This window comes from Nasonia vitripennis, chromosome 5 (assembly GCF_009193385.2).
Source record: "Nasonia vitripennis strain AsymCx chromosome 5, Nvit_psr_1.1, whole genome shotgun sequence".
NCBI classification, from domain to species: domain Eukaryota; kingdom Metazoa; phylum Arthropoda; class Insecta; order Hymenoptera; family Pteromalidae; genus Nasonia; species Nasonia vitripennis.
The window spans coordinates 24,649,992-25,210,061 of NC_045761.1; the positions used below are offsets into that span (position 1 = coordinate 24,649,992).

General features: G+C 41.1%; 53 protein-coding genes, 2 long non-coding RNA genes, 1 other non-coding gene and 2 pseudogenes across 110 annotated transcripts; 17 read left to right on the plus strand and 41 right to left on the minus strand.

Moving 5' to 3' along the window:
* The first annotated feature begins 9,757 nt into the window (after window positions 1–9,757).
* Window positions 9,758–27,782, plus strand: LOC100122887 (protein Skeletor, isoforms B/C). Of its 2 annotated transcripts, XM_031931552.2 has the most exons (14): window positions 9,801–9,956; window positions 15,928–16,065; window positions 16,869–16,941; window positions 17,027–17,135; window positions 17,715–17,877; window positions 18,766–19,025; window positions 23,631–23,730; window positions 25,350–25,534; window positions 25,632–25,976; window positions 26,052–26,220; window positions 26,359–26,552; window positions 26,625–26,849; window positions 26,932–27,084; window positions 27,653–27,782. In XM_031931552.2, exons 1-14 carry the CDS (start codon window positions 9,869–9,871, stop codon window positions 27,665–27,667), a joined length of 2,217 nt encoding a protein of 738 aa, XP_031787412.1. In that variant the 5' UTR covers window positions 9,801–9,868; the 3' UTR covers window positions 27,668–27,782. The 2 variants fall into 2 exon arrangements, with proteins under 2 accessions (XP_016841577.1, XP_031787412.1); XM_016986088.3 differs by lacking the exons at window positions 23,631–23,730; window positions 25,350–25,534; window positions 25,632–25,976; ... (3 more) ...; window positions 26,932–27,084; window positions 27,653–27,782 and adding an exon at window positions 20,461–22,383 and having other exon boundaries at window positions 9,758–9,956.
* A 1,213-nt stretch (window positions 27,783–28,995) lies between these two features.
* Window positions 28,996–32,033, minus strand: LOC107981132. The gene is made up of 2 exons (XM_016985931.2): window positions 31,405–32,033; window positions 28,996–31,011 (listed from the first exon to the last, which is right to left on the minus strand). Exons 1-2 carry the CDS (start codon window positions 31,485–31,487, stop codon window positions 30,102–30,104), a joined length of 993 nt encoding a protein of 330 aa, XP_016841420.1. The 5' UTR covers window positions 31,488–32,033; the 3' UTR covers window positions 28,996–30,101.
* Window positions 32,034–32,589: 556 nt separating this feature from the next.
* On the minus strand, window positions 32,590–38,300 carry LOC100122863 (DDB1- and CUL4-associated factor 10). The gene is made up of 8 exons (XM_001606420.6): window positions 37,299–38,300; window positions 37,056–37,169; window positions 36,776–36,973; window positions 36,515–36,686; window positions 36,205–36,420; window positions 35,634–36,120; window positions 35,279–35,568; window positions 32,590–35,173 (listed from the first exon to the last, which is right to left on the minus strand). Exons 1-8 carry the CDS (start codon window positions 37,535–37,537, stop codon window positions 34,763–34,765), a joined length of 2,127 nt encoding a protein of 708 aa, XP_001606470.2. The 5' UTR covers window positions 37,538–38,300; the 3' UTR covers window positions 32,590–34,762.
* A 595-nt stretch (window positions 38,301–38,895) lies between these two features.
* Window positions 38,896–45,941, plus strand: LOC100678205. 3 transcript variants are annotated; one of them, XM_016985929.3, is made up of 6 exons: window positions 38,896–39,683; window positions 40,310–40,585; window positions 41,187–41,247; window positions 41,822–42,583; window positions 42,677–42,733; window positions 42,906–45,941. In XM_016985929.3, the coding sequence occupies exons 2-6, from the start codon at window positions 40,440–40,442 to the stop codon at window positions 43,404–43,406; spliced, it is 1,527 nt and encodes a 508-aa protein (XP_016841418.1). In that variant the 5' UTR covers window positions 38,896–39,683; window positions 40,310–40,439; the 3' UTR covers window positions 43,407–45,941. The 3 variants fall into 3 exon arrangements, with proteins under 3 accessions (XP_016841418.1, XP_003426639.1, XP_031787414.1); XM_031931554.2 differs by lacking the exon at window positions 38,896–39,683 and adding an exon at window positions 39,715–40,150; XM_003426591.5 differs by lacking the exon at window positions 42,677–42,733.
* Window positions 45,942–46,250: 309 nt separating this feature from the next.
* Window positions 46,251–197,387, plus strand: LOC100122833 (dopamine receptor 1). 6 transcript variants are annotated; one of them, XM_016985861.2, is made up of 8 exons: window positions 102,389–102,450; window positions 103,376–103,525; window positions 118,902–119,037; window positions 189,080–189,149; window positions 190,414–190,723; window positions 190,787–190,931; window positions 191,803–192,228; window positions 193,127–197,387. In XM_016985861.2, the coding sequence occupies exons 3-8, from the start codon at window positions 118,906–118,908 to the stop codon at window positions 193,409–193,411; spliced, it is 1,368 nt and encodes a 455-aa protein (XP_016841350.1). In that variant the 5' UTR covers window positions 102,389–102,450; window positions 103,376–103,525; window positions 118,902–118,905; the 3' UTR covers window positions 193,412–197,387. The 6 variants fall into 6 exon arrangements, with proteins under 6 accessions (XP_008207132.1, XP_016841350.1, XP_032456564.1 ...); XM_032600673.1 differs by having other exon boundaries at window positions 102,396–103,525; XM_031931149.2 differs by having other exon boundaries at window positions 102,398–103,525; window positions 191,839–192,228.
* On the minus strand, window positions 49,851–63,199 carry LOC100122845. Its single transcript, XM_016985860.3, has 8 exons — window positions 62,668–63,199; window positions 58,998–59,285; window positions 58,170–58,469; window positions 57,746–58,023; window positions 56,658–57,004; window positions 54,279–54,587; window positions 51,481–51,704; window positions 49,851–50,972 (listed from the first exon to the last, which is right to left on the minus strand). The coding sequence occupies exons 2-8, from the start codon at window positions 59,171–59,173 to the stop codon at window positions 50,729–50,731; spliced, it is 1,878 nt and encodes a 625-aa protein (XP_016841349.1). The 5' UTR covers window positions 59,174–59,285; window positions 62,668–63,199; the 3' UTR covers window positions 49,851–50,728.
* TRNAT-UGU lies at window positions 192,772–192,844 on the plus strand. The gene has a single exon. It is a non-coding gene; the product is annotated as a tRNA-Thr (tRNA).
* Window positions 196,703–201,701, minus strand: LOC100122820 (methionine--tRNA ligase, mitochondrial). 2 transcript variants are annotated; one of them, XM_031931147.1, is made up of 7 exons: window positions 200,831–201,701; window positions 199,515–199,682; window positions 199,154–199,428; window positions 198,853–199,084; window positions 198,539–198,774; window positions 198,231–198,465; window positions 196,703–198,139 (listed from the first exon to the last, which is right to left on the minus strand). In XM_031931147.1, exons 1-7 carry the CDS (start codon window positions 201,090–201,092, stop codon window positions 197,568–197,570), a joined length of 1,980 nt encoding a protein of 659 aa, XP_031787007.1. In that variant the 5' UTR covers window positions 201,093–201,701; the 3' UTR covers window positions 196,703–197,567. The 2 variants fall into 2 exon arrangements, with proteins under 2 accessions (XP_031787007.1, XP_031787008.1); XM_031931148.2 differs by lacking the exon at window positions 200,831–201,701 and adding an exon at window positions 199,796–200,625.
* Window positions 201,702–202,330: 629 nt separating this feature from the next.
* Window positions 202,331–215,245, plus strand: LOC100114338 (casein kinase 1 alpha 1-like protein). Of its 4 annotated transcripts, XR_004344946.1 has the most exons (8): window positions 202,821–203,392; window positions 205,273–205,382; window positions 205,643–205,865; window positions 205,975–206,268; window positions 206,941–207,217; window positions 209,766–211,089; window positions 211,526–211,612; window positions 211,680–215,245. XR_004344946.1 is itself a non-coding variant. In NM_001170896.1 (6 exons), the coding sequence occupies exons 1-6, from the start codon at window positions 203,267–203,269 to the stop codon at window positions 211,534–211,536; spliced, it is 1,041 nt and encodes a 346-aa protein (NP_001164367.1). In that variant the 5' UTR covers window positions 202,830–203,266; the 3' UTR covers window positions 211,537–215,245. The 4 variants fall into 4 exon arrangements, 1 of the variants encoding a protein (NP_001164367.1); XR_004344947.1 differs by having other exon boundaries at window positions 202,331–203,392; window positions 211,526–211,962; XR_004227801.2 differs by lacking the exon at window positions 209,766–211,089 and having other exon boundaries at window positions 211,680–215,241.
* A 757-nt stretch (window positions 215,246–216,002) lies between these two features.
* LOC100122795 lies at window positions 216,003–244,386 on the plus strand. Of its 2 annotated transcripts, XM_031931145.2 has the most exons (18): window positions 216,003–216,202; window positions 219,004–219,234; window positions 219,617–219,730; window positions 219,901–220,047; window positions 220,198–220,389; window positions 220,594–220,735; window positions 220,808–227,878; window positions 228,031–228,091; window positions 228,394–228,468; window positions 230,574–230,763; window positions 230,859–230,960; window positions 231,041–231,385; window positions 231,466–231,585; window positions 231,669–231,711; window positions 231,790–231,899; window positions 232,168–232,298; window positions 235,986–236,140; window positions 243,742–244,386. In XM_031931145.2, exons 2-17 carry the CDS (start codon window positions 219,097–219,099, stop codon window positions 236,029–236,031), a joined length of 9,027 nt encoding a protein of 3,008 aa, XP_031787005.1. In that variant the 5' UTR covers window positions 216,003–216,202; window positions 219,004–219,096; the 3' UTR covers window positions 236,032–236,140; window positions 243,742–244,386. The 2 variants fall into 2 exon arrangements, with proteins under 2 accessions (XP_031787005.1, XP_016841399.2); XM_016985910.3 differs by having other exon boundaries at window positions 220,594–227,878.
* LOC100678423 lies at window positions 232,759–235,042 on the minus strand. Its single transcript, XM_003426478.5, has 4 exons — window positions 234,332–235,042; window positions 233,932–234,046; window positions 233,587–233,740; window positions 232,759–233,272 (listed from the first exon to the last, which is right to left on the minus strand). Exons 1-4 carry the CDS (start codon window positions 234,512–234,514, stop codon window positions 233,134–233,136), a joined length of 591 nt encoding a protein of 196 aa, XP_003426526.2. The 5' UTR covers window positions 234,515–235,042; the 3' UTR covers window positions 232,759–233,133.
* On the minus strand, window positions 240,764–242,561 carry Or33PSE (odorant receptor 33 pseudogene; annotated as a pseudogene).
* Window positions 244,387–244,573: 187 nt separating the features above from the next.
* On the minus strand, window positions 244,574–249,509 carry Or31 (odorant receptor 31). Of its 2 annotated transcripts, XM_032600099.1 has the most exons (15): window positions 248,896–249,509; window positions 248,479–248,751; window positions 247,922–248,396; window positions 247,759–247,858; window positions 247,555–247,674; window positions 247,322–247,477; window positions 247,191–247,249; window positions 246,753–246,754; window positions 246,634–246,678; window positions 246,069–246,341; window positions 245,389–245,857; window positions 245,201–245,300; window positions 244,993–245,115; window positions 244,768–244,923; window positions 244,574–244,684 (listed from the first exon to the last, which is right to left on the minus strand). In XM_032600099.1, the coding sequence occupies exons 1-15, from the start codon at window positions 248,909–248,911 to the stop codon at window positions 244,622–244,624; spliced, it is 2,430 nt and encodes an 809-aa protein (XP_032455990.1). In that variant the 5' UTR covers window positions 248,912–249,509; the 3' UTR covers window positions 244,574–244,621. The 2 variants fall into 2 exon arrangements, with proteins under 2 accessions (XP_032455990.1, NP_001177485.1); NM_001190556.1 differs by lacking the exons at window positions 244,574–244,684; window positions 244,768–244,923; window positions 244,993–245,115; ... (3 more) ...; window positions 246,634–246,678; window positions 246,753–246,754 and having other exon boundaries at window positions 247,187–247,249; window positions 248,896–248,911.
* On the minus strand, window positions 249,584–251,334 carry Or30PSE (odorant receptor 30 pseudogene; annotated as a pseudogene).
* On the minus strand, window positions 251,717–253,607 carry Or29 (odorant receptor 29). 2 transcript variants are annotated; one of them, XM_016985513.2, is made up of 7 exons: window positions 253,514–253,607; window positions 253,067–253,339; window positions 252,507–252,981; window positions 252,326–252,425; window positions 252,138–252,260; window positions 251,903–252,058; window positions 251,717–251,819 (listed from the first exon to the last, which is right to left on the minus strand). In XM_016985513.2, the coding sequence occupies exons 1-7, from the start codon at window positions 253,527–253,529 to the stop codon at window positions 251,757–251,759; spliced, it is 1,206 nt and encodes a 401-aa protein (XP_016841002.1). In that variant the 5' UTR covers window positions 253,530–253,607; the 3' UTR covers window positions 251,717–251,756. The 2 variants fall into 2 exon arrangements, with proteins under 2 accessions (XP_016841002.1, NP_001177484.1); NM_001190555.1 differs by having other exon boundaries at window positions 251,757–251,819; window positions 253,508–253,529.
* Window positions 253,608–253,886: 279 nt separating this feature from the next.
* On the minus strand, window positions 253,887–255,640 carry Or28 (odorant receptor 28). Its single transcript, NM_001190554.1, has 7 exons — window positions 255,625–255,640; window positions 255,212–255,484; window positions 254,664–255,141; window positions 254,484–254,583; window positions 254,279–254,401; window positions 254,014–254,169; window positions 253,887–253,949 (listed from the first exon to the last, which is right to left on the minus strand). The coding sequence occupies exons 1-7, from the start codon at window positions 255,638–255,640 to the stop codon at window positions 253,887–253,889; spliced, it is 1,209 nt and encodes a 402-aa protein (NP_001177483.1).
* Window positions 255,641–256,079: 439 nt separating this feature from the next.
* Window positions 256,080–257,990, minus strand: Or27 (odorant receptor 27). The gene is made up of 7 exons (NM_001190553.1): window positions 257,930–257,990; window positions 257,550–257,825; window positions 256,923–257,409; window positions 256,641–256,740; window positions 256,444–256,563; window positions 256,210–256,365; window positions 256,080–256,139 (listed from the first exon to the last, which is right to left on the minus strand). Exons 1-7 carry the CDS (start codon window positions 257,988–257,990, stop codon window positions 256,080–256,082), a joined length of 1,260 nt encoding a protein of 419 aa, NP_001177482.1.
* A 248-nt stretch (window positions 257,991–258,238) lies between these two features.
* Window positions 258,239–261,096, minus strand: Or26 (odorant receptor 26). 3 transcript variants are annotated; one of them, XM_016985512.3, is made up of 7 exons: window positions 260,703–261,096; window positions 260,307–260,579; window positions 259,720–260,218; window positions 259,566–259,654; window positions 259,346–259,468; window positions 259,029–259,184; window positions 258,239–258,952 (listed from the first exon to the last, which is right to left on the minus strand). In XM_016985512.3, exons 1-5 carry the CDS (start codon window positions 260,869–260,871, stop codon window positions 259,362–259,364), a joined length of 1,137 nt encoding a protein of 378 aa, XP_016841001.2. In that variant the 5' UTR covers window positions 260,872–261,096; the 3' UTR covers window positions 258,239–258,952; window positions 259,029–259,184; window positions 259,346–259,361. The 3 variants fall into 3 exon arrangements, with proteins under 3 accessions (XP_016841001.2, XP_016841000.2, NP_001177481.1); XM_016985511.3 differs by having other exon boundaries at window positions 259,566–259,657; NM_001190552.1 differs by having other exon boundaries at window positions 258,893–258,952; window positions 259,566–259,665; window positions 260,703–260,718.
* A 12-nt stretch (window positions 261,097–261,108) lies between these two features.
* Or25 (odorant receptor 25) lies at window positions 261,109–262,884 on the minus strand. The gene is made up of 7 exons (NM_001190551.1): window positions 262,869–262,884; window positions 262,437–262,712; window positions 261,904–262,381; window positions 261,715–261,814; window positions 261,516–261,638; window positions 261,263–261,418; window positions 261,109–261,177 (listed from the first exon to the last, which is right to left on the minus strand). The coding sequence occupies exons 1-7, from the start codon at window positions 262,882–262,884 to the stop codon at window positions 261,109–261,111; spliced, it is 1,218 nt and encodes a 405-aa protein (NP_001177480.1).
* A 561-nt stretch (window positions 262,885–263,445) lies between these two features.
* Window positions 263,446–265,267, minus strand: Or24 (odorant receptor 24). The gene is made up of 7 exons (NM_001190550.1): window positions 265,252–265,267; window positions 264,838–265,110; window positions 264,226–264,724; window positions 264,036–264,135; window positions 263,838–263,960; window positions 263,602–263,757; window positions 263,446–263,526 (listed from the first exon to the last, which is right to left on the minus strand). The coding sequence occupies exons 1-7, from the start codon at window positions 265,265–265,267 to the stop codon at window positions 263,446–263,448; spliced, it is 1,248 nt and encodes a 415-aa protein (NP_001177479.1).
* Window positions 265,268–266,181: 914 nt separating this feature from the next.
* Window positions 266,182–267,867, minus strand: Or23 (odorant receptor 23). The gene is made up of 6 exons (NM_001190549.1): window positions 267,807–267,867; window positions 267,408–267,683; window positions 266,824–267,313; window positions 266,517–266,736; window positions 266,301–266,456; window positions 266,182–266,241 (listed from the first exon to the last, which is right to left on the minus strand). Exons 1-6 carry the CDS (start codon window positions 267,865–267,867, stop codon window positions 266,182–266,184), a joined length of 1,263 nt encoding a protein of 420 aa, NP_001177478.1.
* A 423-nt stretch (window positions 267,868–268,290) lies between these two features.
* On the minus strand, window positions 268,291–270,509 carry Or22 (odorant receptor 22). 2 transcript variants are annotated; one of them, XM_031930886.2, is made up of 7 exons: window positions 270,094–270,509; window positions 269,689–269,952; window positions 269,132–269,594; window positions 268,952–269,051; window positions 268,748–268,867; window positions 268,474–268,664; window positions 268,291–268,391 (listed from the first exon to the last, which is right to left on the minus strand). In XM_031930886.2, the coding sequence occupies exons 1-7, from the start codon at window positions 270,116–270,118 to the stop codon at window positions 268,382–268,384; spliced, it is 1,173 nt and encodes a 390-aa protein (XP_031786746.1). In that variant the 5' UTR covers window positions 270,119–270,509; the 3' UTR covers window positions 268,291–268,381. The 2 variants fall into 2 exon arrangements, with proteins under 2 accessions (XP_031786746.1, NP_001177477.1); NM_001190548.1 differs by having other exon boundaries at window positions 268,369–268,434; window positions 268,509–268,664; window positions 270,094–270,118.
* Window positions 270,510–270,674: 165 nt separating this feature from the next.
* Or21 (odorant receptor 21) lies at window positions 270,675–272,309 on the minus strand. The gene is made up of 6 exons (NM_001190547.1): window positions 272,024–272,309; window positions 271,448–271,949; window positions 271,240–271,339; window positions 271,038–271,157; window positions 270,809–270,964; window positions 270,675–270,740 (listed from the first exon to the last, which is right to left on the minus strand). Exons 1-6 carry the CDS (start codon window positions 272,307–272,309, stop codon window positions 270,675–270,677), a joined length of 1,230 nt encoding a protein of 409 aa, NP_001177476.1.
* A 470-nt stretch (window positions 272,310–272,779) lies between these two features.
* Or20 (odorant receptor 20) lies at window positions 272,780–274,521 on the minus strand. The gene is made up of 7 exons (NM_001190546.1): window positions 274,503–274,521; window positions 274,101–274,367; window positions 273,535–274,030; window positions 273,345–273,444; window positions 273,158–273,274; window positions 272,925–273,080; window positions 272,780–272,848 (listed from the first exon to the last, which is right to left on the minus strand). Exons 1-7 carry the CDS (start codon window positions 274,519–274,521, stop codon window positions 272,780–272,782), a joined length of 1,224 nt encoding a protein of 407 aa, NP_001177475.1.
* Window positions 274,522–275,136: 615 nt separating this feature from the next.
* On the minus strand, window positions 275,137–276,973 carry Or19 (odorant receptor 19). The gene is made up of 7 exons (NM_001190545.1): window positions 276,955–276,973; window positions 276,531–276,797; window positions 275,873–276,368; window positions 275,684–275,783; window positions 275,506–275,622; window positions 275,260–275,415; window positions 275,137–275,199 (listed from the first exon to the last, which is right to left on the minus strand). Exons 1-7 carry the CDS (start codon window positions 276,971–276,973, stop codon window positions 275,137–275,139), a joined length of 1,218 nt encoding a protein of 405 aa, NP_001177474.1.
* A 3,151-nt stretch (window positions 276,974–280,124) lies between these two features.
* Window positions 280,125–281,924, minus strand: Or17 (odorant receptor 17). Its single transcript, NM_001190544.1, has 7 exons — window positions 281,909–281,924; window positions 281,550–281,816; window positions 280,855–281,359; window positions 280,677–280,776; window positions 280,489–280,608; window positions 280,264–280,419; window positions 280,125–280,190 (listed from the first exon to the last, which is right to left on the minus strand). The coding sequence occupies exons 1-7, from the start codon at window positions 281,922–281,924 to the stop codon at window positions 280,125–280,127; spliced, it is 1,230 nt and encodes a 409-aa protein (NP_001177473.1).
* Window positions 281,925–283,238: 1,314 nt separating this feature from the next.
* Window positions 283,239–284,970, minus strand: Or16 (odorant receptor 16). The gene is made up of 7 exons (NM_001190543.1): window positions 284,955–284,970; window positions 284,578–284,847; window positions 284,010–284,508; window positions 283,828–283,927; window positions 283,638–283,757; window positions 283,395–283,550; window positions 283,239–283,304 (listed from the first exon to the last, which is right to left on the minus strand). The coding sequence occupies exons 1-7, from the start codon at window positions 284,968–284,970 to the stop codon at window positions 283,239–283,241; spliced, it is 1,227 nt and encodes a 408-aa protein (NP_001177472.1).
* A 596-nt stretch (window positions 284,971–285,566) lies between these two features.
* On the minus strand, window positions 285,567–287,369 carry Or15 (odorant receptor 15). The gene is made up of 7 exons (NM_001190542.1): window positions 287,351–287,369; window positions 286,933–287,199; window positions 286,318–286,804; window positions 286,124–286,223; window positions 285,930–286,046; window positions 285,700–285,855; window positions 285,567–285,626 (listed from the first exon to the last, which is right to left on the minus strand). Exons 1-7 carry the CDS (start codon window positions 287,367–287,369, stop codon window positions 285,567–285,569), a joined length of 1,206 nt encoding a protein of 401 aa, NP_001177471.1.
* A 382-nt stretch (window positions 287,370–287,751) lies between these two features.
* On the minus strand, window positions 287,752–290,546 carry Or14 (odorant receptor 14). 2 transcript variants are annotated; one of them, NM_001190541.1, is made up of 7 exons: window positions 289,565–289,580; window positions 289,203–289,469; window positions 288,610–289,090; window positions 288,439–288,538; window positions 288,242–288,364; window positions 288,006–288,161; window positions 287,858–287,932 (listed from the first exon to the last, which is right to left on the minus strand). In NM_001190541.1, exons 1-7 carry the CDS (start codon window positions 289,578–289,580, stop codon window positions 287,858–287,860), a joined length of 1,218 nt encoding a protein of 405 aa, NP_001177470.1. The 2 variants fall into 2 exon arrangements, with proteins under 2 accessions (XP_032455989.1, NP_001177470.1); XM_032600098.1 differs by having other exon boundaries at window positions 287,752–287,932; window positions 289,203–290,546.
* Window positions 290,547–290,622: 76 nt separating this feature from the next.
* Or13 (odorant receptor 13) lies at window positions 290,623–293,022 on the minus strand. Of its 2 annotated transcripts, NM_001190540.1 has the most exons (7): window positions 292,356–292,425; window positions 291,997–292,266; window positions 291,403–291,898; window positions 291,198–291,297; window positions 291,009–291,125; window positions 290,782–290,937; window positions 290,623–290,709 (listed from the first exon to the last, which is right to left on the minus strand). In NM_001190540.1, exons 1-7 carry the CDS (start codon window positions 292,423–292,425, stop codon window positions 290,623–290,625), a joined length of 1,296 nt encoding a protein of 431 aa, NP_001177469.1. The 2 variants fall into 2 exon arrangements, with proteins under 2 accessions (NP_001177469.1, XP_032455987.1); XM_032600096.1 differs by lacking the exon at window positions 290,623–290,709 and having other exon boundaries at window positions 290,710–290,937; window positions 292,356–293,022.
* Window positions 293,023–293,325: 303 nt separating this feature from the next.
* Or12 (odorant receptor 12) lies at window positions 293,326–295,002 on the minus strand. Its single transcript, NM_001190539.1, has 7 exons — window positions 294,987–295,002; window positions 294,647–294,916; window positions 294,073–294,577; window positions 293,897–293,996; window positions 293,701–293,820; window positions 293,475–293,630; window positions 293,326–293,391 (listed from the first exon to the last, which is right to left on the minus strand). Exons 1-7 carry the CDS (start codon window positions 295,000–295,002, stop codon window positions 293,326–293,328), a joined length of 1,233 nt encoding a protein of 410 aa, NP_001177468.1.
* A 391-nt stretch (window positions 295,003–295,393) lies between these two features.
* LOC116738606 (odorant receptor 9a-like) lies at window positions 295,394–305,654 on the minus strand. Of its 2 annotated transcripts, XM_032600675.1 has the most exons (5): window positions 305,125–305,654; window positions 304,961–305,060; window positions 296,038–296,154; window positions 295,822–295,977; window positions 295,534–295,747 (listed from the first exon to the last, which is right to left on the minus strand). In XM_032600675.1, the coding sequence occupies exons 1-5, from the start codon at window positions 305,631–305,633 to the stop codon at window positions 295,679–295,681; spliced, it is 951 nt and encodes a 316-aa protein (XP_032456566.1). In that variant the 5' UTR covers window positions 305,634–305,654; the 3' UTR covers window positions 295,534–295,678. The 2 variants fall into 2 exon arrangements, with proteins under 2 accessions (XP_032456565.1, XP_032456566.1); XM_032600674.1 differs by having other exon boundaries at window positions 295,394–295,977.
* On the plus strand, window positions 295,835–307,788 carry LOC116738607. Its single transcript, XR_004345031.1, has 6 exons — window positions 295,835–295,950; window positions 296,050–296,132; window positions 305,129–306,010; window positions 306,082–306,358; window positions 306,640–306,768; window positions 307,678–307,788. It is a non-coding gene; the product is annotated as an uncharacterized LOC116738607 (long non-coding RNA).
* LOC100122676 lies at window positions 307,718–316,728 on the minus strand. The gene is made up of 7 exons (XM_032600672.1): window positions 315,606–316,728; window positions 313,743–314,749; window positions 312,130–312,655; window positions 311,353–311,810; window positions 311,094–311,286; window positions 310,767–311,020; window positions 307,718–307,862 (listed from the first exon to the last, which is right to left on the minus strand). Exons 1-7 carry the CDS (start codon window positions 315,618–315,620, stop codon window positions 307,739–307,741), a joined length of 2,577 nt encoding a protein of 858 aa, XP_032456563.1. The 5' UTR covers window positions 315,621–316,728; the 3' UTR covers window positions 307,718–307,738.
* A 7,537-nt stretch (window positions 316,729–324,265) lies between these two features.
* Window positions 324,266–328,709, minus strand: LOC116417599 (RNA polymerase II degradation factor 1-like). The gene is made up of 7 exons (XM_031931397.2): window positions 328,528–328,709; window positions 327,901–328,117; window positions 326,687–327,055; window positions 326,251–326,567; window positions 326,065–326,169; window positions 325,280–325,462; window positions 324,266–324,747 (listed from the first exon to the last, which is right to left on the minus strand). The coding sequence occupies exons 1-7, from the start codon at window positions 328,707–328,709 to the stop codon at window positions 324,642–324,644; spliced, it is 1,479 nt and encodes a 492-aa protein (XP_031787257.1). The 3' UTR covers window positions 324,266–324,641.
* Window positions 328,710–337,820: 9,111 nt separating this feature from the next.
* LOC100678266 lies at window positions 337,821–343,233 on the plus strand. Its single transcript, XM_008209407.4, has 6 exons — window positions 337,821–338,465; window positions 338,855–339,235; window positions 339,930–340,189; window positions 340,270–340,551; window positions 340,633–341,017; window positions 341,788–343,233. Exons 2-6 carry the CDS (start codon window positions 338,858–338,860, stop codon window positions 342,196–342,198), a joined length of 1,716 nt encoding a protein of 571 aa, XP_008207629.1. The 5' UTR covers window positions 337,821–338,465; window positions 338,855–338,857; the 3' UTR covers window positions 342,199–343,233.
* Window positions 343,234–343,344: 111 nt separating this feature from the next.
* Window positions 343,345–371,803, minus strand: LOC100170395 (mucin-like). Of its 2 annotated transcripts, XM_016985499.3 has the most exons (6): window positions 371,114–371,803; window positions 369,884–370,023; window positions 352,011–352,093; window positions 349,103–351,395; window positions 344,682–347,612; window positions 343,345–344,605 (listed from the first exon to the last, which is right to left on the minus strand). In XM_016985499.3, the coding sequence occupies exons 3-6, from the start codon at window positions 352,084–352,086 to the stop codon at window positions 344,269–344,271; spliced, it is 5,637 nt and encodes a 1,878-aa protein (XP_016840988.1). In that variant the 5' UTR covers window positions 352,087–352,093; window positions 369,884–370,023; window positions 371,114–371,803; the 3' UTR covers window positions 343,345–344,268. The 2 variants fall into 2 exon arrangements, with proteins under 2 accessions (XP_016840988.1, NP_001123524.1); NM_001130052.1 differs by lacking the exons at window positions 369,884–370,023; window positions 371,114–371,803 and having other exon boundaries at window positions 344,269–344,605; window positions 352,011–352,086.
* Window positions 371,804–375,783: 3,980 nt separating this feature from the next.
* On the minus strand, window positions 375,784–412,040 carry LOC100122642 (sortilin-related receptor, L(DLR class) A repeats-containing-like). 3 transcript variants are annotated; one of them, XM_016985497.3, is made up of 17 exons: window positions 411,361–412,040; window positions 387,561–387,839; window positions 386,861–387,037; window positions 386,205–386,447; window positions 385,648–385,922; window positions 384,806–385,526; window positions 384,381–384,722; window positions 383,757–384,297; window positions 383,410–383,675; window positions 382,880–383,331; window positions 382,575–382,809; window positions 382,031–382,488; window positions 381,413–381,949; window positions 380,352–381,339; window positions 379,780–380,260; window positions 379,493–379,702; window positions 375,784–379,405 (listed from the first exon to the last, which is right to left on the minus strand). In XM_016985497.3, exons 1-17 carry the CDS (start codon window positions 411,628–411,630, stop codon window positions 379,344–379,346), a joined length of 6,537 nt encoding a protein of 2,178 aa, XP_016840986.1. In that variant the 5' UTR covers window positions 411,631–412,040; the 3' UTR covers window positions 375,784–379,343. The 3 variants fall into 3 exon arrangements, with proteins under 3 accessions (XP_016840986.1, XP_016840985.1, NP_001123523.1); XM_016985496.2 differs by having other exon boundaries at window positions 375,784–379,408; window positions 411,361–412,036; NM_001130051.2 differs by lacking the exon at window positions 411,361–412,040 and having other exon boundaries at window positions 379,016–379,408; window positions 387,561–387,806.
* A 1,115-nt stretch (window positions 412,041–413,155) lies between these two features.
* Window positions 413,156–452,343, minus strand: LOC100114310 (spectrin beta chain). 10 transcript variants are annotated; one of them, XM_032600280.1, is made up of 23 exons: window positions 451,950–452,343; window positions 440,486–440,533; window positions 431,803–432,040; window positions 430,172–430,882; window positions 429,615–430,096; window positions 429,081–429,530; window positions 428,671–428,992; window positions 428,283–428,591; window positions 427,899–428,210; window positions 425,956–427,825; window positions 425,448–425,877; window positions 424,680–425,376; window positions 424,269–424,592; window positions 424,107–424,198; window positions 423,919–424,023; window positions 423,683–423,825; window positions 423,547–423,593; window positions 422,927–422,983; window positions 421,806–421,907; window positions 420,269–420,409; window positions 418,702–418,969; window positions 418,440–418,622; window positions 413,156–416,262 (listed from the first exon to the last, which is right to left on the minus strand). In XM_032600280.1, the coding sequence occupies exons 3-23, from the start codon at window positions 431,936–431,938 to the stop codon at window positions 416,259–416,261; spliced, it is 7,185 nt and encodes a 2,394-aa protein (XP_032456171.1). In that variant the 5' UTR covers window positions 431,939–432,040; window positions 440,486–440,533; window positions 451,950–452,343; the 3' UTR covers window positions 413,156–416,258. The 10 variants fall into 10 exon arrangements, with proteins under 10 accessions (XP_032456171.1, XP_031786948.1, XP_031786949.1 ...); XM_031931088.2 differs by lacking the exon at window positions 440,486–440,533; XM_031931089.2 differs by lacking the exons at window positions 422,927–422,983; window positions 440,486–440,533 and having other exon boundaries at window positions 451,950–452,337.
* A 482-nt stretch (window positions 452,344–452,825) lies between these two features.
* LOC100122630 (vam6/Vps39-like protein) lies at window positions 452,826–457,776 on the minus strand. Its single transcript, XM_031931101.2, has 9 exons — window positions 457,299–457,776; window positions 457,023–457,211; window positions 456,402–456,923; window positions 456,079–456,323; window positions 455,565–456,011; window positions 455,164–455,481; window positions 454,661–455,087; window positions 454,130–454,577; window positions 452,826–453,910 (listed from the first exon to the last, which is right to left on the minus strand). The coding sequence occupies exons 1-9, from the start codon at window positions 457,366–457,368 to the stop codon at window positions 453,847–453,849; spliced, it is 2,730 nt and encodes a 909-aa protein (XP_031786961.1). The 5' UTR covers window positions 457,369–457,776; the 3' UTR covers window positions 452,826–453,846.
* LOC100114276 (N-alpha-acetyltransferase 38, NatC auxiliary subunit) lies at window positions 457,706–458,657 on the plus strand. Its single transcript, XM_001607530.6, has 2 exons — window positions 457,706–458,119; window positions 458,264–458,657. Exons 1-2 carry the CDS (start codon window positions 458,030–458,032, stop codon window positions 458,501–458,503), a joined length of 330 nt encoding a protein of 109 aa, XP_001607580.2. The 5' UTR covers window positions 457,706–458,029; the 3' UTR covers window positions 458,504–458,657.
* LOC100122605 (hypoxia up-regulated protein 1) lies at window positions 458,499–466,297 on the minus strand. 8 transcript variants are annotated; one of them, XM_008208893.4, is made up of 15 exons: window positions 466,169–466,297; window positions 465,394–465,799; window positions 464,534–464,675; window positions 463,461–464,421; window positions 463,117–463,379; window positions 462,907–463,040; window positions 462,585–462,823; window positions 461,969–462,254; window positions 461,462–461,891; window positions 460,973–461,374; window positions 459,708–460,902; window positions 459,321–459,526; window positions 459,101–459,220; window positions 458,832–459,033; window positions 458,499–458,763 (listed from the first exon to the last, which is right to left on the minus strand). In XM_008208893.4, exons 3-10 carry the CDS (start codon window positions 464,666–464,668, stop codon window positions 461,006–461,008), a joined length of 2,817 nt encoding a protein of 938 aa, XP_008207115.1. In that variant the 5' UTR covers window positions 464,669–464,675; window positions 465,394–465,799; window positions 466,169–466,297; the 3' UTR covers window positions 458,499–458,763; window positions 458,832–459,033; window positions 459,101–459,220; window positions 459,321–459,526; window positions 459,708–460,902; window positions 460,973–461,005. The 8 variants fall into 8 exon arrangements, with proteins under 8 accessions (XP_008207115.1, XP_008207119.1, XP_008207117.1 ...); XM_008208897.4 differs by having other exon boundaries at window positions 459,708–461,374; window positions 462,630–462,823; XM_008208895.4 differs by having other exon boundaries at window positions 459,708–461,374; window positions 462,612–462,823.
* Window positions 466,298–466,515: 218 nt separating this feature from the next.
* On the plus strand, window positions 466,516–472,974 carry LOC100122595 (condensin complex subunit 1). Its single transcript, XM_031931100.2, has 18 exons — window positions 466,516–466,811; window positions 467,018–467,158; window positions 467,245–467,435; window positions 467,517–467,659; window positions 467,746–467,827; window positions 467,908–468,204; window positions 468,295–468,627; window positions 468,694–468,862; window positions 468,944–469,299; window positions 469,380–469,772; window positions 469,852–470,220; window positions 470,300–470,781; window positions 470,850–471,104; window positions 471,174–471,446; window positions 471,525–471,667; window positions 471,749–472,138; window positions 472,217–472,351; window positions 472,422–472,974. Exons 1-18 carry the CDS (start codon window positions 466,694–466,696, stop codon window positions 472,508–472,510), a joined length of 4,359 nt encoding a protein of 1,452 aa, XP_031786960.1. The 5' UTR covers window positions 466,516–466,693; the 3' UTR covers window positions 472,511–472,974.
* On the minus strand, window positions 472,884–475,189 carry LOC100114241 (dihydropteridine reductase). Its single transcript, XM_001607493.6, has 5 exons — window positions 474,965–475,189; window positions 473,966–474,049; window positions 473,646–473,892; window positions 473,367–473,559; window positions 472,884–473,298 (listed from the first exon to the last, which is right to left on the minus strand). The coding sequence occupies exons 1-5, from the start codon at window positions 475,052–475,054 to the stop codon at window positions 473,199–473,201; spliced, it is 714 nt and encodes a 237-aa protein (XP_001607543.1). The 5' UTR covers window positions 475,055–475,189; the 3' UTR covers window positions 472,884–473,198.
* Window positions 475,190–475,321: 132 nt separating this feature from the next.
* LOC100122583 (aurora kinase B) lies at window positions 475,322–476,981 on the minus strand. The gene is made up of 3 exons (XM_001606146.6): window positions 476,798–476,981; window positions 476,419–476,575; window positions 475,322–476,338 (listed from the first exon to the last, which is right to left on the minus strand). Exons 2-3 carry the CDS (start codon window positions 476,526–476,528, stop codon window positions 475,531–475,533), a joined length of 918 nt encoding a protein of 305 aa, XP_001606196.1. The 5' UTR covers window positions 476,529–476,575; window positions 476,798–476,981; the 3' UTR covers window positions 475,322–475,530.
* Window positions 476,982–477,131: 150 nt separating this feature from the next.
* Window positions 477,132–480,263, plus strand: LOC103316213 (DNA primase large subunit). Of its 2 annotated transcripts, none has more exons than XM_008208882.4 (8): window positions 477,132–477,271; window positions 477,357–477,553; window positions 477,626–477,960; window positions 478,057–478,284; window positions 478,353–478,490; window positions 478,566–478,950; window positions 479,020–479,181; window positions 479,265–480,263. In XM_008208882.4, exons 2-8 carry the CDS (start codon window positions 477,367–477,369, stop codon window positions 479,468–479,470), a joined length of 1,641 nt encoding a protein of 546 aa, XP_008207104.1. In that variant the 5' UTR covers window positions 477,132–477,271; window positions 477,357–477,366; the 3' UTR covers window positions 479,471–480,263. The 2 variants fall into 2 exon arrangements, with proteins under 2 accessions (XP_008207104.1, XP_008207106.1); XM_008208884.4 differs by having other exon boundaries at window positions 477,133–477,271; window positions 477,386–477,553; window positions 479,265–479,587.
* LOC100122557 (L-threonine 3-dehydrogenase, mitochondrial) lies at window positions 479,225–482,865 on the minus strand. 3 transcript variants are annotated; one of them, XM_008208886.4, is made up of 6 exons: window positions 482,614–482,865; window positions 481,742–482,101; window positions 481,412–481,675; window positions 480,736–480,996; window positions 479,966–480,232; window positions 479,225–479,780 (listed from the first exon to the last, which is right to left on the minus strand). In XM_008208886.4, the coding sequence occupies exons 2-6, from the start codon at window positions 481,899–481,901 to the stop codon at window positions 479,623–479,625; spliced, it is 1,110 nt and encodes a 369-aa protein (XP_008207108.1). In that variant the 5' UTR covers window positions 481,902–482,101; window positions 482,614–482,865; the 3' UTR covers window positions 479,225–479,622. The 3 variants fall into 3 exon arrangements, with proteins under 3 accessions (XP_008207108.1, XP_008207107.1, XP_032456177.1); XM_008208885.4 differs by having other exon boundaries at window positions 482,583–482,800; XM_032600286.1 differs by lacking the exon at window positions 482,614–482,865 and adding an exon at window positions 482,187–482,265.
* A 124-nt stretch (window positions 482,866–482,989) lies between these two features.
* LOC100122536 (protein artichoke) lies at window positions 482,990–501,072 on the plus strand. Of its 4 annotated transcripts, none has more exons than XM_031931097.2 (15): window positions 482,990–483,168; window positions 493,138–493,388; window positions 493,457–493,797; window positions 493,871–494,299; window positions 494,371–494,777; window positions 494,861–495,119; window positions 495,196–495,646; window positions 496,273–496,597; window positions 496,678–496,944; window positions 497,399–497,552; window positions 497,620–497,835; window positions 497,907–498,296; window positions 498,380–498,778; window positions 498,860–499,312; window positions 499,387–501,072. In XM_031931097.2, the coding sequence occupies exons 2-15, from the start codon at window positions 493,216–493,218 to the stop codon at window positions 499,914–499,916; spliced, it is 4,794 nt and encodes a 1,597-aa protein (XP_031786957.1). In that variant the 5' UTR covers window positions 482,990–483,168; window positions 493,138–493,215; the 3' UTR covers window positions 499,917–501,072. The 4 variants fall into 4 exon arrangements, with proteins under 4 accessions (XP_031786957.1, XP_016841203.1, XP_031786958.1 ...); XM_016985714.3 differs by lacking the exon at window positions 482,990–483,168 and adding an exon at window positions 488,782–489,339; XM_031931098.2 differs by lacking the exon at window positions 482,990–483,168 and adding an exon at window positions 488,782–489,339 and having other exon boundaries at window positions 497,910–498,296.
* Window positions 486,123–488,779, minus strand: LOC107981090 (venom acid phosphatase Acph-1-like). 2 transcript variants are annotated; one of them, XM_031931104.1, is made up of 4 exons: window positions 487,564–487,674; window positions 487,338–487,494; window positions 486,945–487,274; window positions 486,123–486,852 (listed from the first exon to the last, which is right to left on the minus strand). In XM_031931104.1, exons 2-4 carry the CDS (start codon window positions 487,416–487,418, stop codon window positions 486,838–486,840), a joined length of 426 nt encoding a protein of 141 aa, XP_031786964.1. In that variant the 5' UTR covers window positions 487,419–487,494; window positions 487,564–487,674; the 3' UTR covers window positions 486,123–486,837. The 2 variants fall into 2 exon arrangements, with proteins under 2 accessions (XP_031786964.1, XP_016841023.1); XM_016985534.3 differs by lacking the exon at window positions 486,123–486,852 and adding exons at window positions 487,904–488,012; window positions 488,081–488,779 and having other exon boundaries at window positions 487,162–487,494; window positions 487,564–487,829.
* On the minus strand, window positions 500,350–503,669 carry LOC100114199 (26S proteasome non-ATPase regulatory subunit 7). Of its 2 annotated transcripts, none has more exons than XM_032600287.1 (6): window positions 503,576–503,669; window positions 502,426–502,702; window positions 502,179–502,271; window positions 501,787–501,965; window positions 501,502–501,705; window positions 500,350–501,408 (listed from the first exon to the last, which is right to left on the minus strand). In XM_032600287.1, the coding sequence occupies exons 2-6, from the start codon at window positions 502,598–502,600 to the stop codon at window positions 501,106–501,108; spliced, it is 954 nt and encodes a 317-aa protein (XP_032456178.1). In that variant the 5' UTR covers window positions 502,601–502,702; window positions 503,576–503,669; the 3' UTR covers window positions 500,350–501,105. The 2 variants fall into 2 exon arrangements, with proteins under 2 accessions (XP_032456178.1, XP_008207103.1); XM_008208881.4 differs by lacking the exon at window positions 503,576–503,669 and adding an exon at window positions 502,809–503,094 and having other exon boundaries at window positions 500,722–501,408.
* On the plus strand, window positions 503,104–505,971 carry LOC100114157 (inosine triphosphate pyrophosphatase). Of its 3 annotated transcripts, none has more exons than XM_016985718.3 (3): window positions 503,104–503,616; window positions 504,432–504,820; window positions 504,897–505,971. In XM_016985718.3, exons 1-3 carry the CDS (start codon window positions 503,591–503,593, stop codon window positions 505,091–505,093), a joined length of 612 nt encoding a protein of 203 aa, XP_016841207.1. In that variant the 5' UTR covers window positions 503,104–503,590; the 3' UTR covers window positions 505,094–505,971. The 3 variants fall into 3 exon arrangements, with proteins under 3 accessions (XP_016841207.1, XP_008207102.1, XP_003426633.1); XM_008208880.3 differs by having other exon boundaries at window positions 503,551–503,692; XM_003426585.5 differs by lacking the exon at window positions 503,104–503,616 and adding an exon at window positions 504,023–504,350.
* A 2,296-nt stretch (window positions 505,972–508,267) lies between these two features.
* On the plus strand, window positions 508,268–514,863 carry LOC100122522 (vitellogenin-3-like). Of its 2 annotated transcripts, none has more exons than XM_001606080.6 (16): window positions 508,268–508,387; window positions 508,901–508,969; window positions 509,043–509,341; window positions 509,421–509,561; window positions 509,630–509,797; window positions 509,945–510,090; window positions 510,167–510,538; window positions 510,628–510,962; window positions 511,074–511,717; window positions 511,813–512,738; window positions 512,828–512,960; window positions 513,032–513,235; window positions 513,312–513,647; window positions 513,729–514,026; window positions 514,101–514,386; window positions 514,467–514,863. In XM_001606080.6, exons 1-16 carry the CDS (start codon window positions 508,357–508,359, stop codon window positions 514,654–514,656), a joined length of 4,578 nt encoding a protein of 1,525 aa, XP_001606130.2. In that variant the 5' UTR covers window positions 508,268–508,356; the 3' UTR covers window positions 514,657–514,863. The 2 variants fall into 2 exon arrangements, with proteins under 2 accessions (XP_001606130.2, XP_032456179.1); XM_032600288.1 differs by lacking the exon at window positions 508,268–508,387 and adding an exon at window positions 508,414–508,619 and having other exon boundaries at window positions 514,467–514,747.
* Window positions 514,864–515,548: 685 nt separating this feature from the next.
* On the plus strand, window positions 515,549–521,764 carry LOC100122499. The gene is made up of 17 exons (XM_001606056.6): window positions 515,549–515,669; window positions 515,785–515,820; window positions 515,899–516,200; window positions 516,322–516,465; window positions 516,552–516,734; window positions 516,800–516,972; window positions 517,053–517,391; window positions 517,465–517,790; window positions 517,858–518,516; window positions 518,644–519,425; window positions 519,556–519,661; window positions 519,738–519,974; window positions 520,172–520,522; window positions 520,623–520,863; window positions 520,955–521,177; window positions 521,258–521,374; window positions 521,528–521,764. The coding sequence occupies exons 1-17, from the start codon at window positions 515,642–515,644 to the stop codon at window positions 521,625–521,627; spliced, it is 4,347 nt and encodes a 1,448-aa protein (XP_001606106.2). The 5' UTR covers window positions 515,549–515,641; the 3' UTR covers window positions 521,628–521,764.
* On the minus strand, window positions 521,214–530,829 carry LOC100122488 (myosin-VIIa). The gene is made up of 28 exons (XM_008209404.4): window positions 530,513–530,829; window positions 530,324–530,440; window positions 529,812–529,958; window positions 529,486–529,670; window positions 529,268–529,392; window positions 528,948–529,204; window positions 528,716–528,875; window positions 528,520–528,650; window positions 528,059–528,454; window positions 527,605–527,988; window positions 527,186–527,538; window positions 526,929–527,103; window positions 526,786–526,830; window positions 526,516–526,713; window positions 526,252–526,443; window positions 525,936–526,170; window positions 525,516–525,865; window positions 525,235–525,431; window positions 524,963–525,167; window positions 524,721–524,891; window positions 524,412–524,650; window positions 524,162–524,331; window positions 523,878–524,062; window positions 523,412–523,792; window positions 523,001–523,333; window positions 522,520–522,938; window positions 522,347–522,444; window positions 521,214–522,267 (listed from the first exon to the last, which is right to left on the minus strand). Exons 1-28 carry the CDS (start codon window positions 530,522–530,524, stop codon window positions 521,876–521,878), a joined length of 6,252 nt encoding a protein of 2,083 aa, XP_008207626.1. The 5' UTR covers window positions 530,525–530,829; the 3' UTR covers window positions 521,214–521,875.
* A 630-nt stretch (window positions 530,830–531,459) lies between these two features.
* LOC100114121 (protein l(2)37Cc) lies at window positions 531,460–533,967 on the plus strand. 4 transcript variants are annotated; one of them, XM_032600289.1, is made up of 5 exons: window positions 531,529–531,626; window positions 531,702–531,901; window positions 532,024–532,126; window positions 532,376–532,797; window positions 532,880–533,967. In XM_032600289.1, the coding sequence occupies exons 3-5, from the start codon at window positions 532,039–532,041 to the stop codon at window positions 533,186–533,188; spliced, it is 819 nt and encodes a 272-aa protein (XP_032456180.1). In that variant the 5' UTR covers window positions 531,529–531,626; window positions 531,702–531,901; window positions 532,024–532,038; the 3' UTR covers window positions 533,189–533,967. The 4 variants fall into 4 exon arrangements, with proteins under 4 accessions (XP_016841521.1, XP_032456180.1, XP_032456181.1 ...); XM_032600290.1 differs by having other exon boundaries at window positions 531,702–531,790; XM_016986032.3 differs by lacking the exon at window positions 531,702–531,901 and having other exon boundaries at window positions 531,460–531,626.
* Window positions 533,968–535,933: 1,966 nt separating this feature from the next.
* LOC103316276 (serine/threonine-protein phosphatase 6 regulatory ankyrin repeat subunit B-like) lies at window positions 535,934–538,042 on the plus strand. Its single transcript, XM_031931024.1, has 2 exons — window positions 535,934–537,056; window positions 537,171–538,042. Exons 1-2 carry the CDS (start codon window positions 536,172–536,174, stop codon window positions 537,963–537,965), a joined length of 1,680 nt encoding a protein of 559 aa, XP_031786884.1. The 5' UTR covers window positions 535,934–536,171; the 3' UTR covers window positions 537,966–538,042.
* A 911-nt stretch (window positions 538,043–538,953) lies between these two features.
* Window positions 538,954–540,845, minus strand: LOC100114086 (aldo-keto reductase family 1 member A1-like). Its single transcript, XM_001607429.4, has 7 exons — window positions 540,710–540,845; window positions 540,503–540,623; window positions 540,156–540,320; window positions 539,881–540,084; window positions 539,689–539,805; window positions 539,219–539,604; window positions 538,954–539,153 (listed from the first exon to the last, which is right to left on the minus strand). The coding sequence occupies exons 1-7, from the start codon at window positions 540,721–540,723 to the stop codon at window positions 539,090–539,092; spliced, it is 1,071 nt and encodes a 356-aa protein (XP_001607479.1). The 5' UTR covers window positions 540,724–540,845; the 3' UTR covers window positions 538,954–539,089.
* A 4,179-nt stretch (window positions 540,846–545,024) lies between these two features.
* LOC116417556 lies at window positions 545,025–548,908 on the minus strand. The gene is made up of 2 exons (XR_004227805.1): window positions 545,749–548,908; window positions 545,025–545,612 (listed from the first exon to the last, which is right to left on the minus strand). It is a non-coding gene; the product is annotated as an uncharacterized LOC116417556 (long non-coding RNA).
* Between the last annotated feature and the right edge of the window lie 11,162 nt (window positions 548,909–560,070).

Here is a 560,070-nt window from a genome sequence, read left to right on the forward strand (position 1 = left end):
AAGCCAATCCCCGTCGCACATCTCGCGACGATAAGAGCCGTGAACGATCCCGCACGTCATCGGAAATTTCCCCCGAAAATAAAAAGAAAATCATCTTAACGCATATCCGCTTTTTCCTTTTTACGCCCGTGTCATCCTAGGCGCCGGCGCAGTTTGGGCTGCCTGATTGCAGGCTGAGCTCGTATTATATCGCGTGACTTTCTCGTATACTGCTATATATATATATATATATATACAACACGGACGGTAAAAGTGCCTGACCATACAGCCAGTGGAGGTCAGTTCACGGCGACATCGATGAAAGCCGAGTGTCATGGGTCTCTGTGTAAGTGGTGTCTATGCATGTACATATACCGAAAGATATCCCCAGGAAGCATTTCGCGAGAGCCGTGTAAAGCTACTGCACTGCAAACCGCCTGGAGGAAGGAGCAATTAGGAACTCGTGTGTAAGCATTGTTACACGCTTGTTCTCCGCGCTCTATACGGCCCCGTTGGTGCGAGTGAAAAATTTAACGACTTTTTCGTTGTACCAGAGCAGTAAGAGATATAGTGGTTTTGAATTAGTTGAACAATCGCGAGTTTTGGTCGTTCGGTGTGTACAGCGAGTGTAAATATACGCAGACGGGAATTCGGGTATCAGGGAATGTATAAGCCAATATTATGTTTGCCCCGAGTTGCGTAAACAGCGATGTTCCGCACGCGATTATTAGGATGGAATGATTGTTTCGCTTTACACGCTGATGACCCGTGATTGTGCATCGCGATATATTTTAAAGTGCACGCACACACACACACACACACACACACACGAGGGAGAGAGAGAGACTCGATCTCTGAGTGGACGAGTGAAGAAATATCCCGCGTTGTGTACTTTCTCATACCGGTTATGCTAATCGCGCCCCCTAATGACCGGCCCATATTCTCTAACTGGTCGTATATCCCTCGAATAATCCTATACGAAACAATGTATGATCGACACGATATGCATCCGAAAATTAATCTCTTTTCCATTCACCTCGCGCGAGCTATGGTCATGTTTATATCACGAAATCTGAATAATCCATCAGTGGCCGGCAACAACTCCCGACGTCGCTCCTTTTTCATCGAACGGTAATACCGCACAGTGTGGATCGTCGTCGATCAGCAGCGGCAACTTTTTTCATGTTTACGTAATCCAAACTGCCGCTGCTCTCACGGGAAGATGAGAGAGAAACGTCGTGCCGAGAATTTCCTCTTTCGCGAAATCATCGCCATCTCGTAGTAGTTGCCGATACGAAATTAGCATGCAAACGAGTCGAGAGAGAGAGAGAGAGAGAGAGAGAGAGAGAGAGAGAGAGAGAGCGAAAATGTCGCATGAACAATTCATAAGTATATACACACTGATAAAACTCGTAGACCGTAAAATCCGTCTCATCAATCACAAACCGGCAATTTTCCCGTCTCCATTAGACTATATAGAGGGCAAAAAGCGACTGGCCATTTCGCGCATACAGTGTGTAGCGGATTCAGCTCGCAGGAAAAATACTCGCGGCGCTATCATCTCCGCTATCATCTCCGCGGCTTTTCAGGAAGTCTCTCTCCGCGCGCAGCGGCAAGAAAAGCCCAAGAAGAACAAGACCGGCGAAAGAGAAGATTCCGAAGCCGCAGCACAAAAGGCGCACACTCGAGCGAATCAGCCGCGCGCACAAAGGATCGTCGAAAAAAGGACTCTCGGTTTGCACACTTTGTTGGGTTTTTTTATTTTCGATTCGAGAGAAAAAACAGTATCGCTTCAAAATAACCTTTCAACTATATTTTTTCGAAAATTCCGCGTAGCTGGTAACAGATTAGTCCCTGGAAAGCCCATCAGTTTCGAGGGCAGTCTCCGAACTTTATTAATCAACGAAACTGTGCAATGCACAGAGCGTAGAGATACACCGCAGCTAAAAACAAAAACGGTTCGGTTAGGAGAGAGAGAGAGAGAGAGAGAGAGAGAGAGAGAGAGAGAGAGAGAGAGAGAGAAGGATGGAGCAGAGCAAACCATGACTTAATCAAAATCGGTCAGATCGAAGTGCGTGAACGAGTCGGCGGTTGAAAAATTCCAGAAGCTTATCAGAGCATAGGCGCCGCTCAGTCCCGTGGAACTGCTTCTTGAGCGCCGGTGTGAGCCACCATTTTCGAGGCGCTGTACGTGTTATTGTATTGGCTTTGTTGTTTACGGTCTTGACAATTTTTTTATTTATTCGGCGAAACGTTTTGAATCGTCGCTGCGCTGGATATCTAACGTGTAATGTTACGTATGAAAGTACGAGTCAGTGTAATGCAATTCTAATGTCATTTTAACGATGAACCTCAGGGAGAATAGACTTGGTTTAGCGAAAATTCGTAATGACCGTTGCATAAGTCTTGAATGGCTTAAATTACGCGCGAAGAAAACGAGCCTCGCGTTCGACTTTGTTTATTTCCGTGCAGAGATATAACGTACTGTTATAAATCGAGACTAGACGAGTTTGTCGCACCCGTCGAATCGTGGGTTTATTTTGGATTTTTACTTTCACTGTGAATTTTGACTTTCTAATTGCATCTAACATTTCGTCACAGCCGAGCAGTTCTTGCCATCTTATGACACATACGGTAATGTTAAAAACAAAGTACGTCAACCAGTAATCATGAAAGAAAAAATGTAACAAACGATATAATAACGGCAGTCTTAAGCAGTTAGCGCATAAGCGGCCTAAGTATAAAATCGAGTGGATAGTTTCGGCATTGGTAGCGCAGAGCTATATGTGCAGTGTGCGCTCGGATAGTGATGAAGGGACATAAGAATGTGCGTACGCGCCACCTATCGCCGCTAACCAGAGATCCAAACACGTTTCACTAATATACTAAAGTAACTGTAACGTTAAAAATCATTTTCTCCGCTCAGAACGCAAAAAGTGCAAGTAAACGACTCTGCGTCATTTTGAGGTTTTCGGAACGAGACTTCGCCAAACGAAATCCAGCGAAGCGTGAAACCACCGCTCCGTAATCGTGATTTTTCTCCGAACAGTACAGCTCTCGCGCGTGTGTGAGTGTGTATGTGGCGCTCCGGAGTCGCGCGACGGAAAAATAGAGGAAAAAGGAGATCGATCTCGAGTGAGAAATCGTCGATCAAGAGGTCGCCGGCGTTAAATAGCTGCGCAGGTGAAAATCGGATTAGACGTGTCGGCCGAAGCCACGATGTATCGATCTTTACTGTATGTATGTGTGTGTTACGAATCCCTGGAGGCCAATGTACGATAATGCGTCCTAAACAAGCTAATACCGAAAATTAGACGCCTCCGGATGTAATACATCACGATCGAAAGAGCGAATTCACTCGTTTCATTACTTTCTTGCTAGCCGTTTTCACGAGAAATGAGAAACGAACAAAAAGTAAAAATATCACTTTTGCATACCGTGACCGCATACGCTATTCGTATACAAATCGCGTCTATCTTTCTCATCCGTCTGCAGGGACTCAATTCGAGAAAAATCGCGTCACCTGCAAAATTCTCATCACGAAGTCCTCTCGCAAAGTCCTCGAAAATCCACATGCAACACACAAGCTGATGTCGAATGAAAAATGCAATATACAGGCCATCGACCTGCTATAGCCCATACACGCGCTGCAGCGAAAGAAAGCGCGCGGTGATTTATTTTAATCGCTCGCGAGAGACACTCTTATATACATGTATACATTCAGACGGATTTGTCTTCGACAATAGCGGGAAAGTCATATATATATACTGTGTATGCCGGAAGTCGTGTGCTCGAGAAAAATTGAGCGATCCACGTGGATAGCTATACAGTCGTTTACGGCTATAGATGATTTATGGATATAGGCGTGCGCGCGAGAGCGCTGATGAAGGTAGAATGATTAGGTGCATTTTGAAGGTCGATTGGTTCGGCGGCTTTTGCGAAAGTTTGCTTTTTCGACGCTTTTCGGCTGGCAAGGCTGAGAGAGAATTTTTTTCTCTCCATCACTGACATGTTGGGTATATGATCAAGGCTACGCGGATTTTGATACTGGTGCAAGGTTATATACGTCGACGTTGCTATCGTTTTATTTGTTAGCTCGTATCCTGCATTTCGACTTTAACTTTCCTTGAGCTCCTGCTTCTGCGCGATTCTGACGTTAAACGGTAGCGCGCGAGTTTCGCCACGACGCGACAAATTACGACGTTCGATTTATTCAAAATTGATTTCGGCAAAGTGCGTGTCGATTTTAAAATATTTCGGCAACAACCTCTTCTATAATGACTGCGGGCGAAATCCGTAGACGGCGTCAATTATACACCGATCAAAGATCGATAAAATAGGATCTAAACCGAAGAAATTTCGCTCGAGTCAATATCGCTATTTTTCCTCGTACACACATCTCGTCTACAAACCGAAGAAAAAAATCCTCGGAGCGTTAAAAGCCACGTCTCTCCAGCTGCACGTGCTGCGCTCGCGCGACCGTACGCTCACTCCCGTGTACGTATACATGTATATAGCGCCGTACACACGCGCGGGTCAAGGAGTTCAAGTGAAAGTATTAAATATCAGCGAGCTCGCGTGCGTTCGGATAAAGATCCTCGAAGCGTGTTGTATAGAGGCTGAGGAGAAATTCGTGGGGCTTTTGGGTTGGGCTTAGAGGCCTGCGTTTTTAGAATCGAGTTTTCAAAGGACATACATTAAGACGTCTCACGTTCCATTGCCATATGAAAATATGATTCCTTTATCTCGGGCTAATCGAGGACGGTCTCGTCCTCGCCGAAATCATTGGCCTTGACGCCTCGGAGATCGCGGAAATGATTTCGCGAACAACAGCTCTATTCTTCTCTCGGCGTGCAAAAAGCGCAAGGTAGCTCCTTCCCTCGAGCGAAGGTTCGCACGTCGCTCGCGATGTAATCCTCTCTGTGGTGATTTTACGATTCGAGAAAAAAAAACGCAATATTCCAAGCGGTAATGCCAATATAGGTACGTACACGTACTCGAGAATTTTTTCCTGACGGCTCCTCTTGAAAGATAGTCGAATATACGGCTCTTATATTCACCGGAGGGGCATATTGCAGTGTGTACAGTATCAAGATGCCTGTAATTTCGCGGGCACAAAAAAGCGTCGTGCCGCAACGTTTTACGTAAGGCTGGACCGCGGTTTTTGCAACGGTTGCACTTTTGGCAGTTCGTTTTTTTCTCTCTCTCTCCGAGCCTTTAAATCCACTGACGGGCTTTCACTATTACACGCGAAGATACAGCAGCGAAGATTCACACCTCGCGCGGACTGATAGCTGGGATTATACGGGCTTTCGTAATCGTGCTGCGGTTTGTCGATCTACGATTTCGCAATATAAGCGGCTCGTTGTAATCATTGCGATCGAGTTGACTCGTTTATTTTTTTTTTTCGCGAAAAATAAGCCGACGCATCGCATCTTCACACACAGTCGTCGTCGATGTCGTAAGAGCTCGTGTACGCTGAGGTTACGGCGATGTGTGCGGCTATTCAGACGGGAGAGTCTCGGCACAATGCGATCGACTTTCCCTCTCGCGAGTATAGAGCCTGCGGGGAAGAGACGCCCCCCTTGTTCGGAATGATATGCGGAAGGAGGAAGGATCGACGATCGGTGGCCTTTTTTGGATTGGTTTCACCGCGCGCGGAGATGTGTATCCGAGTATATTCACGAGATAAGTCATTCTTCAGGCAGCTGTTGTGTATGGTTATCGATAAAGAAACGTCATCGCGACTGGCAGTTAGAAAGGATGCTTGGACTTTTGCTATTTTCTTTCGATATCATCGAGAACGAAAATTCAATTTACCCATATATTAACAGCCCTCTCGTGCACGTGTCGCGTTAAATTTACGATTCAACTCTCGGAGCTACGGCTGTCGATTCCGACGTTGGCTACCAGGACAATGAGCTTCCCCCCGCGCTAGCAATAACAATAACGAAAACGCATTTTCGAAGCGAGAGAGACGAAAAGCCGAAAGAGAGAGAAAGAGAGAGAGAGAGAGAGAGAGAGAGAGACGTCGCATGTATCGACTGGAATTCGCGGAGCTTCCGACGTTTGATTGAAATTCCGCTGTGAAAAGCTCTGCACTGTATACATATACCTATATACATGGGTACACAGGAGGGAGGAAACTTTGGCTCGCGATGTTTCTAGGTTATCTGAAAACTGCAACGGGAGCCGCTGCTGCACTTGAAATGCAGGGGGATTTGAGTGTCTCTCGACTATTGTCGTGTGTGTGTGTATAGCTTCGTCTCGTCCGGTCGTCCTCCTCCTCCTCTTCAAAGCCTTTTTGAATTGTCAACGCGAGACGAGTCGAGCAGATTAAACTTAATCGAAATACGAAATGAACTCCCGGGCTCTAGCTCTCTGTGTGCGTATATATATACATATAGTCGGTTTTGTGCGCGCGAGAGGCATTGAATGAAAAGGCGTTTTCGAATTCGCGCGCGCACGGGTTTTCAGAATCGAGGTGTATCTCGGAACGTCGACGGTTTCGTTGTTTATAAATATAGGGAAATATATAAGGTATCAATTAAGAAACGCGAAAATAGTCTCTCGTCGCCTTGAAAAAAAGCGACCGAGTTCCGATTGACCGTGAAGCGGATTTTTTCTTGTTTTCTCCAATTACAACCGGCCTCCAGCTTCGCGGAAAACTTTCAAAACTCGGCTTATTTTTAAAATTTTAGTTCCGCGCGGAAGTAATCCTGTAAGGCCTTAGCTCTCGCGTTACCTTGAATTTATTCGACGATTGTTTCACCAGTTTTCCCTCGTAGAAAATTAACGAGTGAAAACTGTTAAAAAGGTAAGTTTAGTTGACCATTATTATCAAATTTGAATGTAAAAAAATAAAGCAAAATATTGATAATATTTTATTGATGCGTGTCTATTATACCAACACAGTATTATTTTTAAGTTAAAAATTGTTTTTTCCTTTTTTCTTGCATTAAAACGTTTGCATGTTTTATTACAAATATTTCGATTTTTCACGATTGCAAGATATTTTTCTATAATTTCTGGATTGTAACATTTGACAAATTTCAAGCAAATGTTCTGTTTTATCTTGAGTTAATGTGTATATCTATGCATTTATAATGTTTAAACTCTTATTTATTTAAATTGTTAATCACAACATAACTAAGTGGCCCAAAACCGTTAACATTTCTACCAGGGTTTATATTTTCGGGAAAAAGGAGACGATACATCGTACAAAGACTTTTTCAACCTGTAGTATATACCAGTGTAAAATTTCAGTATACGAAACGGTACAGAGTTTTCGTCCGAGCTTTTTCAAACGCGAAGCAGATTAAACCGGGAGTGTCGAAATGAAATATGAAGCGAAACGGGCTTCATTTTTCAGCTCATACAGGTATTAAAAACACCCGAACATTTTCCAATGTTTACATACTCGGATCCCACCCGATTTAGCATCGCTTTCGTTTTCTAACTCTCGCTACCATTCTCTCGAGCAAAAAACACCTCCGAATCGTAATTGCAATCGCATATCTCTCTCGAGATCCTTATCGCATCTTGATTATCAAAAAACACGCACGCGAGCCTCCTTCTTTTCGCGCGCGATAATTACGCCGCGTGTATACAAGGCGGTTTCTAGGTTGGACACCCGCGATGATGATAAATTCGATGCAACAATGCTGTGTGTGTGGTCGTATGAAAGACTCGAGGAAGGAGCGAATCTCGGCCCCCATAGCTGCCGGAGCGTGACAAAATAGAGAACACGTCCGCGGCGCTCATTGTGCCGTCCACACGTGCTATAAGACACGAAGGAGGCTGCGGAGAGATTGCCATCGTCGATGTCTACGTACATAACACACCCAACATGTTTATACGCTTTTGCTAATTAAGCGGTTCGCCTCAGTGTATGTTAGAGCTGGCATAATTAAGCGTATATGAAAAAAAAAAAACCGAGGGATGAATTCGTAAGGCTGGTAATTTTTTTCCCATTATTCTCCAAGACACGACTCGCGTATAAAGGGGGATTGATTCACGCGAGAAATGTTCTCGTATGTGTGTGTGAGAGAGAGAGAGAGAGAGAGAGAGAGAAAGAGAGACGTGATGAAGTAACTATCGCGCTGCAGTGCCATGACCATGCGAATGATTTGTTGCGATAGCACGCGAGATCATGTGTATAGTGTATACAGGTTGAATGAACCGCGCTTGCGATCATTCCGCAGAGCGTCATTAGAGGAAGGTTTTGCATTTTTCATGCGGCATTGTTCGTATGTGTGTACAACGGCGCAGAGGATGAGTTTTCTTGAAAATAAAAACCGTTTTCATAAATTACAAGCGCATGAGACGAGATGTAATTCTTTTTTTTTTTTATTTTAATTGATTATATTGTGTTTTTTTTAACTGTATCTCGCTGACACTTGTACATTTCGTTCACAGATGAGCAGTGCGGGTAAGGCCAATTTTTACAAACCAGTATAAGCGACGATGGTATACTCCACAAAAATCAATCCTCTAAAAAGAACGAGGCTCGATGCAGCAAAGCGCGCGTCAATAATCATCGGCGAACGCTTACATTATACTTATACACATAGTCAAGCTTCATGGCCACAAGAGAGGGATCGAGAGAGAAAGAGAGACGAAAACGCAACTGACACAATTCGATAGATCGTCTCTCTCGCGTCGCGTCGTCGTTTTTTGCGGCGCTGCTTACTTTCGTTCTCGCCGGCGGTTGTAACATCGCAGAGCCGCGCGCCAAGAGTAAAAGTGAATCCTCATAATTGATTCCACGCAGCAGCGGCTCCTCGATGCGCTTCGGCTGCAAGTTTTTACTTCAAGTACAGCTGTTCGCGTTATCGTAGAGATTTTCCGAATTTTCACGGAACGATTTGAAAATCTAGGAAAAATCCAAACTCAGAGGGCTGCCCTACATAGAGACATACACAAAGCGCGAGTTGACTTGTATTTCCCATTGACCTGGCATGTGAATTTTTACTTTTCAAAGCTAGCGGAAGCTGCGGTAAAATCTCGTGTCAGTGCTCGCTTTTTTTAGCCTTTTACTTCCTACTCTTGATAAGTGTATAAAGATTCGTTGTGTTTACATACTCACGACCGCTAGTACCCGAGATACTTTAAAAAGAACTTTGCTCTCATTTCAGCGTAAAAAAAAATATTGTAACCATCTCGAGAAACCTGTAATCGCGGCTGGCCGTTTAATTTGTCAAACGAAAAACCACACAAAAGTATATCCACGTCGCAAACGTTATTACTAACCTTTCTCGTAATAATAACCCCAGCGGGTAGTTGTCGCGGATGCACCGCAAACTCGCGGAGAATCAGGCCAGAGCGAGCCGAAAAAGAATTGCGGTGTTTCCATAAGTGTGTACAATGTCGGTTACAAAAGCGCCAGCAAAATTAGCGGCATTACCTCGAAATTGCGCCTACTTTTCTCTCTCCCCGAAAATCGTTTCATTTCTGGCTAACCCCAAAAACTCGGTAGGATAAACAAACGACGTCTCTCTCTCTCTCTCTCTCTCTTGCTCTCTCTCTCTCTCTTGCTCTCTCTCTCTCTCTCTCTCTCTTGCTCTCTCTCTCTCTCTCTCTCTTGCTCTCTCTCTCTCTCTCTCTCTCTCTCTCTCTCTCTCTCTCTCTCTCTCTCTCTCTCTCTCTCTCTCTAAATAAAAGGATCGTTTATATACACAGATATATAGCGCAGCACGAGTTTGATGCGATACCGAGAGAGAAGAGGGGGAAGAGAGAGGCGCGAGAGAAAGAGGGCATTGCGCGAAGGTGGGAGCGAGCGAGAGAGGGACTTAAGGCCCGGCTGGTAGTGGGGGAAAAGCTGCAGCGCGCAGCGAAGCTATCTGAATGCCCGGCGGTGAGTTTCAGCGACAGTAAGCGAGAAGATACCATGACGCGATCACCTACACCGGCTCGGTGCTGCGGCCGCTCCTCGCTGGGCCTTCTAGTCACCACCGCGGTGCTTCTCGTCGCTGCGCGTGAGTGTTTTTTTTTACTGTATTTTATTTTATATAGTGCATTTTGTTTCGATAAATTATTTTAAACTATTTTTTTTTTAATTTCACTCGTTACAATATAATAATAGTTGTACGTAGCTATGGTATTAAGGAACCCGATCAGGTATAGCGCGAGCGGACATTCGCGATATATCGAATGTGACATTATAGCTCTCTTGCTCAATACTCGGGGTTACGTAAAAATTAGAAACGCAGATACTCGATAACATAAGCGCGGGAGAAGGAAGTATGAGGGTATGATCTAAAGTTTCACTGCGGCTACTAAGCGGCTTGAAATTAATTATTTGATTTTTTAAAAAATGGATAATCGGATGGTTTTCAAATGCGAGCGCGTTTCGGACTTTAAACATTCAAAACTAACCGGATGGCCTAATTATCCCGAGCAACATCTTTCGCCGCGTGTTTACGAAATGAAAGCGCATAATACAGTTACACTCGTATCGTTACGATTTTATCAAAACACATGAATATTCAAAAGTAATTACATAGAGATCGGTTCGTAGAAGTAATCACCGCCGGCATTAGCTGCGCTTCTCAACTCCAAAAATCTCTCCCCCATCGTCCTCCCGCAAATTTTCGAAATTCCACCTCACCACATCCCCCGCAGAGACGTTAAATCGTGCGCGTCGTGATTTGCCACAGCTATAGCTACCATCCTCCGGTGTAATGAACACGCGGCGCGCAATTTCAAAGCGGCGACGCTCATTTTCCTGACCAATCTTGCGGAATCTTCTTCTTCCCAACTCCGTCGACTCTGAAGGATATCTCGGCAATTCGACACGGCCACGACAGGAAATCGACGTGAATCGTGCCCCAAAGAATTTTTTTCTCCTTTTTTCTATTTACATCGTTACAACGTGTATAATTCTCGCCGAGAGAAATCGCTCGCCTGCTAATGTAATTACGATACACAAAGGCCTTACGCAAGCGCTGTTCCATAGCAGGAAGTCGCGTGCGCGCCGGTCCGAAAAAGAAGGTACAGACCGCAAGATCGAGGAGAGCGAAAAATTAACGGAGATATCTCGCGAAACAAAACACCTTGGTTCAGTGTCAATGTTGCCGGTCTGTTTCGCGGACGACTTTCGCGCGCTTTTTCTCGGCGGCTACGTTGTATATAAGGCACGCCTACTGCAATTAAACTTCCGCGACAGCCGTGGCATGGCTTCCTGGAGCCTTTGGGCTTTTCCTGGGCGGTACAAGCGGCTAGTCTCTTATCTTAATTTTAAGAATTAAGGAACTTCTTTTATTCTCTATTGGAATAACATCACTATGAGAAAAAGAACTTGGCGGCGACAACAACTTTCTTCCTCGGAGTGTACAGCATCGAAGAGAGAGAGAGAAAGAGAGAAAAAAGGTCGAGGCTTAATCGTCGCCGAAAAGTTTTTTCCGAGCGAACGGCCGATAATTCTCTTTCTTCGTCCGCGTCGCCTACCGGATTGTACGTGCCTTTTTTTTCTCTCTCCTTTTCGGATTGTCCCCTTGGACTTTTCTTCCAGCGACGTCGTCTTCTCCTTCATTTTTTCCTCGGCCCAAGCTCTCCGCTGTCTCCCTCGTCGCGTCAATCCGCCATCTATCGGACCCTGACAAATTGTCGCTCTGGATGAATTCCGAGAGAAAGGTGAATCTGCTTTCTATTTCCGTAGCCTTTTATTCCAAGATATACATTCGAAAGATTTTTTTTTAATCTTTCCCGACGTGCCAAACGCTCCGATCGCCCGACATGATACCGAAGGAGAAAAAATAATCACGAAACAGCCCTCTCTCTATCTCTCTCTTCTCGCGCGTGCCACAGCATTCTACCTGCTGATTACGCTCATCTCCTCGCGCGATTACGCGCCGGCGTTTTTTTCTCCTCCTTTCTATGGCTGCAGGGGGAGATCCTCTTCTTTACGAGACGCACTGGGCATCAGCGGTTAATGAGCGAGCGCCGAGGATAATAAGATGCTTAATGATTCTGACACGCTTCTCCCACGTATATACTTTTTCCTCTCTCTCTCTCTCTCTCTCTCTCTCTCTCTCTCTCTCTCTCTCTCTCTCTCTCTCTTTCTCTAGAGTCTACTGTTTACCGCGACTGCTTCCGAGAAGAAAAAGCGTTTCGCACTCCAATTTGATTCGCCGAAATGCAAGAGGAATGAAAAGCTCGAGGGAAAGAGTCGCGGCGAGAGATGAAAGAAAAAAGGATATTCGATTGCGGAACGCGTGTGATGGGACGGTAAATCGCGTTTGCATCAGAGCTGCGAGGACAGCTGTCGCAACGCGTGTAGGGGAGGAAGTGCAAATAGACGCGAGAAAGAGAGAGATGTAAAATAAAAAGCCGACTCGCGCGATAAATGAGGATTATTCGAGTATCGCGGAGATTTGTGTCGGGAGATTTGTATACAGGCGCGGGTTTCTCAACCGATCTTGTCGCCGCGACTGTCTTGGTACATCTGTGCGTGTGACTCTTTGTCCCGCGCGAGAGTTGTGGCGCGGACTGCATTAATCGGCTTCGATTCTCGGAAACTTTCGATTTCTTTCGAAGACATTCTTCTTTCTCTCTTATGCATAAAGTGTGCGAAGATTACACCGTGAAAATATTAATTTCGCTCGCGCAGCCTTGATTCTCTAGTGGATTGTGCGTTAGTCAGCAGATTTATATGCCACTTCGTCTCTTATTCTGCAAAATGAGTAATATTTTCTCGTTTCGTCATCGCGAATGTATATCTGACGTTTAGAGACGGTTTATTTATGATTTACGCTAACGACGACCCGAGTACACTCGTACGCGTTCCAAGCAATTATTCTCCGATAAAATCTTTCAGTTTATTCTCCATACGCGTTATTGTAAATAATTCCGCTGATCCGAGCGAAAGAAGCGATGATCCACAATCGATCGATAATTACACAACGCTAATTTCCCACGCACACGTGTGCAAAAAATAAGAAGAAGTATAACCGAAGAAAATTCTCTCTCGTCGCGCCGAGTCATCATCGCATAATCGATCGGATCTCTTCGAGAGCGTATACCTCGCGCAGGATAATAAACGAAATACTCCTCGGATACACGTATAAGCGTTGCGACACTCGCACGAGCATATGTATAAGCGAGCCGCCAATTACGTCGTCGCTTGCTTTCTCCTCGCGGGAACTATACACGCGTTTATATGCTGGAAATGTCAAGGGTTCACTGACTCACATTCTTTTCTCGTCGACGAGAGGAGGATTTCTTCTCTCTCGGATGTGTGTGTAAGCGTATGAGTTACGACTCTCAGCGTTCGAAATCTCCTCGATAAATAATCGTTATATCCTCTCAAAACAGCGTAACGAGTCGGTCATCAAGCCGATCTCTCTCTCTCTCTCCGTTCAATTTGAATCGACGCATTCCGTATTCGGCTCTCGTCGCAGCTGCTAATTCATGACGCTGAATTTGTGCAGTGTATATAGGTGTGCGATATCACGAGCGCGTCAAGATATATCCCGAGAGTATGATCAATCGAACGTCGCGATCAATCACGGTATACGCGTTGCTTTTCATTTTGGCGGCCAGGGCTAATGATCGCGCGATGGCAGCTATGTATACGCGGCAAGTGTAATTTGCTTTATTACTTGCAGTTTTTCGTGAGGTGATGGCCGATGTGGGTTAGATGAGAGAAATTGCGGGAAGTGTGCGGATACGTTTGTTTATCGGCTGTGGATTAGCAACGAATTTCACATTTTTGTGATTGTTGAATCATATTTTCGAGTCACAATCCAGTGCGCACTTCTCACTCTCTCTCTGCGCGAGCCGCGCGCGGAACCGAAGCGCGACGAAACAATGACGCCGCTGTGCACCTATAAGGCTGGTACAGCAAGAAGAGCGAGAGCCAAAAGCGGAGCACAGCGCGGTGTGAGTGTATTAAAGGCGCGAAAACCGCAAGGCGCCGGGAATCTAGGTAAACGTGCGTGAGCCCCGGTAAGTGCACAAATATGTGCACTTTCTGCGAGTGCATTTCAAGTGTGCGATAGAGCGAGAGAGAGAAGCTAAAAATAGATTGGATAGATGGCAAAAAATGGGTCGGCCATTAGTTCGAAGCGCCGAGAGAGAGAGAGAGAGAGAGAGAGAGAGAGAGAGAGAGAGAGAGAGAGAGAGAGACAGAAAGATCTCTTTCTTTTGGTTTTTCAGCTCGAGTGCGACAGCGGATGGGTTATACGTTTTTTGAAATTACATTTTTATTAATTACACGCGCAACTCTGATGACGCATACTGGGATAAATTTACCGCCAACGTGTAATTAACGCGTCGATCGGTTTATTAATTTCAAAAATTTATACAATAAACGTCGGGATTAATGAGCACCGAGAGCTTATCTTTATACGCGAAGCTCGTGAAAAATAATGTTTCCGTAAATAAATTGTAACAACGTCGATAGTACAGCGCGTTAATAAACTTTTCAATTTTCCCGCGCTACCTCTCGGCGAACTTATACATCCTAATGTAGCTCCTTATTCCTTAACTATTTCCATTTCCACGAAAGCGTCGAATCCAGGCCACAGCTGTAGAGTAGCGTCTCGCTACATTAGCAACAATAATTCATCGATCTCGAGAGAAAAATCCACGTCCAGCCCATCAGCGCCTCCGTGTCGATAACGGGAGAAAGCCGAACTAAACGGTCAGCGTCCCGGATTCGCGCACGGAGAAGCTAATTAATCGGTATAAGCTCTCGGTGCAGTGCACTGCTCCTTTAATTAAAACACCGAAGGATTACGCGTCCGCTTGCGCTCCGACACGTGATATGACGGAGTTTTGTTACTCTAAGGGTGTATGTCCGATGCTTTTTTTTCTTTCATCCTCGAAATCGAATAAATTGTCCCTCGGCTCCTCGTGCGCGCGCAAATAACGAGTATAAACGAGCCTCGACGACGCATCGCTCGAATCCAGGGTAACGAACTCAGTCGTGAAGAGGCTGTGTGTATGGGTATAGACGTAACGAGAGAGGAAAGCCTCTGCGTGGAGGTAAATAACAGTCGACGCGATTCAAAGAGCCGAAGGTAACGAACGATCGCACGTCTGCGTGGAGTTTCGAATTTCGGTACTTTTCTCTGTATATGTGTGTGTATTTATTCGCGAAAGTCTTGTGGACGACTTGCCGCGCACGTTTCGTTCTACTTTTGTCTCCCGAGTTTATTGCTTCTTCCATACAGCTGCTACTGTTTCGGCCGAGGGTTTAGGTAGTCGATACGATGTTACGAACGTATGTGCTGATGTCTGACAATAGCCGTCTGTTTCCACTTATAATCTCCGTGCTTCTCTATTTTTCGCTCGACCGAGACGATTCGAATTAATTGCTTCTCGAAATCGTCCCGAGGAAACTAGGCCGTGGAAGTATATCGCATACGAAAACAAAAGGAAACGAAAATCCCCCGATGACTCGTCTCTCTCGGTTCACCCCATGCCCATTATATCGTCTCCGTCACTCGACGACAACGTCATCGGACTGCACACACACACAGACACAGACACACACACATACACATAGAGTCTTCCTCTCGGCATAGTTCCGAGTACTCATGCATTTTCCGTCGAAGCGACCCTAACGAGGAGAGAAGGCCTCGTTTTGCATGAGGAGAGAAAAGCGATCGGGCAGCGACGTATGTATACGCACCGTTAGCCAGTAGCCGTACAAGGCTGTCTCTGTGTGCGCATTATGTCGAGCTGCAATTCAGATACCAGTCGACGAGAAGTCGTGGATCTTAATTACCGACGAGATACTCTCTCTCCGGGTGGGCCGAGTAACGAGATGAAGCTTGATCCGGCCTAATTTTGAATTTTCCCGCGCTTAACGGCCCGTTACGCGTTAACGCCTCGATCCGATCTGTGTTTACGATTGCGTAAACGGCGAGAGACGTTGCGCAAAAAGAAAGAAAAACAAGACAAAGTGGATGTAATAACGCTCTGTCCTCCTTGTAATTACAGAACAATGCAGCGCCGCGTACTACGGGAAACTCATTGGCAAGCTATCTCAACTTCATCACGGAGTCAGCGGCGAAGTTTACGCAGTCGATGCCAGGACGCTCTTCATCAAAGACTTTACGTACGACGGCGAAGGGCCAGGTATGTATACTTGCGAGGGAGAAAACTTGCCGAGTGGCTGTGTAAGCTTTTATACGGCTATTTCGTGGCTGTGCAGACGACGTGGGTTACGTAAATCAAGCGCGGCTGTTTTCGTTTGTTTTATTTTGACAATGTGAACTTTCACTCCGATACACAGACTTTCCTGGATAATTACACAGCGGACCTGTTATATTACAAGATTCGCGCGCAAGATAAATTTAATAAAATTATACACCAGAGCCGTTATACTAGCTCCATTAACATACATGTGCGTGCAGAAGTGCGTACACAAATTACGCCGAAAAATTCCGCGAATTCTCCCGCGCACACGTGCGATCGGAGCTCACTAGGTCAAACCTGGTCACAACAACAGCCCACGCCACACCCACTGATACTCGCACGGTCCAGCGCACATCGGCAAAAAAACCGCTGCACTCGCGGATCCCACGATATATAACTTTCATCGCTCCAGTGCACGTATACACTATATATGCAACACATCTTAGGCGTTGGCCGCGTCGCGCATATATAGATGTGTGTGTGTAAAAAGGGGAGAAAAGCCGTAAACTTTCGCTGCAGCGTTATTATCGCGAGAACCAGTTTCTCGCGTTTTGTCGCTCGCGCGCGAGAATATTTTTGCAGCCGCGAGAAAGCAGATGCAGTACGAGATATAATGGGACTTTCGAAGGAATCTCGATTTTTACGAGTCTAGTACGCGTAGTAGCTTCGATGATTTGTTTGCCAGCTCGCTCGTGAAATTGCTCGATTTGGTTAAGAATTTCACGAATAATTTCTGTTCGCAGCCGCTTACTTCTACGCCGGCCACACGAAGATCGTCGGCAACAACGGATTCAAGGTCCGGGATGAGCGCGGAACGTGAGTATAATTAAGGATTGTATGTGTATTTTTTTTTCGACTGGAGGGTTATACGTGTAATGGTGGATCGTTTTTGGAAACGCAGGACGAACGTCCTCAAGCGCTACAGGAAGAAGGACATCACCCTGACGCTTCCCGAGGGCAAGACCCTGGCCAACATCAAGTGGTTCTCCGTCTGGTGCGACGAGTTCGCCGTGAGTTTTCCTCTGAATTCCTAATCGAGCCGTTAACTAAAAATAAACAACAGCACACACAGCAGCTGCGGGACGGAAATCTTAAAGGCTCCGCGCATACACTCGGCTCACTTAGTCCGAGCATTACGCTCGCCGCTCCAGATTCGCGGCCGCCATAAAGCCTGCAGCGTGCACGCATAATCCGGGCCGCGAGCACAGCTCTCTCTCTCTCTCTCTCTCTCTCTCTCTCTCTCTCTCTCTCTCTCTCTCTCTCTTACTCGTATAACGAAGTGCCCGGTTAAAGCGCTGAATTATATTACGGGTTCTCGGCACGCCACTGAGGTTTTTAATTTTCCGTCCCGCCTCGTCTTGTGGAGCGTGAAAATCACGCCCCTCCGCACGCCAGGCTTGACATTCAAAATTCAGGCTCCGGAAAATCGAGAACTGCCTGTGTGTTATAACGTCACGCCTAGTTGGGACGGCGAGTGTTGTGTGTATATGCTCTGATTAAGATTTACACCTTTACGCTAGTTCGACCTGTTTATCAATGGTTTGAGTAGAGGGGGTTAATTCAATGCACATCCTTGATTCTCCAAACAGGTGAACTTCGGCGACGTGAAGATCCCTCGCAACTTCGACTACCCGAGGCCGCAGAAGCTTGAAGGCTTGAGTGGTATCCATGGGGTCAGCTCCGAACCGGCCGTCGTCGTCGACGCCCAAACCCTTCTCATCCCGAGCTTCAGCTACGACGGCACCGCTCCAGGTAGGCATAATCAAGGGCACAATCGAGGGCCTTATTATACCGCACAAGGAAAGAAGTGAGAGACGTCATATAGGGAGATTATATCACAATATCACCTATATTGTCGCTCACGATCGTTGATTATTAAACACTGTTTAAGTTTTTCTATTATTTTTTTACACACGAACATATTATTATATTTTTATACGAGCAACGAGATCCAACTCTATTTTGGTTGGTAATCCTTGGCACTTTTTCTCGTTTATTTATTCTTCTCCTTCAAAACGACGCAAATTCATGTGATTCACGACAATGTACACCACGATTCGCACGCTTTGTAAAACGAGAACACGAGGAGGATCCAGCGTAAATCATGTACAACGCAATAAATATCATTTCTAGAATAAATACGACACCTGCATTTCAGTCAATGCACCCTGTATGCATAACATTACAGTTCAACTCTCGAGGAAATATACAGGGGCTAAATTGTTGCCCTGGAATTCCAAGGTAACCCCGATTAAGCTCACTCTAAAGCTTTCATATTATACTCCCCCATTCGGGATAATTCCAAAACGATGCGGAGACACTCGCAATTAGCCCGAATATACTCTTGCTTTCGCGCGAAATTCCAAGCTTTATGGTTCAAAATCGGTGTCCTGATAAAAATTAAAGCGTAGCTGAAAACACCCTCAAGAAAAAGGGACGAATTCAAATGTAAAAAACTTGCATCTCTTCGAAGCTACGTTACACAAGTCTTTTAAAACTAACTGAAAACACAAGCTCTAATCGGCCGTGAAATAGAGAGGTCTCGAGACAACCCTCTAGCTTACGGCTATAGCTTCCCCTGCCCCTTGAAAAGCCAGACCTAAAGCTCACCCACTAATCGACGAATTGCTCCCTCAACAGACGCCAAATTCTGGGTGGGCGCGGGTCCGTCACCTTCTCCCCAGGGTATCCGCGTACCCGACGAGAACGGCAAGGAGGTGCCGCTTCGCCGCTACGACCGCAAGACCATCGTCCTCACACTACCCGGTGACCTGACCGTCCACCAGCTCGGCCACTTTGGAGTCTGGTGCGAGGCCTTCGCCGTCGACTTCGGACACGTCCAGATCCAGCAGGGCCTCAACGTACCGCCTTCGCTCAAGATGCTGGGCATCTCGCCACAGGTGAGTCAGCTTTCGATTATTCTCTTTCTTCTACGGGATATGCCCCGATTTTCTTTGTACGAAACGGCATCGAGAAGTGGGTCGCGAATAAACGTAAAACTTTCCGTCGAATGCAAACGTAAAGCAAAAAACGACGACAACAACGACGATGACGAAGACTGGAAGCTATACACGTATAGAGGAATTCCGCGAAACTCTTACGCATTCCATGTATACATCAGAGCTGTGCAGGAGTACTTTTCGTTAGAGCAGCTGCGCTCGCGTATTTGCTTTCGGATGGTTTGTTTACGAGCTTCTTCTCTCTCGGCAGTTTTTTGCGCGCGAATATAGAACGCGCGCCGGCAGTAAATCAAAGTACTGCTACGTAGCTTCGAACTTGCCTCTCTCGGCTTCTCCCATGATAACACGCATCGATTCCACGCGAGCTTCCCTCGATTCGAAATAATTAAGAAAAATCAGCTCCCCTCGCAGAAATCGGTCACCAAGGGAGCAGCGCCCTGGCGCCTAAAGGTCTCTGCGAAAAGAGGGCAATCGAAGTCGGCGACTCGCCGGCTACTTTTCCCCCTCTATATACTCCTTTGTGCAAACACAGAGAAGAGCGCACATGGCGTCTCTCTATCTCGTATCGGATGCTGCAGTCAAAGCGAGAGCCGCGCGCGCGGAGACGGGGAAAAGAGAGCCAGCGGATTGTTGTCTTGTCACCGCGACGTACCATTTTTTTTTTCTGTTTGTTTGATACTTTAGTAGAGAAAATGATAATTCCTCGCGTAGCTCTAAGCGAAGGCTGAAATTCCCGATAAGAGCCGGGCTGCAACGTACACACAACGCGGCAAACTTTCGGGACGAAGTGCAAAAAAAGGCGACGCAAACACTGTTGGCTGTCTGTGAAAAGTTGACCGAGCGACTTTCTTGCGGGCGTGCGGCTGCTGCGAGAAAGCAGGAAAAAGCTGCGCGGCAAATTGCCGTGGGTATCCCTGATAGCGTGAAATTAGCTTTAAACGGTGTATAATCTATGCGATAATTGAGCGCCGCGAGTTTTCTGCGATTTATTACCTTCCCAGTTAGATCCCAACGTGTACACACAGCTAGTTTGAAAAATCAGCGCTAAAATATACACGATTACGTGCATCGGAGCGACGCACGTGGGATAATGCTCTGCGCTCGCTACTCGAGCTCTCGTAAATTTAACCATCCGAGAGAGGCGTCGATTTCTCCTTGTTGTCGTCCCTGTACCTCGCAGAGATGTAAAATGGCCCGCTTTCCAATCGCCCATACTCGGGGCTTTTTCGCCTGTCCTGAACTGGATCCTGGAGAGCTGGAACCATGACCGTTTTCACCACGTTGGCCTTTGCACTATACTCCGTACCACCTCGACGACAAGAGCGAGAAAAAAGAGAACCACAAGCTAAGCTGTCTCTGTCCTTGTGTGTTGCAGAATGCGCGCGGAGGGCAGGGACAGGGCTTGACACCGGCACACTCACACAACGTCCAAGAAACCTCACAGCTGGCGGCTCTCGCTCAGAGCAGCCTGGCGCTCCAGCAGCAGCATCAAGACCAGCACCAGTACCGGCGTCCGACGACGTACCGGCCTCTGCTCGTCCAGCGCCGAGACGGTCCAGCTCCTGGGACATCCGACGTCCAGATCGTCCCGGCGCTGGACTACAGAGTGCCGCTGCTGGCTGCCGATGGCATAGTCGCCAGGCTGCACCAGCTGAGGGCTAACGTACAGGACGACGGGGAGTTGATCGGTTACACGGGCTTGCAGCAGCCCAGCCTCGCTCAGAGGAGGGTCGACAGAGGTGGTGTGGCCCAGAGTCAACCGGTTCAGGCTCACGCCAGGTTCCAGCAGTATCAGGGCAGGCAGAAGCTCGAGAGCTACCGCGTGCAGTATTAAGGGACTGTGCGAGCGAGTGGATCGGTTGGGAAACCGTTGAGAGTGGAAGGGGTCGTTGTCGCGCGTGTGTGTTCGGCGGAAGTATCGGAAAACCGTCAGAGGAGTCTTCCCCATCGCGAGCGAGCAATTCGTTTTCCGCTGAGAATTTTACGCCGGCACAGCTGGGCTGCTTCGTGTACGTCTATACTTTTCCGGGGGGCAAACTTTGGGGGAAGCTCGATGAAAGGGATGCTGCACAGGGAAGTATATATTGTTGTTCAAACGAACCCAAATTTTAAAAAAGGGAAATTTCAATTGGATCAGCCGCGTACAACTAGACACTCGTGTAAAGACGCGCGAGTCGTTTTCCTTTTCCTCGAGTAGCGAAACCGCACGCGAAATGTGTCTCCCGGCTTTTCAATTAACATTCCAGTCTCGCTTTTCCCACGAGCGTCAAAGTCCAGAACTTGAATTTTAGCTCCCTTCCTTTCCGCGCTGCTTTCCCTTTTGTGTACATTTATTTAGCGCAGAGTGCTAATTCATCGGACACGACTACTATCCTTTTCTGCGTCTCGTAAAAAACGAAAGTGTATTGCTTACGCAGTGTGTTCCAGTTTTTGGTTTGTGAATTCACTTCCACTTCGCGATTCGGAGAAACGTATATGCGAATCTTGTTGGAATCTAAGTGAAGATCCTTACGGCGGCAAACCCATCGGCCTTGCTGGCACCGCAGAATGCGGCGCTGATTATTAATAGGGTCTCGGGGCGACACCGTAGCAAAAACCGGCCGCGGCTTTACTTATCTCGCGACGCGAGCTTACACGCAGCGAGTTTTTACGCTTGTGGGACATTCATCATTCGTTTTATGATCAGGCGGTTGATGATTTTGAGGTGACAATGACACTTTTGTTCTCAGCGGTTTTTTTTTTACAGAGGGTGGTTCAAAACTTTTAATTGTCTTCTATATATTCTCAGTATTATAAGGTTTATTCAAAGAAAACCTTTGACGTATTTTTTAAACTTAATTTTTCACGATTAAAAGCTCCTTCGCATACCCGTACATATTTCCAGTGTAAAATCCGTTATTAAACGTTAACACACCGCTGACTCGAATAACCTACATATCAAGCTTAATTAATAAATTTGCGCGTTTTTTTTTTTTTTTTGGATTTTCAAGTTGATATAATCAATGATGTATTTTCAGTATTTATTTTCGTTAGAACTCATATACACAGCTTTTATCGGAAAACCCAGGAAAATCAGGATAATTAGAGTTTATTGATAAAACATGCATCGGAATAGAGCAAAATGTACACGCAAACTCTTCGCGTCCAATATAACATTATACAAGCTTCCATCGAATTTCGATTTGTATACCTTTATAGAACAGTATGGCTAAAATCCGCAAGTCACGCCTATCTGTGACTAAATCAGTCCTTTTTTGCACCGTATTTATCACACTCGCTACGCTCGTGCGCTAACCTCACGGTGCAAATAAGGACTACTTTAGTCACGAATAGGCGAGACTTGCGGATTTTAGCAGTCTGTGCTATAGAATTTTATACGATACTCTTAACTTAAATGGTTCAGTTTTACACGGCGCTTAGCGCCCTCGCTGCGCTCGGGTGCTAACTGTGCCGTATAAAAACGAATCATTTAAGTCACACGTATTGTAATGTACTATTTCAGCGAATTCGCAAGTTGGAATCAAAAAATAAATACTCACGCGTATCGTGACTTTTTTCTGTGTAACGTACGAATATACTCACAATGTTTATTTCGCGCGTTCGACGCTGGTGGAAGCGTCTGCGTTTTCGTGAAGAGGAAAAACGCGGGAATGTGTATTATATGACTCTCGGAGAGGATTAATTATCTTCGCGACTGTGATAAGGGAAATCGATTATTGGATTGTATCGTCGATATGGAAGTAGAGGAGAAATTTCATGGCCAGTGTTTTTAAGCTTTAACTCTCTGTAATTTATATTTTAGCGTAGTTTGTAGTGATATAGTGATATATTTTTTTAATACAGAGTTTTTATATATATTTTTTATACCAATTTTTTCAAAGGGATACATTTCTGTACACAACGAGATTATTTTTATACTTTTCGTACAGAATTGAGATTTTTCAGCTGCACTATAGCAGAGATGTATTATTTTGTATACGATTATACCATATATTTTTGTACTGCACAGTATTTTTTCCGAATAAAACGTACGTAATTCAAACAAAAAGCAAAGTTATATGTACGTTTGACCGACTTTCCCCTCCGATTTATAATAACAGGGAGCCGCGTGTTTTTTTGATCACGATGTTATATATTTAATTAGGTTAATCTATCGCTATTGAAAATCAATGCAGCAGCAGCCGATGACGCACTGAATATTCAGTGCACTATATACGCGCTTACACGTCATATTTCGACCTACTATAACAACCTCTGACGTTCGATTTTTGAACTGAAAAATGAAAAAGCTCTTGTTCTTCTCTATAAAAAGCTCGTTTGAAATCGAATCCATTGTGTCGCGACTGCAATTACGGCTCCGCCGGGCTATTTACAAGTTGGTCCAATCTAATTGACGAACTTTCGACTTTACCCGATGTACAGAGTCGCGCAGCTGACTTCTCGCTCTCGTCGTTGCGGCTACAACTACTTTTAGGTTTTCCCATGTACTGCATTGCTCTTTTTTATCGGAGAGAGTCTAGTTTTATCTCTGCCCTGTTCTTACAGTCGAAGCTGAACTGCGAGGTCCTGGAGGACGGTCTGGCGTTCGAGGTTCGATGGGCCGTGGCCGGAGACAGCATCGTCGTTCAACTTGTCGGAAAGCTCGGTAAGTTTCGACTTATCTATTCTGTGCTTGGACTTTTACCGTATGCATGGAGATTTTATTCTTAAAAAGCCGATTATAGCAATTAACCCGGCACAATAGACGATCTAAAAGCTAACAGCAACAAAACAACACTAACGATCGTAACCGCGTGTAATCAACACCCTTTGAAACCCCACTATACGTTCACCCAAAACCGAACGGCTAATCAAGTCACGTAAGCAAGCTCCTCATTGTTCCTTTCCACGCATCCACGGAATGAAAAAAAAGAGGCAATACCTGCAATCTCTTATTCTCGACCTTCGACGACGCAGCGGAAGACGACGTCGCTATCTCTCAGCGATGCGGCATATAACTTTCGCCGTGACGACGACGCGCGTATCGATTTCCAGCCGAGGCTCGTTATGTAAGCCGATTCGTTCCAGAAAGCCGCGAGCGAAATATACATGTTAGTCCCGCCGTCGTTATGCCGATGCTCTTCGTTTGCCTAATTAAAATCGGGAGGCACGTATAGGTGGACGATTGATTGACGCTGGAAAGACGAGATCGGGTTTCGGAGATTTTACTCGCTGCGGTGGTTGGTTAATTAGCCGGTGGGTGTATGGTTTCGATGAAAAGCGATAGTTTTAGATGTAATAAGTTCCAGAATTCGGTATAAGAGCTCGAAGCCAAATGACGGGGAATTTATTTTCCAGAACATTGGCATTTACGAGAGTCCGCGGATTATTTGAATATCTCGGCGACGCTTGAAATATCCGAGCAATTATCTTGATTGGAAACTTAATCGGATTATTTTATAATCCGCGAGGCTAAAAAAAAACGATACTCCTAAGGCAGGATCGTCTTGGGAGGCTGCAAAAACTCTTAGCTTATTGCAGAAGTTTAATGAATTATTATAATTTTTCCGTGCTGCCTCGTTGTATATTCGTTCGAAAGAGAGGATTATGCCAATTTTCATTACGCGCATTTTAAACCGAGCCCGCGCAAAAAATGATTGCCTGTACACAGCGGAAAATCGATATATTGTACCGACGCAGATCACGAGTATCTCGCTAATTAATCGTTGGCGAAATACGCAGCGGATCCCCTTTTCCGCATAATCAGCAATTAAAAAGAAAAAAAGCTTCTTTGAAGAAAGTAATTTCCTTAGGAGAAAAAAAATATTCTAATAAAATCCCGTCCGTAGCCGCCAGAAAAGGTAAACGATGTTTTCTCGCATCTTCAAAAAAAAAAGAGAAGAACCAGACGAGCGAGCAGAAAGCAACCTCATCCCGGTACATATCGTCGTCAATCGCCTCTCTCCTCTGCGACCGTTGCGAAATGCAGCCGAGGAGAAAGGTGTATAGCTATAAGCTGTATACGCGTGTGCGCCTCGGGCACGTCCGTGTCTGGAGCTATGCTGCATATCACACATGTATGGGTGTATCGCGGCAACAACGACACTTTCACCGATACAGCTGCGTTGATTGATTCGATCGATTGGCTTTTTAGGGAAATAGCGTCTTTGACGTGTTTTGGTGATTTTGGTTACGGGAAATGTAAATATTTACTCGGATATGCAGCATCGAAGCCGATTAAAAAAGAGAAAGCCTGTATATATTCAAAATTCATGTCCGTTGCAGACAATAACCAGTACATGTCGTTCGGTCTCTCTGCCGATCCTAAACGCAGCGTCATGGTCGGGGGCGATGTCGTCGTCGCTTGGGTTGACAAACAGACGCTTCAGGGCTACGCCGTCGACTATTTCCTGGATGCCAAGTCCCAGTGTTCCGGTGGGCGGGGAAGCTGTCCCGATCTCAAGATCCAGGTATGCATAACGGTTTCATCTCATGTTCCGAACCGAAAGTGAAATCGGCTACAAGGTTCGTTCGTCATTGAAAATAAAATTTAAATTTTCACAACAGGACAACACGAACTCGGTGCGTTTGCTGAACGCAGCGATGGTCAACGGTTACAGCATAGTGACGTATCAGCGACCCTTGAAAGCCAGTGACGAGCTTGACCGGCAAATTTACACGAATATTTCACAAGCGGTGATCTGGGCGATCGGACCACTGAACGACAAGGGCGAGGTCAGCTTCCACAGCAACTACCTCAAGGGTGATCGGTTCATCGAATTCGGCAGACCACCGGCGTGGAACTGCCCTGTTCCCGAGCTCCAGGAGGCCCAGCCCCAGCAACAGCATCAAAACAGGGTGCAGCTGCAACCACAGCAGAGCCAGAAGCTCCAGGAAGATAGTTACGCACAGGTACGTAAGAGAGCAATGAGTTGTCATACAGGAGAATATGGTTATTCTTGTATTTTACAATTTGCTAATTTGTAGGTCGCGCCAACGACGAGACGACCCCACAGGCCACAGGCTACCCCGGCACCAGCTCCCAGGAATGGCGCTTGGGAAATTCCACCGATCGAGTGCTACGAGCCGGAGGATGGCGTCCTCTACGCCCAGATGGGACCCACCGGTGGTAAACATGGTTACCCGGCTATCACTGGTACGCATTACATAATTACTTGATAATGATAGTATAAGGCGAAATTGATACAAGATTGAAAACAGATTAAAGTCTGATCAATCCAAGGGTATGTGAAAACAAGAATTTAATAGGGGCGTCGAATGCTTAATATGACAGGTCACGTGGGCTGGGGAATTTCCTGGTACATTAACGGTCTGCTGATCCCCGAAATCCACGTGGTGCGTGGCAAGGAGTACAGCTTCGTTGTCGAGGGTGGAAATGACGAGGACAAACCGGCCCGCTATCATCCCTTCTACATTACCGACGATCCCGTTGGTGGTTACCAGCACAAGACGCCCGAAGAACGAGCGGTAAACACTTTTGACTGGTAGAATGGATAATTCAAACGTGGAACGTAAATTAAAATGTTCTTAAAAATGCAGAATGTGACGATCTTCGCTGGAGTTCGCCGACAGCGCGGCGTAGTACGTCCCACCGGTGTTGGCCGTCTCTGCAACTGGGTTCCTGACCAGAGCCAGCCAGAGGCTGATGAGTTCACTTCCTTCGGCGCTTACCAGCGCACCTTGACACTTGAGTGCGACCCAGGCGAGCCTGGAATCGTCACCTGGACACCCGACAAGAACACACCCGACACCGTCTACTACCAGGTGAAACGTCGCTTTGAATTGAAAATATTATTGGTACTTGAATTCTCGAACACTCGATAATCCAAAATAAATTTTGCCACAGTGCTTCACTCATCGCTATCTGGGCTGGAAGATCCACGTGCACGACAGCTGTGACACCCAACGCGGCTCGGCCAGTGAACAACACGAGGTCAGGGTGTCTCCCAACGATCAAAAGGACAGCTACCAGCCCGTGGATCTGGACACCGGTGCCAGTGTAAGAGCCAGTCCGAGTAAGGTAACGCCGTCGCCGGAGTACTTCCAGCGGCATCAGGAGTACGCCGCTCAGGACTACGAATACTCGCGTGGCCAGGCGAATCATCATCATCATCCGCAGCTTCTTCATCATCATCACCATCATCCGCAATTGGCGACTAATAATCCCGGCAAGCTAATAACAGGTCCTTATCTTCGCGATCACCATCAGCTTCAACATTACTTTTACAATCATCATCATAACGCCAATAACAACTACAATAACAATTACAACCGCAATGTCCCGCAACTAACCCACGTGCAGCCCTCGTATATCGAGGACCAGCGCCGCTCGCCTACTAAACTCGCCTACGACGCCATAAACTATATAATCCAGCGCGAAAGTAACAATAACGATCGTCATCAACAACACTACCATCATCAGCATCATCAGCATCATCATCATCCGCTGGCTTCGTCATCGCCATCATCCCTGGTCCACGTCGTCCAGGAGCAGCTCAGCGACGGCACCGAGTCTCCCGATACCGATCCCAAGCAAACCGATTTACAATACTCTAAACCCATTGCAGATCAACACCAAGTAGTGAGGCGACCAGCGGCTGTTCTGGTGAACCAGGTGATGGGCACGCCGATGCGGGTATCCTACTCTGTACCCGTCACCGCTCCGCAGAACGTCGTCTACACCAGGACGCAGACGCAGAACATCAGAATGCAATCACCAGCACCACCTCAGATGATGTTCATGCAAAGAAAACCACCCCAAGCTCCGTTGACCTCGTACTTCCAGGCTGGCAGACGACCGGTGTCCGTAGCTCCGGTGTATCAATCTCAGATATCAGCTAGTTCAATCATGCCGGTATCTAGAGCACCGGTGTTATACGAAAGGAAAAAGGCGTACAAGGGTCCAATGCTGTCTAGGATGCAAACAATTGGTAAACATGGATACCACAGTAATCCTTATCCACACTACTATCACCATCAGCCGACAAAGTTGGTGAAGGTCGAGCCCAAGCAACAACAGAGATCGAAGATAGAGGCTAAGACTGTCCAGAACGACGCCATGCCGACAGAGCACAAGACCAGTCTACTGAGACCAATGATGATGAAGCCAGCGAAGAACACTGGTTTCGATCCCGGCTCCATCGTCATCGAGAAGGGGTTCAAGCCCATTCTGAAGAGAACACCTGAGGTCAGCGGTAAGAACCTGGATAGAAGCTCGGAGGTGATGATGCAGGATGAAGAGATCAGAGAGACCGCGTCGGAAAGGTACAAAGACAGCTTCGAACCGGTCTTCATTCCGTCTCCACCGGATCGCAACGGAGTGAAGAAACAGTCAAAGAAGAAGGTGCAACTGGTCAGGACGAAGTTGAAGCTGGAAAACTCGGACAACATGGAGATGGCCTCTGCCGACAGGGAAAGACTGGATTATGCCTACCTCTATCTACCAACCATGGCATCCGCTGCGTTGCTCACCAAGAGGAGTCCCAAGTCTGTAACACCATCTATGGTCAGCCCTACAGCGAGTTTGGAACATCTACAGAACACAACTTCAGACAGCAACGACTCCCAGGTGAGATCGAGGCACTCGGAACGAACGAAGAGAGCCGCATTGAAGAGCGAGTCCTGGGACGCGACATACCAACAGAACCGCGACCCTGACAATCATCAGGACAGCGCAAAACACGACCATAACCACGACAGCCCTAACCATGACGATCACCGCACCGAAAATCCTCTCCAACAGGCCAGCACCGGTGAGATCATCCTAGCCAACCTCGAGTACGTCGCCCTGACCGTGATCCTGTACTACGCGCTCTGAAGAGACCAAATGAAGATTCCGTGACCTGGTTCTTCGTCAATCAAGCTTGGATCGTTCGAGCATCGCAACGGTGATATCCACACGATTCTATAGCGTCTAGCAGTCCGCGGTGGAAGATTTATCTACTGGGATATAGCAATGTTCCATTGATACCTTGACTGAAAACGAAAAAAAAAGATGAAGGGTGGAACTTTTTGTTTATCAACGGCGAGACTTGAAAATCAAACCTATAATCGACGTAGCTTTCTCTCTAATTTTGTACTTTTTACAAGCGTAATTTAGTTCGTCTTATTATGATCGTAGTGAAATTCGTATACGAGGTATCTTTTAACGGTACACTTTGGGAGAAATTGGAATTCTATGTTACGCGTTCTTTTATTTTTTTTTTTATACGACTCGTCGCGGTGTATTTCGTCGTACGCAGAAGTTGTATATTTTCTTTTTGTAATTGCTGAAAACTGGGTGCAATGTCAGATGAACATGCTGCACTTTAGAAGGAAGGGGGATTTTATCGTCGGTTTTATACACAGGACTGCGAGAGGAAGAGAGAGAAAGAGAGATCAGTAAAAGAAATTAACGACTTGCGTACAAACTACAGTAGTCGTAGCAGAGAGAAACAAGCCTATCTGTAAGAAATATAATAATGAAGTAGTAAAGTATAACAAGAAATTGTTAAGTTTGCAGACTTGTCACATTGTACATAGGCGCAGAAGAGTGTATTTGTTAATAAAGTATTAAGTAATAGATAAAAAAACTTTGAGTGTATAAGTATGTGCAATCCTCTTTCGTGCTTTCGTTTTATTATAAATTTAATTTTTACAGACTTTCTCTTTTATAACTTTTATTTCTGCGTCACATGTGATCCCGCTGCTCTCGGCGGTAAAATGAAATTTTACGATCACACTGGATTGAAAGCCCTTACAACCATCGTGGTTTTGCTTTCTCTATTATCGAAGATTGAACAGAGATTGAACTCGTAATTGCGGCTTTGATTTTTTTGTTATAAAATATTATTTATTTCTCGTGACAGTTTTTATTGCGAATGATTAATTGCTTTTAATATACATTACAGTATTCAATGCATGTGGTTACGATGAATATAAAACTCGATGGAATATTATGATATTATATGTAATGCATAAAATGTGAAAATAACTGACACAATGTATCATCGCGCAATCACACGCAGAATGACGGCGTTAATTTCTACTGACAACAGTCCTATTCTTCGGCCACGGCGGAAAGACGTGCTGCAACCAGTGTTCCAACGGTCTTCGCTTCTTCGGAGTAGGCAAGGGCTTCTTCACAGTATCAGGCTTTTTACTCGGAAAAATCGGCCTCGCCTTCGTACCTCCACTGTACAGCCCAGTCCTTATTTTATTCGGCTCTTCGTTCTTCACCACGTCGTCTTCCTCGTAATCTCTTTCATCATCGACGTGGATGTGCTCGTCGTACTCGTCATGCTCATCATCTTCCTCGTAATCATCTCCGAACTTTTTCTTACCTTTGAAATTCTTATCGTCTTCGTGATTCAGGTCGTTGAGGTCGACTCGGCTTTTTATCCTGCTACTATCATTCGGGGAGTGAACTTGGTGAGGCCTTTGCATCGGAAGCGCACTGGGCCACTGAATCAATACCACAGGTATTCCAAAGCCGTAGTACGAGTAGCCTTGCGGCTGGTAAGTCCAGAAGTTCGGCACAGCTGCGAAGTACCAATCGTGCCTCTTTTTCCGAGTTCCAGCATCGACTTCGAACAACGCCGTTCTCGCTCTGTCGAAGCTAGAAGAGTCGGCTTTAAAATCAGCCGAGCGCAGATCTGGAGCTCGGAAAGCGTCATCGGCTTTAAAATCCCTCGAGTCCCGAAAATCGCCGGCGAGCCCGGATTTCTTCCCAATTTCCTCGAGACCGTCTGCGGTCACACCGGTGTCTCCATCAGCAACGAGGACGAGGAGCCGGCGCGAAGTAACGTCTCCGGTGCTCTTCGTCTTCGCTGGAACGGCCCCTTTGATGTTCCGCACTCGAGTCGAGGGCGGCGGCCAAGGTGAGGAAATCGATGTCGAGAGGCTTTGTGCCCGGTAGGACTCGCCGAGGGTGTAATTGGCGGCGGCGCTGTAAAGGGAATTTCCAGCGCTGTATAAGCGTTTTTCACTCGCTTTGAGTTATCATTGCGGATTGGCTGTATAATTAGTGTTTTTCATATAATGCGCGGCGACTCTTTTCATTTCGTTATATGTTAGCGGTAATATCCGCTTATCGCGCATAATCGCGATTGATTAAATAATCGGCAAAACTCGGAACGAGAGGAATGAATTATTCACAAGAGATACACTTCAATATTATCCAGAAATCTCGAAATCCAGAATAAAAAAGAATTAATCAATAAATAGCGAACTGCAGGCGAAAAAAAACTCGGAAAGTTAAATTTCCTCCTACGCGCTACTGCGTGGCTCTCATTTGCAGGCGTCGAGGCGCGAAATTCCAAGAGGCGGGATTTTTTCTTACTCTGGTGTAGCCGAAGAAATCCCGATGAATAGCAGCAGCCGGAGTAATTGCGGGAGCCGCCGGCGAGGACTGATTCGGCGCATATTGATCTGACTCTCTCACACTGACTGCATATCTCGGCTGTACACTGCCAAGGGAGAGTTTTGCGAGACTCGTTGATCGTATCAGAGGCCGACGCATGTGTGCGCGTGTTATCGCAGCGTGGGATTCGTCATTCGCTGGAGAAACGCCTGGTAAATGTGCGCCTGCACCTTGTTGATCTTGAATTTCTGCGCTACTGCAGGCATGAATGGAGGCTGTTATTGCTGCTCCTATATTCACGGATAAAGATGCCTTTCCGCTGATTTTTCGCTGATTCGTTGTTGTGCGCTCGGATCGGATTACGGTAACCATATACTCCATACACTCCGAGGCTCTCGATTCACTAATCAACTCCGAGAGCTGTGCGCCAGCTGTGCCCCCGCACATACTTCCAGCGCATATAGTCCGGACGAAATTATGAAAGCGAAATTGACTCAGAGCATGTGAGAATTAATCTGAGCGAATTTATAAAGGGCTATTTGCATTCTCGCGTGCGAGTACACACGCCGAGGGCAACAGCAGCAGCAGCTGCGCGCTTCGGGCTTCCGAAGATCGATAATCAATTTTGCCAACAAGTGCAAAACGCCCTGCGGGTCCTCTGCGGGCTAATTAACGCTTTCAGAAGTGTGTTATAAGCGCGAGAGAGAGAGAGAGAGTTGCAAAACTCTCGGGGCCGAGCCAAATGGAAAACCGCAAGATGTAAAGCGGAAGTGCGCGTCGCTCTCTCGCGCCGAGAGAGAGAATTATTATTACAACAGAGCGACGTCGATGGGAAAAGTTTTGTTTTCGCATGGCATCGTCAAAGTTAATGGGTTTATTACGGTGTTAACAAACTCCGTACATAATACGATACCAGTTTGAGCAGTAAAAGATCTTTGATTTGTAATTATGTTCACTTTATTTATACATAGAAAAGAAAACAAACAAACCTTATAAAACAATTTGCAAGCTACCTACTGTACAGGACTGCAGCTTCTATATTACGTAACTATTTGTCTTAAATCGATAATAGACGTTGGAAACAGATCCTTGTACGCGCGTGTTTTTTTCGATTCGCTCCTCTCGTCGAAAACTTCCTTTACATGACAAATGTACGCAGTATTTCAAAAAGTTACACATGGACAAGCTTGTATAAATTAAACAAAAAAGATTTAATCGTTTGTCGAAGAGAGAATATGAATAATAGTAATATAATAATAGTAATAATAAAAATAAAAATAAAAAAATAACAACGAAGAATGAAAAAATATGTATGTATGTATTCGTGTCGAAGATGTACAAAACTGCATGGGCAGTGTCAGAAGACCTTCAGGCTGTATAGATAATCGAAAGCGCAGTTAAGTACCATTTCTTCAAAGGGGGTCCGCTATAGCTCCATATCGGATTCTATTTATTTTTATCGTCAAACGCACTGTTTACAACAATGAAAATGATATCCTAAAAGTAATTGTACGGTGATTCATTTTATGATATCACCTAGCCCTTCACCAATTTTCGATTACAAGTAAAAAAGAATAATTTCATAACTTTGGTTTACGTCGTCATTATAAAATTGATAAGTCAAAAATTCGGTGTACCTATTACCCATCATTACGTTATTATGCTTCTGTTAAAAACCGTTGGAGCAAGAAATGCTGATACTTTTAACACCGCTAATTATATAGATGAATATTCGTTTATATAGATAAAGAAATTGAAGACTAGTTAGTAACATTGTATATTATTTCGACATAGTCTCGTGTACACTGGTTTCCAATGAAACGATACCAATTTTTTGACTTTTCAATTGGAAAATTCATTTAGTTTCTTTGTCGACAGTGGGCTGATATTAATTTATTTTTTCAATCTCAAAGTAAGACTGTATTAACAATGAATACACTTTTTAGGAGACCTCATTTTTATATACATAATAAACTGTCATAATAAACTGTTCTTAAACTAAAAAAAAAAAAACAAAAATATAATGGAGCGATTTGGAACCCAGTTCATTTGGCATTGACTTCTCATCTGGGCGAATAATAGAAATGATTTGCTTCACAATGGCTCAGCTATTAAATAATTAAAATTCAATTTGTCTTCGAAGGGATCAAGCCCATTCCAGTCTCTATGAGCTTGGCTTAGCTCAGAACTTGATATTAACAGATTATTATTTACATGACACAGCATCGCCATCGAATTTCGTTGTTATAAAATGTGATGGCTTTAATAGAAAACCTCCTTTGTGTTTTGAATTTATGATCACTGATGTAATATTGAGAAACAAAGGTTTGAAAAAAGTCTATTATGCTTCTTGTATCTACTAGAAGTATGATGTATAAAATATTATCTTTTAATAGCTAATTATTTTTTTATAAATCTGTATAAAATATTATTATCTAACAGTACGGCAAGTTTTATTACATTAAGACAAAATAACTTTTTTGGTTGTAATACTACGTTCAAAATTTGTTAGTCATCGTATCGATTATTTATACATCCTACATGTAATAATATATACATCGCACTTCACTACCTTGTCAAGATACTTCAGAACAATACAAATCATGATAAATTATGACAATTCGTTGCTAACTACTACATAAATTACAAATATTTTAGAATAGATCTAAAGATTAGAAGAACAATTTGATTTTGTTCATAGAAAATAGTTTATATTAATATGATTTAAATCGAATTTTAAATGTATTGGAAGTTGTTGAGTTTTACCATAATAGACTTTTTTCAATATTTACCCCTTAATTTTAAAAGCTTACAAGTAGATGGCTAACTTTGCAGCTCATAGACTTTTGTAGTATCTAAGAGCGCTTTTTTGTATCAAAAGATAATCTCAAAAAGTTGTTGGTTCAATACGATTTATTTGTCAAAATCTACCATCACAAAATCTCATAGAACAATCGTAAGTTCTAATTTAGTTTTGGCACAAAAGTGTAAATAATAATAGAGCTTCTACTCTACTATTTCAGGTCTAATATTCTATTATATTTATAGCGATAAATTAATTAGAAGATACCAAGAACCTTTTAACCGCAACAAGCAGTTCTCAGTACTAATCAATTAATAACGTAAAAAGTATTAAAAGTGTAGAGCTATAAATAATATAAATCTTCTCTAAAAAAAAGATACATAACAATTATTCAGAAAAATTACTCTCGATGATTATTATTTGCCACTCGAAAAGCTCTATAAGATCGTAAAAAAATCTACAAACTGCAACTTTGACAATCTTCTCGTGGTGGATGAAAAAACCATCTATACAATATCTAGTCTGCCAATGCGTTCAAACTACTGGCTGATACCAAACAATTTTTCCGCTGAGACAACCAGACACCAACAGACAGTGTCTTGGTGAAAACTTTGTGCTAACTACGATGTCCTCGTGACTGTAGCTTGAGGCTACCTCGACAAGCTGTGACGATTCACTGGGTGATGGAATACAATCTGCGAGCTCTTGGCATTGATTCGAAAACGCCAGCAACCTTAGACCCTTACCAAACGGTGAGCAGATCAACCTGCCATCAGCCGAGAAGCACAGCTCTTTTATGTAACCCTTACCTATATTTGGTTCTTCAATATAGTGAGTAAGTCGTGGCATATTTTGGTGAATACGATGGTTGCGAGGAATGGCGTACATTATCTGTGTACCTTGACGATTCTGACTTTGTGGACGGCGATCTCCGACTATTACGACCTAAGTAAAAATGGAAAATTGTCATTACAATATATCTTCATTCTCCCATGGATATTCAATAATTTACAAATCTAGAGTATATTATATTATTAATACATCACTTACGGTATGCGAAGAGCGCGGTATATTTACGCTAACGCCGCTACTGTTCTGTCGGGGCATCCACTGATTATCACGTCGTTCAACTTCCAAATGAAATTCTCTTTCACTCTCGCGTCTCAGTCTTGCTTCTCGAATAGCAACCAGTGCCTCCCAAACATCGCTTGAGTTTACGTGTAACTCCACATTGCCTGTAGAGAAGTTACCATTGTCACCAGCGCTGTTGCGTCGTCTCTGAGCATTATTGAGCTGCCGCTCGTTTTGCAATCCTCGACGCTGACCGAACTGTCCACCCGCTGAAAGGTACGTTATTAATTATCTCATAAATAAAACAAAATCAATGCATATAGATCATACCAACCAAAGTTATGATTAGCTTCGTCCTCTTCTTCCTCCTCGTCATGATTCCTTGCCCCAAAACTGTCAGCATTCGCATTGACGACTTCGACAACGACTCCGAAATTAGAAGCTCTCGTTCTGGCACTACCAGTTACTGCACTGTTCCGATGTAGTTCACTAGATCTGTGGCTGCGTCTGTTACTGTTCCTCGAGGGCCGATTCGGCTGGGCCACATCGCTTGAATTAAACGAGCCTGAACGGCCTGCGCTAGAGTCCGTCATCCTCTGGACAAATCGCGCTCGGTTAGCGCTGTCGATCACGAAGGCCGAGGTGATTCCTGAACGCGACGGTTGCTGTGGATGATTTTCATCAAACTCTTCGACGGCAAAATTACCGAAGCGTGAGGACGACGAGGGCGAACTTACACCTTCGTTCTTCTGTTGCTGCTGTTGCTCTATGTCAGATGCATCTGATTCGTCTCGCTCTTGTATGTCGTGGATGCATGTCCACTTTGGAGATGAAGATAAGATATAAGTTAATTAATGCGAATAAAAAAAAGAATAGTTATTTAATAAAAAGTTGTGATCAAGTACCTCTGACTTCTCGCCAGATGAGACATTTCTTGAGAGGGCACACCAGCCATGTGGATGAACTTGTAAACTGGAAATCACCTCAGCATCATCTCCTGGTGGAAAGTCAGTGACAAACTCTACTCGATTTTGAGGTCGAGAACTGGAGAACAAGTGTGTGAAACTTGCAGCCACAGGAATAGTTGTTTGAGATAGCTGCATCAATCGATACATGTTTGGCTGAAAAAAAAAACAAAATTGTTTGTAAGTATTATATTAATAATATCGTTTTATTTTAATTAAGCAGTTTCTCAAAATACACTACAATAATTACCTTGAACCCACACAAATCGTGGTTTAATGTAGTGAGATTAAGATTATGAATGAGTATCAGATATCCTGAAGTTGTACAAATCAACATTTTTGTGGCATCAGGGCTTAACCTTGTCCTCATTAGGCCATTCGTTTGAAAAACTCTTGTGGAAAGACAACTGTTTTCTGTAAAACTGTGAGAAGACAAAACTTATCAACTCAACTTTGTTGCAAAGGAGATAGAAAAAAAATATAATTGAATTTGAGAAAACGTCAAACTAACCTATTAATATCCCATGTGAATATAACACCATCAAAACCACTGGTTAACAGTAATTTATCTTTTGGACTATATTCTACATTTTTTACCCAATTTGAATGACCTTGCAATGTTCGTATACTCTGTTTCAGGTTCCTTGCATCCCACAGAGCTACTGTTTTATCGTCAGAACATGTCGCAAACATTCGTTGATCAAGGAATCTACAAATCAATGAAGATACATAATTATGTTTCTTTACTGATATTGTTGCATACTGTGGGATTTTAATATTTTTATGCAAACCTAACACCATTAACACAGTCATTGTGAGCTTTATCAATAGAGTGAATTAATTCTCTAGACAGTGGATCAAATATTAAAACGGTTCTCTTTTCACAAGCTGCCAGCAGAAGTGACCTACAAAGTAAAAATGACTAAATCAATAATCTTTCTGATTATCAAAAAAACTTTTCGAGCTCAGTGCCAATAAGCAAGATTGTTCTTTTTTCAATGTCAGCCAACTAGTCAGATGCTCAAAATACTTACCCATCGGGAGAATATTCTAAGTTGAAGACACCACCATGAATTGCACTTGACACCTTATCATTATGGTCCCAGGACATGATCGGTTGCATTGATGTATACAATGTCTTATGAAACAGATCATTGTGGCCCATAGGAAATCGCATTCCAAGCTCTCGCTTCCGCACGTACATATTGTTGAACATTTGTCTGGCCTGCGCAACTGCTCTATTCTGGTTAATTTCTCCTTTGATCTTGGGCATTTTTACACATACAGTGATGAATATTTGAAAAAATGCACACAATGGCACTGTCTCCCCTACACTTTCAAGTTGAGCAAAGTTTTAAAAAATAAATTGCGCGACCACATTTGCTATATAATCTTCTACATGTTGTTTTTAAAACTCACTAGACGATTTCGAAAGATTCACGCTCGAATTATAAGGAACGCGAATTTTCGCACTTGCTGATCAAAATACAGGGACGAGAAAGAGAGAGAGAGAGGGTAGATTGGAAAGTTCGATTTAGGTTAGGTGTCAAAATCTTGGGGAGCAATGTTTTGATTTTTCAGTCGTGACGCAAAACAGACGCGCAGCAAACAGCTGAAAGAATCGAAAGAAAGGCGAAAAGTCACGCAGCGCACAGATTGTTCACAATTTCACTGAAGTTTCTGTCGCTTCGCGCTCATTTGAAAAAAGTTGACACAATATAAATACTCGCAGCCATGTTTAACTACTGATTTTGACATACCTCTCGATAGGTCGATTTCCACCAATCCCTCCTACTTATAAGTATGTTACATACATACACATGCGTTAGCGTTTGTCGGACACTCGAAACGCACATGGAAATGCATATGTAAATTAACGAATTCTCGAGTTGGAAAACTTAATTATGCAGTTATAATAAGTATAAACATTGATTATGTAAACGCTCAGGAGTTAATAATTGATGTTGTCGTTGAATCATAAAATCCAACGTAAATTAAGCTTTTGCGTAATGTAAGATTATAAATCCGAACTCAATGCATATAAATAAAAAAATTACAACTCAAACGGCCTACCTTATAGTAGAGTTCTTTCATTCATCCGGATCATTTCTATTTTCTAATTTTCTATGTACCTAAACACAAAGAGAGCCGAATGCAGTATCTCAAAAACTGGTAAATTCTAAGAAATCACAGTTACATTCGACTCGTATGCACTTTCGCACAATAATTCCGAAAAAAGTCAGTAACAGTCTAGCAAAGTCCCGCATCTTCGCCAACAACAACAATGAACTAAACTCTCTGTCCCTGAGGGCCGGTCGCGAAATTCTCGGAAAAACGCCTCGCGCTGCACTCGACCGCAAAACTCCGAGGATAAACAAACGTTCAAACTTTCGCTCCGGAGCTGACTCGCGTAGTGATGCTTTGTCGCGACCTAGCGAAGACTCGCATCGCGCGCACCACATGATCCCTCGTCGACCAATCGGACCGCTCGACACTTGGTCGCGCTCTACGCAAGCGCCGTCCTAACCTAAAAAAAGACAGCTAAGAGAGGGAGGGGGAAGCCGGCAGTGGAGGCGCTTCAGTCGCAGACTGTACTCTCTGCGGCGTGCCGGTTGACCGTTTTTCAAGGGTACGTCTGTGCAGCTCTCTCAGTCGTGCTTTCGCCTCCGACACGGTTCGTCTCTCTCGCTCTCGCATAATATATACGCACGTACTCTACGCGTGAGCGCGCCGTACTATATACGTATGTACTACAAGCGGCGGATCCAGTCTTGGAAAAAAAGTCTCTCAGTGTAGTACGCACTTGAATCGTGTGTGCAGTGCTTCTCGGTGTTGTTTGTGTGTGTGAGCGTGGAATTCGCATCGCATAATCAAGAAAAGTCTCTCTTGCGAGCGTTGAGGAGTGCCCCTCCGCGTTAAAGTCTCGACGACGCCTCCGCGCTCAATTAAGTGTCTCTCCGAGAAGTGCCAGACTGTCTCTCACCCTTTTTGTCTCTGTGCATCGTCGTAAGTGTAGAGCGACCAAGCGATCGATATCGACCTTTACGTAAAAAAAGTTGCTGTTTCAAGAGGATTTTGCGGTAGGCGGCTCTTCTAGTGTAGGCGCAGCTCGTGCGGCGTGAAATAGGAAATTTTCAAGCACGCGTCTGCGTTAGGGAGACCCCCTGAAAGCGGAGAGGTAGACACACGCATACGAGTGCGAGAGAAAGAAAAAAGCGGCGTCCTTCGATTCCCTCTCGCTTGCTCTCTCTTGTACACCTAGGGATTCCGTCCGTCGTCGCCGACTCTCTCGCTCTCTCTCTCACTGGCATGCTGTGAGTGAAAGAAAGCGACGCTCGTTATCTCTCGATAGTATATACCTACTCTCTGCGTCGTACGCATTACCAAGGCATATATACACACAGCTCGAAAAACACAAGGTACATTAACGCATTTTTCTATACTATACATACCGTGCAGTGAAATTTCGAACCTCTGATTACTCTACAACTCTTTCTCTTCATACTTCTCTTATCTCTCTGGTCTGCGTGGCTTCTCTTCCTCTCTCTTTATCTGTGTATGTGTCTGTTTCGAAGCATGAGCTTTTTAGCGGCGGAACTATTCTGATGCGGCATCGATCGGCATTCTGACATTGAAGCTTCTCGTTGGCAATATTTACGTTTTTCCGCCGGCCCTGTATCCATGGAATTTTGCGCCAGAACAATGGGAGACTCGTAATGTCGTTTGCGTCAGACTTTTCTTGGAAGTAGATACCCGGCCATAAGGGTGACCTGGCATTTTCAGGGAATCTGACATTCGCCGTGACATTTTTTTCTCACTGTTTGTTAATCTGCATAAACTGAAAGATCCTTTGAACATCACAATAGTTCCAGTTTCGATTGTTATTGTATGTCCTATTGCTAAGCAGCTAATGTTTCAAAGAGAACCTTTGCTCTATAAAAGCAGTATACTTACCTGACACAGCACTGGCATTCTCAATATATGTATATGCGTGAATTTTCTCTAGAGTTTCACTGAACGGTATTGTTTTTGCCTTTTTTTTTAGACAAATTTAAAGAGGGGACACGTGAATAATCTTTAAAGCCTCTAACAAACTTTGTAACGGCGTAAAATTATTGTTTGTGAAAAACATAAACGTACATAACACACGGCTTAAATCATACGCCTGCATAACCATGAGTAAAGCATCAAAGAACGGTACAGGCTCTGGGGGCGATGAGAGGTATACGCACAATCGGAGAAACAAATCAACAATCGTTTCCTCAAAAGCTTCTTCTTCTGATGCGAGTTTACCAGAGAAACTCGCCGAGAGTTCAAGCAGGTTTGTCAAATTCTTTAGTCAAAAACGAGTTCAGTAAAAATTGCCCACATGTTTCTAAGTTCTTTGGCTTTGTTTTTGGTTTTGGTTCAAGCTTTTACATGGGTACAAATGAATGTAAGAATCATTAATTCAGTCCTCCAATGTTTTACCTATCAAATTATAATTGATAGAAAAGATTATCATACAGTATTTGATTCGTAAAATGTTTCAACTGAAGAAATTGATTCCTGCATTTGCTTTAGCATAATTTCTATCTTACTTTTTCTTTTCATAATCAAAGTTCAATATTTTGATTACTAGGCATAGTTCACTTGCTTCAATTGTGTTTTCTTCTAAAGTATAAAGAAATGGTTTATATCATTTGCTAGCGGTCTTTTTTGGTTCTAAAATGAGGGCTGGAATGTTTTTAAGCAAATTGTTATTGATTAAAGGATAAGAATGAAGAACAAGAAACTTTGGCCTAGCTTTTTTATCTAACATCTGTGCAATCATTGCCTCTCATCACCTCCAGTAATTCTTACTCTCAGAGCTTCACATTTCATTCCCTCTCTTATCATAGAGTATTCCACACTAATCAGCGTATAATCTATTTATGTTACAGATCCAAGAATAGTGGTGCCACAGTTAAACAGCACCCAGGTGTATCAAGAAGTAACGCCAAGGTAATGATTGATAATTTATTGCTCATTATTATTCAAATTAAGCGCAAAAATAACAAGCTGTTTTCATTTTAAGTTTCTTTCAACTAAAAAAGTTTCATTCAAATAGCGATGCTTATTTTAATTCAGGCATGGGCTCTCTAACTTAACCTGAACATGAAACTTTGATATTGATGCACATTTAGATATCATTTAGTGATAAAGTTACATGTTGTTTACTTCATTCATTTATCACAAAGTCTTGCATCCAAAAATAGTTTCCTTTTATTTATCAAAATTTTCTTTCAATACTTCTTTATAAAACATATGTGAGTGTTTTAAGGATTTTCATGGTTCCGAAGTATGAAATTATGTAATTGATTTTAAAAACTTGCAATTAGTATTGTTGTATTTTTTTTTAATTACAAAAACACTGGATTTAAGTACTAATCAAGTGACGAATAAAAACAATAATAACATTTTTTTAAATAAAAATTCCTATTAGTGTTGATAAATTTTATAATAACTTAATTTCATTGATAAACTTTGTTTAAGAAAATATGAGAGTAGCAGTAATTGAGAGAATTGTATATTTCAGAGTAAACTTCGCAGTCCAGTAAAGTCAGGGTTGGGCCAGTCAACGAACCGTGTAAGCAAGCCTAATAGTGTTAGTGCCAACAAAGAAGTCAAAAAGGCTATCACGCTGGCAAAATCAAAGAGCCAAATGACCAAGATGAAGCAAGAAACTGAAAGTTCAGAGCGCAAGCAGAAAGCGCAAAATGCTCCAATTGAAAATAAAGAGCCAACCGAGCAGGTTGAGACTATTAAGCAAGTTGCTGAGACTAATCATGTTGATGAGCAGCCGGCAGTACAACAAGAAAATGGAAATACCAATGGACTGAATGGTAATAATGTTGCTTTGGAAGAAAATCCTAGTGAAAATGGAGCAAAAGAGAACGGACAGACAGAACAACACGGAAACTCTGAAGCTGTAGAAACAAACGACAAAGAGGAAGAGTTTGATTTGCAATTAGATGCTGAGGAAAGTAGTGCTAAATCTGAAGATGCATCTAAAGACTCATCGGAGTGCACAAAAGATGACTCTCAAAGTCAGTCCAAAACCTCTATCGAAGAATCTTCTCAAGAAGGATCGCAGGTTGATACAGAAAGTGGTTCGGTAGATGTAGTTGAATCTACAACTTCTGAGATGTCAGAGGCTACAGAATCATCAGCGCCATCAGAAATTAAAGACAAAGATACTGAAAGTCAAGATCCGAATGCTGAAGCAGTATCTTATGATTCTTCTATTATGTTGAAAGATGTGAAGATAAAACTGAATGATTGCTTGAAGGACAACAAGGTAAAATATTAAGCTTGAAGTACTAGTATGTAAACGTTGATATACTAATATTTTTTCTTTTTTTTTTACTTATTTTTTTTTAATAAAATTTAGTGTTTAGTTTATATAAATAATTGCAAAAGCCGTACGGAACAAACGACATTATTAAACGTATGAGAATTTTTTTTCAACTTTTTTTGATGTTTATCAATAACCAATTAGAATCACTATTGTGACTAACTGGTGATGATGTCTGAATATCAACTAAGATTATTCACTATATGTGTTGACATTTAATTGTAGTAAACAAAAAACTTATGTACAAAATGTTATTATTTTTTAGGGTGAAGATGAGAACAATGCTGATCAGAGTCTAACTGAATACGCCCACAAAGAAACCACATTTGGCAAGACACTTAGAACAATATCTGGAAGAAACTCCATTGGTCGCATGAGACACATAACTCTCCGTGACAGACAACCATCACCCAATAGTTCACTTTTTGTCAATACATCAAGTGCATCTTTCTCGGAAGAAGGAACTCCATCATTACGTTATCGTAATACACTATTAGAGCTTAGCTCTAGCAATGGCACACCTGCAGACAGAAAGCGCAAGCTCTTGGAAGAAAGCTCTAGTGCGCAGAAAAAACCAAAGACGGAGGAAAGTAGTAGTTTATTGAATTCCTCTTTTGAACTTCTCAAATACCCATTTGGTCTGCAGAGGCCTACAAAGGTATCGACACCATACAAATTCCAATCCGACATACATAATGTGAGCACCAGTGAGGAAGTGGAGGCTGATGATCCAGGAACAGCCAAGAAATGGTGCGTTATCATGTAAAAGGGAGATTATTGTTTCGATTTCGAGCGTTAAACGGAATTGCAGGATAGACGATGTGTAGTTTACATGTAAGTGAATGATTTGCGATGTCTATTTTTATGTCGTTGGTTAATCAAATTGCTCGTGAAGGTTATATTGTTTTGAAGAGAGCTTTTAATTATGACTTTAGATTTTAAAGTGGCTTGCTATGTGTACTAAATGAATTTCACATATATCAATTATACAATCTTTACAAAAATATTTTATTCAATCTCAGCATTCATTCACGGAGATGTATCGCCTATCCTGCAATATGCTCCAGTACCTATAGAACTACTAACAAAACGATGAAATCTGGCACGCAATTAGCAGTCAGACTTATGATAAACCTAATCCGATAATTTCTTAGACGATATATACTTGAAGCACGACTGAAAGTTGAACAATGCGTATATCCCATGCTTAATCAACATAAAAATACGTGTATATGTATTTATATTTTTGAACGGGATCAATTTGTTATTAGAGGAAGTAATCAGTAAGTCCTTTTATGTCAATGTATTCTTCCGTCTCTGTTCTGTCCGTTTGATATATTTTGCGTAAACAAACAATAAGATATTTCTCCGTAAAAAATACGTTAATAATTGTTGCAAAAGAGATTCGCTTTGTGATTTCGATTGAATGTTTTCTAAAAAATTAGCACTTATTTTGCATTATTTAATTATTGGGTCAAATAACTATTTATCCAGATTTTACTCCATGACCTTGTTAAAAGAAGTCTAATTTATGTCCTTATTCAATGAAGAGTATTTTAATTTAAAATATGTTTTTGTCATGATAAATCAATTGTGCTGGCAAAAACTTGCGTTGTACCTATTTTCTTTGTTATTAGGTACATCTGTATTATCATAAAAAAATAATGATGTTATATCACGTCCTTGTAATTTCATGTATTATCATTTACTGATTCAGATATGACTACGTTCTGCCTTTTTTTGTACAATATTTTGTTTACTTCAACGTCTTGTCTATCATGTAGACTATTATTACAAATGTGAAAAATTTAAAGTTTTGTTTGTACGAATTGCGTAAACCGTCTATATTTATCAGGGTAGTACATAGATTCACGTAATCCAATGGGGAAACCCATTTGTAATAATAGGCATTAGGATATGCAATGTTTATCCAAATTCTCATTGAAAATGTTAAATAACACGTCCATTTTGCATTTATCTAACCCTGCGTATTTTGTAATTATTGGCATCTCACTTTGGACTTTGCTGTTCACTTGCCTTTTTATAGTGTTATCGACATCAAAACACGTAACGAAATTCTACTTCATTTCATAGTAGAGTATATTCAGTGATTCGCCGGAATAATTTGGTAAATAAAACTATATCAGTCATAGAAAAAAAAGGAAATCCAAGTGGATGGTCCTAGGCCGATCGTTTGCTCTTAGAGTAAGATACTGGAAATTCCTGATTTAGCTGCTTTTGTTTAACTCTAAGAGATTCTGAGTAACGTGGACTAGATGAGCTGTGAATTAAAAAAAAGCTTTAAAACGGAAAATAACAATATTGTATTTATATTGTGCGTTTTGACAAGGGTATCTAAGTTAGGAATTGATATTTGTTTATGCTGTTACTATTTGATTACCAAATTATTCAAATAATCTAAAAAATGTTCGGCATTACTGCATATTTGAATTGAACTTGAAATTAGCATCATGTTAAAAGTCGCGTAACGTAAAAATCAATATAAGCGATGAATAAAAATAAAGACTGCGCCGTTATTGTGTCAACGTAGTATTCTTTAAGATGGATTCTCGAACGAAGACTCGATAAATATGCTAAACCAACAAAAAGGGACTATGTCTTGTATTACTTGTAACACTTGTCTCTTTACAACTCACTAGATTATCCAATCCTCTTGCAAGTACTGGTTTAATGAAAATATCCACGATTTTATACTTTGCTCATTCTATAGTAAATTTTTCGCAGAAATAAAAATATGAATCCTAGTGAGTTGTAAAAAATGATTTTCTGTAAACAGATATATCCGTACCTTAAGCATGTACACTGCGTATTTAGAATGCTTTACAATCACGACGTGAGATTATCAACAGAAAAAAATTGTACGATGACAATGATGCGAGAGGTAAAAACGCCCACTTGTGCGACCAAAGTTATACGTATTTCGTTATCTGTGAAATGGTCGACACCGGTTTAGCCCGAGGCGTTATATGCGAATAATTGTAACATTTCGACAAATGCGTAATCTAACAAATTTTTTTCTGGGACGAGACACCACCGAAAAAAAACTGTAAAGAATAATTACGAAACTAACCGAACTTGCCAAAGTTGCGCGCGAATAAGGATAGATGAGATATTTTTTCAGTAACGATACATTGCAATTCCTCAGATAGTCTCGGGCCTAAACGTCAACTCGAATCGACATAATTTTTTACTCGTTTGTTCAATTATGAAGTATTAGGCAGAGAATATTAAGGCATGTACATAGAAAAGTATGAAGTTTATAATAAATTCTCAGACTCAATTCAGTGCTCATTTATTTCCTATCCCATATACCGCGTACGTCTCAAATGTCAGAAAATGCAGTACATTAAAATACGTAAAAAATAATATATTGGTTCAGTCGGAAATTTTCAAAGTTTTAGCTTATCGAAGTTTTTAATTAATTCATACGATATGCTCTTTCACAATTTCAAATTCGCGCTCGATCCGCCATATTGGAATTACGAATTACCACCGGAAATTCGGTACTTCGAAATTTCCACCACAGATGGCGCAGAGCGCAATTTTCTCGCGGTATCGAATTTTGCATCGCCGGTTCGGACCGGCATAAAAGTAGCGTCAACTGTCAAAAGTTGCAATGTTTGTTCGGTGTGTTGTATAAAAATAAGTATATCGTAAGTTATTTACGTAGAGTACGTGCGGTGTGATAATTATTAGCGTCAGTTCGCGTGTGTCCGGCGAGATGACGGTTGAGTGGTCAAAACGACCGTTGCATTTAGCAAAATCTTTTCGAATACCTGACAAAGAGACGATCATGAAGGACGATCATCGTCGCGATTGCCACACACACGTACCTATAACCAGAGAAAAGGTAAGATTTTTTATACTAATAACATGTAATATCTTTTACCATGGCGATACCCCAAATAATTAGCCGATGCGTGTATGAACGTTTTATCCACGAAAAGTGTTTTTGACGGATATTCGCTGCAGGAGTATCTCATAGCTCCTTCATATCAAGTATCCCCAATTTTCAGATCACCCTCGACTCGGCCCATACATAACCGTCTACACCAAAGAAACCACTCGAGCATCAGGAACATCCTCCCCAAAAGTTCCCCCCCCCCCCCTCACATAGCCTCACGGTATCGCCGAGCAATAATTAAGATACCCACACGCATCAGCCATACATCAGTCACGCACAGCGTACAGCATTGCACCTGCTGCCGTACACCCGCCCCCTGATGCTGTGTCTGTGTGAAGATCAAGCAAGAGATGATGGACAAAGCAGCAATCCGCAGAGCGCGCGAGCTAATCTCTCTCTCGCTCTTTGACTGCGCATTCCAGAAATGTGCAGCGTTAAACCACCGTGGAACGCATTCATACATGCCGAAACACGTGCTGCACTTGCGGCGTCTCAAAGGCGAGAGACACACACACACATACACAGCGCGCATATAACGGGCGCTCGGATGGCTAATCAAGTTCTCCGTATAACGCGCGGCTGGAATGCCGGTACGTCGTTTATTATCTCGATGCGGTTGTTCGGCTCTTCTTGAACGACGGTCTTTTATGCTTTTGTAGACGGCGTTAGAGGTTTGGCGGATAATATCGGGCGCGGATCGGGTTTAGCTGATCTTTGCGGGTACTTTATCAATTTTCTAGCGTGGGTATGTTAGTTTATTCGAGAATTTTGGTCGATGACTGATTGCGCTGTGGTGGTGATATCTGACTCGCGTGATTAATCTTGTGATCTGCCCGTGATGGATCCATCATACGGCGAAATTCATTTGGGTGACAGCTATAAATGTAATATTATAAGGATTACTTTGAGGGATAATATAAATATATGGTATCAATGTTTTGCTCTCCCCCCTCCTCCCTCCATTATAACGCCTCACAAAAATTTTTTCACGCGTCTCGTCGAGTGGCTGTTTTATCTTGTATAACTTCAGGAAAACATTTCGCCTCTATACAAGTACTTTGGTCTACTCGAGAGCGGCTTGCACTTTATTTTTGCAGTCACGTAGTTATACGTATATTTCAAGGCTCGCTCACACTCGCAGCAGCGGCAGTGAAGGCACTTTAAACTTTTCGCGCCCTTTCTCTCTCTTTTGCGTTTGCCACTTTTTTATTCGTTAAGCCTCGATAATTTCCTTGAAGTCTATGCGCGAGTGTCTCAATGAAGAGACGCGCGCAGCAACTACTCTTGGGGAAATTTCAATCTGTTTTAATTTCGTTACGCTAATTTCTTCTTTCTTCGACGGAACTGGTTTCTATAGAGCCGCGTGGGTAACGTCGTTGTATCGAAATGCGATTTCGTCGAAAACACGGAGTTCCGAAGTAAATTTTTCTACTACTTATAAATCTCGCGTCGCTGTCCATCCGAGCGAGCGAACGGAATTTGATGAATCCGTAATCCTCGAAACCATGAAAATGAGTGACATAAACATCCATAACGTTCAAAGATACCTGCGCCACTCCCCCCGCAGTTACGCAATTAATACCGCTGCAGAGTGTCGCTATATACCCCGCGCTCCGTGTATATACAGCTATAGCAGCCTGTTATATAGATATACGCCTGCATAAACCAGCGATGCAAAGATCGCGCGCCTGTACACGTTGCATAGATATATGCTACACGTATACACATCCTGCGAGTACAGGTTAATGGAGCTGAGGTGAAGTGGTGGCGGTGATAGTCTGAAAGAATCATCAAAGTACACATACTTCTGACGCGGCGGCCAGTATGAATAAGGTATAGTGCGTCTCTCACCATAGAGGGCTCGCACTACTGTCATGCGGTACTTTACGGGAGAGATGAGTGCGAGAAGCGCAGATGCGTGTGTGGAGTCATGAATTTCAAGAGCGTGGAAAGGGAAGTGCGCGTAAAAATGCGCGCGGGGTATCAGTCGCCCTGGTCCGTGCACCAGATGGTATATAGGCTATATCGTACGGCCGAATGAGCACTTAAATTCCGTGAATGAACAAGTTTGTCGACGTTTTATACGGGGGACAATTTTTTTTTTAATTTCTTTGGTTTGTGGGCTTTAGTTTTAAAGTGGTCGTCGTGGCTGGAACATTTTTCACCGGGTAATAATTTATGGAAATGTAAGCGGGAGTTTCGAAATTTTTATTTTGGAATATTCCGAAAGTCGGTGGATCAAAAGACGAAAGTCTGAAAGGATCGTAATTAACGACTTCTTTGTGTTTGGTAAAATAATTAAAAACCTTGAAAGAACTTACCTCGCAGCTTTCATTAAAACGTATCGACCAAAAATTTCTCTGCATCGCACAGCCAGTCTTCCGTCGCGAAAGAATAAAAAGCGCCGCGCGCAATCGAGTCCGCAGGACGAAAAGTGAAAAAATTTACTATATATGAGGGTAATTAAATTAGGCTCTTTTCACCACTAATACAAATTCCTTCGAGAGGGTCGAGAGTAGCAGCAACTTTAATGAAACTAGGCGGCGCATTTATGAAGTTAAGCTCGCTCTTTTTTCCCGCGAAAAATGGAGTAGGAAGTTGAAAAAAAAACTGCGCGGATGAACGTCGTGCGCAAAAAAGGAGGATAAGGGCTAAACAAAACAAAAAAAAAAGACTGGGATAGATAGGCTCGGTGGAGGATGAAAAAAGAAGGACTGTAGTAGAAGCTCGCGGCCATTATGATGGGGCATGATTAATCTCACGCGATGTGCCGCTTCCCTTCTTTATTTAATCTCGCGAGTCCTGCGTCGTCTTTACTCCGAAGGGAAGCAGAGAAGACGCCGTCGTGCTTTTCCTTAAAGTGAAAAGCAGAGGCGAAAGCGAAAGTACAGCCGAGCGAGAGATAAAACCTTTGTGCGCGATAAGAGCCTTCAAGGAGCTGCGCGCGAACGTATAATACCTTATCGCGATGCGGTAGCGATAGTGCGCGGGAAATATGAATTTCGTAGAAGAGCCTAGATGGTAATCTCTAATTACGAAGAGATGGTAAAATTCGTTCTAACGTCTTTATGAACTCTTCCTGAGCAGAATACCTCGGGGACGTTAAAAAGTAAACTATTTAGCCTGGCGCCATGTTATAAACTGCAGCTGAACGTTAATTTGGTATGCATGTATAACGTAAAAGTTCAATTTACATACCTGTTTGATGTTGAAATGATTTATGACGGGGAGACGAGAGAGACAGATATTTGCATAAAAGTAATAAAAGAGTAACATAATGGTTTTTTGTTTTTTATTCGTGTTTAATGTATAAAATTCTAATACAACAAATGGTGCAGTAGTTGAATGTGAAAAAATATATGCGTCAATAAGTGCGTATCGATAATATCGCTTTCCACGATTAATTCACGGCGATCGAAGATACAAATATACAATTGCGAATATTTTAAATTCATGGAAGCTATTAACGTAACGTACTTATAGATAACATTTAAAGCAGCAAAGCATAAATATTTAACAGCGCTATTATACTTCTAATGGCAACACTTTGAGCTTCTAGTGAATTATACTTCTAAGTAATTTACGAAGCTACTCTATGAAGAAAACTCATTTCTCCGGGAGTAAGAAAAAAGTCGTTGATTGCTTACTTCCAAAAACAACTTTACAATGTAAACAGTGCGAAATGGAAATTGCGGTATCGAGACTAAAAAGAGCAAAAACCGTGTGCTAATTAAGATAAAACTAGTTATTTGCGTATACTGTTTTTATATGAATACTTTAAAGAATAAAATATCACCATAACTAATCAACGTTCTCGAAGAAGATTATTAAAAAATAATATTTTTAAGAAGTACCCTACGACGAATTTCGCTAAATTATTTACATGACGATTCTAAATGTATAAGTATTTAGAAAAAGTAATAAGTTAATTTTATTTCAAACAATTAATTATAAAATATGTCGATATTCTATTCGTTGCGAAATCCTCTCTACACGGTATAGAAAAATATTGATCAAATAAAAACAAACAATATCACGAGAAATAAGCGACCTTCGTAGCCGGCTATTTCTCAGATAACTGCCTCCACACATTAATCAGGGACAGCCTCGTTATAATCGTCATAAAACCTCAAAACAATCAAAACAGTAGAAGACTGGCATTCTCAGCACGTGACAACGACGGCTCGATGTAAATACGGTCCTTGGCATCCCTCGCGTAGTCCAGGCCAAAGAACGGCCTTGATCCTGCTGCCGTTGGGGTTGGGCGAGGAGTGATGTCTAGCGTGCACTTCGCGTCGGAACTCGACGCCTTGGGCGACGTCGAGAACGAGCGGTGTGGTACGTGCCAGACAGACCCAGGCCAATCGCGAACACGACAGTGCGTACTTCCTCACCTCTGCGCTGTTCCTGCGATTTCGATCGGTTTCATTAATATCGATTTTGATTTTGCAATCGAATAAAGAAAAGCTCGTTCGATGCTATAAGGACTTAATTTGGCAGCTTTATGTACAGGATTTAGTACTTAATTCGCTGAAAGCTTTAATGTGTTATGATGTATGCTCGGCATTGAATGCTCCACATTCGGCGTTATAGTGGACACACGCGCGCACACACACAGTGAAATAGCTGCTAGCATGCAGCTTGTGATCGTGCATTAAACTGCTCGCGTTATCCCGCGCTTTATTGCGACATACATCATTTTAAACAACTTTCGCGTATATTCCGTTCCATCGCATACGTACTCCGTAATTTTATTAGCTTTAATCAAAATGCAAATGCAATACGTCGTAAAAAGCACAGCCCTCTCGGAGCTAGACTAAATCTAAAAATAAGACATAACCCCCCTGAGATATAAAACGGAGTGTACCGATGCACTTTCGCATAAAAATAAAACTCTTTGTGTGTATATGTATACCTGAGACAGGGGAAATCGTGGAGCGTACGTTCGAGCTGGCTGGTGACCTGATGGGCGACTTCTCGAGCTCCAGATTGCGCCCCGATGGTAGCCAGCTGGCGGCGAATGCAGTCTTCGAGGTCCGGCGGCGCGGACGCCTGTGACTGCGAGTTACCGCCGTTTAAGACTTTCAGGGCTTCGATGCGACGAGAGGCTTGCAGGATCCCGGCCAAACGCCAGGACAGCTGTAACGTTCAATAGGAAATTTTTCAGAGCGTCTTTCGCCAAACTTTGTGAGTTCGATATTGATTTGAATACATTTCGTACATATACTTTTATAAAAGTTAGGTTCGACTTTCCCCATTGATTTTGATCGTATGAAAGTCGTAAATTTTGATATCCGATTGTATATAAAATACGATATTTCTTCGGCGATCCGGTATTTAAATGAACCTTTTCACGATTCATGAAAAGTTACGCTCGTATTAACGATTAATGAAAGTTAAGAGCGCGTTAATGCTTTAATACAGCCATTAAACGGTATTGCAGCATTAAACGCACGAGTCTTGTTTGCATAAATGATCAGTCCCGCAGCGGCTATTCGAAAACAAATACAAACTATTTCGGTTGTCATACTGAAAAACAAAATAGAGTAATTTATTCTACGCGCGATCGTAATTCTTCGCGTCGGATTATTCAAAACCGTCGAGCATCTTTGAATTTATCGCGTCTCAGTAGAACGATCTCTATTCGAGCAATAAATGGAGGCATCAATCGTCGAGTTACGATACAGATATGCCCGGGCATTAAACTTCGAAACTCGAGCATGGAGTAGTTGCCGATAGTAACTTTACTATACTAATAACTTAACAAAAGCATTGCCTCCAGTACGGATATAACAGAAAAGAAGACAATCTTTAAAAAAAAATCGACTGCTCGATTCCGTTTTCTATCTATAGCTATACGTGCGCAGGGCTTCGTAAAAAAAGTTGTATAGCGTCCGCGAAACTTTACGAACTGAATCTTCCTTCCTGCCTTTATACGACTCTTTGGCCGTTCGAGAGCGAGTCTGCCATCGATTCGTTAACTCGGAATTTCGCTATACCCCAGGCGGCAATAACTAACGCTCGCGCGGGGTTTCGCCTCTACTACTCTCTCTATCCGATACGTGTTGAGGTGCATTTTACAATCGATCGCAGTGTAGCGTAGGTACAATCGCAGACGAGCGCCGATGCATGTGTAGCACGAGAGCGTCCCTATCTTCAATTTCTTTGAAAGCCTTCTGAAAAATACAGATTGGCGAGTCTCTATACACCGGGTGTTCGAGGATTGCTTGGGTGTTTTACGATAAAATGAAGTAGAGTCGCTTGGCTTTCGCTCCGTACTTATATCATTTTGTTTTGTTTTCATAGTCATTGTCATATGTTGTCGTATAGAGCGACGACACAAGTGCAGTTTTGTTGACGCTTTACTGCTGTAAAGTTCGAGGCGAGTTGGAGGAGAATGATGTTCTCTATATCTGATACAAACTTCTGGTTGATTACGATAGTACCTACGTTAGATAAGGTGAAACAATTGTGAATCTTTTGTTCCATTGAATTTTTATCGCTCCAAAGTTAGAAAAAAATGCTAATGTAATAATCGATCGGGGCTTTAAAAATACAATAGCTATTTTTCCATTCTCCACGCGCGGCGAACTCAAGACGCGCACCGCAGCCTCTTAAATAAACCCAATCGATTCCTGATACATAAACTTTTCTCGGAAAAAAAATTAGACTTTCCCGGAATAAAAGAGCGCGGGAAATCCTTCAGTTACAATGCAAATCAGCTTCGCCCTTCTCATTTTCATAAGAAACGACCCGGAGAGCCAGTTGAGGAACTGCTTATTCAACGGTACATTGCGATTTCCTTCTCGCGAAATTACACCTAGTAGACCATCCCTCTCCTGTCGATGCGTTGCAGAGAAGCCGAAGCCTTTTAAAAGAGCGCGTAGCCCTGTTCCCCCAGATAAAAATAAAGCCTTTAGATCCTCCCTGGCAATCGTCGAAAAGTAAGTATATACCTTCGACTGTCGATACACACACTTATTTTAGCTCATCGATTTTGCAGCAGCGAAAGATCGCGTTCTCGTCTGCACATGTGTGTACGTATGCAAAACGGCAGTCCTCCTGCGCCCTTTGCGCGTCCTTCTCCAGCTATGTCATTTCGCAATATAGTGTGGGAGGAGGTTGGCCGGGGAAAAAGTGCCGGAATTATGATTGCGCGCGAGCATGAAACGCACACGTGCGCGCTAGGCTCGAACGCAGACACGTCAAGGACGATGATTTTGTCGGCACGCGGATGTGCAAATATATACCTTTTCTGCAGGCAGAAATTGATTTTCTTACGTATGTATTCTCTTCTATCGTTTGTCGCGCGTTATATTGGCCAAAGTTGTCTTTACCGAAGTTCCTCGAATCGACGCGTTACGATTTACTCAAGAAAGTGGGATAAGTTCGAACTTTATTTATCCGAGATGGGTATTACTATCGGACTAGTTTTTCCACCCGAGGAGAGGCTAAAGTGCCGGTATGCGCGCTGCGACTGGAACGAGTGTTTGTCGAAGGTCTGCTTTTAGTGAAGTGTGTGTGTCGACACTTTCTATAAAGAGCCCTATAAAGCAAGTTCCAAGGGAACGCCTCCGAAGGAAAAGCGCGAGTCACAAAGCTGCGAGGTAAGGACGGGATTAGAGAGTGTTATTCCGAGAGATGGGCGTATTTTCCCGTCGTATGTTTTTTCTTCTCGTATAGAAAAATTTTAGATATCTCGCGCACACTTACGACAACGATGGAGTACAAAATCTTGGCTTTCAACTCCGGCGCGTCTTTGAGCGGCTCCAAGCTGTCCAGCGCATCCAAAGTGTGGAGATTCGCTTGGGAGTACAAAGCGGCGTATCGTTCGCGAAGTCGATCCACAGTGACGTCCGGACACGCGAGACCTTGAAGCGTCTCGCCTTGAGTCGTTCCGCGATTAGGTTCCGGTGTCGGGCTACAGCTTTCGTCCGTGTGGTAGCCGGCGCTGCTCGATGACTCCTCCTCTTCTTCCTCTTCCTCGTCGTACTCGCCCATAGTCGAGCTGTTGTTTGAGTCCTGCAGATCGTAGAAAAAAGGAAATTGAAATTTTTCATTTTCGCCCGAATGTAACGCAGGCGTATTAAAGTCTCGATCGCGAGTTTAGAAAAAAAGCTCCGATTGATAAGGAATCCGCTACGGAAGGGAAATTGAAAATCGGTTTTTTTTCTCCCGGCAAGCAATCTTGGCAGCTCTATTCAGCCGTGCGAAGCTCGATCGTACAACGCACGCGCAGGGCGATTATACTCGGCAAGCATCAACCCGATAACAAATATGAAGCCGAGAGAGTGCTTAATGTCGCGTTACAAGGCTCAAAATCTGATTCGATCACACAGTACGTATAGGGACTGACGCCCAGCCTGCAACGAGTGAGCAATTAATTTCGACGCCGTCGGCTTATGTACCGAACTCCTCAGGGCTAAATCGATGTTGATACAGACGCGGAGCTGCGAAAGCGACGACATCGGGATATTCGAATTGACTGTGCGCGCTCGACAATTTCGCCTCTGCAATCGTGAGATGTACCAAACGCTCCCGAATCTGTATGTAAAGGGCAGCGTTTGTGTTTGCGCTTTGGAAATCCAAGGGACGACGCGAGGCGATGCCTTTGCGCGTGAATTCCGAGGCCCGATAATAGTTAAGACGTAAGGCTTGTGTGGCTCTCTGAGCTTGCGCGATTGGAACCGGCTGCTTTCGAAGAACCGGAGGTGATTAATGGAAACGCGTTCGTGCAATGTGTGTATGCAAAGCAAATTGCGGGTGGTTTAATCAAAGGATCGACTTAGCGTCGCAGGTGGGCGACTGTCGTATAATAGTTTGCGAAAATGTTACTCGCGATATTGAATCATATCATTTATTTTATTCCGCGTCAATAACAACCTGTCGGCATTTTAATAAACTCGGACAATCCACGAATCGCATTCCTAGACACCCGCAAACTCGAGGAGGAAAAAAACGAGGACGAACTGCTTCACACCCGCGCGGGAATCTCCGCAGTCAAGTCGCCTTCCTTTTTTTGTGCCGACTCCAAGCTCGCGTTTACGGCACTTTTTCTCCTCGTTCGTCGTCGGGAAAACTTGGCTTCTTCTTATTCTCTGACTCTCGAGTGTTACTCATTTTACGCAGTTGAGAGAAAGTCTCTTCTGGACGCCAGGGGAAATCCGGCGCGCGCAAGGCGTGAATTTGTCGTCGGACGCGGGAGGTCGAAGAAAATGCATATTATTCGTCTTGGAATCATATGCTACTTAGGTCGTCGACGTTTTTATGCGGTTGGAAGATTCTACGCAAAGTTTGCTAATCGACTTGTAAAAAGAATCTAATTCAGCTCTTAATAAGTTCCCGATCGTAACGACTAGTTTCTCTCCAAACAGCATGAAAAACCGCGACACAGCCAATAACTAATTTCACTCTGCAGTAGCATGAATTTTTTCTCTCTCTCTCCAAGCAGCAAAGCTAATCGCTCGATAAAAGCGCACGTACATTCCGGCTCATCCGGCGGGCTCCTCGTGAATCACGTAGCTACCTCGCAAAACTGGAATTCCTCTCGGGCTGCGACTTTTTTTCCCGCCGCCGCTGCCGCCGCCGCAAGAAAGCCGCGCTCGTAATCGTCCGCCGGCGTTTTACGCCTCGTAAAATCGCGTGCGTGCTCGGGAGTAAGAAAGACCAGCCCTGATCGATTCTCGCCGCGTTAACAAGCGCCGCTGAGTAATTTAGTGTAGCCCTTGAGTATACAGCGTTGTTTCGGTGTAGCGCAGGGTTGATGCCCTCGTGTGCGAAGTTTTTGCGGTAGGGTTTTACGCGCCTTGGATTTTCGTCACCGAGCTCGTCTCGTTGATTTTCATCCTCTATGGTGGGAAACTTTATCGCAGCGCATGGGTTATCCGGATTTTCGTTCGAGTGATTTTGAATTTTTAAATCTGGAGAAATTTTAATGGATTTCGAACGCGTATACGCTGGCAGAGAGGGAATTTCGAATGGCTGGATTATCAATTTACGCGGGTCGAAGTTTCTGTACGCCAAACTCGCGTCGATTGAGTAACAACAGAGTGTATAACTACGAAATTAAATTCAGAGATTCAAAACGCTCACCAAAGTACAGTCGCCTCCGTTCATGAGTTGCAACGCCATAGCACATCCTCTGGAGAACAGCAGCAATCTTGCCGCGAGACTCTGGGTATTCTTCGACTCGCTGACCGCGTTACTCTCCTTCTGATGCGCGCCAGCTTCGCACTTTCTCAGGGCTGTCCACTGTCGCAACGCCTCCTTGTCCTGCTCGACCCTGGCCTTCAGCTCCACCAGCAGCCTGTCCAACTCCTCGTCCCTCGTTCTCTCCAAAGTGTTGAGCAAGCTCTGGTTGTCGATCAGGCGCTGCTGCACCTCGCTGTACTTCAGTCCGAGGAGACGCTGGTGCGAGGCCGCTTGTACTCCCTGATCCCCTGAGAGTTAAAGGATTTGATTATAGCGCGCCGAGAGAGAGATTTTTCCGAGGTAGGCGGTGCCGTTAGATGGGTAATTGCATCCGCGCATTCCTACGCCGCGGTATTTAAATTCGTATCGCGGTAAGGCCGGTGATCTAGTTCCAAAGCTTATGCATTCGCGAAGGCGATGCTCATAGTCTATTAGGCGCATCGATCGTTTTCGCGAAGTTCTCGAAGGAAGTTAGCTGACCCTCTATCGAGCGAAATGAAATAGTTGTCGAGCGCGCGTTTTATTCAGATTACACGCTCGATACACAGCGGGCAAAGCGCATTCTTGCCTCTGAAGCGCGGCTCGAGATCGCATCGTGTGCCTGCGCTAAGTGGCATACTTGCTCGGCTGACTCTCTGCCACTTATATATTCGCAGGTCAATAGAATCGCTCGCTGCGCTGATGATATAGTCCCGCGCGCGCGTTGGAATCCCTCTTTTTTTTCAAAGATCAACCCCTCAGATAAAAGAAACTTCTCATCGCGTGATTCCCTCGAAGGACCGGCATGCATTTCCCAAAATAATCCCGTCCGAGCAATCTCGATTCCAATCGAAATTCTCTTCTATATAGCTATGTACAGCGTCGGAAAGCGGCTGCCCGCATCCAAGGAAACTTGTCGCAATCTCCGATCTCTCTCAGCGCAGAGCCAGAACGCAAGTTCGCCTATCGGGCCTTAGATATCCAATACACCCACACACGTAGCTACTCACCTTTGTGGAGTCCCGCGTGCTTGCCGAGGCTCTCGATCTTGTGGAGGGCGAGCTTGTAAGCCTCGGCGCGCATCTCCAGCTGCTCTTTAAGCGCTACCGGTAACGGCACGAGATTCGACGTGCTGCAACTGCTCGGTGATACCGACTCGCCGGATGAGGAGCTGGAGCCGCCGCAAGTTTTGTTGGCCGGTACGAGTCCGTGTTTGCCGAGACCCTCGACTGCTCTCTCCAGGGCGCGCCGTCTTGAGATCAGGGCGGTTCGCGCGCTCGGGGCTGCCCTGCTTATTCCGGGTTATAAGAGAGGTTATATTGGCTTGTGATACTCAGGGGGTGTCGTACGAGCTAATTTATCGTTTTACGACACCCCTTTAATGCTAATCCCAGTCGCGAGCAAGCAAACGTCAACCATACGCACTCGGCATACCTGTTGAGAGCAGACAAGAGCCTGGCCCAGGCCCTCAGATGAAAGTGATCCTGTGTGTTGGACAGTAGACCGACGACCTTCCAGAGTAGCTGCTCGAGCCTGAGCACCTGAGCGTCGCGCACTCCCAGCTCCAGCAGTCTGGCGTACAGTGCCTCCAGTAGTACCAGACTGTGGGGCAGCGTGTCGATTAGCAAGTCGATCGGGATGTCCGGCAGAGCTGCTCTGAGCGTGTACTGCGGCAGCCGCATCAGGAAACCCGCTGCTTCGCGGTACTGACGACCCTCGTATAGACGTAGTAACCTGGGCGCAGCGAATATCGGAGCTCTTGTAAGGTGTGCTGATGACTTAGCGGCGCTTGATTGGAAATGTTTCGGGGGGGGGGGGAGAGGAGGCTTGTGTATGCTGTGTTCGCCGCGTGAATTGGTAAACTTTGCGCTGCGATCGGTGTTTTGCTCGTGCGGTGAACACGTTGTAATGCCACGGCTTATTGAAAGCTGTGAGCGATGTTTGGCTCTTTTTTTTTTTAATCGTCTGCGAAGCTTACGATCTTTGCGTTTTATAAACGTTCATTATCTCGGCACATAAATCTCGCGAAAGTTGTACGAAACGCTTCTGAAATGAGCGATTACAGTCTCGCATGTTGCGGGAGGGAACGAATATAATTGCGTTTTAAATTGAAGCTTTCAACGAAAGAAAAGCATCAGCTCTGAAAATACACCCTCTGTACTTAACGAGTTCGCTAACTGATCCTTTTTCTCACAGCGTTACTGTCATGCAAATTCACCATCGTTCAAGAGCTCCTTGAAATCATGAAAACAAATGTCTCACCTCCTGAGAGCCATCCTGGGGTTCGAGCCCTCGTCCTCGCCGACGCCACCGGCGAATCCGACATGGAACTGCGATCCGGGCACCCAGACGAGTCTCTGGATCGCGTTGCGCGGCCTCTCCGGCCTGATCCGCTCGCACGAGTTCAGACTCACGAGCGGCGCCGTTCGCCTGCTCATTTTCTCGTCACTTGCTGATCCTGCTCTGTGTGTTGGTGTACTCTCTTTCTCTCTCCACCCTTTCGCTCGATCTCCCCCCTTTTAAGGAGAGATCGCTGCTGTACGTGAAAACCTGAAATTTCGAGAGAACGTTTTACAGGTATAGTCGATCGCACCTGTGGTTTTGCAGTCGGGAGGTGATTTTCGCTTTTCTTAATTTCGTTCTGCAGAGGGACCGCACGGAGAATTTTAATGAGACGTATGAAAGTCGCGAACGTGTTTAAAACGTAACAGAGACACGTCGATTTTGAATAAATTATGCAAACGCGTTCCGCGCTGTCGGATTTGGAGTATCGGCGATACTTCCTTAAAACGTCAATCACAGCCGCTCTCGAGCGAATCCAATCTCCACACCGAAGACCTCCTTATAGCAAAACAAATACCTCTGAGCTATATTCGCAAACATACAAGCGACACGTGCAGCGTGTAACATCACAAATAAATAAAGATCCAACGAAACAAGGCCTTTTCCAACTTTCCTCTCGTCGCGTCTCCTTTTATATGAATGAAGCTACTCGCGCCGGCGCAAAAAGGTCATCGTTCGCCTCGCGAGAGTCGCGCGACTTCCTTTTTTCTTTCTCACACACGCGTGTCTCCTCTCCTTCTTCTCATTTTCGCGCAGCCGGCCTACTGCTCCGGGGCCTCGACCCACTTATTTTTTCTCCTCGGCAACTCGTCCGCGAAATTATTCGCGCGACGCGGAACGGCCCTTTTTTCGATCGCGTGTGCACGCGTCGATCGTGTTTTTTTTTTGGTCTAAGAAAGAGACTGTGCGGGTAACTGTAAAGCTGTACTTTCTTTTTCGCGGTGAGGCTGATGATGACGATTGCGAAGTGGTTAGAGGCTGATGATGCATTTGCAGGGTGTAGGTGTGTGCGTACGGTGTGGATCTGATACGAGGAGATATATTAGCTAAAACGTTGGTTTGACATAGTTTTCGAAGCTGGAGATGAAAGTAAGCGATGGAGGTATAAGCTTTCGTTTTCGAAAATTATAGACTAGTAGCAACAATAATGTCGATAGCGAAAGGTATTAACGATGCATATATGGTCGTAAAAGTCGGGAAAAACGATTTCAAGTTAAGGAAAACATCGTTCCTGGCTAAAGCCACTAGTCCATATTTATGCAAAGTCCCGCTTAATTATGCGTGCAGATAAGTTCCATGTAACATCTTGTTTCTCGCCATCGCTTTCACGATAAAACGAGTCTTTCCTTTTTTACCCAGATCGATCTAATTCGTGCGGGTGACTTTTTGCTCGTGTAATACGAGTGATTGCATTTAACGGGATAAGAACAAACGGATAAATTCACTTAAACGCCGTTTTCGCGCTATCAATCACGACAGCTGTAGTAGCTAATAGAAAACGCGGAGCATAACGTAATGGCTAAATCATCGAGATACTTATTTGGAATTCCAGCAAAGACGAAGCGCACAAGTACACGCTTTGCATAAAACTCGTATATAACAAAACATATCTCGTTGCATAAACGCGCCTTAAAAAAGGCACCGACTCGCCTCGGCAAATCCGATAAGTACATGGATCTATTGCGAAACATAACAGTCGGCGGTAGCGAAAAACCGTATCCCGGCGGCTTTTACGAGACGAGAGATCTCCTAAATTCTCCGCTGCGGCGTTCCGGCGATTTGCATGAATCGAAATACAGGGAGAGAAGACGCTCCCATCGCTCACTCGCTGCTATAGAGGAATAGGTATATCTCGAATCAGCGATAAGGATGTGCCTCCTTTTTTTCGCGAGGCTGTAATTTTCTGTTTCGATGGGTTTTAGAGAGGCAGAAGAGAGTCGGGGTCGGTGAACTCGACGCTGAGAGAGGATGTGTATTAGCGGTGTCCGGTCTGGGAGGAAGTGAATTTGGAAAGTTGCGAGCGTGTTTGTTTTGGTTTTTATGCCGGAGAGAGTTGCTAAGATGTGTCATCAGTGATCTGTTTCTTCGTTCAAATGACCGTATGTAAATTTATTAAAAGTCCTCAAATTTATTCACACATGCTTTTACAGTCAAACTTTGTGTAAATATTATATTTTTGCGGCATCCGAAATAAGCATACCACATTAGTACAACTGTACATAAAACACGTCGTTAAGCAAACACAGGGAGCGCATCGCAGCCTGAAAAGAAACCGCCTCGGCCTATTCGAAACAATAGCATACCATTTCCTAAATCCAAATCCCGAGGAATTCCGCGTGAAAACTCATCTTTTCGTCACGCATTAACCCAAAGAAAGAGCGTCAACCGCGAAAAAAGCAACGAGACGCGTCCCGGAATTCCGGCATAATAATATAATATAATACGCTGACGTGTACTTTCCCGCATTCGGACGACATCCTTCCGCGTCTCATTACTTCCGCGGCGTATTCCCAGGCGCATAATCAAACAAGGTTACCTCTGCGCGTCGCCTAAACCGAATAATACGAGCTTCGTTCTCACAGCGGCAGATTTCAATCGTCGACTGCTGCTGCTACTGGCTTTGGATGAAAGTCAAGGCGATGCCCCAACTCGGCTATAGCTCTCTGTGTGTGTAGAGTTGCTTCCTATTATGCGCGTCGTTGTGTATCGTGGCGGTGCATCTCTCGAGTTTCCTAGCGCCGGCTTTAATTTGCATTAATTAGACGGCATGCCCGATTCGTCGGAGAGTTTCCACGGCGCTCGCTGTGCGTGCAACTGGCGAAAGCGTCTTGCAAGGGTCTTTTTTGCGAGGAAGGATGGATTGGAGTTATTCGAGAGTGATATTACGATTAAATTCGGTAAGATGTTATCTGCTCCTATTAAAAAGCCCTTGTATATTGGCATTTTTGATCCGATAAAGAAGAGTCTCCATGACAGCCGACGCTAATTACCATGTGAGATTTTATCTCCTGATGTGTCACTCGACACACAGAACCATTTCCTCCCGGTAATTGTCGCGCAAGCAGCGAAATAATCGGATTTCCACGTTTCTCCTTTTGTTTCCCTCTTCGCCACTTTTTTCTTTCTCTCGAGTCGCAAAAGTCGCTCCGAGAGCGACGAAGACGCGGAAAAGTGGAGTTTAATCCCCGAGCACTTTGACTTTGCTGCTTCTGCTACTGCTGAGCTCGAGAGATGTCGGATTGTTATTAAGGAAAGTTCGGGTGTCGGAGGAAAAGTTCCGCCCTCGGAATGGACCTTCAATTTCACGTAATTTAGAGTAAAGGATTCGTTGACTTTAGCGAGGAGTTTGGAGGGAAGCTGGATGGCGATGATAAAAGTAGCCGTGTTATTCTAGTAATTTATTTATTGAGTTTTAATTCTCTGCTCCGCGGATAAACATAATGAAAAGGTTATTTTTTAATTAGCCGGCGCTCGCGTGCAGCCTCCAATTTTAAGTTTTCCCTCGCCAGCACGAACGCGATAAAGTTCGTTAGTCCCGCGAAAACCCGTTACACGTACAGCTTTAAAAAACAAAATCAACGCGACTCACCTCTCTGAGTACAGAACCAGTCCCAGGCGCACCTGCGCGTCAACCAGCGGCTCTCCTGGCCATCCCGTCAGTCCAACGACCCATGAACCCTCTCGCAAACTATACGCAAATAAGGCGCACACCAATCAAGCTCGACGAGAATAAAACAAGCGCTGCTGCACATTCGTCCCTCGAAACTACTCCGCGCACTCGAGCTTCTCCAGAGTCACTGTATCCTGCGCCGCCGCGTGTCGGTCGTTAGCACCTGTACCGTACGCGCGCACTCCTAACGGTACAGCCAAGGTACTCTACCTTCCGCGTTCCTTCCACCTGTGTGTATGTGTGTCTATATGCGTCCGATGCGTTAGATCAGTCTTGCGCTCGCGGGCAACAGGAGGAGCGTCGCTGCCGCTTATCCGTCAAGTACTGCGGCCGCGAATATTCGGAGATCGACGAGCGGCTGCACGTGTGAGCGCGGAGAAAGAGGTGGAAGTGAGAGAGAGAAGGGAGTGGGATGTATCCGATGCGGTCCACACGCTTGGTGTATGGATTATAGCGGTGTAAGCTGCTGCTGCTGCTACTACTACTGCTGCATGTGATTATCATTATGCTTTTTTTGATAATGCACATGTGGCGTTTGAAAGTAAGATCCGATTGAGATATGCGGATGCAGCTTTGTATCTTTCTACGTGCGCTTGGGTTTTTGCGAGATAACTGTGCTTGCGTTGCATAATTTGTTTTGAATATTGATACATTCTTAGAAATTATGTCGCGTCGAAAGTGAATGTGCGAAAGAGACTGAAAAGCTGCGGATCAATTGGAAAAGTTGACGTGCGGGACGTAACGTTAAATTTTAAATAACATAATCCTGCAAAATTATTTCGAACATCTTCATACCAGTCCGTGTGAATTCAATCGATCGACGCACTTACACTCGTTCCCTGAGTGAGATGATTCGCGCACGTGTCATTCACGGTACACTTTTTTCCAATTTAAAGCAACAGCTACACGTAAGAACTCGGCGTTAAATTGTACAAAATTAACTGCGCGTCTCGTTAAGCGAATCGTATCAAATCGTAATTGACAAGAATTCATTCGGAAATGCGGTACATTTGGAGTGAAGGCGAACGAAAGAGAGAAAGAGACCAAAAAAGAAGAAAGAAGGAGAGAAAGCCTCTCGGAGATAATGACTGTTCTCCGCGAGCAAACGCGAACCTGTTTGGACACGGACATTTTTCTGAAATATTTATTATTTACCCATGCAGTGCGTTATAAAACGGGCCGGCGCAAACGTTTTTCAAATCCCGATCGCCCCGAGAAATAAATGAAAGAAAGTCGATACTTTTACTTCTATAATATCGTATTATCCAATGGCTTTCCTCGAGGCACTTTAATTGCCGAGAGCAGTGTTTTTGACGAAGCCGATCCTCCGAGTTGACCACTTCAGTCATAACACGAGCGCGCGAGATGTATTACCGTTTTCTTCGCTTTCATTGCGCGTAAATCGAGGCGTTATACGCCATTACGTCTATCTAATTACAGTAAAAGCCAAATAATAGCTATCGGCTCCGAAATTTCAATTTAACCACGATCCGCAGTGTTAAAACTTCCAGCTAAGCATCTCCCGCAGCGAAGATCGGATCGCTTTCGTTAATTACGCGCGATCGATTTCCAGCCCGAGGCGGTTTTTAATTTATTTAGCTTTCAATATTAAACGTCGAGATAAGCGCGCGAAGTATGAAAATCTCGATAAAACTTTCGTTGCACGTAGAGGTGAAACCGAGGAAGCTTCTTCGGCGAAAAAATGCCCGACGAAAAGAAAGGATGCGTAAATCTAAGAGCAGCGACAGCCCAGACGATAAGTACAATGGGGAGATAGAGAAAGGGGAGGAGGTGATTAGATCGCACTAACTATACGACGAAGACGAGTTGCGCCGCGTCAATGAGCGAAGCGACGCTTGACACGCGCGCGCTCGAGAGAGCAGAGAAAGCAGCGGAGAACAAAGAGCGATGCGAGGTACTCTAGCGTGTTTAATGTTTGTTTATGTAAAAGTTGCCGGACACACGCTGTTTGCGATTCGTATTGCGGATGTATGTTTTTATCCCGTTGCAGCGTAGAGTTGAAAAGTTGATTACGCGACAGTGTCCGATAGCGGTATCTCATGAAATTTAGCGTGTAAATCACTTTCTTGCTCTAATCGAGCTGCTTCCAATTTTAAATCAATAATTCAGCATCTCGTTCTTCCCACACGTTCTCCACACCGCAGAGCGAAAAAGGTCCCTCGCCGAAATCTGCCTCCGTTCATCGAAAGTCCTCTCCCTCCGCCTGCGATATATCGCCGAAGAAAGACACATACGCGAGAGTAAAGGCCAAGGATATATAAACACACACACACACACACACACACACACACATGCTGTACAGCTCGCGACCTACTGTCCTGCATACCGGTCGCAACCTGTCGAGAGAGAGAGAGAGAGAGAGAGAGAGAGAGAGAGAGAGAGAGAGAACGGCTTGCGTTACGTGTCCGTGTGTGTGTACGTGCGGGTATCCTGTTTGAGAAGGCTTAGGTTTCGGACTCTCTTTCGACGTAGGATTCGCGCTCAGGTTCCTTTGATGCGGAGTTTTTTTCGCTTTTTAGCGAGGGAGGCGCAGTCAGAGAGTGAGAGTAGAAGCGTATTCGGGTCGGATATCGCGCGCGCGCGCGCGTGTGTGTGTGCTGTGGTATGATGGGCTCGTGACGTTTGTACGGATTTTCTTGCCGAATTGAGTTTCATTTATTTTTGCGATCTTCTTACTCCCGAGTGTCTCGTGTGTTTGAGTGATTTTTAATCTCGAGAAAGAGAGATTGTCGTGTACGCGTTCGGCTGATCCGTGGTAAAAGTCGTGCGATTTTTGAGCGGGAATCAATCGGGGTATAACGAGCAAAAAGCGCCGCGGCTGTCGAAGAGAATGTAGCGATTAATATGATCAATTACGATGCGGCGAAAATCGCGAATAAAACATCGGACTTTCCTTGTCGAAAGTGGATTTTCGTATATTTTCGATCCACTTTATACTCCCCGCAGCTCGTCTCGTTCCCTTTTTCCTTTCTCCCATCCGTTATACCGTAAAATTCGCTCCATTGATCACGCACCTTATTTTCGATCGAGAAACCCCGATAAGCGCGAATCGACTTTTGGAATTGCGCGGCATGCTATCTTATCTGAATATTTGTCAAATTAACGTTCACACAAGTTTCCAGCGCTGAGCATTAGTCACAACTTTCCATTTTCTATAATCCCCGACCGCGAGTCGATCTCTCTCCCGGAAAAAATCGCTAACTTCGGGGCACTTCTTCCTCTCCCTTTGTGTATTGCAGTTCGCTCTCGACTCCTCCTTTTTCAGCTCCCGTGTGCAGCGCGTGACGTTCCCCTCACGCGCGAGACGAAAAGATAAATCGAATCGATCGTCACGCTCGCGAGCGCGCGAAACGCATGGAACCGATTTCTCGGGCGCGCGCGCGGAGGAGTAACCTGTTACGCGGGAATTTTAATGGGGTATGCTACCGCGCGGATTATACAAGGGGCCTTTGTGCGGACGATGGATCCGGTGCGCTCTATTTCGATTTTCCTAGAGAGATCGGTAAGATGCATCGGCGATCCGGATTGAGAGATCGGAATTCGCGCGGTTGCGTGGTTGGAAAGTTGGGCGCGATGTTTACTTTGTGCCATCGTCGAATTTTGAAGCGGTATGCTAATTCTAATAATTACATCGAAAGAAAAACGTTACGTCACGCTCGATTCGCTAATGTATTCCGCGCGAGTCCGGCGAAAGAAGCCATAAAACAATTCCGCGTGGATTCATAAAAATCGTAAAAACCGCTAAACGCCGGCGTGTTGCGGTAAATTTTCCGAATCGCATGAATAGCAAAACGCATTCCTCGATAATGATTTCCCAGAGAACTGGGTGAACTGAATATCGAGAATAAGAAAAATCGTTCGATGATCTCGAGAAGTGGAACTTGTCCGATGAAAGAACACGACTTCAATTTCGTATATATTATTCAAAACAATTTTCGAAGCGTAAACCCCTGAAAATAATGCTGATATCCGATTCAGTTCGCGGCCGCATCTCAAAATTGCCTCTTCCTTCCTATATAGCCCGTCCGTATCGTGTGTATATACTATATCGCACCACGTGCGCGCAACGGTCGATGCCTGCAAGCTTCGTCCTTCGCAAGCAAAGTGGATGATTATCGTCGCGCGATAGACCTCTCCTCGATTTCGATCTGAGAAGCGCAACAACCGCGCGAGCTTCGCGCCGCTGCATCGTGATCCGCTTTTTTTGCCTTAGCGGCTTTCCGTGTCGAGAGATGTGGGGAGAGATATAATGCGTATTTGTTAACAGTAACGGGCTGTGTTTGATTGATGGTTTTATCATAAGTAGGTTTAGGGCTTATTCTCGATCAATGGCACCAGCGCAGTAGCTTATTTTTAAAAATGAAACGATCTACCGTGTCGAACCATGACCTTTCTCTGAATTCCTTATAAAACCGAAAGCTCGCCTATGCGCAGTAAAGCGAAAGACATGCAGCTCACGGCGTCATTGCCGCAGCGCGTCGGTGGCGTCTAATCCTCGGTGTTCTAAATTATTCATACTTCTTCTGGGCCGGAGCGAGCGAGCTTCCGCGCTGCGGAATCGAGATTACTGCCTTACACTTTAAAGTTTAAGAGAGCGAAACATTGAATTTATAAAGGATCTTAGGCGCTTCTTACTCCTTCGACCTACACCTCTGCCTCTCACACTTTTTACTGGGCCATCAACTTCAGATACGGAATTATCGTTGATTATTTCGCTGGTTGAGAATTTCAACGCTTCTCATTCTTCCGACGATTTTTAGCTTCAAGAGGACGAGAAAGTTGTCCGAGCTGAGGAATTGCATTTCCGACGCTCCGAGGGCTTTTCATTCCTCGAGTCGCAGTTCGTTGTCCAGGAATGTCTCTAAGCTCTTACGTGGAGTGTTGTTTACTTTTCATTTAGACGGATTTCAGCTTTCGGCACGCGCTGGAGTTATGTCAGTGGAACGCTATCGCCAAAATGCTTGAAATTTCTCAAAGCTTAAATTACGCGAGGTTTTTTTTTCAAAATGAATTACGACGAATATTTATAAATCAATTAAAGTACCGCAGAACGCCGGCGGAGTCCTCGAAACTCCCCGTGTAGCGATATAATCCTCAAGTGCATTTATGCGCAGGTATAAGCACGGTTAAAGCTCTCGCATTATGTGTATCGCGTAAATTTAGCTCAAGAGTCCGATGTGGCTCGAAATTTTCGTAATTACGAAATTATATGGGGGAATTTACAGCCAGCGCTTAATTTCTACGTGTGTGTACACTCGAGTCTTACACTTTTCCTCCAAAGGCTTTGGTAGGTGACTTTTTAAAAATAATTTTTCTCTTAACGAAGTTCAGCCCTTTGATCAATTAATTAAAAGAAGTTTTTAAAAGCTCATATATATAATAATCCGCCCCCATTGAACCTCAACTCGCTATGCGCGTCTGCAGCTTCTGCTCTTGGCCTGAAACCACTAGACTCCTCGGCACACCGGAAGGGAGAGAAATAAGGCAGCTATCGATTCATCATCCTTGGGCTGGCAGGCAGCTACCGCTTGTGGCTTTATTTATGTACTGTGCGCGACGCCGAACTTGCAGCGAACTGTGTGTGTAAATACGGCAGAAGTCGGATAGTACGGGATATCGCGAGGTGAGGATAATGCCGAGATGGAGAGGGTTTAAAGGCGGCATAATGCAGTTGTTCTGTAGGCGAGACGTGTGACACGCATGTGGAATTTAGTTCAGCCCAGTTGCTTTTTGCCCTTGGCTGGGAAAATTTTAGTATCAAAGTATAGTATAGCTGAAAATTTAATTACGATTTTTTAATTAATTTGGAAATTTCTATATGAGCTTGAATTATAGATTAGCATTTTAGGATAAGGCAGATATTTAATATTGAATAATTCAAGAGTTTGGTTGCCTGGAAATAAATGCGAGATCGATTTATGATGTAAAAGCCTCGTTATTAAGATATTAAATATCTTATCTATTCTCACGGCAATCGTAATTTTATTGAATTACAAACTTGCTTTACTTTCCGAGTTAAAAATCCGTGAAGCAAGTATCACCGATAAGCGAAAAGTCAGAGTTCTCTGCGTGGAAAGCTCGTTGGAATTATTAGTGATATCGTGAAAACGTTATCAAATTGTCACCGGCAAACTCGCGGGACAAAGAAAACGAAAGTAGAAAGTCCAAAGGATTTATCCCCGGGTCGTAAAGTCAATAACCATGACATTTCTCACACGTATACTCGAAGTAAGCACTGACAATGAATTATACCTCATTTTCGCTATTTCTAGATAATACAAATTTTCCTTCTCTCAGTATTTACACAGCCTGTTCTTCTTCTCCTGTAAACTTTCGAATCATATCTTCTACTCACTAATCATCGAGTGATTCAGATTAATCTCCGTAAATTTAAAAGAAAACCCGCCGACTTCCCAAATTCACTTTCCATCTCGAAAATCCGTACAATTTTTCCCACAAAATTTCTCAGTCACAAATCAGCCGTATCTCACTGTCGCTTTCTTCCCAGCGTAGTCCATCCCAAACCGTCGGCCCATAATGTATTCAGCATCTATTTAAACAGAAGCGCGTCGATAAGTTGAGAACCTGTCCGCAGCAGCGAAGGAGAGAGTCGGCCATAAACGCTCGCATGCGCTGCAACAATGACATCCGTGCAATAAGAACGTATTCTTCTGTACCGGGTCAGATTCACCGCACGGAATCGAAAGGCGTTGGTGCAGTCGTTTCGGGCAATATCGAGAGAGGAAAGGCGAAAGCGGAAATTTAGCGGGAGGTATGATGGATATACGAATCGCGACGGCGAGGATGAAAGGTTTCGTTTCTGCAGTGTTATTGTCCGATTTTGTCTTGCGTGGGTGTATCTCTTATGGTTCGAAGCTTCTCTGGGTCAAGGTCACGTTTTGAGTTTGACCATGAATTTTCTTTTTAAGTTTTTCTTTTTCGAAATAAATAAAATTTAGCAACAGAGTGGGAATATCGATAAATAAAAGCTGCCAGTTACAAAACTTTACGCAAGGCGTATTGTCAATTGTAAATGCACAGCTGAGAACTTCCTCGAGTAACCGTCAACTTTTATACATTTCCTATGTCCTACGGAGAAAAGAAAGTTACTACAGCTGAAAAATGACAAAAATCTCAAACCTCATCTCCCCTGTACAATTTCCTTTTAAAACCACGTCGATTTTTTACCATCACCGCATGCACCGCCTCTCATTAGCGCAAAACTCTCCTCACACCATCAGCGGCAAGTCGTGCAGCAGCTGGAAAACCGCTTCCACGCGTGTCCAGTACTACGGCCAACGTAAAAGTGTCCGTCGTGCCGTGATTTGCATATAGACTTTCGTTCGCCGCTAATAAAGACGCCGCCTATGTGTGTATACGTGATCGGTTTCACCTACCGATTTTTCTCGTTCATATGGGCACAAAGACGTGGCAAATATTTCCTTTGTCGACTAGGTCAAGATGCGCGGGTGAAACGGTGTATGTGTGTACGTGTGTGTACGTACTCGTAACATCTATGCGTGGAAAAGCCGGACTTTCTCCGATTAGTAACATACGCCGAGTAGTTTCGAATCTTCTTTTTACCCAAATGCGGATGAGCTTTCACGGCGATCTCTAGCTCTCGAGTGTCGCGCGCGAATATTCGAGATCCCGTTTCTTCATATACTCGTTGCGCTTTGATTTTCATTCGAGTTATAGACTTTTGATTATAAATAAACTTGATCGCTTTTGTCCCCGGTCAACAAAGCTCGCTGATTAATCATCGATCGTATGAATTATTCTTCGCTCTCTCTCTCTCTCTCTCTCTCTCTCTCTCTTTCTCTCTCTCTCTCTATTGCTTAAATTAATAACCAGAATATAACTCAATTAAAAGTCACTGCTCTCGGTACGACAATAAATCGCGCCTGTTACTTCCTGCACACGTATGTTTGGAGAGTCTCGGCCGAAAAGAGTGTGGGAAAAGCCTGGATATCCAATAAATAACTTACACTCTCCGATAAATATTTTAACCGACGGGCATATAAGCGCGAATATTGGCACTGCGCTGTATGCGACGCATTCATTCTCATATCGCGCGGCTGGAGAGCGCTTGTATAGGTATATGACGAATTTCGAGCGCATATAGGTAGGTGCTGCTCGTAATACGTATTCAAATCGAATTCCGGGGGTACATCGTCAACTCGATTCGAATATAAGTGAAATCCCATTAGAATTCCAAGATGAGTATGGGAAATTATCGATCACGGTGTACGATGTTGCTGACTGACGACGTTATATTGTGGAATTATGGACGTGTGTATGCGGAGCATTAGTTCGGGTGAGGGAAACAACGAAAGATCGTTAATTTTGAGAATGCGATATTACCGTCGAATTGATGGATAATTTTCTATAGATGACATTAACGGCTGCAGTGGCCGCATAATGAGCTAAATTTTTCCCGGTACACACAGCTAGAAATTATGCGTCGTCGTGAGCGAATTTCGATGGAAAAGAGGCTCGCAAAATTTATCGATGAATAATACCATTATTCGCCGATGTTTCGAGAGCATAATGTATGCAAAGTCCTTCGGTCTTCATAATTCATTTTAAATTGAAAATTAGCTTACTTGTCGCTGCAGCAGCTGCGTCGCGTTTCGTTCGATTTATCTATTCTGAATAATTCCTCGAAAAGCTGGCTGATTTCGTCGAGTGCACGAGGAAAATCGGCATAATCTGGAATATCGACGCGCTATAAGAGTTTAGTATTAAATGCGTTTGGATTACTACGAAAATTTTCATTATTATTCGATGATCAGTGCGATTTCAGTCAACAGGTGACCCGCGAGGGCTTCTTCCACACATCCCTTCCACAAGTCCTCGGCCTGACCTCTGGATCATAAATTGATCGGTCAAACGTCATCACCTTCGCACGCACATTCATCATCGAAAATTCATCATCTCCTCAGGACAACTATAAAGCCGGCCTACGATCGCCTTTTCAAGCGGTGGCGACTCGTCTGCGTCAAAATTAACTGCACGGACCAGCCGTCGAAAAATCGATCGATCGCCGATGGTGAAACTGGAGCTGTGCGATATAGTTTCGCGCAGCGTCACCACCGCTCGATAGACGGGCGCGGGGACAGCGCGCGAGAGAGACAGAGTCCGTTGGCCTAAATGTTTGATGAACGTTGAAAGCCCTTCGTTAAAGCTTAAATCCCGGCGACGTGCTGTACTACTGCTGCTGAGTGGCCGAGGCTATCGTTCAGCTGTGTACGGGGTTTTATATGGTACGTGCTTGAGGTGCGTTTTTTCGATATGTGCTATTATCGGGATTGTTATACCTGATAGTATACGATCACTTTTGTTGAAGTTTACTCTACCATAATTTGACTCTATTTTCCGGTTCCACGTATAATAACGCGACTCTCCACTTGACAAAAGTAACTTTAGTGGACTGCTCGACGAATAAAATTAGACACGGTTCTCCGGCAAGAGCCGCGGGAAAACGTATACTCTCGCAACTGTGGAACGCTGACCTGAAAACCTGCATATACTATTGTGTCCCTCTCTCTCTCCCGTGAAACGTGTAATTTTATGCGCTGCGAATAATAATATATACGTATAGTCGCGATGTTTCGTCGGAGTATCATTTACGCACCGTGTAGCTTTAACGATTTGAATAATTAATCGATCGAAGCTTTTGCTAGCAGCGATGGCTCTAATTATGCGAAGCGCAATTTTGGGATAATCGGCCGAATTCGTTGAATATCAAAACGGGATACTAGCTTTAATGCTGCATAAACACACATCGGGCACAATTGATTAACGAAACACAGAGAAAAACAACAGTCGGATCGAGTTAGCTCTCATCAGCTCCAAAAGCTCCGGGTAGAGTAAAATAAGATTAGTCCCCGTCATATTTACCATTCCTCCGAGTAAACAGCCATTACCGTCTGCCATCGTAAACCCCACAACAACTGCAGCACACGGTTGCAGCTCTGAAAACCCGGCCGAAATCGCCAATAAAACGGAAAACAATGTAGCCAAAACACAGATAGCTTCTGCTGCAGTAGCAGTGTGCACACAAAGCTTTGCGCTCGCGCGAGAGAGATCATGTTTGGCGCGAGGCGGTTTATGGCCCGACTGCTGCATGATTTGCCCCCGGGAGTAGGCTACCCTCGTTGCGTCTTTGCTCGCTGTGTTTGGCCTGGGAGACTTGTATTCACCGGCCCTTTTGAGATCTTTGCTCAGGCTGCTCTTTTTTGCTCCGAAGAATACACGAAATTTCTCGGATAATCTTATACCTTCCAATCTAATCCCGACGATCGCTAAATAATTCATCTCGAAACTGGATTCTCATTTGCATCATTAAATTCCGCAGGAATCTCGAGCTCTCCCGTCTACTCGTCGAAACTCCTTCGCGAGAGCTGTACTATACAGCGTGTCCTGTAACCGCTGGTAATGGAATTTGAAATTATGTTTGTCATGTGCGTGTCATTGAATGGGTACAGGTATATGGGGAGACGTCGAGAAACGCAATAGGAAAAGCGTCAGCTGCGGATGTAATTGAGAGAGAATACGATGGAAAGAGCGTGAACTCGATCTTCCGCGATCAATCGCGATGTGAAGTGTGGTTTTGTTTTAAACAAGCCGGATTGGCACATGTACTGCCGTTGTAATTATCGGGCTTGTGATTATAGCTTATCGATACGTCATACAGTGTAAAAAGATCGAAAAAATAGATTCCGATAACGAGGGCCAGCTGAAATCTCGTAGAAGGCTAATCAGCTTACAAAAAATTAACTCAGCTTCGGGAAAAACAAGGAAAGAAGAAATTCACGCGCACTTGTTGAACCCGCGCGCGGACGAAGGTTTCACTCATAACCGTAGGACTTTGTAATTCAAGCCGCGCGAGGCTCGGCTTAATTGCATTCTCGAGGATTCGCTGATACTCTTTTCTTTTTTTTATTCTCTCCTCATCGAAAATTAAATCGGGAGGATGTACCGTCTCGGGGAAAAGTTTCATATCCCCCGCGTCTTTTTCCATTATCGCGTGTTCTAGTTTCATCGCGAAAGGGCAATTGTATCGCCTCCGCCTGTTGAGTGAATTTTAGAAACTGGTTACTTACAATTAGTCGTAACTGTGATTGATGAATTTACGTGAAATTTTGTAGCTAAGTATACAGTCGTGTAATTAACTGGTGGTGAGATGTGTTTTAAATTAATCATCGCCTGATGACTCTTAGCATTTCTTCGAAATAATATTTCCGTTTGATGCTTTTACTTTGGAGTAATGAACGAATGCCTGTACAAAATACTTTCATTACACCGCGCCAACATGGAAGAAATATGCTTCTTTATTATTAAGGTCAGACACATGATGTTTGGCATCTCGGCAAAAATTAGCGAACGCGGACTTTCGCTCAGCTGGATAATTAAATGACGAAAAAAGAAACGTTCATTGAGACCGACGCGACTAATCATTCTTAATTTCTAATGTTTTCAGCGTTTGAATCTTTAATTAAAGGACGATATCAATTAAACTTGATTACATATCGCTGTCGAATTAAGAAAAATACTCTCGATTAAAAGACACAAATTAATAAAACAACTCGTCAGAATTCTCTGCGCACCTGCTCTCAATCTGCATAATAATTACACACTCTTCACTCGCTTTGCTTTCATAAAGCAGAAATAAACTTTCCTCCTCTTTCCCTCCTGTCATCCCGCACACACACACACACACACACACACACACACATCGGTTACATCACGTTCGACTTTGACCGTAAAATTATACGATGCTCCCAGTCTCGTCGCTTCCATATACCGGTATCCAGTCGTCGCATAATAAATGCTGAATACAGCTCTCGCGAGCTTTGTTATTTCGCGGCTGCACGCGACGACTGTTATAACCTGTAAACATACAACCGACGACGACCTCGACACTGCAGTTGCCGTAGTTTTGAGGCATGCTCGGGAATTCCCGAATGGGAAATTGAAATCTTGGCCGCCGGCCGTTCGCGTGGATTTGAGTGGAGGAAATTTGGTATTTAAGGTTTATTGCTGTAGTTACGAAGTACGGAACTTTAGCTTTGCGCAAACGTCGAGGAATCGGCTTGGAAATTTGCAGGGTACATACTTCAAGCCTGATGTAAACGTCCATCTAAATGCATGACCACCACTCGTGTGATGCATCGATTAAAATGTATAAGCTTCGCTTCGATAATCGTATGCACATACGGACTTTGAAATTATCCTTCCGGACAATGTATAAGATTTTCTCCGCAGACTTCGACAATAAAGCACACATGGCTCTTTGAAGCGTTTGAGAGAAAGGCGTCCCACTTGTCGCTTAGCGTCTAATGCAAGTATACGTGTTAAGTACGCGATTCGGCTGAAGTGTGCTCGTGTCTCTGGTCTCAGTGCGCAGTTAGATTTGCGCCGTAAAAATCGCGCATTTCGCGCGGACGAATGTGTCAGGCGACGTAATTCACGTTAATTGACGAGATTTTTATGCCGCATGTGTTATTGTCGTTTTAATCCTTTGATGGAGAAAATACCTGTTAATCACGAAATTCGTGCTTAAGCACAGTCCATCACACCGAAGAAAGCGCCAGTCGCCAAACAGCGACAGTAATCGCGAATCGCGATTTTCAGCGCGTCTCGTACCCAATTTGCTCCGAAAATGCGACTAATTGTATAATTACAGTCTCTACATCTCCCGTAGAGAGTGAAAACGTCCAGCGCGAGTATCTCAATTACGCCGGACACACGCTTTACTTCTCCTTTCACCTTTGTACGTTCCGATAAACATCTCGAGCAAAAACGCGTTAAAAAACTTCCCTCCGCACAACAGGCTTATATCCACGCACTCGACGCACTTCCTTTTCAATCATCCTCGACTTCCCCCTCCTTCCCTGCACTTTTTCCCAGGGAATTTCCATCTAAATTCGACGCTGCTGGCCGTTACCGCGTCATTGATTCAATTCCTCCTTTGACGGGATGCTCGCAATCTCTCTCACTCTGGCTCGCGTGTCCACACACAGGCTTTTATGTTGGTGTGCGCGCGCGCGTGTGTGTGTGTGTGTGTGTGTACAAGTGGAGGAGGAGAGCAATTTACGTGCTCGAGTGTCGAATATCCCTGCGTCCGATCGGATTTAGCCCCGATGAAAGTAATCCGGATAGCAGTAGACGCGGCGCTGCTTCTTCTCTGCGGTACACACACACACACACCCACACGCAAAGTGTCGTTGAGCGTTTGGATTATGACGAGGCGATGGTTGGACTGGAAAGGTTGCGTTTAATTAGAAGCGGAGGACCGAGGCTGTTAGTATAGGCTTGATTAGGTGTCGCTTTGGTTGAGGATTTAGCGAGGTGCGAGCTTTGCGTGGGTGATGATTTTTGCATTACGCGTGCGTGTACGTGGGTTTTTAATTATATAAGGGGATATTTGTGCGACGAAGCTAGGCTGCAGGGACATAATCTAATTTCGATGGGAAAAAGTAGCCTTGAATTACGAAGTTCATTAACGAGGATTATTACGCGGCTGTGCATTGTAATAGCCAGTGGTGCACACAATAAAGCGAGATAATAAAACGGATTTAACGCCGATTCGATATTAACGAAGACTGCGGTACGATATTATTGGCCGAAACTCGGCCGTTAAATTTTATTGTAAACACAAAGTATAATATTCCCCCGCGTTTGCGGTCTTCCAGTCTACATCAGCGATTCTCTCGGTGTAGAGTTCATTTTGGCGATTCAATTTTCAACTATAACAATAAAACCCATTGTAGGAAGCTCGTCGTCGTATAATTTTCACGGTAGACTAGTGGAACTTTCGCTCCGACGAATTTATACACCCAGAAACGCGGCATTCCAGCGCGTAAAATTCGTTTTAATTGTCCGACGAAAGTCGCACTTCAGAGCCGAGGCTATTACTTTAAATAATCGCCTCTTTTCAAGGAAGCGTACTCGATCCACACTTAGATGAAGCTTCGCGCCGTAGTTTATACTCGATGTGCACAATGCATTAGCGAAACACAGCTTTCGCATCTCAGCTCCGTCGATGATATCGATCGCTAAGTAAAAGTGAGCTGAGGTGTTTTACGATTACAGCCTCTGGTGATTCTTAATTGCTGATTAGGCTCGTATTTGCGCGTGGCTGAGATTGGATTAGCTGATTTACGGATATGGCGACGATTTTTAGATTGAGTCGTAGGAAAATCAATTCCAATCGATTTATCTCGTAAAGAGACGCAGTGTACTTGTTAAACCACACGACTTGGACTGACTCCGAAACCTACCTGACCTGGTAGCTGTAATCACCGACGCTAACTGCAGGCTTATACGCTGCGATATACGATCAGCCGGTCGAAAAGCCAATATCGCACTCGGTAGATAAGAACGACACCGACAACCGGTCCTGAACAGCCCACGAAAAAAGATCAAATCCCTCCCGCTTCGAAGTGACTCTGATTAAAAACCCTGAGTTTTATTTCATTGTTAGCGTCAGCGTTACAATTAAACCGAGCTGTCACTGGCTGGAAAGTCCTGCACTCGTCGAATAAAATTGCGCAAAGTGCGTTTCTCGCTTCGAATCGATGCTATGCGCGACACAGTTGCAGCAGCGGGTAATACTCTCTCATTAGCAACAAGTTGTCGATGTACATACACGATCGCATCGAATACTGTGTAATCTCGTTTTATTTTCCAGTAGTTCAAAATTAAGCTTATAAGTGCTTTTATTTGTATACGCGTTAAATCTACGCATACGACACATCGTAAACACGTGTAAAAGGACACAAAAATCGAAAAGAAATCGGCGAGGAAACAAAAGCCGCGCGTAGTCAGAGACAAAAAGAAAGATTTCGAACACATAAAGGGACGCCACTAGCCATAGGTATACACCAACGAAGTAGGCTTTTGGTATCGAGGCAAAGGCCATTGTACCGTTGCTGCAAATAATAGCACGCGCGCTGCTCTCGGCTATTCCTGTTTTCGCGCTTAATCGACGATTCCAGCAAATTGGGTCACGTGACACCGCGGCACAATGTTTCCCAATTTCGGACCGGTATGCGCTGCGGCGTCGTGTCGACTCTTCGTGTGTGTTTGTGTGGTCGTATAGATGATTCGTCAGGGGATGGAGTAGGGGTGTGAGCATCAGGGAAAATAAGGACGGTGAAATACCGTTTTCCAGAGTGCATCCGGACGACGCGAGAGAGCTGTGTAGACTGCAGATTTCTGAAGTTACGGGATTCCAATTTCCGCGCGAGAGTTCGCTTGGGTAGGAGATTTCTATAGGGGCTTGGTTTATGCAAAAGTGTGCGTATTGCGATGATAATTTTGAATTCTCTGTTAACCTACTCCAATAAATAAATAATGAACAACAGGGTGATAACCAAACACAACCGCTTTATTTACCCAAACACACACGTGCAAAAAATGTCATCACGCGCTCGCCCCTAATTTCCCGTTACAATTTCACCCCGCCCACGCTCTGCAATTAATTAGGTTTAAATCATACACGCGCGCTCGCAAATTATTATCGAAACATATTTGCGAATAATTGATTTCGACTCCGCGCGCGTTATTTATAATATAAACAAAACCGCGGCGCAAACGCTGGCTGTGTGTAGGTGGGCACAAAGCGCGAGGAGAATTTCGCAGCCGCAATTCCGCGTGGACGCGTAATTGTTTCAGCAAAACTCGCTAACCGAAAACGATAATCCATGGTAGATTCTTATAGCAGTTATAGCATGAGTGCGGCCGAACGATGATTTTTTGGCACAGGTGGCACAGCTTTATCTATAACTCGGTGCGCAGATTCGGATGAGGGAAGACGAAAAGTGCCTTTGCGCCACCTATCGTCGGCAGTCAGAGACGTCGATAGAGATAGCAATAACGATATGTCACGATAGTTACAGTCATCAAGAAAAACCTTCATTATTAATCATTCGCAAACATATCCAGTGCTCGCCTCTCCCCAACATCTTCCACTTCCGCCTTCCCAACCAACCGCAAAGCAAACACATCCGCCCACGAGAAATTCGTCGTCGTCCGAAGAAAAATATTATTTCTACGCCATATCGCATCCGCGTGTACAGCCATGACAATCTGCGGAGTCGAGGTGTCGGACAGGCTTCAAGCGAGTTTTCAATTAACGCCGTCCCGCGACCCAACACACACATACACAACAGGCGCGAGAGCATCGGAGACAAACGCGATTTGTCAAAGTCTCGCGTAGCTCTGGAAATTAAAATGGACTGGACGCGACCGCGAAAGGGACGAGTGTTGTCGTCGTCGAGTCACTGTCGTCGTCTTTGGGCTCGTAAATTAAGTCGTCGTCGCTGCGGGCCGAGATTGCCTTCATGGGGAATTAATAGTCGCTTTTATTGATTTGCCCGCCGAGTTTTTCGGGCTTGCGCTGCGTTCGCGCGAGACACTTACACACTGCACGGCTCTGGCTTCCGTATAATCCTGAGATACGTGGGCCGGAGAAGGGGAAGATTAGCCGGTGAAGGAATTTTCGGGAGGAACACACACACACACACACACACGGGATTGATTTATTATCAGATGGGGTATCTGTGGGAGATTACAGGAGACATAAATATCAGGGGATGGAGTTTGGGCCTTTCGTAAGTCACGAGAGAATTGAAAATACTTCTATTTTGACTATTCAAACCAAACAAACGCAGAAAGCTCGGCACACGGAGTGCGGTCGCAATTATAATGACATTATCCGGCATATCTCGGCGCTATATCCTTGCGCTGGCGCAACTGCAGCCCCATTAGCATCGACGCAAAGGAAAAAATTCATTTCTTTCCATGAATGATTTATGGCGCGATAACGACGCCGTAATCGCACCGAAAGCTCGCACGCGAGCGCGGAAAGCTTGTGACCTTGATTCGCTCTCTCTGACTCTCTATACGATATTGACACGAATTTCCTCCTCCGTTCGATTCTCCCTCCCCCTGGTGTATACCTGCGAGCAATTTTCGTAATAACACACGCGGCGTAACTATACCCGCGCATGCGATATAACAGAAGCGTTTCTTCGCGAAGTTTTTCAGGGATCGAGAGAAAAAAAGGGAGGACTACTGCGCCAATTCTGTCGGGCGGCGACATCGCAGGGGCGCGATAGAAAGAGGTCGGGCGACACACAGAACCGGCGAGGTTTTGATTGACTGATTTACCGTTCGTTAATTTGTCTTTGTCCCGGACGGACATTGTTCCGCTGACGGAGGACTTTCTTGCGAGAGCCTATTTACACAATATAAAAGCCTCTCGCTACGGAGCTGATTGTATACTCCGAGTGCAGCGCTCTTTGTACCGTTTCCTTTTTTCCGGACAATCGTTCTTGTTTGCGCTAATCCTTTTTTTCGGGATCGACTCTATCAAAGCTAGCGGAAAACCGTTATTACGAATCGAAACGCATAAAGCTCCATCTTTCCAGTATCAAAAACCAAACATTCGCGCGCGTACGGGTGAAAAAAAACTTTTCCGATTTTAATCCCAAGCTGGAAAGTGCCAATATACAGTTAACAAAAGATCGGAAAAAAGAGTCCGTCATATTGGACTCGTGGCCGTTTTTCGAAGGTATACGAATTTTCGCCTGCTGGACGTGCGAAATCCGCGCGTTCGTGAAAAGAGTCCCTCCCTCGCACTGCGCAAACCAATTTACGTGAAAATCGCCAGCTCTCAGTATGGGAAAAAAAATCAGCGAGCCAAACCGGAGATAGCTTTGAGGGCCATCGAGACGATGTTTTGGCGGAGGAGGAAAAAATCGTCGACGACGACGACTGCGCATCGTTCGAACGAGATTGACCAATTGTAGATACGCTTTTTCTCGCGTCCTTCCCTGAACACTCGTGATTTGATTCGTTTCGAAGCGAATTTCACGTGGAGTTTAACCGTAGCTTTTAAAATACAGGTAATGCTTTTTCGCGAGCAGTTTAATTGATACGTTAAAAGTGCGCAGTGCGCGCGGGAAAAATATATATAAAATGTGTTCCCTCGCCTCGCCGAGGCTTAATTACCATGCACAGCGCTAAGGAAAATTAGGTCCATAAACTGCGGTTAATCGCTATCTCGCAGCGATGCGCGGAATTAACATCGCGGTAGGGAAAAATCAAGCCCGAGCAAACTACTTGTAATAGCTAAATTATCGCCCAAAAAATAATCCCAAAAAAGTCGGAATTAAGTGTCCGGCGGCCCTAATAAAACTAATAAAACTCGAATACCGCAGCAGCAGATCCTCGAGAAAATCCGAGCCGAACAACAACTTTATATCCTCTCGTCTCGGCTAAAGGAAAACAAGCCCGAGCCCTAATTTGCCAAAATTAATCCGGCGAACCCTTTTACGACGCGCCGCGTGTAATGCGAGCAAAGAGTCTCTCGAAAATTTTCTCTCCCGTCTTGGCTTCTAATTCCGCGACGGCCGGTTAAAATCGCCCGTAAAAGCTCGTGTATAATCCGATAAATCCCGGTTGCGCTGACGCTCAGTCCGACGATAACAGTTCCATTACCAGCGGCATTACGAGTCTCGAGAAGGGTTGCTTGTCGTGAGGGGGTATTCGCTCGGATTTTCCTCGGCTCATGCGTATGTTTACGTGAGAGAGCTCGTATCGCGATCCTGTAAGATCTCTCTGTTAGGGGGTGGCATTTGCATATGTCTTTTTATGCTTGCCGCGTTTCTCGGTTTGGATAGCGGAGGAAAGAAGAATTTTATTATTTATTTATTTTGAGGAAAATTATGTTGGCAACAGGTGAATATCGCGTTTATTTCATGGTGTATCGACTGTGCGCGTGCATTAGAGACCGCACTATTGGTATTAAGTATAATCCACCTACTGCAGTCCACAAGTGTTCGTGGTTTAAGTGTTCGTTTTAAAACGAATGCTTCTAGATACATTAGTTCTCCTATGCATACTTTTCATCAAATCAAATGAATTCTAGCTCAAGTATTCTGCAGTGGTGTTTGTGCGAAAATAACGAAAGCCCTGCGATGCTTTAATTACATATTTGCTTGGATAAATTCATTAGCATAAGACAATCCCACTGCATTCCTGAAGCATACCATCACCTAGCCTCACTTGGAAAACTCGTAAACAATCATTGCCACTCATCCATCAAACAGAAAAACTATCCAGCCAACTTAGCTAATCACCCGACATATCGCCCAAAGCATGGAAGTACTTTGCCATACGCCCCGTCAACATTTCCCCTCCCCACAACTGCACCAAATATCAGCCACAAGAGCTACACCTGTTCTCCGCGGCATAAATTGCACCAGTCAATCAAGCCGGTCTCATTTCTCCCTCTCACCCTCTTTTTCTCCCATACGCTTAGCGTATCAATAATTCCAAGCCACAGATGACTGCAATCTCACGCTCGTCTCTCAGGACTTCGTCATCTCGATCAAAGTAAGCGACTGCCCACAAGGTTCATCGATCGAATAGATCAAAACGCTCATCATCCACATCAAGCGCGATATATTCTCTCCCATAAAATTTCGATATCCCTCTCTCGCATTAATCCGCGTAAACTACGACAAAGACCAAAAACTCCCTCTCTCTCGTATACAGGGCTCCTGCGCAGCTGTCTCTCGTTCTCCCGAGTGCATACATAAGCGAGCGCGAGAGCGCGTCTGTTCGCACCGCGTTTATGTACTTACTCTCAGTTGGGCGGAGCTCGATGCATCCACGTCCTCGACGTCGTCGGGCTGTACACATCGCCTGTACACCGTGTGACGCGCAGCCTGCGCGCGAGCGCTCGACAAATAGAGGGACGAGCTCACGCGAGCGAGAACTGCACGAAGTGCGAGCTAGAGAGAGACAAAGGCGCGTGAATAAAGTTCCGAGAGGATACTCTCCTCGTCGTTGTTGGAATTAGCGTAGTTGGAGTTTTCGAGGGTTTTCGCCTCCTGAGTGCGCCCTCGCATAGAGCCGAGATTATAGTTTCGCGGGGATGAATTTTACACGCGGCATTATTAATACTAAATTTAAAAATTCAGGCCACGTCGACACACTTTGCCTCACTTGTCATCTGCGTGCAACGGGAGGGAAGACAGCTCTTGCGTAGAAGCATCTGTTTATGACGTTCCCACTTGCTTTTTACACAAAAAATCGTGATCGAGTCGACACTTCAGAAGGCCCATCGAATTATACGTAGGGATCATCGTTGCGCAGAGCGTCTGAAATTTTCAGCTGAAAACTCCACATCAGCGTCGGCAACGGGCCACAAAGCTGCGAGCGAAGGAAGTCATAAACGCGCGTTGAAGTGGCAGACGGTATACATAGGGGCATCGCACCCGCGGACAGCCGAGCGAGCGAGCGAGCATCAAGGCATGTAGATTTTACGGAAGGCCGAGCTAACGAAAAACTAGTCGGCTGTGAGGCGGCAGGTCGATGTGTGAGCGTTGCTGTGTTGACACGGATATAGCTTGGCTGTGTGTGTGTGGCTTGTTCTCGTTGCGGAGAGCCGTGGACTCGCCAGTGTGGATAGTAGGCTGGGAAGAGTTTTCGCGGCTTTCCATTCATACGACCGAAGATTTGGTTGAGTAGAGGATGTTTAGATCGATCGGCTTCGTGATATCATAGTCGCATCATTATTCACTATTGGTTATATCTCAACGACAATGTCACTCGTTCGGTTTTTTCGCTCGTCTGAATACCTACACCAGCATAGTCTCTTCGCTGCTCCATTTTCCCGACTCTTCCCCTCGACGGCATCTGCATATCGACAGGTTCGCACTCACGCCGCACCTCCTCTCGTGTCTGCGTCTCATCTGAAAAATATGTATTTTTGGAAAAATAGTTTCCTACAAAAATACTACGTTGCATGACGAAATAGATTCGACTACTCGATCGGAACCCGGCAATCCAACGCACTCATAGAGTATAAAGGGTGAGTCTCGCGACGGTCCGATGGGTTTACGAGTCGATAAAATTGCCGTCGTTGCATTAGAGCCTGTCCCCGCGCACTGTTATACGCGCTGGCGTCTCGAGAACGCGTCCATAAAACGCTTCGCTACTCGTATTTCATCTCCACTTTTGTGTCGCCTCGCTGAAAGTCGCTATCGCGGTGACTTAGAATGCATAGTTTTATTTGCTCTGACATCAATTTTAATCACTTAACTAAGCAACGCTTTCCTTCGCTGTTTTTATTCAGTATCGAATAAATGAAGAAGGGACACTTCGTGTGATATTTGCCTCTGAAACCCTCCCCGCAGTAGCAGAAAACTCTCCGCGAGATAAACGAAGTGTATATACAGCGAGAGCCATCTCGAGAGGGAAGAAGAAAAAAGGAAGGCTTATATACCCTTCTAGGTAAATAAAGTGCGTAATAAAATCATTTTAATGACTCTCTCTCTCGTGCCTTTATTTCCCTCTCTCTCTCTAACGTTTCGGTTTTAACGTTCACGCTTGTCGCACCCGAATAGCCGGGAATCAAGGCGCTGTTTCTTTTTCAGCTGCTACGGGCGCAGTTCTTTACACTCGTTATGGCCGGCGTAATTGCAGCCGTCTATACTATAGCGCAATCTCGGAAGGATCGATAAATTATTTACAGCGCTTTTCCATTCACGCCGCAGCGTGTACCTGTTCTTTATGCGGGACTCACTCGGACCGGGGAAAATTATTACGCGGTTGGAGGATCGTTGTGAAAAAGGAACGGCTCCTTTGACACGTGTGCGTTTGGTAAATAATTAGAAGGAGTCTGGCTTGCGCGAATGAGACCTCATTAGGGTTTACAATGTACTCGTGTGTGCTTAACTAATGTAATTGGGAATACATTTGAAAAATGTATCGACCCGGACTATTTCATCCTGTGACGTGACTGCGTCGTGTGAAACATTCCGGGTGAAGGAATAAAATGCAGTTATCGGTGTCTCTCACCCAGCGCCATAACCTTAATTCATCCGGGCTCATACAATTTTCCAATTAACTCTTCCTTAATATCGCCAGCGCGTGAGAGAGTCTGGACATCTATCATATTTTCTTTAATTTTTCCGCCACACCCGTGACTTATGTACCTACACATCTGTCTCCGGACGAGTAAAATGAAGCTGAAACTGCCGGCCGTTTGTTCTTACGGAGTCGTACACAGCCGTTTCCGACTTTGTTTTTCTTACCTCTCGCGCAGCTGCGAGGAACAATAACACCTTTTGAGTGTTTCGCCACTTGTTTTGCCGACTGCGTCGCTGCAATTAGCGCTGTGCTATCGATGCCTTGTTTTTCTTGCTACTACCGTTTGCATCTTGAGGAGTTGATGATGCAAACAACCAGCAGTCAGCCGAAGGTATGTGTATACCCATAAATTACCGCTGGAATCATCCACGGTCTTTCATCCTAGGCTCTCTCGGGTGCACCGTCACTTTTTCCTGTATTTTTCTCTCACGGCTGTGCTTTTTTCTGTGTCTTGTAGTACAATGCTCTGCTGGCGGATGACAGCCGTTCGATCACACCGCGGGTATGGAGCTGCCCCCGGTGATAGCATTGTACAGTTACCGAATTGTTTCGATAAATATTTGCCGGTCTGAGTAGACAAGAGCCGATATTTTTGTCTGGATATGCTCGATAGTTTCTACTGAAACAGATGTTACACTTCATGTTTCGAAAGAAGCAGCATCCCTTGACCTTGTCGGAATGACGCATCGAACACCAAAGAGAGAAAACTCGGTTTCATAAATTATCCATACGCGTTTGCTCTATATGGCACAGAGTCAATATCCAGATTTTCGTAATTTCCACATTCAATGTATACGAGAGAAAAGAGCGTGACGCAAATGGACAGCCTCAAACAAAAGACGTCCCCTTATACACATACAATATAACTCATGGAGACGCCGGTTCCTTTCATATTTCGTTTCTCCTCCTCGAATGAAACTGATTACGTTAAAAAACCCGATTTATCCAAGGCCGCTTTTGTGTGCCTGGCATTTGTTCTCTCGATGTTTCGTGTAGAAATCTTTCATATATTACGTTTATTTGCTGCTCCGTTTCGGCACAATTTTCCAGGGTCGTGTCTCGAATGATATTATGGGCTTTGGCGTCACGAGAACGTATACCTATCTTCACCTGCGAAAATTCCAAAAAAATCACCACACAAATCTCTCACCCCGACGATCAAGCCTGAACCCATCATCACAAACAACAAAGAGCCACCCACACAGACGGATACAGATTTCCCGTCTCGAGACTCGAGCGCGCACATCACACCGGAAGCGACGCAGACGAACGGACAAAGGGACATCGCTCTCTCTCACTCGCGCTCGTCTTTACATATGTAAAGCGCACGTTTCCGCCCGTGCTTGTACACACAGATATGGATACACACACATGTATAGAGCCGCACGCGCGCCGAGCCGCGAGGGAATCAATTTCGGCGCCCGAGAGATATTGCGGCCTGCTGATGCCGCCGCCGCCGGTTATATGCGCCAAGCCCTGTTTGCGTGCGGCTGTGTATACATATATACGGAGGCGCTCGCTTGGGAGCTGCTTGCTGATGCCGACTGCGTCTTGTAAAAGGTTACGAGCCGGGGATTGCGCCGTCGCTCTACTCTGTGTTGGTAAACGCGGTTAAAGTGTTCGCGACAGGATTCTATTTCGCGTGTGATATTTTTTTTCGATTTCCGTCCGACGCTGTTTTTCATCGGCGACTGATAAAGTCTCGTGCGTAACCTCGCGATTCGGTTATCGCTGTCGCACAGGTATATAGGTGGGACGATACGCGACGAATCGCGTCAGGCGCAGTAGACAGCGGTGAGACACGTCCTCGAACTTGGCACGACGCCACGATTTCAATAATCGCTGTCGCGGCCTGACGGCAGCTTTCAAGTTCAGCCCTCGCGCATGCATGGCTCGTATACTTATTACCTTCGGAGCCCAGTGCGCGTGTTGTAGTAGACGAGAGGTGGATCTAAGGAATGATTATTGCTTTATTGTTGAGGCGAGGAAAACCGAACTTAAAAAGTTTCTCGCCATATTCCAAAACTTCGTCTCATATAACCCATCGCTCTGGTAGATAAAAGCCGGAAAGAAGCACGTAACGACGTCGGGGGAAAGGTCACCCGTGGCGGTCTCAAATAAAATTACGGCCAACTTTGCTCGTCAGGCCCGTGGCAAGTACGCGAGACACATCGAAAGGCGTTGATTTGATTTCCGAGGCTTCCGTCGCTTGCGATAGTTGCCCCCGCAGAGAGAGCCTCTTAGACGCACCTGCCGCTCAAGCGCCTCGAAACTTTGGCAATTAGGTTGCGCGAGCGAGCCGTAAAAATTGTCGCTTCGTGGGCGCCGAGATTGCGCTGAGTTTTAAAGTCTTATTGGAAGTCTAAGCGGGCATTTCGAGTGTGTCTCCTGCGGGGATGTTTCCCTTGTGCGGTGACGAGTGATGGATGAGCGATGGAAATATTAGAGCTGCCGCTGACACATTCGTGTTATTTTAAAAAATTTATTTTTTCAAGTCAGCAGCTCGGTTAATTATCAAATCCAAAAGATCCCCCCTCCCCCCAGGATCGTCGTTCCAAAGCGGCGTAAACTACTTCGGCTAGTCTTTAACGATCCGAGCACACGACGCTTTAATTCGCCCCCGCGTACGAGTTCGAGCTTTTAATTCGGCTGCGGGCGAACATTATTACGGCCGAGCGCACTTGGCCGCCACCACTGCCTTTAAGCTTCTCGCGCGGTGTACGGGAATTTATCGCGCGAGGACGGTTCGAGTGAGTAACGAGCTACGAATTAATTTTTGGAGTCATTAAAATCGTTATATGGAGCCCTTGTCTCTCAATTTTAAATCTGACTAGAAATTATATTGTAAATAGAGGATGATAATAAACAGAAATTCGATCCGCCTGTTTGTCCACGATACAACTGCCCGAAGCTCCCGTTTAAATATGTGTACTCTCTGCCTGTCCTGCTTCGCATTAAAAACAAACACCGAGCAAGTTGTTGCGCGCGATTAATTAATTTCCCCTCCATACACTCCTACGTCGTCTCTGCTTTCCGAACTCGGCGAAGCGCGAGAATCGTCCTTGCAGCGCACTTTTTCAATAAAAAAGTTGACCTACGAAAATAATGCGCGAGGCGGAACAAAGCGAGACAAACGAGAAGAAAGGCGCGACGTCGCGCGCAATTAAAAAGTTCGACTCAAAGTGAAAAAGGTCGCGCTCGGGTCAGCCGATGACGTTGCTGCGTTGCGGTTCGAGGAAGTGATATCGCAAAGGCGGCAAAGTTCGACAGAATCGTCAATTAGGTTAGTTGATGAAACGCGGATTTATATGGCAGAGGAAAACGCTCCGCACTGTTTCGGTTGGTTTTGTTCAGATAAAAAAGTGTTTACGGGAATTCGAAGGAGCTTTAATTCAAGTTGGCGATGCAGTTTTCGGCTCTTAAAAAACTTTCCGAGGCCGCGGCTGCACTCGTAAAGTTTTTTATGGAATCGTAGCCTCTGATTCAATTAGGGTAGTTAGTCGATTCGCGCACTGATTGAAGGGTTGAACTACTTTGATTTCGAGCCACTTGAACTTTGTTTATAACGATTCGTTTGTTTATTCGCGGCTGGTACACCCGTCGCTCAGCTTGTCTCCCTTTTTGGTTCCGAACTGGACTTTATCAGGACGTGTTTGTCGCAGCAGCGGACAACACAGCTACGTACACGTGTTGATTTAATTCTAATTTATTCTCGTTTTCTAGCTTCAGTGTGTCGTACAGAGCCGGTGTTGATACCGCCGTGATTATCGTACGTTGATGCAGTACTACATTCGGCAAAAATCTCAGAATTTTCTCCGGCCAAATCGAGGCTTAACGATATCAGCGCTTCAATTCTATCGAATTTCATTCGTTATCCCGAGCGGCATTTCGTTCGCCAACATCATCAGACTAAAATTTCCGGTGAATCCGTTGATTTCGCGCCGAAATCGATCGCGCGCGCCAGGTGTTCGACTGATTTCTGCGCGACCGATCAAGCCTCGATTTATATAATCTACCTTTCGAAATTCCATTCGACGGATGTGCACATAAATTTTCACACGCCCGCTGTATTCTCCCGAACAAGCTTTCCTTCGCTCCTTTTTTTCTCTGTAATTTTCTCCGCGCGTCGCCATTAGTCATCTGTCCTAGAGTGTGTGTGTTCGTTCTGCAGCCCTCATTATATCGAGAGACTTTTGCCGATCGCTCGGCCGGAGCTTGATTTCAATTTAGAGCTTTTTTCGCGGTTCTGGAATTCTTAATAAATTACTTCACAGATCTCAACGACGCTATTGTCTTACTCACGCCTGACCTCTGCTCGTGCCGTTTGATTAAATAATTAGCCTGTTTATACGTTTCGGCACGTGTAATCCGTAAAGCAAACTTCATCTGTAGTCGGGAGGTGGCAAGCGACGACGGAAGCACTTTAAAAGCTTGAAATGCTGAAAAATATCGCGTCCCGGAATCGCCGCGAACCCCTGGGTTAAAAAAAATAATCCTCCCGGCGAGAATCATACACACGCGAAAGATCCCCTCGCAGCATACGCTCTTCCCTGTACACACACATACATCCTCTCTCTCTCCGCCCTTCCATCAGCACTTGACAAATACGATTACTCGTCATTCCGCACTCGAGCCTTAGCTCTTCGATCCGTGCGGATAACACAGACCTGCTGGCCCACATATCGCTGGCTCCTGTCGACGTCCCCCGTGCGGAGCCGTTATACTGGCACACATTCGGCACGACGAGGGGCTGCGGAGTACCGCGAGCTGCTGCTGCTGATCTTGGTTTCTGTTTACTGCAGTCGGGTCTTGCTTACGGCTGTGTGTGCGCACTGGGATTTTCACTGGGCTGGCGTGATGAGCTGCTGGATTATTTGGAAACGAGGTAGAGTAAGTTTTTGTGATGATAATAATAACATAAAAATAAGTATGGGTGATGAAATTTTGTATATCAGAAAGGATCCGCCTTCGCTTCTTGAAAATGCAAAACTTGGGGGTATTCAAAATACGAGAGAATTTCACAGCCGAGTAGCTACGTGCTCTATCGATTTTGATAAAAAATTCTTTCATAGCTTTCGACTGCATCAAATCAGTCCCGGGGAAACCTATAAAAGGAGCTTTCCCCCCCTTTCAGATATTCCTAACCATTCTTGAACTGCACCTGTGATGATTCTCTGTATATTCGTGTCTCTGCGCGTAGGAATGCTTTCTAAAAATATTACTGCGGAAAATGTAAAGATACGCGATGGTGCATCTTTTCCTTTGCGTATGCGAGATGATGAAATTTTTTAAAATTTCCGTCTTCATACCACGTAGTACAGCGAACGTCCCGAACACGAGATTGATCGAATTATCTCCTTACAAGCTTCATCACTTGACCCGCAATTCAAGACGTCCCCAAACGCCGGGCACACAATCCGCATCTGTGTAGAGCCAAGAGACTGGCTGTTTGGCCCCGATACGATCGGCCAACAACGAGATCCCATGGCGTATTAAGCTTCTACCGGCCCATATCTTCATCTAATATCGCGTTTAGACACATGCGCGCATGAATTATCAGCAGACCGAGAGAGGGAGAGAGTCTGGACTATAGGATCGAATTCCTGGAGAACCGCAAGCTCGTGTGTGTGTGTGTGTGCAGTAGTACAGCGACTCGCGTATTTACAGCCCTGGGGTGAATACACGTGAAACTGTAAAACGAAAAAAAATAAGATCTTTGGACTATAATTTCCTCACAAATTTTATAGAGCTTGCAAGCTCGAAACGGTTGTGCGGTGCTAATAGTAATGCAGGTGGATATATCGCCGATGGAAATGCAAAATTTCACGGAATGGAAAGGGAAGAGCGAGAAGGCTTAACTGGACACTAATGAAATGATCGGGCCATTTCCCCTTGTAAAACGCTCATGGCTCTCTCTCTCTCTCTCTCTCTCTCTCTCTCTCTCTCTCTCTCTCTCTCTCTCTCTCTCTCTCTCTCTCTCTCTCTCTCTCTGACCCGGACAGAAGCTACCCTGTTGCTCCCGTACGTTTCCATCTGCGCCCCTTTATTCGAGTATGCGACTTTCTCCATTCACTCTGGCACTGCATTTCGCGTCTACACTACAAAATGTAGCGTAGTTTTCGGAATAATGGGGCAAATGTGTGAATAGGGAGTCGAGTTCCGCCGTTGACGTGAATGGGGTTTTATTCGCAGCGAATATATCCTAGCTGGCTTTCACGAGATTTTGAAATTTTGAGGAGGGTTTTAGGAATAAGCATTATTCTGCAGAGATGCTTTTACACAGATTTTGAAGATGCTTGAGAAATGTCTTATGTAATTCTCTTATTATTATAATTTTTCGCTCGTAGACTTCTTAACGTCGCTTCTACCTAAATCCCGGCTGTGCTTACTTTGCAAAGAAAACAAATTTTGCCGGCAGAGCGCCAACGGTGGCAATTTTAAAAACAAGCGAGCTATCCCAGCTCGTTACTTCAATTTTAATTTCCTACGGGGCAGCACTTGGAAATCGCAATTCAATTTCGCAAAAATTCCAATGTTTTCCGCCAGAGAAGCCCAGTGCACGAAAGGAGTCACTTCCTCAAAGCTCACTCATTGTAACGGCTGAAAAGAATCGCGGAAAAGTTATTACGAAGGCTTCACGCGGCGGCACAAAAGTCTTCATTTTTCCCATTCTGCAACGCCTCTCCTTTTCTCCGCCGCGCCCCCCGTTTTACGCAATTTATGCCTCGCTCTCTCTCCCGGCGCTTTTCCTCCGCCTTTTCATTATCACAAACCGCATTTTCCGTCTCGCTTATTCCCACCACCGCCGACAGTGTCTTTATATCTTCCGTCGCTTGGCTCGTGTGTTCTCGTTTCATAAACTTCGAAACAGTGGCTTTTACCTAAACGTCGAAATGTTAATTAAGTGGCCGTTCTGAGAGTTAGCTAACCGAATCAAAATTGCGACTCGTCATGCGTACGTTATGCGAGTTGCTCTCATGCTTTTATGGAACTGTGTATGAGCTTCGCGATCTGTGCAGCTCGAGGGAGTTTTAATTTCTGCTTAATTTACGTGATGGATGAGGAATGTATTTAATTACTGTGATTTTGTTTTCTTTTGTCGGTTTGTTAGCGAAATTAAACTCGATTACTCCAACTCATGAACAATGTCACTCGACATACCAGTCCTCCCAACAGCCAAATCCAATCAACGACAAAGAAACTTCAACAACATTCAATCGCGAGCCACAACCACAACAAATGAATCGTCCGAAATGCCAATTTTCCCGACTAAACCTCAAAAGCAGCATCGCCTCTCTCGCATAAACTAAACCAACCCGTCGCCAGACTCTAATCGATCCTCGCCGGTTCAGCTCGCATTCATTCATCCGAAAAATTTTCAAAACGACCATATACGCACAACCCCGTGTCCGGCTTTGTCCCGGCGGAATCAGCCGCGACCAACTGGCCCGTAAAAAGATGCGTATAATCGGCGCCCGAATAAATCGCGGACAATGCAACCGGTCGAAATTCGAGCCGGTGCTTTAATGGCCGTTTTATTCGAGTCCTGCACCGCCAAAGGATTCGCGCGTAAAGCGGCGGGTGTGTCGGACCTTCGGAATGAACGAAACCGGATCAGCTCTCTGGATCGCATTACTAATTCCCTATATATCGCGTTCAGCCGGCGCACAAGCGCTCCATCCGTGTAAAGCTCGGCTATATCGCTTTTGGGCGGGAAGAGCTTGCGCACGCGAATGCCGTGTTTTTTTAATTTAGCCGGCTATACGTTCGAGCTTACAGAATTTTTTTCCCTCACTACCGATTCGAACTCGCCTTTTCAGAATAAAATTAACGAACAATTTCAGAACGCTCGAGAATACACAAACAGCCAACGGGTCCATCCATATTCCACAGGCGGAGTACACAGCGAGCGGTAGTTCGTCGCGTCGGTCTCACAGCGCGCGTGTCCGCCGACAAAATAATTTACTCCTTGAATTATATCTCGTCGACAGCGTTGCCCGCCCGGCTCTGCGTCAAACGCAGCGCGCGCGCAACTCGTCGGCTCATAATTATCGCCGATATACGACGCACACTCGCTTGCGCTTTATTCGCAAGCTCAGCGCTCTCGGAAAGCTTTAATGACGATCGTTATAATCGCGCGGGCTCTTTTGTCCGCTGATTATTTATACTATAATTACGCCGTGTAATTATAACGTCGTTGTCGGCCAGACGAGAAAGGGGTAATTAACTCCTGCGGCTAAATAGATTTTAGGGGATTTTAACAACACCCGGGGATGAAAGCGTCATCTGCTGCTGCGTATCTGGCTGATGATCGGTTTGGCGATTAACGGTTTGATTGGGAAATATTAATCAGTGTCCGTGGAGCGGCGGAGTTAACATCTATAGGGTGTGAGGGATGAAAATTGAAATATTGATACCTGTTCGTAGTACACCTTAATAATGCAATCATCAGCGTTACTATTCAACTATTTTTTTACTCTTGCTCCGGTAAGAGTTTGCATCAGCGTCGTATCTTTTTGCGCGCGTTTGCGAAAGAGAGAAATTCCCGGGCGGAATTCATTAACGGCGGACGTTTTAATCTCGGAAAATGCGATGCAATCAACCTTTTAGTCCTCGACTCCCGCAAGCTTCACGGGGGATTTTAGTCTTTCACTTTTACACTTGGCAGAAAATCTTCTTTGCCGTATAGTATACGTAAGATGAAAAATCACGAAAATGTTAAATCCCACCGAGTCACTCCAACGTGAGCCCATAAACTCGGCGAATTTATAATTTATATTTTATTTATTGTCTCTAACCACTGTCACAGACGCACACGTCTGCAACGCGAGCAGCGAAGACGAGTCAGCGATAAGAGTCCGCCGAGTCGTACTACGATGCATAGCGTCCAAATGCATCGTAGACGTTAGCTCAGTGGTTAGAGCTCCCGCTTGTTAATCTCGGGGTCCGCGGTTCAAGCCCACGTCTACCCTTTTTCGCTTTCCGACTCGTCTCCTCTCCGTCCGTTAAACGGGTAATCGAAAGTGACAAAAATACCATATGATCGATAGCTATAACGCATATTCGCAGCACATGCGTCACTCGAGGCGGCCTTAAATATCGTCGTATCTGCCGTGGCGCACCGCAGTAATGCATCGTCGAGTGGATGCGCGAAAGCAATTTACATGTCAATCATGCCGGATTCGATTTGCCGGCCGAGTTAAAAGTGAGATTTCCCTCAAGACGGCGCGTGCGTCATGAGCGCCGGGAAAAATATTATGAATCCGAGAGCCTTAAAAATGCCTCTTACAGCGGAGGCTTTGCTGTAATAATGATACGCCGGGTCGATAGTTCTTTGTTTTTTGCTCTCTTGCGCGTTTTGAGCAAGAGCTTCTTTTTTCGCGCTTCATCTTCTTCGTCTTCTTATTCTGCGCTTCGCTTCTTGATAATCAGAGAGATTGCGCGAGGTAAAGTCAATTACACGCGGTTTTGTTCCGCAAAATTGAGTTCGACAATGTCATTACGGACTCTACCGAGGGCTTTATTCTTTTTGTTTATTAATCAACCACTTACGACGGACAAATATGTTTACTTCTGCACACCTTTGAAATATTACTTTCGCATCGATTCGCTGAAAGTCCTGCAAGAAAACACACGTAAGAATGCAGTATCCCCCGACGATTCGAAAACAGCGATTCGTCAACGTTGACTTTGCCTTGTATTTACCCGACTCGGAAAAACCTTTAGAAGAGGCTCTTTCCAGTCTCGCGAGCTTCGCAAGCACCCCACTCCTTGTTTCTTTTCTTCCTTTCCCGCACGCAAGAGGGAGAGAGACTCGTCGCATAAGTGGATTTATGCCGAGGAGAAACCGAGGCTCGCGTGCCGCCTCGCGGGAAACTTCGTCGTCGTTGGCTGCTGTGTATAGTCAGACACAATAGGGGATGAATATGCTCTGGCAGTCTGGTCGCGTTATGAGATACGGCTGAATTGACCTCGGCTGAAGTTTTCGGCTAGATTTTTTTTTCTCGAGGTATAACATCGTGAATCATTTATGCGCTAAAGAAGTAGCTAACGCTCTCGTATCTCAAAGTTTGCCGAGAGTCACAAATCTCCATACGAAAACTAACCTGCAGCTCCATCGCAATCAATTAAAACTCTCCCCCGGAGCGCGAGCTGCACCAGCCCATAAATGAGGAAGTCAATTATATGCTCGTCGAAGAAATCCATTCGCACCCATTTAAACGTCCGTTCGGCCGTTACGTTAGAAGCCCCGCGATGATAAATTCAGCCGGTTCGCCAGAGACACTTTAAAGAGCGCGCGAAGCTCATAAAGCCGAATCGACTCCACCACGTGTGAGTGTGGAGTCTCTGATGTCGATACGCGACGCGACGCTTCGGGTTTACTGCTCACAGGGACTAGCAGACCGGACGCAATAAATATTAATCGCAAATAGGCCGTGTGCTTGCAGACACTGAATCGCGTATGTCTTTTGTCGAGTCCGTTATTCTTCCGGGCGAATCGGGACTTCCGCTCGTAAACATGCGTAGTTTTCGTCGATTGTACTGATTTTTTCTTCTTCTGTAAAACCTATTCTAATCCGAAGAGACCAGTTGATATTGACAAACATAACCGAAGAGCATATCGCGTCGAGCGCGCGCTAAAAGCGCATCGCTTTTTATTTCGACTGGGGTGGGAAAAAAGCAGCCTTTTACCTTTACTTGTTTACGGCTTTCACGATGATTAATCGGAAAGCACTTGGAAAATTTCGCATCTAGATGGCCGTTAATAAACGCGTCAGTCGATGTAATGGATTCGGAAACTAGTCGAAAATATGGCAGTTGAATACTATTGCGCGTTTAGTTCCTCTAGAATATATGCTCGGCTTTTTAAAAAACACGGCTTTTCGCACTCGTAAATTCTGCTTCATCCCAGCTGTACAGTGTCCATTTCGAAAAAAAAGAGAAAATTCGATTTCGATTCGCAGTATGATTCTAGATCGCATCGTCGTGTTTTATTTCGCGCGCTTTCGAACATCGTGTTCGCATCGATTTTTAATGCAAATTTTATAACGGCCATACACGCAAACAGCATTCCACCTTCCAGGCATTCATATAGAGAAGTGTATAACGACGTGTTTTTTTTCGAGGCGATGTATCATCGCAATACAATACCACACGACTAATACTACAGAATTCTTAATGTCACGCATGTCCGAATGATTAATGCCCACTCACGCACGCTTATTATACACAATATTATTAATCACTGTACACATCAGCTATACTTATCAGAAAATTAAAAGATTCATCTTCAATTTTCCTCCTCTCGCGAAAATAATCGCCCGAGGCTACCGCGAATCGGAATCTTCCGATGCTAATCTCGTAAAACCGGAAGCACAACGGCTCGCGCGAGCTTCCTGGCATTGAGAAATCGAGCGCAAAAACGCGCTGCACTGTCGCCATTAGCCGACGCTGCTGCTGCTGCTCTCTGCATTAACGCGTTAAAAGCCATCACCGGTCAGGCGACGACGTGTACACGTGGAGGAGGGCTCGTGTGCAAAAAGAAAATTATTATCCTCGCGACAAGATTTATCGTGGCGCAGTCGCGCGATTATGCGCGCCGCCGGAGGACTCGAGTGTCGTTAGCATTAATGTCCCGTCGGCTGCTGCTGCAGGCTGTGTTGTCGGTTCTTCTTATTTTTCTGTCCTGGATTATCTCTATATTCGAGTTCGTTTAGTATTGATTTTTCGTTTCGGTGGGTAATATACGAACTGGAGGTTTACGCGATTGTTTACCGATTTTAGAGCTTAGAAGATTTCATTCGGAAAAGTTTTTTATGGCTTTTTTCCGGCCTCGTCGTAATGTATGCAGCCGAGCTCCTCCCACCTCCATTCAATATTCTCGGATAAATTACAAATTCGACACGAGACTTATGGGCGTGTATGCATCGGCGTGTGTTAACCATTAAATCCTTCTTGCGCGACACGTATTTCTCGCAGCAGCGTAATTCCTCACACATACTGCATTACTCGGCGAACATTGCATCTCACCCGACATTTTTATAATTCGAAGAGCTGCGCAACTTTGTTGCAATTCTTGCACGTTCTCTAAGCACATCAGTCATACTCGCTAGAAACACATGGAAGATTAATCATCTATTTAGAAAAAAAAATTTTCCACAAACTTCGCGATGACTCGTGCAAGTTTCCTCTGTTCTCGCTTTTATCGCCTCGCGCCCGCAAGACCAAGCTCTCCTTTCCTCCTTATTATCAGCCCTCGCCTGCGCGCTCGGCTGAGAATTCAAGACGTTAAAGTACTCTTAAAGTTTTCGAGGCCATAGTTTTATAATAATTTAACCTTTTTGCGGGAAAGCTTCTATTTTTCTTTACCTGCTTCCCTACACGTATACACTTCTCACTCGCTTAATCATCCGTCGCGCGAGTCGCACTTTTGGCGCTTAATTGCTCGTTGCGCAGGTAATGCTTTAATAAATTGCTGTTCTTTCGGAAAACGCACTAATTGTACGACGTCACAGGCACTTGGCGTGCTAGAAAAAAGTTTGCCTCGTTACTTTTAAGAAGCTTGTTCCTCGACGCGCTGCCCTTTTTCCCTTCGTTCCTCTCGAGTTTTGAAGCAGTAATAACAATAATAGCCGTGTGCGACGGCGGGAAGAGATTAAGTGGTCTCGTTATCATGGAGAAATTTCATTTTTATGCTCGACGTGAAAAAAAAGAAGCGTTTGGACATCTATCTCTCTTCTTGCAAGCTGTGTTGTATACACTCGACTCTCGTTAAGGATTTAAATTCTAAGACTCTTTGAATCGAGCTCTGCTATTAAATGTGCCTCGGGAATTCTCGAAACTCGGCATTTTTCTCTTTCAAGCGTAGCTGAGGGAGAGTCTAAGAAGCATTAAAAGAAACAAACGCGAAGCAAAGAGAAGAAATCGCAAGAGATGTTTGAAAAATTCATAAGCCGTGAATCTTACTTAAAGTTCGCCGAGTAAATATAAGATAATAGACGCACAAAGCAAGCGTAGGATATATTTCATCGAAACTCGCGCATCTCGCGGTGGCGGAAAATGAATACAGAAAAGAGCAATTTTTTTCGCTCGGAATAAAATATGCGTCAAGCGGTGAAAAAGAGAAGATAACGCGGTAGGTATATAGGAGAGAAACGTTATAACGTGGAAGCAGCCGCGCGCGAGTCTCTGTACCGTCGAGTAAGTAAAATGTCATGTGCTACGGGAGATAAGAGTCCTCGCACGCAGTAGTGCTTTCGCGCATCTATAATACGGGAAACGGAGTGGATAGTCGACTGCGAATAATGTTCTCGGCTCTGGCTGCGAAATTGCGGATTTCTGCGCTTATATTTCGTTTAAACAATTTAATTTTACATCGTTATTTATTCTCAACGCGTGAAAACAGTAGTGTTAAGTAGTACAAGTCAGCGTCGCGCGCGCCGTCTTTTCACATTTGCAGTGGAGGCGCCTCGGCCGGTCACCTCGAGTGTTGTTGTGGTGGGGGGGTAGCAGCTCCGGAAGCTGAATCGAGCCAGCGACGCCTCCCAACGACTTCCTGGGATTTCTCAAGGGCTCCCCGACGACGGAAGCCGGCAATTCGCGGCAGAAACATTGCCCTACGCTCTCTCTCCCTGTCTTTATCTCTTAGTTGCGACTGGTTTATGCGGAGATTCTGTTATTGGTCCGGGGATTTGGAAGCAGATGGGGAGGTTGTAATTAAAATTACACGACTGAAGTATCGTTTCGAAAACTCACGCGCAAAAGGCATAGGCTTAGCATCGAAAGTGTTTCCACGTCAGTTCTCGAGAAATCCCCAGAAAAAGTTCGCGCGCGACGATCCTTGCGTACACTAAGCATTTGTCGTTCCAACTGCTCCAACTTTGATCGTTTACTCAGCCGGCGGCGGTGGTGGCGGCGAGATAAAGCGATTTGATTTATCGTGCGCCGAGAATTACTTTGTTCGCGGGGGGTATTGCTCCCTGCTGCCTCTGCGCGCGAGCGGCCCCTTTTTAAAATGCGACTTAAGCCTCTGGCCGCCGATTTTGCATATTGGATTTCAGATCTCGTATATATTTGTTGTATAAACACGTGATAAACGGCCCCCTTTTTTATCGGGCTCTCGCGCCCGAGTTTTTCTTTATGCGGGAAAGTCGGTATTTGTAAGCGTTTGTTTTCTTTGTTCGGGGCTTTGCGGTTCTACCTTTTTTCGAAGGATTTCGCGGATTTCGCGAATGAACGACGTTTTAATCTAGTTCGGGAATTGTGGCTCTGGTTTTTCGCGTATAATCTATGCATGCGAAACGCGTCGCGGTAAAAAACGCTCGAAGTATCCGGAACATCAGGGATGGATCATGAGTTGCGAAATTTTTTCCCGCGAAAAAGTTCGAATTTCTTGTTTGTAAAATGCACGATGTCCAATATTTGATTTCTCGTTGAAACAAAATGGTAAAATTCCCCAACTCTAATTAAAAACATTTATCCTGCAAAAATTCAAAGCAGGATAAGCAAATTCCCTTTTCTGACAAATCAAATTAAAAAAGCATTAAAACAGCCACTGCACACACAAACACGCCGAGCGAATTTCGCTCTCGGAATCTTCCTCCCTCTTAATTTACTTAAAAATATACCGAAAAGCAAAACCTTGAAAAACGGAATATACATATCGTGCGCTCATCAATATTCAGCGGGCGAAACGTAATTCAGCGAAAAATTGTTCGAAAATATCTCGACACTCTATCCCTTTCGTGTACATCGAAAACGTCATGCAAATACTCGCTCCCGTTTCGAAAATTCACTTTGCCGTCCAGCGCGAAATTTGCTTGATTCTTTGCCCGCGCCAGTTTTTTCGGCTGCGAGTGTCCAGCCCAAAAAAATAACAACTTATAGCCTCTGCGAGCGCCAAGTTTTTTTTTCATTTCTGCTCTTTCGAATGAGGGGAGATAAGTCGATTACGAGAGCTGTGCATGTGCGCAAATCAAGCATGGGTAACGAACCTGGGACGAACGGACGCGTTTGCGTGCGTATGGAAAAAGATGGTAGAATTTAAGTTTGGACCAAAGAGAGTAGTAATTATGCGTGGAATTTTCACTGTCGTGATTCGCCCGGGAGGTGAGATTTGTAATTCGTTTCAGTGGCGACAAATGGCATAATTGAAAGTAGCGAGAAATATAGAAGGTATTACGCCGTGTACTTGATGACGAAAAATTCGTCCCTTTTCATCGAAACTTTCAAAATTAAAACTTCGTTTCAGCTGCCTTCAATTTCGAAAAATCGTAACCATCATCCAGTTTCTATCGTACTTCGTTAAACTCTCAGTCGACAAAATGCGCCACACGCCGTTACCGAAATTCTTTCCACCCACGCTTCGAACAGAGGTGTTCCGAGGCAGCGATGGCAATTTCCGCCGAGGACTCGACTAACGCGCAAATACGTGCGCGAATTTTCATCGGCGTAAAGGAGGCACACACGGAGGGAAACGTTTGCCTTGTTTTACATGCAAAAGAGGGGCGAAAGCTCCCCGACGCTTTTGCCGTCGCTGATTCCGCGGAAAAGCCTGCCTTTGAGGCGGAAATTTTTCGGCTGTACTTTTTTTACCACCCGAGTGAATATAGGTCAACGGTTTCGAGGCGGAATCGTCAGGAATGAAGAACACAACTATCGCTAAATTTAACGAATCTCATATTCGGTACGTGTTTTCGGGTCGTTTCAGCACTTTCAAGGGATTATTTTTACATGACGTTATACCGCGAAAGGGAATATAACTCAGTTTCCGCTGACTCGATAAAAATGAGTTTGAAGTTGCGAAGATTCCATAAACTTTTGCATTAGACTAGCTGTACACAGAACGCCCTGAGGCTATACCGACTTTTTCCTTTAAATATCCGTGTTTACATTTTATAAAAATGCGGAAATTCCATAGCTCGGAGCTCCCGGAGCTCAGGTAAATTTATCACGCTTTTATGGAGCCTAAAATATCAACGATCTTCAAGCGCTTCTGTTTAAACTCGAATCAAATACCAATTAAGCCTTTGCTAGAAAAAAAAACTATTTACGAGCAACAATAAATCAAAATCGCAATCGCATTTTTCCATTTTTTTCTCTTCCTCTCGCTCTCCGTCTTCATTCATCATTGAGATTCGCGATTGCTCCCTGTTCTGGCTTTCTGCCCTATGTTTTATTCAATCGAGGCTGACCGCGTTCTTCTCTAAACTTCCTGCGAACAATGGCGTGCAATCCCTTCGACTCCTCTCAAGTTCAGAAATTCCAGAAATCCTCTCGATATTCCTTCGACAAAATTCCTAGTTTCCATCTAAATCTTTCTCGCGCTCCTGGCAGAGGACAAAGGGGAAAATATAATGAAATACAATTCTGCTTTGGTGCATCTATAAGGTGTGAGAAGTGAGAGGAGGTCGAGTTCAGGGTTTGGAAGGCGAAGACAATCGAGTCACTAAGTGGAATCGGAACTATCTCGTGGCTTTAGACGTGCCGTTGAATAATTGCTGCTGTGGTTGCAGTGAACTCATCGGTGTAAGGTAGCATTGATCAGGCCTTGATCGCCTTCAAGTTTTTATTTTCTTTGGTAATAATGCGAACGCAATTCTGAATTATCGCCCTCTTGATCGTAAAAATGGATGTAAAGTATCGAGAGAGTTTATTTGTTCTGAGCTAGAAGACGATAAATTGATTTCGAATTTTCTTATCCACGTCAGTCCTCGTTCTTTTATATCGTACTCTCTGCCTATTACGAAGAATAAAATCACTTCTTATTTATCTCTTCATCTCTTTAGCATAAGGACGTATTTAGCGCTTATACGTTTCAAAGTTAATTTGATGCTGCAACTGGAATAACGTTAATTGTTTCGAACGTCGAATAGAATGTAGGAACTATTTCTATTTCCAAATCTCAGTGAATACACTGAAATTAAAACTCGCTATGGATCTCACAGGCAGTCTAAACTTTGGCTTATACCCATGTCCTCTGGTCCGTCTCCCGGATCCGTCAAATCCCGACTATTGTTATACTCCACGGCTCTTGTATAAACCTCACGGTTGAGATTTGATTGGCCGAGAGCTCATCCAGTGTCTGTAACAACTCAGCATTGGGGACTTGGATCCGGACGAAACTACAGCCAAACTTGTCAAAACAGGTAAGTGAAACATCTGCGTACTTTTTATTTCTATTTATCACCTTTCTAATTACATTTATACAAGCCTAATCCGAAATCCGCGCAAAATAAGCAAGCGCAGTCGGTGACCATTATACCTCATCTCGGACCATCAGATAAAAAAAGCCAGACTCTCCCCTTCAAACCACACAACGACCCGCATTCCTCTCCCCGAAAACACCCGCCCATCCACTCAGAGGGTAAGCAAAAATCACCGCAGTGGCTCCATCCGCTCACACACACGGAGAGAGAGAGCCACGATAAATCACCTGAAATCTAAAAAAGAACAGTCCTATTAAAAAAGGAAGAGTAGAGAGAGAGAGAGAGAGAGAGAGAGAGAGAGAGAGAGAGAGAGAGAGAGAGAGAGAGTAGCGCCTCAAGCCTCGGTTGCATCGGCCGAGCGTGTATAGCGGAGGGGTAGAAGAAGAAGAAGAGAGGGGGGACGACTGCGCCTACCACTGTGTGCGAGAGGGCGCCGGGGGTGAAACGGCTCTGGCCGCCGGAGAGCGAGTCAGTGCGCGGCGAGGCGCGCCAGCTGCCGCACGTCATGATTCTACCCCAGGTGAGCAGCCTCTCTACCTAACCGGTCGCCTCTATTTCTGTACCTCTTCCACATACACACACACACACACACACACACTCCGTTTTCCAGACTGGTTCTCCGAATCACCCTTTTTTCTTCGAGGGAATTTTAATTTTTTTCGATTATTTTATTCTTCGGGTGAGTGCAGGGGATGAGTAATTCGCGGAGTTGGCGGATTTATCGTCGTACGCAGAAAGCTTTCCGCGGTCGGGAATATGTACAAGTTCTTTTGCCTCCGCTTTGTTTAGCCGAGTCGGGCTGGCTCGCGTGACTTTGTTTGTCGTTCGAATGAAAAATTACCGGACATTAACGAGAGAGTTTTAAAAAAGTCCGGGGAAAGTTGTTACTTCCCGGGGAATAGACTTTGCTGCGCGCCGTTGTAATTTCGCGTAATAAGAAGAGACTCGGCGATAGATCGATATTTGAATATTTTCTGCAAAATTTCACGAGTCACAGAGTTGAAATCGCCGTAAACGAATTCAAATCTCCAACTGGACGTGCAACAAGTTCTCCGTACTTCCGCGACTCGAAAGTACTTTTTGAAACGAACGATTTCCGGTAAAAAAGAATCTATAAATCCGACGTAAAAGAGAGCTCGAATCTTCGCCAAAAGGCGAAAACCTTTATATTTCTCCAGCGCTTTATCATCGTCTTTCTCTCGCAGTAATTTCGTTCGCCTGCGCAGCTCTCTCGTGAAAATCGCGAGCACGCGAGCTCGATTTTTCTCCGCGGATAAAAATATCGGTCACCGCCGACGTCCTGCCTCTTTTCTTTTAATTTCTTCCCTTCCGATCCCCCCATACTCCGTAGCCCTCCGAGGAAGAGTAAAAGAAAAACTCTGACGGACTGTGTTTTCTTGGCTCTCTTCCTTCGCGATCGCGGTGTTTACAATTGTCTCTCGCAGTGGTACGATGAAGTTGTTGCGACGACGATACCCATCAGTGAGGAACAGTGCGACAGAGTAGTGAACGACCAGCAGCGGCAGGCCACAGTGAACTCGGCGACGCAGCTTACATGATTAAAATTCAACGAAGTGTTTACGGAGTCAAACATGGTGTGTATTTATACATTTAACAGATCTACTTGTAATTCACTGGCTGCTGCTTTGAACAATAAGCTAGTAGTTCGTCTCGGCTGCTTTTAATTAGCCCGGCTCTGCGATTCTACGCACTTCGCATGTGTGTGTGTGTATGTGTGTGCATGTGTTTGTAGACGGAGGGAAAGAGAGTGCAAAATCGATACCTCCAGAGTAGCGTATAGGATCGTGTGTGTATATAGCTGTATACGCGTGCATACGCAAGGGGAAAATCACACTCTCCGCGAAAAGTCGTACATTACGGGCGTATCGTATACGGAAATGTCGTATCGTTTCAATCTGCGGCACGTATGTATGTATACGTGTGGCTGGTACACTTTCGAATGTTTATTTGTTCACGATGATTCGAGCGCGCGTGGGCGAGTGTATGAAGGAAAAATATTTAATTGCGAAATATGAAAAGGGATTACTTATGCGCGTTTCGCGGAAAATGGAATAAGCACCTTACTTCCGATAGCGAATAACACGTTCTGCATATTAAAACGCGTATTTATATTTATTATGCCGAACTACGGCTTTGAGGCTTTATCGCGAGACGGAGAAAATTGCGTGATCACGTTTATAAATAGTGGGATTTCTCGATGTTGGTCTGCTCGGATTTCGATGTATGGAAAATACTACGGAAATAACGCACGGGGAGTAACGTAAAGAATTAATTTGACAACAGCGAAGTATTCAGTTATTTAAAACATCGGTTTGCTCTTCTAACGAGTGCAATTACAAAAATTGCGGTGAAGCAGCGACGAGATCCCACTTTTACTTCTTTGCGTGCACACGGCTGGAAAAAAAAGTGTTTACCGCCACATATTCGTGCCACGACGAGCGACACGCACAGAAAATGTTAATTTATCATTAGTTTCGAAGAAAGCTCGCCTTATTAGCTAAACTCGATTTCGTTCAGAATTCTTATATTAATGAAAACTCCCATTAGATTTAACAAAGCTTTTTCTTTACGATGCATCCGATACGTTTAGTTTTAATTAAAAAACCTAATATTAGAGGATTATATACCATTTTTTCAATTAAAACTTTATTTTTATCGCCTATTCGGAATAGTATAGTGTATAGTGTCAAAGTTACACGCCGCGTCTGTCTATCTCAAACAAATGGCGCAAATAAATTAAATTGATTCAGCCCAATGGATGTTTCTCCCATTCAACGAACTGCACTGATCAATTTATTTATACGCTCTACTGCGAATAACGACGGTTATACGCGCCCATTGTTTAAACGTAGGGAAATTCTCCGAATCTCGCGTTTTCCACGGGTAATAAACTTTCCACGTAAAATAAACAATTCTGTTATGCAAACAAAGTGCTTAACCGGACCGTTTATAAATTATCTCAAACTTTATGCACCCGCACGAGCATCACTCGGTGAAATTAGGCAGTAATAATCCACTCCTTTCTCGGAATCTTCGAAATAACGTACGTCCTGCATGAACAGCCTAATAAACTCCAGTCTTGCCATACTCGGCTCTCATCTACTTATAAATCCGCGTGTTACTCCTCTGCTAACTTTTCTCAATTTTCCCGTGCACTCCTGAGAGTTAATCTTTTTTCATACCCGCCTCTCCTTCCTTTTTTTCAACGTAATCCTCCGCGCCCTCTCGCGAGTCAGCAAACTTTCCTTTCGCGCACTGATTTACATTTATATTGAGTTCGTTTCGAAAACTGCATTCGACAAATTACCCTCTCGCGCCTCCCGCTCATCGATATTCAATCTCCACGCTCGATCTGAGGATTAAAGCTTGCGCGAAAATCTCGCGTTTCTTGTAAATAATAACGCGGGCGTTGAAAAGAAAAATTCAACATCAGCGCCGTCGGTTCCGCCTCGCGAGGAAATCCGTTGGAGAAACGCCTCTTCCGATAAACCGCGACAGGCTCTTATTACTCTCTCTCTAATATTTATCCCGGACGTCTCGGGGAAGCCGAAATAAGAAACGACAGCCTCCGGGACGTTAATCTCGCAGCCAACACGTTCCATTATCTCTCAGCGGTATAAGGGCCTCGTGTGGAAAAAGGAGCGGGAAATTAAAGTTTGCGATAAAAGCGGAATAAGCATCGCACGCAACACGCTATAGGGCTGCACTGCACTGCACGAAACAATAAGCGAGGAATCGCAAAATCGCTTCCGCAACAGGTCCTCTCCGACGACTTTCCGTCTCGCTCTAGCTCGGTTTCTTCGGCTGCTGACTCGGTTTCCCTCTTGGCAGGGAAAGTTCGTGGGAAGACGCGCCGCGGCGAATTAGCCCTCCGGGCGGGAATGCAAATTTTACTGCGGCGTCTCAATTCACGCTGAGCACGCGAGGGAGGTGGCCACGCGCTAGGTTGGATTTCGTTGTGTGGATTTTTTTCTTTTTTTATTTTGAGGGAGGAAATTTCGTATTTACAGTCCCTGGTGACGGTGCGTAGGTGGATAAATGCTCGCTGATTTGAAATCAGTGAACTAGCCACGGGTTCGATATCTCTATACTCCAGCGCGCGAGCTGCTACATAATACGGCATTGTTATCTCCCAATAACATTGCACAAAACAGAGCTTCCTCATTAAGACTCGATAACAAGCAAATCTGCTTATACTACGCTGTTAAATTCGACCGCTCATAGGTTTACAAAGTTTCACGTTGCAAATCCGCCTATTCTCCCAGCTCTCTCTCCCTCCGCCCCGTTCCATTTCCATCAGCGTCTCTACTCCGACTCTCCGCCTAATTAGAAATAAATCTCCTTGCGATCCGATCGATGGCCCTCTAATCAATGGCGGAAATAAAAATCATGCCTAATTCATCGAACTAGCCCAGTGTGTGTATCGGTCGCTCTCCGCTATGCTCATGAATAATTCAGGCCAGAAACAGAGGCTAAGCAAGTTCGGGGCAACGTCGCCGATTCCCGAGCGCTTGTCTCGCTTCGCGAGCTCGAAGCTATGCACGCGTGCGTTCTCTTCTTAAACTCGCTTTTCGGACTTGTTTCCCTTTCACGCTCCGTCGCCTCGTTTCTTCTCTATTGCGCTGCTGAGTCATCGCCTGTACGTGATTTCAGGGGGTGTGTATTGTTTTCCTCGCCGTTTTTGTCTCTCCGGGTGTATACAGTGCGCGCGGCTGGAGAAATAAGTGGTTGCGCGCCTATTTTGCTGGGAGGTTCTCGATGTTTGAGGAGGAGTGGGTGTATAGCGTTTAGCTGATAACTGAGCTGCTGTTTTAAAAATGTTTCGCCTCGCGTTTGATTTCTTTGGAGAAGAAAAGAACTTTGATATTCTTGAAAGTTAAAATTGGGTCTGGTAGGAGATGGGCGACTGTTTAAAAGAGAATTGGGTTTTATGAGGTACGCGAGCAATTTAACGCAGCTTCAAAGGGCGAAAGGTAATATTTCGAAATACCTCCAGCTCCTTAGATTAATCCAAAGTCCAATAGAAAGAGATGCAGCAGGCAAATTCCAGTCAGGAGAGTCGATTTAAAGTGGAGCTGGCAGTCGGTCTATTAAATGGATTACCGGCGTTGGAAACTTCTTTATTAAATTACAAATACAAACGAACGCGCCTCTCCTCATGTTTTTCACATCGTTTTCCTCTCTCTCTCTCTCTCTCTCTCTCTCTCTCTCTCTCTCTCTCTCTCTCTCTCTCGCGAGCCGCACACTCGACTATTTTTTCTCTGTCTTATCGCCTCTCTCCCCTTTATTACGTCTATTTTATACTTTGGTTTCTTCGCTCCTCCGTGTTTTCCTTTTGCACTCGTAAATCTCTTTTATTGCTCTTCTCTCTCTCTCTCTCTCTCTCCCTCTCTCTCTCTCTCTCTCTCTCTCTCTCTCTCTCTCTCCCTCTCTATATTGAATCTGGCTGGAGTTGCCTCTCCGTTCTCGCAGCTCTTTTTCTCGTTTTGGCTGCTCATAATACGCGATGCTTGCTAATAGTCCAGAAATTAATTTTGATAGCTCTTCGACTCGCGCATCGCTTTCGGTCGAAGACAATGAAGATATACCTCTTGAAGGCATCGAGTGCCGCTGCATTTGAATTAATTAACTTCCAGTCTTGCTACTTATAATTCGAGGAGGTATTCACGGAAAATATCCGATACCTACGAAGTTTCTTAATTACTCGGAGAAATGTACAAATTGTATATGAAGCTACTCTCGCTGGGGTATTTGTCTGTATTAAATTTGCACGCCTCGTCAGCGAAGAGCCAATATTGCATCACAATTAATAAGGAAGAGGATCTCGGAGACGGTCCTCTCTGCGGCAATATTTTGATTCGCAGGTTAAAGCTCGGTCTTGCCTCATTCGTATTTGCCGCGCGACTTTCCTTATCTCGGACGAATATTTGCCTTTGTTCTCCGTCTTTCTCTCCGGCGCGATATCTTCTTTCTCCGTCGGCTTAGCGAGTTAATCTTCTGTTTAACTTTAATTTCCTCGTTCTATTTGGACGCCAGATTCGCCTTCTTTAGCTCAGTACAGTGTCGTGTCGTTATCTCGTGTTTCCAATGCTCCAACTTTTCCAATTAGAAATTCGGTGGTAATGCCCTCGGTTCAACGACGTCATCGAACTGCGCATATTCCAAAAACACGTTCAAACTAAAAGTCAATTCAGAGCGAGCTAAAAACACCGCGACCCCTTCCCGCGAGAGAAAAACTCTGCCGTTCGTCAATTTTTTTTGGCTACTTCCGGCTCACAGTACAGCCCAAACACGCGTTTCTGAGCCCTCGACCCATTGTGTTCGCGCGTCCGAGTCTCGCCGGCTTCCCTCCTGGACAAAGACGGAGCGCTTCCGATAGTTCGAACCTGCCGAATTTCCGGCCGGCGTACACGTGCTCTCTCGCTCTATTCGCATATTGGCGATGGAATTTGGAATTCTTTCCGCGGAGCCAGAGCGCAGGCACTATCCCAAATTATTTCCGATGGAATTTCGATACCGTTGTTGTGTCGACAGTGCGGTCGTTGTATAGTGGGTGTGGATCGGAGTTTTTCCACGACAGGATGCAAGGGACGTTGTTTTTTCTGGAGAGGGAGGATATCGTGACAGGCATCGCGTGGAATTTGCAGTAGCTGACCATACGTGCTCTTTCCACTGGAGCTACGGGTGCACTCTTGTGTGCGCGGTGAATAAAAAAGCCGCTGCCAATTCATTGGCACGTACCTTCCTCCAACTAAATTTATAGGTCCAATAAATAAAATATTGTTTTAATATATCTATATATCTGCTTGCTAATGTATGAGGCGATTTTTGATACACAATTTAATAAAAGTTTTGGATAGTTCATTGTCCAAAAGTTTGCAGACCTCTCTGTTTTCTTATTATAGAATACGAACACTGTCGTCAATTTTTTTTCACAGAAATTCACGCATGTTTATATGTGTTCCTAACCAACCTAATCATCAAAACAACAGGTTATTCATTAGATAGGTCGCTCGCGCAATTTTCAAGAAAACGATTTTTACATTTTAGCTCTTTAGTTGAAAACCGCTTGATGGAATCGTTTAAAATTTTAACAGCAGATAGCTATTTTATAGTGAATCACCAAATAAAATTTTGAAGCATTTGACTACATTGTTTTAGAGATATAAAAAAAAATAAGAAAAAATTTTCAAAAAACAATTGAAACCTTAAATATCTTACGAACTATAGGGGTTTGAAAGCTGTGCAATAAACTTGGCCAAATCACATAAAATATCTACTTTTTCCCGAAATTTCAAGTGCAATAAGGCCTTTTTGCGTCCGTAATAAAGGCACAAAAAAACTCATTTTTTTTCAGTTTTCGATTTATTACTGAAAAAATAGGTAGTCAAATCACTTGAAATTTTAATGGGGTATAGTTTGACACGTGACCCATTGACATAATTTTTTTCGCGAGGTTATGACGTTTAGTTTCAGAGATATGAATTTTAAAAAAAAAATCGCCTTTTTCATTTTATCTGCCGAACAAAGCGGTCAATCCCGAGCACCAAACGAGAAAAAGTAGGTAATTTTATTCTCTTTCAAATGCATTATAGCTGAATTGTTTGTAACAATGGGATGATTGAAAAAAAGTTATTTTCAACCTGATCTGTTTATCGTGTATTGACTTGTAAACTTGACCTCCTTACATAGCGTACCGGCGTCTCTCTATAAATGGAACAATGGAAAACTTGAGAACTGACCTACTTTCCGTATAGGAAAGGAACAACGGGGGGTCCGTCAAAAATCCCGACGCGATCAATCGAACGGAGGTGTGAACGCGTTAAAACGGAGAGTGACTCGCGAGAATCGCGATCGCAGGGGATCATTTATCCGGTCTTTATAAACTCGTTTCGCTCGCTTTTTCGTTGCACTAAACGCTGAATCACGCGAAATGTGCAGCGGCTTTTAGTCGCGGCAGGGCTGAAGAAATGGCATCAGGCTCGTCTCTCGAAAAAACGTAGAAGAGTAAGTAGTTGTTTTGAGAGTGACTTGCGCGTATTCTCCTTATCAATTTTTCATAATCCGAAGAAAGTGGCGTTTATCTGGGTCGTTCATAAATATAAACAAGCTAATCCCGCAAAAGAGCCCAAGGCTGTGGCGCAAATTTAAATCGAAAATGCAGCCCAAAAACCATCCCGCCAATTAGCCTCACTAATAGAGCCTGACGCTCGCGAGCTTCCTTAAGACAATCCGATTGGCGCTTCATCTCCCTTAAACCATCTTCCCCACCGTCGCACCCCTTCGTCTATTACGAAAGTGTGTCTCCTATGTAGAGAGATGCTAAATTGCCCCCTCCTCTTCCAGGCGGACACGACGCACAATTATCCTAATCGACGCCATTAGACTCTCGCCTCGTCGCGGAGAAAAAGAGAAGCGGATATTGCGTGCACTCGAGCGTTCATTGTTTGCGGGAATTCTGATCGAGGAGATCCACCGCGTAACGTCGGAAGCTGTCTTGCGCAAAGTTTTGATGCAGCAAGGGAGAATAGCTGTACAGCTATATTTTAATTTAAATATTGCGCTATAAAAATTAATGATACCACGCGCGCTGATGCTCGACGGTGTTTAGGAAGTGTAGCCGAAAGTGATTAATGAAGCATATGCGAGTGGAATATACACCGATGCCAGTAGAGGTAGTTTATTAATTACGAGCCATTCCCGCGCCGTCGTTATAGCCTGAATATTTTAATAAACTCGGGTGCCTGAATTTCCCTAAGCCGTACAATTTTCACGAGCCTCGCGCATAAGGTAATAATTACAAACTATATACACAAAACTCGTCGTATATTCGCGAGCGTTACCCACGCTTACCTCGAACTGTATCGCCGACCCGATCCCATACATCCAGAACTCAGAGCCGGAGCCTCTATTCTTCAAGCGTCACGCAGCGTATCGTCCTCTCCCTTTCCCGCACCGAATGCCCATATCGCCGCTCATAATTAACGCCGATAATCGCGGCGGCGCGAAAGACGAGTCACGGACGCGAGCCGCAGGAATCGATTTCCATATGGTTAGCGCCTGTCCCTCTCTCTCTCTCCCTCTGACGCATTCAGGGGAGGGACGCCCCGGATATTTACGTTCTATCGGCCTGTGCCGCGAGAGTACGCGTGTGTGTATGTGTGCGTGTGTGTGTGTGTGTGTGTGTGGGGAGTATAGACGCTGATGTCTCTGTTGCGCTCGTCGGGATTCGGGGTTTTGATTTCCTCTCTCTGTCTTTATATTGCGAGCGGCAGCTTCGTTTGCCCGCCTGCGGCCGGTTGTGGGTCGACGAGGACCGGATCGACCGTTATTTGGTTAGCAGCTGGCCTTTTTTCGAGGGGTTTTATTGCAGGGAGGATTGATCGCGCCGAGCGATAAGGGCAAAAATACACAGAGCTCGTTATCGCGAGTTTACGCTTAAAATTTTTCTTTTTATAAGTAAACTCGAGGTTTCTCCATTATGTTTTTCGCGCCGAATTACAACGGCAAAGCGGTTGGGTAAATTTTCATTTATTTTTATACTCCCCACACACAGCATCGCTTTCAATAATGGCTCAATCTCCGTGCGCGCGCACCGCGATTCATTGGATAATCGAAGCTGATTGTCCGCGTGCTCGAGCTCAAAAATCCGTAAATTCTGTACACTCGATCTGGAACACGATTCGGTTCAGTGAATATGCACACGTTTTTCGAGTGCGCGCGGAAATAACATACGCGAATGTGTGCGTATCGAACGAAACAACGGTGGTTTTGTTTACAGTGAATTCTGAAAATTCGTTTTCGAAAGCTGGTGTTTTTCTAATTCGGAACTTGCCGGTGTGGACGAAAAGGGGTTGAGATGACGCGGACGAACTGTGTCAGGACTTATGTCCTATGTATACTTTTCATGAAATTCAACAAGTGCCATCCATCAGGACTTATATTTTATCCACAAATTTCAATTTCCCGTTTCCGGAGATAACGAGAGCTTCAGGTGAATTTAAATCTGAAGAGTAACAAAAAAAAAATATTAACCATAAAATATTCCTCGCTAAAAAGAGGCTTCAGCTCGAGGCGAAATTCAAATAAGCGGCCAGCTCAGCTCGCGCAATAAAAACGGAATAAAATCGTCTCCAGCTCTCTCTCTCTCTCTCTCTCTCTCTCTCTCTCTCTCTCTCTCTCTCTCTCTCGTGCGCTTAATTTCCTCGCCGCTGCGCATTATCGTCGCGAGCGACACTTCGCCTTTCGTTAACGAACCATTAACGCCGCGTCAAAGCCAGTGCAGAGCTCCGCAAAGCGACAACAATGAAAAACGACAAGCGCGCATAGAGCGCTGCGACGCTTTTTCTTCGGCGCGTTTGCCACTCGGATTATCGCAAGTCCGTGGAAGCGACGTTTCAGGTTTTACTCTGTGTACTCGGCAAATACGCATAGTCAGGCATTCGGGTTGATTACTATTTAGTTAGCCAAACGCGTGATATCGAAAAACGGTTGCGGCCGCTGAATAATTTAGCCATCATCAATTTCTAGAGTATACCCGAGCCCTATGCCGACTCGTACATTTTTGATGGTCTAATTCAATATTTACCTTATCCGTTTCATTTTCCTCGTGGGGAACCTCAGTCCGCCGGCTCGAATAGTCATCATAGACAACGTTCTATTTTTCATCCTACGAACTACGACGCGAATAAACAAAATCTCCGCTTCAATTTTCCATAGAAAGCTCCCCACCAACGAGATTAACTCTCCTCCGCAGAAGAAACGCAAAAAACAGCAAAGCAGTCTACCTCGGCTCGATAAATCCTCGGATAATCCACCTCCGCGGCTAAACAGCGATGAATAATCGAAGCTATTCCCACGCTGCGCGTCTCCAAGCGCACATACACCTCGTCCGAAATTACGTATAAGACGAAAGCGATAAGTAAGCGGCCAGTGCAACAGGCTCTCGAGCGGCTCGCGTGCGAGCCGGATAATCTATTAAACGTTATCGTCAGCTGAGGGGGAGAAGTAGGAGGATGACGGCAAAATGGCGCCGGCGACGCATCGATCCTTCCTACTGACACACACACACACACACAAACACACACGGCGACGACGTCGGTGGCGAGAGAATCCACTATGGGCGATGACATGCGTGCATACCGTATAAGGTCCGAGCTAGGCCTCTTGGGATTTTGGTCGTACGTGTAATGGAGACGGCTCAACGGCTGAATATGCATATACGCACACGGGAGGGATAATTAATTTTGGGGGATTGAGCTGCGTCGGTGGTTTTGTGATTCCGGCTCTGCATTGTTAATTCTGAATGAGTCGGGCCAGATTAGTCCTTGATTCGACCGTTACTCGCTTCGCGTGTAATCTAATGTACGCAACGATTCAGTGTGTGTCAGTCGCGAGCATTGTAGTCTTTTCTCCGTGTGCCACGAGCGTAAGTCGTTAATAACGCTTTCTGAGTTAATAACGATAAACGAGCGGAGTACGTTTCGGGCAGAGAAAAGCGCGGGTTCCGAAAAATGTCGTTTAATCAGTCAACGCGCACGCGCGGGGACTCGAAGAAAGAAACTCGCGTTCAATCTAGCTTCGCGTCTTAATTGCATCCTTAAATACCGGCGTCATTTATTTTTATAGCTCGCGCGATCTTACTCCTCGCGGATGTGGAGAAGGATTTTTCCCCGTAACGTACAGTAGTTGGGAGGAACGCAACATCATTTTCACGACCTGAGAATGTGTTTAACAGCTTCGGCGTAAGTTTTTCGGCCGAGCTTTCGCGAAAAGCTCAGCTGGATTCATCGTGCGCGAAATATGTCCCGAAATGAAAACACAAAAGCGGCAATTAAATCAGAGCCCGCCGTGCATGCGCGACGAAACAACAAAACAAAAAATAGTCCGTTCCATACGTTCCTCGACCAAAGTAGCATCAATTACTCGCGGCCGCCCCGCGTTTCTCACATCTCTTTTTCTCTCGTTAACTTTTTTCCGCGGCGCTAACGACTCGCCCGCATTCCAAAGCCCGCATGTAGCCGTTCCGTAGCTAGTTTGAAATTGAAATTCTTTCAAACTCCGCGCAGCAGCAACTCGAAATTTCAAGCGCTGAAGGTTAAAGGGCTCGTCAGGGACCGTCTTTTCCGCGGAGAAGCGATTAAGCTTCGTTGCAGCGCGCGTGTGTACTTTGAACAACGCTCTAGCTGTTTGTATTCGCCGTTGTTTCGAAGTTTTTTCATCGTTGAATTGTAGTACGACTGTGAAACTTTGCTCTGACCTTCGGAACTCTTATTAACATTGGCTCTGCTAAGTAATTAATCGGCGCACGCGAAGCAGCTCTTTTACGAGCTTATCATTAGTTTCGACGCTTCATCGAAAGCTCCTCGAAGTAATCCACATAACGCGCCGTGATCCACGGCAAATTAATTAAGAGAGGTAGACCAACTTTTACCGCCGTCCCCCCGCTTCTCTTCTTTCAACTTTCGCGCGAATCTGCTAAGCCGTTCTCGTCAACGTTGCTCATGACGTTCGCAGCTAATTTCGACTCCTTTTGACACTCTTCCTCTCTCGAGAGCTTGCGCGCGACCCGCTTTATTTATTTTTTGCTTCCCGGTCAGCGTGCGCGAGTTACGCTGAAAATTAGTTTGCCAACCGAGGCTGAAAAAAGGGCCGCGCGCGTATCGCAGCCAAAGTTGTCTGGTTTTTTGCTGACCGAAGGGAGAATAGGGTTTTTTTTTTCCACCTTTTCGCAAGTGGCTATAAATTTAATTTCGTTTCGAATTTTTAAGCTCGTAAAATGGGCTGGACGATTGAAAAAAATTAATTGGACGGCTTAATAAGCTTGTTAATTGTTTTTCCCCCGAGTTTCGCCGCGCATAATTTAATCAACGGTTCGCGTGCACGGCTCTCGAACGAATCCGAGTGAAAAATTAAGCTCGACGAAAATAAAGTCTCCGTACACACACAGCCTCGAGATGCATCGAACCGCAGCTAATCTACCGACTAATTTCGTTTCATCAGCTGATAACGTGTCCCGGGTGCGGGAGTAAATAAACAGCCGCGAGCCGATAACTCGCCTCGAAAATTCCCGAACCTCACTCACGCGAAAGACGTCGCGCACGCAAGTACAGCGTCGTGTCAATAATTAGGGGCGACTCAATTAACCGAACTCTCTCCCTCTCCCCTGGAGTCGGCTGTATACGTGTACCACGCGATAAACCTAATCCGCGTAACTTCGGGGGTCTGCAGGTGCAGAGAGTAAGAGCTACCACTGGCTGCAGTCTCGATAAGGTGGCCTTAATTCGATATCCCTCCTAGTGCGCGACGTCGCCCCCTCCCCTGTTTCCGTGTGTGTGTAGTGCTTGCGGGAACATTACTCTCTCGGCAGCTCTCTCGGGTTATCATTTTTTCGTGATTTATGACACGGCTTGCTAGGCACGGTAATGGACTGGGAAAGTGCGCGGGAGCTGTTTTGTCGAGGTTTTCGCGAGAAATTCGGGACTCTCGAGACACTTGAGATATTGCGCGAGCTGCTTGTTCTCGGAGGTATTTCGGGTGGAAATGAGCAGACGCTGTTGTTGTTGTTGAGATTCTTGCTCAGTGATATTATCGTACGAATACAAGCTCGTCCAATTAATAGAATTCGTTAAAGCTCGTCGACCTCAAGCTAATTACCCTGATTAACTGGGTCTGGTGCAATAAAATTATAACGAGCAGCCAATCGTTCTACATTTCCTAAAAAAAGGAGATCAGCCCACGTATATCCGGCTCATAATTAAACGCACACACCTCGGCCGTTTCCCCCCGAGCAACTGCGCAGCGAAGCTCTGTTGGTCCACTTTTAATTACAAGCTTCCTACCTCGCCAACTTCTCTCTCCAGCCAGTATCTCTCTCTCCGTTCAAATTAATGATCCAACCTACCCTCCGTCACTTTCCCATCTCTACTACAGCCCGAAATCCCAACTGAACTCCCTCACGTGTGGCGCACGTGTGCGACGAGTCGTATACTCTCCCGCATATCTGCCGCAAGACGGACCTATATGTGCGTTTATCAGCGAAAGGGGCGAGGGAAATCGTCGACTTGCACCCACATAATGAATCTCTCTCTCTCTCTCTCTCGCTCTCTCTCTCTCTCTCTCTCTCTCTCTCTCTCTCTCTCTCTCTCGGAGAATTTTGCGCTCTGGAACAGTAGTGCTCCTTCGTTCCTCGACGGATGAACACCCCGAGTGGACTTTTCCTCCAAGATCGAAGCTGCCTTATCGGACTTTCTCTCTTTCTCTGCAGACTCTGCGTATATTAGGGTGACGAGTATAAAGGTATTATCCAACATTCGAACACGGCGTCTTGATTCAACTCGCGCACAAATTAAGTGCCTACGAGACCCAACGGGAGTGGAAAAGTCTCTTTCAGGCTTGAAGCTTCGGCTCTCCTCAACTGCTTATTTTCTTTGTGCCGACTCAGGCTTTTACCAGTCAGAGCTTTACATACGCACACTCGCGTAGACAAGATCCGCGCACGAATTTCCGGCGATCTGTGTACAATTTAGCGCTAGTGCGCGCGAGTTCCATATACTCCATCTCCGGCTCTCTCTCTCTCTCTCTCTTTCTCTCTCTCTCTCTCCAGCTTTTTCCAGATCGCAATCAGGATAAATGGAATTTAATTAACGTATCCTGCCGTGCCAGTGTGCTATAGCGTCCGAAAGAGAGACTTAGAAGAGTCTATATATCTCGCTGTGCTTTTTTACTCTGCTTTATTACGGACGAAGCGCGCGGATTTAGCGGAAATTTGCTACAACGAGTTTTCGAACTTTTTCTCTCGCTGGGTTAGCCTACACGCGTACGTTGGTTTCTAAGTTCGGCAGAACGAAAGCTGCGTTTAATAGTCACGACGATTCGATCAAATCGACGCTAAAGCAAACAGCTGGACGCGCAATATCAACCGCACCAACACAACTACAGGCCTTTTCAAACAGCCATCAACTGGGCTGCATCAGTACTAGCACCATTTATCTCACTCTCCGGCCATTGAATCATTAAACCCAGAGCCTCGTCAGAAGCACCGGCTATCCCCGCGTTTAATAATGTATCCGGCCAAACTCCTGTTACCACAACACTATGTGTGTGGGTGTCCCAGGAGATGCCTATATAGGCCTGACGACGCGCGACAACGTGTCGACACTTCTAGCCGAGTGAATAGTGTATAGCCTCCGGAATTCTTCGCTCGCAAAGGGTGAGCCGAGATATTGTTCTTAATAATGTCTTGGGAGGACGTGTTTACGAGAAAGAGAGTTCGCGATTCAGAGAGAGTCTTTATTGTAGTTTGCGAGGTAGTTGCCTGACGCGGTGGACTAGTTTTCGAAGCTTCGTTATCTGTATCGCCTTAGTAAATCTGTTAACCTCCTTTCGGCATTGGTCTTCGATATATGCTGTGTATAGATTAGAGTCTTGGCGAAAGAGAGAAAGAGAGAGAGAGAGAGAGAGAGAGAGAGAGAGAGAGAGAGAGAGAGAGAGAGAGAGAGTACCGAAGTCAATAATGTTTTCTATCGTTTCGATGGAGTATCAACATGAGTGGATGCTCCTCTTCAAGAGTCTTCGATAATTTTAAACCCTGCCATTATTGGGTACAATTAGCGTTTTTGCCGTGATCGTCATTATTATTATAGGATGCCTGCTTATCGCAAAACTTCAACATTGGCATCTAATTAAAGTTCGATGTTGATTAGCCCGGGCAGGGGGGAAGGGAGGGCACTCGCTCGCTCGCGCTTTCACTCGGGACTTGTAGCACGCAAGTTTATTAATTAAACCGGGAAAGCTCCTTTCGAGTTTTCAGCGCTTCGCTGAAGGCTGAGCTTGTGTTTATTCATTTGGGCTTTGGGGGCATTTTTACGTGTGTTGTTTGACTATTTGCATGTCGAGGTGCTTTTATTTGTTCGTTTGCACGATTCGTGGGATTTGATGTTTGATATGAAAGCATGAAAGCACAGTTTTATCAATTTTGTATGTCCATGTCGATTACGAAGTGTGTCGAAGGAAAAATTATTCAGCTTTTAAAGGGTGACGGTATTAAAACTCTAGCACTTGTCATTCTTAAATCTCTCATTCGGATCTCCCTTGGTCGGCTGCACTCAAAGTGGATCCCTTTTAGTTTCGCTAATTCAGAGACGAACTGCTATATTTGATGCAGCTTTAATTACACCGAAGTGCTACTGACTAGACTGTTTGCTACTTCAAGTTTTTTTACGTCTGCTCGATTAGTTTGCATCGCGTTAGTGCTTTTTTCTATCGCGTTAACTGCGCTTTACCCTACACGTACCTCTGCATAATTAAAGAGCTTTCAGTGGATCCGAGTAAAACACACGAATCGTCGCGGCATTTTCTTCAAACTGCTTTCAGCTCAAGTATCAAGAGACGCGAATAACTTAATTCGATCAAAGGATTTAGCACACGATCTCATTTCTATTTGCACTTTGATCGAAGCGTATAGCCGAGCAGTTCTATGATATCGAATAGAAAATTGCGGTTGAAGAGTACGACTTCCGGGAAAGAGAGAAAAAAGCTCCTTTTGAATCCGGGGATTGAAATTTCGTTACGGAATTTTTACGGCTTTGCGTTACCATCTGGTGGATATCTTCTCGCTTCCACAGTCTCATCACGCTTTCTTTCCTCCTCTAGCTTGTCTCTCCTACTCTTTTCTTCTTACTGCTCTATCTCGTTTGTTTTCTGGGCTTCGGCAAGCTGCTTTTCCTTCTTTGCCTTTACCCGTCCCCGATTCTTGAGTCGCTCTTGTTTAAATTTATTTAAAGTTAGAGAAGCTTTGAATAGTAGTTATGTCAATAGTGATTAAATATTGCTGTGGTGTTTAGAATCTAGTATTTTATGTCTGATGTAAAAAACAGAAAAGCAGTATTTTTCAGTCAGTGCCCATACGTCTATAATATCTGACGCTTTTCTTCTTCATTTTTTTTTCAGAAAAATGTTTGGGAGATTACACAATCGCTTACTTATTGACGTCGATATGAACGTAACTACTGTGCCAATAATGGAGCGTTGCTGCCACGATAACGTCTACCCGACGTTTATTGAACCAGTATCGGCCCAATATCAGGCCAGTATTTGATGAAATTCTTTTTTTTTCTCGCCGAATGAAATCATTTGCATGTAAACGTTTTCATCATCCTCTCATTCCCGATAAAGTATAGATATAGCCTTATACCTTTCAGTCCGAAAATCGTATAAAAGAAACACTGCTCAATCCTCCTAATTACATTTTCAACAAATTCCGCCATCAGTATAGCTACAAGCGCATCCATCCACTTCGCTCGAGTTAACGACGGCCCTCAGTATGAAAGGCGGTGTGTAAGACCCAGCGGAGCAGTACGCACTCCTCTCTCCTCGGTTTATTATAATAAGAAACCATTTCAGCTTATTTCATTCTCTCGTCGTCTCATCTCCTCTCGCTCCCAATTTCGCGATCTATTCTTCCCTCTCCGTCTTCTCCATTCACTCAGACGCGTCAAGTCCCCGCGGCGGCGCTGCATCTCTGAAAAGCCGGCGACACGAGAGTTTTTTCAATTTACCGCCCCGAGCTTTTGTGTGTCGCTCCTTGACACATTATCGGCTTCTCCTCTGAGAATTAACTCGATTTTCCGCCCAAGAGAAAGAGAGCGACGTGGAAAACAAAATGCTCGGGTATGGAAGACGGAGGCATCTTCATTTCGTGCGGGAGACCCCTTGATTCGGCCCCCTTATAGTCGCTTTCTCTCTCTCGCCTGCCATCGGTGCCATGAATTCCTGTTAAATTGCAGCTTTTTGCGAGAGACACGGAGCAGGGGATCCGCCGTGTCATTCCGGGGGGAGGTTCGTGAGCGCCAGCTTTTTCGAGAACTCGGTTACTGTGAGCGAGGGAAAGAGCCGGCTGAATTGGAAAGCTGGAAAAAGTTTGGGAAAGAAAGTTGAACAGGATAGACGTGCAGTAGGCTACTACTGTGGGACTTTTGAGGAGCGAAATTGCCGTTGTAGTTGCGAGTGAGTCTTCGGTTTAGGGAAATTGGGGTCTAGTTTTTCGAGATGCTGATTTAATTTGAAAAGGGGTCGACCGTGACTGCGTGAATTGAGAGTGTGATGGATCATGCTGACTTCGAGGGTGGAATTAAGCGAGTGTATCATTAGACGTTCATTTTGAATTAAAACTATTATAAATTAACAATTTTTCGTCTAACGTAATAATCGAGCTCTCTTTTGAAGGCGAAGTTTTACACGATAAGATTTGATTACTTTTCCTTGTTTTTTCGCCTTTGACAAGTTTTACGAACGTCGAGGAAAAGTGCGGGCTTAATTCTGCATTTCCTTACTCTGACATCAAAGTTGTATCTCTCTGCCGCGAGTGAGATGCAAATTCAACGATAAAACAAATATAAAAGGAAGCCAATATCCAAGGGAATATGGGAAGCGACAAACACATTGAAAAATCCAAGTGCAAAAGGGAACGCGGGGAAATCGAATCGATCTCACAGAGTTTCTCGAACATTTTTAAACATAGAACTAGGTGAAACATCGAACATATCATCTTCCACAAACCATCTTAAGACCAACAACGTAAAACCATAATAACGATAGCTTTTCTTTCTGTTTTAGGTGAGAAAAAACCTATCTTCTAAGTCTTACCATCAATACGTGAGTCCAAAACTACATTACATTCTATTCGCCTACAAAATCACAATCACACCGACATATTTTCAACTCCATTCCAGACAGCAGCTTGTCCTCTCGATACATTCATAACACTGCACGCCGCGCCAACGAATAAAAAAAAACTATGTATCTCGGCCGGCTCGGAAAAACAATGAAAGAAGCAGCGGAAAAGTGCGCTGCAGCGTTGTCGCCGGCGCTTCGAGCTAAAAACGGCGCAGAGAGGTCGAGGCTCGATGACAAGCTGGTCGAGCGTGAAAATCGAAGCGCGACACGAAGGGAGGGGAAAATCCATATGGCGAGGGCAGGCGCGAGACTCGATCGGTGATTTCCGAACCGCTGGCCAAGAGCCGTGTGCGCTTTCTTTGCGGAGCTTGCGGCTTATTTATTTTTTTCGAAAATTGAAAAATGGAATTATCGCGCTGTGCTCCTCCAATCGAATGTTGAAATTGCGTCGAGAAATACAATGAAAAATCCCCTACAGTTGGTACAACACTATTTCTGAGAAAAAGGGGTCAGGAAGGAAAACGTCTCACTCTCTGGAATTGGCGAATTTAAAAACCTCTGCCCAAGCGTCGCCCTCACCGTACACACTTCGCCGGACCGATATAAGATGCCGACTTGCTAACGAGAGTGGCCATTTTCAGCGCAGTCTCTCCTCTTTCGCGCAAAAGTGGACTCGACGTCGAGAGAGAACAGGCGACGGATCGTCACCTAATGGCCGGAGAGACTCGATATCCCGCGCCGCACACCACCTCGTCGCCCTCTATACACCGTACGGAGTTTAGCTTCGTTTTTCAATTCCGCCCCGTCGACGATGAGAAAGAAATTCGATTTGGAGATTTTGCGCTTTTCCGCCTCTCGATTATTTATTTTGACTTTTTTTCTCGCACCGACGGACGTATTGCTGGTATTATAGATGCATATCTCATTCTCGCGCGATCGTCTTTTTTCCAAAAGCGGGGGAAACATAACTGGATAATAACTTGGATTTTTAAAAGAGTACGCGGAGCTCTTTGAGATGCAGATTGGATCGCGAAGCTCGTTTCAGAGTTAACTACGAGTCTTCCCTGAGGACTTTCAATTATAAGTGTATAATCGCTAAGCGAACGTGAACGCGCGGTCGGTAATATTCGAAGGATTGTCTTCGTTCGAGTACACAACGCATCAATCATGACACTCAACGCGGAGACCAGCCCCTGGAGAGTAATGGCATCTGTTACCCACACCTATACGTCTGTCCATTCACATCTGATTTGTCGTTCTTTTTTTTCGAGCTTGGAGCATCGCCAGCGTGACAAGACCCTCTTCAAGAGGCAACACGAGAAGTGTACTCGGTTGCCATACTCCGACAAACACGTTCCATTATCCCGCGAATTTCATAATTTATCACGGAAGCGGCTATTTATTTCCTGCTCCTCTCGAATGCGCGTCTCTGCAACCTGTTCCACGAGCGGCTTCTTGAAAAGGGTCTCCTCAACCTTGATGAGTTCTCTACACACCCGTTTATCTACGCAATTCGATTAATAGTTTTACGGTGTATGGTCGATAATTAATAAACAGTATCATCACTCTCTCAAGCTGAATCAGACTTTAGAGTAATTTGAAAAATGAGATACTAAATTGTCATAGTAGCCCGCGCGCGTAAACCGCGGCGTCGACAGCCCCTATACAGTTTCTGCCGTTTGTTTTTACGCCGGTCGCTCGCGCGGGCCGATATCTCATTAACGCTTTATTATCATTATACACCGGGACGACGTGCTATCCACGCCTTGTGCGTCGAGCCACTTTCTATATATATATATATACTAGACTCGCGCGTGAAACTCGCCTCTCGCGTGCCAAGGATGTGTTAGCCACGCGGCTGCGGTGGTACAGTCTGTGTAAAAAATGGCCCTCGCCAAAAGAGGAGAATGTCGTTGCGGGCTTCGGTGCCACTACTATACGATGTAATCGGCGATGCTAGTGGTCGGCGAAGTTTACAAGGTCGTCGGGGGTTGGAATGTTGGAATCGTTGATTAAGGTTTGATTTTTGGAAAAATTTTAGAGAAAAGAAGTTTTTTTATTTTCAGCTTGGAGGATAAAAGACTAGTAGGTCTGAATAATTCGACTATAAATAGAAGTAGCGATAAGCCAGCGGCGTTTTTCATTTCGATAAAAGTCTCACGTCGGGACACCGCCTTGACGTAAGTGTCTTAGCGCGTATCCTGCGTGTCAATACGCAGCGACTACTCCTCGCAGCTGGAGAAAAAGCCTCGAGGAATCAATACTTATCAGGACGGTAAGAAGTCACAGTAGTCGCTCGATACACCGATAAACCTCGAGGACTAGATTGGGATGATTTATTTATTTCCTTTTCACGTATAACTCAACCACACTGTATAGTTTCGAATTCGTAGAATCCTCCCTCGCATTTCTCAGACTCAAGTTCGACGCTAATAACATGACTCTCAGATTCGTAAGTTCGCACCGCGGCAACGAACTTCAGTAGCCGTTCGCTCTTTCTCGTCACGTACAATCGCTCATCACTTTTATACGAGTAACACCCGCCCCCCTTTGGAAATTCTCCAGACTAGCACACACCCTTTTCTCTCCCCCTTCTGCAAGTTCTCGCGCCGTTCGTCACCGGATTTCCGTCGAGGAGTAGCTGTTCCTGCTGCTGCGGATGCATACGGAGTTCGAGACGCTATTACGCATTCTTTAAGCGTTTCCGAGCTGGTGCACTAGTTGTGTAGCTATACTGCGTCAGTTTTTACAGAAATTTATTCGGTGTATAGTACGAATGATCAGCGTAAAAACCGCAGGCTTCATAGTCTCATGAAAATGCAGAATGTGTATAAGCAGACAGTCGTCGATTTCACGAGCGAGCCAGCTAAATTATTTATACCCTCGAAATCTTCCGTTCCATAAAAGTATCTCTCTCTCCCTCTCTCTCTCTCTCTCTCTCTCTCTCGCGCGCGCGCGCGCGTTACGTATTCCACGTCTTTGCACGCACTTTTTCCACTCCGCTCACACACACACACACACGCACACACACACATACATACAGTAGGGTACACTTTCTCTTTCTCTCCACGCGCGAGAGACTTTTTACGGCAGACACTCTCGCCTAGTTTCTCGCGTGAAAGCTCGTCTGCGTACATGTGTGTGTATGTTCGTGTGTGGGTGTAAAGTGTCTGGAGGCCGTACTCACTGTGTCACGAAGCGTCGAGTGTGTCGTCCTCTGTTTCCATTTCTCTGTTTACCCACTCCTCCTCCTCGTCCCTTTCCGCGCCTGCAATTGCGTTTATTAGCTCTTATTGCGTTTTTTCCTCATCAAGTCGTCGCCGGGGATTCCGTTTTCGAGCTTTCAATTACCCTTTAATAACGAGACCCTGCCTTTGATTAAATAATAACGCACACTCGAATTGCTGCGAAAAGCCACGTCGGTAATATCGCCCACTATAAGATATTCGAATGCGCCGCACGTTGGCGTAGCTGCAGTGCTACAACGGAAACTTGCCGTGGGAGAGAGCCCTGGGAGTTATACTTCGCCGCGATGAATAGGGGAATCTAGTGCGCCATTCAGTCAAACTTGCGGAATCAATCTGCCGCCGCGCTTGGCTTTTTGAGCGATAAAAAATCGCCGCGGGATGAATGAAGGCGCTGACGAGATGGAAGTTCTTCTGGTGACAGAGTTTTTTCACGTGGGTTGTTGACTTGTTTGATTTTTCATTGTCGCGCGAAGGATAGTTTATTTATCCGTATGGAGGAGAGGTCCATACGCGAGTTCGAAACATTATTCAAATTTAATTTCGTTTCGCACTTTCGGCGGTCGAGCGGGCGTACGCCTTAAAAGAGAATTTCGCGCGGAGTTAACTGCACATATAGAGGAAAAATCCAATTTCGCGCGCATTTCCGAAGCGGAAAAGAACCTTCGTTTGTGCAGCGTAGCTTTCAAAGGGGAAATATCCAAATTTTTTCCGGAACTTCCAAGAGCGGGAATTGCATCATTCAACGCGGAGGCAAACATTCGAAAAACTGCGGGAGAAATATAACGCGCGAAGAGAAAGGAATAACGGCTAAGCAGAGACAAAGAGAGCGAAGGTATGGTCTCTCTCTCTCTCTCTCGCGGTGGACACAGTAAACAAAAAGGAAAGCGTATACGCTCTTCTTCCCGTAGGACGCGACGAAAAAAGGAGTCCACACACACACACACACACACACACATAGACACAACAGCGAGCAAAGAAGAGGGTGCGAGAAAAAGCCGGGGAAATATACGAGGGGCCGTTTTTATGACTCGATGCACGTACGGAAGTTGCGGTGTGTGCGACACTTTTTCCTCTCTCGAAGAATCTTTCTCTCTCTCTCTCTCTTGCTCTCGTCGAAATCGTAACTGCACCGGTTTCTTTCGCAGTTATAAAGCAGAGAGACGAAACTTTCGAGCTTCTCCCGGGTGTTTTACGGAAGATTCTCTTATCGGGCTTTATGGAGTTGAATCGAGTCGTTTGTTTCAGTCGGGGAGAGAAAGAGTGCGCTGGCACGAATTTATGTGATGCGCAACAGGGGAGATATTAGGGAGTTTTATTTTTCGAATTTATGCACACATACGCGGCCGCCGAGCTCGGCCGATTATTGTAGGGGGGATTCCGGATTGGTCGTATTTAGATGTCAAAGCTGCGCTCGTGGTGGAAAGTTTTCCAGTTTTGTCGGAGATTATTACGATATTTATTTTTTATCTGCGAGACAACTTTTCTTGCCGCGGACGTTATGGAGGTCGTAAGGATGAGGGTCGTGTATTTGCATTTTTATTCGGGCTGATATACGAGTAAACAACGTCGCTTTAATCTGGTTCCGGCGTTGAATTTTAATAAACTTTGAATCGTCGCTCCATTGTGTGCTTGATGCGACGAGTGGATAAAATCGCAGAGGTATTAAACGATTCCAGATTAATAATTTGTGTGTGTGTGTGTGTATTTTCGCGGAATATCTCGTAAACGGATGTAGATACATATTCACAGTTCGTCGAATATTTATACCGACTCGCTTATCACTGCGGATAAACGTTGCGACAACAAAGCGACGATTGTTTGGGGGGCTTCGGTTGATGTACTCGATTTTCATATAAAAATTCGCCATTATTAGCAACTCAATTGCAATAAGGGTGAGTTCATCGGATGTATCGAGGTACGTTATTCGAAACGCGAAAGAATTATTCGGTAAACAATACCGTCGATATTTGTACAGAGCCATCGAGTTTCGATGAAATATATTTGATATTGTGTGAAATGTGTAGTTTACCAAATATATTTGATATTGTGTGAAATGTGTAGTTGGTAAACTACACATTTCACACAATATCAAATATATTTCATCGAAACTCGATGGCTCTGTACAAATATCGACGGTATTGTTTACCGAATAATTCTTTCGCGTTTCGAATAACGTATCTCGATACATCCGATGAACTCACCCTTATTGCAATTGAGTTGCTAATAATGGCGAATTTTTATATGAAAATCGAGTACATCAATCGAAGCCGTATATCGGAACAGTCTATTTGAATTTGCATTTTGCTTGGTCGGTATAATTCTGTGAAAGGTTTAAAAATGATTCTTCCTTATTAATTCTCAAGACGTACTTTTGTCTGCTGAGTTATTACCGCCTTTATTCTGGAAAGTAATTAAACGAGAAAGTTTCGCACAGGCTTGATGAATAATGAATAATATCGCGTGCGCAAGTAACCAGTTTAAAAGACTCCAAACTTGGCAATTAAAGCGTCTCTGTTTCATTAATTCACGAGTAGGATTGAAATTGTCGCGAATTTTTGTCATCTCGAAAAATACAAAAATTCGAGGAAAAAAACATCCATAGCACATACACGAAGCTCTTCTCGTTTAGCCCGGCTTTTACGCGTCGGATCCCGGCACTAAACCACGCGCCGATAAAAACCAAAGTAGCCCAAATAATCCGAGCGTCACGACTCAGCAAAACGGACCATATACAACACAGCGTTGTACAAAGCAGGACGATTCCATAGTCCGAGTCTCGAGTGCAAGCCTCATAGGTCGAGGATCGATCGGATCCTAATCAAATTCCTCCGTCGACTGCACAGCGCGCGCCTCTCGCTGGCATTTTCTCGTGTGATGGAATGGCGCAGTGTATGCGCGGAGTTCAGAATCTTTAATAGAGATACGAGTTTGTTTAGGATATAGCTTGATGAAGGAAATGGTATGTTAATATTGCGAGTATGCGAGATGAAAGCGGTCACGTTATTTCAATGCTCTATATATTTGAGCAGCAATTTCTGAAAATGCCTCGTTTCGAAAACATCGTCTAAATCGTTCACCCGTTGTATATAAATTCGATAAGTAACGAACGACCGGCACTTTCTCGTCATGCACTATCCAATACAGTGCTTCGGAAAAATTCCGTCTAGAAATAAAAATATCGTATATCCCATACGGGAATTTTTCTCGCAGGTATAATGCGCGAATCATTCTTGAGCCGATACCTTTACGAGGCAATAAATACACATATTTTAGCCAGTACACACATGTGCAGTGCGTTAAACCCGAGAAGGTGCGAGTTTTTATTTTTCGACGATCGCGTGGAAAGAGGGCGAAAGATTTCATTGTCGGTAATCAAAGCTTTTATTTCTCATAAAAAGAAAGATGACATGTTTCCCCGTATTTTTTTGCGTCGCTGAATTTTTCTCGCGCCGCAGACTTTTATTTTTTCGCGCAGTCTGTCGCCGCGCGGGTGTGTTATACGTCAGGTAGAAATAGAAAAGCCAATGTGTAATACGAGGGACGTTCTGTAAAAATAAAAAAAAAAATGGAATCTAGCGAAATAAAAATATCGCGTATGTGAAAAAGCGCGTGCCATAGGAAAAATGGTCAGTTCATCGTAAAAGGGAACGTAAGAACAGGATTTTTTTATTATGGATCGCAAAATTGGCGGGGCTGCCTGTAAATTATTATTTTGATACGTATTTCGTCTTCTGTTTTCATCGCCGACGACGTAAAAGTGAATAAGAAGAAAATTATTCACCCTTCGCTCGTTTCCGAGAGTAATCTTTCTTTTTCACAGGTCAATGACTTCTTGAACCTCGACTAATTTAAACGTCAAAATCATTTCATCTAGTCGCGCGCTTTGAACTCGATACACACAGTATCTGATAAAATTAACGTTCATGCATTTCAGGCCGTCCAAAATTTAATTGCGTTGAATATCGCCAGCAAAACTAATTAACGTGACGAAATAATTACTAAACAAGCCGGCGATAGAGATACTCCACCACATCGATTCGCTCATTAGCGAGCTTTATTTATACTTGGGCTATACCGACGACCCATTTTTCTTCGAGCACCGCCCTTGTAGCGTCGGTAGTCAGATACAGGGAAAGGGAGAGAAGACGCGTCGCTTTTTGCGACTTCCCTATTTTCCGGCTGTTACACGTCTTGCCCTCCCGACTCTGTCTATCTCTGACTCCCCGCTTCTTCTGCGCTGGTCTTTTTTCTGCTCGCTCAAGCCGCCTCACTCCAGCTTAAGGGGAACCAAGTCAAAGGAAATTTACCATTTCACTTTATTTAGAGAAGTACTGGTTTGATCAGTAGCGTCAATACTAGTTGCTTCCTACTGCTTAATATTTCTAATGACACAATTGAAAACAGTAGTGAGAATCATCCGTTTTTATCGTAAAATTTTATTTTCCGCGGATTTTCTATTCCTTATGGTGACATGTCGGCTCTAAATCAAGTCAAGAAAAGGCTTTTCTCAAGACAGTGTAGGCAGATATAAATCAATTTTATCGTTTTCTTTCCAGGTCGCGCGAGCCTCGCAGCGACAAATTAAAAATTACACGCTCGATCGATTGATAAACTGTCGTTCGAATGGAAATGAGATTCGGGGAGCCACAGGGCTTTGGAAAACGGAAGGGCTGCGCGGGCAAAAAATCACGTCCGCGAATTCGCCTGTGGAACGGAGAAACCCGAGGATTTATCGTATATTCTTGGGGGAAATCTCGCTAAATCCGGGAAATGGAAGTGAAAATTTAATGCCCGCGATCATCTTTAGTCTGAATATTTAAGCAGCCTAAAGCGATTACTTTCCACTTCAATATCGAGAATCCGTCGGTGTTCTACCTGTAGACCTCATGATTCCGTAATAACCTCTCGCGGTCTTTGCTGTAAACAAACTCGACAGAGCTGCCTATATAGGTATTCGCCTTATTTGAAAGTCTCCTCGTGGCATGTCCACGAATATAAAAGCCGACAAATGATTTGAAAATGGTATTTTCGGAATCGTGTCGTGCGAAATGAAACGCTCGTAAATCAACGGTCTCGAGCTTGCGATAGAGAGAGAAAGTAAAGTTGGAAGCTCATTTTTCAAAGAGGGCTGAGCAACTTTAGAGGAGAGAACCAATATCAGAGAAATGTGAACTGCGCTGAAAGTTTCGATGTACACACGCGCGAAACTTTAGATCGGGCCGGTAAAATAAGCCTTGCTAAGAATAAGCTGCGATGGATAAAAGCTTGCGCGAAAAGGGTCGGTACATGAAAAAAAAATAATAATAATAATAATAATAATAATACCGCTTGGGCGAGCTGTATGGTAAGTAGCGATTTCAATCGTATACGAATCAAAAGATGTATGTACGATAATGTATGAATTCGTGTACTGTATAAGGGACTACACGATTGATAAGATCAATACTTAAATATTTCCTGCTGATCGGAAATATACGACGTCGCGTTACACGAGGGTTCGACTTTTTCTACTTGTTGACACGTGTATTTTATTATTGCTACTTTAAAAATAAAACATTGTATTAAAATTAAACGTAGCTCGCAACGCTTTCGAAGCTCGTGTTTTTCATTGTTTCGTTGACGTACCACAATTGTAAATAAAAATTCGTTTCGCACATTAAAATCTATCATTCACAACTATCAGACAAGTGCGCACTCATAACAGTTTCTATTTGCAAGCAAATTAATCAGCTTACGTTACAACACCGAAGACCATTGTCTGGTTGGAAGCCTTCTTAGTGTACAGGTCCGAATCGCCCTCCAAAACTGCTGGAAACTCGTGTATCATTAGAGTATTTCGAAGTTCATAAGTATACTTGTTACTTCGTTAATCCCTACACTGCAGACTCGGTGCAACGGAACAGTTACATCGGACCGTAATGCATCACCAATGAAACAACGTTCGCTAACAATGTTTAACAGTTCACCGAGTTATTTGCAAAATGAAAATCATCGTATTGATAACGCTAATTACGTCAACAACAAATGATAATTGATATTCATTAGTTAGTTATTCTAAGCGTGAATAAGCGTCAGATCGCGTTTAATAATTCATGTATATCTCGTATGAAAAACAATTACTACGCTTCGCGCAACGATGACCCAAATGTTCATAATCAAAAAGCAGCAAAACGTCATCGTGCAAATGGTTCAAAATTCTATACCTGCTCTGGTGTGCTGTACCACCCTCGAATTGATAGAAAGTACTCGATTAGGGTTACGTCGCTCAAAGGCGCCCGCGAGAGAGCAGCAGCAGCAAACCCCTTCTGCACACGACACCTTTGGGATGATATCTCCTCTTGCTTTCGCTTCTGCCCCTACCGCGTCTCTCTCTCTCTCTCTCTCTCTCTCTCTCTCTCTCTCTCTCTCTCTCTCTCTCTCCTTTATCGGTCGCTATTCCTTCCATCCCTTCCAGCTGCCGCGGCTGCTATTTTTAGAGGCGGGCGCGGCGGCAAGATCATCCCTCTCTCTCTCTCTCTCCGTCTCTCTCTCTCTCTCTCTCTCTCTCTCTCTCTCCGTCTCTCTCTCTCTCTCTCTCTCTCTCTCTCTCTCTCTAATGCAGCAGCCCCCTTCGGAAAAGAAAAATAGGTGCTCGTTTCGAGGTCAGTCCCGTGTGTGTGTATGTGTGTTTGCGGGATTTATTCAATGGGACATGTATACACTCGTGTGTGGATGTGTACGTATGTGTACCGGCTGGTATAGTGCTACGAGAGAGAAAATTAGATGATGGAGGGGTTGGTGACGAAGGTGAGTTTAGCGAGGCGGCTATACGACGTTGAATGAAGGCTCGGTGCGTGTATAGTTGGAAATGTTTTGAGGACTGTTGATTTCGTGCTGCTGCTGCTGTGGTGGGTTCGATATGAGATGGTATGTGTTGTTCACTGCGAATTTTTTGAAAAACCGCAGTCTTTGCACGTCGCGTACGAAAAAGCAGGTGGAGTATATTTTACGAAGCAAATACCCATAAACGTCCCTCTCCCTGATATGAAATCCGCATCAGCCGACGATAAATGACGAATTATGAATATCCGATACCTCGTGCAAAACTCGCGTATTACCGTAATCACTCAATAGAATATCGCCCTCTCCTCAGCCTTACTTTCCATCCGCGCGGCATCAGAATGCAAAAAGCTCCGAGTGATCGGCCGGGGTACATCACCTCCTTTTTTCTCTCTCTCGGGGGAAGGTCGTTTGGCGGGTTGTCGACTGGCGTAAGATGGAAGGCTTCATATAGAGAAGGTATACCGACTGGAAATTACCGCGACCCGCTTATCGCTTATGCGTATGCCGCTCTCGTTATTACCCCGTCTTTTCTCGCTGAGCGATGCGTATCGCGCGGAAAATTTATGCTCGCGTTAGCGGAGGAGGCTAATTTTTAACGGAGCAGGTCTGACTTGTCGCTGACTGTTATCACTCGCTCTACGGTGTATCCGAGTGTGCATCTAATTTGCAAGTTATTATCAGCGTTTCTCGATTGTGTCCCGAAGTTGTTAATAACCGGGTTCTCCAATTTATAGCCGACGCGTGTATACTTTAATTATCGTCGGCTATAATCGCTGGATCATCGTCGACCTATCCGTCTTTCGTAATCTGACGTTTAGCCGTGTGCAATAACAGCTTAATAATTCGCTTACACCGCATGTGAGCGAAGTATAAAAACGAAACTAATCATCGGCTTTAATCAAACGGGCAAAAAACCAGAAGCACACGCGCGCATCGATTGATAGCACGCTGTATACCTGCATCGATTAATAAACAGACCTTAACGCACGATAGCGAACTCGGCCGTGTAATAAATCGGCAGTTAACGCGTCGTTCATTAACCGCGGCTTCTTGGATCCGACATGATCGCCGGCTTTTTCGCCCGATGTTTATCTCGGCTTTATCGCTTGACCCATACCCCTATAGCTCTCCCGCGCGCAGCAACTTGTTACCCTTCCTGAGTAGGAGCTCTGGCTGGACTCCTCTCAAGGCTGCAAGATTAATTGCACCGAATCGCTTAAAAATAATTGAAATCTCACGGCTGCGCGTTGCGGAACAGGGAGAAGTAAAAAAAAGAACTAAACCGGTACCGAGCGTCATCTATCTCCATCTTATTTCGTGAAGGAGGTGGGGAAAAAATGAAGGAGAAATAGCCGCTAGGTGTACCGTGGTAGTTTCGGTCGCTTAGCTTATCGCTGGAGATCGCGAAAGAGGAATGGACACATTCCCGGCCGGACTCGTATGGCTGGAATTGAGAATTCCGAATTTATACGGACTCTGAACCCAACGTACGTTGCCTCCGAAGGATTTTCCCTTAGTCGAGTTCTCGACTTAATTTCCATCGCTTGAGAAATGTGTCGCGCGGATAAATTGATTCTTTTATACTTATAAACAGTGTCTAATATATTCATTTTCTATTTCTGTTACAGGTGAGTACCTTCACACACGTCCACATTTATCGGCGGTCACTGACACCAGGTACACAATAAAAAATCCATTGCAACATCATCATAAGTAAACGACAATCAGTCAATTCCCCAGAAACGAAGCTAAAGACGGCTTTCCCTAGAGCAATCTCTCGCGCGCGGCAAAACAGACGAAGACGGACAGCCGCTCGGCTGCAAAAGTAAGACAGACTAAGCTCGACGCAGCGCCATTCGTCCGGACTGACGGAAATCGCTCCATTAGACCGTCTGACGCGCGACTGCGAGCGATTCGCGCATATTTCTCTCCGTAGATGGCTTTAGTTCCACCAGTCCAACTGAAGAATTTTTCTCCGGCTCTAAATTAAATTTTTCCTCGAGAGAACAAACGAAGAACCGACGAAATAAACCGAACCGCTAATTACGATATTTCTCAACGTTCCGGCGGCTCAGGTGCGTAGCTGTGGTAGAGAAACTGGCTTAAATTTATTTGAGTTGAACCGCAGTGCTGCTGCCGGGGAAAGTGCTGCTGAACTTCGTAGCAAACCAATCCGCTAATTTTCTGTTTGCTCTTTAAACTCCAAGATAAATCTAAACAATGGAGTACGGTTTGGACGAACTGTTTTAAACGCGATATTTCGATGGCTATTATGTCTGTAACTTATTACAACAATAGCTTAACTGCTCGCGGATTTATGAATATTCATGCGAGTGCTGTTGTTACAATTCGGTTATACCGAGAACGAATTCAGCTTTCTTTATTCATGGCTTTAATAACAAGGCTCGTAGCTTGTTTAACATCGTTCAAACTGATTTTCTCTCGCAAAACAACTTTTGTACACGTGCACCCCTTTTGCACCCTCGAAACTCTTAGAGGATAGAACCCGTTTTGTTCGCAATCTCAGCCGTGTTTTCGAGCTTTACTCGGCTCGTAAAAAACTTTAGCGCCGCGGCGTCTAATTTATTCCTTCTCTTCTCAACCGTTGGTTCCCCTCATTTATTTTCGGGATCGCGCTTCTTTTATTTTCTTCGCGCGAGCTCGGCATCTGTCTGTCCCGTTCGATCACGCGAGAGAATGGCTTTGAGAGGAAATGTCGCTTATCCGAGCGAGAGAGAGAGAGAGAGAGAGAGAGAGAGACGAAGTTCGAAAAATCGAGCGGACGAACAGCGATTTCTCAAACTTCGAGATTTCATTTTTGCCCCCTGAACGAGAGACAGCGGCAGGAATCTATATTTCTTTGCTGCGTAAATCGATGGGGTTGTAGAGCTTTTTCATGCAGCGCCTTTGTTGGAGAGATGGCGTGTATTAACGTCTGCTGAAGTGAAATTTTTATGATTTATCTGATGGTTTCATACTTAGATTTTTAGAAGAGAAACTTTCGAACATAAAAATTAACGTTTAAACCTCTTGTTTTTGCGTGACCACACACATGGCTAAAAGCTTGAAGAGATTCTAAGAAACTCGCGAGTTCGCTTTGTAATTGCTGAAATAAAATGCTGAATGAGAAAGGCCAAATAGAATAAGCTTTTGTGAAGTTTATTATTCCGGAAACAATCTGCACGTTAACCGTGAATTAAAAAGGAGGTAAATGAAAAATGGAAAAAATTCCTCCATCAAGAAAGTTGATTGCTTTTGAGAAGAAAAGTGGGCGTTTCGTAATTAAAAATGTATAAATAGATTTGCATGCAAATATTACTTCGACGACCATTGGAATTGTAACCAGAAATTCACTTCGATTCTGACTTCTATTGCTTCATTCGTTTACACAAATATTTTTCATCTTACATTCCACGTTCAATCCCTTCAGCTTGATGAACTGAGTAATTACTTTGGGCAGTGAAGCGTAAGAATAATTTATTTGATCATTCAAACAAAATCCAATCATTTTGTTCAAATTTATATTCCGCTAATACAATAGAAATCTATCGACTGCCGGTGAATTCCGCACTCGAGCGATCCTTTAATCCGAAAATATAATTTTTTTATAACTTTTTTAATCATCGAAATACCCTCACAAAAATTTCAACATAGCAGCAAATCCTCGAGCCGTAAAACACGCGGATCAACGAGAATAATACGTGCCAAAAACAGACGAAAAAAAACACTTCCAATCTGTCGAAGAAACTCCGACGGAAAAAAAATTATCAGCCGAAGCTTCGCCTCGCGCATGCGAATGTCGACCTCCGGATTTTACGCAGCATTACTCTATACACGTATATATAACGTTCCTCGCGTACACGGTATATCCGACTTGACGAAAAAAAATCACACATGAAACAGCGGCGGCTCACGTATACCAATATGTCGCCAAAGGGTTGACTGTCGAGCGGAACATGTGTGTAGCGTCAGCTGCTGCTGGCGCAAAACAAAGGCGGAGGAAGGAAAATGAAAATAAACCAAGACGAATAATGGAAAGCCGCCGCCGGTCTGCGCGAGCGCGTATTTTACGAGCCAATTTGCTTTTCGCCCCGTCGAAATGATATGAGATATACGCGCGAGGGAGAGAGAGATGAAGGCCGATACACGGCTCGAATGCCGGACGATTTCAAATGCGAGCAGACCTCCTCTCTCTTTTTCTCTCGCTCTTATACATTCTTTCCAGTTTCTCTGCGTGTGCGTATGTGCTCCTTCTTCCCTTTTTCCGAGGTGGTTACACTCGGGCTTTTTTGCCGGTTGAAGGGACCGCCGCTCTTGGGGCTCGTGGTCGAGGCGCCCTCGTAAAAACAAGAGCGTCTGGAAAGTCGACGGCGCGATTTTTCCTTTGAGAAATTGTTGTCGAGAAGCTTCTTATTCTCGAACTGACTATCATTTGTTAATACACACGCGTAAGACTCGAAGGTAACGTAAGAGCAAGTAAGTAAAAAGGAAAACGTCGTTTACCTCTTTATCTCGGCGAGAAACGATCGGATAAGCTCCGTATAAATAAGAATGCGAACGAGCTCGAGCAAAAATGAACCCCTCGATACACAGAGCTCTCGCCTATATAAGGTTGACTCTTGTCCTTCGCTCGCGTGAGCGCCGCGCGCGAATGTCAATAGAAACGCAAAAAAAGTCGGCAGCAGTAGCGCGCGCGTCGTATCGCCTTACTCGTTCTCGGAATTCTCGCATGCCTTACACACTCCAGCCCTGTGTGTAAGGGAAAGCTCGCGCGAGGGGCAAATATTGACGGAGAAAGCGATCGACGTGTCACGGATAAATACGTATTCCGGTGCGGTGCAAACGGTATATGAAAGTTTAATAGAAACGCGTCGAAGGAGAGAGAGAGAGAGAGAGAGAGAGAGAGAGAGAGAGAGAGAGAGAGAGAGAGAGATACTCGTCGATGTGTTTGCCCAGCGCTCTCTTGAGCTAATTGAATAAATTATTGCCGATGTCAGGGAGGAGGAGTCGAGGCTTTGCCGTAAGTGTTTCACTGGAACTTTCCTGATGATGCTCGAGTATAAACACGCTGTTGAATCGTTTATATAGAAGCGAGAGAAACATTGGCCTTTTAAGCGCGTTTTCAGCTGTGGAAACTAACGCGCATCCCTTTGGCGAAAAAAGTTACTTAATTTATTTTTCCAAGCCGCGCTAATTAGCTTCGAGCTTTGCTCGAGTGGGGGAGCGGGAAAAGCTGCTGGCTTCCCTTTGAAAAATTACGCGCGCGAGTTTCGAGTATAATCGTCGTCAACTTCAATATTCATCGCGGCTGTGGCCGTCGAGTGAATTATTACCAGCTGCGGATAGGGGACGTCAAAGGAACTCGCCGCAAACTTTGATTGTCGGCGTTGTGCATCTTTAAGCTCGTGATTTTCTGGTCTTTTTCGAGACGACTGTTATTCGCATACGCTCAGCGAGTGCCTTAGAAGGAGATGCATGGAAATTAAATTGAAAATTAGAAGCCGGTATATAACTGGGCCGAATGAATGCACGAAGTTTCGAAATATTGGATATACGGCCTGTGACTAAGAAATTGAAGTCGTAAGACGTGAACACACACTCGATGTACGCTTGCGAGCGAAAGAAGTTTAGAAATACTTCAGCGTCGTTACTCGAAATTTCGCTTCCGAATCGCTGTCGCGTCCCAAACTCGGAATTTCGAGAACTATTTATTTACCTTGGCGTCGAAAGACTCGATAACGGGTGATCCTATTTCCCCCCGAACTTTTTCACTCCAAATTCTCGCAGTGCCGAAAGTTCGATTGAATTCGAAACCAATTTTTATTTAACTAGACACGCGTCATCAATTAGCGTCGAAAACTCGTCAGCGGACTTCTTCTATACAGAATACAAAACCATTCGTTTGTCGAAACACCAACGAGCAAGAAATGCCCAGGCCTTTTTCTCTAGCACACTTGCCAAAAAAGCGCCGAACAACAGCGTCGCGCGCACGCAGTTTAATGAATATGGAATCGACAAACTTCCCGCGACTCCTTTGTCCCTTTCAGCGGCCGCCACCGCGTCATTGTTTTCGGTTTCTCGCGTCGCGCGCGCATTGTAATCAAAGAGAAATCGACAATAAAAAATAAAAGCCCGAAATCGACGCATCTTTGTGGGTCGAGTTTTCCAGCGTGACTTCAATCATCGCTGGAAAGCGAGTCGTCGAGTCTGTATAGAGGTGTGCGGAGGCAATGTTTACGGACACTAATTGAATGAAACTCGATTGCCTGACTCTGTATACCCCCGGCTCATTTCTACGTTTCGGTCTCTCCTCTCTGTCGTTTTCCCGATGCGCCTCGCGTTCTTCGATCGAGGATATTGTAATTATTAACTTTCCTCTCTCTACTACAGCTTCTGGATATTGCGAGAAATTTCAGCGCGAGTCTCGTTACTTTTTATTATTCTCCCCGATACGCGCGATAAAAAGTGAATTTTTATTTTATAGAAATAACGCACCTACACGCGACGCATTATTATATCGATATACACGCGCCTCGGATTTCAAGGAAACAACAGCGCGGCGGCCGATCGCATTTCAGGCATCGAGAACGCCAGTAAAACGTCAACAATGATGTGGCCGCGAATCCCAGACCTCTCGATATTTGCTCCACAATGAGATGTGCAAACATCGATGGATATACATACGCTTCTCTCGTCGAATTAACGCAATACTCGCGCGACCATCGAATTTCTCCGTACGAGAACACGTCCTCTCTCCTCCATCATCGTATGAAACGTATACATATGTGTCTCTATATCCGGGTGCAAACGGCTGTTCGCGAATTTGCCTTCCATTACGGGATGAAAGCTCAGACAAAGGTGCGCCAAACGAGATTTCGGCATAGCCGCCCACGCAGCTCGGCATTTATACGAGCTTTGCGGATGATTTAACCGAGCAATTAGCTCCACATGGATTCGCTGAGGTCGATGGACTTTTAAGTAATGGATGCTGGTCTCGGAGATATGTAGCTCGAAGTCAAAGGCCAAAGACTCAACGGTTCGATTTGTCTTTGATTTCGCGGGATACTCGCGTGAGAGATGCGAGAAATTGCTGATATGGTTCCTAGTATTGACTTGCATTAAGTCCAAGATTGGCTTCCCTACGGCTCATGTACAGCTCAGATGTGTTCGATCAAGTGTAATATTTGCTGTACGTAAGTATTTACAGCAAATCGCTATTACCCCAAAATCCTCCCGACAAGCCGTACATCGTGTGTCGCTCGAAATTCGGCTCGAAACTTCCAAGTGCAAAAGCGATCAGCCAGACGGCACGTACCGCAATTCAAACACAGTCCGAACGGAAAATTTAATATTCCATATTCCATTAGAAGTTCGGAAATTCGCATTAGCTGCACCGTTTGTTCGACACACTCTTATTACGCCTCTCGAGATTTACATAGCCTGCGCCTGCATCAGGCGTCGCACTTCAAACTTCTCTCTCTCTCTCTCTCTCTCTCTCTCTCTCTCTCTCTCTCTCTCTCTCTCTCTCTCTCTCTCTCTCTCTCTCGACTCTCCGGATAGAATCTTAATCCGAATTACACGTCCAAGTTTCGCTATATCGCATCGATATACCCCCTGAAAATTAGATGTATTCGATAAGTCATGAACCGTGTTAAAAGTTGTATTATAGAGCTCGAGAGCGGCGCGGAAAAGTAGCTCGCCGGGCAACTTTTGCCCCGAAGGCTCTCGGTAAATCGCGTTTCGCTGAATTTAGCGCGCGCTGTACACTATGACACGCCCGAGTAATAAACTCGATTGAGCAAAAAATGTAATTTCCTAGACCGCGGCGACACATACGTTTTGTGTCTGGTTTTCGCTTTTTTATTCGAAGCGCGCGATTGGACTTTTTCAGATGTATTTGCCCTCGTGGATGTTTGCTGCGATGCTACAGTTCTATATATTCGGTGACGATTGATTCACTCGACAATGATTCATCTTCCACATCTCGCGGCGAAACTTTTCCCTCGGAATAATTCATCTCCGCAAATATGTCCAGCAGCTCATCAGGAAACTCACTCGTTTTCCGCCGGACGGAAAACGACGGACCATCAGCGTTTTCTCCTCTCTCGCAAGGTCGGCGCACATATATAATACCTGCATTATTCACCTCGGCTGATCGCCTCGACGTCCTCGATATTCGCCGGCGGACGTTTCGGCCGAATAACGAGCGGCTCAGCTGCGGATCTGCTGTATATACAGGTCGCGCAGAATAACGTGTATATAGTAAACTATATAATACGTAAGCCCCGCGTGAATGATGAAACTCGTCGTAAAAGGGGAAAGCGCCGACTATATACGTATAATGCACAAGTGGCTTTGGCTCTCGCGTATATCGCCGCCGGACCTTTGCGGTAAAGTCTTTTTTATTAAATTCGAGGATGATCCTTCAACGCTGTGTGGCGTGTGTGCATCGTGTGACTTTTTGTATCAGCGCTTCAGAAGTGCCGGATTGGATTTTCTCTTGACAAAGTTCGGCGGCTGGAGATTGCGCTCGAGCTTTGACGGCTGGTTTTTGATGGAGCTTGCGGAGCTTTTGAGGAGACGCGGTTTATAGAGAACGGATGGCTGAGGGGATGAGAGACTTTTCGAGGAGATTGTTTTTCACTGGACGATATTGGTGTATTTTGTATACGTACTTGAGAGAATTTAAAAAAGCTCCCTGTAAATTTACCAACAGCCAGGAAGCTTTAAAAAAACTAACGACGCATCAGTCTTTGTCTCGACGCAGCGAACCGCCGTAGATTTCGGCCGCAGCAGCCGTTACGCGTTCGGATTTTACGATCGTGCAAAATCTCGGGGCGAAAAGAAGATTCACGAGGCCGAGCGAATTCGTATAACGCGTACCTCTCGACTTATCGAATCGAGAGAGGCGTTTCTCTCGGAATTGATGAAACGACGTCTTTCGTCTTGGTCGTCTTTGACTTATAGAGGAAAGGGCGGTCGGTTTTTTTCCGTCGCGCCATCTAGAGATGAAATAAGTTTTTCGGTGTCCGAGTTATTAAGGACGCGCGAGCAATATGCTACGGGAGTGATAATAAGGAAGACGTTACTTTATTGTATATAGGGGACCTTTTTCGTTAGAGGAGTAAGTAAAATATAGCGACGATATATTCGCTCTTGTATATATAATATATTCGAGTTTGTTAACTTCAATTTATGACTTCTCACACAAGCCCATTGTCACTCAAATCATGTTACTTCGTAAAAGCGATGCCTCTTGATAACCATCCAAATTGAATTCGGCCTCTGCAGACAAAAAGCGACTCATTAAAATGAACCAACTATGTATGCGTTTTAACGTCAAAATACAGTACACACATACAGACATTCGCGAATGCTCGATACTCTCCTCCCATAAATTCGCGCCACGTCGTCCGGCTGTTTTTCGTCGCTGTATAGTACAGCGAGTCGACCGAATATCGAGCATCATCACTTTTCCCATTTCCCCGAGTCTCCACGACTTGACATTCGATCTTGCCATATCGGTCCGATGAAAAATAAATAACGATCCGGCTGAAACGCAGCCTCGATAATTGTTTTTAATAATTCTCGGAAATCCGGAGCGACGGCTGTTTTTCGCGTTCGCTCGTGCGTCCGAGAGATAAGCCATCGATTGCGATGAATACTTTTTCCCGGAGATATGGAGGAGAGAATTTTAGATTGTATTTATCGATGCTTTTTTTTCTCGTTTATCGATATTGCAGACGTTTTGCAGGATGATACAAGCGATTGAATCGTATAACTGTTACTGTAATATCGAGAGATACAGAGGATAATCTTTCCCGGAATGCTGTTAATCCGAAACTACGGAGGATCGATTTACAAATCGGTCAATCAAATGTGTTAATTATGGATGTCAGTAGCATTGACTATACACGCATGATTATTACAAATTAACCTCCGGAGTTGATGTGCCAAGCTCGATTACTAATGATTGCAAATTTATGCGTATGTATAAAGCATTAAAATTAAATACAAAAATTTCTTCAATTTTATTGAAACACGTCCAGCCCAACGGAAAGATAAAGCAAAATTCAGCTGTAATTGATCCGCAGGACAAAACAAGCGAACGAGGAAATCCGCTGTGATTGTTTTTCGCGAATACGTCGAACTGTGTGTCCGGAGCTGTATCTACGTTTCATCAGCTTCAAAAATTCAATTATTTTGGCATCCTTTATCATCCCGATAGTCATGTGTGCGAAATTTCGCGAAGGGATCAATTTGTCAGAGATATGAAACGAAAATGAACAATATCTCAGCTGATTTCGTTATTTCCACTGCATAACAATGATTTACACAGTATTTCCCAAGTAATAATTAGTAATAGTATACTCAAATATATCCTGTTTCTTTGCAGTTTTCTCCCCTATAGTAAATTGATTGGTTTCCGCCAACAGTTTATACATTGGCTCCAAAGGTCAAATTTCCCTCCCAAATTATTGATTTACAATTAAACGAGCCACAGGCTGCTCGCGCAAAGTTTTGCATAGTTCAAGTTTATTGCATCCCTGACCGAATAAACGCACTTCCTCCGAAAGGTGTATAATTCTTTGTTCCATTGGACTCTCTCTTTCTCTCTTGGCTTCGAAAACGGTAATAGTGTAATTAAAGGCGGTGGTAATTATTTTTCGCGTAAACGCGGATTATATCGTAATAAAGTTAAAGCATTTATGAACTAGCGACGCGCGGCGGTGTGATCCAGCAAAATAATTAGATTATTAAATTTTAGTTGGCGCCGCGAGAAGAGCACATCTCCGGTTTATTCGGCCACATACTATACACCCCCCCCCCCCCCCTGATAGGTTGGTACAGTATGTTAAATACTCGCTCGACCGAATTCCAATGAAATGTTTAATTTAGTAAAAACCAATCCCGACAAGCCACAATCCCTGGACCTTCCAGAAATTTAATCCCCCAACAGAGGACACTCGGTTTCGCCACATTGTACAGTTAGACAGTCGTCGGTCCCCAACTGCAGCGGCAACTCAGGGTAGAGACGACGAGATTTCGCGAGGAGATCCTCTTACTCTCTCTGGGGTTCGATAGTAGGAATAACCCCGTGGGGTGTCCGTAATCGCATCCTCTTACACCCGCGGCCTTTCGCTCTCGTTTTATTGACATTCGAAATTCCATTATTACGCGCGCGGCGCCTCTCTCTGTACGTCGAGCCGTTGACCTGGTATAAAATTGAAGAGCCGCTGCTGCTGCGGCGATGGCCACTGATGAAAGAGAGATGGAGTGCTGGAGTGGAAATGGAGAGAGGGGAGAAAAAGTCTCGGAGGAGGACAAAAAAATCGCCAGAGGGATATATTGATTTACCTCGCTGTATTGCTCTGCGGAGAGCTATACCGGCCTTTTTTCACTTTAGGCTCGGCATTGCGGATTATACGCGCTCGTATAATGGCGAGGAAATTTTTAAACAGCTGGAGGATTATCGGTGGGTCAGGAAATCGATGAATGTGCGATGAGAATTTTCATTTTTTTATGACCCGAATTACCGCAAATAACCAGCTGTTTTATGTATGGATCATTCGATCAAACACAAAGCAATTTTGGTGGTACTTTGAAGCGGTGCTCGCCACGATTAATTTGCTAGTGCGTAAATAATAACCTTTGTGCATTATCCAAGACGTTGAGCAGACTCCTTTAGTCAGGAGCGAGCGAGAGACGCTCAAAACGAGCCTTTGGCAAATGCCCTTCAGCATCAACAATGTATTCTCTGCATTGCTGGAGATAAGTAGATGTTGCCGTGTTGGAACAGGTGTGGCGCATACAAACTCCATATTAAACGTAGAGCTGCAGAGACGCTTCCCAATTAACGCGGAGAACTTAAACGTGTAATAAGGTAGTGTAAATAAAATCAAATTCAAACTTCCATAAAACATCGTCGCTCCACCGAGCGAACTTGAAATTATCAGCACTCGTGAATAGGTCATGAGCTCGAATAACTTCAATTAAAATTGAACGAGCCGGACACGAGAACTTATTTCCTGCACTTTAATTTCCTCGGCAGGACCATCAATGGCACTATAAAAGTAGATAACGATTGGATTTTTAAAGAGAATCGCAGCTGCTCACCGGCGCACTTGGCGAAGTGCTAAATTTACAGGTACCGATAGAGAGCCAAGAGATTGCGCGCGATAGCGAGCGACATAAAAAAGAGCGAGGACAGTTTCGGCTCTGGTAATTGAGCCAATTGTATTTTTATAATCCGGTTAGCGATGTTGTCGACGTTCCTTCAATTAAAATGCGCATTTTCGATCTAAAAACCTCTACTATTCTTTTTACACTTCCCCATAAAAAAAAAATTTGAAAACTCCGAGCGTGAAACCAAAACACGATTCGCTCGCGCAGCCTTAAAATAAAAAGGCCGCGTAAAACTATCGTTAGAATCGAAACGGTTAATAAAACGAAAAACCAAGCGAATCTCCATACATCGTGGAATAACGTGCGCTCGCGAGCGCGGAAGCCGTTTAATCGCGTCCGGTGGCGCCGAATTGGCAAAGGTGATGAGTTACGGAATCGTAGTGCGCGCGCAACTGGAGTCGTAAAAAATTAAGAGTGAAATACGCTGTGCGTTGTGTGTACATCTGCGCGCGCGCGAAATTGTGCCGACGTCGTACTTTTATTTTCTCTCTGTGTATACACACCTTTACCCTCTCGGAATCGATGTTGAATTAAAGCTCGTCGTCGTTTTCTTGCGCTACCGTCCAGGAAATGTGCCGCGCGATGCTTAATGGAAGCCACTTCTGATGAAGAGGGGGAGAGAGAGAGAGAGAGAGAGAGAGAGAGAGAGAGGAGTTGGAGGATGGGTAACGATGTTTCCAGTCGTGAATGTCATTAGTGCTCGAGTGAGCTTTTTGGAAGACTCAGCTCTTATCGGGTGAAGATGGTGTGTTTTAACGATGTAGTATTATTGGTTGCATTCGGAATTTGAAATATAAAAATGTAATTTCCACGCAGCGTCATTAAGTCGGATAATTGTATTAACAGAGCCGCGCGCATCGATATGCAAGAGCTGAACAGCGGCCCTCTCAATAATCGTATTTTACGCATTCCATTATTCGAAATTCCTCCCCAGACCGTTCATTATGTTAAAAGGTCTTCAATCATACGCCGTATCCCCACGCGGCTGCATAATCCACTTAAATAGCGCGAAAATTCCAGATGTCTAATGAGATCCTTTATGATATCCGCTGCTGAAGGAGGAAATCGTCGTGTATGGCACATTCCGAGGACACGACGACGACTACTCGAATTGTCCATCATTTCTGAAACGCAATTACACGGCCCTCTATACTCCTGTGGGTGTGTGTATATTCTTCCTCGTCTCTTGTATGGAGACCGTTTTCCTTATAATTTGTTCTGTGTCTCCTTAAGTACACGGAAGTATCGACCCGGAAGTCCGTAAATATCGTTGGGGATTTATGTAGCGGTAAACATTCGGTCCTCTTATTAAATAATTGTCGGAATAATGTGCTACAGCAATCTGATTTATATGACTGGATCGAATCAAAGCCAGCCACTAATATTACAGTACAATCACATAAACTCACGTAATTTCGTCGTCATATGCGAAAACGACAGATCAATCTAAGCAAGTCGAAGGCAAGCACCCATTAGCTCTGTGAGTTGGTCAGGCATTGTGTGCCACAGTGTATCCAACCGATTGCCTGCGCTAATTCTCATTAACCGAAATACATAGAACCCATAGTGGTCGTTCAGACGTCTCATATTTCGGCTTAATTGGCAAAATACATATCTGCAGGTCTAATGGACTCTATTACAACTGCCTGTACTAATTCATCGATCCAGACGAATTAGTCCCATCGAATTATCCTCAAAGCCACCTCTCCCTCCACGTTTAACCTCGAAAAAACTAGTACAAATGACACTTCCAAACTCGTTAGCCATCAGTATAACAAACAGCACTTACAACTCAAACCGCCAGACTAGCAATTCTAAAAACAAATCGAGTTTCGCATTTGCTACAAGCGAAGCAGAATATTGAATAAGTCCATCGATTCAGCTCTCGCTGTCTCCCTGCGTCATTTTTAACAATCGCGAATTTCACGCTTGCTTCGGCTCTGCAATTCAAAGCGCGCGCGGCGAAACGGTTAATAACGATCGAGAGCACCTATAACGATCCATATCCTACAGCCTTGTATACTCGAGTAACGGCAACAACGACGGATGTGCTGCTGCATTTTACACATTCATCCCTTCGCGAAGCTTTTTTACCCCCTTCGATGGATGCGAACAAGCGAACACGAGAGTCCGAAATTGATGGGGGGGTTCGATTGCGTGGAAATAGAGAGCAAGGAGTCGAAGCAGAGTATAGTCCGCATGTAAAATGCACATAGCGTGCGGGGGATGAAAGTGATTCCAAGCCTTTTTTCTTATCAACGAAACAGGACACACCGGATCACATCGAATGGGTTTCAAGGAAATTCCCTCGCTCTCCAGCGCATGATTATGCATAGAAGCCTGCGGATAGCTTTCGCGCCTTTGTAGCGGGGCGGTTTCGCGCCGGCAAGTACGAAAATCCTTTGTAGCGTGCGGAGATCCTTTCCGCGGAGAGCCTGCGGCGTTGCCTTTGTGTCCGTTGGCGGCTGATCCGTTTAGAGCCTGTGCGCTGCAGTGTATCGCTTATCGCTCGCCGTTCGCGAGGAGAGGAAATAAGAGACCTGGAGGTGTATCGGTTTGAAGGAGAGGCTGTATCCGTTGTTGCAGCGCGTGTGAAAAATCGATAGGAGAGTATACTCGGCAGCAGGTATTAATCGGTATATGCCATTGAGACCTAATCTCGGCGCTGGCTTAATTGTTTCCCCGTAATCGCGTGCCTTTTTTACTATCGCCCCTCTACGGCCTTCGATCTCAAGAGCGGCTTCATTAATATCATTATTAGCGCGTTATGGCTTCGAGCAGCCCTCGACTGGCTAATGGACGTTATTAAAAAAGTTATAAATACGCATTCGGCGGCGCTTAATACATACACCGTGAGAGAGCGCGAGCGGCGGTCGTTACTTATAATTGATCAATTACGCTGAAGTGTTTTGCGTATAATGATCTACTCTCGAGTAAACTTCTATACAGGGTATAACAGGGCGAAGCGTCTTGCAAAGAAAAATCGCGTAAATTCAACTTCGTTTCCCTATCGAGAGGGAAAAAGCTGTGCCAGTATACGAATAATGTCAACATTCCTTTTCTCAAATCAACCGCGAAAAAAGCTGCAGCGACGCGAGACGCAAATCGAGAACACCTAGCAAACGAGCGAGCGCATAGCTCCCATCGCTCCACTGGCGATTGTTTCGAATAATTCACCGTCTCCACGCCCTGCTTTCTCTCGCGCTTCGTTTGCCCTCTTTTCACCTCCCCTCAGCGCGTCACGAGATTTTCTCTCCGGCTGCGCTGCTGCATGTACCGGTGAAATTGAAAATGCAGTCTCTACCGAGTTTTGTTTACGCGCCCGACTGCCTCTGATTTGCTTTGAATTTCGGCTCTTTCCTGCTGCTGTGCGAGGAATCGTGTATGTTTTTGTCGGCTGAAATTCAACGCAGTGACGTGATGAGATATAACAGCGAAACGCACCGCACCGTGTCATCGTATAGCTTGATTCTTTCGTTTCAGCCGCGACCGCAAACAGCGTCCAATCGCGGCAATCTCCCCCCTTGATAAAATTGAGCAATTCGACGTATTAACCTCTGGATATTCCACGAGAACACGAGCGTACGTGCCGCGGCTACCGAACCCCGGATAGGAATTACGCGGGAAATGCGTACACGCGGATAACAATCCCCCGTCTCCATATCTATCTCTCGCGTGTGTACACGTATTCGCGCTAGCGTGGCTTCGAATACGAGCCGGGCTAACACCGAATTCCACTATTTGTCCAGTGTATGGAGGAGAAAGAGGGACAAACACGTCAGACCGAGAGAGAAGAGATAGAGCTAAAGGCCGATCGGACAATTTTCAGGGCTGCGTCTCGTTGCAGCACAGGCATTAATGGCGCGACCGAACGACGCTTTTGATTGCGCCGCCGGTGGACGCGGAGCGAGTTATGCGCGCATGAATATGCGGACGCGCGAACGCGTATCGGAGTGTAGCTGCGGGTATAGTGCAGCGATAGGTGCTCGGGTAGTTTTTGGACGTGTGTGTGTGTGTGTGTGTGTGTGTGTGTGTGAGTGTGTATCGTGTAACGCAGCGGAGAGTCATTGTATCGGGTTGGGATTATGGAGTGGTGGCGGGGGAAATGTTCGAAGCGATGATACATTTTTATTGAAACGAGTCTGATTCGATTAGATTCGGTGGACCATTGATTCGCGAAATTGAATTTCTTCGTATATGTACTACAGAGGCTATTAAGTAGAACTAGCTCGGTCAGGCGGCTCGTAAACGCGGAAACCTAATATCGGATATTTGTTCATCGTGATTTTCTTATGTTTGTCCAGCGGATACGAATACGTTATACTGCTCTTATTTTACTGTAGGTACATTCTTCAGTGAAAAACAAAGCTGTCTCGGTACAGGCCCGCTAATCAGCAGAGCATTCCAAATTCGTCAGGCGAGGCGGAAAAGCGAGCGCGGCTAAAATCGAATATTCGATACTCCTTGTCGCCGGTCAAGTTCCTCCTCCCCCTGGGCGCATATTTCGCGCGCTGCTGCGGCACGAGTATGATGGTCCCGGATAAACAATGGGAAATCGATAGCGTGCACGTGGCTACTGTATTCAACGAGTTGACGGTTTCCCGTTTTTTGGATCGCTTTTTAGAAGGGAAATTCACGGAAAAGAAAGACCATCAGCCTAATCTAAAAGCCGCGAATTACTCCTACCACTCACGCAAGAAACAACGTTTGAATTGAGCGAGGCTTATCGGCGCGTAGTGTGTGTGTGTGTCTGGCCGGCGGTGCTTAATGCGCCGCGGCTCTTGATTTTCCACTCGAGCGATTGGGGTTTCATCCGGTCGACTGCGGCGGAGTGTGTGTAGCGGGAGCCTCGCGAGAATAGCTCCGAAACTGCCCGCCGGGAAAAAGGGAGACTGTAATTCGATGTCGAACGCGGGCCCTTAAAGCGCTCGAGGCTACTCGAGCTCGCTCCTCGAGTGGATATCGTCTCTGCTTTTTTTTCTCCGCTCCTACACTCGATGTTGTATTTTTCGATGATGTTCGCTGTGTGAGCTTTTTTTCCGGCCTTGTTTAAAGGAGCTTGAAGCTATCGTCTGGTGTGCTTGACGTTAAATGGACTTAAAGCAGGGAATATCAACGGCAATGAAGTGTCAGTCGTGTATTATCGTGATTGGAAAAGTAGAAGGTAAACAGCCCAGTCGCACGTGTCAACAGTCGAGTTCTCGTGACTAAATAATAAGCGCGAGAGAATACACGCTACCATTTGGATTTTTACGCCACCCGTTGTTCCGAACTTGGAACACCGAAGGCCGCCGGCATTATTAATTTATTAGTTCGTGAAAAATTCCAAGGTACGTTTTACCGCTAAAATAATACACACTATACTATCCAATTTCGAAACGTATGTATGTATATAACAAAATCGATATCAGCGCCGGCAGCACCGCGTCATTTTTCGCAATCGATCACACACACACACACACACATACACACACACACACACACACCATATCTCTCTCTATATTTAGACGGACTTTCAGCTAAATTAAAAAGAGGCGTCAGCAGTACCCTCTAAAAATAGTTAATCCGCGCGCAGTGAAAACCTATCGCGAATATCCTGACCCGCCTTCTACGCTCATAACCGATATTCAATATTAAGCATAAGACCATTACGGCGATTGAATCATCCAATCTATGCCTCTCGGCTCAGCCCTGCACTTGCCGATAACTGCGCGCGATTATGCCCAATAATAACGAAGCGTCATCGCTTGCAGCCTTGAAGCTCATGCATTATAGCCTCAACGCAAGGAGCTGCGCGGTTCGGAGAGGATTTTCTCGCCTGCTGGAGGCTTCTTCAAGGCAATTTGAATTTTTAATCAACGTCTACTCCTTTGAACGCCCTCCTTGGATAAATAATTTAGCCAAGCAATTAGCGCGGCGTCACTCGAGATTTCGCCTGAAATCACATACGGGGAAATTTTCAAAAATCTCTCCCCCCGAAAAAAGCTCTCCCACATCACAACAAGCTCAGCTCACAGCGACGGCGCATACATAATGCATGAGCCCGTTATCTGCATGCGCGCACGTACACAGCTCTCTCTCTCTCTCTCTCTCTCTCTCTCTCTCTCTCTCTCTCTCTCTCTCTCTCTCGCGCGCGAGCGAGCGAGCGAAGGAGTGAGAGCTCGGTCAATGACTGACATTAGCCGATTCGCTAATCTAGAATATGCGGGCGCGCGTTGCCACCTTGGCTGCGCTGCCGCTGCATTAACGCCCGCGTAAATTTAACTTTGACGCGCGGCCCCCGGAAGACCGCGATAAAGCCGATTGCGGCCCATCAGCCCCTCGATATTATTAATTTAAGCGACAGAGTCGTGCAGCCTATGGCTTGTTGTTGTTGTTCGCGAGGATTAGGCGTGTCGAGTGCTTACGTTGGTTGAGATTTTGTTTATTTTATACTTTTCTTTTTTGTTAATCTAGCAGAGTGCGTAGAACAAATACAAGTTGTTCCATTCTTCGCGAGTTTCCGCTCCTACTTTTATCTTCAATTTCACGGCTCCTTTGACGCGGTCGCGGGGGCGCGCGCCCCTTCTTAGGATTTTTCTCCGGCTGGAACGGGTGTATAAAGGAAAATAATAAAATGCTTGGTTTTTCATTTCGACCGAAGAAAATCACTCTTCGCGAACGCGACGCGTGTCTGTTCAACCTGAAAAGTACTTCGAAGCCTGCGAGAAAAGTGTATTTTCTTTTACAGGTGAACGGAATTTTTCTTGCAAGCGTAGCAATCAATCTCGATCTTTACTCATTTTTAGACTGATTCGGGTCGCATTAATCTCGAGACGCGCGCTCTCTCTCTCTCTCTCTCTCTCTCTCTCTCTCTCTCTCTCTCTCTCTCTCTCTCTCTCTCTCTCTGTATAAAAGAGGATTATTTAATGAATACATGCATTTGTAATATATCTCGCGTATAAATATGTATGCCGCTCATGCAAATATAGCTCCCTACTCGAGCATCTGCATAAACGTTCAATGCTATTGTAATCGAATTCAGACAAACTGTTCTCTTTTGCTCCCGCCCTAATAAGCGAGCTCTTTCTCTCATTTAAATCGTCGATTCGAATTCAATTCGCTAAAAGAACGCACATTCCGCGCCAAGTCGAATCGTAAATACGCCAAATGCGCTCCCCAGGACAATTACAGACCCCGTTCTGTATACTGCCTCGCACGTGGGCGCGCTTCGTGCTCCTGACACTTAGAGCCACCGCACGCGCGGATATAAAAGTTATCGCTGAAGAGCCGAGAGAGCCGCATTCCCTTTAGGTACACGGCGGATTGTATTTTACGGTGCGGACTTCGTGGGCCGGCTGTTGTAGCGCGGAATTACTCCCTGTATACTGGGCTCTTGCGAGAGCGGCTTCGGCTGCTCCGCAAGTGAATTTTGCTCCCAGAGCTTTAGTGCAGTTGTGGGTGTATACGAGAGAAAATTTGAAATCATCGCCGAGATGGAATAAGAATCTTGTCGAGGGAAAAAGGAGCGACACGTGTGTGCGGTATATAAAAAGCTCGTACGAGTAGGCAAACGGAGCAGTCGAGAGCTTGCGAGAAAGTGAATGAAAGAGACCGAGGAAATTGCTCGCCGCGCGCGTGCCGAGGCTCGAGACGTCGAGAGTGGCGTCGCGGCAAAGTCACATTTGCATTCTTTCTCCGTAGCTTTTCTCGCTTATATTGTTTGCGCTTGGATTTCAATTTGGTTGCGGTGACTGTTGCGGAGGTGAACTATTTTGTTTATTCCCCTGAAACGTCAAATCTCACGACTAACAGTACGCAACGAGCCATTAAAGCCACGCTTATCAATTCAGCCCCTCGAATCGAGACTACACCGAACGTCTTTATGATCCTCCAGGTCGTAATATCGAACAGCCTCTACGCCGAATCTCTCAGCATCTTCCCTCGTATTTTTCCTCCTTCTATCTCGGGCGCACCGGTTCCTCTTTACATACGCCAACGATACCGATATAAAGGCACATCAACATGCCTACACCTTGGACTATACGGTTACGAGGCTTTTCCGCGATGTCCATCGCAGTCTTTACGCTAGTACTTACACTTGTGTGTATGTGTACGTACATGCACACGGTCGGCTGCTATTGCCAATGAGTATCGCTGCGGTATAACGTCGCGTGCGTGTACACACGTGGGAGTAAATAGAGCAGCGCAGAGGGGCGATTTTCGCCATTATGGGCCATTTTCGAGGCCTTTTTTATTGCTTCCGGCCTGTTCGCTTTCCAGGCGTTCGTAAAAAAAAGCAAGCGCGACCCGTTGATGTCTGTGCAGAAGCGCGTGTCGATGTACGGGGGGACTCGTATTTTTTTTATGCAGCGGTTTTACACGCGGATATTTTTCAAAACTGCCTGCGTGTGCATGTGTGTGTATGGGTGAGCGAGAGATAAAAAGTTGGTCTATTCCTTGTTTATACGGATAATGAGCTTGCGAAAACTTAGCGGGTCGTTATTTACTTTTTTCTTGACGCTGTACGCGCTCACGCAGATTTCTCCGCGCGATTTACGATAAAGTCGTATAAAAGTGACTTTAATACGTCAAAGGCGCCGCAGCAATTATCCGACGGGTATCCCTTTTTCCCGAACCTTATAAAAAGCCAGCAGCACAGTTGCGAGTTTCGATTGTAAAAAGGCGCGCGCGGAAAAAAGAGCTTTATGGTTCGCTTTTCAGTATAGTCGTCGCAAGGAGAACTTTCGCGGAAGAGGTTGAGAATTTCTTTTTATGCTCGGCGAACGTGACCGAGCCGAGAGCGGGTGTAAAAAACAGAAGTTTGAAATTAAAATCGAATCCCGTGCAAGAAAGAGGATGCGCGGCAAAGTTTGCCGGGCTTTTTTTTGATTGAATAAAGCGGGAGCGATAAAATTTCAAGCTTTTTATACGAGCCTATTTTCGCCCAACAGTTTTATAATTCCACCTATACTTTTGTAGCGAACGAAATAGAGAAACTGAAAGAGCGATTCGTCAAATAAGAAAGACGCGAAATATTCTGAATGTCCACATGGCTCAAGGAGAAATAAAGATCGTTACGTGGAATTGCCGGGAATCGAGTTATATAGTCCTGCGCGGAAACGAATTTTCCAAGCCAAGCAGTGTAATCGCCGACGAGTTTTCTTTCTCGCGAAATCCCGTCTCGACGACTTTTTTTTTCTCTCCGACAGTACCAAGAGAACTGAATTATATAGAAGGTATCATTATCTCGCTTTTGTTCGTATATTACAAATTGTATTGGGAATGGACGACTTTGTCGGGGATGTGGGACGAAGTCGATTTCGTCGTAGATTGGCTCCTGCGGATCGTTGGATCGCCTCAGAAAGTGTAATTCGTATATTGCCCGGTGTATTTTTAACTTTAAGCTTATAAGCAGATATGTGACGTTCAGACGATAGTAATTTCATGAGTTTTTTCTTTATTTGTTTCAGGTGAGTTACACCGAGCACAATCATCGCAGGCGAGCATTGTACAAGTATGACATTCATTTTCACATAATGTAACTAAAAAATCTGCCTCGTTTCACAAAACAAACCCGATAGAAAAGAGACAAAGCCAAAAGAGATCAAAAGCCAATGGTGAATATCAGTCACAAAAAGCATAGCTATCAATCGCTCATCGAATCCACTCCACCAGCAAAAAAGCCTGCGCGTAACACGATTTCAAGTGTAACTACCCGTCGCTCATTAGCTGCACCGGTTCATTAAGCGCAAGAGGCGCTTGCTATTCAATTTTTTTTATACCCCTTCTTGCTTTTGAAAGGAAGATTCAAAAGATCGTACCGGCGTTTTCCAGCGAAGACGAACACGCGGATTTGTGGATAATTGGATCGAGATGGGGCGGAGAATGGAAAAAGAGACTGGGGGGAAAAATTAGCGAAAGAAAATCGAGGATGGAGGAGATAAAGAGGCGCTGCTTTAAAATTGAGATGAAATAAGCTTGATGAAGGATCGAGATTCGTAATCGAACGATGAAATTCAACACTTCGCGCATTCCGTCAAATGATTTCGGTGTAATTGCATAATAAACGCGTCGTAAATTACGAGGATGAGAAGCCTAGTTATTCGAAAATGAGCAGGCTAGTTAGCGAACACATACACACGCATACACATAGGGCAAACACTTGATTAATTACACATTCATACACCATCAACGCCAATTAGAGAGGCCATGCGCATTGGATATATATTTACATGGCCTCCCTGTGATGACGCCGTATAAGATTATTATTGATTTTGACCAGCACCCTGCACGCCATTAGAGAATGGAAAATTTAAATTTTAATGGGAAATTACGATAATATTTTGTTCGAACTATCAAAAATTCACTCGCTTTTAGCAATATTATTCAACGTGGTCGCGTACAATTTCAAAACTTGTAGCGAAATCGAGCAGGATTGAAATGGTCGCCAATCAGTTTCAAAATCGTTCTAGCCGAAAAAAATGTATAAAATTTATTTTTTCGTGTTTTTCCGTCCTCTTGAAGCCTATGTAGGTTAAATTAACGAAAAAACGTGCAAAGGTACCGAGAACGCCGGATAAGTGCACCCCAAGAAACACGCGATTTACAGCCTCCGCTTCTTTATACTGTCAAACAACTAATAACCCCAGTCACAATGTACTCAAAACAAATTCTTTGAATTCCTATATCAAAATGCGTTGACCTTACCCTATCGTGTGTCCTGTCTCGATAAATGACGATTGATCTCTTCGCAGTTACATCAGCTCGACCTGATAGAGAGCCGGTCAACAAAGGGGTCGACGCTGACTCGGCACTTTTCTCGACTTTTACGTCTGTAAGAACACGTCGATCAACTTGATCCGTGTCGTAAAATTTTGAGTGCGCAAACCCTACTTGTTTCTCACAGTCCCGAAAGATAAGTGTACGAAAAACGTATGCCCGTTGCTTAAAAAAAGAACAATTTTCAAAGTAACAGGCATTCCTCCAAACTCGACCAAGCAAATTCAATCCGCAGCGACCAGTTAACACAGGTATAGACATACGTACTTTCTTCTATTTCCTTCGAGACAAATGGTTATCCGGTCTTCGGCTGATGCCGCATCCAACTACGAAGCTCGAGTATCAGCCGTAATTGCTGAGCAACTACCTAATTCCTTGCGCTTGTGGTCTTCCCAGCGCGCGATGCTACGAACAGCTTACGAAGCCGGAGAACTTGCGGGAATACACTCGAAAGAAATAGGAAGGAAAGACGTTCGCTCGCGCTCCGTTTAACCGAGGAATGCGATACTCTCCTGGGCGGAATCGATTAAACGCTCGCCCGCCGCCGCGCTGAGGGAAAATTCCCGCTTCATGAAAATTCAACGGAACCAAAATTCTCTTATACACTCGATAAAAATACAATATATTGTGTATCGAAAATTCGAATATATAAACAAAAGCTTTCTCGTGCAAATTATACCTAACTGCTGAATATACATGCGGAGGCTTAGTTTTTGTCTCAGCGGCCGAAGCTGAGAGATGAAAAACGATTGCATGTGCGGTCTTTTGCCGACGTGCGCGATATGGTAATGATAGCGGTTATGGTGGGGAAAGAAAAGTATCCGAGAGACTCTCAGCGCCGGCTGGTTTTAACTGTTGAAAATATCTGTGGGTATTACGTATAGGCCGGATGAGCGGCGAACTTTTGAGGAAGTTCGAGCACGTGCTCGGTGGATTTGGGTAACGCGATATTCGTCGGATAACTAATGGGTCTGTGAGTTTTTTTCGGGTGATTTATATGTTGAGGGACTTTGTGCATAATTTACGGTTATCAATTATAGAGCAAGTTTCTGTGTAAGGGATTTAGTCGAAGCGCGTAGTTAAGATGATTAAACAATCTTGAATTCGTTAAGTAGACACAGCTCGCGGTGCTAAGACGTGTTTGGAATCTTTTTATCACAGTTTAGCACTGAATCGCGTAAGCGATTAATAACCCTCCCTTGCGGAGTTTGCTGAACTAATTAATGCATCTGGTTTCCATAATATAGACGAAAACTCAAGAAAGCTCTAACTACGGATTCACGGAAGTAAAAATAAAATTCATCAACCGTTTACTCACACACACACACACACGCTCGCACACGAGAGACAGTTAAGGCCGAGCTCACATCCGGCACTCGTAATCCGGGTCTTGTAAATAGCAAACAGGTCTGACGGGCGCGATATTCGCGCGTCTAGCTGGCGCCTGAGGGAATTATAGGCAGATTACGCCTCGTTAGTCGTCTCGAGCCCCGTTTCATCTGGCTTCGTCGTCGCTATGATTTCCGCCTCGCAGATACGTGTGTGCGGCGCTGATTCTGCTCCGCTACATACGAGGAGCCATAGGACTTTGCGACTGACTAACGGATGAGTTCGGGATTGCATGTACGTATGCACGAGTTATGAGCGTTTTCCGGGACGAGAGGGATTCGTTTGTGAAAATTGCGTTGCTTGTAATGCGAAATTCGTGGGTGGGCTGTAAGTGTTTAAAAATCAGGGATTGTTTTTGTGAGAGTGGTGGAATTGCGTTTTAGTTTAATGAAGGTTCTAGAAAGCTCTGGCAATTAATTTATATTAAATTATGCCGTTCGGCGAAATCGTCCTTTGACGAATACGACGTTTAATTAACTTCGATTCGTATTTCTTGGTTAACAAATTGGAATATTGTACTTGCTTAATACAGGATTGTAGAATAGAAACCAGTTTAAAAAAAAAGCATAACTCGACTATTGTTCCAAATACAGATGTATCTCTCAACTTCACCACTTCCTATTAAAACATCATGACCGCCACAAGGTTCTCGCGCGTAAAATCAACCGGAGTTTATATAATCCAGATTTCCCACGAGTACCGTATACCAGTGTCATCCCGCGGAGCCGAGAGAAATTCAGAAATCATGTGAATTGCTACGCAAGTTTTGCAACATTCATCGCGAGTTCGAGCTTTCAAGCTTCGAGACTTAATACACGGGTTACTCTCTTTCAAATATATCTCTAAAAAATTGTTCTTTCACTATGTACCCAACTCTCTAAAATCGTCATGTAGAGCTCTAGCAAAGAGCTCTCCTAGACGGGCATCGACTTTCAAGGTTATATATACCCCGGTGGCCACGAGGAGAACAAAGAGCGCCACCAGGGAGTCGTAGTCGCGGCGGTATATACTCTATGCCGAGGCTACAGGAGGCTAATACGTCTATTGAAGTTGAGCGGCCGCGCCGCAGCATAACAAGCTCCCAAGTTTTGATCGAGTCCGAAACTTAATGGCAAAATGTGCTTGCTTCGCTGCAGCTTAGAGCGTGATGGTCATCGATTTTTGGATCTACTCCCAAAGCGAATGTGTTATTAGCGCTGAGTCGACCTTATTTTCAAATACAAACAGACGGGTATCATTGCTATTCGCAGTACGCCGACGCGTTATAAATAAGCCAGCCCGATGACCAATGTTCTAATTTTATCGCGAGTACGACACTACACGCGCACCACGGTAAGTCGATAATGAAATCCTTTGTAGGCGTAGGTAAGCAGGCGTGTCTTCGGCTTTTCAAAACTCGGGTATTTCTTTCAGCTGCCGCGCGCGAGCGTGTTACGCGCGTTTTATATCGCGCTGCCGAGCTTTCAACCGCCAAGTGCAAAAATTCCGCGGACGTCGCCAATGTTGTGTATTCTTCGCGCGGAGCTTTTTACGAGGTTGTCAAAAGCGGCTTTGCCAAGAATATGGTTTTTGTATGGCTTTTTGGAATCGTGTGTTTCTGTGTTAAACAAGTTTCGGCCAGATGGTAAAACGCTTTGTCGAATAAGACAGATGAAATAATGCAGCCCAGTGTACACGATCTTAATCCCGTGAAATCTGGTTGACAAAATACGAGAAACAACGAGAAAATCCCGGGGAGATTGAAATTCGTAGGTACAGCTGACTCCGTGAGATAAGAGTAAGCTGTTGTTTCACTTTTAATTCGGGAGATTTAGGTAATCAAGCTAAGGAAAAAACTTCTGGGAAATCACGCCTCGACTAACAAACAGACTCGGAGAAACCTTTTCCTCACTCCTCGAGACGCAATCTCACTCTCCGGCACGTTCTTCTTTGCGCTAACGAACCCCTACGTCGAAAAAACTGGCTTTACTCGAGTGGAGCGCAAGAGGTGCGGTAGGGACGCTCGCGAATTTCTGAAAACGGCCCTAATTCCCCGATGCCGCTGCTGTGACGGGATGCAACAGTTGGCCGGCGCGTGCTGCTCTTCCCCGCGTCTAGCTGTGCTGCAAATTTTCGTGAATAATAGAGGGGGAGACTTGATGTGGGCTGTAGTTTTCATATAACATTAAATTTCGAATTCTAAATGAGGTTTGAATAATCTGAAAGAAAAAAGGTTTAATCTCGACCCCTTTTTATTCGTTTTTTACTAAAACACCTCAAACGGCTGTCGATGTTTATCTAGTTAACAATTGAACAAGAGTCAACACGGTCTGACTAAAACGCTAAAAGCGCAAACACAAACATCAAAACCGTACGTTGCACTTTTCCCGCTGGCTTTATTTTCTCCTGAATTTCCAAGCCCGCCAGCTATGATAACCATACTCGGCAGTCCAGCGTACGTTTTCGGATTTACCCACCCACACTTCTAGTCGGTCTAGCATTTTTTTCCATACCATTTGAATGTCAATAACGAGTTTATCCGCGGGAAAAGCGGTTATTTCTGAGCGCTCGCGCAGTTTTCCAATTGTCTGAATTTTCCCTTTTGATTGTTTTCCTGTAGGCTCTGGCTTTCTTTTTTTGTTATTCCACGCGATTCGTAGCTTCCATATCCTACAGCGCTCGGGAGTGTTTTGCTTTTTTTCTCTACACATCGAGCGCTAATCGCATCTAGTCGTTTCGCCTGGATTTTTCAATGCGATTTTGCCTCTATGTTTGCGGAGAACGTTTCTTCCGTGATAAAAAGCACTTGTTAAGCTCATCCTTTTACACGCATCGGAGATTCATCGAAAGCAACCATTTTGTTCTAATACTGATTGCGAGATTTTTATTAATACCGAGACGTTACATTATAGAAAAGAGAAGGACTACGACCGACTTTTTATTCTCGTTTTACTTGATTTCATGATGAATTTGCCAACGTTAAAATGTTCTTTGTGCCCGTGCGCCTTTGTGCTCCTTTAGATTGGGTAAAGGAAGCAGCAGTAAGAGAGAGCTCCCCCGGATTATTATCATAAATTGCTCTCCGAGGGATACACCTTCGCGTCCTTGAATAATTAACCCGAGATTCAAGATGCAGTACTTTTGTATCATTTAATTCGAAGTTTTATTAACCACTTTCCTTGTCGCTTGTGCTTGTCACGTAGTTTATTACGTGTTAGCTTAGCTCTGACGCACTTTATATTCTTTTACAGTACTAACAAGTTTTTGGCGTGTATTATATATATAATATATAATAGTGCGGCAATTTCAATTCGAGCAAACGATCGAATTAAAATTACAACATCGCGTACGCAGTACTGATAAACTTAATTTACTATCGAACCGGCAATTACTACAATAATTGTCATCTACTATAGACATTAGCAATAATGTCCCCCGTATCTATTTGCACGACTGAATTGAAATCAAATTTACGTATAACTTGATTATGTTGGATCATGTGTTTTATTATAGTTTCTGATATAAAATATTTGGGGGGAATATTTCATCTTCATCAGACTGGCCAAGAACAAACCAGCCAAAATAAAACGTTGCTAAATTATTACGACGACCAATATCACTTTTTTCCGCACGCAACGATCCGTTACTGCTAACCACGCTGTTAACATATCATCGACATTCATGATGACGCAAAGAATAATTGATAGAGTCGATTCAATTACTTTGCAGTTCTTCCCTGCCGTTTGTATATTTAGCACTTCTAAATTAGTCTCGTTAAATGAATGCCATTCCTTCCGCAGCTTTTCCGCCACGCAATGCCATAAATCAGAGCACAACTAATACTCGTCGATATCGAAAGCCATCCTCTAACAACACTGGTCACTCAGGACTCTTCATCACATCCCAGCCTCGCCTTGTCGATACCTCCCGCTTCGGTTTACACAAGCAACAGCAGCACTCGCTGTTACCGGGAACAGCCCCGAAATTTATTATTGCCTGCAGTATACCACGTCTCTCTCATCTTTGTACCACAGGCAAAGGTCGTCATCTGCCTTATTCGCTCGATATCGAGAACATACGGCTGTTTAACTGCACACACTCGGTGGCTTCCCCGTATTATTGTGTGTGCTATATTCACGGACTGCCCAAGGCGCTGTGAGAACTCGTGCGTGAGATCAGGAAGTGCACCGGCTGTGCGTCGAGGAAATTGAAGCAGAAGGTGGGAGGGGATTGGTGGAGATACGTTGAGGGTGTTTATTTTCTTTATTGAAGTTTGGCGTTGCATAGAGACGTATGGTGGAATAACTTTTTATTAAAATGCCTACGCTTCCTTTTATTATTTACTATAGCGAAGCTCATAAAGAGAACATTTGATTGGAGCCGATAATATTTTTAAAAAATACATACGAATAAAATCACTCCACTGGAAAACGAATCTCTATCCACCAGTCCAAAGAGATGATAGATTTCAAAGGCCAACGTAATATCTACAAATACACATCAACTGCGCTGTAACCACTATTATACTCATATGTATGCCTAGACACGCAAACTGTGATTAGAACTGCACCATTGCGATGCATTGATGCATGTGCGATAGGTCTGAGCCTGTGAGCGGGTTTGTGGAGCGTTTATCGTCTGAGCTTTGCATTCGCGGGTTTAATGGATTATTAGACTCTTCCACGCGTGGAAATCCAATATTCTGCGTGTGATAACGAGCAAAACGATCTAGTATCCACTTTTTAAGGAACTTCTCCCTATCTTAAAAACTGCGATGTAAAGTCTGCTTTCTTATCGGTATGAATACATGAATAAAGTTTTGAGCTGCTTCAATATGGTCGAACATCTTTCACGGTTATGTATTACCTGAATTTTTTGAAAAATAAAGCGCCTTGATTTATTTTCTCTTTAGTAGCTTCGTGATAAATGAGCGTTATTATTTCTCGGTCTTCCCTTTTTTATCCGACTTTCTATCGGAAAAACGAAATTACACGCTTGCTGCGATTTTATCGCCTAAAATGTATATAATTAAAGCATATCATTATTGTATCTTATTCCGTTCGTAATGGTAGGTCTCATTAACTTAGAGGTCAGCGTTTGAAATTTTATTAGCTGTCACATTACACATCGAGCAAACCTTCCCACACGGGTAAGGAGTAAAGAGTTACTCAAAAAAGAGAGAAGAGGTGTATAACTCGTGTGTCTATAACTTGGTCTACGCTCTGATAAGAATCGAGGATACAAGTAACGTATTGTTGCGACACGTCTTTGCCGCACCGGGTTTATACAGCCTCTCCGCTGGTCTGGACTGGACAGGATGTCGATATTTGCTGCGCGGCCTACGGAATTGCTCGAGAAACAAGTTTTCCGACCTCCTCCTCCTCCTCCTCCTACTGTTTTACCGCTAGTAAGCTTTTTCTCTTTCTATATAGATGTGCTCTCGATTTTTTCCGTCGAGATCGACACAAAGCTCTGCGGACTCGGGGCTGTTTACGGGCTTCGTTTCTTTGCGACAGACATCCCGCGTGGGCTGGTTCGACTGGATGACGTTAGATATTGAAATGGAGATAGCGAGGGTGTTACTTAGGTGGGGGTGGAGACCTTCCACGAATTTTATAAAATGTTTACGATATTGAAGTAATCAGCGTAATTGAGTCAAGTTTTGAGAAAAATTACTTTTTACCCGGAATATTCCCCTAGGAGTATATTTCCGAGTCTAATTTTATTTTTTGCTTCCCTTTTTTTTTGGTAAGGTCCGCAAAGATGCGAGTGTCGGTATACATTTTCATTTCACGTTTTTATTGCCGCGCGTAAATTTTTTCCATTCGGCGAAAATTCGACGTATAAAGCCGTACGTTTCGGCGTTTTATGCCCTTTGGCCAACGTGTGTGTGTGTTGCTGCTTCATCATAAGTTCAATAAAGTTTTCTGAATTCATACACGTGATATGGCTCGAAATAATTTAATTTTTTTTTCAGGGTCTTTGTTCAGGGGAAGTATCAGTCACTCAAAAGGTCGCTGGTATATTTTTACACTGCGGCGGGTAATTCAAAGCTCTTTTTCTTTCAGAGTCGAATTGCACTCCCGTTATCTGTCTGAAAAATGCAAGAACGACGCGACAGGGATTAATTTACAATTGCGTAGCGCTCGTATTTCAAGAATTGAAAGCTATATGCTTTCCGAGAAATACGTCAAGTACAAAGTTGAAATAAATGTCGTCTTGAACGTATCTATACTGATATGACGATCTTATATTTCTTAAACGTTCTGTATTTGAATGGGCATTCTCACGCCCTTTGTAATATTTGATAGCGTTGCTGGCTTTTATCTATACAAACAAATAACGAATGCTTTTGTTTTCTGTTGCAGGTGAGTCATACCTCCTCATCTTGGATATCCACGAATGTCTAAGTATTCAAATACCTTCACCACTACTTTTTAAAGCTTTCGACCACGAAGCCACTCAATTCGAAGACACGATAAAGAGAAAATTTCCCAAGTTCTCCTCTCTTATATCCAGTCGGAATAGACTGTACACCCCTTAAAGCCCCTCTTCCCTCAGCGAAGCGCAATTGATAGTGCGGAACGGCCAATTAGTTAAACGACCGGGAAAGAAGCGAGCAGCGACGACGAAAAAAAGGACCTCTTAGCAAGACCACAGCCAAGAGGACAGTTAACAGAGAGAAAACGAAAGGCTTTGCGACCGGGCAGTTAGCGCCGTAATTTTTCCATAACGGCGTAGCTCCTGAATTTACGGTTTACGTGCAGATGATAAAAATTGTGCTTTCTAAGCATTATTCTAACTTGATTGACGTATCAGAAATTAAATAATTCACTTTTTCACTTTTCATCGAGGCGAGCCGACGTTGAAATTTTTTCAGGCAACAGTGATCAATATGCAAATATGGCTGATAGCGGGCTTTTAGGATATTGCGGTGATTAGAGCTACAGTGGACGGTTTATTAATTGGTAAACTAATCGAGGCCAGGTATAATTATACCTTTTTTTTCGTAAAACTCTCAGCCCTCATCTCAACATTTCCGCTATGGAATCAATGACATACACTCGCGCGACCAAGGGGGTATTATTTTTATACAGCTTGTAATTCCGATCAAACGAGTAGCCGTTAAAGCAAAAATTACGGCGCGAAACGTTAGCGCTCCGGGTATCGGTCGAACCTTTCTCTCGCGCGGTATATCGCCCAGCCTGGCTGATTTTTATTCCCCGCTCGTCGTTTAACTAATTACTTTTTTCTTTACGACAGCTCGTGAATCTTCCGTTTGCATGATTTGTCGCGCAAAGCTTAATTCTTCAAAGTAGCTTACTTTCTTCGATTCGCAGCTGCGCGCGAGCGAGTTTTAATTAAAATTTCGCAGTGAAAAAGTTTTTATGTGCCGTGTTCCGCTATTGTATATTATGCTTTCTGACACAAAGCATACGATTTTCATTGATCGTTCAGAGCAGTATTTGTTAAAGAATTTGCGTAAAGAACGCAAGTATACTCTCGATCATTAACGATACACCCATTACCCGCGAGAGCAACAATCCCTTGATACAAGCACAAAGAAAAAGCTCTCAACAACCCGGAAAAACTTTCCCGTCGCGCTTTCAGGGTGCGGCTCGCAATTCGCGCGCATGGCAGCAAAGTAGCTCTTAAGCTCGCGTTCGAGGGGAAATTATAAAGCGAGAGAGCGGCTCTTCATAAACACGTGCACCGACACAGACATGCAAGCTCGACTTTCGAAGAACGCGACGCGACGCCGCAGCTGAGATATTATATGTATACGCGCCACAGCAAGTGGCGCGCGAAACAAGTGTATAGAGGTATACGCGTCTGATACAGCGCAGACCCTCGCTACTCGCTGCCATAAATCCCGCTCTGTATTTATCTCTCTCCCGTGAATTTCTCCGCGTTTGGTGTGTGTATAGGGGGAGAAGCTTGCGCACCGCTAGTTTCTGTCTTTGGCTTCGTGTTTCCTCCTCGCTATTACTTGTTTTCGCGAAATTAACGATTCGCGCAGGCTTGTTCTCGTGCGTCTGTAATTAGACGCTTTTGATATCGCTCTCATAAGCGAGTTTGCAGTGCGACTATAAACGAATTTGAAAACTGCAGCGAAGCTTTTGAAATAGATCACACTCATTTCTCTGGAGAATTGTGATGGTATACGATTAATTAATTCCCAAACAGCATCTCGGCTTCAGTTTCATCTCACGTCCTCCTCTCCTAACAACACACACACGCGAACACGTAGACGAGTCCGTATCCCGTGGCGCCACCCCATATAATTAACATCATAAATTCTATGTCATTTATTTATAAGCTCTACTTCGCAGCTGTTAATTAAACGACGCTCGGCTAACTCGTCGATGCGTTAACTGGGATCATGTGTATGTGTAGAGCTGCTATAAGCTCAGTATCACTGCTGACACTTGAAGAGAGAGTGAGAGTGTCAATTGGCTACAGGAATCTCTCTCTGGCTGTGGCTCGTATAGAGGTCTACCTCGGAACGCTCGTGCGAGCCGCACTCAATGAGAGAAAGATATTAACGAGCTCGAGCGCGTGGGCGTGTGTGCGGCGCGGGTGTGGTTCACCTGCGAGTGTGTTTGTACAGAGAGCAAACACTGGGTTTTCGCTCATTACCGTATTTGTTCGAATCGAAGACCAAGAATCATGAATGTTTAATTAGTTTGTTTCGTATCACTTTTCGCTTCCTCTGAGGAGTAGTATCTCACTATACGCGAATACATACCGAATAGACAAGGCACAGTTGGGTAACAGCATTTTCGCGCGCGACAGCTGATAAACTCAAGAGTTCTCATATCCCCCCGCGTATACATGTATAACACACTCGGCCATCAGACTCTCTCTCTCTCTCTCTCTCTCTCTCTCTCTCTCTCTCTCTCTCTCTCTCTCTCTCTCTCTCTCTCTCTCTCTCTCTCTGGCAATTACTCTCGAGTTTCATAATACACGCGCGTCTAGGCATGTGCGACAGACAGGTATAGACTTGATAGACTCGACGAGCGAATTAACAGAGGTTGTTAAATGTGACGCGAAACCGAGGTATTTCGCCGCGGGCGATTTTACGCAGTTGAACGGAGACGAGCCCAGTTCGAATCCAGTATATGTAGACATGCGGTTGTACACCAGGAGAAGACCCGGGGCTGTTCCATCGACAGATGTGTGACCGAGCGTTCGAATCTCGAGATAATCGAGTCGATGAGGATTATCGTGTTTGTTTTAAAGTTCACGACGGTGCACAGCTTGATTGCGATTACGCTGAATTATAAGCTGGGAGACCAAGGAATATTGGTATTATTATTATGTTTATCTAGCAGGGATTACGAGAGCCTTAGTTGGAAGCATTTCCGAATAAAAACCATATCCATGAAGATAAAATTTCAATCAAATCACCAGCTCTCGACTCGACCAAGTGAAACTTGCTATTATCTTCAACAACTCTCCCATCAACATCTCTCGGCTTTCTTACCCCTCGCGCGCAGTCTTGAACGTCGAGCCAGGCTCCGATTTGTTTTCACGAATCCCGACTTCGACAGTGCAGGCAAAATCTCGGCGAACTTAGCGCGGATTAAACTCTCTCTCTCTCTCTCTCTCTCTCTCTCTCTCTCTCTCTCTCTCTCTCTCTCTCTCTCTCTCTCTCTCCGCGCAATGAGTTCCCTCGGCGCGGCAAATGCACAGAGGATCACAGTTGCCTGTGCCTGGAACGTATCGATTTCGTTGCTCGATGAACAACGTCGGAAGTTTGCGCCAAGAGCATTGGCTTCTCTAATCCGCTAAACCCGGCTCGACGCTTCTTGATTGTCGTTCGAGGAAAATTGAGTCCCCGCTGATTCAGGGGACTATGAGCCAAGTTTTCAAAATGAGAGACGGTGTTTGTTATGACTCGTTGGTCGATTGGTTTATGATTTTTGGAATTAGTTTCGAATAGATTGGAGATTGGCTTTGAACCGTAATTATAGAGTATAGTAATTCTTGCCAGATATCGTAGAACTATAGATAGCAACCGGTGCTGTTTGACTGCGTACACAGACTTTGAGCGTATAATGAAGCCTCGTCTCGATTGATAAATCCGATTGAGCCAGGCATCTAAGGATATCTATCGATTCCACGCAGGCTCGAGATACACCGTGTTCTGAAAATACAACAGAACACCAGCGAGATGTATTTCGCGAAAATAGAAAAATATGAAATATACGAATCTAGAACGTCTGTGACATAGGAACAATGAATCACCCGCGAATTTGCAGGCGGCCGTTAGAGACGTCAGAGGGAAAATTTATTGATCCGAGCATTTGGCAACGAGTGCCAACCAAACACACGGAACGTTTCGACACAAGAAAATTATGGGGCAAACACGTTTTGCCATTGCGATCGCGCGAATATCACGTTTCTCCCATAACTCGCGAGACTCGCGCTCTTGGCTCTGCGCAACTAATCACATTACCATTTCGCGATAAAGCTATTCGAGTAAAAATTTATAGGTCTATACCAGGGAAACGAAGCTCTTTCGCTTTTTTTCAACGTTCTAAGCTTTTGTTTACTCGAAAAGCGAGACTAGGCTTTTACATGCTGTTTCAATGAAAAAGGGTGCGGGTGAAAAGAGAGAATGTACGCCGGGAAAAAAATGAGGCTGAGAAAAAAATAGATAGCTTTTTCTGCAAACAAACTTGTATGGATGAATCGTAAACATTGATCTTGGTCGGATATATATATGTATCTGTTTTCTTAACACGCGCATGAAAAAGACCCGTTTCCATGCCTCTAAAGTGAATGGCAAGCTGCTCATTTCGAGCGTGCGGGAGGGAATAGCCATTCCCTCCCGCTTCTCATAAACACTCAAAAATAATGAAATTTTTGAAAATTTTTGAAAAATATTGATATTTTTTGAAAGAGTGGTTTACGACTCAAAATGCGCAACTTACCATTCACTCTATATGCATGAAAACGGGTCTTTACAGGCACTTGTCAAAAAAAAGTACAGTGTGCAACAAGGGGGGAGGACAATTTCTACCTCGGGTGAAATTATCGGGTGAATATACTATTACACAATAGCATTCGCGATGAAATATTTTTTATTCCATCGTCGTAAAAAATTCTGTAATACCCTACAACTTCCAAATCAACTTCGCCAATACGTCAAATTACTCAAGTCAAGTGTATACAGCAGTACAGCCATTGTCGCCGAGTCGAACTTTCGCGATCTTGATTACCGTCATTTGTTCAACGCCCCAAAGAAGTTGAGGTAACGGTTTGTCGAGCGGGGCCGCTTTTAATTACTTTGGCTTTGGCGCGTAGGTGCGTTCGAGCCATTGAATCTTATCGTTTATGCATTAAAACGTCGCCTGCACAAGCAGGAGTATGAAAAAACAATTCCGAAGTCGAAGTTCCATTTCAATGACGTTGCTTCAGGAGCAGAACTCCAGAGGTCGAATTGTGAATGAAAGCTTTGTGAAATTTTCGAATTACGTTTACAGAGCTATAAGCTTCAAAAGGATTTGCTTTTCGTTGATTCATAGTTGTGTCTTCGGACAATAGCACAGTAGGTTATACTTGGAAATTGCATTATAATAATTGAAGAACGTAATTTTAATAATGTCAGCTACAGCAAGAATTATAAATTTCTCTCAGTTAACAGACGACTAACTTTAAAACGTCTGCTGTCAAGCCGTACGGATTTGTGCTAATGACTATCAAGAATAGAAGGTATTTGGCAGAGAAATGTACGACTATCCGCAGAATCGCTCGTATATCCGTGGCAGCGCTTAGGCATTTGAATATGGAAAGCAGTCACTTGAAATTTTCCCTCAAGAGGCAACGAAGTTCTTTTTTCTCATTCAAGCCGCGAGTCGCTTAAATCCTAAGGAGATCACACGAGCGCTTGGTAGGGTTGAAAAAAGAGCGAAATTGATCCCACGGGCGAGTCTTCTCCTCTGCGAATGCCTTACGCCGCAGGAACTTGCGTCGCGAGATCGTCTATTTTACCGTATTAGCGACGCTGGATTTTGCCGCTTTCGCAGAATTTTATTTCGTTTTTGAGCACTGCTGTCCAAACGTTGCGCGGAGTTTGAAATTATTTAAAAAATTTACTTATTCCGTAACTCAAATATGTACGTTGACGTAAAAATTAAACTTTCTGTTTGGCTTACTCTCTTCGAAACAAGTTTCAACTTGCAGCGTCAATGTTTTAATTAAAAATTCAGAGTTTTGATGTTCAACTTGATAAAGCGAATGTCAACATACTTTTTCAAAAGTTACAGTACATAGTCGACTGCGAACGATTTTTCATTGCTCGCTGCGAGCATTACGTAAGCGCGCATTAATTAATGGACACAGCGAAAAATGTTTCGTTTCCATACATAAATAAAAGATGCGTATCTCGCTTTTAAAAATTCGCGTGTATTTTTAAAAATTCCAAAGCTCCCGCAACGTAACATGAATATATAGCACCTTTTGCATAATCGCGCGGGAAAAGCCACCGATCAACACAAATACCATAGAGTTCTCCTCACGTTTTCCATCACTCAAAATCATTCTCTCTATACCTCTTTCAGATTTTAAGAAAAAAAAAAGAAGAGAATCTCTCGGAAACCTCCAAAGCCGAAGACAATCTCCATCGATCGTGCGCTCGCGAAGATTTGAAGCTGTGACGTAATCCAGATGTCGCGCTAGACGCCCGGAAAACGACTTAATCCTAGTCTTTGTTTCCCCCGTCGTCCTCGGTTTTTCCTCTCCCTCGGATCTTCCTTTCATTTTTTCTCGATCCCATAGCGAAACCTTGGTCAGGTTTTTAGCATTTTGCATGGTAAGGAGGGACGAAAGGTGTGTCCTTACTCTTTGTTCGGTCTTGGGTGGCTAAAGCGCGTAGAGGAAAGGTATTTGCATATAGTTTGAAATTTTCATTCATATTCTGGAGAGGAGTTTTTGTGAAATTTATTCGTAATTTCGTATTTATGTAATCGATTCGCAACTGATCATATTTAAAAACTATAAAATCAATAAATCTGCTCTTACCGCCAACTCAGCCTTGACGCTGTGCTTCAAATTCTAAAATTCATATTTCCATACGAGCACTCATCATTCATCCGAGTGAAGCATCAAGCAGCGTTGATCAAACATCGAGCGGCCATATTCTCAGCGAAAAATTCTTATAAAACACAAGCTCACATACGAGCTGCAGGTAAAAAGCGTCGCAGGCTCTTTTCTCTCGGTGCTGCAGGCGAGATAACGCGGCGACGTTCGCGCGCGCGTTCCCGTTAGCCGCTGATGGCTCGCACGAACACACGAAGTCCGCTGGTGGTGGGGGGCTACACGTGACACGGAGACGCCGATCAATTTTCATTATAACGCCTCGCCGGCTCCTCGCCTTTTTACCCGTTGTTAATAAAGTTCTTTTTATAAAGCCTGTGGAGCGTCGCGTCTTCGACGTAGCCGTTAAATGAAAAATTTAATGACGCAGGATTATTTAATTTCGAGTTGACTGCGCTTCTTCTTGCTTTTCATGCACTGGGTTAGAGATGATGTTTATTAGATGGGTTATAGAGGCGGTGTGAATTATTATTTTTGAGAAAAAAAATTGTTAGCATGGATTTTTTATTCACTGTCGTGTTGACGTTTTATTATTTATGTATTAAAAGACGCGCGCCGGGTTATTTATACGTGAAACTGATAATAGCAACGCTATTTTAATGCTTTTGTTACACGCCGTGAAAGTGTACGAGGAATTTTACGAGTTCTGAAGAAGAGTTGTTTAATGAATAAACAATTTTACGATGATTTGAAAAACTATTGTCGATTCATTAAACAAGGTTCACTTCCACTGACTTCATCTACTGAATTATTTTGCAGATCGTATGAGTAAATAAGTTTTGCTGGATCTACTGTATAAATATAGATTGTCAAATTTATGCAGACAATAACCCGAGCTTCGATCGTAAAATTTCGATACCCGGGCAAAGGTAAAACAAAGCGTAAAACTCACAAAAATAAAAATTCTGATTTTATAACAAATACAAAGTTTTCATTTGCTTCTGGTGTGGAGATAAACATTTTCAAAAACGCAAAAAGGCATACCACAAAAATTACGTAATCAAACTACTGTACAGCGAAAATTGTAATAAAAGCGGAGAACGGTAACTTAAAAATTCAAATTCCATATTATACATGCCGTAAAACTTCTTCGTCGTGATATCCTCAGTGGCCAATTCAGTGCATCGTTTGTGCCGCTTAAATCACTAAAAGACTCATGCATAAATAAGAAGGTTTTTGATATCCTTTTCGTCTTACGCTTCTTCTTCTTCTTTCGTGTCCTCTTGGCTCTTCTCGCTGCTTCAATTTAGCACGAGGCTCATTTTCACGGAACGCCGAAGCATCAATGGGATATTGCCTGGGCTGCTTTGTATGGGTTCGTATATGAGAAAGTTAAGCGACGTTGAAAAATAGAGAGGAACTTATTCGATGGATATGGTATCGATGATTTATTTAAAAATCTTTTAAAATAGTTCAGTTAGATAAAATAATGTATCTTATTGTAATCAGCAATTATTTAACGATTCTCCCATAAACCATCCGAGCGTAAATCCCACGGAAGATTATCCGCTTACACAGATTTCTCTCATGCAAATATTTCGCCCCACTTCCGTGACTCGCAATCTTTTTCCTTCCACCGCGAAAAAGAAAAAAAACCCGACTCGTACACCCGTTGTTTTACGGCTACTTCCGACTACTCGCTATCACTTTCTCACTGGTGCTTCTCTAGGAACATCAGAGCAGCGCAGTAAGCAGACGAGAATATTCTCTTCTTACGAGTACACTGAAATGATATACACATCGATCGCAAAATTAGCACAAACAAGAATTTTCCACAAAAGAAGTCATTCTACCCCGCAGCCAACGACGTTTCCTTTGCCTTCACTATCCAACAATACCTGACCCACTCGGTTAACGTCTTCGCGACCGTAAACGTCCGGCAGCAGCAGGGTGGCGGCAACGTTACGCCCAGTAGCGGTCGACGACTTTATGCCTGCCTTAATGGCCGCATAAATACGCGCCGTCCGACGCGGCTCCTTTTGCAGCTCTTGAGAAGTGAAGGAGCTACGCGCTGCGCTCTCTCGCGCCTCTTCAATCTTCTTTCTGAATCTTCCGCGTGCACTTCTAGCGGAATTTTTTTGCATGATACGATAGTAATGTTTTTTTATCGTTTTATCGGTAAGACAATATAAACATCTTATAAATTAGAGATTCAAGATAAAACCATGAAAAATATACTCCCTTAATGATCGTTTTGTTTTGGAACTTCGGAAATAAACGGTTTTTATAATAATAATATTTTTATGCGGAGGCTGAATCCTCCCGGAGCCATTAAAGGTGTACTGATATATTTCCTGTAAAACAAACATGGATTACGGAACGTATTTTTTATGAAATATCGATTTCAGGGCAGTTCTGAATTTTTCCCTTGAGTTTTATTTTTAAGTTCCATAACGTTGGGTCCGAAAAATTTTGGAATAAAATTGGAGGCCTAGAGGCAACTGAGCTGGACTGCTAAATTGAGGCTCCTTACACACCGTCTGAAGAAAGCTGGTCAGATATAAACATACATAAGTAATTTAAAAAACAAAACTCTTTTACCATCAAACCGAATTTTTTCGCAGTGTGATCTCCAGCCACGTATCCACGTCAGTGACAACCAAGGTGATCGATACACTCTCATTGCACACGTTTTATCCTTCTAGCTGCTCTCTGTATAGTTCGAAAGTTTTTCCCATGAGGCTTCGCTCACTGTGTTCCATATATGTTTTGCGCGTCGCGCTTTCGTTGATTAACGACTGCTTTTTGTAGCAGTTCACTTCTTTGGAATTTGAGGGTAGGCATCCGTGAGTTATGACTCGTTAAAGGGTTCATTCCCTAAGAATTGATACTATACAATACCTGAACGACCGATGACTATAAGAAGTTTGATTGCAAAAAGACTGTCAAAAGGCCGTCGTCTCCAAGTCAATCGTCTTCGACACTCGCAACAATTAACTTCCTTCTTTCCCAGCAACACCGTCCGGCTCTTTGTTCGTCCCGCAACTATCTCCACATGCCAAGCACTCGAGACGCTGCAGCAGTGAACGCGACATCGAGGGAAGCAGGCAGGCGCCTAATTAGATTCTAGTGGTTAACGGCATGACAACCTGTCGCAAGAGAGCTCGCTGCAGAGCAGTAGGCCCCTCTTGATTGGGCCGCCTAGCTGACCTCAAAGCGCCTGCATCAGCAGTGGATGCCTTTTCAAAGCGAGAACGTGGCGCGGCGCGCTGGATTTTTAGCGCCCGACTCGCGCGTCTCTGATATTATTAATTATAACGATATATCGCGTGGTGCGGCTGGAAAGAGGCTGATGTGCCGTGGATCGAACGGGGTGAGCACGGAAGCTGTTAATTAAATTTCTAATTGATTTCTCCTTTTGCCGGTGTTTCACGGTTTTGCGGTGCTTGCACTCGAGAGGATTTGATTTAAGAACGTTGATTCAGTGATAGAAGCGTGTTTTTAATAGGAATTATGAAGAGTAGTCACAGTTGGGAAGGTCACGGGTTCATACGCGGGTATTGTTTGCGTCAGAGCGTTACCCATCAAAACATAGCACCCGAGGGGAGAAACGGAATCAACAAGCTGGTGTGAAATGCAAGCTGCAGTTTCGCACAAACGCCATTCAAAGGTTTCAAAACCGCTTTCGCTTGCGCTCACTCTATTTTGGTGCCCAACCCCGAAAATAGCAATGCTTTGTCGTTTCGCCTATATTAACGTTATATTTTTCAGAAAATCGGTGACAAACATAGAAAGCACCGCAGCACGTATTCCAAACTAATAAACTATGATAAACCGCATTTCCTTGGCAATAAATAAATCGTCCGCGATTCAAACGCTCGCGCCAATCTAGATTTATTAACTGCATTGGCGCCCGCAAAAACGAACGCTCATCCATTCAAATTTACAATCTCTCTCCAATTCGCACATCCTCGCAAGCACACAGTTCTGCATGACTATGTCCAAACAGTCTCCGACACTCGGCGACTCCCTTGACGCGTCCCGCTAACGAATCGCGACGATTTCGACTGCACAGCTCCGCGGGGACAAGTAGTACTCTCGAGCTTATGATAAAAGTTATATAGTAGGGGCCGTCGGGTCGTCGAGACCTTGAGAGCGAGGAAATGCGTTTCACGACCCTTCGTTATCCTCTCTAGCCAGTCGAGTGAGCAGCAAATTAAGAGTGGTGTGACGATGGTTTCTTGATTGTGCTGGACGTGATTTTGTTATAGGGAAAGAGCGGAATCGTAAGAAATTATGTTGTGATTAGGAGAGGAGTATCGAAATCGATCGAGACATAATAATCTCCAAAATCGATGTCTCAATTCCACGACGGTTAAATCAATAATGGCTAATAATCAGATCGCTATTACCTCGTTCCCATGCACACACGCACATCAAAACGTTCACCCGTCATATCAGATGTCCCAAACAAATATACATAATCCCATAAAATCATGTATATCTCCCTATTTTATTATTCTCATTTAGCATCCGATATAAGAATGCTCCAGATTACTACAATATACGCACGCAGCTGCGAAAAAGGTTGGCACCGGTAGATAAGATCCACACCACGTAATCACGCACACACGAGTACGTGACTCAGTCATCCGAGCGGGTTTATTTGTTTCCTCCTCGGGGTCTATACAGGACCCTTATAGGCAATACCGAGAGGTTCTATAGCGTCGCTGGGGGCATGACGCGGACGCCATTATCAGCGATTGTTATCGCGGGAAGAGCGTGATAGGACGTATACAGTCCGTGTGGGATATAGTTTGGGGATGGATCGGTTTGGAAGGGTTTGGTGTGGACGTCCATTTTCGACTAATGTGATGGGGTATGTTTTATGCCGATGGTTCGAGCAAATATCGTTGCTGATTTCACATTCGTCGGGATATTAAACTTTGAGCATCACCGGTTTACCAGGGAAAGCCAACGTAAATGTCTGACCCATGTATGACACGACTGTAAAATAACACGCGAGTGTTTTAAAAATTATTTGAATGCTTCCGGGATAAAAGTCGAAACGACAATGTGTCATGATCATCGCCGTATATTTAAAAGCTGTCGTACCTTTAAAAATAAATACAAAAAGAAACAGTATAATTCCCATCAGATGCAGCCACCTACACCACAGTCTAAATAGCTTAAGCAAACGCAGATACACGTAGAAACAGGCACTTACCTCACGATCTTCTTCATCCTCGTTTTTACAACCCTAAAAGGTAAGAAAACAAATGGGACAAGAAGAAGAAGTAGCAGTAGTAGGGGAAGCATACAGCGACCCCTCGAGTGCTCGACGTTATACGCAGATCGAGGGGAGGTGGAGGAGTCTGTATTTTTATCAGGGACTATACATCCAACGGCTGTAGCGGCGCCCTGGGAGTCTGGATTGCGTCTTAATAATATCGGGGAGATTCTTTATCGTTGCAGGCGTACAGCGCGACGTGCTTTATTGCAATGATCTTTTGTCGACAGTGTGCGACAGTTTTTTTTTTTAAAGTTTCGAGTTTTTTCGAAAAAATTCAAATTAAAATCACAGAGGGCCGCTTCGCGGATTAATTAACGCACGAGCTCGTTTCGCATCTTTCTCCCCTACATGGCTAATGAAATTTCGCCGTTATTTACGCCGCGGAAGTGTGTAACGCGAAACGACACAAAAAACACAGAGGGAGATGATCTTACGTTATGAGCACATCGTGTGACGATGTCAGAATGTAGGACGGTTTCTACATTTCTCTTCGCCGCAGCAGCTGCTGTGTGTTTCCGGCGACATTGCTTCGCTGCGAAATGCCTCGTATATGGCTTTATGGTGCGCGGCTGCGGTATCGATGTTCTGTGTATATATTTTGTTACAGGTTATGCGCGAGAGCATCATGCGCTTTTGTATAAAATGAAAAATTCACCGAAGCGAGGATGACTTCGCTGGAGTCTGACGTTATTTTTCAAAATATTACATCACGCGTCGTATTTTATCAACGGAATGTCGTCCGAAAATCCGTCTCTTGTATACACGCACTCATCATATCCCATTTTTTCCCTTCACTTTCGCCCGCCTGGGCCAGGACGAATGTATAATAAGTGTCAAGTTCGAAAATAACGAGGACGCGCGCGACTAGCTCTCCTGAATTATGCCGCCATTTGTTTAGACCGTCGTAGCGCGGAGGGAGAAAGCTTGAGCGAGAGATATGAAAGATGAAATAGGGGCTGAAACGCAGAAACGCGGTACCTGGGAAGAAAGGCAAGAGTCGCTCTCGTTGTTACAGATAGGCTCTATGGATAGTTTAAAGGAATGTATTCACTGCGCAGATGTGCCGGTTATTTATGCAGTCGCTGTATATACGAGACGATTATTTCCGGTTTATACGGCTGCGATTAAACAGTAGTAGAATCTCCTTTCTTTTTCATAAAATGAAGCGTAATATTCGGGATAAAAATTTACAAGGATTCTTCCAGCCGACAACAGCGGAATCGCTCAGTCATGCCGTAACCCAGAACTTTCAATTCACCGTCTGGCCGTATCCCGACATTTACTACTGAGCCCGAGGCCTTTAATGCTCTAGGGGTGCTATTAAACTTGGATTACCTCGAACGTGTCGAAGAGCGACAAATGCGCACTGGCGCATAATTCGCTGTATTCGATGAATAAAAAATGTATAAGACAAGGCGTTATACTACTTATAACGTAGTAAATCCTCAAGAATCGCTTCTGAAAACACGCAGAGCTTCGAACTTTCTAATTCATCATCTCTCGAGCGCAATCTATATCTTCGGTGCAATAGCAACTTATCCCTAATTAGTCATCCCACGCAAGCAAGATAGCAGAAGCATTTCGCTTAGTCACCAGTACGAGGGAGAAAAGCTCGGTGGACTCTCGGGGAGAGAGCAAAGTTTGCTTTAGTAGCAAGCTGACGAATATCTGCGGAGAAGAAGAGGGAAATCGCGCGGACTGCTGACGGCGACTTTGCTCGTTATTGCGCGAGATCAGCGCTTTCGCGCGAAGGGATTCATGGCTCGCGGCAGCGATTCTACGAGTTTAAAGGCGCGCGCCTGGAGGAAGTTGCGAGTTTTACGCCGAGTGGGATCCACCGAGGTGACATCTTTTATTTCTTGGGCTTTGGTGTCTCAGGGATAGGATGGAAGTTTAGCGGCAAAGACGGATTTCAGGTGACGCGTTGGGGCAGAGAGGAGTTAGAGTTGACGTCGTTGCGATTTTTTTTCGTTGCTGGGAACGTGATTTTTTGGGAGTTTAGAAGAAATCACCATTTTTCTTATACTGATAAAAAGACTCTTTAATCCAAGCTCTACTCGAAATTGCTATCATTTAAATAGAAGGAAGATAACGTTGACAGACGACACCTGTAAAAAAAGCAGACGTATATGCATTTCGCTTCTCTTAAACTAAACGCGAGGATCCGACCACAAAACCGTCTAAATAAAAAATTCATCTAGGCAGTTATTAACATTTTCACTTAGCCAAGGCCACGCGTCAATTTAAATTCTCTACGTCGGCGTAAAAATTCAAAACTATATCGCTCGCGCCTCACTCGCAAGCTCAACTTTCAAATTCAACGAATCCCACAACTCAGCGGCATCTCAAACGCTAGACACGCGGGCCGCATTTGCATTTCTCAATTTTTCTGCTCCGCGGGATAATCAGCAAACAGCTTCTTCTTCTTCTCAAGCTTTCCGCGGTCTGTGTCGTGCGTCAAAGCGAAATTAAAGCGCGCGCTCGGAAAATTCGAGGAAGAGGTACGGAATTCGCGAAATTAAACGAACGACGTCATCGTCGCACGCGCGGCTAGCCTTTGAGTCATTTTCCGAAAGCATCAGCCGATTTATTCGTCTTCGCGACCCTACAAAAGGGTGAAATTGCTTTTCTCTTTCTCTCAAGGCTACGTGCGGTTTGCTTTCCTTGCGTGGCTCTACTGTGCATTCGAGGGAGAAACGGTTTTCGCGAAGCGGAGGCAAGATCGGAGGTGCGGATTTTTAGATCGAAATGAGGGACTGAATTGTAAAGTAATAAGAATTTGTCATTAAGCTAAGTGCAAGCTCAAACTTAAGACGGATGAACTACTTAGCGAAACTTTCACTCCTGGATTCTAATAACACTCCTCCAAGCCGAGACTACATTCAGCGAGCTGTACTTTTGAAAACTCCGAGAACTAATAAGAAAAGCGAGACAGCCGTGTACGCGCGTTTACTATTAGTTTTCCGAGACGAGTCGTCGCAAATATTAATTTTGCAGTGTTCGTCCTCCCGAAAGCTCGTCCCCCATAAACGTGGCGGACCACGTATTTACTCGGCAGAAATTACAATGTCTATTACACTGAACATCATCCTTCCGGTTTGCGGTGTGGCGCGGCAGAAATTTCAATTTCACGTCCGGCGACGACGTGTGAGGCGAGGCTGTGTGACACGTGTGCGAATTCGCTGTAGCTGGAGGTGCGAAAAGCTGTTTTGAAATAGAATGAGAAAGTGTGTTGAAAATGTGGTTTAACATCAGACGACGAGTGATAATGTGTTTAAAATTTGATAGGTGCACCGCGAAACCTGTTTTCTCCTCCTTGTCTGTTTGTTTCCAAGTGTTATTCTTTCTTTTCTCTCCAGAAAGCAAATTTTTTCGCTTGACATGCCTTATTTAAAATCAGATTTCTCTCGCATGGCTTACCCAAAAGAAACAATTTTAAAACAAACGACCTGCCATAACTTACTCATTCTCAAAAATGAAAAATACCCCAGCAGTCAACGAACTTTTTTACCCACCCGCGCTTGCATAATGCATCCCATATACGTACACGGATCCCAGTGCTCAAAAAATACAACGAAAAAAGCTCCTTCATATACGACGAAATTACGGCAATGAAATTTACAATTCTCCTCGGGAGGAACGGAGTTCAACTCCGCAGTAGCGCAGCTATACGTCGCACCTTAATGAATCCTGCCAGCGATGGAAAAAAAGCTGCGGAGTAGGATGAAAAAGGATATACGCGCGCGGTCTGCTTAGCGATACGTGTACTTCTGCCCTGCCTCTCGCTTCCACTCCCGCGAGATGAAACGGCGTGAATTCGCGCTCGCGCAGGGTTCGTAACTTTTTTCCGCCGCATCACGGACGATATGAAGGTGCTCTGCTGCAGCGGACGTGTTTTGACTTGATAAGTCATTTTTCAAAAGGTTAATTTACTTTGCCGGGAGAGGGCTTCTTCCGCTGATTAGGACCGTACACGCCGCTCGCTATATACTCCCTGTTGAAAAATAGTTTTAATTCGGCTTTCTGTATCGGATTCTCTGCGGCGCTCTTGGGGATAAAATGTATTTTACGGATATTCCATTCGCGAGAGCTCGTAAAAATTAAATATTTTATGCAGTTTTGTCGGGAGATGAAATAACTGGATTTTCATATTTGAAAAATCTCCGCCGCGTGCTAGTAGTGGAAGAAATTTTCTGGAAGGTCGGGTCGACTGTTCCAAGAATCTCGAGAGGCCGATTACATGCAAAATTCGGACCGGTATGTACATGCAGGAGATTCTCTTTTTCTCTCCGCACACACATCTGCACACCTGTTTCGGCGTACATTTCTCTCGACGGCAGCGATCGACCCTTTGTGCGCCGGAAAATCACATTATAGCAGCCGAAATCGGCTTTGACTATCTCTCACTTTGTCTCTCTGGCAGCGCAGAGCCCTGTCTCACTCTCGCTTTGTACCTGCTCTCCCTCTTTTCAATCCTTTGCCTTTTGCCGCTATACGCGACTGTGCGCTATGCTATATACAGTCTATTTTTGCGTTCGTTTTATTCCGGAAAATCTCCGCCGTGAAATTCATTTCGCGGTGTATTTATTCGAGTTACCGAAGCTCTACGGAATTTCGCGCGAGCTCACGCTTTTTTTGAGCGGGATTTCGAATTTGAGATTAAGTGCTGTCGAATGTTTGCGGACTCGCAGCTATTATAGCGGGATTACGCTTCGCTAAGTGACTTTATCGTACGTACATTCGAAATTCGGCAGCGCTCGCGAGAGCTTTAACAAACCTTTCGATTTTTTATTTTTCAAGCGGCTGAGCCAATGGGCTTTGTATTATTGTTAAAAATATCATGTGCGTTTCTGCCAATTTTTTTGAGGAATTTTTAACGTTCGCGCTTTTTCATGTCTGTTTCAGGTAAATTCTGATGCATGTACCCTTTCGTCCGATTACAGCCCTTTCGTGAGTAATAAAAACAGTTTTTAATTGGGCCATCTTGCACGATTCGCGATGCGAATCCGACTTTTATTACTGTATACGTGATTTTTTTTTTATTTTTAACAAGTATACCACGGATAGATCCACAACGAAAGTAATGATTCTCTTGGAAAAGGCGAGCGGCCCACGGGATATAGAATATCAGACAACAAAAGGAAACCTGTGCAACGTATACCGTTGTTTGGGGGGAGTATAAAAAGATGCTAATTAAAAAATAAAATTCCCGTTATCCCGGACGAAAATTAAAAAAGTTCCTGCAAAGCTGATCAAATGTAACTTGAGAAAATTATATAAATAGCGAGCGCATCATAATTACATAGAGAAAATAGTCGAGTGTGCTTTGTCACCGTCGTAACTTTACTGCTGCATCATCTTCATTCTCATCGCTTATACTTATTCAATTTTTCAATTAATTTTCCATGTGAGTTTACGTTTCAATCAATTAAAATACATAACCAACTCCATAAAAGCCACGAAGCCCCAAAGAAAAGCCATCAGCGGCATACCTCGGCCAATCAAGTAGCCCCAGCAGCAGCAGCAGTAAAACAATCTACGTCGCGTCGTTCGCGTGTTTTCATCGCGTCCCGCCATTTCGGCTTGTTTCGCGACTGCAAGCTCTCGCGCACAGGAAAGCCATTAGTTGCTCGACGCGCCTCGTTACCTCCTTAGTCTCGTGCTCTTCTTCCCGCGGCGGTGTCTGGCTCCTTCCGGGTTTTGCTTCGCTGCCGCCGGTGTCGCTTTATAATTTCGACCTAGCCGCTGGATTAACGCACCTACCGGCGCACTTGGAGGATCAAAGCTGAGCTTTTAATTCAATTGATGACGGGAGAAAGTTTATTCTCACTACTCGCGGGATTAGAGACGCAATGAACGTTTTGAGAGTGGATGAGATACCTTTTAGGTTAAAATTTTTCTAAAAGTTAATCAACAAAAGCTCACTGTGAATCGGCGTAACGTTTCTGCATCTAATCTAAAATCCTCTCACGCAGATCGTCGACCCCGAAAAGCCCTCGCTTATTCGTGGAGGAAATCCGAAAGCTCCACACGTGCCCTGTTCGCCCGTAACACACAAGACGCACAGTGGTATGGAGGCGAGCGTAAACGAGATCTCGAATGAGACACTTTCCGTAATAGCGATTGCACGCGTGGATTTTTTCCCGAATTGCGGGAATTCTCCTCCTCAGCGGTGAAAGCAAATATCGTAGCCGATCGTTTTCCGGGTTTTCGAGGCAGCGATCGCCCCAGAAAAGGCGAACTGCGTTTCCAGGCTATAGCCCGGGAATTGAAAGCTTTAAACGATATACTGAGACCTATGCGGAGAGAGAGAGAGAGAGAGAGAGAGAGAGAGAGAGAGAGAGAGAGAGAGAGAGAGAGAGAGAGAATCGTTGCGGAGATGTGGTCAGGTATACGTGTGTATATAGGCTGTAGGGACTGATCGAGTGAGGAGAGTTCGTTGACCTGTGCGGGTTTCCTCTTCTTTCTGTGTAACTCTTTCAATATTCCGTTATGATGGACAATTTAATAATCCTAAATGTAAGGGGAAGCCACTGAACAAAGCCAGCCGTCGTCGCGCATTCGAGCCTCTAAACTCTCTTTCCGGCCAAACGATCACTAAACATGTCGGCCCCGTAAAACTCCGGCAACTACCCATCCTAACAGTTCAGCCATATCTCCGGCTGGCATTGCTCGGCGGCGGCCTCTAGTCCCTGTATTTTCCAGCATCGACGTGCTTTATACACTGCAGCTAGCGCTCGAGCCATATAAGCCCCAGTAGCGGCGGGTCGTATAACTCAGCCGGCACAAGTGGCCTAAAGGGGCGATTCTTCTCGCGCGCGATCACACCCCAATTGACCTTCGCGAGCGCGCACTTCCTTCCTCTCTTATACGCGCGACCTACTTTCTCAGCAGTTCGTGCGCTGCGCTTCTAAGGGGCTGAGTCTTTTGTGTTGGCTATACGTGTATAGGCAAAGGGATGAAAGTGGCGCAAGGGTTGTGTTAAGGGTGATGAAATCGATGTGAGTGTATAAAGGATTGTTGTACCGCGTTGCAAGTGCTTAGTTCGGTGGATCCGCTTACGAGGGAAACTTAGTTTTGTGGGGTAAGGGCTAGGATAATGAATACATAAATAAAGTACAACATTTTTCATTGTTTTATCACAATACCTTACGAGAAAAATCCACTTTCATATAAATTTGAAAAAAGCCACGCGAGAGCTCGTCTTCAAGAATTTTGTTATTTATGTAAGCAACGAAATTCAAGAAATTCCGCTGACAAGATTTTTACGGCACAAGAAAAACGCATCAGCGGTGTGTGGTAGCAGGTGAAATTTGCTCGGCGGATCGAAAGTGGCGGAAAACTGTGGCGTGCGTCTCGAGAATTATATAGGCGAACAGCCGGGACAGTTCGACAAATTGCAGTGGAAAGCGAGGAACACGAGGGCGAAAGGCACTCGCGCGACGCGAGAGACGAATGATCGTCGAGGCATTGATTTAGAACCTGCGACGTGTATGATAAAGTCAGTAGAGCTGAATCTTTATGAAAGTTGCAAAGATTATGAAATTTTGCAATATTGCAACAATGGTGATCGCGGAATTATAACTACGGAGCAAAAAATAGAAATCGTGTTATGTAGCACATCCAAACGTCAACAATTCATCGAATCGAAGTGTGGAAAGGGTTACATTATGCGCATCAATAATTTTATTTTTCCAAAGAAAAATTACTTCCTATATTAATTTTCCCCTGACGCGCACTAACACCTTTGCCACACCGCGAAGATAAACATTTCCTAATTATCCGTACTAATGCGCTAAACCGAGTGTATGTATACCTATATACATCTATCAGAAGCGAATCATATACATACACACACGTGCGTCGCATGCGTGCGGGCGCTTTATCTGCAATCGGTTATGGCTCGCGTGCGCCGCTGCAGTAAGACACGATGATTTACATGAAAAATGACGAAGCTTTCATTTTGGCGACTTTGAAAAAGCGCCGTTTGCCGCGCGAACGCCACATTTCGCACTGCACTACTGCAGCGGGTTATTAAATAACTTTTCCGCGAGCGCCGTATACGGATTTCTTTGTTGCTTATTCTCGCGCACACGAGCTGTGAAAATAAAAATGAAACGTCGATCGATACAGCGCGAGAAAAACTGCAGGCCACGACAAAACGGCTGAGAAAATTCAGGGAAATACGTAATCCATAAAGAGCTCTCGTATTCCATGTATAGCGTCCTCTAAAAGCGCGCAAAAACGTGGACTGTTCCCGATACACACGAGAGGAAAAACGAAGAAAACATAGTATACGGGGCGACTGCTCCGCCGAAAAAGCAACGAAACTGACTCTCTCCTTCTATATACTAGTAGAGGGTATTCGACGCCGTAATAAATCTCGGCTTCGCCGATGGAGCTTCGACGCATTGTCGTCGGATTCTAGGAGGACAGCGAAGTGCGCCTTCGCATTGTGTTGCCGGTACACTCCTTCTTCCTTACTGTCTCCACTACTTTCTCGCGCACACTTCGCCAGTACGTCTGTTATACCCGAGTTGCACGGAGCTACTCTAGCGGTTTCTTTACCTATACTTTGCGTGAAAAATTTTTCAAATCGACGTTTCAATAAGCTCGCGTCTTGGCAAATCGAATAAAGTTGTACTCGCGCACGCATTCCGTCGTGTAAAAATCCGGAACTCGATTCCGAATTTTCGTTCACAGGGAAAAGGATTTCGCCGCGGAAACGTTTAAGGAAATCAAATAAATCCTGACTTCTTCAGAGAATAAGCAGTTCTCCGATTCACTTCTCCTTCTCTATGCTACCAGCAGACGACAGGAGACGTGTCTATTTTTACGCTTTTGCGAGACGAAAAGTCACGTTTGCGCTGTAGGGAGAAAAGTGCATTTTCAACTCCACGGCTATACTTTTCCCTTCTTTTTAGAGGAGAAACATGCCTTCCACGAATTCGCGGTTCGACGCTTGCTTTTCGTATTGGTATTATATCAACAAAAGGCTTCTCGAGCAGAAGGAATATCCTTTGTGAAATATGCTACGATTCCGAGATATTTACAAAGAGCTTCGAATTTTAACAAGCAGCGCCAAATCCACTGAAACGGCCACCAACGAATTGAACCACTAATGCGGCCCCATCAACCCGCTGTGTGTAGATATACAACTGATGGTATCGTCAAACCGGGAGCAGCACATCTGTGACCCGTTTCGTGGAATTCACGTGGTTGGCGAGATTTCTCTCGTTGCGGATTTGTTTTCGTTTTCGCTTGGCGTATTCGCGATAATGGAGAGATTGATTCGAAAGGGGTTTGCGAGGAAATCTTCGGGGACGTCCGCGGGGAGTAATTTCGAACGGTTTATTCTCAAGTCGAGAGAAATGCAGTTGAAGGATTGATTGGTGCTTTTATTAAAGATATTACACGAGAGATTTTTAATTTTAAATCACTTTTATCGCGAGAATGTTATGATGAACTTCATATATAAGTCGTACACGCGAAATCGATTCTTTTATTTTCGATACGTGGAAACCTGTTAGACTACCCGTACAAGGGATATCTTTCACGATGTTCGAAGCTTTTATGATGAATACAACGGATTCGATATGCGATCGCTTTTTATACGCGATTTGACAGAAATCTCGACCTAAAAAGTCTCGTGAAAAGAATCGAACTCGCAGAGCGGTTCTCTGCGCTATATGGAAAGTTGTCGGTGCTTCACTTGACAAATGATGGATACGCGAGAAGCTTCTTGTAACAGTTTATTTATCGAAATTATATTTTATCATTCGATCGCATAAATTCATCGGTACACTAAATTTGTTTTTTCTAATCAGAAGTTCAAATATTCTTCAGCTTAATCTGTCAAAGCATCGCATACGCCTAAAAATAAGCTTTAAAATTCCTTGCATTTTCGACGAAACGAAGTTTATTGGAAAATACTCTTTCTCTCTCTCTCTCACTCTCTCTCTATCGTTATCACGCGCAGCGTTCCGCATTCAATTAAAATTCTTTGCCCCGTCAAATTTTTTTAAAACCACTCAACCGAGCTGAGATTTCATGCAATAAAGTATAGCTAGCTCATGCATGCTTTTTAATCATGCCACACTGCTCTCTCATATTCCCTATATTTTAATAAAAACTCCGGTATCTAAAACGACTAGTTCAATTTTTCCAGCATCGCGTACAAAGTGATCATCCGAATTAATTCCCTTAAAATAACAGAAAAAAGGAAACTTCTAAATTGTAAATGATAGATCGTCCCTTCTAAATTTTCCTCGCGGTCATTCGCTGTATATACGTCTCCTCTCGCGCGCAACTAAATCCTTATCTTTATACGTTAGCTTTTTATCCGTCCGTCTAGTTCAAAAAACGAAAACACGACGCTGTTCTGGGAAGCACAAGCAAAAAAGCTGGTCGTCGTCGTCGGCTATTCGTTCAAATTTATATGGGACTGGTACAAGCCCGGAGCTGTGTAATACACGCGTAGCGCATGTTGTGTCCCAGTTGCTAGACAGATATGATGAATCTCTGACAAAAAGAACGACATTTTTGTGCTGGTGTGGTTATGAATTGTTAAAAAATCACGTGCGATAATTGACTGAAAGTGTAAAAAATGTACTCGTACGGACAAACGAACTATTAATAAATACTCCTCCCACGCACTCCAAACCGTCCCCGCGAATCCCACGTACACAGTATACAGGGAATACAGGTAATGACGCATCGCGGTTAATTACCAGCTGTCTCGCCCCGAAGCGTCGGCTTAGCTAGAAATAGGCCGGTATAGCTGCATATGCAGGTGGTTTTTGTCCCCGATGTTACTCACGCAGCTTCTCATATTGTGTACTTGGATGAACTCTCTCGTATAATACACACGTGCCTGTTGCGCCTAATTAGCTCCGAATCTTCTCTCCTTTTTCCCGGCGCACGCGTGGGAGCTTCGGCTCTATATAGTAGTATATGGCCGGTTTTATCGTCGGCGCACGTACGGCCAATTGAGTTTCATTGTTTATTCGTTTTGGCCAGTGCGTGCGCTGCTCTGCGAACGATAGGGGACCGAATAAAGGGTGATTTGTGGATGCAGTTTGATGAGAATTGAGTTTCGCTGTTCGGATGCGTATATAGAGGGGGAGAGTAAGGTGAGGATTTTTATGGTATGATTATGGCCGGAAAGACGAGGAGTCGAAGCTTTTTTTACGGCCCGGTTTAGCTGCTGGAAGTAACTGTTTGGTTGATGGATTGAATGGTGCCGTAATCGATGGCGAATAATTTATTTTATTGGTATTGATGGAATTAAGTTGTGTCTGCTGGGCAGTTTGAACTATTGTTCGGACATGATCACTGTATAAGTGTTTATACTCGCTATTGTGCATACCTTGCGCGTGTACATAGTTTTGTTTAGCCTGGTCGTGCATTAATTGCGAGTATTACGCATTCATTGCATTCATTGTTTGAACACAATGCCGCTATTCCGTCCATCGCTTATATAGAGTTTGATCAGTGATAATAGCTATAATGTGCAATATAACCGACACTCTATATGGCATTAGTTGACATTAATTTTAACTATTAATTTCTTTCCAGTGCATCAATGACTCCTGTCACTAATGATGTGCATACAAATTAACTTATCCAACTCGTCTCTCTCTCTCTCTCTCTCTCTCTCTCTCTTTCTTGCGAACAAAAAGTTCGCCACTTCTGACCCACTTTTTTCCCTCCTCTCCTTTTACCCAATTTCACGCCATACACAAACTTTTGCTCCGCATCGCTCACCCTGTCATAAACTCTCTCACTTTCCGTCTGTCTCTCTCTCTCTCTCTCTCGAAAAAAATACGATTAAACACGCCACAATCATGGCGAAGACGAGTGTAAAATCATCACTCGAATATCGTACACAATACAACTCGAGACTTATTAACCCGCAAAAAAACAAAACAGAAGAACCGGGGTGAGAATTACAGCGCAGACAAAAGCTCGGAGGACGACGAGAGCGAGAGAAAGAGAGCAATTTTCCTCTCCTGCAAGTCTGAGCCCCGACTCCCGAGGGAGATTTTTGCGCGCGGGAGAGAAATTAGGAGCGAGAAGAAAAACGAGACACGCGGAAATGCAGCATAATGTCGTTTATTATTTTGCAGAGTGTGTAGCAGCGCGCGCGGGCGCGATGATAAAACGAGAGACACGACAGGGGCGAAGTTTTTAAATTTCAACGGAGCATCGCACAGTCGAGCTTTTAGGCTAAAGTGTCGCACTGTGAGATGTATATTCCCTGACAATGTGCTGGCCTTTGAAAAATTCTCGAATTTAAGCCGTTTCAACGACACTTAAAAAACCGAAGCTTCTGCTCTCGATTCTCTCGAGGCAAGCTGTCTCGCTCGAAAACGATGATCAATCGCTTGTTTCTCTAAAGACGTGTCGCGTCGAGGATTTGGCCGCGAGCAAAGTGAGAGAAACTGCGGAGCGGTAAAGGATGAACGACGAATCCATTTGCCTGCGGCGAAAAGTGCGCGGCGAGTCTCTCTGCCACGCGCGCGCCTTTTAACAAATGAAAACGAGTAGTAGCTACGAAAATCCCCGGCGAGTTTCTTCAGAGACAGGCTTTTTGCAGCCGCGCTTTTCCTTTTATTCAGGGGCGTGGAGGAAAGACGTAGTTTAAGGAGCCTCTCTTTCTCTCTCGGGAGTTTGGAGTCGTGTAATTATCATGCCGCGACTTGCTTTTGCCTCTTCCTTTGGAATTAGGTGTTGCTTTGCGCAATGGCTTATATGCTTCGTCTGATCTCTGTGGTCTTTGTTACACAGAATTCTTCGCAATGACTTTTTAAAGATATATCGTAAGCTCGGCGTAATAAGGATTCATCCTAACGAACCACCTTCTCATTAACATCTTCCTCTTCCGTGTTTCCAGATAATGGCGACGACTCGCGACTCGGAAAGTCCTCGACGCCGCCGGATAAAAGTCCCTCCCGTATTATATAAAGATGTATGGGTAAGCGAAAACAGTGGGGCTATACGAGTGACCGAACGGAAGCGTCGCCGCTTCAAATGCTAACGTAGTCTTTTGTCGTGACTTTCCCGATGCGAGGGATAACAATGACAGTCGGAGGTCGTTTTCATTGTTCGCGTTTGAGGCGAGGATGATATCGTGGGTCGTTAAAATATGAGAGCAGTTATTCTTTTTTTGCTTTGGATATTTTCAAACGATCGCCTAGACTTGCTTACTCGGCGATATAGCTGGGAGATGAAGAATATACGTGCCGGAAAAGGAGAAGTGAAAACTCGTGGGATTAGGTGAGGCGTTCGAGAGTCACGTGCCGAATTTATCACTATCGATGTTTGCATACGTGAAATCCAGGTTAATTCTCGTTGCCAGTCGCGAAATTATTCCGATACCCGAAAACTCCTTGTGGTCAGATCGTCGAAGTACCATCCATTTGAAGGCTCGAAGACCGATGCCAGAAGGTCGCGTAAAAGCTCTCTCTCTCTCTCTCTCTCTCTCTCTCTCTCTCTCTCTCTCTCTCTCTCTCTCTCTTCGCGAAAGACGGAAAGCCGCAAGCCTTAAAACCCTTTTCGCTTCGCTGGAAAAGTGCGCGTGCGGGTATACGCTCTCACGGCCCAAGGGAGAACTCTGAAATGCAGCGTCCCTCATCCATTTTACTTTACGGCCGCGGAATTGCGCTGTGTGTGGTATGGCTCTAGAAATGTACAATACGAGAAAAGGTATGGATCTTTTTTTTCTGATGCGTCGTTATTCCAGGGAGAGGAGCGTTGAGCTAACGGGATTTTGATAATTTATTTGTCTACACGACGCTTGTATACGGTATTTCTTATCTTTTGCGTCTTTCACGGGGCGATAAATATTCACGCGAAAATTTTTATTTTTCGAGCAAAAACTTTCGCGAAATATTCAAACCGCGTGAATATTCACGATTTCATATTTTCCCTCTATCTCAACTTTGTACATAAATATTACTCGCTTCGCCTACGCGTCTATACAAACGACGGCAAACTTGGAGAAAACTGCAAATCCCAACATCACAGAACGCGTTCCAATACATCCGATAAAAATCACCCATATCGTGTAATCAAATAAATTCTCCGCGCAGCGTAGCAATTCATCACACTACAAGCGATACCGGTGCCAATATACGGCTCTCGATTGTTTAATGAAAAAATTCCCCAGCATCGCGCAGAGCGATTCTAAACCGTGTAAAAAGCGCGCGGAAATCAAATCAAGCCGAATGAAATCTGCTATAAACGCAAAAAAGGTGAAGCTCTTGAAACAAGATTAAATTCTCGTGGTGCACGGCTGACACGTGGTGGCTCTTTTGCCTCGTGCGTTTTCCCAATCGAATGCATCCCTGCAATTTCGTCGATTCGTCAAGCTCCCTCGACTAATGCACCGGGGATGTAGCCTCAAAGACGCTCGAAAAGCGGGCTTCGTACTCGGGCTGATTGTCGATGCGCAAATAGGTGCCGGCCAGGGAAAAGGATTAAGCCTTCGGGGGATGAGATGAATATCGAGATGGGAATTTATTGCGATTTTTATTCAAAGAGGGAAGAGTATTTAAATTCCGAGGGAAATAAATAAAAAAAAATCGAATCATCGTCTTCGAATCTCAATTCCAGCTTAATCAAAGCAAAATCCACCACTAATCAACATTAGCCTAAACTCATTCCTATTAAGCTCGGCTCGCTCTCTTACCGCAAGCCGCGCGTCAGAAGCTCCGGCCAAATAATTTCCCTCTCTCGCCTCTCTTCTCGCGATTAAAGTGATTACTTATACCAACGAAGCAGTCGTTCCACCTGCGCTTCCTCCTCCTCGCCGCGAAACTATTTACTCCGGCGCTTGCGCTTCCGATAATAAAATCGCCGAGTTCAAGAGTAAGTATATGTATACAACTCGCGGCGAAAAGTCTCGCGGGCTAATTGAGATCGATCACGCGCCGACGCCGCGTTTTACACGCGACACAGTCTTATACTCGTATATGTTGTACTTTTGAGATTCGGCTAATTGAGTTTACTCAACGCCGCGGCTTTGTCTACCGCCGCGCGTGTATGGATAACGGGCTAAAGATAGGAGGAAAATCGATGCCACGCGGCTTATACTTTGTTTTATATGATACGCTTGAAAAAATGACGTTTCGCCGAGAGAAGCATAAAGCTCGTATTATCTCGATGAATTGAGCGTCGTCGTTCGACAAAAGACTCCGCTTTAGGAAAAAAGCATTCGTCAAGCGCGCCTATTCAAACACTCCGAGAAAAGAAGTCCTCGCTCTGATATCTTCCCGTTTCTCTTCTCTGAAAAGCGATCGTTACCACGAGACACTACTCGCGCTCACCCACTTGGCACAATCGAGGAAGTGAAATTTCCTCCTCGCGTTATCTGCTACCCCCCCCCTAGGCTCTCTTCGAGGAATTGGAACCCACGACGGCAATTTTTTCGACGCCACCTTTGAAATTGACGTTCGAGCTTCTTCTTCTTTTCGCGAGGGTGTTGAGGAATGCAAACGTTTGCCGAACGTCAATTCGAACCCGAGGACAATTTCTCACTCGCTGTGGGGATTCACTTTCGCTCGGCTGATGCGGGGAAGCGTGAGATACGTCCGAGTGCCCGCTTTTCGACGGGTTTGGATTTTTATGGGGAATCGTACATATCCGAGGCATATCAGTAAAGATGATACGCGCGTTAATTCGTATCTACGAGTACTAACGCCAGTCTTCCATTATTACGTTTGTTACAGAGCAGCAACCAGACGGACGGAGAGGAGCTGCCGGATGTCGCACTCTCGCTGCTCTCGCAGCTCCTAGTTGGTTCGCTCAAAACTTTCTCTCTCTATCTCTATATGTGTGTGTGTGTGTGCGTGTGCGTGTGTGTGTGTGTGTGTGTGTGTGTATATATATATATATATATATATATATATATACACTGCACGAACCGATGAGCGACGATCGATCCTTCGCCAAGTAGCCGCTTTGCGTAAAGTTCGCCGCGTCATCGGCGCGTAGCACAGCCTCTCGAAACTCCGATCAAAGGCAGCTTTTGTGCGTTTCGGAATAATCTCTGCGGACTTGGGCTTTTAAGTATAGTTATGTATTTTCGAGAGATATCCTTCGGACGTATAATAAAGCATGGTTATCTGGCGCGCATCGTAAAGCTGCTTTTTACTTTCCGAGTTGAGAAAAAAGTTGCTCTTTAAACGTCTGGAATTCCAGAGCGTGAGTTTCGTTCTTTCATATAATTGAAAGACTCGCGAGTCGCTCGCGCCGTGAGACTTTTCCTCTTGAAAAATTATTGTACTTTTTTAATCGTCGCCCGACTTCTTTCTAGCTCGGCTACGTCTGCTACTCGTTCGGAGTTTTTTTCTTTTTATTCGTCATCGCAAAAGTTAGGAAATAAAAATAAACAAATAAGAGGAATAAAATAAACCGCGCAGTAAAGCTTGATTAATTAACCGTCCGTACGAGCGACTAAGCGACCTTTACACGCTCGTAAAGCCCCGATATGTCAAGATCGCTTTCCCGCCGACCCTCATTTTTTCTCAAGTCAACCTATCGCGAACGGCTTAAGTGGATGCGGTCCGTCAAGCGAGACGACGTCGCCGTCTCTTTACACTGGGCGAAGGATCTCCCCCGTTCGAGTTTCGATAAACGAAGAGATGCATCGAATACCGGCTTCTTTGTGTAAACACTCGTCGATACATTCAGCGGATTTTGACGACCCATGGACGAATTTTGTTTGCAAACGCACGACTCTTTTGCATTTGTTTAAGCGGATTGCGCAGTGTCAAGCTCGGAAAATCGCTCGTTACGCTGATGGATATAATCTCTCGAAGGATTTCGAGTATTTGCGATTTGATATATAATTAAATTACGCTCAAGCGATCGTTATTCGGAAAATTTGCATTACGCGTAATCTTCTTACGCTCGTACATTTCAAGAATTCGTTATTCGCGTTAATTAATGCAATGCCAACAATTTATACTCTAAATAACACACTTGGCATCTCTTCGCGTTTCGAAATCCCTTTAAAAAAACAAGGAAACCTTCGGTACTAACATCTCCCCTCGACGAGCAGGTCTGCTACTGTTGCTGCTGATATTCCTGTCGGTGGCGGGCAATGTGCTGGTCATCGTGGCGATCTGCACCGACCGGGCGTTGCGGAGGATCGGGAACCTGTTCCTGGCCTCGTTGGCCGTTGCCGATCTCTTCGTCGGCTGCCTGGTCATGACCTTTGCCGGGGTCAACGATCTCATGGGCTACTGGCTCTTCGGCTCGGGATTCTGCGACACGTGGGTCGCCTTCGACGTAATGTGCAGTACCGCTTCGATACTCAACCTCTGCGCCATATCGTTGGATCGGTATATACACATTAAGGATCCGCTCAGGTGAGTGAATCGACGTGCGCGAGTGTTGTTGGGTTATTGGTGAAACGATAAACGTCTTTCTAGGTACGGGAGATGGGTGACGAAGAAAATTGCATGGGCGAGCATAATGACCGTCTGGCTGCTGGCGATACTCATATCCTTCTTGCCCATCAGTCTTGGACTGCACAGGCCAAACGAGCCGCCGGTGGTCCATATCGTTGGCGAAGTGGTAAGATCTTTTAGACGTTAATCTAAACTTTTTCTGCACGAAATTCCCCTCCCCTGACGTTATGAACAAAATTTTGAACCAGGATCGAAATTACCTTGGTTGCTTTAATTAAAATCTTGGCATATCGTGTACAAAAACATACAATAGCCTGTACATCGAGATTTCATTTCGTCAGCCGACAGCCGATAAAAATCCAGCGTCTCGGCTTAGCATCGAAGGATTAACGTTAAGCGTCGACGTCCCCGTCGTTACATTATTGTTTGCCAAAGCTGTGCGCTGTCTGCTCGTCGAAGTTCGAAAATCTCATCGAGGCGTAGTGGCAGCTGCTTCCATAACTTGATTTGCGAAACTCTCTGTCTCTCTCTCGAGCTTTAGCGAAAAGCCCCCGCGAAAACTTTGCCAGCTAATTACTTACTTGGCGCCCGAGAGACTTAAAAGCTTGCTTATCGTAAATGTCGTTAAGGGACCTTGCTCCCGAGCTTTTTTCGTGATGACGATGTTGTCGCTGACGTTGTCGGTTTTTTTGCGCGGAAAACTCGTTCAAAATTTGCACGACGATATTCGTTAAAAAAATCCAAATCTCTGTGATCCATAAGTGTCTCTTTGATCTCAGTGTTCACATTTTTTATCTCATCTTCTTGTGCATCTTTCAATCAATGTGCACTAGGTACATACTGCAATGCACGATTCAAGGCCCTTCAGAATAAACGCAAAGTATCACTCGCACCTCACGGTGACGAAACAGCTCATACATGACTGCCCCGATCCCAATCCTCCTCCTCCCGAACACATGCTCTCTATAGCATATATAGCGTACAAAGAATAAACTCAACAACTTACACTCACATGTGTCCGCATGAAAAATACCAAGCCCATGCAGAGCCCACATGTCTCGATGTACTTGCAGTCGTATCCGACTTGCGCGTTGGACCTGACGCCCACGTACGCCATAGTCTCGTCCTGCATATCGTTCTACGTGCCGTGCATCGTGATGCTCGGCATCTACTGCAGGCTCTACTGCTACGCGCAGAAGCACGTGAGGAGCATCAGGGCAGTGACGAAGCTGCCCGAGCCCTCGTCCCTTGCCAAGAGCTTTCGCTCGAAGAGCAAGCGCACCAAGACGCCGAAACCGCCGACCAAAGCGAAGCCTACCAGTCCCTACCACGTGTCGGACCACAAGGCCGCCATAACCGTCGGCGTCATCATGGGCGTCTTTCTCATCTGCTGGGTGCCCTTCTTCTGCGTCAACATCGTTGCCGCCTTCTGCAAGACCTGCATACCTGATCTTGCGTTTCAGGTGAGTTGGTCCTCTCGGTCACATCGGTATATATAGCTTACGTAGTGTATGTATCAGTATGGATGACGGAATTCATTCAACAGGTGATTATATTTTTGGCTTCGATATCTATAGCTAATTTTATCTAATCGAGAGTTATACGCTCCGGAAAACGTTGAAATCATATCATCGCTGATAAGATATGGGTATCAGCTAGTGTTTGGAGTTTTATTCATAAAATGTATGCCGAATTTTTCTATTTCTCCGCGGCGCATATTTAACAATGCAACTAGTTTATTGTATAATGTCAAACGGAAGATCGTTATTGCTGTTTAAGAAAATTACGAAACCACTATTTCTTTGTCGTTTTACAAATTCAGATAATCGACTGATATTTTCCAACAAAGCGTATCGAATAACGATTGAAATATATATTAAAAAAGGTATATTATATAAAAATGCAATGTCTAGCTTAGCCATACCATTACTACTTATCTGCCTTAACAAATTCAAAAATCGTATCTGATATGAAGCGGTAGAGCGATGCAAGTAGTATGAGCCGCGGCCTCCATAGCTCAGGGGTTAGAGCACTGGTCTTGTAAACCAGGGGTCGAGAGTTCAAATCTCTCTGGGGGCAATTTTTTTTCTTCGATGGTTATGTTTTTTAGAGGATGTACGTCCTGCCTACGTACAACAATAACGATTTGCAGGTTTATTTTGGTAAAAATAAACTTTTATAACACATAATGTATAGTCAATAAGAAATAAGTCTATTATACTAGGTCTATATGCAACTAAAATATATTTTATAAGATTTCAAAAGGTTTGCGATTCTATTAAGTAACTATCAATTAAAGATAGGATCAAATATAGAATCGATTCTATTTTCGAAATATATGACCTTGGTGTCACGTTACAGATCCTGACCTGGCTCGGGTACAGCAACTCGGCCTTCAACCCGATAATCTACAGCATCTTTAACACGGAGTTCCGGGAAGCATTCAAGCGCATTCTGACGAAGGGGGCGCGCGCCCGCTATAATCAACCCTCAACGAGTGAGTGTGGCGAGTTTCGTTCGGTCGTCGTAGCAAGGCGCAACGGTTCTGTCGTGGAATGCAACATCAGTCCGCGCTCCAGTGCCGATAGTTGTCAGGTCGGCACGATCGGTCAGCGGCACCGTGACACCATCGTCAGCGCCATCTAGGAATATGGATACACACGGTAGAGAGTGGGAGCTGTTTATTCTCGTGTTTTTCTTTTTTTAAGGCTCCACAAGACAATCAGTCATGACGTTTTCTTACATTTAAAATCGAGACATATCTTGTTGCGATCAGAGCGAATAAATTGTTGCTGTATTTGTTTGCAGAGAGAATTTTTAGGTTAGGGTACAGTTGATCAGCTTTTGTGTTGTTTACGTCTGTTTGGTGAACTTTGAATTACAGAAGTTGATTTTAAATACACGTGGTGACACATATGCGGCAATCGAACAAGAGCTTTTATGATTTTGAATTTACTGTAAATAAGTGATGAAGGTTTCCTACCTTACCGACGACTGTAAATCAATATTATCAAAAGTACAGTTTATTTCATATCTTTGCTGAAAGTATTATACAAGAAAGTCTTTTAGTTTTAACAAATAAAATACATATCTGAAAAATGCTTTTAAGTATTTTAACATTTAAAATACTGTTTAGTACAAGTGTTTGATGTGATTTCTCTCAACTGTACTCTAACAATGCAAAATCTAAACATGACTAAACTTTGCTTCGGAACTGTTTATTTATTGCATAAACTAAAGAAAAATAATGAAATTAATATAATTAAATTATCGAAATGCAATGCGTAACGTGTTTTATCGTAGCTTTAAAATGCGTAACATTAATTTTTGACAAGCAATTACAATCGTGATATTTGCACTGAATTCAATGTTTAACTATAGTTCTTTTACGATATTTTTAAGTCAAAAAATGATTACACTGATAGCGTATAAAGTATTTTCGAAGCAGAAATTAGTCGAACTCTTACTTTGCAAAGAGATACAAACTGTCTTAGTAGACAATTATAAATTATCTTTTGATTAGATTCATTTTCTTTACCTGCCGATTTAAGTGTTTATATTATAGAAGGTTCATTTTATAAAAACCACTCAAAGAGATTAAATGACTTTCTACTAAGAGGTATGTTTGAAAAACGGAAAAATGTTAAGAAATACAGTGTTTGAAACGATTGTAACAAACGGTTCGATTTCCCTCAGCTTCTTGTCACACCGAATAACGACTTCTGTAAAACCGGTAAAAAAAATTCGATAAGCCGAAAAAAGATAAGTAAGTATAAGATTCGTAGAAAAAGAAGTTTGATAGATAGCATATACGTGTTAGTTAATTTAAAAATAAAAAAAAATCATATCATGCACAAATACTGTTACTGTATGTACAAAACTTTATAAGAATTTGAGTTAATAATCCATCAAAGCTTAAAATATATGTATGTTAAAAATATCTTGAAACGTTTAAAATAATAACTTCTATGTATACAACTGTTATGTAAATATACAAAATTTTAAATACTTCGTTACAAGAAAATATAATTTATAGTAAGTGATCAAAGCAATCGAATCTCCCCTACATTATTTCGAGTATGTATCAACATTAAAATCAATGTTAAAATTATTCACAATATGTCTTAGCGGAGTTCTGTCAGACTTATCGAATTTTTTCACTGCGTCGTATACTATTCATTACTTTAAACTTCTTCAAATTTGATTTGGCAATGTAATGAGAATTTCTGCGTGAAGTTTGCCGGTAATCGCTGCGATGAACATTTTTTCTACTATCGAATCTTACTCTTAGATCGATTAAGTTTTAGAACGGTGTAAATAACTTTTTTACTCGCGATCGATTGTAGAAAATGTAGTTAGCTACATTATTAAGTTAACTTATTTCGGTATAGCTCGGTTGCGTTGATTCATTGATATTGATTGAAGAAAAATTTCATGAAAACTTGCACTGTATAATGTTGTGAAAGTTCTAGTCAAAACGCTCAAGACTTGTATAATATTACTCAACTATAAGCGTAATATATAAGTCGAACTTCGATGAAGTCAGAAGTGGAAAAAGTATTATAAAAATAATAAACTATAACAAGATGTCATCCATTTTTATCATTACAAAATATATTATTATAAAGGTTGAACAATTTTATCACCTTTTGCAACGAAGATACTTATTGCGTATAAACAGCTTTTATATAACCGTATCCAATTTATCAAGTATGAGAAAAACATTTTTACATTTTTGCAACGATAATAATTTTTGGATCTAGGTACAGGGTATCTAAACTTTATCCACTTCTGATAATGTCGTAATCTGTTAGATGTAAGATGATGATTTTTCGTGAAATTGTTCTTCGCTTAATGCAAACCGATCATCGGACGGTGCGACGTTGAACAGAATAACTAAGCAATTAACAGTATTTTAGAAAGGCAAAAGCAATGTGATATTCGTTTAATGAAATAATGTTGCGATTTTAAATTTTATAATTTTCTCTTTATAGGTTTAAAGCATGTTTGTGAAGTTGTATGAATAAATTTTCATTAAGATACATATGGTTTAAGAAAAAATACAAGATATTTGCACGCGATCCCGCTTAAATCAGTAAAAAAGCGCAATATTAGCAAGGCTAAAGCGAAAAAAATCATTAAGTAAAAAGCACTGTGGTAATATGGGATTGTTATGTTGTATAGAAATATACTTTTAGCCATCTGATCTGGAAATCATATGATGTAGTTCAAAACTGAAAACTACTATTATATTATTTGGATGTATAATGAAATCCAAAGGAAATTTTTAAGGATGCAATAATTTAATATCAATCAGATAACACAAAAAATCAGTAAAATATAGACATATACTGCACCTGATATAATCCATAATTAATATACTCGTGTACGTAAATTGTTGTGATATATGAGAAAAACTAACTCATTTTGGTTTTTTCTATGAAATTTTTATACTGTTATAAATTGAATGTTGATAGAGAAATATAATATTATTATTTTTAAACCCTGAGTCGAATCTATATTATTCAATATTAGTACAATGCAGAATTGTACTATAAAAATCTATCAATTATTTATTATTTTATTAAGGACTGTTCCGAAACCTGAATTATCAATATGATAGTTGTCTTTGATTTGAATTAATATTCGAAGTATTTCGAAATTCAATAACTAAAAACTTTGGTTTTCTTTACATGGACAAAAAATAGAGTAAAAATCTAGCATGCTAAAAGATATGTCGACATAGGTAATTTAAAATAGCAATACTTAGCTATGCATAAACGCTTATTTATTGGCGTCGCCAAGCGTCCTCGTTTTCCATGATTCTTGTAAATAATCATTTGTAGTTATTTTTCTATTTCACGGATTTACGAGGGTACATATACACATATAAATATTGGTTTCGTATAATTAAGCGTATGAAACAAACAGATGAGCTGGAGTGTTGCAAACATACTGCTTTTTAATGTTGGGTTTTCATTAATGAACATATAAGAACAGCGACAGTGAATACAAATAATATCCCAAAAATGTAAAGAATATATAAATAATTAACAAAGTAAGATTATGTATAAATAAATTCGACTCAATTCTGTACGCGTCACATATCCACAATCGTCGCATCCAGGAAGAATCTTCGAACAACCGTCCGAGTGCGAAAATAATAATATAAAGGCTCATACAGAACACAGTGAATAGGTAAACAATGAATTCAATACGATAGTGCTTGTGTTCTTTGACTCTATGACGTGCGTGGAGAAGGACGACTGTAGTGTGGGCGAGTTCCGACGAGCTTCCTACGAATACAAGCTAACTCTAATAAACGATCGTACACGACACCACGATGAGATCGGAGGTATTGCGTAAAAGTTCATACTCCGAGTCTATAAATTATTAGAATTTTCTTGAATCTGCTTTATTATTGATTAATAATGTTAAAACCGCAAGGTTTTGATTTCTTTTATCCGTTTTTTAAATAAATTTTCTGTTTTTTAGGTCAGAAATAAATCCTCTCGTCGATGTGTTGCGTACGACGTATTTATGTACACTAAAGATATATTCGAATGATCGTTCTCTGTAAATATTTAATATAAGACATCTGCGTGAGTTTATGAAAAAAGAATATTTTGTTTTCTTTCACTTCCCGTATCCTAAGTCTCCAGTTTCATATATTTTTAATTTATGATTATTTATTCATTTTTTTGACAAATATAAAAAGATAAATAATAACAATGTTTATAACATTATTGCGAAAATATATGCGAAATTTAAAAAATTGAATATCACATTTTTAATTTACATATTACGCCTTCAGTTTAATTTTAGGAAACAAGATCGTATTTTTATGTCCAAAATGTTCAAAATCTGCCGATGGTGGAGATTCCAAATACTTTGGTTTTGTGTCTTTCCAAAGTCTTGCATTATTCGGTACATTTAAAAAGTCTAGCAAGTTGCAACTTAACTTCGGCACTACTGGGTATAGAGCTATAGCACTAATTCTGGTAGCCTCCAATGCTAATGCAATCACTGATTTTAATTCGGTGATAGCGATTTCATTGTCGGGTTCTTTTCTAAGGACCCAAGGCTTGTGATGTTCAATCATAATATTAGCACTTCTCAGAGTAGACATCACTGCGTCTATGGCGTGATGGACGTAAAAGGATTCGTAGTGTTGTTTAGTAATTTCTCCGAGAGATTCCATGCTCTTTCTCAGTGTTTCTGCTGGTTCAGATTTAAGCTCTTTAGCATAGATCGCTGCACTTGGAATCTCACTTTTGGGGTTGACAACTTTACCCGTACATCTGCTAACTAAGTTTCCTAAAGTATCGGCTAACTCGGAATTCAAGATATTCAAAACCCTTTCTGTACTGTAATCTGTAAAAAAATTTCAATGAGAAATAACCCTCATCAAAAGCTTCTAAATACTTAAATACCAGAGAAATTCTCCAAAAAAACGTATTCTTACTTGAATCGTTATGAGGTACTGAATCTCTAAGAAGAAAGTATCGCAAGCCTTCCGTCGTAAATTGTTGAGCAGCATCAAATGGCGATACAACATTACCTCTCGATTTAGACATTTTCTCACCATCGACGGTCCAATGCGAATGACAAAATAAAGTTTTTGGAGGTTCCAATCCAGCTGCTATTAAAAATGCAGGCCAATAAATGCCGTGGAACTTTAAGATATCTTTGCCGATCACCTAAGAAGAAAAAATGAATCAATTAAACGTATATGTATACTCTCGTTTAACGTGTTATCGAAGACAAACGTACTTGTACTGTGGGTGGCCAAAATTCTTTGAACTTCTGGTCAGGATATCCCAACGCTGTTAAATAATTTACTAAAGCATCAAGCCATACGTAAATCGTTTGATTCGGATCACTTGGTGTGGGAATACCCCAAGGGGATCTATTTGCTGGTCTGGAAATGCTTAGATCTGCCATACACGATCCTTCTTCGACCCACTGTAATAAAATTTTATGGAAAGTCGAAGGTTGAACGACTTTTTCTGTATACATAAAAAAGAAACACGTTAAGCTTTCCAAAAACACTATCATGGTTAAAAATAATATATCAGGCAAATCACCATCTTTTAACCAATGTTTTAAGTCATCTTGAAATGCGCTTAGTCGAAATTTGTAATTCTCTTCTTCGGCCCATTCAACAACGTGACCAGATTCTGCAGAGACTCTGATAGTTTCACCAGATGCTGTCTTCTTCTCAATCAAGTCTTGATTCGATAAAAACGCTTCCTCAGAAACACAGTACCAGCCCGCATATTTACCCTTGTAAATATGGTTTCTTTCTTCGAGAAGCCTCTAAAAATGATTTCATGAATAACTGAAAGAAAGATGAAAATCGTTATCATACGTAGAACGTAGAGTTACCCAAAAGTTTTGAACCGTTTCTTGATGAGCGGGATCTGTAGTTCTTATAAATGTGGCGTAATCAACGTCAAAAGTATCGCACATATCTCTAAATTTCTGCGACGTGATTTTGCAGTACTGATCCGTGGGTACATTGAACGATTTTGCTGCTTGTTGAACCTTATTACCATGCTCGTCAGTTCCAGTGTTTAATACAGTTACATGACCTTGCATTGAATTAAATCTCGCAATCGAATCTGCCAAAACCGCGGTGTACAAGTGTCCGATGTGTGGAGCTGGAATTTCATTAAAATAGTTCAATTTCAGATGGTAATTAAGTATAAGTTGCATACTCTTACGCAAAATTTGACTTTAATTTTACCTGCATTGACATAAAAAATTGGCGTCGTTATGTATTTATAATCAGCTGCTGCTTGTGAATATGCTCTAACCATAATTTGTTTGTGAACAGTATTTGATCTCCATAAGTGGGATGTAACACTCCATGACAGTGGCGATTTTCGGGTTTGTCTCAAACATCTTGAGAAAACTGTAAATTTAATAAATATTATGTATAATGGTTTTATCTTTGTTTGAGAATAACATAATTTCAAATGCAAGGTATATACCTTAAAGAATTTTTAAAAATGAAAGAGGTCTTACCTAATTATTGTTAATTTTAATAATTCTTTAGCAATTAAAATATTTAACTTTTAATCAAAATAGAAAACTGTGGGTTTGTTAAGTAATTTAAGTTATTGTAGGCACTAATGAGTATCCAGAATAGAATTTATAGAACAACTTTTATTTAAAATCTATATTTACAATTCAAACTTAAGAAGTCATTTATTTAGCATTTTTCTTTGATAACAGTTCACCACTGGCACCAGCATCGAAAGAAATGGTTTCTAAGTGGGCTATTAAGTCCATGTGTTTAAATTCATCGGGCTTCTCTGTAAATGTCTGAAGCAACTTCAATCGCTGAGGATGATCAGAAGAATAATACATCTGTAGTTCATTTGCTAGACACTGGGCTTCAGTCACAGATATGGATTTGGTGTCAATTTCACCACGCATCAATACAATGCCTTTACTGTCCAATAACTCTGTGTAGTGTATCATTGTTAAACATTCTGGAGCATTTTCTTTGTGTGTCTGAAACCATATCAGAGGTGTCATGTGAACTTCTGTTCCATGGAATTGGCACATGATAAACTCATAGCCATTCTCTCTTGGTAGAGGTAGCAAGAAAGTGGGATACTTCTTGCCACGTTCAAACAACTTTTCAAATTGCTCTCTTGTCAGTACTCCAGAAATGCAATCCTTTTGCTTATGGTACTGGTGCCAAATTTCTGTGATCTCCTCCTTGCTTTTTCCTTCAATCAATTCCAATTTCATAATACTACTCAAGCTGGCTTCTTTAGTTTGTAATCCTGGTTCTGCAAGTGGCTTTGCTTGCGTTGCTTGAAACTTTCTCTCTTTGGCACGACGTTCTTGAACAGCGAGATTTTTTTTTCATAGTCAGTATCAGAGGTTTAGTGAAATATGAAATAATTTGAAAAAAAAACTAAATGACATTTTTTAAAGATATTGCCTTGCATTTAATATTATGTTAACTAAATCACTCATAATCGAATTTTTTAACTGCACTAAAATCAAAATAAACAAACATGCTAATATATTTGATAGGTTATGCACCTTTCTCTTCCTTGAGCTTGCTCTCCTTTTCCTCGATTCTCGCGAGGAACTCCTCGGGGCTGGTTTCCTGGAGTTTCGCGATCTTTTGGGCATACTTGTCGAAGTACGGATTCCTTTGGAGATCTTCGAGGACCTTCTCCATTCTCGGCCGGCTCGCCATGATGGATCGTTTTGAGGTTAGAGTAACAAGGTCCCCCGTTTTCCTGACGGTGTCCAGGAGCGTGATGACTCTATTACCACTTCGAAGTAACGATGCTGCCATTGACGACTAAAAACACTTCGTGTAATCACGAATCAAACTTGTTTATTAAGATTTATTGATGTTTTTTTGGAAGACTCCTACATCGTCTGCCTGTAGGACTCCATGTTGGATTGCGGAGAAAAATCGTCTGCGAGAGTTTGATAAGTATATATAGATATATGTGTACAGCTGTAGACTTGTGCTTTAACCTTGTTTATTTGATTTTAGATTTTCCCAAATGTTATGTGTTTTGTCGTCTGCTATGGGCATTTTAACGATGTAGCGGTAGTAAGGTTGAATATCATGTTGTAATTTTTCTTAAAATGTAAGGGCATTAAATATCGTAGATTTGAAAAGTCGTTCTTACCAAACTTCATAAGATATATAAAGTAGCACACGAGTTCCGGTTGGCATGATACAGGCAGTGCCGTATCTAAACTCATGCTACCTATATTTTTACTAAACTTTACGAATATCGGTCCAATTTGCATCAAATTTACATTAGATAGATTAGTATGTTACAAACAAGGTCACGCATATCTGGTATTGATATTCCATAGTAAAACTATTTCGGTATATCGCAACGACCATTGACATTTTGGAAAGACGCATGTGCCACTTTGACATTCTGGTTACTACAGTTCTGGGAAATCTCGTAATAGCGCATAACCAATACGTAAATCAGAGATCGGTTCAGATATTCAACAAATTATTGAAAAGTCTGCGTAAAGAACAGTTGTTTAAAGCGCTGCAGTATACATACCAATGAGATAAGACGAGAGCTTGCAGTAATTCCAGTCAATTAAGTAAAGCGATCAAATCGTAATAAAGTGCAATTTTTTATGGATCATCGAGAAGAAAATATTTTTTTAAATCTTCTTAGAATTACATAGAACGCAGTTACGCAAAATATTCCCGCGGAAAATTCAAACTAGTTGCAGATGTCAGCACGATCGCACGATCAGAGTTGACCCAAGTAGTCTCCGTGACGTACCGTTTCCGCAACGTAAAGCAACTTTGCGAGAGCGACAAAGAAGGCGAAGGCGAACCTGCGCACTGGCGCAGGGATAACGAAAAAAAAGAGAGCCCATATAGTAGAGCAGCAGCGAGTACCTCGCGGTCAAGCTCTCCTTCTCTCTTTCTCTCTCTCACTCTCTATACTCGGAATCGACGAGCTAAAGCATAGCACATAGAGGAGAGGGGAGAGAGAAAAATGTCGCTAGGTACCGTTGCGCGCACCGAGGAAACCCCATAAGGTGTGCTTTCCCAGAGCCGAGCGGTTGGCCAGCAACAGGAACGACAAAAAACTCTATCGATCGCACCCTTGATCGAAAACCCGCAGAGAGTCTCCCGAAAATCAAGGAAGATTCTCTCGACCCATAGATAGAGCATCGGAGAAGCCTGGCGCACCGACTGCGCGCGCGCACACTAAGAGGGACAAAGAAAGCTGCTCTCACGCGTGTGCGCTGCAGTTTAATTCCTGGTCGCGCGCGATATATATATTATTCTCCCGTATGTATACATGAGCTGTATATTGGCGCATATATATACACGCGCGCAAAGGCAGGTCGAGTTCTTATGCTCGAGAAAGAGAGAGAATAATAAAAAAAAAGGACGCGAAAAGCAGCAGCAGCCATCTCTGTCTGGTGTGTGTGTGCGCGCGTCGAAACGGGGCACGGCGGTGCAAGAGAGAGAGAGAGAGAGAGAGAGAGGGGGGGAGAAAGAGAGAGAGATAAGCCTGTATAGCGCGCTGTCTCTGTCGCGCAGTGGACGGCCAGCCATCACATCAGTAGCTCGCGCGGCGGCCCCTTTCTCGTCGTCGCTGCAGCAGTGTGTAAGAGACTCGCTCTCTCGGCGCGACGCGGATTCCCTCTGGTCGCCACCGCACGACAGACGGAGAACTAGGTGTCGTGTGGATATTCGTGCGCTCGAGAGAGAGATATATAACCAACATACGCGCGCCTCGAGAGCAAGAACGCGCATAAAATATATCGCGAGAGAGTACATCGGAACGCCGTGGCCCACGGAGGAGAGGAGAGGAGAGTGAGCAAGAGAGAGACGGAGAGAGGACGAAGGGAGCGCAGAGAGTGAGAGAGCGACGAGCGCGCGGAGAGCAGCAGCGTTGAGTGCGTGGCAGCGGCGGGCTGCCTACTGCAGGTTCTTCTTCGGCCGACAGAACGGAAAAGCCAGCAGCAATGTCGATCATCGGGATTGTCAACAAGAACGACTTCATCGTCGGCGGCAAGTACAGGCTTATGAGAAAGATTGGCTCCGGTTCCTTCGGCGACATCTACCTCGGCATCAACGTCTCCAATGGCGAGGTGAGCTGCTCTCTCATGGCTTCTCTCTTTATCTTCCTAGCTGCTTTATATACTTACCTACCCGTTGCCTATTAGCAGCAGTAGAACCTTTCCTGCCTCGCTCTATGTGCGTATGTGTGTGCGTGATCAGCTTGTCTGCTTGTGTGTGCGTGCGTGCGTGCGTGCGCTAACGACCATTTTCGACCATTTTCACGTCGAGAGCCGACGATATTTCGCTCTTTCTTCGCGAGCTCTATTCGCCTTTCCTTTTCCTCGTTCGCCCGCTCGGCTGCTCTCCTCTTTTTCTTGCAGCAGCGCGGTTACGAAATGCACACCGAGGAGAAAACCCGTAACATGGCGAGGAGACAAAAGCTTACTCGCCTTTTTGTTGCTCTCCCGACAAAGGCGCTCCTGTCGCCTCCTGGGTGAAGCCTCCGCGAACTATGCACTGCAGCTGATTGTTGCTCCGAGTGCACGCGATGTTTCTATGGGCTTCTTAGCTATTCCGTCGGTGTCTCTGCTCGTAAATGGGCCAAGGTTTGTCTTGACCAAACGAGTTGTATTGTGATATGGGCTACTGGAGAGCAATTGCTTCATTGCGGGAATTGTTGGAGTGACAAAAGAATTTCGTGCGTATGGCCAAAGGAGCAGTTGTAAACAATGGATTTATAAGCTGGGCAGTTCGAGTGTGTTCGCTGTGATAGGGAGATTTTATTGATCAGAGTTTTGATTGGAAAATAATGGCTCGCTTGAAGCCTGGAATTGTGTGAGAAATGTTTAGTGGAAGCCAAGTTTGAGAATGGAAGTGTGAAAACGTTGTTGTGCTTATCTTTGTTTGCAATCTTGTGTGCCAGAGCAGCATGGCTCTGATACAGACAGGTTGCTGTTGTTATTGTCGCAGGTGTTGCATTTACTTGTGAAAACACGAGTATATTAATATAAGTTTTACTGCATTATCAGAGCTCTGCTTTGGATAATGAAATATCTGTTACAATTACTAGCTGCACAATTTTAAACCCATTTGAGAATTCGTGCTATCAATATTGCATTACTTTGTTCTGACTAATGCATTCGGCTTGAGCAAGTTAAAGAAAGAAATTAATTGATGCAGCATGAAATTATCTCTTATCACTAATCTGGAGTCTGTGCGTAGGAAGATTCAAATTGATTTTTTGCGTGTGTTTATTAATATAGGAAAAAGACGTCAATGCCTGTGCTTTAATATCTTAAGGGGATGATGATTTTAAAGATTTTATGTTTTAATCTGTTTAACTAGATTAAATTGAAACCGTAAACTGAAAAATGCTACTTAGCTAAATTGGCTTTATTTTTAAGTATGAATGCTGTTGACACGTGCTTTAAATGCTAATCGTATCACAAATCATATATAAGGTTTAAAAACGTGACTGGTCAAATATAAACAAAAATAAGTTGTTTCTTGCTATCTTTACTTTCTTTAGTTGCTAAGATGTGACATCAGTACAATGGCATTCTCTCATGTCTATATCTGACTATGGAAGCCTTGTTCCTAAGATTTAACAGTGGCTTACCAAGTGTTATTCTTGATAATTTTACCTAATATTTGATACTGAAAGCAAACAAATATATTTACTCAAACTTTCAACTTTTACAAAGATAGGTGGCATTAATTTAATTGTTTTTGGACAGCATTAGTCAAAGTAATTACTCTATTAATAGAGCACGTATAGGTTGTATATTTTGATATCAAAATCTTATATTATGATATGTTGAAATTTTCAATAGTAATAACTATGATTAAAAGTACTTTCATACTTATTTTTAGATAATGTATATCATCAGACCCATGGATGAAAATATTTGCATTATGATTCAAAACAAATATGATTGCTAATCTTGGATTTGCTTTTATTTACTTACAGGAAGTGGCAATCAAATTGGAAAACATGCGCGCTCGCCATCCGCAGCTACTCTACGAATCCAAATTGTACAAGATATTACATGGTGGTGTAGGCATACCCCACATACGCTGGTAAATTTTTTTACACCATGTACTTTTTTACTATGCCAGTCTAATCACCTTTATTAATAATGGTATAAGTGATGACAAATTGTTGATTCGTGAAATTCTCAAAATTCTTAATACATAGATCAACTAAGTGACGTATATTGAAATTCTTGAGTAATCAACTTTTTGTCATCATATTCACACCAGCTTAATAAAATAAACAACTTACATACAAGGCTTGTTTTTATATCTATTTTTGAAATTATGCTTGTTTTTTAATTTAGGTATGGACAAGAGCGAGAGTATAACGTTCTCGTAATGGACCTTTTAGGTCCTTCGCTAGAAGATTTATTTACGTTTTGTTCTCGCAAATTTACAATCAAGACAGTCCTCATGCTTGCTGATCAAATGATAGGCAGGATTGAATTTGTTCACTGCAAACACTTTATTCATAGAGACATCAAACCAGACAACTTTTTAATGGGCATTGGCCGTCACTGTAATAAGGTAATTATTGGTATACAATGCATGTCGTAAAATAAGTGAATTCCCATCATGCTTGCAGTTTCCCTTCAAAAGGTGAAAAAAAAACATTAATACTTTTTCTCCTCTTCAGCTGTTCCTCATCGATTTTGGACTGGCTAAGAAATTCCGCGACAGCCGTACCCGAATGCACATTACATACCGCGAGGACAAGAATCTCACGGGCACAGCGAGGTACGCCTCCATCAATGCTCACCTCGGCATTGAGCAGAGTCGTCGGGACGACATGGAGTCTCTCGGTTACGTACTCATGTATTTCAATCGGGGATCGCTACCCTGGCAAGGCCTTAAAGCCGCGACAAAGAAACAGAAATACGAAAAAATTAGCGAAAAGAAAATGGCCACACCCGTCGAGGTTCTGTGTAAGGTAAGTAACTAGCATCCAAACGTCATTGCAACGTTTTTCAATCCTGTTATACCTAATTATTCGTACCACATAATAAGTTTTAAAATAAGAATTTTAAGATTTTAATAAGCTGTGAATAGCAATAAGCCGACGATATTTTACAATTTTTCTCGTAAGAATAGACTTGCTACTTGTGCTTTAACCTTACTTTTACCAGTTCTTTAGATAGTATCGAAAAAAAAGCTTGAATAGAGCTCAAAGTTACGTTTTACGCATTAATATGTGTAAAAATTCGACATGAAGGAGATTTTTGCAATTCAAACAAGAAGCAGGAAATATGAATATACTAATGTAACATACATTTTTAGTACGTTTACAAAATATAACTTCTTCACTTTCGGTTTTGTAGCTTTCTATCTATAATTGCTATCTGGCACAATGGTGTGTGCTACGCATTTAAATGAAAAATTAAGTCATGCAAAAGAATCGCAGTATTCGAGGTGATGGAAAAATTTCATCTTCTTGTTCACATTAACTAGCAGCACTTTTTATAAAAGAAAGAAGTTATAGTTCTATTGTTTTATTTCATAAATCGATCTACCTTAATTCTTGCTGCTCAATTCGGCTTCAGAACTACAAGGTAAAAAGCGTCAATCCATAATTTAATACATGTTAAATGTTGTCCTCACACAGGGCTTCCCAGCTGAATTCTCCATGTACCTAAATTATTGCCGAGGCTTGCGCTTTGAGGAGGGCCCGGATTACATGTACCTGCGCCAGTTATTCCGCATCCTCTTCCGCACGCTGAACTACCAATACGACTACACGTTCGACTGGACGATGCTCAAGCAGAAGGTCGCAGTCAGCATCAACAACGGCCTGGCAACGACGCCTGGCCCAGGACAGTCGCAGCTTGCGCAGGGCCAGGGAGCCGGCCAAGGCCAGGCAACGGCCCCAGCTGCTCAATCAGGTGCATATATAAGTCAGGAAGAATGGCACGGATTAGCGCATTTGACGTAGAGATGAAAATTCAGAAAACGATGAAATTCAAACGGGTTTGAGACAATCTATGTATTTATGATTAAAATCCACAAAAACGACAGTTTGCTATTTTTAACTGCAGAAATGTCATTCTAGATTCTTTGCCCAACGCTGTACATAGCTGCATCAATTATTTTTAAATAATTTTTTATTAGATTAAAAATGTATGTTTGTTTATTACTATAACTTTAAAAAGATCTCTTTCGCGCTTCCTCGCAAATCCCTTTCTTTGATCCAGATTGAAACTCAAATAACGCTTTTACAGATAAAGACAATATATCAATTTTTGGATTTTTATCTATACTGCTTTTACGCTTTATTTAAAGGAAAATTTTGAACAGACTTCAGGTCAATGTTCTTATTTTCATGGTAGAGTTTTCATACTTTAAAATCAACTTATATTAGATGAACATTATTATAAGCAATAGCAGGACCAATTTTATCAGTTTTTTTTTTAATCAAACCGTTCTTATCAGAATTACACAATGCAAAGCTATTTAGACTCGCTATTGTGTTGTGTATATAATGATTTTTGCATATAGCTTTATAAAAGAAATGTGTAAAAACAAAAGCTTGGTCACTTTTTAGTTCTGATTAAAGGATTAAAAATACTGTATACAAATTTGAGTATAATGATATTAATTTTTTGGATTTAGCATAGCACATTTGTGGTTGATTCAAAATGAGCAATATTATAATGTAGTTTGTATGCAATATTTAAATTTACAGTTAGAAATAAGATTATTAGCCTCAGCTAGTAAGATATTAGATTTTTTTTAAATACCTGTTTTAATAATAAAATATTAAATATTATTCATAGCTTGTACTGAGCGTGTATATAGTTGTAATTTTAATTTATTCACTAGTAAAAATGTTTTTTTGCAATATGAAAGAACTATATGCAAAAATTAAATAGGGTTTGAAATACTTTTTAAATTCGACTTTAGATAAACAATTTACTTGTAGAACAACGCAGTTTGATATTTTCATCTAAAATAATAAGTTTATTTTGATGATAGTTTAGGAATTAATTATTTAAATTTTTATTCTATATTATACTTTTTTTAATCACGTAAATGTTGCTTACTAACAATTAGCTGATCAACATATATATATATATATATAAATTTTACGTTTGTGGATTCATTTCTCTGGCTAAATGGATTTTTCTTAAGTTTATTTTTCAATATTTAGTAATTTGATTTCATTTTTTTGTTTGTATTTATTGTTCAGCTTTAAAGAATGCCATACTTCGCACACATTCATATTAGTAAAATGTCTTAAACATTTTTTTTAAACGAGATCAAAGTTAAATTTTTGTTTATTTAAAATTGAATATCCCATTTTATTTGATTTGTAATTATTTATGCAAGTAAAGTTATTAAAAACGTTTGAATGCCTCTTACTCGCGTTAGACTTTTAAGTCTCTTTTACTTTGTAATGAGAACGACGTTCGGAACAAGTTTCTTTCGCTGTTGTAAAATGCATTGTGAAGAATTTTTTTTGTAAACTTTATCAAAGGTTTTAGAATAAACTACATTAATAGAAATTCAATTTTTTTTTACTGCAATATTTTAAGAAGACTACATTAACTTCAGATTTGCTTTTTTGTCGCGTGCATGACTCATTTCAGTGTTGCTTATACTAAACCAGTGAATATGATGGTATTGAGACAAACAAATGTTTATCAAAATTTAGCTTGTCTTGCAGGGCACATATTTATTTTATTGTAAAAAAATTTCTGGTGAATAAATGAATAAATAAATAAATTTATAACAAATATCCGCAAATAAACACGATTACATTAGAATGCACATATGTAAATTGTTTCAAGCACATTAGCACTCTTGAGAAATGAATCCAGATATTAAGTTACTTTTATGATTGTAGATGATCTTCATTACTTATTCGCACAAATATTATTCTAAGGTCGATTTTAATATGTGCATTATTTATTTTAATCAACAATAGATCGGTAGGATGACTTTTTTGTTGTTGTTTTTTGTTCTTGTGCTATCCTATATTAATTAAAAATAATAAATTAGTGTAATGAAATGCAGGCCTACAAAGACAAATGCTTCAAGGGATTTATTTAACTTGTTCATCTTTAAAATGTATTGGTTAGACAGAAAATTTCACCTATCGTTTTTTTTCTGTATATTTTCCCAATTCTTATTCATAACCATTTAATTTTGTTTAACTCAGAGTTGGACGAAGTTATAATAAACTTTTTATAACTATAATCGGTTAATCGGATTGGATATTTTTTATAGTCTTTCAATTCGCGATAAAGCGTAATTTATTATCGACATCTTGGTATTGCTTTGCCAGAAATTGAAGCTTGATTGTTAAATTATAGCTTGTTGAGATTAGTTGTCAAACATCATTGTGAATGTCCAACTTTGGTTAAATTTACCTTTTTTTATAAGTACTCCTTTAGTACATCATATCTTATTTTTTTAATTTTTCCATTAAAGTGCGACTTGTACCATCAACGCTTGGCAAGAGGATAAATGATTGGATGGAATCGGCAGGTTCTTTCGTGAGATAATCAGGAAAAAAAACACTTAGCACTGTCGTAAACGGTCTTCCCTTAATATTTCTTTTTACAATTTTAAGAAAAACCTTCACTTTTGTTTAAGCTAAAATATATGGGATATCCGAGACATTATAAAATTATTTAACTTTGATTTTAGATAAAGAGAGTAACGTTTATTTCATTGTGAGCATTTTTAAGAACGATTTATTCATATAAATTTATACTACATATGTTTTTTTGTACATGCCTTCATAAAAGACTCTAATTGTGCGCAGTACTCGAACATATAAAAATGTGATATAGAGTAAGTTGCATTATACTTAAAAGACAATTATATTACTTGGACCTTGTAAAAAATTAGTAAATTTATCGATAAAAAATCACCTTAACACGGACTTACGTCTTGTATACCATTGAGTGCATTTTTATGATCCTTCGCTTCTTTTTGATTTGGTTTTGTAACTAATTTATCATAACTTAAATTTAATTACAATGTCATTATCAAACGGAAGTGCATTCTTGTTCCAAGTATGAACTGATGCAACATGTACAGAAATAAAGTCATGTTTATACATATCAACTCTTTTTTTTAACCTAGAAAAAAAGTCTTATTGTAAGGATAAGATCAGAGCTGGTAAAAAAATCGAAGTATTTTAATAAAAATTATTCTTATTATAATAATTAACGGAAACATGAATTTCGTATCCCTAATAAAACTTTTGGATATTGCAAAATTTACTAAAATTTTAACTATTCATCAAAGTAGAATAGAATAAAATCGAATTTCAAAAAAATTAGATTAACATGTATAAAATGTTAATAATAAAATAGTTAGATATTTAAATAATATTAATATATTAAATTGTACATAAAAAACAAAATAATTAAAGAAAAATTAATCTTATCATATTTTAATGTACAACATACTCCTCATAATAGAGTTTGCTTTTAAATTTTGATTCGCCTATTGTAAAAGTATAAACTGAAAATTAAGTATCTCTCCAAAATTAATATAAACTATATAAATAAGTTAGTTATGGGCTCTACGAAGTATATTTATAGTTTTTAAATTATTAATTTCAACGGGCCTAAATTAAAAGCAAAGCAAATCTGTAGGTTCACTTCAGAAATTTTACGAAAGTCGCTAATGTTTTGTAACTAAGAATTCAAGTGAGAAAAATTGATCATTGTGCAACTGCAACATGGATTATACAATCAACTTGAAGTTTTACAAGTATACTTTAAGTATACAAAATATCAGCGTAAGTTTTTTTGCAATCGCTCTATATATTATCTGAGTTAACTTAAATAAAACAGATCGTTTAAATTTGTTTATATTGTTACATAATTCGTAATTCAAGACCAGAGATAAAAACAATTCTTTGTTGTATTAATGTTAACGACAAATAAGAAACTATTATGTGGAGTATTTTAATGATACTACTCATGGCACTGAAAAAAATGATTGGGTTAAAAACGGTATCAGAAAATTTCTTCCTTTATTAGGCTAAATTCTTATCCGAAATATATTAAATCAGGATATAAAACAAATCAAATCAAAAAAGCTTGAAACACTTTATTAAAAAATGTCACTGCTTTCAATTTTTTCCAGTTCTGCTCTTAATATTGCCTTTGCCTCTAAGTCAGCGTATAAAAATCATTTCGAATGACGAATTTCGTTTTTTATCTTTGTTGCAGGAACGCGTTAAAAAGTAAACTCTCCTGTTTCGTGATAGCGCTAAACCTGAGAGAGACGAAAAGAAAGAGTGCGAGAAAACGAGTATCGTAAGTATATATAAAAAAAAAAAAATACAAAAAAATACAAAAAAACTTAATAAACAACTGTGTAAAGAAAAATCCAGCTCATGCTCTGAGAATCGAAAATGCGGCGACGTTGGCCTGAACAACGGTCGAATTCATACGGCCTCTTTGTAAGATCCTTATTGTTATCGCATCGTCCGCCAGAAATACGAAGAGGGACTGTCAAAAAAAGAAGTGTGTGTGTGTGTGTCTATATATATATACACATATACACACACATATAACAAAAAAGTAAACTGAGCGTTGCGTGCTAAGACTTAATCGTGTGTCTTGCTCGGTCAGCACGGTACTTCGCGTCTAAATGAAAAAAAAAACAACAAAGTCAAATATAAAGATAGCTTGTTTCTCATTTACCTTTTGTTACATTGACTATTTAATTACATCGTTAACGTATCATCATTTAAGCTTAAGTTCGAACGTTCCCGGATGTCTAAAGAAAACAAAATAATAAAAAAAAGTCTTTGTCAATGGCATAGATAATTATCTCACAAATAAAGAAAACAAACACCGTATTTCATCGGACTCCATTTTGCCAAGTGATTTACGATTTAGAGTATATTGAAATACGAATATATAAATGAGTATATATACCTAATTTTCATAGAAAGAAAGAGAGACGTTTAGAATATTCGCGTTTGCGCGTCGACATAATCCAGAAAAAATTATATATTAGGTTATTACAAAAGTTCTGTTGCATTTTCAATGCAGCTCTTCGGTAATACTATAAATGAAAACTGTTTGTAATATGTTAATAGTGTTTACTATTCGAGCATTTATCAATGCCCGAACGTGTAAAATATAGAAATTAGGACCGAGAAGGAGAATTCTACAAATGTTACTTTTCACGCACTGATGTATTATGTTTTCGAGAGTTAGATAGCTAGAGGAAGTGTCAAATCAGTCCGTTTTTTTATGTTTATCTTAAATTTTACCGGTATTTTATTTGCGCCTAAAGCTTCACATTAAAAAAAACGACAGAAGTTCTGCAAAGACTTAATAAATAACACTTTTGTATTTACTCTATCAATCCGATACCCGAAAATGAGAAGAAAAACAGAACGATGGAGTGAGTGCGTAATTGTATTGAAGGTTCGTGAAGTCTTGTATTCGCCCTTTGATATAGTACATAAACGTAGTGCCGCAACAAGGAAAGGACGGAAGAGCAAAAGAAATGATTTGTTAGCCGATACAAAAGAAGCTGAAAGCGTATAATAAATGCAAGCTTTGTAACGGCGAGAGTGCGTTTATCTTCTGAGTGTGAGACGACCGTTGACTCAATTTTATAGAGTCCAATCACTTTTTTTGGAAAAATATACGTGAGTGACTTGGTATACTTTAAATGAAAAGAAAAACGCTGTTAATATTGACATAGGATTAATTTTTAATTGTATAGAAGAGAAAGTAAAACAAAAAGAAACTAAAAGAATATCGACAGTCGCATACGTCCTTGATTTATTAATTTATCTCTATCACTGTCTCTCTTTCTCTTTATTTTATTGTCTAAAAGCAAAACTAACACAAGGAATTCATTTTTTTCTTTAAATAAATGCTTTGATTTTATGTATTGAGTTGTGATTTTTTAACGTATCCCGTTATGTTCGACTTGTTAAAGGCGTAGCAATTATTTGAATCGGCATATTTAATAATCATTAATCATTTGTCATAGAATAAATGGTTTTAGATGATAAATGCGTCGTCGAGAATCTGTAGGCGTAATGTAAATTTCGAAACACTGAAAGTTTAAAAAAGTATAACGTAAATTGTCTGTGAAATTGAAAATTCATTTTTTGTGATAGTCTTGCTTGCAGTCTTTATTATGATTATAGCGCAATGCTTACACGTAAAAAATGACGTTTCGAGTAGCGTAACCGACTAATTGTTTACAAGTGTGTCGATGTTAGGCACCAACGTCATGAAATGTATCAGAAGATAAAAAAGTCACTAAAATGCCGTAAGTTTATCGCTTACGACTCTTACTCTCTGTGCCTGTACTTCGTTTTCGTTTCTTTTTCAATCAGATGATTTATAAGTTTAAAATGTTTTTTTGTGTTTTGGAAAATGAGAGAATATAAGCTAGAGAAAATTACAATGGTTCTGTTCTAATACAAAGTAGAGAAGTCTTTATTTTCAAGAATCAGAGGAAATTCTATCGGAACTAGTTTTATTAAGTATAAGGGTTAAATAAAAAAAAAATTGTATCAGATGTTTTTGAGAGGTGTTTTTTGAAAATAAAGATATCTCTTTCTCTTGTAAATTTAGTAATTCATACTCCTTTTAACTCTATTGTCGTTGGTGTCATGTATACTGTAAAAAAGAAAATTAAATGTATGGTGTAAGTCGTCGCAAAAGAATTTTCGGCCCGCAAAATACGATAATTCTGGCACTGGCATCAAAGCAAATTCGGAGATGGATAAAGATTCATTACTTATTGCAATGTAATTTCAATGCAGGAGGAAACTGCAATTTGTTGATGAAAAAAATAAGATGATGTCATATGCTGCCACTGTAACTATTAAAACATTATATTTTGTACACATGTAAACTCATAAAAGCTCACACTGATTATATACTTTAAGTTTTTTTAAAAATTCAGTAAAATTGAGAAAAGTCTGCAAAACGCGCATTATTTTCAGTTTTGATTCCTTTTCTAAGATAAAAGAGGGAACAAGTTATATGGAATTGTGTTTCAAATACGGTATGATGTGATTGCACATGGAATACATATGTTATGAGTGATCATATATACAAATGTAAAGATGTACTAAAATTAACTAAATTTGTATCGATTTTTTTTTTTTAAATCGCTTTTGGATGTAACAATGTAGAACACGTTTTCATATAACTGCTTTCTTCAAAGAATTAGCAAGAAAAATTTACACACTTACATATATTTTTAGTTACATGAAATTTTACTTGAGTTGATAAAAGTCTGCAAAGAAGCGTGTATTTTGATTTTTAGCTTCATGTTTTATCGATCATTAATTGATAACACGTCGTACGTGATGTTCGTTTTTTTTTCATACTCGTTAAGATTGCATACACGTCCATAAAATGCGCTCTAAGTTCTTGCAAGCGTCAGATCCAACATAGCCAGCGTTGATCTGTCATCGAGGCTGCAAAGGAAATCGAATGATAATCTGCAGAGGATGATAAATAATAGACAACAGCCTCGATCAAAACTCATAATCACATTACTTAGAGAAATGTTATTATATGAAGGGAGAAGAAAAATGATAAAATGATATAAAAAAAAACAAATTTCTAAACTTGTAAAATGATTGTGAGAGAATGGGAGAATAATAACCATGCTTCAGTATGCTTGGTTAACAATTATTATTAAATGAAAATAAAAATAGTGTGAGTAAGGATGAAGATGAATGAGAATGTGCTAAGTGAATGCGTTTGTGGGTGGCGTGATAAGTTAATTATTACTGAATTATTAATTACACATGCACATGAATACTATCCAGTATATATTATATTATGAAAATGTGACAGTAATTAAGAACATGCGTTATTTCATAAATACTGAAAACTACGTCAAAGGTTTATTGCTCCCTTTGTCTCTATAAATAAAAAAAATCAACATTGTACAAATTTGATTTCTTTATTTCAAATACCTATCCATACACATCAAATATAGCATGTAATATATAATATACGAATTGCGCTAGTGAGTGCGCAGCAATGATACATGTTCACTTATATAAGTAGCAAACAAAGAAAATACAAATCAATATAGTACTGCGTAAACGTTGCGCTTACGACGTTCCGGATTTTGATGGCAAGTCGAAATTCCCGCGCTATGTGCTATTACTTCCGTTCGAGACGAGGTTTAATGGTTTTGCGTAAGCTGACGACTCGAATTTGTCACTTTCTCAGTTAGTCAGTATACACGAGAATTGCACAAATGTGCATTGTTTGTACAATTAAAAGTTTTTTCTAAATACAGTATACATAAGCGATCGAAGATCGATCGCTGTTTGAAAAGTTGTACTTACTCGCCGAAAAAGGCGTATGAGAAGAGCTACAAATATTTACACTAAGTACAATTTAAGAATCCAAGAATTCTAAGAATTCTACTTCAACCTTTGACGCTTTGTCATATGCAAGAACTCTTACCATCAATTTTAATAAATAATCAATAAAATTTTGTATACTCGTCGTTATCCTAGATTTTCAACGAAATCATTCATCCAGCATGTTCAGCTATAACCTATAAACCTCATCTCACAAACAAATTCTTACACCGCAACGGTACGGCTGACCGTCACGATCATCGCTGCGGACAGCGGAACAAACCCGAGCAGGTTGTAGTTGTCCCAGAATTCCTTGCGGCGGCGCGCACGGCTTCATTCGCGCTTCCTGTATAATGGCGTAGTTGGCGTACCCAGAAGATTCAACTCGGCCGCTCTCTCAGGCCTGCAGTGTTTCGTCTCAAGAAAGACCCGAGTCCGGGGTGCCAAAGATTAGCCACCGTTGCAGCAGCAGCAGCAGCAGCAGCCGCGGCGACAGTAGCAGAGAACAATCGACTTCGCGAAGCTAGCAATATGTGTGAGTATTGCGACAAGGATCGCGAGGGAGTTCCATAGTTTCTATGCATGTAGAACACGAGTGTCCCATTCTTGCGCGTGCACCGACAGCCGTCCGAGACGAGCTATTTTGTCTCGGCTCCCCTTTCACCCGACCCGCTATACGTCCTAAATTTAATCAATATATGCAAGGATAATTGGTTAAGATGATGCTTTGTAGAGTTTACTCGTATATATACAAGTATGCGCATATACGTGTAGTTGACCAGACGAGATGCCCCGGAAAATCGATATACATGTCCCTCCGGTGTGCACAGTGACAGGGCTCTCTCTCTTCATTTCGCACGCGCTATATATATATATATATATATATATATATATATATATATACATACTTTGATTCGCACTGACCCACTACTGCTTAGGTCTGCCCTGTTCCCCAGAAAGGGAGTAAGTTGTTTATAGGCACGTGCGCGATAATCTCCTCCAGGACGACGACGTCCATCCGAGCGGAGAGAGAGAAAACGCCGCCGCCGCCACAATATAGCCATTTTGCTTCTCCCGGATTAAACGTGTACCTATATATATATATATATACATATATATATATACACACACATATTTACAAACCCATATGTATAATACAATAGCACTGTGCATAGCACTGTGCATAGCACTGTGCATATAGACCTATTGCAAACCCATCAAACATCGCGCGTCGTATATTTGGCAGCGCTTTGGCAAGGCCATAGTTGAACGTTGTAGCTTCGGAGCACGTTGTGTCTTTCCTCGGCCGAGTGTTTTCATTGCGCCGCATCGGGTATAAGCGCGACGTGCGGACGGCTCCCCGAGGAAAAGATGGAGGCTGTTCTGCAGCGCTGCGGTCAATTCTGCCCTAGTCTGTCCTTATGATATACAACTTGAGACATTATATGCACTCTGCCTGCTCTCTTAGCTGCGCTGGTTTGATTTGTTTTGATTTTTAATACTGGCTTTTTTTCGCGAGCTCGTGGTTCGTTTTACACTTGTCGAAGCCTGGCGGTACTTATAGACAGGAAGTGCTTTTGGAGTATGAGACGTGTGTATTACATTGCTTGATTATGCAAAAGGGATTTATACAAGATCTACGATCGAGTCTGTGTGTCTATTGGAAAGTTGTGGTGTGCCTGTTCAGTTATTATGCTGACTGCATAATGAAGTGTACAAGCACTTGTGTGGAAACTTGAAGGCTGATGGATGTTGGTAAAACTGCAGTTTCCAAGGGAGATTAACAATCAGCACTTGAGGGCTTCAATTTTATCCAACAAATTGTCTTCAAGTTTACCATGCAGATGTATGGTGTATGTATGAGTGTACAAATGCTTTAGATTTATATTTATATATATTTTTTCGTTAGTAATTCTATAGGCTATCTATCAGTCAAACAACTAGTGAAAATTAATCGATATGGAATGTTTTTATGAATGTTGTGTCACATTGTGTAAATGTGTATAGTTTTGTGGTAATATAAAGCAAATAGGCTATGATGATTGTGTTTGTACTAATAAAGATAATATTGGCAATAAAGTAGATACAACAAGATTCAAAAAGTTTTACTTGCTATTTTATAGACTGCTGAAATATTTAATTATTTCTGGTGGTTTAAAAGTTAGGTACAAACGTGATGTTTCCTGTATAAATGAAATCTTAATCAAGTAGACTTCGTTTCATGTTTTCACCTTGTATATTCAAGCAATGTATATTATAACACTATTATTTACTTGAATTACTCAATCAATACATACTTCAGCATTGTTCTTAAACTTATACTCTGTAAAACATACATGCGTTATTCTTATACTTTTCACATACATACACTTTTCGTGAAAAATTTAAATCCAAAATGTTCGTTTTATTATTATGACTCTTATTTATTAATTAAAAAAAGTTACTCTACTTCATCTTAGTTAAACAAATTCCCTTATTATTTGTTTGAATAATTCGAAAACTTCAGTCTATCCCAATCTTCAAACTGGTACCTATAAGAACAGCCTTGTTAGGTATTAGCATTAAGAAAACTAAGTATTATATATAATGTATAAAAGAGTTATATATCCCCCAAAATGTTCTAAAAACTCACTACAATTAAAAAATAGTGGTTTTTAGTGCTAATGAGATGATTATATATAGATATAAGCTATATGATAGTCGAAATGTTCGCTAAGTATAATTTGTAAAATTTAGTTTGTACTTATTTTATTTCTACCAAAAATATCATTCCTAATCTTTATTTCTTATTTATTGATTTCGTACATGTGACAGCAAATATTTGTACGGCTCATATAATATAGAAGTTTAAGTCTTTTAATATTAGCACAGAATATATGTAAGAAACAAGACAATCATCACTTAACAAAAATAGTGTTTTCTCTTAAATGAATTTAATTAATGAATCAAATATTTTTCAAAATTTGCTGTCATCAATTGTCATCTTTTAAGTTCATTTTTCACCCAGTAACAAAAATTTAAATTTATAAATTTAAAGATCAAGACAAGTATATTTTTTCAAAATTTTTTGATTAATCTGCTTTTAAAACATAAGTTTATTAAAATTGATATCACAACAGTCCTTATGATGAACAAATGTTTGGTTTTAGTAAGAGATTTTTGAAATTTATTCAAAATAACAAGTAAGATTGGTTGAGTATTAATGATGCTTACTGTGCACATATACAAGTTTTCCTATGGTGTTTATTTTTTCTTTAGCTTACTTACCTTGAGAATATATATTAAATTAAAATGTATAACTATAACAAAAAATCTTTTCTCCTTGATACTAAATAGCCTGTAGCCAAGGGGACAACTTTTAAAAAATCATCAACAATGTGCTAGCTAATGGAGAATATAGCTAGAATAATTAGGGAGTAAACAATAAATATGCAAACCTGGAATCAGTGGCCAGTACCGTCAGGTACAGTCTCTACTCCTATGCCCCCACCACCAACAGGATATACTGCACCTGGTGCTGATCCTATGGCAACAATGCAAGCATATATGCAATATTACAATCAACCAGTAAGTACATTAAGTTGTAATAGAATTTTTGAGTAAAATTTATGATTTGAAATCTTGAAATTGATAATCATTATATAGGTGAAATTATTAAAGTACTGCTCTCAATATTACTTGATTTGTTGTTACGTAAAGATCCATTTATAAACATAGATTTCAGATTTTTAAATGGTCATTGAGAAAAACCTTATTCTGCATTGATGTAACATGCTATGATTCTGTAACTTGCAATATAATATAAATTAATTGTGAAAAGTAGAAGATAATTTTTTCAGAAATACCATCATATTCACAATTTATGAATGATTTATCAAATATATTCATTTTGCGTTTTTAATAATGCAATTAATAAAAGAAAAATAAACTAAATTTGTTTTCTATTCAGGCACCAAGCGGTTACACAGCAGAACAGTGGGCAGCTGCTCAACAACAAAATTGGGCCCAGTGGCAACAATGGCAGCAACAGTACCAGCAATGGCAAGCCCAATATGGAGAAAAGGTAAAATATAATTATTTAACTTAAAAATTTTAATTTCGAATAACACATATAAATACATATAAAAACAAAATGTTTCAAGCAATTGAACTAAATACGATCAAATTTTATTTAAACATAATTAAATATAAAAAAAATTTAATTTGTATTTTTTAATTTCTTTGTTTTTGTAGTATCAAGAAACAATGAAACAGTATGGTCAACAGGCTCCACCTTTACCTTTGACATCACAACCACCACCTCCGCCACCTAAAGATGAGAAGCCTCCATTACCTCCCACAAGTACTGTTAGTTCATATGGATACTCAACAGCACCCCCTGTAAGCAACCAAATATTTTATCATAATGCTAAATGTTACTCATATTTTTTATTCTATACTTTAATTGCAAATAATATTTGTAAGTTTCTAATTGGAATCGTTTATAATAACCATTATCATTATAAAAGAACTTATGTATTTTTTCTGTAGCCTCCGCCCAGTGGTAGCAGTGGTGGTGGTAAGCGACCAGCCAGTTCTGAGATTGAGTCAGATAGTGCTAAAAAAATGAAAGAAACTGATGAAGAACTCAGCGAGGCTGAGAAAACCTTTGATGCTCAATTTAAACAGTGGGAAGAAAAGTTTAACACATGGAAATTACAAAATGCCAATCATCCTGATAAGGTGAACTTTCACATTTATTATAAATCACAGTAGAATCAGCATATATAACACATAGCGTGCTTGATTTTTTAGCATAAGTGCTACAACTTTTTTTACTTTTAATACAAACACATTTGACTGAAATAATACTAAATGTTTGAATAATGATTTTAAAATTTGAAAACTTTCTTTCTAAATTATTTTATTTTATTTTCAATGATTTAGACCCAATATAAGCAGTATGAAGCTAAATGGACATCATGGCGAGAAAAACTGATTGAACGTCGTGAGCAAATGCGACGTAAACGGGAACAGCAAAAACTTGCTGCAGCTACAAAAAGTGATTCCGAGAAGAAAGATATGTCAGGTGGTGATAAAATACTGAACATCCTCTCTAGTACTGAAAATCAAGGACATATTAATAATCTCCTGGGAATAGGCAAATCCTTAGGTTTGACGTCCAAACAGGATCAAACGGCGCCTACAACTACGACAGCACAGGTTACACCTGCAGTCCCCATGCAACAGCCAACACCAATGGTTCCACCTCAAGTGGCAATGACACCAATGATGCAGCCTACTGATATGACCCAAGCTTGGGCTCAGTGGGGCCAATACACTCAGCCAATGGCCACGCCTATGACTAATGCCATGCCTCAGTATGGCATGCCTCCTCCTATGTCAATGGCCACACCAGCTCAGCCGAATTTCTCACAGCCACCTCCAGGATTTCCACCTGTTAATTTGTCACAACCTCCACCTGGATTCTCTCAACCTCCACCGACGGTTAATACTAATCCACCGCCACCACCGGTATCTCAACAATCAGTCAATACTGGACTTCCACCTCAACAAGGTCCTAATTACAATCAAAGCAATTTCAACCAACAGCAAAATCAACAGAGAGGTCCTGGTAGTGACTCTAATCATAATCAAAACAGGTTTAATGCGCCTCCACCTGTTAATTTCAATAACCAAGGCGGCAACTTTAATAACGCAGGAAATAGAAATAATAATTTTAACCCAGGAAATATGAGTGGAAACCAAGGTAGTATGCCTGGAAATCAAGGAGATATGGGTGGAAATCAAGGCAATATGGGCATAAAACAAGGAAATATGGGAATGCATCCAGGTAATATGGGCGGAAAACCAAGTAATATGGGAAATCAAGGAAACATGGGTGGTAACCAAGGACCTATGGGTGGTAATAAAGGAACCATGGGTGGCAATCAAGGTAACAGAAATGATTTCAATCAAGGAATTAATAATCAGAATCGTTTTGGTGGACCCAACAAGGGTGGAAACTTTGGAAACAATGATAATTTCAATGATAATTGTAATGAAGATTACAGTAACGATAATTTCAATGATAATGAAAACGATAATTTTGGAAACAAACCGCCAGCGAAAAATCAACCAGCACCAGAAGATACAATGCCACCAGAGTTAAAAGAATTAATGGCTAAGCGAAAGGCTGCCATAGACGTTTTCAAGCCTACTACTAGTTTTGCTATGGAGCCATCATCTAAAGTTGGTTCATTGAGTGAAAGTTTCAAAAAAGTTGACAAATTTGGTAATTTTGGACGGGGAAGTGGTGGATACGATTCCTCTGATAATATGGGCAGTGACCATCAGCGTAGCAGATTTGGGCCTCGCGGATTACAAGACTTTGATCAAAGTAGTCAAGATTTCGATTCTAGAGGACCACACGATTTTGACAATGACGGTCCAAATGCTGGAAATAGAGGACCAAACAACTTCAACGACGGTCCGAACTTCAGAAACAGAGGTCTGAATAACTTTAATAAAGATGGACCGAATTTCGGAAACCGTGGACTGAATGACTTTGGTAAAGATGGACCGAATTTCGGAAACCGAGGACCTCATGAGTTTGGTAAAGATGGACCGAATTTCGGAAACCGAGGACCTCATGACTTTGGCAATGATGAACCGAATTTCGGAAACCGAGGACCTAATGACTTTGGTAAAGATGGACCGAATTTCGGAAACCGTGGGCCGAACGACTTTGGAAAAGATGGACCAAATTTCGGAAACCGTGGGCCGAACGACTTTGGTAAAGATGGACCGAATTTCGGAAACCGTGGACTGAATGACTTTTGTAAAGATGGACCGAATTTCGGAAACCGTGGACCGAATGACTTTGGAAAAGATGGACCGAATTTCGGAAACCGTGGACCGAATGACTTTGGTAAAGATGGACCGAATTTCGGAAACCGTGGACCGAATGACTTTGGAAAAGATGGACCAAATTTCGGAAACCGTGGACCGAATGACTTTGGTAAAGATGGGCCGAATTTCGGAAACCGTGGACCACATGACTTTGGAAAAGATGGACCGAATTTCGGAAACCGTGGACCGAATGACTTTGGTAAAGATGGACCCAGTTTTGGTATGAGAGGACCAAACAACTTTGGCAACGACGGTCCAAACTTTGGAAATAAAGGACCGAATAACTTTGGTAATGACGGTCCAAGCTTTGGTAACCGTGGGCCGAATAACTTCAAAAACGATGGACCAAACTTTGGAAATCGAGGTCCGAATAACTTTGGAAAAGACGGTCCGAATTTCGGAAATAGAGGATCGAAAGACTTTGGCAATGATGGTCCTAATTTTGGAAATAGAGGACCGAATGACTTTGGTAATGATGGCCCCAACTTTGGAAATAGAGGGCCGAATGATTTCTGCAATGATGGACCCAACTTTGGAAATAGAGGGCCGAATGATTTTTGCAATGACGGACCCAACTTTGGAAATAGAGGTTCGAATGACTTTGGAAATGATGGACCTGGTTTTGGAAATAGAGGGCCGCCGAATGACTTCGGAAATGATGGACCTGGTTTCGGAAACAGAGGTCCAAACGATTTTAACTGCGGTCCAAACTTTGGAAATAGAGGTCCCAATAATTTCGGTAATAGAGGACCTAATAATTTCAATAACGATGGTCCTAACAATTTCGGAAACAGAGGTCCGAATAATTTCAATAATAGAGGACCGAATAACTTTTGCAATGATGGACCTAATAATTTCGGAAATCGAGGGCCGAACAATTTTGGCAATGATGGTCCAAATAATTTCGGTAATCGAGGTCCAAATAATTTCGGCAATGATGGTCCTGGCAATTTTGGTAATGATGGTCCTGGAAATTTCGGAAACCGAGGCCCTAATAATTTTGGTAACAGAAGTCTTAATAACTTTGATAATGACGGTCAAAACTTTAGAAATAAAGGGCAAAATAATTTTGGAAACGACGGGCCAAACTTTAAAAACAGGGGTGATTTTGATAATGTTGGGCCAAACTTTGGAAACAGGGGTCCAAACGACTTTGGCAGTAATGAGCCAAACTTTGGCAATCGAGGCCCAAATAACTTCGGTAATAAAGGCCCTGGCAATTTACCTAATGATATGTCAAACAATTTAGGAAATAAAGGTCCGAACGCTTTCGAGAACAATTGTCCTCTGGAGTTTAATAAGGCTCCTAACAAAAAAGGCAAAAATAAAAAGAACAAAATCTCAAAAACCCAAGAAGCTTTAGGAAATTTCAATAATATGCCAGGCCAACGAGGAAATCAAGGATTCAACTTAGATTCTGCAGATCCAAAAGGCTCAAATCAACCTGATTTTAGTTTATCGTCTCCACAATTTGAAATGGATTCAAATTTTATGTCGGATAATAAGGTTGAGCAAGATCAAAATAAACCAGATAATGAAAATGATCTACCCAATGCAAGTGAAAATAAGGAACTTTTAGATAAAAATCAGTTAGAAAAATTAGAATCTACAGATAAATCTGTCGTTGAAGAGAGCAAAAAGATCGAGCAGCCTATTAATCCTATGCTAGACGAATCAGCTTGGATTCCATGCGAGGAAGAACCAAATCCCGTTAGTCAGGAACCCGAAATTGAATCATCAACCGATATTGAAAAAGCTTTAGATGCCAATCCTGAACCACCAGAATTGGTTGATAACTCGGAGCATAACACTGAAGAGAAGCAACAGAAATCTGACAGTTTGCCATTCATGGGAGCAGAAGATCTAATGCCCAAGGACTTGAATTTGGAACCACCACCCGAAGAGCCTAACGTAGCTATGATATCTACATTAGAAGAACCCCCGATGCCGTCGTTTAGCGACGATATTACTCTCGATGACACCAATGATTTTATTCGTCCTCCTTCTGCTGAACCCTGTTCGTCGGATTTCAACGAACTTCCAATGAATCAAAGCAGTTTTCCACCATTCGACTCTGAAAGTTTTAACAATGCTCCATTATCATTTGAACCGCATAAGGCTATAAATCAGCCTCCTGTAGGCCCTCCGTCAACTCAAAAGTCTATTCCATCCCTCTTAGATTTAAAAATAATTCCTCCTCCAAAAATGAAAATACCTCCTAGATCAACTTATGATGAAGAAGATCCTAATGAAACATCTGAGCCAGATAAAGATCCTTTTGGTGAGTCGTTTGAAAATAACAAACCATTCGGTCCTGGAGATTCCGGACCATTTGGACCTAACAGGCCACCGTTTGTTAAAGATGGTCCGAAAGACACGGCTAGAAATTTCGGAGCAGGCGCTTCGGGTCCTTTCGGCTCAAACAAGCCTCCGTTTGCTAGAGATAGTCCTCAGGATTTGGATAGACCGTTTGGACCCGGAGGTCTTGGACATTTTGGATCTAGTAGGCCGCCGTTTAATAAAGAGGGACCAATGGATATGGATAGAAAGTTCGGTCCTGAAGGGCCAGGTCCATTCGGACCTAACAGGCCTCAATTCGGCAGAGATGATCCTCAGGATATGAATAAAAATTTTGGATCAGGTGGACCGGGTCCATTCGGGTCTAATAGACCACCCTTTGGCAAAGATGGTCCACACGATATGGATAGGAATTTCGGGCCAGGAGGGCCAGGCTCATTAGGTTCTAATAGAACACCATTTGGTAAAGATGGTGCGCAGGATATGGATAGAAATTTTGGACCGGGTGGACCACCTCCATTCGGACCTAATAGACCGCCGTTTGATAAAGATGGTCCGCGCGATATGGATAGAAATTTTGGACCGGATGGACCACCTCCATTCGGAATTAATAGACCACCGTTTGGTAAAGATGGTCCGCATGATATGGATAGAAATTTTGGATCGGATGGACCACCTCCATTCGGACCTAATAGACCGCCGTTTGGTAAAGATGGTCCACACGATATGGATAGAAACTTCGGACCAGGAGGGCAAAGTTCATTTGGACCTAATAGGCCGCCGTTTGGTAAAGATGGTCCACAAGGTATGGATAAGAATTTCGGACCAGGAGGCTCGGGTTCTCTTGGCCCTATAAAGTCTCCATTTGGACGGGATGGTCTTCAGGAAATGGATAGAAACTCGGGCCCACCGGGATCCAGCAAATCTTCATTTGGAAAAGATGGTCCCCACGACATAGATTCTAGTAATAAAAAATCAGGAGACAAAAAATTACCATTGAATAATGATAAGAGTAAGATATCAATAGGTAGTCCGTTACTTGTTTTGACTCGAATCGATTCAAATTTTGTAAAAGATAAGAAATTGGGACTTTTGGGTGCTGCCCCTGGATTGTTGAATCCAGGACCTGGTATTTTGGGCCCAGCACCGGGGTTTATGTCTTTCCCTAAGCCTGTAGATGCTTCAATCAAACCCTTTGAAAAAGGTGACAATAGTAATGCAGATGTTGTCAAACCATTAACCGAGGATAAACAAGCAGATAGCGAAAAGGAACAAGATTCAGAAGGTAATGCTAAAGATTCTTTGAATCCAGCATCACTTCCACAGGATGGTGAACAGTCAGATCAAGATGCATCAATGGATACAGACGCTCGTAATGTTGGCCCTGAAGCTCCAGATTCTAGCAAAGAAAATGCTGAAGATTCCACTAGAAATTTTAAAAAGTTTGGACCTGAAGGCTTGCGCAATAGAGGTCCAGCTTTCAATTTCCAAGCATCGTTCGGTGTAGACCAACCAGACAGCGAACATAAACATAAATCCACATTTGAAAAACCGGCCGTTCCATTTGATAGGCCGGGTGGGCCATTTGATAGGTCAGGTGGTCCATTTGATAGGCCAAGTGGTCTATTTGATAAACCGGCTGCTTCATTTGACAGACCAGGAGGTTCATTTGATAAACCGGGCGCTCCATTTGATAGACCAGGGGCTGGCCCATTTGACAAACCGGCAGGCCCGTTTGACCGGCCAGGTCCTTTATTCGATAGACCAGGAGGTTCATTTGATAAACCAAAACCAACACCTTTATTTGATAGGTCCTTTGATAAACCAGGTGCTCCATTCGATAGATCTGGTAGCGGCTCTTTTGAGAAGCCCGGTAAATTCGCACCGCCGATAAGAGGAGCCTTGAACGATGATTTCAGAGATGCAGGACCAGAATTTCATGTAGGCAAACAGTTTAACTATAATCATGGAGGTACTTCGAAAAATAAAAACGAATTCGTAGCACCTGCCAAAGTTATAGATTACGCACATGAAAAAAAATCAAGCGTAACCGAATTCGTAGAACCTATTTTCGCGTTCGACTACGGACATGGAAAATTACATCCTAATGTACCCAACTTGAGTGCAGATTTCAAAAACTGGGAAGAGAATGAGAAGAACTTATCAGAATATCACGAAGAAATGAAGAGAAGAAGTGAGAAAATTGGTAAAGTCTGGACAGCAAGTCCGCCTCGATTAGTTAATACTTTACTGTGGGAAGAAGCTAGGTCTTTGGCTACAGATAAAGTAGAAAAAAGTGACATTCGCGAAAGTGAGAAAGATCGAGATGAACGGCGCAAGGATAAAGATGAGCGCCGCGAAATGGATAAGGATGAACGTTTGCATGATAGACTACGCGATAAAGATCGTGACAGGGATCGTGATAAGAATCGTGATAAGGAACGTGATAAGGATCGAGACAAGGATCGTAACAAGGATCGCGGTCGTGATAAGGATCGAGACGATCGTTATAATGATCGGATCCGCAGTGAAAAAGATCGAGACGATCGTTATAGAGACAGTGATCGTTATTCTGAGCGAAGCCGTGATCGTGATCGAGACTATCGACATAGAAGCTCCGATCGCGATAGAGATAAGAGCCGAGACAAGGATAGGGATAGGGATAGGGAAAGGGAGAGGGAGAGGGAGAGGGAGAGGGAGAGAGATAGGGATAGGGACAGGGATAGGGATGAACGTTATAAAGATCGAGATGACCGATACAAGGATCGAGAGGATAGATACAAAGATCGTAAAGATCGATCTCACGATAAGGATCGAGAAGACAGACATAAAGATAGAGGGCATGATAAGGATCGTGATGACAGACACAAAGATAGATCAGATAAGGACTCAAAAGACAGAAATGCAGACAAAGATCGTGATGAGAAAAACGAAAAGGATAAAGATATGCGAATTAAGCCTGATAAATCTGCAGATAAAAAAGATGAAGAGATTGCAGCAGGCGAAAAAAGTTCTAGTCCAGGTAATTTATTAATTTGACTTCAGACATTTCAAAATTCTAGAATATGAATCATCTTATTTCAAAAAACTGAGATAATTCGATTTTAATTTTACTTGAAGATATATATTTGTGATTAGAAATATTTTTTTACTTAATTTTGATTTTATTGACAGATAAGAATAAAGAAGCAGAAGAAAAGGACAAATCGAAAGAAAATGAAAAGGTTGAAGACAGGTAAAAACATTTTTTTAAAGGAATACCTACAAAAATATAAATATTAATACCCTAGTACTAATTTCTAAAATATTAAAAACTATTATTTATAAGTTAATTTTGGTGGTTAAACATCATTGTTGAACAAATTTTTTTATGTATAATCAATTTTTGAGTTTATGCAAATTTAGTCAAATAACTCAATGTTTAAGTCCACATACATAAAAAAGCGAGATTCACTGTTTAGCAGTATAGTAAGAAAGAATTGTTTGTTGAGAATTTGTGAAGAGAATATTTTTATAAAAAAATCTGAATTTTGGTAGATCTAAGGGGAGTGTTAGCTGGCAGGACTCCGCCGCCAATATTCCAACTGACACTACTCCCCTGCAGGATTCCAGGTATGCAAATATAATTCTATTGATTTAAATATCAAAAAAAGTTTGACGTCCTCTTTTTAAACAGCGATCGATTAATTACCTAGTTAGTGTATTCAGAGTGATTTTAAGATTTGATATTAATTTAGTCAAATATTTTTTACTTTGATAATCAATATTAAATCTTAAAATTATTTATGCCGTAAGTTAAAATCATAAAAATTACATTTTTCATATTTGACAAGTTAACATAATGTGTTCCCTCTTCTAAGTCATATTATTATTGATGGGAAGTAGTATTCTTTGGGTTTGAAAACAATTATTACACCCCATTTATTACATACTGTACCTAACCCAGAGTATAAGTATCATAAAAAAGTATGCTGTGCAGAACAAGAGATACATTTACACTACTTTATTTACAAGTTTGATAAACCATCAAGTATGTTTTATTTAATTCTAACCATTTGTATACATTTTTTGTTTGGTTAGAATTAAATCATTTTTACTAGATAGTTTACTGAGCAAAAAAAGTGTATTACGACGCAACACAAAAAATCTTGTTCTGAAAGTCCCCTGTCCACTCTAAATTACTTAAAGATTTAAACCAAAGTTCTTCAAGAACATTTGGCTTTAAGTTAATTATTTAAAAATATATAAAAATGTACTTTTATGATTTGACTGTTTTGTAGGTAGAGACCTAATCGATTGTTTCTGATTTAGGAATTCGAATTTTCGGATTGCATTTAATTTATTGTGCTATTAATAAATCATGCATAAGCCTGAGATCGAAATTTGTTTGCCCTGTATCAGTTAACCTCATCGATTTATATCATATTTGAATAAGAATGTATTCTAATTGTCGTATTATTACTATACAAGAAAGTATGCAACAGTACATTTTTGTAAAATGCCCCAAAATAATTAGACAGACAGCTTGAATCATAAGAATAAGTTATTATACCCGTAAATATTGATTAGACATGTTTTTTAAATTCGAAAAAATCCATCCCGAATATTTAAAAAAATATAACCCAAAAATATCACTAACTGGTATTATTATTGAATTCTAATTCTGTGCAAAGTATATCAGAATTTAGATATTTATTAAAGGTATATTAAAAATATTATATTTTCACTTCCTACAAAAACCGCCAATCAAACCCCACAAAGACCAGAACTAAAATATCTGTAACGATGATATTTGATTGAAGATGGTTTATTTTCATTTTGAAGATTTGTATTTTTTGCAGATGAATGTCATTGTATAAAGAATAACCTAAATTAGTGTTGAAAAAGAAAATTTAATTATTTCCAATTTAGTTAAAATTTGTTATTATTTTCAATGATTATATCGACTGTCCTAACACAATGCAGCACGTCTTCAATTATAGTTTTTTTACATAATCTCCCTTTTACTGTTTTTCGTAGTAATTCTTATACAATAGACCTTTTGATTCATTAGTTTAAAAGTACTTTATCTACAAAAAAATAATAAATTCAATCAAATGGTTCAAAATTTAACTTTTTCAGAAAATGCTTATTTAATTAAATAATGTAAATGAAGCTATTTGTAGAAAATAAGTATTTTACAGTTCAAGCAATCTTCTTATTATATTCTACAAATAGATTATTTATTTATTTAAAAAAAAAAAAACAAAGAATCCCAACACCAGTCTTTAATAAAAGAGAAATTATTCCTTTAATCAAATTTTATATATCTTTGCAAATAATTATCAGTTTTCAAAATGGGTAATGATTTTAAAGTATGTATAATTCACCCTTATGAATTTATTATAAGCCCTTCTGTATAGATGCACAAGAATCAACATAAAGTTTTTCTAAATTAGTACAATAGTTCTAATTGTATTAAATTTTAATACGAGTAGTCCTAGTACCTGCTAATTACATTACATGCAATATAATAATGAAACTGTAGAGGAATAAGACTTTTTAATGCATATCACATAATTAATTTATGATTCTAAATTTTCATAATAAAATTTACTTTTATATTTGGAGGAATTATATTTTGTGACTAATGTTTTTAAAGCGTTTACAGCTTAAAATTTATTTACATTAACATTTGAATTTACGCAGAGGTATTTATAGAAATATTATTTTTGTAGCCTTCCAGAAATCAAGCAAAATGTTTTGGATATTGCACCAAAAATTATGGAACTACCAAAAACGCCAAACCTCACAATGGTTGATGATCTTCTTTGTTCTCCCAGTCGGTTAACAAGGCCACCCAAGATTGCCATAATTCTCAGAGGTCCACCAGGAAGTGGGAAATCCTTTGTAGCTAAGTTAATCAAGGTAATAATTAGTTTCTGCAATGCAGTTGCACTTTAACTATAAAATAATTTTTACTTTAATATACTTACAATATATTTTTAATTTCATTTCTTCAGGATAAGGAGGTCGCTCAGGGAGGTTCTGCACCAAGGATACTGAGCATCGATGACTACTTCCTCGTTGAAAAAGATTCAGCTCCAGGCGATGATAAGGCAGATGTAAGTTTATTAACCTATGTTTTTTTTTAATTGTTGTGAATTTAAACATTATAAACTAATGTAATTGATAACTTTTTAAGGAAATGGAATACAAATACGAAGAAGCGATGGAACCAGAATATTTCAACCATTTAGTCAAAGCATTTAAGAAAAATGTCACTGATGGCTTTTTCAACTTTATTATATTAGATAGTATTAATGAGAAAATCTCAGACTATGAAGAAATGTGGAGTTTTGCCAAAACGAAAGGCTTCAAAGTTTACGTGTGCGAAATGGAAATGGATGTGCAAATATGCTTGAAAAGAAATATTCATAAGCGCTCGGAAGATGAAATTAACAGGATAGTAGACTATTTTGAACCATCTCCAAGCCATCACCACAAACTAGATGTCACGTCTCTACTGCAAGAGCAAGCTATTGAAGATGTAATACATACTCATTTTTACTTAATTTCTTGCTACATCATAGTTGTTGAAAGATATAATAAAAAATAATTAAATTTTAGGTTGAAATGGAAGATGTTCAAGAGGCCCCAAAGGAAGATGTCAAAGAAAAAGAAAAAGAGAAAGAAGGTGAACCAGCTAATGATGACAGTCAAGACAGTCAGGAAGATACAGAGAAAACGGTAATATTTTTATATTTTGATAATGTTATTGTAAATACTGAAATTTATAACATAAACGTTAATTTAACTATATTAATTTGTAGGGAGTTAGTAAATGGGAAAAAATGGAAGCAGAGGACAAGTTAGGTAAAACCATTGCATGATATACAATGAATTTAGGTAACATGTCAATACTAATAGTATTCCATTAACTTTGTTTTATAGATCGACTCGACGGTCTGAAACGAAAGCACGAAAATAAACCTCAAACTATGGAAGATTTTCTGCAGGTACCTGACTATTATAACGTGGAAGATGGTTCTGGAAAGAAACACGTAAGATTATCTAAATTACTTTTTCAAATTTGTTTAGTCTCCTAAAAACGAAATAGGAGCATATCATTTGTTTTTATTAAAAATATTAAATTGCATATATTAAAAGAATCCTGTTTTTCTTGATATCAAATAACTTTTTTCTTAAAATTGCAATAATACTAAATGTTTTATTCTGATAGCAATTAAGAATACAGCCAGAATTTAAGTTTCACAGTTTTTAACTTATCATTACATTTCAATAATTTGCACATTTCGAATTTCTTCACAGGTCAGATGGGCCGATCTAGAGGAACGAAAACAACAGGAGAAAATGCGTGCAGTTGGATTTGTTGTTGGTCACACAAACTGGAACCGAATGATGGATCCAACCTACGGAGGCAGCGCACTCACACGCACAAAGTATATATGACCCAGGTTTAAATCCAATTTTAACCAAAGGCGATCTAATAATCGGTGAAGAGAGAAGGATTGATAGATTTTTATGAACGAAATAATGATATCTTTCACTCTTTCTCTCTGGCAACACATTCGTCATTGTTTGCTTAAGCACTTAACAGTGATGCAAATTTACTGAGAAAATCAGTTGATTAAAACTTACTTTAAGAACAAAACTGTACATTTTAACCGCTAACGAATAAGTTTCTACCGTGGATTTACATGAAATTGTCTTTGAATCCTCGGTAATCGTGATAGATGTAATCTAAAAAGGAGAACAGAAATTTTTTATAGGGCAGTCATAATGAATTGCTATAGTCATTGTGTATTATGACCTCAAGTAGACTAGGAGAACCTTAAGCTACAATAATGTATATCTCCCCTTAATAGAACGTGTGTATTTTGCTCTATTTTTCATTCCCAATTTTTCAATCTCCTTTTACTTCTATTCTTTTTGTATATACAAATATTTTCAACGTGAAAAGAAAGTAAAAATCTACGTAAAAAAGAAAAATTCGTACCTACGTAATTATGCCGGTGACATCGTTTGCATCCCTACGTTTTACAAATTTTTCCTCATCATTTTTAGCAGTGGACCGACGAGATATCTATGCGCGATTTTCAAATTAACAAAAACTAGTTGTTATTCATACTTAATGCTAAGAATCATAGCATATAATACCAATACATTTGTAAAAATAATTTTGATTGCTGATGCAGAAATAAAACTATGCACCGATATCAAGTTGTTTGATAGTAGTGTGTAATGAATCCAAACATTTTGGTTTTGCTGTTTTCTTCATTGCGGCCGTAGAAACCTGTGTATGTTCTCCTTTTTGCAGCTGTAATCGGAAGGACATTGATCTTTCAAACCATGGTCAATAGCTTTCCGAAATTCCGTCATCGTTTGTTCATATGAATCACCAATTGGTATGGATCTGAAAAAGGAATAAAGAAAATGACAGTATATCAACGTATAATGAACTATACTATGAAGTTTTCGTTTGTTAATGTGAAACTTTTTTGCATCAAACATTTTTCGATTGGTTCAAACCAGCTAGTGCAGACATCAGAGGTTCTACACTGTCAATGCTTCGAAAGGATATCCAGATTTTAATGCAAAGGTAATTCGTAAAAAATGAAAGGATTATTTACGCGATTTCTAATATCCATCACAGCGACTTCAAGATTCATATATAGTTGATTTTAATAATAGTGATAGTGTGGTGATAAGAATGTATTAAAAACATACCGAGGAAGTAGATTTATTGTCTGAAAAACTATCTCCGCAGCTCCAAGATATTCCTTTGCTGTATGTGGAACTTCGCATGCTGCTTGATATAAGCAGTTGTCTCCCATCAAATATCCGAGAGCAAGTGCAGTTTCTCCTTCAGAAAGGATATTATCTGAAATCAATGTATACAAATGATTTAGAGGGTAAATCATACATCTTTCGTAATGATTTATTTGTTTACAATCATATAGATAAGTATACATTATATCGTTTATTAAGTAAATATAAAAAAGTTTTTTCGTAACGTATTTTTTTGATATTCTAAAATTGGTTATGTTAATATTACAGGTATCAGCAATTTACTTTCTACCACATCTCCTCGTCCTTTGAAGGCGTGATTACCGATATAACCAGCACCATATACCACTGCTTTTAAGACCAGGAGTAGTAGAAGATTAGACAGGTTTAAGTTGAGAACCTATAAAATGTAATCATAAAAACTTGTAACTTAGTCTTTTAGTTTGTGTTTGTATAGTTTTGTCACCGTAAACTCAAATATAGAAGTATGAATTGTTTGATATTTTATATCCGTGATTATTTTATTGTTTTTGAAAATACTTATATGTAGTTATGTATACCTCAAGATCTTGAATTTAAATGCAAGGAACTCAATTTTATAAATTTCTCTTTAAATTGATGTTTTATGACCAATAAGTTGTGAGTAATTTGTTTTTAACAGTATGTATGTTAGATCTATTAATACCTGACTGGAACTGGAGGATCTTCGAAAAAGTTCATGCGCAATATCCGACAACATTGAGGTAGACTGTTTCGTTTTCGGTAAATCGTCTTCAAAATATAAGATGTTACCACTTCTTCTTAACGCAAGAGAGTTGCAAATTATAGCAAAAAATAGTATTGCAAGAAATTTCAACTTCATCATCATCAGATTTACTTTATGATCTTAAGTGTTTATACTGTACAGATATGTTATTTATGTAAATGTATTGCAATAAAAGTGCTAATGAAAATCTTATGGTTAGTTCTTGTTTTCGCTTCGAACTTTATCAAAAAACTGAACGGTCCGTGTTAGGTTTGCGACTTTTTTTATAATAAAGGCGAGACTACACGCACTATTGACAAAGCGTAACGTGATTTCTTTCGTTGGGAAGATGCGCGACGATTCGCGTAATGATTTGCATCAGGGCTTGAATCATTTTCCGAGAGGCTGCTCCTTTAAATGAGAAGGGAAAGCTACCACATCATTGTTTCTTTTATGTTTGAACTAAAACTTTTACTTGCGTATTTACTCGTAGCAAACTTTGCACGCACTTACGAGAGTAATGATCATTTCCCATGAAGTTTCACTCTCAACGGATCAAAATAATGGTCTTTGAGTGTGTTAAAAATATATTTTTAACTTGTTAACAAATATCAATATTCCCGTTAGTATGAGTACAACTTTCAAACAAAAGCAAATTTAATTTAATTACAATTTTTAAAGGTAAAATTTGTTTTTTTATGGTGAAATTTCGATAAAATTCAAACAGTTTTCTTTTATTCGAGCCAGTTGTATACTATATGCATAAATGTACGAAATTTGCTATCCGTATTTTTGCTAAAGTTGCTTTAATCTGTTTATTTATTTATTTTTGTTTAATACCACTAACGGCTAATGTACTGACTGTCGAATCTCTGATAAACACGCGTCCTGAAGCCCATACTAAGTTAAATCGAAAATTTACATAAGTATACACTACTTTCACGTCTGAAAATATTAGTTTTTTCTAGATTCACTTGAGATCTTAAAGGAACAATACTAATGACAGTCATTTGCAAACTACGGGTCGAAACTTCCCTTTTACAAAGTAACGAAATTTCGCTGAATTCAATACCTTAGCTTTGTTGTTTTTTGTATACATTTGAAAAGCAGTCGATTTAGAAAGTGTTCATAGGATGACAATACCCATTTTTAATGCATTGCAATTGATTTTTGCGTCCTAAGCTATCTTACTGGCCTATAATTGACACTAAACTTGTGCTAATCGAATTATTTACGTAATAGTACTTATTTTAAAAATATGTACATACAATCTAAAAATGTACTCGTACGACTCTGTTATTATTTTTATTATTGATTTTACTTATTTTATCAGGATTATAGATATCGACTTTTTATCGATATATCTATTGCTTAGGATTCATTTTAATGCACAATTAGCGGTCTGTGCTTGAAATTTGCGATTAACTTTATATATACTTTGATTAATAATATTACAATTGATTTGTAATAAGTGGTGAAGAGAAAACCTTTTTATTGGGTCTACATATCTTCAGAATTTGGTATCGACTTGTCAAATATACTAATGTATACATTTGTCATTCTTATCTCAATTTTCTTTCTAAAATCGTTTTAGGCGTAACTGGACTGTGCAATCATGGAGATACAACCAACGTATATAGTCATAGCAATAAATTCAAAGGCGCATCGTTCACAATATATAGATATTGTATAGACATGATACTATGTTGAATCTCATATTCTCAGAAGCTCAAGTTTACAACATAAAAGGTGAGTACTTTAGAAGAGATGAATTTTTTGTCCATTCGAAAGTCGGTAGATATATCACTGGCTAAATACATATTGCATATTACGAATAGTATTTTGAGTTTGCTTTTCATTCTTTGAGAGTAAACTAGTAGTTTTACTCTAAAGTTATAAAAGCAAAATTCCTATTCTTTTGTATCTACAGATGATGATTTATCTAATCTAATAGTATATTCCCCTAGGAAATAAAGTAGGCTAGGCATTTCATAAGTTGTTGCCCGAGCGAAGCGAGGCACAGCCTACCTTGTTACCTATAGTACAAGATTTTTTTTAACACACCTATCAAAAATTTAGTACTCTATCGCTTCCGAGAAGGGTAAAAAGAGCTAAATATTTATTTTTTAACTTGATTCTAGTTCCCAGCAGCATCGCGCGCTGTTTGTGACCGAGGCGCGGTGGGGGCTTGGGACTAAAATGGGAGGGGAGGTGGTCAGGGGATAAAGTAGCCCTGTTTTCCCGACTTACAGAATTTAAACTTTGATTCTAAATGTTCATTATTTTACAAAGTTGATTTGTTGCTTGCACAGCCATCAAAGACACGGCCAAACCTGTAGCTTCGTAAACCTGCCACTGCACACCCGTTGCGGTCAGGCGGCAGAATCTATCCATAGTATTTTTAAGAATAAATATAAAAAACTACTGAACTGAAGATAAACTTGTAGCTGATAAGCAGCATATTCCTTATTATAAACAGTTAAAACCTTGCGAAAGATGTGGCATCCTGTGTGTATCTTTGACATGTCATTTGAATTATGATACGCAGCTACCTAATTTGAATGCCATGTTGAGAAGACGTACTTATTGGCATGTTTTACACGAGTTTTTACTTTCTTGTATTATAACAAAGGAGGACTACTAAGAATTTCTTCAAGTACGTAGTGTTTTTATGTTCATCATTGAAAGGACTATGAATCTGAAAGTTCTATCTACAACCGTCCCTTAACTACTTTGAATCGTTTTTAAGACAATCTAAGCTTTTTGACACGCCTGCCTGGTGTGCTATACCTATATTGAGCGAATAGATCGCACACTGCATTACATGTTCGCAACTTTCTTTGCAAATCAAGTGATGAAACATACATTTTTTCAATAAGATACACTCTGCATAGCTTTGTTACAAGCATATGCAGGGCGCATGCTACTTAAAATTTATAAAAATATCGACAAGCCGGATTGTGATATGCCCAAAACACATGAATAACCCAGACAAAACTTTTCTGCGGTTCAATTTTTATTTTTGGCAATTTTTATAACCAGTTTTTTAATTAAACAATCGTTGGTTTGCTAGTGTTATACTATAGCGATCATCTCGAATTGAAGCTTAGAGGCTAACTTCAGAGCGTCGTCAAAACATTTCATTGGTTAGTATCACATAAATGTACCAATTGTTAAAATCATACTGTATTTTCAATCATCAGTGCAAGTTGCACACAGGGTCTCACATTCGCTCTAGTGCTTATCAATAAAAAAAATATGTTACCAAACAATTAACATGCTATAACTGCTTTTATATCTTAACGAAATATTTCTTTCATAAATAGCAACAGTTAATATTAAGATTATTCTATTAAAAAGAAATATTTCTATTTTGTTTCTAAATTTAGCTATGAATTTAGAAAACTCAAATAGCACAATTAGAACTACTTATATATGCTACATTGAAATACTTAAAAGTATTGCTTACGATCTATCTGCAAACTGACATTTGCAGTCTTAATATTATATCTTACACAACTAAACTTATGCTAATTTTAAGTTTAATTTAAGCTAATCCAACTTAAATATCTAATTCTTATCTAAAATAATTTTAAAGTGCTGTCTTATTGTAACAGTGCAGTACATCTAGTTTAAGACGTACTTATTTTCTTATTTTATCTTAAAAGTAATTAGTAGCTATAGTACATCCATTTTAAGACGTACTTATTTACTTATTTGAACTTAAATTTAATTGGTGTGCTCTGTGGTCATTCTTCGAATCATAACATTCAATCACGTGCTATCAGATTTAAATGAAAATGTCCACTATACTATAAAATAGTACAGTAATACTTTAATATTGCTTATATAGTTATATCCTTTAATTATTACTGCTTTGTTAAAATGGATTTTATTAACCTGAGGCTCTGAAGTTAATCCCTAAGCTTAAATCTAAGACTAATTGTCGTTTATAAATGAACATATAAATAGTATCTTTTTTAACATTCATTATAACTATTACTCTACGTTGCCCATAAACTAGAATCTAATACGATCGTTTTGAAGATTTTTCATTTTCCTTTTGAAATTTGTGATGATTTCAGTAGACATCCAATAAGTTGTAGATATTTTATGTGTCCTTTCATAGTATCTCAGATGTCATTTTCCATTCGCGTCGCTTTTTTCATTGCAATCAAAGAGAAAACTTCGTATCTGTGTAGGTACCTAAAAAATGCATCAGTATAAGTATCATACATTTTTTTAATTTAATACAATTAGGGGAAAAAGAGTTGGCTAGTCCAAAGCAGTGCCAGATAGTTGCCATCCAAGCAGTAGGATAGTGTGCAGGAAATATGGGTTGGAAATTTTTTCTTAATATTAATTATTGAAACGGTCATGTGCCCAAAAATTTATTTTATACAACATAACGCTTGATTCATGAGCTTGACATTGCGGGAAATATTGGAATATTCTGTCTTTTCCTGTATAGTAATCTTCTTCGGTAGGGGGATTTCCAACCTGTTGCTGAAGTCATCGTACTAACGCATTTCCGTGCCCTCTTCTGATAATACGTAAGGCTCGAATAACAAGCCGTTCCATGTCTTGTGTAGGCTTATAGTCAATGATTACTTATCATTAGGCAAAAAAGACCGTTATTTTTAGTTAATTGCTTATAAATAATACATTAAATGTATAATTGCCAGTGAAATAAGTGCTTAGCTATATTAACTATATCATAATGTTTTATTGTGTAATTTTTTTATTAATATAAGCTTTATACTCTGCAAAAATAGAAGTTTCTTAATTAACGACGCTCTATGATTCTCTTATAGTCAACAAAACGGATAGATAACCCGCTGATCTCTTAAGTACCTGTTAAATTAGAAATGAGACTATAGAGCAAACGTAAAGCTAACGTGATAATAATAGCGTTTCATTGCGGAATCGTTATGAATGGCAAAGGCACAAAAAATCCACCCTCCACTAAGTTCTTTAACCTTCTTTTCTACATTTTTAAAAAACATAAGGCTGTTAATTATATTAATTTTAATAAATATTCTGTAGTGACCATGTGCTTTTCCGGGATTAAAGTGATGATATTACGTAAAAGTTCCTTAGAACTATTAATAATATATATAAAGAACCTCTTTTTGCATTTTATGCCATACAAAATTGATGATGAATGCTCCCATGAATTCTCATTATTCGCAGTTCTATATTATTAATTCCATACTGCTTTGATAGTATATCATCAACTTTTACTTTTATAGTCTATGCGCTTTTCCAGATAGCCATGGATAACAATTTGTCATTTTTTTATCTTTAATCAAACTGTTTACTTTTAGATTTTTTGTAATTTTTATAAGGAAACCATATACTGAGCCTCTCTCTCTCTCTCTTAATAATAGACGATTTACGCGCGTACAGTCTCTTACTTACAGAGCCATAGCTCGAAGACAACTGCAAAGACGCAACCCTCGAAGACCTTGCAAACCCACGCATGTCCGTTAACTTGACCTTTCATCTCGAGTTCATGAGATGTCGATGACTCTCCATCGTCATCAATATGATGATCTGAAGCCACAACAAACCGTCGTCAAGGCCGTGTCGCGCCGACTCGCCGACGTGTTCGTCCGCGCGACCAATCACATGCTTTCGATAAGTGGTGGGGGTTGGTGAGGGAAATCATACCAGTGGTGGGGTTTGCGAGCAAGAGGGGAGGACACGAATGTCGCGAAATGAAACTTTGTTGCACTGTAAGAAAATAGCTTTTCCTGGGGGTGCATATTAAATTAACGAGAAAACGAGACGAAGCTCGCTCGTGCTCGATCTTGCATAACCGATGAGATCGTCCACTTATGGGTCATTACGAGCTCATTTGCTATTCTACGAGCGCATCGCTCAGCGCTGTTGCTGCGGTCAGGGGTGCATTACTGATTAGCGCATGCGCTATTCAAATGAGCTGTGGATTTCGCGAGGTGAGCATCGCGAGGAGCCGCTGCGCGCTCGCGGTCTCGCCAAAAGAACTTGCAATTTTTTCGCTGAGACGACGAGTCACAGAGACTATTGATTTGCTTGCCGTCGGCGATGCGCGAACTTTTCTTCTGCGAGCTATGTTCTTGCTTGGAGCTTCGCTCCAAGTTCTTTTATAAGTATTGCACGAGATTCTAACAGATTTTGATTCGAAAATTAAATAAAAACATGCAGAAACCATTTCGAGCAAGATTTGTTAGACTCATCAAGGCTAATAAATCTTGTAAGATAAATTTGTAAATGACCCAAACCCATGTATTTACAGATTTCGTTTATCTCAATTTGAGCGAAAAAAATTGTATCATTTCCATGATAACGATTTTTGTTTACGTGAAAATATGCATGAATCAAAAATACCTCACAAAAGGTCACCATTGTGAAAGAACAAAATTTCCCAGCCGTCAAGGCAAGTGGATTTTTTGTTCGAAGCAATATAAACCCCAAGGATTTTACTTCGCTAGTCGGGAGAGTAAACCAATCACAGTCAAATGCAGCGATCCCCAATTCTGTAGTCTTAAACACGCATTGTTAGTTTCTTACATGTGAGAAAACATTTATATAAAAATTTTAAATTTCTATATCTTCACATTCAGTTGTTCGCCAACGTACCAGTAAAGGTAAGAAAGTAATATAACTGATATGATAAAGAGGAACATAAATATTATTTGGAACAGCCCAGTTCCCTTTCCACTTGACATCGACTTTAAATTAAGAAAAGTTAATTTATTATAATTGACATAAGTAACTATTATTTCATCACATTTTGTGATTAAAAGCCTCTCACGTTAATAACTTGAAATCCTTGAAAACGCAATAGGATTGTCAAAGATGTCATCTGTACAAGAAACATCATGTTGAAAATATCTTCAACAGTTCCTGCAAACCTAAATAAAATAAACAGTCAAAAAGCAATAAAAATGTATAATCATCGATGATTCGATAAAAGTACTCGTTTAAATGCTCATGACGCCTGGTAATAAATTTGATCTTTTTTTTAACTGAATTAAGAAGATTGTATTTTTCATCGTCTGCTGGATCAAGAAGATGCTCCAATTCGTACTTTAATATCGCAATTGTCTGCATACATGCAGTATAGATGTACCGATAAAACTGTCGACGCCAACATATGCTATAACAGATATAGAAGCTCCGTAATATTGTGAAATCCATGTGATTTCATAAACAGGAGTATAGGACGTGTCATAAGGATAATAAGATCTGTAAAATAGACGTCTAGTGGGAAAGAATCCGCTCACGTTCAGATAGATTTGCAAGAGCATATACACGAATACCATTATTTGCGTCAATATTACGAGATGTATGGTCATCGATCTGGAAATTCTGCCTACCGCGCGCATTTCTGCGAGATGCTCTCTCTTTCTCGTTTTTATCCAGTCCTTCCTCATATAAGCTATGAGTGGAACCAAATCTTGAAAAATAGATTAGAGTTATTTATAAATAATATAAACACTCATTATAAGCTAAGTGAATAACTTTTATTTTTTTGCAAACTTATTTTCTAACGCCGTTTGTGTAACCGAATTAAAAAAAAAAATTATAATTTTATGAAACGTACGTACAGCTTACTGATTTTTACAAACCAACTAGTAATATTAAATTATAACAATATTTATGATTCAAATTCAAATTTTTGGATTTCATAAAAAATTGTACTGATTGAAGTTTTTAATAATATTATTACTAAAAGTCAGAAAAACTTTGTGAATTTTTACTAGTAATTAAAAATCAAAATAGATATTATAATATGTTTACCTTCTCTATTAAACCAAAATACAAAGAGTTTTAATAACGTTGTGGTGATAGCTATATTTGCTGTTGATAAATTTTCAACTACCAAGTCCATGTTTGAGCAAATTATAAAGAGATCTGCTGTTTGAGGCGCACTGACAAAGTAAAATATAAGGAAAGCTGCCCAAACAAAATTGCATTTGGAAAACAAGCTATTTTTTGTCTCGGGTTCAGGCCAAATGCCAACTATGTTCAATATACGTCGATTCCAGCTAATAACGAAGTCGAAATCTTCTAATATAAATACAAACAAATTTTCATCAGATAAAGTTTAAAGTAGAATGTTTGCAACTTTAATATCGTATCAAAGTATTCTTTAATAATATTAAGTACCCTGAATCTCCATTGATACGAATTAGGTGAAATATAGTGTACCTATACCAGATTTTTTCGTATCATTTGAATATGATCCAGTACAACACAACTCACAGTTAACGACTATAAGTTTGTTCTAACATCATTATATCATACTCCCGTACAAAATAATAGTTTATACTTACATGTGAAACTATGTATTACTGATATCATTTTGTAAGTTTGTCCTGGACTCGAGCTATAATTTTCTTTTACCCATTATTGCGAAAACTACTTGGAAAAACATTGCAGGGCCATGCTTACCCTTACATATCATGAAAGTGCGATGGGATCGTATGAAAAGAAGTGGGGGGTGAAAGGGTTGTCAGTCGTTTGCTGACAAGCAAGCATAACACTTGATTACAGTTCTGTTATGTGGAATTGTGGACACATATAAGATTTTATGCAGAGAATGTATAATTTTTATCATTATTTTAAGTTATAACTTTGAAACAGTGTACAAGAATAAAGTAGAAAATTATAAATCTTTTAAAGCAGTCTGATGTTTGAAAGAACACCACTAATTTGAAAAATAGTTTGATAAAAATCTTTTCTTATTCTATGCAATGTTTTGGTATGTTGTCTAACTTTTTGACTTGCAAAAGTTGAAATATTATACAGACTAGTGCACAAAAATAACCTGTGCCAATAACATTTGCTCTAATCGCAATTTTTAATGATAAATATTTACAGCCCCTAATTGAATAACTGACCCAAAACTATTTTAGTGCATTCATTCCATGAGTGGAATTGAGTCATAGTAATATACGTATAAAATATAATCTATAATATTTCATTTTAATTTTTCTATGTAAAACTTATTTTTATTAATATATTTTATAAAATATTTTGAGTATATATAAAAAATAATATTAAGATGCAATGCAAGTAATATGCAATATGTAAATATCCTGATATTTCGAATTTAGAATTCTGATAAAATGATACTGAATATAATTTTGATATTCATTAATTAATTACTAGCTAAATTTTCAGCGTGTCAGACCATAAAAATAATATGCACATAATACTACCGTTATGATGTTTTAATTAAATTAATCATCTATTTTTGTTTCAAATAATTTTAACATTCAAAATAAATAAATAAATAAAAATTGTGTAATGAGTTATGAAAAAATCTACAATTACTTGTAATTTATATTTGTTTGTAGGATACTACTTAAAAAAATGTGCCACTAAGAAATAATATTTTTGAATGATAATCCTGTGCAACACTAAAAGGAATGGCTTGTACATTTTGGAGATGGCATCGATAGGGTAAGATTTATCAATATTTTTCAAAAATTCTTTTATTTCGTAGCGTACATTATCATATAGCAAACCTTGTTTAACATAACCTATCAAGTGCCTGTTAGATTTCAAATGAAATATGAAATATAGCGAAACCTAAAGTATAAAATAGCTAACTGAAACAATTTGCTATGTATGATTGGCAAACACTTTTTAAAATAAATTTTGATAAAACATTTACATATATATGCACATACTATTCATGTGAATTTCTTATCTTTTCATGTACGAGTTCGTCATCCCACAAATACTCTTCGATGAAATTGGAACCACAGTAGGAAATCTCGTTTTTGTAGCAGCTTATGTATCTAACTTGCCTAAACAAGAGGAACTGCTTAAGCATACATTTTATATCGTGATACAGATATAAGGTATTGACAATTTTTTTTTTAAATATTCTTTACATCTAATAATTTATCATACATAGATATATAGGTTCTAAAATAGGTTAAAAAACATTTTGTACACGACTGCAGCAAATTACTAATAAAAAGGTGCTCGATAAACATTGTAGATCCTTATTCTTTTAATCCTACAATATAACGAAGAAAGTCTTAAATTATATAAACAATGCCGTATCAAATTCAAATAATTTATGCTTTTAATTTATTTTTTCTCAGATTTTATTATTCTCTTTATCGAAATTAATTTTTAGTTACATTTTATTGATAATATTACTTATAAATTAAAGAATCCCTTTGTCACCTTCAGGTATTCTATTGCTTATTAAATTTCGGTGAACTAGTTAATCCTTTCTTTTACTGCCAAAAGCATTGACAAATAACCTAATGAAGTTTTTCCAATCTTAAAATTACAATGATCATTATGATTTTTTCTTTCGATTTTTTTTTATAAACAACAAAAATAAGGAAAATTTCTTAACTTACAATAGCAAATAATCTTAGCGATAAAGAACAAAATTTTCCAGCTGTAATATCAAGTGGATATTGGGCTCGTTTCATAATAAGAATAAGATCAGACACTTCTTTTTTCTGGAAGTTGTACCATTTGCAGTTATAAGCTGCGTCTGCTATTTCTATGCTCTTAAATATAAATCAAATTTAATGTATAAAAATACAAGTTTGACATACTTTAAAATAAGAAAATAGTACCTTTCCACGTAATTTTTCTGCTACATAACAGTAAATATAAAGATCTAAGGACATGTAAGATATATACATAACCATGAAGATCAACTGAAAATATGGAAGCTCCAGTGATTTGTCTATTAAAATCTAAAAAATATATACTCGATTTTAAAGTTTTTCAAATCATTAACTTTCTTTGACAAAAACTGCATATTAGTTTAAAAATACAAACGCTTATTATCTGATAACCTTGCAGGCAGAATTGCACAATACAAGCTATTATTTGAGCTAAAAACATTTTATTGAAAGTTGTTTCGATTGTCTCAGCATACCTTTAACATTCAAATCATACGTTAATAGATACTAAAATTTATGGCAAACCATTTCTCACGTGTTAAATAATTATCTGGCAAACTCAACTTATTCAATTCATAATGTCTTTTAACTATCTTCGCGATGTCTTCTTTAATACCCTCTGTATCCTTCTGGAATGCAAGCGAGTTCAGCTCGTCTCCAAGAATAATCAGCTGTCCACATAGATGTAATACAAGCACCGCAAAGAAGCTGTCGATTCCAGAGTAGGCCGTTGTAGCAGAAAAGGTGCAGAAAGCTTGGATGATCCAGGTGACCTCGAACCATGGACTGTTAAAGACATCAAAGGGAAAGTGCGATTCGAATAGAAAAGCCCGGTGCCCGGTGCGTGCTTGCTTCTGACGCAGCATTATTAGTCGTAGGAAGAAAAATACGTTAGAGGTGCCATAGGCTATACCCATGCAGGCTGCGGCTATCATGCGGCCAGATTTAGCGCTGTCGCGCATTGTTGCTCTGCGAGACTCGGTCTGTGGAGATTTCCAGTCCTTAAAAAGTTGGTCAAGCAGATATCTCATGACTTTACAGTAAAAGAATTTTCATGTTAGAAAGTGCTTGTTTATTATTAGTTACAAATACTTATAATTTTATGTGATTATATCTTGCAGTAAAGATTAGTCAATATAGATACTTGATTTTATTAATTTCTAAATTAGACTATATTACCAACAAAAAAAAATTGAAAATGTATCAAAAGTTTCAAACAATCAATAATGTCTATATAAACGCACCGTTGGAATCATAGCGTAGAACAAACATTTTAATCAGGGCGACGATGATCGGAATGTCTGCGGTGCAAAGTATGTCGACTATTATGTCAAGATCTCTGTCACTGTAAAATAGCTTTGTCGTTTGAGGTATGACGATGAAGTAGATGATGAGAATCGATGAGACGCTGAACACAGCATTTGAGACAATTTCGAAAAACCGTGAACATTGCAAATTAGGCCAAACTCCAACAAAACACAGACATAGACGACTCAAATTTACCGCAAAATTAGCCTCTGCAATGTTATTATTTATTGTAATTCAATGAAATTAAAATGATGGTTAAGTTGCTTTTAACATTATATCCATTATTATTTAACACTACAGATTACAAGTCAATAATAGAAACATCGTTTTATTTTTGTACAATAACGTTCATAACAAATTTTATTCTGGTACAATTTGAATTTTTTAATTCTTTTAGAATGAAAATAATAATTTAAATGGATTTAATGAAAATTTTCGCTTATTTTCGTCTGAAAATAAAACTGAATATACATGTATTAGTGATACACAAATGTCTCGTACCTTCCATCCAAGCGACAACGTTGGCGCTTAGCTGACACACAACAACTGATACGCAACCACATCAGGATCATCGATTTGTTCCCACATTTTCTCGCAAAAAAACTGCGAAACTTCTATACTGCTAGCAACGCATAAGAGAATACTAAAAGACTGCTTAAATAATTTCGATGTAATGGAAGCGATAGCTGGAGGGGATCATCGTCCATAGGTGCGGGTATGCGTGATTCGCGCAAACACGTTCAGATATAGAAGGTGTTTGCACTTGGCTTCGTTGTGTGGCAATTCGAATAAAAATTATAAGTCTAACATCAACACCGAGTAACGTCAGCAATTTTCTCATTTAATTATTATTGAAAATTTTATCAAGTATATTATAGAAAAATATTATTACATAATTGTTCGCCATAGAGTTTCAATGTTCATGGATTTCGTCTTCTTCACCAGCTGTAAGTCATAGTAATATTTTTAGAATATAAACGAAAAATAAAGAAAAAACAGGAAACTTGTATGTTGTTATAAAAAAGTTTACCAAAAAGTTGTTCCAACCATTATATTACGTTATTTTATCTCTTACGGCTAATAACATTGACAAATAGCCTCCAGAAGTCTTAAAAATCTAAAATCAAGTTCACGGAGTATTAACGATTGATATAGAATCTACTATTCAAAAATAAAATGATTGCTATACTTGTGCAAGAAGACTAAGTGAGAAAACGCAAAATTTGCCTGCTGTTATTTGGATAGGATCTTTTGCTCTGTTAATCACCATTACTAACAACATGACATCCTTAGCTGGTAAATGGTACCATTGACATTTGTATGCTGCATTTGCTATCGATACACTCTAATGTTCAATAGAGAAAGTTATGCATTTTAACGTTACTTAACTTCAAGTTTTAACTATTTATACAAATATAATACCTCATCCTGTAGTCTCTCAGAAACATAACAACAGATAAATAAATGAGATCCAATATGTCCTATGAAAAATACCATAAAAAATATGTACATCACTAACAAACCAACATCTTCGGTACTCAGCTAAAATCGGATAGTAATAAGCGTGGTCTATTTTTTCAATATAAGAATATAGTACGTTGTTAAAAATCATTTAATGGAGTTTACCGTGCATAAAAAGAAACCTTGCAAGCAAAATTGTATTGTACAACCTAGAATCTCTCCAAGAAAAATAACGTTGAAAATTTTCTCGATTATCTGGGAAAATCTATATATACATGAGATATTTGAAAAAATATATAATTTATAGTAAGAAAAATTGAAAGTATACCTGAATAAAAATTGATGCCTTATTATAATTGCCGTCAAATTTTGTCGAAATTTTGCACTGTCTGCTTGTTTGGCTACTTTGTCCATTTTAACTCTAAGGTTGGCAAACTGTCCGCATAAGTGTAGCATTAATCCTACGAACAGCCCGTAAAGACCCGAATAACTGAAAGTAGCTAGTACAGTTGCAAAGTACTGCATTGCAAAGGTCAACTCGTATGCAGGACTCTCCGTATAATTGTAAGGAAAGTACGCATTGAAGTAGAGTTCACGTTCAACTTTAGTCTTTCCTGGAATTATCCTTAGTTCTTGGCATATTCTCACAGCCATGTGATAATTTACCGCAGACAAACCAATAAATAAACACGTTATCGACAACTGACGAGCTGTTCTAGCATTCGACCACATATTTGCGGCCTCTAATGAAGATTTTGGTTTCTTCCAGTCGGACGATGCGTATGCTAATAAAGGTAGTAATGCTATGTGCATCGTTGTTGTCACAAAGATAATTTAAAATTAGAGTCAAAATCAACTAACTGGAATTTATATTTTATTGTATACCTTCTCTGTAGTAGATAAAGACCAATGTTTTGAACAGCACCAATCCAATGGGCAAACTCGCTTTAGAGATTATGTCTGTCATCGCGAATAAGTCACCCCACATAATGAAGAGTTGGATGGTTTGCACAAGGTTAATAAATATAAAATTTAACGCTATACATAGGACCAAGCGAAAGATGGCAAACACTTTATGGTCCATTGTATCATTTGGTTTTGGCCACATGCCAAATATGATAAGCTCCTTTCGACACACGCCAAACGCATACTCGAAACCTGCAAAATTACAGATTGGATGATTCAAAAACTACAGCTCGTTAGCTTATTTATTTTATTTAAAATTTGTTATTAGAGAAAAATCTATCTTTTAACGTTAAACAGTAGAAAAATAGATTTGAGACACGCATTTTCTGGTTATACCATCTTTATCATCCATCGGACTTTCTTATACTGCGAATAAAAAAGAACTGCGATGAAAAGCAACTGAATTATTCTGTTTTATTTCTCATCAACGGCGCATGCCCACAAAATACCGATGTTGGTACGTTCATTCGAGGAAGAGCGCTTATTTTAGTCTGCGTTATGTATTGTCTCTGATAGCACATCGAAAAAAAACTTCTTCAAATTATTTTATAAAACATAAATTTCACTTTTATTGTTCGAGCCATTAAGGTACAATTATTAAGGTACAAAAATACACTACATTATATCAGTATACCTTTCATTCAGTGACTGAAAACCGAATTTTGTTCACTTACAAAGCTATTAACTTTCGATGTCCTTGCTCACTATTCGTCTCATCGGGATTTGTTAATGCTTTTGACGGTTGCTGACGGTTATTGAATTTCCGAGAAATTCCTATAAGGCCTTTTTTCTTTTTAACATACGCTCATAGTTTTTCATACTATAGTTAAAGACCTCGGGAAGACAACGACTGCTGTTATTGACAAGTTCGTGCAGGTATGCCTGCAGTTTACTGTTTTGAAAGAACTTTAGCAATAACCAATTCAAGAACAATTTTTTTTTATTTTTATGTAAAATTAATTATTTAATGGTAAATTTTAATTCATAATAAAAAGAAACTTTCATCTCAAATTTTATAAAATGTTTACGTTATCTTATCTCTCACAGCCAATAACATTGACAAGTAGCCTCCGGAAGTCTTAAATATCTGACAATAATTTTTTTTTAGTCACGTTAATTTTCGTAAAAAATTACAAGAGAAAACATAAAATGATAATTATACTTGTGCATATAAACTTAGAGAATACGTGCAAAATTTTCCTGCCGTTATTTCAATGGGATCCTTTGCTCGATTGATAACCATGACTAGTAACATTATATCTTTTGGTGACAGATCATACCACTGACACTCGTATGCTGCTTTTGCAATAGATGTACTCTACAAAATCGGTAATATATATTTACTTTGTAAATTTTAAGATTAGTGATTCCGACAAGTACCTCTACCTTAAGTTTTTCAGAGACGTAACAGCAAATAAATAAATGCGACCCAATATGACCCATAAAAAATATCATAAAGATAATATACAATATTAACGCGGCCATGTCGTCAGTATTTAACTAAAATTTTGTAAACATAAAACGATAAATTATTCACAATTAAATTTAAATTTTCCAACCGCACAAAATCCAACTTATGGTGAACATGTAGAAACCTTGCAAACAAAATTGAACAGTGCAACCAATAATTTCGCCGAGAAAAATTATGTTGAAAATGTTTTCAATCTCTTGAGCGCAACTAAAGCGCATATACAAAGAGCAAAACAAATTAAAATTCTTAATGATTGAAAGTGAAACTCTATTGATAAAAATTTTGAAATGCTAATATTACATACTCGTACAGGAACTGGTGTCTGATAACAATCTCTTCCAAGTTTTTGCAAAACTTTGTTCCGTCAACTTCTTGGGCAATTCTATCCAATTTCGCTCGTAGATTGGCGAATTGCCCACAGAAATGCAACATCAAAGCGACGAAAAGTCCATAGAGTCCCGAATATCCAATAGTAATTAATATAGTTGCGACGTATTGTATTGTAACAGTCAGCTCGTAGATCGGACTATGAGTGTAGTCAAAGGAAAAGTACGAGTTAAAGAAAAGCTCGAGTTTGGACGTTGTTTTTCCCGGTATGAATTTTATTTCTTGGCATACTCTCACAACTAAGTGACAATTCACCGTCGATATTCCAATGGTCAGACATATCAGAGATAGCCGACGAGCTATTCGAGTATTGGACCACATATTCATGTCTTCAGAGGCGCTTTTAGGACTATCCCAGTCCGATTGAGCACAAAGCAACAGAGGTAGCAAAGCTTGACGACGATCTTAAAATAAGACTGTTAGAGGCTAGAATAATCGTCACATCGTAAGATTAAGAAGGTCGTACCTTTTTTGTGATAAATAAATACAAATGTTTTAAATACTACTAGTCCAATAGGCAAATTCGCCGTTGAAATTATGTCAGTCATCGCGAACAAATCGCCCCACATGATGAGTTGTATGGTTTGTACGAGATTAATGAACAGTATGTTAAGGATAAACCACACGATTAAACGAAATGATCTACTGCTCGACTTATCGTAGTATGTTGCATTTTTTAATCTTGGCCATAAGCCGTATATTGTAAGTGCCATACGGCATATGCCGAAACCATAATCAAAACCTGCGAAGTACATGAATAGTTGTAACTGACATTCCAAAATTGATTAAAAAGCCTAAACGGACTTGTGAGAAACTGTACGTATATAAATGTAGGATAACAAATTATTTTTATAGCAGTTTTCTATCCTACCTTTGTTATTATCCATTGAAGTTGCCTTCTCGATGGATTTGGACATAATGAAGTTGAAAGCCAGAAATTTATTCTCTGTTCTACTTCCCTTATGAACAGCGCATACTCGCAAAATACCGAACTAGAGCCGAACGACAAACATTTCTCGAAAAGTCTTCCAGTACGTGCCATATGCCGACTCTGATCACACATACGCATATACAATGTATCTGTCGTAATGTTTTGTAATAAAAGTAATGTTTTAAAAATGAAGCAAGACGTTTCTGTGTGCTTTGCATGTACTTGCAAACTAAAAAATAAATGAGTAAAAAATTTTTCATTTAAAACTATTTATGTTTTTCTCTACTGCTTATGTAAATTTATAACAAACTGCAAACACATTCTGTATATAACAAGGACCATACAAAAGTAACAAATTTACACAAATATACATTGGTTCTACACATCAATAGTGTACAGATTCTATTTTTACGTAATTTTGTCCCTCATAGCTAACAACATTGATAAGTAACCTCCAGAATTTTTAAAAATCTGAAAGTAAGTGTTAGGAATTAATAACTGCAAGATAAACACAGAAGGATATATCTGCCAAAGCAAACTGAAAATATTATTACTTGTGCATAAAGGCTCAGGGAAAACGTGCAAAATTTCCCTGCTGTCATTTCGATAGGATCTTTAGCTCGATTAATTATCATGATCAACAGCATAACATCTTTCGGCGACAGATGATACCATTGGCACTCATAAGCAGCTTTTGCAATGGACACACTCTAAAAAACATGCATACTCACATGTAAAACAATCAGTTATCATCGTCAACGCTTATATTTTACTAAATATTTTTAATACCTCGTCTTGTAATTTTTCGGCAACATAACAGCAAATAAACAAATGCGTTCCAATGTGCGCTACATAAACCACCATAAACATAATATGTAAAATTGGTAATCCCATGCCTTCTTTGGAACTTAACTAAAATCAGTACGTGCGTTTCATAAAAACCAAATGATCGATAAACATTTACGAACTAAACTCACTGTAAGTAAAAAAAAGCCTTGCATACAAAACTGTATGGTACAGCCCAAAATTTCAGCTAAAAACATGAGATTGAACATTTTTTCAACCACCTGTGCAAAACTACTCGATCGAATAGAACTTATAAGTATAAGTATATTAGAAATAGTCTTTTTAGATACTCGATTAAAAATCATACTATACTTGTACAAGCATTGATGTCTCATGACGATGTACCCCAGCCTTTGTTGAAACGTGACACCTGCTTTCTTCTGAGTAACTGTGTACAATCTGTCCCTAAGATTGGCGAATTGTCCGCAGAGATGCAACATCAGCGCGACGAACAAGCTGTAAAGCCCGGAGTAACCAAAGGTGGCCAACATAGTCGCAATGTACTGAATTACGAACGTTATCTCGTATACTGGGCTTGGAGTATAATCGTAAGGAAAATAAGAGTCAAAAAAAGGTAGTCGAGTCAAGCCATTTTTCCCGGACATGAACCTCAGTTCTTGTCCTATTCTAATGGCTAGATGACAGTTTACCGTCACCCATCCAATCACTACGCACAAAAGAGATATTTTACGGGCAGCTAGAGCGTTTGACCACATGTTCGCCGCTTCGGAAACGGTCTTGAAATTGCTCCAATCAGTCTGGACGAATGACAGTAGAGGCACTAGTGCTGCTCGTTATTATTGGGATAAATGTACATTATTTGAATCAGGTATGGAATCATTTTAAAATTTGAGTTTCAAGGTAGTTTATACCTTCTTTGTGATACAGAAACACGAACGTTTTGAACACCATCAGTCCGATAGGCAGGTTCGCCGTGGAGATGATGTCCGTCATTGCATCCAAATCGCCCCACATGATGAAGAGTTTAATGGTTTGTACGGTATTGATGAAGAGAATGATAATGGTTAGACTAAGTACTAAACGGAACAGCGCGGCTGTTTCGTCACGCTTTGAGCTTCTTAAAGTTGGCCATATGCCCAGTACTGTGAGGTTTATGCGACATAAACCGAAAGCATGAATGAAACCTGTAATTGTACGGATTCTACGAAATTTCTCTTTGGCTCAATAATATCAGTACGAAGTTATTCGATTTTAAAGTTATTAATTGACGTTTGTTTGCGTTTATAATATTTAATCATCAATATCATCAATATTCATTAAATTAATTCATTTTGCAACGAACGATTTTCTACTCGTACCTTTCTTATCGTCCATCGAAGTTTCTTCCGCGGTGAGTTTGGACAGACTGAGACGTCAAAAGTAATAAATTTATCCTCCGTTTGATTTCCCATGAACGGCGCATGCCCGTAAAGACAAAATTGTAGAAGCCGAATCGAACCCTCGTTGCAAACATTCACAGTTCACATCATGCCTCGACTTGGAATTGTACAAAAAGTACGTAACAAGGGGAAATGCTTCTATAAGTTTAATACTTCGTAACGTATATTAATCGTGATAAAAAGTAGTCTAGTTATAATCTTTACAAAATATTTAATTAAATTTAATATGTACGTATAAAAATGCGGGAAAAATAATTGTTAATGTTTGATGTTTAATGAGAAAGTTGTAATTTTATGTTATTCTATCCCTCACAGCTAATAACATTGATAGGTATCCTCCAGAAGTTTTAAAAATCTACAAGATAGAGACTCGTTGTAAAATTACAATGTTGAATGCGTGAAAATTAAGAGATACGTACTTGTGCATAAAGACTCAGAGAGAACGCGCAAAATTTTCCGGCTGTTATTCGGAGCGGTTTCTTTGCTCGATTCATTATCATTACAAGCAACATGGCATCTTTAGCGGATAGATTATACCATTCACAGTTGTATGCAGCTCGAACTATTGAAACACTCTAAAGAATAAATGTCCATAAAATTTAAAATACTTAAAATTCGTATAAATAATTTTTGTAAACTTTCAATATATGACTTTCAAAAATTAAAATATTCCATTGTCTTTACCTCATCTTGAAGTTTTTCGGATACGTAACAGCAGATAAACAGGTGGGTTCCGATATGTAAAACATAAATAACCATGAAAAGAATATGCAGTATTGGTAAACCCATTCCTTCTTTCGAACTTAGCTAGAATATTCGTGAAAAAATCAACCATCAATTGTTAATATAGTTTATAGTTAAATTTAAATAATCGATGCATGAAACTCACAGTTAAGAGAAAAAATCCTTGCATGCAAAATTGAATCGTGCAACCCAAAATTTCAGCAAGGAACATAAGATTAAAAATCTTTTCAATAACTCGCGCAAAGCTTTTAAAATAAAATAATACGTCTATCAATCGTATTTTGTAACTTTAGTTAATTTTAGTAAATTGAGAACTCTCACCTACTTATTCAGATTCTCATGTCTCTTGACGATCTCCGCAAGCTTCTCCACGAACTTTCTCTTGTCATCTTCGTTGGTAACGACTCTCCTCAGTTTCTTTCTCAGATTGGAAAACTGCCCACAGAGATGCAGCATCAGAGCCACAAAAAGACAATAAATACCGGAATAGGCGCAGGTGGCCAAAGCAGCTCCAATGTACTGTATGGCCCAAGTGATCTCGTAGATAGGAGTCGGAGAGTAGTCGTAAGGGAAGTACGAGTCGACGAAGGATAAACGGGTTGCGCCATCTTTACCCGGGAGAATCTTTGCCTCTTGACCGAGCCTTATAAACAAGTGACCGTTTACCGTACCCGCGCCCAGGATCACACAGATCATGGAAATTCTGCGGGTCGTCTGGGCATTGGACCACATGTTCGTCATATCCGAGTCGGTCTTGTAGCTTTTCCAGTCAGCCTCGACGAACGATAAAAGAGGTTCGAAAGCTTCACAGATTTTGTAATCCATATTATATTATACGATAGCCTTGGATAGAATTGATTAATCAGTTTGTACCTTTTCTATGCTTGTAGAATACCATCATTTTAAAGACAGCCACTGCGATGGGTAAGTTTGCCGTCGAAATGATGTCCGTCATAGCGTCCAAGTCGCCCCAAACTGCCAAAAGCTTGATAGTTTGTACAATGTTGACAAATGAAACTATGAGCAGAGTTGTGAGAGTAAAACGAAGCACTACGACCGCTTCGGCGTAGTTTGAACTTTTTGATTTTGGCCATAATCCTATTAGCGTGAGACTTTTTTTGCACATACCAAAAGCGTAAAGAAAACCTGTGACATAATGCAGATTTTATTTCTTCTTTTTTTAAATTCTATACTAGAATCAGATTATTTCTTCAAATTTTAGTAGAACAATTTTATGCCTTTCTAATTTAGTATAACTTTTAATCCGATGCTTTGTTAAGCTCTACCTTTTTCGCCATCCATTGAAGTTTCTTTTGCGGTGACTTTTGTCAGACTGACGTCTGCTGAGTCAAAAGCGCTGAAAGTTAATCCTCCGTATTTCTTGCTGGTCAACGGCGCATGCTCGTAAAGTTGTAAAAATGCAGAAATTGAGTCGGAAGCTCTCGCAATGCTACTGTTTGACAGTACTCATTGTACTAATGTTCACGTCGGTATATTATGTATTATGAAATTTCGGGGGAAAACAGTGGTAAAAGTAAAAATAAAGTAAAATCAAACGAACTTTGCTATAGGATTGTAGGATTGACAATTTAAGCATTATACTTTGTGCACTTTTCCTTGAGTGAATAAATGAATAAAAAAATAACTAGTTTGAATAAAATCACATACAAATTATTATTTATACATCCGTATAAGGATATCATAGACGTAACATGTACATCACCATGTAAAAGCGTCGTATCTACAATCTATCCTGTACGGCTAATAACATTGACAAATATCCCGCAGAAGTCTTTAAAACCTAAAAACAGTTTGAATTGTTTTTTTTTCTTAAATCTCTTTTAAAGATAATTAAATATTTCAATACACACCGAGCAGAAATAACCCAGTGAAAATGCAACAAATTTGCCAACCGTGATCTCGATAGGTGTTTTTGTTTGAGTCATGATGATAATTAGTAGTTTCGAATCGTTTGGTGCTAAGTCATACCATCTTATCTCGAAAATGGCCCGGAACAGATTCTCACTCTGTTTTTATATTTGAAAAAATTTGAAATATCAATATACTCGTATCGTAAAGAAGCATGGATCGAGTGGGTATATTACTTGTTCACGTAGTCGTTCAGCAACGTAACAGTAAGTGAAAATACTAACAAGATTGGATGCGACAAAACACAAAATAAACATTAGGTATGGCACCATTTCAGATCCACTCTTAGTGATAACCTAAAGTAAAAATCAATTAAAAATTAATAGATCTTGTAGTACATTATTTCTTCAGTGTGCACATAAAACATAGTTACCATGGCAAATTCGAAACCTTGCAAGCACAGAAAAATTGATGTAGCTATCATTTGAACTAGAAAAATCTTGTTGAAATTTTCCTCTATAACAGCTGCGTACCTATTGGAGGAATTGAAAAGCACGCGTGAAATTGCAAAATTTTCTAGCAAAAATGATAATAATTTTTCATAAATCTACGGATTATAATGAATAGATCAAACATGTATTTTCTATAAAATAAAGCAAACTACTCATAATTCATTATTTTCACAGACCATGCTGCTATCAACACTGTACAATACCCGCGAAGATCTCGATGCCGTACGACGATAGGTGCGAGGACCTTGATGAACGAGCATCTTCTCTGCTCGTGGTTCTGCACTAAGCCCTCGATCTGCAGCTGCAAGTTACAAATTTGGCCGCTTACGTGCAGTATGGAGAAGACGAAGAAGCCGTCACAAGCCGTGAATGCGAAGGCCACATAGAAACCACCTAGTATTTGAGCTGCAACTACAGCCTCATAAATGCCCTCCGGCTGCTCGTTGAAGTAGAAGTCCGACTTGAGAAATGTAGGCTTGATGACCGTTTCATTGGCCATTGATTGGTATCGCTCCATGAAGTAAATGGCGAACTGCTTGGTCGTCTGAGCCACGACGTTGCCGATGGTTAGCGTGATGCACAGGGTCATGATGAATCTCGTGAGGTTCGAGTATTCCTGCATAATGTTACGCTCCTTGCTATTGGAGGTTTTCCAGTCGTCGATCATTCGTCGCAATAACCACCTCAATCCTTGAATGAATAAATTGATACTTCATAAAAATAGTTATTTAATTTTATTGTTACCAGTTATGTAAACGTTAGCAGTAAGTCATGAATTTATGATGGTCGTGAAAACTGATTTAGTGTTGATATAGTTCTTGCAATGTTACCAGATTCGTTGAGTCGAATTCCCAGGAGTTTAAGCAACGCTATCAACTCCATAACGATTCCAGTCGTCATGAGTTCTAAAACTGCGCTCAAATCTTTCCTGTGGAGCACGGCCCTTCTCACTTGAGGTACAGTCATCGTGAAGAAAATCACTATCGTGGGTACAATGAAGTAATACCGAGCCGCGATACTCTTCTTCTCTTCCAATTCTGGCCAGATACCGCACACTCGCGAAATGGTGCGAGTAATGTTGATACTTTTGTGAAACCCGGATGAATCTTAAAAAATGTCGTTTATAAAAATAAATCTCGCAAATTTTTCGCCATCAAAAACTTCAGCTTTTAATTATCTTTCAACGTTTCAGCTGGAATTTCGCAATTACCGGGGAAATAGTTTGATACTTGGGCCCTCGAGTCCGTCATCGCGACTGCTTTCGTCTCCATTTTAAAAGAAGGCCGTGCTTACCACAATCCCTCGACCGACCAACTAAAACTCCACTTTGAAGCATCGTACGAGTGCAGATAATGATATGAACGGCGCATGCCCCACGTTCTATGATGCGTCTGTTGTACTGTATTAAAAGAGCTGGCAGTTGCACTGTTTCATAGCTGCCGATGACGAAAGTTTCTGACTGCTCTTCGACGAAAGTATTTATTGTAAAATAATTTTAAAATATTTCAAACTCTTATAAATTTACAGGCTCTGCATGCACATGGCAGCAACAGACCTTGTCTTACACTGCTAACAGTCACATCGTTAATAAAAGTTCGTTATTTTCGATAACTATTGGTTTTCATATACGGTGAAGTTTATAAGCTGTAAACCGTAGGGCGATTAACACCTATTACAAAAAATTACCTTATGCAAGTGTAGGTGAGGCCCGAGCGAACACTTTCTACTTTTTATATAAGTGCATGTGATCATGCAGTAAATGATGGTGTCATGAACTTTTAATTTACTTGTATAAGTGCGAGATAATTCATGCGATAGCTAGAAATTGCTGTTGATCGAATTCAAGTGTGGTGAACTTCATATGTGCAGTGGATGATAACTCTCAATATTGTAATAATTTGTTCTGTTCCATAAGTAAGTACTTTATACATGATCTTTTCAATTTGTAATGGATGGCACATGCTCAAATGGAGAGAAAAAAAAACTTAACCGTAGCGGGAGAAACTTGGAACGGCTGCAGTTCGATTTCTTGTGAAGGCGAGTGAACTTTTTACTAGCAACGTTTCGAGGGAGTTTGTGGTAATTTTGAAAAATTGTAGTAAGAAAAGTTCATGAATTTAAATTAGTATATATTAATCAATTAATTACAAAGCCATTATATTAATCAATTATCTTAGGATTGATCTTTCAAAGCTAGAAGCATTGACAAGTAACCTCCCGACGTCTTAAGAATCTGAAAATGTCGTATTTAATTAATTTTTTTTAAGGAGAAAATATGATTAAAACATTGAATTGATGTGATAACTTACTTGAGCATAAAGCTGTAAAGAAAATGCGCAAAACTTCCCTGCCGTCATTGCAAGTGGTCTGTCACCTCTGTGCATAACGAAAATCAACATTTTGGCATCCTGTGCGGATAACTTGTACCATTGATAATTATATACTGAATTACATATCAATAAACTCTGCAAAACAAATGATAAATATTTTCTATCCTACGTCATAAGTGTCTCATTACAATTAGGGAAGAAGATAAGAAAAGTAAAAGAAAAAAAACACAGTATACGCGTAATTTTACGCTAATTTGGGTTTTGGTACATGAATACGATTAATTGATCATAAATACCTCTTCGCGTAATTTGTCAGCAACGAAACAACAAATGAAGACATGCGTCCCTACATGCATAATATAAACCATCAAGAAAAATAGTTCCAAAATGGGAAAGCCGTGTTTTATATTGGAAAGCAACTACAATTTCAATTAAAGAACGTATGTGTACTTATTGAAACTATTTGTATTATTATTCACACAATTGAAAAGATTATTTTTTCATAACCGTACCCACCGTCACTAATAAGAAAACTTGCAGACAAATTTGTATAGTGCAAGACAGAAGTTCGGCAAGGAACATCAACGTAAAAACAGTTTCGAGATCTGCTGCAAATCTTTATAATTCAAATCTATAAAATAAATCTCGTTTTTTAAGATTGTCTACTCACCTATTAAGAACCAAGTGTCGTTCCACGATGAAACCTAATTTTTTCCTGAAATCTCGTCTGGCCTCGACTAAGCCCTCACCCTTCTCGCGTATTTCACAGATGTTCTCCAATTTTAACCTCAGGTTGGCCACCTGACCTCTAAGATGGAGTACCATGCCAACAAAGGCACAGTAGACTCCCGAAAAAACTAAGGTCGCACAACTCGTTCCGGTGAGTTGCATGAGCCAAGTTACTTGGTAGATAGGGCTGGATTTGTAGTCGTAAGGTACGTAAGAGCTGCTAAATAGCGGAAGTCGCTTCTCCGGCGGTCCCGGCATGATGTCCAACTCTTGGCAAGTTCGTAGCACCGCGTGAATGCTGACGGTACCTCCGGCCAAGAAAACGCAAATCATGGATATTCGATGGGCTAGTCGAGCGTTCGCACACATATTTGCAGTCTCTTCCTCAGTCTTTTTCGTGCACCAGTCCCCTATAGCGAGTGCCAGGAGTTCTCCTAGTACTTTTAATTGTGAAGAGATTTTATTTAAAGATTTTATTTTTTTAGCAATTATGAAAATTTGACTTTTTTTATTCCATTCAAGCGATACCTTTTTTATGACTTCGAAATATAAGCATTTTAAACACCGTAACTGTGATCGGTAGATTCGCAGTAGATATATTTTCAATCATTTGGTATAAATCTCCCCAGATCATGATTAGTTTCGCAGTTTGAGACATACTGATAAAAACAGAAACAGAAAAGATCGCAAATACAAAGGAGACGTTCGATCTAAACTCTTGAAACTTCGTGTTCTTTGAATTTGGCCACAGTCCTACTATTCCGAGATTTATGCTACACATGCCAAAAGTGTGATCGAACCCTATTTAAAACAAATTTGATGTAATCGTCTAAAGTAAATCATAAAATATTTGTCCTATTCTACACCTCTAGTTTTATTTCGACACCCTTGACTTCACCCTATATAATATTATCACATTCGTACCTCTTTTTTTATCCATTGCGAAGTATACAAGACGCGCACTTTTCGAGCACTGCAGCTCTTCAACTATACACGCTCTGTGCAATGATCCTTTTAACTCGCAATGCACAGCGCATGCTCGAATTGACAGAATGAAAAAATTCAACGGGGGAGAAGCTTGAAAGTACTGCATTTCGATTTCTTGGGAAACCCAAGGAAGACTTTTCAACAAGCAACCTTCGAGGGGCTTGCGGTATTTTTTATATTGCGGCTTGATAAGTTTGAGAGTGAAAAATAAGCTGCCTATAGTTTTCGTGAGTCTAAGTTTTGCAACAAAATAAATTTTTTTATGGAGTCTTATTTTACATATGAATCTCTTAACGTCGGCATGATGCTAGTTTAAAAAAATAAATAAAATTTAATTAGTCTCCTAAAAATTTGTCGACCTGTCCTTTACGGCTAACAGCATGGATAAGTAGCCTCCTGAAGTTTTGAGTATCTGGAATTTTTATTACATTATATTGCAATCGTTATTTTAAGATCAATATTACAATAATTTTTACTTGATATAACGCAATACGTACTTGAGCATAGAGACGCAGAGAAAAAGCGCAAAATTTTCCTGCCGTCACTTCTAACGGTCTTTCAGCTCTGAGCATGATAAAAAGTAAAAGTCTGGCATCGCGGGCTGGTAGTCTGTACCATTCATAGTTGTATGCCAAATCACAGATTGATAAACTCTGCGAAATCCAATCCGTATTATTTCAGTGAATCACGAGTGGTTAAATTTGTGCGCCTTACAAACAAAAGTGCGGACAAAAATCATATAAAAAATACCTCATCACGCAGTTTATCAGCGACATAACAACAAATGAAAACATGCGTTCCAACGTGCATTGCATACACCATCATAAAAAGTATTTGCAGTATTGGTACGCCTCCGTTATCATTTGACATTAACTATAAAATTTATACAACTGGTACGTATACTTCTGTGATAAATTATATGTTGTACAAATCAAACGAGCAGACTCACCGTTACTAGTAAAAAAACTTGCAAACATATTTGAATGGTGCATGAGAGGATTTCAGCGAGAAACATCAAAGTAAAAATATTTTCGATATCTTCGGCAAATCTTTAAAAGTAATGTCATGATTGTAAGTAACCACATGCATATAATATATTTGGTACATTTGTTACACTTCATGCAACAAGTCAACCCACCTATTCAGACTCTCGTGCCTCTCCACGAGAGATCTCAATCTTCTTCTAAAATTCTTGCCTTTATCTTCTTCAGGGTCGTCAACACTTTCAAACATGAATCTGAGATTAGCAACCTGGCCTCGAAGATGCAGCACCAAACCCACGAAGACGCAGTAAACACCCGAATAGACAAGAGTAGCCAGAACCGCTCCCAAGTACTGCATGAACCATGTGATTTCGTAAGCTGGGCTGGTCTGGTATTCGTAGGGTATGTACGAGCTGAGCATCGGTAGTCGTTTTTCCGTCTGACCGGGTAAGATATCCAGTTCCTGACTGATTCTCACTGCCAGTTGTCCATTGACTGATCCGAAGCCGAGAACCACGCATACTAAAGACATTTTTCGTGCCGTCCTGGCATTTTTGGACATGTTTTCCGCTTCGCGAGATGTTTTCTTGGTACACCAGTCGTCCATAGCGATCCCCAAAAGCCTAGTCAGCGCTATGAGAAGTTAGAAAATAAAATTTGCCTGTAATCATGCCTTAATAATCATTACTTTTTTTATAACGGCGGAATGTGAGCATTTTGAACACCACAACCGCGATCGGCAGATTCGCTGTGGATATGTTGTCGATCATGTGGTTCAGATCACCCCAGATCATAATTAATTTCACAGTTTGAGCAAGATTGACGAAGACGATTATCGTGAATAGCGATATTATGAAGAAAATTAACGAGGCGACTTCTTGATGACCTTTTCCGTTTTTAGAATTTGGCCACAATCCTACAGTTCCAAGGTTTATTCGACACAAGCTGAAGGCATGATCGAAGCCTATTGCACGAAATTAATTTTAGATAATTTTAAAAGTCAAAGGAAAATATGTATCAATTGCTTGAATTCAAAATGCATTTTCTACGATGATTAAATAATTTAACATAATTGATTTATTGATCATATATTTATCACTATGAAAAGTCGTTTTAGTACCTCTTTTACCATCCATAGCGAAGCTAACGAAACGAGCTCTTCACGAGCACTACAGTGAGTGAATAGACGATGCGATGATCCTTTCACTCTCAAGGGACACAGCGCATGCTCGAATTGCTATAAAAAAACTCAAGTGAAGCGGGAGAATATTGCAAAAAGGGGAGTATCGGCTTTTCATACATTTTCAAATAACATCCGTTCGGCTTGTAGTGAACACGAAGAAGACTTTTTAAATTGGTTACCTTCTGGTCAAGTTGGGGATGCTTTTAATGTTGCGGTTTGTGAAGTTCGAAGACAAAAACGGGACTGTTGTGAAAGTTTTAAATTGAGTGAAGTTGCGTTTAAAATGCATAAGTTTTGAATTAAAGTTTTATAAATTGTGAAGGCAGATCATAAAAGAGATAATTCGTCAATAAACGTGATTAATGATCTTCTATAAACTTCAGTATTTTAAATAAAGAACATAAGACATATCGTAAATATATAAATTACATTATGTTCGATAGTCATTATGTAAATTTTTCGCGATTCGTTTTTATATAAATTCGTGCCGTCCAAAGCCGTGATATCTCGTTGATTATATCGGTTCTTCATCGATGACCAATCTATCCCTCATAGCTAAAAGTATTGACAGATATCCGCCAGCTGTTTTCAAGATCTGAAACAATTTGATTTTAAAAAATGTACGCGAGACAGAAATATTATAAAATCATCTTTATCGAGCAAAAAATACCTTGGCGAAAAGTTCCAAACCAAACACGCAAAGTTTTCCCGCAGTAACTCGCAAAGGCGTTTTGGTACGCTGCATTATGAACAACAACATTTTCGCATCCTGCGGTGATAGATTATACCATTCGCAGCTGTACGCGGCTTCAAAAATCGACAAACTCTGAAGAAAAAAACTTCGAATTTAGAAACGCGCTTCGAATATAACGGCAAATTATAAGTTCTACTATATTTATAAGATACCTCATTTTGGAGTCTTTCAGCAGCGTAACAACAAGCGAATAAATGAAATCCACTGTGTGCTGTGAAAATCAGCAGAAAACCTATCTGCAAGTATGGCAATCCTCCTTGAGTGTTCGAAATCACCTAAGATACGGATAAAAAGATAGTAACATCACATTATTTTCTAAAGTATGTGTACCGCGTTTATAAATCACTCACAGTTACAAGCATGAACCACTGTGAACACATTTGTATTGTGCTGGAAAGAATTTCGACGAAGAAAATCCAATGATAGATTTTTTCAATAACTTGTGCATACCTAATATAAATTACGTTATAACTTTTACTTGTTGACAGATAATGGACTTAATAGTCAATCATGATAGTCGCAATAAAAAAATCCACATACTTGTTCAAACTATTGTGCCTCTCAACGATAAAAGCCAATCTCTCTCGAAAAGTCTTCGCGCCATCAGATTTCTTCTCACTTTCTCCTTCTTTTCTAGAAACCGCCTCGATCAATTTGATCCTCAAATTGGCGAATTGACCGCAAAGGTGCAGCATCAGGCCGACGAACAAGCAATACATCCCGGTGAACGCGAGGTTCGCCAAGGCAATTCCTGCGTACTGCATAAGCCAGGTAATCTCGTAAGCCGGACTGCGTTTGTCGTCGTAGGGGAAGTAGGCATCGAACAGAGGTTGTCGCTTGTCTGGTGGTCCAGGCAGGAAACTCATCTCCTGACCTAAGCGCAGCAGGGTGTAACTGTTCACTGCGCTGTTGCCCAGAAAGAAGCAGGTGAGATAGATTTTGTTGGCCGTGTGAGCGTTTTGTTCCATAGTCTCTTCTTCCGAGATAGTTTTTAAATCCAGCCAGTCCTTCTCGACGAATTCGATCAGCAGCGCTAGAGCTTCGCAAATTCGTTCGAAAGATTCGCGAAATCGTTATGGATGTTACTGTGGATGTGACTGGATATTTATGAAACGAGTGTAGGACAGTTTATACAGGAGAAACAAAATTTACCTTTCCTGTAACTCCGAAAAACGAACATTTTGACCACCAACATCCCTACGGAAAAGTCTGACGTTGAAATGATTTGGCTCATCTCGTCGAAATCTCCCCATATTAGAAACAATTTCACAGTTTGAGCTACGTTCATGAACGTCAGTATTACAAAGACGTTAGCTGCGTATAAAACAGAAATAACGAATTTCTTGGATTTCTTGAAATGGGTGTCACTCCAAAGTCCCGACATCGTCAGGCATGTACGACAAATGCCGAATGCATGAAGAAACCCTGTAAATAGTAATGGGAGTTTAAAAACTGCGATTCGAAATATTATGAAAATTACGAATTATGCATTTAAGGTTCAATTTGGACTTTCTTAAAGGGACTGCAGTGTTTCAACTTCGGATATTATAACTTCAAAATTAGTACCTGGGCTCTCCTCCATTAGGGCGCGAGTAGCTTCGAAGAAGTAAAAACTGAAACTGCATCGGCACCGCAATCCTTCGAGTTCGCTTTCTGACGTTGCGGCGCATGCTCGCATATAATTCTGTAAAATAGCGGGAGGAACTTGGAAGAAAAAAGGGGGATGGTCTTCAAATGCATTACGTGGTTTTTTATTCAATATAAAGCGCTTTAAACGCCCAAGAGAAAGCGAGGAAGAACTTTCTTGTTTTGAGTTGCGAAAAGTGAATCGAAGCAGTATATTCGAACCAATATTTTAATTTGTGCAATCTAAGTATATACACGTTGTTTAACAGAATCTGCTTTTACGTTTAATTAACTAGTATTATATGACTATCAACAAATCCTCATCTGTACAATCTATCTTGCACGGTTAATAACAGCTAGTAACATTGACAAATATCCAGCAGAAGTCTTCAGAATCGAAAAAAGAGTTGATAAGTATTTTTTTCGTCATAATCTTTGAATCAAATAGAAAATTAAATATTCTGCTACATATCGAACAAAAATACTCGATGGAAAAAGCAACGAATTTGCCAACGGTAATTTCAATAGGCGTTTTTGTTTGAGTCATGATTATAATTAGTGACTTCGAATCTTTTGTTGCTAAGTCATACCTGCATGCATGTCGATGAAACTGTATTAGTGATCAAAGTGCAATAAAAAACTTTCTGTGCTCCAATACACAATGACTGGGATACGTCCAGCCAGAGCTTTAACCATATAGTGTGAGTAGGAGTGCGAGATGTGGCAAATAATTTAGATAGGTACTTAGTTTATTATTATAATATATACTTGTTTTTATCGAAGATGAATATACGATATACATGAAACGTTTTTTATTGATTGAAGACTGATATTACATGAAAATAAATTACAATTCAGAGTTTCTTCTATCTAAAGTCTATCCTTCATAGAAAGTAAAACTGACAAGTATCCAGCAGAAGTTTTGAGAACCTGCAAATTATTTTAATCATTCTCAAATAATATGATATATGTGTAAATTAATTACTCACAGAACAAAAGTAATCTAGAGAAAAAGGCACGAATTTTCCAACGGTGATTTCAATTGGCTTTTTCGTTTGTACCATAATTATAATAAGTAATCTCGAGTCTTTTGGCGTTAAATCGTACCATCGAATTTGAAAAATCGATCGAAACAGCTGATTGCTCTATAGTATAGTAAAAGTTGTAAAAACGAATCTAAAAAGTACTTGTAACAAGAATCTCACCTGTGTTCGCAGTTGCTCCGCTACAAAGCAGTATGTGAAGATGCTGACGAGGTTGGAGGCTACGAAGCATACTATGAAGATCAAATGGGGCACCATCTCCGTACCACCTTCGGCTACAACCATCGCAAACTCAAAGCCTTGGAGGCACAGAAATACAGATGTCACCAGCATTTGGACTAAGAAAATTTTGTTAAAATTTTCCTCTATAACAGCGGCGTATCTATTAGAATAATTGATCTTACAGTATACCATAATCAAAACAAAGCTTGTCATTTTAACAAAACTCTTTTAAATTACACAACGGTACCCGCGAAGATCCCGATGACGATGAACGATCGGACCGAGAACCTCGCTAAAAGCGCCTTCCCTTCTCTCGTAGCACTGCACCAGATCTTCTATCTGCATCTGAAGCTTGTGAATCTGCCCACTGACGTGCATGATGGAACAGACGAAGAAGCCGTCGAAAGCCGTAAATGAAAATGCAACACTGAAGCCGCCCAGAATTTGGGCAGCCACGACTAGTTCATAGATACCCTCTATCTGCTCGTTGAAGTAAAAATCGGATTTGAGGATCGTAGGCTTTATGACCGTCTCATTAGCAGAGGAGTAGTGTCGTTCGATGATGTAGATCGCGTACTGTCTTATTATTTGGGCCGCTATGTTGCCGGTGGTAAGCGCGATGCATATGGTTACTATGGTGTTCGTGTGTCTTGCGTAGACCCACATTATTTTGTAGTATTGTCCTTTGTCGTAAATTTTCCAATCGTCGACCATTCTGCGTAGTAGCCACCTTAAACCTTGATTGATATAGATAACCAGCGCGATAATTTCTCGCGAAGTGTGAAAAAATTTGAGGAATGAACAAAAATAACAATAGTTCAGATATTTTACCACTTTGATTATATCGAATTGCCAATAACTTGAGAATGGATATGAGTTCCATAACAATTCCGGTCGTCATGAGTTCGAGCACTGTGCTCAAATCCTTCCTGTGGATCATCACCCTTCGTAGTTGAGGCAAAGTTATTGAAAAAAATGTCACCATGCCAGGTACGATGAAAAAGAATCTTTCAGTGAAGCTTTTTTTCTCTTCGAAACCAGGCCAAACGCCACACATTCGCGAAATAACGCGAGTGACTTTGACGCTGTGATCGAACCCCGACAAACCTACGGAAAGTGTTGCTGTATTTCAAATATTTACTTGAATAACACTACTAATTAGGAACAAACTTTTTTGGAATAATTTCAAAAAAGTTATTATTTGAACCAAAATAAAATCTGCTTAGTTACCATTTAAATTATTCGATATTGAAATCTGAGTATCCGACTTAACAAGAGTTTTAACTTCCATTTAAATGCAAGCTCGTCCTCTCTACGGACTTCGACCGATGAAACTGAAACGTCGCTTTAAAATACCTTCGTCTTCCGAATGCAGAAGATAATGTGAACAGCGCATGCCCCGAGATTAATGATACGCTTTCTTCTGCGATGCACCTGAGAAACTGGTAGTTGCATTGTTTCGTGGCTGTGCACGACGAAAGTTATATTATAGACTTGTGCGTATTACGATAAAATAAGACAATGCTTTCAAGAGACATGATCCATCATTTGGAAGAAAATTTTGTTTTATTCGAGTGGTGGTTAGCAAGAACGAATTGCTGATTTATATTCTCAAAAGTGTTTTTGAAGACTGAACGAGTACACTGATAATTATTTGGGATTTTGTATTTTATTTATTGCCAAAATATGCAACTGATACAATTTTAAAAAAATAGTTGATAGTTATTACATTTTTTAATACTTAGATATGTTTTCTTCGTTAGTCTTTTATCTTGAGTAGCCAATTCATTCTTCAATCATTAATCTTATTTCTGACTGCAAGAAGAACCGATAGATATCCTACGGATGTTTTCACGACCTTCAAGAAAATTATTAAATATTTAGTTAAATTGCTTACGGGTAGAAATATTCTTCATCAAACGCTGAACTTGCACTAGCAAAATATTCCAAAGAAAAAGGTGCGAATTTCCCAACGGTAATTTCCACTGGCATCTTCAATCGACACATAACAATCAGTAATAAGCATGAATCCTTGGCTGGTAATGTATACCATTTCATTTCATATACTGCACGTAACAACCTTTGACTCTAATGCAACCATATTGATATTTATTCTTTTTTTTTTTTTTTTTTGTTAATTAATCGCATTTCTTGCATTAACACATAATTACCTCGTTACGTATTATTTCTGCGATGTAGCAGTACATAAAAAGGCTAAGAACGTTACCCGTCGTAAATACAAGAATAAAGATCAAACTCGTCAGCAATTTTGTACCACTCTCGGAAATGATCTACGAAATTTGTAAAATTTAAAAACTAAATGTGAAAAAGTTGGAAATCGCAATAATAAATCAACATCGAAATAAATCACATACCATAACAAACTGATATCCTTGCAAGCAAAGCACAATAGAGGTGGCAAATATTTGCACGAGAAATATTTTGTTGAAGTTGTATTCAATAATGTCTGTATAACTAAAATAGTGTAATTTACAAACTTATTGGAACTCACGGGTCATTCGCTAAATTCATATAAACTAATGGCAAACTCTCACCTTATCAGATGCTGATGATGCTTCACCACAGATTTAAGACTTTCCACGAACTGGCACTTGTCGCCAGAAGTCTTCTCAGTCAAGCTCCGTATTCTAATATTCAAATTAGACAGCTGGCTGCTGAAGTGCAATATCGAAAACACGAAGAAGCCGTCAAACGATGAAAAGATAAAAGTGCTGAGTAATGCTCCAGCGAATTGGCAGAAGCAGACGATCTCATAGACAGGGCTGTGCTGTGTATTGAAGGGAAACTGCGATATGAGAAAAAGCGACCTAGTCTCGTTAGCACCGACGTTCGTAACCAGAAAAACAATAGCGTGGGTGAGCACGGAGCCGCTGCTCGAGGAAATGCAGAAAAGGCATACGAACTTGCTGAGACGAGCGTTCGACCACATTATGCCCTGTTCGTCATTGTTCGTGTGAGTCCAATCTTCGGAGATTTGGATGACTAGTTTTTTCAGATCTATGAGACAACTGAACTGAATTACAAATGTAGCTATTTAACAACGGAATGGTCGGAAAGAATATTCTTGAAAATTAGCAAAATGCGATCTTACCGGCTTTGTTGTACCACAATCCGAAAATTTTGAGCAAACATATTCCCTCGATTATGTCAGCCGTCGTCAATATTTCGAGCATGAGATTCAGATCATCGTGTGCGAGTGTGGCTTTTCGCGTTTGCGGAATGACTATGAAAAATAAAATAAGAAACGCAGGCAGTAGAGAGCGAAAACGAGTCTGCAAATCTCGTCTCTCGTCGAGTGTCCAAAGACCAATTACGTTCATAGTCCAGCGCGTCACACCGACTGATTCGTCGAAACCTGTGGTTGTGTAAAAATATTTATGTTTACTTTAACTTTTAAATATTGTGAACAATTTTTGAGGATTGAAAGATAAAACTGACAAAAAACTATTTATGAATCGTATCCATGATTTTTGAAAACACAATGATTTTATAGTACCTAATTTATTGTTGTTTGCCATCATACGGAGCGTTTGAAGGCAAGACACCTTGTACTGACCATCGGCGACTCGCGCCACCCCTACATGCAATTTGTCCTCGCGAAGGAGAATTTAATAATACACGGCGCATGCTCGCCGAGTCTTTTCCGCGCCTCTATATACATTAAAGAGCAAACGCCGAGCCCGTTATCACCATGAAAATACACGGCACAACTGGCGAGCAGGTTCGCTCGACCAGTGAGTTTGTGAGAAAGTTAATATGTACGCTTTTATTGTGTGTTAGAAAGCTTCAATTTTTAGAATGAAAAGGTTCGTTAAATTTTACGTTATTGCAAAACTATTTCTACAGTTTGTCACCCCAGTGAAATGTTTATGAATTGATGAAATTCGTTATCTCGGATTATCAGTCGATTATAAATTATTGATAAGTATATTTTTAATTTAAAAAAATAAGTACACCGTACAATATCGTTTTGTCTTTTATCTTACTGTATACAAAATATAATCGGTTTCTTTGCTATATTCATAAGAAAATAGATGGTTTACAATTAACGATAATGTTATTTAAAAAATTATACTTTTACATTTTATGGCTACTTTTCATGGCTAGCAGCATCGATAAGTATCCCATAGCCGTCTTCAAAACCTACGTAGTAATAAAACTTTTTGATTTATCAGAATCGATTGAAATTAATTATGAGAATAAGTACAAACTTTAACGAAGTAGCTAAAGGAAAGCACTGCAAACTTTCCAGCGGTAATTTCGAATGGATGTTTTGCGGCGTACATTATATTGACGATCATTTTCGACTCTTCTGGTTTCACTTCGTGCCAAGGCATAGCGCAAACTGCATAAAAGATCTCCGTGCTCTATAAAACAATACATAAAAATTAATGTTATTAGATTATTATAAACATTAAAATTTTACATTTGATTTTTTACTTCTTTTCGAAGTTTCTCAGCTACGTAGCAGTATACGAAAAGACTTAAAATATTAGCTGTTGTGTAAACTAATATAAACGCTATTGTAATAAAGTTTTGTTCCGAGTTTTCTGTTAAACTCTGAAAATATATCATGCATATTAACACATTGCTATAGTAGTGTTTTACTGTTCTAAAGTATGCATTATTTTTCATTGCTTACGATAACTAATTGGTACCCTTGTAAACATAACGTTACTGAATAGCCAATCATTTGCATTAAAAATACTTTGTTGAAATTGTTTTCAATTATTTGTGTAAAGCTATGTAATACGAAAATTATTATATAATCATATCATAATATTATTACTTATAAATTATATTATCACTTAGCTATCTATTGATCGCCAACAATTAAATAAAATTCTCACCGTTGCAGATGTATATGCCTTTCAACAAGATCCCTCATATGTTGGACAAATGTCCGCTTCGTTAGTCGGCATCGTGAAATTAAATTTCGAAAATTACATTGTAAATTAACTAATTGAGCACATACGTGTAGTATGGAGAATATAAAAAAGCCATCAAAAGTTGTAAAAGCTGCAATACTCATCACAGCTGCAAGAAATTGTAAGAACCATATGATTTCAAAAGTAGGGCTGCCTTGGGTTTCAAAAGGAAACTTAGACCTCACAAACATCAGTCTACTTTGCGTGATGTTCTCGTTATCGAAGTCTTCGATTTTTTGAGAGTTCATTAGCAGCAACATACCAGCCGCATACAATACTACAGTTCCGTACGTCAAAACTGCGTACCCATTCATGATGAACTTTCCTAATTTCACGTTTTCCCACATAGCATTTCCCACATGCTGTTCTTCCTTTTCTGTGATTGTCCAATCTTTTTCTATTTCATTTAACAAGTACCTAAGATCTTTAATAGGAAAAATGTAGTGACTTTCAAGTGAAACTTTCTTTTATCTTAATATAATAAATGGTATAGTTCACCTTTTTTATTGTACCAAACTCCGATTAACTTTAAACAAGCTACGATAATCATTACATCTGCTGTAGTCAGAATTTCAATAATATAATTCAGATCGTCCTTTACGTGGAGTAACATTCTTGTTTGTGGAATTATCATGAAGAACATTGAGAAAAACAGCGGTATTGAAAACATATATCGTGCATACCAATGTTGACTATATTCCGCACCTGGCCATGTGCCAATGATCGTCATTATAAGTCGAGTAAAGCCGACGCATTCGTCGTATCCCGATTTTCTTATTTTCATGCTTCGCGTGTAAAATTAGTACATGTATCTTAGGAGTTTACTGATCCCATTTTCAAAACTTCGTCGTCATTGTATCACTACTATGGAATTACGTTATATCTTATTAGTGCAATGTCACGAAACGAACTGATCGAACTTTCCAGATGGAAAAAATTCTCTCTGGGTATCGTTAAGAGGCGCATGCTCGTACTAGTCCATGTAATGAACAACCTGTGCATTATTAATAATATTCAGCACCCTCGCGAGGAGCTTTCACGCGTATACCCTTGTCTACCGTAGAAGCTTCGGAATAGGTTTCTATAGACGCGTTGTCAAGAGTTTTTAAATAATCGTAATATGAGAAAAATATAAATTTTAAAGATAACACTATATTTTTTCAACAACTTAATATTACAACATCTTAGAATTTACAACTTATAAATATATAAGGATATAAGTTTCACCCGCAATAACGTTTCATGAAGAATATTTTACGGCTGTACTATTTTATCTCGCACTGCAAGAAGTACTGATATGTAACCAGCTGAAGTTTTTACAATCTGTAAATAAATGCAATAATAAATATTTTGCGTGCATACTGCTATCTTCGAAGTAAAAACAGAAATCCATATTTACATTGCAGAACAAGTTTAATGAAAATATGCAAAATTTTCCAGCAGACAGTTCTAGAGGCTTTTGCACGCGTAGTATAGCTATAATTAAGAGTCTCGCTTTATTTGCTGGCAAGTTATACCACTTGCTGTAAAAAATTGCATTTCCTAATTGTAAACTCTGTAAAAATACATATCACGTCCAGTGGATTCCTTGAATTGATACCGAAAATTGAATGTAATACATTTTTCTCTTACTTCTTCGCGCAAAATTTCCGCAACATAGCAGTACACGAATATGCTGCACGAGGAGCAGATGATAAAATAAACCATAAAAATCAATTCTACTAGTATAACTTTTTGACTTGATATCAGCTAAAATAAAAGTTTTATTCATATTCGGAATAAATAGATTGGGAATTATAGAATATGAGAGTTTGCTTACTATTACAAACAGGTATCCCTGTAAACAGAGAAGAAACGTAGATGACATAACTTGAAATAAGAACATCATGTTGAAACTGTATTCTATGATATCGGCAAACCTTTAAGCAAAGTCATTGTTGAACTGACACAATTTCCAAGAAAATCTCAAAAAATATAGAATTTAAGCAATTTCATAAAAATAATCTCACTCATTTATTTTCCGGTGTCTCTTCATCAGCTTCGACAACTTGCTCATAAAATCTACCTCTTTTTCATGCTTATCCTCTCCAATCTTCCTGAACGCGGTCTGCAAATTGGTTAGTTGCGCGCACAGATGCAGTACCAGAGTGACAAATAAAGCATCCACTGCCATGAAAGATCCAGCGGCTAGTATTGTAGCTAAAATCTGCATCACCCAAGTGATTTCGAAATTCGGACTCGATTGCGCATCGTACGGAAATTTGCCGGTGTAGTAAAGAGGCTTTTTGTAATTTTTGATTCCAGAACTCTCTGCCTCGGAACGCGTGGAGTAGAGAATGTAGAACATCCGAGCTGTATTGGCGAGGACTGTTACTTCAGCAAGGCCGATAAACAGGATGGAAAAAGTTCGGGATATGCGAGCATTGCGCCACATCACCTGAAGCTCAGATTTCTTTGTCGTGTGCTTCCAGTCTCCGGACACCGATACTATTAATTGACGAAGTACTGAAGAAAATATTATGATCTTTCTTAGTTGCATAGATTTTCTATGAGCAAAATAAAATTTCATATTTACTGTTATGATTGTAGCTAACACCAAGAATTTTGGCCAAAGCAATGCCTAAGGGGACGTTGGCGAGAGTCAGTATGTCTAGGATGGCGTTCAAGTCTCCTCCAACGAAGAAAATTTGAACGGTTTGGGGGATATTGATAAACATCAGTATTATCACCGCTGGCGGAACGAACGCGAATCGAGCCCAAGTGAATTTCGAAGAAGTGTCCCCTGGCCAGATTCCATGGAGGCGCATGAAGAAGCGGGAGAAACCGACGGCAACATCAAAACCTGATTTTTTAAAGCAATCATCAAAATTCTATAAAATTTCACAAGCATACTAGTTAACTTCAAATTCCCACAAACAGCCTTTTTCACTCAGTGGTTTTCAAGATAAAATAAGATGAAAAAAAATAAGTACGTCACCCTCTTCTTTTCTAGCCATAGCCGTTCGGACGCGTAACTGCGTCGCTCGTACCACAGGGATCTCGCATATTCCACAATATAATAAGAGTAATTGAACTGATGACGCACGGAGAAAAGAGAAAGTATTTTGCTCAATGCTTTGTAACAAGGTGCATACGTTCCGTTTCATTAAATATAAAAAATACGCTTGCTCGCGTATTCAGTACTTAATTGCTTTTCATGTACGCTGATCAACGTACACTTTTATTCTCGAGCGTTTATTCTTGTTATTTCCATCGTACGATGGTCTTCGATTTTATGGCCGTTATTAAACGCTTCAATATTTGAAAAGATACAATTCTACATCCAAGAAAAACTTCGTTTAAAATATCGTCTCAGTTACGTGTTGGAAACAACGCGATGCGTACAAAAAATATCAAGCTATTGGCAGAAATGCTAGGAATTAGACATAAAATGTAAAAAAATTCGCTACAAATTATTTTAAGAATAATATTTATCTATTTATGTATATTTATGTTTCAATCATTCGTTTATATTATCTAAGATGTAAGAGTACGGCGAATTATTCATTTTTAACAATGCTTCGCAGGTCATTTTTGATTCACCATCAAAAATCCAGGTATTAGTGGTCTTCCTATGTTATTTTATCCTTTACTGCCAGAAGCACTGACATATATCCAGCAGACGTTCTTACAATCTAGAAACAAATTTCGCAAGTAATAACTACGTAATGCACGTTTATAAAAACCGTACTTACATTACAAAATAAATTTAATGAAAATATGCAGAATTTCCCTGCAGAAATTTCTAGCGGCCTTTTGCAACGTACTATGGATATGATTAACAATCTAGCTTTCTTGGCTGGTAAATTATACCATTTACTATAAAATATCGCGTACCCTAATTGCAAGCTCTATGCGCGTGAACAAATTAAAATTAAAAAAAATTATGAATCGCTTAACAATTTTGGATTTGGTCAATATTTTTTTTCTATTTCGTTTACCTTTTCTTGTAAAAGTTCGGCAACATAACAGTACACAAATATACTAAAGGTAAAGCAGATAGTGAAGTAAGATATAAAAATCATTTCTACGAGCAATCCATCTTGTCCCGAAAGAATCTAAAACATACGTTTTTGATTACGTATTTCTAATATTTATAACAATAAAAAAGAAACTCACGATCATAAACAAGTAGCCTTGAAGACAAAGAAGTAGCGTAGAAGATAGTACTTGAACAAGGAACATCATGTTAAAACTGTACTCAATGATGTCAGCAAATCTGAGAAAATGCAAACATAAATTTAAAAAAAAATCAGTGATTGATAGTAAAAATATAACAATCATACTTAAAACGCGAAAAGACCTCACACGTTTATCTTTCGGTGTCTCTCGATTAACTTCGACAGTTTACTCACGAACATCGTCCCTTTCTCGGCATTTTCTTCGCCGATTTCCGAAAAAGCCGCCTGCAAGTTGGTCAATTGTCCACACAAGTGAAGCACCAGAGTTACGAACAGAGCGTCCACCGATGAAAAAGCACCGGCTGCCAGGAATGTAGCAATAATCTGCAGCGTCCAGGTAATCTGGTAATTAGGATAAGACTGCGGGTCAAAGGGGAATTTGCCAATGAAAAAGAGCGGTTTCTCGCAGTCATCAATGCCTGTGGCTTGCGCCTTGGTATGGGTGGAAAAGGCGGCGTAAAACATACGCGCACTATAAGCCATCGCTGTACCCTCACTCAAGACAATGCAAATTATGGAAAACATCCGAGACTTGCGAGCGTTGAGTCGCATCACGACCAGCTCCGACTCTTTCGTCGTGTGTTTCCAGTCCTCGCAAACCGAAAGGATTAGTTGATGCAGCACTGTCACGAGGAAGTGCACACGTGTTAAGGTACTTTAAAATTGTTACTTTCAATTTGATCGGTGAACGTGCTTAATGTTTGAGAGCGTTCGAATGATCGATATTCAGAAATTTGTGTTGAAAACAGGTATGAAAATGTTCAAATTCATATCATATCACCTACCGTTTTGTTTGTAACTAACGCCCAGTAGCTTAGCCAAAGCAATGCCCACAGGTACGTTACCCAGGGTAAGCACATTCAGAACGGCGTTCAAATCACGGCTTACAAAAATGACTTGAACGGTTTGCGGTATGATGACGAAGAGCAGCAGCATGAGAGCCGCTGGAAGGTACGCGTAGCGCATGATTCCAGCTTTCGACACGCTGAAGCCCGGCCAGATGCCGTGAGTTCGCATGACAAAGCGAGTGATGCCGATGGCGACATCGAAGCCTAATATTCAGGAATATATAAAGAATTGTCGAACAGTAAGACAATGCTTTAACAACAAAGTAAGAAGCATTGCCTTTGTTTGCTATTAAAAAAAAAACTTACGATCTCACTCAACAACTACACTTAAAAAAAAAAAAGATAAATTGTGCGCAGTTACCTTCTTCCTTTGTTGTCATAGCAGCTCCAGCGCACAACTGCTAGCCTTAGTCCGAGAGTGACGCATGCGGCAATTTAATGGAAATAATTAAAATAATGACGATGAGAAGTAACAGTAGAAAACGTTTCGCATCCCTCTGTCGTTGAGCTCATCCACGGACGTATACATCTTGTTACATTAAATATGAAAAATGCGCTTGCTCGAGCATTCAATACTTAATTAACCATTTTCTTGTTAAGCGATTGATCAGCTCCATTTGCTCTTGCGCACTCGACACCATAGAAATACTATTCCTTTCAGATACATTGTAGAATGTAGTAAAGTAAAAAATGAAATCTCGACCGAAAGAGAATTTTCAAAATATCTGTCATCATTTAGATAACGAATAGTCCAATTTTGTATTAAAATAAGAATACGAAATACAATACAAACTTAAAACCAGTTTGTCAGAAGCATGTTCGTGTATGTCCTTGTGGAAACAAATATAATTCATAGAAAAAAAGTTACACAGCTAATCTGTCCTTTACAGCGAGCAGCATAGATAGGTAACCACCTGATGATTTCAAAATCTGTATTTGTAAAAATTAAAATATTTCACAAAGTGTGTTTTGTTGGTTGCATATGATTATAATCAAACTGCTTGTACTCACTCTGCAGTAAAGTTCGAGAGAAAAGGCTGCAAATTTTCCGGCTGTGATTTCAAATGGCTGCTTTGCACGAATCATTATGAGAGTTAAACATTTGGCTTCCGAAGGTGGTAAAGTGTACCAGTTGCATTGATATGCCGCATTTCCGATTTCCATACTCTGAGTAAGTTTATTTATCCTTATTTAAAAAATATTTGGATTACATTGATTGTTCATTTACCTCAGTTCGCAGAACTTCGGCGACATAACAGTACACAAAAAGACTGAAGGTGAAACAGCAGGTGAAGTATGCCATGAAAATGAGCTCAAAAAACGGTATGCTGCCTTCGGATGTTGCCAGCTAAATAATGGATGGTACAATATTAAATGTGAATTCTATAAATTAGAAAACATAGAGCACGACAAAAAGTCATTTTAACTTACGATAACTATTTGATAACCTTGAAGGATGAGCATAAGTGATGACGCGACCATTTGGACGAGAAAAACGATGTTGAACGATTCCTCAATGGTATTTGCAAATCTTCAAATTTCAATCATTTTGTGCATTAGTATACAGCAAACCTTGAATCCAAAACAAACACAGTGCTGAAAATATGTTTACTTATTCAGAGCTTCATGTCTCACAACAATGTCAGAAAACATGTGCAAGAAAGACTGGATTTCACCCTCTTCGTGTCTTTTGGGGAAGTTTTTTAGCTTCTCTTTCAAATTGTTCAGTTGGCCACAGAGGTGTAGCACCAGTACAGCAAAAAATGCGTCAACGGATGAAAACGCTGAAGCCGCAAACATAGTTGACAAAAATTGAAACAGCCAAATTATCTCGTAGTTTGGACTGCTCTGGATGTCATAGAAAAATTCTGCGCTCATGTAGAGAGGTCTAAATCTTGTAGTCGCGTTGAGCTTCGTCAGACTGTATTGTTTGGATTCGAGCATAGTGAAGTAAAGGGCCATTGTAAAATGGGCCATGATGGTTCCTTCGGCGAGAATGATTATCGTGATGGACATTAGTCGACTCATTCTCGCATTCTGCCACATGACTTGAAATTCCTTTTCTGTCTTGGAGCTCCTCCAGTCCTCGGACATCGAAACGACCAGCTGACCCAGTACTTACATTTTTATACAATATTACAATTCCGTTTTACACTTTAATTTCAGCGAAACTGGACGATATTACATTCACATACATAATTGAAAAATTATATTAATGTGCAAATGAACGGTACGAACAATCAATCGTTAAAGTGACAAAAAAATATATGTTATAGATGTTAGAAAATTGAATACCATCTTTATTGTGCCAAAGTCCTAACATTTTGAAGAGAGCTATGGCAATGGAAATATCAGATATTGTCAAAACTTCCAAAACTGCATTCAAATCACCCCAAACTTTAATAGCCATTGTCGTTTGGGGTATAATAGCAAAGTAAAGCATAATGAGAGTTGGTAAAAGGAATCGTGTACGGGAGATCAATTTTTTCCGCTTGATGTCTGGCCATACTCCAAGAAAACACAGTACAGCTCGAGTTGCGCCTATCGCAACATCGAACCCTTTTGTAGATAAAAGTGAGAAAAATTGAAAATATTAATGTTTATTTTTCATTTCTACACTAAAAAAAGATTTTTAACTATTGTTTAGTTTATTTCTATAAGCCGCAATAATTTTATTTTTCTTCATAAAATAATTTTAACATTGACATTATTCTTATTATTAATTCTCTGATAAATTTTTATTTGAACGATAAGTTTCTCAAATTTGTATTTACTTTTGAAAAAATACCTTCATGGTTCATCGGAAGTATCTCAATGCAAGCTACTGGATAACTGGCGATTTTTCTCGTTAAGAGACATCCCCTCCAATATTCTTTCCCCATCGGTGACGCAAGCGCTTTCATGAATGCAAACTGGCATTCATCACTTGTAATTAAGCGTTTCAAGAAAGAAGCTCGCTCCGATGATGAATGTTATTAGAGCTTCTTTAATTTATAAACGTATAAAAATGAAACGTCTCAAGCGTAAGCAAGAATATGGTATGATCAAATATGAAGAAAGACAACTAACGATAAAAAATGCTCGGAGAGGAACAATCAAGCGATATTAAAATAATTTCAGTACGCAATTATCCGAGAAAAAAGGAAAACAGATGCTATCTATAAACCTACTCAGTATAGCTCTGCCTAGGTACGGTAATGCCTACACTTGCAACATGACTGAGATGTTCAAATCTTCAGATGCAAAAAAATCAGATCAGTCCGATTTTGAAGTAAGTCTTCTCCCAAAACAAATAAAATTTGATTATTGCAAAATATCTAGTTATGATTTTTATTAACAGTAAAAGTCTACTATTAAAAGGAACCATTTGCGCTCTATATTTAGTGAATTATTTTAGTAAATTTTACAAAAATAATAAGAGATGATTTATGTATAAAAAATATTAGTGCTTCATAATACAAACAACAATCTCGTATCATTACATTAGACGTACAAATTTTTTTAACAGCTTAAATAAACTTGTTTTCTATTTTAACTAGCCAATCTGTCTTTCATTGCCAGTAACATAGAAAGGTAACCTCCAGATGATCTTAAAATCTGTTGAAAATATAATAAACATTCGTAATTTTTACGATTCATAATATAAAACACGATACGATGATAAACGTACGCTGCAATAGAGTCCTAAAGAAAAAGCCGCAAATTTTCCTGCCGTGATTTTAAACGGTTTTTTTGCTCGAATTATTACAAGCATCAATAATTTGGTTTCACAGGAAGGTAAGTCGTACCAGTTACTTTCATATGCCGCATTACCAACTTCCATACTCTATATCGATCAAATGTCAATTAATTATTGATTTTGGTATGATTATGGGATCTTTTGTGCTACATTTACCTCTGTACGCAAGACTTCAGCAACGTAACAATAGACAAACAAACTGAAAGTGAAACAGCATGTGAAGTATATCATAAAGATCAATTCGAAGAGCGGAATGCCATCTCCTGCAGTTGTTATCTAGAGTATAATTATGATAAGCATTTTAATTTATTAGTCTTAAATCTTATTCGGTCGTATTACTTTACCATCACTAGTTGATATCCTTGAAGACAAAGAACCATGGAAGATGCTACCATTTGTACAAGAAACATTACGTTAAACGCATCTTCGATTGCATTGCCAAACCTGAAAAAGTCATTTATTAAATTAGATTACATGATTGAATAGGTGACGTATAAAATAATAAAGTACAGAAAACCTGACCTATCAAGATGATCATGCCTGGTGACAATCTCAGAGAGCTTTTCCACAAAAGATCCTCCTCCTTTATCACTGATTTGCTTTGGTAACTTTTTCAGTTTCTCTCTCAGATTATTCAGCTGGCCACAAAGATGCAACATCAGTACTGCAAAGAACGCGTCTACAGAGGAAAATGCTGATGCTGCGAAAATAGTTGACGAGCACTGGAACAGCCAGTGTATCTCATAGTTGGGAGATTTTTGGGCATCGTAGAAGAACTGGGCGCTCATGTACAATGGCCTAAACCTTGCGGTAACGTTGTCCTTTGTTAAACTATATTGTCTGGCCTCAAGGACGTTAAAGTAGATGACCATCGCAAACTGCGCGACAATCGTACCCTCAGCTAAACCGATGATTGTGACGGACAGTAGACGGCTTAGTCTAGCATTTCTCCACATAACGTCTCGTTCCTCTGGGGACTTGACGCTTTTCCAATCCTCCGACATGGATACGACAAGCTGACCCAATACTTTGAATTATGTTACTTTATTTATTTTTTGCGAGATTGTTTTACTGTTAAAAAAAATCTTTTTCAGCCCCTTCTCAGCCGTTCCTCAGACCTCCCATCTTACCCTTTCATGAGTTATTAGTAATACAGTCTTCAAATAAACTTTAGACTTAATTAATAATAATAATATTGATAAAATTAAATGCAATACCATCTCTGTTGTACCAGATGCCCAGCATTTTGAAAAGTGCTATGCCGATTGGAATGTCAGATGTGGTTAAGACTTCAAGTACGGCGTTCAAGTCACCCCAGACTTTCGTTACCATCATAGTTTGCGGTATGTTGACGAAGTAGAACATAACAATAGCCGGTATAAGGAAGTGACCACTGTATATCCAGCTTTCTTTTCGTTTTGGATCTGGCCATACTCCGAGAAAGCGTAAAATTGTGCGACTTGTTTGTATTGCAACGTCGAATCCTTTTAAGATAATCCGTATAAAATTATTAAATTGTATGTGTAACTTATTTCAAATAACTAAAGCCGGCTATTCTACTGTGCTTCAAGCATACCTTCCTTATCGCTCATTGTACCTCTTCGAAAGCAGTAGGACAACTGATAATGGTCAGATACTAACTATACCCTCTCCACCATGACGCTAGCTCATTCCTACCTGCTCGATACTTACGCTCTAATAAATGAAAACATGCGATTAATATCATTTGTAATCAAGACTAAGAGGAGAAAAGCGCGCATTTGCGATAAGAGATCTCATTAAATCGTACAATATAATGCATGAACCTATAAAAATAAAATGCAGCTCAGGTTGCAACAAAGGATGTAGAATGTTAAGAATAAAACATTCTTAATGATGGTATAAAAGCGAAGATGGAAGATTGCAGAAAATAAGTACAGAGAAAAGCTGCAATAAGATAAAAGCTCGCTTTGATAATAATTAGGCTCGCTGTACGATGTCTGAAAATAAAATTTAATTGAGCTTGAAGCGTACGACATGGATGCATTGCTCGCATATCAAATGAGAACTTGAGTATGGCTAATAATGGAATATAAAAGAAACGATAAGGATAATATACGTGGCAATTAAAAAGAACAGCGTATGGAATTACTTATTGTGGTTGTAAATAGAATGCAATTAAAAGCTGATCACGATACAGATTACGTCTTATTTGCATATCATAGAAGAAGTGTAGCGAATAGCAGAAAAAAGGAATGATGAATATAAGACGTATTTATAAGAAAGCGATAGCATAAAAAATAAGCCCTTGTTATTCTTAGATGTTCGATCTTGAAGATAAGCAGAAGCTCGTGGCAGTGTTGTGTGGGCAATGAGAACAAAAGATTTCTTATATTGTGTGCAAAAAGTTAAAATGACCGGAAATTCGACGTTACGTGACAAAACGAGGTATCAGTGTAAAATCCATTACAATAGCTTGTGTGAAAAATTATTTCTTGATCTGATATTTATTTTAATCTTAACTTATAATTCCATTCAAATAGCACACATGTGAAAAAAACTTTTGATAGATCAACTATCCTTTATACTGACATACTGTTCTTTTTTTCAGTTTTTGATACACCATTCTGAACCATATTTTTACTGGCAGTCGACTATTTGGAAGATCAAATAATTGATGTTCTAGAATAGTAGTTTTTCATACTAGTGTGAACAAATTGATTAAGCAAGTGACGAAGAGGCGAAAAAATAGCATAAAATGAAATTGCTCATTTTGATGCGGTTTATAATGAATTCTGAAATAATTTCGTAGTAATTAATAAATGGCGAACAAAAAATTATTGATTCCAATCGAATATATTCTGAAGATGACTCGTTAGTATGCTTAGTGAGATAAAAAATGCAAGTATAAATACACTAGGTGAGTCCTATAAAGCTAATCGTTCTTTTACGGCAAGCAGCATTGATAAGTAGCCACCCGAGGTTTTCAAAATCTGTAAAGGGGTATACAATATTTGTTCATAAATTTGGACTTTTAGTTTAAATTAAATATAAAAGATAACATAGTACTAGTATATACATACGCTGCAGTAAAGTTGCAAGGAAAAAGCTGTAAATTTCCCTGCCGTTATTTCAAAAGGCGTTTTGGAACGAATCATTGTCAGTATAAAAAGTCTTGTCTCGCAAGCTGGTAAATCATACCAATTGCATTCATATGCAGCATTGCCTATTTCCGTACTCTGCATTAATTCAATTTTCGGATTAATGATACTTACAAAAGGGTTTCTCATAATTATAATTTGTAAATGCATTTTTAAGATGCATACCTCCGTTCGTAAAATTTCTGCTATGTAACAATAAATAAACAAGCTAAAGGCAATGCAGAGAATAAAGTAGATCATAAAAAGTAATTCAGTAACTTGCACGGTGTCTCGACTAGTTAAGATCTAAAATTATAAAATTTTATTACACTCTACTACAGCTGATATAAAAAGCATTGAATTTTCTTCAACTTACTATAACGATCTGGTAGCCTTGTAGACAAAGTACTACACCACTGAGCAAAATTTGCGCTAAAAACATAGTGTTGAAGGCATTCTCAATAGCTTTAGCAAATCTAAAAGAAAAATTACAACCAGTTATAACTATAACCAGATTAGTTATACACTAATTGATCAATATAAATTAAGCAAATAGACCTATCCAACTGTTCATGTCGCATGACAATCCTCGAAAGTTGGTATGACAAATTGTGCCTTTTCGTTAAATTTTCAGTAACGTTTTTTAGACGTTCTTGTAGATTAATCAGTTGACCGCACAAATGCAACACTAGTATGGAGAAGAGAGAATCAATCGCCATGAATGAAAGCCCAGCTAAATGCATAGCTATGCACTGAAATATCCACACGATCTCATAAACCGGAGATTTTTGCACATCATAAGCGAAGTGCGCCCTCATGTATTGCGGCCGAAGTTTTGTACTATTGTCTGGTGTTAATATAAATTCTTGCTTGTATGCGTTTGCAGTTATGTAAACGGCCATTACTACATATGTTGCAACAGTCGAGTACGTGAGCAAATATATTGCTAGCGTTATAAGACGACCTAATTTTACATTTTTCCACATAACCCGTAACTCAAAGACGGTTTTCAGACTCTTCCAATCGTTCTCCATTGCCATTATTAAAAGTCCTAATACTATAAACTATGAATTGTTAATATTTTAGGAAAACAATGAATTCATCGCACTGTTTCATCCATAAATACCTTTTTTATTGTACCAAACGCTCAGTATTTTTATAAGAGATATAAGGTTTGGTATATCGAATGTTGTTAATAACTCTAAAACTGAATTCAAATCGCCCCACACCTTTATTATTTCCATAGTCTGAGGAAAGCTAGTAAAATAAACTAGTATAAATGTTGGCATAATAAAATAACTACGTGAGAGCCAGCTTTCAGTTCTTTCATGATGATTTGGCCATATACCAAGAACGCGCAAAATAGTGCGACTTGCTTTCACAGCGACCTCAAAGCCTGTAAGGGCACCGATTATGTTCAGTTTGATTATGTATGAAATATTTTAACTCTGGCGTATCAAATGAACCAATTTTGACAAACGTACTAAAACAAGCGGTACACACCTTCTTTATCATCCATTGAAAACACTTTCTTTCTACTTGCAGAATGACTGACTGTCTTTGTGATCAGTCTATCCCCACTACCACAGGGGATTATATCAGACGCAAGCTTGTATAAATTAAAATACGAGATAAAGTACCCACCATTATGCGGAATTCACTTAATAGAAAGAGCTTACAACGCCGAGGAATCGTATTAAACATTACTTAATTGATGGTAATATGAAAATGTAATGCCATTGGTAGTAAGTCTAGAGATGGGAGATGTGCAGAATAAAACATGGCTAATGATGCAGTAATTCTGTGGATAATGATCCAGTGGAGCAGTATAATTACATACAAGATGAAAATTGTAGCAACTGCTTCTTCGACGGATTACTTCAGAGAAAAAAGTTCTTTACGGCAGGTATATTTTAGAGCTACTGCAAGTGACATAAGGAATAAAATCGTGGTACACAATAAAAAACCGCTACATCAGAAATAGAAATTTATGAAAATCTGTAGTTTTTAATTCTATTATTTTGCTTTATACTAGAATACTAGTTACAATGGCGATTATAAAAAAACACATTAAAAACGAGAATAAGAACGTAGAAATGTCAAGACTTTCGAGTATTACAATTTCTCGCGCAGAGCTAGAAGCATCGACAAATAGCCAGCGGAAGTTTTGATAATCTGCAAAAAAAAGTACTTCAATCGCTTATTCATTATGATCAAAGCATAGAACAAACACAAATTATGTAAGTACATTGGAAAATAAATTTAACGAAAATACAACGAATTTCCCTGCAGTAACTATAAGTGGCTTTCCAGTTCGCTGTAAAGGCAGTAACAGTAGCTTCGCGTGTTTTGGTGGCAAATCATACCAGGTATTGTCAAAAATGGCACTACTCAGTGCCAAACTCTGAAAACAATCATAATATAGCGTTAGTCTTTATTTTGAATGACTGCATCGTATCAATTTTGTACTGCGTTTGCCTCTGTACTCAAGCACTCAGCAACGTAACAATAGACAAACATGCTGTAGATGAAACCGAGAGTGAAGAAAGTCATAACAATCAGCTCTACAACGACATCGTCTTGGTCAAAAAGTATCTATATTTGAAAAAAGCATACATTATTTTTAAAGACAAGTTTTTCATCGTAAGTCAACAATATTGCGTAGTTTTTACCGTAACGAGAGAATATCCATGTAAACAAAAGATTACCGAAGAACTTGAAACTTGCACAAGATATATTTTGTTGAAGCAGTATTCAACCGTATCTGCCATACTGGAAACAAAGTATATTTGAATTATCAATTTTATTAATCTGAGTATTTTATTTAATCATGACAATTGATGAATTACAGGAAACAATTACTTACTGGCATATTCTGCGATGCTTCTTGATTATCCTTGCCAATGACCTGACAAACTCCAGCTTCTTCCCAGAGGTATTTTTTCCAACTTCTCTAAACTCTGTTTGCAAATTAGTCAACTGTCCACACAGGTGAAAGACCAGGGCAACGAATAGCGCATCAGCACTCGCAAATGCACATCCACCGAAGGCTGTGGCAACGAACTGGCAGCCCCAAGTTATCTCGTATATTGGAGTACTCTGCGAATCGTAGATGAAGTAGCCTCTCATGTAGGAAGGTCTGATCAGTTTGCCGGTCGGGTCAAAGCTGGTTGGATGTAGCATCGCGTAGGTCATTCGTATGGTATGGATGAACAACCGACCTAAGCCTAGACTAACTTCTATCATCGTAAATATTCGACTGAGACGAGCTTTCTGCCACATGACTTTTTTCTCAGACTCCTTGGTCACCTCCTTCCAGTCTTCGGATATCAAGTACAGCAGTTTGTAAAGAACTTTACGGAAAAAGCGTAATTTGTCAGTTATATTTTATAACGTTCAATTTTAACATTTAAAAGAAAAAACAATTTTTTATTTCAAGTATAGGTATACTGTATCACGGTGTCTACTACTACTGTGTCACCTTTGTTGTTGTAAGCTATTCCGACATGTTTTACCAAGGCGATGAAGATAGGGATATCAGCAAATGTCAATATGTCGATGATCATGTTCAAGTCACCGCCCACTCGAGTCAGCTCCATTGTTTGAACTGCATTTATAAAAAAAACCATCATCAGAGCAGCTGGAATGAACTGGAAACGAGAAAATCCAGTTCTTGGTTTGTCCACCCCAGGCCAGATCCCTTGAAAGCGCATGACGAATCGGGTCACGGAGAAGGCAGTTTGAAAACCTAAACTCTTGAATTTTCGCATTACGTATATTACTATTGGAAAACCATGTCAAAATCATTTCTAAATTTTGTGAAAAATTCTGTTGATATCTAGATAATCATATTTTACAATACTTTACTCATCGCCAAGGTAATAAAATGTATTACCCACCTTGTTCTTTTTCTGCCATTACTTGTTATATGGAGACAAGACAGAGGCTTTGAAAACTTGTCAGTTGAATTGATCGCAACAGAGGAAAACAAGCCCCTCTTCGCTTGAAAGAGAGCGCAGTAAGCGAGCGTCTCCTATTAAATATACAACGCCCTCACACTTTTGTGCTAAATACTTTATTAGTTCTCAGACACTCACGCAGCTCGTGTCTTCATTCGCAGCAGGTTCATGGCTTGGGCTTTGTTACATTATGTCTGATATTGTTGCTCGTTCAGCGAAGTACGTCTAAAAGTTCTCAAGATATGAAAAGATGAATAAAAAAGTACTGATTATAGTTTTGATACATTGTTCTGCTAAAAAAGGGTGTGCATGGTGTAAGAACGTTTTAAAAGTTCATCAAAATTTATTAAATTTAGTCTATAATTTTTTACTGACTCGATTTATTATCAAAAATAACGATTTCATTTTTATGGTACAGTATCTTTGAAAAATATAAGTTTTCAAGAACTAGTCAGCTTCTACTACTAGCCGATCTTTCACAGCTAGAAGCATTGATAAGTATCCACCTGATGTTTTTAATATCTAAAATTAAAAAATTTCTTCAAACTATTAGAAGCTTCTTGTATTTTTAATTTTTTTTTCGTAAAAAACTTACGCTGCAATAGAGTCTTAAAGAAAAGGCGCAGAATTTACCAGCCGTAATTTCTAGAGGCTTCCGTGATCGATGCATTAGTAGTAGCAAAAGCTTTGTATCCTTTGGAGGCAAATTGTACCAATCACTATCGTAAGCTGCGTAATCTAGTTCTGTACTCTGAATGAGTTATAAAATAAAATTGTATCAAAACTATAATCGTCACTATAATAGCAAAAAGAAAAATAACTTAAATATACTTCGAATCGGAGTTCCTCGGCAACGTAGCAGTACACGAATAGACTGAATGAAAAACAACATGTGAAGTAAATCATGTGGATCAATTGAAAGACGGGTAATTTCCCTTCGGTATTCGTGATTATCTATAGTATAAAGTGTATGAAAAAGATATCTTTAATTGTGTCTTAAATCTATGCAGGAGTATTTTAAAACTTACCATAACTAATTGATACCCTTGTAAGCACAATGCAAGCGATGACGCAATCATCTGTGACAAGAACATCGTGTTAAAAGAATCTTCAATAGTCTTCGCAAAACTGAAAATAATAAACACAATGACGCAACGTCAAAAAAAATTACAATAACCGATATCATTTTAAACACACACCTATTAAAGTACTCGTGTTTCTCTACAATTCTAGCCAACTTCCTCGAAAATTCCTCGCTGTTATCTCCTTGTTTCTTGTGATGATCCGCCAGCATCACCAGTTCTTTCCGCAGAATACTCAGTTGGCAACATAGATGCAGCACCAGCACCGCGAAGAAAGCATCCACAGCTGAGAAAGCCCCAGCCGCAAAAATATTGGAGAAGCACTGTCCCAGCCATGTGATCTCGTAGTTGGGCGAGACTTGGGTATCGTAGGGAAAGTACGAGATCATGTAAAGGGTTCGCTCAGCCTCGCCTTTGTTGTTGACGTCGAAAACCACGACCATAATGAACTGAGCAGTTATCGTTCCTTGAGCTAAGCCTATGCAGACCGCCGATAGCTTGCGACTGAATCGCGCTGTCCGCCACATGGAGTCGAGGTTACTCGATGAGTAGCTGCGACTCCAGTCCTCCATCATCAAAATCACCAAACCCTTTAACACTTTTTGGCTTTAGTGTTGCTAACGCTTGCATGAGTGTGTTTAAGAATATTTATCTATTTATTTATTATTGGTTACTTGGATATAAAAATCAGCAGATTATAAAGAAAAAACCTTTTCTGTTGTACCAGGCTACGAGGAACTTCATCAGAGCAACGAAGATTGGCATGTCAGCTGTCGTCAGGATCTCGATGACGGAGTTCAAGTTACCCCAGACCATGAAAACCTTCACGGTTTGAGCGATGTTCGCAAAAATGATCATCGTGAGCGTTACGATGATGCATTGGATTGTCTCAAACGTAGTCTCCGATCCCTCGGGATTCGGCCAAACACCCACGAAGCAAAGAAATGCTCTACTTGGACCGACGGCAACATCGAAACCTGCGTGACACGTTGTCATACGTTATGATTTTATATATTCTATTTGAAACTCGAAAATTCGTGCATATAAATTTTGCGATCGTGGACTGACGTACCTGATTTCTTGGACATCTAAAACAACCCCGTCGCTCTCTCGTAACAGACTGAAGCTCTGCACGAGCTTCGACCCCCCACCATCTCTCATCGTACGATTCTAATAGTCCATGAATAAAAAGTACATAATAACAGCGAATTTCTCTTTCCGTGCGGTTCTGCCTCATTACGAAATTTTTAATTCATGGTCGAATTTATTAGCATCACAAGCATAATGCTCGTTGAAACGCGATCCCTGCGCTAATAAAACATCAGGAATAAGCATATGAGAACGTTTAGCATAATGAGCTTCTTTATTTCGTACGAGTATGGAAGCTGTTTACTTCGTTATGCAGATAGCTCGGAGCATCGCGACTGCTTATTTTGGCATCTATGAGTAATACGATCACGAGCGGTTCGCTAATTCTGTTAAAATGTACAGGCAATTTTTTGCGGGATGCAATTTTCTTACATCTACGAAGGAGCAAAGATGTTCATTTACATCTGATATCAGTTCGTTTTATTTTTGTTGCAGCTATTAAGTAGCTATAAGCAGATACGACGTCTTTTCTTAGAATGCATTTCAGAATCAGTAACGAACTTTTAATTGTCTCTGCTTGAGCTGGTTCATTTGATATGTAGCTTCCTTTGTTGTATTTTATTTCTGTGTCCCGTACATCGAAAAGAGCGTCTTAAATTCATTACTAACGCGGTACGAAGAAGAACAAAGGTTTTCGCATTCGTTTCATCATTCGTCAATACTATTAGTTGCAATTTTTGAAAAAAATTTGGTTATACTGAGAGGCATGTGATTAAAGACATCGTTTTGTGTAGGAGGATGATTTGCATATGTTTCTTATTTTAAACTGTAATGACGCAACAATACAGTCTATAGTGAATATCTCGGAGTCGACTGACAAAGTTGAAAAATATTATGTATAAAAAGGCACAGAGTCAAAAATAATGATATCTTTACAGAAGTAGTGATCCGTATGAAATTAATATAAAAATCTTAGTCATTATTATTTTTTTAAATAAAAAAATTATTACAAATATATATTTTCTATTTCGATGAATGCGTTTAAAGAACAACCTTACTAGCAACTTGTTCAGATCGTTTTTTCACGGCAAGTAGCATCGATAGATAGCCAGCCGATGTTTTCAAAATCTAAAAAGGTAGTATAAGTTTGAAATATTTAACTTTATAAGAAAATTTGGAGAAGTAAGAGAAAGCTCCTACTCGACAATAAAATGGAAGTGAGAAACTCGCAAATTTTCCAGCTGTTATTTCAAACGGGTGCTGCGTGCGAACCAAGATCAGTAGCAAAATTCTGGCTTCTTTCGCTGGTAAGATGGTCCAGTCGCAATCGTAAACTGCGTAACTCAATTCCAAACTCTGGAAAAATGTTTACAACTCTGCTAATTTGTTATCGAGATAAGTTTAGTCTTTACTACTTGACGATATACCTTGCAACGCAAAATTTCTGTAACGTAGCAGTATGTAAAGATGGTGAACAAAAATAAAACCAGAAAGTATATCATAAAAATAAGTTCCATTAACGAAACGTTATCGGCATCCATTATCTGGAAAAATCTGATCAATATACAAGTGTACTTTAGCAGCAACAAAATAAATATTCATTCGAAAGCACTTGCCATTATGAGTTGATAACCTTGAGTACACAGAGCGAAAATGCAGGGTATCATTTGTATGAGAAACATTGTATTGAAAGATTCCTCAATGGCCATTGAAAATCTAGAATATAAAAATAGTAGTGTGGAATAATTGAGATACCAAGTATATTCTACCCAATAAACTTGCACCAAAAAATACGCACAAAGAAGCTCGTTTTTATTTTACCTCCACAGCCGATTATGTCTCATGTGCACGAAAGCGAATCGATCAATAAACTTACTCCTGTCATCTGAATTCTCGATTTTACTCGGCAGGTCCAAAATCGTCAGTTTCAGAATGGACAACTGGCCTATAAGATGAAACATAAGCACAATGAAGAATGAATCTGCGGACGAAAAAGAAGTCGAGGCGAAAACATTGGACAGCAGCTGTCCCAGTATTGACAGTTCATAGTTTGGCGATGACTGGACGTCGTACGGAAATGAGCCCTTCATGTACAACGGCCACTCGATGCTCTGATTCAGGTCCGTTTTAAAGGCGTAAGAGATGGGTCTGAAGAGTCCGACGACGCACTGAGTAAGAAGTGTTCCTTCGGTCATGAACATGCACCCGATGGAGAATATCCGACTGATTTTGGCGCTTCGCCACATTATGGCCGATTCGTGACGGTCGTGGGACATCTCCCAGTCTTCTATGATCTGCCGCACCAAGTCTCGCAGCACTTGTACGTAATTACAAAGCAGTTCAATAAACTAAGATATAATTTTTATTCGTACAAAATATAACGCAATTGATACTCATTCACAGACAAAAACTCACCCCATCTGTAGTACCAAATGCTGGCAATTTTGATGGTCGCGATGGTTGTCGGTATGTTGCAATTCGTCAGGATCTCCGTTACCAAATTCAAGTCTTTGTACGACAAGGCCATCTTCACGGTCTGCGAGATGGTCGCGAAGAGGAACATAGTTGCCGTTATCACGAGACAGCGAGCGGAGGTCGTCCAGCTATCAACGTTTCCATAAGGATCTGGCCAAGTGCCGAGCAAGCGCAGAAAAAATCGGCATGGACCGATCGCGTGGTTGTAGCCTAAAATGTTTCACACGATTTTCTCACGTGTATTCGAACATCCTTTGATGCACTCAGACAATCGCTATTCCTTCAAAAGTTCTAATTACCATCGACGTTTTGATCATCGGACAATGCGACAATCCTCTCCATCGAATCCTCCGCAATCTCCACTGTCATTTCGAGTATATCTTCAAAACATATTCAAATACCGAGACGATGACGATGACCAAATGTACGCTTCAAAGTTTCACTCTCAAACTGCGCTCCCCGCAGACGATACGAGGCATGTCCGCGAAACAGCTCGGCGAGTGCTGAATTTTTCATAATCAAGCGTACTTGTGTCTTCCGCATAATTATATCCCATTTTTTGCGTCTTGGATAATTGAGACCACGTCTTGTTGCTCGAGAGCCTCTGGGTATTAAGTATGTAAGGTAACGAGCTTTTTTTTACGGAACTCGCGGATCAGCAATGCCCGAGCTTCGCTCGTGGAAATTAAAAAATTTAGAGCCCTCGATGTTAAAGTAAGCGCTTGCCGAGCTGTCCATTCGAGCATGCGTAGTATGCTTTTGAGAATAGCATTCGGTGTCACGTAGCTCGACAGTGAGCATCGGAAGTTGAACGCGAGATTTGAGAGAGTTATCATTGCATTTTGCTTATTGCAATGGTTTGTAAAACGTGTTGTATTGCCATGATTTTGATTATTATCGTTGTGATGATTGTAATCGGTATTTCAACTACGAAGGATAAAAAAATGCTTGTTGATACGAAAGTTTTATGATAATATAACTAACATAACTCTTGTATGAAAAAAAAAAGATTACAATACTACGTTCAAGGATGCATACGATTTGAGAATTGTTTCGATAATGGAGGACACGGCAGTATTAATTATCGTAGCTTTGTACAAACTAATAATCACACTCTTCATTATGGCCACATTTGAATTGTACGTAATATAAATAGCCTTGGTGTTAAAATAGTAATTGTTTTTTTAGTTTCAATTAAAATTGTTTCAATATCCTTGAGACGGCACATTAACGTATGCTTTGTGTTAAAAGCAGAATATACAATAAATCTCAAGCAGCTAATCTGTCTTGTACGGCAAGTAACACTGAGAGATAGCCACCCGAGGTTTTCAAAATCTGCGAAGTGGATTGTAACTTTGTTAGTATTTTTTAATTTGAGTTGAAATAAAATAGGAAAACATCTATACTAATATACATACGCTACAGTAGAATTCTAGGGAAAAAGCTGCAAATTTTCCTGCAGTAATTTCAAAAGGCGTTTTGGAACGAATAATTGTTAGAATAAAAAGTCTTCTTTCAAAAGCAGATAAATCATACCAATCACAGTGATATGCTGCATTGCCTATTTCCATACTCTGCATTGAATTAATGTTCTGATTAATCTTATTTAAAAATATGGCGTCTTATAGAAATTGTAATGAATACCTCGATTCGTAAAATTTCTGCTATATAACAATAAACAAATAAGCTAAAGGCAAAACAAAGTGTATAGTAGACCATAAAAAGTAATTCAATAATTTGAACGGTATCACGACCAGTTAAGATCTAAAAATTATTATATTTATTTCAGTTAGTTACTATTATTCTCTACATAAATCTCTTCAAAGATTGTCCAACTTACTATAACGATCTGGTAACCTTGTAAACAAAGCACCATACCACTGAGCAACATTTGCACTAAAAACATAGTGTTGAAGGCATTTTCAATAGCTTTAGCAAATCTAAAAAAAATCGGACTAGATATTTTTAGACTGATTATGAACTAATTAAATAATATTATAAAAAAAGCAAATAGACCTATTCAACTGCTCATGTCTCGAGACAATCGTCGAAAGTTGATATGAAAAATTTCGTGTTTTGGTTTGCCCCAACATGTTCGTAAAATTTTTAAGGCGTTCCTGCAGATTAATAAGTTGACCACACAGGTGCATCATTAATACGGCAAAGAGAGAATCGACCGCCATGAACGTAAACGTAGCTACGCCCATAGATACGAATTGAAATATCCATATGATCTCATAAACCGGAGTTTTCTGTACGTCATAGATGAAGTATGACCTCATGTAAAGCGGTCGAAGTTTTTTGCTCTCGTTAAGCGTTATTACATCTTCTTGCTTGGATCCGCCCACATTTATATAAGTGATCATTATCACATATGCCACATAACTTCCGCACGTAAGGGTATATATTACTAACGTTATTAAACTTCCTAATTTTCCATTTTTCCACATGATCCGTGTCTCCACGAGAGTTTTTAGACTCTTCCAATCGTTTTCCATCGATACTAGCAATAGTCCTATAACTAGACACTATATAAATTATCAACGTATCACAGAATCGATAAAACTATTTCAATGTTTCATCGAAATACCTTTTTTATTGTACCTAACACACAGTAGTTTTATAAGAGCTACAAAGCTTGGAATATTAGCGGTCACCAAAATGTCCAGAACTTCATTCAAATTGCGCCACACCTTTATAATTTTCAAAGTCTGAGGAATGTTGATAAAACAAATTATTAAAAATGCCGGTGCAAGGAAATGACTACGAGAGAGCCAGTTTTCACTAATTTTGTGACGGTTTGGCCATACGCCGAAAGCGCGCAGAACAGCGCGAGTAGCTTCAATAGCTTCTTCATAGCCTGTGGGGGTACCGATTAATTTAGTTTGATTATTTTAACTCCGATGTATCTCAAAACAAGCTGTACACACCTTTTTTATCGGCCATTGAAAATGCTTCCTTGCTAGTCGATGAATGACTGACGGTCTTTCTGCGCGATTTCTGCGAATACCCCCACTACTGCACAAAGCTAGAGACGCAAGCTTTTATAAATTAAAATACGAGATGAAGAACCCACTATTATGTGAATGTTGCTAAATTACAAGACCTCTTACTACGGGTACTAAAGGATCTCATTTAAGATTAGTTAATTTATGATAAGATAAAAATATAATATCATTGGTAGTGAGTATAGATGGGAAATGCGTAGAAATAAAACATGCCTAATGTGATTACGCTGGAGATGCTCCAGCAGAGCAGTATAATCACTGCATACGAGATGTAAATTGTAGCAACTACTACTACGACGGATTACTCGAGAGAGAGAAAAGCTCTCTATGGCAGGTATAAGTTTCTCAGAGTTGCTGCATTAGCACGAAGAATAACATCGTGTGATGCTGAAAACACTGCTGCATTCGTAATTGAAATTTGTGAGAATCTATACTAAAACGATAATTACAATGACGATTATAAAAAGAATTTTTTTTCAAAAACTATAATGTAGTTTTTTATTCAGTTAAATTTATAAAAATCGTATTATCATATTACTAAATACTTTTATGTTTCAAGACATTTCATCAGTTTATTGTGGCACGTTCATTTCACATAAAAAATATTATAAATATTAACTTGTTCCGAGCCTCTGTTGTATCGCAAGCAACATAGACATATACCCACCTGACGATTTCAGTATCTGAAAGGAAAGGAATCCAAGAGTTTTATGGAGATGAAGTTCGAAGCAAAAAGGAAAAGACAGAATATACGTACACTGCAGTACAAGCTTAAAGAAAACGCAACGAATTTTCCAGCAGTGACCTGCAACGGTCTCCTCGCGCGCAACATTATAATGATCAATTGTTTCGACTGTTGGGGAGTAAGATCGTACCAATCGCACTGGTAAGCTGCATCGGAAATGTCTACACTCTGCATAAACAGACCGATAATTCTACGTTTAAAATTCGACAGAAAAATAACAAACCTTACCTTTTCGCGTAGTTTCTCTGCCATATAGCAGTACGTGAACGTGATGAACAAAAAGCAAATGACGTAGTAGATCATAAAAACGAGTTCCATGAATGGTATGTTGTTTCCGTTTGTTATCTATCGAGACAATTTATCAAAAATTTTAAATGTTCTACATGAATAATAATCACATGCTATCTGTTAATACTCACGAGAGTATTCTCGCGTAATTTGCGAAGAAAGGATAGAATAATTTAAACACAAATAAAATCAGAAAAGAAATATAAATTATATTCAAAAATACAAATTGCGAAGCGCACTGCTCGGAGTTCAGCTCTCGACTGACTCCCCCGCAGCCGTCCTCGCAGACGATCGACGCTCGACCCCGCCGCTAGCCGCCGATCGTTTTTCAGTCGCTGGGAATTTCCAAATTTCCCTTCTCCACACTCATCCACACAAAAACTCTAAAACAAAGCACTCGTTGTCGAAGCTGTCCCCGCCGCCCGCGCTAATCCGATCCGCCATAAAACTCGAGCCCAACATCCGCGCCGCACAGCTCGGCTCAACAGCGCGGGCCCACGCTCGAGCCGATGCTATGCTGGTCAGATGCGCTTACTCGAGATTCGAATTCGAGCCTACATACTTTTCCTACGAGGAAAAGCCATAAAACTCAAACCCGAAAACAACGCGGCCTCACGTGCGCGGCACAACTCGACCTTTGTCCTGTACACTCTCTGCAGCCGAAAAAATATACATAAATCGCGCGCTTACTGTTCCCACATTTGTCCAGACCGAAGTCTGTGACGTGGGGAAAACTCCACGTATTGTCTCACGAGGAGAAAACCCACGCCGAGAACAGTAATTACAAATTATATTATTACTATACGCGAACACTATCAACCAAATATTACCCGCGACATCTAAAATGCTTCCTTCGTAAGTTAGCTGTCCCCGAAATACAAGCGAGCCGCTACTACAAAGCAGGCTACCCTTCCAGACGACGCATCTCCCTAGGGCAAACTGGCCACAGCGAAACGCTCCCAAGTTTTCGTCTGTTCCGGGCCTCACCAATTAATCAGCCGTAACCGGCTGGGGGTGAGGGAAGCGGCCCCGATCGATCCCATTTGATCGTCGTGCACGCAGCCTACGCTGCCGGTTTCCATAACCGTAGCGCTGAGATGCTCGCCTATAGAAGTTTGTATTTCAGCAAGCTTACGTCGGTAACATCCTCCCCCCCGTACAAAACCTAAGAGTTTTGTACTTCTGCAAACTTAACTAGTTTTCTAGTCGGGCGTTTGACAGTTCCATACGCAGTCTTAACCTCAGCTACGCGAACGTGACCATCAGACCCTGGGAAAACCTTAATAATTATTCCTTTTCGCCATTCGTTTCTATCGACACTATCATCTAATATAAGAACTAAATCTCCTATTTTTAATGGATCTTCACTATCTCGCCATTTCTTTCGCGGAATCAGAGTTGGCAAAAATTCCTTAAGCCATCTACGCCAAAAAGAATCAGCAAAAAATTGAGCGATTTGCCACTGTTTTCGAGGACACGTAGCTTGTAATTCACATCTAGTCAATTTAACCTGCCCAGAAGAAGAACCTAATAGAAAATGATTGGGCGTCAAAGCCTCTTCGTCGCGAGAATCTACAGGTACATGCGTAAGTGGTCGAGAATTTATACTATGTTCCACCTCTGCTAATACGGTTAAAAGTACTTCTTCTCTCGGCGCTTGTTCTTTTAATACGTAGGCTAACGCAGTTTTTACCGACCTAATCATACGCTCCCACACTCCACCCATGTGCGACGCAGTTGGCGGGTTAAACTTCCATTCTATATTATTTTTAAGAGCAAAACTGTCAATCTCAGTGCGGTTGATTTCTTTGATCGCGGTCGCTAACTCTCTATTCATGCCTTTAAAATTAGTACCGTTATCAGAATAGATACACAGAGGCGTTCCTCTGCGTGAAGAAAACCTTCGAAATGCCATAATAGCAGAATCGGTAGTCAAACTATGAGCTAATTCTATATGTATGGCTCTCGTTGTCATACACGTAAACAACGCGCCCCAACGCTTTTCTCGTCTTCTACCTATCTTAACTTGCATCGGCCCAAAATAATCTAAGCCGCAATGACTAAACGGACGTAAAAAATACGCTAATCTAGAAGATGGCAGATCTGCCATTTTTGGATTAGCTGGACGAGCACGACGTAATCTACAAATAATACATTTCGATGCTAAACTCTTTAACCCTGTTCGCAAACCTAAAATCCAATATTTCTGACGCAACTCGTTTATTACAGTTTCATGGCTCGCGTGATAAAACTTCTCATGATACTCTTTAATTAAAAGTTTAGTAAACGTTTCTTTCGCGTCTAAAATAATCGGATGAATTGAAAGAAGATCGCCCGACAAATTCTTTAACCGGCCTTCCGCACGTAAAACACCTGAATCATCTAAAAACGGATTTAATGATGCAATTTTACTTTCTTTCGGAATTTTATTAGATCGCTTAGTAACCCGCAACTCTTCAAAAAATGAACTTGATTGACTTATTCTAAAACAAACATTTTCCGCGTTAATTTTTCTCTCGATCGAAGATCTATTTCGTTTTAATTTCATATCTATAAATTTTAATACAAACGTTACCGTTGATATAACCCTAGAATATAATGAGAATCGTGTAAAATCAATCACTGCTTTTTGCTTTACTGTCGTAGTCAATATCGGTTGTTCAGTGTTTTTATATTCTAAATCTACTGTGTTAACTTTGAGTTGATCTTTATCTAACGGCCATGAAGATTCTACTTCACGCAAGAAAGGCGGCCCCGCGAACCATCTGCTATTCTTATCTAGCGCGTACGGAGCGGTTCGCGTTGCGTCATCTGCGGGATTATCTTTCGTAGGAATCCATCTCCATTCACTAACTTCTGAATTTTCCCTAATTTCGTCTAAACGATTTGCAACAAAAATTTTAAATTCTCGCGGATCTTTTTTAATCCAATGTAATACTGTTTGCGAATCTGACCAGAATACTCTCCGCGTGATCTTAAAGTCGTGTTCTTTAGCAATCGTACTTGCTAGTCTAGTCGCCATAAGGGCTGCTTGCAATTCTAAACGCGGAATAGTGGATGGTTTCAAGGGTGCTACGCGACTTTTCGTCATTATAATAGAGACATGAAATAAATTATCATTTAATGTAAAACGCCAATATGCTACCGACGCATATGCTTTTGTACTCGCGTCGCAAAAAACGTGAAGTTCGGCTTCTCTAATTTGACAGTTTAAATTTTGGTAACACCGCGGAATACTACATAATTTTACCCTATCTAACTCGCGTAACCACTGTTGCCAGTGTAAAAATTCTGCTTCTTTCAGAACTTCGTCCCAATCTATTTTACTGTTCCAAATTTCCTGCATTAAAATTCGCGATTGAATAGTGAATGGAGTTAAAAACCCAAGAGGATCAAATATAGACATTATTATTCCTAAAAACTCACGTTTTGTCGGTTTTTTCTCTCCGCTATAAAGATCAGCTTTTATTTTTGTGTGAATAAAGTTAAACATTAATTCGTCTGAGGAGTTTGACCATTTTAAACCAAGAATTTTTTCACTAACCGGTTCATTTACATTTTCTTTCACTAAGTTATTTGAATCATTACTAACGTCTAAATTTTCTAAAACTTCCGGCGCGTTACTAGACCAACCATGCATTTCCCAGTTAGCAAATTCATTTATAACTATGACTTGATCAATTCGTTCCGAAGCTTCTTCTATCGTCTCGCAACTGTCCAAAAAGTCGTCCATATAACAATTTTCTATTAAACTATTAGCTGTCGCGGGAAAACAAGATAGATATTGAGATGCGTTTCTGTTTTTAATATATATAGCTGTACAAGGAGACGATTTGGCCCCGAATAAAAGCGACGTAAAAATATATTCTTCCGGTGCGTCCGTTCGGTTCGCGCCTCTCCATAAAAAACGTTGAGCATCTTGATCCTCTTCGCGTATTTTGATTTTTAAAAACATATCTCGTATATCGGCTTTAATCGCGTATCTAAACCGCCGAAAACGCATCAGTACTCCTAATAAAGATTTCAAAAGATCCGGGCCTGCTAATAAGTATTCATTAAAGCTTTTGTCTTTGTATTTTGCCTTTAAATCATAAACTACTCGTACTTTATTTGGTTTATTTATATGACGAATTCCGAAATGGGGTAAAAATCTAACTCTCCGGCCGGTCGGTTTAGCGATCGCCTTTTTTGCAAAATCTTTCTCAATAGCTCTATCCATTTCTTTATAATATAAATTTCCGTACTCGATATCACGGTCAATTCTTTTTTCCTGTAATATTAATCGATGAAAAGCGAGAGGGCGACCGTCCTCGAGTATGTCATCATCATTTTTCCATAACAAACTGACTTCCCATTCTTTGCCGTTATGAAAACTAGTCTTATCTAGAATTTCTAATGCGCGACGATCTTCACGATTTGCTTTTACGCGAGTGTTTATTCCTAATCCATCAATATTAAAATAATCCTGAATCATTTTATCTAATTTTGTATCGAATCGAGAAGTTTGTATACTTTTTTCTTTTGGTTCATTTCTTGACACCGTGCATGTCGAATAATTCGCGCAATGATAACCATGAATTGTCCATCCGAGCAAACATCGCGACACTATTAATGCGTTTTTCTCTATTTCTTTAAATTCACGTGTTAAAATCAATTTAATATTGTCTTGTCCGATTAATATATCTGGCGTTGCTTCGTATTCATCTGTCCTAATACCTGTCTTAACCGCACAAAGATTGACAATTTCCTTCGTTATGCATTGTGAAGGAAGCTCAAGATTTCTTACAACTAACACATTTCTTAAAAAATAATTCGCAGCTTCTACAGTGATTTCTAAATTAATCTTACTACTGCATAATGTGGTCGTATCTTCACCTCCTACACCTTTCAAATATACATTAACATGAGTACTTTTGACACCTAGTTCGTCAACTATTTTCGAATTTATTAATGACACGGTAGATCCATCATCCAGTAATGCAAAAATCAACTTCGATCCGCGCGGTCCAAAAATCCTAAGTGGAACGAACTTTAAAAGAGAACGATCTTGTAGTCATTTTTGCCGTTCTGTACATGTCGCTGAGTCTGCATTACTATGAAAAGCGTTAATCGATTCTTGCTCCTTGTTTAGAGTTTTATTTTGATCTGAAGCTGTTTTAAAAACATGAAGTAGTAGGTGATGAGTTCGACCACATTTTTCACACGATGACTTTTTGCAATTATTTTGCGAATGTCCCCGCGTGAGACAATTAAAACATAATTTATGCGCTCTTGCCACACGCCATCTTTCACTCACTGGCAATTTCTCAAAACTCACGCATTTTTCTATATAATGACTCTTACGTTGACAATTTACGCAGTACGTTTTATTATTTTCATTTGTACCCCTATCATTCTCTTTCATTACGTACACCCCTCTATCTCTATGGCGAGTACTTTGGTTCAAATTTTTCGCATGCCGCGGTACATCCAAAGTGTCGAGAGTGACCACGCCCGCTGTAATCTTCATTTCTGCCTCCTTGTAAACGTATTCTGCAATACGTAACAAAGCCGGCATATTTTTCCCTTCTTCAATCGCGTAACTACCGTAGTTATAAGCGATGGTCTCTGGCAACTTCCGAAGTAGCCCGTTGACAAGTTCCTGATTTTTTAAATATCCCTCGTCAATATCTAACGATTTCACTGCTAACACGGCGGCACGTAAACGCGTAGCGAACTCTACGAATGTAATTTTACGCTCTAACACGCTCGGCAAATCTTTGATCTCACGAATTATTTTTTCTAATATAACGGCAGTATTGCCGAAACGCATCTCTAACGTACGCATTATATCGTCGGAACTATTGCCAGAAATAAAGAGAGCGCGTACAGCGTCGTATGCATCTCCTCTTAAGGAATCGGCTAACCGCGTTACGTTCTCGCGATCTGAATATTTTCCGAGCGTTGTTGACATTTCAAAAGATTTTTTGAATCGGATCCAGTCAAACGGATCACCCGAAAAGGTATGCAGTGTTTTTACCGACGTCATTCGTGTCAATAACTGTGTGTTGCAATTAGATAAACTCGACTCTCTAACCGTGGCCAAGGTGTCCTCGATTGCGCGAGATAACCGATCCTCGGCTCGAGAGTCGTTTCTATAAGCGTCAGTATCTCGCGTCCGCGTGCCTCTACTCCATCCGCGCGTACGTTCGTGGTCGCTCTCTTCACTGTCCCTACTATCGTTACTTAAATCTTCGCAATTTTCCTGCTCGCAAAACTGAATCCTACCGCGTTTGGTTGACAGTGTATGAGACGCATCGCTTACATTTAACCGCTTTGATCCGCTCCGATAGCCGTTGATCGAAGAAGTTGGCGCCTCTCTCTCCGCCTGAGCTGACGCTGTGGGAGACGGTGTGCGTCTACGCGCTGCCGTCGCTGTGGGAGGCGGCGTGCGTCCTCGCACTACCGCTGAAGATGCCGTCGTTCTAAGCAGCGTGCGTCCCCGCACTACCGCTGATGTTGGTTGAGACTGCATGCTCGTTGGTGATGGCTGGGGCGGCGTGCGCTCTCGCACTGCCGCTGACGATGACTGTGTTGGCGTGCGTTCACGCACTGCTGCAGTAGATCGAAACGGCGAGCGATTCTGCACCGCCGTTGATGTCGGATGAAGCGGAGCGTGTCCTCGTTCAGCCGCTAAAACTGCATGAGTAAACGACTCGCTCCCTTGCCTAGTCGCTCGTCTGGTGAGCTGCTCCGTTGGTGTTGGTGGAGATATGTCCCTTCTCGGTGATCCACGATAAGCGGAAACGTGCTGGCGACACGGTGTTGGTAGTGTGCGCCTTTGCGCTGCCAAACCTGCTTCGAACGCTGCTTTGACATCTTCAAAGCTCCATTCTCGTCTGAACCTGAAATTTGAAAAACCGCTCAGATGCTCATTGAGCTTCTGGCTGATGTTGTTAGTCGTCTCGCCAAACGTGTCAAATTGAGCGCGTCGCGGGGGCGAAAGCGACTCGGTACTTTCTTCATCATGATCTATAACACGACTGTCCTATAGTTGGACTCCCATAGTTGGACTCCTCCGAACGCGGTGTTCCTTCGCGGTCTAATCTCGAACGGACACGGCAGCGCAACGATGATGATCTCCCTTCCTGTCTTGCGTCTCTCGTAGCCACAGGCGCTCTGCTGCGTTTTGTGCGAGTTGGTGCACGCCCGCGTTTGGGTGCCGTCGTCGGGGTTGACTTCGGCTTGAGCGGTTGATGATTCTTCTTGCTGCATACTGGCCTGTGGACTTTCGTCGTAGGTGACTGATGTACTTCGACCTCGGCGACGATCGTATCGGGTTCCTGCAGGCGCGTACGATGTAGCTGGACATGCTGGCCTTCTGAAAGCTGCCGCGACTCGACCGGCTTGGTGACAGGAGGCACTACATTGCGCGCTCTCTTAGCTGAAGTTCGCTGGGAGACAGGCTTCGTAGCACCTTTCCCCACGACGGTATCAGCAACCGTGGCTACTGCCTCAGTGCGCTTCGCCTGCTCACGTGCACGCGTCGCTATTGACGCGGCTCCCTTCGCCTTGCCCGTCGGCACCGCTTTTCCTGCTGCCTTTTTCCCTTTACTCACGGCTAGCTTATTCATCTTCTTGCCTTTTTCTCTGCTGGCTTCGTGACACAATGAATCCTCACTCTCTCTCTCCTCGGCTGACAGCAGCGCAGGTGATCGGCGACAAAGTGGAATGATCGGCACACACTGTGCTAACAGCTCGTTGAAGTTTCTCGCTTATCTTTTTTCTACACAAATTACGCACTATTCTCCCGCAAATTCCCGGGTTTCGGCACCAAAATGTTAATACTCACGAGAGTATTCTCGCGTAATTTGCGAAGAAAGGATAGAATAATTTAAACACAAATAAAATCAGAAAAGAAATATAAATTATATTCAAAAATACAAATTGCGAAGCGCACTGCTCGGAGTTCAGCTCTCGACTGACTCCCCCGCAGCCGTCCTCGCAGACGATCGACGCTCGACCCCGCCGCTAGCCGCCGATCGTTTTTCAGTCGCTGGGAATTTCCAAATTTCCCTTCTCCACACTCATCCACACAAAAACTCTAAAACAAAGCACTCGTTGTCGAAGCTGTCCCCGCCGCCCGCGCTAATCCGATCCGCCATAAAACTCGAGCCCAACATCCGCGCCGCACAGCTCGGCTCAACAGCGCGGGCCCACGCTCGAGCCGATGCTATGCTGGTCAGATGCGCTTACTCGAGATTCGAATTCGAGCCTACATACTTTTCCTACGAGGAAAAGCCATAAAACTCAAACCCGAAAACAACGCGGCCTCACGTGCGCGGCACAACTCGACCTTTGTCCTGTACACTCTCTGCAGCCGAAAAAATATACATAAATCGCGCGCTTACTGTTCCCACATTTGTCCAGACCGAAGTCTGTGACGTGGGGAAAACTCCACGTATTGTCTCACGAGGAGAAAACCCACGCCGAGAACAGTAATTACAAATTATATTATTACTATACGCGAACACTATCAACCAAATATTACCCGCGACATCTAAAATGCTTCCTTCGTAAGTTAGCTGTCCCCGAAATACAAGCGAGCCGCTACTACAAAGCAGGCTACCCTTCCAGACGACGCATCTCCCTAGGGCAAACTGGCCACAGCGAAACGCTCCCAAGTTTTCGTCTGTTCCGGGCCTCACCAATTAATCAGCCGTAACCGGCTGGGGGTGAGGGAAGCGGCCCCGATCGATCCCATTTGATCGTCGTGCACGCAGCCTACGCTGCCGGTTTCCATAACCGTAGCGCTGAGATGCTCGCCTATAGAAGTTTGTATTTCAGCAAGCTTACGTCGGTAACACTATCGACAAAAGCTCACCGTCATTATTTGATACCCCAGCATGCAAAGAACGAACGACGACGTTATTATTTGCAGGAGGAATGTTTTGTTAAAGACTTCTTCGATAGTGTTAGCACACCTGAACAAAAATAATGCTACTGAACAATCGCATCCAGTAACCTAACATAATTTTCTTCTCTTACACAGTGAGCTGATCATGCCGCCTGTGGATGTAAGCTATCTTCTCTGCGAACTCGTTTCCGCTGCATCCTTTCAGCCCCGGAAACTTCAGTCTCAGAACTGACAACTGCCCACAAAGATGCAGCATCAACACTATGAACAGCGAGTCGATCGACGTGTACGTCGTGGCCGCGAAGAAGTTGGAGAACAGCTGTCCGGCCAACGTAAGCTCGTAATTCGGCGAAATTTGCGAGTCGTAAGGAAATGACGCCCTCATGTACAAAGGTCTATCGATATCGGTACCGTTAGCTTGGAGACGGTTTTGGGCATCGATGCGGAGGACAGCTATGATGAACTGTGCGGCGAAGGTTGCGTCTGCCAGGAAGATGCACGTCGCCGAGACCAGACGTGAAAACCGGGCGTTCTCTTCCATTATTTCAAGCTCGATTGGGCCGTGAGGCGATCGCCAATCGTTTGTGATTTGAATCATGAGTTTTCGAAGGGCTGCGCTAAGAAATGTTATGCATCTCATAATATTACTTACAACTGATTCGATTATTTAAAATATTTTGTAGATACGAATGCCGAGAATGAAGAAAAAACACAAGTATAATATCATACCGCGTCTGTAGTACCAAATTCCAGCGACTTTGACAGCCGCAGTACTGGTCGGTACTTCAGAGTTGATAGAAATCTCCGTGACTACGTTTAGATCCCCCCAGACCTGCACGTTTTTCGCCGTCTGGGTGATGGTGGCAAAGAAGACCATCGTCGAGGACACGATCAAAGCGCGCAAGTGCTCGAGTGCGCTGCTCTCGACGAAGGGATCGGGCCAAATGCCGAAAATACGTAGGAAGAATCGGCATGGGCCGACCGCGATATCGTAACCTATGAATCCGATCGTCATTGGTTATACATCCTAAGTCACATAAATCTTTGAACAATTATATTTTATATTCAAACACTAAATAACTCTTTAGATATCGTCGAAAATCTCACACCTGACTCTGTCTTACTATCCGTCACCATATCGATACCCTCGAATCGTCCTACCACCACCAAGTGCTGCCAAGAAACTGAGCTGGTCATACCTCTCGAGAATCCATAACACGCATGCTCCGGAACAACCGTCCAAGTTTCTAAGCCCTGCACGATTTTAATTTTGCACGTAGCGCATGCAACGATAAATTCGTTTTTCAGCGCGTGTATACCATCGAGAGCTTTAATTTTTAAGTAAAGAGACCTGTGAGACCGAAGGTATAGTAGAATTTTTTGTATGGAGAAGATGCTATCGCGAAGCTTTTTGCGAATTAAAATTTAATCGGGCATGCTGGAGACAATCCAGCGCTGCAATCAATCTTTGAGCGTTTTATGAAAGCGTAAATTGAGCTTTTTCTGATCAGTCGGACGCATGCGTTACAAGCTTGGATCTGTGCACTATGTCCTCAGTTGCGTTGTTGAGCTCAGAGGGCAAACTACACTTTATGATCGGGTCTCGGTTTTACGAAGTTTATATTTTGAATAATTTTCTGTTACAGGCGATTGAAACAACAACTAATAACATGCGACATACGTTGAACTTTCACGTAAACTATCTGAGCAATATTGCATGGATAGATATATCAAAACGTAGAAGAATAAGATGCTTTCAAGTTAACTGCATCAAGGTATAGTAATCAATCTTTTCTACGGTAGCTGTATTTTAATAAAATTTATTGGCGGTTTGAAAAAATATATAGAATTAACAATAATCAATAATACATTGTATAAAATAAAATAATATTATAATAATAAGATTTAAATTAATAAATATATACACTTAAATAACAAAAGTACGTATTTTGAGTTAAGCATAAAAAATATCTGAAACTTTCATAACGTAAAACGTAACGCGTGTTTTAATTTAAAAGCCTCAACGCTCGTACACACAATAATAATAATAATAATAATAATAATAATAATAATAATAATTATTATTATTATTATTATAATAGTAAAATATAACTAGATTGGAAGGATGAGAAACATCATCTTGACTTTTGTTTTGCCTTAGTAGTCATCCAGCTTTATAAGTTAAAATTAAAAGACGTAAATGCGTAAAACTGTGGATATATCGACATTCGCGCATCGACGTAGGCTGCATATGTACAGTTCCCCGCAATCGGGGGAAATCGCACAGATTCATTCCAACAGTCGTAGTCCTTTCAGGAACGAGTGAAAAGACCTGAAACACAAAATAAGATTAAATGTTAGAACACACTGATAAAATAACAAATATTCCAACGTCGTTAAACGTTTTCATCAACAAAAAGGTGTTTACATCTCGTGAGAACAAGTAGAAAGTTTCGTCCCAAAATACACTCGATAGAAACTTCGCATCTATACGTCGAGCGAACGTCAACAGAGCGATGACCCGTCGCGCAATTATCCTCATTAACGGAAAAAATTATAAAACAATTTGAACCAGAAGCCCGTCGATCACGAATCGAGTTCTCATAAAAAAAATACATCGCTTTAAGTATTCATTCGCAAAAAAAGATTAATAACATTATCCTCACCCAATTCGATTGGCGCAGAGCGGCATCGTCGTGTGTCTCCGTAAAACTGGCCGCTGCAGCGAACCGGAATACGTCGGCTCTAGAAGAAGACGTTGGCCGGCCTGGCCTGAGGACAGGAGAAAACGGAACAGTCGTGCCTCCTCACCGCGTCCATGACCTCGTCGAAGTGGGATGACACCTGGGCTGCGGCGATCGGCTGGATCCTGGTGAGAAACGAGGAGAAATTTAGTTCGTGATCGCGAAAATATAGGTGGGAAAAGTCAGCTGACTATTGTTTAAAGTGCGCAATGATTACGGGCTATGCTATACGCGTAATTGTATTATAAAATTGGACAATGGCACAGACGTAACGACCTATCGAGAAAAAGTGAGGGAGAGATAGAGAGAGAGAGAGAGAGAGAGAGAGAGAGAGAGAGAGAGAGAGAGAGAAATTTCGCAGCGTGTGAACTAGCGTACGACCTATTAAAAAGTAATCGGTAGCATTACACGCGAATATTATTGGGTATTAATAAAGCCGTCGAATGATAGATGAGTGTTGAAGACTAAAGCACTAATTAGCGCGACACTCTCGCGGAGCTTAAGTATTTCGAGAGGTACCATTTCGGTACACTAGTACAGCTGACAACTTGATAAATGATCATTCAAACAGGGTAAAAGGCGTAATCGAGTATTAATCTTGAATAATTGTCAGTTCCGCTGAATCAATGTAGGTAATTGGTACCTTTCTCTCACTGTTACTGCTGCGCCGATATGTACGTGTACCGCGCGATGTATATTTATTGATTGGCCCTACAATACTTTTTCCTCGATAAACGTTTTAATTTTATTAAATGTCACGGCGCAATGTGTTGTTGACCCGATCGTTTTCGTTTTCAAATTATACCTTTCACTCAGCGAACGATCTGCACGATGAGTTATAGTTTTGATACGAGTACAACACGTGTTTCTCGAAGAGATCGATCTCTAACGGATCTATTAGCGCGAAAAAGCAAAACTATCTCGAAACGATCTTGACAAATGGACCAAATAAATCAACGATCAAATGAAGCACACTTGTGCCGATCGTGTGACTCACTTCTTTCGATTCACATTGATTTCTACATAACGGCGTTGTGCATCAGCTCTCGCGCAACCTTTTCTCTTCGCGCGATGTGACTTTCGTTATTTCCATAACGCCGAGGGCAGTTCGTCTCTCGATTTATGACGATGATCGGCCGAGTTCACTTTTTTTTCTTTGGGAATTTGACCCGAATGCCCGCGGATGGTGATAAATTTATTTAGATTAAGGCGATTGATTCGCAATTTCCGGCAGCTCTTTCCCCGCTGAATTCAGGAGAATGTGAAAGTTTATGCTTTTCCTGTTATAAAACGATTCAGAAACGATTCAGGATCGTCAGAAATGTTACTTTATTGAAAAAACGACTTTTCAGCGATGAATCACCAGGTAGAGAGGAAAGTTAATAAAGCCATCAATTTCAAATTAAACCAACGCGGCAATTAACATACATTTCAAGAGTGACAAATCAAACAATTCAATTAAGCGTACACGCGCGGCGCGAGTCAAAGCCGATAATCGCTCGGTGTATAGTTGCAGGCACTTTCGATCGTTCTCGCCGATACGCTCGTCCATTAGCTGAAAACGATCTGCGGAAACTCGTTTCACCTATATATTATGCAGGAATTTCGCGCGAAAAAATCGACGGAAATCGATTACAGTAGAGAAATGCAAAAGGTGCGTGTATACTCACATAGAAAGGAGGGATTTCGCTTTCACGCGTTAGGATGTAAAAGGATACGCCGGAGAAAGAATGCTAATTTTACGACCGATCGTGATATCTATTCGGAATTCATTTATTCAATTTGACGCTTTCTTGGTGGTTGCTTTGATTCTCTATTTATAGCTAGGCATACAAAGCATGAAAGTGCATGTTTATTCCTTGCTTTTTAAAAGGAATTTGCACAGCACCTATTATTATCTCAACCTCTTATCACTTTCCAGCCGATTTTTCCAACGTCCCACGACAAAATCGAAAGTCGTTGTTTATCTATAAATTCCTCGCGAAAAAAGAAACTATCCACCTAAACCCGTTTACTCCCACCGCACTATACACACTAATCCATCCATTATAGATAAGCTCTCCAAGTCAACCACGACGACCAAAACAAAGGTCGTCAAGTTTCGTTTTCTCAAGAAAAGACACACGAATCTCTTGGATATCGGCACACTATGCTTCTATATAAATCGAGCACCAGTTTTTCCCAACACGCGCGTGCGAGTGAAAACTGTGCTAATTCTAGGAGAGGTAAAAGTCGAGCCGAGTATCAGTCAGTAGGACGAGCCGATGAACTGCGCGAGGCGAAAGCTGCATTCGCACGAGTGTATGCATTGGTGTACGTGTGCACGTTCGCCAGAGAGGAAAGTTATCCGAGTCCACATTCTTCCTTATTATACACACCTTCGGGGCTGCGAAGATCAGATGAAGCTGGGCTTTTATTCTTGACAACGCAGTGGGTCATGGAGTTTGAATTTCATTTTCAATATTATTTTCAACTCGACTCTCGCGTATCCATAAGCGCATTCTTTTCTCAAGAAACTGGTTCGGCTCCGATAATCGAAATCCTCTACTGACGAAGCTGCGCAATGACCCGGTGCTCTTAACGAGAGCGTAATTCCCTTCCCTCTGTATATGTGACGGAATCCGGAATGGGACTAATATCCCAGCGAGTTCGCAGACTTTTTTGAAATTCTTAACGGGACAAATTTTTTTCGTTTCGACCCAAGCTGGAATGTCCTGGTCGAAAGGGAATGAGAGAGAGAAAGAGATTGCAGTTCGCCAAGAGAAGGTGAAATGTGCTTTACTTTTTTGGAACGCCCGGTGATTCATTTTTTGTGCTTCTTGGTGTGTGTAAGAGGTGCTTGAACGAGGGGTCGGAGCGATTTTGAGAATTAATTAAGAGATATTCGTGCGCTCATTATTTGGGCTAATCGAGTTAACGAGGAGCGCTTATTGCCTACGAGTTCGATTTTGCAACGACAGTTGCGGAGACATGAAAATATTCGAGATATTTCTGCCCGTTTAATTAACAACAGAATTTCTGTAACTCACATCCTCAAGAGTCCAGCCATTTTCTTCTCCATGAACATGTAAGCGTCGGATCCGCGTTTGAGCATCGCGTCGCAGAAGAGCCTCTTGGCGCAGGGCGTGTTGGTCCAGTCACCGGCCACGTGTCCGCCGGCGACATCCGCTATCTCAGCGTTCTCCAAATTCTGCAGCGCGTCGTTCAGTTCGCTGTCACTTTCAGGCAGGCCTCGTCGCCGCCTCGTTATCGTCACTTCCTCCATCGAATCGGCTTGAGCCGGCTTTAGTTTTAGATTTTATTAGTCGTTCAATTTTTGAGAAATTCAAGTTGTTACATTGCGTAAAATCACTCACTTTGTTCTTGTTCGCTTGTGCGCTTGATGTGATAGCCTCCAAGGCCTGATCAACGACAGCCTTGACGAAAGCTTCTTCATTGTACAACTGGACGTTGTTGCCCTCGTCGTTCGTCGCGTCATCGAGCGATCGAGAGGGCAGGTCGATTTCCACGATCTCTGCGATCTCATCGGCACCTTTGCGCTGCATTTGCCTACAAGAGTCACAAATGATAAATGATCAGCGTAATAACCTGCTCGAAGTATCAAAAGACACTTACCTAGAATCAGCCTCTTCCGCACCAGTGCTCCTCTTCCTTCTCACCCGCTGGTCCTTCTCCTCCTCCTGCACCAGAATGTAGTACCCGTTTCCGTTGCCAGCCCCGTTTCCGTTCTCCTCCATCGGCATGACGCCCTGTTCCTGCAGTTGCTGAACGACACCCAGAGCCCTTTGACTGTCCTCGTCGACGAATTGCATCTCGGGGTTGCCGTTGTTGGATCTCTTGAGCACGTCCACGTCGAGGTATCGGCCGACTGCGACGGCGCCGATGCCCAGAGCGGCTCCGGTAGCCATGAGACCCACTGCTGGGATCAGAACCGACGAACCGGTAGCGGCGACGCTACCGATTTTGTCCTGGGCTGGATCTTGCGAGCGCGAGTGCGAGAGTCCAAGGTTCTCCGAGATCTTGCGAGTAGCCTCTACGAGCGGGTCGAATACCGGCTTGGTCAGCTCGGATACCTGGTGAGAGAAGGGTTGGTTGATAAATTTGTTAGAAATTCAGAATTTTTTAAATAAATTCGTTCCGCCCTGATTCCAAGTATAGTCTCATTATTGTATGTAGTTCAATTAGTCGATATTTATTGCTCTTTATTAATCGCGTAATTGAAATACGATTCCACGTTATATGAAAGCTAACTAGCTAAGCAGAAATGAACACTTTAAAATCCGAATAGTTCATGCACTACATTTATGTATTCGGTACAGCAATTCACATATGGCTTTCCGACACCATTAGCACATCGTTGTTCAGCACCTAAAATAAACTTTAGCGACCAACCTTAGCGACGCCATCGGTAAACTGACTCTTGATACCCTCGGAGATCTTGACCCAGAAGGGCGGCTCGTGCATGGGTCTCTTCAGTCCGTAAAAATGCTGGTTCGGGTAGTAATTCTTGTAGGAGTAAGAGTCCACCACGTTCTTGTCGTTGAGCACGTACTTCTTCTTCATCCTGTGTTCTCCGTAATGATGTCCCGTTTGAGTCTGTCTGGCCGGAGCTTCGGTGGCCTCGTCGTTTCTTCGCTTCTCGTTCTTCACGATTTTGGCTGGTTGAACGCCCAGTTCGGGGTGGGCGTACTGCAGAACAGGGGCGCGAGTTCCGACCTTCACGAGCTTCTCAGTTGGGGGTGAGTAGACCCGGGAGTTGGGGTAGACGGCGGCGCTGGCGATTTCGGGCTGGAGCATACGTTTGCGGATACTGGGACGATAGGTGTCTTCCGCTGTCTCGTAGATCTCTGCGGCCAGGACTGAGTTGCGGTAGGATTTGGGCTTGTTGGAGTTGCTGTCGTCCGAGTTCTTGCCGTATCTGAGGAGCGATAAATTTTTCGTAGATAAATCCTTCGATACTATCTACTCTATCATCAGCTATATTTGCAATAATGACGGACACGCACGCACACCATTAAAATTGCAGGTAACGTATATCTAAACCAATCATCCAAGCCGCAAAACTTCACAAGCACTGCAAAATCCAGCTAGCCAAGCTTTCTCGAAGTACTAATCAGCTTTCCGTCAACAGATTTTTCGCAGCCGTTCACTTTCTCCCGAAAATTTTACCGTTTTCAACCGTGCCCAAAGGTTCCCCTTTCAATGTCACGAATTTGCATGAAAACGCTGCTCGAAGCATCCCAACGTAACATCCACATCTTCATACGTCCGAAAACGCGGCTAATTAGTAAATCTTCCGAGGTGGACGACCGCGACGCCAGAAGAATCCGGTAGCAGCTCGTCCGAAGATGAAAAGTGAAAGTTAATCACGCGCGAGTTCATAAATAATCATAAGCTCATTGCGCGCGCGCCAACGGTTTTGTATTCAATAGGCAATTACAATAAATTTTAATGAGCGCTTAGCCCAGCTATTCTCATCGACCCAAGTATTTCAGCCAACAATCCGTCTCACGGCGCAAAAACCAACGATCTTCCGTAAAAAGCAGCAATTTTTCAATCCCGCGCGACTAACGAGCGCATACCGGAGATTCCTAAAAGAAATACTGTATGGTCATGGGCGACTTTGGTGCAAGTGCAGCCCGGCGAGAATTATGTTTTAAAACCAGTCCCGCGCGCACCGTTTGCCAATAGAAATGCAAATCCCCGCGCGGCTGTGTTTAAAAGGAATAATTGCGTGCAAATGGGATTCGAGACGACCGAGCGCTATGGTGTACGCGCGTGTATAATACGAAAGATCGCGCGAAGCTGAGAGGACTTTCTCGCGTTCTTTCCTCATATCGCGCGCGCTTTCAGAGACGCTATCCCGGAAAGTTCGCGTTTTTCAAGCTGCTTTTCAAAGTTAGGATTTGTGCGCTGGTGATTTCACAAGAGATTAACAGCCGATAAATAGTAGATGCGTGAGCGTGACTAAGCTTCGATAGAATATTTGGTGTTGTAACGCTTACTTGCGATTCACATCCTCGAAGAAGCTCTCGAAGCTCTGTCCCTGGTCGCTGAGTCCTCTGACAGTGGTGGAGCTGAGCGAGGCAACGTCGTCGGTGACCAGCTGATCGTTGATGACTCTGGCGTTTCTCCAGACCTGGATTTTGTCAATAGGTTCGTCGGGTACTCTTCTTCCGTGAACCACGGGTGTGCCGTCAGCGTCGAGTGACATGGGAGATCTTTTAGGTTGAGCGACCGTCTGCTGTCCAGGTTGTCCAGGTTGAGGCTTGACGTTGATCTCCGACCTGATGACAACTTCAGGGGGGACGTTCTTGGCATCGCGGTTTTTCATGAGATTTGCGCCAATGTTTGTCCTGGTCGCGCGTCTCGGAGGGTCGTGAGGGAGGAAAGCGTAACGGATGAGACGTTCGTTAGAATCGTTGTCGGCGGGGATGGTCTGGAAGCTCCGGGAAGCCTCGAGTTGATCAGCGACCAGCCAGGAGGTTCTTCTGGACGATGAAGGGTCTTCGGTGCTGAAGGGTTGGGGAACCGGCTGCCAGCTGTCGAAGCCTCGATTCAGGGGAATCCAGTTACGTGGTTCTTGGGAGGAGTCGATCTCCTGCGAGGTCTTGGCGATGCCGCTGTTGTCCGAGACGCTGCTCCAGGTTTGGAGACGACTCCACGGGTCGACCTCAACATTCCTGTAGCCGATGGTCGTGGACGTGGTCGTTGGTGCTGGGGTTGAGGTCGACGGTTCGGGTTGATCGGCGTGTTTGGAGATGTGGCTAGTCAGGGCGTTGGAGACCGATTTCTCGCGGCGCTTGACGATCAGGGTCGCGAGGTTGCCCTCGCTGGTGCGGACCTTCAGCTCCTCGGTCTCACCAGGCAGACTCCTGGACACTTTTAGCATCGTGCGCGCATAACTTGGCTTTGGAATCTCGCTCGGGGATGACGATGACGATGACGCCGATGAGGTCGTAGGGGTCGGGGTTGATGCAGCTGCGGCCAGCAGCGCGAACGCTAGTAGGATCTGTAATTCAAAATGAAATTTTTTAAACCTAGCTTACGATTTGTTCTCATAGAATAGAGTACCACAACGAGTTTCTTCGGTTCGCATTTTTTCTCTACGTAAGAATCTAATTTTAACCGAAACTGGTATCGGATACTAGTATTGTCTCATGGTTTCACTTTTTCGCGTTCCTTTTCGTGAGACGGCAAGAATCCAGTCCCAAAAAGTCGGATGTCTTTTTATCCGCTCATTGTCTGCGCGATGCAAAAAAACACAGCTTTTAGAAATTCCATAAACTCTCGAAACTTCAACCTCAGCATCCAACGAACGAATAGACTGCAACAACTTTTACTGCCTCCTGCGCAGGCGTAAGTACTCAATCAAAGAGCCATCACTCAGCCGTAAAGAAAAAGAAGGATCTAGCCGCGCATCGCACGCGTAAACCCCAGCCATAAAACGCCCCCCCGCGAAACCCGGCGTTCCACACTTTCCGCTCTAGAAATTCTCTCTCTCTCTCTCTCTCTCTCTCTCTCTCTCTCTCTCTCTCTCTCTCTCTCTCTCTCTCTCTCTCTCTCTCTCTCTCTCTCTCTTGCACGCATTAATTGTCCGCGCCCAGGCGTAATTAAGCCGATCTACTTCTATTCCGGCTGCCCCTTCTTCCCCGAGTCCGTCGTCCGAAACCCGCGCGTTTCGCTTTCCCCAGCGAGGACGCGGAAGAAAAGCAAATCGCTCTTCCTTTTGGATAAACTGGTCGGCGGGCCGTTAAACGTCGGTAGCCTACTCGCGGATTATTACACTATATAGCGGGAAACGATGTTAAGTGTCGGAGTGCAGCTGTCTTGCGAGCCTTTCTTTTTTATTCCTTTTCTTCTCTTACCTGGAAGCTCGCCATCCTCGCGGTCGCCCTGAGATCCTCTCCGTCTGCAGATCCAAAAGATCTTCTTCGTTCGCTGGTACACACGTGTAACCGTATACCGCAACGAGAATCTCCGCTCTCCTATCGATAGTGTCGAATCAAAAAAAAAAAAATTTCCGAAAAAAAATCAAAATCTTCGGTACACCATTTCTCGTGGATAAAAAGAAGCTCGTACACCACAACGAAGATGATCGACGTGCAAGAACTATATACTACTGTCGGCGCGCTGCGCTTACGTGCGTGTGCACCTGTTGACTGCCGGAATAGCCTGGCGAGACTGACTGCGCTGCGGCGAGACCGCGACACGACTTCTCACCGACCTACTTCCGCGCGCCGACGAGCGCCGCCGGCAGCCTTCAGGCGATGTGCCATACACACACGAGGCGAGGAAAAAGAGCGGGGTCGGGATGGGATGTGTGTATATAATAAACGTGTACAGGCTGTCTTGCACCGTGAGAGGGACGCGATTTCGGCGGAGAGATGCCAGCGAGGAGGGGTAGGATTTAATGCGCGCCCGATGCCTCAGGGGAAAGACGGAGACTGTGGCCGATAATGGCCCCGGTGCAGAGTTTCGTGGGACCGGTGTCAATAAATCGGTAATCATTGCGGTGGATGCGCAGTGGTTTCCTTTCGTGATTTTTACCATTTGCGTTTTTTTAAATCATCGTACGTTTGTTTGACAACGATTCGATTTCTAAAACTAATAGACGCCGCGAGCATTGTATTTTTTCCGGGCTACTTTCCTCGACTTTTGTTTAATCATGTTTTTTTTGCTTTTATTGTCCTGCGCTCGACGGGATCGGTATATGAACCTTTGACGGGTTCGTCGCGCATACAACCCATGAATAGATGAATGGGAGGCTGGAAGTCGTTTCGTCGGATGTATACACACTCGCACAAGCGCTTTGTGGTGCGTGACCGCCGCTCAGAGTCTAGCGCTTGGACTCATCAGGAAATGCATTTTTCAATGGCGTTCTGCCATTAGTACCTGCGATTGTGTTTATTCAGACGCTAATGAGCGTGTTTTTTTTTTAATTCAACGTCATAATCGTGATTTATTTGTTTGTCGTCGAAGCATCGGGTAACAAATATACCCCACACGTTATAGGTGTAACGTCAGATGCATTAAGTAAGTATACGTATAATACAGCGCGGCGCGAGGATACTAGTGTTTCACTTCCACTTTCTCAGCTGTCCCGTTTATATTCTCTCTTCGCGGCGCGCGCATTTGCTTCCCAATTTTTTCTCTCTCTCAGCCGGCGGCCGCACCTGAATTCGATTCGTGGAAGCCAGCGCCGCTCGGTCTGATCTCACCGGTCGCGGCCACACGCGATTGTCGCGCGCTAAAAAAAATCATTTGCTTTACGCATGAGAATATAAACACGACTTTAGAAAATTTTCATCTACATTATCGATTTCAGACGCCTTCTCGGAAAAGAAATCTAATTCGATAAGAGATTTTACTAATTAATTTAGAAATTCACAACGACGTGCGGCTTGTAATTACACTCGTTCGACGCAAAAGTACTTTCTCGAGTTCTCTGATTTGGCAGACGGGAGAGTTATCTATATAGGCTGTCTCGCCGATATCGTTTTGAAAATGCCCGGTGACATCTTTGCCGCGCAAAGAAAAATCTGCACTTTACACGGATAAGACTTATCTCGTCGGAGTTATCCGTGCACCGGTTGCATCGGAACATGCTTGTTAATTGCTGTACACGCACGAGTTTGCCCCCTATCGATTTTTAATGAGGCGTGATTATCATTCGATACAAAGTCGTTTTTACCGTACGGCTGCCGATTCCCTTTTTTTTTAATCCGAGTATGTGATTGAGAAATTATACACAATAACGAAAAATAAATAAATTTTCGAAATTTCGAGATAAAAAACCTGTATAACCCGCTGCCGCGCAGGGAACCGAAATCGTCGTTCATTCACCCATTCATCATAACTCTCCCGAGACATCCGGCCCTCGTAAACCATCATCATTCACGATCTCTCGCAAAAACGTCCTGGGCAATCCAGTTGCCCCGAAACTCGTCCTCTCTCTGGAGCCAATACCGCAAATCACACGCGCACAAAACCAGCGACTGAGAAAAAGAAACGGAGACGCCGAATCCCCGCAAAAACGAGAAAATAAAAAAAGGAAGTAACAGCCGCATAAAGGCAAAGGCAAGCACGTATACATACACGCGAGCGATAAGCGCTTAGAGGTGAAACCGTCGGCGGCGGACGCGGAAAGGCATCGACTCGCGCGAACTCTCGCAAAAGAGACGCGGCGGCGATCTGGTTCAGAATGGAAAGTGCAGCGGCGATCCTAATTCGGCGCGTATTCCCTCTCGTCGGTTCTGCTGTGTGTATACGCGTATGTCGCGTGTGTATTATTTGCCGTAGTAGCTCGTCGCGCATGAATTACGGATTTTGTACACCTGGAAGAGCCGCGGCGCAATGGAATCAAGGCCAGCTGATATCTCTCTCCGCGAGAGCTGAGTCTCGTATCGTATGTTTTTTTTTATTGTTCAGAAGCGCGTATATTAGAGGCTTCTTCATCGACTTCGGGGTCGCGCGACAATGGTTTTTGTCATGATGCGGAGGGGGTTTGTGGAGCGAGGGAATGAGAAAAGGTTTTCCGGTGTTTATTAAAAGTTACGAAAAAGTAGTCGCAGTTATGTTGTGCGATTGTCGGGACGTCACCGCTTGAAATAGCGTTCAAGGAATTTTTCCATATATGGAACCATTTTAGAACTCGTATAGACGAAAGATAAGAGACGAAAATTATTGATACGACTTGCGTCAGGAATGACGACAGTTACGAAAAAAAATGTCTATGCCATAAATTGTTTGCAATAGAAAACGACGAAAATGCGTTATCATTTATTTACGAGCATCTATATGTATAGTGCAGCGCTGAAAAACTTCGCGTTAAATTGTCTCGTCGTTTCCATACGTCTTACGCAACATGGGCGTAAAGTTCAAGCATCCGCGATGAGAGATGCGCCGCTGAGAACTCGCATTCTCACATTATAATCAACAATTTTCTCTTTCTTCGAGGAACTCACTTTCGAATGGCCCCCCTGAATATAACAGGAGGACGAATTCCCATGACCGTCGGCCTGCATTTTTCCGCTGTAAGCTAATCTTCTCCTAAATTAATCATTCGACGCCGCCGCGTAGTATACCTCGTGAACGAAAGTAAAACGAGAGATCGGAAAGAGGTGATAATGAATCAATTTTCATTGATCGTCCCGCGAGCTGAAACTATTGGTAAAAAATTGCTTATTCACCGTCACCCGCAAATGCAACCCTATACATACCTCCGTACTTTCGCCTCGGCATCGCATATCCGCCAAAATCCCAAAAAAGCAAAAAGCGCACTTCGTCGGCCTAAGCGAATTCCTGCGGCGGCTGCACTCGGACTTTCACTCGCGCACACCGGAAGGTCCCCGAACTCGCGCCCGTGAACTCGAGCTCGAAAAATTTCACTCGTAATTATGTCGTGGGCGCAGCAGCCGTGGGAGACTGCGCGACGTCGATTGAGACACCTGTAGGGGGGATTAAGATGATCGGCTGGCACTTTGGATCAGGGGATTATCATTGCGATTGAAGTGCGTGAATGATGTTTTAATAAAGATCGTGTTCGATATAAGTACACTATTGCGGCGTTTTATTCTCGTTTAGTCAACACAGCGCAGGTACGAGGCGCTATCACGAATTTACCCACTTTACCAGAAGACCTCTTTTTCCTCGTCAACACACCATAAATACACACGAATCCCGACTTTCAACAAAGTGTAAAACATGTTTCACCATTAGGCTAATTCGTCGAACGTGAATCTAACGCTCGGCTGTATAACACACGGACGATCCACCCGCAAACCTGAGCCCCGTTAATTTAGTATTCATCGAACGACGTGTCGAACACTCGTCGCACCTTCGCATAGGAATGGAGCTTACGGACGACGACAGGTGTCCGGAGAAACTCGCGCGACGTTTCTAAAACACTTTTTCCCCGGCCGCCTGGAACTGGATTTTTATATCACTCGGCTATTTCATAATCGGATAGAGCTGGTTGCACGTGACTCGTTTTTCTCGCTTTTCTGGGTCGAAGGGCACTACGCCTTTGTAACGGCGAAGATTTTATTTTTTGTTTTCGAGACGGTATAACGGACTGTTATGACAAAACGCGTTTAGTGAATTTTAACACGGCGCGCTTTATCGCGATGCGTTGTATTAGCGTCGCTTTTTGGAAAAACTGTGCGCCGCGAGTCGTGAGGTGTGCGCGCGTTTCGACAGCGGAGTTGCGAGATTCCTTTTACTGGGCGGATCGCTTTTTGTAGAAGTATGAGATCGATGAATTTTGAAAATTTCGTCAGATATTTATTTCGCTAGCTATACTGTGTGCAATCATCACGTCGATCCGGTATTCCATAAGAAAGCGCGCATCCACACTATTATGTAGATCACTTTCCTTTTTCCTCCTCTCGCAAATAAAAAAAACAAAAGAAAATAAAATGCCTCTCGCTACTGTCGTTATCTCAGCCTCTCTCGCGACGACTGTGCCAATTCCTCTCGAGAGAAATTCCACGGATCTCGCGCATACCTCTCTCTCTCCCTTTCAAAAGCACACCTCGCCGCTTTTTTCTCTCTTTTCCTAATCTCTGACCCTTTTTTTCCTACACAAACGCAATAGCTTATAATTACGCGCACGCATAGGCGCCAGAGAGCAGCGACGAATGCGACATCTTAATTGGAAGAAAGTGCAACATTGTCGCGCGAGCGCGAGTGAAAAAGCGAAAAGCGCCTAATTGTTATTGTTACGCGAGCTTGTTTGTGTTTTTTTTTTTTGCGTCGCACGAGATGGGCCGGGAGAAAACGAGGGGGACGATTATAAAACGCTTAGCGCGGGGAGAGCGCGACACTGATTCTGATTTTGAGGGAAATTATGTAAAAGCGCGCGGATCTTGGCCTTGTTTTGACAATGACTGAGAGGATTTAACGAGCTTTTGAGGTGATCGGTTAATCCGAAGTGAAACGAGAGATAGGCCGTGAGGCTGTTTGTTTTATCAGTCATTGGCGCGGTTATGTTACCATTGAAAATTATTAGTTTGAACTGAGGTGACGAATTTCTCCCATTACAATTAGCCTCGCTGCATTGACCCAATTTCAGAAACACGACGTTTCTCTTACGCATCGTCTAAGTTTTTCCGCGCATCGTGATTGCATTGGATAAGCTTGCAGATATAATTGAATAATATACCGCACATGCGTATACAATGGTGAAAGTATTATGATGAGTTTCTGCGATTATCGTATCAATCTCCTGCAGTTGCATAAGGTTTCTTCCGAAAAGGTGCATACACGTTTTGTATTGCAGAGAATTTCTAACTTACATAAAGCGTAATAATGCAGGAAGTTCGCGCCGCCAGTTTAAGTGTAATACTTTTTATGTTATTTCGCGTAATCGCGATTGCACATGATGCCTTCGATATAAATTTTGCAATGTACCGGCGATAAATAAAAGTAAAAAATGAAATCCCAGAGACGAGTTTTCTTTTCTCAAAGCAAGCAACGGCATTTTTGTTCGCCATCGACAAGTATATAGATATTGCAAAAAACGAAACAGCCGCGCAACACAATAAAGCTCCTGGAAAGGTCGATGAAGCTCGTGGGCTGATACAAGTATCCACGGAGTTTTTCCTTGACACTCCCTCGATGTCTAGCTCGGCCCGAAAAACCCACGCGCTTCTCCATTCCAACGTTTCCAGCCTCGTACACATCTCCGATGTGGAAAATTGGACGGCGAATTTACAGTTGCGGATCGTATAATGCTTTTTTGCAGCGTTAACGAATTCCCGGTTGGAAAAGAGATTCTTTGGAAAGATAGACGGCTGCTCTGTGATCTGGTTTTAACATCTCGTGTGCACTGGAGATCAAATTCAAATTACGTGATCACACGACGCAGTGACTGTAAAGTTCTGTTCTAAATAGGAGGCTCAACTCTTACTGGAAGCCATTATTCGGCACTGATTTTAACGCGCGGATAAAAAAATCGCTAAAATTAATTATTTTAATCCACTTACATTCGCATAATCCTGAAAGTCAATAAATTACCGGAATCCCGCCACTGAAGAAGTTATAAATTTCACTCGACCATATGTATTTATAAGTCGAATCTGCTAACCATAAGTCAAACAGCTTTAAAAGCCAAAACGCTGTATTCAGTTTCACAAATGCCACCTTTCTCCGCCAAAGCCGAAAATTCCTCTCGCGCATTCCAAAGGAAATTCCAAAACTCACATCCCGTATATTTTCTATACGATGCGCGTAAACCCGTGTACACAAAACACACAGCTGGAACAATAACGTTCTGTTTTTCTTCCTCTCTTAGAATTCCGCGATAGTTCCGCAAGCGATGCGAGAAATCGCCGGCGGTTCGGAAATGGCACTTTGCGGAAACATCCATAGTGTGCAGAGCGGGGCCCACTTTTGCGAAATAAGAGCCATATACTCACTTTCCAATGCATCGCAGAGCAGTGGGGTCGCGACGGGAGATGAGGCGTCGAGACGATAAAGAGCCGTTCTTGCGGCCCCCCGCGATTTATGTTAATGAGAACGAGCGGTATTTAAGTGGAATTAGAAGTTTGCGATGTGTGTACGTACTGGTTCTCTTTGTTTGCTCGAGGATGAACTGTCTAATGTATGTAACTGAATTTTTTCCCGTGAAAACTCAGCTGTCACAATCGTCTCCGCGATTACGAGGTGATTCGAAGTAATAACGATGCATACGTTCAACCTGACACATATTCGTGTGTGAGTATAAAAGTCAAGGTCTAGCGTCATCCGCGAGAGATAAGATTAGAAACCACCTTTCCATATACGTTTCTAAACATCCTCCACAGTCTCTGCGGCCTCGTCCAGCTGTCCCATATATTATAGCCGCTGTTACTTCAATCATAATCGACGCCGCAACAGCGGCAAAAGTAGGATACTCGATGTCACTTCGTCAAAGTGATCCTCCAATCATCGAAACAATAATCACGGGTCAGAATCATCAATGGCAGTGTTACCACTCCCACGCCGAATTTCTATTTCCATAATCATCATCTTCCGATCGGTAGTGCGGCAATAATCCCAGATACCTACTTGCTGCAGTTGCCGGTCTTTCCAATCTCCTCGACGAAATTAAATCGAATCTATCGCCGAGAAATCAATAAAAATTCGACGCTGTACACACATCCATATAGAGAGCCGCGTATGAATGAAAGAAAAAAGCCCGGGACACTTATAAATCTCAATTACGAAACTCGAGGCGCTCGATGAATGGGCGAGATTATAAACGAAAAGAGGAGAGGAGAGGTGGAAAAAATTGTCATTCCAGAGAGGTGAAAGAGCTGTTGCGTAAAGCCGAGAGAGATGCGCGCCGTGATTATTGCTGCTTGAGATGGTCGTGCCAAGGAAAGAGAGAAAGAGACATCAGAAGCGCGTAATATGGCACAGAGAGCCACACGGAAAGTTCAAATCACGTTCCCGATTCGTCGCCAGGCCGTGACGAGCACGAATTACGCGCTGCTTTTCTCGCGGCCGCTGTTCTTCTTTTCCATTACACTCAGCTGTAAGTCAAGAATCGTTCTTCTTTTCTCTCATCGGAGGGTCAGTTATATCGAGCTTTACGCTTTCAAATTCCAGGAATTCCAGCGCTTCTCTAAATAAAATGCGAAGTCCTCCTCCCTATAATCACCATCCGGTGCGTCGTCCCAACAAAGTATCGTTGTAAAACTCGCTTCCCAGCGCACGCATCGGCGCTGCACCCACGCAATAAAGCCATCAGTCAAAGGCCCATACACAAGTATTGGAACCTCTATTGCTCTTCGTTTCTAACCACACTCGCGGCGGCATCGCTCGCGCGCACACTTCCATCCATCCGCGCGGCCCAACTGACCCACATAGAGGCCCCGGCGTGCTCTCCTTCTCAAGAGGGAGAGAGAGAGAGAGAGAGAGAGAGAGAGAGAGAGAAAAAGCCGCGAGACTACTTTCACTCGTGTCAATGAACACGCGCGCGCGAATACACGCGTGTAGATATATAATACACGTCTCTATACTTCGTATAATCCGATTCCGAAGCGTGTGTGTGTCCAGAAGAGAGAGAAAAATGCGTCTCTTCCATTCTTGAAACGAGTTCCGATGCAGCGCGAGTTATTCCGCGTAACTTTCGCGCTTTTCGGAGGTACGCACGTATCTTCTGCCGGTGCCTCGTGTGGCTTCTTTTTTTCGGGGGGATTTTTAACGAAGGCGAATCGATGGCTCTCGTGAAAGTGTTTTCTAATGAATCATCGCGCGAGGAGAGCGAGTTTTTTTTCTTATTCGGATATGCGGGGAGGCTCGTTAGGTTTGATAGATTTGTTGTAGCTTCTTTTCTTTTCGACGGTGACATCAATCAGATCGGGGTATTAATTTGTGAAAATATATGCGGCGTTATGAATTCTTCCGTTAGAAAGAGTGACTGGGAGCGTGTTAGGTTTATTAGCTTATTTCTAATACACGTGTACTGCTTTGACGAGCGGAAATGAAGAGGACACGACGAGGTGCTTGATTTGCATGTTATATAGGAAAGTTCGCCAGGTTGTGTTATGTACATTTTATTTTATCACAAATGGTGATGTGGTTCTTTATTCGGTGAAATATTTTTCGATTACAGTACTTTCAATAATTTATATAAATATATACGATTTATAGAGACTACGTCGAAAGTATAAATACAATTTACGACGATTTATCACCTAACTATCAAAATTATCGAAATTTTTCAGCGAGATCTCCCTACGATCGCTTGATTTATGATTTAATTAAGAACGCAAAATGAAAATGGTCTTTAATGGAATTTCGCGAGCGCGCGAGTCTTGAAATTACACGCTTTGCATTAAATCAATTATAGCACGCGCGCTACTCGCGACAATTTACAAACGAGAAAAGTGCTCTACTTCTTCGCCACGGAGAGACTAAGTGCCGTCATAAAAGCCGCACGTCAATATGTCACAATTTCCCAGTTTTGCCGCTTCGAAAATCCTGTCCAGCTCTTTCTTTCTCACGGCCGATTCCGGCGTCCTGGAAACAAAAAGCATCGGCGAATCATTGGCTTTAACGACAAAAATTTATTTTTAATAAAAATTGTTATATGCTTGACGTTTAAAGGAGTCTATTCATAAACGGAATATCAAATCGCACTCTATTATGCCGTCGGTATCTATTGTGCGGCTGCACAAAAACTTCGGCATTTGCATTTGAATGAGCTCGTGCGTCGACTCGATAAAGAAACTGGAATTCAATTTCTTTTTTTTCATCGTTAAGAGACCGACAGGCAAAATAGTAAAGTGCATCAATATACTCGTTTCTAAAACACTGCTATTATATCCAGAAAAACAACTCGTAAAAATAATGAATTTACTGAAGACCCGCGCAAATTCCAGCTAATGAAGTGCATCGTATTTGCAGAGGCATAACTAAATTAATGCCAAGTAGCTTCATAAACGCAGTGTCTTACTAAACTCGGCATAGATCTACATACCCATATACAGGTTCGTTACCCACATCAGCCCGTAGATTATCCCAGTTTTAACGTTTTCAAATGAAACCTCACCTCTCGGCGACGTGAACCAACAGATGCCGGAGAAAATTGGCACTCGTAGGGTCGGCGGCGTTGACCAACCTGCAGATGGATCTCTCCTCGCACTCGTCCGTCTGCGACGACACGAGGCGGTTGTTCTTGTGCTCAGCCGGCAGGTCGTTCACCCGCAATTTCGAAAGGATGATGTTTGGGTCGCTGCGAAATCACAAAACGTTCGCTTTCTTTCATTGTCACGCCGCGGCTATTTTTAGGAACAACGCGTGGGTTCTCATAGACGCGTGAGAGAATTCTCGGACTTTCGATCTCTTTTATTAATTTGGGCGAGGTAAGGCTGCTCAGTGAGATTTTTAGAAATGCTGACTATGAATGTTTATCGAATAGAGAATAAACAATTGTGTGTGCAAAGTCTTGTTTGTTAAAAAAATTGATTATCTTGAAAAGGCACAGGAGAATCGACTAATGCATTTCGACGATTAACCTTTCTCCCTCAATTAATCAAGATAACAACAGCAAACGTTTAGATAAAGAGCATAAGCGCTCAGCGCGTATCGCGCGGCTCAGCATCGTCCGGCCAGCACTTTCACATCCTCTACGGAGGATATGAAAGTACTGGGAACCTATTTTACCAACCGGCAGTAAATTTGATCCTCATGGAAAACTTCACACTCAAATATAATAATAAACATAAATTTTTATAATTCACTTGCAGATAAACACTTCGCTAATTTCTCAAGAAGCTCGAAAGAATTTATTGTTTGAAAAAAAATGATAAGAAAATTCATCGTTGCAAGACTTACGCGTTTGGATCGGCAGTGATGACCCGTGGCGATAGGAGAGCGAGTAGCAGACCCAGGGGTAGAAACGCGCCGATTATGTGAAGAATCTTCTTCCACGGTGAAACGCTGCAATTACGTCAACACGATAATTCCGAAGTTTCAAAATCTTCCACTACCACGTTATACGTTATAAATTTTAATCCGTACCTTTTCTGCTGAGGCTCGTAAAAAATTGGATAAGGGTAGGGCTCTGTGTGTTCCGGTAGGACAACGGGAGCAGCTTCCGTGTGTTCGAAGACCTGCGGCTGGTAATACGGGAACGGGACCTTCCTGGTGCGCGTCGTCTCGTGACTGGTGACGTAAACTATAGTCTTAGGGTTGGTGAGAGCATCGTAGGATGTGGTTTGGTAGGACACCGGGTGCACGTTTATCACCGTTTCGGGCTGCACGAGCTTTTGGTGGTCGTCCGTGTTGTAGGGGTCGTGCTGCGACTGTTGGTATTGATGGGCGTAAGCGTTCTCACCCTAAAACGAATAGTATCTTTAAGTAGAAAATTCCGAGTGTGATAAGACGCGAGGATAATGTATTTTTAAAATCAATATTCTCATAACTAACACAAAGTCATCCTTAAAAAAAATCTCACCGGCACTAGCGCCTGCTGGTACGGTAGCCCATACGCAGGCGCCTCGTGGAACTTGGTCGGCTTGGTCTCGTAAGTCGAGTACTGCTGCTGATACTGCTGCTGCTGTCCGCTGTAGTAATTATCGTCCACGTAGGTGAGCTGCACCTGCTGCTCGTGTGGTTCGCCGTGACGCGTATCAGCCACGTTCTTGTGAACCCCACCCTTGGCTTGAGTATTGCTGCTCGGAGCTTGATAACGATGCGGGTGTTCCTCTTCGTTATTTTCGTCCACGAATTTCACGTAACTCGCGTCTTCCTCGGAGGGTCGAAAGGGTGGCTGTTGAGTCTTACGGTGGGGCTTAGGCTCATTGTCTGACTGACCATTGCCGAACTTGGAATGAAACGTGTTAATATTTGTTTATGAAAGGAAAAATACGGTAGTAGCATCAACCACATAAATCCTCATTATACCGACCGCGAAGAAAGATCGACAAAAAAATTAAGTACGGTTACAAGCAATATTCAGTCTTCAAAGTCGCTTTGATCATGATTCCCTCAAATTTATGGACCGCTCGCAATCTCTCGGACGATTTTACAGCCGCACGTCGCTTGGTAAACGTCGTGAACTCCCTACGGCTTATTGCATTCCGCTGAAAAGGGAACGAACTTTCGCTGGATCTGCACTTGTGTAAACGTGTACACACACAGAGTGATCACGCGCCCGGAGGAAAGAAATGACAGAACTAAACGATCCCTACACAAAAGCCGCGCACAGACAGCCGAGCGAAAGTCGTTCCCTTTTTTTAATTCACACGACGAGCGCCGTGATCGTGAGAATGGCTCAACGCGAGGATTGTAAATTTCGAAGAGCCGAGTTGTAATTCACGAGTTAATGGTGTCGGAATTATAACCGGCGATTTATTTGCGGCTCTACTGTTGCGTCGGGTTTAACAAGTTGTGTGTGTGTATTATTTTTTGTTGGTTCACGAAAATAGCCGACGAGAAGCGGTATATAACTAATACACTTTCTTCTGCATAGAGAATGCAAATCAGGAGACGTGACGCACTCGGAATTCAGATTAAGTTCTCGTCTGCTTCCTTTTCGTGTGTATGCAAATCCACACCGGCTGCGCATATCAACGAGCTCTAATTATAGCCATATACTTTCATTGGCCAAAAAGTCACGTATATAGTTTATTAATACCGAGCACGCGAGTGCAACGCCGTCAAATATACCTTAATAGCTCGTACACTGTTGAACAGCGAGTTTCCGGGTTGGTTGTTGGGCTCGATGCTGTTGAAAGGCGACCTGGTCGGGTGTCGATCGTTGCCGAAGAGCTCGGGATCGGCTATAATCGGCCCGAGATGCACACTCGGCATGAAACCCGTCTCCGTGTGGTTAGTCGAGGTCACGTTCGGCTTGACCCGCGTCTCCTGAGAATCTTGCTCTTCCCTGTGTCAACGAGAGGTTCGATTGATTTTTGAAATGATAATTATCGTACAATAGAAGAGATATTAATATTGTGTTGTAAAACTAAACCGAGCCACTCCCGAATGCGTTAAAAATTAACGACGCATTGTCGACTTCCCCCTCGTTACTTCACTGCCAGTTATTGCCGAGTATAGCTTGCTCAATCGGGTACTGCACTTCTCAACGCGATAATACGTCGATGAAGAAGACATACAGAAAGAAGTTTTATAATCCCCAACGAATCGCGCCGACGGCTCCAAATTACATCATGCTCCTATTATCCAACAAAAACAGCCGCAATCCAATATCTCAATCACAAAGCCTCAGCCCAGCGCAAGAAATCCTCAATCAACACTTCCACCCCAAAAAAAGCCTCTCGATAAATTCCTCACATTATTGTGCTGCTCTCCACAGGCTGCTCGGTCTCCTCGCTTTGCACATCCAGCACGTCCCGATCGAGCTCCACGGCAGCGTCCACCTCCTCATCCTTCGCAAGCTCTGTGTCGTTCTTCCTCGCCGAAGCTGTCCCGAGCAGCAGAAGAAGAAGCAACAGCATCACGGATCCGGAAGCCATAGTCTCGCGTGCCCGCGCGCGCCGCGATTCGACACCGTCTGCAGGAATCCTCTCGGCAGGAGTTTTTCCGAAGCTGCCGCAGGATAACAACCGCCGCGCGAGGAGGGAGAACAAAAAGGAAGCACCGGCCGTGGGCTTAAAAAGCGTGAAAAGCGCGCGGCAGAGAGAGAGAGAGAGAGAGAGAGAGAGAGAGAGAGAGCTCCCGTCCTCTTTTTTTCGGGCGGGGCGTTAGTAGCGTATTGTAACGCTCGTTAGATGGCCTGGAGCCGCGCCTTTGCAGCGGGCGATTTTTCTTTTGGCTCTCTTGAAGGAGAGGATGAGCTTGGCAGATACGCGGGGATCCAATTTGCGGATGGTTATTGGGTGTATGATGTGCGTTCGATCGGGGGGAGTACTGTTATGGAGGGTTCGAAGCTTTTTGTTCGAATTTTTGCGCTGTTGGATTGTTTCCGGGTGACAGTGGAATTTTTGGTTATAGTATGCGCAAATTTTCGTATTCTTTGAGATCAGCAACGTTGCGATAATTTCTTATCAAGAAAAAAATATCATAAAACTACTATTAATTAATATACTTAAAAACTTGCATCAATAATACTCAATCGCCGTCGTTTTTTCTTCGAGTAATTCCCTTGCTAAGCAGCCATCAAAGTGGCAGCGTTCAGAAGAATCCACGTATAAACGCATATCATTAGCCTGAGTATACCACGCATAAATCATTCCTAGAAAAAACTGAAAGTAAAGGATCAACGAACCGCGTCGTCGCCGCGGTAGAGGCGAAGGAGACGCGACACGGAGATGCGGGCTGGCTGACTTTTGACAAGATTGCCTTACCGTCAAATTGCGATAATAGCAGGAAAAATTTTACTTTTCACAGGCCTTGACCAAGCTCGGAGAATTTCTACGTTTGTTCTCCGCGCCGCCGAAATCCGCTTGCGAAACGAGATGCAAATGGCGCAACTAAACGCTGTATTATTGTGTAGAGACAGTTTTTTTCATCGGAAACAATGTGTGCTTTTACTTTCGAAATTGGAATATACTTTGAAAGCCGTCGTTCTCTGTAATAAGATAATGATAATGGGTGAATTATTGTTATGTTACAAGGGATTTATATTCGCTTTTGATTTATCGATTCGTTGCAGTGACGCATTCTGTACATTATACTGGAATTTTTAACTCAACAAAAACTTACTTACGGGTGATAAAATCGAGTGATTATACGGAATAATGCGACACACCCTGAATTTAAGTGGTCAATTATTCCACAGACCCGAAATTCACGATACCACATATGATATGGTAAAATTCGATGAGATCTACATAACTCTATAATATGCAGTGCTACATTTGCAAAGTCGCTGCATTAATGAACTGGACGATCGCATTCTCCAAAATCCATTCCCATAGGAAATATCGACAGCGACGATCCTGACCTTTGCCTATCCGTACCCCGTCCGTTTCTACTTATCCCTCGCGTCCGTGTATACCTCTCCGGTACTTTCTCAAAACGATATTCGTCACGTTCACGCGCAGCGTATAATATACCGCTAGATCTTGCTGGCGCGCCGCAATTTCGAGAGACAGAGTATAGAGAAAAGGAGAGAAAAGGACAGAGCGAGACCTCGAAAACCCAATTCCCCATCACGATTCAGAGCGGCGGCCTAACCTCGAGAGTGAGCCCATGGGGTCGATCGGCTCGAATTATCGTCCAACGAAATTGGAGCGGAAAATCGAGCAGAAACACGAGTTAACGAGCTCGATAAGCCACGGTTCCGTTTTGCGCAAAGGATCTGTGTTGCTTGTTCACGGATAGGCAATGTAGACTTTATAGCAGTTGCGCAGCGCGACCTTTGTAGACCGAATTTATTGCCGATGCGAAACAAGAGATTCTTCTCTATAGCGGGCTGACCGCGAAATTTTTATCTCAAGTTTTATGGGCTAGGCCGATCGGGAAACAGCTGCTTTGATTCTTGTTCTGGCCTTGTTTGAATATAGCGCGGAATTTTACGATCGGGATGTGTGAAGTTAAAATTTTTTGCGAGTACACGTTGTATGAAAAAAATGGGGGTTTGACGAATGCGTGAGAATGAAAACTGGAAATCTTTGTTGGTAAACATTTTTTGTGGAATAACACATGTAATCGTTTAGCTGCGCGCGTATGCGAATCGTATTTCGTCGTGGCGACAGATGAGGGTATAATCTGTTGCAAAAAATTAAACGTATGCATATTTCTTTTGAAAACTTGCATAATAGTAGATAACACTATGCGAGAATACAACGATTACGCAACGACGCTTATTAATAGTACAACGACCTCAAACCTCCGAAACATCGTTATTTAAATCCCTTACCCGCAAAAGTCGCGTCTAGATGCTTATCGGAACACCCACGACTCTCAGACCACAGACTCGAATTTCAAGCCTCCGCCCAAAAGGCGCACATCGTAAATACAAGAAAAAGCGAAAGCCAAGTGAGACACAAACTACCGATTGGAAAACCGCCTTCAAGCTCATCTCGTAAACGTCATCCGACATTAGCCAAAGCCACATCAAACATATCCGATATCCGCTGCAACTCGACTATGCATATAGAACAGCAGCAGCAACAGCAGTTCGCGAGAGCAAGTAGACTACCACCGTCGTTGGGCCGACAATGAAAGTCGCACACTTTAGCAGCGGCTGACCCGATTTCCGGTCGCCAGTTTCCAGTAGGCCAAGTGCAGTGAAAGAGAGAAGTGCAGCAGCGCGCGCGGGAGGTCGTTTGCATGATCCACGACGACACTAACGATCGCTGTATATGCCCGGACTTATAAGGGAATCACGAATCGGACGATTTCTCGCCGAGAGGAGATCCGAGGAATAAGAGATTGTAGGTATGGATACAGGAGGGCACGTTATATTCTTCGTGTGGGTGTAGCTCGTTATGTCGATACGAGAGATACACGAGCTTTACGGTTGAGGGATATTATGTTAAAAGCGAAATCGGTGCATATAAGATGACGAAGCGACGCGAAAAATTTTCATCTCTCATTCCCTTATCGGATGATAGGCTTCATAATCCCGCGCACACTTTCACCCGCTCGTAAAAGCGATGTCCTTCCGTGTGCGAGGATAATTTTAATTTAGCCTCGCGTCGGTATTTATATTATTTGCCGAGATAGCGAATAAGTATAGTTATATTATTCCTCGGATTTTTAATTTCAAGTCAGCGCCGAGAGAATTTCTCTTTTGATTTCGCGTCGAATGAGATCTTATCTCGATTATAAACTCGTACTTAGAACATTTCACGCTGTATCGGTCGTAAAGTCTCCTTTGTGCGGTTAATGATGGGTTTCGATCGGTTGCTGATTGAAATCGAGTCTTTCTTCGGACTGCGCGGAATGACACATATTTTTATTGCGAAAAACAATGATCACTCGGGAGAAAATTGAGCTCGTTCTAGTTACTCGAAATTATTTAATTACACGACGTTCGTAATTGTAATGCAGACAGGCGACTGCTGCGTGAAATTGTATGGCCGGTTAGTGAGAATATCTTGATTAAATTTTCAACTGCTGAGAGAGTAACGTGCTGCCCATTTAAATTAATTGATGGCTTGGAAAAATCAATTAAATCAATTATTTTATCACAAGCATAACAGTTTAACCAACAACTAGCGAAGCACCTAAAATTAAGCGATTCCTCGGTCCCGACAATCAAGCCTCCCATCTCTGCTCATACGAGCATAAATAATCGTCCGAAGAACAGTAATCTCGCTCCGCGCGCGATCGATCCTTGTTTTTTTTTCCTCCTGGACGCGCGCACCTTTCCCATCGCGTTTTTCACGCGACGCAAAAATCCGCCGACGAGCTAAATTACGACTCACGGAGTAATTTACATTTAACCCCGTCGGCCCCGATATAATCCGCTGTCTTTCTCTCTTTCTATCTCGGCTTGTATCTGTAAGGACGAGCCATGTAATCGACTGCGAGCGCGTGCCGCGCGCACCGTAATCGCCGCGAGTCGTCGACCGAGTCGTTGACGCGGTGATGGTAACCTGCGAATCGTTTTGTTGCTGCCAGTATTTGTTTTCTGTGTGAGTACGGTGATACGCGATGATTTATACGTGGCCTTAAAAAGTAGTTAGTAATGCACAATAGCAAATAAACAAAGATCGCGATAACCTTACCGAAAGAGCAGCGTGAAAAAATAGGTCTAGCTTTGGTTTACATACTATCGGGTAAACGATCTTAAGTGGGAAATAACAATAAGGAGTCCAGACGTGCGAGTCTGTGAAAAGAGAAAAGAAACGAAATTTCCTACTTTGGCGGCTTTCTCCCGACCTAGGTCCTTATTTTTTTTTTTTTTTTTTTTTTTTTCAAGAGCGACAATCTCAGAATCGCTCGGTCTGCTCTTCCAGTTAATTACCATGTGTTTAATAAACGCCTGCATAGTTTCTCAATTTTCTTCCTTGTTGGAGTGAAAAGCCTTAAGTGTGTGCTTTTTTCGAAAATGTACGTATATCTGTGAAACGTATAGGAGGTAGTTCAACGGAATGTAAAATAGGTTGTTGCGACAAGATTTTTCAGGAGATAACGCTGCTAATTACAACACCGAGGAGTTTCTCTCGTTAATTCGGTCCTTTTCAATTAAATCCATATTTTCGACGAGATTAATAAAGATTCAGGCGTAATACACGAGTTGGACAGAAACCTGTCCTTTTTAAATCACGTCGATCTGCGTTTGTACGAGATTTTAACGTATGATTGGTTTAATTCTCTGCCTTGTTCAATATTTTTCTGAAGTTCGTGCGTCATTTAATTATTACAAATATACGCAAAAGAAAGTCAACTACAACACTTTTTCCTTCCATCCTGTACGATAAGTGATCAATTTTAATCAGCAAACTTGATTCAATTTAAACTTTTCTTCAACGACGCAAAAAAACCGCAATTCTTCCCAGCTGACTGCAAACGGTCAACTGCTTCATATTTCACGACAATGACTTTTTCGACAATTAGAGCATACAACAATCATCGCTCTATTTAGGTCGAAAAATGATCGGAAAAATTAAAATTCTTACCTCGAAAATTGAAAAAAATTTACGATGTTCCAACAAAAAAATAAGCCGAGCCTGATGGCCTTAAGCTAATCATCTCGCGGCGCAACGTAGCGCCATCGACACCGTCGCAGCGACGAAAAGACTTTGAAATTTAGCGCAGGGAAACGGAAAGGATGAAAAGAGAGACGCCGCACCGCCGCCGGGCCGAATCTAGTCCTCGACAATTACGGCGCGACTCTCGCGCGAGCGTCAGCAACAGCTTCCGCGAATATCGACTCGCGGCGTGACTCTGTTTTGGCTGTACGCGGGAAATGAGGCGAAACAATGGGCAGCCGATAGGTAAAAAAAGCCCGCGAAGGAGATTGAAAATTACCGGAGGCTGTAGGAAACAGATGCTTTCGCTAGTCGTGAGGATCGGCTGCTGTCGTGACGAAGACCTATATTTTTTTCTTCTAGAGACATTGTGGTTCGCGACTCTGTTGCGTGTCTATTGTTCGCCATTTCGGTGCGACAATCAAAGACTCGTTACCGTTGCTTGATTTTTGATTCGAAGTAGGGTAAAAAAAGTGTTCCTTATCTCCAATCGAAATATCACGTAATCCGTCGTAACTTTGAGAAAAAAGCCGTTTCACTATAGACGCGGTGTATATAGAAACGAATCGTGTTTTGAAAATCGCATTACCGTTAAATGCATACTGTACATAATGATGGTGATTCTCAGCAATTTCAGTTAGCGGATTTTAGTCACGGCGATTCGAAGATTAATTTACTCTCTCCTTTTGATCCCTCCTCTATATACCTACACACACATCCGCAACCATACTCTTTATGCAACTTAGCCGTGCGTTAATCAAACATTTTTCCTCTGTTTACACATTGTTCCCCCACGAATAATCCCACATCTTCCCCCCGAGCAGATACGCAGCATATCAGAAGGTGAAAAACGCCATTTAATCATTCGGTGACATAATTGTGCATTAACTCGCTGATCCCATTACCCGGAATATCTAAGTAACCTCATTCATCGCCCACAATCCCACCGCGAAAGTCTTCTGTGTATCTACACACGTACAATCAGCGCAAAAAAGTACACTCCTCGATTATTTCAGCCAAAAATCCTCGGCGACACTCCCGTGCGCGATACATCTCGCTTACCCTGGTTTCCTCTAAGTACCGAAAGTTCCTTTCATCGGCGAGGAAAAGCCGTCGGCAAAAAGCCTCGCTCGAGAGAGAAAGAGAAAAAGGAAAAAGAGAGTAAAAGGTGTGCGGAGCGTAGAGAAGACGAGCGAGCGGGGAATATTACACGCGGCGGAGTGAAAGAGAGAAGGAGCCGCGGCGCGAGATCGGTTTACGATGCACCGCGCGCCCCGCGCGGCCGTTAAACGGTGAAAGTAGGATTTTGACAAAAGGTATATACGCGAGAGAAGCGCGAGGATGACGATGATGATGATGCGACGACGCGCGCGTGATAATTAGCGCGTGACGCGTGGCGACGCCGGAGTGTAACCGATTTTAGCGAGGCCGCCGCTGCGCAGTGATAGTGATACTATTTCGCTATACTGGGCTACTCTTTTTTTGCAACTAGGCGTTGAGAAACAGGTTCGATAGCGTAATTGCAGGTCAGAAACAATAACGATTCGAAATTGCAAATAATTCCCGAGCGCATCTTCATACACCGCAAAGTTACTGTAGTTTTATGAAATACGCGTCAGCCGGTAATTGACTTTACGAGAGGACGTGTAATTACCATTTGGAAATCGTTCGTAAATTTTGCCCCGCTAATTTTTACGTCGCTCGCGTAATTTTAGGGTAAGGATTTGATTTTTCGAATGCGGCCACCTGTTTCGTCTTCTCCGCATCGTAATAACTGTGATTATTCATTAGAGGCAATGAAATGCCGTATTTTACGTAACACCTACTATTATTCGCCAAATCGCAACAGTGCTACGAGAGATGACACCGTAAAAATGAAATTGATTTACGCATCGCAGACGTTATTTGTAATTTTGCGCTGTGCAGGACGCGACTAATTTTCATAATAAACGCCGTGTGCTCAGCTCTCTCGCCTTGAGCTGGAAAATTAGGCGCGAAGCTTATCGCGCGGCAGCGCGAGTTTACACGTAATTGCGATTTAAATAGTGAGCCGAAGAAAGTGGGACGAGAAAATGCCATCGCCAGTGCGCGCAGTGCCGAAAGAGAAACAGAGACGGAGATGATTTACGATTGCAGCGCTACTGGCCATTGTTCGCTTACCCGGAGAAATTGGTACTTTTTCGTCGTTCTCGCGAGCTCCATTTTTTTTCTCCTTTTTCTCTTAGTATATAAATAGTTCGAGCTTCGAAATTTTTTCCATTTCCTCCTTATCTAGAATGGATGCATGCGAGATTCTGTTTACTCGCGACGAGAGAGGCGAGAGAGGAAGAGATGCGCGCGGGGCTTTTGATTTTTATCTGGTTCCTGGAAAGTTTTGACGTTACACTCTGTTAATGCCGAGGAATCGAGAAGAAAGACATCTCTCTGTCTCTATTCATCTTCCTTGATGTTGAAACTTTATTAGACTCGTAAAACTGCGTGACACTTTTCTCGCTGTTGCTGCTATTGTTTTCTTTTTGAAAGATGTATATTTATCGCTTATCGAAGAAATCCTTACTCGACGACCTTTTTACATAGAGATCCTCAGAGCGTGTAATGTTTTATGCAAAGTCAATTAACCCGATCTCTGAAATCTCGCATAAATTTGGTTAAAGCTGAAACTCGACTATTCACGTGTATACGTAAAGCACACGAGTTATCCTCAATTCACCCTCGGGAAAATGCAAATCCCGCGCATGACGAGCAGTAGAATGCTCGCATTCGAAGCGACAGCCGGAGATTTCACTCGACTTAGAATTTCATCGGCTTGAAATCGGATGCTTTTGGAAAGCACACTGCCTCGCAAAGAGGAGAAAAAGAAGAGCGAACGGGAGGAGAAACTCACACATCTGAATATACGCGATTTGAAGTCCACACGGATGAGAGAGACGACCGCGCGAGAAACTCTCTGGTCAGCCGATGACGAGCAGCGTCAAATGTGTGCAGTGAAACCGTTTTTAATGGACCGCAGTCGGCAACTCATTACACATACTCGCATACATATAGTCGTAGATTTATAGTTCGGATAATACGCTTTTGAGAAACTGGGCGATAGTGCGCGCGAAGCGACGAATCTCGCGAGAAGGAAATTTACGACCGGTGAGCCGCGGAAGCCCTTGTTTTGATGAAAATCTGCCGTGAAATCGAGGATGCGAAATCCGAGAGTGATTAATTGTCATATTAGCCGCTTGTCCGTAATGTCAATTTATCGAGCTGGCGATTGAAATTTTTTCTCCACTCTGGGCTTTCTCTGCGAAATATAGTAATTTCTGTGAAGAAACTTATACTTTACACGTCGAATAAAATTGTCAATTCGGATTTTGATTCTCACGCTCGTCGTACACCGATCTATTAAAACTTCTCATCGAAGCTCCCTGTCATCGCTTAACTATCCTCAGCTATCTCGGCTCCTCATCTCTTCGTTAGAGCCGATATTATAGCCTCGCCAATTAAAGTCTCTCTCTCTCTCTCTCTCTCTCTCTCTCTCTCTCTCTCTCTCTCTCTCTCTCTCTCTCTCTCTCTCTCTCTCTCTTCTCGTGTGATATTCCGCGTGAAAACGAAAACGCGCTCGCGATCGAGTTCACTATCTCTCGCGTGCGCGGAGGAAAAAATCGACGCCTGCGGGGAGAATCGAAAACGCGTTCGATTTCCCGGGTAAAAGTATATGCAGTCATTCGCCTCAGATGCAGAATCGCGATAATCGGTGCGAGCGAGAGCGAATTAGAAAAAGGATATAGCCGCTGCTCTCTCGCGTTTTATGTATACATGTATCTATAACGCAGTGCGTCCGGTCGCCTATATAGAATCGCGCTGGTGATTCCGCTAAATATCCGTTTTGCGATTGTGTGCCGAATCACTGGGAAAACGCCATTTACTTTCTATTTCTTGCGAAGAGTATAAGCGAGAGCTGAAAAACTAGCCTACTTATCGCGAAAAAAAAATTGAAAATCAAACAGAAGGCTATAACTCGGCCCCGGTAAAATTCCTCAAAACGATCCACTGTGCACCACCCATCGCGTAACAAGAACAAATAATAGAAAACTCGCAAAAAGAGAGAGACTGCTGCACTCTCCTATCTGCAGAAAACAAAAACATTTCTCCGATGTGTATAGCAGCACACACACGCATTGTAGAGTAACCGGAGCCGAGCCCGCGCGGATATTCGCGCGAGATGTAAAATGGACCGAGTAGGCTGACGGGTGTGCTAGTGTTGGTATAGCAGTACCTAGCCGTAGAAACAGCAGCAGCAGCAGCGGTGGCGGCAGTCGCGAGCGAGCGCCGCTCTCTCAAAGGTGGGGATCTAGATTAAAAGCAAACGGGGCCAACGTCTCCGGCGCCAGAGCCATCTCGGACCTTGAACAGTCGAGGTCAAGTTCTCCAAGAGTGCCGCTCTCTCTCTCTCTCCCTCGTTTCGCGATTTCTCACTCGCCACCCTCGCGCGCACGCCGCTGTTGTTCCGCGCGCGCGAACCGTGAGGAGCCGAGGAAACTGCTGCTGCTGCTGCTGCTGACACTGTCCTTTGCGTTTATGTAACGACTGCGAGCGCGCGGGACAAGCTTTGGATTCACGGTCAGGAGCCAGTTGACGGTCAGTGATCTGAGATTCATTTCTAGGGGGTGGTCTCGAGTGTGTTAAGCGACGCTTTTGGAGTGGGTCTTTTGAATGTTTACACGTAGTTTCTTAGCTTGAGTTGATTTCGTTCTTTGGAAAATCGGTTGTGAATCAAGGTGATTAAATTTGCCGGGACTTAACGGAGCGGAAAGATAGAATATAATCTCTAGTAGTGAGTGCGAAAGAGCGCAAGTGAAACGGACAGTCTTGAATTTAATTAATAGCTCCGCTTCTATGCATTACTTTCCATCACTTTCTTGCGAGATTAACCAAAACCAGTTCCACCGCCACTTAACTAGAGCACGTTCGTAAAATAAAAAAAAATTTTAATTTCTAAAAACTACACAAATTATCGTAAATTGCAGACCATGCTGCCGAAGGGAGCAGTGTGCTTGCCGCTGCTGGTCCTGTCGATCCTCGCCGTCGCCTCGGCCCAGATCAACACCGGCTCGGCCTCGTCGCGCTTCTATCTGCGCAAGGACCGCCCGCCCGGCGAAAATCGTCGCTCCTTCGACGTCGCCGGTGCCACTTCGGCCCTGAGACGCGAAGCGAGCTTCGATCCCGACGTCCTCAACCGCTTCCTCGAGGAGTACGCCAGTAAGATCAAGAGGACGACCGAGAGATCACCGCCTTACGATGGAGAGGGCGACGAGGTCAAGACTCAGGGCCAGGGACTGGATATGCCGCAGACCGGCGACATGCACGAGAGGAATGCTACCGGACAGGATGGATTCCGCGATGAAACGGTGAGGATCTTATAGTTGTAGAATATCGTTATCGAGAGGATCATACGGGAAACGTAAATCTATCAGGGTGTACAATAATGGATGGTGATTCGAGCAATTTTGATTTTTGCACGCGCGAGCGTTTAAAATGCCAAAGTGAAACGAGGCGGAAAAACCGCGTTAAAAATGCAGAAAACGATGAAGCATTAGCTGTTTAATTCCAGCCTAATGCCTGCGAAACAGGCACTTTAATACCCCTTTAAGTCAAATCGATGAATCGTCTTGATAAGCTTCTCCGCTCTCTCGTCTAATTTATTGCGGTTATAACTCTCCCGCTGGAAATTGCAATGTATGCCCTTTCGCTCGTGACTATTTATTTTCATGTATCAGCGATTCTCGCAGATAAGTACAATCGATCCGCGAGCACGCCGTGCGCGGTCTATGTACAAAGGCAGTAATTTTCTCGTCAGATTGATTCTGATTAAGCTCCTTAAAACACTTAAAAAACTTTTCACCGTTATGCAGAGTTGGATTTTTTCGCGCATTATGAAAGCATCTAATTTGATCCGTCATTGCATTTCAGTGTCATTACGCTTTGATATCGAATAATTAACCTATGTTTTAATGAAGCCGCTAATCTTAAGGTTAATAATTACTACTAGTGCAGCGATTAGAATATTCTTCTTGTGTAATTATTCGAATTTAATCACGATAGGTGACGCTGAACGACACGACAAAACGGCACAAGTTCTACAATGCTAACTCGCACGAAGACCGCAACAGCGGGTGGGTGACTTTGGAGGCGATACCTTGGTCCAAGAGCAAAATTTCCAAATGGCAAGCCAATCCAACGACTCAGGGACCCTGGCCGGACTCGAAACCCTGGGATAAGCCCAGCTACAACAAACCGCCCTGGAACTCTGACTTTCCAAGACCATCGTCGTCTTACGAGAGTAGCAGTAGCAGCAAGCCTTGGTGAGCTTTTAGTTCGTTTTGTCCAAAAGTGTCGATTCCTCATTAGTTGCGAAGAAAATACTAAACAATGATGTCCTCAGGCAAAACAAGAAGCCGCACTGGCAAGACAACTCACCTGCGTCATCCAACAAGCCTTGGTACTCGCAGGACCGTCCTCGTCCAGGTCAGCAGCAATCGGATCGACCGTCGTACCCGCCGGCGATCGACAAGTACGAGGAAAATCCAAGCCAGGCTCAGAAGTGGCCCCCAGAGCGTCCTTCCTGGGACCGCTACGGAGACTCCTCTCGCCCGTCTTCCGATATCATCACCGACGACGCACCTCCCAACTTCCCCAGCAGCTCCTGGGACAGACCTGGACAGCGGTGAGCTATTATTCATGCTTACGATTACGAGAATTCCTGCATGAATTTCGTTCTAAAAATATCTCTGCAATTTATTCATAGACCGAGTTACACTCACCACACGGAGAGCTACGTGAGCGAGCCATCTGGCTGGCACGACCGCAACGACTTCCCGAGTCACAGCAACAAGTTCAGCAACAACAACAACAGACCCTCCAACGACGGCTATTACGACAGACCTCACTTCTCGCAGTACCAGTATCCCTCGAGCAACGAGCATCCGTCTAACCATCCGTCTAGCGGTGATGGGCAGTGGGTCCTACTGTCGACTAATCGGGGCTACTCCAAATCTAGGCAGAGATCCATCAAATTGGATGCTCTTGTCAGCACTAACACTGCTAACGGGGCGAAGAGCAAAAAACAGGCGACACTGGGTAGTACAGGGGAGGAGGAAGAACACGTGCCCGCCGTGACCTCGAAAAGGCAGGTGAGAATGGGGTATCGAGGATTTAGATTGGAAGGACTCTTGAATTGCCGATGAGGCTTTTTTAGGTGTAAGAAATGAACAGTCCGTTGGAGCCAAATTACATGATAATAATCCGAATATTAAAAGCTTTAGGATTATTTTTTAGGATAATAAATATACGGTAAAGAGAATATTATGCAGCTTTTTAGAGAACTTATCCGAGCGAATTTTAAATTTCACAGTTATAACGCAGACGAGCTGTATTCTGTAATCGTTGATTGTACCATGAATTTTTTTCCAGTTTCTTATGAATATTCTCGTTTGAGAGTCTTTTCAAAAACACTAACAGTTATTGTAAGTTTTTACGTAAAAATAACATCTAGATTGAATATTCGTGCATGGAAGTATTCAATAACTTAGAAACTTAGAGTTAATTATTAGCAATAACATATTAATCGTAATATAACAGTCAAAACCATTTATTAAATATATCTAACGAAAAATACCAAATAAGAGCTGCAAGAAAATCATAGCTGCATGTTCCAACTATCTAATAGCATGCTAGTATGCTTGGCATAAAACAACTATTTTCCATCATAATATACATCAATCAATTTGGGCTGTACAAATCGCACCAAAAAGAAAATATTTGCATGTTCTTAAAAAAAAAAACTCGCATATGCTTATGACAGAGATATCCTCTGATTCGCATTGTACAGCCCAAAAAATACATCGCATATTTCACAACCAATGATCTCCATACTCAATAATATTCCATTGACCCTCAACAGGTCCGACTAACCGTGCTCCCCTCGATAAACGGCACGAACACCACGACATCCCACGGAGGCTTGCTCGAGGTCGAGCGCACCTTCAAGACAGTCGATCAGAGCCAGAAAGAATACGAGATGGAAAAATCCAGCAGCAATAAAGCCCCTACGAACGTTTCACCCCTGACCTCCGGTGTCATGATTAACCGTCGACCGATTCGAAACACCATCACCGGAAGTGGTGGTGCCTCGAGTTCGGCTGTGTTGGCAGCCGTTGGTGCCGGTATGTTACCAGCAACCATGGCTATGATGATACCCATGATGCTGGGAAGGAGGAAGAGGAACGTGGCAGAGCAGCGAGACGAGGCGGACGTGTCGTTCCTCAGGTTGCCTAAGGAGGTCTTTGAAAAAAAACAGAGGCGGAGAATTTGATGGGCTACAAGATGTCAATGATCTGAGAAGAATGTTTTTGAAATTCGACAAATCCAGGAAGAGGTAATGAGATGGTTAAGTCTTGCGTTAAGAATTGAAAATTGAATATTCTTCCTATAGTTTTCAAATACATAAAGTATTACACGTAGATTTATTTAGACGAACTGCATGAAAGCTCTAGAAAGATTACTTATTTCTTTAAAATTCTTTAAAAACAGTCATCGCTGCTTTTATCCTTATAAGGTATCAAAATCTCGAATGCCGATAGAACAGTTATGTGCTTGGTAAAGAAATTCACGGTTGATAAAGCAGGTACCTACCCGATAAATTAGTTTGATGATCTATTAGAGCAATCAATTATTATTATTTGTTATAGCCGCAAAAGCTGTTTTAATTTTTGGCTTAAAAATAACTCAAACTAATTTTTAGGTAAAAGAATCGGCCGAAACGGCGAAAATGATTGTAAATGTGAATGAAAATTGTGATCTAAAGTATTTCATTATACACCATGACAATATTAAGACTCTCTGAAAAATTACTAATAAGAGATGCAGCTATTTATACTCATTTATTGCTAGATAATAGACTATTATTTTACGAAAAATATTTAAGCTGGAATGATAGATATGATATATTATTGATTAATTTGTCGACGCGCCATAAATGGTATTGTGTTCAGATTAAAATAGTACAGTTCCATCGTTTTGAATCGTTATCATTTCAATTCAAGTTTCAACAGTTCAATTTATCATAGAAAGATGAATCTGCTTAGCTTATATGGGAAAAATTATATGTTGCATTCAACCTTTTAGAGATCTTAATATCTGCTTATGTTCTTTGAAATCGTAACTTAATCGACAACTTGTAAATAGTACAAAAAGGCGAAATTGTCCAGCAGCGTCCAAAGCTTAAGTGTTAATATTTTAATCAATTAGCTCTCATTGTTTTGTACAATTTTTTTTTACTTGTTCTTTTTATACTCTTTATTGATACATTTAATTATCCAGTTCACAACACATATTGTTTTATTTATCACTTATTTATAATATATATTGTATTATTTATATCGTATTATTTATTATCAATGTAGTGAACAATATAGCGACTATACAAGAAATATTTTATGTGTGAGAAAGAATAAAACACGTTTCTAGAAAGTTTGAGTCGTTTTTATATTTACATCATAAATGTTATAATTAATTTTAAAATATGCAAATATTTCTTTTGAGAAAGAAATTGAAGTATTCGTAATTTATTACTTTCAGAAAATTACGTCTATCCATGGATGAGTTTTCTAAAACGTATTATGTAGATTAATGTATCATTGTCACGTGATAATACAAAATTTTATCATTTTTTTCTGACTATTTATCGACAACAATGTATTGTGCGATAGCTTAAACTTATTTTAGATAATATACAATCAACCGTGGTATTCAGAGTCGTGCGAAGATTGAACTCCAATATATGAAAAATATAATCTATTACCCACGCTATATCCCGAAGAATTTTCGAGCTTGTCATGGTGCGACCCCAGTCTGGCATCAGCAATCCAATTATATCTTTTGATCGATTTTATAATACTTTTAATAACATAATTATTAATCCTTAACGCTCTTAGAGTAATCTCTTTGATAACTTTATATTAGAATATAATTATACGCCTACGTTATTTTTAGAGAAATGCAATGCTTCCATTCGCAATATCATCAATTAATTAATTATTCACGATTCATAATTAATTAATCAATTATTTAAGTACTGCTTTACGTTCAATAGAGCTTTGTGCTTAAGAAACTTTTAACGATTTACAATTTTTACTACTTCATTTTTCATACGAATAATGCACGTGCGAAGCCAATCTAATTTATTGGAATTCGTTTTCTTTTTAACCGATGAGTATAATCAACGAAGCATCTATACGACTATCGTAATCACAAAGCTCTATCAAATTAATTCATCAACCGATCGATTGATCGATCAATCGATCCATCAATAAATTATTTAATCGCTCATCGTCCAATAAAACGCTAGCGAATATGAAACGACGCCAAATTTACATCCCATGATCTACTCCTCTCCGTTAAATCTCTTCTGAATGTGTCCGATGTACTTAGCAAAACCTTCGCTTGCGTGCTTTAGGATAGTCAGTCCAAGTCTCAGCTTGACCTCTGCTATCCTCTTGGCTATGCCAAAAATGTCAATTCCGTTCGATTGAGGTTTAGGTTTAGCTGTTGTCTTGATTTCATCACGCCAATCGAGTGTCGTTTCACCCTGATCTACAAAATCGGGTTCTGTGGGTGTCTGCGCCGTTGTCGTCGTAGTTGTCGTTGTGGTTGTTGTTGAAGGAGCTTGCTTTTCGTTCTTCTGAGTTGTCGTCGTAGTACTAGTAGTTGTCGTGCTGCTACTTAAAAAAAAAATTATATCAGTCAAAGTTTAAAAAAACTGATCATTTTAAAATAAATTATAATCGCATAAGTTACCTAGGAGTGCTTGCAGTCTTAGCTGTCGTGGATGTAGTGGTGCTAGTTGTTCCCTTTAATGAAAACTTCGTCGGTTCAGCACTCTTCACATGTTGTTTATTCATTATTTGATCTTTCATGTCGTGCCTCTTCTTGTGATGTTCCTTTCCTGGTAAAGCTTCGTCAATAATATCCAAAATTTCATTGCTCAAGTCCTCCTCCTGCTCCTCCTGCTTGCGTTCCTTCTCAATCTCGCTCTTCGACGGTATCACCTGGATGACAGAGCTTCTTTCGGTTCTCGAGGACTTGAACCTCGGAATCGGCAATGGAATAAATGATCCAGCAATGTCTGGCAGAATGCTTCTTTTCGTGCGGTGAACAGATGTCAATCCCGGTGACTTAACTTCAGAATCATCCTCGAGCGACCTTAATGACCTTGGACCATGTTCTACTGCCAAAGCGGTAGGGTTTATCTCGACCTCCTCGTAAACCTCGGCGGGATGATCTTCGCCGACTTTCGAGATCAAAGCCGCGGGATATCCCAAAGGCTCTGGAGTAGGTGAGGCCATGGGAGCTGGTGGTAAGCTTTCGTTAACGTAGCCGTTCTCATCTGGTTGATACCGTAGGTTGACGTCTACTTTATCCTGCATCGGTACTACTTCTGGCATTTTATCGACCTCTCCACTAGAGTATCCCTTCGGTATGTTACCGACAACGAACTGCCGATTGTTACCGATTCCCCCTTTACCCATCGCCGGTACGAAGTCGGTCGGTTGTCGCTGGCGTTCATAATAGTTTGGTGTGGTTGGTGCTTCGGTGTACTTGTACGCTACATCATTGTTTCTGTAGATTTGTTCGTAGGATGTCGTCTCAACCGGTCTGTAAATCACCCGATTTCCTTGCTTCTTAGCAGCGACAGTTGGATATCTAGTGGGTGGCTGTGGTTTGGGTTTTTGGTGTGGTTGATCTACTCCTGTATACCTGTAGTAGTTGGGATTCTTCTCACTGGCGACAGTCGGATTGTACTTGGTTTCATGGTGCTGACCACCGGTCATACCAGAGTAAACTTTGGAGAGTACTTCTTCCTCGCTCTGACCATAGTTTCCACCATATTCGTCAAGATTGTACTTGTAATTAGGTTCGACTTCATAGTTTCTGCGTGCAATGACTCCACCGAAAGGATACAGGAAGTATGAAGCTAGACCAAGACCTAAACCTACGAGAGACATGACTCCCACACTGGGCATGACTTCACGGCTCAAGAAATTGTAAATCTGCGTACCGATAGGCTTTTGGACCTGAGTATTCTGGTTCGGTTTCTTTTTCTTGGAAGGAGGTGCTTTGGACTCAGGCTCAATCTTTGATTCCTGAATACCGATTAATGAGAGATCTAAACTATCTACATCAGTCGAGGTCTCAGCTTCCTCATCAGACGGAATGGATGCTAAAGTTGTAGTTGTGGTGGATGTTGGTCTGCGACGGCGATTCTTATTCTTCTTGCGTTTGTTTGATGGGCGAGGTTTCTTTGTCGTCGTTGATGACGTTATCGGTTCGATCGATGTTGATATCACCTCTACATTTGGATCGAAATCAAATTTAAGGTCAATTTTAGAGTTCTCCGGAATCTCTGGATCCTGGATGTCAGTTTTATGATCATTGTTTATATCGCCAATCTTTTCGATGGTCAATACCGGAGGATTCACACGAATTGGTTGTATCTCGATCTTGGTAGTGTCATCGGCAGGCTTCTTTGTATGAACTTTAAGGACATTATTTACACGAGTAGGAGTAGGAACTTTGGTATTTGACGACTCCGTATTAGAAAAGTTAGTTTTTGACGATATAGTCTGGATCGGTTTCATAGTAGGACTGGCTGTTGTGGACTTCTGAGTATCTGTTAGAACCGATGCCTTGATCTTGGTGACAAACAACGGTCTATCTGTGTTCTCAGTACGATTCGGAGTAGAGGACGTAGCTGGTTTGAGAGTTACTTTTTCAATTTTGGATATGCTTGTGACGGTTTCATTTTTGCTAACTGGAGGCCTTCTGGTTGAGAAAGGTTTGAGCCTATTAGCATTATTGTTACCCTTTTGAGGTTTATTTGTGGGATTCTTCGGAGTAGTAACTTTTGGTTTTGGCGTAGTGCTACTCTTCGTAGGAGGTCTCTTAGTGGGAGATTTAGAAGTTGCGGAAGTCGATGATGTTGTGCGCTGATTCTGTGGTTTCTTTTCAATCGACTCCGTTACCTCGACGTCATTTTCGATTGAAGTTGGTGATGAAGTTGTACTTACTTTGACAAAATTAGTGCTACCAGCTGTACTTGCGTTTTTAACAATTTTCGTGGTTAAAATCGATGGCTCAGTAGTCTTTTCAACAGGCGATGTACTAGGCTTGTATTCAGTCTTTCGGTTAGGCTTTGCATTCGCTGACGTTTGTTTAAAATTAGTAGACGGCAGTTTTGTACTTGTCGTGGAGTGTATCTGATTGCTCTGGATATCAGCTGCGCCTTCAGGTGCGTTATTACCTTCAGTCGTAGTCGCGGGTGGATACAGCTGTATCCAAGTAGACAGCATGCTAGCTGTAGTGGGTTGCTGTTGTTTAGGCGCACCAGTTGTCGCTGTGGCCATTTCTCTTTCAATCTCCTCCTCAGTCAATGCCATAGCGTGTCCAGGATTTGATATCTCAAAGTGACCGAATTTTGAGTTTACAGGAATACCGAATTTCATATGACTGGATTCGTCCTCTTTGTTTTGATTATTTTCAGCGGCGGTGTCTTCAACCCGAGTGGAAATATGGACGACTTGCATGGGAGTTTCAATGGTAACGATTTTTTCTTCAGGTATTCTGACCATGTCGTCACGTTTCGCTGTAGCATTCAGTAATTGAGTCGCAACGGTGCGCAGCGATTGGTCCATATTCTGGATGTTCTTCAACTCGCGGGGCCGTTCTTGCCTGCAAAATAAAAATTATTTCGTGTTAACGAATGATTTAAATTGTCTCTGCGATGCATAATTGATTATCATATTCTTATATAAACCACACTTTTGTCAAAAACACGTTTATATGAGCCAATTACATGATGACATCAATTTTAGTCCTCTAATCTAATATAAAATAAAATATTTAAAAACTAAATTTTGTTTGTTTTGAGCTTATTTATTGCTTTTGAAATTGAAATACTTATAGATTCAAAAACGATTTTAAACTTGAATTAAAAACTATAAGGCTCTTCCGTATCGGGGACGAGCTTATTTACTCGTATATATAAACTACGATGCTAGCGTTCTAGCTATCTCCAAGCCTACATAAATAGCTTTCTGACATGTATGTCAAAGCTACTTTTTACTCAACAAGAATTATAAACAGAGGCAAGGACACTGAATTTTAGTTGCATTAATGTTAAGGCCATACAGGTTAGTGATCAACCGTTTTTGAGATGGCGTTCTTTTTATTTCTTACAATCATGGTAATTTGAAAGGAGGATTTATGAAGGACGTAGAATGACAATTGCTTATTTTGTAATGAATAAAATGATAATCGCAATGTACTTATGCACTTACAATAAAATATATTTTGGTGACGAGGAAATAAATGTAGTAGTAATGTTTTTCAATGTTTATTCAGAATATAAATAAGACTTTTTTTAATTATAAAAGAATGATTTCAGTAGATTCATGATGTGATGAATGAAATCCAGGATTATCTAGTGGAAGACATAATTTGTTTAGTTCGCCGAATTTTTAAATAATTTATTGTACAAATACCATAAATTAATTTGTAGATTATTTTTATAAAAAAAATGTTAATAAATGTAATCTAAAATTATTGGCTCACGACATTATCGAACTACGGATATTCGTTCCGAACTTTTATTGCACGCTAAATATCCCCTGCCCTAGCTAAAGTCGATTGGCTTACTTATGCTTACAATAATTACAGTAATTATGTTTCATCGCATAAAGAAGATAATAAATAAATAAGTTATTAATAAAATAATAAATGCATGTAGCTAACAGCTTAACTTAACTAATATTAACTAATGAAATAATAATTTATGCTCTAAACGTTAATAAGAATGGAATTTATTTAAAAAGTGATACATGATTTCTTACGAAGCTGTTACTTGACGTTATATTAGCTATCAGCCCAATACTACTCTCTAACTTTAAAATTAAATACTAATTTCTTTCTCACGCTAAATTTTTATAATTTATTTAAGCTTTATACGATTATTTCATAGAGGTTATAAAAATTTAGTGTGCTAAAGTACGAATTTATTGACAGCAACAAGCGTTGCCCCGTGACCTCCACAAAATTGACTGATTGATGACGCGAAATCGTGAGCAGTCTGTTCTAGGATCCCTCTTCGATCCTCTCCGCTAACTCATCTCTTTCTCTTCCTCTTCCTTCTTCTACCCTTCCACTCGTTCAGATGTCTGTACTTGTGAATCGAGCTGTGCACGACGTCCCTCAGGCTTGGATTGAATCTTATCCTTACCTTGCTGGAGTCATCCCAACCACGAGCAAAATTCAAACTTCCCGGAAACGCCCAAGGGAAAAGAAACGCTGCAACACCCACGACTCCAGCAGCAAAGGCGACAAATGGTGCGACTGCCATGCCGAAAATTCCGTAGTTAATGGGATTCAGAGGATTGAAGTAGTTGAATACAGAGGATATAGAATCCAATAGATTAACAGGGGACAAAGCCTCGATTAAATCGTCCTCGTCGTCATCGTCAGCTGCCCCACCGGTTGATCCAGGTAGATTCGTCAACTGACTTGCGCCAGGTAGATTAGGTGCGCTAGGAAGACTGGGTAGATTTACCGGTGAAGCTCCATTCGCTTGGCCAGTAACAATGTCCGATGATATTGGATTTGAGGCCTGTCCAACCTCGGTACTTGCTTCAGATGCCGCAGCCTGTGGAGCTTCTTCTCCAGCTGCACTGGTGCCACTGTCTGACGTAACGTCATCGCTAGGGTTACTTGTTTCTGGACCAGTGCCGGTAACATCGTTAGTGCCCTCGTCAGGGTCAGACAGAGGTGAGCCATCGGCATCATTGCCCATCGAATCATCAGAACCAGGGGAGTCTTCATCAGCTGGTACATTTTGGGCTGGTTGACTGCTACCTCCTACATTGATGTGGGTGCCTTGGAAAACTTCAAAAGTAGAAATTTGAGGTTCGTTCAATCCCGAACTTCCGACATCGTCAGATTGGACCTGTCCCGCAGGATCCTTACCGCCGTCATAATAATTGTTATTGTTTTGATAGTAATTGTTAGGTGGCGAGTAACTCGGATAATTACTCGGTGGAGTTCCAGGACTACTGCCGTAAGGATCTTTCACCCCTGGAGTAGCGATACCTGCTGGGATCGTTTGACCAGTAGGTTTGAATATGTTGGTATTCAGAACGTGTGAGTTGATGACAATGTTCAAATCTGTGCACCCCTCCTTGCTCTCAATCGTGTTATTAATCTGCGTTATCGAATTGATCATTATGGTAGGACAATCTGAATCGGTACCTAGAATTTCTGTTGGTGGTATCTGATCAGCTACCGTCTGGTTACCAGCCTGCGACTCATCTTTGTCAACCATGAACATAATATGAACATTCTGGGGTGGTCTTGTGCTCGCTGTTTTTGTCTTGTTAACTTTACTCGCGGTTTTAACGCTCATCGGTTGTTCCACCACTGTCACGTTGGGTTTTTTCGACCCAGCGTTAAGTATGTGGACAACAGTATTTTGAGACACTTTGGACGATGTGTGTGGTATCGGCACTATCCTGTCCTTTCCCAAATCGTCCAAGAGACTGTCGATCTCCATCGTCGAGTCCACATCAATACGATCATTAGGGTTCGACGACGGCTCCGCCTCCACAATCGGGATCTTCGACCAGCGTACCGGTGGTTGAATCTCCGGACTCTTATTCGATGGCTCACGACTATTCATCGGTATCTTGGACTTCTCGATCAACGTTACCCTATTTTTGTCCTCTATATCTTCGTCCATGAAGGACGTGTACTTTTCATAGTTCAACAGATCCTGAACATTCTGCAAGGCCTCGTTTGGCCAGTTCTTCAACTGGACACCTGAGATCTCTGGTCTACGCTTGTAAAGAGTCGAGTTCCTACGAAAGTTGTATCCCGGCTTGAGCTTTTGCGGCAAGATCTTCACCAGAGTCCTGGACGCTATCTTTCGCTCGCCACAAGCTTCCGAGTCGAAGCTCCGGGACATGAACACAGGGATAGGCTTGGGTGTGGAGAGTTGGTTAGCAACGATCTTTCGTACGACTTTATTATCATCATTTCTCCGAGTAACCGAAACGGGAATAGGGATAGGTGTAGAAATCTGCGGGGAAGGAATGAAGGGAATCGCCATAGGATTCTGATAGGTAGTCACGCTTTTACCGATCGACCGGCGATTACCTCTGACCCTGGGCTTCGACTCAACAGCTGGCGACAGGGCACCTAGAGGCAGATAATTCTTCCTGGTCGTGTCGAAGCTCAAGCTGGGAAACACAGCCGCAGCTCGAGGCTGCCAGCCGGCACTACTACCTAACTTAACGCTAGTAATACTGATATCGCGTCTGCGACTGGAGGACGTGGGCGAGCTCGAAGCTGCCGTTCGCCGTTGCCTCGACGTCATCGTCATATACCTGCTATCGGGGCTGCTTCCGCTTCTGCTCGCCAAGGCCGCCGCTCCTTGTAGCTGTGCTCCCTGCGAGCTGTCCAACGGGTCTGCAAAACCATAAACGAGAGAGTGAGATTTTTTAATGACGTAACGGCATCCATTGGCTTCTCTGGAGTAATGTATCGTATATGGGTACGTGTATGTGTGTGTGTGTGTGTAATATATAGTATATTGAACAGGCACGCACGGCGGGCTTATAAGTTTGCTATAACGGGACCGAGAAGAGCTACTTGACTCGATGGGTTATTAAGTGCTTCTTGGCTATCGAGCTGTGTTCTGTAATTGTAAAGGAACGAAAATTCGTGTTTGTTCGCTTCGCTACAGGAGAAGTGGATTTACGGCACAGCCGAGGGTTAATTGAAGGTTGCAGTTTCGCGGTGGTCTCGAGCTGTATTCTGGGAGATCTGCCGAGTGCGTGGTCTGATTTTTTAAGTGTACATTAGGAGGCGTTGTTATGACTGGAGAAATGGGTTTATCGGCGGAAGAGGATCCCAGCCGAGGTATAAACACATCGTGCGTAGTGTTGTAATGACAGTGTTATAAAAGCGCGAAATTGAGTTCTTATAGGTTTGTATTATCTCGCGGTGTATAAAAACAAAATTAAAAGAATGACGGTTCAATTCAGTGTAATTTGGTAGTAAAATAGAAAGAAGAATATTTACCTGGATCCCTTGGCCTTCCATATCCCCTGTTCGCCACGGCGAGCAGGATCGTCACTGTCACAAGCCTGAACCACATTTTCACACTGCAACAAACAAAAGAAAGTACAAAATTAGTTAAAACTGTAGTCACAGTGATTCTGATTATATTATATAAGAATCTCTATTCGTATCAATTAAATGTCTCGTGGGATTACGCACTGCCTTTTTGTCAAACTATAAACAATATATCCGCCAACGAGATTCTTCCTCGTCCCCTTACATAAAGGCCTACAAAAAACAACTCCTGACATAATGCCATTCAACTGGCGCTATTTCGCGTCATTTAGAAAAGCGTTCGAGCACATAATCCCGGCACGTGCATCGCTTTTCATTCTTGCGTACAGCTAACTAACTTATACTTCCCCTCGTTACGTGAATCTCGGTCTCACGCAGGCATACGTATCGCTCATTATAAACAAACGCCTCGCGACGTTCCATCAAAGCGCGTAATAACGAAAAACGTGAAGTTACCCAATTGCATTATAAGAACTCGTCCACAGCATGTCTATGCGGTAAAGACTCTTTTCCACGTGAATTCCAAGTGCTCTGTATGACGAAACTTATTTTTTCCATTTTTCGGCGTCGCGACCCGATTTCGAGAGATATTACTTTTTTTCGTATGCCTTCGACGTGCCGCTGCTCATCATCGTTTGCGAGACTAGTTTCTGTGTTTGTAACGAACGAAAACGAATCTTGCGAAGCGGATTTGCATGATTTTTACGAGCCAGGGAAAATGAGAGCAAGTGTATATTGGGTAAGACTGTGAACGCGACTGGAATTCGGTAGTATCAAAGGAGATGTGGTTATTGCGATTGAAATGATCATAATTGTCCTGTGCGCGCAGCTAATGAGTCGCGCAAAAAACTGAAACTTCGCTACACGAGTATTATACGTAACTGAAATTTAGTGAATGGAAGTAGAAAGCACGAGGTTTTGTTTCGGGATAAATAAAGAGTAATTAAGCAATTTGTCGGGGACATTATTTAGTTTTGTTGGAATTTCGTAATGCTTCAAACTTTTTGTTTTGAAGGGAACGATTTCATTTGTGTACAGCTTCGAGTGCTAAAAATTGATTGTCACTCGTCACTCGTATTATCATACTGTTTTGAGGCCTGAATTACTGAATGGAAAACTTTATGCATGAACAATTCGTGCGTTTTGAATATTTGCCTCACGTCCCCTTGTCAATAATTATTATGTTTATTTCGATTTATGAATATGGATGCTTCGACAGGTATAACAAACAGGTTGATTAAAATCTATTTCACATTATGTATTTAATTTAAAGCGATTAAAAAAAACAACAACAAATCGCCGTCATGAATCACCGGGTCATAAAACTTGTCCCGAGCAAAAGCAGTTCCTCAAACTGCCATTCCGAATGCCGAAGTCGCTCACGCACCTGCCGCAAAGTCAACCTCCACCGATCTGTCTCTCTCCATATATACCGCCTCGCAATATCGGATCAAGGACCTATATATATACAGAAATGTGCGCGCGTCTCGATCTTTGCACTCCCGGCACGCGCCCGTTTGGCTGCTCTATCGATGCCCATCGAATGCGAATGCCGCGATTTTCGAAGGCAAGGCTGCGTGTGATGTGTTGCGCACGAAAGACGCCATCGGCGTTAGTCGATTTGCCGTGGCTACGCACGAAGAGAGGAATTTTTACGACTGTCTGCGCGAAGACGTTGGAAGGATCGGCTCCGGTACGAGTCGGTTATAATAATTGGATAGTTTTTTGTTTCAACGAAAGCCTGAAAAATCCCAACATTAGAGCTGAGAACGAAAGCCAATCTCTCATGGCACTTATAATCTATTGTCGCCGAGCGACGACTTGTCGCACTCGGCTTCCCGTCCCTAATCGCGGCCTTTCCTCGGAGAGCATTCCCGCACATCCATACGAGCGCCTCTTTACCGTTGCGTTTTTTCGTTCCACGCGCACTCGCGCGCAGGGAGCCCAGCTCGACACTCTCGCGTATAAGTCGCTCCTGCATATAACGGTACCTGCTGTACACATGTATACGCCTCTCTTATTCTGGCTTATACGCGAGTTCTAGTTTTGCATGCGTGCATATCGCGTGCGCGCGGCGTGTTCCGACGCGCACGATAAACGCGCGGATGAGTGTATGCGCGGGCGAGGATTAATGATCCGTGTTCGTAGGCTGCTGGATTGGATTGAAAATGATGATGATCAGGGGGTTAAATTGAATATGAAGAATAAATGCGCGTTGGGTTTTTATTGAAGAAGGAAAGCGTAAGCTGTGCGCGAGTGGGTAATGGTATCTGCTAAGGTCGAATTTTGAAATCACGATTTCGAGAATTGTGGATCGTTACAGAAAGCCGCTCTTGTTTCTTATGGTAACGTCGATTCAGTTTACTCGAATAATAATAGATATTCATCTTGAAAACAGGATGGATTCGAGACTGACCGGTCGATTTCACTTTTTCGTATGCATAATGTACCTCCTGAGATAATCATTCATGTTTAAAATATTCATAGTCCGAAAATGTAAGATACTCCTTTTCTTACGCAAAACTTTCTTCAAACGTTTGCATGAAAGGCATGTAAGTGCATTCAGAAATCATATCCAGAACCCATTTCGTTTGATACTGAAGCTTGTAAAGAAATGGCTCTTCTATTGTGTTCCTTGACATACGTAACGACAATAAACAACCGTTAATTAGAGCGCGCAATTTCTTCTATAGGAGTTAATTTACTGAAACGAAGAGCACAGCTGAGCGGATTTATATCGTTTGCGAAAGTAAACTTAGATCAGTTAACATCTTTTCTTTTTTTTTCATAGAACCGTTTTTAAATGAAAATATTTGTACGCGTATGAATACCAATCAATCTGTCGATTTATCATGAAAATCTTAGACTATACAGTTATGAGAAAAACGTGTTTCAAACTTAGGCATCTCATTATCATAAACGCAAGTTATTTACGGCGTTTCGACATCGGAAAATAATAAATTGGATGCCATAATACCAAAAATACATAATGGTACCCAACGTTACGATAAGATAAACCCATAATTAAAGAGCATCGCTTCCATGAAGAAAAAAATACAGCTCTTACGTAATAATTTACGAGCAGAGTCAAGTTCAGGATCAGGGATTCGATAATCGAGAAACCGAGAGGCTTAGCACCTTTTTATGGCGATGACAGGCAATTACCATTAAGAAATCGTCTATTCTGGTTGCCGTGGCGCTTGTACAGCTATGGCGTGGTTATAACGGAACTATCCGAATGACTCCAAAGAATTTCGTGCAAAATAACGCAAAAGCAAAGTAGTTGGCTTTAACGATATTTTCTTTACCGATCTGAGCTTTACTCGTATACTTATGCAAATGTGGGTCATCGAAGAATTCGATAAACTGTTAGGCACAAGACGAGAAATTCAGCTCTCAGAGCAAAAAAATGACGTAGATTCGCTATCTGAAAAACAAAACTACGAAAAGAAGCAGCTACCTCGAGGTAAGTTTGCGCATAATTGCACCTGACGGTTCGACGCGCGGATAACATCTGAATTTCAAACCATAACTAACTAGCCGTGTACGAGAAGAAACGGCATCCAGCGGTAACCGGTGCAGCAGCTTGCAACAGTAGCAACGATCGACAGCGTGTATACACCGATCGCCGCTGAAAAATCGCGGGCAGAATTTCCATATTAATTATGCGCTGCCGATAGGCATCTGCCGCTGCTCAGGATGATCCGCGTGTACTTAGATGTATATATATGGTCGAGGTGTATTCTTTTTCCGGAAACGCCAACTGTAGGCGGAACAAATTCACCTCGGCAGCCCGTGACCGCGCGCGGGATTGAGACTGGAATATGTATAAATTCCGCTGAGGGATCGAGAATGCACAGGAGCTGCGCGAGCTTTGGGTTTTAAATTGAGAAGGAAGAAGGATTTTTTTACCTGGTGGAAGACGTTTTTTGACTTTTCAAAGGATGTTTCTGGTTTCGTTGGGATGCATATGGGATGAGAGGGTGGATTAACAATTGAGATTTTTTCTTGGAGAGAATCGGATATTTGTGTAAATTTTTAGAATTAAATGTCTTATCTCGTGTATAGTCTAATTTTTCCAACTGCCGCAGGTCTTACAACAACAATCGGAGAAGCGTATCTTTTATGCACGGGGTAGAAAATCGGAAAATCGAGGTCGCCGGTCTCGCGATCCGAAACCGCGATCGTTCCGGATCGTTCGAGATACACTGTGCGCACGCGACGCTGCTGAATTTTTATTCAGACATGCTCCATTGAGCCAAGGAGATGGTCTATTTTTTATTCTGATGTCTGTATTCACTCGTTAAAAAAGTTTTAGCAACGATCGAAGACAAAATGAGAGACAGTGGTATGCAAGTTCCGTTACGCGCACATATTTGTGTCATCGAAATTCGACTTCATTATAGGAGGTACATCAATACTTCGTCTACTCGATCAAGATCAAATCTTTGAAATTAATAATTCAGTACTAAAAAAAAAACTCACCTAAAAAAACCTGAACATTCGCCTGGCAAGGCACTCCCGAAAAAAAAAACGCGCACTCCCGGTCTCACCAAACTCCCGAAACACCGGCAAGACTCTATATTATTATACTTTATAAACTCGTATCTAAAACAATGACAAGCTAGAAACTTGTAACCCGATCACTTCAAGACTCACAACGATACACCCTACACGGCAAGAACGAAAAAAAAAATAGAAAACTACTCGTCGATCGCTTTCGAAAAGAAATCGTGTACACACGCGCGGGGGTTAAAAGCGCAGCTCTCGAGTATACTCGCGGTGTTCGCTCGAAGCGCACGGCTCACTGAGTAAGCGCTTATGGTCTCGGCGAGTCGCGTGTCTCAGACGTCGTCGCGGAGGGGCCCGTTACTCGGCGGCGGCTCGAGAGAGCTCTCCTCGCCGGAGTTGAATAACCTGCAGGGAGAGAGAAAGAGAGGCAGCTCTCGTTCGGTACCTGCTTATGCTAAGTATCGTTATGATTCTTCGTGAGTTCTACTGTTTTTTTCGAAGACTTCTTTTTTTCAAGAAGGCGGGAATTGGGTTAATTTGAGTGGGTGGGACACCGAGAGATGATTAGACCTTGCGGTCCCCGCGTTGGAGCGAATGTGGGAGAAGGTCGCGAGAGATACACGGTACCGGTACTCTCTTCGGGGTACATTTGTATGCACTTCCCGAGGGACTGGTATATAGCGTGTGTACTTCGGTCCTAAGTGGCGCGTGTCGTGCATGTAATGCGAGAATTCTGAAAAGCCTTGACACATATTTTTGCTCTTTTTCGGAACTTTAAATACCGGCTTTGTTATAATACACTTATATACGGCTGGCAATGGGACTGGTTTGTCGCTCTGTGAGAAACTCGTCGCGGTGGCATTTCATATCCTCGCATCGAAATAGTATCTTGTATTCGAGAAATATTTTCATAGTGTCACGGCTACGTTACGTAACCAGTAGCTCGCGTGATTGATATTCGAAAATATTTTTCCCGCCACTGAAACTCCAATTCCACTCCAGCAAAGCAAACACAATCTCAACTCCGGAAATCCATCCAGCAGCGCGTCTCTTTGATCGGTAAGCCCATAAAGCATCGATTAGTTTCGCTCCCCACACACGCAGCCCCGGAAAAATCTCATGCCATACACTCTCGCACGCACTAATCTTGCTCAGCTAGTATACGCGTTGGTCAGGCATATGCATGCGGTGGGGCGAATTTTTGCGAAGGTGAATGATGCTGCAGTAAAAAGTAACTGTTCCGGGATTGTCCGGCATTCCCGGCGATCGGCTTTTCGCGCTGCAACGATGTTGTTTTGCTTTTCCCCGACGTATATATCATCTCCCGCGGTATATAGATGCGCCGGGTTTACCGTAAATCGGCGAGGCGAACTGGGTATGTATATGTATATAGCTTTATGTGGAATACCATGAAAATGAAATTTGGATGAGGGATCGCCGCGTAGGTAATAAATTACGCTTTATAATTTTCTATATACGATGTATTTAATAACTTTGTCACGCGAGTCAAATACCTGCAGTTGGTATAGGTTTTCCACAGTCGCGTTGGACTCAATCCGATAACGTGTATCACGTCACAGAAAACATGTACACAAATATCCCTAAGCTCCGTCTTCCAACCTGCTCTTACTTGTACCTATAACATACGAAGCGATAAAATTCTTCCTTCCTCCTTATCACCAATCAGCGGCCCGCAACGCTCCACCTCCGGATTCCTCGAAATCGAGAGCTTCCACACTACGACTTTCCTCTGTAAATCAAAGAGATCAGCCGCTGCAATTACCTTCAAGCCCTAATCCCTCGGATGACTCGGCGATTACACGCGAAACTTCCCAGTCACGCGCCGGGCAACAAGTGCGCGCGTGGGGATAATTAAAGATGAGTTTGCGCTGCGGATGAGGGACTATGTATATACAGTGTGTGTACGCGAGGACGTCGAGGGATAAAAAACGGGATGGTTATAGCGTGTGCCGTTGTAACTGTTCGATGGAAGACGCTCGTTGCGATTCGTATGTGTACACATGGCAGATGTTTGTGGTCTTATCGATGTGTGACGATGACAGAATTAGTTTTTGTATGCATCGGACAACAAAACGTTGTGTGCAGTAATGATGGGTTTTTGATTGCTATGGGTGCACACAGTGTTTTCTAATGAATGGCCTGGGAGAGATGAGGGCAAACTGATTATTGTGGTGGAAATTTTGAGTACACACTTGACACATCGTTGACTGATCGTAGCCTGGATACGTGTAATAGATAATCATCAAAGTATATGGATTTACATAATGAAATTGTTTAATGAGAACTGCTGTCAATCTCGTTGGTTTCTCCGCGAACGCGTTAAAAAGAGTGATTGGCTCATCAAGGAAGCGCCGACGGATGTATAGTAGATCACGTCCGAGTACGGCGAGGCAATAAATTTGAATGTCCAAGTACCTCGTCCGTTTCTTATATGACAGAAGAGCTAATTTCAAGTCGGATCAATGATGTTATTTCCACTTGGAAGTAAAGTAAAAAACTTTATACGAATGTGTGTTTTTATTTATTACATCTGGATCAGAATTTCATTCCTCGAAAAAACCCACGACTCTATCATCACAGCTTCAACCCCGTTCCATCGATCAATCAGTGAAGAAACATACGACAAGCAACGATTACACGTTGATTTCCAGAAACGCTATGGACTGCAGTGCACATCCTCCAAAAAAGAAACAAAGCCCAACCGCTCAGCCCACAAATCCTGATGAAGAAAGAAAGGCAAGAAGAACGGAACCGTCCGTGCGTCATATCAGCTCTACAAGAGGCTCACTGTGTGTGTGTGTGTGTGTGTGTGTGTATGACGTAGCGGAACACGTTGTGGTCTCGTACTTCGCCGCAGCAGATGAATAACACGCTCTCAGCCGGATAAATAACACCCGGGAGTATGTCCTATCGCCTGTCCGCGATAGTTCGTCTTCGTCGCGGGAGCTGGTAGTCTTTTTTCGAGGCGTTTATACAGCGTCGAAAGCGTGTGTATAGTGTTTCTCTTTCTGCGCGTCGAGAGTGTACGTGGGTATATACCGAGCTGACGTTGATGGAACGTAGCGGACGGGGGAATTAATTTGGAACAGCGAAGGTGACTAATTGAGACGAGGTTGATGCACCTTGCGCGTGTATAGTTGTTATAGGAGTTATATAGCGGATGGGTATGTGAAAGTTCTACTGAATCGAAAATTTGCATCTTCGGCGTGATTGATTATTACGATAGGCCTAATTTTTTCCGCGTTTTTTTGTGGTTATTAGTATACGGAAATTCCCATAGTGCAAATGCGTAATCTACTCGAAAGCCCGCGCTTTCAACCGAAACTCGTAAACATTAATCGGTTCATCGAGGGATATTAAGGTAAAGCTCGTCATCATCATCGTAACGCGTCATCGAAAGCTTGCTCGCGGTCCCGCTAATGCGGCTCGCTGGTATGGAAAAAACGTTAAAACCAGATCGTCCAGCCGCGTCGCACCGTAAATAGCCTCTAACGACACGCACTTCGCTTCGTCGCCGATTAACGCGATAAAATCGATCTGGAAAACGACGTGCGTGCATCGTATTAGCGCGCGCAAACAATCTCGCGGCTTATCAAGCGTGACGGCGGCGCCTTTTGACGACTAGCGTGGAAGAGTTAGTATTTTTTTTTTAAAAGATAGTTTACAGCGGAATGCTTCCAATGAAGAGACGCGATAGGGTCTGAAGATTCATCGAGGCGTTAATATCACGTAACGGAGGTTCCATATTTTCCATAGAGTTACACATCTGACTTAATTCGAATGCACAGTTCTCATAACTCCCCATTATTCCAGCGCAAAAAAAAAAATAACTCGTGGTCATTATCATCCTAATTACGCATAAATCAAAAATCAGCCGACTCGCGGCTGCATCCAAGCACTCGACCCGCAACGAAACAAAGATGCACCGCACACATGGCGTAATAATAGGTGTACTCCGGACGAGTCTCGCGCTGCACATGCGCGCATTTAAGTCTCCACACTGTATAATTAATATACTTGCGATTCTACTTATCGCGGATGCGCCTACATTTGTGTCCTAATGTAGCCGTGAAACATAACAGTTATAAATCGGCCCTTCACTCATAGATTGACTTTCCTGGTGCCCAGCTTGCAGATAACGGGGGTAAGGCGTGGATACCTATACATGTGCAATTGCGAGAGAGTCGATGATTAAGCAATATGATACGGAAAATGTGGCCGATTGAGATTAGGATCGAAGACGATCGAGCTAGTCTGTTGAGAGGTGGGGTATTAAATACTTAATGAATGGGTTGTTTCAAATATAGTAAATGGATTGAATGTGGGTGTTTTCAAAGAGTGAAAGAGACGATGATTCTGTTGGATCGGGGCAAAAGTTGTTGCAGGAATTAATGGGTTTATAGCTTGTCGAGCGCAGTATATGTAGTACGTCGTTATTGACCGATGCAGTGATTTGCAGAATGTGAGAATCGATTAGTTCAGTGTTATTTATAAATAACTAACCGACGTAGTCCTACTTCTGGAACTTCTTCGTTGAAATTACCCTCGAGTATACTCTTTTAAGAGGCGAAATTCCAAACTTCGTAATCCCATAAATTATATGCATCTATGAAAATAACTTAATTAACAGTTTTTGCGCTCGAAAGACTGGAGAATCATCCACGCGGAAGAGTCACGAAAAAACCGCTTATTAGCGCGAAAAGGAACGCGATCCTCTTTTTGTTAACGATCCGAAAGTGGCGTAATTAGAGCTCGCGGAGATGTCCGGCGCGTGGCCTGCGTGATTTTATGAACTGAGACGTAAATACCGAAACCTCGCGCGCACGCTGGGAAAACCTGAATGCAAAGCATAAAACGTATAATCGCCGGACCGTTATGTGCGCTCGGATAAAAACTCAGCCGTGTACATATATATACTTATACGTTTTCGAATAGCGTGTAAAAATGCTTCAAATCGTTGTACTTCTTTGGTATCAACATTCTGAAGTAAAGCAAAATTTCAGCGTCAAACATTTTATAAAATAAATGAAACTCGACCGCAAACCTACACAAATCTCAAATCTCTATGATCAGCTTGCAACTCAAACAAAACCACAATCCCATCACCTAATAAACAAAGCCAAGCAAAACAAAGCAGAGCAGAGCAAAGGCGCGCGCGCGCGAATCTAATCCACCTCTCGCGCGCTTGCGCATAAATTTTCCGCGCAATTTCGCACTCAACGCCCGTGCGTATCCTCCTCCTTCTGTCCAACTTCCTTAGAGTTGTATGTACACAATGATTGCGAGAGCTGACTCTAGTTGGGCTATTCAAGAAGTGAAGAAGTAGATCACGGAGTTGCTCTTCCATTGTGTGTAGTTCCAGCTCGCGTGAGCTATCCTTCCCGAGAAGTTCGCAAATTATATCGTCGTGTCTCCGGAGAAGAAAAAAGACTTGAAGAGCAACAGGTTATTCCTCCGTGCGCTGCGGTTGTCTATTGTACAGGGGATTCTTTTCGGTATCGTCGGCTGCGCGCAGAGCACTTGTTACAAGAAAGGCGCGCGGGTTTCGATCTTTTATCTGAGGTGTATTGTGCGGTTTTGGTTTTTTGGGAATGGAGCTTATTGTGATGTATGCTTATCTGGATTCAAGGATTTTTTTAAAGATTGTGAGAAAATGTTGCAATCTTTGCTATGGACAACCGAGATTTACGTTCAAATAAACGTAAATTTATCAATTACGGGAAATGATGAAGGGTGTGACGATTTGAAATTTATCGTAGAGTATAGGTGCTTATTAAATGTGATGGGCATAAACGTATTAACCTTTTTACTCATCTCAAGATATTAAATTGCGTATCTTATTTTCCGCATAAACGTCACTCGCTTCAAGATAATTATCGCTTAGCATGGATAAGCATCATTTTAGACTTAGTTTATTTCTTGACCTTTTATGACAGCAGATAACGATAACGATAATGCATGTTTTGGGTCGGTAGCATCAGATGGTCCATGCATTCTACTAGTCCGACAGTCTGTAATTTTCATCGTGTGTTCTATATGCCTCATCATTATAGGCTCGATGCTTTATCAACGTTTTTTATCGTTTCCTGATCCATTTCATTGTATAAGATGTGAAACACCTTCCACCAATTCGGACTGTTCTCAATTAGGGACCCAAATAGTTGTTTTAACAACGTAAAATTAAAATAAAATCAAGTATCAGAAAAAGCTTGCTTTGTGTGGTTTCCATATCCATTAATTTAATTTGCTTTACAGTAATAATCGCCTCGCAATTTTCTAGTATAATATCAATTCAACCACAGGATCGCCAAAAATGCGATTCTCAATTCAGATAAGAAACCCATAATTGCTGGATGATGTCAATTTTGTAACGGAACAGCTCACAATGGAGACATTGATAGCGGAAGCCTTTTACTTTCTTCACGAGCGAAGACATGCGCAATAAAAGAAGGCCGAACGACAGCCCCGAGCTATTAGGATATCTCAATTTTTTGCTCCACTATATAGCATAATGGAGAACCATAATTTGCGTCTTCGTTTTATTTCGCGAGTGTATATGTTCGGCTTTATACGAGTATGTCTATTACTTTTAGTCCTCGTTAAATGAAACTTTCTCATATTGTTGCGGTTATATCGTAAATTCTGTGTAATTATTCTGTGCACTATTATATTGTGGTATAGAAAAGTAATAATAGTTATTGATACAACCGGAGCTGTGGAAAACAATGGATTAATTAGAATAGGTCTTCAGATTTATTCTCAATAGTATAACAGAATATAAAATGTCTAGTAGTTATTTAATTGAGAATAATCTTCACATATTCTTTTTCAAATAATGGAGATTCTCCCCATGATAACCTTTTGTAAATTTTACTTTCAGTAGAGACATCTCGAGTCGAAATCTGAGGCTCGAAAGAAACTCCTCGTCGATAATAAACCGTTATAACCCGTTCCGATGAACTTGAAAGGCCACTCAATATACACGTTAGCCTTGCACTTGAGCTTTTGCGGAAAATTTGCTTTTAAATCAATCTCGTAATTAAAACTCTCCATTAAAACGTACAAGTAGATCTTGATTACTAATTGAATTAATTTTTTAGCAGCGAGTTTTAATTTACCAGCTCTACTTGTGTTACTGATAAGCAGCTGATGCCAGATAATTACAGTTACATCTTATGTACGCATCCCGTTTTTTTTTTCTTCATATTTTCAAAAACACCCAATTAAACATTAAAAAAAGCCAAAACTTCACAAAAAAACCGTAAAAGTTACCTTAAATTAAGCCGCGTTGGTAAAGTAGTTCTCTCTCAACGCGCCACCAAGCACCTTTCCGTTTTCTCCCATATGCATAAACATCTTTCGGTGCGTGTGTGTACACCCGACGAATAATGCCTCAGGTAATTACTCGCACGTTCCTCCTTTTTCCGCGTCCCAAAATGGCTCCGCACTTTTTCAGTTTTAACCAGCTGTGGAAGCGAGATGGAGAAGAAGGCAAGATCGCTTCCACTGCGATCCCGCAAGTCGCACACGTGCGCGAGACTGGCTCCTTATAACGAGTACAAATTACGAGAATGCGAGGGATTTAAATTGTGCGCGCAACTCGCCGAATTTTTCTCATGCTCACTTCTTGTGTATAAAAAAATTTTTTTTATTTTTTCGCTATACATAAACTTGCTGCAGATATATGTAAATTTAGTCAAGCACGTCCCAGAACGCGCATACGATTACAGCCATTGCAGCTGCGAGCGGGACATCGAGCAAAAACGTCGAAATTAAGACAATCGGCATTGTCACATAATGGGTTCGCTCGTATAGTGTATGTACATATAGCGCGGCAATCAAGACCGCGCGGGATGATGATTTTTTCTTACGACCGAGCCTCGTGCGCACACAGTACGAATTAAATTTCAAATCTTGCTTAACGGTGCATCGGTTGTGCTGCTACGACCTGTATATAAACAATAGTTTTCTCCGAGGAGTCGTTCGCCGATTCTCTGTCGATGCGCCGCGCATTGTCGGTACAGTCGTTTTCGAAAGCTATGGAGCTAGAACTGGGATTTCCTACAATTTTGTTGATCATCATATGAATAAACGACGAAGTGCCTATAAATAGTAAGAAATCGTTCGCCTAACAAGGCTGAATATCAAGGCTGAATTATATCTTATCCCCTCATTATTTTCTCACTAGGAAGACAACCGTATACTCATCGAACTGCAATTAACATCAGAGGATGTTTACGTTATATTGACACAGTTTCGACGATAATCACGGAAACGACTATGTACACTACTAAATCAACGCTCTCTGCACCTATTCATTACGTGACGACAGACCATAAACCATTAAACTAAATTTTTTAATTTCTAAAATCGAATACTCTATACCAATCAACAATCCAATCTCCGATCCACCTCTTTACGAGCGGCCCTAATCCAAACAAACCGAGAAAAGATTAACGACCATCGTGTTTATACACACAGAACCAAGAGGTCAAAGTTTCACCCACACAAATTTCCTCGCCTTATCCTGTTCCTCGGGCCATAATACAGAAGCAGAGCACATAATGCACCCCGAGTTCTCTCGCTCGGAAATAAAAGAAGCGAGAAACTATGGCGTGCGCGATAAAAATGCTTGCAGACCTTATGAATAACTCACGGCCCGCGATTATACCGCTATCGACGTGAACACGCTGTATGTGCACTGCACTGGACAAGCCATGTTTGTGTATGTGTGTGTGAAGTGATCTGGCATGTGTATAGAAGGTGGTCGTGCTGTTTATGTAGGGGAAAGCGAGGAGGCGTGTTGTCGTCGTGAAATATGAGTGGCTTGTCGTTCGGGAAGTATTTTTCGCGAGTTACATTAGGATTGGCGTTTATATATTGAGGATGTAATTTATAAACGCGTTTACTGCTTGCGCATAAGGAAGTTATTGATCGCACGTCGTTTAACGCATTGATACATTTTAACACGCTTGTAAATATTTTGAACAGTAGGCGAAGACGTGTAAAGGAAATTGAACAAAACAAACTCTTGATCCTGATTGTACGTACCCATCGCGAGCGCAGAATCGCGTGACCGCGCTTCTTCTTCTTCTTCATACCTCCTATCCGCACGCTTCTCGTTACGTTCTGTTATACTCGCGACTTACGGGCTTTTTGCGCGTTCGGCAGGTGCAGCGCGGTGTATAATAATGAAAAGGAAGCCCCCGATCGACTCGAGTGTTACGAGAATAGAGAGATGGAAACGCAATATTTGCTCATATCTAGAGAATGATTGAGAGACGACACTTCTGCCGAGGCGTCTGAGTGGAAAGACTGTAACTGTTTTCCGACGTGCGCGGGGCGTTTGAGAAAAACTTACGCACTTATCTTCCGGGAAAACGGGTTTGATATGATTGTTTTTGTTGGCTCTCGTAACGGTCGACGCGCGAGAGGCCGTGTATGTGAAAATCAATTATTAACGATACGCGAGCGGCGTCGGCGGAACGCCAAAGGTGTATTTTTACATGAAGCTGTATACACCCGATTACGATCGGGACTAATAAAAGCCGCGAATTTCTATTGTATCCCAACAAGGCTCGTAAATTGCATTAATCTTCGCGCGCGAGATGAAATAATAAAAAGTCTCCCCTCGTGCTACAGCTCACGATTCTCCTAATAACGACGACCGCAGCCGGCAAAAAGCCGCGAAACGCGCCTAATAAAGGCATCGCTCGCAATCTTCATCGCGTCTGTTAAAACTCAAGTGTGCGCGCACGTGTGTGTTGATATATGAAAGAAGAACCGCAAAACTCACCTAATTTCCGCGATTTCCCGCAGTCCCTCGCCAACTGGCGGAACAAAGAGAGATAGAAGGAGAAAAGCGCGGGCGGAAAGAAAAAATAAAAGCCGACAATGGATAGGCGCAAACCACTGAGAAAATGGGATAGACGCGAGGATAGGAAGTTTTGTTTGGATCTTTCACAGGTGTGTAATGCCTTTTTTGCTCAGTCTGTCAAGCGCAGCTGCTGTTTTGCATGCTTTCCCAGATTCGCGGCGCTTGTCGCCATACACGGATGAATGTGACGATTACTTTGAGATGTTGCAAAAGACTTGGTGCAGATGTTTAAGAGCGTTGTATGCATTTGCATATGTGATGTACGGAAAGTTTAGAGAGTCAGGTGTAAAGTTTTCATTATACCGGTAAGAGGCTGGAGTTTTCTAAACAAAGTTTCTCTTGTTCGTAGTTTTAAGAGTGATGCCTCTTCTGCTTCATCCTAGAACCGAAGTGAGAACTCGATTACTGCGCGTAAAAGTAAATAAAACAAAGTTCACGGTCGTTTGTAACGCTATACGCATAACGAAACCTCAGCATCATTACAGGTATACATTTCAACAGGTGTTTTTACAGACCGAAAGATGAAGATCTCAGCATCAAAGATGCACCGCGAGTACATTAAATAAAAAATCAATCAACAGGTACAAGTCTTGTGTGGCCGGTGCAACAGGTCCGTATAACCCAGTTTCGATTACTCGTCGAATGACACGCTCGGCTCTTTTTTAATCTATAGCGCCGTTGCCGCCGACTCATCGGACTCTATTGTACACGTCCCAGCTCCTATGCTCTTGTTTTCTTTTATCGCTCGATTAGAATGAGATTCTCTGAAAGCCTCGGTTCAGCTCAGCCGTAATTGAATGGAAATTATTCGTGGCTGAGCATGAATCATGAGAATATTTATTTTCGAGCGTTTATAGCTGGATAAACTTTATCCGGTCATCGATGCGACTGTATACGTTAGCATCGGTTGCAATAAGGCGACGAAAAAGACGCCGGTGTCGTATATATTTTATCCCTGAAAGTAAACCGGAAACGCGTGTAAAAACACGCTGAAGTAGGAATCTGCAGACCTACTTAAATAATTAAATCTCGTCCGCGGCATCTCCCAACTCCGAGTAAAAACGAAATTCAAATCAAAGTATCATCTAAGAATAACCCAGAGTTAAACAGTGAAATTTCCAGGGAAAGTTTGTAAAATTTACGTATCAAAACAACGCGCGTATACGCCATATGCTCGCCTTCCGAGAAAATATTCTGTTTTTCCACAGACGAAAAAGAAGGACGAAAACTTCCAGTTAAAAAAACAAAAGAGGCACATAACTCCGCGGCACTATACATATCATTAAAAGCCTCTGCCCGTCATTAAACGCATCCGCGCGAGTGGCGCATCATCGATTATACAGCAGTGCCATCTTCCCTCAAGACGGGCGCTTCACGATAATTACAGAGTTTCCCCGCGTGTCATTACTATCGCGTCATTAGAAAGCCACGTAGGTGAGCTGCGCACGAAATTGAAAACTGGCCCGCGGGGTAAGATTCTCTAGGCAGGCTGTGTGTATGTAATTTTCGAGTCCAGCTGACCCCCTGCGCGATGTTGCCGTGTGGTTATTAAAGCGTCTTCGGTTAGTGGTGATTGGGAGGTAATATCGATCGCGTGACGCCTTGTTTTGTCTTTGAGTGAGATGGTAATGAAGCGTGTTAGGCATATATAGATACGGTCCATCGGTTGATCGTAAATTGGAACTTTGTTATTATTCTTATATGCTAATATTGAGAACGAGACGATTTCCTCCGGGATATCATCATCAGCTACTTTCGAAAATCTACAGAAATATAACGACTACCGAGAATTTTAAATAATCAAAGTAGGCAAGTTCTCACCCATTCCAGTATAGACACATATTCTAAATTGAACGTCGTCATTTCCTCAAATTACGTGTGTCATTACGGGAGAAAAAGCCACCGACTTACGAGGAACCACTTACAGCCTACTCGCAAAAATAAATATGCAGATAGTTGTAAAGTAAGTAACACATCTATAATTGAATCGATAAAGCACCTTTTATACGCGCGCGTAAATACCGAAAAGAACAAGTCGGCGCTTCCGTCGTAAACTGCGCCGCACGAACATCGGCATCTTCGAAGCTGGGCCGTAAACCGATAGATAACCATCGCTTCTCCGAAAAGCCATTCACGGCTACGGAAGCGAACGCCATTTTTCGCGGGATAAAAGACAGCTCGCCGAGAAAGTGCGTAAACGCGTGATTCCCGCCCTCTACTCTTCCTCCACGCGACGACAAAGAGAAAATCTGCATCAGCGTAACGATCATCATCCTCTCGCTTGCGCGCGCGAGCAGCTGTCGGTCTCATCTCTCCTGGTGCACACGAGAGACATTGACCCTGATTCCGCGCGGCTGATATTGCGCTCCGCATTATATATCCCACATAACTTTTGTTGTTGCCGCTGCGGCCTGGCCTATACTAATGAACGCGTGCGAGCGTCGTTAGACTCGTTAGGGAGAAGAAGAGAGTCGCCCTCGGCAGATGCAGATTTTTCGACGTTGGTGATCTCGTGTCGATTGTTCTTTGTGTGTGTATTGAGCGTTTTTATCTTTTGGAGCTTCTTTTTGGGTTAGACGTGCTGCTGTGACCTGAATCTCGTGGGTGTTGCGATGGTGGTGAAAGGAAGATTTTAGGATGTTTTGATGGATGAAGGAAGTTGATTTTTTGGGGAGTAGTTTTAGTTTGGATGAGAAAAGAAAGCTTTGTAATTCCCTCGCGCCTGCGATGCTAATTCTTTCGCGAAGCCTTAATAACAAAGCGTAGTAGAGGGACCGAATGGCTAATGCGTCGGGATGAAATTTCACGGCGCGCACATAACGGCGCCAAGCCGCGAATTTGTCATTATACACTCGGTCAATTGTTCTTCCTATGAATTTTTACAACTCAGCCCGTCTCGCCATTTGATGCGTCCGGCCTAGTTCGAATGAAGCTGATGATGGATGCTGCGCGAGTTTTCCATTTTTCATTTATGTCTGCAGCGCAGAGCCAGGCGAAATTGGATTCTTCCGCGCTGTGTACTATTAGGCTAGGAAGCATCACTAGAAGAACGCTTCTAATTCAGGTCTTTGTATGCGAAAACGGTGACACGAATTCTCGCGAGTTTGAAAAATCGCTGTTTTGCATGGGATAATGGATGCAGCAGCGAGAAAGTTTTTTGACGCGTAATACTTCGTTCGTATATTGCGCGAGTACAGTAGTTTCTAAGAGATTGATGGGTCGCGTTAAGATCGAATCGGGTCTTGGAATCGCTATTGAATCGGTGGAGATTTTAAGGTATACGCGCGAAGAAAAATCTTATGCTCGAGAATTTGATTCATTTCGCGAATATAACCTTACTTAATGACCATAGCCGATCACTGAATGCATAATAAACGGGGTGGATAAAAAATGTGAGAATATGGCTTACCCATTGCAGTGGCTGCCGTAGCTTCAAATGTCAAATGGTCGCTTTTGGCTTTTTTGCTGAGACTTCTTCTGGACTCATTTTCGTTAATTCTAGAAACGGCTCGGACTCGCGCTGTTTTGTTCCATTTGATGTGAAGCCTACTTTTTAGATTAAAAAACTTTTATCAGTAACACATTTTTTAAACGTATAAAAAAAAATTGCGTATCGAGAAAAAAAAACATTGTAGACTCCATAGATTTTTACGCCTTTACTGTACTTCACGCGTCAGACAATACACAGCAGTTTCCCAAGAGACCATCACTCAAGCATAATTTGCCATTAAAATCAATTTACCGCAGAATCCGAATCATCAATGCATCATCAATGATTAATTTCCCCCTGGCGCCTACAATTTTCTCGAAGTTAACGTCCACTCGGTGTATAGGAAGAAAAAAATGCCACCGCATAAAATATATAATGAAGCTGTGCCGTTTCCAACGATTACGAGCGTCACGGCATGTTGTAAACGTTTTATAATGAATTATTGTATTCCACTCGCTAACGAAAATTCGCTTACTCAGCAGCATCCTCGCCGTAATTAGAGCTGCTTTGTCGTAATATGAAATACGTTGTTTGTTCAATTATTCCGTCTATCCTTACAATTACGCGCCAGAGTCTTGTTCTCCGCGGAAGTGCAATAATTTATTGCGGATGATAAAACGGTCTTGATTTTTCCATCGTGCTAAATCAGAAGCGACGCCGCGAGAGAGATGCAAATTCCAATGATCGAAACGAGATTTCTGGTCTCGCGGCGAGTATGTGTAAAAAGCGTCAGGGAACACGCGACACGGATATCCCTTATCTGGCGGCGAGCCACTGAGATCTGAGTAAGTAAGCGCAGCCGTACGAGCAAGTGCGTCGAATTAATAGCCTGTATTTTTGTACCGGCGGTATTTACGAGGTTTTTCTCAAGATTTCACGAATTTATTACACGAATATCCGTTTAACCGAGAAACTTTTGTAAATCCAACCGATACACATAATTTCCGCGTATAAACCCCATATCCGCAGAGCAAATCGTCCCTCGTACATTTCAGCGCACAAAGCGCTCGGCCGCGCGTGTGCATTCATCCCAATTGCATACAATAACAGAACACCTCTACAATTCAAAGCGCGCGCATTTCGATCTCCATACACACATTCCCGTATAACGTCCGCGTATAGTATATTCCAGCAGGCGCTTTAACTCACCTGAACTGTCAGCGGCGTCTCCTGGCGACTTCGTCACGCGGTGCCGATAAAGCGCACCGCGCGTCCACACATCAAGGCTCTATTTCTCCTGGACGAGCCCGAGCTGCCGATCCGATCTCGTTCTCGCCCAACGGTTTATCCCCATTCCTGCTGCTCGGTTGCGCGACGCGTGTAGCTATACACCGCGCTTGTTTCGATTCCCACAGGATGTCCTTTTTTTTGCTCTCTCGCTGGAGACTTTCCGCCGCTTTTGTTCGTTGATTAGAGCCGGCGCCTGGGATTTGGTGTTTTTTTCTCTCTTTGTTCCGTGCGGCCGAGCGTTTTTCGGTGGTTTGTGGTCGCTTCGAGATTCTTTTTGGGAAAGCGTTCGGTTTGTCTAGCGATTTCTCGAGAGCCGCCGCTGGTACGTCCTTCTTCGGATTGAATCTCCTCGGCGACTTCCGCTACGTCTCGATATCTCTTCGGTAAATTACAGCGTTGGCTCGCGCGTTCCCCTTTAATCCAAGCTTGTCGCTGATCTTCCTTCGATCACATTGTCGTCGCTCGTTGCAGAAAATTGTCTTCGCTAAAAGATCTTCTCTTCTTTCGCTCAACCTGGGGGCCAGAGTCGAGCGGTGCAGGCCCCTCGTGTCCTATCAACGTTGAGCTTAGATCTGAACTGAGGCTGCGCCGGCGTGCACGCCCCCGACGTAGTCTGCTGCTTCTGCTGCTGTTGCCGCTCTCGGTAGAGCTCGCGAGCTCGGCTTTCCCGCGCGCGCGAGCGGCCGTTTAATATAGTGGGGGTTACACGCGCGAGCCGCGAAAGAAGGGATCACCTTCGCACTACTGCCTCCACGCTCCAGCACTCGACTATCCGTTCCTGGACTCTACGCGCGATGCTTATATCCTTCCCACGAGTATATACCTACTACTGCCCAAAGTGCAAAGCTGTGTCTCCGTTTGGGACAGTCTAACCGCCACCTCCAGCGATTGTCTCAAGCTCGCTTTCAAGAAGAAGATCGCGGGAAGGGGGATCGAGGGTGGGAATGTCGCGGTATTGTGTGACGGGTGTGGGCGGAGATGTCACCTGGAAATGGAGCTTAATGGGTTTGGGTGTTTGAGGAGTCTCGGCATGTTTTGCAGCCGAGGATTGAGGATACGTCGCTGACAGATGCTCCAGATGGTTGTAAAGTAGCTCGCGGGATGTAACGACGAGGAGTCATTTCACCGAAATGTTCGTTTTTAGGTCATTAGGGTGAAACCTTTTAATTCTGCAATAATTAAGCGCACACAAATAGCTTCTTGACACGTGGTATTCGTGACATATTATCCTATACGCAGAGTGATTTATTTACTCTGTACGTCATTTATCCTCAAAAAAAGAGATGGAATATGATCGCTAAATGCGTTTAATAAGCGCTGCTGTGCCGATATGCAAACAGAAAATGATTGACATTCGCCTATTATTGTTTTGATAAGCTACGCGAACTCTCCAGTGATCCATGATACGCGAACGGTAAATGATTTTTCATAGTAAACGAGGTTAGTGCATCGATCGATTGATCTTCGACTCGTTAGACCACACTAAACCAGTAACGTCCTATGCGCAGCAACCGCAAAATGTCCCGCGTATCAAAAACTTTTATCCTCTCAGCGGTCTCCTATGCACCCTAGATTGATGTGCAAATTGAATGCTGCCTCGACGCTGGTATAGTACGAAGTTTAGCTATTTGTATAATTATTTGTATAATTATCTGCGAACTAAATGAAAGCAGATACTATAGAAATAAAATTCCAGCCAAGCGCGAATCCGCCGTCCATCAAGAGAAAAAAGCGACTGGCACGAGAAATCTCCCATACCTCTGGCTGGCCGAACAATAGCCCGAAAACGGAAGTCGAAACTCCGATCTCCAAAATTCAAATCCTAGCATAAAACAAAAGCCCAGCGCAGTGCTTCCTCTATACTCCGTCGAAAATTCGCGCAGCGAAACAATGCGCGCGCGTCGAGAGTAATTAGAAAAATCAGCAGCAACAGCGGAGGGCAATTACAATTACGGTACACATCGCGTTAAACGCCCGATGCGCTCGACTCTCGGCAATAAAGAGGCGAAGCTCGCCGAGATTCTCTCGGTGAAGAGCGACATAACTGTGCGTGCGAAAAAAAATCATTTTCGGCGGTCGTCACTCGCATTGTAGTATAATCTCGCGTGCAGCCCATTATTGCCCGTTCGTGAGATACTTCGACGTTTAATTAATAGGAGATTGCGGCTGTATAGAGAAGAAGGGAGGGAGGGAAGGTTCGCCGATAACGAGATGCATTGTTGTGGGAAACTCCGCCGGCGAGAGCAGGAGGCTCGTTCTCTCCCTGGTAGCGGGCTTTTTTTCGCTGCGGCGGCGGACGCAGCTATTGTGCTTGTTCAAATTGCTGTTTGTGGGGTCCCAGGATCGATCTATCGGACGCCGCGAACGATTACGCTCGGGAGTTTCTGGTTAATCGCCTGCGCGCTGCTGCGAAATGGGATAAACGAGTGGAATTTATGCGGGTATAATGGATACGCTTTACACTCGCTCAATCGGCTACTTAATTTATGCTAATTCCAGTAAATCTCGATTTGCGTAAAGCGTTAGATGACTTCGTTTAATGTATCGCAATTAAAATTAGCATCAGTGTGTTTAAACGTAAAAACATCAGCGAAGCGTATACGATGAAAACCGCGTATTGCAGTGCTCGGCGTTTAACTACTTACAAGCCTTTTGAAGCCAGAAGTAGTTACAGAGCTAGCCCGCGAAATTAACTGGAATACGCCAAAAAGGTGCAGCAGGAGTAACTGCGAGCGCGCGACACAAATAAAATGGCACAATTAACGTCTGGCAATTACACGGCCGGTTGAGGGCTCGGACCGCGCGCGGCCCAAATGAGATTACATCGAGGTAGTCATAAAGCAAGATTACATCGAGCCGGTGCAGTCGTAAACGAAGATTGCATCAATGAAGTCATAACCGACGCCCTGTGTACTTCTCAGGTCTATAACAAATTCTGCGCTTTACGAACCGACGATTCCTCTGTACTGAGTTTAATTGAGCGAACGGATGAAATAGGCTAATCGAACTGTGCGCCTCTATGTCGACTTTTTTTAGCGACAATGTGTTAAGTATAACGGATGTAGAGAGAAATACTGTTAAAATACAAGATCGGCAAGATAAGCTTTAATAAGTATACATATTCGAGATTTAATAAATAAATTAAGCAGTTTTTATATTTTATGCTTTAGACTCCCCATTATCTTACGGGAGCCATCAACAAACACCAGTAGTTAAGACACCTACGGTGTATTAACTTTTACGCATGCTTTGATTTCGAGGATGTACGAATCGCAATTTCACCAAACCGACTTTTTTTACCATAAGACCATCATTTAAAAGTAAATCTTAAAAATTCAACAGCCACAAAGAAAAAATACAATCACAGCGACTTCAACGCAGACATCACCGCTAATCTCCAACACCATAAACTCGCCCCCGAGAAAAAAATCTCAAACCCCTATGAAATAACTCTCGCTCTTAAAGCGCAATAAACAATGTCTCTCAGCAGCTACGAGTATACAAGTACTCCATTCAACCACAGAGTCCGAGGCAATGCATAAATCCGTAGTCACCTCCGACGGTCGACGCGCGCGACGCCTCGTCGCAGCTACCGCACCGTTAAGGGGTAGATAGCGGCCGGTGCCCGTAATTGGGCCATTATCGTTTCGTGTTGGCGGGCCATCACGTTTCGCCGCGGCGGCGTATGTGTATGTGTAGGTATAATAAGTGGGACGCGCTGGACGTATACACACAGCGCAGATATGAGCGGCTGTACGCGGCGGTTCTCTCGAGGTATGAGTTGCACTCCCGTATCGGAAGGCGATCGAGAGCGGCGTGGGTTCGAGTCGCGCGGAGATGTTATGGTTGCGAATGGATAGCTGGCGATGGGTGTCGTTTTTTGAATCCTATTTGGATCGGGGAATTTCTAGATGGGATTTTATCGGCTCAATGTTGCAGATAGCTTTAGAGCTATAGAGAAGGCTTGTGTATTGAAATTTATACGATACTATTGCTCCAAGTATCGTACGATGAATATAAATTAAGTGGATGTACACGTGCAACATCTTAATTTATAGAAACGACGTGACCCTATAAACGAAAGAGCATCATTACGATTTCACTTCTCGAGACGCGCACGCGGCTATGCGAACCAAGTCGACTATAACATACCTACTTCTCCAATCTTAATTGTTCTCCAAATTCCACGAAAATGCCGAGGGATCGCATTATACAACGAGTATTACGCACTACATCCTCTGCTCTCAAACATTTTCTCGTTCGCGGAAACAGTGTTCGCGTTTTAAGGAGGTGGGCCCGACGTTCCGTTTCCGGCCTCGGGAACAATGCTTCGCGAGAAGTTGTTCGCGCACACCCGTCATTTTCCTTCTGCGTAGGCTTTTTCGATTTGTGGCTTACGAGGTCTCCGACACTTTTTCTGCGCCTTTCTTCCGTTCTACCTTTTTTTGGGGAAATTTACGCCGGGCCATCGACGAGCCGCAAAAGTACGTGCGTTATACGTTTTTCATTTCTTATATCGAAAGGTGGTGGAAGACTGAGGACGGGTAAGTACGGAAGGTCGTCAATAAATTAAAGAGTAACACAGTCGATTGTTTGTGCCTTAACTCGCTTTATTTACAAGTAAATATATTATATCAATATCACTGTTATCGCTGCATAATCCTCGAAGATGTACACATAATAACAACTACAAATAATGTCCTCCTCGATCGTATTACATGATAAAATATAAAGTCGTCCAAGCTTTTCATCCACAATCATATCGATTATCACCTCACATCGTGTTCTTAATTTTCTTGCGACGAGCGAAACGTAAAGATTACAAATGTATAGGATAGATCATAAATTCGTTTATGTATATCATATAAACGCGTACGCCAAACGCGCCTTTCATTGTATAATATTATTATATTTATTATATATTTTTTTTAGTTTACACAACAATATTGGCATGTTTTCCCTATCCTTTTGAACTTTCTGCGAGAATGCAGAAAATTTAGAAGAAAGTTGCGTGCGGTTTTCCTAGTCAACGAAAACGAGTAGAATCATGAAAAAAAGTAATCGTTTTCTTTCAAATTCTGCATTGGAACATTGTATATGGTTGCGTACATTGATTAGTTGAAATTGCTGAGACATATTTAATAGCAAACATATAAACATGGAATAATAAAAAAAAACAGTCAGCAAATTAATATAAAATATAACATAATTTATTTACAAACATAAAATTATGCATATCTCATTTGATTGGCGATCGAAAATTCTGCAAACAACATACAGCATAATAAAGAGTAACTTATAATAAACGCACGTTTGATTAGACGCAACTGAAATGTAAATACAAACACAATATGTCTCATGACTAAAATATATATTCAGTAAATCAAAATAAAATATCTTAGGCTCTATACGTATTTCTAACTCGTATTCGTTTACAAGGCATTACTTACTTTCTCGTCTTCAAATAGCCCCTCTATCAATCATACATTTATCTTTCATTCTTGCTTCTTAATCTACTTCTTTCGCTCTCTCTTTCTCGTCCCTTTTCTAAATCTCCGAGTTCCACACTTCGTTTCTTTAGGTACTGTTTAATGGAATAATAATATATATGGTTCTCCGAAGACCCAACCTTCGGCGACGTTGCAAATTCGCAAAAAATTTCATAAATTCGCCCTCATTTGTATAATATATATTTTTATATTGCAAAACTGAGCTCGAATTCTAAGATTAAAAAATACACCACAATGATGTTTTTTACAATCCGATGTATTTGCTTTGATACTATAGAGGAATATGATTTTCCCTTTAATTTACAATTCAATTTGCAAACAACAGTTTTGTATAATATATGATTTGTAGAAAATACAAAGGCGTTCTTCTAATGGACAGCAAAATCTCAAAGCTCGTTTAGCTCAGTTTTGACGTTAATTTTCCACTTTTAGATTATTATTTACTTTTTAACGTTATTTCTTTCATTTATATTATAATAATATCGTATAATTTTTGTTATCAATTTTATTATCTCAAGCCTCGTGTTTTCCAGTCACGTTTCATTCCAACAGTCACGAATTAAAAATTTATTATCAGTCTTTCTGATCACCAGGATGATTAGTCTTGCGACATGAAATTATTGAATCGCCTTTCGTCAATTTGCCTCTTATGATGTTGTAAAAAAAATTGCTTCAAATCCAATACTTATAGGTATGAATAGTGACAAGTAAACTTCTACCTAACGATCCATTAGTCGATCGTTGACGTTTTTCCTAAGTGCAGCACGCGCAAATTTTTATTAGCACGAATTAATACCACATGTATGACTCGCTTCAAAAAGGATTCTCGAAAATTACGGACAAAAACATCAAGTTTCACATCAGTATTCAATGCAAAATGGGTAAAGAAGGAACATTCATGATTACTTTATATTTCAATAATCATTTGTATTTTATCTTGAATAAATTAGAAAACCACTGAACCACGTGTATATAGTAAATAAAAACCTTGTGTCTCCCAAAAAAAGAGTGATCTTCAAAAAAAAATTTGTTTGTCTATTATTTCGAAAATATTTCGTTTGAAAAATGATCGATTTTCCTTTATTTATTGAATGAGATAAAGTAATTAAACAGGAGGGATGTTGGTGTTCCTATTGCATAGAGAGAGCAAAACCAAATGTAAAATTAAAAATGAATTAATCAATATTACTAGGTGCAAGTTCTGGGCACTAAGGGTGTTAGAAATTATATTTTTATAGTCATAAGGTTTTATTAGAAAAATATGAGATCAAGTTATTCAGTATTTCAATACAAAATCATCTCCATTTTAATTCAGTATTTTACACATACAGTTGTTACCATTCAAGAAGAAAAATTGATTTATGGTAACATAAATATATTCACATATTCAATTAGTTTTGAAGAAATTGATCATCTTTAAATTTTGGTAGGTGCCCATCACTTTGAAACGTGATCATGCGACTAAACGTAAACATTGCAAAAAAATGAAGGGAAAAATAGAATCTACGATATAATAATTCACGAAGATACAACATTCGCTCGACGCGCATTGCGCGTGTATTTAGGAACAGGTACGTACATTTTACTAAATAAAGAAAGAAAAAACGGAGTCACAGCATTGGTAAAACGAAACAAACATCCTCGTAATCTTAATGATTACAGAGAGTGACAAAAAATATTATTCTGTTGAAGTTCATTAGGTCTATATATTTTTTGACAAATTTACCCAATAATATACGATAGCACTGTGTGTCAAAAAGCTCGTAGAAAAAAAGTGCATTAATCAAAATAATTTCTCAGTTTGTAAAAAAAAAGAGAACAAATAAATCATAACGGTTAAAAAAAGCTAAAAATTATCCAACATATACGCCTTTACATACACAATAATTATGGCATCCTGAATGTCTCCTGCTGAGAAGCACCAAAGAGGGCTCCGCCGCTCAATTATAGGATCAAAATTCATTTGTCGCAAAGATCGGCAACCTTTTTTTTAAATGTATGTATACATTTATGACGATATGAATTTTTTCCACCGAAGAGTAAATAGATGGCTTGGTCGCTAAGTTTAAAATTCTAATTAGTTTGCTTCAAAAACAGCCAACTTTTTTAATACAAACTATTATTCTACAATATAACAAAAATTTCAATTTCTTATCAAAATACTACTTATTTATAAAATCAATCGACCTTTTTATGAATTTCTCGAAAAAAAGTTGTCGATCTCTGGTTATAATTTAAACATTATTATCATTTGAATGGCATTAATTATCATCTCGATTTTGTCAGATCGTGCGATTTTCGAAAAACTCTATTTTTACCTCCTAGTTACTCTTTTCGTCTTTTGACACAAGTAACGAATCTTCGTTCCATATAAGAATTAACCAACATACACTCTTTAGGCATCGGGCGAGTTATCGACGCACTACGACTAGAAATTACGCGTATAATCGTCCTCGCGCCTCGAGCGACTTACATAAAATCTTTCTTTGTTAATAGTTATTGTTGTTGTCGTTTTTTTTTTTTTTTTTGTATTTCGGTAAGATAATATCCTACGTATGAAAAAAAACTATTATTCAAAAATCCCGTTTTCTCGTACCTCTATTAGAATGTGATCAGCGTCTTGTACAGGATGTCTGCTCTTACGCTATAACCAGTGGTTCGTCGTCGGAGAATCCTCGAATCACAGGACTATCCTCTTCTTCTGCTAAAAAGTATACCATTTTGAAGGTAAAATTATAACTTCAAAATAGAATTCATTATAAGAGGAAAAGTAATTTGTAATATTTACCTAAACCAGCATCAACGGTTCCAGGGAACGTGGCTTGTCCTCGCCTCGTATCATAGTGACTATTGGCAAATTGCGTGAAACTGTTCGACAATCTTCTGTGTCTTATAACGAAGTATGCTAGAGCAGCACCTAAAGCAATTACAAGAAGGCAGATCGGTATGGCAAGAGAGAGAATACTGGAAGCATTCATCGGGGGTGTCCAAGATAAATCTGAAAAATAAAATTTCATTAGATATTTTACTTTCTAATTACTTTAAACAAAAATTATCATAACAAGAGAAACTAACGTCGAGCCCGTAGAATCGGGTATGTCTCGCTCATTATACTTCTGTAACCTTCTTCCGTTACTAATCTCACGGCAAACGCATAGATTTTGTCAAGCTTGGCATTTTGATAGATGTAGGGTGGCTGATTTGTCTTGAAGATAGCTGCAGTGGATTCGTTAATAGTACGCTCACCCTCATTCACTAGGACTTCGTAGTGATATTTAGTAGTCTTTGCAATGCTCTCGGGCAACTGTCGTTCCTGCCAGTAGATTTCATAGTTGCCTTCCGCGAACCTTACTGTGAGTTGATGAGGTGGTAGGATTGGCGGAGCGTTATAGATTACCCACGGACTTGGAATGGCCCCCTCTACATCGGTGGAGATACTGATATTATAGCGACCTCCGTATTTTATATCGCGGAAAGGATGTTTCAAAACTGTCTCGTTTGTCGCTGCCAGGGTAAAGACCTTAGTTTTGTTAAGAGTCATCTCAGTAACAGTAATCTATAAAATATAGTTAGAATTTAAAGAATTTATTTTTAAAATTCAACGTGATAGTTATCTTGAATCATTTAAGTAAATAAATATTTTTTACCGTGTATGCAATTGGTTCATCGATCGTTGGACAACTCGAGCTCCATGAAACAATCATCGTATCGGCTTTTTCTGCTCGACTAACCCTAAGCCTTTTTGGTGGAGCCTTGGCATTGAAATGAGTAGCAACAGTCACAGGCTGACTCAAAGATCCGGCACCATAGTCTCCTTTAACACCTACAGCGAAAATGTAGTATTCGCAAGCTTCAAGATCACGGATCGTAGCAGTCAAGTTAGTTGTTATCAATTTAGGAGCTTTGTAAACATCTTGCATGTTAAGCGCATAATGAACTGCATACTGCCACTTGACCTTTCTCGTTCCTTTAGGTGGATCCCAACTTAACTTAACAGTGGTACCATGTGATTTGAGTAGATGCGGTTCCAGAATCGTAACCGTTGGTAGCGGCTGATCTTTTGTCATTCCAGTGATAGAGCTTGCTTTGCCCACGTAATTCTTCTTTGTAGCGGTGACTTCAAAAGTATATCTGGTACCAGGTGCTAAACCGTCCACAACATAAGTGTTGGACTTCGTAGAGTAGGTATCGAGTAGTGGATAGGAAGGTGGACCTCGCGGTGTGATGTTGTAACCATCAGCGCTGTCGATTTTCTTCCAGTTTAGAGTAATAGAATGGTTCGTCTTGTCGATTACTTTCAGATCTTCAATGTGATCGATATTGGCAGAACCATCGAAAGTAATGGTTGCAACGTTGGACGATTCTGATTCGTGCTCCTTGTTTTTGGCAACCACCCAAAATGAATAATTTTTACCAGCTTCAAAGGCATCGTCGATTATTACAGTCGTCTTTTGCTGTGGGTAAACAGGAGCTGGCGGTATAGGAGGCGTCATGTACACACGGTAGCCAGTTATTTGGCCATTAGGATGTATCGGTGGTTGCCAAGTAACTTCAATACGTGTTCCATTCCTCTGAACAGCAGTAACGTTCCATGGTGGACTTGGGACACCTTCACCGGTCGTGACAATCAAATATCTAACGGACAAAATTAAAAAATTTGTATACTAATCATCAAATCATTTATCGATAGTAAATTCATAATAAATACCTTGCTGGAGGGAATATAGTAGGTAGACCCTTTAGCTTAACGTAGACGGTCATGTTGTAACGTGTGTACGGCTCCAGATTATTGAACTGATACTCGGTATCTTCGACCCATCTGCTGGCATTAGTCCATTTTGCTCCTGGTTCCGCTAATGCGATAGACGGCATGAACTCAAAGGTAATATTACTCGGAATAGGCATCCACCAGTACAAGAAGAGAGTTGTAGCATTAGTTGATCTCTCGTCTACGCCGATGTTAAGAACTTGATAAACTCTTGTGTTGTTCTTCTCACAATTGCTCTCATCGAATCCATCATAGCAGTCTTGTTTGCCATTACAATACGCTGACAGGGGGAAACATCTCGTTTCGTCACAAGGGAAGAAGCCAGTGTGACACGAAGTAGTTGGTGGGGGACTCGGACGATGATGATCACATCCTCTTTCATCGCTGCCATCCGGACACTCTTGGATTCCATTGCATATGTTTATCAGAGGCACGCAAGATCCGTCGACGAAACATTTGAACTGATCTTCTTTACAGCTGTAATTTGTATTAAGTTTTATTATTAATACTTTCTCGTTCATCTTTGCAGTGTATGCTAATTTTTTTAATGACGCTTACCCAATCGGTCCATTACTACAATACAATTCGTCTTCACCGCTTGAACAATCCTTGGATCCATCGCACATCCAGGAAGTTTCGATACACTCTCCATTGAAGCACTGGAATTGGAATTCCCGGCAAACATGAGGATGCTCATCTGTCGTAGCCGCTGTTGTCCCAGAATTACTTGTGTCAGGGAAGCCACAACCCATTTCGTCGGAATCATCGCCGCAGTCATCAACACTGTCGCACTTCCACCAGTATGGCACGCATTTCTTATTCTGACACATAAACATCCACTCACTGCACGAATTGGTTGGCAGCAGAGATGGTGTTGGCGTTGGAGAGTGCGATTCCGACGAAGTACAGTTGGCCTCGTCAGATCCGTTTTGACAGTCCGTGTCGCCGTCACAAACCCAAGACTTGTAAATACAACGATGTGATTTATCAGAAGCGTTGCAATCGAACTGCCAAACCTGTTGAATAAAAAAATTTAGATTAGTTCATAAAATATATAAAATGTAAAAAATATGAATGGTTTATAGATAGAATATTGACGTACCTCACACTCTACACTTGTGCAATCATCTTCATCGCTACCGTCTTCACAATCAGTTTCCCCATCGCACTTCCAGGTTTTAGGTACGCAGTTGTTATCAGATTTACAGGATATTTCATCGGATTTACATGTACTTGGTGGAATGGACGTAGAACAGTTCTTTTCATCAGAACCATCGCGACAATCGTCTTCACCGTCGCACAACCATCGATGAGATATGCAGCGGCCGTTGTCACATCTATGATAAAATATAAATTAAATTTTAAGTTCTAAAGAGATCAAATCATACATTTTCTGTCGAAACCAACCTAAATTGCGAATCGGTGCAATTGCTATATGTGCAGTTCATCTCGTCCTTTCCGTCTTTGCAATCTCTGTCCAAATCGCAGACCCAGTATCTCGGTATGCACTTCTCGCCATCGCAAGTGAAGGTGTTTGGCTGACACTTAACTTTGTTACAGTAGTTTTCATCAGAATGGTCACCACAATCATTGTCACCATCGCACTTCCAGAATTCTGGAATGCAAACGCCACTATCGCAGGCGAATTGATTAGCAGCACAACTGTTAGCGACGCGTGGACAAGTGGAGTTGGCGTAAGGCGTGACACCGCCTGGACACATGCACTTGCCGTCTTGCATAACCATTCCATCGGGGCACAGACAGACGTAGCCGTCGTTCGGAGCACCCAGACAGATGTGAGAACAGAGTGTGTTGTTAGCGCATTTGTTCGTGCCAGACTGAACACTATGTGCGAAAACCTACGTATTGAAAAGTTTAATATAGTATCGAAGTGATGTACAAAAAAGTGGAAATCAAGTCACTATTGGCCAACTTACTTTCAAATCCATGAGACCGGCAAGCTGACCGATGATAGTGGAAACACCGAAACCATGATCCTTATCAGCAACGAAGATCATTGACTGTTTCCAATCGTCCCAGTACATATTGTCTTTGAATACGGCTACAGCAAACGGGTGTGATACGCGTTCATCATTCTGAATGATCTTCTTAAAACCATTGCCCTCGAAATCTGAGGATCCAATATAATCCTGACGGGCATCCACCCAGTAAATGCGCTCAGCAATATGATCGATGGTGATGCCTGCAAAACATTTATGCAGATTTATGAAAAATAGATACGAAAAACAATACAACTTGTCTTTATAATACTATTCCTACTAACCGTTGGGCCATTCAACTCTATTATGGAACAATTGCTTGACATTAGTTCCATCTAAGTTGGCTCTGTTAACGGATGCGTTACCAGGAGCCCAATCGGTCCAGAACATATAACCTGCCATTGGATGCACGGCGATACCTCTAGGTTTTTGCACATTGTTAGGTCCGAGAATTGTTCTTCTCATTCTACCCATCGACGACATGTCAGTTCGGATGATCTGAATCCTCATTTTGACGCCGTCCACGAAATACAGGACATTGGAAACCCAGTCTAAAGCCATACCTTCGATAGAACTCAAATCGGTTTCAACAAGAATCTCGGGAGCACTCTTGCCGGATTTGAAACACTGGCGGCCAATTGTATCATTAACAATGTCAGCCCAGTAGAGGCAATTGTTTTTAATGTCAAACTCGATTGCTATAACATTCTTCAGATCGTGAACAGGAAGGACCTCAAGTTTTTGCTCCTTCAGATCGATGCGAGAGATTCGTTCACGTTGGGCTACCAAAAGAAATTCTGGAAGCTCCAGCATCGGACAGGGTATCTACAAAAAAATATTTTTTATTTAATCAATTTCTATATGATTTGAGTATAAAATGAATGACAATATTTTTCTTCTATAATTACCTCATCAGGTTCGAAGACTTTGGCACGTCCTCCAACGCAATCGTCATCGGGAATTTTGAAATAACCTTTCGTGCGGTTGTAGAACTTTCCAGGTGCGCATGTCGCCGGTACTGCATATGGATCGTAATTTTCGAGACTCTTATTGCGAACGCATGTGTACGAGGGCCACTGAGGCTTGGATTGTCGAATAAAGCCAAAATCGCACTGATAATCAACAGCATCGCACGGGCAGATCTCAGTTTTTACCGGGCGATCGAAATTTTGTCCTGTGTAACAGTTGGCACGAGCGCTTCGGCGCTTGTACGTCTCTTTGCGACCAAGAACGCAAGTGGACGATATTTCCTACAAGATAAGATAGGTAATTGTAAATCTATTTTGCATTTTTTTTAAGTAATGAGAATGACAATGTAACGTGATTCGTTTACCTTGGGTGCAGCAGGCGACCAAAATTTAAAGTCATCATCGGTACAGTTTCTGGCGAATACCTTGCTCAAATCGACCTTGATAATAAGCCACTGGTGTTGTCCGCTGCCAGAGCCGAACATCGTGAAAACAGTCGTATTCTCTCCGGGTTCAGTCATTAAACCATATACTCGAAGCATCTTCTCGTTGAACTCAAGAGTCTGCCAGGTCTCTCCCTCATCAATGGAGTAGGATATATCTCTGGTTTCTCCTCTCGTTTTGAAATACTTCACCGCAACAAGAACACCACCGTGATCTCCCATATTGAAGAAGTAGTAGTCCTGGAGTACTTGCTTCCACGTGAGACCAGCGTCTCTGGATACATAGAGCGCCGGATGGCCCTTCAGACTAGTACCGATGACTCCAGTGGCCATAATTATTCCGGGCGCGGACTTTGAACTCATGATCGAGGCGGCTCGCGAGACCGGGTACAGCTGGCTGAACTTTTGCGATAAGTGGAGCGAGCAGGTCTCGGGGTTGCACTGGTTATACAGACCCTTGTGGTTGGATTCTGGTGCCTTGACTTTGTTCCACGTCACTCCGTGATCATAACTTATAAGGGAGAGCAAGTGCTCAGGTCCGATCGAATTGAGCTTCGGCGTGCCCTGGACCTGAGAAGCAATGTAAATACCTCGCAGACCCTCAACTTTGTAGAGTTCGGTGAAGGCTTCGTCGGCTACGTCGCTGCAAAGAAATTTCGAATTTATATCTATTTTACGAACAGGGTCTAAGAAATGATGCAATATCTTCTGGTGAATAAAACGTTTAATATTCATCAGTTTGGACTAAGCTAATCTCTTCTTACCTTAGCCAGCTATCCTTCCACGTATTGTTGGGGAAAAAGGTCAGAATATTCGGGAGTGACAGGATAAATTTGGCAGCCCGGTGATCGATAATTTCGGATATGTACAGATTGACCAGAGTCTCCGTATGAGATACGGCTACGAAAATTCTGTCGTACGACACGTCGGCGACGTGATAATCCCGGCGTCCAAGATCAGTATCGAACTGCGCCGGTACGAACGGCTGGCTCTTGTACGACACGAAGAGATCCAGGCCTTGAGTATTGTTATTCGCTGGCTGAAAAATAAAATGCAATCGTAATTTGCGGTCTGACTCACAATCTACAAGATTTTCCTCACAATTTTCCGCAAACTATTTTTTGCGACATAAATACAGCGGAATAGAATTTTTAAAAAAGGGGTGAATAATCCTTGCGGACTCTATTAAAACATCAAAATTTACATAATACTTTGAAAACTCATCAGCTTGGAAAACAATTTTGGTAAAAGTTATTCATGAAACACGTTTCAGCTTTGCATTGCAAAAGAGTCGTAAAACTAGAGCCGGGGATCAGCGTACCTTTTTCGTGGCGAACATGTAGTCGCCGCGTATCTGGAAGTCTTCAACGTTGCTGATAACTTCAGTGTAGTTTCTCTTGCTCCACTTCCATGCATTATGCCCGAGATCAATGACGTTGTTCTGTCCCGACGGCTCTGTGCGCTCGATCAGAAGATTCTTCGGCCGACTGTTGGTCCAGAAGAAGGCTTTCACGTACTCGTGCACCAGGTTCCATGTTTTGCCGCGATTCGTCGTCATGTACAGCTGGTTAATGATATTTCATTTTTAGTTATTTTTCTATATTCAAATGGAAATTTTCCAACGAACATTATTCCACGTGTACTTTCTCTCTTTATAATGAAAAAAAAAATTGCGCAGCGTGAGATCAATTTTTCCACGCAGATAATTATGCGTTTATCGTTTATTAAAGTCATTCAAGCTAACGGATGTGAAAGTTTCCGTTTTATAGTTTCGCGATTAATTAATCAACGTTTTTTTTGCATACGATATAGTTGTATCTCTATTTTATTCCTAGAAAACCGAGTTTAACAAAAGCAAAGAATACCCCGAATCTAATTGCTTTCTTAAAGCCATACGTGCGCCAACGTGTACAATACCGGCAGCGTAAAAATAGAACAGAGAAACGGGCGCTTCGCAATTGTTATTCAGCAACGTACCTTTCGCATCGGAGTGGTCTTATCCAGCACCAGGAGGACGAGGGCGGACGCATCATACTCTTGATTATCGTAGAAGGCAATCTCGCTCGGGCTGAAGTCGAGCTTGATTCGCTCGATGTCATGACCATGATTGTGTGTAATGAATATCAACTTGTTCGCACTGTCAGCAAACACACACTGAAACAATTCCGAGCGCAAGAGAGCGAGAACCGTTATAGCAGGGGGCATTATGCTCGATTATCGAATGTGTTACATGCTGCGTCGGGAGTTATTTTTACGAACGCGCTCTATATACGTTTTGCCGGCGTTGCGATGGTGCATATATTTCATGCGTTGCATCGAACAACTTCATTTTTCAAGCATCGAACTCGTCTGAAATTTTGAGATATCCTTTATTTCTAGACAGGAAATTAAACTAGAAATTTTCTGAACCAGGTCACGCCTGCCAGTTATGATAATGATATATATGAAAGTCACCTGTCGACTGCTCAGCAATATCACCTGTATACTTAAAATACCAGCGTAAATATCTTCATAATATTCCAGCTTCATTTCAATGTACAACAACCAATTTACACCGATACGTTAAACAGCAGCTTACGTCGCCGTAAAATGAAAGAAAATCTTCATTTTCATTATATACAGTATACTCCGTAGCAGCATGTACGCGTATAGGCGTAAAGACGTCGCATATACGTACGAGATTATTATGCGTCGGGTGATTGTAGAACTTGTCGAGCGTGGCGTACTTGGCGTCGGGCTCGTCCGACACTCTGAAACTGTCCGTCTTGTTCTGGAAGGTGTCGCCGTAGTCGTAGCTTATGTAGACAGCCGAGGGGTTGACCGCGACCGCGGGCTGCACTGTCTGGAAGAACCGAGGCAGAGGATTGCTGTCTCTCGCCAGGCAGATTATCACGTCCGAGCCTTCGCCAACCCAGTGAACCATCAGCTGCTGATGCGAGTCGTTCAGGGCGTTCACCTGTGGAGATAAAGCGGTTCAGTGAAAATTTTTCCGAGCCAATTAAAAAGTATATTTTTACGGAAAGTTTTCCTTTCAACAACGGGCTTCTCGTTTAATTAATGCGAGTAGAGAAAAAAAAAGTTCTTCGGGTTTCCGCAGCCCCGTTGATTATTGTGTTTCAGCGCTTCGTTCAACAAACAGGATAAACGAAACTCTATAGCTGCATCGAGAGCGAAGCTCACTAATAAAAGCGGCGCATCGGGCAAAACTATATATATATATATATATATATATATATATATATATATATAGAGAGAGAGAGAGAGAGAGAGAGAGAGAGAGAGAGAGAGAGAGAGAGAGAGGGAGTTGATGGGAAAGATTTAATTCACAAAGAGAGATATCCTCTCCGCAGAATCTCTCCCTCAGTCAATAATTATTTTGATGAGTACACTATGATGGTCTTTATCAAAGGACTTATCTCGCCCGCGCAGTCGGCAATCGGTACACTCTCAATTCTCCTTCAAATCGTTTGAAAAGACTCAAAGAAGGAATTAGCCCGAGGAGAAAAAGCGGAAGCGGCAGCTCTTGTGAGAGAGAATTTTATGGAGAGTATAGAATGGAATGAAGATGCTACTGCGCCGCGTCGCCGTCGGAAATGTATATTTAAGCCCGTTTAATATTCCTCGGATACGTCATTAGCTCTCTCTCGGATTTCGCGCGGCTTGGAAAAATATCCTCTCTTTGAGGTATTTTATATATACATACATACACAGAGCTTGAGGTTGGAGACTATCCGAAGTTTATCAGTTAGCTGGAAGTTGGCATTATAAAAACCGAACTCGCAGCTCTGTCTCTGTATATAGATATACTTCGCTGTACGGCAGCAGTCGTCTGCGACGCGAGAGAGAGAGAGAGAGAGAGAGAGAGAGAGAGAGAGAGAGAGAGAGAGAGAGAGAGAGAGATGAACAAAAACCGCCTAAGTTATAGCGTCTAGCATTAAAGTTAGTAATCGCTCCGGAGATAACAACCCTGCGGTAAAAACCGTTGCGAAACTATATATCTCTACTCGCTCACTCTCCTGTTCTAGGTAAAGGAACGAGAAACCGGACTTTCCAAAAACAGTTGCCATTAATTAATTCAAACTTGTATACACAAACTATATACGCGCAGCTCCTCAGCGGCTTTATCCTCCATAACAAGCTCATTAAACTTCGACGATTCTTATGCATAATTTTCCCGAGTCGTCGCGTCTCTGCAATAAGCGAGCTCACCCGTATAGATATATGTATACGCGAAACTTCTCCTCGAGTCCCACAGCCAACAAAGCCGAAAAATTAGACGCCCCAAACAGCGCTATTACAATCGTTCCCTTTATCGCTCTCGTTTCTCTCGCTCGTGTATACATCGCACACAGAGGCGAACACTGTGTCTCTGAAAAGAGCTGCTCTCTGCCTCGAGCGACGTGGAACCTCCTCACCCACACTTCGCCAGGAGAGAGGGCTCTCCGTCAATTGCCTTATCGCTCCATTATATTCGAGTCTCTCTCTCTCTCTCTCTCTCTCTCTCTCTCTCTCTCTCTCTCTCTCTCTCTCTCTCCTCTGCGCTATGCGCGCCTACGACGTATATTATACATATACGTATGTTTCCTCCTCGGTTATGCGCGCGTGCATGTGCTCCCGGAAGGCCGAGGGGGTATATGTAGGAAGCGCGCACCGAGAGAGACATCGTGACTCATCTATCCGTGCAGTGTGTCGAAAAGTACTTATATTATACTGTGCGGTATACCTGTATACAACGATTGCGAGGAATTGGCGTGTATTAGTATTATGCTTATATATTATACGAGTGTGATGCGGAGTCGGATATGCCGCACGACGTCGATGCGCGGGATGCTGTGAGTGAAAGTCGGGAAATGACGAGGCTGTGTTATGTGTCTGTGTGAGGGTTTCGTTATACGCGGAAATATGCGAAACGCTGCGATGCGATTGGGCACGCGTACGTCTATCGATGAATCGTATTTAGGAAGATTTATAATGCAGGAGAGATTAAAGAAGAAGGTCTGATGTTTTTATAATTAACCGACGTTGTGCGGACTGTATATCTGGAGCAGTAGTCAAAGGGTTAGAATTTCCGCAAGAACAGCACGATAGCTCAGGGCTACAATTTCTCGTATAACATGAACGGCGAGATTTCCAAGGAAGAACCCAAAACACGGTCTTGCGGGAAAAGGAGAGCAAACAATAGAGGCTGTTTGGTTTACATCGAATTCATTTCTGCGAAATATACACACACATACCGAGAAATATTTTTGTTGCAAATGTATAGTTTCGCTCTTGCAACAATCCCGCTTTTCGTGTCCGATAAAAATAATTTCACTTCGCGTTCAAATATAGAACTGCGTCTCTTTTACAAAAAGAATATTATTGCCAAACTATACCGACACCATTTCAAACGAACCATAGATCCTGCATTATTTAATTAACTTATTCGAATTATGCATTCTCTCATCGAAGATCAAGCGCCGAAATTCACGAAGCCGCCCATACAATAATAAACCACGCACGTGCACTTCCCCAGCGAGTCAACAAACTACACACACACAGAGGCGCAGATCGCATAATCAGCACATAAATTATATACTCTCGTCCCTCGCGTTCTTAAGCGCGAGCCAGGAAAAATACTTGCGCGCGGTAAATAAATAACTGCATCTTTCACGCGAGTAATTAACGGCGCCGTTGTCGAACCCTTCTCTCCAGATTATCTCTGCTCTTCCGGAGAAGTGGCTTATATGTATACGCATAGTTGACGTTATGCATCAGCCGGACTCTCAAGTTTCGCTATTTTCGCAAGAGGCCGGACGCGCGTTTACTGCTGCATATCGCAGACTGCGAGTATATACCGAGAACTCGAGTGTTACGAGAAATTGTTGCAAGAGAAAATTGTGTGTTGCCGCCGATCGAAGCGATTATCGACGTTTAATCACGAGACGAGTTTGTCCAAGGACGTTCAGTCTGATCTTTCTACTCTCATGTTTATTGTGCAGGTTCTTTTTTTAGAACTTATAAACTTTTCCCCGGTTTTGTTATTTCAATTGCTGCTCGTTCGAAGAGAACGTCATTCTCATTATTAGAGGAAGCGCGCGCTTGCACGAGCTCTACAGTCAATGGCAAATTTTATTTTAGAATATCAGGGTCGCGCGTTATCTTTCAGGAATATTCTGTTGTCTCGCCGGCGCGGCATTATAAACGCATTTGCTGCAGCGACGCGGCGCTGTTATCCTGCGCGCGCGCGCAATGAAATAATTTATTCATGCAACAAATAATTCAGCCAATAAACCTCTTCGCCTATCAATTACACGGGCGCACTTTTAGCTATAAAAGAATTAATGTCATCCGACGACGAGAGGCGAATTAATTTAAAATCGTCACTGCCCGTGTACGTCCCAGTGAATAATCGCAATTTTAGCGTGTGCGCGCGCGGCGCGGGTGCATTAAACTAACAGATTATACCCGATCGAATCATACGGTTTATTAGCAGCGAATGAGGACAGTTAATATTAACATAAATAAATATAATCGTTAGTCGGGCTAACAGACCTCGCGGACACGATTACTCACTATTTTGTATACACACAGTGCGCGTCCGAGCTTGTATATGAGTGAAAAGCACCCTGATATCAAGGCAACGTACAAGCGGCAGTGTATGCGTAATGTTTGCACTATTATCGCGCGACGGTTTTCAAGAGCGCGTGACTTCTTTCCGAACAGCTGACTCGTGTGCGCAGATATAGACGCTTTATTGTAAACTTTTATTTCTGCTTTTTCCAGTAATACATGAATTTTTATTTACAGTCTACGTACGGGATTAGTCACCTTTTAAGAGTTTGCGAAATTTGAGCCTATCGCGCACTACAGTGGCGAACAAACAACCGTTTTTATGTAACAAAGAAGAGAGATGTGAGAGTTAGAATTATCTTGGATAATTTGTCACTCCACTCCTTCAGTTCCAATGCGATAAGGATTCACGTTACATGTTTTATCATCGCGCTTTGTTTTAGAATCATGCGCAGACTTCTTTTTACTTATCCGGTTTTTTTAGTCCAATTCGCGCGCTATCAAAATATGATATTTTTTGCTCACAATTTTGATACTGACGAGCTACCCGGAAAAATGTTATACTCGCATTCAATGCAAATTTAAAAAATATATATACAAAGGCGGTCCAATTACATCAGTCCATTTTCAATCCACGAGTGATACGCACCGAATCAATATCATGATATTGGACGAGCGGAACAGAACGAAACATCCGAAAAAATCACCGACACGGCAGAAAAAAAAAACATTCGATTTTTCCCTTTTCCGCGTACGGCGCGTTTCTACTCGCAGCAGAGGAGAAAAATCACGCCTGAAAAATCACAAAGAACGACGATTATTTGAAGTAGTCCGACACAAAGCTCCCGACCGACCGGCTGCGCTCTCTCTCTCTCTCTCTCTCTCTCTCTCCCTCCCTCTCTCTCTCTCTCTCTCTCTCTCTCCCTCCCTCTCTCTCTCTCTCTCTCTCTCTCTCTCTCTCTCCCTCCCTCTCTCTCTCTCTCTCTCTCTCTCTCCCTCCCTCTCTCTCTCTCTCTCTCTCTCTCTCTCTTTCCCCAAGTCTTTGAAGTGCCCTATCGCAAGCATCGCGTGTGCGTCAAAGGTTTTTTTCTCTCCGTCCCTCCCTCGACCTCAGTTGTTCCCTTTCCTTCTCTTTCTCTCTCTCTCTCTCTCTCTCTCTCTCTCTCTCTCTCTCTCTCTCTCTCTCTCTCTCTCTCTCTCGTAATCACTGAAATGAGAGCCAACGACTCGGCCTGATATATACGAATTCGCGAAAAAAAAGCACGCGGATATGCAGGCAAAGCAGAGAGAGGGATAGGGAGCCGGTGGGCGCCTCTCCACATGGAAGAGGCAGAAAGGAAAACGAGGAATTTAACGAGGCGGATATTAAACGGGAAATTGGTTTGGAATTTCGAATTTCGCGTTGTTACGGGTCGACTATTGGCTGTCTCAGGATGCAGAGAGGATGATAAGTTGCTCGCCGAGCTTTTTTCGTATATGAATCATTTTCGGGCTTGAGTGACGGTTGTATTTATGCACAAGCAAATGGTGGAATTGTGACTTTTTCGCCTGCGTTGAATAAAAGAGATTGTGTCGGGCAAAAAAAGCTCGAAAAAACAGAATTTTACTCGCGATATTTTTATACGCCGCGATGAAGTTACAAAAAAGTTTGCTCGGAAAAACCACAGCGCAAAATATGCTCTATTTCAATATCCGAGAGGAATACTCCAATAATTACTCTTTTTGGTTGTCGAATTTCACTTCAATCAAACGTAATCACAAACTTTATTTCGAGGAATTTGTTATTAATAAAATGAAAGCGCAGTGCAGCCGTTCTGAATTCGCTCCAACTAACTGAATCAAATTATTCGTTAAAATAAGTACCACTTAATCCGATGAACAGTGCATTAAAAATACATCGGCAACTCGATGAAAATTCCGATAAAAAAAGTGCGCGACGCTGGGATAACAGATTTATCCGAGTAATAAAATACCGTAATCCTTTTAAATAATCGACGAACAAAAAAGAAATAACCTACTACCCCGATCAATTTTCCTTCTCTTTATACACACAACCCGCGACGTCGGTGTAAAGTTACTCGCGAACGAGTCGCAGCAGCACAACAGTCAGACGAGCGAGCCAACGAGCCGTCGATATAGTCTCTCTCTCTCTCTCTATCTCTCTCTCTCTCTCTCTCTCTCTCTCTCTCTCTCTCTCTCTCTCTCTCTATCTCTATCTCTCTCTCTCTATCGCTCTCTCTCTCTCACTCTGTCTCTCTCTCACTCTGTTGCAGCGCACGCTTGATTTTCTCAAAAATATCCGCGCAAAAAGCTTCGGCAGCGGTCGAGCGCGAACCGCGAACAAAAGAAGAACGCTTCCATAGCCACCGCCACCGCTGTTGCTGCTACTGCTACAACCTCGTCTCTCTTTCTCTCTCTCTTTCCATCTTTCTTTCTCGGAGTCGTTCGCCTCTGCTGTGGCGCAGGAAAATCGCCTCCTCGATCATCGATCCCTGCGGCTGCCGCTGCAAACCGACGTTTGTGTACGTATAGTCTGTGTGCGAGTGCGCATGTGAGAGTGTATGGAGAGTTGCGTAGGATATTGAAGCGTGTGGGATAAATCATGTGCTGGGGTGAAATTTCGTCGATTTTTTACGTTAGTTTGAGCAATTAAAGGTGACTGGATGGACTTTGTTGTTGCGGTGGAAAGAGATACCAAACAGGCAGCAAATGATGAAGTTGTTAGAGAACATACGTCTAGAGGCGGGCTGGAGAAAATACCGAGGTTGCATTGGATACCTTTCATTCGGTTGAACAGAAATAACGAGCTTCGCTGCGAGAGTTCCTTTCGTATAGACTCGAACGGCAACGGGTGAATTCGCATTGACACTTCGATGACTAAAAGTGGCATCGTCTCTACTGCGCATGAAAATAATATTTTCTATTTTTAGGCTTCGAACTATTGGCCAATAATGAATTTCGATGAACAATTTTCGATAGTCAAATACTTATCTAAAATCCATTGACCATTATTGAGAAACGTATTGCTCAAAATTGCATATTCTTTTGAAACAGAATGTAATATATTTATATATAGCCATATTTAATTTAAGGATAAACAAATTTTTGAGATATTTATTATTTTTACTATCGTACATATAAAATTCTATAGGTACATAAATTATGCTTTCAGATGATCGACTGAAGAAAGATGAGAAATAAGCAAAAACCGATCGCACAATAAGAGAAGCGCCAGATGAAATTGCGAATAAAAGGAAATATTGAAATTACTGCTTTCTCTCATTGAACTGGAAATAATGAAAACAGCCTTTCTTGGCAATAGCCTTTTTTCAATATCGAATATATTAGAGATTATTTCATTCTTTATAATGAATTTGTTAATATCTTACGTCAGCCGCGAAAACTTTTCTGCAATATATATATATATATATATATATATATATATATATATATATATATATATATATATATATATATATATAATATATATATATATATATATATATATATATATATATATATATATATATATATATATATATATATATATATATATATAAAAAGCATTCCTGTCTTGCCATGCTACATGCCGACCGACTGGAGTGCTAATTATACTCTAGAGATAATATCGTCAGTTCGATTTCTTAATAAACAAAGCTTCCTCTATACTGTCCGTCATACAGTCGAAGGTATATTTTAAGAAGCGTGTAATGTTAGCTCTCCTTATTTACTCAATTATTACCATTTTCCAAGCGCATTAGCACCGAGTAGTATTTAAAACGCCAAAAGAACAGACTTCTATTTATCGATTCGTCCTGTGCGGCCCGATATAGGTATCCTAAAATATTCAATAGCCGATAGTTTTTGCGCGTGTAAATCATGCAGCGCAGCGGTAATAATACCGTTGCGATGCAAAAATTGCCGATATACCTCTGCGCGCGACGCGACTTTTATGCGCTTTCTAAATTTTACGTCGACGCATGTTGTCGATCGTTGGAAAAAATTTCCCCGTCATCCGGCTGTTATGCAAGAAATCCCAGATATTCGTCGCGCGGGCATCAGCACGGCCTGTTTTAATATAAATTTCTAACGCGTCCGTGTTTTAGGCGTGCATTCGAAAAATTCGCTGTTTTTAATCATGGCAGGCGAGGCGCGATAAGAGACTTTAGTTTTAATCGGCTAATTAACTCCTGTTGAATAGGATTGCAGTAATTAGTATAAGTATATTAAATAAAAGAGAAGTTCGCTTTAAACTTTTAATAGAAAGTTTCTCTTTAAAGCACCGTGTGCGCGTCACTACTTTTTGTCTGGCTCATCATCATCGATGTTACTTTTTTTCGTAGACCTCGGGCGACTCATTATCCAGCCAAACACAATTCTTGAATTTTTTAATAATAATTAATTATTTCTCTCCTCTAATCTATGCCTCGGCACGGGTATATGCAAGCGTGTACCGCTGGAAGCTCCGAATAAATATTCCAAGCGCTCGAAGCCCGAATTTCTCACACGGTTAATCATCTATTATTGAGCGGATGAAAATCTTGAATTTTCCAGAGCAACTTGGTATAATGTAGCAGCAGCAGCACGCGCGACGGCTCCAGTACGCGCAGTTTTGGAAAATGGAAGCTAGCATATATAACTTTTAAAATCTTTCCCTCCAAGAGCTCGCGCGCACTGCACACACACACACATACACGAAAAGCACGTACAGCTGTTCTACTTTCCTCTCCTGAAAGCGCAGCGCATACATATTACATACTTTTATTTCACTTCATAAAATCCGGCTCGCCGCAGAAATTCTAAATGTACACTGTACCTATATTTCTTTCGAATGCGGAGTATTGGTGTTTTCGTGAAACAAAGGGCTGCCGGCGATGTTGCCTGGTACGTGCTTTTTAGACCCGTTGTTTCATTTCTCTAAAGTTTGACGCTTTTTTCAAATAGAACACACCAGTTAATCGTTTTGGCACATCCGCGTTCCATTAAGGCAGGTACCGATGCTGGTAACATGTAGAAATTGGTTGGTTTGAATATTTCAGAAGCCGACTAATGCATGCGTTACGAATTCATTTGCTGCACTGTACCTACGGTGTTAAAACTAAAATCATCGCTCAAAAATGCCATACACCCGCGTTCTACTTTTCCTCCTATATGGAAAGACGACCCCATCGCGTCAAAGGAGTGAAAGTGCATAGCCTGTCTGCCTGAAAAGCCATAATTCGCAGCCGACGAAGCTCTCCCGCATCTCCTAAACACATCAGCAGCAGGAGCAGCTGTAAGTACCAGCAGCCGACAAAGTGCATCGCTATTGTCGCATACAATCGACGGACGCGTTGGAGCTGCTGGAGCCTAAGTATGCAGAAATTTCCAGGAAGGAAACGTGGGAAGAGTCAATGGGCGGGGTGTATGTGTGCGCGCGCCGTGAGCGTACAGGATCTTCTAATTCGCGCGCGCAGAGGCAGTGCCGCCCGTTATTCATGCCGTCACCGAGACTCGTTACTCCTTTTGTTCTTTTGAGTTTCGCGTGCGCTGTGCGCGCACGTGTGTGCATCGGTGTGTACGTGTGTGGAGAGAAGAGAGGCTGCTGCAGCGGAGCGGGGCTCAGTCTCTTCTCGAGCGTAATTGAGCTCCGAAGACGAACGAAATTACGCGGAGGAGAGAGAAATTTGCGCTGCGAGTACACTATATACACGGCAGAAGGGCTTTACTTCGATCGCGTGTTCGAGGGAGAGGATTATTCAGTCGAGTGATACACACTCCTTTGTGCGTGCGTGTGTACGTGATACGCGTAATTTTCATAATTTTGCAATTTACCGCGAGGAGACTCGTTTTTGCGCTCTGGTATTTATATATACGATATAATTGCACTTTTAATTTTCTCCTTTTTACAATAGTATTCACGGCTTGCGACGCGTTAAGAAAAAAATTTTACTCGTGTGGGACACATATCAGTAAGTTCGGTCGATCAACGCAACCGCCCAATGGTTCAGAGTCCCATTATTTAATATTGCATACTTTTTGTTAATAAATCACACTTTTATTCTAAGAAACGAATAACAATGTGTCTCAGTATGCGTAAGAATTCGTTGAAAAAATTTCTCACACGGGGAAGGTAGAATCGAACCCACGACCCCGAGATTCCGAGCTAGACGCTCTAACCGCAGGGCCAACGTCGCATCACTCTCATCTCTCTCTCTCACGTACGTACGGTTCCTAGCTATATCCTAAGCGCTGCGGTGTCTTTTCGTACCATCAGACTAGACCGAGAAAAAGCAGCATATTATTTTCTCGTGTCGCACAGAAGTTGTAACGAGCATCAGGACGACCTTTTTAAAACTACTCCAACAAGTCCATGCATATAACGGGACGGAAAAAAGGAGCCGTAATAAAATTGAAGTAAACGCGCTTCTAACCGTTCTCAATAGCCGTCCACTGCAGCGCTGAGCAACCCATTTAGCAAAAGTCACGAGCGCGAGGCGGTGCTGCGACGGTGGCCGCGTTAACCTCTCCAGCAAGAGTGAGAGGGAGTGGGAATATAACCCACCCCTAAGCCTTAAGCGTTAACGACGTCCATTCACGCCTTTCTCCCTCCCGCATCCTTTTATTAAATCCGCAGCAGCAGCAGCAGCAGCCTCGCGCACAACAAAAAGCCCCGTATACATACTGCATCATAAAATCCTTCCTCGTGCATTCAGAGCCTCGCGCGCGTCCGCGTAATTGCTTTATAAATACAGATAAAGAACCGTGTGTTTATAAATACAAAGTTCGTCGTCGTTTTCTCTCTCTCTCTCTCTCTCTCTCTCTCTCCCTCTATACCTCTATGCAGCAGGCCGTAGCGCTTGATTTAAAAGTCGCGTCATCGCTAGCTACTACTTTTTTTCTCCAATTTCTGCGCTTATACGTGCAAGGCTGTATCAACGTCGCGTTTCGCTCTCGGGGAAAAACCAACGTGACACACACATAGTAGCTTCGTTATCTCTCTTTCTGCGAATAAATAATCATCAGTCTGCTTCCTCCTTTCAAAGTCAAAAACACAGCCTTGGACTTGGATACGTGCGACGTCTGCTTTTTACGATCACGTATACGCGCCTCGACGTTTTTATAGTTTTTAACGTTGTCAGTTCGCGTATTAAGTTTCAAAATATATACAACGCGAGGGATCGGGGGTAATGACATTTGGCGCTTAACGTGAGTGAAAATTCAGCATTTTCAGCGCGTGGGCGTATAGAGAATGTCGATACACTCTCGACACGATTTTTATATCAGCTGATGGAACGCGAGTATTAGTGTTCGCGATTCGTACACTTTCTATCGAGTTATGAACTATTCTCGCTTTGTGCTCGGAAAAAATAACATCAACGCGATTCTGCAGCGGTTCGGATTAGAGCTCGTAGTTGCGGAAATTGGCCTCTCAAAAATGCGACTCTCGCGCAATTGCAAGAAGAGAGAAAAAACGCTTTCACCTCTCTCTCTCTCTCTCTCTCTCTCTTTCGCGAACGCGATTTCGCATAATCTTCTTACGAGCACACGGGGCAAACTGGAAGTAAAAAAACCATTAAAAAGATCTACTTTATCTCGTGAAAAATCTACTTTAATCCAGCAGACAGGAAAATTTCAAAAATGAGTTCCTACTTTCCTCTGCAAACACTCGGTGAAATTAAAAAGAAGAGAGAGCAAAAGCCCTGTACCAACAGGTAAAAAGCAGATACCCTCCCGAAAAAAAGCACCGGAGCATTTGCTGGAGGAAGCGTTGCAACAACTACACACACACACGTAAATATATATATATATATATATATAGAGAGAGGTAACGCAGCATAGCATCAGCGTCGGTGGCAACAGGAAGAGGCAGAAAAAGCGCTTGACTTTTGTTGCGTGAAGCAGTAGCAGCAGCAGTGACAGAGGGATCGAATATAAAAGGGTCTCTCTCTCTCTCTCTCTCTCTCTCTCTCTTTCTCCACTACTGGCGAGCCGCTGATAATAAAGCGTCAGTGATGTCAAACATCTGTGGGCAGGGGAAAGACCCCATCATCTTGAAAAATCCCACTTCCGTTGTTCGCTCGCTCGGCTATGTGCAGCACGGCCCAAAGTGAGACGTTTTCGTCGGGGATATAGTATACGCGACTATCTCTCTTGTACTTACTGCGCAGTGGGAGGAAGACGGGCAGACTCGAGTGTATACTCAACTGCGCGAGTTATTTTTACGTGTTGTTATCGATGAAGGCGTGTTTGTGTGTATATTTAGAGATGGATTACATCGACTGGCGTGATTTGTCTTAATATTGCCGAGGTGCGGTCTCGGGATAAAGACGCTTCACAAGAAGAGTATTTCTATGTATACAGCAAGTGTTTCCGGGGTAGTTATACGCTGTATATTGAGGCCGACCCAAGCTTGTTCAATAATTCAACGCAATTCCTCGTGAACTGGGAAGTTTTCACTCGTACCATAAATGTAAAGTACTTTTCCATATCGACGAATTCCTACATTCATTTGCATAAGTAATGCAGTTTGAAGTACACGAATCGTGCATTTTATCTATTGTACAGCTGTTAACCGCTTAGATAAGATTTGCGACACACTCTAATAAGCAGTTCACGTCAAATGAATTTTCGGTCACTTTATCGCCGAGGACTGATTCACAACGACGATACATTAAATTACGATACGCAAAATGTTCGTTTTATATATTTTCAATTATTATTACACAAATCTATAAAAATAACGAAGAGAAAATCATCGCAATTCCGACAATATACCACTCGTTATCCACGTGATCATTAAACCCGCCGAGTATAATTTTCAATATCCAGTCGATGATGCGCCCGCATTACGCCAAAAATTATAAAACGGCATATTTCAAGGCACGCAGCTCGGCATTCGAGATTCAATTCGCAGCGACTCTAAAGCGATTATCAATAACAGAGTTAACGCGCGGGTGCGACGCTCGATTCTTTGTTTCCGCGCGAGAGAGCACACACACATGCACTTGATAATGTGCGTCGGGACGGGAAGACAATCGATAACGAAATATCGCTTTGTAGTTGTCTCTAGGCTGCTGCTGCCGCCACTGCCGTAGCTGCTGCTGGCGGAGTCTCTTTTTAAGGTTAAACGTATGTAATCATAATGGCGTGTCAAGAGCAATTTATTTAGAAACTTTGCATAAATAACTTTTGCTCTCCGATAACATACACCAGCGGTTTATTGTATGCTCGCTTATATTCTGCGTTCATTCCGGCTGAACGCTTGGCTTGACTTATGTGCGCTTCGTTGTTATTGTTAACGTAAAATCTTTCGAGCGCAACGAACGAATTATTTATCGTTTAGTCAAGAGTTTCGCCCGATGAGTCATTGATTAACGTCAATTTACGTATAATTATCAATTCTCTTTATTACTCATTATTATCGTATAGACTGCGCAGCTTCGAACGAAATTTGCGTAATAACGAATATATTTGTGTATTTTTGTTAAAAATATCCAATATCGAGCAGAAAGTCAACCTTAAAAATTAAAAAAAGCGTATTACCCATCACACTCGTCGAATATACGAGCAAAATCCAGCATAACAAACATGCGTATACGCAAAATCAACGTCGAGCAAAAAAGCCGTTCGCCTGAAGCAATAATTGCGAAAAATCATACTAATAACTGAACCAGAGGCGAAACGTGCGTCGACGTTACACGCGAGCTGCATACGCGATGACCGACCGCAATATGCAACGCCGCGCGCTTAGCGTCGTTTCGCTTAATGATACATGATTGATTTCGGGAAAAGACCGAGCGAGTATAACGCGTCGCTTCCGCGAACTTCTCGAGTTCCCCCCGCAGACTCTCCACTACTGCACTGTGTTGTTATAGTTCCAATAATAATCGACGATAGAAATTCGCGGCGTAGCTTTGCTCAAGCTTTGTAATCCTAAAGCTCGATAACTTCGCAGACTTCGTGTGCTGTGCGTATACGATAATGGGCGCCGCTGTTGTTTGAAGTGTGCCAGACTCGAATTTAACCCGGTATACAATTACGCAAGCGGTGAAGTCAAATATTGGTTGTGCGAAGTATATGCACGTGATACTTGATGGTATGATCCTTTTACACGTATACATAGTCCAAAGAGCGAGGAAGTAGCGAGTGTAAGTGATGAAAAATTTCAACGCTCGCTTTTGTTGTCCTGTAAATCAAAGGCGGGTAGAGCGTAAATGTGTATTATTTGCGAGGGAAAAAAAGTTCTGTATACACGACGAAGTGCGCGACACCGGAGAGGAAAAATGCACCTGCTATACGCGGGGATAAACCGCGCGTATAGTGATTTTTCATGTTTCACGCGCGTGCACAGCGTATCTTGGAATTACTCCTCTTAAAAAATGTATCTTTTATAGCTGCGCCTCTCGCGCGATCTGATGCAGCGGCGCTCGCACTTGAAAGGGAATTCCCCTGCCTATCAATTAACGGCCCGAACGCGACTTTCGATTATTTTTTTTAGCTCTTCAACCAGTTTTTCGAGATAAAATTTTCGTCCCCGAAGCCAAACCGGTGTTGCATCACCTTACAATGCCTCGATATCGCGGTTACGATTCGACTTGTTTCTTTTTTCTATGTATAAGTTGTTCGATATAGTCCCACCGAGTAAAAAAAAGTACGATAACTTGCGAGCAAACGCTGCGCTTTTAATCGCTCTAATTATGTATACGCCCTACATCGCGAAGTTCCTAAGTATAAGTAAGTATAAGCCCTCCCTACACTGCATCAAAGTTGAATTGAAATTTCATGTTTGAGCCAAACTTCGCCTATACGTATAGCCGACTCAATTACAACCCGTCAATCTCTTCGCGCTAGTCTTCTGGTCTATGCACACTGGTGGGGTATACTGATTAAAAAATCAAACTAGTTCAACCGCGCGCAAAGCAGCATCGCGTGAACGAGTGAAAAATCAGCTCTAACCGATTGACTCCCCCTTCGGCCGGAGAAATCCAGTAACGGCAGTATACAGAAGGCTCGTGAATCCCCGCGCACTTTGCGAGGAGCATCACGAGCCGCCCGTATATCCTCGTGCTCGAACCGCGAGCCCGGAATATCAAGCGCATTTCCGAATAAGAGGCCAACACAGAGTGTATATACACACGCGGCGCGATACATGTATACACATACACGCGTCTCTCTCGGTATACATGTATACGTATACTCGCAACGGGGGGTCGTCGAGAGGCACTTCGGGAGCAAAAAACAGCGAGAGCTGCAGAGAGCCGATTCCGCGTCGTTAATATTCCTTTTTTCACGTGTGCGCATGTAGAGAGGCCCGGATTAACTTTTGACAATTAATAACGCCGAGGGACGGATTACTTTCTCTGGCTCCTTCTCTTCTAGCGGAGCGAGTATGCTTCTTTTTTCGGGAATTTTAATGATGGATGAAAGGACCGGGGGTACACAGAGCGCGCTGTGTGCGTTGACTCAGGCTTGAATGAGGTGTGTATATAGGAGGAGAGCTGCGGAACGAGGGAGTTGAGGTATTTGCAGGGTATACCTACTACTGTTTAATTATTATCATCGGAAAGAGAGAGAGAGAGAGAGAGAGAGAGAGAGAGAGAGAGAGAGAGAGAGAGAGAGAGAGAGAGAGAGAGAGAGAGAGAGAGAGAGAGAGAGTCGTGTATAAATGTTGGGAGTCTCGCTTTGAACTATAGTATATGCGCATAACGAGGCGCGCATCGTTATTTCGCGCGGCGCAGTATAACGAAACCTGTTCTCGCCGGTGTATATAGTAGGAAAAGGGATCAAACGAAAAAAAGCAGCCGATATACACGCAGTTCCTCGTAAAAACGATCCGAGCCAAAGAAACTAGAAAAACCTTCACCTCGAATCGCGAAATTCAAGGTAAACCAGCGCAGCAGCGGCACGAAACAAGCTTCCACCCCTAGCCAAAAGCGAAAAAAAACCTATACGCAGCCATTCTCTTCCTGCCCCTGCGCGCGCGACCCCGACTCTAAAAGTCAGCGCGTGTGTGTGTGTGTGTGTGTAAGTATACTCCAGACGAAAAGGCGTCGCAGACAGGCGAAAGAAAAGCCGTGGGCGCAGAGAAAAACGCGCAACGCAAAGATGCAGCAGCCGAAACTAAATGCAAAGGACACGCCGACGCGCGCTCTGTATGGAAGGGAGTCCCTCGCATGTACAAAAGGTCGACGGGGGCGGAGAAAACGGCCACTGAAAGGGCTGCTACCGAGAGAGAGAGAAAGAGAGAGAAACGCACATGCGGGCGGTTATCGACCCCGCGCTACAGAGAGAACGAGACGGTGAGCGAGCGATATACCGAGTCTTTATCTCTTTCTTTCGACGAATAAGCGAGAGAGAGAGAGACAGAGAGAGAGAGAGAGAGAGAGAGAGAGAGAGAGAGAGAGAGAGAGGAGAGAGAGAGTGTGTGTACGTGTGGCTGTGTGTGGGTACGAAACCGAGCAACGCCTGCCGAGTCTGTGTCTTTCTCCGCTGGCCGTCTTAATTGACAAATTGACTTGATTGCATATCCCGCGCAAGTGTGTATGTGTGCGGATCATGCGGGAGAAGAGCGCGCGGGCTCTTTCGATCGAATCTTCTTTCCAGCACACATATAGACACACACCGAGTGCCGGGAGAAAACAATTTATTTATTGCGCGGCTGAATTGAAATTGCAGCGCCGCTTTCGCAGACGAGCTTTCGCTGGATTATTGATTCTACGTCGCGGAGAGAGGAAAAGAGTGTGAGGTATACCATGGGGTTGAATTCTTAAGAATCCGTTCTCTCGATGTCGGGATCGTATACGCAATACTGTTGCTTGAAGGTGGAATGGGATTAGTGTAAATATTTTAGACAACTTTTCGAGCTGTATTCCGAATTTCATTTGAATACGTAAACAACATTTGATTATACAAACTCTCTCTCTCTCTATGTTTGTTTGTTATAACAAAATAACGCCGATACCGTGTATTACCAGTATTTCGAGATGTTCTCCATTATACACGATCGTCCGATACAATGAAAACGATTGTGTTACATTATATGCATACAGAATATATTGAATATCCAAAAATAAGATATTTGAAATAACCCAACGATCATTCATTCATACGGCCGCGAAACGAGCCGGTAATTAGTTAGTCGCCGTACAACAATAACGCAATTATTTATTAACGCTCTGTATAGGTGAGAGCGAATTATAATGAAATTTTAAATGACAATAGACCGACCGCTCGCGGGTTTCGCATTAAATCGTACGCGAAGCACACACGGACGAGCGCACCGCGACGGTACAGATACGCTGTAAATTAATTTACTCTCTCTCTCTCTCTCTCTCTCTCTCTCTCTCTCTCTCTCTCTCTCTCTCTCTCTCTCTCTCTCTCTCTATCCCGACCGCGTTAATTTCCCATATACAAACGCGCTCTCGGACAGAGAGAAAGCTGCTGCACACAACGCGCTCGGGTGTGCAATCATAAGCGAATTGCGCCGGGGCATGTTAAACAAGCCCATTATACATTAAAATCGGCTCCCAAAAGTTTTCGGGACGATCCTCAGCTGCGGCGGTTTTGTACCACATATACTCAACGGAATAGACGCGCGCGCTAGCTTTATGCATTCAAATTTTCGCTTTATTATTCACGTATTCCATTCCATTTTACCGCGGCTATTTCATTCTATTCCATTTTCGCGCGCCTGGCTCTAGTTTCTGCAGCAGCGACGTCGGCGGCGCCTCTGTACCGAAATTGCTTGACAATCTTATACGTATGCTGATCGAATTTTCAGTGAGCGAGAGCACGGCAGATACTATTTTTCCGCGTTGAGTACATAAGCGATTATCAGCGCGTAGTCGCTACTGTTTCTACTATACACCTTATAAAATTCGAGGGAAGAAAAGCTCTCTCGCTCTGGTAGCCAATTAAAGTGAAAAGAGTAGTCATTCCAGCGAGTCATTGACGCTGCCGAGCCACTCCACGTGCAATACTGCACACACACACACACACACACACATCGCACACAAGGCGAAACAGTACTAACCTACTTGCAGCGGAAAAAAAGAACTGAATAAAGCACTTCTTGGTCGAGCGAAAAAAAGCAGAGAAGTCCGCTCGGCGCAGTCATCAAAAGTAGTACAGTACAATCACGCCTTCGCTGCTGTGATGTATATATGTAGTATACACGAGTACAGAACGAGCGCGACGCGCGCGCAAAAAAAAAAGAGCAGAGAAAGAGAATTGAATTCCCAGAGTCGAGCAACGCGCGAAATTTCGGCTATGCTGACCGCGCTGTAAAAGCTTGACCTTTCGCATTGTCGTAACGCGCAAACCAAAATTTTTCCCCGCTTCGACGATCCTTTGGGGCACGCTCGGCTGGCAGCAAAGGCACCGGCCGACTATTAATGGTCAAAACACCCACGGGGATTCGACAGAGCAGAGAGAGAGAGAGAGAGAGAGAGAGAGAGAGAGAGAGAGAGAAAGAGAGAGAGAGAGAGAGAGCTGGGTATATATTGGAAGAGAGAGAGAGAGGAGGATAGAGAGACGGGTAAACATTTATTGCGAGAGCAGAGTTGAACGGACGGATGTAGGTTCGCGATTGAAACTACCGACACGGCTCGAATTTCTGATCGCGGCATATGGCGGCTCTGTAGGTTATATGCTCTCCTTGCTTTGTGCTACAGAAAAGGGCAAGGTTGAATGTACTCCCTCTCTTGTGGCGAGCTTTATTGAATGCTCATTTTTTATCCGCGACTGAATGTGGTGAGTAAAGATTTCGGAATAAAAAGAAAGATACGACTTTGTACACGGAAAACTTTTACTAGTTCAAGTTTAAATCGCGATGAAAGTGAAATTGCGAGAATTTACGAAAGTGTAAGATATACATGTTTACTCTCTTCGGCGTGTACTTTAAAGCTCCCATATAAAGCGTATATAATTTTGTTCCTCTCGAATTAATATTATGCTCATGCATACAGCTCTCGAATTCGAATACGAATTTTTTTTAAACTCGTTACACGTCGCCTACTTGTCACGTCTTTTAACGAACAAGCCACCGGCGTATATAATGAAACGTCAACCAGAGTAGCTCTTACATTCAACGAAAAATACTCAATTTCCAAGATCAGTGTGTCGCGCGCAAAAACGCTCGCGCAAACCAGTCGTCGCCGCCGCCACGAGAGAGATCCAATCGACATCAAAATCGAAGTGACTTTCCAGCAGCAGCGCAGCTCGCAACCCTGAACCCAACCTCTCGCCGCCACACACACCACACCGACATCACCTCCGCACAGAGCAGCCGCGTAACCCGAAGAGTTACACGCCTCTCTGGCTCGCGCGCGCACTTAGCCCAGCGAAAAAAAGGCGAAATTACACCTTTTTCCAGCGGCAGCAACGTTTCTCCCGAGAAAAAACACGACCCTGCCGGAGCAGAGTGAGAGAGAACGAGAGCGCGAACGGCGTGAGAAAGTACCAGCGACTATATACGCGAAAGAGAATCGACCGGGCGCGTGTTTACTCGGCTGCTGCGCTGCAGTTGCGTCGAGGAGTCGCTCTGGAGATTGAGATACCTATATACATTTTTGAAGCGCTATCCGCCGCCGCCACCGCCTCGGCGGTGTGCAAAGCAACGCGCTTTTCCATAACGCAAGGGAGCGTAAACGAGAGCGAAGTTATTTCGTTTAAATATGTACTGCTACAGCAGGATTCAAGATTTTATTAGAATACTTGGAGCATTTTTATTTCAAAAACACTGTTACGAGTCGAAATTGAAGTTAATTTTTATTATACGTTTTAGTGAGTGTTTGAGATGTCGCAACACCAACAGACCTCTCGGGAGTCAATAAGTGTTTACACAGGCGGATCTCTTCAGATTTGTTTACGTTGCGTCTTTATATGCGAATGCATAAAACATGTGCGGCTTGCCTTATAGAGACGTTTTCTATTTTTATCAGAGCTGGATTGCAGTTTATGTAAGAACCGATAATCATTGCAAAAAAGTCAATCCTTTTCTTATTGCTCGTTTACTACAACTTTTTTGCGATTCCATTGACGCGTTTATCTCTGCGCAACGAGACTGTAATTGGCGCTTTGAAGAGTCGAAAAAATCGGTTACAATGAATAGTCCATGTAATTTTATCTATATACTTCACAAGATTTTTTAATTTTTTTCTTTGCGCAGTTTCAGAACGAACAAAGGATTCCATGAAAAAATTGTGTGTTTTCATTAGTCACGGTTATCTTTTTTTATCATATAGTTTTATATTGAATTATTGGGCATGATACAGATTCCTATATAAAAAAGTCATGACCGGATGATGTGAAGCCAAGAGTGCGTCAATATGATTGGCTCATGTAGTGCGCATGCGTCAAAAGTATCGTTAGAATTTTTTGATTTGTTTTTGATTTCTAAAATTGATTCTAATATTAAAAATGTAATATAATACTATAATACATATCAAATTATAATTTGTGTATTTATAATATTCTAGAGACATTCTAGTCTCGAGACTATTCTATTCTCGAGACATAACCTTAAAATTTTAAAAGGAAGTTGGCGACGAATCTGCGGCAATTTTGAAATTTATATGAGCGCGAAATGAATCATATATTGTAAAGTTTGATATATTTCCGTGATAGAAAACAAATATTAAAAATATCAATCAAGTATTTATATTCCATAATGAAATTATAATCTATTACACTGCGCGCAGCGCACTGCGCCAAGTCTAGTAATAACTAAATTGTATGCTCGACAAATAGCACAAAAAAAGAAAAACAACTCAAGCAAAGCGTATTTTTCCATCTTTTCCTTACTGTTCACACATGAGCTTTCTATTTTGCTAATCAAGGCTAACGAAAACATCCAAAGCAGACGTTCGATATATAATCAGATTTTTCCAGCCTAACCACCATTTACCTATAATTAAATGTCACTAAAAAAAGGTTATCAACACTCGAGGTCAAGTCGCCCCTCTCTAACATCATGTCAATATCGATTCTCAATGTGTGAGTGATATTCGATCGATCTGGCCAATCAAGCATCTTTTACCTGTCGTATACGCCGCAAACGTTTTCGAGCGCGTAGGTATATCGTCGTTTCTTTCTTTTATTTGCACAGCCTTTCTCTTATCGGCGGGAGATTACGCGCGTGACATCGTTGCTCTTCGGTCACCACTTTTCTCTGTTTGCATCAAGACCAGCATTTTTTAAAATTGTCAACGAGCTTACTGAATTGGACGTTTATAGCTGTTTTAGTTAAATAATTATTGCAATGAAGAATTATCAGACACTTTTATTGATTCGACTGGAAAGCACATTCATCTTTACGTTAATTTATAAATAGATTAAAATGAAGGCATTTATTTTTGACGCAGATACTTGACCCTTGGCTATAAAAAGTGGAGAGTCGCTGAGGAGATTAATTAGCGCCGTTGTCATGGCATTTTTAATTAAATGAGAATTTTATTACACAGCAACTCTGGCTACGCGCTTTGTCTTTCCACTTTTCTCCGAGCTGATTTAATGAAAAATTAGTTTCACGTGATTCTGAACGCGAATATTTCTTTTCATACATTTGTATGCGTGGTATTTTTTCAACCCTTTTTCAACTGTAAAGGATTCTGCGATCAATATTTCAAATACTCGAGACGTCCATAATTAAAATCTACGATTTACCGTACGTAAAAGTCGTCGTATTTGCTGAGAGACTCGAGTACCTGCTGAGCAGACGAGTCGTTGAGCATGCGGGGATTGACATTAATCGCAAAGCTATGACAAGTTATTCGTAAACTCTCTTCGGAGTGGTAGATTGGAAAGTAAAATGAAACTGACGTTTCTTATATGATAAGCAAATACTAGTCCTGTTCTTTATATGAGTTGTAGAAACGTTACAGTACACTTATCAATTGACTTTGAAAAAACTGTGTAGTTAGGTATGTGCTTAATCAAAATAGAAATCTTATCAGTCTGGTCTGATATCATATCAGATTTTAAAAAAGGAACAATAAACAAATAGAAAATCCTGGGTTATATCAATACCTTTCAGATTTTGTTATTCTCTACATTAAATTCAATACTATAGCATCGATATTTAGTATTCAAATTTAAAAGGAAATCTGATAATATTATGCGCTTATACAAATAATCATAAAAACTGCATGTATATCACAATTACGTATCGATTTCATCAGTTGGATAAATACTGGCTTTTCCAATTTAATTGTAATGAAATATAATTCATGTGAATTCTTGTAGGTAAATTCAGAGAAATTAATTCGACAAATAATAATTTCAATTAATTTGTGAATTAATTCAATATTTGTTACACACTGCATGTATACATCAACGTATAATCTATTTCAAAAAAAATATATTAATGTACAGATCATGACGTAACTTCACTCTAGACAACTTTTGTTATCTAGAGCTAGCGGTTTTTTTATAGCAGAGATACACGACTGTAGTTATATGAACTAGAAATTAGATGAGAAAAAAGCTCTAATTAGGAAACTTTCAATAATTTCACAACTTTCAAATTCTCTAAATTACTTTGATTCCAAAAACGAAGAAAATTACGTCTTGCATCATAAAAGCACAAACCCACTGTGTATTCATCTGCTTGTGAATTTTAAGAGAATAAATGCGAATTTAATTGGAAAACACGTCATTATCATAACAATTGTCTATACACGCGCATTTACAGCAGCGGTCGAAGCAGCAGGCCAAACAAGGTGGTTTTAGCATTGGCGGCACACCACTATATTTATACAGAATACTCGGCGCGCATATTGTACATATGAGGGAAATGGAAAAATGCCTATGCGCCACCTATTTTCCAGCCATGCTGTTCCAGGTACTATCTACTTTTCAACGAAGATCATCGATTCGCGGAAACTACTCGCCTCGGGTCCAAGAAAGGCAAGAATGAATTATGTAGCGAAAAAACTCGTGCATGAGTATTTGCGCGTGTCGATGAAAAAAAAATTAAGCATCGCCGCAGAATAAAACGAGATTCGTAATCTCGAGTTGCATGAATCATAATAGTGTCGTTGTATTCGATACACACACATGCACACACACATATCCGCGTCGACAAGTATATAACTCGCATACACACACTCGCGATTCGCTTTAGAGATGATAAAAACAAATACACGCCATATAGAACTGTATTTATCGTCGAGCCTGACAAACACTCGTAAAGACCGTACACTAGTATTTCATACGTTTCGCAGCGTTTTCATTAGGCGAGTCGAATCGAGCGTATAAATTGCAAAACGAGAAAAATGTGCGCCCGAAAATCCGACTATCCTGGCGTACACTCGGACAATCAGTTATCGCAAATCTACTTAATCCCTTTACTGCACACGCCCGATATATACTAGCCAAACATTACATCTGTATATTTTTAGAGGATAAAATACCGAAGAACTGGATGTATCGCAAACAAATATTGCATAAAAGAGAAATCAGCCACTTTCAAATTAATTTTAAAGAGCCTCGAACCAATAAAAACCGATATTTCGCCAACGCGCAAAACACCGCCCACCAGTTCGCAAAACCTAACCAAAATCCTCACGAGCCGGCGCGTTATATAGGCATATCGCGAAAAAAAGGCAAACGAACCGTCTCGCCGCTGAAATCGTTCCGAAAATAGAGACACACGAAAATCATCATCAGTCCTCCACACACCGGTGCAACACGTAAGTATATTGCGACTTTCCTTCTCGGCAGTATATAACATCGCGACACTCTTGAAACAAAGCCAACCGCGCACACGATCTATACGATCTAGCCAAAACACGCGCGCTCAAAAGTGCAAGTAATCGTCGCGACGAATCTCGGCATCTGCTCCGAGACCGAACCATCAGTTATCCGGTCGTCGCAGAACAGGTAGTCACAACGATCCACCAAATAAAAAATACGTTTCAGCGCAAGAAGAGCAGAGAACGTACCTTGGCAGTAATGTTGGGGTTGTTGACGTGATGGGGCGGCGGCGAGGGTTCCGGAGTCTTGGAATCAGCCGGCGGCACGTCTCTCCGGCTTCTCGCGTGCTGTTCCGCGACATCTTCCGTGCTGACGGAGCGCTCGACGATGAGAGGTTTGCGGGGTGAATAGTCGGCGTCGATGTGGAGCGTCCTGGGTGGGTCGCCGAATCGGGCCGCGGCCCCCAGTACCACCAGGAAGCCGAGGACGAGGCCGAGCCGGACGTAAACAGCGGCCATCTTGTCCGAGGCTAGGGTGCAGCGCGTTCGGTTGCTTATGCTTTCTCGCGGTCCGCGCGCCGCACACAAAGCGAGGCGGACAGCTTCTCTCTCTCCGGTGCTGCGCGAACGAGATGAAATGAGAGAGAGAGAGAGAAAGAGAGAGAGCGCGGTAGTGGAGAGCGACGGTATATATATGCGAGTAAGAGAGAGAGCGAGCTATATATATATATATATATATATATATATATAGACACACAAAGGAGACTGCACACACGCGAGCGCGCGCCTCCTGCACACGCGTTCCGGTTCTGCTTGCAGTGGAGGGTTTCGCCTCTTGTGATGCTGGCGCGGAGCGACGCGCTCGAACACTGATGGTACGGTCGCGAGTTGAGCCGACGACGAGCCGAGCCGACGGCCGACGGTGGTGTGTTGTTGTTGTTGTCGGCGAATGGAGTGAGAGAGAGGATCTGCGCCGTTGATCACGGCGCATGCGTATCCGGCTGGTGCGCAGATTCAGGGTTGCGTGTGCGTGAGGCGGGAGGCTTGAATTTTTCAAGAAAAATTATGAGCCGGTTGTTAGGAGCGTGGAGCGACAGTTTTCTCCTTTATCGGTATGGAAAATTGCGTGCTTTGTTTTTCTCGATTTTCTTGTTGTGGAAAAATACGTTTCTCGCTTGAAATAGCATTGCTTGGAATGACTTCTTATTGACTCGACATTGACAAGTAGTACACGAGAATGAAAATGGCAATATTCCCTAAAAATACGAATATAATTTATAAAATTATGATTAAAAATTAGTTGTACTATAGACATAGTCAGACATTTATGTTAGTTTTAACTTTTCGAGGACTTGGTTGATGTTCATATCTCATATCTGTACGAGACCGGGCCTCCTGCTCATCAGGCTATCTCAGCAAGGGGCGTGTCTGGTGGTAATGAAAGGTCTTTTTATCCTTTTGAGTCAGTTGATATAGTGAAATGCAGCAACCGTTTTGAACCTGAATAACAAATTGTAGACATTCAAGGCACTAAAACGAAATCGTGATTTGGATAGAAAAATGTAAGCGCAAACATTATTTTTAATTTAACCAATGATCTAGAATTCCAATTTTAGATTCCGTCAGATGCAATTGTGTCAAAGTTATTTTCAGAACATTCTATGCCCCGTATAGCATAGATAAGTTTTTTTTTATAGTATATTTATTATTTGAGCGCACTCCAAATGAATTTTATATAAATATTCAAAATAATAGAGGTATTATTTTTCATAAGTTAATAATTATAAAAAGAAACGGCCTTAAATGAAACTAAGTTTTAAAGTAAAAAATCGAACAAATAAACAACTCCACAAGGTTTTTGGTTCCATTACATTTTGACAGAAATAAAGATTAGCAATTCGTAAAAACTAGTTTTAGACGAACCTCAGTTTATTGGTGAAAAAGATTCAATTAAAAAAGATGAATTTAGTTAAAAAAAACTATTGCACTACTCGCTACAGAGAAAAACTACAAATTACTCAAAAAATGAGTAGCGACAAAACACTTGAAATTGTTCCAACAACGATTTATTATAGCAGTAAGTCGCATTTGATTTTTCTCTTGATGACAGATTTTATTTCTTAAAAGTAAATCCAGCCTCCGCAGTTTCTATTTTTTTTAACAACTCGAGACTAGATCTATAAATATATTAAGCTAATCAAGTTCATGGTCGAAATTCTTCTTTCATCCACTGGCAGTTTTCTCTCTTCTTTCCTTTGTTTTACATTTATTTTTTCTATGGATTCTTTATTCTTTTTCACATGTCACAATTATAGCAAGCGGAACATTTAAAACAGCTCTTTTTTAAATTGCTGACGATTGTATGTGTATGTAAACTTAAAAATACGTATCGCATTCTTAAATATTCAATTTTATCTACGTTGATGTATGTATTTGATATTATTTCTAAACGCGCGCGATGAAATTTGAAATTTGATTTTTTTTCTTGTATTATTTTATTAGCATTTTTTTGGACAATGAGAGAGAAGATGAACTAGAATACATTCATTCAGAGAAACTGACCAACAAGCGTCTTTTAATACGCAATATGTTTTATAGAAAATGAAAGAGGAGTCGTCTAAAAGTTTTTTACTATCGTATATTATTATTATAATAGTCGATTCATCTGTCTGTTTATCACTTATACATTCTTACCGTTAAATGTATAACATAATATTCATAAACTATACGTAAAAGAAAAATTAAAAGTGAAGGAAAAGCACAGCGATAATTGATATTATAAATTTGTATTTAATTTAAGCGATGCAACCTTTTAGACTTAAATCAAATGTCACACACACATATATATATATATATATATATATATATATATATGTAATATATACCCGCGCAGATAGAGCAGATTTAAAATAGTTTAAAATAAAGAATATATATAATAACATGTATAAGCTGCCTCTGCTGTCTCTTGACAGTATTCTTGTGCAATAGAGATTCACATATATTTTATGTACAAGTCTCTCATAGTACAAGAATTTCTTTTTTTCCTTGTAATTTTCCTTTCTTTCTCTTTTTATTATTATCTTCTAAACAACGTCTGACTCTTCGAATAATACGACGCTCGATCCTTTTCATTAATTTCTCCAAGATATGACATACACCATCATTCATCATACTCATCAAGGAAATAAAAGCTGAGACATTTTTTTATTTTTATTATGTATGTATAAACGACGTTATATTGCAGCTAGAGTATTTTTTTAAATATTCGAAAGTTAAATTCTTAAAACATTTTTTCTTAAAGAAAATTTTACAGTTACAAAAAAAGGAAAAACGAATACAATTCGCAAATATACTACACGATTCGATTTGGCGAGGATCGCACAATTCGCGTTACTTATCTAAGTGTATAAAGCTTTTGCATGTTTGTCAAAAGCCTTTAGAGAATTAAATATATATGTATATGCATTTTGCCTCGATTTGTTTATGTTCATTTAATTAATGTTATTAATAATTTGGGTTCATATGGGAGGAAACTCTTTTTTCTTTAATCGTTACAGGTTAAACATCTTTTTACTCTCTCTTTCCTTCTCTACTCTCCCTCTCAAGACAATACGACTTTAACAATCGTTAAAAGCTATATCTCATACATTATCCCAAGTTAGCGCAGCTAAGCTCATAATAAAAATACATATGGCAGTCAATGATCGCCGACATAAGAGAAAAATACGTAATTTCATTCTGGGCAGTGCACATAAAAAAAGAATCCTGTCAAAGTCAACGGTTTTTAAAAAGTAAAAGATACATGTGATTTTAGTTTTTTTTCATGCGCAACATTTTTATCTTCACTTTTGCGCGATTTCTTTGACTTTGTAAACATTTAACGACTCACCGCGAATAAAAAACGCAATTATCGTCGCCTCTTTTTCGTTTTCATGTAAAAAAATGAGCAACTGAGTACAGTCTGCGCAAGCAGTTCTTACATAATTGGACAATAAACATAATTTAGCAAATCTAAAAAATCAGTATAAAAGAACATTCGGGGCTAGTTTTCCAAGTCGTTTACAAAATTCATAAGCTTCGCTTAGCTTCGTTTTTCAAATAAAATAGACACTGTGGTTTTGTTTTAAAAAAAGTCGTCAAAGAGGATAGTAGGTTACAAAGAGGAGTGTAATACATCATTATCAATAAATTAGCTGCGTACACAATAAAAAACAGTCCAGCCGACTTTAGCCGTTGCATCTCAACGTATGCTAATATGAATTTTATTAGCGTATGTGAAAAAATCAACGCCCGAATCTAAATAGACTGTTACACGTTCCTTTTTTCTTCATTATTTACTTTGTGTCGTCATTTGATAAATAATATAATAATAACATAATATATATATAATAATTATACAATAATCTGGACAAGGGAAAAAAACATGACAGACAGTCCCTATACCTACTACTTTGTAGTACTTTTGGTGTGTTAAAATTCATGCATCGCCGATGGGATATTCGCAGTTCCACACAATGTATATAATTATTCATGCTTGTATTACAATATATGTCGATGATGCTGAAGAGACAGATTACAGGTGGGACACGACGACGACGGAGGCGGGACATTAGTTATTTTTTCTTCGCTTTCTCGCCTAAGTAGAAAAATCGTTCGCACTAACTTGGGACATTATTAAATTTTCATTATTTTTTTTTTCGTTTTAAACATTACATTTCTGCCTTATCTCGTATTGTTTCTCTACTGCAGCGATTACTTTGCGTAAAACACGACGACCCCCTCACAGCATTTTGCCGCACGGCGATGGCTGCTGATGCTCTATCCTCTTTCGTTCTTTCGTTCTCTAATGTTAATGTTATGTATGCGCGCTCGAGTTCGCGCTCGAAGGGGGACATCCATTTATCTTCTTTTCACCTTCTCACTCGTTTATTAGCGTTGCTTTATCCAAGTAGAGCGACGAAATATTCTTCTTCGTTTTCTTTGAAGGTTCGCAAGTGTGTAATTTTTGTTTGTTTGCGTTAGGATGTTTATTCGTGTAATTGGGTGTTTGAGTGTAGGTTTTCTTCTTGCGTCGTCTCTCACACATCGGGTGTGTGGGCGGTTTCAGCTCTATTTCTTTCTCTCTCGCCAAACTTCACTGCTCTAGTTTAGCTGAAAAACAAAGTTGCATACGGGTTATTATTCAGACGTTTGACCGAGAGCTATTTAAAGATTGACCTTAAATATTCTACGGGCGATATAGTTTTAAAGGGACTTTAAAAGATATTGTTGTCTTTTTAATATAGTTTTAAAATGATTGGGTACCTTAAAGATTATTTTTTGGTCTGATTCAAATGATACATTAATTTTTATGGCATAAAAAGTATCTTAAACCAAAACAATTAGCATAACAAAAAGCAAAAGCAATTTTTTAATTCTTCTTTTAAGAAAAACTAATTTGGCCGAAACGTAGTATTTTAATAATAAAATGATTGGTAATAATCATTTCAGCTTTGTTCAGCTTAGTAAATTACATGCATTAAAATATATATTTTTAAATATGTTAACGACTATGAAATAAAATTCCTACTATAAATAAAATTTAGATTATGATTTCATAGATATTCTTCTGTCCAAAAAGCATCCACTACTTTAAACAAATTCTATTTACTATAAGTAATCCTTTTATTTCTATGGAATTTATATGAAATATCAAATCTATTATATTTATTGTATTTACGTTATATCCTTGACGCCATGTATGGTATACTTCGTTTTATATGTAACAATCTAGCAATGGCAGCAAAGCATTTGGAGGCAATTTTATAATCATAATGCGACAAAAAGCGATGAAAATGAAATGATTAATTATGTATAGCAATGTGTAACTAACAGCGATACAACATCGATGTTGGATGGTAACGCTAATTAATTTATACTCAAAAATAATAACGATCATAAACAAATAAACGCTTTACTGAACAATAATAAACTTAAGAGTATAACAAGCGTTTTAATTACCAAGTCCGTGCGATATCAATCGATATAGAAACGGACATTTTATGGTGTTTCATACGTCAATTTTTTCCTCCTACTGTATGGTAAATATTTTTCGAATATCACGCATTTCATAGCAAAATTATATAACAACATGCTGAATAAACTGGTGTTTTTCATTTTTTTAGGACATTGGAGACACATTCGCAATGTAAATATATTTTATAAATCAAATACTTTTTGGTAAAATACTCTATGCGCTGCATAGAAATAGCTGTATTATTATTTTGGATTCAATTTGAATCGTATGAATCACCAGAAGGTGATAGATGTCTTGTGACGTCTATTAAATGATGTCATTCCGCATTCACAATTGGAAGAACATTCCTCGTATGTTTATCCCAAAAAAAACTAAGCTAATGGAAATTAAAAAATAAAATAAAAATAAAGAGGATACTACAGTCTCAAAGACATACGGACGGGAGAATTTTTTTGAATAGCGATATTTTGAGTTACGTGGCTGAAATAACCATAGTGTCCCCTTAGTAATACAACAGTCTGTAAAATGAATCAAATAATAGTGGGTATACGATCGCTTAATCGTGCAGTATAACAACGGTAACTTGTTGATAATATTGTGCGACTGACTCACCGCATCTAAATGTTGTTCCAATTGTGTGATACTGTGCTTTTTCTTACTGTTCTTTTGGTATCGCTTTCTACTTTTTGGCTTTTCTAAAATATGATAAATGCGAATATGATCGGATGTTTTATGCGGTGCGCCCTACTCTTATTTTTCTTTGCTTCATTTTGAATCGCTAAATATCTGCACTCTACTCTATGCATCATACGTCGATGAAAACTAAATAAATAATGTATAAGCAAGATGAAAACGAGCAGAATGCGCTTTCTATATGATTATTTCCTCTGAGTGGCGATAGCGAGATGAAATATGTAGAGGTTATAAATTTCCCTAAGAGATCCGATAAAACTTTTGTTTTCTTTTCTGTTCGGAGAATATAAATTTCTTACTATAATTAGATATCTATTACTCTTGTACTTTAGGTATCATACGAAAAAAGTTTCTTTTCGGATCTCCCAAAGTTTTTATGAACTACAAGAGCGCATCAACATGTGAATATCTATAATGAGAGAAATGCACGATCATATGTATATCCACAAATATAATACTCGCGTTTTCACACTCCTACAGAGGACACACTCCTGGCACGATGCGATACTGACAACCTTGACGAACAAGTTGTACTTTTGGCTTCTTGCCGCGCGCATAGGGGGACAATAGACAACCGGATATGTTCCGAGATACACGCGAGAAGGAAATCGAGACTCACTTTTTCTTGAGAGTAAAGAAGCTGCGTCGCTTGGTCTCAGCCTGGGTAGGCGCGGGCAGCGTATGTGCCCGCGACGTACCGGCTACGGAGGCGCCCTGGGCTGCCTGGTTCAGCACCGACACCCACTCGTTCATCTCGGCGTCGTCTTTGGCCTGGAACAGGAAGTCGGCTCCGCTCTGCGTCCTGTGCGAAAGAAAGATAAGTAATTAGCAAAGCTTGGTGATTTTTTTCTACATAATACAATTAAGGGGAAACCACTTACTTAACGCGGAAGACATGTTTCTTCTTAGTATAATCACTGGCGACGATAACGGTCGCACCCTTGAGATCAAGAGGCGACTCGCCCTTGTAGAGCTGTTCAGGCGTCGATTTGCATGACTTTTGGTCCTTGTAGGCGACGAGGGTCTGCCCCCTGACGACCATGTAAACCTTGTCCCAGGAACGATTGGACGCCTTCTTCGTTGTGCTCTCCCACTCGTGCTTGCGCACCAGCGTACCCTCGAATTCGTCGTCGCTCGGGCTTCGCGCTTCTACAGATAGGCAAAAAGATGCTTGTGAAATATTTTTAAAAAATTTGGTTAATCAAAAAGGACGACTAGTTCAAGCAAGATCTAACAGTATGTATATGCACACTATAGTTCTATAACATCTAGGCACGAATGTATGTATACTTATAGTAATAATAAAAAATTATTATGAATTATATTACACACTCGCAGCATTAATGAATGCGGGTATAAATTATTCTATGTATGGCTAGTGTGATTTATGTGTGTACACGTGTGAATGCTTATATTAAAGACACGAGGCGATGGATTGTCCAAAACAGCGATTTCATTAGTCATATATAGAAACGAACCTGAAAGCGAAAATTATTAGGTATACATAAATATTTCCTCGTTATTCATGCAGTTATAACCATAAAGCTTCCATCTCATTGCAGCAAGCCTGGGATATTGTAATGATATACCAATGAAACAATAAAAAAAAAATATGGCACCAGCTCCTCTGAAATAATTCTATTTTAAATTTACACTATATACTTTATGTAATATAAACCATCTGCATTCGATGTAAATCTCTAATAAGTTGTGTTTAAATGAAGTAAATTTCAATCGTGTAAAGTGTTTATAAGAAGAGTACAAAACACTAAACTATTCTATTCCATTGCTTTGTATTTGAAGTATAAATCTAAAAAGCATTATATAAAAATGTAGTCCTAGCGAGCAAAAGTGAAAATCAAGTCCTAATCACTCTATACGCAAAGTATACCTAAACAGCTATATAAAAACTATCTTTAATTTAAAAGTAATTGTATTGTGTCTTCTTTGCTTACGAGGTGTCATCCTTTGCGGTACTGTAAAAAAAATTGAAAAATAAATGTTGTGTCTCCATTTGTGAACCATCAAGCTCACAATTTCTCATACAAAGTAAAATTTTCATTTTTGAAATTTACGAGAAATTGTGATGCTGAACTTCATTTTGCTAATCCACGGGTCTTTAATGTACTCTCATTGTCAGTGTAAGTTTTGTGTACTTACAATACGATATGTAACCCACTGTTTTACTAATTCAGTTACATCAGTATGCCTTCAATAAATTCACGGGTCTTGCCAACACTTTTTCTCAGTAAAACAGCGCGTCTATACAAAAAAATCATCATTCTTAAATATCTAATATACGCGTTCCACCCACGCTGAAACATAAAAAAGTAATCGTCTCCAGCACAAATCTGCTCAGCAAACTGAAGAAAGCTCCGTCATCCTGGGGAACCTGTAAATCCGATCCGAAAGAACCTTCTCCTTTGATCGAAAAAGCAGGAGACTCACCGTACTCGTCGTCACTCGCGCCACTGCGATCCAGACTCGGCGACTTGGCCGTCTTCTTCCAGCGGAAGCTCCTGAAGGGCGACTTGCTGCGACTGCGGTCCTTGCGCCTCAGCGTGCCCGACTCCGAGCCTGCCCTCGGCGCTGTACGTTTACACCATCAACGACAACACAACGAGCAAACCAGGGAGGAACACAAGAGAACAGAAACATTGAGTTTATACTTGGTAGCTACTTACTTTGGCCTTGCCGTACGTCGGTATCATTCTTTTCTGTACGTTCTTTTAATCTGATTCATCGATTTTTGGAATTTTGCTTATAAGGCTAAACTTCTTTGCTTCTTCTACTTTGTATGTGTGGCATATTGCAGGAGAAAAGTTCTTTTTGAAAATTCGCGTGAGAAACAAAGCAAAAATGAACCAAAAATTGATGCAGCAGAAGTTGCGAACATCTGGCGTATGCCCGCGTGGTTTCTCTTTTTATTTTCTCTCTTTCTGTCTCTCCCGCCTTTATGTAGAGTATAGGTAAAGTCTTCCTTTTCCGTTTTCGAGGCGGGCAGTAAAAGATGCTCGAGCTACAAAGTTTTCTAGAAGTACACGTGCAAACGTGCTCATGCAATTTGTATTTTTCCTTTGCAGTGGTCGGTTTTGTTCTGAAAATTACTTTTGCAAGAGAAATTTTAATTGAACGGATCACGTACACGCTACGAATAGCATTTATAAAAGTATGGCTAAAGTTTTATTTTTATTTCAAAGTTCATTACAGACCACAGCATAGGATTCCATATTTTCTGCTTCATGCATCTTACCGAGAAACTCTACCAATTACAGTCTTGTTCTCTAAACTTTTACCTTTCAACCAAACTTTCCTTACATGAGTTTCAAACTATTTTACTGCTGAATACGTATGCCTACTATACTACTTTAAATAACAAATTACATGCATTAGTTTAGGGTTTCTTGTGAATCAAGTGCAGATCGTTAAAATACTAATCTGTTGCCAAATGTAGATAAATATATTGTGAACGAAACTAGAAATAAATTACTTGCAGTGCGCGGCGGCTAAAATAAAAAGGACTTGAAAGCATAATGTAGATGCCGTTTGAATCGGCTTTGAACTGGTCCGGCGTAACGATAATAATTGATTCAGAATCGCAGGAAATCTTATTGAGAGATTACAAGTTCTAAAGTACATCCGCATATACAATGAATTTTAACAAATAAATTTGCTTTTTTAGAGTTGTTATATACCATATATAAAATACAAAGATAACTTTATACAAACAATTTCGTAGAACTGCTTGGACTCTAATCATCAACAATTTATAACGTTACTTATTTCAGTCTTTTTAACTCGTTTACAGCTTTTCAGAATTGCAACTACCGATGATGATGAAACTATTTCGCCGTTCATGTTCAACTGAATATGAAACATATATTGCGTGATAATGGCATTAGCTATAATGAAAAGATCTATACGATCTGCTACCATATGTGGACATTAAAAAATAAATTCGAACAGCAACTTGTCATGAACTTACTTGTAGGGGCGGAGGGTGAGGTTCGCTGCTTCGACGAGGATGGTGATTGTGATATGGGAAACTCAGCCGGGACTTGTCTCCGCTCGCTTCTCTGAGCATGCACTACTCCACACCGAATCGATCAAATACATGCTTTTATATTATTTTAGAGAAATTACTTGTGTGTCAAGGCGAACGACAAGTGTCGGAAAATAACTTTGTGAACTCCACAAGAAATTTTAATGCATTGGTAAGTAATCAAATTATTCACTACATAAAAAAATAATTAAAACACTACGTAATGTATTAAAATACTTGATCAAATGATAAGCGTACAAACATGTAAGTTAGAGCGTCTAACAAAAGAAAAATAGAACACTGAAAAATCTACAAGCATGCAATTTTTTCTAATATACAAAATTTATAAAAAAAAATTCACTCAACAGAGAGTTGAAGTAATGATCTTCGGTATACCTACCATTATATGTGCAGAAACTAATTCTGAAATTTGTGCTACTACGAAAGCTTAATAGAAAAAATAAAAAAAAATTGTTAAGCCAAGAACCTGAAAATTTTCATCGCTTAAAGTTAATGTATTAATCAAGTGCTCGGATGAAAATGCTCCTATATTTGAAGTGCTCGTCCATCACCTGCTTTTCTTATTATATAAGAGCAAATGAACGAAAAAGTACATATGGGTTACAAAAAGACACCGCCACTCCGCTACAAGTTATATGTATTATAAAAAAAATTGCATTAAATATCGTAGGCTGAAAATAGAAAACATGTAAAATACTGTTATGTTCGCTTTGACGTTCCATCACCTGAGCATTATGAATCACCCAATAATATGTAGGTTTCAATCACATTAACAAAGCCTGATAAAAAAAAATACTTAGATCATTGCGTGTGATTGATTATATACATAACTGGATATTCGTTCGTGTATTTGAAATATTGTCGCTAAATATTATTATGTTATATTAATAAAAAGTGGGTTATGTATAATTATATACATTTTTACGCAGAACAAACACCAAAATGAGAGTAGATAGAGATCGAATGATACATTCAAGAATGAAGTATGCTAAATGCAAAACGACGGAGATGCTATTAAACAACGGCAACGGACAGACACTCACCTTCCTTGGGCTTCTCTTGAGCCTGCGTTGTTTGCGTGGAAGATTTACGCTGTGCCGCTGTGGTTCATGTGCATTCCGTGCCGCGTTATTATTTTTTATTTTGGAGTGCGTTAGTCGTTTTGGAAGGATTAGTTTTAGTTTATCAGGAAGCACGGGATATGGACATTCAATTTTTGGTCAGGGGGAGGCAATCAGAGGCAAAAAAGAAACGTGCTGTTAGCGATATTCATGCTTCATTTGCTAATTATTAATACTTTCTCTTATCAAACTAGAAGGTTAGTATCTTAGAAAGATTTAGATAGAAGAAAATGTTCTGCTCCACGAGAGAAAAAAGAGAGAATGAACCTTCTAATTTCATAGCAAATTTTTTTTAACTTGACTTATGAATTTGAAGAAGTATACTCTTATTCATATTAATTGCATGAATGTAAATCTTAAGTGAAATAATTGCTCGTTCAATATTTTCATATTTCGATTTTTAGTTTTTAAAAAGCTATAAATACTGTGAATTAGACTCGACACTCGACACATGTAACATGGTCGATAAACTTTAATTTGACAGACACAATTTTGCGAAACAAAACAAATGAGTAAATTGATTATAAAGCTGTATAACTTACCGTGATCATCGTCGCGCTCTCTGCTTTGAGCACCATCCGTCTCCGCTCTGCAAAGATGAAAATCAATGTTTACTTGATTCTAAAACTGACTTTTGTCTAACATATTTGTTGATTTAAAAAAAAAATTAATCTTTACCTTTCGCCTGATGGTTCTTCTGGACTAGCGACTGGAGTTGCTTTGGCTAGTCTTGCAGCTTCCGCAGCGGCTGCTTCTTCCTTTTTGCGCCTTTCTTCCTCTTCCCTTTCTTGTTCTCGTCTCTTCAATTCTCTCAGTTCGAACTAGACAAGAACATTCGCATAGTTATTAATCGTATACAATGGTAATTTTATGACTCACTATGGACTCAGGTGGCTATTTGTATTCATACATACCGTTGTCAGACGTTGCAAGGCACTGAATCTTTCTTCTTGTGCAGCTGCCGATTTTTCAAATGCCTCGTGCTTCTTTATGAGGTTTTCTACCTCGTCGATTGTGTGCTATAAATCATGAAGACAAAGAAAATATTGAGTGAATGCTTAAAGATGGAACATTAAAATTCAAACATGCAAAAGCAACTTACTCCAAGTTCTTGACTCATAAGGTATGGTTCTTGTGCAATTAACCAAGCCTCCGCAACCGCAGCATCTCTTGCGAATTGGTAAACTTCCAAGACTATGAAGATACAAATCGATTAAATTACTTCTCTTGAAAAGTTCTACATTAAAATAAAAAAAAAACTTACTGAGCTGTAGATTTTCCCAGCGTTCTTCCCAACGATGCAACAACGCATTTCTGTGGTCTGTTAAGGCTGTGAGTTTTTCCTTGATCTGTGAGCTGGCATAATGATTTCTGGCTAACAAGTCTTTGCCCAAGTTAATACAACTCAGTAGATTATCTTCCCTTGTGTCGATCTCTGCCTTCAAACTTTGGTGGTTGTTCATCAACAATTCTACTCCACTCACATCTCTCGGCTTCTCGCTAGTGTTCATTTGTCTGACTACGTCGTCCATCCAAATCATAAGCGTCCTTACCATGTTGAAGAATCTGAACAAATCTCCGGTATCCTCTGAGAGAAAATAATTGATTTGTCAGTTAGAAATTGTTAATGAAAGTTAATAATTAAACATAAAATCAAGAATATAAATTGTCGTACCTAGTTTTGTCTTTCGTGCCTCACAGAGCGATTGCAGATTATTCCAGGCAGCCACAACCTCCGCTTCACGGTTTGTGATCTCCCGGGCCTTGTCGCCAGCATAGCTTGCTTGCAATTTAGCTGATTCTTCCTGAATCTGCGAGACCTGGCTCTGTAAGGTGGACAGATCTTGGATGAAATTGCCATGTTTACGCTGAAGTGCGGAAACGGAACCAGCATCGCGTCCAAGCTCATCTGACATGGCATTCTGCTTCTCTAAGATGCGACCAAGAACGTCCTTGCAGTCATGGAAGAATTTGTGCAGCTCGCGGCTAGCGGCGAGCATCTGCGTGCGTGTCTCGATCAACTCCAACAGATCTTGCCAGACTTCGTTTAATCCATCCTTCCATTCGGCAATGGTAGCTGCATCCGAATGTCCGGCGGCTATGAGCGAGTCAGCGATGCCGTTAACAGCAGCCACCCTTTCAGAACCAATAGCCTCTGTATCACGAGCAAACTCCTTGAATCTTTCCCAGAGCAATGTGACATGGTCGTAATCCTGTCCAAGCTCGTGACTGCCAGCAACAAGTTCGCGTTCAGCGATCCATTGTTCCAGGTCGTCAACCTCACGGTGTAGGATGAATAGCTGTAATGCTTCTTCGAGTTTGGCGCGGCGTTCTCCGGCGAGATCTTTCAAGCCGGCGTACAGCTTATCGACCTAGAAGGGAAACGAACAATGAATATCCAAGCAACAGTTAAGAAATAAATTTGTTAATATTTTAACCATACCTGCGACTGTTTGACAGCGATCTGGTCGGCCAGAGGATGTTGGTCACTAATAAGCTGTCTAGAGGTTTCTCCCAACTGTCTAATGGTCTCGGCGTAGTCTTCAACGGCATGTTCTAAACCTTCGTGCTTCTTCATAAGATTCTGGGCGGAGATTTCGTCCTTGCCACGATCCTCTACCATCATGTAAAGTTCCTGCTCGCTCATCCAGGACTCAGCCTCCGTGGCATCGAAGAAGTACTGCTGAGCTTTTTCGTTCTGGGCAAGGTGTGCATTCCTCTCGTCTACAGCGTCCTTCAGTTCCTTCCACTTCTCGTTCAGTTCTGAAATGAGCTTGTTGAATTCCTCGCTGTCTTCGTGTCCCTCGTCGATTAACTTCTGTCCGTTGTTGCAGACAAGATTGATGCGTGGCTCATGGTTGTCGATTTCCGTCCTAGAAAGCAATACATGATTCATTAGTGTCTATATTTCTAGCAAAATATCTATCCACAAAAATATGACAAAAACGTACCTCAAAGATTGGTTCTTCTTCTTCAGCATGTGCACATTGAAGAGCGAGTTTCCAAATTCCTTGCTAGTAGCCTGCGGCATCTTCTCGGCGATCCAAAGCTTCTCATCCTCAACATCGCGCCTGAATTGAAAGGCTTCCTTCTTCTTCTCGAGTTGTCGCTGGCGGTCGTTAAGTGGCGCCTTGAGCTGCTCAAATCTTTGGGCCACCTTCTCCTTTTTGCATTTGATCTCCTCCATCTTGTCGTCAGGCACCGTCTGCTGAAGATGTTCGGCCTGTTTATCAAGCTCAGTGACCTGGCGAGCCTTAACCGCCATCTGGGTCTCAATCATCTGCTGCTTCTGCATGAGGATGTTAACAGAAGCCAAGTCGGAGCCGGTGTCGGTGCTTTCAATCTGCTTCTCTAGTTCGTTCATCCAAGAATCGATATCATCGCAAGTCTGGTGGATAAGAACCTCACGGTTAGCGTCGAACAGTCTCTTGCCCTTATCGTGCGTTGTAGTTTCGAGTTCCTCGAATTGATCTGCGAGTTCAGAGACTTTAGGCTGGATAATTTCAGAAAGCTCAGGCTTCTGCTGGAGAAGCTCATCAGCGGCAGCCTGTAATTGCTGCAACCTATCCTTGTTACTGGCGATTTCAGCTTCAAAGGCCTGATGTCTAGTCCATTTGCTGTGTACGGTCTTGGCGCTTCTGTAGGTTTCATCCTGGGCAACGATGTGTTTCTCCTGAATCCATTCGCTAAGTTCCTCGCAATCCTGAAGGAAGAGCTGCAGCTGCTGTTGATCGCGAAGCTTGTCCAGTAGTTGCTGAGCCTTTTCACGGTTGGCCTTGCGACGCTCGTAAATGGACTCGGCCTTCTTCTTGATCTTATCGGCGGCGAAGTGACCGTCGTCAACGAGACGAGCGGCAAACTGCTCGACGGAATTGATCTTCTCGTCATTGGCGTCCATCGTGGTCATAAAGGCCTCGTGGCGTTTGATCATATTTTCAGCCTGTTCGAAGTTGGTTGGAGTCTCGTCCTTGGCAAGGATATGCTCCTGCTGGGAGAGAAGAACCTCAGCCTGGCGAGCATCGCGGTCGAAGACCTGGTAGTTGAGCGAGTTGGAGAGCAGATTTTGTCTGTTGGCCCACATCTGGTGCAACTCCTCCCATCCCATCTTGAGGGCATTCAATCTCTCGCGCAAGAACATGTACTGAGTGTCGCCATCTCCAGCTTCACTAGTCAGCTTCTCACCGTACTCCATCATCTTCTGGTAGTCATCGGTGTAATTATCGATCTCCTCCTTGATGTTCTGGTGCTGAGTCAGTAACTTCTCTGCGTCGGCAAGACTGATGGGTTCATCCTCGCTAGCCACGTCGGTCTGAGTCTTGGTAAGCCAAGCCTGGAAGTGGTCAAGATCTCGCAAGAAGCGGTGAAGATCACCAGCTTCTTCGAGCTTGGCGTCTCTCTCCTTGAGCATCTGAGTAAGCTGCTCCCAAATGGTGTGGATCTGCGTAATCCTCTCTCTGATGACGGCAGCTTCCTCTGGGTGATCTTGCTCGATAAGCTGAGCTTCCTTTTCGAGAGCATCAAGTTTAGCCTGGATGGCGGCGAGATCGCGCTCCATGCCACTGAGACGACGCTGCAGAGTCATAACTCCCGTGAGATCCATCTCGAGGCTGTCGGTTTGCTGGAGGATACGCTTCTTATCCTCGATCCATGACACGGTTTCGCGACACTCAATGTGGAAGGTTTGGACGCCATGAGCAGAGTTGAGGGCTTCGCGCTTGGACTCGGCCTTCTCACGGAGCTCCGCCCATTTCTGGTTGAGCTCGTTCTGGCGCTGGACGATTTGCTTACTGTTGGGATGCTCGACATGCAGCAGTTGTCTCGCTAAAAATGCAGGAATTGATTTATTTACTCTCTCATGAAAATAAGACTTTTATCAATAGTAAAAATATATTACCCAATTGATTGACAACTGCAACGCGTGAAGCATTAGCGTTCATTTCCTTGTCGAATCCATCATAACGATGCTTCATGATCTCAACATCTTCAATATCCTTAGCTGGAACCATTGTATCCAGCATCCTGTTCTTCTCTCCAATCCATTGTTCAACGCCATCAGCCTCGCTGAACAGTTTGTAGAGGGACAGAGCATCAAGCAGCCTCTGCTTCCTCAACTTAGCCATTTCTTGTAATTCCTTGTAGCTCTCGTCGATCTTTGCAAGTCTCTCGACCACCTTAGGCGACTTGGCATCTTGTTCACCTAATTGTCCTAAAAATACAAGTCAGTAAATATTAAGAAAGCTCGATTAAAATGTAATATTAATAGGATCATTTTATTCACCTAATTGTTGATGTAGCTGCTCTACCGCGCTGGCATAGTTCTTAAGCTCATCGGACACGTCCTTGTGCTTCTTGAGAAGCGACTGTACATTAGCCTCATCTCTGCCAACGTCTTCAGATGATACCAACTTTCTGGTATCCAGCATCCAGACGTCGATATCCTCGGCATCAGCAAACAATTGATGGTAATCAACGGCCTCTTCGAGACGCTTTCTTCTGAACGCAGCCAAGTCCAATAGGTGATTCCACATCGTAAGGATTTCCTGCAATCTCTCTTGGATTCTATCGGATCCAAAGTGTTGTTGGCGAACTAACAAATCAAAATGCATTAATATCGGCATCCTATATAATCAAATAATAATTCCGATATAAATTGCCGATATATGTACCTAATTCATCTCCCACAGATACAACAGACATGAGCTGCGGCTCGTGCGATTGAATTTCATTCTCGAGAGCTTTGTGCTTGGACAATAGAAGATTGACGGTAGTGAGATCGTGACCGATATCACCAGTCGAGACAATCTGTTCCTTCTCCTTGATCCAGTTCTCCTCATCAGCCATATCCCAGTAGAACTGCCACAGTTTGCGCGACTCCTCGAGGCGAGCACGACGTTCAACAGCCAGACGAACGAGTTCGGCGTAGGCATCTTCGAGCTGCTGTACGCGCTCGACAATTATAGTTGGATCGCATGGCCTGTAGCCTTCATCCTATAGAGACAAAAAATAATTTGTTAGAAACAATAATATATCTATATGTATTCAAAGGAGTTCATTTATATACCTCTCTACATCTTACCTGTTCAAGGAATCTCTGGCTCTGCTGTACAACGGCTTTGACCCTCTCTCCAAGTACGTTGATGTCAGCCTCCACAAGCGAGTGCTTTTGCAGCAAATCTTCGACACCCATAAGATGTTTGCCGTAGTCATCAGTAAGGAGTCTCATCTTGATCTCTTCCATGCTATCCAGGATGTAGAGCATCTCCTGGAAGTTCTGCTGCAGCTGCAGCGACAACTCTAGTCTAGATCGGCGAGCTCTGAGCAGCTCCAGCAGGTAATTCCAGAGACGAAGCACGTTATCCTTGCGCGCGTTGATACGCTCGATATCGTGGTAGTTCTCGGTCTCCAGCTCTTGCGAGACCGCCATGACGGCCTGAACGCGCTCTTCGTAAGCGAAGATGTCGGTCTCGATAGCCTCGTGCTTCTTCGCTGCAGCTTCCACCGCTGCCAGATCGAAGCCGAAATTGTCCTGAAAATAAACGTATCCAATTAATATCACGCTACTCGAATTTCACTCTAGTAATTTGTAAATTTATAAGTATTCAAAACCCACCTGCGACACGAGTCGCTGGTTCTCAGACAGCCAGGTTTCCCTCATGCTGGCCTTCCTGTTGAATCTGGCAGCAAGTTGATCAAGTTTTTCCTGTCTAATAAGCTCCTCTCTGAGAGCGAGCTCCCTCTCGTGCTCGGCCTTCTCCAATCGTTCCCAGGCCTTGTTGATGTCGGATATCATCTTGCCTTCTTTGGGCGTATAAGGCTTCTGGTTGTTCGCGCGCATCTTGGACTGAAGCGTGAACAGCAACACCTCGAGGTTACCCTTCTCTACGAATTTGGGCGGCTTCTCGACGGTGCGGTAGTTGGAGAATTGTGATAGCTGAGACTGGACACCCAGCAGAGAGTTGGCAAACTGACGATCGCCTAGAGCCGTGATGGTCGACTCGATCCACTTGAGCAAGTCGCTGGTCAGACTTTCGTACTCGCGGATCATGCGGTCATTCTCCATTGCAATTCCTACAACTTTGCCTATCCTCTTGCCTGGAAATTTGAACAGCATTAGTTCATGTTTCAAAGCTTTACAACAAAAGTCTAAATATGAGATGGGAAACTTACCTTGTACGGTTTCCTGCTTCATCTTGGAGAAATAGTGATAGTACGTGACGACATAGGTGATGATGGACTTCTCATCCGGATGATCGACGAAGATATCCTCGGCATCGAGAAGTTTGGTCAGGCCCAGCTTGTCCTCGGCCACATTAAAAGCGTTGTTAAGATTGTAAATAGCGTTGCTCTTGGACAACTTGTCAAACTGTATAAGATCGGGTCTGTGCTTGTGAATGATGGCGTTGAAGGCCAAGCCGTCCCTCCACGAGGTCGTGAAGTTTCGAACGTTGACGTTGTGGTAGCCAGCAGTCTTCATCTGGCACCAGAGTAGCAGAGCATCCTTGGCGCTCTTGGTTTCCTGGTTATCGGTCTCCTCGATGGTGATGTCTTGGATCTGGAAGCGCAGGATTATCGTCCAGATAAGACCGAGGGTCAGACGTGGATTTCCGTCGACGATGTCGTGAGAGCCCATGTTCTCGAGATGGACGCGCTGCTCGCGCAAGAACTGCAGGGCCTTGTCGACGTTCTCGAGGCAGTGGATACGCATCTTGCCCTTGGTTGGTCGGGGCAGACGCTCCCCAGAGAGGATTTCCAGAAGCTTGATCAGCATCTTGCCGTCGCGCAGGTCGACGTACAGGTCGCCGATGCGCGACGAGCAACGCACCAGGTGCGAGTTCACCCATTTTTGGAAGGTTTTCTTCTGAACCAATTCACGCTCGCCTATGGATGAAACGTTGAGGATTAAGTGAGTGCTTTTTAAAGAAAATGCAAATGAAGAATGTTCAGCGAGTATTAGTAGTCGAGTGTGAAATTCTTAGGAAAAAGACACAACAATTTGAGGCCACACTTCGTGTGAGTCATGTATGTGTTTTAACTGTTGTTCCAAGAAAGCAACGGTTATAAATTTTATCTCTAAGAATTGAATTTGGCTTTGAACTAGATGCAGCGGCATTTTTCTTGGCTAGCACTTGAACTTGACTGTTGTGCATCTCGCAAAAATTAGTCGAGTTAGGCAACGCGATACCGACAATTTTCTTTTCATTCGTTGATTCGAAATTCATTCAGTTAATTTCAATGACTAATACTCGTAATCATACGTGCTCATAGTTTTTAATCGCTCTATCGAAACAGCATAAAAGACGCCGTATAATAAAATAAAACCATCCAAAAGACCTGTAATCATCAATTTTATCTAATCCGCCGTCGTTACTCCGCACAAAGAAATAATTAAGCATAGCGTCCAAAGTATCAACAATGAGAGACGAGTCGATAGGCCATCTGCAAGATTCTCGGGAGATACGTAGCCTCTGGCGTACGGTAAAAGCCGAGAGAGAAATGAGAATAGAGGTTGCATAACGAGGCGTCGGCTCGCATGTGCCGCCGCGCGTACGCTCTGCACTCGCAGGCTCACGGGAAACGAAATTAGTGTCAAAATATACGCGTCGAACGTAACGATACGTGTTTACTCGGCAAAAACTGATTTAAAAGAAAGTTTATTTTCTTTCAGATAAACGGCGTAGCTCGACAAATATTCCCTCGATAAAATTTAGGTTTCAGGTTTCATTATCGCTTATATTAGCGCGAGTGAACAAAAAGTGGGATACGGAGATAAAAACGTAGACAAGTATAGCTGTACTCACCGGCTAGTGCTTTGATACGCGAGCGTTCGAAAAGCCTCGAGCTGGAGTTGCCTCCATCGTATTCGTACTCGTCGACTATCTCTTGCTGGAGCGTCGGGTCCCAGCCCGTGCGTTGCACCGAGATGTCGGTCGTCATTTTGTTGCCGTTGTTGTTGTCGTTGTAGCCGCGACCACCGCCGCCGCCGCCGCCCTCACCTGGCCCAACAGCTCAAGCACCTTCCAGTCTTTAAGGGCAATCCTGGAATCAGAAAAGTAAAATGTAAATATCTTCTGTGTGAATGAGTCACGCGTTGTATAGTCTGATCCAGTACAACTCTATTATGCTAATTATATATAAAGCTTTTCGTAGCAGGTAACTTTGCAAATTTGCAGGGCGATAAATCTGATAATGATACAATTTTATGCACGAGATTCCTTGCTAAACGGTTTAGTCGATACCGGGGAGAGGAATTATCTTTTAGGAAGTTTACACTGAAATCAATACTCGTTTGAAAACAAGCTTCTATTCTGTACACGGCCTTGTCCGAGCTTTTCTAATTGAAAATTCTCTAATGGATTGAGCGAATCAGGAAAGCAACCGATAGCCAATTTTTTCATTTACTTTAAAATCATCTGGTGTTCGGAATATCATTAAAAATCTGCTATATGTATTCTCGGCATTCCAAGCAATTGTTTATCCGTCGCAAATATTGGCACTCCCATCTCTCTTTCGCGCGCGCGCGCGTAGTGCATTAGCGATTATTATTGCGCAACACCCTCGGCGATATAGCGAGTCGGCGGAGAAATTTCCTATCTCGAAAAAAAAAATACTGTGTTAACACGACTTTAAACGACTTCCTCCGTCTTGTTTCTCGACAAACAGAAAACAAGTGCAGTGAGATCGAAGATTTAAAAATAGGCTACGCTATTCGTCATCATTTATATAATTTTAAATTCAAAAAGATACGGCATACTCGAGTGCAGTCATCATAGGAACAATTTGAAATTTGGAGCGCCGGACCTTGTGTACGGGAGTCCGGCTTTAGAATCGTCCGGTCAATCTAGCCTGCAATAAACACCACTAAACGTGCGATAATCGTGCGCGGCTGCGCTGCCGGATTACGTCACGGATAGTAGGATGCCGATGATGTCACACGCATTAAATACACTCGTCGGTGTGTCCGAATCGTCTGAATAATCCGCCAGCGGCAGAGGCTCGAAAAACCTGCTTATTCCTCAGACGCCCGATGCGACCGAGTCGATTTTTAAACGATGATGACACGGGTGTGACGAGGACCTGTAGAGGATCGTTATTCGAATGACGTGAAATTTCGTGGGGAGATTGTCGAAAAGATGATTTTGTTTTTTAATGTGATATCCTGTACTTTTTATGAGAGCAAAATATCCGTGTGAGATTAAATCTTTGATTTTTTCTATTAGTAGAGACGAAGTATTAATTAGGCTGACGAGCAGACGCGTCTGATACTTGTTCCACTTGTTTGTAATGCTGAAGAACTTAATAAAAGAAATAAATGTCAGGGAGACTAGAGCTGGCGCACGTGACATAAAGATCTTTATACATGCTAAAGACGGTAAGAATAAGCGAAGGTAAGTAGGACACATTCGAGAAACGAACGGAGCATAACCTTTACAACAATGATCAAAATTTAACTATAAAGAAAAGACGTTATGTAACAACACAAATGACAACCGCGCATAATCGTACAAGTACCGACTCGCAAGTTTAAGTTTCATCTCACGCCAGTATAATAAATCGAGAGCACAACCCTAAAAAAACTCGAATTCGCTCCGCAAGTCCCTCAAGGAAAACCGGCACTGCCATCGCCATTTCACTTTATATACGCTAAAGGAGAGAAACGCTGCAGCAACCACGACGACGACCGGCGACATTCCTTCAGCCGTCTCCTCTCAGCATCCATCCGTCCGTCGTTCTTCTCCACTCGCATATGTATGCGGCTATGCGCAAAGGTATGTATAATACGTGACTATACGCGTGCGGAGGTCAATCGTCTTCGCTCGTCGGAACAATTGGCATTAGAGATGCGACGACAAAGGTAGGCATGTTATTTTCGTTTGCGACACTCGTCACGAGTGAACTTGTGGGTTGAAGTTCGTCAGATGCTAATTGGGTCTTAAATACTTTATATAGGCATATAGGTCTGATGGATTTCGGGGTGAATTACGTAATGCGAGGAGGAGAAGAAAGTTGGAGGCAGCTTCGATATAGAGACATACGAGATCATTTGAAATCCGGTTACTGTACCAATACTAGGCTATAGACATACAGTACATAGAGCCGAGGCTCGATTTACACTGAAAGTGGTTTCCATTTCAATCGGGGCTATTGTGAAATTAAAACAGCCGCGTCTTGGCTCCCATTAGACGCAATGGATAATTGTTCATCAAACATCGTCTCCGAATAGAAATCTTGTCAACTGTCATTGAGACTGTATATGAATAGCCGAGCTAATAAGATAACCAACAATATTTCCATTCCAGCAGGCTTCAAACCATCTTAGAAAATAAAAACATTTAGATTCTACAACGAAATTTATTCGCGAGAAAAAAAAAGTAAATCGAGCCAATCCCTAAACAACTCTCGTCTGGCATCGCACAACAAGCTCCGGCTTCCACTGGGCTGTTGCACCTGCATACACATTACCTACATCCATAGATACACACGACAGCCAGAGCAGCCTGTTATATATACAATACCAGCCGGCAAAGCACCTGATCGGATGCCCCGTAGCGCGACTTAGACATGCACGACGAAGCGCAGCGACGACGCTGGACACACACGACTCTAAGTACACGCGACCCCCGCGCTCGCGGCGCGCATTTTCTCAATCGCGATTCCCAATTAGGAATTCATTAGCTCTGGAGGCGCGTCACCCCGGAACAAAGTCGATAAACGACGCCCCGTTGCGCGGACGTTGTCCGTGTGTGTATGTGTGTACAGGATGATGACGATGACGATCCGAGTGGGCGCGGCGCTTACTCGCTGCCCATATAACCTATATAATACACCAGCAGAGGCGAGTACGCGTCTGCTGTGTGTAAAGAGAAGAAGAGAGCGCGAGTCTAAATGTCAACGGCGCTTTATTGATTTAACAGCCTGATATAGGCGTGCTTTGCCCTCCCGAGCGCGTGCAGATGCGGACACGTCCTATATACGTGAGAGTCTACCGGTCTATATTATAATGGATGGATAACTTCACGGATCATAGCGGAAATCTTTATCGTATGGAAAATTCTGATCACTTTTTTTCGATGTCGGAGGTTAATGTACTAGTGTACAAGTAGTTGGCTGCTCTTGTCAGTTGCTATACAGGCGAAATTTTGTTCGATATTCATCGCTATTGTTAATTGGATTAAGATTGATCGTAATATTACCTAAGTGATGGTGCTTAAACAGGGTTTGAAGATTTTTAAATCTCAGCTTGAATATACGCCGAATCTGAAATTCAATTACTCCAGCAAGTACAGATCTTCCAAACTGCCGCGTCACTCTTCCATCGAGTTTCTCCCTAAATTCGATCTTGATTCAATTTTCAAATCAATTTCGATACGCTCTTCATACAGATAACAGTTGCTATATAGATTTTATTGAAAAATCAAGCTCTCGGTTTACAAGCAATTCATTTGGACGTGAGGTTGCACAACAGAGCCGCAAGCGCGAACGAATTCGGTAACGCTCTTTAGAATTCTCTATTTTTAAATCCTCGTAATCAGTAGCACTGCGAACAATTAGTTTGCGAGACGTCACGAGTGTTTGTGAGCAGTGAAAATAAGGAAGTAGAGTAAACGGTTTTTCCTTGCCGCACGTGATAAAAATAGGAAAAGAGAAAAACTGTAAGAAACGATGGTGCACATGTTGACGTTGTACCACCAATGATCTCGCGTAATACGCGACCTCACACTGTAACGTCAGTAATCGTGAAAAAAAATGGATTATATAATCCACTGCAACGAACGGCTATAAATAACTGCAGTGATTGCAAAAACAAACCAACAATTTTCCTAGCAAGTCGATCACATACATTTCTGAATGATTCTCTCCACACAATTCCACTCAGCACATCTATACTGTCCTCCATCTCTCGCGACGATATAAATTATACGTAAAAAAATAAAATAAAATAAAAAAGAACTCACGGCACAGCAAGTGACGCTATAACTGTACGCGTACATTCTCGGGGGTCTGGCGAACACTTACGCCGAATTAAGAGCAATTACCAGCGAGTGCCGTCATGGGCACAGCAGCTGGACACCTACGGGAGGAGTAAAGGCTTGTTGACTTTTGCATGTGTATATATGTATATTGCGTGTACGTGGGCGAACACGACCGGTATAGATTATATGCGTGCGTGTATACGTGCGCGCATAATGCGATCGGACGAGAAACGACCGCGAGAGAGTTAACGACGCGGCGATAGGCCGTGAAGAACGATATGTGTGGGGAGGTATACCTGGTGCAGATATACAAAATAGTTTTGTTATTTTTTAACAAATTTTAATTATAAGGCTGCGAGTTATCTATGCGGAGCAGTATACAATAACGTGTTTTTAAAGTGACACTTGAAGATGATGCATTGCATACGATTAAAAAACTTCCTTGGGGACTAAAATTAGCTCCATAATTCATTTCGGAGAGAATAAAGGTGATACACATTCAAAGTCTCGCATATAAGACACGCGTATATCATACAATAAAACTTTTCACTGTATGCATATGCTAATTTATTAGGAAAAAATTACCAAAAAACTATATGAATCTATTTAGAACGAAAGTTGAACTTTATAACATTAAAAAGGAAATGAAGTCAGGGTTTATTTTTAGAAGTCACGAGCTGAATGAGATTTAGGATGTTTTACGTCATGAATGATCACATCACGATGCTATAGTGCATGTAATGTCGTGAGGTGACATACGGAAAGGTTAAATACTTTCACAATCTATCATGCGATTTTACAAAATTAGCACAAAAATCAAGACACAAAATCAAAAATATCCACTGACACACACCGTAAACTTCAAATATAAAAAAGTCAAGTTCCAAAAATACATGCGAAAAAAATCTTAAAAAACCGTCATCCTGCACAAATCTCTCGCTCACCGTATAGCTCCGGTGAGACCCATCTCAAGCTTCCGCATCAAAAAGAAAGTAAGAAGGCAGCCGCGTTAGAAGAGGCTCGCAATCTATAGACTCCACAAGTCTTCTATTTCCGAGCTGCGGCTCGCGACCTTCGCCCTCTCGAGCATCAGCACACACACGCACACACACACACTTGCATATGCTCACACACAGAAACGCCGGGTCGTGTCGGCGCAGGAACGCGACTCATCAATTATTGAGGGACGAAATCGAGACAAAAAGAAAGAGAAAGTGTGCTCTGGGCATCCGGCGCGCATGTACCCCCTTCATCGCAGGGCTCGTATATACCTATACAGTTGTACGCCGGATTGCATGTGTAGCGGTGCTTGAGCAATGGAAGTCACGAGGGGGCGAGAAAAAGAGCGACGTGCACGCAGAGCTTCGGATAGGTCTGTCGATGTGGATGTGTGGCTTTGAATAGAGAGAGAGAGAGAGAGAGAGAGAGAGAGAGAGAGAGAGAGAGAGAGAGAGAGAGGGAGAGACGCTGTGCTGATGCCGCGGGAAAAGCGTCTGGAGACTCGTCTGAGATTAGCTCAGCAGTGATTTATGCATGCGCTGTTTCAATTGTCTCGAGAGAGGTGAAACATTGATTATTTTTTACAAGCGCGGTCCTGGATACTCGCAGTTTTCGAGATGCTTTCGTTATGCCTTATTGGAAAAATACGAGCAGCTATTAGTGCTGACTGGAATAATAGCAGCGTTTCCTTTTAATCGAGTGCCAATGTCACTATCGCTACTAATAATAGATGATCCGCGTATATGAGCCAGTCTAAGTGCAGAGCGTACGTAACGCATTTCTACTCTTGTTTGCCTTATTATGAGATCGCTATTGGAAAGTGCTAAATACGAGGCCCGAAGGAGTTGGAGATTACAAAGGCAACATTCACAGTGTGGAACTTTACTCTAGTTATATACGTGGTTAATTGTAGGTCATATTATAAATATGCTAGGCTCTCTGTTTTGTCAAGATATTAGCTCATACGTTACACTAAACTAGCAGTTCAAACAACGAGCTTTGTATTAACTTTGATTTTATAAAAATAATGAAGACAGAATACAAAATTCTGAAAAACCATTTAAAACAGACTTGCTTATAAAAATTCAATCATCGATTTATCCTCCAACAGTTCAATTCAATAAGCCAATTCAGAAGTGTCAGTGAACCTTCAATCGAAGCGTTATTGTCGAAATTGGAAGTAGTATCAAAACCAGAGCTGTTCTCTTGATTGATTGACGGCGATTCAAACGGATGATTAAAACTAGAGATGCGGAAACCTCACCGACAGCATCCCCACCGATCATACTATGCATGCAAAAGCCATAAAAGCCAGGCGCACATTAGCCAAAATCCATCCACTCAACAGCAGACTGAAAAAATCTTCTCCCGCCTGGTACACAAAGCGAGACAACCTGCGTGCACACTCTCACCCCCCGGTATCCACTCGTGTGTATAGGACACAATCGCGAGCCCACTCCAATCAAGAAAGTCGAGCCCATAAAAGAGGCCTACACTAAGAGCAGCGGGGATAACGCCAATAATAAGGCAGTAGGTGCGCGTGCACAAACAAAAGAGAGACAGCACAGTGTATACGTACCGCCACAGGGGGTGAGAAAGAGAGAAGCAACCCAGAGAGATATCGAGTCGAGAGACGACGGGGTATAATACACGCGCAAGAGCGAGCCGCCTGCATATATATGTATATAGTGCACAGTAGCGGGGCTATTGATTTTCTCGTGGCTGCAGTCGCCGCGGCGCCGCGCCGGTCTTTCCATCAGGCGGCCCGCGCCGACGCAATGCGAGCGTCTTTAGCGAGGCGATCCTTTATCAGCCGAAAACGATTGTTTGCGACTGATGTGTATGGGGGGTGGGATACGAATGAAGCTACAGGAAGCGGAAATTCGGTGGAAAGGGTTTTTCGGGGGTGATGATTGAGAAGTGGCGCGAGGAGGAAGCGATGATAAGGCGAGTTGGTTACGAGGTTCTATAGGTTAAGTTTGCGAGATGGCACTTGTCTGACTCGTTCTGCTGATGCTATACATAGACATTTAAATAAATTATTTTACGATTGGATGTAAAAGGTCTAGTATTTTTTACAAGAGCCAGTGAGCAAAGTGAATTTCCAATCGTGAAATCCCCTAGACTGCATACACATAACGTATTAATACTCTTTGCGTCAGCTTTTACGAGCAATTAGCGCGGAATGAACGTCTCACTTATTTACGAAACAAGCTGGCAGTTTTTTAGGTCAAGCTTTCGGTAATTTATTCAAACTCGGCTTCAACAAAGTCGCACAAAGATTAGAAAAACTATTTCACATATTATATACTCACTCGATATGACGCCCGAGAGACAGTCAGTTAAATTTCAATTTCATTCTATATCCTTCGATTTCAAAGAGAGAGAGAGAGAGAGAGAGAGAGAGAGAGAGAGAGCGAGAGAGAGAGAGAGAGAATAAAAGACGACCTCGGAATTTTCACAATGCACGCTGTGCAGCAGCAGCAGCAGCAGTCGCAAACTATTGGAAATGAAATATAGGTTATGTCGCGCGTATGTACCCCTCACGTCGTCTCCCCTCAATGAAACACAAAAATAGTTGTGCGAGGCAAGTAGTCGTACACAATATTTTTTTACATCTACAAGCGAACATGTACAACTCGACAAGATGTTATATATCGACTCCTGGCCTTCGCCGAGAGGTGCAGCAAGTCTGCAGAGACTGTGGAGTCGGTCTCGAGAGCTTTGAGACTACTCGTATCGCGAGCGAGACGAATGTTATCGGTTATCGCGATATATGACTTGAAATTCAGGCCTCGTGAATAGTCGGTTTTATGTTTGCACGTGCAAGTGTTTTAGGTGCGTCGAGTCGAGCTTCGTGCGGACTCACTAGCATCGGGTTTAAAACAGCCTTGTGTTCAAAGACTGCTATTAATATACTATAAAAAAGTATAGCAATAATTTTATTAAATTTCAAGCAGATAAAAAAAACTCGCGGGTATGGTTGATCTCGCAAACTAATCAAAACTTTAAAAAGCCGATTCGTAAATTTCAGTTTTATCAAACTTTGCAAGCCGAGCGGAAAAAAAGAAGACTCACTCGCGCCGCGAGTTCAACGTACAAACAACAACCCCGCGGTGCAGACGCGTGGCCGACATTCGCGAGCGACCTTGTTGGCACGCCTACCACTACTGCCCCGGCAGCAGCACCTCTCTTGTAAACTTGGTAATGTAAATCACGGGCGCATCTTTTTATTTCTACGCGGCGACGATCGGATCGCATGCATTCACGTTGTTGTTGCTTTTTCTTTATTGGGAAAGTTCGCTTGGTTGGCCGCGCGTGTATAGAGGACATCGATGCATTTTTATGATCGCCAAAGGTACAGCTTGGAAATGTAATTTATTTATGAGGAGTTCGCGCGCGGACGACGTTGTTGCGGATCTAGTTTGTAATAGATGCCCGTGTATTTTGAATGATACTTTTTTCGAAAACCAGTAGCTGAACTTTTGTGGGGGATGCGAACCAAACTTACAAGATCTGGAGAGTTTAATAGACGTGATTGATCATGACTGCTACTCACCTGCAACAAAAAGAAAAATCAAAATTAGATATGTTTTTTCTACGATAATATAACACGAAGGTAAATCTAGCAATCAACCACTTTCGCTAAAATCAAAACCTCAATCGTTCATCAGCAGCACTCATCCTATCTTTACAGCACCTAGTCGCTTCGAAAGCTCGAAGAATGACAAACGCCGCGTAACGGATTCGCACGGTGAATCATGTTCTCTATTGGATCTCACATTAAGTGGCGTCGAGTTATTTTTAGACGTGGCAGCCGCAGTAGTTTCGTGGATGAAATCGTCGGTCAATTTCACGAGATGCATGATGCATCGCATCATTCGTTTGACAGCTTGGGGATGAGGTGAAGGATGCGTTCACTTTGTTCTGTAAAGCACTTTTCATTATTTCAAGTAGTGGAATGAGTATGGCTTTGGATAATCTACTGCTGAAGATGATGATGATTACCGTTATAGGCTTGCGATTGAGAAGTCTATGGAATATGGGATTCCCGACTAATTGCGTGTGTTAATCCTCGACAAGTTTCACGGTCCATAAAGCAGAAAATAAAGACGATCAGGGAAAAAATCTATCGGCTACACTATACTTCAGATTTCTCGAATTCACTTCTGCCAAGTCCGTTAGTGCCTTCTCAGCAGAACCGATAAATCCGACCGTACAGGCCATTCCAATCAGATATCTCTTCCTCTGACAGAACGATTCATTTCGACGCTCGTATCGGCTATCCCCATATAAAACCGAAAATGTCCAACCCTTTTTCATCATCTTTTCTCCAGATTTAATCCAGCCCGTGCAATCTGCAACCGCAAGAAGTGAACAACGGGCCGGAAAAGCGAAGAAGCGGAGCACAGCAGCAGCCGCAAGAAGAACACGAGCGCAAAAAAAGCGTAGAGCAAAAAAGTGGCGGCGGTGAAGTAAAGAGAGACCAAGAAAACGGGAAGCGCCCTCGTGCAGCCTTGCAAGAGAGTTCGCTGCTGCACGCGACAACGGAAGCGTGCAAGAAGACAGAGATAGCGATAGAGAGAAAGAAGAAATGCTTTAGACGCAGCGCGTCGTCGAGACGCTCGAGAAAAATAGGTTAACGTTCGCCCGCGCGCGCTACCAAGCCAGCGACCTTTTCGAAAGAAGGTATAGTCGCCTAAGTGACGGTATATATAGGTATAAGAATGAGAAATGAAACAAGGAGGAGGAGAAGAACGAGTGTCTAGTCGTGCGTGAAAAATCCGCCGTTATAGGCCCTTGAGAAAAGTAGACTCTGCGATGCAACGAGCAAACCGACTACGATTATGGGATTGACTCGTAGAATTAAAATGTAGCATTTTCTCGATGAATTTCTTGATTAAATTTGATCGTGATCAGAAACCTTATAATCAGTGAGTAGCTGATTTTTCCCTATCGCTGGCCCCAACAGATCGATAAGGTTTTACGTTGTCTGGTTCTAAGTACTCCCTTACAGGCACGCCCTGCATGACGCATCCTCTTAAAACACTACTATCCTCACTTCGAATTAGAGACTTCGAATTATTGGTCATTGCATGTCCAGCTGCTATACCCCGCATCTTTAATATTCTCGAAACGTGTTTGCCTACGACTAACTTCTAGATAATTAATTAACCACGACAGAAGTCAAAGCTGAAAAACAATCCTCCGCTGTGATGTATAAAAATTCATCTCGCAGACTATCCTAGAAGATACACCTGAACGAACCTGCCACTGGCATCAGTAACATCAGCGCCGCAGATAAACCGCGTCGCGGTCGAAAAAACGCGTCCGTGAAACAAAAGGTTTACGACTCAGCAACAAAGAGAGCAATGCTGCGGCGAGCGAGAGAAAGAAAGAGAAATCCTGCCTCGCTCGCGCTTATACAGGGCCCCGTTAATGAACGAACACGCCGCAGAGAGTATAGTATACGAGTGAGAGAGAAAGAGAAGGGCCTACGTCACGTCCGCATTTGCGTTAATCTAGCTGCGTCAAGCGAGCCAACAGCCATAGCAGCAGCAGCTGATGATGATGATGCTTCTCTTCGTCGACGTCGTTTACGTGCGCTGCTATACTATATGGCTGCCGTGGCGGCGATTGTTTAATATTCTCGTGAAACCGGGACCTCCTCCCATCGCCTGGATTAGCCGTTGATCACTGGCTACTGAAGAGGGAGTCGGTGAGGTGGATGCATCGGTTGTAGGGATGGTTTCAAGGCTATGTTTTTAATCTGGAGATATTTTCAGATGCGTAGAGTTTCTCATCTACAAGAGCTTTCTTTCAAGCATTCGTGTTATTCATGGATAAGTTTTAAGTGCTGCTAGGAGAGTTGCAATACTTCTTATGTAGGTAATAGTTCCGCTTACTGCTTTTATTGAAATAGTTTTCCATTTCCTGTATAGATTAGATTTGCGCAAAAATATTGCATTTCTTTGCAGGAGTCGAAAGATTTCATTACCGTGACCCAGAATAAGGTAGTTGACGCTAGCAAAACGGAATTTCTCAGTACAAGCTAATACCTTCAGCATCTTAAACGCTTCTTGAGTCGAATGTTTTGTTTGCAAACGGAAGACAATATTTGCGGAATGAAATTCCAACTGATATTGCATGTTTAATTTAAAAATCTTAGGAATTCAAGAAAAAACGTTTCCTATTAGATGAATAATAAATAATAATATATTTCATTAAATCGCCACCAAATATCGACTAAAAAATCTGATCTACCATAAATTTCTCAGGAAAATTTGAAATTGATTCTGGGAATCAGAATCTCGTACGCAAAAGTTAATTTTAGAATGTAGACTGTTGTTGTAAGAGCACGAATGAGAAAATCAATAGCAAACTTGACCGTCTTCGTTATAATGCTGGAAACAAGGGGGAACGAGAACATTTTTAAATGTCTCGAGAAAGTGAAAAATTCATCAGTCGAAATTGCAGATCTAGGTTAATGAATTTCAAGTGCACGCGCGGAATTATTTTTATCCCTTATTCGCAAATGAAATACATTTTTGAAAAAACGAAATACACCGGCGCATACTGTCTAATCACCATCAGCTGTAGTCATCCCAAAAAAGCAAAAAAAAGCCGAACAATCGTTGCGTAAAATTGCACCCTCACACAATGGCGATATAATGAATGGTCCTCATAGGCCGCGCGTGAATACAATGTGTGATAAAACGGACTTGTCAAACTCCGGAAGTATTTCCAGTCGCTCGGCGTGAACTTGAATTCATCAGAGAAAAAAGGGGCGCGACAAGGACGGCAGACGAATCGCTTGGATTGATATATATGGAAACTAGCTCGCATTATGTAGGTAAAAAGAACAGAACGTGTATACGACAGAGAGACTGGAACAGGAACGGATATATTAGAAGAAGAAATAAGAGAGGAGATATACGAGAGGAAGCGCTGGAGACAGACGTATAAATAGACAGATCAGTCGTGTCTATACAGTCTCGAAAGAATTCCATTTAGCTCGAAAACGACTGTAATTTTTAATTGGTCCATATACTATATTCAAAATAAAGTAAAAAGGGACCAGACAAACCATCTAATCGACAAGTCCAGGCGTCTAAAGCTCGACAGGAACAAAGCCAGCCAGGAAAGACACGCGCGAACTTTCTCCGATTATAATTAAAGGGCCAAAGGAATACGTCGCGACGCGATCGCGAAAAAGTAGGTCGCTCGCGTACACGTACCTTCATTTTCTAGACTTTATGTGTATGTATACACGCGCGAGGACGCACGTAACGATCAATTTCGCTTTTACGGCCAACGCCGCTGACGACGACGCCCCGGCGACTCCAAAGTGCCGCCATACGACAATCTCTAATCAAACCGTCACGACGACGTGGGTATATAGTGCGACTCGGCGGGTGTGCTTTTGTCGCGCGCCAAGTGATAAGTGATGGACTGGATTTTGCCCAGGAAGAGAGATGTGATTAGCCTGGAAAATCAATGATCGAAGGTATTACTTTGTTTGAAAGCTTCAAACTTGTGAATGGTGCATCGAAATTCAGTTCGAATGTGGGTTAAAAAAAAATTTTACAATTTTGAGCAAGTCAAAGCCAACAGGATCCAGGGCCATATTTACGTCAATACTACATATAAAACTCAGCGCACGCACGTATTTTTTTCAACAACTCATGCGCCGAAGCGAGCCTTCAGTGTTCCCGTATACACGCAGCAGCAGCGGCCGTAATCGTATAAGCGCATGACATACCGAGCTGCTGCCGCACGAGAGCGCCGCCGCGTATATACGCGATCTAAATATACCGAAAGCCTCAAGAGAGAGAGAGAGAGAGAGAGAGAGAGAGAGAGAGACCCTGCTCAGCCGCACTTGGTCGCTCCGGTTCCCCCCTAAAACGAGCCAGGAATTCTGGAATAAAACGCGTACGCCTTCGTATACTGGATAGCCAAGAGAACATGTGTATACGCATCCCTGAACATTTAGTTACTACGTCACTGTTTAGGGATGGACTGTGAAATTGTCGTTGTTCAAAATAAGAGTCTGTGTATGATGCTGGTATTTTACTTTTTTCCCAAAAAATTGAGCAAACACCGTTCATGAACAACCAAAGGAATTTTGAATCTGCCCAACTTGTATTCTTTAATACCAAAATAGAAATTTTTCATCCGCTGAATGAACGGTCTCATTTTTTTTTCAGAATCCAGGTTAATTCCGATATCAAACGACGAATTGGGCGCGACGACCTTGTGCTGGAAGATGATTTTTTAATGAACCCGCGTAGTGGTCTTAAAAGAAAAGATACATATTACGGCTTTGACCCAGTGATTCTTTATTACCTTGAAACCTGTTTTTATGTAAAACGCTAAATACATATAAATACCCATGTATTTTATCATAAGATAACATGTTACCTATTTTAGAGTGAGCTAATTTCTCATGCATTTTTTATCCTACAATGTGTTGACTTTGAAAAGATATTCTTTTTAACATTTCTGGTGGGAAACTAAGTAGTAGGTAGGCAAGTCTTAAAAAACAGGAGAAATAACCATTTATGAAACTTAAGAAAGCGTACTAGATGCAATGCAATGTTAATGCAAAACTTCTAATTAAAGGTATCTATCCTCGATCTAATTTACAAACATTTATACGAATTGCATGCATGTGAAGCTTCGCTGGTTTTTGTTTTGTTCTGGTAAAGAAAGCAAATAATGCAGACGTTTTCACAAGACACAACAGCAGACACGTGCATAAATCACGTGCATGAGAAAACATTCCAATAAATTGTTGACTATAATAATAATGATGTTACATGCATTCAATTATAATTTAAACATAGTAAAATAAACTAAGGTGTTAAAGAAAATAAATTAACAATAGTTCGGTAGCTCCGATCCGCGTAAGTTTCTGTTACGAGATCATTTCGTCGATAGTAATGGAATCAGTTAAGATTGATCGTCTTATTACTTAATTACTCCAGCAAATAAATTTCATAACGATCGCACTCGTAAACAACCTTTTGCGGCTCACTGAGTTTTTTAAAAAAAGAAACTGCATTCTAACAATCAGCGGACAACAAGCTTGCTGAAACATCGAATTCCTGTGCTATCTCGCAACTGAGGCATTCTTCTGACGAGCATAAACGAATAAAAAAAATCAAAACCAGGCCGGTATATAAAAGCGCGTATTGTGCGAGCCTCGCCCGCTTTATCGCAAACTTATCACGATATAACTCCGCGATTTCTCGGCTTTTTGCATCCTTCCATCTCCTTGTTTCTATCTCTTAGCCTCGCGTCAATGTAGCTTCATTGCTTTTTATAAACCGAGAGATACTACGTTGATTAGATAATCCTCAAGCGACTTGAGGCATGCATGCGATTGCTCGAGCGGATCGAAAAGAAATTGAGTCTTACATTGCATTGATCACTGGCGTATTAAAGGTAATAGAGAGCCAATCAAAATTCTTGTATGCATGGGGTTAGCTTGGTAATACTTGCTTATTACGCGAAATTACTTACATGGGCGTTGCTTCGTAGTGTAATTCCATTTTTTTTGCATTTGTTGATTTTTTATTGCGACATGAAATTGTTTATAAGTTGCTTAATGAAACAAAAACCTTTTAAGATTCGTTAAAGTGAAATTATGGTCGGATGTTTTAGCAAAAATAGAAAGCCAAGACAATCGATACGAGGAAAGATTAAATGCTTTGATTACAACCGGTCGATACTGGTCACCGAGTTTTAGCTTTAACTAAAGAAGTAATCGCGCAGAAAAAATAGCTTTGAAGTCAAATAAATTTAGTGCGATCTCATAAATAACCTTCCACAAAATAGTTCCCGAAAATGCTCCTCTCATTCCACCATCCAATCAGTCGTCGCTTTCACATTATCGACGAGCCAAGTCTCGACGAAGAACAGAGTCTCCATACATATTTACAAGTGGAGAAACTGAACTGAACTTCTTTTCATACACATCAGACCCTTCACGTGTATAATCTCGCACACACGTATACAAAGAAGAAACAAGATAGAGGAGGAAGAGCCGCGCGAAGCCAAGCCGGTCTGGCCTGACACGCGCGGCTTTGCTTCGCTGCTGTACGCATTCGCGGTGCGTACGCACGCATACGTACGCGTAGCTCCTACATCCGACAGAGGGCGAAGGAAGGAATGAAGAGAGGCCCCTGACTGCGTCGGCGTATACCTACTCCCTGACGTAACAGTAAACAAGAGAGTCGTCGCAGGAGACGCCTATGATGACTGTCGATTCGAAAATCAAGCCGAATAAGAATGTTTTCAAAGCTTATAACGAATGAATTTGCTGTTGTTGTGCACTTATAGGTAAGCTTCGCAGAAGAGGTAAGGCGGTGTTTATTTACATTCGCTTGAACTGAAACGTATACAGCAAAGTGCAGAAGCCTATAAATAGGAGCTGGTTCGGTTCGTGCAAGTCGGATTATAAATATCACAGAATGATTTGTTCGATATACAAATTTGGCTCTCACAGCCTGCCGAATCGAGTGATCGCATCGTTAGAAACGGAGGGAGGCGGAAAGATAAAATTATAAATAATTTATTACATGCCTCGTGAATGAATACACCTGCTAGTATACAATGTTGGGAACTAAACCTTTGTAATCACCGGACAAATCCATCTATCTTGCTTTATCTTTAGTAAACTGTAGATTATAAGATTCGTTTACTTTACTTGAGCATCATCGCCTCCAGACAATTATTAGAATCAGTGCATCATCGCCGTTGGTCATCAATCTTTATACGATCCTTATCCCACCAAAATCAAAAACTGCCTGATCGAATTTATCGCCTCGCTAGTTTGGAATCAAAGTGTCGCAACGATTCATGTAATACCACCAAAAATATACTTCGTCGTGTACAATTTCTAATCATCGACTTCATGCATCCCGAAGTAGAACGTCACTTACTTTTTCTATACATAACTGACCTTGTGCACACGTTATACTCGCTCACACACACGCAAAGCCCGTCAGCGCTTCCCTCTTGTGGCTCTCACTCGCCCATTCCCCTCCACCCGATTTTTGAATCACTAGTGCCTGTATAAGCTCCACGTCAAGATTTCCGATGACTCGCCAGCTATCTCTCTCTGTCTTGTTCTATGTAGAAAGACAAAGAAGGAAGATTTTTCGAGTCTCGCGCTCTACTCGCACGCATTTGAAATCATCGATAAAAATAAAGCGCGCGAGTATTGTGCAAAGGATTGCGGCGCGCGCAGTCGCGGCACGTACGTAATATACCATCGAGCTATGCGTGTGTAACGGTTGCCGGCGCTGCTGCACGGTGACAACGAAAAAAAGGTGGACACCTGCCGTTGCTTTTGTATACGAGAACCCTTTTTGAGAATTATATACGTGCCTGTATAGGCAGGTTGGAGTTTTTAGGTTTTTGGGCTATAGTTTGGTGCACACTGGTCAGGTGAGTTTGGATAGCATTCTATTGTACTAAATTATTTTTTTATAAAAACATATACACGAATATTCGAATAAAGTATCCTTAAGTTACGTTTATACAAACATGCCGTAAGAGTAGCACGTTTTTCAAGTAATTTACTGTAGCCAGCCGAGCGATGAGAAGAGTTCATTCCCTTAATTAACCCTAATTTGCGTTACTTAGTAAAGTATACATTTTGTGTTTTCGTATACCAGAGGGTGGCGAGCGAGTAGTTTGGCTAATTATCAAAGGATGAGTTGTACGTTCATTTTAATATTATTAAAATAATAAAATCGTTAGTATTACTTTTACTATTCTCTCGCAGTTTCTCTGTAGAATACGCGTCTATTCCGTCTAATGAAATACATTCTTGAAAGTCAATACAGTAACATGATAAAAAAAAGTATCGGTCTCAGCCTACAAACTCAAGACATGCCTTCTACAGCAACACACTTATGAAAAGATAATATATACTTTATAAAGGTAACGCAACATTATACAAATGTTATTCGAGCACGTGTAACATGAAATTGATTTCCTTCTTATATTAGCTGGTTCAAACGACATAACTGGTTAGTGTCGTTTCAACGACGCTTCAGTGTGTGTATACTTGAAAAACGCTAAAATCTTTTTCTTCTATCAGATTTACTATAATCGATATCCAATAACTCTCGTGTCTCCATTTGCAATTGCAATTGTCCCACCGATGGACCTCTTTCGTTCGGCTAATCACCAGATGAGTTTCTTTATAAAAAGAACCCATCCCAAAAAACCGCAAGAAGACCTCTCTTATCTCTCTTAATACCCGGATAGGTAGAAATCGAATCTTCTACCTGCCTTGGCTTATCTCTCGCAGAGAAAAAAAATAAAACAGAAACGCCGCCAGCCAGCAGACGACGACAATCGAAAAGAAAAGCCAATATATAGCGAAGCCTCTCGACGCGGAGAGACGAAAAAAACACTGGCTATCAATCGGCGTCGATAAATTTTCGTGCTCCAACGGCGAAATGGGTCAGGCACGCTCTTTCTCTCTTTATTTTATTTTATTCACCGCGCGGGAATAGATAGGTATACGATACACACAATACATGGTACGTATACACGGCACACAACGCGGAGACGACGACAACCAGGTAGAAGAGAGGAAAAAGCTCGGGCGCGCGCGTGGTGTCGATATTTTTACGCGGTCAGAGGGGACGAGGAAATGAAGCCCTTTAAATGCACTTTTCTCATTTCCTCGATGCCCCTCTGTATAGGTAGATATCGAAGCTTCTACTTTCCTTTCCGTTTTTTGGGGGGTCGTTACCTGGTAGTGGTAGTAATAGATGCCTCCTGGGATGGGGGAGTGGGTGTACGTGATGGAAAGGGTCGTTCCTCTTTCCCGGAAAATGTGATTAAGGTAATAGTATTATGAAAAATGTTGATCACCATATCATTAAAAATGATCCACACCCTGTCTCAAAAACCAAAATAAAAAAAAACATCTATAAACGAGTCCACCTCAAACGGGTTAACGACCGGGGTCCACCCTTTCGGTCCTGCAGTCGCCAAAATTCAACAACGCTCTCGCGCACTCTTCTCCTCTTTGGTGTGCGCGAGACCGCGCAGCCTCTCCACACACAGAGTCCCGCGCACTGCACACGGAAATGCAGCAGAAGCCGCTGCACTTCTCCTCTGATGCTCTTGCCGACAAAAGCGCGCAGGTTCGCGACCTCCTCTATCCCCTCCAGCGCTTTTACCCGGAGAAATTTCTTCCGCGGAATTCCGGCGCCTAGTTGTAGATCGATTCCCCGCGAGAAAATATGCCGGTGCAGAATCCCTATACGTATGGGTAATAGTACAAGACACGAAGCTGGTAATCGTTGCGTAATTTCGGATGGCAAGGAGGGGAAAGAGAGGGGGGTTTTATTGGCGGAGCTCGGGATTGCGTGGGCGGACTGGAGATGATCGCTCGATGGAGCGAGGGATGGAGTTCCGAGGGACGGCACTGGCTGCAGGATATATTATATGGGCTGAATGGGTTGTCGATGTTTCGTGCGCGATGATGTCATTGATTGATGTGTTTTTTTGGAGGAATTTGATTTGGATTCTAAACATGAATTACACTTGTCTGCTTGGGTGTGATGGCCTTTCACTGCATCAAACAAAAACTCTATTTCAGGTCATGGATTGTGATTAGCAGTAACAGAGAAATCTGTATCCTGTCGATAATCCTATCTAATGATGAATCTGAATTATGAGAACTAGAATAATTAACTCTAAAACCATGTATCAGTGGCTGAGAATTCTCTGCTAATTTTAGGATCTGTTTTATCATTCTCTGGAATGCACTTCTCAGAACTCAGACATAAAGAAAGAGTGCACTGAGTTTTAGCTAATAGGACATGGCTCTTGAGATAAGAGCCTACTATTAATATTAACTGCTGTGCAATAAAACATCCCTGGGAGCATCCATACAAAAAATCAGAGTACATAAGAATCATGAGGTATGTATTTTTATTCAAGAACGTCCAGTACACTATGACTTGTTTGCTTTCAGAAGGAAGATTGGGCTAAAATAAATGTACACGAGCATTGGAGCATCTAAATAAAATCTGTTATTCTGGAATGAACATGAGTCACTTGTTGGAATTAATTTTACTTATACTCATCAAAAATAGCTGCATAAAGGCTTTAGTTATTGGGGTTGAATTTCATTCTTTGAGTAAAGCTTTCATGTCCAGCCACCTATCAATATTGATTAAATTCATTGTGTAGCTAAATTAACTACTACTAATCCTCTATTCAACAAAAAGATATGCAAAAACTTTATCTTTCAAATTGTTTCAAACTCTGAGACATTTAGATCAAGGTTGAACAATAGCTACCTTGCTCATCCTTCATTCCTTTCAGAGATGTCTTTACTTGAAGCACAGGTGCTATTATGATAGAAAGCATTTCCTACTCAAATTGAACAATGTTCTCAGAAATCCAATTCCTTCTATGGTAAACCAGTAGTTCTCATTCTCCCCAATGTCTCTCACGAGAACAACGACCTCATTGTAAAATATCAAGTCCTGCCATGACCCAAAGTAGAGCAACAAAAACTCATCCACGGGAAAGAGTGACTCGGTCAAACCGTTCCCACAAACGATAGCCCAGAACCAGTCCCCTTTACCTAACCCACGAAAAATCCACCCACCAGTTCCGAGAGCCGCGAGCCCACAGCAAGCCATCGTCTCCCCTGATAAAAGAGTATCCAAAACAAGACCAAGAAGCTCCGCTCGCCTTCGCGGCTAGCTCCTCGAAGGCGGCAGTCGCCATTTTTCTACCCAGAGAGAGAGAGAGAGAGAGAGAGAGAGAGAGAGAGAGAGAGAGAGAGAGAGAGAGAGAGTGAGACGGCGCTACATAGCCGCCGCGACTCCTCTCGCTCGTCGCCGCCTCGCGCGCACGAAAAACAGACATCACACACTCACACAGTAGGTATGTATATAGGCACACACGTCACGTAGCGCAGGCAAACTCACCCTGGAATAGGAAGAGCCCGCGGTGCCGCTTCGCCCCGCAACCAGCATAAAACGCACTTCACTAAATCAGAGAACCGCCTGCTCTCCGCGGCTGGACACCACACAAACAACTACGATATCAAATCACCGCACAATCGGCGCGACGTTATAACACACTGCGCTCTCGCGGCCCGGGTAGCTCCTCTCGGCTTGTACTACTGCTGCTCCGAGCCGACTCCTGTGCTAAGCTCCGATGTGCCCTTCCTCTACATTTACGCGTGCGCGCACACACAGTCGATCCTTCCTTCTCTCGCTATCTCTCTCTCTCTCTCAGTCTCACACTATCTGGCTCGTCGAGGCTTCTCTGTTCTCACACGCGTTAGCACACATTCGCGACCGGCGCGCGACTGAGCCTAGGTGTAGCACCAGCGCCGGGAAGAGAGAGAGAGAGAGAAACAGTTCTCTGTGTACTGTATGTGTGTGTGTGTGTGTGTGTGTGTGTATAAAGTATAATACGTGCGATGAGGGGGGGCCGCAGAACGCAGCGATGGCCGACCGCGAGAACGAAGTAGTCCTGCCCGGCGAGAAGCCAGTGCGCTTGCTCCGCGAGCCATGCCGCCGATGCCCTTTAGGGACTAGCTGCCAAACTTTGACCTTTTCGTTCGAGGCCCGAGGGGCAGGCGGGCAGCAGTGTGCCTTTATAATCAGAATGGGCTTTGGTTGTCGCGGGGTTTTCGAGTTATACAAGAGAGCAGTCGGGGTTTTCGGAATAGCAGGTTGAATTTCGTGGGCTGGAGGTTGCGGTAGCGTAGCCGCGGAACGAGGAACCCCGAGACGGTGGAGTTTGTATTTATTTTGGATGTTGGTTCTTGATTGAAATTCTAAAGAATCGATGGGTAGATATATACGAATTTATTTTGTATAATATGGTTATTTACACTTTTGGACCGTCTCGCATAAATAGTCTCTCATCTGTAAAAATACTTGCTGATGGAATATAAATGTCTTTATAAGTTACTATAATTAAGAACCCAGAGTTCTTATTACAGAAGCACCAAGGCGCACAATTTGTGACAGATTTTCTAAAATTAAAAGTAGTTAATATCGATAGTCTATAAATAAATGTTCTCATAATTTCAGTTATTTATCGCGACCCTACGCGATTAGGGCTGGGCCGCCTTTTTTATAACAAGTATTTTGATCCACTCAATATAGCTTATATAAAATCTATTTAAAAAAAAACACTTCTTTTTAAAGACCAATTATCAAACAATATAAAATATGCGCGTACCATTAAACAACTATTCGAGAGAGAAAAATATCTCGCGTTAAAAATAATACCGTACAGAAAATTCTATAAAAAAGCTCCCAGTCATCAGGTGCCCACATCCGCAAGCTACGGCCCTGAAACGGTATCACGCCGACACGGGCGTAACAATACGAGATATGGGCTATGACATCATCGCGGCCCCCTGTTTATAGTGCTGCCGCCGCGCGACTCGAGCCGGTCACGCCCCAACCCACAGATGCGCCAGCCAGCGCGCGCTTTGCTTCGGACTTCTCTCGCAGCTCTTTCGTTTTTACAACTACTATATACTTCTTCTTCTTCTTTATCTTCTTCCTCCGATGCTGCTGCTGCATCATCATCTTGCTCTTTTTGTAGAACCTTCTACTCCTCTTTATTTTTTGCTCGGGAAATCGTCACGGCGATTTTCTTCGAGGAGATTTCTTCTTGTAGGTGTCGTTGAGCTTTCGGTCGTATATGTGTGTGTAATTTATAGACAAAACTTTTTTGCTTATTTACAAGACTCGGCGGAGTACAAGAGTAAGATGATAAAGCAGAATGTCGCTTATTTCGCTTTACGTCTATCACAGATTTTTGTCCTCTTTTTCATGTTGCCGGCCGGGGCGAGGTTTTTTACATCTTGCGTATCTGACAGGAGAAATGCACGATGTCGCCGTTTGGATACCTTGCGAATGCGCTAAAATAAAAGCGAGAATTTTTCATTTTTATGTTTCTATGCAACACGAACATTTATAAATGTACAAAAACATATTTGCTAGTAATAAGAACTTTTTTATGGATAACATCTAAATGAAATTTGATGAATTAAACAAAGACAATTGATGAAAGCCAGATTTTTCCATTGCACAAGCTATTACTTTTTCAATTAGTTTAAATGTTAAAAAATTTCACCCACCTCTGATTTCCAAATCTTTTCTTACAGACTGGACAGATATTGAATTCAGTCATCAACACGCTCTGGGATTCATAATGCATCCTTTGCTCTTGCACCTGCAAATGTTCGGCATAAAGTAGACCCTTCAGCACTTGCATACGTCTTTTTTCGTTAATGTTATTCTGCAGGCTAGCCTCGAGGAAGTGTCTAATTCGGCCGATGGGCACCGAGTCAGGAAGTACATCGAGAGCTTTTTGTGGTTCTATCTTGGCCGCATGCTCCTCTAAAAGCTCTAAAGCCGTTTCTAAATCCGGCTGAGCCGTTCGCTGAGTTGTAGACGAAGGATCCATTAGCATGAGTTCTGAGGCACAGCCTTCTCGGTCGTCCGGTCGCAGAAGTTGACGGATTAGAGTTACATAGACCTCCTCGTTACCATCCTGTTGTTTATTTTTATCAGCTTGACTTTGGTCTACAAAATTACAATAAATTGGATAAAATATTAACTTTTCAATTTAAAATATCATTTCGAAGAGTGCACTTAAGTTTACGAACTTTGGTATCTTGCGTAAACGTTGTTACAATACTGTATTGCCTTTGGTACGTCGTTCAGCAAGTTGATATATATCGATACTGCTTGCTGATGTCGTCCGAGTCGTCCAAGTATTATTGCTCTTTCTTCGTACAAACAATCAAACGGAAAGTCTCTTAAAACCGTTTCAGGAGTGTAGTGTTGTGACTTCTCAAGAAACTGTTGCAACTTTTGGCGGATATGTTGAACGTTTTCTTTTTCAGCTGGAGTCACACTTGGGGTTAAAGCGGCCAAACACTTCTCCTTGTATTGATGAACCAGGACATTATGAAAAAGCGGATTGTTGTCCTCCCAGACGTGTACCACGTGCTCCAAATAGGTGATCACTAAATCCTTATGGCAACGGAGAAGATAGTCTAGTACTTTTGGTCTTGGTAGATGTTCTACTTCCTGCCAAATATTTCTCCAATTAAGTTCTGTTTTTTTTTATTCGAAAAATTTAAGAAAAAGTTTATTGAATAAGAACCTGAACATCCTCCATGAAAATTCGTAAACCTTCACCAGGATCTTGCTCAAGTACCCATCCAGCAAATTTCAAAATGAGCTCCATATGATCTTTGCCAAGGTGTTGTAAATACTGAATCGTTCTTTCAGTCCCCTTTAGACTTGAATCATTCTCCTTAGATTGCTTTTCCAAAAGTTCAAGGGCTTTTTTATGTTGTCCTTTGGTTTGATACAGTATAATGAGTTCAGGATACTTTTGATGTTGGAGCAAAGTTTTCTCTGCTTCTGCCAAATGGCAGTGATTTAATCTTAATAAAGGTGCTACTAAAGCATCATTAGTCTGAAAAAAAATGTTGTACCATAAAATGATTTCAACAAAAATATTAATAGCATCTATTTATCTATTTAATAATATTAAATTACCTGTAAATAGCATTTCAATAATGTTGTATCAATGATTTTCAAAAGTTGTTCAGTTGCCACAGGGGTTATATTTTTAAGTTTATCCCCTTGAGCAGTAACTTTACCTTTAATTTTTCCATTAGCATCTTTTTCTTTTGCTTGACTGTCATTTATAAGTTTATACCTGACTTCTGTCAAGTAGTCTATTAAAGCCAATAAACCACTTTCTAAATCACGATCTTGAAGTTTTGGTAAATTAGGCTCTGGTTCATTCGGTTCATTAGCATTTGATGGCTGAGATACCAAATCAGGAAAGAGCCTGATAACTTCATAAGGATCAGTACCCAGTTTCAAAAACTGCTGCATTGCTTCACGAAAATTTTTATTTCTAAACAAATGGTGGGCATACAAAGTTTGTATTTTATAAGTCTTCTTTGCTTTTTCTTCTTCTGATAAATCGGACAAATTCTACAAATAAAATAACGTACAAAAATAGGCCTAGAAAATATTTATAATTAATGAATGGATAACTTACAGTAAGCTTAAGAGCTAATTGGAATTGACTTTGTTCCAGTAAAATCCGTATTTGTTGTGCAAAGTCAGTGGCACTTATACACCAGACTTGACTCATTGATGCTACATAAACTTTCCCTTGCTTACACCGACATATCAATCTTGCTTTGTTCAAGTCAGGTATAGTTTGAATATGCATACAACTTTCCAGAGTATACACCTCTAGCGTGTCATGGACGATACCCAATAAATATGGATCATCCCATGCTAAAAAGGTTTATTTTGATATAATAATTAAAATATATTCTACTAGTTTTTACTTTAAAGTTTAAATTGCTTATTTACCTAAAGCACTAGGCAAATCAGACCATTTCACAGGATTATGTTGAATTAACTCTCCATTAGTGTCCATGATTACAGACTGTGAATCTTTTCCCAACACAAAAGAATTATCAGATAGCTTAGTAATACTTGGTTCTGGTGATTTTCCTGTTGGAAACAGTTCTTTGGCTTTGCCTTGGAAATCCATAAGTGTGTAAGAGAAACCACGGAAACCTAAGACTAGTGTTTCACCACACCATGCCAGTTCTCGAGGTATATCAGGCACTGATAGTTCTCTAGGCATATCAGTAACAGCAACTTCTACACCAAAAAATTCTTCAAAAGTTTTCTTCTTCTCCTTCCAATAATACAATTGTAATTTTCGTTTGACCGCTACGCATAATGTAACAACAGTGTTTACTTCTCCAGCAATATTTTCATGCCTCTGTATATCTAATGCAAATAACGTAGCCCCTCTTGTTTTTTGCAATTGACCGATTTGATTTAAATTTGTAGAATTTAAATCATGAATGCATACGATGTTGTCTAACATAAAGAAATTTGTAAATTAGTTTTGTCTGATAAATTTCACATATATATTAAAATTCTTACTTCATTACATTTAAAAATTTGTAAGTTTATTACCTGTTAAGAGTAATAGTAAATTGTATTCAGGGACTACAGCTATCTGTACGATTCGTTTCTTGCTAAAATTTTTACTGTATCTGTATAACGATGGATTTTTGTTCTCATTACCCTTTGAATCATTGCCTCCGAATGCTACATTGTACATCAGTAAATGACCTTCTCTTGTACCAATTAACAAGTAGTCATCTAAAGTAAAAGTGCAAGAACAATTTGTGATATTAATTCTAATTAAATTAAGATAAGAAACACAATGTTTATAGGCTAAATAGTTACCATAGGCTGTCATAGACTCAATTTGAACACCCAATTTCAGCATTAAAGTTGCTTCATAAGCGTCATGCATGTTGTCGATACTTCGTTAAACAATTGCAATTAAAAACAAATAAAATTCACTTTTTTTTATCCTTTATTGACATCTTATATGTCCACAACCCGACAGAAGTGCACTCACAGCAGGAGTAAGTATACAGCTATCTGATGATGGGGATTTGAGTCATATGCATGTAGTATACCAAATAATGTACACGTACAATACTATCTGCAGATTGTCAAGAAACGAAACTGTTTATAGCAAAAATTACTTTTCACATGATCAATGCATAATATGAGTCCTTGGTGATCTACTATTTAAGTATATTTTGAAGCAATAATCATTTCGATTGTTATTTGCTTTGTTTTAGTGCGCAATTATAAATGCCAGAGCTGGCGAAGTATTAGCAGACTACAAATTTTCTATACCCTCCCTAACTTCACATTTCTTCTCAGATGGCAGCACCGTCAACTCAATTTTTCGTCTCGTTCTGCATTGACGTTTTTCCTTTTTGGTTTGGTTTTCGTACTCTTAGACATCAGGCAAAAATGCAGTTATTTTACTTTTTTAGTTGAAATTTTAACATTGGAAGCAGATAAATATGAATATAAAATAGATAAACGGAAATTCGATATTCTAATTTTGAAGTTATCTATACTGCAAGTGCAAAGGCGTAAATTCTTTGTATTTTTCCATGGACATTAAAGAAAAAGAGCAGAATTGTGAAGAAACGATGACAAATGAAGAGAAACAAGTTAATGAAAATGGAGAAGTTAATAACGAAGTTAGTTTTTCATTATTTACACTATCACTGTACTTTATACCATAATACCACCATTATTTGAAATCTCTATTTTATTCTCTATGATTTTGGAATTCGTCAATATCTTTAAATTAAATTCAATTATTAAATGTTTTTTTGCATTAGGCGGTGAATATAAAAGAATCAGCTGGAAAACAAAAATTAAGAAGCTGGCTAAATCGTACACTAAGGATAAAAATGACTGATGGTCGAATTTTGACAGGAGCCTTCTTGTGTACAGATCGTGATGCTAATGTCATATTGGGACTGTGTTCAGAGTATTTATCGGAAAATTCTGAAGCAAGAGCATTAGGATTGGTTATGGTTCCTGGAAGACACATTGTGACGATACACTTGGACGTATAAAAATAGATAAAATTATTAATTAAAAAAGTTTTGAGTCACCAACATTGTGCAGAGTAAATTTTCACATACTTTGCTTTCTCTACAACTTTAACATATAAGTTCTGTACAAAATAATGTAAATAAAAAAAAAAATAAAACTGTACAATTTATATAAGTCATTTTGTCACCCTTGTTTTAATCATCATCTAAGTTGTCTAAATCTATGATTTCAGTATCCTGTACATTTATCTTTTCCTTCTTATATGCTTCCTTTTTATTTGCTGTGATATAAAAAGTATTATTATTTATTTTGAAATGTCTAGTGTTACCTTGCGATTAAGTCACTTACAACTTTTGATGGATTCTTCTTGTACTCTTGTGTACTCTTCTTCCAATTGGCTATTATTTGTTTTTTCTGTTTGTATTTTAACTAATGCATCATCAATTCGTTGAGTAAGTGAAGTCGATAAATTATCCATCCCAGCCAAGAAACTTATTTCTGATGCAGCTTCAGCCATTTTATGAACATAGTCCATATATCCAATAAATTGCTAAAAAAAAAACCAAGTAAAAAATAATATGAAAAAGTAAATACCATTACACTATTCAAGTAATCACCATTAGTATATGTTTCTTTATTTGCATTTGTGATCTAATTTCTAGAATTTCATCCCAATGAGAATCAGTTACATCCCGTAATATGGCTTCATTCATTAAAGCAATTAGTCTAGTCAGTAGCTTTCTTAAAAATAAAATAAATTTATAATCATCCAATTATTTTTCATTATGATGGACTACATTCATTTTCTTTTTTAATTATAATTAGAAATAGGTATACCTGTACTCTCTACTGGTATTTTCTATTGCACTGTATGTTACAGTTAAGGCCTGAGAGGCACTATTTACAGCATTAATTGTTGATTGCTTAATCAAGAAATCGTAAGTTAAATTTGATGGACTGGGAGGTTCAAATTGCAATTTTTGATCATGGTTAGGATCTTTTGGTGGATCTGGATTCGTAAACATTGGTGCTGTTGTTGCATACTATACTTATAAAATATAAAAAAAATGTATTTTTAATATAAATATAAATTAAATCTATAATTAATAATAATCATTAAACTGTATTGATATCATTCATTTAGAATCCATAAATACAAACATAAATGAAGAACTTAAATAACACAATGTATAAAAGAAAAAAATATAAATGAGTTATTCTTACTAATACAACAGGATGCACAGGACTACATTTTCTTAAAAATATTTTAATCATGTTTCGAAAGGCCATAATTTTAATAAATTATTAAATAAATACAATAAATTTAGACTAAGCTTTTGACATTTCGTTCTGCTATTTTTAAAGGTTAAGGACGGGTCACGTGGTCAGTTTCACATGTTTGCCAAAAAATGCGGCAGAATTAATTTCCGTGTTAGATATATTCTTCTATGCTTTCTATATACTTAATGTTATTAATAAAATATAGCAGGATGAAATTAAAAATGAAAACATTTTTTTATACAATTATGATATTTTTTTTATAAATACAATTTTATTCATTCCAAACAATAAATAACAAAAATTTTCTCGCCATAGTTAATTTATTGGAATGAAAAACTATCTGCAGCGTAATCGTATATACTTTTTTCAGAAGAACAAACCAACACGCTACATATATTGCAAACTTAAAGATCAGATACAATAATAATTACCTAACTAAATAATTTCACATTTAAGATTCATTCTTTTTTCTTTCTTTAATAGTACAGTGGAGAAAGCATTAAGTACTCATCAAGTAGATGAATATTTCATTCTTTTATTGAAGGAAGTTTCAGTGAGAAAGTCTAGAAATGCATCCATTTTCTTGCAAATTCTTAGCTATTTTATATGCAATAGTTTTTAACTTTTGCATAGGTCATCATCAAATGATGAAAAATATTTATAATAAATGCTTTATTTCATCACGCTAGAAATTTTGTCACTCATACTTTGATTAACAGAACGTGAATTCAAGCTGATGAAATTAACATTCAATATCCCTTTTGCTAGATTTTTTTCATTTTGTATCAAAATCACATCTTTCACATAAATATAAAATAAAAATACAATCATACATTGAGGCATGCAGCAAAATTATTGGAAGGCAAATTGACACAATCAAGTTCCAATGTTATTGTTGCCTGAAAATAAAATTATTTACAGAGTTCAATATTGATTTTTTCTAATAACAAGCTCTGAAATATGCCGTTGATGAATATTTGATGAGAATGTGAAAATATAAAAATTCTTCAAGTCTAAACCGCAGAAATTTCAATGTGCTTCAGTGAAAGTTCACAAAAAATTGGCAGAATATTTTTATCAAACATCTCACTTATTCTGCCGATGCTTTTCCACTCACAAATGCACTAGCGATTTTGCTCTGCAGAAAGACAGCGATGAATTGATCAATAAACATTTCAATCGTTTTCCTTTTCAATATTGAAAAATACCTAGGTTATTATTTTTCTTCTTGAGTCGCACATTTAAAGTTCCACGTGCTCGTCATCGGATTCTTTCTTTTCAGATTGCGTCGTATCACTTGGGGGCAGTTCCAAGGTTTCCTCCGTCTCTATCGTTTCAGAATCATCTCTTTCAGATTCAGCCTTGTCTTTATTGTCAGAAGTTTTGGTCTCTGCTTCACTATCACCACTATTTGTTTTGTTTTCACCGGTTTCTTCGGTGTTATTTTTTGTTGCTTCTTGTTTAGGCTTCCAGATCTTTGCTTTGTTAACTAAATATTTTACTTCTCGGTCAAGCAAAGCCATTTTGTTTGCAATATCGCGAACTTTGTATACGACTGGCTCATAAAGCTTAGTTTCAGATGTTACCTTTACTACTACATCACGGTATTCCTAAAATTATAAAGTTCGTAATAAATACAAACAACTCACTTTTTAAATAAAATAATACATTATTTAAAAATATTAGGAGAATGTTACCTGAGTTTCATTGATAGCTTTTTCCAGAGTCTCGATTTCGACTTGAGTAAAAATTTCGGCAGATACATTAAGATTGCGCATATTATCTAAAAATACCCGGCTACCGTTAAGCATGGAAACCATCCCTTTCAAAGCTTCCGGACGTTCTCTATGCTCAAAAACTCTTTCATAAAGATCACCCGTTAGTTTTTGCAAATCTGTCAACTTCTGTTCGTATGTTTCAGCAGGTGCCTCAAAACCTTCTTCATATAGCCATTCAGATACTTCATTGCAAGCTTGCTTTATTTTTTCTGCATCTTCAGCAATAATAGCTGCCTTGTATTCATCAGACTCTAATTTTTGTTGAGCATCAATCACAAAAGATTCCAAATTATTCAAGGCGCTTTCACGTTTAGCTTTCTCCTTATCATATGCATTCAAAGCTTGGAGTCTGGAAACGTATAGCATGAATTATTAAAAACTATTCAATTTCATATAAAACAGTTCATTAAGTGAATATTATCTTACTTTTCTTGTGAAGTTGCTAGTTTATCATTGGATAACATTTGCGGCCCTAGTTTCAATTCTTTAGCCTCAATTGGCTCCTTAATAGTAACAATAGTTGGTTTCTTTTCTTTGTCTGCTTTTTCGGTCTTATTTTCAGCTTTTTCTTCTGTTGGTTTAGAGTCATTATTTGCTTTAGCTTTTTCTTCAGCTTCCTTTTTTAATCCAGGATACTCAGGTTCCTCATGAACAGGTTTAATATCTTCTTTTGGAGGTTCTTCAACTTTTTCTGGTTCCTTGTCATTTGAACCTATAACGTTTTTAAAAATGAAAAGCAAACTTAAAAACGTTACATTACTTTTGACAAAATATTTCTGGTTCGAAAATTTAATTGAAAAAACAAACTCATGACTTTTTATTAGTTAATAAATACTTAAGAGTCTATTAAAGATCATGATTGTTTTAATCAACTAATTTTTCGAGTCAGGACTATAGATGGGCATCTTTTGGTACTTTAAATACAACTACTTTCTAGCTACGCATGCCACATACAAAAAACAGCACAAAACATTGACTAATTTACTTCAAAATAAAAAAAAGTGTCCATCTGTAGTCTGGAGCATAAATGCTGGAAACAAACCAGAAAAGAGTTTGCTTATTGTCGAACCAAGTTTTGAGAAAGCACCTTCTTCTTCGTCGGCGGCAATACTTGTTTTTTCTGAAACAAGCTCTACATTCACCAAGTTTAGGATACCACTTTCATCCATGGAAAAGTGAGCTTTAATTCCCTTGCTTTCGCCTCCTTCTTTTGCATGTTTTGCTAGAGCTTCAGCAACTCCAGTTAGAGTAATCGTGGAGATATTCAAGTTGCCAATAGCACTACAAAATCATTATATTGATTTAGATTTTAATAAAACAAATGAACAAATTAATATTACTATACGCAGGTCAATAGAACTTACGCTATTTCTTCCTTTGGAAGGTAATCAAGTTCTGCATAATTCACCTCAAATGAAAAATCTTGATTATGTTTGTTGAAAGTTATGATTTTCTTTTGAGGATAAGCATTCATCTTACTGAACAATGTCCTTCGCACCTAAAAAATACAATTGTAAAATTGAGTCAAATGTTTTCTATTGATTTTATTCTCAGATAATTTTTTTTTTAATTACCTGCTTTACTTTATCGTCGACAGTTCTGTCGAAAACAATTTGAATAGGGAATAGTACAGCATCTTTGGTAATGAATTTTTTCACTTTAAAGCCTTGACTTAAATCAGCAGCTTTGTAAACGGCTCCTAAAGCAGCAGCCTCGTCAGTATTGATATTTTTAGACAATTCAGTTTTGACAAATGCACTTAATTTCTCCTGCACCTTAGGGACTCTGGTGCCAGCTCCAACCAACACAACTTGAGAAATAATATCCATTGTTAAACCTGAAAATCAAAAAAACACATACGTGATGAATCAGCAGTAAGAATTTTAGTATCAACAAGTGAATAAATAAATGTATGTACCTGAAGTTTCCAAGGCTGTTTTAACTGGATTGGAGACACGGTCAAACAAATCTGCACAGAGTTCTTCAAATTTCTCTCTTGTTACTTGTAGCCTAAAGTCTTGATCATCTAGAAGGCCTTCAATTTGCGCATAATGGTCAGCATTAGCACTCAAAACATTTTTAAGTCTACCTGATTCTTTGAATAATTTAGCCAAAGCTCTGGGATTTTCAAATACAGAATTCTTGGTTTTCTTCATAGCATCAAATTCTTTAGCAAGATAATCTCTAAGCCTCAGTTGCATCTCCAGTCCACCAAGAGTACGGTCATAGCCAACACCCAAAATACTAACTTGAGGATGAGTTTCAACAAATCCCCTCTCCTTTGTCTTTATATTTTGATAACCGACTACAGTGGCAGTAGTACTACTAGCTCCCATATCATAGAACATGATGTAGTGTGCAGTATCATTGATTTCTTTATGATGGAAAATACCATAGTTTAATGCAACAGCAGAATAATCATTAAACAACTGCAGTACTTTAATGTCAGCAAGTTCAGCAGCTTGCAGCAAAGCTAAACGTTCAGCTTGATTGAAATAACCAGGTACTGTTATGACGGCTTCATTGATTTTTTGGCCAGCTGAGTTTTGAGCAAATTCCTTAGCTTTGTACAAAAGTTGAGCAAGTAACTCTTCAGGAGTATATGTGGTGTCTTTGTCCAATCTAAATACTATTGTGTTACGTTCAGTATCAGCCTCAATATCATAATAAGGAAACCGTTTTTTGTACAGTTGAACTATTGGATTATCAATGGGCTTTCCTATCAAATCCAAGATATAGGAAAAGCTGTTCTTTGGAAAACGAGTGCCAACCACTTGTGCATCTTCACCAAATGTACGCTCTCCATCTCTGAATGAAATAGTTACTGGGGTTTTCCTCTTTGATTCTTTGTTTAATGCAATCTCCATTGGTACACCTGGCTGTAAATGATAATAAGTATAAATAACAGAGTGAATTTTACATATTTAATAAATATCCAAAATTGATCTACATTTGTTTTAAATCACTAAAACATAAAATTGGGATTTTTACCGAAACAATGGCAATTTTCATCCATTCACTGCCAATATCAATGCTCATTACGGCCAGTCCATAGGCCTGACTGGACAAAAGACCAATGGCCAGCAATGCCAGGAACATCATGGGTAACTTATTGCAGTGTGCCATTTTGTCTCTAAGAAATAAAATTATGTTTATAAATAATTATTCAGTAAAAGTATAAATAAATAATTATTCAGTATTAGTTATATATTTATTTAAAAATTTAATAATAAATTATCGAAATATACTTATTACTCTCTATTTTCTTAGCAAAAACACAAGCAAAAATGGTCTAAATAAATAAAGACTGTTGTCTTGCTATATATGTATACATATACTTCTAGAAAGAATCTCCCTAAAAGATATCAGATAACCTAGAACATTCTCACATTCAGTATATGACATGATCACAGAAAGCTTTTGATGAAAAAATACTACGTTTAAAACAACCCCAATAACATTTCACAAAAATATACCATCGAGCAGACGCTGCAAAACGTTTTGCTCCAAAATAGCCACTATCAGCTAACCCGTTCAAATCCGAATCAAAGGTCTAACAGCTTGCGCGAAGAGTATCGTTCGTGCCGCGATCCACGAAAAAAAGAAAGTCCACGATGTAGAGTAAAGAAAGCCTTTCTCTTTTCGAAGTCTATAGCAATGGGAAGAACATTCCGAAGCCAGACGATTTCGCGTTGTCAGAGCTTGGTTATGTCTTATCATTCGCAAAACCGGGTAGTTATATCGCAAAGTCCACGTATGTGCCAGCTACCCTCATATACATGTATAGTATATCTATATGCATAGGTATGCCCGTCTAAAGCCGCAAAGTATAAACTGTGCAAATGACTTACCGCTGGTCACACTCTTGACGTTAACGTCCTGCTGAGAATAAAAAGGATGAATGAATCCAGGCTGCAGCTGATCTTTGGCTGACAATTTATGAGTCGTCCGGGAGAATCATCTGGCTCTTTTGGTTCCCGAGATTCTTCTATACACTTGTGTCGCGAGAAAAAAAAGACTTCGCGCGCGCCACGGCAGACACGACGTGATTTTGGATTCCACCTGTCGACAGCGGTAAAGCGGCTTAAGACACACACTGGGCCGCACACCTATAGGCCGAGCGCGAGACATGTGCTCGTGTGGCAATTCAGGATTGGAGGAGAGGAGCACCGACTGCCGATGCGACCATTGGGCCGCGTTGACGAATTGGAAGCGGCCGTTAGAGCCGCGGATGACGGGACGTGTGCCAGCGAGACCCTTTAAAAAACGTTCGCAGGGTTTTTAAACAATGTGCTTTTGGAGAGGGACTGTTCAGGTAGACTTTCTATAATTAGAAAATGCTATTGGAGGAGATCGGAACAGTGCAACGAGATCTGTTTGATAAACATAACGAGATGATCAAATTTTTAAAAACGATGCCAGTTGCATGCCGTAAAACACAAATGAAAAAGTAAAATAGAGTACATACAAATAATGTAATCACCTTATACCTAGGTGTCGCATAATAATATATAACATAGAATAAGTACTACATGCAGATGCAACCTAAATAGATAAAGCGATGCTCAGGTGCAACTATGACACAGATGCACAAAAAATATCAATTTGAAATGAAGATTTTCTAACCTTAGCAATATGTCAACGTTGTATGTTTTGTTCTTTAAAAGATTTGATTTAGAAGCACAAAAATTCATTCGGTTATTAATTTATATAAGTAGGTTTGAACAATAATTTTGTGACTTATGACTGAACATCATGATTTTATTCCATTTTAAATTTACCGGACTACGTGACCAACATGAAAAGTTCCAAAACTGCAGACAGCTCTGAACGTCAATTTCTGTCACAACTCGTCATTTTTGCGAGCCAGTTTACAAACGTCATTATATCGCATTTCTATGCCCCAAACAAAGGCAAACATATGCCGACCAATGAGTTGAATAAGGACAGATGCTTCCACTCAATTCTCCGCTGTTTCTATGGGCGCTCGTGCTATAGGCGTGTTGTAGCTGCTCCGTTTTGAATTGAGTTGTGGTGGGAGACGCGAACGATTTGGCGGTTAAAAGTTGTTTACGCTGGGCCTGCAGCTTTTTGGACAGTCCCAAGAATATTATTATATTAATTTTTGTGTATGCAACTATTGCACTTAAGATGATCACTAGAGAATTCGTCATCCCCTTGGATAAGGATGAACTCGTCCGCACGCATTTTGCCGAGTATGGCCACCGGGATGTTGTACCCCTGCAGATGATCAACAGAGAAATAAATGGTAATTTTGTGAAAATGTATCTCAAAAGTGAATGATTTACAGCTGAAACTTTATTAAACGCATGAGAGGATTCTATGAGTAATCTTTTTTACATGCTGATGATATTTAATGCTGTTTCAATAGCATTGATATAAGAGCGCTGAGTGATTCAGTTACCGCCTACCTTTTTTGCTAGTGTTACTAATCTTTATAACTTGTGATTGCAGCGATAAGTCAGCAGCAGATAAGCGAAAGAGGACCAGTTGAGCTTGTTCAAGAGAAATTAGATCTGTTTCTTTCTGTTGTTGTTCATGGAAACAAAGTAGAACTACCTTTGTTGCTTCGTTTGTTTAGCAGGATTTTGAGGAGTATGTAGTTAAATAACTTGATTTACCAACTTGTAAAGCCTATGTTGATCGCAAGATTTATATTATGAATTTATCTTTGCTTTTAGTTGTACAAAATCTTATAGCATACTTGGAAAACAAAGCTGAACAGTCACAGAGTTTAGAATTTGAACAGGATGAAAAAATTAAACTATTAGCAACAACTAAAATACTAGCGTATGTCCTGTCGTCTATGTTATGTCAAATTGAAGATCAAATAGCTGACACTAGTAATAATGGAATAGGAAATGTTGGCAAAGTAAGTTTTATGATCGTTAGTAATTAAAAAATTAATTGTTTTACCTTTGGTCCCTTACTAATATATATTTTATCATCTCAGCGTAAGAAAGTCACGCAAAAATCAGATATTGAGGAAGAATGGGAAGCTCAAAGAGAAAAAGCAATGGAGACATTGCATCGCTGGTTACAATTACCACTGAAGTACTTATGGTCACCACCCATTGTGGAAGATTCATTTGTTGGGTAAGACTATCAAGTGAAAAGTAACATTTGTAAAATAATGACATTTCTATTTACAATACTTTCCAACAATCTTTCAATATTTTTAGCACTCTAAGTCAGATCTGTTACAAGATATTGCAGAAAACAAAAGACATTAGATCCAAGCTTGTCAGGAATCTTATCTTCCAGGTATATTTAATAGTTTTTAAGTCATTAAAATTTAATTGCAAGAAAAAAATTATTAATCAAAATAAAATATTTATTACCAGATTCTTGGAACATTAGTCAAAAAATATAATCACGGCATAGCTTGTGTTTTAAAAATCACACAATTAGCTAAGTTACATGAAGCTCTAGCAGCACCAATTGGAGCTGGTATAGTGCTTATGGTTACAGAATGTGGATGTACTGGATTGATGAAAGAAATTGCAAGAGAAATTGGTGAAAATGAACCTGGGGAAGCAGATGCTCGCAATTTTTGCAACTTTCTTGAATCTATTGCAACTACACAAGCAGATGTTGTACTGCCTATTTTAGATAACATAATGGACTACCTTGGTAATGATGTAAGTAATAAAAGTTTTTTAATAAATATCTTTTTTTTTGTGAATTTACTCTTTAAGAAATATATAATGTAAGAATTTATTGTAAATTAGTGTTACATATTGAGAAACTGTGCAATCAGTGTTATGGGATTAATAGTTGCCAATGTTCTTACTGGTGAAGATTTACCACCTGAAAAACGTGCCTTAAGAGACGAATGCTTAGATAATTTAGAAGAACATATTATAGATAATAATGCATATGTCAGATCAAAGGTTCTACAGACCTGGCAAAAGCTTTGTTGTGAAGGAGCTATACCTTTATCGAGGCAAAATAGACTTCTAAAAGCTTCTGTTTTAAGATTAGAAGACAAAAGTGCAAATGTACGAAAGCAGGCTTTAGAATTACTGCGAGCTGTTCTACAAAGCAATCCATTTGCATCAAAGGTAAACAAAAATTAATTTTTTTTCTCGTTACTTTTGACTAAGCTATGACTAAAACGTTATTTGTAGATGAACCAAGAGAAATTTGCTCAAAATCTTGAACAAGCAAAAGCAGAATTGAAACAGCTTCAGACTGAAATATATCATACTGCAGGAGCAGAAGAGGAAAAAGAAGAACTATGGAAAACTCAACTTCCATTAATAGAAGATGCAATCAATAAACTTACAGAAAATGATAGTAAGTAATTTGGAACTATAGTCTTATGCAATGCTATGTATAATTTATGTATATTAATAACATTTTTATTATAACGCATAGAAAATAATGCTCCAAACGAAGAAGATGAAAATGAGGAAAATGAAATCGATGTTAAAGAAACTTTTGACAAGATACAAAATTACATTTTAAGAGATAAATGTTCAAAAGCAGTGAAATATTTACAAAAATTATTTAACCAATCAGGATTAACAAAGGAAATGAAAAATGTGTCAGAAGAAACAAAAAAAGAAGCGTTGTTATTATTTATGTATAAAATATTCATGAATTCGAGTTCTAAAAAAGAGGAGGAAAATGGACAAGCAGTAAATTCTAGAAAGAGTTTAACTACTGGTCAAGAAGAATTAAAACAGTTGGACCAAATAAAGGTCAAGAAGAAGCTTGTAGACTATTTACAGGTAAAAAAATAGATTTTTTACTAGTAAAAGTTGTTTGAATATTATTAAAAAATATCATGATACAATATATTTGCTTACAGAACTGCTATACGTTTTCGATCGAATTAGAGAAAACTATACCGATCGTAGAAAAACTACTGTATTCGGTAAATCCTGGTGATGCGATAGAAGCATGCTCATATTTAGGTGCAGCTTACCAGTTTCAAATAGCAGGAGCTTTACCAGCGGTGCGAAAGGCACTCTTTCAAATTTTTTGTCGTGATCAATCTGTACGCGATAACATAGCCATTGTATACAAGGAAATCTATCTGGACCAATTAGATAATCAAATGTCTAGTCGCGCGAAAGCTTTATCTTCTGTTAAGTCCTTAATTCAACTATTGGATGGGATGTTGCCTGGTCAAAGTGCGGCGCTTGCTAAGCTTGTAGCGTCGTGGAGAACTACTAACGAATTGGATGCAGAAGCATTAAAAGTAAAGATCTTTATATTTTAGTAGGTGTTTTTTTTTTTAATTAAATAGACTATATATTTTTTATTGTAATTTTTTTTAGGTAATGTGGGAAATGTTTTCACTGAAATTGGCAAATACAACTCCTGAGGAAAGTAGATCAGCCTTGATGCTGCTAACAATGGCAGCTCAAGTAGAACCCAACATAATTACAGATAACTTAGATGTTCTTATCAAGGTCGGCCTAGGACCACGAGCACAAAGTGATTTGTTACTAGCTAGAGATACATGTCGAGCTTTTCTGACAATTCAACAGGACTGTTCCAAAGATATAGAAAAGTCTCCAACCAGGTTTCCTAATGATCATGAGATGTTTAATCAAATCTGTAGTCTTCTTAAAGAAAAGTTTTTGGACGAAAAAGAAAACGGGTACATATCGTTTGCAACAGATGCCATAAACGTTATATACCACGTAAGTATAGAAGAAAAGTTAAAATTATATTTTGAGTTCTTTACTTCTATGTTAATTTACCTAATTATTTATTTTATAGCTGGCCGATCAACCAGCTAAACTTGCTGAGGAAGTCTTGAGCCATTCAGCCAAATCTGGCAATTTGATTAGAACGTTAGAAAATAACGCAATAGAAGCTGAAATTTCCGTCTATATAACTTCACGATTTCTTTTTTTGGTTGGTCATACCGGTATTCGCGAAATGGTTCATTTGGATCAATCAATTTATAAAGAATTGAAACGTCGTAACGCCGTACGAGAAAAGAAAAAGGAAATTCGGTCACGCATAAGTAACATTCGTGGACGAAAATCCATGAACATTTCTGTAATGTCTACGGTGTCAACAATGTCTACCACATCAATGCCTGGAAGTGCTCAGCGCTCGATTAGAGGGAACAAAAATGATGATGATCAAGAAGATGGCATGGAAGGCGCGACAGCAGACGATGCTGATGCGGAACATATTAGTATGTGTCTAGAAGAAGAGCTTCTGGCAGAAGGAGGATTTTTAAGCAAATTTTTGTGCGTATATTTTTTTATAATATGAAGTGCTGTATCAAACAGTTATTTTTAATTGTACATTCTTTCAGACCAATCATTTTGAACGTTTGTCAGCATCCTGAAAAGTATACCGACGAAGTTGTTCAAGCTCATGGAGTATTAGCTCTCAGCAAATTTATGACAATCAGCTCAAACTTTTGCGAAGCTAATCTGCAGTTATTCGTTACGATATTGGAACGTTCCACTCATCCACAAATTAGGGCAAATATTCTCATCGGATTAGCCGATCTTATGACTAGATTCCCGAATCAGATTGAACCATGGACATCTCATATTTATGGACGGTCAGTTGTAAAAAATGCTTTCGTGATAATTTAAGCGTCTATTAGTACTGACTTTTACTTTTTTTTCAGACTGAAAGATGACAATCTTAGAGTTCGTACCACATGTGTACGAATGTTATCAAACTTGATACTAGGAGAAATGATTCGCGTTAAAGGACAAGTTGCTCAACTTGCACTTTGTATGGTAGATGAAAATGACACTATACGGTCGGATACCAAACAGTTGTTTAAAGACTTATCCCAAAAAGGAAATGCTCTCTATAATGTTATGCCTGATATATTGTCTTGTTTATCGGATTCCGAATTAAATCTTTCGGAAAAAAATTTCCAGGAAATAATCAAGTAAGATATTTTAGTATAATTGTAACTTAATAAATTGTATGTGTCATTAAATTATTAATACATTATTATTGTTTATAGATATATATTGGGACTTCTTCAAAAAGACAGACAAGTAGACAGTATTATTGAAAAACTCTGTAGTCGATTTAAATTAGCCACGACTGAGCGGCAGTGGCGTGATTTATCTTATTGTCTTTCACTTCTTAAATTCAGTGCTAAAGGTAAATATTTTATACAACTTTATTTATTTAAAAACATTTCCCAAAAACATCCAGTATTCTACAAATTTTATAAAATTACAGGTATACGAATCCTTATCAAAGACCTTCCCTTGCTGAAGGAAAAAATCCACAACGATGACGTGCAAAAGGCCTTGAACTGCATAGTCGAGCAAGCAAAGCGACGACCAGAGGCCAAGACAGCATGTCTTGAGCTCGAAGAGAAAATAAAGGAATTATTGGAGTCTACAGAAGATGGAGAAGAGGGTAGAGAACGAGATGGAGAAGCGCCGAAACCCATATCTGATAGTGAGGCAATGCCACCGCCGTTGAGGCCTGTACCTAAGTCAGTTAAGGTCAAGAAAAAGTCGTCGCGACGCATGAGAAAAGATGAAGACGACAACGATGACGAGGATGAAGATGAAAATTATGAAAACCGACCGAGTAGGAATAGTACTAGCAATCTCAGAAGTTGTAAGTAAATCATTTAATTTAATTTTTAACCATAGTGTAAATAATATAATGACGTATTTTCAATTTTAAATCTAACAGCTAGAAGAGGAAGGCCTAGTTCTAAAAATGATACAACAATGAATAGTGAGTCAGAAGAAGAGGAGACTAATAAAACACTTCAACGACCTACCAGGAGAAGCGCGAGAACTCCTTCACAGGAGCAAAGTACACCAGGTAAATGCATACCGTTTGAACTATTTAATTGATGTTTTATTTATGTTTATTAAATAAAAATTTTCATCAGTTTCAAGTAGAAGAACTCCAGGTAGGAGGAGAGAGCCACCGGAAGCATCGCTACCCTCGCTAAAAAGAACGCGATCATCTAGGACATAAAATCATTTATAGAACAGTGTGGCTAAAGTCCGCTGTTAAGTCACGCCTATCTGTGACTAAAGTAGTCCTTTTTTGCACCGTGTTTATCACGGTGCAAATAAGGACTACTTTAGTTACGAATAGGCGAGACTTGCGGATTTTAGCAGTCTGTGCTATAAAATTTTATACGATACTCTTGACTTAAATGTTTCAGTTTTACACGGCGCTTAGCGCCCTCGCTACACTCGGGTGCTAACTGCGCCGTGTAAAAAAGAACCATTTAAGTCACACGTATCGTAATGTACTATTTAGCGGCGCAATCATTTATTTAGTATTATTAATAAGTTTACTATTTAAACTTGTAAATAAGGTTTGATATGCAATACAAATAACATAGATTTATTGTAATCAAAAATGTTTTTGTATTTGAACTTACACATCATAAAATTTATACAATTATAGAAGATATTTTTATAACAATTAAATTCTGGAAATGCATTAATTTTAACGTCGTTTTTAGACACCTATCATTTTGACTACTTAAGTTAGTAGTCTGATATAAATAAGAACATTAAATGCAACTATTCATCGACTTTGTCTACATAAGTATTGCTGCAGGTTTTTGGAAAAATATATAAAAAATAAGTATTGTCATGCGCACTTTTACTTTCATTTCATGAGATTTCGTTGAAGCATCTTAATTTGTCAATTAGGCAGGAATAACTTCTGTCTTGTTATCTTTGGTTACTAACTGTAAGAGACTACCATTGACGGGTCTTTCTTGTTTTTGTGACCATTTCCAGAAGAGTCTGAAAAATTTCATAAAGCGTTATTGGACGAATTACATGTAGAAGTTTTATTAATTTATGATTCTTACTCGGAAATGAACTCCAAAGGAGTCCAAGTTGTAGTATCAGCTTTTGGCATCCATTTACGATTCATAGGAGTATCTAAGGTGATGGGTAGGATGCTAGCAACCAAGGAGTCAGCTGGAAGGCCGCTACCTTCAGTTGCCAAAGACTTGGTTAGTTGATGAACTGCAGCTTTAGCCATTCCATAACCAATCATTCCTAGAATATAAAATTGATTTGGTGTTACAAACTTATGTATATACTTCAGGTATTAATTGTTAAAAAACCAAGTAATTGAAATTCACCTGGTGTTCCTTCGAGGGCAGCTTTAGCACCGGTTAAGGAAAGGAATCCACCATCTTTTAAATATTCAGAGGCAATTTTAGCAGCTATGACAGAGCTCCAAACACTTTGCTTCCACATCAAGTCACTATTTTTAACAAAGTCTTTATTTGCAGCATTGCCACCAGCCCAACCACCAGCAACACAGATTACTCCATCGAGTTTGTTATCCCCAAGAATTTCTTTTACTTGAGTTAAAATACTATTTTCCTTTAATTAAAAATATTTTATTTTACTAACCAATATTAATATGGATTTTAATTATTTAAAAAATTACATTTACCTGCTCAAGCCAGTCAGATTCAACATTTACAAGCACATTGGCATCTGCTGATTCATTTTGTTTCATGTCAATTGATCCAACCCACTAAAAATTATTAAATATAATGATTATTCTAAAAAAATATGATCTCAATATATGTATTAAAAACACAATGGATGAGATGTTTGTGAGTTTAAAACTATACAATGTTTCATAATGCTATCTTTTTTTATCTACCACACACCACACATTATGACACTAAAGGTTTTTAAATACTCTTGCTTCAAGATTAGCCTTGAAAGGTTATCAATTATATAAAAAAAAACTAAAAGATTGATTAAACAGCAACACTTTTAAGAAATGTAAGGTGGATTTTCTCCCACAGTCATAGATTCCAGAATATGATTTCATTAACATTTATAAAAACGGTTAATAAAAATGTTAATTCATGATAAGGAAATATTTAGAAAGTAAGAACTGGAAAATGTCCTTGAGTGACTCCTTACATCAGTGTAAAGCATAAGGAATTTGAAAAACACTTATAAAAAATTTGCATGATTAAAGTATATTGCTTTTTTATGAGTACAGCATATTTTATCCATAATAAATTCCTCATTATTATGAACATTTATGAAATTTTTTTTTATTATTTTTGTACACAAACTGCTCCAAAATAAAAATATAAGAATTATTTCTACATTATGTATATAAAATACATAATATGCCTAATCACAAATCTTTTTATTATAAACAAAAATGATAATTTTTATCTCTTCTAATAACCTTTTTTGATTTCACAATTCGGAGCAATGCTTAAATTGCATTAGAAGCTACATTTCATTCAACATATGTTCAAAATCCCTTTGGATCAATACCAGCAACAAGTGCTCTCTCTTTAGGACCTCTCATAAAAAAAAAAAATAAATAAAATGCATACTTGAAGCTGCGCATGGCATGATCCAATCCATTGATAAAGCCGGCGAGCAATTTCACAAAAATAATGAAAGAAAAATATCTTACCCAGTTCTTAGACTTGAATGTATTGACGCAGGCGGTGCCCAGTGCGCCCTTTCCACCGTAAACGAAGACCCTTCCGAGGACTGCTGCCATGATCGTGCTTTAGTTGTGAGCGATCTGCCAGAACTGAGCTCCTATGACCACACGGCGACGGGGGTCGCGATGCCTTGAGGAAAAGTGAGAGGTATACGTGCGCGAGTGTCGACGGAACGGGACGGAGATACGCAATCTTTACGTATAGGCAATGAGGAGGGAGATGAATGATCAAATAAGAAAATTATCAAAGTGGGAGGCGTCACGTGATATTTTTCGAGGAAGGCGCTTTTATTTGAACGTTGTTTGAGAAAAAAAGACTCGATGTTGTAACGAATGGTTTTTATTTTTTATGAACTAAGTAACACGTTCATTTCTATCAAATGTACTGTCATAAAAATGTTAGAACTATGCACAATATAAGAATATAAAAAATCGATTTCATTGCATGCACATTTGTATGTATAAAAAGTATAAAAGTTGATTTCGCAGGGTTAAAATAATTTAAGCTTACTATAATATATTATAACTAATATTCAGTTTGCTTTGTCTTTATTTTCAACAATCCAATAGTGTCTTTTGACATTTGGCAACGATATTCTGTCCTTGCTTTCTCGCTTTATTAACTTGGATATGAGATCTTTGGCTCCAGGTGTAATTTGTGGTGGCCAAGGTATATCAACCTTTTTAATTTTCTGATAAGTTTCATCAGATGTGTCACTGAGGAAAGGAGGACGTCCAACCAGAAATTCATAACATAAAATTCCTAAACACCAGTGATCTACATATATGTCATACTTTTGACCATTTACCATTTCTGGAGGGAGATAATCTAATGTGCCACACATTGTATTACGCTTTGTTGAAGGAGCATGAACAGACCAGCCAAAATCAGCTAATTTGATATTTCCATCATGTGTCAATAAAAGATTTTCAGGCTTGATATCGCGATGGATTACATTGTTTCTGTGACAAAATTCTAGTGCATCTGCAACTTGGTATGTGTATTTAGCAGACAAGGGCTCGCTGAACCTTTCTTTAGGTTGTCGCTTTAATTCTTTGTACAGCTCACCCCTGGCTGCAAACTCCAGAACCAAGTATATTCTTTTTTCGTCATGAAAATAAGTCAACAATTGCAGTATATTAGGATGTCTCAAGTGAGACTGAATTTCTATTTCTCTCAAAGCTTGCTTTTCTACGCGAGATTTCATCAATTCAGTCTTGAATAAAGTCTTTAAGGCTACCATATAATTTGTTGTCTTTTCTCTTGCTAGATAAACTCGTCCAAACTTGCCTCTGCCCAATGGAGCTCCAACATCAAAGTCATCAAGACTCCACTTAAACCTTACAATAATAAAATTGCATTTTTATTCGTTATTTATTTTGTTAAGACAAAAAAAAACAAGTTTCTGATTTTTACATACCCATCACCACGAGCTTCTATATGGTCTTCCATAGCATGAACAGTTTCTTCCACGGCATGGACATATTCTGATGGAATGTTAGATGGAAGTCTCATTGTGTCAGTTGCCATGATGAGCCTTATTTAACACTCTTGCATGAAAGAAATCAAGAACTGATCTGAAACAATAGGTAGACCATTTATATACAATTAAAAGATCATGAAACGAATTGTACAATTTTCGTTTCGAAAGTTTGCCTTTTAATGAAAACCTATGAGTATGTTATTTCTCTACTGCAATTATCTTCAGAATAATTGTTTTCACTTATAAAACATTCGAGATGAAAGATTTATGTAGATATGAACCGATTATACTATTATGTCTTATGGTTCAAACTAACCTTAGTAAACTTATTATTGTGTCTAAACAGTAATTGATTCTATGCGTAAAACGCTTAATTATTTGAAAAACAGGCTTTTTTCCTTTCACTAAAGCAATAAATAAAGCTATTTTGAAGATGTATACAAGCTACTTATACACAACTTCCTCAACTGCCAGTTTCAGTTTGCAATTAACACTGCTGCCAATATTGAGATGGCAATGGGAGGGAGAAATTCAGCTAAGGTTTGTTCAGTCGGTCATATTTTTCACGGAGATGAACAAACTTCCTCACGTGACCTGTGAGTTTAATCCACCAATCAGAGCCTTGGAATTTTTTCATGCCTTTTTAGAACACAAGGTGGGGGAGAAAAGGCGCGAATCCTTCACCAGCATGGTGCAATTGGTGATGTACATAACATGTATGTACCTATGCAAAGTGAATGTGATGTGATGATATAAATTGTCAACCAAACAGGTGTATATATTGTATTAGGTAAGTTTATGTGCTCATTGTGTATTGTTAATTAATTCTGAACATCATATGTAAAAATCTTATAATAGTTCTATTTTCTGAAAAGCGAGTAATGGATGTTTATTGTAATTAAAGGAAAGTGTAGCAAGATGGACTATACACCAAAGCGAAGACGTACACATAAGCCGGAGAAAAGTGCACTTCTAGAAGCTTATCCTCACGATTTACAGCTCTATAAAGTACCACCAATTGGTCAGATTTCATTGGTTGAATTTCAAGATTTGGCATTAGAAAGGCAGAAAGGTAAGATCAAAGTGTTCAAAGTATGTACTTGCTACTACATTTTATGAAATATTCATTGATATTTCTTTTTAGTGCTTCAGTTACTCGAACTTACCCTTGCTCAACAACATAAAAGCATTGATGAGATTAAATTAGCATTTACCAGTGCATTAAAAAAAGAAGGATACCATGCCTATGCTCGGCTTGTTAATGCGTTAGGTTGCTCTTCTCACACAGATGTTGACTTAGAAGCAAGAAGAAGAGATCACATAGCGCACTTTGTTTTGCGATTGGCATATTCTTTAAAGGATGATTTGCAAAATTACATGTTAACTTATGAAACTGAACTGTTTAAGTTGAGATTCCATTCTTTAAACAGAGAAGGTCTTACTCAATTTTTAGCTACTAGTGGACTTCATTACTCACCTGTAAGTATATTTTTTAAATATAAAATTCTAAATAATTGGCGCAACTAGTTTGAACTATTAGTAACCTATTTTTATATACTACTGTTGTATTTACAGGTGTCTCAAGAATTCAAAGAGCAAAATAGGGAAAATTTGTATATGTCAACTGCAAAAGAAGGAGATTTTGAGAATACAGATTTTTATGAACTGCCATTTGATAAAGTTGTTGACTTGATAAGTGATCGAAAAGTATATTTACATAAGGGAATAGCTTATGTTCCTCAAAATGATTTAATAACTGTTTTTCTTACTCATTTTCGAACTAATTTATCAATTGAATTAAATGTAAGTTATCGATAATCTTTATGCATAACTGTTTGAATTCTTAGTAATTATATTTGTTTAAATTTTAGAAAGCCAGGAAATTTGTTCTCAATAATCTAGATGATGAAAGATTACAAAGTTTCCTTAAGAGTTTGCCAGAGTGCTTTACAGGTATGGCAAAAGTAGTGTGGAATTCTCAAAATGTTCCTATAGCTAAACTAAATGATGTAAGTATTGCTCTTCTAAAACATTGCAAAATAAAACTATATGATTATTCACTATTTAACAAACGTTTTTCATAGTTGTCAAAGACTTCCTACCCTCTGTGTATGAGAATTATGCATGAGCATTTGACAACAAATCATCATTTAAAAAATACAGGACGTTTACAGTATGGCTTGTTCCTTAAGGGAGTAGGAGTTACTCTAGAGGACTCCATAGAATTTTGGAAAAGTGAAATGACAAAAAAGGAAGATTGTAATGAGGATAAATTCAATAAGCAGTATTTGTATCAAATACGTTATAATTATGGAAAAGTAGGAAGGCGTGTCGATTACAGACCAGCAGGCTGCAATAAACTGATAAGTGAGCCTGTTGGCCCTGCCGAGGTTCATGGTTGTCCATATAAACATATGGACACGGATGAATTAACGAAAAAACTATTGGAGTGTCATTTACCGCATTCAGGTAATAAAAAAAATGGTATTGAATTTTAAAATTTCGAGTTTCTAGCTAATGTTTTTCTGAAATATTAAGATGTTGGAGAAATCACGAAACTTGCCAGTGAGGGCCATTACATTTTGGCTTGTACAAGATATTTTGAGAGTACCCATAAACAGCCACCTGCAAGAATGTTCCTTCATCCAAATCATTACTTTCAAGAGAGTCGAAACATTCTAACAATAGATGAAGTAAAAGGTAAATAAATTTGATGCGAAATAAGAACACGAGCATAAAGTAGTCTGTTTCTGATTTGATCTTTTTATTTAATATTTTTCTAGAAGAAACTGCCGTTCAAGACACATACATGCCATTATCTCCAGAGAAGATTTCACAATCCATCAAAGTAAAAGTTGAAAATAATTTAGACACGAGTAATTCAGTTACGCCGTCCAGACAAATTGAAAAGAAAGTGAGAACGTTGGATAAAAAGGACAAAATGGATCCTACTAACATCGAAGCATTGTTGAACGATGACAGTGATTGAGTGCACAATAAAATTGTGATTCTTTTATTAAAAAATTCTGCGGTATATTATCGCATAGACATTGGTTCATTTTTATATACGTGAATAAATATATTTATAGAAATTTATTTTTGAAAATACGATCATCGCTAAAGGACTCAGTTTTTGTGCATCTACCCGCTTACTCCGGATTGACGCTGGTATTTCGGGATATAGTTATCACTGACGTCTTGAATCATTCTGGCTACGAGTCGTTCAAAGTCGTACTCGTGTTTCCAGCCCCAATCTCTGCGGGCCTCGCTGTCGTCGAAGATTTGTGGCCAGGTATTCGCTGTAAAGTCAAACGTAATATGAAATATTTTAATTTAAGCTAGAGTTTAAGATTGTATAAAATACGATATAATAAAGTACGTTAGTCTTCGACGGTCTGAGTTACGATTTGTAAATAACCAAACAAAAAGAACTCGCAAAGTCAATAACATTTCTTAATCAACTTGAATATGCACTCGCACGTACCTATGTTTTGTCGGCTGTCGGGGTTGTATGTGATTTGTAAATCTGGAATGTGCTTCTTGACCTCGGCGAAAAGCTCCTCGGGTGTAAAGCTCATCGCGGTGACGTTGTACACCCGACGATGGAGCCTCTCGCATGGAGCGTTCAGGAACTGAAAGAGGGCGGACAAGCAATCGTCGATGTACATCATGGGCAGGCGTGTGTGAGGCTCAAGATAGCACTCGTAACGCTTATGTAGCAAGCCTTCGTGGAATACAGCGACAGCGTAGTCTGTTAAATAAAATTGCATATCGTTGATGAACAATTGATCGATTCATTTACATTTTTATACACTTTTCATCTCAATATCGGTACAGATGTAAGAACGATTATCAAACGTTTAAAATTTAACGGATCGGGAACAAGTTTCCACAAGTTGCTCCACGCTCAACTCTTCGAAGCCCACAAAAAAGTGCAGCGTCGGCAAAAAAAGCGCGCGTTTACGGATGGGGGGATAAACGATACGACTGCGTTCACCAGTAGGTAGTTTGGGCGATCTCTGCGCGTGCAGCTTCGACAACGGCTCTCCAATTACGGCCTATAATATCCCCTTCCAGCGGTGGATTGCGTTATTACCACAATTACTTTTAGACCGCGCGCCGGTTTGCTGTTGGCGTATATCGCGCTCTACTTCCTGCGAAAACGCGGGATTCCGAGTCGTGGCGTTGAACTTCTTGGTACTTCTTTGATTCGCGATTCTGATTCTATATAACGATTGAAAATAAATCAATTACCGGTGGTACCACCGCCAGGAGGGTCGCTACTGATGACACCTGGGAAGCGTAGGCAGCGGAAGTCCAGACCAAATTTGTGGTGGTAATACTCTCCGAGAAGCTCAGCATGAACCTTGCTGACCCCGTAGATGGTACGTGGCCTCTGCACAGTGACATTGGGCGTCGGATTCCTCGGCGAGTCAGGACCGAACGCTCCGATCGTCGACGGCACGAAGATGCGCAGATTGTACTGCTTCGCCAACTCGATCACGTTGTGCAAACCTGCGAAGAGAGCGTCGTTGTTGTTGTAACTTTCAAATTAGAAATTGCTAACTAATGTCGTTTCAACGTTCGGATGATGGGTTTAATGACTTTTCGCGTGTTGCGCGCATTATTATACGAAAGTGAAAACGAAAAGAAACACGATGCGTGATGCAAATTATAACAAGGCGACGCGCGTAATACACAAGGCAGTTGAGGAATGCAAAAGTAAGCGGACAAAAGTGAGAATTGAAAAGCAAAAGTGAATCTTGTCACACCAAGACCAATTATTTACTTTCACTGGCGCGCACTTTCAGCGGAAAATCCCTCGCGCAATTACACGGTAACAGGAGAAACGAATTTCTTTTTTTTTCACGAAGAAATATGCTCACTTTTTTTGGAAAATGAATCGTTATAAAAATGTAAAATGTTCTACCTTCAATGTTCACTCTGACGGCGAGCGGCACGTTCTGTTCGCCAACGGCGCTGAGCAGCGCGCTGAAGTGTATCAGCCAGTCTATCCTGTTGTTGACGACGATCTTCTGGAGGCCCTTGAAGTCGAGGATGTCGGCAAAAATGAAGGGGCCGCTCAACAAGCCGTCGTCCGTCGGTTTGATGATGTCCGACAGGATGACGTTCTCGTCGCCGTAGTTCTTACGCAGCAGTTTCGCACATTCCGTGCCCAGTTGGCCAAGACCACCTGATAAAGATCATTTAATTTTTCACATACCTTCACCGTATAACCGAAGAGATATGCGAAACTCACCAGTGATCAGGATTCTCGGCGGTCTGGCGGATCTATCGTGGAACCTGCTCTGTGTTTTGTCCGTCGCTCCGACTCCGAGCAGCCCTTGGGTATTGAAATCCCTGCGGAAGTTTCTGGCTATGCCACGGCTCACTGTCCTCAATAGCTCTTTGCCCAGCATCCTTGCAGCTTAGGTTCCGACGCTAGTATGACGATCGCTAATCGCTATACTTGATTCGCAAAGCCGGAGAGCGAAAAAAAAGTTGACACCTTGATCGCCTTGCGTATTATATGTGCTTTATGGACTTTCACTTCACGCCAGCGTCAATCCTCTTTGCGAGCGTTGATTATTTATCGACCTAGCACATTTGTGGTTGCGAGCTAAAAGCAAAATACCTCTGTTAGTGATTTCGTATAGTGGTAATAGTTGATAATAGTAAATTAATGGATGAATCAAAATGCCAACGAGATTGGCTGTTTTTCTTGTCAACTGCGCGTCTAAGCTCTTTGTAACTCGTACGTGGATCGTTGTAAACAAACAATATTGATCTCGAGTTACTGGATCACGTATATACACCTATTTAATTGCTGCCACACTATTTATGCAGATTTTTAGGATGATGCTTAAGCCTAGTAATTGCATGTTCTCGAGGCACTCATTACACGAATTAGTTACCATCAATAAAGATGCTAATAAATTGGAAATTGGAAAAAATTAATTGAAATAACTTTGAACATCTGTTTTCAATAATGATCGACTGCGCTGTTCTGACAAACGCGAGCTATGCGGTCTGGAATCGAATCCAACCGAAAAATAATGCATTGATTCTATATTTTTTATATTATTAACTGATAAATTTACCTATTTTTGATTCTGGAACGACTATACACACCTGTCTGAGCGAGCGCGAGAAAACGAAACGTGGTCGGAGCTGCCACTGAGATCGAACTGATCGATTCCTTTTGCCCCGTTCGCTTTGCGCCTCAGGCGAGCGCGGCTATTATGCCTGATTATACACCAGGGAATACTGGATTTTTAAACAACCAGTTGGAGTGATCCGAGCGTTAGAAGAAATACGCAGTCGCCGAACGCCGCGAGCTCCCTGACTTTCACGCAGACCGAGTACGGGAACTTGACGCTGATCTGCGTACACGTGCCGATATTGACACTTTGTTTTTAACTTCGTGTTTTTGACGATGACTCATAAGAAAAGTTGATTTTAACGATGAAAATTCGAGGAAGAGCTATTTTTTTCCTCGAGAAATTAAATATCAGATATTATAGTGTAATTATTGTGATAAATTGTATAAATGCAGCAGCAATTTATTTTGAGTAGAATTAACTAGATTATTTTTTAAAAATGGATATTTTATTTTTTGATTTTGAAAATAATCGTATACTAGTTCGCTGACGCTCGCTCAGTTGTATTTCGATGATGATCGTATATGTATGTATAAATTTTAAATATATCTATATTTCATAAATTATTATTTTTGTACGAATAAAGAAAAAGTTGAGAATTTTGGCGTTCTTCGGTTCTCCGGTTTTTCGAGTTCATCATTTTTTATAAATTACAGCAACCGATTTTGTAATTCGTATCTCATTTAAATCATCTTTCTATTAACAACCTTGTCCAATAGCATCGACTTATAAGGGTAACGATTTCAGACCCGACTCACAGATCGCCGAAGCGAACAGCGCCCCTCGATTGAAACCCATAAAGTCAATAAAGGCACAACAAGGTTGTAGTTGAAAAATTCAAATAAAAAATGAAGTATACGAAACGCTAGCTAAATAATTTTAAACTCCAAATTTTCAAAAAATTTTGCAGACTGTGTTAATTGTATATGGATAAGTAGCAGGAAAATTTTTAAATAACTATTGTCTGCACAACCTTTCTAACGTTTAGTCGACTATATGGTACTACAATGCGGCTTGGATCAGTCTATAAATGAGAAGCCATATTTAAAAAATACAGATAAATTATGGTTCATAAATTTACCGAAATTATCGCTTTAAAGGTTCAGAAAAGACTGAGCAACAAAACCGCTATCTTGGGTATTTTTACACATTTTAAAAATACTGCTTCCAAAGGTCAGAGCCTAATGAGCACTGAACCCAATTTTTCACGCTATTTATACATATTGTCACGCCTCAGTAGATGTCATTGGTAAACAAGAGGACAATAACCCGACCAAAAGGGCTTGTGTCAACAACAGTTGTTGGGCAATTTTTTTTGGACAAGTTCCTATTAGTATTCCGCTAATAAGTAAACACACCGGTCTTATGATAGATCGACTTATCCATCCGAACGGAGGATACGGATCGATAGATGCCCAATATGAAAATTAAATAGCAATAATAATATTTCAAATTTGCAATTTTATAATTATAAACTTTCTGTAAGAAATAAATTTAATCCATATCTTAATTTGTATAACATTTCTCGACAGGAAATAATTATTGATACATTTGTAAAAGTTGAAAGTTCAAGATTATATTTTATAAGAAAAATTTCTACTGGAAGTGCTAGATTTTTAAAACAAAATTATATTTATTCAACGACTATCGTAAATCGTTATGAAAAGCCAGACTTATTTATAACAATGACATGGAATCCAAACTGGAAGGGAATAACTGAATATTTAGAAAACGGCAATTGATAGACCAGATATTGTTGTTAAAGTATTCCAACAAAAAGTTACAGAATGTTTCTCGAGAACAAAATATGTGTTCTTCTTGTATGATTATATAACAAATAAACGTTTGCTTAAGACTTAGCAGTGGTTCTTTGACACTGAGTTAAGAATTTATGGTATGTTTGTCGTTGAAAGATTCGTATTATGGAGGATACAACTCGTGAAAACTGAATAAAGCAATATGTGATGAAACTTGTTTTGTCTGATGTATTAGCGTGATTCTGGAAAAAAATTATTTTAAGATCTCGTTGATTCGTTGATAAATTGCAGTCAATTATACGTACAATGTAATTTCTAAAATATTTATGAGTTTGACATAAAAATAAACAAAAATATTTATATATAGCTTCGCACGTCATGACGGCAAATTAATTGTCCGCGCGTGCAAGTGTTTTTTGCCGAACCATATGTTTGTCATCTCCATATGGCCGATACATCTCTAAGCAGTGGTTTGCATCATCACGACCGGTTCTCGACCTTGCCTCTCGCATAGGATCAATCGTCATCGGCGGCTAGACGTACACGTGCGGATGCAGATGGAAGGCTTGGCAAAGTAGGGCCAACGCGATTGGTCAGCCGAAAATCGTACCATACATAACCGGTTCATCTTTCGTCTGGCGGATAACCTTCGTTAGTGTGATTTTTAGGCACGACCGCGACACGGAAGTGCCTTATAGTTTCGTGTGCGAAAAATGTGTGAGATACGATCTCTTACGCAATTTTCGATCGATCGGGCTGACATTTTAGGAGAAGTCTTCTTTTGCAAAAGCTATAAAACTATTTTTTTATCCCGATCCTCTACGTCGTTTTGAAATGCGGGCACAATTTGTTCGATGTTTAAGCGTTTTTTTTATAAAAATTTTCCTGTGATGCGATTATCTCGGAAAGACTTTAATCAATCGGGCTAAAACTTTGTGTGCGAACTCCCCTCGTAATACTAAGCTGACAGATTTATTTTGGGCTTGGTCCTGCACGTATACGCAGAATGCGGTCGCCTCCAAAATCGCTAAAAACGGTTTTTTAGCTCTAAGTCGAATTCTAAGCATTCTACAAAAAAAAGTTAAATGGAAAAGTTATAAATCTTTGAAAAATACAACTTTTTCCCATTAACGTCAAATCATGAAAATGCTTAGAACTCGAGTTTACAGCCCAAAATCGATTTTTTACAGCTAAAAACCAATTATTTGCCATAAAACATTACGAATTTACGTTTTACATTAAGATATTAAATGGAAAAGTTGTAAACATTTTCAAAATAAATTTTTACCGTGGCAAACATTTTTTAAAACACTTTTTGACATACACAAACCTAAAAGCGATTTTTTGATACATAAATTCAATAATAACTTCGGTGCAACATGGCCCATCCAACCCAGTTTTTTTCAGCAATTTTCCTATATTATTAAAAGCTGAAAGTTATATTTCGGCCTTTATCTCATACATATATACAAAATTAAACCACTTTTTTAATTAAATTATAAAAAATGCATAATTTATAAAATACGTAATAGCCGAATACAATCCGTGTAACTTAGCATCATATAACGACGTACGCTATATTAATTAAATCTTCTAAGCTGAATCAGTACAATTCACTTTCAAAATTCAAGTGTATATACTGAACTAGAAAAACCTAAACTCAATAAAGAAAATTGCTTAGATTGAAGAAAAGCTCTAAGTAGCTTACTACATCCCTCTAAACTATGCTAAATACCTAAACAATCAATTTTCTAATATTCTCATTGAAATCCTACAAACGAAATATCATCCTTTTGTTTAATAGGGACAGGTCACGCATAATTAGACGTTTTTTGACCAGCGAGTCGTTGTATTGTTTTCCTTTGGGATCGGGCATGGAATATTTTTTGACTGCAGAGTGGTTTTTAGCAAATTTTGTTGTTTCATTTGGTTTGCTATCCACTGTGAAATCTTCAGGTACAGATGAACATAATTACTATATTTACAATGTCAGCCGACTAGGTGAGAAAACCGGTTTGCCTACTCAGAAGCCCATTGCTTCGATTAATAGTCGTTTAATGGTGCAATCGTTTTCTTATGCAGTAATTATCATGGATATATAATTTGAACGTAATTTTTTTTAACCAACGGAAATTGGCGCAAAGCGCGTAAATATGCAGTTAACTAAATGAAAAATTGGCGGTACGTCTTACATGAAAAAGTTGTAACCTAATTAAAAAACCAAATACACTATATATACTTCCTGAAAACGTTTACTCCGTGGACTACTTGTTGTTCATCACGATATTTTGCAAGTCGACGGGCGTAAGGTTGTTGTAAAGACAGCGCAGCTGCTCTTCTGATGGCAGGACGGGTCTCAGGAGCTCTTCGTAATCTTTGACTGGACACAACTTGCCACAGCCGGGAAGGTGCAGTCGATGCAGCTCCTGCGTTACTCCCTACCAGTAGAACATCTGTAAGGTGTTTTTCAATTTGATGTCTATCTGTACATCGATACATTTGCATTAGCAATGACGGAATCAACTAAATCAGAGCGAATGCCAACCTTAACGAAAGCGTTCCCTCTATCGTCTCTGTACGTTTCATGAAGGACGGCTAAGCTGAAGGCAGGACTGTGGTTAAGCGTAACGCTGTGGGCTTTGGCAACGGCGTAAACGGTAAATTCGTGTCCGCTGAATAGGTGAATCTTTCTTTTGTTCACATTGTTCATCTTCAAAGCCACGTTTTCGAGCATACGCCGGACCAGAGGTCCACCGGCCATCCTGGCCAATGCCGGTGTACTGGACAAACTGTCGATGCAGATCTTAGCGCCCTTCGTGATTTCGTGGTGCACATGTGGGTTGTACCAGTCCGAAAGAGTCGCATTTTGGACAATCTTGAAAATTTAATTGCACGAGATTAGAGATCGAGTGTTTGATCCAGGGCACTGGACTCGTACCTGAATATTAATGAGGGTGTTGAGGAAGAACAGCTGTTTAAAATCAAACTGTTTCTCAGGATACCATGATCTCAAATACATGAACAGATTCTGGTACTTTTTGAAGTAGGTTTTAAAGCGCTTTGACTCTAGGAGTTGTTTCTACAAGTATTGATACCTAGAAAGAATCGTTTGCATGAGTGACAAAATGTATAAGACACAATTCTATTCAAAATTGTAATCTCACTTGGGGCAGGTGTGCGAGTAGAAGAAGGGATCGAGCTTCTTTGGCAAATAGTGGATCGGTATGGGCATCCAGTTCAGATCCTTTTTCCAGATTAGCTCTGGAGTGGGTGGGAAAAGCGAAGCAAGTACGAGCTGAAGTGATATCTTCGTTCGGTCAAAGTTTGAGCTGTAGGCGTAGACATTTTCGGGGTTGTAAGTGCCATTCAAAAACTCTGTGTACCGTTTGCGCAGCATTTCTCCTAGTCGATACTCCTGCAGCTTACCTCTCTGTGGTTCGTAAATGGATCAGTTCATTCGATTCAGAGCAAGTGAATCAGCAAAAAGTAGTTTGTTACACTTACGTTGGTCAGTTGACCATAGCCCCGCATGGTCCTTCCAACTGATCGTCGACTTTGTCTCCATCAAGTTAAGCTCAGTAAGTTGTGGAGCTCTTTCTCCATGTCTGAAGACCTATGTAAACAAACATATTATTTTTTAATTTTTATCAATAAACTAATTACGCGTCTTTGCGCACTTACAACTTGCACCAGCTCCAACGCAAATTTCCCGGCGATGAATCACAGCCTGAGTAGCCGATGATCAAAAGGGCGCAGAGCCACAACGAGTGCCTTCCACCAACCATCGTGGCACGCTTCTGGACCGAGACTAGATGTCAAAATGAGAACAGAACGAACCAATCAATTCGTATCTTCATTTATCAGTCATCAGGAAGTGGAGCCTAATTACTATGGAATCGCTCTGTTTTGCGAATGGTAGATTACAATTTTGGACTGGGTAATTAGCTATAACTGAAATGATCGACGCCGAGAGAGATAAGCTTCTTTTGGGTATTTCATCACTTCCAGCGTCCCGATAATCATAGGAAATTGGTGGTTGAATGTATGTTTGGATAACAAATGTAGTTAAATAGTTTATTGCAAAAGTGCTGAATACTACATTTTACAAGCAGACTTTTCTCACTTTCACTAGATCACAGTGACTTTCATATTTTTTCTAAATTAGCAAAGAGTCATATACCACATTTTACAGGAAAAGAAAGCTCAGCCCATACAGTTACAGATAATCCAATTAATATCCTCACTTGTCGTCCACCATCTAAAACCGACAATTTACTTCGAATTAATCACCCCACATTAAAGCACACGAACATAAAAAAAATCCGTCAGCGTTTTCACTTACAAGTGAAAGCGATCATCGCGTCCTCCAATCGATGAAACACACCCTTATGAAAATCTAAAAAAAATCCCCTGGCAACCGTCGGTAAACCAGATCCCCCGATGGAAAAATACACACTCACACATAATAAGGCACAGCTCGTTACGGCTTTCGACACATCGAAAAAGCGCGCGTTCCGCTGGCTGCACCCCCGGCGGCCGCACGCGTCTCGCATCCTGTGCCGGTGCGCTGCACGCAGAGAAGAACGAACGCAAGGAAGGCAGCTCCTGGAGGGGCGCGAGACCACTCGGCTTTTCGCTGAGAGACTTTCCAGCTCAGTTCGACACGCGCTCGCGGCCAAAATGCCCAACGAAGTCTTTCCAAGGCTTTACTCTGACGAATTCAGTCAATTTACTCGCTCGTGTGATCGTGCTTAACCAGAAGCATATTTATCTGAATGCGAGTGATTTTAGCAGTGAGTGTTTGGGTATACACAGCAGGTATCGAGGTATCCGGCTTTTCACGTTTGGTTTGACGCGCACCGCCGCCGGTTTTGATACAGCGCTTCCGGGGCTGGTGCATCGCTGCCGCGAAGACCGACCGCTGATTCACAACTTATATGGTGCGTATGGGCATCGGTCGTTATCATGGACATGCGTGTTTGTCGCTTGGGTGATTTTTTACTTTCAATTTATGCATTTTATAGATTTACATTTTGAAAAATCTTCTTTGAACCGCTTCAATTGAAACTGTACCGTATAATCAATAATTATCGCACGTCAACGGACAGTTTTATTTTAATCATCTGAAGTGAATAAAATTTTTCTTGAAAGTCATTGATTACAGTCAGACAGAGATCGATAAGAAACCAATTCAATAAAAATAAAACTTTTGAAAGCAAAGTCTGCATTTTCGAATAGCTTCTTGAGAGAACGCGTGTAAATTTCGCGGCTCCTCGGTCTGCGCGTATAATGCTGGGGTGAACGTGCGGGAAGTACGAATCACTTTCACTGTTCTCCGACTTATAGATCTGCGATAGTCTCAGTCACTAATTTTTCAACGACCATCCTTTCTCGTCCTGTGCGCGCGCGCTCGCAGCTTTCTTTATCTGAAAGACCAGAATGCTGGCTCTTCAGCCTTTTACGCAATGATTTTTACTGGTTTCTTGCGTGGGGTGCGACGCAGGTTGTTATAACGAAGTGTCGAAATCTACGGAATGCTGACCGTAAAACTTAAGGTTCTATAGTATAAATTTACTATGCGTGTTCTTCATAATCACATAAGTTACGCCGCGTTTAAGTAGTAACGGTCAAGTAAAACACACATATTTTCTCAAAAATACTAAGAAATCATGTCGAGAATAGACTTTGTTATCAGCCAAGCGCAAAGTCCATTATGCCAAAAACCTTAGAAATCGTAATCCGGAATGGTTACACCAACGTAAGCAGAGCACTGATATAATGCGTTGCAGAGACCACAGATGAGTACACACATGAATATTCATAAGAAGACTCATCATATGGCGGTCAGTCTGCAGAGAAATCCGTCCGACATCCCTTGAAATCGCTCACTCATCCCATCATCAGTCACTCATCCAAATTCCAAACTCTACTCGCTCTTAATCGAGAGACTCGACTTAGCTAATAGCTCGTCGATTTTTCACGAATACCGAGGGCATAGAGCCAAGTCGTTGCTCTGTACGTCCCAACGGTTTTCGAGGACGCCTCTCCGCGCGTTATGAAACTCACGCGCTTCCGCGAGAGGAGCAAGAGCATCGCAGTTCGCGTCCGCTTATCCGATCTTGGTTTATCCACTCTGTATGCGTACACGTGTGCAAATACAGAGTTACATATACTTGCGCAAAGAGATGGACAATAGGCCACGTCGATTGTTCTGCTCGGACTTTGGAATCGGAGTGAGTATACGAGGGGGTTGAGAGATAGAGGATGTTGGGATGAGATGGTATATGGTCTTTGATTTCGCAAGCGTCGGCTTTATTGCGGCTGTTGCTTTCGCGAAGCTTTTATGTATAGTCACGAAATTTTTACGGAACTCAGAGATGTATATTTGCTAAAATAAAAATGGATATGGTTAAAAAACGAATTTCCACATGGTTGATAACGTTTAAATAGGTTTCATATTGATTCATAAAAATCGTTTGTCAAGATTTACGATTAAAAAAATTTAAATGAATGTTTGTTTTGTCTTGTAACAATGATCGCATTCACGGGTTATACGATTTAATGAGCGTCATAAGTCTTTATGAGTCTTCTCCCGTTGAAGTAATTGTGTAAGCTACTTTATGATTGTTGAGCGATCATCATCCGAACAATAGAGCATGTTTATCATTCTCCTTACGTATGTACATCGAGAAATTGAAGAAGGAAATCGGTGGATCCACGTGTCCGATATAGTATCTTGCCTTTTATTAATAAAAAGGGAAAACCGCACGGGTGTTTTTTTCTGCGTGTCATCGCAAGCAGTATTATTCGTGAAAATAACTTTCTATCCCGTCTTACTCAATAACGCTTTTGGTTGGAAAATTATTCGTCTGAGTAATATTGACGATTCAATTAAATACCGATCTATGATGAACGATTTCCGCATAATAAAAACGAAAGCTGCAGCTACACTGTGTACACAGAAATCACTTTAAGACGTCGTAAAAAATAGTTGTTCGATCCGAAATAGCAGACTTCCGCGGTTTCAAATTGATTACTCAGATTTTACAATCTCTAACTTCAGTTCCTTATATTTTTGCCAAACCCTGCCCATAATTAATCGATGTAGCATTACGTGTTAAAATCCTAACGACGTCGCCTTCCCTCCAATTCGAACATCCCAGAACAAGTTTTTCCTTCCGCGCTTAAAGCCACACATACGACCGATACAGATTGTTTAGAGAGAGACGCGCGAGGTTGGCGGGCGCGACGGTAATTATAGCGGACGGCGATTGTCCTAGCGGTCTTTGTGTATCGCGCTCGCGCGGACTTACGGTTGCGCCGAGCAATTTTGTCGGCCGCGACCGTGACGTCGCCAGCGTGACTGACCAGCAGCCCTCTTCTAAGCGCGCAAGAACCCGCCCGTTGATGTCACCCGCGCTCTCCTCGCTTACGTGTCTTCGCTGCGACTTGAGATTTTTACTCGATATTACTTCGCTGCTGATTGAAAAAAGGTTACATCAGGGAATTTGGCACAAAAGAGTGAAAAGCTTTACGTTAATTGTCTTAATATCTTCTTAAGAAGCGCGATCATTTTTACCGTTCTCCAAGCTGAAATCCAACCTGATACATCTCGCTCTGCGATATAATACTACTTTTACGGTAACTCCCGTAAGATAATTTTTCTCCCCACTTATAATCTTAATCGCATAACCGCCTGCACTATTTCTCCGAACATAAACCCCACAAGCAGAACGCAGACATCCAAGGCCGCCCTAATAACCTCGTGTCTTGCAATATATTCAAGCACATCCTTAGTTACCCCTTCCGTCGGTCGCAAGAAATCGTCGGCTCAGTCGAGCGAGATCGACACTCGTATGCGTATCTCTCAGCCGCGAAAAAAGGGATAACCATGTAATACCCGAAGAGATTCCTCGGAGACGCGTTGTAGCGTGAAGCTCGTTATACAGCTGTCGCACCGATGTTCCTTTACGCGCAAATCGCAGGTTGGGACGGCGCGAATAAGTGCGGTGCGCGCATTTGAGGAGTTTTAGCGGGAGGATGTGGTCAAGGATGCGCTGTTACCGAGGCGTCAGGCAGGCACGTCGATTTTAATTGTGCGTGCTAGATTGCAGAGCTGTTTATTAAGTCGTTTGCGAAGATGGCTGGGTTCTTTTTTTTGAAACGATACACGAGATTGCGAAATCGTAATTTTTTTCAAGGATTCAGCTCTTAACGTGAGTAAATTATATCGTTGGGTTGATTGTGGAATGTGAAATTCCTTAGAAACACTTTCTAAACGTCGCGCGTTTCCTCTTTTTCCTCCTCGTGGCAAATGGAGCAATCGAACTAAGCATCGAGTGAAAAAGGCAATATCCGCTCGTATATCCCTCTAGATTTCCTTTCGGCTTTCGATGAATTGGTTTTACTCTTTAATGCGATTTCCATCCTTACGTAAAGCCGGCCCACATGCAAATGTCCCGTTCCGCTGAACCTATATGCAGTGTACTGCCACACAATGTGTCACACGCAAGATCACTTAAACTGTACACTCGTCTTCTTTACAATAAAAATAGGTTCGCGTCGAATTCCCTATCAATGGCAGGTCAAATTGTGTAACCGATTACGCAAACGCTGCGTATAGTAAAAATGCAGCAGTGAATCTGCACCCGAAACTTTTAAAATATTCTATTCCACAATACCCACGACCAAAAAACTCTTTACATACATACATAAATCTCTTTTCGATGGCACTACAGGAAATGTAGCGTCCCGTTTCTGGGCGAGCGAGTAAGAAGTGGAGAAAGCAAGCGCAAAGGAGCGAGCGATTATGCACGATGGGTGAGCCACCCGAGGGTGGAGGCTCGCCGAAGTTGTGGCTTGGCGCCTTGTTGCTGGCGCTTCTGCTTCTGTGGCCGAGTACCACTGGCGCCCAGGAGTATGGTTGTCCACCGCAGGAGAAGATCCTGCCCTGCAGGTGCTCGACCCGCGACATGGAGTTTCAGATATGGTATGTGCGGCTCTTCTATTTTCTAAATTAATTAGAAAGACAAAGCGAGGATTGACCTTCTTCGGCAGGTGTAGCCACAGCGAGCTGCCCCGGGTCCTCGAGGGTCTCAAGGCGGTTAGTCGCTACGTCAGCCACCCGGTGGACGAGCTTATCCTCGAGAACAACAACCTGCCGAGTCTACCGGGCCACGTGTTCGCCAGTCTTCGCGTCCTGAGACTGATGCTCCGAAACAATCGGCTCGAGCGTGTCTCTTCTGGCTGGCTCGAGGGTCTGCACGATTCTCTGCTGGAGCTGTTTCTCGTGGAGCCGGATCTGAGGTCTCTGCCCATCGACAGCTTGGAGAACCTACAGGGACTCGAGGCCGTGACGCTGCAGAGTAAACTCATGAAACGTTTGCCTAGTTTCAGCGGTATGGCAGCTGATAATATGCTTGCACTCGTATGCGACCACCTGTTTCAATGATTTTCACTCTCCTCCCCAAGGTCTCTCGAAGCTCCGCTACCTGCAGATAAATTCCCCGGGTCTGCTCGAGTTGACCCCGCGCAACTTCCGCGATCTGCCTTCTCTCGAGCAGTTGCACGTCTTTGGCAGCCCAAAGCTGGCGCGGCTCGAAGCAGGTCTCCTGCGCGACCTGCCTCGGTTGCAGCTGATCAACGTCAGCGACTGTGGCCTGCACTGGATGCATCCTCGCGCCCTTATCAACCTGTCTGAGCTGAAGGAGATCGCTTTCGTTGGAAACTCGATACAGGACGCCACGATGGTGGGAAGAGCTCTGATGGATCTTCCATCTGTTTCGGTGCTACAGCTGGATAGGAACAGGATCGTCAGACTAGGCGAAGGCTCGTTCGTGGATCTGCCGATTCTGGCAAGACTGTCTATGAGCTTTAACAGAATCACCGAAATATTTCCAGGTATTTTTGAGATACGAGTTTTATGACGCAATAAAAGGCAGCAAGAAACTCAAAACATTCCATCATTCCAGGTGCCTTCCAACGCGTGCCGCAGTTGCGCACCTTGAATCTGAACCACAACCGCATCCATCGTATCCACCCCGAGTTCTTCCCTCAGCGCAGTCGCGAGGGTAATGGCCTCGAGGAGATCTGGCTGATGGACAACGACATCAGCCACGTCTCCGAGATTCGCTCGGTTCTCGAGGCCCTGCCGAGACTCAAGTTCCTCGAGGCCAGTTTCAACCAGATCCAGGAAATACAGTATGGAGCCCTCAGAGGACACTCCAGTCTCGAGAGACTGCATCTCGACTACAACAGGCTAAGCTTCTTGCAGAGGGACGTCTTTGGGGGTATGCCGGCGCTGAGGGAACTCAGGCTCAGGAACAACTCGTTAACCAATTCGCCAGACGCGCCTTTCTGGGATCTGCCAGCCTTGAAGGTTGGTTATAACAAACGAAATATTTTCAAATTTTATTTAATCGCGCGATTTGAGATAAAACTCAATTTTTATTGATACCGTAGGGCTTGGATTTATCGGGAAATTTTTTCCGTCATATCGAACCACGTTTATTGGCTAACTTGCCAAGTCTGCGGCGGCTCGATTTGAGCGAAAATGCAATCGCGCTAGTGGAGCCCGATGCCTTTCTGAACTCGCCGGCCTTGGAGCACGTGAACATGTCAGGAAATGCTCTCTCCGTACTTCACCCGATGACGTTCCGGCATTTGACCAATTTGTACGAGCTCGACGTTGGCTGGAATCGCTTGCTCGAAATAATTCCCGGTTCGTTGCTCTCTTATTCTCTTCATGACTTTCCTTTCGTACAATGTTTTACTTGAAAAACTACCTTTCAAAACAGGCTTGCCGCGCAACATAGAGCATCTGCATCTACCGATGAACCGCATAGTTGCCCTTCCCACGTCCCTCAGTTCCGACTCCTTAGCGCTTCCTCTTTTGCGTTCTCTGGACCTGAGCGCCAACGGTATCGAGCACATTCCAGCAGGTGCCTTGTCCGGCCTTCCGAGCTTGCGCAAGCTTAATTTGGGCTTCAACGCGCTGACCGCTGTCGAGGACGGCTGCTTCGAGGGTCTCACCAGACTCGAGCAGCTCGACCTCAAGTACAATAGAATTGGACAACTGCAGGGACGATGCTTCCGACCGTTAAGGAGTTTGCTGGATCTGAGCTTGAGAGGAAACAGACTGGAGGTCATCAGGCCCGATGTCTTCCAGGATAACATGAGATTGCAGAAACTAGATATCAGCAGGAATAATCTGGCGCAGATTCCGCATGCCACCTTCACGTTCACAAGGTAGGTGTTATAACTTTATTAATTTACATATAATTTGTAAAAGTAATCTGTCTCTCGCTCATTCATCGCAACAATTAGTAGGTATACATTCTTGAGTAAACCCTCGTAAAAGCGTTACCGCTTGCTTTAAACACATCCCGCGTAATCGCGGCAGAGTAGTAGACCGGCAATTATTCCACGCACTCTCAAAAAGCCACAAAAACTTACCGTAGCTCTTGCGAAGGCCTTTCCAGCGTTTCGCTCAACTCTTTCGTTGCGCAACACATCGTGTGCGCTCAGCGGCCCAGGTCTAATGGTTGTCGCTCGCAGGTGCATCATCATCGCTGTGTATGTGTCGGCAGACGGTCAATTTATTCCGTAGAGCATCTTTCTCTCGCCTCGTAAACGGCGCTTTTCGACTTGCGAAATGTCCATTGTTCTATCCTGCTGACGCGAGATGATCGTTTCGTGAGGAACCCGCGTTTTCTCGCTTTTTCTTTTGCCGCACTGCAGTGTGTTGGGAAAGAAAATTGCCGATGACTGCTGCTGCATCGCGAGGACAATGGAGTGTTGATGTGGCGTGATTTTCGACTAGGCTCATTGACTTTCCTTGATAGCCGTGTAATTAAAAAAATCCTTTGACTCAGAGAGCTTCGCGAGCTTTACGCGTCGCACAACGCTCTGCCGGAACTGCCAAGTTCGTTGCACGGGCTCGAGCAGCTGCAGATCCTGGACTTGAGCTTCAACCAACTTCAAGCTCTGGCACCAGAGACTTTGAGCAGTCTCACGAACTTACTGGAGCTCAAGTTGGTGCGAAACAGGATACGAGAGCTGCGGGAGGGTGCCTTCGATCGACTTCCTCGACTGGCTCTCGTCGATCTGGAGAACAACGACCTGGCTCTGGTGGAACGCAACGCTGTCAGGGCGTTGCCCGAGCTGCAGGCGCTCAGGCTCGGCAAGAATCGTATCCAGGTGAGACATGATCTGTCCGAATCACGCGCAAGTGTCGATGAAGGTTCGCTTGAAAAATTTATTTTTTTTCCTGCTGACAGATGATCCCCAGTGGCGCGTTTTCGGAGCTTCCGATGCTGCAGAGTGCCGAGCTCCAAGAGAACCGGATCCACGAGATCGCCGGAAACGCTTTCATCAACGTGCCTCACTTGCTCTTCCTGAATCTCAGCCACAATCTCCTGACCAGCCTCGAGCACATGGGTCTCGAGAGCTTGAGATCTCTCGAGGTCCTCGATCTCAGCGACAACCGCATCACTCGTGTCTCCAGCGAGAGTCTGGCTGCCATGGAGTGGCTCGTCGAGCTCAAGGTATGTTCACCAAAAATTTATTCCATGGATTCATGCAATCTTACGAAAGATATTGCAGGTGGTAACAATTAGCGATACGTCTTACTCAACAGAAACTAGTCCATCTGAAAACAAAGCATTGCCATCCAATTCAAAACAAACCCGAAATCTGCATAAACGGCCCGTAAAACGTATACGGAGACTCGAGCGTGTATAAGTATAGCAACCTCTCGATCGTCATGCTCGGGGCGCGCACTTTCTCGCCGAAAGTGAAACCGTCCGAGGCTATATAGCTCCGAAGAAGATCGCGCGTATAAACACGCGCGCAGTCGCTCCATTATTCGCGTTGCATCTCATTCGCGGGGAGTCAGAGCGTGACGCGCGGTTCTTTATGCTTGCGTACATACGATTTTACAAGCAGTCGCAGGATCGGCGTATTGTAAACTTTGATTTTTGTTATCCTTCGCTCGAGCAGATGGACAACAATCGGATCTGCGCGATCCAGGGCTCGCCGTTCGACGACATGCCCAGACTTAGGGTACTGAGTTTGAGGAGCAACAGGATGGCTTCCGTCTCGGAGAATGCTTTCAAGAGACTTAGATCCAACATCGCCGTGTTGGATATCGACGGTGAATTTTCATTTTGTTATTCGCTCGATTTTACAAAAAGAGCACGAATGAACCCCTGACATTATAGGCAACCCACTGTCTTGTTCCTGTGGGATGCTGTGGCTGCGAGGTTGGCTTCAGCAAGCTTCTACCGAGGGTCCACGTTGCGCGGACGGCTCTCTCTTCAAGGAGATCAGATTGTCCAAGCAGGACTGCCAGCGAGAGCGGCAGCTTGAGCCAGTGCATCCGGGTTGCGAGTCTGAGGGAATCGTCGGTATGGCGTCTTCGTCCAGTTCGCCCTATCGTAAGTTCATTCCTATTGATTATTAATATTTTTCTCTGATTTTACATTTTTTATAAAAAAACGACGATTAGCAGCGCAAAACACAGATTCCCAGCATCAATCTTGGATGAATATAAAGAATCCGTCGCGACTGCCCGCAGACTCCGATTACGCCTACGACGACTACGAGGACTATCCCCAGGAGTCGAGTAACTCGAGCGGCGGTGACCTTTCCAATTTGCTGCAGAGTAACAGTCTGGCGTCTCTGCCGCCGCCGTCGATGTCATCAGTGGTCATCGTCACACCTCAAGCTATCGGCCAGAACGTCGAGGTTTCGAGGACTCCGAGTCCGTCCAAGAGTCTCAATGGGAAGAACAATACTGTGCCAGGGAAGAGAAATCCTGGTATACCACCTTCGCCCAGCAGTTCCGGGTTCACGTTCTTCGGAGTGCCGCTACCCAGTCTCAGCTTCAGTCTTTGGGGTGATTATTTTGTTCAACTCGATGATGCTTCTTTTCTTTATCTATATATAATGGACATTTATTGCATTTTTGAAATTATACAGGTAACACCGGCAAGAAGGCAGACCGCAAAGATGACCACACCGGTAGCCCAACCTCGAGCTCTACCGCTTCCGCGTCTTCCTTCCCCTCGAGTTCGAATTCGCCCTTATCGTCAGCTCGACCAGGCCGAGGACGTTACCGCAACTTCCCACCAACGGAGCCGGAGATTCACCGCGGAGGCTTTGTTCCCCTGCCTCGAGGCCAGGGTGGTTTCGTGCCCATCATAGACCCTCGCATCGAGCAGCAGCGACTCGCTAATAACGCCTCCAAAAGATTTAACAAGGAAAACGAGAGTGGCAGTAAAGTGCTGCACGAACGCAAGAATATCAAGACCACGAATTACACCCTGGGCAAAGTGGAGAGGACAACTGGACCGCTCACTACCGGTGTGAACCACTCGAGTGAGAATTTAATTTAATAATTTTCTATTTCGAATGAATCTGTATGAATGAGTCTGTTAAATATATTTTTGGTGTTTATAGATTCGAAGAGCACCAGACCGCGTAACCCGATCCGAGACCGCGAGGAGCAGCTCGCAAAGTCCCCCACGAGTTACATCCACAAAGTTCCAAAGAACTCGACTACGACATCCACGACCACGGCCAGCACTTCAACGGCTCGCGATTCTTTCGTCGAGGCAGACGAGACGCTGGTCTCAACCGAATTCTACAGTACTCGTGACAGCGAGGAAAGCGTCGATAAGGGCAGTTCAGAAATGGCAAGCAGAATCGTCTGGACAACGCCCAAATCGAAAAACAACGGTACCACAAGTAGAACCACTACCAGTACCATGATGAAGGAGACCGTCACTGCTGCAGTTGAGGTCTTTCCGTCCAAGAGGATGAGCAGCGGTACGAAGGATGCTGGAGAGAAACAGAAGATTACGAGCAGCACGACGATTATGAATTTCGTGACTCCGGAAATCATCACAACGGGTAAGTTCGAACACTGCAATCAATCGGATACAATGTACTAATTACAATGTACTAATTACAATGTACGTTTATAGAAAATGCAAATATTATGCAAGAGATACCAATGGAACAACCCCACACGACACTGAAAACTCTACATGTGCAAACCCCGGAAAGCTCGAGTTCGGTACCCCAAGTGTCTCGAAGTATGGAGGCATCAGCCCTTTCGGCATTGTTGGTACCGGGCGGTCAGATTCCTCCCGTCGCCGTGTCGGGTAGTAACATCCGTCCACTCGGTCGTCCGACCATCACCAAAGTGCCGTCTCCTTACTTCGATCCAAACGGCGGTGAAGTTGACATCGAGCAGGACAAAGTGACGAACGAGAAGGTGGACAAGTTGCTGTCGAAGGAAGACAACCATCTGAGCGGCTCGTCCCTCGACGAGGCCGTCAAACTCATCGAGGATAGCGACTTCAACTGGTACTTCCAGCATTACAACGACACGGATCTGGAGCCTTACGTGGGAATCGTTTACGGAGGCAGTCTGGCGTCTTCGTCGGGATGCGTCTGGCGATTTACCATCCTGTGCATGCCGTCTTATTATCTGATTCGATACTTTTTTTGAGACTCGGCACTGAAGTTTTTGAGGATCAAGTGTGTTGAAGCTTTGTTGGTCGGTAGCTTGTAGACAAAGCAATTTGAAAAACTATAATAGAAAAGATTTGAAGCAACCTGGTGCGACTGCAGTAACAATAAATTAAAGAGGCTTTAATATTTATTTCCAAAGACGAATGAACCAAATGAATTCAATTAGCTGGATGTGAGTTGCAAAATTTTACTGATTATCCGGTCTCTCATCATTACATAATCAAACATTATAGATATCAGTCTATTAGAAACAGGCAAAAGTTTTGCAGTGAAATACTAGTTGTAGATTTTAGTATAAATCATTGATTGGTTGCAATTTTCACTGCAGGTATACATTTTTGTTAAAGTATTATCAGCTGTAATATAAACTTTTAAAAGTAAGTATGTTATTGTTTTATTAACAAGTTTAGTGCACTGATTAGAAAAAAACTTTTATTAATAGCATTATGTTCTTGGAAAATTCAAACACTAATAAATAGAAGTAATTATGAACTACAAAATTCTTACTGCACTATACACGTTAATCAAATTAAGAAGATAAAAAATTTAATAGATGTTTTTTTTTTCAAGCGGTTGCAAAATTCTAGTTGAGTATAGTATTTTATCAGTGTAAGATTTCACATCGTTATTTTAACGATGAAATTGCTTTGCATGTTTCATTATATTTTGTAAAATATAAAAATGCTTTCTTTCTGAAAATTATTTTAAATCAAGGGTCGAATTATCGATTCTCCCTTGTAAATGTGTTAAATAAAAGAAAATTATAATAAAGAAACAAAGTGGCGATTTCAAAATACATATTAATCTCCTTTACTTATGTGAGCACAAAAAACCGTTTTACCGTTTAAAACAAGTCTTCTTCATTTTAGTATAATATAATAGTGAATATTAGTTTCGCAGAATACTTATTTCTACAGCGAAAATCTTCCAATATTTCCATCCAATAAATTGCTCGAAGATTAATCGTGCAGTAGGGTTTTTGCATTCAGGGATACACTGCATATAACACAGCTTTTAAAAAACAACGTTGATCTGTACAAATATTGTGACGAGACTTAATTCTATATCCACCTGGTTTGCACAGTCGAATTTATAGTTAGCAGTACTTAAAGGTGTGCAAATCATGCGAAAAATTGATTTTAAAAAATATGTCACAACATTTCACTTCACTTTTTAGCTTTCTCCTTTTCGTCTTTCTTCTCTTCTTCTTTCTTTTCATCTTTCTTTAACTCTTTTTTATCAGTTTCTTTCTTCTCAGCATCTCGATTCGTCAATTTGTTATTAATCAAATTGTGGAGGGCAATGATGGACCTGACTAATGCAGCAAGATAAACAACCAGCATTTGATCATTTGTCTTGATATACAATGAGTCGACAAACGTACTCTGTGTCATGTCTGGTAATAAATTAAATATGTCTTGTAGCTGATAGATGATCTGATGGTTTATTGGCAATTTTCCTTCACCTACCTATAAGTGCACAAAAAGTCGTTTTAATATAATACTTAGTGAATTTAAATGTATTCAGATTTTAAAAACTTTTTCTATTTTCATTATACATACTTTTAAGAGGTAGCTTCTAATTTCTTCAATTTGTGCGTGAAGTCCTTTCAAGCCTAACAATTGATTTGTAATTCTTTGGCTTAAAGTACCCACGGTTGTATCCTTAATATCTCTCAGTAAGTGCTCTACACCTACTTCTTCTGCTTCTTCAGCACCAATTTCACTTGGGATGTGCTCAAACGTTTTTGAAGTTGGAGAACCATCCTATTTTTGTACAATCATTAATAAAAAAAGTATCATTCTAGATTTTCTTATCGGATAAATCTTTTTATGTCCAACACTCACATCATGAACTTCCTCTACTGCTTGGTAAGCTTCTGTTGGAAGACCGAGATCTTTGGGCTTAGCATCTATGATGATTAATACAGAGTTAGAGCAGTACCTTCTGATCAACTCATTGATTGCTACATCATTCTGGTGCAGCTTAGGCCCTGTGTGGTACCAACCGACTACCTTTTCACGTGCTGAAAATTGCAATTCATACGTATGTTATATACTAAAAAAGAAGTTGCATGAAAGTAATGAAGAACATTGTTCTCTTCTGAACAAAAAATCGATTTCAAATTATTTTTGTTTACTCTGTTGTTTAGATGTTATTGTAAACACAATAGCTCTCTACTGGGATCAATGCTATAAATAGCAATGTATGCAATGCATTGCCTTTGAACGATTCTTACCATTGACTTTTTTGAACATCGAAAACATGCTTTCCAAGTAATCGTGGTCAAGGAACCATACAGATTTGTCTTTGTCATCTTCATCGAAGGGCACTGTAAAAAATTCAAATACAACGTTTTAAAGGGAATAAAAACAAGATAGCAAGTCTATATCAAACGCTCGTTCTTCTCATGCAGCACAAAATAGCAAATTTCTCAGGATAACAGCGAAAATGGAAGGACAAGTGAGAAGAGAGGGGAACCTAACCTGCAAAGCTGTTTGACACGTCCAGGACGCCCTTAGCTCGCCAGCAACCCAGAAGTACTCCGACGACCCTCTTCTGGTTGCCAATTTTGCCCATACGATTGAAATGGTCCACTACACTGAGAAGTACCAGTGGATGGACGACGACTTTCGTCGTGACAACCTCTTGACTCGGCATTTTTGAATATAATTCTGGAGCAGTCACTGTATAATCTTACTCTCGCGCACAGTCCGTCCGCTTGTTCGGCTTCGGCAGCAGCGGCGCCGTCCCCACCTTCTTCTAAAAGGTATGCAAAATTTCCAAGACTCTGATTCGTAGATGAAAAACTCGCGTAATGAAGGTTCGTTCGTTCATCTCCGAGAAAAATATGACTGACAGAACGAACCTTAGCTAAACTTCTCCCTCCTCCCAAGTCCCACCCAATGCTTATCATCTTAGTCTGCAGGAAGCAACAGACTAAAGGACGCTGCATGGCTGTACATATGGCTTTGAGTCGATAACTCAAAAAAGAGAAAAAAGGACGTGGCACAAAAACTGTCGTACTTTGCCTTAGTCTTTATAATATAATAGAAGCACAAAGTCCCATGTAAAAGCGAGGAACCCCGACAACCCTTGTTTGGTCCATGAGTCGATTAGGCGATCGAGATTTCTATAACGTTATTTTCAGCTGACTTCGCGTCAGTGGAATTAAACTTTTGATTATTGAGATTGTAAGTTATTGCAACAATATGGATATCTTGTAAACACAAAAATGATAAAAATTCAAATAAAACTTTTCACTATTAAAGAAATCTCAATAAAATTATTGTTAAATCGATTTCTGATGCATTGAAACTTTTACTGTCTCATTTATACATTTTTTAATTTTTAACTGACATCGAATTGAATTTATGACTATTATTAAAAAAAAAAACAATTAAAGAAAGGAAAACAAAAAATTGTCGACTTTGATTCTATTATTCGCATCTAATTTGCTTTATAAACGAAACAAAGAAAGTTAATTTAAAGCGTCGATTTCATCATCCCAACATTAGAAAGAAAAACAAGAAAGAAAAATTATATAACTATGTTTATGTACGTTCTATGTATTTCAAAATATTAACGAATTTGGTCATGTTGGTCGCACTGTAAATACAGCACGCCGCCGTGTACCTGCGCTTTCCCTTCATGAACGCTTTACGGAGATTTTCAAGGTATATATCGACTTATTAATTACTTGAACGTTTTCTTAGTGAAATATTCATTACGACTGACAGCTTGGACAAAAATGTAAGTTCTATTAATTTATGGCACATTTAAAACAAGCATCAGATTATTCACAACTTAGCGTTGCTTTCCTTCTGAGAATCACGTGGCGTCTTTTTGTCACTCAGGGCTACCATCTTAGATTCAGTGCGGCGCCAAATTTGAAACTCGCATTGCATCTGTCTTCTGACAAAAATCACTGTGCATTTTTTGCTATTTTAATCGAGGTGTTGCATGAATTCACACTATCCGATAATTAGTTTGAATAAGAACTTCTACACTAACTTTTATTGTAATTTTTTTTCGGATTATTGTATCAATTAAACTTAGTTCAAAAGTACCTACATTCATAAAAACGATGGAAAAACGTAATTAAAAACTTAGATTACATTTAAGTTTGGAGTAGCGAGAAAGACGAAACGCGATAGATTGAATTGGATCCCGTATAGGTACGCTTGTAAACAAAGATTGTTGTCACCGTGTAACACGAGATCTTTGTCGTGGCTTTGCTGTATTAGCATATTTTCTGCTTAGCGGCCACAAGAAATATACGATTGCAGCTCGTAGTCAGAGGCTTTGCATGCAACCTAATTTTACGTCAATCTACCTCGTCCGCACTGAGTGAATCGTAAAATTACATTATGGTCTTATTCACGCGCCAAACAAGTCATAAACTGCAGACGTAGTATCCGCTAGTTACTTATAAGATAAGAGCGTCTATAAAGTGGAGCAAAAATATCTGACATCTTTGTAATTTCCGCAGCATGGCAGCAAAACCCATCGTTTTTGTGACGGGGAACGCAAAGAAGTTGGAGGAGTTCATAGCGATCCTCGGTCCACGCTTTCCCCGGGAGATCACGAGTCGAAAGATCGACCTGCCCGAATACCAGGGTGAAATCGATGAGATCTGCATCAAAAAGTGCCGCACGGCGGCGGAGATCGTCCGGGGCCCCGTCATAATCGAGGACACCTGCCTTTGTTTCGACGCACTCAAGGGTTTGCCAGGTCCCTACATCAAGTGGTTCCTCGATAAACTTGGTCCCGATGGGCTCAACGCCATGCTCGTCGGCTTTGATAATAAGGGAGCGCAAGCCGTCTGTACTTTTGCATATTGCGAGGGCAAGCCCGACGACCCTGTTTTGTTATTTGAAGGTGGGTTCATTTGTCTTATTTCAATAAAGAATTGACGACGAGACGGTGAGTTTATTCATGTGTGTTGTTTTTGCAGGTCGAACACACGGTAAAATTGTCAGCCCACGAGGTTGCCGAGATTTCGGTTGGGATCCTTGCTTTCAGCCCGAAGGCAAGGACGTGACTTACGCCGAGCTGCCAAAGGAGGTGAAGAACGAGATTTCGCACAGAAGTAAAGCTTTGGAAAAACTGAAAGAATATCTCCTGAAAGAAGATAAGAAAAATCATGCATGAGAGTCATGATTAATATTAGCCAATTGACGACAAATTTCATTATAATTATTCATTGACGTATTTTTCGTACGTATTTTTCTTACGTGTGGAAAGCAGAATATGCTGGATGAAATACTTAGGAGAAATATTTTTTTATCAAAAATAGTTTGACCCTTCCGCGTATGAGAATTTGTTTAGAAAGACACTCTTTGACTTAATTTTGTGTTATGTCCGTATTTATAAGCGATGAATAATTCATTTAGAAAATATCAGAACTTTTGACGTATTACTTGAAATTGAAACGCGTGTCAAACTATCAAGATTACTTTGTGTTTAAGGGGATTTTTGTTTGAGACTATGATTTTACATTTTCTAGTATGAAATGTAACTTATACAATTAGAGATTTACTGCGTCTCTATATATCTTATTTTTTAAAATGAACGACAAAGTGTTGATGAATAACTAGTGTAAAAGAAAACAATCATGATTGCTGTAAATACCTGTATCACTTGAAACATTGACTACGATTACAAGTCGTAGGAAATTTATTATATTTTGAAGTTAATTCAGCATCCAGGTTAAGAGTTAAAATAATTAATGAATAACAAACAGACGATGTTTCCAGTGATATTCAATTAATTCAGCTTCTTTTTGAGTTTTACAAATTTTATCTGTTTTACGAATTGACAACCTACAATGTTTTATATTGTAGAAGTTATTTTAAAATTTTCGTGACATTTGAATTGACCACTACTATGTTAATGTACTTATGAAAGGATCCATACTTTTATTTCTATCAGCACTCGTTCGCATTAGATGTTAACTGAATTGTTTTCATAAAAATCTGCGTGTTCCCTGGATGATCTTTAATAAACCTGGCAACAAAGCAAAAAAGAAACTATTTTATTATATTTACCTTCTTCATCAGATTCCCAACAATAACCATCTTCAATTTTGCTTTTGAATATAATAGCGGTCGGCGCGTTTGTACTCCCTCTCGCGATAATGACTCGATATGATTGAGGAGACTCCGACCTTGAGTTTTCATATCGTCCTTGCCTCCTCGATTGACGCCAGGTAGTTTTATAGTGACGACTAATGAATACTTTTTATTTTGGTTAACTATACTTATGTGACGCGCGTCACGTCATGGCGTTTATCTTTGAGAAATAAATATCAGGATTAGTACATCTATTGTTTTGCGATAAAGCACCCATTTATAAATTCCACGTTTAACTATAAATAGAAATTCAACAACTTGACGAGCTCAATAATGCATGGTGTTATGAATCATTAAAAAAGCATACTACTGCGTGTTTGGTTTCGTTATTATGTCGCCTTTGTTTCAGGATCGATTGTAACATTCATATCACGCGTGACTGTAATCCAATAGAAAGGTTCGTATTTTGCAACGACAGGCAAAGTATTAAGCATCGTCCATACTTGAATAAGGTACGAAATACACTTGATGTCAATTGCTCATGATTGCATTCGCAGAACTTCCAATGGCTTTAGTATAATGCGATGATAGCTTGTATATTGCTGATTTTTAAATTAGAAAAATAGAGGCATAACGATTCGATATTTTAAATATATTACATCGAACTAAATAATGTAGATTATAATATATATTACAATTATTTTTACATTCTTAAAACTTGAGGTCTGTCTGGCGTATGTGCAAGTTATAAGTATCACTATGAAGATAAACGTTGATAATCTTCAACATTAACAGAGCTTTTAAGAAGTTCATTCTTTATCATTCAGATAATACATTACAACATTGTATTACACAACAAGGTAAATTTTATTTTAAGTAATCAAACGAACTTGCAAGTATCTTTTTCATAAGTCAATTAATCATATAAAAAATAACTTTTATTTGCCTCAGTGCATCCAATCCTAATAATAATCAATGTTAATAGAAACATTGTGGTTTTAATTTTTTTACAAAAACGATAATTTGGTAGAACCTGTTGATGACGATAACAGCATAATTTATACATGTATCAGCTCATGCGAGTATATATTTTTACTTGATTGTCGGAAAAAATGATTCAAACTTGTGATGTTGAGAAAAGTTATGCATATAATCTGCAATTATTACGCGTGCCGAATTATCTTGCTTGTTTACCTCCAAAACATTTACTCAAGATTGTTTGGATATTTTAATCAATGCCTGAACTAAAAGTATTGCTTGCAATCTTAGAGCCGAAGGTTCTTTAGCAAACGTATTTCAATGAAAATTAATTTTCAAATGCAATAATGTACTGCTCTTTGTTTTTATTTTGATGTATTTTTTTGGGTAAGATTCGCGGCATTCTAAAATGTAAGAAGAATATTTATTCTTGTCTGTATATACATACGGGTGAAAAAAACGCATATGAAATCCGTGGAATTATACACACTATCTGTAGCGCCGATAAGAAACTAAAGTATAAATTGCAAGATATTCCGGAGAATGAGTGGTATTTATATCTTCTCCTCAAAAGGAACACAATTTAAAAATTATTTTTGAGGACATTCCAAATCCAATAGTCGTCGAACGACACATAGCTTCAGAATATTATATGTAATACATAAATTAAATTATTATCGGTATAAAAGCCGTATAAAGAATAAAACGAAACAAAGTGATATTAGTTCTAGAAGTAGTTATGTCTTCACACACATTGCATTTTTGGCAATTTTTGAAAGGAAAATCGGTATCGTACAAAATACTCTCGTAGCTGCAACAGCTGTAGTATTCGTTGAAAAACGACTCATCCGACTTTTGGAAAAACACATTGCATAACTCTCGAGCACTATCAAAAATTCATTAACCCAAACACGAATATTAGATAAAGAAGTTCAGCGATTGACAGATGATGAGGCAGTGTAGCCAACAGCTCGCTTGAATTTTCTCGAAGCTCACATGGGACGCCCCAAGCAGTGTATCTTCCTTCGCCTGCCCGAGAATAAAGAAAATCTCACAGCAAAAAGAAGAAGTCTCGCGTGATTGAAGCAATAAGACCCGCAAGTCTCGCGCTATCACCAGCTCAGTCCCGACCGTGAAAATCGCACGACAGGCGGGCTCGGAGAAAAGCTCGAGCGCTTGAACTTTGAGTAAGACACTCGCTTTATCGGAGATTAGAGCCAGCCTGGGCAGGGTTATCGCTTGCAGCGAAGTTCTTTCTCTCTTCCACTCAAGCCTGTGTCTTTAATTGTCGCCGACCGGCGGCCTTTTGGCCTTTCTATAAAAAGGGGCTTCGGTGGCCGGTGCGCCAGCAGTCTGTGCCGTAACATGGGGCCCGCCGCCATGTACGCGCTCACCGGTAAGCCAAACAACAATCCACCCTGGGAGAATTTTGCGAGCGTGATTATAGCGGCCCTATCGCCACGAGCCTCGCGCGATCTGGATAGATTTGTGCGCCGAGTTTTGGATATTACGTAGACCGGGGGTTATTGGGAAGAGTGACGAATAAGACGTGTGAGAAGAACTTTTGGAGCTTTGGTGATGGTCGAGGTTTTTGCAATACGCTCGGGACCTTCTCTGGGCACGATTCGGTACATCTACGGCGTTCATTTACTATATGAGTATATACATGACAATTTTTATCGACTGACTTGTTAACGCCGTCCCATTGGATTTCGGTAAAATTTCTGTAAAAATTGCTGCATTATAAAGGTCCGAAATGGAATTTCCAACTTTAGCTCCAATTTTCAAGCATATCGAAGAATGTTTTAAACTCACTTTGAAAATTTCTTGCACGTTAGATATCTTGACATGGTCATGCGATTTTCCAAGCTTTACGAAGGACTAACAATAATATCGCTTTTTCCTCTAGCTTTTCTGGCATGCATATGTCTCTCTGTGGCAATACCAACGCTGCCATCAGGGAATACACCGACAGCAGGTACGCATAATTTTTTTTATAATTTGATGTGGGCTAATTATACAGTGTATAATCATGCATTTTATCAAATTAGATGCTGAAACAGTAATCGATGTACCCAATGGAAAAGCCCACGTGTACAAGTACACAGCAGTTGTATCGGCTGGGCAAGATGAGCCGTCGCCCTTCGCGTCGAAATTCCAAATTCAAGGAAAGCTGATTCACAAAAATGTCAACGGCGATCCAAACTCAAAGTACATGAAACTACACGAGATCAAGCATACGGTCTACAATGGAGCCGACGACGGAGACATGCACGGCGAGTACCACGAACTTCAAGACACGATGAAGGATTTCGAGGAGCCTTTTTTGGCTGTCTACGACTGGAACAAGGTCAGCAAATTGTTACCACATTTCAAACGCCGTATACCTTATTGCAGTGGATGTAGTTCATCTTGAATCTGTTCAACAGGTAAAAGGTATCCGAGTACAAGCGAAAGAGCAAGTATGGTCAAGAAATATGAAAAAGTCTTTGGCCGCGATAATGCAGTTCGATTTAAAGGCCCTCAAGGCACGCAACAACGTTCTGTTAAAACCTTTCAAGACCACAGAGGTAGGTAACGACTGATGGGAACACATAGATAATCAAACTAACATGTTCTCTTTGGTTGTTACCACCAGAAAACCATCCACGGTGACTGCGAAGTCGATTACGATATCAAGGTCGGAGATTCGGCCGACAGGAAGGTGATCTACGTGCGAAAGACCTACGAACCGAGAAAGTGCAGTGATTACGTTCAACAGGTCGTTTCTGATACCAATAGTATGGACTGCAAGATTGACGCGGAGGTAAATATGTATTCAGAATGTTAAAGTCTAAATCTAATCAAATTTTTTACTTATCAAAATGAGATGTGTATCCTTTGGCGATTATACAACTTTTGATTATTTAAAATTTTTGACAATTACGTTGTCTTAACAAACAACTTTTTTCAGGAGGATTTAGTTACATTTGCCGAGAAAATATACGAAATAGAATATTTTGATAATAAGTTTGTGATTAGGAAAATCATTTCTCGTGAAAAATCAAGTTATCTGCCGTGGTTGCACAGAAGTTTTGGAACCCAATACATAAAAACAACGTATGTAGGAAATCTCCCGTAACTTTCTAGTTTATTTTGATTTTGATTTAATTTATTTTCACTTTTTATTTTTTAGACAAACTTTAGAATTCGAAAGAGTGGTGGACGATTCAGAATTGAATCTTCAGCTTGTAGACTTTACGAATGTACCACTTATAAATGATGTGACCTTTGATAATCTTGAGTACATAGTAAGCGAAAATTTAAAGAAAGATATACATTTTGAATTCAATACCATGGATTCAAGAGATTTGATAGCAACGGTCAAAGAACTTTTGATTGCCGCCGTAGAATACTTAAAAACTAATCCGATTGTAAAAGAAGTTAATCTTAAATATGTTGATGTATTTGAAAAACTTCATCAAACTATGGGATACTTGGATTCCGAATCTATGCATTACATTTTTAATCATTTCAACACAGCTACTGGAAAAGGAAACATGTCTAGGTCTGAGAAAAAATTACACACACATTTTTGTTTATAATTTTCTTTGAAATAATCGTGAGTATAATAAATAATTTTTTTTTTATCAACAGATATATTTTCCTTGAAATAATTCCTCATTTGGGCACTTATGCTGCGTGGAACTTCACAAAAAATATTATTGAAGAGGACAAAGTAGAGGAATCAATTGCTCTCGATATGCTTACTAAATTACCAATGTATATCCTAAATCCCAATGAAGAATTTGCTCAAGACATGCAAAAGCTTGCACAGTTTGACGAGAATAAAAAGTCTAAAGCAATCAAAATTGCTGGAATACTCTGCTATTCCATTTTGCTCCATAAAACGTATAAAACATATAACCTTGATGTAATAGTTCCTTGGTTCTTGGAGCGAAACCTTGAGGACTTCAACGAACGTATAATGTGTAGGTTCATAGAATTCTTTGTGTTACGTAATTGATGCATGTCAAAGTATTGGGTTTACTGGATTTGCATATGTTACTGAGTACTAAAAATGAAATTAAAATATTTTATAGATGAACCAACATACTCGTCGAAAATTGCATACATGATGGCCATGAGGAATGTGGAAGTTGGAGATATTTACAAATATTTGGCTCCGATAGTGCGCGGAGAGGACATTTTCTTTATAGAAGTAGACATAAATAGACCTGAAAAATATCGTATGGCTGCTATGTGGGCCGTTGCAAAATCAATCAGTCATGACAAAAACTTGACGTATAAGTTGTTCTGGCCAATCTTGGCTAACAACACCGAGCCCTTATCTCTACGTGTAACGGCGTACGAGCTTTTAATTTCAAGAAATCCCATACTTGATATGAATCTCCTGATGAACGTTCACTGGATGATGGCACAGGAGCAAAACCAACACATGTTTAATTATCACTACACAACGATGCAAAGTATGGCTGAATCAACGGATCCGTGCATGAAGAGCACTTCGGAGATGTTTAGAAAAGTCTTGCGCCTCACAAGGCGTCGAAAAGTTATGAGCTCTGCACTGTCTCGCGTTAAAGTTTTTGATTATTTCGACAATAAGTATGGTCACGGAAAAACTTTCAAGCTAGGAGCCGAAGTTGATGAAGCTTCTGGGATCCCCCAATTTGGATACTACGAAGCTATTTCTTCATTTGCAAGACGACCAACATTAGCTTCGGGGGTAATTAAATATATTATATTTAATTATTATATTGATATAAAAAAATATTTTCACTTGTTCGAATGTTTTTAATTTGTGTATTTGTTGAATTTTAGATTTATTGGAACGTAGAAGGTGTCAACATTAAAACAATCAGTACCTTGATTAGTGAACTTCTAAGGCAAAAAACAGGCGTAGTAAGAGATTTTACTACTTTTGAAGTATCAAATGAAAAAGTCAAAAACTTACTTCGTCAAACGCATGGCTATAAGTTACTTCAAAAAGATATACGTTTAGAATTTTGGACGATAAATAAAGGCTACGTGACAGACGTGAGTATTTACGTTGAAAATAATCTATCAGAACTACTAAGGGATTACGTAGACAAAATCAAGAATTTACTGGATGCTGGGAAAGTGTCGAATCGCAACACGATATTCGACGTTTCCTTCCTCAATCATTACAAAATGGTGGTTGCAACAGATCTTGGAATCCCCGCAGTATTTTACAATCAAGTTCCAGAGTTCACTTACCTGAAATTGAAACTTAACACATATCCATTAAAAAGTATGGTAACGACAAATTTGGCATTGGACGCGAGATTTTATCACCGAAGCTTTTATAAAATGGGATTCTATAATCCTTTTATCGGTGTAACACAATCGGTCGTACGAAAAGTAACAACGGATGCTGCTCTGCCGGTTGACATGACTGTAAGTTTTAATTTTGAGACACGCAGTTTGAAACTGGTTCTACCGAGGTCGCCAGAGTCCAAATCATCAGTTGCTGGCGTTAAATTGCAATCAGTCGATCAAGTCGAAGTCGGAAATGATCACAAACAATCATTAGAAACGTATTGCCCAGTCTGTGAACATCAAATTGATATTACAAACAATCAAACGCAAAAATACAATTATGAGGCTGTTACTCATTCTGTTGACACTGGATTGGAATATCTGGTATCAATCTCTGATTGCGAAAAAATGTCTTTTAATGAACGAGAAGAATGGTTCAGAGTTTTTAACACTGTAACTAATAACGTGTAAGTTATATTACACGTATACATTATCACCATCATTCAAAATAACGTCGTATCAGTCATTATAATTTTTATAATTTTACGTTTTTTAGAAAAAGTGAACCGTGGCCTAATTATTTAATGATTATAAGTCAACGATTACTGAATTTTATGAATTCTCCGCATACAAGTACCTGCCAAACAATGCTAAAGGCATCACCGTGTACAGTACACCCGACTTCTCATGTAAGTTACCTTAATTTATTTTTTATAAACGAAAAAATCATCAAATCTTTAAAAAATATACATAATTTCAGATAGAAATGAATTGGCGCTTTAATTTGTTGAAATTTGGTGAAGAAATCGAATTTAATGTTCGAGGCTCTATTGATAGCAAGGCAGCTGTCACTAATAATACTATGCGGTTTTGGAATGTCGATCTACAAGTTACAACTTCCCAATTCTCTAATGACATTCAATTCAAGGTCATGAGACAATCATCTGAAGAAAGAAATTTTAAGGTACTTATCACACTCACTAAAATTGTAATTTTACTTTGCCTTTTAAATTGTTATTGAAATCATTTTTTTTTATCAGATTTGTGTACATGTGACCAAGGAGTATCCTAATTTTACAGCAAATTCAGGAGCAATAAAACACGAAACTAATACTGTAGTTCAGTTTCTTATGGACGAATCCGACGGAGATCAATGCTCAGCTGATGGAACATCCATCAAAGCATTGATAAAAGGCCAACTTTTAGATGAGCAAAAGGAACGAATGGCAAAAAATGTTAGAAGTGGGTCGTGTTTCAAAAATCCATCAAATCCTCTTGACTTAGACATCAATCAAAGATTTGACTGGAATTGCTTGTACCAAGCAGTAAAAGGGACTACATTAAGAAAGTATATCATCGACGTTACTTATAAGCAGGTAATTTTTAAATTATAAACATATAGCTTTCTTAATGGATAGACAAAAAATATGACCCTGAGATTCTTATTAACTTTATAGGTCTCGCATGAAATTCTTGCGAAACTAGCGATGCTGGATGATTATTTACGTCTCGACAATTTTCCGCATATAACGTACAAACCAGAGCATACTGAACCAGGAAATGTCAAGCTTTCTTTCACGTATTCTGTGAAAGATAATTATAGTAATATAACGGTGATGAACCCTTACTACTCTTATGAACTAGACGATGTTTTGTATGGTCCAGAAGATGAAGAAGACCGTCATAATGACTTGGTTTTGGATAATACTGGATTTAGTACTAGTTTTCTAGTTGACTTCTACAAAGGAGACATACGTAAGATACGTTTATTCATAAAATGTAATTTGCATTAATTGGTGTATATTTATAAATAATTTTCATCATTTAAGGACCATGTATTGTTCATTCCAACGATCTAATAAATGATCTGAATCAAACGATTTCGATGGATTTAAAAGACTGGACTCTCATGACGGGCGATTATGCACTTCTGAGCTACGCTGTGCTTGTAAAAGCCGAACAAGAAAATAAAGTTGCTTTAAGAATATATACCAATGATCATGTTTTGGAAGTAAAACCTGGGCAATTAAAACCAATAGTTATACTGGATGGTGCAGTAATTACAAATTACGAAAAAGGGACAGTAATACCAATCGATGAGAACACTCATTTTAGGTTTGTAACATAAATTCTTCAATGATATTAGTATGCGATACAATTTTTTTTTTTAATAACAAAAAATACGTGATTCATAGATTTATGATGGTTAATCAATTACTTTCCATTGAGGCGGATAGGCATTTCATAGGTAAATTGTACTACACACCCTACAATGTTATCATACTTCCGCACATCGTTTGGGATAGATCTATTGATGGAATGTGTGGTCATATGGGCTCTACAACGTATGTTCAAAATGCTCCACTCATTTACGGCAGTTCTTAAAGAGATATAAGCATACGAAAGATAATTTTTTTACTGTATTAGTTATTTAAGCATTTAATTTAAGAATATTAACATTAAGTATCACGCACAATTATTTTATTCTGCATAAGTTTAGTTGTTTTAAATGTAAAGTATTTAAATTAATTATTTCGTTGATAAAAGTATTATCCTGTAAAGGAATATTGAATAAAGAGATTTCAAAAGTTATTTCATGCTCATAGTTTTTAATTAAAAAATAATTCAGGTCGATATAAAGTTGTTAAAAAAGGATGTATTATATCGAACCATAAATGAAAATTAGGAGAAATATCTTGGTTTGTAGTATTGTATGCAATTTTTAAAAACATTTTTATAAAATAATTGAATGGTTGCTAAACTGTTTGTTATTTATACTGTAATCATTCAATCATCTTAATCGATCCAATTAGTGAGCTATCTCCCTCCTACCTATTACGTGGATGAAAATGGTTCAAAACTGTACAGATTGATTCATTCAATATAGTCGAATATTCGGTAGCAACAGTATTTTTGTACATGCGTCTTGAAAATAAATAAACCAAATGTCAACTTTGCACACGAACTTAAAACTATATAGAAATAAAATATGGTGTGATAAACGATGAAGAAAATAGATAAGTTCTAAACGAAATGAGGTCTATCTTTTTTAATGGATACTTAAAAAAATATTTATCGTAATCTTGATTCCGCAGTTAATGAGTTTTCTTGCATTTCGCTTTTAATAAATTAATTTAAGTTGTAAATTAATAATAATCGTACATAAATTTATCTATATTCTGTGAATTCAATCAAAGCTTCCTGTATAATATGATAGTGGCTATCTTCATTGGACGCTTTAAAAGTATTATGTTCGTTTGGTATAGTGCATATAACTATGCAGATGATCTCACCGCATGAACGTACTGCAAGCAGCTACTCACTGTAGAGTACTCGCAGTCTCGCAGTAAAGCAGTTCTGATTCAGTACGATGGGTGACAGAATTAATTTCTTTGTTGGTAAGGAGATTTTTCCATGTTTATTATTATTTTTTTAATAATTTAAGTGAACATGTAATATAGGAAATATGTGTGCAGTACACGAATATATATACTTTTTTATTTTAAATAATAGCATTGGCGTTTCTTGTTGTTAACAATTTACTTTTCGGTGAGTTGTAGATGTTCATAATAATTTTCATGTACGTAATGTAGTATTGTAAATTATAACTAATGATCTTTGTGTTAGCGCCAACAACATTGGCATTCGATAGAAATCTTCGGATTTATGAATATACAGCAGAAGTCAGAGTCGGAATAGAAGAACCAACAACCTATGTTTCCAAATTCTTAATAAATGGATTTCTCAAAATACAAGAAAAGTCAATCGATGAGCAAGACAGAAATACTTACGTGATTTTATTGTCCGATTTAAAACACGACGCTTATTATGGACAAGAAACTTTTGAAGCACGAAACTTGCAGCCCATAATAAAGAAGTTGGATGGATTGCAAAATCCCTTTTTAGCTATATACAAAACAGATGGCAGGGTAACTTATTTTTATAAAATTATGTCTATAAAGTTTAGAATGAGTATTCATATATTGCATAATTTTTCACGCAAAATTAAATTTTATTTTCAATTCATTATACACTTGAAATATATTATAGTTGGAAGCTATCGAGACTTATCCAAATGAAACAAATGAGATTAAAAATATAAAGAAATCTATAGCATCAGGATTACAATCCAATTGGAAGACGACTTTAGACCTAGTAGGAAAAGCTACAGAAGATGGAGTGATTTTAAAAGAGGTAATACATATTTGTTAACTAATTGCATGTGTATATTATGTATATGATATTAATATATTCTCAATAATAACTCTTTTTTTTATTAGAAAACCATCCATGGTATCTGTGATGTCAAAAATTTCGCAAAGAATTCGCTTCAGAATATGCTTCAATCAGAAAAGTCGTATATTACTCTTACGAAGACATATAAACCCAATGACTGTAGCAACTTTACAAATGACATTCGTGGCTACGATGCATATTACAAAGATTATACACAGAATATAAAGGTAAGTTCATATTGTATGAAAATATAGTTACATTATCTATCATATTATAATTTTATAATATGTAGAATCAAATGAATACGAATATGCGCTGCATGTATGAATTGGGCCTTGAGTCAAGTAAACCCGTTCTTAGGGACCTGCTATGTGTTGAAAATTACGTATGGGATATGAATCCAGAAATGTTAAATGAAGATTCACCTGGGCCTAAAACTACGCAGTCGACCTTTGTGCAAATGAAGTAAGTTTTGGAATTCACTAAGTTACAGCATACGTGACGTATAATTTATCATGAAAAACTTCAATTTTTTGTATTTTTAGACAAACCATGATTTATAAAAACACTACAGTCTCAGATACAGTCATATGCTTTGATAATAAAAATAACACGGAGAATGTAGACGTCGAGAAAAATCAAGAAAATGAAAATAATGCAGCGAATGCAGATGGTAAAACAAATCTTGAAAAAATAAAGGAGCTCTTCAGTATGGTTAGTGATTATATGAAAGAAAATCGACTGGTACAGCACACACCTGATGTTGTGAATCAACAACTTCTAAACAGAATACAGTCGGCTCTAGACGAATTAAATCTCGAAAATCTTGAGAAATTATACAACGAAATAGAGAATATTAATTCGCCAGAAATGGAAGAATTGAGGTTTGTAAAAACTAAAATGCTTATTAATGTAAGATTATATAATTAATTATTATTCAAACAAACTGGCTTTTAGGTCCATTTTTATTCAAATGATTCCTTACGTGGGTACAAAATCTAGTTCAATATTTCTTCGAGATGTGATCTTAAAGAAGAAGATTTCCGAAAAATTATCTGTTAAAATATTAAAAACTTTGCCGTCATTTATTCGCCAACCGACAAAAGAATTACTGCTCGATTTAGAAGAATTAATTTTAATAAACAATGGATTACCATCTTCCGTTAAAAAGAGCAGCATACTAAGCTACGCTTATCTAATAAGCAGAGTTTATAAAGATTCGAGTGTACCGGATGACGTTATGATGGAAAAATATTTGAAACACTTTAGCAATGCATTAGAATGTAAGTATGATCGATCAATGCTTATTAGACTTCATGATTCAATGAATTTTGCAATTTTTGCTTAAAGTTTCAGAAACGACAGATATGAAGCTCGTTTACCTACACGCCCTTGGTAACACTCGTAGTCACGAAGCCATCAAGTTCCTTGTACCAATCCTTCTACGTCGAAACAGTTCAACGGAAGACCCATTGGTAACTAATCGACTTCGTCTGGCTGCTATTCACTCTTTGTCGCGTATCATCGACGCGGATGACGAGTCGACGATTCAGAGCTTGAAATATATTCTCCTCGAAGACAAAGAGCCCCGGAGCTTGCGCCTCGCGGCCTACGACGTCCTTTTTAACGTTCTCCAATTGGATTCTGATGAGCTGGATCAACTCGATGTTGGATTGTCGTTGCTCGAGGATGAGCACATCCACAACTACCATCGATCCAACATACAAAATCTTGAACTGCTGGACGCTTTGCCGAAAGAAATGAATAATATCGCCGCTCGGATCAAGTATGCTGCCGTGTCGCCGACAATGTCGAGGAGCACAATTATACAGTTGAACAACAAACTAAAACAGATGGTTGTCAGCTTTCTCCAAGTTTTCATGATCTCACCGAGGTTTGGATCGAACAGCAACATCCGACTGTCTAATGTGCTTGAGAACGGCTTTGCTGCAGCTCTTAAATACGAGGTTCTAGAAAGCGCAGGAAACAAGATAGATGTTTCTCAGGGAGTAAGTTCATTATTTACTTTTGTATCTTGTAAAAGACCGTATACCTTTTTGTTATGGGTATCAGAAGTATTTGAAAAAGTTACACAAGTGTTAGGTAAACTTTATCATAGAATTATTTTGATTTCAGATCTATTGGTACACTAATGCTGAAATGACGATGTTAGAACAAGCTAAATCAAAATACACTGATGTATCGTTTGATGTGTGGCTGAAATCGGAAAATTGGATTAGTAATGTGTATTCTTTCACTATATCAAAAGATATTGAGAAAAGATCATCTGATTTGTTGTCGAAATTCTGCGATTACATAAAAGCAATTAGCGATGAGCCACATTTTGAATACCAAACATTTACGAGTTTTTCCATACCTACCGTTTTAGGAATGGATGCTATTTTTGAACACAAAATTCCTTCTCTTAGGAAAATAAAAATTGATGACGATACAGAAATATTAGATCATACGATCGATGTTACTTCCACTATAACTTATACCAGTTGGGAAGATGGATATATTGGCGCTTCAGTTTATAATGTTTATAATGAACTAATGCATTCAGTTAGAAGAACTAAATTGTTCAATGTCTTTATACCAACAAAAGTATCCGCGATATATGATGCTTATAATAATACGTGGAATATCATCTATGCTGTAATTGTAGATGAAGATCAGAACTCTCCTAAAAATCATCGTGGTGGTTCAATGTATACGGCCGTAAGCGTGATGATTAATAACAAGAAAGACCTCATTGCTGAAGACTGTGGCGGTACGTGTGGATACCAGTTGGCGAGAACCTCGATTGATTTACAAAAATTAACTAATAAAGTTGAACAGAAAACATTTGATTTCTTTGGATTAACTACCACAAGTATTGTATACGACTGCGACTTCTATGAAAATGCTGATCAAAGGTACGTAATAATATTGATTTTTTATAGAGAAAGCTAGTAATAGACTTACTGTATAATTAACTTCTAGAGCAATTATACTAAATTTGAAAAATTCCAAGTAATTAGTAACTTTTATTATAACGAATTTTAGGTTACTACGTGGACTTTTTGGTATAGATGACTCAATGAAAAGGAACATTAATAATTGTGGAATCATATATAAAATAAGTCCAGATATGAAAAAAACAATATCACAGGTATATACAATAAAAATTAATTTAACAGATTCTGTTGATATGCTTTGTCATAGTGTTTATTTATTTTAACAATTAGATTGAGATGAAAATAAGCAACAATCTACGAATACTACAGTCACCTGAAGAACCTTGGTTTTTCTTACCAGGATTCAAATTTGATATAAAATTGTCTTTAGCAGCTAGAAGGACCCTCGATAATTCTGCTAGCAATCTTGGTATGCTTAATATTAATGCTGATACTACTCAAGGACACATTTCAAGCAACCTAAAGATCAAATTCTCCAAAAAGCACGATGAACGGAAAAACTTAGTTGTATGTTACAAAAAATTCATGATATCATGATTCCAACATGAAACTGTCTGGTGTAAAATAACGTATCATGATATTTTAAAATATTTCGCAAATTAATGTTTTCTATATTAATACAAAGTAATTATCAGACAGTTTTATACTATTTAAATATTTTAAGATTCTAGCAATATACTTGATTAATAAAAATGTTTGTGTAGTTTTGCTTTGATATGCAGAAAAATTATCCCAACGTCTCAGATACTCATTTGCCATTTGAAGTGACGCTTTTATATACAAATACAGATCTACGCGCAACCTTTGGATATTCGACAGATGACTCGTGTTCAGATAGCGCTTTGTCTATTGATAGCAATTTAATTGGTAAAATGTCGGAAAATCATTTGGATGCATTAGCAAAACATGCTCACAACAGTCGCTGTGCGCATCAAAAAGCAACGCCATTATTTGCTCATCCTGCTGGATCTTTTCCATTGACTTGGGACTGTATACATGAATCAATAGTAAATACTACGTTAAGACACTATACTCTAAACTTTAATCACAAAGGTGTGAGTATATAAATCTGGGATTACATCTCATTATTGTGGATATTTCAAAACGTTTTGCGTTTACAATTTTGATAAAATTATCGAATATATGATTTTCCAGATACCTATGATGCTTCTGCTCGTTACGAATTCCATCTTGGAAAAAGTGAAAAATGACTGGCCCGGAATCAATATTAAATTAGTTTCTCCGATAAGCAGAGCGTTGGTTGATACGATGACATACGAGATTGACTATCCAATAACTCAGCGTTCCTTGCACAACTTCTCTTTCTTTGAAACGCCAACGGATAACGTATTCTATTCTAAAACATTCATCCATAAATTTATGAATGACTCTATTAGTAAGTAACTGATCGTTATTTGACAGTAAACATAATAACATGAATCTATTATGCTTTATATTCAATTAATTATATGTTTCTATTACGGTAGAGGTAACAAACGTATTTCCGAAAATGATACTTTTTGATAAAAATAAAGTTATAAGCAATGCTAACTTGACAAGCTGGAAAAGAATTTATGCAGATAAAGTAAGCAGTAGTTACAGTATTCATGTTAAATTAGTAGATGAGGATAAACTTTCTGTTAGATTTGATTTTAAAAGTCACGAATTAATTGTCGAACCAACAAAAACATTCTCTACAAATACAGAAGGGTAATAGTATACGAAATAAAAATTGAAACACATGCATAATGTCTCAAATGCTTTATGTATTAAACAAAGTTATGTTGTAGGTCATTAAATGATCTTGCCCCTGCTCTCTCCGTATACTTTGATAAAAAATCTCTTGATTTGAGCGAGAGAATGTTTCTAACTAGCGAAGGTGGATCATACGAGGATCATGTATTTAGGTAAATGCTTTATTATTTTGCCAAGTGCTTATATCGTAAAAATCTTAAAATATATACATTTTTTGGCACGCAAAAAAACTATTACATTACATAATATATATTTTTTTTTAACGAATAATATGCATGGATCATAATTGGATTTTTCATTTGCAGATTATTAAAAGTTGATAATTACATCATGATTGAACCAAATAATATGCAGATTTCTGTTTATTACAGTGTGAACAGCGTAACTATCCTTCGGGAAGAATAATTTTTTATTTTTGTGTAACTCATAATTATTTTAACTCCGTATTATAATCCTTTAGCTATTAAAATATATTTTGTATTTGCATCATCTGTATGTGAATTTATTTTTATTAATAAAATGTAACATATTAGTTCTTATGATTTTCTATATTTTATTTGTTTCCATACTTCGAATATTTGCTGATTTAAAAAGATACGGCATCTATTTTAATATATACATTTTTTTAAATACAAAGCCTTATTTGGTTTACTTTATTGTACACTGTTATTTCTACTCGATGAAGTTTTTTCACCTCTGGAATTGCCCTGAAGGTAATCAATGTACGAAGAGATTAAATCATCCATTTTATAACCAAGGGCTGTTTTGCAAAGCAATTTGCGACCACTTATAAAGTTTCCGATGGTCATGTGAAAGTAGTTGTCACCGGATGACCAGTTACTGATGTCACTGAAACTATGCATGGAAAGAATTTCCTTGTTTCGTGGGTCAATGATGCTTACGCCATTTTTGTTTATAGCCAAAACAAGTTGCTCGGGTAATTTTGTGTCCGTTGTCTGACAAATTTCAAAGAATGAGGAGCCGAACGTTGGCCACTGGTAGACTCGTCGTAAGAATCGCTGTTTTGCTTCGTCTTGACTTAAATCTGAAATCGAAAAAAGTAGAGAAATTAGATTGATTCATTTAAATGCGTAGAGTTTAGCGAGTTGAAAAGCACTACTGACTTTTGGTGCCATTGTAGGCTACGCTAATACGTTTTTTCCATTCTTTAGGGGTCATGAGATCTATCATGTCTACAGGTATGTATTCCTGGAGTTTGGAACTGCAAAATGAAAAAAATTATCATAGATTTTAGCTAGAAGTCTTAAGTTAGTTTTAGTTAGAAAATAATAATTACTGTATTTGTGACAACTCTTCTTTACTATCAGCATGTCCACTCGTGTAGATTAACGCTGCCAATTCTATTGCGTCCTGCTTGTTACACTTGTGATTTCCTCGCAAATACTTGACTGCTTCCTGATAAAAGTGAAATTTGGAGTCGGCATTTTTGTCGCGTCCAGGAAGACAATCAATCCATATCTTCTTCATGAAAAGGACTTGATATTTCGTATCAAATGTCACATCTGAGTGTACACGTTTAAGACGGATTATCCAATCAATTACTTCTTGAATAAAATCGAAAAAGAAATAATACTGTGGCATGGAAATGAGGCGATCGGCAATTTGAAAGTAGAGGCTGAAACCTGCACTACTATGAAGTTGTAATTTTTTCGATATTTCGTCGCACATATCCATGCCCCGTGTTGCCGAATGAATCTAAACATAGAGAAACTGTTAGTGTATGAACGAGAAGAAAATTTAAAAAAATTATTATGTACCTCAAATGAAGCATCCGTGCTGTCTGGAAAGTAAACTTTGTGAGTGAGCTGTGGATTTTTAAATCGAATAGCTTCCACTTCTAGAATATAGGGAGGATATATCCTAACCGTGCCAGATTTAATTATTCGATTCAGTCTATTTAAACAGTCTTTTGTCAAGGCATTATCTCTGGAATGCAGAAATTGTTCTACCTCCTTGCGCACTGTTGGACTGCATGGCATTATTCCAACTGCCATCCACATTAATTCCCAACCACGTTCTTCGCTTAAACGTATTTTATTGTCAGTTAACTGCCGCATTAATTGACAATATATTTCGTCACGTAATAATTCCTGCATTAAATATATAAATTTAATATCAAGTTTAGTTACGTAGAATAAAAAGTATTATGCTTGAAAAAAGATTCTCACATCCTGCAGGGCTATTCCAAAAATTTGATCGGTGATTTCTGTGGCGGTGCTTTGTCTATTGCTCGGAAGGTCTCCCGTGTATCTTAGGATATTCGTAAAAATTTTTATAGCTTGTTGAAACTGTTTATCTTTGTTCGATAATTTTGCGAGTAGAGGAGCTTTTATGGGCTCTCTTGTATGTTTCCATAGTTCCTCGGAAATAGTATCTAATGTTTTTGAAGATATAGCAGATCCAGTTGTAAAAGCAACTTTTATACTGGGTCGGAAGTGTTCCTCTGCAAATTTCTTCAACGTATAAAAATCATCGTTTTTCTGATTATGAATCAGATCGTGTTTTATTGAATTTGAAGTTTTTGATGTAAAGTCAGCTTTAAAAAGTTCCTGAAAGTAAATGATTGCAATATGATACAAGTCAATTATTTTTTTCAAAAAATCTATTATTTTATTATACATTTTTTTAGCTTACTGTCAATTGTGGAGATGGCTTTTCTGTTATTGGCAAAACGTACACGCATTCAGAAGGAAATTTTCCTTTAACACCCAATTTTTCACCAGTACTCCATTGAGATGTTATTATATCGTTTCCTGTACAACCGTCGGTTAATTTTATAATATCTCCTTTTTTAAAGCCTAAATTAGTCTCTATGTTTTCTGTTAGATAAGTAAAAAAGTTAGATCAGTTAAATGAACGTTTAAAAAATAAATAAATCATTAATTAAAAATAATCGTATAAATATGCAAAAAACTTGCCATCATTAGCGTAATCCTGAATCGCTACTACATAAATAGATTTTCGTCTAAGGCCATCCATTATATAATTTACAAGGTTCGCGAAACTTTCAGCTGTGATACTTTGAAACACAAATTCTTCTCTTTGTATGGTTGAAATTGTCAGGTTGTGAAGAATCGCATTATCATTTCTGAAAAGTTTGTAAATCATAATTTGTAATCAATTGCAAACTTTGAAAAAATTATGTGATTCTATATTTGAATATTCTACTTTTGATAATTCACTTCTGATATTTGCGGGTAGGGAAATTGTTGGATAATATTTTTTTTATCATCGATAAAGTAGATGCCTGAAGAATTCACGGCAATGATTATTTCAGATAAATTAGATTCTGGATTAAAAATTTTGTTAGCTTCATAGAATTTAGAAAATTGTAGAGGCCAAGTATGTTTAGCGTACATTATAATATTTTCTTTAGTCTTGCTCGAATCACTAGATATCTTTAGTTTCTAAAAAAAATAAAAATATTATTTGTTAACATTAAGGTAATGGCTATATCTTCAATAGCGTTTTACATACCTTTTGAAAAGTTTCAATAACTAATTTTTCTAATCTAGAAGATACTTGTTTCGTATTTCCTTGAAGAAGTTGATTCGGAATGTATGAATGTAGAATGCTTTTTAAATTTTTTGGTATCGCACGATATTGTACATACAATTGTTGTGCAATAAGCATAGCTATGTCATTTTCCTTTAAAATGAGATTTTAAGTTAATTTACAATTTTAATTTAAAAATTAATTAACATTAGGACATTATTTACGTTATGGCACCTATATTCTCCTGATTTTAACCCCTTACATATTTGATGATATATAAGATCTGTAGCAGATTGATCTTCAGCAGGATCATGCCAAGGTGAAAATATTTCTTTTCGATATAAAAGCCGCCATGAAGCATCACGCTCCGAAATACCCTGTTCCTTTGCATATTGCTCACACTGAGATATAGAATCCATAACGTGTTCTCTATAGTAAATATTTACAAATAAAATAAAATAAAGTAGTGTAAAATAAAATAAAATAAATCACTTGCTTTTCTGAACCTAAGGATACAATTTTATCATCGATTGTGATAAATAGCGAAAAGCCAAAAATGTCTTTAAGTTTTATGCTGGTTGCTAAACTATCAACAATCTCTTGTGCTGTAGTTGCAGGATCAGCCATAATTACTTTTGAATTCCCATCCATAAAATTCACACTCAAAAATATAGGCCGTTTGTATTTTACTGACTTGAAAAAACAACAAAATATCAGTTATTTCAAAATTGTAAGATGCTTATTTTTACTAGTGTTGAAAGATTTATCACACTAAACCTGCATTTCTATCCAACAAGGTGGTTGTGTTCGAGAACCATTTTGATAAGTTCTTATCAGTCGATTTTCGCAAAACGGTGCATATTCAGAGGGCCCAGTTTTGATGAACGACTTCAGGTAATTGATCAATTTTTCTGATGGGGCAAAACAACCAACGCAAAGTGAAAGAAGTACCCATCCTTTTGCAAGAGACGATTTAGATGGATTGTGTAGAAGTTGCTTAACTATTTGGCAATATATCTCGTCTTTCAGTTCAGGACGAAGTATTCCGTGGCCAATAATAAAATGCAACTTTTCTAGATTCGACCTTTCAGTGTTTAACCAACTGTTATATTCATCATTGATGATTCCTTCGACATTATATGGAAATTTGAATATATTTTTCTATCGTTTAAACAAACTATGAATAAACTAATTTACCTTTTGTTATACTATTGTTAAGTTTGTTCTTCTTTTTTAATGTCATTCTTAGAAAATGATGATTTCCTTCATTCAATCGTTTGTTATGAAAGTTATCAGTATTAAAATAATTTGTCGACATTGTTTCTGAGATCGTGTTAACTGTCATCTTGCTGTTGTACATTTCAGTAGGCGTATCCGGTTCCTCTAAGTCGCCCATAAATCGAAATATGGTAGTCGACAACGCTTTCGCTGCCTGAAAATATTCAAGTAGTTGTATTTATTTGTTTCATGAAAATTTATAATCAATTAATAATTCAATGCTAAGTAAAATCACCATCTGATCAGATAAGCGAGGAAGATCCAGAAGTGACTGTTTTAGAGGCTTTTTGGCGAAATATGGTGTTGCGTTACCAGTAAAATATATAGCTGCGAATTTGTAGAAATCATAAGACGTGATTTCTGAATCGAGTATTTCATTAGGTATTCTTAATGAATTTTTCCAAGACAAACTTTTTTTGACAACTTCCTGACAAAAATACAATTTTTATTTACCACATATTAAATAAAATATTAGATGTATTATTATTATCGCACTCACTTTCTGGACTTCAATGGAAGACTTTCTTGAATTAATGCTTTGAGTCTCGCTATCAAGAAAATCAAAAATCGAATCAATGTTATGGCCTTGATCGTTAGTTGGTAGTGTTGATTTCATTTTACTTCTTGAATTTTCTTGAAGATTGTTTATTGCTTCATTTTTAAGAGCTTGAAGTTTTTTATTTTTCGCCACTTTTCTCTAAAAGTTATAAATTATAAAGTTGCATGAACTATTTTATTTAAGATGCCTAAATTATTTTTATTAACTTACTTTTTCCTCACAATATTTAAGCACAAGATATCGACGACATAGAGCCTATAAAGTATGCCATTTTTATAAGATTTTTAAAACAAAATGGATATATATATATATATATATATATATATATTCATATAATAATAAAAGTGATTTACTTGTAACGATATTATGATTCTACGTTTTCTTTGAAATTCAGCTTCGTGATATCTTGATCTTATCTTCGACTGAAGACGAAGTAGACCTAACCGTATTATTTTGTAATTATGTCGTTGTCGACATGCCCTCCAATTTTTTTGAATTGTTACTACAGCAAGTTTCACTTCCAAGAATCTAAATAATAAAATCAGTTGAGATAGGCAAATTAAAAGATTAGTTTCATACGATACCATACGTTTGATTTTCAATTAGTTACCTTTTTCGGATCACCCACATCTTAAAATATCCTTGAACTACAATAGCGTAAGCGTTCAAGGCCTCCGTTCTTTTTTCTTCAAGTAATTTATTTTGATATTCCTTCAAAAAAACTTTCGTGCAGCCGAGTTGATAGTTGCTTTGGCTTTCCTTTAAAATCTTGTCGCAAATTTGACTGGTTACATTTTTATAGCTCGACGCATGTGACGTATCAATTTTTTGAATTAGAGCACGAAAATGTTGGACAAATTCTGCATATTCGTAGCGGCATGGATAACCAGCGCGACGTATTTTTGCTGTATCCGTCAATCCTACATAGCGCAATTGTCTAATGCACAGTATTCTATCAAAAACCTAATGATAAAGAGAAATTATTAATGGGTGTAACAAATTTGATTTACAATAAGAAAAGTAATGCACCTTCGAAGATTGGCTATCGTTAGGTTTAATGCATCTTATGAAAAATGGATTGCATTTTTGAAGAGTGTTCAATAGTGATTCTAAAGATTCTTTAAATTTCATTGTTAGCGTCGTAGATCTTCTGTTGTTGTCGTTTTTTATTTGCAGTTCTTTTTCAGAAAATAAACTTTTTAAGAACTTATTAGCTGAAGCTGCTATAAGCTGTTTGAAATCAATGGAAAACATGTCTCGGTTTTTATCGAGGAAACCAGTTACATGATACTGCACGTTCCCGGCAAAGTGGTTTATACCAAATTCATTTATCAAACTGGATTTTGGTTTTTTGAAGCAATTGTTTGTTCCGTGAATCAAAGAAAATTTTGACAATAAACTGGTGTCTGACCCCTTAAATAAATAGTAAGATTGGTTACCAAAGCAATATAGATATACGTACTGATGAATGATTTATTTGTACCTTTGGAAAAATGCTTTCTTCGTCGATAAGAGACATTATATTCAGAGGCTTCAACCCTATAAGATCAATTACTTCTTGATTGTCATCAAAGTTTATAATATTCCAAGATATTCCCTCTGCAATATAGTTTTCTTGCTCTATCTTGAATATATGTTGAACGAAAAATTGTTGCAAATGCTCATTAGCGTAATTGATGCACAACTGTTCAAAACTATTAACATCGAAATTTTCGAATCCTGAATTATCAAGAATGCCGATCGCATTTTTTACTCGTAGCTTGAGATTTTGTATTGTTTTATTTATATCTCCCACAATCCTTTCGAAAATTTTGTCATAAACTATTTTAGCAAACGAATCTCGAACTTCGAACGCTTGCGCTTTTGATAAATTACTTATCTGCAAGTCAGTTGACATATGTACAGAGATGAATGAAAACAAATTTTTAATTTTTTGTAACTTACAACAAGTTCTTCATTGACTAAAAGACTACGTTTTGTTAAAACATTATTTAAAGTCTTTTCATCAACTCCTAAGAATTCGCTCAATCTTTTTAAGCTAACTTGGTCATGAATTTCTGTTGCATCAGTATGCTCTGCAAAATTCGTACTTGGTAAAAATAATTTTTTTTGTAGATATATACAACGCATTTTTACATACCGATTGTTGTAGCTTTATATTTAACGTTTCCCAAATGCAAAATCATAGCGAGTAAACGGATAACATTCGAAAAAGCCTCCTCGTCGTAATGCAGTACTTGTACAGCTGCTTTGACATCAGCAAAAGTTTTAGCATCATTCCTATTGTTGCACGTGCTTATCTTTGAATGAAAAATATAAGTAAATTGTAAGTAAATTATAGACTAGAGAAAAATGAAAGTGAAATTACATACTCCATGCAAGTAATTGTAATCAGAAGCATTTCCTAAGTACAGTTTTGATTTTTCCTCATTACTTAGACCTGCGAGTATTGCGTAAAAAATGTGATAATTTCTCTCAATCTTCGATTGCATAACTACTCTACTTTTTTCTAATAAGTAATAATCGATCCGGGCTCCTTCGATCTCTCCATTTTTGTTGAAATGTATGTTAATGTATTTTCCAAATCTCGATGAATTATCATTTTTTGGAGTTTTAGCATTTCCAAAGGCTGCAAATTGGAGTTAATTAAATCCGATATATGAAATAAAAAATTATTAAAAAATATAACCACCTTCAAGTATTGGATTCGTTTCAAGAATTTGTTGTTTAATCCACGAATGACCACCCGCACTGATGGTTGTTAAATACTGCAAGATTAATTTTGTACTTTCTGTTTTTCCGGCTCCGCTTTCTCCGCTAAAACATCGTTAAAATATAATATAATATTCGAATTAAAGTATTATAGAAACTTTTGAGTTTTATTGTATAATTATGTAGGATTGTTTATACCTTATAAGAATACATTGATTTTGTTTAGTATTGATCATAGTTCGAAAACATTTATCACTTGTTGCAAATATATGCGGTGGCAATGATTCTGATTTACGTTCAGAATACGTTGTCACTTCATTCATGGAATAAATGTTCAATACTTGATAAGGATTGATAGCTACTAACATATCTGCAATATATGTCTGCAATGGTTTTAATTATATGTATATGATTATTGTTATTAATAAATAATAAAGAAAAAATAAGCGGAAATGTGAGATTAGAAAAATAATTTAAATTTCCATCATTTTGAAAAATGTATAATATTTAATTTTAAAACCTACATAGATAATTTGTTTTCTGTATCTTATGTGGAGGTTTCTTAAAATTGTATGCTCTTGTAAATCATCTAAATGTATCATGTCATCTACTGGGTGGACCAATGATGCATGTATGGGTTTTATAATTTTTTCAGGCTTTATCCATTCCATCTGTAAAAAATAGTTTTTCTTTTTGTAGCCGGAATTAAATAGTAGTCGTGAATCATATATAAAAGAGTTATTTTTCAATGGATTTCATTTACTAAGCCAAATATTAATTTTGTAAGAAGGTTAATTCTTAGATAAGATTAGGTTGATGCTTGGTACAGGTAACCAGTTGATAAATTTACTATGTTTACAATAGATTAATTTATGAGCATTTTTAAATTTACTCAACGGTTTCTTCATTTTGTTTTCAATAAATGAATTTATTACACTCTAGTAAAATACAATTGCGTTATTATTGCTACACAAATCAAGTTAAGAAAGTAATGAATAATTAAATATTTTTTGAGATTTTAAAAGTAAATACTTACATTGCCATCATCGTCTTGTATTTGAATCTTTTTCTTATCGATTTTAACAATTGTACAGCCTTTGTGTATTTTGAATTCACCTCGAATAGTTTCATCCTCAACCCAAACAAAATCTCCCTGAACAATATTCACAAATGTTTTTTTGTTTTCAAAATCTTTTTAAATACTTTTTAGTTATTTTTTACTTACATTCGAATACATTTCTAATCTTTGTCGATCCACACTTTTAATCACTAGAATCACTCAATAAGATGCCAAATAATATTTGATCACATCGATGGAATTCCGTACTTTTATTGCAGACGTTGTAATACGAAGCATTGCAGTAGCTCGTCGACTGAGCCCGAGTATTTTCTGGTTAGTTACGGGAACCCGCGTTATCATTTGTAGATATCGATAAGTTAAAAGGTGAATTGTATTATCTTATGATATAATCTTGCAGAGCTAAAAATGTGATGTATGTAGCCATTTTAATCGATATTTAAGTGCTGGAGTCACCTAATTTTGTATTGATTAGATTTTTAAAAGACAAGACGCAATATTTTTTTCTGTTTAAATTAGAAATATTAAAGTATATATTAGAAAATGCAATAAAATATATCAAATTTTTAAGATAATGTAATTAATTGCAACAATAAAAATAATATATACGGCTGTGTATGATAAACGTTTATTTAATTGCAGGCGTCATTTTTGGCAGTGGAATTTGTTGAGAATGAAAATTTAAAAAATTCCAAGTTCTTACGAATAATTTAAAGAAGAACTTACAGTAACTAAATCATGAACTATTTCAATTTATGAATTATTCTAAAAAGATGTCAAAAAAAATGGAAAGTGTCTATTGACCTTTTTTGCGCAATAGAGCGTAGAGCGTTCGCACTATACTTATGAATCATAGATACATTTTAAGATAAAAATGCTTGTAATGCCTTCAATGATATTTTAATTCACATTTACCCGCGCAATCTGTTATTGCGACGGCTGCATGGGAATTGGGATGATATAAGTATATAGAACGAGCACAATATTTAGTTTCGTAATTTCCCGCTCACTGAAGAGAATACGTATCGTAGGTATACCTATACCTATATACGTATATTCGTAAGTACTTGCGGCGCTGACGTTATAATCGGGAAAAGAACGGCATCTCCATCTGTCTGCTACTTATGCAAGGCTTGTGCTCGGCTGAATTTTTTCAGTGAGTACGGTAATCGACCAACTCGATTGACTCCATTTTCCTAGTCTAACGCCGCACGAGGATAGCAAAGTGATAAAATCCACCCCATACAAATCGGCTTGTTACGTAAGAACAATTGCTGACATTTTACCCATAAGTATTTTAAAACAGTGTAAAAAACCACGTTGTATTGATCCACAGTGTGGGCGATTGAAGGAACGAATTTTAGTTGAAAAAGACATCTCCAAGTTTCGCGAACTTTTGCAATCGTACCAGTGAATTTGGATTTTGTAACTTTGACTAGATTTTTCAGAATTAATAGTATCAGCCGCTTGTGTATTTTAATAACTTTATCTCTGCGATTTCCTGTTTAGTTTGTATTAGCGACTGATTAAGTACAGGTTATACGATTTTAGAGCATGCGTAGTTTTGAGGTTAAGTTGCGCGAACTGGCGACGGTGTGTCCAGTTCAGAAAGTGTTTGATCTTTCAAAGTTCTAATACTAATTTGTTATTTGTTGTAGATAATTCCGTAAGAAATGGCGGCTCATTTTTTGAACAGGATAGGCCAGTTTGGCTTGGGTGTTGCTCTTGTTGGTGGTGTTGTCAATTCTGCACTCTACAATGGTACGTTGAAATTTCTTAAAAAATGAACTCATTGCGTTGCTGCTAAATTAAAACATTGCTTGAAGTCATTTATCATTAAAGTTTATAAGTTTTTTGTTGAAGTTTGAAGAAAATATACAAGGCATACAATAAATTATGTCATCTCCATTGGTTATTGTTCATAATTTCAGATGTTATGCAATGTATTTTTTGACACTTTATCTAAGATAAATTATTACTTTAAAAATAAAATACAAAACTTTATTGCAGTTGATGGAGGTCACAGAGCTGTTATATTCGACAGATTTGTTGGTGTCAAGAATAATGTAACTGGAGAAGGAACACATTTTTTCATTCCTTGGATTCAGAAGCCTATCATCTTTGATATAAGATCACGACCCAGAAATGTGCCTGTAATCACTGGAAGTAAAGACTTGCAAAATGTAAACATTACATTGCGTATTCTCTTTAGACCTGTGCCTGAATCGCTACCAAAGATTTACACAATCCTTGGAGTTGACTACGATGAGAGAGTATTGCCTTCGATTACTACTGAAGTTCTGAAAGCAGTTGTAGCGCAGTTTGATGCAGGTGAACTCATTACTCAGCGAGAGCTTGTATCTCAAAAAGTCAGTGAGGATTTGACGGAAAGAGCTTCTCAGTTTGGTGTCATTTTGGACGATATTTCTATTGTAAGTACATAATATACTGTATAAAGAACTACTTGAATTATTTATAGTTTTGGCATAAAATCAATTATTCATAAAATTTCAGACCCATCTGACTTTTGGCAAAGAATTCACTCAAGCTGTTGAATTGAAACAAGTTGCACAACAAGAAGCAGAGAAAGCTCGTTTCTTGGTAGAGAAAGCTGAGCAACAAAAGAAGGCCGCCATCATTACTGCAGAAGGTGACGCGCAAGCTGCAAGTATGTTGGCTAAATCTCTTGGTGAGGCTGGTGATGGTCTGGTCGAGCTTAGAAGAATTGAAGCAGCTGAGGACATTGCATATCAACTAGGAAGATCTCGCCAGGTTATCTATTTGCCACCTGGTCAAGGCACTTTGTTGAGTTTGCCCCAGTAAAAATGATGATTAAGAAAAGTGTACACACACACCCAGTGCATTTTGCGATGTTAATAAGAGGTTATTGTCTTGGTCTATGACCATCCGCAGAACGAAGAACAAGAAACTAAAGAAGTTCCTCCCTCGGAACAATTACTAGTTTAGCATGCAAGCTTCTAAGCATTTGTTGACTCGAACAGTATACATGATGATTGTAAAAATGTGTTATACTTTTGCTACACTAAAATGACGATTGAATAATAATATGTTCGTCGACATTATGTTTTCTTTTTAATAGCAGCTTTTAATTACTCTTACATGTCCATAAATTGGAAAATAATGGGATGCACTTTTGTATACTTTTATTATTCTCGATCTGATTTCTGTTTTCTTCTTTTTACATAATATCAGCAGCTTGAATCGATCAACGAAAAAAAACTAATAATTTCGACAAGAAGTATGTTCAACGAATTCATGCTAATTTTGTGTTCTTTACATTCCTAGATTTAGCAAGCACTATGAAAAGTGTCCAATACTTATCGCTCAACGCAACAGCGAGTGCGAAAAATATGCAGCTTTAATTAGAAAAGTAGCAAAAGTATTCAGATGATCCGCATATATGAAAGTTAATTTAGATATTTTTATTCGAGGCGAGGAATTACCCTGGTAGTGAATGTAGACTGTAATAAGGGCAAATGGCGTTATTACATGTGTGAACACATATTTTTTTTTGTAAAACAGAAGGTCGTACTATTGTAAAAAGAACTTTTATGATCAATTTAAATTTTGTTTTTCCAGAATACGGATTGTTTTGACATTTATTCATATTATCCTAATTATTGATAGATTTACTTTTTATTTTTGAAAAAAAAATTGATTTTCATCAGAGTAAGAAATTCATAAGTATATTCACGTAGCTATATTCCGATAGATGTTACCTTGGATTTTATCTACATCAATTTGAGCATGACAAGTTATGTAACGTCTTATAGTTACATAAAGACGATTTTATTTTTTACTTATCCGTTCATTTATTTTATTACTTTTAAATTCGGCGATTTTTACGAAAAGAAAATATTTTAATTTTTAGTCCATACTGTTTTGTTAATTTGCTCGAAAATAAGAAATGCTCTAATTCACTGACTTTATATCGATTTCATATCTGCATTATGAGCTATAGGTGCTTGCGCGGCACGATCAGCGCTATTACGCTCGCGCAACGAAAAAACGGAGCCCAGGAGAGAAAAGAAGGATCGGCACGAAAGTCGGACGTTCCCGGCGGGATGAAATCTCCCTCGATTGTCGGCGATGAAACGACGATCCATCATAGTTTGCCGGTCACCGCAGGAGATCTCGCACGCGCGCTTTGGAGTTCACACCTCCGCGGCGGCGAGCCGATCAAAAGCCGACAGTCTGGATGCTTGAGGAATTGTTGGTTTTTTTTTTCACTCTTTATCGCTGTGGGGCTGATCTTCCTTTACGTGCTCTGGAATGAGCTGGTTGATCGCACACGAGGTCGAGAGTTCTGAACCGTCGTGTATGTGAGGGAAGTAGAAATCAAGTATTATTTCTTTATAAACCATTTAATGTAGACGACCGAGTTATCAAAGAAATTCCTTTATATTACCCAGAGAAAACTTTCAATTTCGAGCCCAGCTATGGGAAAATCTATTAAAGTTATACTCCGGGCGCGAGCACGATAATTAAAATTTCTGTTGCATCATTGCGCGCTGGCCGTTTGTCGGCACATAATATGCATCGGATCGGACTCACATCGCAGTTATACCGTGCTTTTTAACGGAAGAGCGTGAAAAAATACGTCGGCATAAGTCATTATACAGAGGCACATATGCCATTCGGAAAGCCGCGCGTGCCGCTGATGAGCGCTATACTCTGCGGGGATCCACTGATCGATATAGATTCATTTCGACGCTTTGATTTCTCCGGGAAGCTCGAAGCTACTCGTAATAGCACTCGCATTTCGCACTGTATTTTATTTATATTAAAAATTCTCAGCTCGAAACTTTCTTCTCCAGCGTCAGCCGCGCGCTCTGGGAAACGCATCATTTTTCACGTCGTCCCCTGCGCGCATAACATCTTGTACTCGCGCGCGCACATTAATGGAAGCCGAGCATCATCTCTCCGCGTTCGTGCCATTCATCATCGACGCGAGAGAAATAAAAAAAAAGGAAGAGAGCAGGCATCATCTCGCCGATCCTCGGACCTCCTTCTGTTTTTCCTTTTTCCTAGAGACAATCGATTTCTCATCAAGTCGAGGCGGCGGCGACCGGTAGCCGCGATGCGGAGGAAGGGAGATTAGTGAGTAATGAAGATGCGCGAGTTTGTAGGATAGGAGCCAAGGGGGTTGTCGTGGCTGAAGAAGGTCTAGTTATGTGCAAAAGGTTCCCATGCATATTTTAGCCATTTTTCTAGGAATTTCGAGGGTGTCTCAACTGAACTTAATCATTGAAAAAAGGGGGGGGGGGCTGTTCGTCAGTGTAGATTTGCGAAACGTGTTCGTAGAAAAACGTCATTTACTTTATAGGAACGAGAGAAAGTGTGTATCCCAAGTTTGAGCGATTAACTCAATTTATGACATCGGGGTCGTTTCTTCAGGACATACCGGCGCCGAAGCCAGGTCCAAAAGGGCGGAGCAGACCGAGGAGCAGACGCGCCGAAGGAGAGGGGGAAAGGTACTTGTGGGTAGGTTACCTGGGTCACCTCAGTGTCATTTCATACGAGATCTATACGGTTAGATCGGTCTGATGCAGTTCAACTTAAGCAGCAAGTATCGTGCCAGTCCATTCGAGTCCGTTGTACCGAAAGGTTGCATTCCGAGACCGAAAAGTCAGCCTTCGACGATCGCTAGTAACTGTAAGTAAAACTTTCGCACTGCCAACAGTTATTTCTCCAAGGAAGAGTTTCATCGGATCACCGGCAGAAAATTAATAGAAATTTCTGATAGCCAAACCCTTGTTAGCAGCGGTATCTTAACCTAGTGAAGATGTCAAGTTCAATGTGTGGTGTTGAATTCTATAGTAACGGTAGCCCCGATTTCTTTTTGGGACGCACGGCATCAAATCCGTACGACGACGTGCGCATTAAAAACACCGACCGCGTGCTGCATTGCACGCTCAGCGAGATCTTCCATGAGCAAAGGTACATGAGCAAAGATCAACTAAAGGAATTTATTCGTGGCCCTGCGGAGCCTACCGACGAGGGTTTCATATTCAAGCTCATCTTGGAGCGGGAGCCCGATCTTGGCAAGCTGCTTTTCAAGAGAAGCCAGATCTCGCTGCTGTGGATCGCAGTGTTGTGCGGATACCAGGATTCAGCTGAGTTACTCGTGAGATTCGGCGCCGACGTCAACGAGCTCTACGCAGTGGGTTACATGCCAGGAAATTCGTTCGTACTCACAAAAAAATCGTCCGTACTCCACGCGCTGTTTCGGATGTTCCCCTCGTCCTGGAACGAGCGGTTCATCGGTCTAGTAATAGAACATGGCGCCGATTTGAATGTTCGAGACCATCTTAAACGCACCGTCCTCCATTTGGCGGTGGAGTACGGCCGAGTACAGTTGACCGAAATACTCCTGGCAGAAGGAGCCGATATCAATGCCATTGACCAGGCTGGGATGACGCCACTGCTAGAAGCCGCCCGCTCCAAAGAATTTGACAAACAGTTGCCATTGCTCATGAAACACGGAGCCGATATTTTAGCCAAAGACAAATTCGACCAGAATGCTTTGCACTTCTTGACATCGGCCCCCGGGGAACACACCGAAATGGCTGGAGTCTTAATCGAGAAAGGCGTTTCGCTTGATGACAGACATAACGCTAAGATGTATCAGCCTATACACATGGCCGTCATGTCCGGAAAAATTGAATTGGTAAGTAAAAGTATACTTTTCACATGTCACGATTGCATTTCTACGGAAAACTCACACATTCGTATCACGCAAATCTAAATTTCCGGTGTTATTGTTTTCCTTTTTTTATTTCAGGTGAAGCACTTTTTGAAGCATGGCGCTGACGTGAACGCACGAGGGCAGAAGGGCGAAACCCCACTGATGAACGCTGCTCGTTACTGTGAGAATCCGGCTATGATAGTAACTCTGCTCGAACACGGCGCGGACATCGATATGCAAACGTCTCACGGTTCGACCGTATTATACGATCTCGCAGTCATGAACTTTATGCGCGACAACGTCGTTGAAAAGATAAAAATTCTTATATCCGTGGGCGCAGACTTGTTTGCTGCAGCCCGCGACGACTTCGTGGCACCTTTCGATGTGATGAGCTTCAAAAGTATAGAGAACCCATGCATCAGACTGGCGCTCAAGTCGCTGGCCTTGAAACAGACTTACATGCCGCAGCTGTCGATTGAATTCAACGAGGAGAAGTTTCCAATGCTACGGGACTATTATCAAGGCTGCATCAGGGAGATAAATAGAATAAAAACCACGAGGGTCTACAACTGCGGCTCATTTATCGAACTCTTGACGAAATGCCAGTGCCAGGTGGTATCGCTGATGCGGCACCGCGAATTTGTGATTAAATTCAGGGTATTGTACCAACTCGGTACTTTTTCCCTGTACGTAGAAGAGCTACGAGAAGCTTTCGAGCGTGCGGCATGCTACTACAACTCCGTGCTGGAGCAGGAGTACTTGATCGACGACGCGAGTTACAATATTTTGCCTTACCTAATAACGAGGAAACTATCTCGTTATGCAGTGAGTTGCGACGTTTGTGACCTAAAAAAAACAGTGAATGCGTCTCGAAGCATATCGTTTGGATGAACATACACATGGCTTTGTTTGAGACTTGAAGTTTGGCTAAATATTATTAAATAAACGGTGATTAATTTTATGTCGAATTATGGCATTACAGTATTTATGCACACGTAAATTACACTCCATCAATATCCCTGTCTTCCTTTCATACCCGCACGACAATTTCTCAGCTATTTGCCGGCAAATGAGCCCTGACCCTTTTCGTAATTAGACCAGGGAGTCGCAACGTGAAATTCGCTCCTCCGGAAAATAACAGGTGCTCTATATTACAGCCTACTGGCGGCGGCTTGCTTCTTCTTTTTTTTCTTCATTCTCTTTAACTACAAAGAAGGAAAGTCTGGGGAACACCGAAGGAAAGGGTGGACGTGCACGAGCACGCGGCCGCGTCGACTCAAGGCCGACACCAGCACCTTCGTCATATGTTGCTCGTTCTACTCACGTACCTTATGCACCTTTACGTGTATGCGCGTCGAGAAATGTAAAAGACAAAGAATCTGGTCTCGGCATATTGAATTTTTAAAAAAATGTGATAGCTGCGATTATTATATATTGATTGAATTAATTAAAAATAGACTAGATTTATGATAGTCTTTTTTTTTATAATTTTGACTTTCTAATGTCATCTATCGCGTGCACAATCGTATCGCTCTAGAAAGCTAAAAAAATTGCAAAACGGGTAGAGAATTAGCTATACACCACATCGCTTCACGAATTTTGGGACCTGAAACGGATAGGCGCACCTGCTGCATCACCGCGACAGCACGCGATCATCCGCATATGCTCATCGGTACACCCCTTGGCAACTGTTTTCGGCATCGGTAATCATCAGAATTAGAGAAGTAATTGGTATGCTTAAAAAGCTTGGGTAAAGCCGTTGATCTTTCTAAGTATATTTACTGATTTTTCGATATCGATAAACATGCTGTTTTAGATTGGCATCTTGGCTGCGCATTTGCATAAGTTTGTTTTTGAAATAAATGCGTGCGTAAGGGAATAATTTGAGGAGATAGTTCACTTTATTCGACACGTAAGTATAATGTAACTTACAGCAAAAATAAAAAAAAAATAAAACGTAATGTAATAAATGGTTATAATTCAGTGAAGTATGAAACAATAAACCTTATGAAATTTTATTCGATTTTGTTTTCATTTTTCAACTGACTCGCGAACGGGTACTGCGGGTGTTTTTCAACTCTGAAACCAAACAAAATCACGTATTCAATTATCCTATATTCTATAAACCGAAAATCCTGACTCACCCCTTGTCGATGAAGAAATGAAAGATCCTTCCTTTCTCGCCCTTATCCAACCCGTTCATTGCCTGCATCTCATCCTCGGTCAGGGCGAAATCAAAGATTCCGATGTTCTGCTTGATCCTACCGGGATTCGTGCTCTTGGGTAGCACGATTATTCCATTCTGCACCGCGTGGCGCAGCAGTACCTGAGCCGACGTGCGGTTGTGAGCCTCCGCGATCTTCTTGACGATGGGATGGTCAAACAACGTCGGCAGCGATTTGATGTATCTGGTCTTCTTGTCGGGAGAAGAACCTGGGGAGCCCAAAGTGCTGAAAGCCGTGACGGTGATGTTGCGCTCGGCGCAGAGCTCGCGCATGGGTCGTTGCTGGTTGTAGGCCTGCAGCTCGATCTGCGTTGGTGAGGGTGAAGTTTCTTTTAACTATTGTGCAATATACATCCAAAAATATTGTTAAAGTTTGAAAATGAGCGTCACCTGTAAATTGCTAGGTTTGATCTCTGCGTGCTCGTAGACGTTCAAAAGTTGAGATTTGTTGAAGTTGCTCAGGCCGATGGATCTTACGCGGCCGGCTTTCACTTGCTTTTCCATCGCCTAAAATTTTACGAACGTTAGAGATGCACTTACTATACTATAAGATTAATTTTTTATAGAACAAATTAATCGGACCCTCCAGATTGCGACATGATCCGTGTCAGTGTCAAGCACGACTGATCCATCTGGATTCAATGCAGGCTCGTATTTGTATTTGTCTTTTACGAAGGCGAAAGGTTTGTGAATCAAGTACATGTTAACATACTCCAAACCCAGTTTTTCCAGAGATAATTTCAAGTAGCTTTCGACGTATTCGGCTCGCATTCCGATCGGAGGCAACTGTAAGCGCGGGAAATTAGAATGATCATAAAATTGTATGAAAATGTCGGTACTTTCTTCGTTGACTGTACCTTAGTTGTTATGAAGAGATCTTCTCGCTTGCCGCCCTTATCGAACCATTTTTTCAGCGTCTTGCCAATCGCTTCCTCGTTTCCATAAGTGAACGCAGTATCGATGTGTCGGTAGCCGCTCTCGAGCGCAGCGGTCACCGCGACTTCGATAGCCTCCGGAGGCATCTAAATATGATAATTTTGTTGTTTATTGAGAAAGTTCCTTACGCTCTCGAACGAGTATGTGGGTCACGATGAATTTTTTAAAGCTTTGTCTTTTATATTGCGATATAGGGGTGTTTTTGTACGTTATTACAAAAAGTCGAAATTTAATTGGATTACATTTTTTAGCGATTTATTTTCTTTACCTGCCAAGTACCCAAACCAATCATAGGCATGTCATGTCCAGATGATAACTTTATGGTTTTGTATCCTGATGTAATTACACAGAACGAAATAACAAATCCAATATGTAAAATATGGCTCAACCTGCAGTTGTTGAAAAACGAATCGAATTTGTATCATTAGAAAATATAGTACAATAGCAACTATGCATTTGAGTAATAAAATTGTACCTTAGGCGTTCCATCTTTATTCGTAAAAACTTTGAAATTTAACTTAAACTATCACGGAAGAAATAAACCTCGGCATAAGAAGTCTCGGACACAACTGAATATATTTTCAGCTTCTCGGCTGAAGTAGACTCGAAGGAACTTTCACTCAAAAGATAAATGGTATCTATTCTAGAAGTTAACACAATTTCTTATCCGGATATATTTTATGCTAGTGTCAATCGTAATGATATTGTGAAAAATGGCTTATTGTAAAGTCAAATCATTTAATTTTTAAATATAGGTCAGGATATCTTCATTTCATTTCATTCGAGATAAAGTTGGTGCTTTGTAAAATTATGAGTTTTTAATAAACTTTTCCTTTTAACTTCATACATCAAATCTCAATCGCTTCGTCTCGTTCCACACGTACGTATCTGCGTTTATCGTGCGAGTAGTGGCATTCGTTTGGCGCGCGTCGCAGGATTTTGGAGTCAATGGAAAGACCGGAAAATTGGACGGAGCCATAATTCCCTGGGCCACAAAAGAAGACGCGAGCGGTCAGCGGAACAAATGCGAATGAGCGTTTACGAAATTACCATGTCGACGAATGCCCTGTGTGCAATAGATGTATTTGCGTACAGCGAGAGTCGACGATGATGGTGTAATTGTTTTCCCCATTAGCGAGTCGAGTCACAGGGCTCAAATTGCTCGGAGCACCCGGGTTATACGGATGTCGCAAAATATGGTTCGAGACTCGCGCGGAAGGTGATTTCAGTGAGTTACTCTTTTACACTCGCTTCGGTCATGCGCAAATACTCATACAAGGTTGAAATCACATTATCGCATTAACTATCGAAATATGCTATTTTGTTAGTTGTTCAAACATGCAATCTGCGAAGTATGACATTCCGATGTTATTGGATGAACAGAAAATTTGAGAACTTTTTATCATCATTTATTTTATTATGTTTCGAAAGTCTTTTCCCGTACAATAATACAGATGGATTTCTTTAAGCATCGATCATCCGAAACTCATGAACCGACAGTGAATAAATCAGTCAGGTTGCTAGGCATCAGAATATTAATCTGAAAAAAAACGGAAAAAATGTATTTAGGGTGACATCAGTTTCAGATATCTTAATTTTATTCTTAAAACGTATGCCAATATAAGTTAAAAAAAAACAGTATTTTATACTGCGTTCACCTCAGAGTCTGATGGACATCGCAACAGTGTGCCTAATAGTATTCCACCGACTTGACAGCGTGGTTTCTTAGAAATTTCAAGCGATCGCTGCGTACGAATAATCGTTTTAAAATACTTATTATCATCAGTATTTTCTTTTATTGCCGCTGAAGCGCACTGATTTATTTCCAAAAGTTCAAAAACGATACACGATAAAAAAAATGTTATAACGAGAAACTTCATTATTTTCTTATTATATTTAACTACGCAGAAACGTGTCCGAATCAAAACTCCGACTGATGTGGTGTACATCGTACGCCGAGGATTTTATAGGCGTCCAAATTAAAACATCGTTTACCTTTCAGAGATACGAAAAACTCGTTTAGCATAATTACACGGAAATACCTTATACGGCGATAGTCTGCTTATACGAACTTGTAAAACCGCCGTGTTTTTTGAAGAATTCTGTACTCTCACGATACCCTTTGAAAATCAAGTAGATGATAGTTGTTTCGTTCACCTTTCTTATGTATCCGATACAGTCCGGCATCGTCCAAACTGCAATTCTTCATTAATTCGACATCGAATTGGCGGTTTTAATATCCTGTTACCGTAGTTTGAAACATCATCTTTTGCAACTGAGTCTTTGTTCAATTGACACGTGCTTTCACCAATCAGTTCAAAAATTGCGAATAGAATACAAATTATTAGGTAAACAAATTTCATTTTGGCTATGAAATTTCTAACTATTCGATAATATTAACCTGGAAGTCTGAATGTTAACTGCGCGGTTGACAAATTTTCGAAGATTTTATACGCATTTCAGAAGAAAAATAAAATATAAATCTTAGCGTGATACTGTCGCAAAATTAGCATATCAAACCAGTTCTTAAAGCTTACACGAATGCATAAAATATCAATGAATGTGTTCATAGCTGTATGATCCACATGAACGTTTTCCAACTATTAATTTTTCAATTTTAAAGAATTTCACGAATTGATTAACTTTTTTGGACTTTATTTATCAAGTTTACTAATATTTTCTCTGCTTCTCAATCTCTTCCCCGCATTCACCCCCCTCTCTATTTCTCGTTGGGATATCGAAAAAAATTCTCGAAATATTTCCGAGAGCTTGCACTCGAAAATTCACGCTAAAATTCTTGCCATTCCCGCCGCGCAGACATAAACACAAAACGAGAGCTGAATAGACGCATAGTCCGAGCGCGCGCACACACACAGCCCCGCGAAGCGCTTTTGCTCTTCCGCCTGCTAGGCACAACCTAATAATTCCCTCGATGGCCTCGCAAGCGACGCAAGCTCCCGCGAGCGAAGCTTCCCCATTTGCGGGCGTTTCCACTTTGTTTGACGCGGCGCTCGCGTAACGAGCTGCCTGCCTACTCGGCCGTTGCTTTCATTTATTTTTTTTTCCGCCCCACCACTGCGCTCGTCCGCGTAAAAGCAATCCCAAAATCGCGCGCCAACGGAGGGATGGAGAGCTTTTAATCGAAAAACGAGCCCTCTCCCGATGCTCCCGCGTCGCCGCTACTGCTTTTTCTGGGGGATTTTTCGATTTTTACGCGCCTCCGGAAGCGCGAGGCTTTTACGCGCCTGAGCGCGGGTGCGTCCCTTTGATGCTATGTTGCTCTTCTCTCCAGCTCGGCCGCCGCACCAAGTCCGAAGTATACGGCTAATCGCTTTTGAATCGATATGATAATAAGAATGGGGTGCTTCGTGCGCGCGTCTCCCGGAAAGATTGATTTTATATATGTCTATCATTTGAATTCGTATGAAAAATATAAAAAATGTTGATGTTGGCGATTGCGTTTTGAATCTTTCCGCTAGGGTTTCCCCGCACTTGAATCAGGAAAGTCCGATATCTGCCGGCACGTGCGTAAACGTCATTATTTATACTTTCGAATTTATATAATTTTTATGCGCATAACGTAATTTGGTACAAGTTTCGATCATACCGATTTTACCAGAATATAATCATCGAAAAATATGCGAAAAATGTAAAACACACGATGCCACAAGTGCACGCACGCGCCGTATTAGCGCAATTTAAAAATTAGTATTTAAATTTGAAAATTACAGAGCAAAGCTTAAAAAAAATTCGCGAGCCACCTGAAAAAAAGCCTCCAATGATCCCCTATGTTTTTTCTAAGTCCATCGTGAAAACCGCAAACAGTTTAAAAAAAGGGCAAATCCATGCCGCCCACGAAACTATCTCCTCTTAAACACAGCGTTCGCAACCGCGTTTCAGCGAATTCAATTAGCGCCGAACGATTATTACGCGCGGCGATCGTGTAGCCATCTTGGCAGTGGAGAGCGGCTCAAGCCTCGTTAGCCTTCGCGATGACCCCTCGCTTTGGCAAAACCGGCTCGCTCGATTCTCCATCTTCTTCCAACACGTGCGAGGTGCTCTTCTAGACTCTATACTGGAGGATATTATCGGCCAATTATAAACCCTCCCGACCATTTGTTCGATGCAGTAGCTGCTGTTGATGCGGCCACGGTGTTTGCCTAGTCCTTCATTTTCGTAGATTTTTTGCTTCTTTTTGTGGGTTATTTTTGCACCCTTCGTAACCTTCCGTGGATTTGAAATGCTTTCGCTCCTTTTACTTGGTGAAACAAAATTTTTATGAAAGTCCATTATCATGAATTTATAGAGATTAATCACAAATTAAAACCAATAAATTTAACGTTTAATGATGTGCAGGTTTAAAAAGCTAAATTCGCAAACTCAGATACATACTTTTGAACTTTAGAGGATAGTTTTTTAGGCTTTTTACGAGACGAAGAAAGCTGAAGAGAGCGAAGTACAAAATTCGCTGGAACATACACAATGAAGCACGCGATTTTCGTCAAATCGTGTTACTTTCATTTGACGGATACTTTGTGTGGTTTGTGCGGTAGCGATCATATTCTGCATGTAAAATTTTGAAGTCAGTGAAAATGAGGATGCATTCGGTTAACACTTCTTCTATATAATGAATAGAATTGAATTATGTTGCGAAGTTCAATCTAATTCAATGTGGTATTTTGGACGTTTGGATATAAAATTTGTATAAATATTAAGAGGTACATATGGTTAAAAAATGATATAATTATCATTTATTTAATATACATTTACAATGAACGCGCTATAAGCAATTACCTTTTCAGCATTTTCAATTTTTTATTAGCATACTTGTTTTCATGTAATTCTGACTACATTCAGCTTCGCGGAGAAGGCCAAGTTAATGGAATTTTGAACTCACACTTGAAATGTAAATACTAATTGTATAACTTCTAAGTTTCTCAAAACAACAACGCTTATACATGACGAAAAGAACCTTGGTTGAAAGAGAACGAAAATCTAACATCAATCTCAATTTGGCGCACAGCTAGCTCGCGTCTTCCTCTTTCTTGCGTGATAAGCTGCAACTAGTCTCTAATGCCACTCGATTCTTCATCGGCTCCCAGGAAAATGAGCAGCACTCGCGCGACATAATAAGTAGCATAAGTGGCATAAAGCTCCGGTGGCTCCCGTTAGGTCGTTCTCCCTAAACGCAGTCGCGGCGGGGTCGTGGCCACAAGTTCCTCGAGGTCATCGCGTGTACGCCGAGAAGCGATCCTGAACTTTCGCATTGTCGGAAGACAAACAATGAAACGCAGATTTTCTTATATTACTCGCTCCTAGCTTCTCTTCTCTTTTCTTCCTTCGGTCTTCTCAGCTTCGACGACGGACTCTCGGGGTCACTGGTATGTGAAGAAAATTACAATGATTTGTGTACTACGTGGAAGATTTGAAATGTAAAATTTGTTTTAATTTTTATGCGAGTTGATAATTAATTTTATGGAGTTGAATCATTAGTTAAAAATTTATCAGTGTTACCTCGATCGATATTTTTAGCAATTATTCTAAGTTGATTCGACAACTGCCGGATGCGTAAACTTCTCCAGGGGCACAGCGCTTGGCTGAATTTATAGCTATAACGGATCTACCACCGTGATATTGTTTCTTATGAATGACGCTCCATATGCTGACTCTTGTGTGGTGGATGTTCCTATGGTGTTCAAAATATTTTGTTCAGAATAATCTTCAGTTGTTGTGGATACCAATCACTTTGGCTTCACTAAAGTTTATGTTTACACTATTTTGCCACAGTATCAATGAAATCAACATTTTTAAAGGAAACTTATTCATTTTAACAAGAACGTGTAGTCTCGAGCGTTTCTCGAGAAAAATAGAGAAAAGCACGAGGATGCTACAGAATGTATAGTTAGTACGAGAATCAAAGCTATGGCCAAGGCTCTTTGATAATTTAAAACTAGTTTCTTTTGCCGATAAATAAATAAGTCAATGTGTCAGGATATACCATTTTCCTTATTATGGTTCTGTAAATAGAAAGTATTTTCGGATGTACAACCGGTTTTGAGTGCCGTTAAACTAAATAAAAGCAAAGCGCCTTGTTAAAAATGCAGTATTTATCTTGAAGTTAATCGTAAAGTATTTTAATATTCTTATTCTTCTGCATCGCGACATTCTCCAGCAATTTTGGTTTCACACCTTCTTGCTACAATTATGGATACAGGAACAAATTCGAACTTCGTTAGCTCTGGTAATTCCGGCAATTGAAAATCTTCTTCTGAATCTTGTTTATTTTGCGTAGTTTATTTGGCCAGCACTACAGCAGGCAAATATTGTTGATCATCTTCACTTTCTTCACTTGTCTTTAATCTTGCAGTTTGACACTGATTTTCCCCGGTCAAAATAGCGAGTATTAAGAAAATAATTACACACTCTTTCATACTGGAAATTATAAGTCGAGATTGTGACAGTTGAACAGGAAGCGAGATATTAACTGATATGCCGAAAATAATTCGTAAAGCTGAATAGTTGACTGGTATAGTATAAAAAACTTGGAAACTGGTTTGTATTTATCTGTAAAAGTCTTATGATGGTTCATCGACGTGGCTTGTAAGATCGCGCTATAATGTATAAACGACTGACTTCAGCGGGATCATTTATAACTGTTGTTAATTTAGTACCGAACCGTTTTTGAAGCTGGTTAAAATTAGTATAGAATTTAGAATAATATTTTTCTTCAAATTTGTTATTCCTTTGATTCTTCTAATTCCTCTGATATTGGGCGGCAATCTCCGAACAGAAATTCAAAACCATGTTCACATCGAGGATCAGAGTAAAATACAATTCCTGATCTCAACGTAGGAAAGAAAAATTTTAATCTCGAATCTTCTTTAAATTTCAGGTTTTTATTTGCACTATTTGTACTTGTATTATTCAACACTGCTTCTTGACAGAGAGTATCTCTAGTTAAATTCAAAACTACGCATATTAAGAATAACATTGCACAAAACTTCTTCATATTAAGTCGGTCGAAGCCAAAACTTGACTGTGTCTGATGGGTAGGACGTGAGAGACTGACTCAATTGCTTAATAATTTGTAAAACTGAGGACGGAAATTTTCATAGCGCTTGTATTCGTCGATACAAAAGTAAAAGGCAAAACTGGTTTTAGTTTGCATGTAGAAATTCAATAGTAGCTCATCTGTTCGTTTTATATGAAATTTGGCCACGTTTTAAACTTTGGTTAAAGATAAATCAAATCAGCTACATGACAATGCAGTAGGCGGAGAAGAGAAATGCCGTTATAGTTGAGTAAAAAGTAGCTTACGTTTCACGTGACATAAAAATAATCGCTTCTTACAATGAAAATTTGTTTTCTATGATGATTGACGACATTCTCCTGCAACGAATTCCTCACCATGCTTACATCGCTTACTCTCGTATATCGTGGATACAGGCCTCGGCAAGGGTGGCACTTTAAAATCTTTTTTCAAATGCTCTTTGGCTTCCTTATTAATTCTTGCAATCTCCACGGAAGGTGATTTTTCACTTATTACACATTTATTTACTGCTGCAGCTTGATACTGGTTTTTTCCAAGCAATTGAAAAATAACACATGTTAAAAAAATCGTTGCCAAGAAACTCCTCATATTGGAAATGTAAGAAAAGAAGAATGTGATTGTGGAAGGTGAGTACGAAGCGAGCGACTGATTGGAGAACTATCTAATCCGTTAGAGTAAAAATCTAAGGCTTTATAGTTGTTGTAAGTGAGAAATAAGTAAAAAAAGAAATACTTGTTATCCTTGGAATAATGCATACTAAGAAGTCTACCGATGAGGGTTTATTGGCGTGCAAAAATGCATAATCGTGTCGTTGCACATCCTGAATGAAAAATTTCTTTAACGAGTAAACATTTTATAAAACTTATAGCCATTTAGGATTGTTCCCGGCATTCGTTCAAAACAAAATCTTCATTAGGCAAACACCGTGGAGCAGGATCTGCTACAACACCAAATGAGGAAGCACCAAAACCGAAGCCAGCAGCTACAGCTGCAGGTGGTAGAGGTGCACGATCAGCCGTGAATGTTGCACCAGTGCCGATTCTTCGATTAATAATTTCAATTAGTATCGATGGTAGGACATTGCTGTCTAGCTCGACACTTTTTTGAATTGTAACAAAAGTCGCTGAAGTTGACGGAGGCACACGTCGATGATTCGCGTAGTTGAAATTAGGTTGAAAAATTGCAGCTTCGCACTGATTTTTTAACGATTCGTGCGATATCAGTGCGCACAGCACGAAACAAACGGCGAAAAACTTCTTCATTTTGAAATAAAGGACTGACTGAATCCGTTGCTTGACGAGCCGGTGAATTTATAAGACCGAGAGCCGAAGATTTTGTAGCCGCTAGCGAAAAATTCGAGGACTCGATTACCTTGGTTCGTGTTTTACGAAAATCATTAACGTTTGATTGGCTTGACCTACTCGAATGGCCAATTATATTGCGCGTGTACGATTAGGGAATCGTTTTCGTAAATAGAATGTATAGGTCAACAAAGTATACGTACAATACTGGATTGCGTAATAATGAGTGAAAGTTGGCTGCTTCAAAGAAGAGATTATGCGATGATGTCTCGAATGCACGAAACTGACGCCAATGATTAAAGTGATAATCTCGGAGTTTGAGAATGACTTTTTTGTACACGTGTCATTTTTTTTTTAATAAAAGTATGTATAATTAATTTTTGTAGGTATATTATGACACGTTAGAGAAGATACATGAAAAAAAAGATTACACACTTAGAAAATAGATACGGCCATACTTCCAATTAAACGACGACCTTTAAATCATCGATTATCCAAAAACAACGATTATATCGCAATACTTCTCCTAAATTCAGTTCGGCCCCTGTATGCTGGCAAGCCGACATGCAAGCAAGTGTACGACGTACCGGTGAAAGAGAATCTATAATGCGCATAGCAGATATACTCCGTGGATGCACGGGAGGCCCGGTCGCGGCGCGGTTCCCACAAGATCGCGCGTCTTTCGTGTCCAAGCAGTATAGTAGCACAGTCGAGTCGTGGATGAAAAATTGGGGTTCTCTGGGCTGTCTGTCTCTCGCGAGGCCTCGTGTAACATATGTGTAACGCGATGGGCGTATCCTTTGCGGTGCGCTGCACGTCCGCTCGTCCGCGTCCGCTGCTGCTACTCTTCTGCATCTGCGCGCGGCATTTTTCTTATACACCTATATACTGTGGGACACACAATGGCAAGAGCAGTGCGTCGATGTTCAGCGAAGATCCGAAGAGTCTGAGAAGTTCTCGGAAACGAGTGTTGTACACGTACCTTTGTCGAAAGATTGTTCTTGGTTCTGACTAAAGTCGCGAGGAATATTAATTAATTAATAGTACGTCGAACCGTCGTATTAGTATGACCCAAATAAAAGAAATTGCTCCGTGTGACTTAACAGCTTTAATTAAACGCAACAGCGAGCAGAACGGCCGTGCTCGTAATTTTGTTTAATATCCCGTTGGCGAGAGCTGCAACCGTCGCCGAGTTTAATAATACCACTTTTGCATAAATCGAACAGCGTGTAATTAAAAGCTGCCGCAGGTCGAGATTTCGAATGAATCAGCTAAAATTTAATTCATTATTAATAAAACCAACCATCACCGCGAAATTGGCGTTTATTAAAACTCGCGCGCGACGATTGCATGTGTTTTCTCTCAGCGAGTGTGTGTGTGTGTATGCGTGATGTACGCATATGGACAAAATGTACCTTAATTTGCGTGTAAATGCACATCCTGACATTGAAGAAATGCACACCTAACTCGTCTCTCTCCCTCTCGCTCTTTGGGCTCTCCATCACGCGACCTGTGGCTTTGCGATTTTCGCACGTTATATTTTTTTTCTCCTCAAGACGAGACGCATCATATGGAGCTTGCGAGTATAGACTGATGAACGGCGACTTTGCTTAGACGCGAGAAACTCGATCACAGAAATTCGTTTTAAAGCGAGTGTTCGACAGCTAAAAAGAAATATTCTAATTTATTAAAAAATTATTAATACAAAACAAATCTTACATACCTGCATCGCACATACATAAATTCCCTTTGCTTCTTTGTCTTAAAGAAGGTGCGTACTGTCGACGCGTCACAACACCACCCATCTCATTCACACAGGCTCACCGCAAAGCGGAAGTCTGTCATTTAGAAGTTGTTTACCGGGTAAATGTGCCCCACTGAAGGGGGATTACGAGGACAGACTTTGGAATTTTCGTTTTCTTAAAGGAAGAGCGAAAAAAGGGTCAAGAAGACGACGCGACACAGTCGAAGGGTATGACGTGCGTATAGCATCGCACGGTTCGGTGAGCGCGCGCGCCCCCGAAATTAAAGGTTGCGTGATACATAAGCTTCAAGAGAATGGAAAAACACGCAAAACTAGATAGGTCTGTACTACCGCCAGTTCCTGCTAAGGGACGAAGCATCGGCTCGAACCGGAGGCTGTAAATAACGTGTTTCTTGGGGCCCAGTTTTCAGGCTTTTTCGATACCCTGGCACGTTTTCTCGTTAATCTAGCCTGTATAAGTGGCGGGTTGAACAAGCTCGAGCTGCATATAAGCGAGTATATAACTAGTAGTAGCCTCTAATCGAGTTAGGATTTCTTGATAAACGATGTGGGGTAACTCATTCGAGCTAATTAATAAAACGGAGTAATGTAAAATAATATTGTGACTTTTTCCACGTTGTAAAATCGCAGTGCAACATATGCTACCCCCTCGAGTGTGTATCACGACCGAGCCAAATCGAGCGTGAATAAAAAACCAGCAATAATCGCGTCCCTCTTATACACACACGTCCATGCGTAAAGTCAAACGTCGCCTCGTGTATCTCTCCCAAGTGTCCCCCCGTTCCTACACCCACAATCAACTCTCCTCGCGAGCGCTAAAGTAAACACCTACGCGAAGCCAGGGCCGCATTATAGACGGTAATTTGCGTGCATACGTGCACGCACCGCGCAAACATTTTCTCGATCATGCATTTCTTATGATGTGTATAGTGCGCGGGAGGAGACTGGCGAGAGAAAAAAATGCCCAGAGAAGGGTGAGAGCGCACTCGCGGCGAACACTTCCGCTGGCGCGTGTATTCGTGTGTGCGTGAGCAGACCTATACGACCGGAAACTGGAAGGTCTGTAATTTTGCATTACTGCAGCGCCGAGGGTTTGCCGTAAGTGTACGTATGTGTTGTGATCGGTTTGTTAACTTTGGTAAATGTTTTGCTGTCGTGGATCGGATATTTTCGATGATACTATCATAGTATACCTCTAGATTCGTAGATATAACTTCATAACACAGATCTGTCGTACTCGTTCCCGCCGAAAAATTTTCGACTGAAATTCCCGCGTCTCCAGTGGTCGGTCTCGCTCTTTGTCCTTCTGTCTATGTATGTGTGTGACCATCTCGGCAGCGGAGCTCAATCATGCACGTAATGTGCGAGAACATCCGGTCCGCGGCAAATTTGCGTGTTGTCTCCTCGGCATCCGCACTGCTGTTACCACTGCACTTTTTCGATTTTTGTTTCGGTTTCGTTTGCTTGAGAAACGAGAGCTGTTTGGATAACGAATTTTTCGTTAAAAACGAAAAATTTGAATTTCAATCGACCTATACCTCTATATGACTTTTTAAAAGTTATGTCAAGACACGCGGGGAAACACCTTCGTTAAAGCTCCGACATCCTATACCCACACGCAGTAATTACCCATCAACTGCCCGTCCGGGAGAAAAATAAAACTCAATTTCCATCGTCGATTCATCAATGCGGCCGCGCAATATTCGCGAAGATCACAGGGCGGCGAGCGTCGGAGTCAATCGGGGCCGATTTCACGGGGTGTTTGGCTGTAGGAGCCGCAATAGGGGGGAAAAGTCCGCTGGAAAGCAAACTCATAAATCCGATAAGTTTACCGCGAGCGCTTGGGAGATTTACGCCGACGGGTTTCGCTGTTTTATAGGGATGTGAAAGTCACCTGTTACAGCTCGCCGCCGCCACCGCTGTGTGCGTGCGCGCGCGCGCGCGCGTGTGTGTGTGTGTGTGTGTTGGCCAGTAAAGAGAAGTTTTGACCTTTGCGGTGCTCGACAGGGATATAGCAGTGCAAAGAGCTTCAGACTTTTTGCCGGTGCTATTACTGTCGGCTGGCCTCATCATTCATCGGAACGAGATTAAAATGGGTTATGGGTATACAGTGATCATGCGCTCTTAAATTGCTATCGAGATCGATTGCATAATATGTGCAATGCATTTGTTCAATTTTATTATCAACAATTTCATTAAATTCCAGTGCCACGTCTACTCAAAGTGGAATAAGCCAGGTGCTGTCAGACGCTTTACCAAACCAATCAGGTGCACACCATGCAGAGCGATAATCAAATCACTATCCACCAATTTCGTCACAATCGCATCAAGTAAGTATGCGCAAGCCCGACTCATCAGAGTATACTTAACGAGTAAAAGAGGGCAAAAGCAGGCGCAGCCGCATGCAACGAGAAAAAGGATCGCGCAGTGCGCGGCTGCTGCATAGCCTCATTGCACGAGAGCCGCGAGATTTACAGTGGCGCTTGTAGGCAATAAGTCACGTGCGGCGTACATGTCGCCTATGCCAGCGCGGACTTACGCGCGTGCCTCCTTATACCTACCTTCTCTCGCTCTCTTATGCAAGCGATAGATGGAGAGAACCAGGGAAAAGGAGGGACAGCTATGAAATACGATATAGCCGCATCTCCCTCTCTTACTCTCGCTATCTCTATCTTCGTTTCGATAGTTATCGCAACGAGCAGTCGCTTTTCGCGGTGTGGAGCTGAGCGTAAGAGAAGTAGGCAGAGAGAGATGAGGCTGAGTAGATTAGTTTGTTGCGATCGGAAGGGTAAAAAGGACGCGCATTTGAGCTGCTGCTGCTCGGATTAATTATCTTTGGGTGGGGCGCGGGGAGGTTGATGTTTGGTTCGAGTAAGTGGGACTTGTTATTTGGTCGGAAAAATTCGAAAATTCTATTGATAGCGCGGTAGTTTATTATACAGGTATCCAGTTTACAATGTAGCGACTAGTGTTTTCGAAATGGGAATAATTTACGAGAATGGTGTTTATGCAGGGCATAAATTAAAATAATGGTAGCAATCGTAAATCAAAGTTTAGAAATTGTAATTTCTCCGTCTGCCTATGGATGCATACGGTACACGCATAAATACAGGCTGATAAGATAAACTAAACCAAATGTAAATTGTATTACAATACTGTACAATAAAAACAAACTTACCCGGTATAGCTCGAACGTCCTACAAATTAATTCACAAAATTGATAATTCGATCGAATAATATATCCTAAGCAAATGACGCCAGCGATAGTTCGCCTCCAACTCCAATTACAAATCTCCGATGCACGTATACGTATTCTAGAGCACCTCGCAACCCCTCAATTTCGAGGGAGAACGCGCGCGCGCGTCCGCGTCTGACGATATTGAGTAGAAGATTGGCGCGCGAGTATAGGGCCGTATAATGACGTCGAATAATTTTCGACGCCGCGCGCGCGGTTTCTTTGACTGTCACGCAGAACCTGGTGCTTTCGCCGTTTGGCAGAGCTCGCGGTGCGTGTTTACACCTCGTTTTTTGCCGACTGCATCCGCGCGGATAAAATAACGTAGATGCACGTGATGCAGTCCGAAGTTTCGTATCCGGTTGGACTATATCTTCCTTTCTCTTTCAGGTTTTTTTGGGTGTAATTATATGCATGCGCGTATTATACGTGGAGTGAATATTTGCATCGAAGCAATAATGCAAACAGGCGTGTTTATGTTTTTTCTTTAGTTTATACAATAATATTGACATCGGAAAATTTTCGTATCATGGAATATTAAAGAGAAAAGAATTCAATACTTACCGCGTGCATTGTGTAAAATATTCATTACGCTACGGGGAGATGTTTTATTATGCCGTTACACGCTAAAGTATACACGTATCGATTCTCGTGATATACTTTTTTCATTCTGCTATCAGTCAAGCATTTTATAGTTAAGCCAGGTAAGTGCATGCACCTTTCTGAGAACCTTGACTTTTTCAAGCTATAATAACGCGCACATGCAGAAAAAAAAATGCATTCACGGCGAGAATAAAATAATTCTCAGCACATTTGGACGATGCATCCTCTTTATCGGGTCATCGAGCAGGACTATCGCGGCCGCGTGTGCGTCACGTTCATCATACGGGATACTTCCAACATATGCCTCGATGAATCGGTAGAAAGAAGCGTGCGTGTATATGATCGGGAGCGAAAGAGAGAGTACATACACACGAGAGGCAAGATGAGTCGCGTCTCACTTACCATCTCAATAACCAGAATGACTGAACGTCGGCTCTCTCGAAATCCAGCGGAGAGATAACCTTTATTGTAATTACAATGAGGCATTATGGCCGAGCGAGGGGTCGGAGGTCGTTTCGTTTCGTATCGTATCGCGCGCGCGGCTTGGAGGAAGAGAGCGGGCACGTCATTCCATTTACCGGTACGTCGCGGCCGCGTTCTTTTTCCTTTTCACGCTTTCGACGAGCAGCGCCGCCGGCGTAGAGGACTTTATTTAGTTCGGCTGCTTTAAGCGCGGGCATATGTATCTTGACTCGATCGCCTCAGCTTTTGTGACAGTTTTTCGGATGCTTCCGATGATGGATCTTTCTAAGGAAACGTTTCGTAGCGGAAATAGCAAAGTTCACTTACTTGGTATTAATGTGCGATGGACGGCAGTCAGCAAACTTACCTGCAAGCACACAGAAAGGATTACCCATTAAAAATGAACTCGTGAATAGTTTTCGCATAATTACGCTACGCTATGATGTCTTCGTTAAGTACGAGACTATCTACTTAATAAGTACATCAACCTACGACGCTGCATAAACAAGCTCGCAATGAATCATTCGGCGCCACGAGCATAATCGCGCGTCGATAATTAACAAGCCCTTAGCTCGCAGTCAGAAAAATCCTCGCCGATAAATCGGTCGCTCGCGACCAACTCCCCCGTAACGCACTTATAACGTGATTCTCCGGCGAAAGATCGTCGAGCAATAAATTATCGGCACAAAGTGCAGCACACACGCACGCGCCGTCGAATTTCATAAATACCCATGACGATCGGCGCAGTCGTCGGTCCACCTCCGCGTATGAGAGGCATATAATGTGTAATTATCGAAATATTAATAATTTAATCAGTTTATGATTAACAGGTGGTAGACGCTCTCTTGGCGATGGGAGGGTTGCGCGCAGGCGGTGCCGGCCGCGTGTGTATACATACGTGTATATAGGGACCGACGACCACACATGCGGCGCGCGGGGATTTATGTGTGAGCTTGTTGAGAACTTTTCCGTGTACTCGCCACGAGCGAGGGAGTTTTCGTGCGCGAGTATACAGTTTTCGATGCATGTGCGAGTAGGGGATTCGGGTGTTATGATGCTCTCGTACAAGCGCTAATTTTCCCGGTGTACAAACAACTTTCCTAGAGGATTGTTGGCCAGTGACGGGGAAAATGGCGCGCTTTCGTATAAATGTTTGCGGCGGGTACTGGAGAAAATCGGCTTTGTATTATACACGTCGTTTCGATAAACAGTGCGCCTGTATTTGTATACGGATTAATCTCTCGCTCGAGATAACGAAGAAAATCAGCGAGACGTCGAGGGTCTCGAAGCTCGTTAAAAGCGTCGCTCCTGACGATTAAAAAAGCGCCGCGCGGCTATTAAAGCGCAAATGAGAGACGTCCGTCGCGTTATACCCGTCGTCCATCGCGGCGCATCGATAAGCGGGACCCGCAGTAGAGGCCCCCGCTTACAGCGATAATTTGCAGTTAGGCGATACGTAAGCACCTTCGCGTCCTCGTGTATACGTGTATATAGAGACGAGAGAGGCCCCTGTGTTACCGCATCGCGCGAGAGACGTGTGATTTACGCGTCTCCTGATTTACACTGATTACGGGGCCCCGCCACTGCGCGTCGCAAAGCAAATACTGCGTACACACGAGAGCCGGCCGATAGTGCACATACATATATATGTATACACACTCGAGTACACGCACGCGCCGCACACACAGCCACATCAATTCCCGCTGATTGATTTTACTCGGGGTATTAAATTAATCCTCCTCCTCCTTCTCTCTCTCTCCCGCGCTCTCACAGCAGCCTAGGCCAACTCTCCGCGAGTCTCAGCTCCCCTCCTCCCGTTCGATCGTCAATTATTCGCGGGCCGCGCACTTTGGCGTTTTCGCGTGTGCAGTCGACACAAAGTCCTACTTCCTGGCTTATTCATGTGCGCGCGCAAGAGTCTTTCGCCCCGACTCAACTCTCTCGTCTCTGTGCGGCGCGTGTATACGTATGGGCGGGCGAGCTCGAGACTTGAGAGACTTGCGCGAGCGGCTCGTTAACGTTTCCGAGTCAATTCCTCCGCCGATTAATGTTTGACGGAGCCCCGAGAGCGACTAGTTGAGACTCTCTCTCTCTCTCTCTTCTCTCGGTGATATGTGTGCGTCGAGCCATTTTGATTGAATATGAAATTGCTTTCGGAATACGAGCGAGAATCGATTTCGACACGAGATTGTTTTTGTGGTTCGATTGTGGAAAGTATACGGATAAATAGGGGTCAACTAATTGGCGCATTATTATCCACTCGATGAATTATCTCGATACGAAAGGTATAAAATTAAATTTCACGGACGTTACACATGACTTTGTAATTCATACATTATCGCTACTCGAGTATCTTCATTAACCGCGCCACTTCAAATCTCAATCGTCCAAGAATACACAGAAATATATTTCTCCTGTACCATTATTTTTACCCGATGCCTCCTCTCCCATTCCTTTTGCGATATTCGCGTCCGGTGCGGACACTTCTTATGCTCGTTTTGCGCCGCTACCTCTTATCTCTCTCTCTCTCTCTCTCTCTCTCTCTCTCTCTCTGTCACTTTTAAAAAGGCATCTTCAACGCAGCAGCTCAGCGCGAAAAGGGCCTCCAGCCAGTGCCGGAGAACGCCACGGTTGAATCGTAAATTCCGGACAGTAATGCAACGTCCAGCGCGATTATTTACTGATACTTAACCGATGCGCTGCTTCGGGAATTTGCCGAGGACGAGGCCACCGGGACATCTCTCAGCGGACGATATGCCACCGCGTATATAGCTGAGCAATCTACATCGTGCAGTGAACTATATTTTGTTTGCGCGCGATTAGCCGGACTAAACAAGATGGATAAGGCTGAATCTCTCTGGCACTTAGCTCGTTCACTCGTCGAAAAGAAATCAGCGCGTCTTCGCGCCCCTCGTAAACACCCCGAACAAAAAGCTCGGCCGAACAATGGAGCAGTATAGCCTATTACTTTCTCCGCGTGGTATAAAGAAAAATTACGCGTCGAGCAACTGATTAACCGGCGTTTAGGGCGTCATTTTTCCGACCATTCGTATTTAATATTCATATCCAGAGGCGGCCGCGTGTATACAGCCGCGAGAAGAAAACGCAAAAAAGAGGAGGATTTTCCTTCCGGCGACTCCGCTTTTTGCCTCTCTTTTATACTCCTCGTCGGAGGGTGGAAGGTTATACCCGCGCCGCGGCAACTTCCTTACGAAGTAATGCAATAATTACGCGAGCGGAAGTAATACAATTAATCTCCGCAAGGTTTCTTCCTCTTATACCGCCGCCGACGCTTATAAATCTCGACTTCGTCTTTCCCTCTTGCTTCCCGCATCGTACTTCTCTTTTCTCGACTTCAAAAGTTCTCCATAGGCGGATTTTTCAGTAAAAGAGCCGGCGTGCATAATTGTTATGACCCGCAATTCACCCGACTATGATTTTTAACGAATTTCCAACCCCAATTAGGTCTCTCTTAATAAACCCAACTGTGCAGGGATAATTTTTCGCAAAATAATTGCGTAAAATACCCCAAGCTGAATCCGATTTCGAAAAGCTGCGCGCGTTGTTCTCTCTCGTTTCGCTCCGCGTCTCTTTCTTCTTCTTCTTCTCCGTTCTCCGGGTCGAGGCCCCGCGTGCAGAGCTGACCCTCTTATAAATCAAAGGCAGTTTAGCTTTTAATAATTTCGCCGACGACGACGACGCGGCCACGAGTAATTTACGCCCCAACCTCATCCGTTACGTCAATGAGTCCGAGGAGCGACGAGACGAGGGAGAGAAGGAGAGAGGCAGTTACGCGGGGACAATTAGTTTTCGTTACCCGATTCCACTACGCGGCGCTGCACTGTAAGAAGCAAAGTCGGTAATGAGCTTTGAGTTCTTGCGCTACTTTTTTGCGAGGAATTAATTTTCTCGCTCGAGTTTTTCGCCACTTTACCTGGAATCAACGTTCAAATATAAGAGACGGTAGGTAAATCACGTGTGTAACGTGGAGTTTATCAATCACCGTTTAACCGACGCAGACAAAAAGTCCAAAAAGAAAAAAAAAACAACGCAATAACGGTCCTCGGCTTCACACGAGCTCCACGTTGAAATGCCATACGCGAGTCTGCAGCTTCGAGTGGTCCTCGTTCGCTCAGAAGGGCAACAAACTCATCACCACGTCGGCGGCTCTCGTTACATGCAAATTACAAGTCGTCAATTACGGCCGAGCCGAGAGCGTTTCCCCAGAAGCTTCGGAGTTCGATCCGGAGCTCCTCGTGGTGTAAAAACAACGAGCGCTCGACGACACGGAGAAGAGCCCTTCGATACAGGGATGATTAAAATAAAATACTATACCCTCCCTCTCGGTCGTGGAGAACGAGACCGCGCACTCGAGGATCGCGTTAATACCCGCGATTCTCTCTCTCTCTCTCTCTCTCTCTCTCTCTCTCTCTCTCTCTCTCTCTGTAATATACGAATACGTATACATACGCAGCTGCGAGTGCGTATCACGACGGCGGATCCATGCAATTCCGTACGCTGGTGGCGGCGACTGCAGCAGCCCAGGGAAATTGAAGGGAAGAGAAGAGAGAGAGGCGGGTAAAAAGTGTATGGAGAACGAGACAAAGCTCCGAGCGCAAAATACGAAGGAGAGAGAAAGGCTCGTTGTACGTTGGGGGTTGTGTGTGTGTGTGAGAGAGAGGCGCAGATAAGGGAAGAGAAAGCAAGGACTCTCCCGCGATTAATGAGCGGTGTTTGTTGTTAATTGCTGCCGCCATTAGGTTGCCATCTCTCCCGGCGCGTATCTTTTCCTCTCATTCATTTTATCTCTCCTCTCTCGCGCACACCGCGTTCTCCCTCCTACTCCATATCTCTGGTTGCATGAATTATGCGTATTTTTCTTCCGGATTTTCGATTTCGAAACCGCTTCCCGCGTCTATTCTTATACGGTGTGATACTTATATAAGCATATCACCGAAATATTCACGCCACAATTACGCCCTGATAAACTCGTCCTCGTTTCCTCGCGAGCGCAATACTGACGCACGAGCTTGCGTCAAATTGCTCTCTCTCTCTCTCTCTCTCTCTCTCTCTCTCTCTCTCTCTCTCTCACTTCTGTCTCTCCTCCTCGAAAAGCCCGCAGCCATCATATTTCTCTTTTTCTCGGCTGCATGCAGCTCTCGAAACTCAGCAGCAGCAGCAGAGGAGAGAGAGAGAGGCGCATGTTAATGATCGCAGCTTGCGGCCTTTATCTTTTCCACCTCATTTGCGCGCGCCGCCACGAGTGGGCCGGCGTTTCCGCGCTCGTAGTCTACTTTTTTTTGCCCGCCGCCCTTTTTCCTATTATACACGCGCGCCCTCGCTGTACCGAGCTTCTTCTGCTCTCTTTTTTTGCAGCCGCTCTCTCTTTCGGCTGAAGATTCTGCCTGCGTGTACGCGG

Excerpts from the sequence above, each read along its gene's own strand:
- LOC100114241 (XM_001607493.6), bottom strand. The coding sequence starts at position 475,054 with ATGGCAGCAGTCCTCGGAAGGGTCTTCGTTTACGGTGGAAAGGGCGCA. Across the intron at positions 473,560-473,645 it reads TGCCCTCGAAGGAACACCAG|GAATGATTGGTTATGGAATG; the intron begins GTGAATTTCAAT and ends TTTATATTCTAG. Across the intron at positions 473,299-473,366 it reads CCTTTGGAGTTCATTTCCGA|ACTCTTCTGGAAATGGTCAC; the intron begins GTAAGAATCATA and ends GAAATTTTTCAG.
- Or27 (NM_001190553.1), bottom strand. The coding sequence starts at position 257,990 with ATGGAGACGAAAGCAGTCGCGATGACGGACTCGAGGGCCCAAGTATCA. Across the intron at positions 257,410-257,549 it reads AATTCGACTCAACGAATCTG|GATTGAGGTGGTTATTGCGA; the intron begins GTAACATTGCAA and ends TATTCATTCAAG. Across the intron at positions 256,366-256,443 it reads CTGAACGACTACGTGAACAA|AGTGAGAATCTGTTCCGGGC; the intron begins GTAATATACCCA and ends ATATAAAAACAG.
- LOC100114338 (NM_001170896.1), top strand. The coding sequence starts at position 203,267 with ATGTCGATCATCGGGATTGTCAACAAGAACGACTTCATCGTCGGCGGC. Across the intron at positions 205,383-205,642 it reads GGCATACCCCACATACGCTG|GTATGGACAAGAGCGAGAGT; the intron begins GTAAATTTTTTT and ends TTTTTAATTTAG. Across the intron at positions 206,269-206,940 it reads CCGTCGAGGTTCTGTGTAAG|GGCTTCCCAGCTGAATTCTC; the intron begins GTAAGTAACTAG and ends GTCCTCACACAG.
- LOC100114157 (XM_003426585.5), top strand. The coding sequence starts at position 504,310 with ATGGTCTTATTCACGCGCCAAACAAGTCATAAACTGCAGAC. Across the intron at positions 504,351-504,431 it reads ACAAGTCATAAACTGCAGAC|CATGGCAGCAAAACCCATCG; the intron begins GTAGTATCCGCT and ends TAATTTCCGCAG. Across the intron at positions 504,821-504,896 it reads CCCTGTTTTGTTATTTGAAG|GTCGAACACACGGTAAAATT; the intron begins GTGGGTTCATTT and ends TTGTTTTTGCAG.
- Or12 (NM_001190539.1), bottom strand. Across the intron at positions 293,821-293,896 it reads AAGGTTACCAGATCGTTATA|ATCTTAACTGGTCGTGATAC; the intron begins GTAAGTTGGACA and ends AATAATTTTTAG. Across the intron at positions 293,631-293,700 it reads CAGAAATTTTACGAATCGAG|AGTATGGAAATAGGCAATGC; the intron begins GTATTCATTACA and ends AATTCAATGCAG.
- LOC100122522 (XM_001606080.6), top strand. The coding sequence starts at position 508,357 with ATGGGGCCCGCCGCCATGTACGCGCTCACCG. Across the intron at positions 509,562-509,629 it reads AACCTTTCAAGACCACAGAG|AAAACCATCCACGGTGACTG; the intron begins GTAGGTAACGAC and ends TGTTACCACCAG. Across the intron at positions 513,236-513,311 it reads CTGAAGAAAGAAATTTTAAG|ATTTGTGTACATGTGACCAA; the intron begins GTACTTATCACA and ends TTTTTTTATCAG.
- LOC100122583 (XM_001606146.6), bottom strand. The coding sequence starts at position 476,528 with ATGGCAACTGACACAATGAGACTTCCATCTAACATTCCATCAGAATAT. Across the intron at positions 476,339-476,418 it reads ATAGAAGCTCGTGGTGATGG|GTTTAAGTGGAGTCTTGATG; the intron begins GTATGTAAAAAT and ends TATTATTGTAAG.
- Or17 (NM_001190544.1), bottom strand. Across the intron at positions 280,609-280,676 it reads AAGGATATCAACTAGTGATG|ATAACAACTGCAGGAGATGG; the intron begins GTAAAGTAATAC and ends ATTATACTCTAG. Across the intron at positions 280,191-280,263 it reads CTTTAGGACTCTATTGCAGC|ATTTTAAGATCATCTGGAGG; the intron begins GTACGTTTATCA and ends TATTTTCAACAG.
- LOC100114121 (XM_016986032.3), top strand. The coding sequence starts at position 532,039 with ATGGCGGCTCATTTTTTGAACAGGATAGGCCAGTTTGGCTTGGGTGTT. Across the intron at positions 532,127-532,375 it reads CAATTCTGCACTCTACAATG|TTGATGGAGGTCACAGAGCT; the intron begins GTACGTTGAAAT and ends ACTTTATTGCAG. Across the intron at positions 532,798-532,879 it reads TTTTGGACGATATTTCTATT|ACCCATCTGACTTTTGGCAA; the intron begins GTAAGTACATAA and ends ATAAAATTTCAG.
- LOC116417599 (XM_031931397.2), bottom strand. The coding sequence starts at position 328,709 with ATGGCTTCCGGATCCGTGATGCTGTTGCTTCTTCTTCTGCTGCTCGGG. Across the intron at positions 327,056-327,900 it reads ACAGTGTACGAGCTATTAAG|TTCGGCAATGGTCAGTCAGA; the intron begins GTATATTTGACG and ends TTTCATTCCAAG. Across the intron at positions 326,568-326,686 it reads ACCAGCAGGCGCTAGTGCCG|GGTGAGAACGCTTACGCCCA; the intron begins GTGAGATTTTTT and ends TATTCGTTTTAG.
- Or28 (NM_001190554.1), bottom strand. Across the intron at positions 255,142-255,211 it reads ATTCTACAAGCATAGAAAAG|CTTTCGAACCTCTTTTATCG; the intron begins GTACAAACTGAT and ends AAATCTGTGAAG. Across the intron at positions 253,950-254,013 it reads CTCTGAGTCTTTATGCACAA|ATTTTTAAAACTTCTGGAGG; the intron begins GTACGTATCTCT and ends TCTATCTTGTAG.
- LOC100114086 (XM_001607429.4), bottom strand. Across the intron at positions 540,321-540,502 it reads TTGGTTTGGGTACTTGGCAG|ATGCCTCCGGAGGCTATCGA; the intron begins GTAAAGAAAATA and ends TATCATATTTAG. Across the intron at positions 539,806-539,880 it reads ATCATGTCGCAATCTGGAGG|GCGATGGAAAAGCAAGTGAA; the intron begins GTCCGATTAATT and ends GTAAAATTTTAG.
- LOC100122887 (XM_031931552.2), top strand. The coding sequence starts at position 9,869 with ATGACGCGATCACCTACACCGGCTCGGTGCTGCGGCCGCTCCTCGCTG. Across the intron at positions 16,942-17,026 it reads GTCCGGGATGAGCGCGGAAC|GACGAACGTCCTCAAGCGCT; the intron begins GTGAGTATAATT and ends TTGGAAACGCAG. Across the intron at positions 26,221-26,358 it reads TGGTTACCCGGCTATCACTG|GTCACGTGGGCTGGGGAATT; the intron begins GTACGCATTACA and ends TTAATATGACAG.
- LOC107981132 (XM_016985931.2), bottom strand. The coding sequence starts at position 31,487 with ATGCGCCGAATCAGTCCTCGCCGGCGGCTCCCGCAATTACTCCGGCTG. Across the intron at positions 31,012-31,404 it reads ATTTCTTCGGCTACACCAGA|CGCCGCCGCCAATTACACCC; the intron begins GTAAGAAAAAAT and ends TTCCCTTTACAG.
- LOC103316213 (XM_008208882.4), top strand. The coding sequence starts at position 477,367 with ATGTTTATTGTAATTAAAGGAAAGTGTAGCAAGATGGACTATACACCA. Across the intron at positions 477,554-477,625 it reads GGCATTAGAAAGGCAGAAAG|TGCTTCAGTTACTCGAACTT; the intron begins GTAAGATCAAAG and ends ATTTCTTTTTAG. Across the intron at positions 478,951-479,019 it reads GTGTCATTTACCGCATTCAG|ATGTTGGAGAAATCACGAAA; the intron begins GTAATAAAAAAA and ends TGAAATATTAAG.
- LOC100122557 (XM_008208886.4), bottom strand. The coding sequence starts at position 481,901 with ATGCTGGGCAAAGAGCTATTGAGGACAGTGAGCCGTGGCATAGCCAGA. Across the intron at positions 481,676-481,741 it reads GCCGAGAATCCTGATCACTG|GTGGTCTTGGCCAACTGGGC; the intron begins GTGAGTTTCGCA and ends GATCTTTATCAG. Across the intron at positions 479,781-479,965 it reads CGACAGCCGACAAAACATAG|CGAATACCTGGCCACAAATC; the intron begins GTACGTGCGAGT and ends TTGACTTTACAG.
- LOC100122676 (XM_032600672.1), bottom strand. Across the intron at positions 312,656-313,742 it reads TTCGAGGATGTGAATCGCAA|ATACGGCAAGAACTCGGACG; the intron begins GTAAGCGTTACA and ends ATCGCTCCTCAG. Across the intron at positions 307,863-310,766 it reads ATGGCTGGACTCTTGAGGAT|GATCCAGCCGATCGCCGCAG; the intron begins GTGAGTTACAGA and ends GTTTCTCACCAG.
- Or19 (NM_001190545.1), bottom strand. Across the intron at positions 275,784-275,872 it reads AGACACCGAAAGATAAACGT|ATTTGCTGACATCATTGAGT; the intron begins GTGAGGTCTTTT and ends GCATTTTCTCAG. Across the intron at positions 275,416-275,505 it reads CCGAACTTTTACAAGAAAAG|AGCTTGCAATTAGGGTACGC; the intron begins GTAAACGAAATA and ends TCACGCGCATAG.
- LOC100122630 (XM_031931101.2), bottom strand. The coding sequence starts at position 457,368 with ATGCATGACGCTTATGAAGCAACTTTAATGCTGAAATTGGGTGTTCAA. Across the intron at positions 456,012-456,078 it reads AATTAGCTCTTAAGCTTACT|AATTTGTCCGATTTATCAGA; the intron begins GTAAGTTATCCA and ends TTTTATTTGTAG. Across the intron at positions 455,482-455,564 it reads TATTGAAATGCTATTTACAG|ACTAATGATGCTTTAGTAGC; the intron begins GTAATTTAATAT and ends ATTTTTTTTCAG.
- LOC116738606 (XM_032600674.1), bottom strand. The coding sequence starts at position 305,633 with ATGAGATGCATAACATTTCTTAGCGCAGCCCTTCGAAAACTCATGATT. Across the intron at positions 305,061-305,124 it reads CGGCATGATCAGCTCACTGT|GTGTGCTAACACTATCGAAG; the intron begins GTAAGAGAAGAA and ends ATTTTTGTTCAG. Across the intron at positions 296,155-304,960 it reads TGGGGTATCAAATAATGACG|ATAACAAACGGAAACAACAT; the intron begins GTGAGCTTTTGT and ends TTGTCTCGATAG.
- LOC100114310 (XM_031931088.2), bottom strand. The coding sequence starts at position 431,938 with ATGACGACCGACATCTCGGTGCAACGCACGGGCTGGGACCCGACGCTC. Across the intron at positions 428,211-428,282 it reads GCAGCTACATCAACAATTAG|GACAATTAGGTGAACAAGAT; the intron begins GTGAATAAAATG and ends TTGTATTTTTAG. Across the intron at positions 423,826-423,918 it reads CCTTGCAACGTCTGACAACG|TTCGAACTGAGAGAATTGAA; the intron begins GTATGTATGAAT and ends GTTCTTGTCTAG.
- LOC100122605 (XM_008208893.4), bottom strand. The coding sequence starts at position 464,668 with ATGGCACACTGCAATAAGTTACCCATGATGTTCCTGGCATTGCTGGCC. Across the intron at positions 464,422-464,533 it reads TGAAAATTGCCATTGTTTCG|CCAGGTGTACCAATGGAGAT; the intron begins GTAAAAATCCCA and ends TATCATTTACAG. Across the intron at positions 463,041-463,116 it reads TCGACGATAAAGTAAAGCAG|GTGCGAAGGACATTGTTCAG; the intron begins GTAATTAAAAAA and ends TGTATTTTTTAG.
- LOC100170395 (XM_016985499.3), bottom strand. The coding sequence starts at position 352,086 with ATGTGGTTCAGGCTTGTGACAGTGACGATCCTGCTCGCCGTGGCGAAC. Across the intron at positions 347,613-349,102 it reads GTGCACAGCTCGATTCACAA|GCAAGAACGGCCCCGCGAGT; the intron begins GTACAGACATCT and ends TTTATTTTGCAG. Across the intron at positions 344,606-344,681 it reads AAGACTGCAAGCACTCCTAG|TAGCAGCACGACAACTACTA; the intron begins GTAACTTATGCG and ends TTTTTTTTTAAG.
- LOC100122863 (XM_001606420.6), bottom strand. The coding sequence starts at position 37,537 with ATGCCCAAGATCAAAGGAGAAATTAACCAGAATAGAGCAGTTGCGCAG. Across the intron at positions 35,569-35,633 it reads CGAAGCTAATCATAACTTTG|CGGGTGGACAGTTCGGTCAG; the intron begins GTTGGTATGATC and ends CGTACCTTTCAG. Across the intron at positions 35,174-35,278 it reads TACCGCGCTCTTCGCATACC|GTCGTAATAGTCGGAGATCG; the intron begins GTAAGTGATGTA and ends ATTTTTACTTAG.
- Or21 (NM_001190547.1), bottom strand. The coding sequence starts at position 272,309 with ATGAAAATAAGAAAATCGGGATACGACGAATGCGTCGGCTTTACTCGA. Across the intron at positions 271,340-271,447 it reads AGGCATATACATCTGCAACG|CTTTACACAAATAATTGAAA; the intron begins GTGAGAATTTTA and ends CGTATTACATAG. Across the intron at positions 270,741-270,808 it reads CCTTTAGCTACTTCGTTAAA|GTTTTGAAGACGGCTATGGG; the intron begins GTTTGTACTTAT and ends ATTACTACGTAG.
- LOC107981090 (XM_031931104.1), bottom strand. The coding sequence starts at position 487,418 with ATGTATTTGAGATCATGGTATCCTGAGAAACAGTTTGATTTTAAACAG. Across the intron at positions 487,275-487,337 it reads ACACCCTCATTAATATTCAG|ATTGTCCAAAATGCGACTCT; the intron begins GTACGAGTCCAG and ends TAAATTTTCAAG.
- LOC100122833 (XM_016985861.2), top strand. The coding sequence starts at position 118,906 with ATGTTTGGGAGATTACACAATCGCTTACTTATTGACGTCGATATGAAC. Across the intron at positions 190,724-190,786 it reads CACATTAAGGATCCGCTCAG|GTACGGGAGATGGGTGACGA; the intron begins GTGAGTGAATCG and ends ACGTCTTTCTAG. Across the intron at positions 190,932-191,802 it reads TCCATATCGTTGGCGAAGTG|CCCATGCAGAGCCCACATGT; the intron begins GTAAGATCTTTT and ends AAAAATACCAAG.
- LOC100122642 (XM_016985496.2), bottom strand. The coding sequence starts at position 411,630 with ATGGCCGCTGTTTACGTCCGGCTCGGCCTCGTCCTCGGCTTCCTGGTG. Across the intron at positions 383,332-383,409 it reads CCGGTCTCATGGATTTGAAA|GTTTTCGCACATAGTGTTCA; the intron begins GTAAGTTGGCCA and ends TTCAATACGTAG. Across the intron at positions 381,950-382,030 it reads TGTAGTAATGGACCGATTGG|CTGTAAAGAAGATCAGTTCA; the intron begins GTAAGCGTCATT and ends TACAAATTACAG.
- Or13 (NM_001190540.1), bottom strand. The coding sequence starts at position 292,425 with ATGACAGTGGAGATTGCGGAGGATTCGATGGAGAGGATTGTCGCATTG. Across the intron at positions 292,267-292,355 it reads CGATGATCAAAACGTCGATG|GCTACAACCACGCGATCGGT; the intron begins GTAATTAGAACT and ends GAAACATTTTAG. Across the intron at positions 290,710-290,781 it reads CACTTCCATTTTATTGTCGA|ATTTTGAAAACATCGGCTGG; the intron begins GTAGGAGCTTTC and ends CTACCTTTTTAG.
- LOC100114199 (XM_032600287.1), bottom strand. The coding sequence starts at position 502,600 with ATGCCGAGTCAAGAGGTTGTCACGACGAAAGTCGTCGTCCATCCACTG. Across the intron at positions 501,706-501,786 it reads CAGTAGAGGAAGTTCATGAT|GATGGTTCTCCAACTTCAAA; the intron begins GTGAGTGTTGGA and ends GTACAAAAATAG. Across the intron at positions 501,409-501,501 it reads TTAGAAGCTACCTCTTAAAA|GTAGGTGAAGGAAAATTGCC; the intron begins GTATGTATAATG and ends GTGCACTTATAG.
- Or14 (XM_032600098.1), bottom strand. The coding sequence starts at position 289,488 with ATGACAACGTGTCACGCAGGTTTCGATGTTGCCGTCGGTCCAAGTAGA. Across the intron at positions 289,091-289,202 it reads AGCCTGGTACAACAGAAAAG|TGTTAAAGGGTTTGGTGATT; the intron begins GTTTTTTCTTTA and ends AAAGCCAAAAAG. Across the intron at positions 288,162-288,241 it reads CCGAGGAACTCCGATTCGAA|AGTACAGAACTAGATTACGC; the intron begins GTATATTTAAGT and ends TAACTCATTCAG.
- LOC100122499 (XM_001606056.6), top strand. The coding sequence starts at position 515,642 with ATGGGTGACAGAATTAATTTCTTTGTTG. Across the intron at positions 515,670-515,784 it reads CAGAATTAATTTCTTTGTTG|CATTGGCGTTTCTTGTTGTT; the intron begins GTAAGGAGATTT and ends TTTAAATAATAG. Across the intron at positions 519,975-520,171 it reads ATGAACGGAAAAACTTAGTT|TTTTGCTTTGATATGCAGAA; the intron begins GTATGTTACAAA and ends ATGTTTGTGTAG.
- Or23 (NM_001190549.1), bottom strand. The coding sequence starts at position 267,867 with ATGGAAGTTAAAACTCTTGTTAAGTCGGATACTCAGATTTCAATATCG. Across the intron at positions 267,684-267,806 it reads AATATCGAATAATTTAAATG|GTTTGTCGGGGTTCGATCAC; the intron begins GTAACTAAGCAG and ends CACTTTCCGTAG. Across the intron at positions 266,737-266,823 it reads CGTCATCGGGATCTTCGCGG|ATACGCCGCTGTTATAGAGG; the intron begins GTACCGTTGTGT and ends TTATTCTAATAG.
- LOC100114276 (XM_001607530.6), top strand. The coding sequence starts at position 458,030 with ATGGACATTAAAGAAAAAGAGCAGAATTGTGAAGAAACGATGACAAAT. Across the intron at positions 458,120-458,263 it reads ATGGAGAAGTTAATAACGAA|GCGGTGAATATAAAAGAATC; the intron begins GTTAGTTTTTCA and ends TTTTTGCATTAG.
- LOC100122845 (XM_016985860.3), bottom strand. The coding sequence starts at position 59,173 with ATGAGCAGGCGAACGGCGCCGCTCGTGAGTCTGAACTCGTGCGAGCGG. Across the intron at positions 54,588-56,657 it reads ACGGAGGCGACTGTACTTTG|GACTCAAACAACAGCTCGAC; the intron begins GTGAGCGTTTTG and ends TACGATCTGCAG. Across the intron at positions 51,705-54,278 it reads TTTTGTACTCCATCGTTGTC|CTGTCCTGGCGTTTGGCCGG; the intron begins GTAAGTGTGCGC and ends TGAACGTTACAG.
- LOC100678423 (XM_003426478.5), bottom strand. The coding sequence starts at position 234,514 with ATGATGATGAAGTTGAAATTTCTTGCAATACTATTTTTTGCTATAATT. Across the intron at positions 234,047-234,331 it reads GATCCTCCAGTTCCAGTCAG|GTTCTCAACTTAAACCTGTC; the intron begins GTATTAATAGAT and ends TACATTTTATAG. Across the intron at positions 233,741-233,931 it reads ACGAGGAGATGTGGTAGAAA|ATAATATCCTTTCTGAAGGA; the intron begins GTAAATTGCTGA and ends CATTGATTTCAG.
- LOC100122795 (XM_016985910.3), top strand. The coding sequence starts at position 219,097 with ATGCAAACCTGGAATCAGTGGCCAGTACCGTCAGGTACAGTCTCTACT. Across the intron at positions 228,469-230,573 it reads ACTCCCCTGCAGGATTCCAG|CCTTCCAGAAATCAAGCAAA; the intron begins GTATGCAAATAT and ends TTATTTTTGTAG. Across the intron at positions 231,712-231,789 it reads GGAAGCAGAGGACAAGTTAG|ATCGACTCGACGGTCTGAAA; the intron begins GTAAAACCATTG and ends TTTGTTTTATAG.
- Or20 (NM_001190546.1), bottom strand. Across the intron at positions 273,081-273,157 it reads CGGAAATTTTGCGCGAAGAA|AGTTTACAATTAGGAAATGC; the intron begins GTAAGAGAAAAA and ends GTATTTTTACAG. Across the intron at positions 272,849-272,924 it reads CATTAAACTTGTTCTGCAAT|ATTGTAAAAACTTCAGCTGG; the intron begins GTAAATATGGAT and ends ATTTATTTACAG.
- LOC100122595 (XM_031931100.2), top strand. The coding sequence starts at position 466,694 with ATGATCACTAGAGAATTCGTCATCCCCTTGGATAAGGATGAACTCGTC. Across the intron at positions 467,828-467,907 it reads TCAGGAATCTTATCTTCCAG|ATTCTTGGAACATTAGTCAA; the intron begins GTATATTTAATA and ends ATTTATTACCAG. Across the intron at positions 471,105-471,173 it reads ACATCTCATATTTATGGACG|ACTGAAAGATGACAATCTTA; the intron begins GTCAGTTGTAAA and ends CTTTTTTTTCAG.
- LOC100678266 (XM_008209407.4), top strand. The coding sequence starts at position 338,858 with ATGCTGCCGAAGGGAGCAGTGTGCTTGCCGCTGCTGGTCCTGTCGATC. Across the intron at positions 339,236-339,929 it reads ATGGATTCCGCGATGAAACG|GTGACGCTGAACGACACGAC; the intron begins GTGAGGATCTTA and ends TAATCACGATAG. Across the intron at positions 341,018-341,787 it reads CCGTGACCTCGAAAAGGCAG|GTCCGACTAACCGTGCTCCC; the intron begins GTGAGAATGGGG and ends GACCCTCAACAG.
- Or29 (NM_001190555.1), bottom strand. The coding sequence starts at position 253,529 with ATGGACGATAAGAAAGGTACGA. Across the intron at positions 252,426-252,506 it reads AGACATCAATGCTTGTACAA|TTTTGCACAGGTGGTTGAAA; the intron begins GTATAGTATGAT and ends TCGATCGAGTAG. Across the intron at positions 252,059-252,137 it reads CCGAAAAATTACAAGACGAG|AGTGTGTCCATTGCAAAAGC; the intron begins GTATTAAAAATA and ends CATGTTTTTTAG.
- Or24 (NM_001190550.1), bottom strand. Across the intron at positions 264,725-264,837 it reads TTTTCGGAGTTACAGGAAAG|CTCTAGCGCTGCTGATCGAA; the intron begins GTAAATTTTGTT and ends GAATTTGCGAAG. Across the intron at positions 263,961-264,035 it reads AGTGGTTCATGCTTGTAACT|GTGATTTCGAACACTCAAGG; the intron begins GTGAGTGATTTA and ends TCCGTATCTTAG.
- Or25 (NM_001190551.1), bottom strand. Across the intron at positions 262,382-262,436 it reads ATTCCGCCGTTATAAAAAAA|CGCTGACTAGGCTTTTGGGG; the intron begins GTAATGATTATT and ends AACTTCTCATAG. Across the intron at positions 261,639-261,714 it reads AAGTTTTTTTACTAGTAACG|TTAATGTCAAATGATAACGG; the intron begins GTGAGTCTGCTC and ends TAAATTTTATAG.
- Or26 (NM_001190552.1), bottom strand. Across the intron at positions 260,219-260,306 it reads ATTTCGAAGTCATAAAAAAG|TACTAGGAGAACTCCTGGCA; the intron begins GTATCGCTTGAA and ends CACAATTAAAAG. Across the intron at positions 259,469-259,565 it reads AAGTTTTCTTATTAGTGACG|TTGCTTTCCAATATAAAACA; the intron begins GTGGGTACGGTT and ends TTGAAATTGTAG.
- LOC100122488 (XM_008209404.4), bottom strand. Across the intron at positions 524,063-524,161 it reads TCAGGATTACGCTAATGATG|AAAACATAGAGACTAATTTA; the intron begins GCAAGTTTTTTG and ends CTTATCTAACAG. Across the intron at positions 522,268-522,346 it reads AGCCTACAATGGCACCAAAA|ATTTAAGTCAAGACGAAGCA; the intron begins GTCAGTAGTGCT and ends TTTCGATTTCAG.
- Or31 (XM_032600099.1), bottom strand. Across the intron at positions 246,342-246,633 it reads CGTTGTCGCTTGGATGGAAG|AGGCTAATTTTGCGGTAAAT; the intron begins GTACGAGACATT and ends ATAACATTGCAG. Across the intron at positions 245,116-245,200 it reads AAGGTTATCAGATAATAAGC|ATTTTAATAGACAAATCACT; the intron begins GTTTGTATTTTT and ends TATATTTTTTAG.
- LOC100122536 (XM_031931097.2), top strand. The coding sequence starts at position 493,216 with ATGGGTGAGCCACCCGAGGGTGGAGGCTCGCCGAAGTTGTGGCTTGGC. Across the intron at positions 494,778-494,860 it reads GGGATCTGCCAGCCTTGAAG|GGCTTGGATTTATCGGGAAA; the intron begins GTTGGTTATAAC and ends TTGATACCGTAG. Across the intron at positions 499,313-499,386 it reads TCCGGAAATCATCACAACGG|AAAATGCAAATATTATGCAA; the intron begins GTAAGTTCGAAC and ends GTACGTTTATAG.
- LOC103316276 (XM_031931024.1), top strand. The coding sequence starts at position 536,172 with ATGTCAAGTTCAATGTGTGGTGTTGAATTCTATAGTAACGGTAGCCCC. Across the intron at positions 537,057-537,170 it reads TGTCCGGAAAAATTGAATTG|GTGAAGCACTTTTTGAAGCA; the intron begins GTAAGTAAAAGT and ends TTTTTATTTCAG.
- LOC100122820 (XM_031931147.1), bottom strand. The coding sequence starts at position 201,092 with ATGGCAGCATCGTTACTTCGAAGTGGTAATAGAGTCATCACGCTCCTG. Across the intron at positions 199,085-199,153 it reads AAACGGTTCAAAACTTTTGG|AGGCTTCTCGAAGAAAGAAA; the intron begins GTAACTCTACGT and ends AATCATTTTTAG. Across the intron at positions 198,140-198,230 it reads AGTACCTCATAACGATTCAA|ATTACAGTACAGAAAGGGTT; the intron begins GTAAGAATACGT and ends ATTTTTTTACAG.
- Or22 (NM_001190548.1), bottom strand. The coding sequence starts at position 270,118 with ATGATGGCAAACAACAATAAATTAG. Across the intron at positions 269,595-269,688 it reads ATTGTGGTACAACAAAGCCG|ATCTGAAAAAACTAGTCATC; the intron begins GTAAGATCGCAT and ends GTTGTCTCATAG. Across the intron at positions 268,868-268,951 it reads AAGGATATCAGTTTGTTATG|ATCATTTCCGAGAGTGGTAC; the intron begins GTATGTGATTTA and ends CAAATTTCGTAG.
- Or15 (NM_001190542.1), bottom strand. Across the intron at positions 285,856-285,929 it reads CTGAGTGCTTGAGTACAGAG|AGTTTGGCACTGAGTAGTGC; the intron begins GCAAACGCAGTA and ends GATTGTTTTCAG. Across the intron at positions 285,627-285,699 it reads CGTTAAATTTATTTTCCAAT|ATTATCAAAACTTCCGCTGG; the intron begins GTACTTACATAA and ends TTTTTTTTGCAG.
- Or16 (NM_001190543.1), bottom strand. Across the intron at positions 283,928-284,009 it reads CGACATGAACAGTTGGATAG|ATTTGCTAAAGCTATTGAGA; the intron begins GTCTATTTGCTT and ends TTTTTCTTTTAG. Across the intron at positions 283,305-283,394 it reads CCTTGCAACTTTACTGCAGC|ATTTTGAAAACCTCGGGTGG; the intron begins GTATGTATATAC and ends ACCCCTTTACAG.
- LOC100678205 (XM_016985929.3), top strand. The coding sequence starts at position 40,440 with ATGAGTAAAGCATCAAAGAACGGTACAGGCTCTGGGGGCGATGAGAGG. Across the intron at positions 41,248-41,821 it reads TATCAAGAAGTAACGCCAAG|AGTAAACTTCGCAGTCCAGT; the intron begins GTAATGATTGAT and ends TGTATATTTCAG. Across the intron at positions 42,734-42,905 it reads AACAAACGACATTATTAAAC|GGTGAAGATGAGAACAATGC; the intron begins GTATGAGAATTT and ends ATTATTTTTTAG.